General features: G+C 39.0%; 1 protein-coding gene across 6 annotated transcripts; it reads left to right on the top strand.

The window, feature by feature from the left end:
- The first annotated feature begins 21,515 nt into the window (after positions 1-21,515).
- FRMPD4 (FERM and PDZ domain containing 4) lies at positions 21,516-425,240 on the top strand. Of its 6 annotated transcripts, none has more exons than XM_077173143.1 (17): positions 21,516-21,538; positions 316,770-316,886; positions 359,629-359,789; positions 361,890-361,992; positions 394,115-394,160; positions 403,103-403,207; positions 404,398-404,505; positions 407,453-407,584; positions 409,620-409,739; positions 410,477-410,613; positions 411,799-411,925; positions 414,263-414,352; positions 414,917-415,099; positions 418,354-418,492; positions 419,080-420,141; positions 420,466-421,737; positions 422,870-425,240. In XM_077173143.1, exons 1-17 carry the CDS (start codon positions 21,531-21,533, stop codon positions 424,219-424,221), a joined length of 5,262 nt encoding a protein of 1,753 aa, XP_077029258.1. In that variant the 5' UTR covers positions 21,516-21,530; the 3' UTR covers positions 424,222-425,240. The 6 variants fall into 6 exon arrangements, with proteins under 6 accessions (XP_077029258.1, XP_077029249.1, XP_077029247.1 ...); XM_077173134.1 differs by lacking the exon at positions 21,516-21,538 and adding an exon at positions 29,179-29,291 and having other exon boundaries at positions 414,920-415,099; XM_077173132.1 differs by lacking the exon at positions 21,516-21,538 and adding an exon at positions 29,179-29,291.
- Positions 425,241-448,632: the final 23,392 nt, after the last annotated feature.

Raw genomic sequence — 448,632 nt, 5'->3', positions numbered from 1 at the left:
TTGGGAAAAGGCAGAGGAGAACAATTGCAGCCTAGGTTTAGAAGCGGATGATGCAGCTGATGGGTGGGAAGAGAGCTGCCACCTGCATGCCCAAGGTGCTTGGGCTGCACTTGTAGGACTCATTTCATTACCTGCTCTGACTTGGCACAGGAAAGTGCCTGAGGAACTTTATGTGGTGCCACAGGACTAGGGAACTGACCTTATGTTAAGTGCTTTACATAGACAGTAAAGTTTACCAAAGAAGAATAAACAAAACAAAACTTTAATATTCTTCGGTTTTATTCCTGATTTTAAGCTTAATTCTGTACCTATCATCCTTCAGGAAAAGAAAGAAGAAAATCAATACTTTTCTTTCAAGTGCACTCTCTAGAATTGCCATATTGCCTTTCATTTTGCTCTTGTGTTTTTCAAGCTCCTATTTTAAAGCTCAGGCTTTCATGGGGGTCCTTTTCAGCTGAGATGATGAATGTAAATGTGACCAAGTGCTAATTAAGAATATGTTCCATATCCCATTCTGAAAGCTTATGCACATGTTGGGGTTTCCCTTGGCCCTTGGTGTGGGCTAACAGCAAATGTGTCGTCACCCCTTACGTCAGGAATGTTTGACAGGAACTTCTCAAACACTAGTGTAGGATAACCTTGCTCTGGATTATGCTGAGAGAAATGTCTGCAGTCAAGGAGGAAATAAAAAGCTGATTGGAAGTAAAAAGCTGTTACTGCTTTTCATGTTTATATCATCAAAAATATTATCAACACATTTGGGAAGAATGCCGAGGAGATCGTTATTGGAGTTAAAATGTATATGTGTATATTAAATCCTTCATTTTGTGAAAATTACACATTTTCTCCACTGGCATCTTTATCACGTCTTCCAAAAATACATATACTGAGGTGGAAATAAGCTGCTGAAGGCGGGGGGGAAGGAAGGAACATTTATTATCCTTCACCAAGTCTCAAGTCTTTATTGTGGTAGCTGGCTGTAGGAAAGCACAATGCTGACAGCTCTTGGACAGAGAGGCTCGCCTTAACTTTGGGCTCTTGCATGTTTGATCACTTTCAACTTCTTGAGCAATAACAGAGGCAGAAAGCAAGATTGCACTTCAGAGCACACAAAGGCTAGTCTAAATTCAAGGATAAAATGCCAAATAGCCACAGCATAAGCATGCTTAGGCTAAATGTGTTATGTTTTTGTCCCATGCACTGTAGAATCTTTGTGATGGCACTTAATCATATTAACAAGTCAAGATACTTGTTCCATTTTATACATTAATATATCTCAGTGTCTCAAGGTTCCCAGGAACAACAGTTCTAGATGATATATTCATTTGTTGTTCTTTTGACCATAATCAGTACAACCTTGATGTGTTTACATAGTCAACTTTTTCACTTGCTTATGAAACAATGAATTTGGAGGGATTTTCTGCTTTTGGAGTAGCTGCATGCTTTTTCTGTATGAAATTAGTGAATACAGGTACTACACTGCCAGAGTCAGAGGTAGAAACACTACAGTATTTCTGTCTCAGTTTTTGGTGGTTTTTACTCCAGTGACAACACCCCTTCCCCCCAGCTCCTAAACCAAAGTTTGGAATATATATGGCTTCAGGAAAATGTTATCAGCAATGACTGAGTGGCAGATGTAGATGCTTACTAAGATCTAACTCTGTGCATTCTCTCTGTTGCATGCATAATGTATTTTCCCCATCTAACTCACATAGCAGATGACATTTTTGCATTAAGGGTAAAGATTATAGCAAGCTGAATAAAATCAGTGAAGTATAAACTTGTGCTCAAAGATGAAAAGAAGTCTGTTTTAAAAAAAGAAAATTAGGGGGAAAATGAAGTGCACATTGTTCCTGCTGTCTGTCAGGTGGGAGTGGTTGCTTAGATCATGTGAGCTGGGCAACAGTGTGAAGAGAACAAACAAAGCTCAGATGCAAATTGATAAATCCCCTCACTAATACTGACCTTTAATAATGCATTCCATGGAACGGAGTAATTTCTCTGCCATTTTGTTTCTAGAAATGGTGGGAAGTTATTATTAAAAATTACTTTTTTAACCAATACAAGGTATTGGATCTAATTCTGGGGAAAGCAACCCATGTATTAAGGCATTGAATCATACAAATGTGTTCTTAGGGACTTTTTGGTGTGATGCCAGAAAACACAATGTATTTATGTAGCAAGAAATGTAGAGATAAACGTGTTTAGTTCCTGGCAAAATGAGCAACAACACTTCCATTACAGTGGTAGCATTCAGGTTGGGCTTCTAATAGATAATGTCAAGTAGATGATCAATTTATTAGACATTTTTTAGTCTTTAATTATAAGCTATTAATAATTGCCAATCTGATAATTAAGTTAATAATCTTTAAAGTCCTTGAAACAAAAATACCTCCCAAGTATTTTCTTTCTTTACTCCCTTCTTTCCTTGTTTATATTTTTTCTATTATTCTAGAAATTTGTGGAAAACATGCTCATGAAATTCATAGAGAGAACAGTTCTGACACAGACTAAGCAAGTCTGAGCACATATATTGCTTCACCATTTATGTTTCTGATTCATTCTGTGATATAATCATCACAACTGTCCAACATATACTAGGTTTTTATTTGTAGCCTCGAAAGTAGAGTCAGGATGAAAGAGTTGATTTGAATGGTGTAAATATCTAATTGAGTTAATGGATAATTTAAATATGCCTGAAATTAGTCCCACTGTATGTATTTGTGTGGTGGGGGTCTTTTTGTTTTATGCGTGGCTTTCTGATTCTGGTTACTTGATGCCAAGCATTATAAATGAGGGCCTTTCTCTAAAGTGTAAAACTGATTAAATGTTAACATGAGTAATAAAAACATCAATTTTTGCCCTAAGTTTGAATTAAAACATAAAAATGCTACTATACCATGTTACAAACAAACATTCTGCCCTTCTTTTTGCAGAAGCTTCTTAGAAATGGAGTATATGACAAATCTGCTGCCAGGTGGCTGGCCTGGTGAAGGTGTTGTTCTCAGCAGCAGGACTAAGGTAAGCTGCAGCTCTCCCCAAAATGCCTCCAGCTCTTGCAGGGTTCTTCCACTGCTGGGCTGGGGGCACTGGTAAACACACAATGACAGAGTCCTCAGATGGAGCAAACCTTCACAAGCTGTCCCTAAGTTTATATTTCAATGACAGCTGTACAGCAAATGCTTGCATAGTTGATATTTAGTAAGAGTTTTCATGGCTTACCTTCTGTTTTGTAGGCTGCTGAGTTAAGAAATCAAAAGTAGTTCTGTTTAGGTTTCACATGCATGTTTCAGTAGGAGGTAGATTTTATTAATTGTTTTTAATCAGATTAATGAGGAATTTATTTTCTGTTGCTGGGAGTGACTACTGCAGTGATATAACTTCTTTGGCACCATTATTTTAAAAAATCATTTATTATAAACAGGATGAGTAGTAACTAATTGGACATTTCCTAAAGATTTTGTTTACTGGCATATGGATGATATGACACATGTAATGTATATGCAGTATTGCCAACTGTAGGCATTAGAAATCATGAGTCAGACCCTTAAAAGTCTTGGAAGTGGTTAAGAAAATGTGACAATTATCTTCTGTTCTTTGGGCCCCTAGGGTAACATGAGTCAAGCTTGCGACAAGGCTTGCTTGAGACTTTAGGGAGGAAAACTGAGGGTTTTGACTAATCATGTGTCTTTTAGAGTTGGAGCTTTTGGAAAAAAAAAAAAAAAACAAACACAAAATCTTGCAAGACTGGCAATAAAAGGATGATTTGGCAATGCTCTAATGGAGCAGGATGTCATTAATCTGAAAATAATCATAGACTGAATTTGTTTGTGAACATCTGTGCGAACATAACACAAGCCTTGGATAGTGAGGTTTTCTGGGTAGGAAAGTTATAGCTGCTGATCTACAAAACAGACTGCCTTTGCCAAAGGCATAAACCTAAATTTGTAGATTCAATTTTTTAATTGTTTGGAATGACTATTAATAAAATGAGTGAGATAAATTGTTTACCATAGTGACAAAATTATGCTGTGCATGATGATGAAGCTGATGAAATCATGCATCAGAAGAAAATAAGAAGTTAAATGAGAACTCTGCTGTTTCTATGTGGTATGTGCAAACTTCTTATGTTGTTTATGTTGTTAGGCCCACTCATTGAATTAATTGTCCCTCTCTTGCTGTGACAAGATAACAAGTTGTTGCTGTTACCTTAGGCCCAGCTCTGGCAAGGATAGAAGATATCTAAAGAAAAATATAGGCTGAGATCAGATGAGCTAAAGAGAGCCATCCACAAATCCTTTCTTTTTCTAAATCTAGCACAGCAATCTGTACGGCTGTAGTTGCCTAAGTTTTCTCCAGTAAAGTTATTTAGATGTTAAAAAGACAAACTGGGCTTTCAGCACCCCTGGCAGGCTTGCAAGGCCATGTGGGATCTACAGATTGAGCACCAGTTTTGCACTTGGATCTGCTGGAGGACACGTGCCTCTTGCCAATGGCAGAGCAACCCGTGTTACAGCAAGAGCAACTGCTGTGGCAACAAAAGCAGGCTGGAAATGCTGTGGCAAGTCCTTCAGATACAATGGCTTAAAGGTGGATTGGACAATGGGAGACCTGGGTTTGGTGCCTACTCCACCTCAGAAGTTTAGCTATGCACTCTACAGACCCTGTTGCATGAGGCTTCCTTTTAGACTGCTCCTAACAAAGTCACTTTACAGAAAAGGCCCTGAGAGCCACAGGAAGGAAGAATTTTCTTTCTCATTGAGCTAGAGAGTGATACTTCCACTTGCATGTTCTGATTTCCCCATACAGCACTTGGTTTCCTTTTTATTTTTGCACACCTTGAGGACAGCCTTGCCACCAGCCTGCTAGAAGATACACAAGTAATTTATCTGAGAAATACCAGGTCCCAGTTGTGAGCATTTGGAGTGGGCCAAAGTCCCACTACAAATCTGAAATTTGGGTTCTTCTGGTAAAGAGACAAAAAAAGCCCCCAACCTACCTATGCCCCCAAACTTGTTTTTTCTGTTGCTGCTCAAGCATGTAGGGTAGGATTCAGCCCAGCAAATAGGGATGATGGATCTGACACACCCTTGTCTGAACAACTTCCACAGTCCTTGGAAAGAAGTAGTACTTCAGGATGTGGCTGATCTTGTCCTGAAGTGGGTGTGGGGCACAGGATCTTGAGCCATGCCACCTACTCTCTGCTTAGAGAATCTGGAGTCAAGAGCTTGACACAGGTGCTTAGGCATACATTTACATGAGAGGGTCCCTCCATGTACGATTAATTATAAATTTAAACTGATTGGAGCATTCTAGAGCTTTTACTTCATGGTTTTGCTCTCCTTTATTTAGGGTATTTTTGTAAATGTAAACCACTCTCGCTCCAAGCCCAGGAGAGGTTGGCTGCTATTCTATCTAGTTATTACAAGAGCATTCAGAGACTTGTGGCATGAGAGGAAAGACAGAAAAAATAAAGCACAGAACACATGAAGAATAACTGTTAGTTGTGGAGGAAGAGAGCTGGCAGATGACTGGTTAATGTGTGCACAATGTGCAGTTAAAGGAGGCAAACAACAAGCACAGAGTAGGTAGAATCAACACTATGGTTTCACCTGCCTCTGCTGCAACATTTAGCCCATGGTTGCTGGTGTCATGCTGGTAGGTGCAGGCAGTCATTGAAACCTGGGCTTTCTCAGATCCTGCAGCAGAGACCCTGTGCAGAACATCCCACAGCAGTTCTTGCTAAAGCACTGTGAAAGATAGTGCTGCTGAGGGAGAAATAAACTCCAGCTCAAACGTGCTTCTTGTGGTAGGACTGCATTCTTCAGTCCCATACCAATCACAGTTTTTAATTGCTCACATCAATCATTGCTTTTCTGCTCAGGAGCCTGTGATGCAAAACCAGAAGAGGGTGGAACCTGGGTTCAGTTTTGCCATTTTTCTCCCCTAGCCTGTTGCATCAGTGTTAGAGTAGGCATGCTTTTTTGTTCTTCATGGATTGAAGCCATGTGTGGGGATTTAAGTCAATGGCACCTTAGGGATAGGCAGCAACACACAGACTGCCTTGTTGTGAGGCTGCCCTTGCCTACCTCCACCTGGCTTGGAGGGAAATTGCCTCTGGGTTGGTGGCTAGAAGAGACTTACTGTAAGGCAGTGTTTGGACTTGGGAGAACAGCTGGGGAATGAGGTGGATGTGTGGTCCATGTGGGATTGAGTGCAGGCAAACTGTGGGGCATCATGTGGAATGAAGGACTGGATGCAGCATGGGGTTTTATGTGACTTTCCTTAGGATTAGGAGTAGGTTGGTTTTTGAGCCATTTATGAAGCTCTGATTGAAAGGAGCATTGAAAGGAGCTCTTTCTGAATATACATTTTGCTAAATACTTTATTTCTGTCCTTAAGCTTAAGGCCATGCAAATTCTTGCCTGTTTTGACACTGTGTTTGTCATAGGTACAGACATTTGGGTGAAAAATGTAACACTACATTTTCAAGCAGTGTTTTGATTGTCCCTGTTATGCACTTTTAAAAAATATGCAAACAATTTTGAAGTCAATTTATCCTTAGGCTATGTTAAAAAAATATGAAAAAGATGCAGCAACACTTATGTTTGGAATCAGTTGAACCCTAATTTAGCTGTTCAAGTGTTTGGTTACTTTAAGAAATAGACATGTGAGTAGTCATCAGAGTTAACAAATCTAAAAACCCCAAGTATGCTTCCTTAAGTCCATATGGGTCACCTGTGTACAGAGCAAAGATGAAAGGAAATGGGAACAAACTGGGCTTCCTACACTGCAGGGGTATGATGGAGGCTTGCTTGTCCAGAGTAGAGCCCTCAGTGCCTTGGCAAACAAGTGCTGAGGGTTTCATGGTAGGGGTGATGGTGGAAGCCAGTGCTGTGGGCCAAGGAGGTATGGAAGTATAGAGGAACTGCTCAGAAATAGGGTGAAAAGTGGAGTTTGTGGACCTGTAGAACATGCTTTCCAAACTGTCATGGATGTAGGCTTCTCCCTCACTACAGATGAAATAATGAAAAATTCATAAGCACAAGAAACTCATTTTCTGGGACAGTAGAGGTGCAATTCGATTAATATTCAGAAGATTGTAGTCCCCACCTGGGATTTGAACTCTGGATTAGAAGATTAAAACTGGATCACCATATGCTGCTCAATCTCTGTGTGTAATTTGGTAGTTGTTCCTCTAAATAATTAATTAGATAATGCTCCCTGTCAAGTAATCAGTTTGGGGTTCACTCGAGGAGAAGCAATATAAAGTCCATCAAACCAGAGAGGATTTTATTAGGACAACCATGATTAAAGTTTCAAACTCTAAATGAGGACTTCTTAATTATGCTGTTCAACTGCAGAGGGAGAAATATTTAGTGTATTGAAAGATTACAGAAGTCACCTCTATTTTCTTTGATTTTGTCTCAGAGCAGAACAAGAAGAAAATTCACATCTTTCTCTTGGAAAAGTGAGTTTGACAAGCCTTGTGGAGTTATGAGTGGCAGACCTGAAAGCACAAGAGGCAAATCAGTCAAAATATTTTTTTTTAAAAAATACCTCTCCTAGTTTTGATGACACCATTTCCTTGAATGCAGGGTTGTGTTAGGCATTTTTCCAGTCATTTTAGAGCATTTATTGTGCTTCAGCTGAAATGATACAGAGCAATGTGAAGTCAGCACCTTTGCCTCTGATAAAGAACTTTCTGCAAGAAGTTCTTTATCCGAGACTTTCAACAAAGGAAATCCAATCTAAAAATTTCTTTACAAAGACCCCAGTACTAATTGCAGTTTTAATAAAAAAATTACTGAAAAACCAGAAACCAAACCAACTATGAGGGGTAAAACAGCAAAGTGGGGCTCACTGGGGGTTAGTGTTGAGCCTAATACTTACTTCTGTATAAATGACCTAAAATAATAAGAGAAGAAAATTACACATCAATCAAATTCACAGATGGTATCCAGAGGCTCCAAAGAAAGCAGAGACAACAGATAAACCACCAAATAAACTAGAGTTTAGAGAAAAAAGGAGCATTCAAGGAAAAAGTATTAGAAATGTGGTAAAGTTCTTTTGTGGATTCAGAGAAGGCTAAAAATGTAAATGTGTTCACAGAAGAACACAGACACTGATTTCATCAGGAGACAGGGACAGTTTTAGCATCTCACATCCTGTAACCAGGGGCAATTAATTTAAATTCTACTTAACAGCAGTTTTTTGGTCCTACGAGTTCTGTGCCTGAGGTCTGCAGAGAAAGCTGCAGGATTTTGTTTTTTCAGATGCTGCTGGATTAAGAGAGCAAAACTTTTTGCATTTCTTGTTCCCAGTTTTGTCAGTACTTGTATTTTAAAAGGATGAGGTCTGGCTGATGTTATGTTTTGACATTGGTGGGAGACTCGTCCTTTACCAAAAGCTTAAAAAAAATCAGTTTGCCAGTGAAACTTGTTGACTTTGCATCCATGTTTGATGAGGGGGTCTGTGTGTAGCTAAATGCATCTTTATCCACCTGTGTCTGATGTTTGCTTCCATATCTGCAATGTAACCTCCTTGTTTTGATTTGGCACACATAGGGCTGATTGGAAAAGCTGTGGTATTTAGCACAGGGCTGTAAAACTGTATGAGTTTGTTATCCTTGGATAAAGGACAAGCAAATAATACTCTGCCAGATGAGCAGGTAGCCAAGAAACAGATGACCAAACTCATTTCTGGGTAGCAAAGGACATTGACTGAAAAAGGGCACTAGTATTTATAAAAGGAAAGAGATAATTTTACAAGCAGCATTTCTTTGATTACCAGAGAAAGACAAATGTAACTTGGCTGCAGGGATCAGAAGAGATGGGGCTTCAGCAAAACCCTGGAGTCTCTGTGACCACTAAACATATGCAAAAAAGTGATGGAAAGACTTCCTTTTTCCATCACTTTCAAAAAGTGATGGAAAAAGACAGTAATTCAGATGTTGCTATTTTTCTGTTTGATTTTCTGTATGACTTTGTTTCATGCATTGACTGAATAATGTGATTTTTATTAATTTTTTAATAAAAATCACATTTTAAAATTAATTTTAAAAAATAAATAAATTTTAAAATAAATAAATTTTAAAATAAAAATTAATTTATTTCTTTTTAGACAAAAGTTGGCAAAATTTTATGTGCTTCTATCTCTGTGGATCCCTGAAAAATGAAACAATAAACCAGTACATCTGTAAAGGTAGCTGCATGTATCAGAAACTTGGGAAGCATTTTAGTGGGAATATGGAGGAAATCAGGCTGTGAAATGAAGCTGCTCATGGTCTAGGATTACTGTAATCCTCCCAGGTAAGGGTGTGCACATTGCTACATGACAATGTCTAAGGCTGTGGGCAGCCACTGCAGCGGCCATGTGAAGTTGAGTAGTTATATAGGAAATAAACAAATAGGGTTGTTATTATTAGTAGTTGTAGTAATAGTATTATTATTAGTAGTATTACTATAATTATTTATTTTTATTATAGTTTTTTATAGTTTGACAAATAGTCAAAGCACTGTTGCTGCAGGAATGAAGACACCTTTGCATTTAACATGGCTGTCTCAGGGCAAGACTGGTAATAGTCTGAAGGGCCTGTGGTTCAAGTCTGCCATTATTAGCCCAAATTCATAAAGGTTTGAGGATCCCTAAATGGGACTGAGTAATTTCACATATTAAATCCTAATAATTTGATCCTGACTTGCCATTCCTTAAGCTAGCTTTTTATACAACAGATTTTCACACTTCTGTTCACCAAGTATTAAATATTTTATTTCTGTGCACACAAAGCTGTTAGAGCAGTGGTTAGAAACCAAGCCTCTATACTTCTGATCAAATTTCCCAGTCACTGGTAAAAGATCAGGCAGCTTCTCTCTAGTCCACTGATTTTTTTAATCACTTTTTGCTCAGGAATATGACTGCAACAGGAAGGGAGAGGAACATCCTGAGCATAAAGCCTGTAGCAGGATGGTTGGGATAGCAAGTGAGACCTGTACACAGTTTAGTAATTTGGCTAAAATGGAAGTCTCCTGCTTCCCTGTCACACAGGCAATGACTTTTCCCTGTGTTACACAGGCCTGAGTACAATGTACAGCTGCAGTGCAGGAGAGGACTCCAGGCTAGAAGTTCCAACCTGATGCTAATCACAAAATCCTCAAGGTTAGAAAAGACATTTAAGATCAAGGCAAGCCATAAGCCTAGCACTGCCAAGTCCACCATAAACCCTGTCCCTGAGTGCCACATCTACACATTTTTTTCAATATCTTCAGGGCTGGTGACTCAACCACTTCCCTGGGCAGACTCTTCTGCAGCTTGACAAACCCTTTAGTGAAGCCATTTTTCCTAATATGCAATCTAAACATCCCCTGGCATGGCTTGAAGCTAATTTAACTGTGACTAAGGTGTGGCAACATGAACAGTGGGCTCTCAGGTGGGTACCTCTCTGAGGTGTCTCTCAGCAAGCCCTGGAGCATCCTTGCTCCCAGCTCTGCCTGTTCCAAATCCAGTGGCGGTGGCACTCAGCAGCCAGGCACCAGGAGGGCAGGCACTGCAATGGCTGCTGCCACAAAACCTGAATCCCTTAATGCATCTAACCCATGCTCTCTGACTTACAGTGCAGATAACTGTGTAGAAGGGATGCTAAAAGCCAGCAAGTTACTTAGGCAATGCAGTAGCAGAAGGAAGGTGAGGATGGCAGACCTCTACAATTGCATTTTCCTTGCTTTTCATTCTTTCACAACAAGGGGACATCTGTACAGTGGGATGGAAATTTTCCCCATTTCCAGGATGCCACTTCCAATGCAAATTTTTGTTGTTTTCCTCCTCAAAATACTTCTCTTGTTCCATGTCTTCTGGGTGCTCTGTGGACCATGCAGATTTGGCTGTGAGATGTCCATGCTCACCTCCCTCCTGCTGGCAGAGGAGCCGCAGAGGAGTGGGGCTGGTTGCATGGATGTGGCCCAACAAGCCTTGTTCTCAGTCATCAACCTGCAATTTTGAAGCAGAGGTTATGAATGTTGGCCTTTCTTGTGTTTTCTGGAAATGGCTGCTGTGAGATTCCCAGTCCATCACAGCATTAACAGGTCACAAGCAGAGACTTGGTGTGCTCTTGCTTCTGCACAGCATGAGCTCCTGCACCATGAACCTCATTTCTGCAAGCCTCTATAAACGTTTGATTGTACATTTTGAAATGTACTCAATTTTGTAATAACTATAATTCTATAATTTTATTCCATAATGTTATAGAATGAGTTTGACCGCTAGCTAGCTGTTTGAATACAGCTTTAATGGCTGAACTGTTGTTGAAATTATAGTTTCACCTTTACTGATAAAGGACCTCTGGATCTGTCAGCCTGAGTGATTTCATGTACTTTTTTGGCCTACAGCTGTTAATAGATTTCAAAATCACCATTTTGATAAAATATCTCAAGGAAGATTTTTTCAATTGCAGATTCATTTTTCATATTTTGTTTTTCTCTGGTGATTATAGCAAATCTAGATGGTTTCAATTTAATTAAAATATCTTAACTTGGCAGGGCAACATAATCATAAGATGAAGAAGTTTTATAATAATATAAAAATTTAATATAAAAAAAGCAAATGCTTATTATGAAAAAAGCCTTATTTATTTCAACTGAACTGACAGGCTTTTCTTGTATATTTAGCCTAAGTTTTAAATCACTAACTAAGGGCTATATTGCATAATTAAGCAAATCCTAGAAGATTCCAATTGTTTTACTGGAACTTGAAATGTATTTCATGCTTTCTAAAATGTTTTCTCAATATATTGGCTTCTTCTTCTAAAATAGCTGTTGGGAGTAGAGAGCAGTGAACCCATATTAAATCTGAGTTGAACTATATTCTTCAGAGATGTACTGCATTATTTTTAAATGATGCATTCATGGAAACACCATAATCTCACCAGAACTACAGGATTGTGTTGTTCTAGGGCTTTCTGTGTTTTCTGAAGTCACTGCCTCTCAGTCTAAGTGCATCGCTTTTTAAATTGATCTCCATATAAAAGCTGTCCATATTTTTAGAGTTACAGCCATAAGCACCCTGACATAGAAGCATATACTCTGCTTGTTTCAGAAAAAATTTCTCCTTTTCTGAATATTTTGCCAGAACCTCTTGCAAAGAGTGAACATGGAGTCAGCAAAAGCTCCATCAAATGATGATGTCTTTGCCCTCTCAGTGGGTGATGTGCTTGGAGGCGAGAGAAGATTTTCAAAAGGTTTCATGCTATGTCAGTGTCTGAAAGTTCAGGTTCACAAAGGCATTTCTCATTGGTCTAGAAATCCCAGACAACATCTTTGTTTTATCTGCTACATGATCTCCAGCCCTGCTGAAACATCCTGAACATAAGGTAGTTGGATATTTCTGGTTTTGAACTCTAAAGATGAGGTCTCCAAGAAGCATCAGATAATGAAAGAGAAGTAATTTCATCTTTGGAAATGAAGAGGATTTTGGTGTTTCTTTCAAAGTTCAAGTATTTTTCAAGCTTTGAATATCAAGTTCTGTATTTTATATATCTCTATATCACACTTCTTTACTGTGCATCTGTCCAAGCACTGGAACAGGTTGCCCAGAGAGGTTGTGGAGTCTCCCTCACTAGAGACATCCCAGAACTGTCTGGATGCATTCTGTGCCCTGGGATGACCCTGCTTGAGCAGGGAGGTTGGACCTGATGACCCACTGTGGTCCCTTCTAACCTGACCCATTCTGTGGTTTCTGGCTTATAATGCTTGCTCAGTGCCATAAATACATTGAGTAACTAGGCTGAGCAAGGCAGAGCCATCTCAGAAAGATTCCTAAAATAATGACATAAAACCAATTTTATGTGCTGGATATTTCGAGGGGTTAGTTTGGTTAGCTTGACATAAAACAAGTTCAAAAATTACAAAGCGTAAATGGTCAAACTTCAGCAGAAATTTAAATTTAACAGAAATCTCTGTCTGTGCTTCCTCGGTGACACTCAGCTTCCTCTGGGACACTGCAGCTGCATGCAAATATCAAATAACTTCTTAGGGTGAGTTGTGAAAAACTGGCCAGAAAAAACAGTTGACTGGCACTGGTATGCTTGATCTTTAAATTCTTGCTTTTCAAATTACTGCTGAATCTAGAGGGCCATCATAAAGGGTCATCATTGCTCAATCTTTATCTTTACAATAAATTTAGATTTTATTCCAGAGGATGCTGGGGCAAAAATTTTGCCATAATGACAATTGCAGAGTTCTAGTTTCCAATAATAATATTAAATGCAGAACACAAAGAGAAACTCAAATCATGGTTGAAAGTGCTTTATCAGCACAAGACATTCAAGACAAGAAAATATTGATTTGAAAAATGGGAATTGATTTACCTGCTCAGTAAAAAGTCTTGGAAAACATGAAAACTCCAGCTCACAGAGAAGGAGAGAGCAGCTATTCAGTGCTCTCTGTGCCTTTTCTTAACAAGAGGTTTGGGCCACTCTTCCTCCCACTACAATAGTGCTTGGTACTATACAAATTTTGGGGTTTGGGCTTTGTTTTGGGTTTGGTGGGGGTTTTTTTGTTGTTTATTTGGGGGTTTTTTTGGTGTTTTTTTGGTAATGTACTGCATGGAGATGCCTAAGCAATATCCCTCTCTTGAGATATCTGGGCTTGTACATTTTTATGCCTGGAATATTGTCTTGGCATCCTTGCCTTTATGCAAAGTGAAGTGAAGCATTGGCTCAAATCTAACTTAGCTGCAAGAAAGGCAGTTTTATTTGTAATTGAAATTAAGTTAATATATGCACTCTGACATGTCTCAAGGCAAATGAAATTCTTTGTTTTATGCAAAATATTTACATAATTTTCTATGCCTTTTGCATCTTGTTGTCATTCCACCTTATATTTCTATGTTTCCTGTATCTCAGAGAACACAAAAATGGAAAATGAAGCTAAAAAGCTTTAAAGAAAAGCTTTAGAAATCTTATATTTGCATTCTGGAAAATGGCTCATTAATTACAGCTGGAAATACGAGATGTGAAAGGCTGCCAGCAGAGTCAACTCAGGTTTGTGACAATGATCATTTTATGACTTGCATCATGTCAGTCTCCCAGAATATTCCCTCCTGCTCGCAGAGGGAATAGTGAATAGTGAGCAAATGACTTCTTACAGTTGCCAGGTAGCTTGGAGCACAGTGTTGTGTACTAAAATTATGTTTATTTCCACATTCTTGGATCTAGTTTTAGTTTGCCTGCCTGGCATTAAAACTGTGTGAGGAGTGACCCCACATTCCTGCTCCTTGTTTTGTGTTTGAGGATGATACAGCTGAATCAGATGGACATTGCAGCTCCCATCTATCACCTGGTAAATACTATATTCACAAGTCTTATTTGGGCAGACTGAGGGGACAGGGGGTTTGGAAAGGTAAAGTTCCCACTAATGCTGACAGCATTCCCACCTCTCTTCATGTAGGCAGGAACCTGTTGTATGGGAGACAAACCAACCCTATTCATGAGGAAGGTGGCTAAGTGGCAGGATGGAGTAATCAAAATAAGAGGGTAAAACAGATCCCAAACCCCTGAAGACTATGGAGACATATTCTGGGCTTAGGAAGATATTGAATATTGAGGGCCAAAAAAGTAGTAGAGGAAAAAATTAATGATGTTTTATCTAGTAGAAATAAATAATTGCATTGAATAAAAGATAAATCTTTTATTCCAGTCTATACAAGTTGTCAATACCAACATATTCTCTCATTTTTATTGCTATTATTTAATAACTCTTAAGTAGGAGTAGCTACAGATGAGAGCAGTTGTTCCTTCTATGGCTGCATTTCATTATTTTGATTTTCTTTAGTTAAAAATGTGAAATGTGAGTCGATCTGACACTATAATACATTGCTACATCATGCTAGTAACTCCATCATGGCAGGGCTGGGACCTGCAGAGTGTGCAGAAGTGTAAAGTCTCGATTTAGATAAATGAAGTACTTATGTGCAACAGTGCTTGCAACAATAATGTTATCTGACAACGACAGCTAATGCATATGGCACAATTTTTATGAAATGTATGAATCATCTATCTGTCTTTGGGGAACTCATTGTAACTTCCTTCTCCTGATTCTGTGTTAATGTAGCAATATAATTTCTGTTTCTCACACATTTTTCTCAATGGAAAAGGAGCAGCAAACACCAGCATTTAATAATCACAGCCTTCAGAATGCAACACGAGCTACAAAAGCATACAAATAGGCTGGGGCATGCAGAGTTATGGAGGAAAGAACAGCGTGCTCCTCAAAATGTGCAAGCACCCATTTGGAAGAGTGCTGTGAAGGAGAACTGCCATGGAGGTTGGTACCACTCCTTGTGCCAAGGCTTGCTGTGGATTATTCTGGACCAATGGCTTCCCCAGCAGTAGATGCTATTGAGATTTCTCACACAGCTTTCGTGCTCCATCCTTTGGAAAGATCCTTGGAACGTGTTCTGGCTATCAGGGAGGGAAATTTTTGGGTGGGCTGCTTGCCTGGTGCATCACAATCTGGGCAGAATGGATACCTTTGGATTGCTACAGTTCAGCTAGCAATTGATTTTCTCTGGAGACAGGATTAGGGTTGCCAAGACAGTTTCTTGGCCCAGTTACCATTGAGACTGTGGGCTCCCCCTGGAAAGCCATGCAGGCCTATCTGGGGATGCCTTCAGTTAGCACAGGGTGGGTTGGCCATATTGTCTGATCAGGAGTGTGTGTGTGATTATGTGTGTCTTTTATTTGTTTATGCCTGCAAATAGACCATATAACCAGTTCCAGGTTAAAACCTTATTGAAAAACTATGATTACATTTTTCCAGGAAAACTATAAAAATTATGAATAACCCCTGTTACATTTTCTTTTTCTAAAGGATATTTACTAATGCTTTGTCCAGATTGAACAAGGAAAACCTACTTCTTTTAATTTCCTATTCCACATCTACTAAGGTAATGGCTACCAAAGTAGAACAAGAGTGGCATAACCCAGGAATGTTTGGCATTGCAAAATCCCAAGAGGGTTGAAATCTCAGCAACCTTTTCCCATTAAAAAAAACCAAAACCTACATTTAAAATTAAATGAAGCATATTGTAACAAAGAGTAAGTGTGGGTAGAAAAGAATTGATAGTGCTTACTGTGGTGTAACATTTTCTAGATTGAACCGATTCAGATTTCAGAAAACTCTGAATGTAATTTGGGCATTTATACTGTGGACTGCAAAGCCTGTGAAGTCAGTGCAGTCCTTCTGTTGTCCCAGTGGTCTGGGAATTAGGGACTTGCTGGAGATCTGGATTAGCCTGGCTGCATGCAGAAAACATTCTTGCATGTTCAAATCCTATTTCATCTTTCCCATATCTCATTGTCCCCTAAGCCCCATTGCCTGTTTAGGGATCATAATGACAAGAACTGCAAATAAGCCATGTTTTTAATGCTGTTTAATTTTTTTTATATATGGAAAACACAGGGTTGACTAAAAGAGAAGTGATTAAAGTCTCAGGTTGAATATTACCAAGTTTCCCTGATCTCTAGTTAGACTAATCAGAGAGACTTCCTTTTTGTTTGGCACCTTTTATTGCTTGACTTTAGTGATGTATTGAAGCATGCATTTGAGACAGTCTCTGCCATGCCACTACTTCTTGAGAGCAGATATAATTTCTCTTTGGTGAGGAGATTCAGTGTGCCTAACATTGGTGCTGAAATCCTTCATGCTGTCAAAGACTGGAAAATAATCTCCTCCCTATGCCTTCTGCCACATACACAGATGTAGAAACACATCCTGGGGCAAAATCATGAGCATGCCAAATCCAGCAGGGCCATTAAGGTCAGGATGGAATAGCATATACATGTGTCATATATATATATATATATAGAGAGAGAGAGATATATATAGATATATATAGATATATCCCCAGTACAGGTAGGGTTTATAGTAAGAAGAAAAAAAAGGTAAAAACTCAGCTGGTAATTTGATTAACGTATGTTTTTGAGTGAAGAATAACTTCCAGGGATAAGCTAAATGTTCTGCTTAACACTTTGATATATTTGATTTCTTCAAACTGAATTAGTTCTAGTTTTTTAATAAATAATACCTCTTTTTTATAAAGATTTTTTCAAAGCTTCCAAGTGAGGTGAGATTCATGAAACATATCCAAGGATGTTGATTCTCACACTGGTCAGGACTTGAAATAGGTGGGTATGATAACTCTAGAGCTGATTCCTGTCCCAAACATTGCCCTATGGCAGAAGGTGATACTTATCCACTTTTTACTTCTTCCAAATACCATACACACACACAATGAATCTGTACTGGTTTTATTTGGGATGGAGGCAACTTTCTTCATATGAGCTGATATGGGTTATGTTTTGGATTTGTGCTGGTGAGAGAGCTGTTGGTGAAACACCAACATCTCAGTTATTGCTGAACTGCACTTGAGACAGAGCTGAAACCTCTTCTGCCCCTCACCCCCACCAGCGAGGAGGCTGGGGGTGCACAAGGAGCTGGGAGGGGACATAGCCAGGACAGCTGACCCCAGCTGACCCAGGGATATCCCACACCATATGGTGTCATGCTTAACCTACAGGGCTGGGGAAAGAAGGAAGCTGGTGATGTTTGGGGTGATGGTGTTTGTCTCACCAAGTCACTGGTACATGTGGTAGAGTGTGGCTTTCCTGGAAGTGGCTGAACACCCATCTGCCCATGGTAAGTGGTGAATGAGTTCTTGTTTTCTTTGCTTTATCTGTTAAACTGTCTTTATCTCAACCCGTGAGCTTTGGTGCATTTACCCTTCTGATTCTTCTCTCCACGCTACTGGTGGGAGACTGAGCGAGTGGCTGCGTGGGTCCAAGCTGCCTGCTGGGGTTATACCACCACAGAATCAATTCCACACACTTTTTACAAGAATAGATGACAGGAGGTTATTAGCTCAAGGTTGCAAAATGGGTCAGTAAAGGGTGCTGCTATTCATTGGGATCTCAGCTGATCTGTTGAGCTATCACAGGCATGATTCTTGGCCTGAATAGTTGGCAGAAGTGTGTGACAGAACATGGCAGGAAAGGATACCATCAACTTAAAGGAAACACCAGATTCCCTCAGCTGAATCTTTTCACAAAGAAAAACTGGTACCTCAACTTCTGTCAGCTACTTATTAAAAGTCAAGTACTCAAGGCTGTCTATTAAAATGCTGTTATAAAGTGTTGCCTTCTGTTCTATGCCTCCACACTAATAAGCAAGATATTTAGTAAATCAATTGCTTTCAACAAACAAGAGCCAGCTAATTAATACAAAACCTCTTTTGCAGCACTGTAAATTATTATCCAAAGGAGTGAATACATCTAGAGAACAACAGAACATAGTTGTTTATTGTAGCATTTCATTTACACAGTTGCAATTGGCAATTATTTAGAAATTGTTGAAGTTTTAGAAATATTTATAGTATAGTATACTGAATATTGTAAATTTTTTTTAAGAGTGCATGATATAATTTGCAATGCACTTTATGGAGGAATTCTTCACAGCAAAGTTAACGCCTTCCTCATAAATATCTTTATAGACATTGGTAGACAAAGGTGCAAGGGAAATTATGAGACAAGCATAATGACACTCTGAGATTGTCAAAGTGATGGCAGCTGGTCTTTGTGTCCATTTGCTTTGTTTTATCATTTAAGTTTTCAAATCTAAGGGCCATCTTTATGATTTTCATTTTTGCAGTACCTTGCAGAACAGACTGTGGTTCAGACACCTGCTTGGTGAAGTACAGCCCTGAGAACAAGCAAAAGGAGATGTGCTTCTGGCATCCACCCCAAGGCTGCTGTTGCCTGTCAGCTTTGCTCTAGGATCAATTAAACCTCAGACATTTCTTCTGCTTCTGGACATCTTAATATTGGGTGTTTTCAAAAGATACTGGTAATCAAGCTGGGACCCTCATCCAGCCAAGAGTGCATCAGGAAGTAAGGTTTGCCCTTTTGAGAGAGAAGAGAGGCTTAGGAGATAGGTATGCCACACAACTGGTTAAATATAAAATAAAATGTCCCATTTGTTTGTGACAGAGGCACACTTATGCACTAACTTCAGTGGCACTAGAGGCATGAAGAGTCAGGTTGTGAGCACATGCTCAGGTATGCCACATACTGTTGTCATCTTATTACAAAGTTCCATACCTTCTCAGGGATTTCTCATGGGCAGCTCCTCACAGCACTGACTCCTTCTTCACAGTACAACCAACAAACTCCAAATCCCTTCACAGCACAGACAACAAACTCCATCTCTCCTCACCCAGCTAACCCACTCTTTTGTAGCACTCTTCTTCTTATTGGACACAGCTGTGGCCTATTAAGGGCAGGCCTGTTCCTAATCTTTGGTGATTTGTACAGCTGCAGCTCCTCAGGTGTGAGACTACCTTCTGCACTATCTTTATTTTCTTACATTCTATCCCTCCACTCCAGGATATACTCCAGGTCAAATTGGTCCCCTAGAATAATGAGATGACTGCAGTAAAGCAAGCCCTAGCCTGTAGTGAGGCTACATCAGCTCAGGAGTGAGTGCCAGTGAGGCAGGAAGCACTGTACAGCTGCAAGACCTGCAGTCTTTCACACAGTGTCATATGCATGGCAGCTCCCCACCAGTTTTACACAGCAACCCGCTGCAGGAAAGGGCAAAATCTGTGTGGAGGGACCTTCTGCCTGACCAGGCTTCACCCACATGTTACTGCTGCAGGGCTGTTGTACATGTGGCACAGGGCTTGGGCAAAGGGCTCTCTCTGAGCACCAAGCACAAGGTGCCAGTATCATGGGTTGTGTGGGGATAAGCCTTCTCTGCCCAAGCTCCAGGCTGTCCCAGGAGCTCCTGCCTCACTTGCCATGCAATTGGAGAAATACAGGAGCTTCACACACTCTGAATGTACACCCTTCAGCTAAAGTTACTGTGGGAGTCATTATTATTATTATTATTATTAGGATTAAAAGTAGTCCTTTCTCTTTTATTACTTTTTATGGGCAGTGACTCTGTACAATGTCTACATCTGAGTTATTCATTTGGGGCACCATTGCGGCACCAGGAGATGAAGATGTGTGTTAAAGTATGATTTATCTTCATCATCAGTTGGTGATCCAGATAAATGCATAGGATGCAGATGGTATTGGGCAACTGACTCAAATTCATAAATTTACAGATTTGGTTAGATCTGAACTTAGATGAAAGGGAGGAAAGCAATTCTCCATGTCCACTGACCCCTGTTTGCCTCATTATTTTCTAATGCCCCATTGCCATGCACATACCTGCTGCTTGTTCTCCACTTCCCATCTCTCTATGCCAGTCACTTGTTTCTCTCTCCCATACTTTGACTGTGCAATTCAGAGAGCAGAGAAACTGATACTCCAATTCTTGTGCTATGCCAAACACACTGGGACTCAGGTCTGTAAATGACTCCAATACAAATTACTGTAATAAGCCTCATTAACAACATATTCCCATCAGGATGGCGCTTAAACACATTTATAAAACAAAGGATGTGCTTATGCTCCGCTGAAGATAATGTTACTGAGGTGTACCTTTAGAATTCAATGTGTTTTTTCACCCAGCCACAGCTTGTAATTCAGTTGTCTGAAGCTGTTGATCTAAAACTCTGCATCAGCCCCAAGGAAAGGGGAGCCTAGATTACATGTTGTAATCAGGAAAATTACTGTTTGACTGCTATTGACATTTCCTTGGCACTTCATCACCAGGCTGTGAGTGCCCACAATCATTCTTTGCCTTTCTGCTGCATCTCATTCCAGTCAAGGATCTCAATACGTGTTACAAATGGCACCAGATCTGGTGAGAAGCTGAGTGTCGGTAATTGATTGATTAGCTGTCTTTTTAATAACATCTACCCTTTCTATAAAATCTGGGCTTTGACATTAAGGCTCAAGTTTGATTTGGCAGCAGATTTCAGATTTGTACTCTTCATGCAGCTGACAGCAACTGTTGTTAGGTTTGGAAAACAGAGTTACATGATTTTAAATCCCTATATTTCATGTATAATGCCCAGGTTTGGAGCTCTCTGCATTATGTGTGGTTCCCATTCTCACTGCTTTGACAGAATTGAGCCAAAAAATAGCAAATCCACCCAATGCCTGCAGATTAGGGTGCAGGATGTAAAGCAATAACAAGGCCTTTAGCACTGTAGTGGTTTAGATTGGTTTTGTTGGCTGTTATTGTTTCTAAATGGCTTCCATTTTTAAGCAACTGTAGGTAGGGCTTGTTGATTGTGCTCTTTCAATGATGCAAGGAGATCTTACAATCCAATTAAACAGAGTTTCCAGCAGTGTCTTTGGGAATTTTTATGCAAACAGTTACATTTACAATATGAGAACAAGCTGCATTATAGGGTTTTTCTCAAACTGTCAAAACATTTAGCAATCCTATCCAGGCTGGAGCTGCAATCTTGCCTGCTCACAGAAACAAAACATCACACGTGCAGAGGGAACAGAAGTGTGAGCAGTCTGCACCAGGGCTCCTTCTTCTGAGCTCTGAGGTGGTGAGTGCTGGGATGGAAGAACTACCATGTCTGGGTGAGTCTACTTTCTAAATTAAATTCTTTGTATAATTTATTCAGAGTAAAATATGCTTTTAATATTCCTTGCTGTGGTCCAGGAAAGACAGGTGCATAGAGGATGAGAGAAACAGCTTGGGAGATGGTGGGTTAAAACATTGTACCCTTCATCTGTTGATAGCAGTATCAGAGGCAATATGTTTTGAGGCTCTTTCAAAGCTTTAATAATAAGTTGTCTGCTGTTCACACATGTAGATGTTACAAAAAGGGAAAGAGATGCTTAATAATGTTCCTTACATAATTAAAAAAAAAAAGTTCTTATAAGAGAAGGTTAAAAATCAATGTGAATAAAAGGAAGAGTCTAATGATCATACAAATAGTCTTTGAAAAAATCTCATTAATCTTTCTCGTATTTTGGACTATAGAGAAAGCAGAGCTTTTGATAGACTAATTACAAGCTGAAATGTGTTTATTACCTTCTTTTTTATATCTTCTCTTTTTCTGTAGATCAGGCTGACTTGATCCATTCATCTCATCTTTGAGCTCATTTCATCATGAACTGATGAAGTTCTTAAAAGAACCTGTGATGCCTGATAAAACCATTTTTCTAAAACTTTGTTTAGAACTCCAACTCCAGATACTTCTTTTTGACTTGGAAGAGGGGAAGGCTTAGATAAGAGAACTGTTTTCGTCACCCCAAATTTTGTCCCCATTCCTGCAGCTTGACTCACCCATCCAGTGAAAAAAGCAAAAGATTAAATCAACAAAAGTAGCCAAATCTGTCCTCCCTCTGGACAATTTTATGAAAACAATAATGCTATTGTTTAGGAATTCATCTCCCGTTCTCTCACTTTAAGTCAGCTTTGTATATATGACAGTCAGCTCTGTATATGTGACAGAATTATAGTCTCAGGAGCAAAATAGAATATTGTGGCAGAAGCACCTGGTAAACACTGAAACAACTACCTAGTCACAAGGAAAGTGTCACATTTATGAGGCACAAGAAGGTACATAAAATTCAGTGTATAAAGGGTACCACCAGTTGCTGTCTCATCACCATCCAGGAAGCTCAAAGGGCTCTCTCTATCTTTCAGAACTATAAAGGAACCCAATCTAATGAGATAATGATGTTGCAAGAGAACATGGGTTTACAAAATATGCAGAATCATGTTTTCTAGCAATTCTTCAGAGGTAGAATGAGTTGGGCACTTCTGAGAGGCCTGGCTTGAGGCTCACTCTCGTTCCCAGTCCCACTACAACCCATGGACAGAGTGGAGCTCTTCCAGGAGAGCTGGTAGGAGAGCACACACCCTGTCCTGCTGCAGGGCCTGCATTTCCATCTATCTATTCTTTTTCCATCAGCTTTACAGGGGATTCAGAGTCACACCACAGTGTCTGTATGTTTTTTCTCTCTTTTGGTCTTGAAAAAAGATGGGATTTCTCTGAACAGATCCTCCTCTCCTCCAGCACAGCCACACTATGGGTACAGACAATGACCACGTGGAGGATAAATCTGCTTCAAAAGGAAGGGCAAAGCAACATTTTGGTGCTGCTCTTTCCCCCAGCCTGGAAGCTGTGAGAGACAGCCCACACAGGACTCGGGAGAGCCAGAGTGGCCCAGAAGTACAGGAGGGTGCTGGCTGTCCCCAGAGCTGCCAATGTCCACAGGCCACCATCTCACTGTCAGCTTTGGTGTGACACCACACACATGCTGGCAGCACCGAGGCTGAGTTTGCATGGCACACAGACCAGCTGTGTCTGATGTGCTGTTCTTCTTTTATTCACAGTTGTTGAGTTTTAGTGATAAAAGTCAGCTGCATTTTCTCTTTTTTCCTCCCCAGCTAACAAGACTCAAAATAGGGGAAGGATTAAAAAGCAGTAATGAGACTTGATATAATTTTGCCCATATAGATCAATGAAAGAAATAAAAGCTCAGCTTCACTTCAGCTGTATGTAAAATTTGTGGGAAGCTCAAAGGCAGCTATGATAATAATAAAAGCAACAATACCAATGATTTACTCCTTTATTCCTGGCTTTTCTCTATTAGGTTTCTTTTACCAGAGATAATGAGGAACCCAGAAAGTGTTTCAAGTCAGAGAACTGCTTTGCTTTTATGAAGCTATCGTTTGATGTTGGAAGTAAAATGCTATAAATGATAAAAAATTGAGGTATGTTTCTGATTAAAAGGTAAAATCCAATTCTGTCTATAGGATATTGACTTGCTCTTTGCTGTTGTGTGGCTTCAGGCAATTTGAGTCTCTTTCAGTCTTATTTCTGTTTCCACCTCCCATCTATCTATATTGCAGTCTTTTGTGGTTATTGACTAACTCTTACTGTTGTATAGTGCCCAGCATAGGGCAGTCTCAATTCCAGCTTCAAAATTGTGCTTCAAACTCTAAAAAAAGAAAATTAAGTAAGCAGTGACCAATTTTCTGCTCTCTGACACCAACTGGGTTAAAATGGTTGGAACTGAAAAGCTGTAGAAGCTCCAAGGGAGTTCTCTGAATCAACATTATTATTTGCTATTGAACTGGTGATACTTTCTGTTTAAAACACTTGCCCATAGTCAGTAGGGTCCCCATCTAAAGGTGACTCTCAGTGCCTTCAGGAGGCACTCTGTGTCCAAGAATCCCTGCAGACACAGCACCCAGGCACTTTCATCCCCTGGCAGGGCCTGCATTCATCTTCCAAATTATGGGTTGCACCTTTGTGGTGCCTGAATGAACACCAGAGACTGATGTATGTGCCATCTCCAAAATACTTTTCAATTTAATGTAATGAGAACAAAAAAGTTATTGTGTCTTGTCTTCCTCAAAAAGTCAGACACAATACAAGTTCTTAAAGTTCCTAATGTCAATTAAATGTATTTTTGAAGGCTACCTGTGAATGAAAATATCACTAAATTTGCTGTGACCTTCTAGATACTGAACAGCCTCCAAAAAGCCTTGCAGTAGATGATGGTAATTTCTTTAGAAATATTCCTCATTTGATATATGTTCTAGAAAGGAAAAGTGCAAAACCAATTTGACTAATTATAAAGAGATTTCCTTTTCTCCTTTATCTGCGAGGAGAGATAAGGTTTCAAAAGAAAAAACTCCCTTGTTTTTGATCAACCTTTTCACACAGTGAAAATTAACCACGTAATCCTGATATACCTGATACGCAACAATTTTTTTTTTCCTTTTTAATTTTCAAACTTATTTACTCCCCAAAAGATAACAGGGAGGCTACAGGAGTGGCTTTGGTGAGAAGCTGCCAGTAGTTTCCTCCATGTATGGCAGAGCCCATGCCAGGCAGCTCCAAGCAGCACTAAACACTATCAGCTCCCTGATGGGGTTTAAGAAAGTAGGACTGGGCTACATGAAGGATGAGAATATAATTTTCCTCAGTAATTCTCCTACCTGGACTGGGTTTGCAATCAGACATGCTCTCTGGTAGGAGTGTGGTTGAGCAACAGACTCTGCTATTAGGTATTCTCTAGGGCACTTTATTTTCCCAGGTTCTAGGAAGGGGAGAAGGTATTAGAGAATGCTCAGGGCTGGTGAAGCTATTTAAAATACTTTTGGATTGGGTGTTTTTCTTTTTAAAAGGGAGAAGAAAAAATTGATTTGAATTATTATTGAATGTATTTTTGAAAGGCTTTTCAACAGCTAAGCTGGCCTGTTTATCTTTTCCCTTTTCCTTCCTTTGTTTAACCATTCTTTCTTTTTTTAACTATCAACTGAGTTTGAGATAATGAGGTTGTGTAGAAAATGTCTGGTGAGTGGCTGTGCAGCATGGGACTCATTAACTCACAGAGCCTGCCTGTGAGACTGCACTGTACACCAGGCTCCTGCTTGCAGAAGGGATTTCCAAAGAAAGAGCACTGATCAGCAAAGATTCAGGTTTGTAAAAGTCATGGGATGTAGAGCAAGCCATTGCCATGAAAGCTTGCACATCCTGTAACTCTGTTTATATGAGCAGTTCCATATGTTTCCATGGAATTGCTGTTGGAAGTCAAATTAAGGATATGAAGGCATCTCCCTGAGCTGTGTTTAACTTTCCTTAATTATTATGAGCAAGTTATGAAAATTACTCCAACACAGTCATATACCTAAGCAAGGGGATATTTTCTCACGTCTAAGGCAAAATAAGGTCAATTTTCTTCCTTTCCCTTCTGAATATTTTCTCTTAAATAGTCTGAAAGAGATCACTTGCTTTTCTGGGCAGTGATAGTGAGGGGAACAGCCAGCTCTGATGTGGAGTTAGTGGGGGACTGCAGCTGTGCCTGAAGTGGGCCAAAGCATCCCAGAAGGGGGCCTGTACAGGAGAGGTATTTCCTCTAAATGTCAGTGGCCAGTGCAAACTAGCTTTCTGGAATACAGGCATCATAATACTTCTGGGCTGATATTTACATTTAGAAAATGGGTTTCAAAGGAGAGAAACCATTGTGGTATTTTCTCCCCTACTGCTGCAGTCTTACCTGCAGGGGGTTGCTTAAAGCCACAGAGCCCCTGGGAGTGAGTGGTGACTGTCCTAGCAATTCTCAGGGAGAGAGGAGTGTCTTGCATTTCCTAACTTTGTAATACATGCAGGCAAGAGCAGATGTATTGTCTTGATCCTGAGATTCACCAGTCATCTGGTAAAGACTCCAAATACTCCTGCAGTGAGAATTTTATGTGATGAAGTGCTCCTAAATCTCCACTGACTGCTGATTTGGATACATGAAAAACGAAGCAGCAGTAACAAGTCTGGTAGAGTATCTTAACTGGGAGTGGGGGTCCTGCACACTCAGGGCTCAGAGAAGCCATCTGGTCTCCCACTGATCACCCACACATTGATCTGTGCTCTGGGGGGGCACAAGTCATTTGCATCGGTGCCAGCCACGCCAGGATTTTCAAACTAAAATGAAACATGAAGTAAAATGCTTCTAGAGCCATCATTAAGAGAAACAGAAGAGTTGGATATTTTCAGTAATAATTGCAAAGTACCTTGCAGACTGTACTGTCTGCTCCAGGCAAGGTTTTCTCTCTTCCCTGGCAGGATTACCAATGCACCCTCTGCTGCAGCAGGGAGTGGAGCAAACAGATCTCAGAGGGTGGGTGTGGAGCTCCGTGGCATGTTAGGTGTCTCAAAAATAGGCTCAAATGTTTTATTCTCTTTCTGCTCCCATTTGATGCTATTTATGTTAAGACAAAACTGGATGTATAATATTGTTGTAAATAATTGAAGAGCCACAGTCCCTTAAAGTGTTTCCTGCATTGCACTCACAGCCATTTGGAATTTCAATATGAGGATTGTCAAAATGGCTGCAGTGTCCTTATTTTAGATGTGGTAGGAAGAGAGAACACCAAGCACAGTCCAGCTAAAGAGGGAAATAGAAATGCTGTCAGATTAAAACAGTGCTGTCTGAGATCTGTATTGTCAGAAATACCTTAGGCACCTCCCTAAGGTAACTTAGGAAAGGAGGCCTAGACAGAGGGAATAAGTAACTATATCATTAATTCATACCTATTTTTTGTGGTTCAGAATAAGAACTACTTCCAAGACACCTGCTGTGTCATACAGCACTCCCTTCCTCCCTGAGCCTCTGCAACACCTCTGGTGCAGGGCAGCAGTATCCCAGTCCAAACTCTTTTCGTCCTTCTAAATGCTGTTTGCACTAAAATGCTGTTTGCACTGTGGTTTTACCTAGGAGCCTTGGCTGCGTGTCATAGATTCACAGTACCAAATGGTGGTGAAACTAAAATAGAGAGTTCTATTTCCAGGCTTGCAGTTTTTATATACACCAAGAGACAGTCAGGAGGAGGTGGAGAGGCAGAAGTGGGCAATGCCCAGCTGGACTAGCACCATCATTTCTGCCAGAGTTTGAGTGCAGTGGGAAGCTCTTGCTTCTGAGTATCTACTTGTGAAGGCTGTGAGAAGAAGATTGTGTGAAGACTCAGTGAGCTGGTTTACCCTGAGAAGGCCAACAGTGATTCCCAGCTCAGCTTGCTTACAATAGATGTGAAAGATCATTTGCCTTGTAGAAGCAGCAAGCAGGGCACAGTTTAACCCCCTTTCTCAGACCTTGGTTCTCCCAAGGCTGTGGCCAAGAGGTGGATGCTCTTCCTCTTCTGGGATCTCTGCCTCCTTCCCTTCCATACTGTCCCCCTCACTCTGTGTTTTCTATCGAGTGTGCAATGTAACCCTCCCTCATTAAGCACAGTGCACCTGAATTACTTGTGGTGGCCCAAGCACAAGATCTTGTTGCAGCATCAAGGATTTGTCTAGCTTTTTTTTTTTTGCCTGCATGATGTGGCTGGTGTGAAAGGATTCTGCACATTTTTCCCCATTAGGACCAGAGCACAGCTAAGAGCTATGGAGTGATATTCAGCCCCAGGAGATACTGAGGCCACTGCAGATTTTTAAAAGACCTTCCTCTGACAAAAAGTCCTTTTTTTGTGCCAAAGGTTTCCTTCATTTTTTACCAAATTTGAGCTTGTTTTCTCAAAGAAAATCTCTAGCCTCTTTAAATTCAGTTTGTGCTTAGAAGAGAGGTGTGAAACATATTAGGCAGATGAGAGAAGCTAAACCAGTGTAGGGATAGACTGTTCAAGGGACTGAAGTTCTAACTATAAATTATTTAAAACACTGAATTTGAATTTACAATATCCCTTTAAATCATCCTCTGTATTCCATAATTGGAGGTAAGACTTCCAGAGATATTCAGCCTGCTGCCCTGTGCTCAGGATCTTTCTTTCTTTCCTTTTCTTGCTGGCTAAGTACCTGATAGCTTTCGCTTCCTCTCTGATCATATTGCATTTTAAGTTGCTTTTAGGTGGACTTTAAGCACTTGAAATGTGAGTTCACAATGTTCTTCTGTAAGGGAAGACCCTCTTCTGGTTTTTACAAGCATTATATGGTTATCCCCATCCAGACAAAGGTACAAGAGGAAAGGGATGTGCTTTATTCACTGTGTTGTGTAAGACTCTCCTGCCAGCATCCTGGCTTGATTCAACACCGAGTGGAGGACTGCTGCTGTGCTCCTCATTTTTCACTTGAAAGGGGAATGTGGATACACAGAGAGCCATGTTCACAGTGTCATCTTCCTTATCCCTGTAGTAAATTGGGCTGGCTCAGAAAAAGAGGCTATTTTTCCTTATCGAATATGAGTGCTAGGATCCAAGGCTCTGCTTGCTGCCTTGGAGAGGCTTTCAGTCTGTTACTGAAAGTGCTAAATCCTACACTTCTGCTAACTGGTTGGAGGAAGCACCATCCCCCAACTGTGTGGGTTTCAACAGTGATTTAATATATTTTTAAGTGCTTTAACACTTTCCCTTATATGTGATGGGCAATCTCTAAGCCTGGATGTTGGACAAATTACCAATAAAAGCCACTGCTTCTGTTGAAAAGAAAACCTCATGCGGCTTCTCGTTCAGACATTGTGTTTGTAAATCACTCAGGGCACATGACCTCTTAGCTGTATCTGGTTTCCAACTTGCAAAATGATGTAAAGTGATTGGGCTCCATGCACTCACCACCACTCTCCCCCCTTCTCTCATCTGTGTGATTTTCCTTCCCCCGAGTTGCTCTGACAGAGTAAGCCCAGCTTGCACCAGCCTTTTCCAGCTGAGGGGCAGCAGGTGCAGGGCGGCTCCATGCGCTCCCTGCTCCCGCCAAGGGCAGGGTCGGTGACAGATTCCCGCCTCCATCATGGACAGGGATTTTGGCAGTGGGAAAAAGCAAACCCTTTGCATTCCCTGGGACATCAGTGAAGTCATGGATGGAGTGGAAGAGGAGCAGTTTTGCCCGTGAGTAACAACACTTAATTTGGCAGCCGCCTTCCGTGCTGGCAGAGGGTTGATCCATGGTGCTGAGAGCTGCTGCTGCATCACCTGGGGACAGACTGAGGTCCGTGTGTCCCTCAGCATGGCGGAGGTGCCTGCAGCAGCTGCCCTCCAGCCCCTCAGAGGGTGACCTGGGCAGAGGACAGCTACAGGGTGGGCACCCCTTGTGCATGTGCGGTGTCACAGGGGGCTATGAAGTTTTTGGGAGCAATTGAAAGAAGGAAAAATTCGACCTGGGTGAATTTCTGAAAGAGAAGACAGCTCCAGACTAGCTGATATGGTAATGCATGTAATTTTTTTAATGGCAGTAGGAGAGTCTGCTTCTTTCTTCTCTTAAAAGCTTAAAAATCCTGCCCAGAATAAGAGGGCAAGAGAGTATTTGTTTCTACCTAGATACTGTGTCTTTTGCTGTTGAACACCTTGATATGCAGCTGCCAAAACTGCAGCAAAGAGGATGGGTTTGGAGAGGTGAGAGAAAGATTGGCATAGAAAAATATATGTTGACAGGATTTTAGGCTAGCATAGTGACAATGCCAAAATTTTCTTTGGTTTTAATCTTTGATAAGATGTACAATCCTGGCTGAATTTCAGTACTAATTGAGGGTTTCTCTTTTGATCATCATACACACACCAGACTTCAGCACAATCTTTAGAACTACTTAACAATGTACAAAGATATTCATATATCCTTCACAATCAGTAATATGGACATATAAACAATCATATTTTTTAATTGGAAAGGATGTTTTTCTGATACAAAAGCTGTCAGGTGAAAACCTGAATCGCACAACACTTACAGACCTCCAATTCTCATCTGCCTGACCAGGCTTCCCTCATTCCTAATGGGAGCTAGGGTACAGTACAAAGCTGTGTTGGGTCCACCTGCTCCTTGATCCCTTGATCTTTGTAGATTAAAAAGGATTTAATGGGGAGGAAGTTCTGGGTTTGGGAAGGAGGGGGGTCTGGGAGGGGGAAGGACTTCTTTTGGAAGGCTGTGTGTTGGCTGCTGTGCTGCTGTACAATTGGCCACAGTCTTGGTCTTTCAGCCATGGCTGTGTTAACTGCACCACGATGTTTCTGTTTCTTTCTTTCAAGGGAATAGGGAGAATTAAATCCTATTTTCTCATCCAAGTTATTCCTCTGAGCCAAGATCATGTACTCAGTTTTGGCAGATGCACTTGGACGTGTGCCCCTGTCTCTTTGTTTGAAAGGCATCCTATTCTTTCCTGGTTTGGGGAATGTGGAGTGTATCTTTGTCCCTCAGGAGTAAGTAAAGAGCTGTAAACTATACCAGCATATTCTTAGGGGCTCATTATGAGCAGGTAGCCCAGACATTGCAAAGGCACTGGTCACAACTTCCTTTCCTATCACACAGTACTGCAGGACAGATATATATATAGATATATAAAATCTATTATCTATTATATATATATATACACACACATATACACACACATGAGAATGTATGCCAACTTAGATCTGGGATAAATGACCCCATTAATCAGCCCCTCTGCCAAGGTTTGTGGGAGCAGGAGGCTTGGGAGCTATCCCACACTCCCACTGGTGCCAGGGCTTAAGCTTTCCCATGGGCACAGGTGAGAGCTGCCATGGTTGCTGCCATCCCATCCCCCTAGTCTGAGTTTAGTGCTTTGCTGGTGCACACAAAGAAAAAGCTGCATTTTTGAGAAAAAAAAATGCTGCCTTACAGCGTATTCTTTCATTTATGCTAAGAATCAATGGGAAAAGGAATGAGATAGCACAAACCACATCAGCTTCCAGCAAGAATAATTACACTTCTCCTGCTGTTAGAGAGACCAAAATAAAACCTGTAAAGGGCACCATATAAAGGAAGACAACAAATTAGGGCAGTGTGGATATGAATCTTTGGGACAGCGAACAGTGTCCATTTCTTATCATAATATTGTCTCTTTATTATTGTTTTCAGTTTAGTCTCAGCTAAAATAAATCTTGAAGTATCATTTTGTCACAGTTTTACACTGGTGCAATGCCAGTGCCCCCATGAAAGAACATTCTCCCTGGTTTCTGCTATGAGATGTGACCAGGAATAAGCAAAGCAGGCCCCCCACTTAGAAATAAAGAAAAGAAAACTTTATTAACTAAACTACAACTCTAAGTAACAAGAAAAGCACAGGGAAAATGAAAACTTTCCAAAAACATTTCCTCCTCCCCCCAGCAAATTCCAATACATCCATCCCCCAAATTTCAACTCTCAGTCCATCACCACCCTTTAGATAATCAATTCTCAGTTCATCAAGAGGAGAGGAGTCCTTCTTGTGCCATAGGCTTCCCCTGGAAACACCATTGAAACCTCGTGTGTTTCCGTGTCACTCGTGGCACCGCCCGGAGAACGTTTGCCATCGTGACCTCTTCCTTCCATGCCCAGTGCTCTCACCACTGCACATGGACCAGAGCTGCTTCTAGGGTTGTCCTTTTAAGGATGCTTTGTCCCGTTCCAAAAAGAGCACAGTCTCACCTTTGGGACACCTGTGCCCCCCAAATTTCACCCCCTGGGGCCGAGGGGTCTCAACACTGAACCCTCTTGGCTCTGAGCCATTGCCTCCCCCTGGATGCAGTCTCTGTGTCACAGGAAACATGGTTCTGTCCATGCCTATAACAGGAAGAGTCCAGCTAAAACCACTCCATCATCTCTTCCCACCTAAGATTCTTCTCTACTCTTCTGCATCTTTCACTTGCCCAGACCTTCACACTTGCACATTTCCTTCTTCCATTTCATCTCTATCTCTCTTCTAGGAAAGGTTAATGTTCTGCAAAGTTTTCATTGACCAAAGAAGGGTTAAAAGCTCCCACAAGCGGCCGGACACCTTCTCGCTGCACCCTCCCCTTCTTCTCCTTCCTGGCTGTGCTGCTGGCACATGTTATCGAGTTTCAAGGCAGCAGTCACAGGCACAGGCTGTGCTCTCTCTCTCTCCTGGGGGGGCTGCTCGAGACCTCCTGGTGCTTCTCCCACCCTTCCATGCTGGGGCCTCTTCACCTCCCATCTCTGTCCAAGCCCCGGCCTACCTCACCCGGCCGCATGGCTGCCCCTGCCCTGCCCAGCAGCAGCAGCTGGATGGGGGAGAGATCCGAACTCTTTCCTCGCCAGAACCCAAGAGAGCTTCCCCTGGGAGTGCTCTGCTTTTTAACCCCTGTGTTCTCAGAGGCATATCCATTGTCCCCAGTGGCCACACCAGGTGCCAATATTAAAATCTGGACACCTATTGGTGACCACAGCATATCCCAGAAAACCTACTTCCTCTCAAACCTCGACACATTTATACTTCTGCATGTGGCTTCCACCCTCCCTCCATAACACAACATTCAGTGTCCATTTAGATGGCTACTAATGGTTGAAAATAGTTGGCCCTAATGAAGTACATAATAAACCATTGTACAAATATAATTTTCTCTTGCAGTCATGTAGATCCCCTACCTGAGTTCAGCTCCACTTTGTGAAACAAGCACGGGGAGTGAAGGTGTAGGGGATTCAGTAAACTTTGGAAACTCTTTCTATAGCTTTTCTTACCAACATTTATATGCCTACAACTTTCAGGATAATGCATATTAAGATGCTGAAGTGACTTTTATCTTCCACTTCATTTAGTTTAGGTTTTTTTTTTAAGCTGGAGATAAGTATTTTTATACTACTCAGTCTAATCCTTACTGAGGTCACTGTTAGGTAGGATGAACTTTGGCAGTGACATGGCTTGTTCTGTCAGTTCTAGGATAAGTATTATTCATTTAATATGTGAATAGAAACACAGCAGCTGCCTGACCTTCACATTAGGAGGTCTATGATTTGTTAGCTGTCTGTGAAGCCTTTGATTCACTGAGAATCTTGCTCCACTTGCAGTGAAAGCTTCCAGCAGATGTTTTTTGATGGATTTCAGGGTGGTGGAGAAGCAGTTCAGCGAGCAGTGCAACCAGTCTTATGCTTTGATTCCCTGGAGATTTATGTCTTGAGGTTGAGCCACCTTGCATACACTGGTTCAGCATGGGTGGCTGTCGTTTCTCTACCTCACTTCCTCTTTCCATTAATCATGTGCAAACTAAACTCTCTTGATTCTCCTGCTACTCTGTCAAATAACCTTGAAATTTGCCAGCATCTTCACAAGCTGTTAGGAATGGCAGGTAGACACATAGATAGCAATATCAGGTAAACACAGTAAAACACAGTAGGTCTGTACAGATCTCTAAAACAGGTAACTTTCAGTTTTAGCATTTTACATTGGAGGGGAAGAATATGTTGTGTCCAGGCCAATCCCTAAGAAGTGCTAATTGAAGTACCTTCAATTCCTATTAAATTCCACATAAACTTTCAGGCTCTGGTCATAGGTTTGGATGTGGCTATGACTTCCTCCAGAATTGAGGCAGGTAGCCCAATAGCTTATAATATGATAAATTAATCTGAAGGAGAAAAAAACCAGCAACTCCACTTGATGCAACACCTCAGAACTGTAGTGACCCCAGTTGTATTTTAAATGCTGTGCAGACTTGCTTTTGGTAATAGGAATTTCTGGAGCTTATTCAACCATTTTCTCTCTCACTTTGGGGCAGATGCTATAAAATGCCTAAAGCCAAAAAGAGCTTCACCTTGCAATATTCTGTCACAAGTATGACAGACTTGTGATCACAGCTGCAGGATGAGCACCATGGTATTTGAGGAGGTAGAATGTGCATTCCTAAACCCTTCCAGTAACAGTCCCTCACCTATCAGCAGTAATTAGCTGTTGCACAGCTAGTTTGAAGCAGAGTTTCTTGTGCAATTGTGTAAGGCCCTTGAGTTTGGGGTCAGGTGCCCAGCCATGGCTGATGGGCCACAGGAGGTCAGGAAAGAAGATGGGAGAGAGGGGGGCATGTGGTGAGAGGGTCTGTGCCTACCCAAGGGCTGTGGGGCTGTTTCTGTGCTGGCAGAAGGGGTGGCTGGGGCTCAGGCAGCAGCTCTTGGAGCAAAGAGAGACATTTTGGCTCAGCTGTGCCTGGGACTGGAGGGAAGAAGGCAGAGAGGCCGCAAGGAGCATTTAGCGTTTTGATGTGCAGTATGCTGCTCTGCATCTCCTGCTCATCTAAAGCTGAAGGTCACCTTAGATTGAGGAGTGCTTTGGGTTTGGGTCAATACAGGAATTGTCTCATCTTTCCGCAGAGCATTGATGGTTCCATTAACCAGCTGGGGTTTTGTTTGAGAGGCTGCATTTTGCTGCAAGCCCAGCTTGTGCCGCAGAGATATCGAGCCTGGTTTGGAAGCTGCAGGAATGAGGTTACTCAGAACTTGTGGCATTTGGGGTCTGCTATCACAGTTAGTGTGCTGATGCCTACTCCAACTTCATGCAAAAGTATTTTGTTTTTAAAGAAGAAGAGACTGCTTTTGAGTTTGTTGAGGCAGGCAGGGTGCAGTGACAAGATGGTAGAAACAGGACCTGACATCCTTTCCTATGGTCAGGTAGGTTGCTATGGTGTTTAGGAATAAAATGAAACAGAGAAGGAGGCGTAGCTCTAAGGCTGCAAACTTTTATTGTTTAAAATCACTTTAATAGCACAGACAGCTCTACAAAAGCCCTGGTATTCATGACTTACTATGTTTCATTAAGTTTGATATTATTAGCTTTTCAGAAAATAAAGGCCTGAGGTGCTCCTGGTAGCCTCTATACCAAATGTGTATGAGCAAGAGATTATTTTACTCTTTTAGCTGGAGAAAAATTCTAATTAATTTTACCTTTCAGTCTACTCTATTAATTCAGGATCCACTGAGAAGCTTTTGATTAACCAAAATTTGTCCTTTTATTAAACAAATTAGAGCCATTCAAGAAGCACACGAGAAATTTGTAAATCCACTATTAGAAGTAACTTACTGATGATTTTACAGTAAGAAGTCAATTTGCCAGGAAGAGGAGACCATTTATGTTTCAGTGGGACCGGGCATACTCAGAGGTGTAGCATCACATCAGAACATACAGGAGATAAGCAGCTGAACTGCTCAGGATGTTCCTAATTGTTTCCTGTATGAAAAAAATCTGCTTCTTGTATATTAACACTCAGAAATGTTAAAATATGAGTTAAGAGTAAATAAGCTGAACTGCATTTAGTCACTGCACCAGCTCTCTCAATAAGAGTTGACCTTAACTCAATTAAGCAGAAATTATTTTCGAAGTGATAGAAACTAAGTGTTGCAGTAGAGGCTATTAGGTTGCAAATTATTATGTATGAGGGATCTGCAGTAATTGACAATGGTTCTTAATATATAGCAAAAATGAAGTTATTCAAGCCAGAGTCATACTAGGGCAGGGAGCACACACAGATGCTCATGTGGGAGCTGGCATGCAATAACATGTTATTATTGCCTCAAAGCTTCTAGTCTAAGCACTAAATTATTCTGAGACTTTTTTAAATATAAATGAGGGCACCTGCAGGAGACTTTGATGAAGTTTACCTGAACTGCCTTAAAAATGGGCTGGAATTAACTGTGCTGACCACTCTGCATAAGCAGGCTATGGAATGGGAGAGGGATTTTGGAAGCAGCCAAGGAAAGTGAAATCTGTTCTCCCAGTTGTCTTAGGGAAGTGGTGAGGTGCAAGGGATTCAGGTCTCCCTTGGGAAGGGAATTGAAGCTGTGACTGAGCAAGGAATGCCCCCTGGATGAGGAATGGCATGAAGAAATGGCATTAAAAGTGCCTCTACTGTTGAACTTGGTGTGAGGGAGCCAGAGACTGCCAGCACTGGTGCAAGTTGGCAGCTCATGACACCTGTCCGGGTGAAAACCCCAGCACCACCCAAATCAGGCTCTATATATCTCTATTCTGCATCTCATTGCAGTGAAAGGTGCCACCATGTCCAGCTCCACATTTAATCTGGCAGTGCAGCTTTAACTCATGCATTACATTTTCTGTGAGCAACACAAAGGGCCTGGAAAACTTGTCTAAATCTCCCACTGTCTCCTTCATACACTTCCTACTTTTCCTGTCTCATTTGGCATTTCTGCGCTTTCTCATAATAAGCATTCACAGAACAACAATAAAGAGGAAATTTGGTGAAGAATAAAGGTAAATTTATTAAATCTAGCAAGTGGGGAGAAAGATGATGTGTGCTGCATCTGTAATTTTGCCAATAACACTGTGACAGAAATAGTGGTTTAGGGTTTGCATTCAAATTTATGCATCTGCATTTCTTCTCTGCTGCTTTGCAATCAGACTAACAGCCCCTGCAGAGACCATCAGTGGTAGCAATTACATTATGACCTTTTAAAGCTTACTTTCAGAGAAAAGATTTTTATCCCATATTACCAATAATTGCTGACTGAGTTTAATACAATCCTCCCAGTGCACTGAAACTGCAGCGTTTGTGATTTCCATGATTTGATAGATCAAGTGTCACGCCTTTGGGAGAGACAAACTGTTGTAACAGCATCTCTGCCATTTGGTGATTTCAAATATCCTACCAAGAGGCTCTGTATTTGCTGTGTGACTCTGCTGCCCTAATCTTGCAAACCACATCACCCTGCTGTAGATTATAGCAATGTAAGGAATGTAGCCAGAGATGAACTTCAAGGGTTTGTCAAAGCTTTGTGATAGTTTAGTTTTATCTTCAACCAATCCATGGGAGCTGAGAGCAAAAAGGTGGTACCCCTACTTCAGCCTGCCATGGCATGTCCATCCTTGGCAGCTGTTTACTGCATCAGGCCCAGCAGATGCTTCATGTGATGTCTGTAAAAGCCAAGGTGTGGTGGTGTTTGTGGGTCCCCAGGACGAGGGAAGAGATGAGAATCTTGACTCCATGTTTCAGAAGGATGATTTATTATCTTATGATATATATTATATTAAAAGAAAATTATACTATAATTATATAATTATATAACTATACTAAAAGAAGAAAGGATTTCATCAGAAGGCTAGAAAGGAATGATAATAAAATCTTGTGACTGACCAGAGTCCTGACACAGCTGGACCTGTTATTGGTCATTAATTAAAAACAACCACATGAGACCAATCAGAGATGCACCTGCCACATTCCACAGCAACAGATAATTATTGTTTACATTTCATTTCTGAGGTCTCTCAGCTTCTCAGGAGAAAAATCCTAGTGAAAGGATTTTTCAGGAAATATGTCTGTGACACCAAGGCACAGTGATCTATGTCTCTGTGCAAAACTGCTTTGGCACACATCTTGGTCATTTGTGTGCCTGCCTTCAGTCACATGTAGTGTGTTAGTTTGGACTTGTGACATATGTGTATGCCAGAAAAAATCTGGCACAAAATAAAAGCACAATCAGGTCGCCAGCTCAGTATAAACCAAGCAATTCCAGCACAGCATTTTGGAACAGTCCAGAGGGACTGAATTGAGATGTAGACTGTGTCTTACATATTTCTTGCTTCTTATTATAAGGAGCACTATCATTATTAGAGTCCTAATAAACAATTTGCTTATAAACAATTAAAGGTGTCACAGCAATTGCTAGATCATTTTCCCTGGAGAAATACTGCTAACCTGAAAACACTTGGTAAGGCAGGCCTTATACAGTTCCTGAGACATTTTGTGACTACTGAATCAGACCAACAGACACTTTGGCTCCTTCAGCAACAGCTTTCCTCCAGGGCTGCAGCTCAAAGAGCCTGTCTTCCAACATATATGCACATAGACACACACGTGTGCAGGCAGATACCTGCATGCACAGGTGTGTGTGCACACATTCCCATGATCATTCCCCCTCCCCCAGCCAGTCTTTTTGGGACAGAGCAAAACTGCAGTATGGTTATTCAGAGTGGTTATTCCTGGTGTATATCCCTGGGGAAGGCTCACTTTGCTTTTGCCATGAGCTGAACTTAAACAAGGTATGAAAGCCCTCTACAGCCAGGGACAGACAAACGCACCTGGAAAAGGTGCTGTGGTCATGCTAATACCATCAGAAACTGGGATGAGCCAATTTGTGTGGATTACAAAACAGATCTTCAGGGAAGACTAAGAATGGTCCCAATGATTTTTAATTTAAGGTCAAATTTGGAAAAGTTTGTTTTGTTAATTTAGGTTTTTCATCCCCTGAATGCAGGTCAAGATCGGTTGACTGGGAATGACAGATTTGCAAAGTCAGTGCAGGTGGCCTTTAGTGTTCAGTGCAACAAAAGCTGCTCTGAACCCTCACTCTGCTGCTTATCTTTTGGATAAAGATGCCCATGCTTGCTTATGGCTGATGGCAATTTGTTTCCCCCATGAAGAAGTAGCATATCAAACCTGTGCCAGAACTACCATTTTTAGAAGCCTCTTGGAGATGTGCTTTTACACCTACTTAATTCTTGGTATTGGTTGAGGGGACAGCTGATGCACTGCCAAACATGCCAGTGGTATACTGAGTGAGAACATATTCACTGGGTTCTGGATGAGACTCTTGAGCTGAATCATGGGTTCGCTAATAGTAACAACTCCTCTTCACTGTAATTCCTGCTTTTGGCATCAGGGCAATGGCTCTATATCAACAACCTGAAAGAAAAAGCCTTTACATCCCATTCCTTACTGGTTTGTCAAACTAACCAGATTCTAAGAATGAAATTAATATCCCCTAGTGTGTAATTTCCTCATTAAACAGAGAACCAAATATTTTTCCAGACCTCTGCTTTATAGAATCCTGTATAAACAAGCTGAGAAGGCTCATCTCTTAAATTTTTTAATACAAGAAGCCTTTATCATTTTATGAAACACTGAAATTGAGATCTGACTATTAGCTATAACAATTTGAATGCTCTAATTAAGCAGCTCTGACATCCATCCTTTCCGTGTATTGTCTAAAAGAGCATTAACTACGTGCACGGGAGTTATGAAACTAGTCAGCTAACATTCGAACAAACATTTTAGCAGCACGCCCCCACAGTTTTCAGAGGCTGAACTTTTGTTTCAGCTGTGATGTTATACAATCCTATTTCCATGGCAAACTTACAGATACACACTTGTCAAAATTCATGGTTTATTTAGCAAAACTGTCGAGGCACATATGTGCCATATGCATTCCCCTATTCGTTGCAGACGTGCTTTTTAAAACAGCAATTTCCTGCTGCAATTAAGTGTGGTGCTTGGACTTCAATAGATATGTGTGGCCTTGAAAGGGAATCTGGCTTGGACTCCTATTACTAAAAAGAGCACCTGTCAAGAAACCCTTGACAGGTTTGTAGTTTTCTACTGTTTTCTACTGTTCCATCTCCTGCCTATTACAGACTTTTAAACATCCTGTTTTATTTGATTTTTATCAGTATTTATCCTGCTTTCAGAAGGCATTTGTTCCTTCAATAAAACTGCACTTGCACACACCTTAATATCAGATATTTTGAGCACTGTCTATCCATGAATCTCAAAGATTAGTGACTGTTATCTGTTGTGGCATCTTATTCATACAGCCCAGGAGAAATACACAGGCAGTCTGAGGACAAAGCAAAGGAGGTGCTCCTTCCAGCACAGATGTGTGTCAGGCAGGCAGTCAGGGGCAGGATTTTGTGAGCCTTCACCTTCCTCTGCAGACAGAGGTGTCACCTCCATGCTATGTCTGAAGCAGTGGAAAAGAGCAACACACAATGGACATTGAATGCTCAGGCCTTGACTTTCAGCTGAGTAGAATCTAAAAATCTGGTCAGAACATAGAAAACTTCATGGGACACTGATTTATTTTTTGAAACTATATATAGTTTGAAAATATTTTCAGTGCAGAGAAAATTCTCCCTTCTGCCTTTGTGTCCCTCCTGTGTTCTTTTCCTTATTCCCAACCATCACCACTAGCTCCTGGCACTGTGCTCTGGTCATAGTCTCTGCCCCCAGCTAGGATGCATCCCTCCCCATCCCCAGTGCCCTCGTCCCATTTCACTGATACCTTTGCTCCCAGTTGTCTCCCTCACCACCTTGTGTCTTGCCTTCTCCCATTCTGCTGCCCCAGTTTCTGACCTAGTATGAGCCACCCCTTCTCTCATCTTGGCACCTCTACCCCTCTTTCTCCCAGGGTCTTCACACTTTTCGCTATTAATTCTTATCACACCCATTCCTGGGCTCCAGGATCAAATGCGTCTCGCTTCTTTTGCATCTGGTGCCCTGAGACAAGATGATAGTTGCCAAAATATGATAAATATAGGCAAAGTTCCCTGCTTCCCATCCTAGTGACTGTATCCATGACACTGGGCAGCACTGCACCATGGAGCCCCTTGAGGGTGTCCTTCACACAGCTGGGTTCAGCTGCCTAGAAAGGCAGCAGTGAGCCAGTCCAAATGGAAACCCAGCTCCAACATGAGAAAGCACATTCTTGTAAAGGATGATGTAAGGCTGCTTATTTGGGGATTATCAGACCTGTCTATAACAAGGAAACCCAAGAAGCAAACCAGAAAAAAAAAACAAACCAGGCAAAGAACTAAGGAATCCAGATCTAATTTTGCTTGCTCTGATCACTAAGATGGCATAATCTCAGCTGATTGTGTGAATTATAATTGCATGGTGACCCCTTTCTCCTTTTGCTGGTCACTCCTCCAGCCCCAGCATAGATGCAGTGCATGCTATCAAGCCATGACTTAACTCTGAGCCAGCTCAAAGCATAGCCACAAAAGAGCCAAATAAATTTCAGTGCTTGAAGAAGAGAACAAAAATCCTTTTCCTGTCCTTGTCCATGGCATGGGGAGGCTGCTTTGCATGGGCAAAGACATTTGTATTGGGATTGGAAGGGGAGAGAGAAGTGGACTTGAAGAGGAAGCTGTGCTTAGCTCTGCATGAGGAATCACTGGCCAGAGCTGGGGGAGGGCAGGTGGGAGCGTACAGGGTCACTTTTATTTTTTCCCTGTCAAATAACACTCACAGATCACTTTTATTTTTTTCCTTGTCAAATAACACTCACTTGCACACCTTTGCCCTTCCCTATTCTAGCCTATTCATCTCTTACAGGTGTCAAACTGCCTTTCCTCACAAGAAGTCCTTCTCTGTATGTCAAGCAACACTCAGTCCTTCCGCTTCCCAATTTTGCCATGTGAGAGACACCTGGAATGGTGTAAGAGAAGGAGAGGGGCTGGGAAGGAAACCCTGGCCAACTGGACTTTGAATTTTTGTCTTGAAATAAAAAATAAAACCTACTAGCTATGGTGATAATGTGCTGAAGGCTGTGGTTGGAAGGAAGCCCCAAAGGGAGCATTTGAAGCCCTATTAGATCAGTCCATATAATTTGATATAAACACCTCACTACATGTTGTAGCCATGCTTTACCTTTAGTAGCACCATGCTGCCAGCTCAGAGTACTGAGCTTAGGCTGCAGGAGTAGGAAGTGAGAGAGCAGATGCTTAATTTGCTGGACTGATCCACAGGAAAATGGAGAGCCCTACCTGAGTTAGACAGATTGCAGCTTTTTGCTGTACCACAGGTAATGATCATGGTATGGTATATTTTAAAGTAGTCAGTTTTAGTGCCAGCAGTTCTCTCTGTAGCATCCTTGAACCTTCCATATGCCATCAGCAGCTATATTTATAGCAACCTTAGTTTAATGTCCTTTTCATGGCTTAAAGGCTTTTTTCTGGTTTATTTGTTTTGCTTTGTTTTTGGAGAGAGGGAAGAGAAGAAAAGGAACCAAAAGTTAGTGAGATCATGTGGAAGTGAAAGAAATGTGCAATTGTGAACGTTGCCTGTGGCAGAAAGGCTCCCTGAAAGGGCAAGCTGTTACAGCATTTCAGTAATTTGCCTGTTCTGTGAGGTTGTTAAATAATCAAATCCTTCAGCTGAAATTGCTCTGTCTCCACTCTTGTCTGTACCATGGTGCAAACAGATATATCTGTTGTGGTCATAGCTAGTTGAAGTTTCTTATTTGACACAGCTGGAGCTTGATGCACTTACTAGTAACAAATATTCAAGGATAATCAGAAATTAAGCTGGGTAGAAGCCAAGTGAAGTTCCCTAGTTTGTTCCAGAATAAATCAAAGGGTCTTCTGAGACAACTGTCAGAGATTCAGACCTCTCCTAGTGAAATGAAGACAATTGTTTCATAGATTTCCCCTTGCTTTAAGGGGAACGGCAGCAGCATCGAGGACACACAGTCAGTGACAATGGTCCCATTATCCCATCATGGCTCTCTAGGGGAACAGGCACATTTATTATTTTGCTTCCACCCACACCAGCACCCTCATACTGCATCATCCTCCCTTGTTTCTAGGAGTGCTGTGTGTCACCTATAGAAGCATACAGCTCAAACAAGGCTTTATTTCTCTGGTTAGCTTTCCTGCATTGTCTGACTGGGATTAGATGTCCACAAACTTAAAGCTCCATTAACACATAACAAGTCTTAGGCAATTTGCTTGAATTATTCATACAAAATACTGTCTAATTCCTTTTTGAGTTGATTTAATTTATTCCTCCCCTTGCTAAATGTAGAAAAAATACATGTTTTCTACAACCACTATTATTAAGTAGCTCAGGCTATTCCCTCTGCTTGTGATTGCCTGAACATCAGACTTTTTTCTTTGGGAATTAGTAATAAGTTACATGCATTTAGCCTGAGTCTTCATTGCTTTGCCCTACACAAAGGACAAAAAGCTATATGTAGTGATAATAGCCTTATTGCCTGTTGTTTTAAGCACATGTGTGATTCTACTCCCTGGAAGCACGCGCCCAATTTGTGAGCAATCTGTTCATCCAGTCCTTCAAACACAGTACTTTTCTTCCAATGCCAAAATTTGAAATAACAGAACTGTCTCCTCTGTCTTTTAGTCTTTTGTGTACATAGCCACCTAAGTAATTATTAATTAACAAGAACCACTTTCCAGATAATGCATTGTTCTTCCTCAGCTAAAAATGAATTGGAATTTCCTTCATTCCTGTCACATGGGGAGTAACTGGAAATACCTGTGTAAGTTTTAGCCTGAAACGTGTCCATGGACAAGTTTTAATAGTCCTTTTTCATGTCAAAGTTGTTGTGAGTGACCAGCATCCTTTACTGCAGCAATTGGCAAATTCACAAGAGCTTTATACCAGATTTTCAGTTTCTTCACCAAATGAGCCCTTACAGGTCATCAAAACACCAGCAATCACTTCATTAGCCATAAAAAATTTTCCTCCTCAAAGTGCTTACCATGTCCAAACCTGAGACCAGGACAGAGAACTGTGGCACAGAAACAGTCATGGAGGATATCTGAGAGGTGAAGCCAGATTTGTTGCATGACTAAATACATACTAAATAATAACTGAATACATGCTGAAATGGAATCAGTTATCCCAAACAAGAAATATCTACCTTATACCTTTTCTTCCTTTTTCAAAGCAGCCATTTATTCATGTTAAGCATGAGTTTGTAGGCAAAGTAACTAAAAGAAATTATGGAACCATTGAAAATACATGCTTGCATTTTTGAAATGATGTAAGTGCAAGTACCAGGAATCAAATACAGATAACTGAGTTGATAGTTACTGACAGTTACCATGGGTATCTTTTGATATATTTATATTTAACTTATCCAACAATAATTTACATCACTCTTCAAATAAAAGGTTAAAGTAACCATTTCTATATAAGAAATAGATATCATCAGTGAGTCTTCTCCAGTACTGCTGAATGTGCAACCATATGTGGTGATCAGTTTAACGTGATCATACCCATGTGCACCTGCAAACAAGAAGCTTAAGATTTGTGGATGTTTATTATATGAATTCAGCAGAAATGTTTGCTTGATGGTCTTTTGTTTTAATAAATAAACTGGCTTTCTTTTGTAGGATATTTTAGGTGGGTTTTTTCCTCTACAGCTTGAAAATTTCTTTTCCCAAAAAGTGTTTTAGGAGAGTGTTTAAAATTGGTTTCCGTTGGCTGCTATGGATATAAAAAGTGCTTAAGTGCCTCTTAGGAATTTTTAATGTTCTTTGAGGCAAGAGAGCCAGAAGAAGGAGTTAAAAACCACAAGTGCCATAAGCAGAAATAGATTTTACAGTCCTTCTACTGGAACACAGTATCATCCCAGTGGAAGTCATTAGACATTTTTTCTCCATTTATAATGAAGGGCTGCAGTGACTCTTTCCTGAGTTGTAAATGAATTTTTAAAACGTTTCAGGGCCATGGTCAGGGACACTGTAAAAATGAACAGCTCAGAATAGTATTAGCCCGTAATTTCTTAGCAAGGAGATGATACAGGTCAACTGCTGAGTAAACCCTGTTTATGGACATTGAACTTCAGGTCAAGTGTATTGCTAAGAAGTATAAGTGCTGATGAATGAGAATCAAAAGCAATTATGAACAATTATACCTGTATAAAGCTAAACATGTCTTTTTGCTTTTGCTCTTTTAAAATATTAGTGACCAGAAATCATCAGAGACAAATCAACAAACTAATTTCTACAGACTTCTCATCAAAGTGCTTTCTATCTCTGTTTTTTTGTCTCGTGTCTGTGGGATCAAAAATGACATCATGTTATTCTTTCCCACATAATTACATTATTGCCTTACTAGAAATAGGAAATCTCGTTTCAAGACTATTGTCAACCATTTTCCTTTCTAGCCTGTTCTCACTCAGCCTCTACTTTTCAAAGTAATTGTTTTTTTTCTAGTGTGATTTTATCCCTTTTTCCATTATCTGGCCTAGTAACCTATGTTACTATGTGGCCAAAGCATGGCATCACTTTCCCCACATCCTGTTGTAACTTAATTTTCTTTTTGTGTGTCACAGGGGTGTATCTCATGTATCTCACCAGCAGACTGAAAGGTAGGTATCATTGCTGACAGTCAAGTATCTGGTCAGGCTGGAAGTGGTGCAGAGGAATCACAGGAAAATGATATCTTTACTTTTTTCTCTGGCTCTTGGAAAATTACTTTTATGTTGTGTGCCTCAATTTTTGCATCTGTAGGAAGCACATGGTTACTCATCTCAAAGGACTGCTAAAACTTAGTTTATCAATAGCTGTAAAGCACCATGTACTCCCAGATAGAAAATACACATATTTTAGAAGATTAAATTTAATATTGTGGAATTCAGAGGTTTTATAAATGGTATTTCATCCACTCAGATCATCAACTCCAACCTACACAAAACAGTCCCTAAAGTACCCCCAGTCCTTTCATGAAAACCATGGCAAGTCCAAGCATTTTCGTTCAATTCTGTGTTCAGAAAATATTCAGAGTGAAATCCTGTCCTTGCCAAAGTGAGTGGCTAGGGTTTTGTTTCCAATCTAGATTTAGAGTCTCCAGACAATGAAATGCTGCTTATGTCCTTTGGAATCATGTTCCAATGGCTTATTGCCCTTATGGCTAAAAGTCTTAGGAGATGGCATTTCCCAAAGGAGTCTACCATCCTTAGATTTGATTTGAACCATGTCTTCTGCCTTTTAATTGAATATTAAATATATTCAGAAAAGCATTTAATAACATCTTGTGGCTGCTGGCCTTTTCAAAAACAATAATGTAACTATTTTCTAATAATCTGAAAGCATATTGCCTTTCCAAACATCTTGATTTATATGAAGGAAAGAGCTCAGGCAATGGAAAAGAAAAAGAACATTCTCATTCAGAGAAATATTAAAGTGTTTTTCAAAGGCTGATACTGAGAAAGTAGAGGCAGTGGAAAAATGAAAAAAAGAGTTTATTAGGAGATATATATCCCTTCTGTTCAATTTAATTCTTGAGTAGAAGAAAGTACATAGCAAGTGTTTTGCTCTTATTAAAAGAAAATGAAGTCTGGATGCATGGTTTCACATCCTATATGATAACACTGGTATTAGGTCAGCAAGCACTGTAGGAATATAATTTTTTCCCCTTCCATGCAGCTGGATTGCAATTTCAGCTACAGGCATGAGGAGACAAGGGAAGGAATGAAATCTTACAACACTTCAGACATTACCCTGGATTTTAATGACAATAGGTGATTGATGTTACAACGTTTTAGTTAAATGCCTGGGTTATTATGCTGTGAGAATTCCTGTCAGCCATGGCTGCATTGTTGCTCTGAGCAGAGCTGCAGTGAATTTCACTCCCCATTAATAAGATGAACTAGAACAACCTATATCTCCATGCTGTAGAACTGAGGTCACAACAATAATGTGCCACTAAAATTTGCTTTAAACCATAGAAATTTTATCCCAACCGGCCTGAGGACTAGACCAGATCTTCAGGGGATGTTGCTTCCTTTTATCATTCTGTTGCATCTGTGGTGTATGATCCACATCTTCCCACCTGTTTGGAGTTTAGATCCTTAGACAAATGGAAAGGGAATGAAGCTCATAGTGTTGACATTTTTCAGGATGGACGCTGCCTAGAGTAAACTCCTTGTTAATCACTCAGCCTACAGAAGGGACACCAAGAAATGAGACTGGCAGCTAGTGAATAAAGGTCATGAAGTCTTGAAGCTTGCCTCCTGTCCAGAGGAATCACATACAGGATGGACAGCTCATCCTCATAAGGAGAAGGAATCTTGTGGCAGTGCAGAAAGGAGGTCACTCACACTGCCAAGAGGTGGTCTCAACAGGAGAGGTGATCCACTCTCTCTTTTCTGCCTGCATCCCTGAGGTGTTCCAGGGCCAAACTCTCAAAGTCATGTTTTATAGCTCAGTACAATTGTTCAGGCTGGTACGGCTTCATGTTTAATGATTTCCATTTAATGGGAGTCAGGAAATGTTTAATGTCTGGTTACAGTGCTGTACCTGTGTCTCTTAAGAATGAAATCAGCATGGGCAACTGAGTTCAGCAAATGCTAAAACATGCTGGATCCACATGGATTATACTGCTATATTTTAAATCATTCAACAGAAAATGCAATTCTCCTGTCTAAATGCATGTCTCAGTCCCTTTGAATCCAGTAATAGGTCTCAAGAAAGTTTTGCTGATGCTGTGATTTCAAAGGTGAGCGTGACACTACCTCCTGCCCCAATTATCAGCCAGTTTCTTTAATAATTCAAAATCCTTGCTAAAATCCTGACCTTAAAGATTAATAAAATGATCCTTTATAGCCTTTCCAAGTTAGGCCGATTAAACACAGATTTGGCACAGACAACCTGAGAAACTTCAGTAACGTTATTCATTTAGCTAACAGAGTTACCTCCCCTGCTGACGCACTCCCAATTAATGCCAAGAAAGGCATCTGATCCGGTGGAAGGGGACTGCTTGTTCCGTGCTCTCCATTACCTTGGAGTTGGTCCCAATTTAATGATAACATCACTGTGTTTTTCTTGAGAATTGTAATTATTTTATGGAAGTGGGTAGTGTTCTGTCCAGCTCACAAGCCTTCCCGAGAGGACAGCATGCCCCAAGCCTGGATGGCAGCAGGCGTTTTGGAGGGAAGCATTCATTAGCTCCCCCAAAAGCACATGAAGAAAGGCGTGGCAGTGGGTGATTAATTTATATCCTGCAGCACGAAGATACCTGAGCTGAAGTACTTTGTAATTGCAACTGATGGTCTTACTTGTATCTGCTCACCAGCTTTTCCAGACCTAGGCTCCGCTGCAACCAAGCAGAGCCAGCTTAGCTTAACTCTGCCTGGAAGCAGCTCTGATTAAACTGATGCAACTGTACACACGATGATGGATTTAAAATTAGTTTTTTGTTATGCTAGTGTTTATGAATGTCAGCTGAGTCACTGTAGGCTGAATTTAAACCAGTTTACTGGAGTTCATACCCAAAATTATCGGGGTTTAGCCAAACCAGTTTAAAACTTGGCAGTAGGGGTGGCACTGAATGAGCAAGTCTTGCTGCAAGGCTGTCAGGGAGGAGGGCCATGCTGAAGCTCAGAGGATGCTCTGGCCACAGCCCAGATGCCCATTGCCTCTGACATATTCCCAGGGGTAGAGGTGACCATAGGTTGTGGCTGTGCCTGCCCCTGGGAGGAGGAGGAGAGCAGGAGGTCTGATCCCAGGAGGAGCTGAAGAAATAGAATTATAGAAACATTTAGGTTGGAGAAGATCTCTAAGGTCGTCGAGTCCAACTGCTGACCCAGCACTGCCAAGTTCACCACTTAACCATGTCCTTAAGTGCCACATCCACACATTTTTTAAATACTTTCAGGGACAGGGACTCTTACTGGAGTCCTGCCAGTCAGCACCAACTGGGAACTCGTCCCAACACAGAGCTAAGATATTATTCCCCTTGCCCAAAGACCAACATAAGATGAGCAGATAAAAGCTGTATCTCTTGGACTGTTTTGGGCAGTTTTTCCCACCAAACCTTAGTAACTCTGTTTTCAGGATCCAGCCCACACTGGAGAAGGGAGAGAGATCATCTAACCATGACTGATTTTACAATTTCCAGAATATAAGGTCAGATAAAAGGATGCCAGGAACAATGAAGTCTGGTTTGTGTTCTTTCAATGCTGAACTGCAGGCTTTGTGTAAGATCTCTTGTGGGAGATGTTGAAAGGCCGCTCCCAAGCCCTGAGCAGAGAGCAGGGTCCAGGTGGGTGCTGTGGGGCACATGGGGTCTCCCATGGCAGGGAGGATTGGAGGTGTCCAACTCCTGGAAAAGGCAGGGGGCTGTGCCTCTGTCCAGAGGCCTGCAAGGAGTGTGAGTGCCCCATGGCAGGTGGGGACAGAAAGCTGTGCCTGGGGAGGCATCCCAGGCTCAAGGCAGCAGCAGGAGGAGGCACTGAGGCATGGCAGAGGGAGATCCCCCTTCTGTGGGGACAGAGGCCTGTGCCTCCTGGCCTGGTGTGCTGATGGGGGCTTGGCAGATCCTGGGACCCCTGCTCTGCACAGGCACCTCTGCCAAGGCCAGAAGAGGTCCTGGTGCTTTTCTCCTGGATCCTGACTCTTAGGGGAAGGGGCTTTAGCTGTCTGTATAACTGTTGTCAGCAAGAGATTTGGCTTTTACCACCACAGGCCCCACTTCAGGAACTGAGGAGGGCTTTGTGGGCACCTGAGGCACCTCACAGTCCCTACGAGCAGGAGATGGAGCCAGGCTCCCCACTGCAGTGCAATGCAGGGTGGGAGGACAAGAGGCATCAGGTATAAGTTGAAATGAGAGTTTTGGGCTGTGGGAAAACAGAAACTGTCTTCCTATGAGGGAGGCAGTGGAGCAGGTCAGCCTAAGTATCTGTGCCATCTCCATCCTCAGAGGGGTTCAAGCCCAGCTGGTCCAAGCCATGAGCAACCTGCTCTGGCTCTAGCATGGGCCCTGCTTTGGACTGGAGACCTCCTAAGGTACCTCCTGGCCTGAATTACACCATCATCCTATAACCAATACGTGTTTTTAAACCAAGACCACTTTGCATGTACAGCACATTATACTTGGCCCTTAGCTTCAATAAGGTCTTGTGGCAGTAAATTATATAAATGATGTAAATTATAGAGATGAATCAGTTAACCATCATTTCAGTCAGTGTTATTTTCACCCTTACTTTGATTTAAGGAAGCAAGACATTTTCACTTTTGCAATCCCATGCACGTGAGGGAAAATTTCCAACATACATGCTTAAGTAAGTAACCTCTTTTTGACAGTGCTGAGCTCTCATCAGCTGTCTCTTGAAGGGAAATTATTGCCAACTGAGCACTTTGGAAAACTTTTTCCTTTGTTTATCAGCCTACGTAAGACTTCTGGGCCCTAATTTTTGGCACATTTTCTAAAGTGTCTCTGCTGCAGTAGCTTCTATGTATTCTGAAAAGGTAAATTCTATCCTCACAAGAAAGGAGCATTATTATCACAGTCAGAGAGTATGCTGAGTTGGATGGGACCCACAAATACCATCGAAGTCCTGGCCCTGCACAGGACAATGCCAGGAGTCACACTTGTCTCTGAGAGCATTGCCAAGCACTTTATGAACTCTGTCAGGCTAATGCTGAGACCACCTTGCTGGGGAGCCTGTTCTGGTGCCCAACCATCATGCCTGTGTTATCATCCTCCCAAGATCAGAGAGTGGCTGACCCATCAAAAATCTCACAGTGAGTGAAAATTGATATTTCAAACACAACCACCCATCTGTTAGTCATAGATTTCATTAGCAGAGAAGCAAGATCCACCATCCTTATCCAATCAGGTACAAGTTTTGCTAAAATATAAGGGAAATTATATTAAATATGAGCATTACTATGTTTACCTAAAATATCAAATTTTGTGTATGTTCTATTTTTAGTCATATCTGTAATAGAAAAGACATTTTTTGTTTCCAGCTTTTATTTATATGTCTGTTTTCTTCTCTTTTTGCAGCAAATTAGTCACTAATTTAATCATCTCTAAGATCCATATGCTCGCCCACACCATCCTTCATATGAGTACAATGAGATAAAGATTCTTATTTGCTGCACTAGGGTATAATTAAACTTTCTAAATTTCAATTATTTCAATTTCTTACCATGAGCAATCACATGGCCTCCTGCAATAAAAGGAGATATTGTTTGCATTTTAAATGCAAATTTTCAAAATTTTCTACACTCATCTTTAAATTTAGCTTCCAGTCTTTGATAACATGGTTTACCTACATCAAATTAGTAATACACTCCACTGACATGATTTCTTTTGTTTTGGTTTGGGGGTTTTTTTCCTCCTATGGCTGTATTGGCAAGTTTCACAGCTGAGCAGTATGACAAATACCATATGTTCACCTCCAGGCCACTATGTTATTTGCTGGTAACTGAAATTCCTGCTGCTGTAGTTGCTCTGCGAAATTAAGAGTGACTATGACACTTTCCTTCTATTACCTTAAGTCATCTTCTGTATCTAGGCAACTTTCTAGAGTCACTGCTCCATGAAATGAATTGAAATATGTGTAGATTCACATTTCTCTTTGGTAAAACACAAGCAACATTTGAATTCTGAACAGAAATGAAAACAATTCCAATTGGAAAGTTGCCTGCAAAAATTCAATACTTTTCTGCCTTTATTCATTTATTTCAGCCTATGTTGCTTATGAATCTAATGAAATGCTAGGCTAGAGCTCCATTTTGGTATGAAATGACTCAAAGGAATAGCATAAATGTCCAACTTCATGAACAGTATATGACAAATCTGTAGAGCAAGTCCTTTTATTAGTTTATCTAGTGGCTTATAACTTTGCTTTTGAAGAAACAGGGATTATCAGACTGAGGTGGAGGGAGATTTTTCTATGAATAGTCATGCAAACATGCCTGTGCAAAGTCCTGTACAGTTTAATGGAGCTATACCTCTGCCTTGCTTTGATTAATTGACTTTTTAAATGAGGTTTTGTTCATTTTTGTTTAAAATTTCAAAGAAAGAGGGTACAGAAGAGCAACTGACCAAATTGCCATTCCCTGAAAATCAAAACAACAGTCAATAAGAAGTAAGAGCTCAATAGAGAGGCAGGATTGAGCCTTTTATTTCCTAGTCTTTTTTGAGTCCTGCTTCCCACAGGAGAATGGCTGACTAAGTAAGAGATTTCATGTTTCTTGCTATTTTTAATCTTCTAACGAGAGATGCAGTCCACCCAGATCAAACTATTCTTTACTAATTTCTAGGCTAGTCCTGGGCCAAAGGGTTTCATTCCTTGCTGCTCTGCCTCTAAAGAAACTCCTTCTGGTGCTTCTCTATCCAGAACACCAGCTCCCTCTTCTCCTCTGATTGCAGAAATCCTCCTTAGTGCATTGGGCTGATCCTTCCTCCTTATGCTGAAATCCTTCATCACTGCAGCCACTCACCTGTGGACATGAAGCAGATCTCTAGCTGGCAGCTGCTCTGGAAGTTTACAAAACGTTATTACACACCCAGTCTCCCAAATTAGCAACAGTGCTAATGCTCTAAGGTGGAGAAAGGGGGGGAAAGAGACATCAAATTCCAAGTTAGCAAAAGTGTTATTGCCTTAAGAAAATCATTGGCAGGTTTAGTGTGGGATCTTGCCAGGACTTTGCAGGAGCGAGGGGAGAGAGCTAAAGATACAGAGTTGGATGTAATCTATATGCTTACACAGTAATAAATAGTTCAGTCTGCAGTCATAAGGAGGATTTACAAGGTGTTCTTTCACCCAGTAAGACTTTCCTTAAGGAGGTGGATCTGCTCTTTCTACAATGTGTGAGGAAAATTAGCACCCTAGAGCAGAACCTGTAAAGGCGAAAACAAGAGCTGTCTAGGTAGCAAGAGAGACTTAAGGAGCTTTGGATCTGCTTCCCTCCAGGCAGTGTTATTTTGGGCTGACTAGAGATGCCTTCACACCTGTGAGCCCCCTCCTGGAGTAAGCTTCCAGAGAAGCCAGGACAGCTTGTTCTCAAAACAGCAAGCAGGTGTTCTCCTTTCAGTGTCCAAGAAAATTCAGTCACTCAGAAGCAGTGGTGGCACCAATTCTTCTTTGTGGCTTTGTTTGCTTCCTCAGGTACTCCAGATTCCAGTAAGCTGCATGACAATTGCAGATGATGAGGTTTCAGTTAAAGTGGGAATTTTGATGAAATCTAGACTCCTAAATTCATAGTTGTTGTCCTGAAAACTCTGGCTTAACTGTTACATATTATTAGTAAAAAAATTGATCAATCTATGTTTTGGGTTAGTGTATAGAAAAATGTAGAGTATGTAGAAATTGAGAAAATTAGAAAGGGTTTGCCTGCAAACAATGATCTTCAATGACAATAATTAAATTGTGGTAATTTTCTTGCTTGGTATTGCCAAAATCCAAAGACACTTTGGATTGTGTATTTTGGGACCATCTAGTCCTTGGATCAAGGGCACAGATCAGGGATTTGAAGCTAGATTTCTCTCTTCCCTCTCTCCCAGACATACCTATGTCCCTTTAATGTTGTAAAGGAGGTAGATGAAGTCTTCAAATAAAATTATTTTCTTTTTTCATTTTGAATGCAGAAAATACTGGTAATATCAGTTTTCCAGCTAATAAAGCTGAAACCTTGTGAGACTAAGTTGTCAAAAGAAGAGATGTTAGAACGAGCTGGTGCAATTAAGCATCAGCTTATTTAAAAGAAAAGTTGGCTGCTGTTCCACCAAGCATTCTGTGGAAACACAAGAAAATGGTTCTGTTGTTAGCAAAATGCACAGTGTTATTTTAGAAGAGACCTTAGGGTAGCAAATTTCAGTCCTATGTCTAACAAAGACTCTGTGGCAACTGTGGAAATGATAAACAAGTTTGTCTAGTGTCACTATTGAGTAAGACAATAAAGCAGTAATTAAAGGAAGTTGTTAGAAAGCAGTAGGAACAGGAAGAGCTGCAATACTCACAGATCAACATTGATGCTGTAAAAGAAACTGGTGTTTTCAATCTACTGACACTTTATTGTAAATGCTAGCATAGCCATATCTAAAGTAAAATAACCTTAAACAATTTATTCAGTCTTTTAAAAACTAAAATTTTTTGTCAAAATTCCTGAAGTGGGGCCTGTTCCTGAAATTAGGCATCATGAGGTGGGGGAATTATGATTAGGGAACAACAAACTATAGAAAAGCAAGGACTACAGGTAAATACCAAGGTACCATGCTGGCAAAAGGGCAGCCAAGTGATGACTGATAAGCTGTGCTATGAATACTGTCAAATACATTCCAAGTGATGGTAAAGCTCACCTAAAGTGCAATAGAGTGTGAAAAACACCTGAAAAAGACACCTCACAAAACTAGGAAAACTGGCAGTGGAATGATAGATGGAATATGTCAACAAAAGTGTATCATGGACAATATTGCTAGTTTAAAATGAAACAAAAAAAAAATGCATCCAAATGCATTCTTAATGCATCCCTAAGAATTAGGGACGGAAAGGGCCTTCAAAAAACTCACCAAAGTCTTCTTTATCTGCAGCAATGGTCAAAGTGTGCCTAGATTTCTCAATGGGAATATAAGCAATAATAAAATTAATTCTACATTGTAGATGTTGCATACTTTATTACCGATGCCTAAGGTTTCTTAAGGCATAATGTGTGGGTGCATGGGTGGGAGTGCAGAAGTACATATATGCACTGACATAAAATATTCACCTATCTACAGAGCTGAAGTTTTAGAAGCAGTAATATTTAATACAATAATCCTATGATTCAGATGTTCTGTGCAGTCTTAGGGTATCATTCCCCTGAACTGCTAATGCTTCAGCTATTCTGTCTGTACACATATGCTCACAAAAGCATGTACATGCAAATTTCTGATATACATATAAAAATATTCTCCCCTGTTTCACTGCTTTTATAACATTTTTCCTGCTTATGGACTCCTTACAGAAATGATTGGAAGTAATGAAAGTTTTCCATAGGAGTATAAACTGAATAGACAGGGACACCTTGTTTCCCAGAGGAGTTGAAGAAGTGTATGAAAGATATGTGAAATCAGGGTACAGAGAAAGGCAATCAGGTGATGTGTTTAAGGAGATGCTTGATGTACCTAAAATACAAAAAATCTGAAACATACAAATGTACTCTTATATTTATCACTGGCAATGTAAATTTACTACCGTGTGTGGAACCTGCTGCCATATGATAACCACTGAGCCCAAGATTCTCTGGCAGTTAGGTGTATCAATGACAAAAACATTGAACCATCAAGTAAAAAAGAAATTAATGGAGACAATGAGGCTTAAAATTATAATCCCTGTAGCAGCCAGGTTTTCCACAGTGTTTTTAGAGTGATTTGAGGCACCTGAAAATACAAGTAAGCATTGGATTGATGGGTAACTGTGATTTAGTAAGGTAATGCCACAGATCCCACTGTTGCATTCCTGTAACTTAAGGTGATCTCAGTAACTTTGATGACTGCATTTCCATTGCTCTCTGATAGCAATACCTCATGTTATGTCCCAAAGAGTGATCTTTTAGCCTCCAGTAAACCTCAAAACCTACTTTTCCTTTAAGAATTACAGCTTTTTTTGGCACCTTAAAGTAGAAGCTGAGATCTATGTGAGATTGTGTCTTGCAAGGCTGCTAACAGTTAGCAATGATGGAGGAATTCAGGATAAGTAGGAATCCCAAGTGCTGTTTCTGTTGCCCTAAAATTGAAAATCATTCAATCTGAGCAAAGACAAGTGAATATCCATTTTTTCCTGAATCCTGAAATAAGTGTTATATGATTTCTTCCAATGCATTTTTTTTATTTAGCCCATCTATAGTTTAGCTCAATTTTAATACTCAAATAGAATCATAGTGAAGTAACACGTTAAGTACCGAATTTTAGACTGAGGCACAAATCTCTGAAGGCCATTTAAGTATTTGCTATAATGCTATACCAAGAACAGGATTTTTCCTTAGAAATTTCCCCCCTCTAGACAAAGAGAAAAATAATGTCTCTATTGTGTGTCTTTATAGTCTTTTGTCATACTAGTTTTGACCACAATTGTTACTAAGTTTGCAAATGCTAAAATGTTAAAACTGAGCATTCACAAGCAAATGCTCTCCACTTTTTTGTAACACTTGGGTATGAAATTAATCAAATCTCTTGAAGTGTCCAACATGCTCAGTAACTGCAAGTGGCAAAAATGGAGGAAAGTCCTCTGGCCAGACAGGCGTTTCTAAGTAATTAATGTTTTTTCTCATTTTTTGTGTTAAAACTGTAATCCAGACTGGCTGATTTAGGGGTGGTTACCTCTGTTCAGCATGTCTGATTAGGTGACTTGATGTTCCTCTGTGTGGGCAGTATGGAGACTGACAGTGCCTGCTTCCACCTGTGTGAGCAGTTTCGTAATGAAAGTGAGACAACTTTCATTATGATGAGGGAAATGCTTGGGAGAGGGCTGGTGGCTTTGAAGTGGTATGTGTGGTGGTATTCTTGGCTTTTCTTCCCTCTTCCACTCTTGAACTTACTGGGCAATTTTGTCTGTAGCTGTCTAAAGAAATGAGAGACAGAGCTAGTGAAAATTAGTGGCCTAATAGAGGACAAAGAGCTTGTAAGTATCTTCATATAACCAAAAACCTGGTGTTTCTGGTTTGGGGTTTTATTTCAGTTTCAGTAGAAAATAGGCAATCCTCTCAGGGAAAACTAAAATTGGAGCTTAAGTTCAGACACTCAAGTCAAACAGCTACACTTGACAGACAAACAAGAAAACAGCCTGCATTTGCTCACTGCTCATGGCACTTCCTTTCCCTTTCCCTTTCCCTTTCCCTTTCCCTTTCCCTTTCCCTTTCCCTCCCTGGTTTGAATAAAAGACACTAAGAGCAGCTTTATCCTATTCTACCCCAAAATATTTTGCATAAATTGCTCAGAAAAGGAGGCAGAACTGCTTTGCTTTCTCTGTACCCAATCCCTTGGTAGGTTGTTTTTTCTCATCTGGGGTGAAATAATTGATGTCAGGGGCATTCTCTCCACCAGCATCTGTGGTAGTGTTTGCAGGGGTCCCAGGATGAGGGAAGAGATGAGAATCTTGACTCCATGTTTCAGAAGGCTGATATATTATTTTATGATATATATTATATTGAAAGAAAATGATATATTAAAACTATACTAAAAGAATAGAAGAAAGGATTTCATCAGAAAGCTTGAAAGGAATAGAAAGGAATGATAATAAAATCTTGTGACTGCTCACAGCCTTGACACAGGTGGCTGTCATTGGTCTTCAAGTAAAAACAATTTCACATGCTGGGTAAACAATTCTCCAAATCACATTCCAAAGCAGCAAAACATGGAGAAGCTGAAACTTCTCAGCTTCTCAGGAGAAAAGATCCTAAAGGATCCTAAAATCCCAAAAGGATTTTTCAGAAAATATGTCTGTGACAAGCATCCTTGCCTCCCTCTCTACTGCTGCATTCCAATTGCCCCAGCCCTATCACATGCTGCTGCCTTCTCTCAGACCTCTGCCAAGAAGAGAGGAGAACCAGAACCAGCCAGAAGAGAAGCTTTGAAGTAGGTTGGGCATATTTGTTCCCACTCAGTAGCATGTTCACCTCCTCCCTACATCTCTGCTCAGGGTCCCTTTCCAGAGGTAGCACTGATACCTTTGCATCCTGACCCTGTAATAGTAATTTAGAAAAATCCAAAATGATCAAATCATTCTATGAGGCCAAGTTCTTGCAAGCACTAGTGTCAGCATACACAGGGCTGGAGGCAGGAGATCCCCATTCCCATCCATTTCCTGCTGGGCACAACAAGCAAGGCTGTTCCTGAGAACAGCTTCTGATTTCAAGAGCTGGAAGAGATCAGATCCTAATAACAACCATGCTGTTCATACACACAATGCCCAATTTTCTTTCTTAACTGAATCAAAGCTACTTTTGCATAGTGCAGGTTTCATTGTAAAAGGTTCACTTTGTTCCTGAATTGTTTCCCCGTGTGTTCTCTAACAGGTTTGCTGCAATCACTGAAGATTGCCCCAGAGAAGGAGCAGGGTGAGCTCAGTCAGTGTGGTACATGGAAAACAGCACACTGATTTCTCCTTGTTCTTTTCATCTTAAACATTCTGGGCTGTAGAAATAAGATCCAAGAACTTCAAAAACATGCCTGTAAAACCTTTTGCCAGGTAAATTAAATCAGTCTGCTCTCTACAGGTGCATGAGGGCACTGAAGGGAGAACCATGTTAATTTTCTTTGTATTTGTTTCAGGACTACTTTATATTCACTAGGGGATCTTTAACATTGTGTTCTCTCATTTTCCTGCATTTCAATATATATCTTAATATTGCCTTAGAGTTTTGTTCCTAATTCTAAAAGCAGACTAATTGGTATCCTATTTACCATTTTGGTTGCCATTTTCATTGTGAATCAGCAGCAGATATCTATATTTACAGGCTGAAAGTGACTTATAACTCTCTCCATTATTGTAAAATATAGTTTTACCTTTTTATCTGTTTCCTCCCAGCAGCAGTAAGCTCTTTAAAAGAGACCTTTTTCACCATCAAAATAACACACTGTGTACACTGCAGTTATTAATCACAGCCTATCACTGAAAATACTCTTTGGAGGGTGAGGCAGGTGTTCTATGTCATGTAAATATTCAGATTCCCCCCCCCTCTTATGGGCAAATACTCAGTTTCAGGAAAATGCTCTGAATTGTTAATATCCGGTGTGCCAGCCTCTGAGAGGCATTAGCATCTGCTCTGCTCTGAGTTGAGCAAGCAGGAGAGATTGCTCTCCCCCTCATTCTTGGATCAGAATCCATTCCTAAGAGAGAGTGGCTTTCTGGCAGCCTGGCTTGTGTGCCCATGGAGAGCTGTCCAGAGCGTTTGACCTTTCTTTCAGCAATGTGCTTACAGGCAAATAAAACAAGGGTTGCCTAGAATCTTTGCACATCTGGGGATGTTGATTTCTCCTTCAGTGGTTGTCAGCTCTGCTGGGGTGGATCCCTGGGGTTGCTCCCCTTTGGTGTCAGTGAGGGAAGCAGGGGTGACAGAGCTGTTCACCAAAGGGTGAAAATACATTTTAGCTCATTTAGGTCTGTGAAAGGCACTGGGCAATTTGCTCCCTTTTTGCCACTCTGCCCCTTCTTTCTATGTGTGCTAATTACTAATGTATGCTGCAGTAAATATTAGTTACTCTTCTTCTCTCAGGGCAATTTGGAATTCATAGAGGGATGGGAACAGCTGGAAGGTAAAGCAGTGATCCTGAAATTTTCTGAGGCTAAAGTCAATGATATTTTTATGGTCATCTAATTTTCCTGGGAGTATTCTGTGTTACATTAAGTGGTTGTTATGCACTGATGAGCATGCCTAATAAATGTAGCCACTTCCCTCTGATAAATTATGGGAACAAATTTAAATGCTCATTAACATGTATATATTAACCCTGTGTGAACATTGTAAAGCATTCTGCAGGGTACAAAATTATCACTGTGACTTACCCTACTGTCTGGATCTAGGTTTACCACCTGGCAGGAGATCAGCCTGAATAAAAATAAGTAAATGACTTCTAATAAGGGAAACTGTATTAATATAAAACTTATTTAAAAGCCCATACCCATGGGCAGTTCCTTTCCTTCAGTATTACCATTGAGAAGATATTGAGAGAAATGTCTGCAGGAATCAGTATAGTAGTGAGAGGAGGGGTAGGGAGAGCCCTCTGTGCTGAACTGAACCAATAGAGGTGTCACCTTGCTTTATTTCAAAGGAGGCTGGGGTCTTTGGGAAGAGCAGCCTGCTCAGGACCTTTACAAGGCCATCACTTGTTTTTGCTTCTTTAATATAAAGCTGTTTTTCCATAGCCACATACAGAGGTTTTTATTGTTGCCATAAGCTGAGGTACATTCTCTTTCAGGCAAAGGAGGATTTTTCTTCTGGGAAAATTCAGCAGGTAATAGGTTTTTAATCATAATATGCAAAATAAGTCAAAAGGAGTAATTTTTAAAAGTAGCTTTTGATCCAGGATAGCTTTTCCCCAGGAGCTTAGATCAGATAACTGGTTGCATTAATTGGTACTCAGTGTAGGAAGAGATGCTAAATACTTCTGCCTGTCAATTCACCCAGATGTACAGAATAATCCAAAAAAGCGCATGCAGTAACTGACAGGAATGAATTCTGAAAGAGCTGACAATCATGAATAATGCAGCAAGGTAAAAAAAATATTGTGGTTGAGAGGTAGTTCAGAGGCTCCTCTACTAACACCTTCTTTAAATGTATTGTTCATAAATAGAACTTTTCCTATGAGTTGCACTAAATTAGACAGCATATTATGAAGGTAAGCTTACAAAAGAGTGGTATCACAACTCTAATGTTTGAAATATAAAAACCTGGGGCCTGGGAAGGAAGCTTTGCTAAAATGACATGTTTGAATTTGTAAAACAAATATTATCTCTTTGCTGTCTGTATGTATAACAGAGACAGATTTCCACTGATTGGGATATAGACATAGTAAAAGAGATGCTCCTGCACAGATTGCTTTGTTTGATGAACAACCAACTGAGGTCCAATAGAAAGCATCCCAGTGGCCTCAGTGGGTGCTCATGAGAGAATATTTTCATATTCCTTATCTTAAGCATGTAATTTGAATATGTAGGTGATGCCAGTATTCCCTGAAGCTTCAGTCAACACATCATTCTCTCGTTTGACTGTAGTTTTGGTAGATTTGCTATTTTTGACTGCATACATTTCCTTTTCACCTTTGTCAGCTTAATGAGAGACTGCAAGAATAGAGGTACTGAGTGTTGCTAAATGCCCCCCAGCAATGACCACAAGCAGAATAGTAAGAGTAAAAAATAGGAGTATTTCAAGCAAATTGTGCTACCTTCCCAGCATAGTCTCTTAGCCTATGACAACTTACAGCTCTGAAACTGAGCTCAGAATTGGTGACCCTGTTTCAGATGCACTCAATGGATATTTCTTCATAATGTACCCATCTGTACCAGGAATCACTGTCACCCCTATCAGAATGACCTCCACAGTTTATTGTGAAAATTGTGCTTTTGCTCTGATACTTTTGACCAGTTTCATGAGTTCGGTGGGGGTTGTTTGTTTGTTTGGCTGGTTGGTTTGTTTTGTTGTTCCCTAGTCCGCGTGGAGATTTTTCCAGGGTGTTGCTTAGTTTCCCTAAGAACTGTCAAATGCCTGAAGATGGCCATTTGAAAACCCAGTGAGTACTACTGGGGTGCTTCCTGTCTTGTTCAGGAGTTTGTGAGGCAGGAATTCCCTCAAAAAGTCCATGCTGACTCTTTCTTGATGCCCCAAAATTGTCCATGTGCCTTGCATTCTTTTCTTTATTATAAGTAGGTAGGCAATTTCACCAGAAAAGCAGTTTAAGTTTTGCATTTATATTTCCTCTGGGTGTTTTGATTCCTACAGAGTAGTTTTGGTTTTTTTTTTTTTTTTTTTTTAATGGAAGATATCTTTGCCACCCTTCAGTTCAGAGGGTCATCAAGGATACATGTTGGACTACAACAAAATACAGTAGTCATTTCCCATAATGGAGTTTTCATTGTATGGGAAAAGAAGTGCCAGACTGTCATGTCCTGCCCACTATAGGAAGAAGATGAATATGTAGGTCAATTTTTAGCAAAGAAAGGTAAGTATATAAAAAAGTGAAGCAAGCACAGTAGCATGTACTAAGGCTCTTTGAAACACCAGCATTCATCAAGAGCACCCTCAGGAGTGACCTGAGGTTTGGTTTTTACACAGACAAAGAGTTTTTAGAGTTTTTGCACTGTTTTTCAGAGCTATATCTACCCTGCCAAATAAAAGATGACATGGTTTCCAACCAAGTCCAAGTGACAGAGACAGGTTTGTGTGCATGCTGTGAAGCAGGAGCCTCCTGCAGATCATGGCTGTCTTGCAGGCAGCTGTTTGGAGAAATACATCCCGGAACCAAGGGCTTAGAGAACAATTATGCTGTGTGGACAATCAATAATCGAGCTTGGCCTTGTTTTATTTAGGGGTATAGAGGCACTCAGTGTGATCCTTCTAATAAAGAGGGACAGCTTGTAAAAGGATAAGAGAAACAGAGTGATTTCTGAGTAAATAATCTGATCTGGGGAATGATGTAAATGACGAGCAGAGGCACTTCCATGCAGCGTGAAATCATTAATGTTATGTAAGAGCTGAAAGCATTCATGTAAGGCTGGTGCACTTGTATAAGGACATGGATAGTGCTCTTACTCACATTTAGCATCCTTTTATTCCTGGATCTGGGGTCACTTGGGAGGATCCATCTACATAAACTGTACTTAGACTGTAATATTTTGATGTTAACAGAGCTGAAAAGGGCTCTCCTGATGAGCTCCTTCATGAAAAAAATAGACAAATCTGAATTTTGGAAGGAATGACTACACATGTCTTTTTGATACTACTCAGTGTCATGAAGTCTCATCTGAAATGTGACCTGAGTAAAAATGAAATTAAAATGGGTGAGAGTGTTTCTGCTCACTCCCCTGGTGTAAAAAGAAGTTGGTGGTTTCAGTGGCTGAGAGCTCAAAGTAAAAGCAGTGCTAAGGAGGCAGGTAGTGTGAGTGCCTTTCAGGCCAGCCCTTCAGATGCTGAAATAAGCTGTATTTAACACTGTCTGCTTTTTAGACTGAGATTTCTTTCCACAGTTGTTTTTTTCTTGAAGCTTAATTAAAAATGATGTAAATAAAGTTTCTATTTCCTGATACAAAATCTTCATTCTTCCTGGACTTAAATGGTAAGCATAAGTTAAATAATACAAGCAAATTTGCCCATGCTGTATAGCTTTTAAAAGCATAGTAGACATGCCTTGTTAACTAATTGAAGAATTACAGAGATATAAAAGCACATGATTGGCACATAATGTGCAGTCAAGGGAAATACTATCCTGAGAAGCTTTCAGCAATGAGACACCAAAGCTGCACTGTGCAAAGTTCAGATAAAAGAGCTAATGGGCTTCACCAGAAGAATCCAGAGCACACTGATCCACCACTGATGAAAACCCAGCTCAAGGCTAGCTAGGAAAATGGTGCCTATTTTGTTTGTTTCCTAGTACAAAACATTTTATTTTTTAGGCCTCAGAGTGCAGTGTCTACCCAACACACCAGTAAGAAGGTGTTCCCTTGAAAAAGCTGTGGTTTGCACAGCCCAGGTCATCGTAGACTCATGGAATCATAGACTCACAGAACAGCTGGGTTTGGAAGGGACCTTTAAGGATCATAAACCCAACTAGGATCTTGCCTTCCATTACAACCACCCTAAAAGCCTTTTTCTCCATGTCATGGTGCACAGTGGCACTCTCTCCCAACAGGACACAGCTCATTGCCCTGGAGCAGAGGGTCTGGGCAGGGAACTGAGCTAGGGAAAGGTGCTGCCTGTCTGATTAGAAATCAACACCCTTTTGATCATGGTAGTCAATATAATTATTTGTGTGCAGTTTCAATTTCCTCAGCATCTCAGTAACTGTCCATGTTTTGACTCTCTTAAGTGCTTCAATCTTTATTTTTTGGGGACCCCTAAGTAACAGAATTATTCAGGTTGGAAAAAACCTGTAAGGTGATTGAGCTGAATCAAGTCTGAGAGTGTCAGGGATGTTTTTTTTTAATATAGACTTACAGTCTTTTCTGAACACACCTGAGTGAAAACCGTGTAAACCAAAGGGAACACAGCCACATAGGGTACATAGAGCAGTGTTTATCCCAATGTAATTTTCAATCAGTGGAACTGCACTTTCGTTTCAGGGAGACAGAGAAGCTGTTATTTTGGATAACTACAAATTTAGTCAAATGGAAATTGCAGATGCTCTTCTGCAGATTCAGACATCTTCAAGAGACAGGCTAAGATTGTTTTCATGAATACCATTCCCTTTTAAATCAGTTATAGTTAACTGCAAAGAACCTCTTGGGTACTTTGATTTCATTTGTTTTAGAACACAAATCAGGTATATTTAGGTAATCCCCTAAAATTCAGCTGCATTATATTCTTTTATTAGCCTCTCTAAAATGCATTTTTACTGCTACATTTTAAAGAGGATTAATATCCCTCGTATAAATCACAGTAGTCTCTTCAGTTATGGTGCATTTTAAGGTTTACAGATTTTAAATTATTTAAATGTTGCTTTATGTTGCCTAATTTATTCTGTTAGAGCTGTTGAGAGTGTAAGACTGTCATTAAGATTATTTTACTGCTTGATGTATCAGATACAAATCTTTTTGAAGAGCTGTTTCTTTCTCAATTATTATCCAAAATCTCAACCAGTACTTATCTTTTTCTTAACGTTTGAGAACAACTGTAGACAGATGTAAAATACTAAAAATAATTAGGTAGTTATAAAAATTTATTTGATAATAACCACCAGCAGGTGCATTGTCTGTATGCCACTGATAAATTGGAAATGCTAGCAAGCCCTATTCTGCCTTCTAAGAACCTGAATATGAGCTGTCACATGAACATATCTGGAATTCCTAGATATCTTTCCTCCCTGCTGTCATTCTGCTACAGACATTTTTCTACAATTTTTTTCTCACCTGATATGGATTACATGGGACATTCTCACTTCCAGAAAAGACTATTAAGGTAACTCTGCAGGTGTTACCCTCTTTTGTAAAATACAATTGGGGTTGATCTGTGAAACTCTCAGCAGAGGTCTCCTCTCTCCCACATGTGCCCTGTTTACTCTGAATCACAACTTCCACTCAGAGTGAGCTGCAGAGGCTTGGCACAGAAAACTGCCAGGAGACCAGTGAGCCGGCGTTTCCTGGGGCAAAATGAGGACATGCATGTTTTCCTTTAGATGGGGATTTTAAAGCCATTGCAAGTGGCTTACATATAATTCCTTGGATTTATTTAAAAAGTTGGTTTTAATAGGTGAGTGGGGTTACAGCAAGAATGAGGAATCTAGTCACAGTTTAGCCACTGATCTTCTGGATGATCTCTTCATAGTCACGTGCCAGGACTTTCAGAAAGGGACTGGAATTTGGGTGTCCCAGTTTAGAGTCCCATTTCTGATTTTTATTTAATTTACTTTTCATTTATTTAGGAGGAACATTTAAAAATGCTTCCTGGTTATTTTAGGTGGAAACACAAAATAATTCCTTTGAAAGAAGCTAAGTGCATCTTAGCCCAGACTTTTGGTGTCGGAAAATACTTTTACAAATTTCCTTTCTGTTGTTTTCTTATCCATATTATGGATCCAGCAATACTAATCATGTAAAACTTTTGCATTTCTATTAAAGATATTTAGCTCTGCTCCAGCTGAAATCACTATAAAGCTGTGAAAGCTAGAAATCAGGCGTTCCTATCTTTTGAGCCTACAGTCGAGTGTTTGTACATGAATTTGCATTTTGAACCCATGCATGTTTCAAACTGGTTTGCAGCGTGCTGAGAGTGGGGGCAGATATGAGAGTTGTCTTAAGGACATCTTCCCAGTGTGCCAACTGGATGCTCTTCCAAAGAGATTGCTCATGAGCACCCATTGGACTGCACTTTGCTGGCAGGAGAAGGGAAAGGAGGAACATCACAAACCCTTCATCTCACATATGGGCCAGTGCTGAGCATGCAAGGATGTGCCCCTGAAGGAGAGAGCGGGGGGTGTAACCATTGCACCTGTGTCTCTTTGCCAGCCTCATGTTCCTGCTTCTCTCCCAGGGAAAAGATTCACTTCCCACCACTCTGGCACAGCCTGGGCAGGGCAGTGCAGCAGTAACTCCTGAGGGCATGTCAGCCTCATGGGGACAGGGACCTCAGGAATGGCAGAGCTCAGCTCCACCAACCTCCTGGGTGCATCCTGGTCTTTGTTTTCAAGAAACTTCAGCAGAAATTCAATCAAACAGGCAGGGACTTTATTTTTATTTAAAACTGCAATAGAGGAAAGGAGAAAACTCTACCAAGATCTTAATGTAGGGTTATTTCCTGTAGCCATCTCACCTATACTTTATACATATATATTTTCCTTGTGAATAATTGCAGTCTAAAGAAGAAGGGATTGATAAGTTTGTGATGGGTTTCTTAATTCTCAGATTCAGAGACCCCTAAGGTCTAGGTGGGGATTACCTGTTTGGGGGGGGATGGACTTAACCCATAAGGTCTGTGAAGGCAGCTGTGCAACAGTGAAAATCTTAGGAAACCTAAGACTGCGATTTGCTGTTTGAAGTAAGATTTAGAAAGTATTGAGGAATGTAGGGTATTTGGGATCCTTGCTGGAATGTGGAGGGAAACAGAGGCAGCTGAGAGCAAAAGCAGGGAGCCCCAGTGACCTCCTGACAGATAAATAGCTCTCCATGACAGGCTTTTACATTTCCTTGTACTGTCACCTACTACTCTCCATCAGAGAGATGCTCCTGATCAGATCCACAATCTACCTGCAAACCAGCCCTGCTGATGAGACAGGCAAATCTGCCCTGGCTCTGACACCTTCCAGCAGTGCCTTCCGTTGGGCTGATGTTGTTTAATTCAGATTCCAATTAAATGCAGTTTGTGTGTGAATGTGTATGCATGAGGATATAAAATCAGACACAAATTACTGAGTTCAGTTGCTCTCCACCATAGAAGATGACATTGGAAAAGGTGTGAGGATAAAAGGAGCTGTATTTATAGTACAACATTGCAACATTGTATAAAGTAATTAATTAGAACAATTGAGAGATCATAAAATGTTTTTTTTCCTTTTTAAACTGACAAGAAGAAATCAGAAAAGAGCTGATGTGAGTTAATTGAATGAAAATGAATTTTACAAAAGGCAGTAACAACCTGCTTAACTGTTACCATAACTTTTGATATTTAAATATATGATCCTTATCAGACAGCTTTGATTAGCCTTTAAGCAAAACTAAATTTTGTTTTAATCAAAGCTATAATGTTAACTGCTTATTTCACAGTTTGCTTGTGGTGTATTAGCAGTAATATTTTTATGTAATGTAAAAAAAGATAGATTAAATGCTTACTAGAAGGATGATTATTATTTTAGAATTATTTATAATTTTATATAAATTATATATTATAAATAATTGTATTTATTAATAATGATGAAATATTATCTAGATTAATATAGATTAAGTATTATATAATTACTTCCCTTCTTGTAAACTGTAATTCAATGGTGAGGTTCACTAATTCAATACTAAAAATAGTTTAATGCAACTTCTGATATAAGGCGGTTTTTTTTACTCTTCTCTTGCTTCCCAGCCACATATTTAGTGGAGTTTTAATATATAACTGTGTATTTGATACAGCTTTGTCAATGAAGACAAAGTCAAGAATGATTTAGTGATAAAAGCAGTTTGTGGCAATCTTTAGGTGTGTGTTTGACACTTTGGATTCATCTTTTCCTGTCTTCCAAGAAACTTCTCAGATCTTTATCTTTGCAATGGGTAATTTACCTGGATTTGAGGGCCAGACATACAGGGATGTTCCTTATCATATAATATTAGGAATGTTAGAGATATTTTCAATTCAAGCCTTGTAGATAAAGACAGATACCTTGCATCCTGAGCCTTTTTTTCCTGGGAAGTCAACATATAAATTGGAAAATAAGATATGATGTTCCTGGGGTAACCACATTAATTCTTGCAGCACTGCATGAAACACAGAGTTACACGTCACCTAGGGGTACAGACTCAGGACAGTACCTGACAGAGACTTGTACCAAGGGAGCTCCTAAGACAAGGGCAAGGGCAAAATAGCCACCAGTAGGGAATGATGGCTATTTTCTCATTTTCTCCACCAGCAGGGAAAGGTGTCTCCTACTTTAGGAGACGGAGCGCACTGGCTGCATCTTTTGACAAGTCAACAGCTACAAATTGTATACTGGTCTGACCAGTAAGGATTATGCATGTATTAGAAGAAAAGCAGGACTTCCACCCAGCTGAAAACTGTCTTTATATTTTCTTCCCTTGCAGCATCAATGTGTTTATTCAAATGTTGATTAAATTATTTGTTGTCTAAATTAGAGCAAGTTCAGGATGCCCACTAAGGGCAATGAAACCATCACCCCTTTTCCAAATAGGAAGCAGTCTGCTGTTCACTGAATGCTCTTAAATCATCATTTAACCATCATTTCATGGCTTCATTGAGATGTGGGATTCCACCAGGACTAGCTCTGAATGCCTGCTTTGCAAATGAGGAAGCCTGGACCTTGGTGTCATCTCCCACCATGGATCTGTTGTCATCTCCCACCATGGATCTGTTGTGTCTCCTTCAGAAAGTCTTAAGCAACTGCAATGCATTCCCTGTGCTCCTGTAAACGCCTTTAGTTTGTTATCTCTTACAACTTGTCAGTCCTGGCTAATGATGTAGTAGGTGCAGGGGAAAATGGATGTCAGTCCTTGGAAGGCCATCATTAAGCCATTAAGTCAGGGGTGTGTCTCTCCTTTACATTTCTAATGAATCTATACTAGAAATACAGAAATCTATTAATACAGAAATCTAATAATAAATTCTTTTTAAAGAAAAGCTTGTGGAACAATTTCAGTTTTGAGGTAAAGGGGCAGGATGAGGGTGAGCTATGAATGTGTGTGTGTGCATGTGTGTGTGTGTTTTACCACAAATAATTTAATCTCAAACAGATTAGTAGATCCTATTGCTCTGTAAGCAACAAAAGAGATGAAGGAGTGAACTCTAGGACATCATTTTTAGAACAGTTGTTACTTCCCAATGGGGGGAAGCAGGTGTGTGTTGGTTGAATTTGGAGGAATTCTTTGTAATGAAGCTAAGTGACACGATAGGTTAAGTACATTGAAATGACATGACACTCTCCCTTTCTCCTAATAAATAATCATTAATAAATTACAAGATAATATAAATGCTGTTGCCATACAGTAGGAGCTAACATGGTTCAAGATTGGTCGTAAGAAGGAACAATTAATTTCCCATTATTTTCTACTAGTTTACATGAAGTTCACACATTTCTGTGATTTCAGGTAGCTAAAAGTCAAGCACTTAAAAGGAGTTCCTTTACTGAGCAAAAGTTTTGATCATTTTTTTTAAAGGAGCCCTTAAACTGGCCATTTCAGGGTTTTTTTTAACATGTCTCCACCCCACCCCCCATGAAATCACTGTTAGGTTTTGTATTTATTCTCACAGATTTAAAAACTATGCTAAATTAAGGTGAAGATGGAGTTACACTGCACTTGCTAAAATCTGCTGGACTACAATGTAAACAGACATAACGAAATGACAACTTTAGGCTTCTTCATATTTTTTAAAGTCTTTTACAAGAAACCATAACTGGCTGAGATGATTGCATTTTTTTGCAGCCTGTAGAAAGAAATAGTGATGTTTCAGAAGTGCTCACTGAAAATAATACAGGGTTTTTCTTGTCTACTAATTTGTACCCTTGTATCCTTGGCTTTTCTCCTTATAATTTGCACAGCATGGTGTGTTTTGAGGCAATTATAACACCAAGTCTAGAATAGCTTTCTCTCCTTGACTGGACATAATGCTGGAAAAAGGGAAACAGATTTTTCCTTTAACCTGAAGAAAATTAAGAAAGTTGCTTTTTTAAGAAAGCAACTAAACATACACAACATATGTTTGTGATTGAGAAAGAGCTACACAGCTCAGATCTGTGAAATATTTAGGCATTTGAATGTATTCAGATTTAAATAGGCAAATGTTTGTGTGTTGCATTAATAAAGGACATAACATTCCCCTGGATTATCAGTATAGTCTCGACAATGTAAGGCATAGCACAGCAGTAAAACACATGCATGAAACACCTTTGGAGAAAACAGCCTTTTTACTCTCATCCATGACACTTCCCTTTTTCTCTTTTTAATTTTATCTTTAAAATTAGTGTATTAAAATTTGCAACCAGCCCATGAAAGGAGTTAATAGAAATTATTCAGTGAAAGCAAGTTTAACCCTAAAAGTTAAACCCTAAAAGTTTAACCCTTAAAATCCAGAGCAAATCCAAAGTAATTATCCCAAAAATGAAACCAAAGCAATAATTTGTTCCTTTTCTGGCAGACAGTAGAAAATGAATATCTCAGTTGGGTACAGCACGGACCCTTTGGACGGCAGGGAGTCAGTAATTGTCATTTTATAATGGCCAGGTAGGCCCTTTTAACACAGCTTTTGATCAACATGTTAACATTCATAGCAGCCTTTCAGTATTTCTGGGGAGGCTACAAGAAAGGTAGGGACAGACACTTTGGTGTGCCCTGTTGCAATAGGACAAGGGTTTAAAAATGAAAAGGTTTTAAATTAAAAGATGGTCAATTTAGATTAGGAATAAAGAAGAAATGGAGAGTGGTGAAATAGTGGAATAAGATGCCCACAGGGACAGTAGATTCCTGCCCCATTCCTGGAAGTGTTGAAAGTTGAGGGAACATCAGACTCTAAGGTGCACACTCTGCAAGTTCAGCATCAATTCAGATTTAGATAGAACAGCTGCAAGGGGCTCTCTTGTAGCAAGTCCTTGCATAAATAGCATTAAACTTGGCTAAGGATAAAAATTATAGTTGGTATCTATGGAGAACAGATGAAAATTGAAACTGCCATGATAATCTTTGGCAAGAACAGACTAAGATGGGGACTTTTCATCTACATGGGCATGAATGTGGATGATGAAATGATGAATCTGCCAGAAGAGATTCTGCCTCTGAAATAAGATTAGAACAGTTTAAAAAAGCAGTGGAATCACTTCCTAAATATGTTTACCTCTGTTTTATCTCTACCTCTGTTTTAGAATTTGTAAAGCCCTAAATTAAGAGTACTTTACTTCGCTGTTTATACAATGTTTACACATTGTTTACACCTGTTTCAGTTGAGTCAGAATAATCTCAAAACAGTCTTGAGGGCAGAGCATGCCATACCAGCATTCAGCAAATGCTGTCATCTCTTTTTGCCATCTTAATGCAAACATTGAACTTCACCCAACCTGTCAGACCAGCTTTATTCTCTTTGCTTGGCTAGAGCCAGTACAGCTTTACTGAGTTTTAGGGAATAAAACAATCCAGACTTTCTTCTGGAAGCTGTCAGCTATGCCCAGAAAATTTGCAGGTGTTCCTGGTAAGCTGTGTAGAATGCTGAAGATTGAGGGATGCCATCTTTCAGCTATATTTCCTCCCAGTTACACCAATATGAGAACCCTGCAAGAAATTGCCATTCTTTACTCCCACATTTCTCAAAATGATTATAAGAAGTCTGTGATACCCAATTATTCTCACATAGTGCCTTTTTTTTCATCTCTTCTGTAGACCTTTTGACCTACCTCTCCTGCAGGAAATTTTACAATCTACTTTCTAATGCTCTTGACAAATCTATTATTAAATAGACACTAATCAAATTGCAAATTACAAAAAGATGATATTATGTTCTATTAGTGGTTTCTAATAGAAATAAAAGCTACAACATAAAGCTAATAAAGGTCAGTTGACATACAGAGTATGGCAATTAAAGCCATAATCAATCAGCAACTGTTACCACTTGCAGTTTGCAGACCCATTGCAATGAACTCTACACGTCTATGCACTATTCCAGATTGTTTTGTCTCTTTTTCACACCAAATAGTCCACTAGAATATTCTATACACCCCCTGACATTTTGCAGAGCAGTTTCTGCTACCAATTCAATTATGATTTTTAACAAGGCATTTGATATTTTTTGGAATCTGGAAGACCTGTTTGACCTATGACATTTCAGTTCAGAGTAGGGGCTTGCTTTGCAACAGAGTAATCATCCACTTAGTCCTGTGCTTGGGCTGAGTGCACCCTGAGTGGGTTTGCAGCTGACCCCAAGCTGTATGGGGCAGCTGGCGTGCCTAAAAGTGGGACACCATCCTGTGGGGCCTTGGCAGGCTTAAGGAGCCCAGGGGAACTTCATGAAGTTCAACAAGGTCACGTACAAGATCCTACAACTAAGCCTAAACAGGCTAAGGGATTAAAGAATTGATAAAAAGGCCCCTCAGAGAAGGACTTGGGGGTACTAGCAAAAGAAAAATTGGACAGGAGCTGGCAATGTGTGATTGCAGCCCAGAAAGCCAACCACACCCTGGGCTGCATGGCCAGCAGGCTGAGAGGGGGGGCTGTGTCCCTGTGCTCTGCTCTTGTGAGACCCCACCTGGAGCTGTGTGTCCAGCTCTGGGGTGTCCAGCACAGGAAAGACATCAATCTGTTGGAGCAGGTCCAGAGGAGGACCATGAAGATGATCCTCTGTATAGAAATGCTGAGAGAGTTGGGGTTGCCTGAAAAAGAGAAGATCTGGGGAGATTTTTTGCAATATAATATATAAAGAGGGGTTATGAGAATATAGGGACTTTTTACCAAGGCCTGTATTGTCAAGACAAGGGGGCAAAGGTTTTAAACTGGGAGAGGGCAGGTTTAGAAAAACTGTGCCCAGAAAAACAACCAGTGATGGTTGTCCCATCACTATAAGTGTTCCAGGCCAGGGAGAATGCAGCTTAGAGCAATCTTGTAAAAAAAAAGTCTGTACTCATGGAAAGAGAGTGGACTAAATGATTTTTAAACATCCTTTCCATCCCAAACTATTCTCTGTTTCCATGACTCTAGGCTGTCCACATGTGTTTGTACCTATCACTAAGGATAGGTATCATTTTAGTATTAAAGTAGCTGAATTAAAAGCACTCTGGGACTGCTGTACAGCAATAAAAATTATCTGAAAGACATAAACCCCTTTTATTTCATGAATATTGAATGTTAACATAGGTTAAAGTAAGCAACACAGATAAAGACTTAACAGTTTAAGAGGTATGTTCATCATTATAAAGAAATGAATTATTACTGATATTAAAAAAATGTTGTGTCAAAAGAAGAAAACACCTTTTCAAAACTTGGAAAGTCTTTCTCAACTATGCATTACTCTGTAACTTCATGCAACAACATGATTAAGATTTATTCTTCCAGATGTAATGAGGTGGAATAAGTTTCTTCTCCTGTATGGACAGACTCAAACATGTTTAATTTCAGTGAGCTTTGACTGTTTCTTGCTGTTGTGTAAGAGCATGGCACACCTGTGCTTCACAGCTGGATGGAGCTTACAAGAACCACACACTACTCCTGTGTTTTGATGATGACAGTTCAATCCTTTATCCTGAAAGTGCACCACATACTTGTCTGCACAGCACAGGGAGATTCTTCAGCAGTTGTGCTGTCAGTGCCTCTGGGATGTTCCTAAAGAGTAAAACACTGAGAGAGCAAATAATGGGATATGAGAAAAGGTTATACTTGAACTGGAGTTCTAAAACTAATGCAGATTGTATCTTAAAAAACTATACACAAAAAATAATATCAACTCAATGAATCTCTACAACAGATATTTCTAGTGTTTTAATCAAGTGTGTATGACCCTTTGAGTCACAAAGATCTTTCCTATCCTTGAGGATACCTAGAATAGTTTGATCTAAGGCAAGCAGAAAGGGTTATGTTGGTCTGCAGTCTTGCTGTAAAATGAACAAAGACAAGTTGCAAGTGGCTAATACTCCCTCTACCTGAGGAGAGACAGGCTTACTGGAAAATGTGCTTCTACTGGGAGAAAGCACAAAAATATAAGCATGGAATAAATGTGTTAGTTACTGATGTTTGAGTTCTTTGTAGAGCTCTGTTAACAACTTTCAGCAGTGGGCACCCTGCACATGTGGAGCCTTTATTGTTTATACTTGATTAGCTTTGCACTTCCTTTTAATCAAAACATGAAGCAGAGAGGGGATCTATGCTGCAACACACTGCAGCTGCAGCCCACTTCTACTTTGGAGGAAAGGATAGGTAAAAAGAAGAAAAGTAGTGATCAGGTTTTTGTTGGCAGGCCTTTGTGAGAGTTTCGACAGGGAACAGAACTCTGGGCAGCCACATTATTTCGCCTAAATTCGTCCTTGTGGTTTCAGTCAGTCAGAATTGATATTGCTGTGTGCTGCTGTTGAAGTGCACAGCTGAGCAGCTGCTCCCTCTCAACACAAAGGAGGCTGCACTTCAGGACGTGTTCAAGTGATTCTGATTTTAAAGCTTTTTGGGTTTCTTCAGACTAAAAGGCGTTTTTACCACTTCTGCAGCTACTGGTGTACAGGGAACAGACAAAAAGTTCCCTGGAGTTGGTGGGGATGAAACTTGAATTTAAATAGAACTTTGGTAGTTCGGGAGGTTTTTCATTCTTCTTTTAAGCTGTGTTTAACCTATAGTCTGTAATGGCCAGGACTTATACATAATTCTCTTTAGGGCATGATCCTAGTGTAATTAGTGTCAAAACCTGACTTTAATTAATGAGTAGGATAAGGCTTCAGGGATGGCCATGCAGAAGAACTTCTCAGACTAATGAATTGATTTCCACTGAATTGGCTATAAATATAATATCATTAATAATGAATTGGTTCATTGCAAGAATACCAGAAGACACTAGAAATGAGAAGATGTTACTTTTTTGCCTCAGAAGCAGGTTCAAAGGGTTATTTCCCCATTATGTTTCTCTAACAACATTGGCAGAATTTATAATGAGCAATGTAGGCCTGTCTTGGGCAGAGATGAGGAGGCAGAGGTTTATAGCTGTGATGCCTCCAGGTACAGTTAAAGCAAAGGTCCTGAAAACTGATCACTCATGCCACAGAAGAAACAGCTGAAGGATCTTCAGATATTCTTGCAGACACTGCATCTTCCTGAAAATCATCCCTGCAAAGGTAAGGAGTAGGTAAATGATAAAGAGGTCATCAAAAGAAGCAGCATTAAAAATTTTTGGTGACCAAAAGTATTTATTTGATGAGGAGGCTAGAGCTGGCACCAAGCAAATAATTTCAGCACTTCCATTGCCCTGTAGGCTTCACTGCTCTGCACTGGGACAGGGATTCAAAAAATGCCACACTGCCACCAGTGTGGCAATTCCTTTTTGGGAAATGAACATCCTTAATGCATTGTTCTTTAAAGGTCATGACTTTTCATACTTTAGTTTTCTTGTTTTGTAGACTATGTTCTTTCTAATCACATTCAAAAATCTGTAGATGTCTTCATTTGTGCACAGACTTCTAATTAGGAAAAGACCCCAAAACAACTGGATGGGAAAAAGTAAAAATTATCATTTTGATTCTCATACACATTCTGTGAGCAGCATCCAAACCTGATTCATCATGTATTCTCTTGCAAATGAGCTATGTTTGAAAAGCTCAAGCTTTGGGAAGTTCAGAAGGCTGGAGCTTCCTGTTCCTAACACAGAGATGACAGAAACTTTGTTTTACATCTGCACAGCTCAAGGAATGCTCCAGTTACAGATGGGGAAGGATTATTTCCAGCCACTCTTATGAACTTTGTTTTCCAGATCAGTAGGAAGCCCAAGATGCTTTACCTAAGAGCTGATGTGGAGGTGTTTGCATATAAACTTATTTTACAGGAGTCAGGAGCTGGTGCTGTGCTTTCACAGTGTTACACACCCATTGCCACAGCAGTCCAGTAATGCTCTCTTGGCTTCCTCCTTCATTACAAGTCTCAGAACAGATGCCCTTAGAATTGCTATGCCCATATTCCTGATAACATCTTCCACATTTTCAAGCCTAAATCCTGGTCTCTTGTGTGGAAAGAGCTAATTCTCTGAACTGCAGAAAAATACACAACCCCAGTGAATTCCTGTGGATATGGTAAGTGACTAACATTCATGAAAATCAAAGCCCCTCATTCAGATGTTTTTAAAATAACCTAAGTATTTAATATCTAAGCGTGCTTGTGCAAAAATGTCATTTAAATGTGTCTCTTTGTAGGCATTTTAGAGAAAAAAATATGTGAGTTTGATTTTTCAAACATGGTTTCTAAGCGAACCTATCTAAGCTGAGTGTGCAGTTCTGTACCAGAAAGAAAATGCACAAAGGTTTAGCAAAAGTGAAAAAATATGCCTTTAAATATGGAAGTCCAATTAAATTCCCTGGGCTCCAGTTGCTTTTAACAACTGAGAAAAATAAGGAAGAAAAATAGGTTGATTTTCATGTATTTGTTTAGATTTAGAGAGGAAAAAAAGAGGCATCCATCCAAGGCTCTACATTTCTGCTATCATTAAGCACACAATAAACACATTCTCACCACATTAAATAATCACTTCAACAGGAACTAAGCTGGCCAGCCAGCTACCTACAGGGAGTCCTGGGGGACAGACGAAGGAAAAATAAATACCTGTGAATACTCTGGGAAAACAGTAAATCTCCACTTTTCAGTAGCACAGCACTCCTGCTTCTAGCCAACATGAAGGGCAAAAAAGCTCAGTCAGTCTTATAAACTCATTATGATACAAGATAGAATATTCCCTGCCCTGATTATTTTGCCAAGTTAAGTGGACAGTGTTATTTTGGGTGGCAAAGAGAACTTCCTGCTTTGGAAGGAAAAAGAGAGCCTGGCTGATGATGCTAACAGATCAAAGGTGGGGGATGTGTGGATTCACTGAGCTGTGGAAAAATACCCCAGTATGCAGAACCAAGGGTGTTTACCAGACATCTGCTTCAGGACCCAAGAAGAGGATGTACACAAGCAATGAGTTGCATTTTTTACTCACTTTTTGCATATGTGAGTAGGTTTTCAGGCATTATATCCTGTACTGAATGTATTCATAATACCATAGATAACAATGCAAATTAAATGTTTAGCTTACCAAAATGTGTTAATGATCTAAGGGTACAGTCTAATGTGTTTGGAACTAATTAGTGCTGAATGCTGCAGCAGGAAGGCAGAAATGCCATGCACAGTTAGGTATGCAACTCTACTCTGCAGGGGAAAACTCTGCCTTGTCACAGAGCATGATCAATACACGTCCAAGGCACCAAGAGTGATGAGGTTTTGTGCAGCTGCAAAATACATCCTCACATTCTTCAATTTTTTGCTACTGAGATTGGCACTATAAGGTACATAGTGTCAGGGAAATGCACCTTCAGTCTCCTGTGCAATAAAGACACAAATCTCTAGATTTGTTTTTTCTTTCTGGTCACAGTATTTTGAAACTGAAGATATTTACAAATAAACTTCTTAGTTTCCTTAGAAAGGAAATAATTACAGCTGTAGTAACAATTCTAAGCCTTATGAAGGAATTCTTCAAAGGTTCTATAATAACAAAAGAAAAAACCCTAAGATTTTCATATATTTCTCTTTGCATTTGTAAGTTTTATGAGAAACCGATAGGGTTTCATTATGGGAAGCAATTTTTGGATGTTAATTCTATGCTCATCAGTCTCCCCAAGCCCCTCAGACATTAATTAAACTTTTATAGCCATTCAAACTAACATCTAAACATTCCAACTCAGAGCTGCTTAAGTACAGCCTCAGGCTATATCTGGCCCAAATCCACCAGAATGGCTATGTGCCCAATCCTCTGTTCCAGCTATTGACTGTTCTTGACCCCTTTTCCCTTTACTTTTATCATCTATTATCTTAAGGGGGCTTATTCTGCCCTGGTTCTATTTTGTCCAATGGCATAACAATTTCTTTTTTTTTTTCTGTACCCCTCCCACCTGTGGCCAGCAAGTATTCTTCCCAGTAACACTTTCAGAGCCTTGAAATACCTTGACAGTTTGACTTTATTGAAGTTACACAGCGGGTGATGGTGATGGTTGCTTGAGCTTATGCTTCCAGATGGCATGAGATCAATACATGGGATGTGACTCACAGCTAACTGGATATTTGGCCTTTGAAGTGAAGTGTTGCAGCTCCTTAGTAAGTGCTCCAAGCCTTACAGTTCTGAAGGGAACTGCTGGCTGATATTTGGTGAGGGAGAGTTACAAAGTGTCAGAGCTGAAGAACATTTGGGCTGAGGTTTGCTGTCTGAGCCTTCAGCTCATCCTCATCTCCCAGCGTGTTTTATACTTCCAGCATCTAGGTGTGCCAGGACTTACACAGATGTCTCAGCTCCCATTAGCATCAGTGGAGTTTTAGAGAGTGATCCAGTGAATTTTGGGTAAGAAAAACAGTTATTCAGACACCACTGACCATGGGAACAACATCCATCACATTTATTTGGACCTTAGACAAGCAACACCCACCTGGGGATACCTATGTTGCAGACAGATAAAATTGTCAGCTTTTTTGCACACAGATACGCAAATCTTCCAACACATGACAGTTTCATGAAAAATATTCCTAATTGGAAAACTGAGAGTGTTTTCCCATCCACAGAGTCTTCAACTATTTGGGTAATGTTTTCTAGACATATGGTTAGCTGTGACGTTTTTTGCCAGTTGAACATTACAGAATCCTTCAGATTTAGTAACTCCTTCAGAAAAAATGTATAGCAGCAAAATAATATTACTCTCCAGGACAAAACCAAGTTTTGTTAGTAACTAGTTCAGGTTTGTGAAAGAAAGCCTACCACTTCATGTGAAAAGAAGACACCGTCTGGCCACCAGTGGATTCCAACAGGAATAGCAAGGCTGTTATGATAGCCTTAGGAGTCATTTGTCAAAGAGTATTTCTGATTTTAGCAAGTATTAAGGAAAGGATTTTTCCATTTACATTGCTTTATTTTTGACTAGTTTTCTAAATCTTGTTTTGGATGTGGCAGAAATGTTCCTTGTTTAGGCGTTTCTCTTACAAAAAAACCCCACCCTATTTTCCTTACATATCAAAGTGTTTCTTAAACTGTAAATCCTAGATGACTGTATCCATGATGGTAGATTTCTGAGGAGGACATCAGCTCTTAGCAATATTTAGCAGTGGGAGTTCAGTCATCCATACTACGAGGTCTGGCATCCCCCAACAGCCCGATGAGGCTGGGCCAGGGAGTGGGAAGCCCAAGGAAGAACAAGGTCTTGTGCCTGAAGGTGCTGCTGCTTTAACCCTGATAGACAAGTAAAATGTCACTCTGCATTTTAGCAACTATATTTAGAGGAATACTTATGACTGACATGTAATAATATAAAGCAAAGTCTTAGGTATTTAGCAGTTATAGAGAATTAGGAATCCTGGCTGAAAAATTGGATTCCAATGGTTCAGTTTGTCTTTGCCCTTTTACATCAGTCCAAATGCCTGCCAGCAGCTAACAAATACCTGGTACTTGGTACTGCAGGAGTGATACTCTGCTACAGTTAACAATGGTAATTTTGATTGCTCTTCCAGTGTGTAACTATGCAATCATTACACTCCATTAATCACATTCAATAGATGTGCAGTTCTATTTACTAGTTCAGGCTGGGAAACTTTCACAGTTCCCCTCTTCAGAGATTATTCCTATCCCCAAAAGCACTATTACCCTTTTTACTCTAGGCTCTTACCAAAGCAAGAAATCTCAAATTTAATGCTTTGTATTTACATTACCAGTTACTAGATGTGGCAAGCAAATGCTCCAGTATTTTTTAGAACCTAATATTGCAAACTGTTTATACATAAAGCTAATAGTTATGATTATGTTATTGCTCAATCTGCATTCAGAAAAGCTTAAAGAAATGAGGAGAGAATGCCTTTGTGAGAAACCTGCTGTCCAAGTCTGTGAAACCTACTGCCTCTGGGCAGCTCTACTTAAAAGGCTTGTTCCTGAATCCTGTTTTCTAACCAAGAACAGGATATTCAATTTAGAGTGTAAATGTACTGGGGCAGAAAGAACTGATTATTAAGTTCAGCCTTCTGTTTGGAAGTCAAAAGATCTATACCTACAAAATGCAATTTTTATGAGAGTTGATCATTAATTCTGGATCCTGACACTTTGCAGTTTTGATATATTAAAAAAGCTCTTAGATAAATCTGGAAGATCTCAAAGAAAATTAAGTAAGAAAAAAATTATAATATTCTACTTGTTTCTGGTAAAGATGCATGAAGTTATAAAGAGAATGCCAAAAGAATTTCCCCTCCCTTCTAATCCTTATTCAGTTTTTTCTGAAGATTAATTATGAAAAATCTACCAGAGAGTCATTAAGTGCCAAAAGAAATGGCATATATGTTAATATCCCTCTAGGAGCCATGGCTATGGCTCCAGGAAATGAATTTATAATTCATGCAAATATAGTTAAAATTCCTTAGTGTTTGTTCCTGGATGTTACAGGACAGGCTCTAAATATCAGAACTTGCAAAAACTATGCAATAAATAAGATCAAGCTGTTCCTTGCACCAGAGAACTAGTATAGAAACTGGGTTTTTTTCTCTGCTTTCTTCTGTCATCTTCATCTTGCTTAAAATACACAGCAAGAGTTCTGCCAATTGGGATGTAAAATGCCTTCTTGATTGTAGCATATAATTAAATCTTCCCTTTCAGCTTTTTCTCCACATCAGTTTATAAAGGATCTACTTGAATTTGAGGCAAAAAAAGACATCTGGCTTCATGGTTTTGTGTGGGCTGATCTAGTTATATTCCTTTTTTAAATATATATATTTGCACTGAGTCAAACCTAAAATAATGCACACTCCTTACCCACTGGAATATATTCCTACATACTAAGAGGTGAAATAAATTCTGCCACGATCACTGAAAATATGCCAGAGCCATTATTGCACATTGCGCTACTTTGGCCCATTACCAAAAGATTGAAGTCCTACACAAACTGTGCCCCTTGCCAACCCCAAACCAAATACCAGATCTTCAACAAAAAAAAATTCAACCACTCCAAAACCTTCTCTTCCAGGTCCAGTTTGTGACTTTAGTTAAAAAATTAAAACAGGTAAAGATTACTACTACAGTATGTTGTATGAGAAAGAGAGTTTTTAAAAAAAACCCTGCCTATTTTCCTAGAGCATGCCAGAACCACAGGTTCCAAAGTACTGAAAACATTTTTGCTGGGTCAACATCATCACAGCCATGCATTTACAGTGTCCTTGATAAGAGTCACAAGGCTGCTTTACAATGAAGCTCATTAAAAATGATCGATATTTAAAAATTTTTGAAAGAAGTGACAAACATATTTCTTTGATGTAGTTTTGCATGCTGGAAAAGACCGCAGTTTTAAAATAGTGGTGGAAAGTTTAAAACTCAAATGATATAATTAGAAAATTGCATGAGTTTTTAATGTCTAAAGAGGGCAAACAAAGCAGCTAATCCTGGTGGTGAAAGAAATCCATAAATCGTGGGTGGTAGAGCTGACAGGGTGAGCTGCAATGCAGCAGCACTCTGGGATGGAGGGGGCTCCCTCGCTGGCCACTGGGCTGCACCACTAACAGCAGCACTTGGAGTACTTGAGAGGGATCTGGCTTATCCTAAATCTATTTCCCACAGTGAAATAAAAAGAAATGAAAAGGTGTGTTTCAAAGATGGTTGTGCTTTAAGTCTGTCAAACCTTGGTGAGCATCAGTCTGGCTGCGTGAATTTTGTTGCTTGGTAAACCCTGGATGTTTTGCCAAGTGATAACCTGGATCTTTCAACAGCCTTTCTAAACTGTTGGGATTGGGATTGCAGTCCCTCCAATTATCAAGGTTGGCTCCTCTGCCTCGACTGTGCTGTACTCACAACCACCTCTGTGCCACCTCTGTGGTGCAGCATCAGTTTATCCCATGGGGGATCTGCTGTGGTTGAGACACCTGAGGGATTCACTTGTGTGAGTATAGGCTTTGAACTGCTTTTGAAAAAGATAAGGAAGAAAGGTCTGTTGGGCAGCACTGTGTATGGTTCTTGACAATAGAGAACCATGTCAAACCCCAAACAAGCTCTGAAAACAGCTTTGATGGGACCTGTTCATCACTCCAGCACATGGCAGCTGGCAGTGTTCCTGAGGGATGACATACCCCACAGTGAGCCCAGCAGCTCCCCTGACACCCTACTGGTGCTGAAACTTTTAGCAGGAGAGAGATTTAGGGATCTAATATAACAAACCCTGTGCACAGTCCAGTGTGTACCCCTTTGCACATGTACAAATCATTTTTTTTCAGAGAAAGGCTAAAGTTTATGCTCCTTTACCAAATTTTTACCCTTATGCAATTGTTGGCACGAGCAGAGTTGCTAGTTGCTAAACAGGGACAGGTAAAACAGGGCAGATTGATGGTCTCTTAAACTGGAGCACTTGCAACAGCTACGTGTCAGCTGCTGGGTGTGGGGCCATGCAAGAACATCAGCCTCTGGTGAGCCACATGGCTTCACTTCTACCTGTCCTGTGCATTTTGGTCACTGGCAACACCAAATGGCAACCCAGCTATGGTTAGAGCTTTGCCCCCTCAGTGATGGAGCTCTCCCAGCCTGGAAATGCAGAGCTCAAGCCACATCCACAACCCCAGACTTGTGGGAACAGGAATTCCACACTGTTCCTGAGTGAAACTACAGCTAAAAGAAAAGCTACTGTTTGCCATGGGGAGAGGTGAAGAATAAAGGATGAAGAGAGGGAAAAAAATTAATTTATTGCCAAGGAGTAAGGTAAAATCAATGACAAAAGATGCATGTTCCTAGAGTAGTGCCATTCAGATGGGGCTGCAGCTGGAATTCCCTGCTGTGGCTGTGCTGTGCCACTCCATGCCATGGTAGTCCTCTGTTAGCCAAACAGTGAGCAGCCTGCAGCACGGGCTTCTGGGCCACAGGGACAGATTCCCCTTGCCCAGGGAGGGGACAGGGCTTAGGCAGGTTTGGAACTTCCTAAGGTGTGGAGCCAGGGGACATCCAGGGCATTTTGTAGGAAAGTCTCCCTAACTGACATGTTGATAGCAAATTAACCCCAATGAATTGCATGCACACAGCTTAAAATATCTGGGACAGAGGTGAAACAAACACATCAGTTTTTATTTCAGTCTGTGCAAGGAGGAGAGCAGCATAAGGCATACTTACAAATGATTGTAAATTTAAGCACCTCCTGAATTTTTAAAAACTCCTCTGTCTCCTATCTTGAAGGTCATGTTAAGTGGAAAGCATTTCTGATCTCTTTATAGATTGCTGCACAGAGTAAACCTTTAAATAAGCAAGTGTCTTGTGCACATGGAATGACTATATTTTGCAGAGTCTTGGACCTTTACCAAATGTATTCCTCAATCAGGTTGGGGTGCAGTTTATAAAGGCTAACACACTTTTAAGAAAGATTTGAAGTGACAGCTTTTCACATGCCCATTATCTGAGAGGTCTGAGCCCTGTCTCCTGCAGTGAGACTGACAGACTGCGTGCAGCAGGGAGGAGAATGAGCAGGGAAAACCCACGAGAGCTGTATTGCCAGTTCCATTCCATGTGTGCATACCTGGCTTTCCTCTGCGAAGAAGGGATCATTTCCTTTTCATCTATTACCACATTTTCAAGCGGTTTCTTTTCCGCTTGAAATGTGACTGTGAAAAAATGTCAAGTTTTGCGGAACAAATTCACTCTCTGTGTGGATCCAGTCACATCTGTTAACCACAGTGATGAAGCATTAGCTAGTTCTCAGCTGAAATGTTCTGGCGTTTGTCCAAACTATTTTGGTTTTTAGCCTAAAAACAATAATGTTCAGTTCTAGTATGTAGTTTTAAATAAAAAAAGAAGACACATCCCCCATTTTTTTATTTTGGTAATGAAAGCCAATGCTTTTGGCCCTCAGTTTCTGCTCAGTGACAAATGCAATTTTTGTCAGAAGGTGGTTTCTGTAGAAAATTTTACCAAGCTTATCACGTATCAGCTCTACCTACAGCCAACAAAGCAATGCAAGCTATCAAAGCTATTAAAAGGAAATTTTTTGGCTGTTATGAGCTTTGGCATTAGTTACTAGTAAGTAATCCTTAGCTGAATAGCATGAGGAATGGGAAGAAGAGTCAGAAGCTGAGAAGCAGAATTGGCAAATGTCACAAGGGAGAGCTCTAACAGGGAATTGCCACTTTGGACACTGGGATGTGAGGAGGCAGCATTTGAATTGCAGATGATGTTGTATGGCTCGCTACTTATCCAGAAGAAAATAAAGCCTACAAGGAATGGGCAGAGTGAAGTCCAACAGCTCATTCTTGTTTATTGTCTATCTTTTAGGGCATTACTGCCACTAGTCAGTTGTCTCAGCATATTCACCCTGTCTCAGGTAGCCAGTTTTTCCTGTAGGAATGATAAGGAGCCTTGAATTTTTCCCATAAAATTCACAATTTCTCCCTTGGCATTTCAGTATGACTAATAAGATTTTTGTCATCAACTCTAATGAGCATAAGTTTTTAGTGTAAGCATTTCCTGTGGACACGTCTCCACTTAATCACCACACCAGATAAGCATGAAGCAAGCAGAAGAGTTCCTCACACAACAGATCTTGGCACCAATGCTTAGAGGAAGATTTATATCTCCTCACAGGACCCCTTAACAACCTGCAGATTTGAAGAAAAGGAACAGAAGAGATGATAGTACCTTTTGTAAAGAAAGAAATATCCCTCTCTGTGGAAGAATGATCTCATGGAAAGCAGTCAACATAGCATGTTCTGCTTCCAGCCCATATCTTATCAGCTCGGCAGATTGCAGATTGCCTGCAGACATCCTGTCTGGATGCCCTTGGGAACATGGTAATTGTCTTACTGCATTCAAGCACACAGCATCCTGAAGGATGTGCCTCTGACCATGCTGGAGGGCAGGCTGAGAGGCTTCCTGGCCAAACAGTCCTACAGCTCTATGGATGCACCTGGTTCTGCAAATTAGGAGATACTGAGTTCTCACACAGAATCTTGGGAGGGCTAACACATACATCTGCTACTTATGGAAGGAAGAGAAATAAAATTCAGATACAATGACTCCAAATACACAGAGGGTACCAGAAAAAGAAAACAGGTGTTAATAAGAAATAAGGAATACAGAAGGACTATGTGCTGGCTTGCAATGGAGAAGGAACTAGGGTTAGGCATAGGAGATACATAGGCTCTGTACAAGTCAATTTAGAGGTATCCTGTATTGGAAACTACTTTCCTGACACAGCAGATCTGCAAGAAGCAGCAGATAAAGGAGAAGAGTTCGATCTCATTCTTTTTCAGCTGCTGCCATGAGGAGGACTCATGCATTAACACCCTGCCTCAGGGAGAAACCTGGATTGTTACAGTGTAGGGCAGGTACAGAGCTGGATTTGGGCACACTTCATTTCTGAATAATCTCTGGAAAGCTAAGGAGAAGTAGGTTGAATTATCTGAAAATATTCCTAATACAGTTTAACAATTTAAAGTTTTAAGATAACTGATGATGTTGACATAAAGTTTTATAAGTAATTTTCTGTCAGTTTTTAAGCAATTCCATGTCATTAGAATAATACACTAGTAATTTATATAGTTTGCTCTAGCAAACAAGACTCAAGAAAAAATTTCACAGAGTGAGTTGTAAAATTGTCATTAGAAAACTAGAGAGCGTTTTCATTCTTCCATCCAACATTTGTTTCACACCACAAAAGCAGCTTGTGTTCCTCTGATGTGTTTTGCATACTGGAGACATACTGGAGCTCTAACTTCTGAAGTGTTCTCTGCTCTGGGATTTCAGCTTCTGCCAAATTTCTGGCCATCTAATGGTTTTGGTTCATTGTCTTTACAACCAAATGAGACCCCAGGTTTGCCATTGGCATCAGCAGGACCATGGTCAGTCAAAACTTGGATTATCATAGAAAGGAATACTAATTTGTATACTGATGCTGACTGACTTTGATTTGACTTTGGATCAGAACTCTGTGGCAAAATATATACAGCTAGTGAAAGAAATTCAACATTATGGTAAAGTCATTTGTTCACCAGCTGTTAAAAATAAATAGCTATACAAATGATGTGCCATAAAATAAGACTACTGTTATGCATAAAAATGTGTCTCTTCCTTTGATGATTGTTCTTTGATTTGTGATAAGGTGGTGAATATCCACATCCTTAGCAAAGCTTTATTATTGCTGGTGACATTTGTTAATTGTGTTTTTATGCAATACAAGTGGCACGAAAAATGCCTTCAGGTCTCCAGTAAAAAGTGGCTGTCATTCTTCCTGTTAAACCTCTTGCAACTAGAAGAAGCAGCATGTAGTTCTATGTAGCATTCCCATCACCTCCCAGAGAAATAAAGAAGTTTATCACCAAGGCAGCATTCACACTCTATTGAAAGCACACAAAACCTAATGGAAAATGTGAAATAAGCTGAATGACATATAAGTGAAAAGTTGCATTGTCTTGTTTTGATATGGAGAATTTAAAGCAGGATAAAAATAATAGTGCTGATCACTTACTTGGTGTCTTTTGATGAAATTCCTTTGAAGAAATCTTTATATATTTTACCTCTGTGAGATATGGCAGATGAGTATGCGTTTCCATTTTGTGGAGAAACAAATTCAAATTCACCAAAGTTGGGAGCTAGTGATCCAGCTGTGTATTGAAACACTTGTGCAGATGTGCAACTGCAGAGCAAGACTCTTTGCTTTGATTCAGTATTCTCCTTCATCTTGTTTGGTTTCCAATACAAAATTTTTTGGTAAAGTGACTTTAATAAAGAGCCTTCTGTTTGAATTATTTGACAGTCATCTTTGATATTTAAGCTGTGATATGTAATTCTTCGTGATTTTTATTCGTATGCAAAATACTAAGTAGCACAGCTGAAAAAGAGAAATTTTAAAAATAAAAACATCCCACTTTGCAACATTCAAGTACATGCTGATTTTTCCTTATCTGACTGCAAAAACTTTTCTATATCAAGAGCTGAAGGAAGATAGAAGAGGAGGCATTCATCAGTGAGCTTTATATACAGATCCAGACTTCCACTAGGCCTTTGAAAAATGCAATTTGATTGCAGGTTTCTGCCTACCCTACTGTACGGGTCAGATCCATACAAGAAGCTGTGTAATGCTGGATAGAAATATTAAGTGGAGTCCCATAGATTGTTGGTCAGCCTTTGAACATCTGAGGCATGTAATAGACAAATGTGTTCCAAGGGAAAATGTGAACTGTGAACTGGTTCATCCTGAAAACAACATAGAAATGAGAAAATAATGAGTTGCAGGTGAAATGTGAATGGATTTCAATCAGATGTATAACTGGTTTGACACAAGGCTACTGTCATTTCACTCTGACAGATTAGAAGTAATAAAAAGGTACTAGTGCAATCTGTAAGGGGTTCAAACACAAAGTGTTGCATGGAAAAACCTGACAATAGTATACATAGCATTACTGCTTGGGGAAAAACATACTGAAACTCAGATTTCTTCTCTCTCCTGTTCAAAGCACCCATTGCTTGTGAAGCCAAAACAGAATCTTGGTTTCACAGGAGTTCAAGAAGATGCCAGGCTGCAATGATCTATACTTGCTGTATGTACACACAGCGTCAAGAGAAGGCAATGTTATTCAAATGAACCTCTGGTTTACTAGATGAATTTAATTATTTCTGGTTTGTTTTTGCCCCTAGGGGCTAGTTTTTGATGGAATAAATTCAATATTAGTACTTACATGACTTGCAGTATACAAGCAACACTGTCGAGAGCATTCCAAAAGCAGTGTTCAATTATAGCTCAGTGAAGTCAGTAAGGACAATGAGGTTACATCTGTTATTCACAACCTTCAGTGGAGAAAACTAGGTTGCACATAAACTGAATATATAGGGAATAAAAGAACATACTGAGATCAAGCATGGATACAATTTTGACTGGAGACCTATATTCTCAGATTAGTTTCTCCCCACAATAATTAATAATATTTTCTCACGATAATGAAGAGAGAAAGTTTATATACTGGGCAAAGTCTGCAATTCCAAACTTCTCACATCTAAGATTCTCACAGACAGCCATTTTAGGGGGATTGATTTTTGGATAAAATCATTGCAAAAATTTTGTAAAGGAGATTTCTTTCCTTTCTTTTCTTTCCACATTAAAGCTCCTCAAAATGCTAACTGCTTTCGAAAAATCATCTATATCAGCAGAAAACAGAGTGACGTACTTTGGGGTTTAACAGAGTGATTGGCAGTGATTCAGATAAGTCCTTGTACAGTCATGAATCTCCAGTTAGAAAGAGCTAAAACATTGTTGTGCTTGGGGGAAGATAAAACCAGTATTTATATACATGAGGTCTGCAAGAGAGCTCTGCTTAGGCTAAAGAGCATTGAGGTCAGTGCTCACGTAGGTTTGCAGTCATACAACTTTACTGGCACATGCAGTTGCTAGTAATTAAAAAAGATTATGTTTCAGCTGCTGCTTTGCCCGAATAGCTTCCCAGGCAAGTGCAGGAATGAGTGGGAGAAGGAGGTGTGCAGCAGTGGGCTTTTAATGCTGGTGGGAGGTGGCAAAGCAACTGTGTGCCTGCATGTGTGGTTACCAAAAATAGTAGACAACCCAACTGAGCTAATATGAAAATGCTCTGCTGAAGGGTTAGAGCATTAAGGAGGACAAATGTGCTAAGAAAGGTCCCCTTCCTCCTCCACAGAAGGTGCTGCCACATACAGATGCATGACAGAAAATGCTGACACTGCCTCTTGGTTGCTGTGGGATGTGAAAGAGATGAAGGAGACAAAGTGAGAAATGCATTTCTTATCCTCCACCGTGTTTTGTTACCATGAAGCATCCTCACATTTGGAGCACCATTTGTGACTGAGGCAGTAACCAAAAGGCCATGTGGAAGAAGCACTGACCAGTTAAAACCAGCCAGTTTGTGTCCCCTGCACACCAGCCGTGCCTTGATGAAGGAGTGCTCGTTGTTCTCTCAGTCACCTTGTAGATGGTTGTGGGAATGGTCAGTGAACCCATCCCTCCTACTTAGGACTACTTCCATCATGAAAATTGGGGGGCAATTCTAACACTTTACGCTAAAGAAGGCATAGGATGTAAAAATGGCATTAAAATTAAGGACTCGAGAATTAGCTACTCCATTAAAAGGCGTATAGAGAGAAGTTAAATACTTGTCTAAGATACATTTTGCTAATGATGATTTCAATCTGACTTTGAATTTTATTCTGGTTTGTAGATTGACCTGTCAAACTGACTGCCAAAATATCCTACACAGCCCTCCAACACAGTAAATATCTCCATTAACAAATCTGTTACTGAAATCTGCCTTCCTTAGAGTGGAGACTGACTTGGAAGTAAAGTTTCTCTTTCCCATTACTCTTTTTTTTTGGTTGCAAGTGAATTGGCCCAAGAAACTTTTCAAAAACTCTGTACAAGTAATTTAATGAATGCAATTGTTTTGCTCATTACAGCCTTTCCTCTTTTTCACCTTTGTCAGATATGGTTTTCCTTTTGTTCCTTAATGTTGATTGTGGAATCTGCCATCCCACTGGAAGGCTACCATTTGTGTGGATAACTTAGTTGCTATAAGCTCCATCTTATTTACAAAATAGATATGCATTTTCCTGGAAGACAGGAGGGTAGTGCTGAGTTGCATCACTCTAACTATGCATGAGTTTTGAAAATAATTTTTAATGCTTTATAACTTCCACAGGAAGTTATACCAACATCTAAATAAGAATGTTGCATGGCTCATCACAATCCTTGACAGAAATTAGGTACAATAATAAATAAATAAGCATGGAGTATTGCTATGTCTGGATCAAGTGATCTTTAATTATGAAGATCTTTAATTTGTTGAGATTCTAAAGTATAATTTCTATGTGTGCCACCTTTAGCACGATTGCTGCTTGTGTGGTTATAGTTTGTCTGGGTTGTTCATTAGCCATTTTCAAAAGAGGAATGTTGCTTGTCACTGCTGTTGTAATGTGACCTTTCTCAGGCTCCAAGCACAGCAATCAAAAAGGTGTGAACCTATGTGATACAGATCTGGATACCTGTTTTGGGTACCCCAGCAGCTCAGTCACTGGAAACAGCCAGAAACCACTGAAAAGACAAGCTATGACTGCTCACAGCTTTATTTTGAACAGACCTGACCCGTCAGTCATTGGAAAACCATCTGTGAGCTGCTTAACCTTGATCATAAGTTGTTTCTTCCAGTTTCTGAGGCAACTCTGTGCCAAAATATGTTGGGGTGGATATAAATCTTCTTGGGTCACAGTTCCAGCTTGCTTATGGTAGGGTGTCAGATTCTATTTGCTCAAGGCAGTAAGGAATGTGTCTAAGTTAATTATTACCTGGGACTTCTGTATATCCAGGTTTCTAAAACAGAAAAATATTGTTAAACATTTCTGGCAGCACTGAGACTCCTCTCTTTTTCTCTTATATGTCCTGGATTGATTCCACCATGCATATTCAGCATGAGTTGTATCTAATTCTGCATGTGGGATTACCTCATAGGATCTTATCTGGCAGGTGCAAGGTTAGAAAAATGCAATTTAAATTTTTTCCCTGATTTTATATCTTCCTGTAACTAAGGAACATGTACAGCAATAGCGCTTATTGCAGCTCTGTAACATACCTGAAAATCAATTTGCTTGTTTTAACAATCTGTTTACTGATTTTAAGATGATAAATAATAGCATATGAAGAATTCTTCTAAGGATGTCAAATGCTTTATATAGCTTTGTTGATATAACAAGAGTGCAGAAAAATTACTCGATTTAATGCAAACATCAATACATACAAGTCAAACATAAGCTAAATGTTAAACAAACACATTGCACTTCCAAATGGATCATAGATACAAGATTAGCACCACCACTTCTCTCCTCCAGCTCTGCCCACTCTTTTCAGTGAGACTGGGACATGCTCAAAGCTCCAGCACTGTCAGTCTGCCCCCAGTTACTCACTCCTGTCTTTTCCACACCCCAGTTCCTTTCACTAATGGCCAGCACTGGAGATGAGCTTGGAAGGAGAGGAGGAGCCCACTTTGCAAGTGAGAAATACTGTATGAAAAATTCTGACAGGGGGTGTAATTATGATAAACAATGGGAAGAGGAATCTTGCTGAATACATTCAACATCATGGTCTACCTGAATTATGCTCAAAACCAGTGTGTGGATCTTAATGTGTTAGGGTTTGGGAGGATGGGGGAGTGTTGAGCTTTTAAGGAAAGAGCCAGAACACTGCCAGAGCATGTTTTTCACATGATTGCTGGCAAGCCTATACTTTCTAACATGTAAAAGTTTTTCTCCAAAAAACTTCCAAACCTCTTGAAGGCCAGATTCAGTCACACCAGCAAATATAATTTTATGGAATACTGCATCAGGGGAGCAGTAGCAGCAGGCTGGCAGCTTAGTAGACCAGTGTAATACCAAAGTCCAGATTACATCTTGCTTTCCTTTCTCTGTAATACAGACCCTCAAGGGAAGCTCTGAGACACAGACCTTTACTTGAAGCCATAGGCTCAGAGTTTCTCATCTAGCTTCTATTCTTCTTTGTTGTACAAAAAGTATTGCCAGTCTGCAGTACCACACACCGAACAACTCAGATAGACAGTAAATGGAAAGAAACAGACACTTCTAGGCATTATTCATCTTAACTGTAAAGCAGCAGCTGAATTAGGTCAGATGAATCACATCCTAGAAGCCACTGTGGCAGCAAGCAGTGGGTGACCAGCAGAGACAGCCAACTGCACCATGGGCCTCTGGTGTCAGACGATGCAAGTCCTGTTTAGGAGGATTGTTACCAAGACCAAATGAAGCTAGAGCATGTCTAGATTAGCTGTTTTGTAGAAAAAAAATCACCCCTTTCATGCCCTTAAAAAGGGTTCATAATGTTTTTATTTTTTTCCAAACTGAATTTGACTAACATGCTATTTAATAATTGCCCTGTGGTGCTGCCACCACACTTGACCTCCTAATCACTTAGAGACTTCTCTGTATTGAAATGTCATCAGACCTGAGGCACTGACATGATAGGCAAAGTTTTAATTTTTTAATAATTCCTGTGAAGCAGTAGTTAATCTCCTGTCTAGCAGCACAGTCAAATTGGCAACTTATCAGCACTGTTCTGTGTATTCATTTATTTAGCAAAGCCTGCCTTTGGCTTTACAAAATGGTATTGACACCTTATCCTTAGAAACCACGTTGCACCCAGTGGACTGAAACTGATGTAGAGTAAAAAAGAAGTGCTGGCCCCACTGTAACATAGAGCAGCCATGGAAATCAGGATGAGGCTTCACCTTGCCTCAGTTTAGTGGCTATTCCTTCTCTTATGATGTGTTAATTGGACTCAAACATATCTGTATAATGAGATGCATTACATCTACAGGTGTCTTATTCTTTAGTGATTTTGGAGTCTTAGGTGAGGGGATTAAAAGTCTGCACTTTGTAAGATACGTCTCATTCTTCCAGTTTAAATGGAAAAATGTTCTACATAACAGTGAGGGAAGAATTAATTTTGTTGTGAGTTCTAGGAGCACTGTTATTGTGGGTTTAGTTGATTTTTGTCCTTTCTTTTTTTTTTTTTAGTAGCATTACATCTTTTCTAAGGTTATAGTCATGTTCATCTCAACAAAGTCAATCGTATTAAAAGCAAATCCTGTACTGGAATTACCAGTTACATAACTTATGAAACCTTTTATTAAGGCCCAGTTGTTGTAGCTTCTAGTGTATATATATTATCATTGCTCTACTGGTTTCAATGTGTGTGCATCAAATCGTGCCAGATGAGCATCTGGCCCCACATGTTCAGTACGTGACTCTCAAGATGTTTTTAAGAGTGTAGTGAGAGGAAAGGATCATGTTAAAGGCTAGTTCATTTCATCACTGGTTTGCTCACAAGAGATACTCTGAGAAAAACAAATAAAATATGTCACATTTTTCCTCTCTAGTTCTTTCAGTGCCCCTCTTGCTGGAATTTCAAAATAGGGAAGTCCAGAAAAGGGAAACTGCTGGTGCTGAAGGTTGGCTTCTGGGACCTATCTCATTTTGCATCACGTTATCACTAAAATGATATCATTAATTTCTTCTGAGTTATGAGTTTGACCTCAGTGTCTAATGATACATGAATAACTTCTGCCACATCTTTCGTAGTGTGGGCAGATACCAAGATTTCTCTACAAAATATTAGAGAATCTGAAAAATGAGTAATTAAAGATCCAGATAAATCACATGAAACTGGGAGAAACTACAAGAGTGAAAGTCAGTGATCAGATTATCTATTCAAGTGCACGTGAGGAAGTCATATGGGGTTAACTACCTACATCATCCCTCAAACTATTCCACAAATATTGCCTGAATAATCTTTTAGATATGTAAACCTTTATTCTCCTTTGGACATTTGGAAACGAATGCAGTCTGAGTAGCTGTGAAGGCTGTTGAATCAGTGGGATATCTCCAAAAACACTTGCAAGGCTTGAGATGAAAACTTGCTATTTTAAAAAGTGGCTTCTGATTACAGAAGTCAAATTAGTGGCATCTTGTATCTAGATGAGTTTAAAGAAAGTGATCATCTGTGGCTAACCCTTCAGGATGACACTCACTTTGAAAATACAGCCCCACATGTCTCAGGCTAAATACTGAATATCAGTAGCTCTGTTTGAACAAATGTCTCTACAAGTTGTCTGTTAACGATTTGCTCACTGCCAGAAATAAAATTAGTTTCAGAGCTAGGATCTGAATTCAGAAATGTTGCCTAACCCCATATTTATACTGCACTTGGTGTTTTCCAGTGCCCTAGAGTTTTTTAACCCTTAGATCACGTATTCAAACCACCCTTGAGAAAACAGCAATTACACTTGTTATAGGCCTGCTTAGCTGGAATCAAAGCTTACCTTAGGAAAAATCCTGTCTGCTTTTTGCACAAGTGGAGATGTTTACCTCATCTTGTGATCCCAAAAGAAGGGCCCAAACACAAGTTTGCTAGTAGACCAGAGTGTCCAGCTGTCATGTAATAGGCCCTGCAGACATCAGCATTTCAACAAGGCTGGTGGTGGAATGTGCTCAGCCTGAGAATTAAGACTCCAGGACCTTCCACTGGCACTTTTTTAATGGAAAGATACATAATGGTCTCCATTTCACTTCTCCAGTGTGTGACGACATGAGTGGCACAGTACAGTAAAAACCCACCAGATGGTCAGCTTTGCTTTTACAGCAAGGCTCTGGAGCCTTGGAGTGGATTTCCCAAGTATTTCTCAATCCACTGCAGCCACCACACAGAAGTGATTCTGTCTTCTCTTGTCTTGCTCTGCTTGGGCCTGCAATGAAAGGTCCTTAGCCTTGTTCATTAGCCTTTAGCTGAAATGTTCTTTGTTAAGCTGTGGTCTCTTCCAACCTTACAGAGATTCTGTAATCACCACTGCAGCAATGCCAGCAGTGTTTGTGATCCAGCTGCCTGTACTTCTATTCTGGAGTTTTTCACCTCACTAGGAGTTTGCACTTCTTTGTAATTTTGTCAGTCAAGGTGAGAGCTGTGGGAGAGCAGGTGGGTCTGCCTTGTTGGAAATGGAGATGCCATTTAACTAACTGCTTTCAGCACATCCATTTCCATGGTGGCTGCCTTTGATGGTAAAATCTCACACATCTGGTATGCAGCTTAATGACTGGAGCCACCACTTCTCCCTCTTGTTTTGCTTCTCTTCATCTACTTGGGCACAGCAGTTCCTGTCACCCATTGTAGTCAGGGGGTAAAGGCTGGTGCACTTCTCCACAGCTTCCCACATTCCTGTCACCCCAGCCTCACTGTACAATCTGTCCTTTCTCCTTCCCTGAATGAAGCTGTGTCCAGTGCTGCACTCCCGGAGTGAGGGCACTGGGTGTCTGAAGAGAGAAAGGAGTGCTCCCTTGGAAGTGCTCAGCTGTTATCTGACTTTCAGAGCTGAAGGATTTTTTCATGCAGGATCATTGGGGAATGGGTTGTTACTCTTTCAACAACTGTCTCAGGACCATTGTGATTAAATTGCAATGTAGATTGGTAAGAAAATATTTTCTCTTTGCTTGAAGAAATTGTGTTTCTCACAGGTGTTTTGTAAGATGCTTAAGTTCTGGAGCTGTAAAATCCTGTAAAAGACATAGTTTTCAAAAACTAGTGGCATCCTCCTTTGAAAATCAGAGGTTTTCAGCTCAGCAGAGGAAAACTTAGACATACACTAATTGGTTTTAGTGGACTGCTTTGTACCGTTTGTCCTGTGATATGTAACTGATAGAGAGTCTTTCTCTTGCTGTTGGTTTTTTTTTTGCATAAGCAGCAGAAGAAAGCTTTATTTCATTACAACCCCCAAAATTATATTCTATTCTAAGAATCCCAGCCAAGGGAAAGAAAACAAGCACAACTATGCCTATCCCTCCTTACACCAGCAGACACTGACACATCATTAACATTAGGCTTAACATTTCACACATGATCCTGTCTGCATCAACATACATTTCTATATTTGTTGAGGTTAATCTCAAGGCTTGTTTCAAGGTGAAGCTACCCAACAGTATTAAAAATTGTCATTAAATCATTACAGTCCAGACCACGGGACTGCAATTTTCCCATTGATCCTCCTGTGTCAGCAGCATTGACAGGGATTGGCTTGCGGGAGCGTCACTGCCATAGAACCCCCCTGTGTCCCCCATTGCCCCTGGTAGCTCTGAGCCAGCAGCAGTGTCCATGGCTCCATAGGCAGCCTGGGAGAGGCTGGGGAAGGGGTGAGGCCGGGCAGGACACACGGAGGAGGGCTGTGTGCAGGTGTGTGTGCAGGTGTGCGCACGGAAGGTGCCGCGAAGGAGGCACAGATTCACCAACCCAGACTGCCGTGCCCAGGACTCTGCCCCCCGCTTCCATCAGCTTCAAACACTATGGATGTCTATGATAATCCCTTGGGAATCTTCACCGTGATTCAGTGAGTAAGCTAACACATCTGTTCTTCCCGTTTTCAGCTAATGGAAATATAAATATTTAAATATATGCATACTTTGCAAGGGCAATATGGTTTTGAATACTCACACCTCTGTGCCCTTAATGGTAAGGCATGTTTTGAAATGACTTAGTTAAACACTGAAAATAGTTTGACCTTTGAATTAAACTAATCTAAGTAGCATTTCAACAAGCAGTAACACAGGCATTCTAGATAATTTATTGAAAATGCCATAGAACTGCAGTGAACTTCAGAAAGTGAAGAAAGGAATCAGGCATTTTCTTTCTGCAAGGAATGCTGACACTCTCAGAAGTTTTAAGAATGTTTTAGTAAGCATGTATTTATGTCACAAATGGATTTGAAAGATCCTGAAAGTAATGAAGCAAGTTCCCATTAAACTGCATGGTATGCTAGTTTTCGAATAATGAACTCATACTGTAGATAAATTATTCAAGATTTCACTGTATGGTATGTATATTGGGTCATAGAGTAGAATATGATTGTTTAAAGAGTGCCTCTCTGCACTTATTTGCTCAAAGAAGTTGTCCAATACTCAGGAGGACTGGGAGGTGGTGTGCCTGGATTCTGCTCCCAGTTCCACCCAGGACAATTCTTCAGCTCCAACTCAGGTTGAGGTTTTCTTGTTTGGCTGGTTTCATTTTGGTTTTCTTATGTTGTTGTCGTTATTGTTTGTTTACTCTTTTTGAATATTTCATATAATTTTAAATAATTTTTCGTACAATTTTTCAATAATTTTTCATCTTTTTGGATGTAAAACTAGAATTTAATGAATAACAGTGTGTCAGGAGAGTTAAGTTTTGCACAATTCAAATTTTCAAGAATTGTAAAGGTTTGGACTCATCTTTCTACTTGAATAGAATTGTCTCTTTCTACATGAATAGAATTGTCTCTTCCCATTGAACTGGACAGCAGCTGAAACAATTTTCTCTGGATCTTTCATTAATGTAGGTTGTTTGTGAATTATTTAACTTGTTTTGCCTCTATTTAATTTTCCACAAATGGGACAAAATAAAATAAGCCCAAAGACATCTATAAATTTTCATTAACAATATGATTGTCATATTTTTGTATGTATTCATTCTGCATTGTTTGCTTTTAGTTACTCTTTTTTAAGTTTTAAATCTATGCTGCAAATTTTTGAATAGTGACCTTGTCTTTGTAGGTCACCAATGAAAAAGCTAGCATATTCTGGAGCATATTAAAATAAATTCCAGAATTCTGAATAGTTTCTTTATGAACAAAACTCTGCCCTTCCTCCCCTCCATGAACTCCAAGGCAGATGGGTCACTGCTGTGGGGCCAGCTTGCTCCCTTGTTCTGGATGCAGCAGCTGAATGCAGGAACTGGGCAGACTTCAAAAAGAAAGAACAGAGACACAAAAAAAGATTGCAAATAAAGAACTACATTCACAAATATTTCCCTTTCCCCACCTTCCCTACTCCAAAGACAAGAAAACAAGCACCAAGATGGAGTACAAACCCACACAGTCTGGGGAGCAGCAGAGGGATGGCAGCTTCAGCTCCACGCGCACGGGGCCTGCTCGGGGCAATGCTGCTGCTCCTGGTCTTCCAGAGCTCTGGATACTTTGCTGTTGAGGACTGCTGGGCTGCTGTGTAAAGCAAGGCAACCACTGCCAGTTTAATGGGGCATAGCAACTGAACTCCTGCAGGAGCATTTGCTGAATAAATTGATGGGAAGATAGGTTCATCTTTCCATATGCTCCTTCACATTTCAGGGGGGCTTCAGGAGGTGTATTTGCAAATTTGGACCCAAAGACTGTACAATGGCTGCTGTTTTTAAAGTTTATATGCACTGAAGTTATGCTTAGCAGGTTTAAAACTGATAATTAATTTTTTTTTTTCCCAAGTGGAATTCTTTGAACATACTACATCAGAACAAAAGATGCTTAGAATGAGTGGGCAGAGCTTGTACAGGCTCTACCATAGAGCCATGAGAAAGGCAAAACTCTCTATTGTGCACATTCCCCTTAAAACATGAAGAAAGCTGGCAAGTCCTGAACAAGCATAAGGAATTTGAAGGCTTAAAAAGAATGGAAATATTCAGACACAGTCATTACAGTCTCAGTTCTTTGATTATCTGGACAAGGAGAGCTAGGGATACAGAGTGAATTAAATAAGGATTCTTGTATTGTCATCAAGCTGTATTGTATTATCTGCTGCAGAATTCAGTCTAACATAGGCTGTTTTTTTTTCCCCAGAGCACTGAGCTATCCCCCAAAGTCAGTAATACATTAATCCAGCTCCCTACCTGCTTGTGGTATACCCACAAATCTTGATCAGATATATGCTCCTTGGTATATATGGCTGAGTCTTCATCTCTGTGATAGCCATTTATCTCTGTAAACAATTGTGCTTCATTGCATTCTGAATGGAGAGAAGCAAGAAAAATCAAATCACACCAAACAAAACCCCCAAAAAAACCAGTAAAAAAACTCCCAAGAAAGCAGTATACCTAGCAACAGCTGGGCAGTGAGGGTTATGCCTGTATGTTGGGGTGCTCTCCTGATTCTGTTTCTGACACGCTCTTCCCTGAATGCCCATCTAGCTCACTATGAAATGGACTTGCTGGAGTTTAACCAGAGGAATCTGCTTACTGGAATAGAGTATTTTGGTTTCTGTGATTTGGCAGCAGTAAACATTTCCCCTATGCACCTAGCTGCACAGTGCTGTCCCCAGAGCACCACTCCTGACTCACACAGCATCATAAGACCAGGTATCCCACCATGGACATGCCTGGAAGATGACAACGTCTGGCAGTGATGGCCTGTGACAAATAAACACACTTTTGGAGCCAATTCATATCAAACTTGACAGAATAGGCTAATTATGTAAAGGATTCCAAAACCAGTGATGTGTACTGCTCATTGTTAAACTTTCAAATTACAAAAAAGACAGGTATTTCCTGATTCGAATCTCTTTTTCTTTGTAACATTTAGGCCCTACCTTTCCAATAAAGAGGGAAAATAATTTACTAACTCTCATAGTGGTTCATCAAACTTACTAGTTTTGTGTTTAACTGTGTACAGAGAGAAAGTGAGCAGCTAATGATGCTTATTATCGCCACAGTCAGAATCTCTTCCTACAAAAGGATTTCCCTGGACCAAGACCACTCCTAAGTGATCCCAAGATGTGTTTGTATTAGCAGTTTAGTACAGATCAGGAATGTACCCAGGAAGCAAATATTCTGTCCTGTTTACTGTACTTGCATTCTCAGTGTGAATGAAGTGGTCTTGGAGCACACAAACTGCATGTCCCTTTGCTGAACCGAGTGGATGGGATTCACTCAGTATCCTGTGTAGGGTCCAAATGAAAGACAGTCTGAAGTAATATCCCTAAAGTGTGTACAGGTTGGCCCTCAGCTGCTGTGTACCCCCCATTTCACTCTACAGATCCACTCCAATCACACTGTGCTACTTGCCAATGCAGAGATGCCCTAGACTTCAAAAGGGGACAGTCAAACTCAGCCTGGCACTGAGCCAGATCAGCTATTAGCTTTTGCAGCAGTTTGCACTGAGATTATGAAGAGGTGCTGAGCAGGAAATCTATGACTGCAGTGTGGGTGGTGTTTAAAGCAGCTTTTAGCTTTAGGTTCGATGAGGGCGTCTGAAAGGGTGGTCTTAGGGACTTTTTTTGCTTCTAGATAAGAAGTGTTGTTCTCTCTTGGTTTGTTTTCTTTTCACACTATGCTCATCATCATTATGTGAAAGGTTGTGTCAGGATACAGCAAGTTCTAGCCAATGCCAACAAAAATGGCAGTAAAACCCACTGTCACAAGCCATCCACTTTGAAACAAAGGCAAGGTAGAGCAAGTGTTACAAATATTCTGTCAGAGAGATCATCTGGATGATATAGTTGGATCTGTGACCTTCCTTGACTCACAGAGGATCTTTTCTGCTCAATAGGCCACTGAAATAGCTGACTTCTGGCTAGATTTAAATAAGCCACTTGTAAATAATTTTGTCATGTGTACTGGGAGGGAAAAAATCTGGCTAAAATTGATTTTGTTCCTGTACTTTCACAGCATTTTGCCACAAGCCCTCAGTATTGACAGTCTTTCCAGACCTACAGTGAATTCACAGTGGCTGCCCTAAATATCTCACGCCTGCTATTTTCTCTTTTCCTACATGTTCATGTTGAATAAACATTGAAACCATTTCTGTCCTTGAAATATTTGCATACTGTGGTTAAGTCTCCAAAATGGCAAATGCATAAAATTGTTCTGTGATCAAGTCTGTAAGTGATACTTTACTGGCAAGGTACAGATGGGCACGACAAGCAGCTCACTGTTAATCTGAGTTACACTGTGTTTGAATCTACTGTAAAGCTTGCATTCATTTTAAAGGGTGGGATATTGGGATTATGGAATCCTTTAGTTCAATCAGCTGTTCCAGCTGAGCTAAGAGTAGTGTAAGTGATTATGGCTATCACCTCACACTAGGCCATTGTCCTGTTTTTTGTGGAAGGATGGGAGCCCTCAGACATGGGGCACTGAGCTCTTGTTGGACAGGAGAACAGTGCTGGTCTTTGAGATGCTGACCCATAGCTGAAAGCAAAGGGTTATGACAAATGGTACTCTCTTGAAAAAGGTCAGGAACTGGCAGCCTTGGGAGAAGGTCACCTGGAAATGTGTTCAGTGTTGGCTCTGCTTTGAGCAGAAGGTTGGAAGAGAGACTTACAGAAGTCCCTTCCACTCTGAAACTCTGTGATGATGTAAACAGGACATTGGAGGGGAAATATGCTAGAAGTAGCTTATGAAAAATAAGTTAATGTGATTCTCATTAGTCGCAGACCTTAAACATAAGCAAAATACTGATGTTGATGAAATCAAGAGAGCTGCAGGCAATTACAGCACAAGCGTGAAAGATTCTATTAGGGAATCAGATACATGGTTAAATTGGCAATAACACATTTGTCTCCCTCCTCTTTGATGTCCTTCCTTCCACCTTAATACCCAGACTTGCCAATGGCACAGTTTGTAGTGGCTACTTCAGTCTTGACAAAGTTAATAAACTGAAAATGCATTTTTTTGTTGTGTCATGAGATTGGCCAGCTTTTTATTGCTCTTTCAAACTGGGAGACCCAACTGAAACACAGCTTTCAGTGGTTCTGACGATTTAAATATTCTTAGCTGCAGAAGAGCATCCCCAGGTTGTTCATTTTCAGTTTGCAATAAAATCTCAGTATCAGAATATCTCAGGCTTTCAAGGGTCTGTATGTGGCAGAGCAGAGTTTATTGTGGGCTGTGACATCCTGGTGTTCAGCATAACAAACCAGAGCTCCCTCAGAACTCAGGGTAACTCTCCTCTGCAATCCACCATGAAAACATGTCCTTGTGCACCTCAATTCAATAGCAGGTAGAAATTTTTTTTAAATGGTTGTCTGGCACCTGCCTACATCATGAGTCACCTTTGATAATGTGCCTTTTCAGAGGTATTCATTGCTTGTGTTTCCACTGACAGTGAGTCTGGAACAGAGGGCCCTTACCTGCAGCTTTGCTAATCAAGCATCAGTTTCTGGTGTTTGATAGCAGAATTGGTGGTCATTGCAGAGAGTTCTTCAGTATATTTCTGTGATTTCATGGTAAGTTTTACTGCAGAGCTGCTGAGAAAGGAAAATACTCATTTGCATTCTGCAAAGCATAGGCAAGGATCCAGATCTGTGCTATTACAATATCTGATCTCTGTAAGGCAAACATCCTTTTGAAAGGAGCTAATGTTTCTGTCTATTCAATTCTGATTCACAGTTCAGCACTTTCCTCATTCAAATACCCTGGGGAAGAGTTAACTGTATTTTTCTCTTCTCCTTTTATCTTTATTCCTGGATTAAGTGAAGAAATTATTGGTTCATGTTACAGCCCTTTTTTCCCCTTGCAGTAAATCATCTGCAATATTTCTTGCTATGGGTATGCTGCATGTCATGTATACCCTGTTCATGTCACACTGAAATAGTTAATTATTTGCATGACAAACATTCAGGTTTTATCCTAGGAGTTGCCCCATAGGAGGCACATACTGTTAACTAATGCATACATGCACATACATATTTTAGAATAAGTTTTCCATCAAAAGCAAAATATTGCTATAAAACATTTAATAACAAATGTTCTTGATTATTTTCCCCTTCTGTTTATGAAGAATATCATAATATTTAGTATAGTCATTAGTAGAATCTCAGTACTAATTTTTTATCTGCTGTTCACTTGCTGCCTATGCTTTGCAAACACTTTCCAAAAATCAAATGATAAGAGTCACGAGCTGTAGTCTCTTCTTTCTGAAGGGACATAACTGACTATTAAAAGAAACTTTAATTCTGTGAATACAAACCTTAAAATTATTTTTCTATAAATACCACGCAAAATGCAATTCATATTTATCACTTGTATTCCTGCCAGGAAATTTAATTGCTGTTCACAGAGAGCAAGTACAGAGAAAAAAATTCATTTAAATATTTAAACATTTAAACATTTCCTATATGTGCTTTATTTGTGAAAAACAATTTGTGAAAAAACAATCCAAACAAAACAAGCCCACAAAACTCTTATAATAGGGAGCACTTTCCATGTATTTATCAAAGACTAGTCATGTCTTTCTCATCAGTCACTCTGCTTATGCTTTCTCTAACACAGCAGTTGCCCTCTACCTACACCTGCAGTGTCCGTATGGACCCCTTGCCTTTCCAGATGAACAGGCACAGGATTATTATTAATTATTCTGGAGATGATCCTCCATGTAAAGTCTGGGAAGCATTTCAGAAGCCTCTCCCTGCTGAACCAACATTCCCAGCATGCTGAAATGCTGAATAAATAACTTCCCTCCAAAATCAATGCATGCTATATACTGCTCCTTCATTTAAATAACATCTTTTTTATCCCAGGGCTTCAGGGTTTGAGTTCTGTAATGTGAAGGCAAGTTATCCCTGCATGATTTCTAGCTTCAATTGCAGCCCAGGCTATTCTGGAATCTTTTTCTTCTAAATACTTCTGCTTGGTCCCACTGTGGCTTTGCTGACAAATTCTGTGCTCTGTGAGTGGCAGCCCACAGCAGCATCAGGTATGAACTTGAGGCCTTTCCAGCCAGTCCTTCCTGCCCAGGGGAGGCCAATGGCCCTGCTGGTGTCCCAGAGCCTTCCTGCTGCAAACCCCTTGTGGAGTGGTACCTGCTGAGGGACCACCATGCTCTGCCTGGGGACGATGGGGTTAAGGAGGCTCTGGGCTGCCCAGGCAAAGGCATCCCGGCCTGGGTTTGTCTGTTTGTCTGTCCTCTCAGCCATGCCTTTCAGCACTGCTGGAGGGGGCTGCACAACAACTGTGCCCCACAAACTCAGCTTCCCAGGGTAGGAGCTTCCAGATTAAAGGCTTCAACAGTTCTTTAATGGTGCTACAGCAAGAACCTTTTGCAGGAGGTACAGCTGCTCCTAAATACCCGTGGTTCCACAGATACAGGTTAGCAAAGACGTCAGAGTTTCACAGCATGCCTGGGGTTTTACTGAGATCCTGTCATCAGTCCCTGGCATCTGAAGGGGGGCAACAGGCTGCATTTCATTACATATTTGTATTTCAAATGAGACTTACTTTTCTTTTACCTCAACAGTACAGCATTAATGTTTTGTAAACGTTGATATATTGAAGCTGGAACAGCACAGCTCAATGGATGCTAATGAGCTTTAAACAAATGGAAAAGACATATGAGTGCTTTCCTGGTTCCAACCTTGGCCAGCTGCACCAGGTAGCAGGGGAGGTTGCTTGTGGGATACAAATAAGTAGCATCAGTCCTCTCCAGAGAAATTGCTCAACATGCCTGCACATACTGACCCAGGAAAATATCTCTCCAGCTGTCAATCCTTCAGACTCCTACAAGAGGAAAAAATTGCTCTTGTTTGTTGTGACTACTTATCAGTTTAACTGGTTTATATAACCAAATATTTTACCCACATAGAAAACAACTTCAACAAAGAATTGAAAAAAATACATGTGGCACTCGGAAAACTGTATCCTTTTCTATAAAATCATAAGCAAAGGCAGGGAGGAAAATCTCATGCTTTTTTTAATTTTTAAATTTGTTATTTACTTATTTCTAAATAGTTGTGGTTGCTTTGAAAGGATACCTTAAAATTTAAGGAAGAAATGCATTTTTTTCAGGATTTGCAATTTTATTCCTTGCTGAAGGTTATAATTTCTTTTTCTGTGCAATTTATTGGGCTAGTCAGGAAGAGAATCTGAAAAAAAAAGTAAGCAGTATTGAGCAGTCAGTATATTCCTGAGCACCTATATAGGAGGAAAGGTTTCTTATAAATTAGTATTCCTCAACTCTAAGAAGCTTTCTCTCTGATCCATATGGGTCAAAAATGTTCCTCTCATGAAAACAATTTAGAAATTTCAAAGGTAATCCAATTCTAGGCTCTCTGCCATCCAGGTGCTTGTACCCAGCAGGAAAAAAAAAATCTCCTTAATCCTTTTCTGTTTTTATAATTACTTGTTTTTCCTCTTCCCAGCAGTTCTTCTGTTGAACACAAAAGTTACCACATCCAATTATACCTTTTTGTCCTTGCTTATAAAATCTTCATGTCTCCTTAGTTATCTATTAACACAAGATTAATCACTTGATCAATCTCAGTCTTTTTTCTCATCTGGCACAGTGACAGCCACCAGCCATTTGGTGGCATGCTCTCAGGGTTTTTGTGCAGCCAATGTATGTGTGTGACTGCATGGGGGAAAAAGAGGGTGAGCTAGAGAGAGAGAAAGAGCAAGAACACCAGGATCATATTTAGCATGGTAAATGCCATGGCATTTTGGAGTGACCAGCTTCCACATGTGATCATCTAATAGCTTCTGATCCATGTTGTTGTGCATTTCACTGTTTATGTAAGAGAGGCTGACAGGAAGGGCACTTCTTGGCAGTTAATGATCACTGTCATTGACCAAGCCAATCAGTCAGTAACTGGAAATATCTGACCTTTATGGCTTTCTTCTTTTGATGATTCTCTTTAATCATATATTTTTTTAACCTTTCCTGTTGGATCTAAAATTGTGTACTTTGATATTAATGCAATGTGCTGTACTAGAATGAAAAGATTTTTCTTTCTCGGACTGTTCCTGACAGTTATTGTAACCAAAGGGAAAGCAAGATTTGTTTCTGAAAGCTCCATCATATTTACACTTCTAATGTCTTCCTTTACCTCCCTTACCTTTGCTGGAGCTGCTATCACTTTGTACTGTCCACTGCATATTATCTTGAGTTCATCTCAGAAAAAGCCCTGAATTTGTCAATGATTGTTTGCTTAAGGTCTGCTACAATATGAGTATTTTAACCTAGGGGATTTAAAGGTTTCCAAAATTGAATTCTCTGACAAAAACACACTGTTTGATGAAGACTGTAGCCTTTCTTTGAGAAAAGGGTATTAACAAGGTTTTAATTTTCAGATTACTTGGGGTTTATTTGGTAAGCCATTGTGAGTTCAAATGTTGGCATGAACAGAAGTTAATTTACTAGAATGTATCATATTCATAACGTTCTGAAAAGAACTTTGCTTTCCAAGCCATCTTGTGCATTGTTGCATTTATTACAGTAAATACTTGTATACTTCTGGCCAGGGAGAAACATTCTGATTTATTTAGGCACATACGAATATGAAGCAGAACCTCAGATTTACAAAGTGTGTTATCATCTAACAATTTCTTAAAAATCATGGCTAGTCAGTGAAGTGCTGAAGGCCATGTTTGACTTGGTGGCCCTCAGTGAGCAGAGAGCTGGAACTGAGCTTTTTTCTGCTGGAGCCTTGGAGTGATGGCTTTGCTCCCCATGACTGAGGCTTGGAAACACATTGGCTGTGCAGCCAAGTACAGCAGACTTGGGGCAAGTTCAACTCAGTGGCCAAATTGATTTCCATGGTCATATCTTGTTTTGTCTTCTGGTTAAGCCTATTTCATGTATAGCATAACAGACACTGCAATGCACAAGAAAAAGGGACCAGTCCAAGGGCACTGAACTGGACACTTTGCAAAGGGAAAGGAGCACAACTCCAATGATTTCAATGGAATTCCCATTAACATAGTGCCTCTAGCTGGAAAGATGCAAGGAGGTTAATGTTTGTTAATGTATTCTGGCCTTCTTTTGGTGAAGCTCAGAGACACTCTGTCCTGCCCAGTATGAAATCTCTATATTTGACTCATGTCATAGAAAAGGTTAGAGTTATTAGGAATTGTACCTTTAAGCAATAGACTTTCTGTATTACAGCATTCTGGTAAGTTCGGACAATATTTCTAAAATTATATGAAAATTACTTCTTGATGTTTTTTGAAATATTTTTGTGAAGCATTTGTTGAAATTACTATGTTTCAGTGAATTGGTGAAAAATTACCTATCCCTCAACACCTGAGATACTACAGTACTTGTCTATACCTAGAAAAATACAATATTGGTATAGCACTCCATGAGCATTGTGTCCATGACAGTGGGCTCTCATTTCTGGCACCAAGCAGCCAATGAGAAAAATGAGCTGATGTTCAAAATGCCAGGCCTCACCTCCATAAATTCACAAAACAAAGACCTGTATCTTGTCACCACACAGATCCCTGCCTTGTTTTGCTTGGTAACACAATGCATCCCCTGACTGCACTGGTGACAATTATCGTGACATTGTGAAGTGCCCTGAGACCAGCTGCTGAAAGATGCCATCCCTGAGATGCTGCTAAATAACCCCACAAAGACAGCCTCCCCCCTTGTGAGGGAGAGCAATTCGTGCTGTGCCTGGGTAAGGGGACGCTGGGGAGTGAGCTCTGCTTTGCAACTCAGCTAATTAAACATTAATGAAGTCCTTTCAAAAGAGGGAGCTTTGCTTCACACATCTGAATGCCTAAATCCAATCTGTAAATGTTTGTTTTCCCCATTTTAGCTTTTTAATTTATTCCTCAATTTTGTAGCCTCTGAAATGATAATAAAATGTACTAGATTTGAAATAGAAGTCTCCAAACGGTATTTTGGCAATCTGTTAGGAGCTGGAATACATATGGATTACTCTGTAAATCTAAATTATTGACACTCAGGAGAGATTATTTCCATGTATTTTGTTTGATTGTGTAATATTTTGCAGCTATGGCTGCAGTGCTGTTATTAACTCGCAATAGTTCTAAAGCCTGGTAGGCGATAAGATCATTTACTGTGTAAAATTCAGGACTCCAAAGTAAGATGGTGCTAATCAGTTGAGCCACAGGAGTTCCAGCTGCTCACCCTCTCCAAAGATTTGACCCCTACTGTATTGGAAAAGTCTCAACAGAATTTTAGTTTGTAATTGGAAACAGTTGGTAGAATGTATGTTATTCTTGACTAGCTATAATAGCGATAAGATACCAAAGCACAGGATGGTTTTAATTTATACAAAGAAATTAATGACAGGAAGACAGTCTTTCCAGATGCAAAGATGGTTCTGCATATTGCAAACATGCTTTCAACCATTTGGAAAGAAGTATTTTTCTCCACTGAAGTTAATTCCTTTTTGCATTAATTACTTATGTATCTTTAAAAATAAGGCAGCTCTCTATGTTAAATGACAGCTGGCCTTGGTGAAAGATAATTTTGCAGCTTGGGCATTCAGGAGGTAGGGTATTGCCACAGTCACTCTTGGTCTTCAGGCAAGTGATTCTATTGGATTTCTTGCCTGTAAAGTGAGATAAGTCATCCCTCATAGCTAAGGTAGGATTTTTCCTTCCTTTTTTTCTCTCTTTCTCCACATCCTTGCACTTTAGATGGATTTGAATTTATTCACTTAGGAAAAAAAAGAAAACCAATGCTTGCTCAAGAAGCACACAAACTGACTTAATAGAAAAAATCTTAAGAATTGCAAAGTCCAGCACCAGTTTCCACAGGGAGGAGAAGAGGACAGATAGAGTCACTCACAGATGGTCACTCACTGAAAGCTGTGAAGATTTTTTTTCTGGGCAGTTGGAACCTGGCTGAGAGATGTCTTTCACCAGAGCCTCTCTGAGCCCAGCTCCAGCCACCATTGATGCAGGGGATACTTACTGCTCACACAGCTTCCCCAGCTGATCTGGGCTGCTTGTAGCTTGAATCATGAAGGGCTATGGCATTCAGAGTTGTGTAAGTGTAGATTGCCACTGTCATCACAAACACAACAAACACCAGATTTCTTAGGTAGGTCAGTGACCAAGATGGAAGAAGACTTGCCAGTTCCAAGTCCTGCATTTAGCATGCAATAAAACCTCTTCCCCCAGACACTCACAATATTTGATTTGAAAGTATAAAAATGTATTACTCTTTCTGTGTTATGTCTATTGGGGGCTCATTCAATGCACTTTTACTGTCCTAGCCCAATTGATTCAGACATAACTGAAATAAAAATGTTATTTAGAGAAGCAGGTGAATGTTGTGTAAAACCAGAAAAATGCCATTCAGAACTTCAGTTCCTACTAACCTACACAAAAATGCTGGAGGGAGTGTTCAGCTTATTTTCTCAAACTATCACTTATGGCTTACGTTTCAGACCTTAAGTTAATGACAGTAGTTAATTCAAAAAACAATTAGAACAGCCATTTGGAGGTGAAGTGATTTTAACTTCTTACCATTAATACATCCTATGCTAGCAGAATATGTGATGGAGGAACTTCTCCCTTCAAACAGTTAGCATTCGTATTTGCTTGATAGGTTTACAGACTGATGTTACTGTTTTCTTTCTTCATAAGAAAAAAAAATATATATGTAACATGAATTGTGACTGAAGAGCAAGTTGCCTTAGAAAAAATACAGGAAAACAGCACAGGGAAACTTTCACATACTTAAAGCAACAAAGAATGACTTGTCCAAGCATCCTGTCAGCTTTTCAAAATGAAATTCACATGATCAGACATCCATGCACATGATCAGGCATCCATGCACACTGTGGTCTGTGTTCTTTGCACATTTTTGCCAGTCTCATCCACTGAGCAGCTTGCTCAATAAAGACCAAAGGGAAAAAAAATCCAAATGATAAATTTTCCTTATGCTTTTGATACAGGTACTAGATTATCTACATTATCAACATTTGCAGCAACATCACACCAGTTTGAGATCTTGTCAGAGCTTACAAAAGTAGCTGAGCCAGGTCTTATTGGCAGGGAGATGGCAAACGTCCAGCAGCTCCCAGGTGCTTTAGAGTTCAGCAGCAATTAAAGATGTGCCGCTCTGCCTCTGAGCCAAGACCATGATAGCATGTAAAAACTCAGAACAAAGCTATGAAGATCCTGTCAGCTTTTGGAAACCATGTAGAACTGAAGTTCTGGCTACATGTAGTCATTAAAAATCCCTTCAAGCAGTTGGAAAATATTGTGCAATACCTCCTTTATCCTGGACAGGTGCCACTCAGGTTTATTCCCTCATCTGGCAGCTGATGCTCCCTCTGCGGCCTCCTGTGAGCGTGGTGGTCTCGCTTTATGGGCAGGGCTGGTGGATGGGAGCTCTGCTTCATTCATGGCTTTCACTCTCTGCATGCCCACTGTGATTGTGTGCTCTTCAGCTTTCAGCTTGCCTGAGCATTCCATCAATGAGAGCATGTGGTTGAAGTTAACATGAGGAAATTGGGAAACCTTATTACTTGAGAAGCATTGTCACACAGGAGTTTTGGGGAATATTCTAAACATTTACATGTAAAACATGTAAAACCTGCTTACCATCCCACTCAACCACTTCAGGACTGACAACCTCTTACAGTTAAGACCCTCAGTGTTTTCTAGAGATCTTTTAGAATATTTGAAGTTTACCATGCTCTGAGCATGCAAAAATTCCTTCCCCCTGCAGGCTGGACTGAAAGTCAGAATCACAGAAACATCTAAGTTTCTTGACTTGTACAATCAGTTTCTTGACTTGTACAATCATTGAGTTCAACACTTAACCCAGCACTGCCATGTCCACCACTAAATCATGTCCCTAAGTGCCACATGTACTTTCTAATACCTCCAGGGGTGGTGACCCAACCACTTCCCTGGGTAGACTATTCCAGTGCCTGGCTACCATTTCTGTAAAGGAAGTTTTCCAATACCCAACCTGATCGTCCCCTACTGCAACCTGAGGCTATTTTCTCTCATCCTGTCACTTGTTATCTGGGAGAAGAGACTGACCCCTGCCTCACTACAACCTCCTTTCAGGTAGTTGTGGGGGTCCCCCTGAGGCTCCTTTTCTCCAGGCTAGGCTTCCTCAGTGCTCCTGATAGGACTTGTGCTCCAGACCTGTCCCCAGCTCCTTTGCCCTGCTTTGGACGTGCTCCAGCATATCAGCATCTTTCTTGTAGTGAGGGGCCCAGAACTGAATGCTGGCTCCAAGGTGTGGCCTCACCAGAGCTGAGTGCAGTGGCATGATCACTGTCCCAATCCTGCTGGCCACGCCATTTCTGACACAAGCCATGATGGTAGAACAGCATATCCAATTTGCATTGACATACATAACTACTCAGTATCCCAAGTCACAAAAATGAAGTATTTTTTATCTTCTGACTGCCAAACTAGATAACTGAATAGTGTAGCTCTGTAGCTACAGCATGGGAAGTGATAGGTGTGAATGATAAATGCCCTGAGGTCTCTAAATTACCTAAAACATTCTTTTAGTAACTGTAAGATGGTTTGGTCTCACCAACTGCATTACAACTTACACTGTGGATCCAGTTGAAAAACTGGGGTTTGGCATTTCCCAGTGCAATATAGCCCCAATTTTGTTCTCCTACTGGATTTTGCATAATAAATAAAGCTGTCACTTGTTTCTGAATATATATATATAGTGCTGATTCAGAGCTCAAGGTCAGTCTATGTCAGAGAGACAAAAAGGAGACCTTTATGGCTACATTGTTGGGGAAAAATATTTAAAATAACATCTCTTCAAAGCTACACAACTATTTTAGGCATGTGGTGTGATTCTTGGGGTTGTCCTGTGCAGGTCAGGAGTTAGCCTTCAATGATTCTTGGGTCACTTCCAGCTCATGGCACTCTAGGATTCTATGATTTTAGAAGTTGCAAAAAATTGAGGTCAAGCAGTCAGCAAAGTGATTCTGAAATGGTCAAGGGTAAAAAAAAAATAAAATCTATCACCATGATCTATTTGCACTTCATTGTCTGGGTATCACCACTGAATTCTTAGATTCAGACAGCTAGAAGTCCAGAAATAATGGGATAAAATAAAAAAGGAATAAAGATTTGGACTGGAATACAATTTTGTTTCCTAAGTTATTTTGAAACTGATGTGGAACAAATTGCTACCTGCATTCTTTTCAGTCATACCAATAATAAACCCATAAATAAATACAAAACTGAAGTGAAGTAGAGCACTGCTTTCCACAGCCCCTGCCCTTGATCCCTGCAAATACCAGGAATCACTCTAGTTGTCTTTCACATGGTCTGATTAAAAGTTTTTTGAAATTCTATTTCACAGCCTTAGTGTTTTGAAAATGTTGTTATCCTCAGTTCTTTTCAATAGACAGAAACAGAGGTCTCCAGAGAGCCATTCATCTCATCCTAAGATAGGCATCTAAGACAGGTCAGCAAATGGTGTTCTGAAGATGATTCTATTAACTATAAAGGCAGAGTAGACTCAGATATCCAACTTTTAGAAGTCTGTAATTAGACAAGATGATTTTCACTCATCAAGGTACTTTTAGACAACTTTTTTTTCCTCTTAAAATATAAAATCTCAACTTTTTAAACTAGAAAAATACACTACACCCTTACTAATTTTAAAGTCCTGCATATAGTAAGATGGACTTTATTCTTCTGCACTCTCGACAAACTTTCAAGCCTTTCCTTTTTCTCCCACTTGAAATGCCAGCATGCTAGAGGGACACTGCTCTCTCTGTATTTCTAGGTGTAACTCAAATCAAAAGTGTTTGAAAACTCATGAAAAATATTGTAGTTGTCACATTTTCAGCTCAGGTTCAGAGACTTCCAGTTCATGTATGATTCAAAGGATCATCTAAATATTAGGATGCCTGTCCAAACTAAAATGAAATTCCAGATACTTGAGATTCACCTGTCATTGAAGATATGTTCCATAAAGAAAGCCCAAATCATTCCACTAGCAATGAAATACTGAGAATAACAGTAGTAAAAATGGCACTTACTGAATTTACAATGATGCAAAGCTATGAGCTACCAGGAAGATGAACAAGGAATGTGGGAGACATTTTCCATTATTCATACTAGGAGCTGTACTCTGCTCCTTGCTGTGAACATACCCATCCTATACAGTTTGCCCAGAGTCAGATACTGTCCACCCCAAACAATTGCATGTGTCAGTTCAAATTGCTCATTGAACGGTGACACCTCACTCATTTCATGCTCCTCACCATTTTCTCTGTATCATTCCTTTGTTGTGACCCTTTCTGTCAGAGATGTTAGTTTTAGAGCCAGCATGAGATTAACTGCATAATGCTCCCCTTTCAAGCCTGCCTCTGCTTTATCTCCATCCAGCTGAGCTGGACCCCGGGATGCACCGAGCCCCCCCGGGAATGCTGCAGCTCCCTGTAGCCTGTTTGCATAAGAGCTCACTCCTTTCTAACATGACCACCATAAGAAGAGGGGCCACATTGTTTCCAGAAATAAAACAGATTAATTCTAAACCTACTGCAGAGCCAGGATAATAATTCTTTCTTTTTAGCCATGTGTTTAACCATTTCTGAGGAGTCTAAAACAGCTAGATATTTGTGTGTATGCTATTCTTGTTTAAGGAACAATCCTCATCTGGGTTTACCAGGGATTTATGTTTCTCCCCCCCTCAGTTTAACAAAACACATTCAGAAAAAAAAAATAAAATCAGAAGACTGCATCACTATTTGTTAGTCTCCTCAAAATAAGCATATTTAGAATTTTATCTCAGTCCATCCACTGTTTCTCTAGCCAACGATTACTCAAAGATATGTTTACCTTCTTTCAAGAACAGTTATTACTACATTTTTCCATGAAAGCCTATATCTGCTCTCTTTGCTGATTGACCAACTAATTGACACCTTTTATGAAGAGGGTTTCTTTCAAGTTTTCCCCCTGCATGTTTATTCTCTGCACAAGGCATTGATTTTCTCATGTTTCCTCTATGCCAGGCAGTTCTGACTTCTTCCCTTCAAGCTACGCTGTAATAAAACAGGACAAATGCTGCAGTGTTCTCTCCTTAAAAAAGAATAAGATTTTAACATGGATGGTATTTACAAATAAAATTCAACTCTCTTAACTTTATGCCTCTATAAACTAAGTTTCTAATAATTTAAGTCATTGCCAACTGACCATTTACATTCTCTACATTCTTCAGACAGAAGCTTCCAGAGGGTAATTTATCCCCTGCTAAGATGGGTGCTCAGGGCAGGCACCTGCAGGAGATACTAGCTCCTATCTCATCCATTAAATAAACCTTAATGATCTGGCAAAAACAAGGCATGTATTGTTTGGCAGGGTCAAGTTGCAGGAGGTGAGATTTGCCCAGTGTCTGAATAACTTTAGGAACTTCTAGTCTTAAAAAAACCCAAACCAGCTGTTTTCATGTAATCTGAAATAACTTTCAAGTGAAATGAGTGGTGCTGGATCATTTATCACAGTTTAACATGGAAATTAAAGCAATCACAGAGAAATGAGTTCCAGGCGATTACAAAATTTTCCCCCCATTTCTGTGCTCTTTTGGAAAGATAATAGGAGTTTTGATTGTGCATCACCCAAGGATACCCTGCCTGTATATATACCTAAGAAAGATATATTTATTACAGTGATATAATGTTGCTAAGTACTGCTTAATATCCATGTCTTGCTGAGGAGGCAGCAAAGAAGAAAAGTTATTTTATCTCACTCTTAAATATACTTCAACATATAAATTGTATCCTTTCTTGAATAAATTTAAATACGTCAACTTTCCCAAAGTTTGAAACTGCAAGCATTCTAAAGCAATTTTTCACATGATATACGTAAAGATATCAAAACTATCTGACATTTATCTATGATAAATATCAGTTCACCTACAAATAGCATCCCGCTGAACCTATGTTGAACAAGAAAGTATCAGTAGATTTGGGACTTAAAGCTCCTAATGAACCTGGTAAGCTTATCCTAAACATTTTGCAGAATAATATAAACTTGCACAGATGAGAAGTATGTGGGGTAGGTTGAGTGATTTTTATTTGCCATATTCATTTACTGCACTGGGTCTTCTTGATGAAGTCTTTCCTCTGCCCCTCACTGTAGACCCAAAGCAGGTATGGAAACCTAAAAGCCTCCTGAAACAGCAGGATCCCCCTTATCCCATGCCTGCCTATGATGTTGTCAAGGCATTTCCTAATCTCCATCCCTGTTGCTTTTGACAAGTGTATGCAAGATTAGAACTAAGAGAAGGAAAATATCTTCTAAGTAATATTAGTGGGGGGAACTTTTGCACCATTTGACTAAAGGGAACTCTACTTTTAGGCCAGTAAGTAAGGAATAGAGCAGTTTTAGGATGCAAACTTTTCAAAAGTTTGATTTGTTTTTGAAAATTGAATTGCTGTAGCACAATATGGAAATCTTGAAGGAACTCTTGGTCTTTTACTGAAATAAGTTGTGGCTCTTGACAGTGATCTGTATATAGATTATGGCATGAGAAAAACTATTGGGAATTAATATGATACTATGAGGAGAATCAGATGGGACTCAACAGGACAAGAGATGGCTCCAGTTGTCTCTCCAAAATGGCTTCTGCATTTTTAACTTGTGGTAAGCTCTTTTTTAAGTTAGTGCTTTATCCCCAGGAAAACTAAATTGTCAGGAAACCTGATTTTATGATGAGCCAATGTCAAGATCATGTAGTCTCAGCCCACACTAACCATGTTTGTTATCCCTAAGTAGCAATTCAGCCTTTCTGCTATTCAGAAAGAAATGAGCATTTTTATCTGCTTGTGTGCAGAATTTATGAAGCATACAGGAAAAGTCCCAGGTCACAACATTATTTACTTAGTGCTGCAAGGGGAGTTCCTTGGCAGCAAAGAGGAGCTGTGATATGACATGTTCTTAATATTTCTTTCTCCCCATCCTTGTTATGTGCCCTGCAGTACTATGAGAGAAACTATCATACTAGTTCTGGGAAATAAGCATATCTGGGTGCCTCCCTAGAGAGCCTGTACATTAATGCCCACAGCATGGGGAACAAATAGGAGGAATTAGGGCTATGATCTCATTGGAATCACAGAAATGTGGTAGGATTCTTCACACAACTGGAGAATTATGATGGATGGAGACAGACTTTTTGGAAAGGGTGGCAAAAAGGGTTAATTAGGCTGTATGTGAGGGAGCAGCAGAGATGGACGGAGCTGTGCTGTGGGATAGGTGGTAAAAGGACTGAGAGCCTGTGTGTCAGGATAGGGGACAAACTGACACAGGTGATGTTGTGGGTGTCTGTTACAAACTGCCTGGTCAGAAAGAAGTGGATAAAGTCTTTTTCAGAGAACTGGAAAAAGCCTCATGTTCACTGGCTCCGGTCCTCATGGGGAATTAGAATCATGGTGGTATCTTCTGATGTGCTTTGACTGAGCAGATATTGATGGAGCTGCTTTGCTCCTGTCATACTTACAAACAAGGAAGGGCCATTTGGGGATCTGGGGCTGTCAGCACCCTTGGCTGCAGTGATTACGATGACTGGAGCTCAGAAGATGGAGTGGAGGGAACAAGGCAAAATTAGGATTATAAACCTGGACTTCAGCAAAGGAGTAATGCCTTAAACAGCTGGAACAGAGGTTAGACAGAGTTAAGGGGAATATAAAAGGATATTTATTGAAGGGCCTTCAAAGGCCACACTCTGGCAGTACCACAGCCACGGCTCTGGCTCTGCTCCAAGATGGAAGCAAAAGAGGGCTTGGTCACAAGAGCTCACATTTTTATAAGTTTTGGTCCATTAGCATATTGGAGCTAATTGTCCAATTACAGATCCAGCCCATGAAGTCCCATCCTTCTTATTTTTCTCTCTTCAGTCCACGTTGCTTATACTCTTGGGGCTGAGATCTGGATCCAGCTGTCCTTGGGTCCCAGGCTAGAGAAGGCATTTTGTGTCTACCTACTCTGTGAAGAGAGCTTACTATCCCCTTATATGAAACCCAGACCCACACACCAAGGCAGCCAAAGATCAAAAGGAAGAAAAAAGAAAAAAAAATAGAAAGCTAAAACCCAAGGTATGAGACTTTGGTCTTTTTCAGAGATCTGCTTGGAAGAATGCCATGCAATATGTCCCTGGAAAAAAGAGGGGTCAGGGAGAGCTGGTTCATTATCAAGGATCACTTCTTCCATCCTCAGGGGTGGTCCATACTAATGAGCAGAAAATCAAGAAGAAGCAGTAGGAGGCCTGCATGGATAAACAAGGAGCTCCTGACTCAACTCAGACATTACAAGGAAATATACAGGAGGGGGAAGCAGAGATTTCAATGACATTTATGAGAAAACTCATAAAACATCAAACATCAACAGTCTCAGTTTCCTAAAGAAAACTTGGTAGAGGACAGGACAAGGAATTCTAGTTACAGAAAGCAGAAAAAACAATGCAGTCTATGCATTTCATATGGCATTACCTTCAGATCTGAGCAGGTTTAATTCTAACTTGGGACCTATCTGAGAGAGAGTAACTTTTAAAGAATAAGAGACTTATCATCCATTGGGACAAAAAATGATCTGTGTTGCTGGTATTTTAGATGATGTCTCATAATTTTCCCAGTGCCTTCATATGGCTATTGAAAGGAAAGAATGATTGATGTAGAACTGGAGGGTCTTCATATCTTTGGCAAGTAAGACAAAGCAGGCCATCAGCCCTCTGATTGCATTTCATACAGTGGATATTTTCCAGCTCAGTGCTTAACCATTAACTTCTCAAGGTAAAATGACTACTCAGCGCAGTGAATATATTGAACATTGTAGAAAGACACAGGAACCTTTAAATGGGCCAGAGTGGGTCATCCATCACTCCAGCCAATGGTGTGTCTATTCCAAATTCTGTCTGCCTGATATTCAGCTGGAAGGAGTCCATGAGCCAGGTGGTAAATAAGTTGGCTGTGCACAAACACAAATCAAAAGTGGTGTGAAGGCAGAGGTGAGGGAATAATGGTAAACAGCATCTAAAAAAGTTTTAAAAATTTGCATTACTAAGTCTGCATTCTCAAAGCGCTCATTTTTTTCCCAACTTTTTTTTAATATAGAACCTAATGTCTACCACTTCACTGATGCCTGGGGCCAGAAATCTATGGAGAGAATCTGATACTCAAAATACAGAAACCTATCTTCATTTTGCAAAGTTTCTGACCAGACACAGTGAAAAATAGCAAATACAGTCAATAAAAAAATACATATACTTTAGCACTTCCCTGATCTGCAAGGAAAATTTATGGGCTTCAGTTTAAAAGATGGTGTAGAAGAATTTGTTGGACTATAAAACTTTAAAAAGAGGATTGTTTATATGTTCCTTGAAGAGATAACCACTTCTGTTTCATATAAATATATATACCTATATATACACACACACAATGATTTATGAAGGTGATATAGTTAGGTAGCATTACAGTAAGGAGCAGTGATCAATGCACTACAAAGACATAAAGTTATGTGCTAATGGTTTTTGATGTTGCTGGAAAAAAACCCCGAAGTGATAATATTAGCCAGATGATTCAAAAAATGTATTAAAAATAACACTAATGAAAGGTCAAAACATTGCAAAAGGAACATTGCAAAGCTCTTGGAAAGAGTTCTGGGACTCTCAAGGCCTCAGATGACTCTTGGGGATTATCAAGAAGGATCAGTCTTACCCATCCTCGAGTATGTGAAATGAGTAAAATAGCTTTGCTGCCCACATTCACAGTATATTTTTTAAGGTCAAGTAGAATCAGAAAATGCTAGGGGACCAGAGAAACACTCCCTTCAAAACAGACTAAAGAGCTTCCCAACTTCAAAACTGTTATTAGCAGCAACATTTGCCATGCTGCAAATCACAATTCCATCCACTGCATTCCTTAATTTCAGACTTAGTGTGACAAGAACTAGTAGATAAATTCCTTTCATAGCCACAGATATTTAGACTTCCCAAAACTAATAAATTGAGGTCTGCAGTGTACATCTAATGTGCTCAATGCTCTTTTGATTTTATTTCAGCAGCAAATTCACATAAAGCCTCATACCTTTCCATCACTCTGATTTATCAGACACTGCCACTAAATTATTAAGTCTTTAGAGACCTATATGTGATACAGACTAATGCCAGAATTTATCAAACTTTAAACCAATGAAGGAACTAATTGGAATTGCTGTCTTTACACTAAAAAAAATCCAAACCCTAGCTAAACAGCACAATCCTAGAATAGTGAACTATTGTGTAGTGAGTATGCTCATATCCCTGCTACAGCAGTTTTATTACAGTCTTCCTTTAGATGGCATTTGTTTGAATTATTTGACAGTAAATATGAAGAGGGATAAGGGGCTGAAAGTATTCATAAAGTCTTTTCTTGCAATATTACTCACAATACTACTCTCCTCTGATGTCTATCTTTATCTGGTGAAATTAAAATTTCACTTTTTATATTATTTTAATTAATTTATGGAAAGCTTTTTGATACACTAAAATATAACAAAAAATTCTCAGTGTTACAATACTAAGATTAAATTTAAAGGATATTATATTTTTAGTGTTTTAAATCACATTGGTCTCAAACAAATATGCAATGAGACATCTCTCCAATCATGTTCTTACAGTTACAGAGAGAAAAAATAAAAATAATCCCAGTGACTCTAACTGCTTTTCTTACAAACTATCCTATAATTTGAAGAAAAATAATGAAACTATACATAAAGCTGGTTTTAATGGGATTTTGGAAATATTTGTGTTCTTACTAAGGCAATTGACTAGAAAAGCCAACTTCTGAAAATGTGCATTGTTCAGTAAATTTTTATTTTATTCACAGTAGGATGGTGTGAAAAATATCAGCCATGGAAAATAACAGTCAGAGTCTACAGAGATCTTATTACAATGTCAAAACAAAACATTTTTCATGTAAATTATGCTAGCAACAAAATATAAATTATGACTCTAGAAGTGAATGGAGAAACTCTTAATCAATTAATATAGAATATAGATTTTTTTTGTCTCTGTTGTATCAGCATATAACTTTAATAAATGCTATTTCTAGCCTTAAATTGGCATGCAGTTACCAGTCCACTGCTTCTGCAACAAATAAGCTACAGAAGATTACCCATAATGTTTGAAATTCAGCCTGGGTATTTCAGGAGGCAAAGTGACTTGGATACTTCACCTCCAAAGTCTTATATTTATTCCTGCAAGTTACAGAACAATTCAAAGTAATCAGGGTGATAAAAGGAGTGAAATCTCATTTTCCTGAAAGCTTTTGCTGCTCTTATTGCAGTGTGTTAGTCTGGTGTTCTTAGTCCAGTGTGTTTTGAAGTTAATTGTAAATTGGGAGGTTTTCAGGTAGATGCTAAGAATGTCTGAATGTACCCTTTTAGGTGAATCTTTTAAACACCAGATACACAATTAATGCATACAAACTCATAAAAGCTGTAGGCTAAATGAGTGAAGTCACAAAATCAATTATAGAATAATAGCATATTTTTTGCCTTTTAAAAAACTTATGGCCTAATGTCACTCTTTCCATTTATGACTTATACCAACACCCTTAGCACCTCAAAGCCATCATGATTAACAAAACAGATTTTTCAAAATCTGTTTCATATTGCTTCCTCAATCTGCTGAGTTTCTGTCCACCTCAGTGACCTAAAATTTCTGACTGACTCCAAACCCTGCAGAGTGATCACTTATGATTTCATATGAATAACTTAGAACTAGAGACAGATATTGTACCTCAAATAGGGTGTAAAATTCTGTAAAATTTTTGTGTACAAAAAATATTTGTGTCTAGTTCTGGCAACTTGTAAGATACAATGGCTATATGCCTGCATTGCTCTGATGGAGAGACAAAATATTTTTGTATTTTGGAGGGCTTTACACTTGTATGAATATCATTTTCCCTTTCATTCTAAGGACTATGCTTTGTAACTAGGCAACCACTCTATAGAGCATTATAGTATAATATTTTTTAATTCTCTAAAAATGATATAGTTATTTGTCCACATTATTCTCTAAATTTTTCTGTAACACTGCATAAACAGACAAATCATGGGTTTGTGCCTTTGCACTTTATTGTCTTTAATGATTATATTTACCTATATTGTGGGTGATCTTCAGAGCTTATTTCTGCCTTCATTCCTTGTTAGCAATTACCAGTCATTCCTTTTTCCACTCTGTGGGAGTAGATCCAAACCAAAAATATGATCAATTGTTCCTCTGTCCCGATGATTCTTTTGTGCAGGACTCTGTGGTGCTCAGCTTGGCCATTACTCCTTTTCATCTACAAGGTCATGACTGTTTTAAGCTCTCTTGGCATCAGCGAGCACCACGACTCTTAACTTGGTGATTTCTCATCTAAGCAGTTCTAAGGGCTTTGAGTTTTCCCACTCAAAGTGGGACAAAATTATGATTTAAGTGAGAATTTCTTTACCATATTTATTGCAAAAGATAAAGATACTGTCAGGCTTCTAATAACAGAATTTGTATCTGTTCCTCTACATTATGAATTTCATTAGGAAGCAGTAAACCAAAAATTGCAGAGGATTAATCAGTAGCAGAGGACAGCAGGATTTTGCAGTCTCTTGTGGGAAGAGCAGAGTGGGATGAACATGGATGCATGGAATCAACATGGTATGAATGTAATATTATAGTTACCTCTGGCATTGCTCTCTCTTCCTTGTCTTGGACCAATATGAATCCCCCAAAGCTAAGACCAAGAAGCCTCCACTGAGAAGTATGGCTGCCCACTTATTTTGATGGTCTTGGGATGAGTGTGACTTCAACTTTGCACTGTGCACCCTTATGCAAAAAGCCTGATTAAATTCAAAGTGTTATTTTTGACATTAAAAAATCCTTTAATGGGCAGTCATTTAAACCCTGGTGACATGACTCTTAATTACAAGAGAATCAAGATTATACCAAATTATACTGAAATACAATACAAAGTTTATGGTGGATATTTAGCTTTGTGCTTCATACACATCCTCTTTTGAACACAGGGATGGGATTGTGTGCCACAATATAAAAAAGATAAAAAGTGTCCAAAGGAGGGCAACAAAGATGGTGAGGGGCCTTGAAGGGAAGCTGTGTGAGGAGCAGCTGAGGTCACTTGGTCTGTTCAGCCTGGAAGAGACTGAGGGGAGACCTTACTGCAGTTACAGCTTCCTTGTGAGGGGAAGAGAAGGGGAAGATCTCTTCTCTCTGGTGGCCAGTGACAGCTGACCCAAGGGAATGGCCTGAAGTTGTATCAGGGGAGGTTTAGGTTGGATATCAGGAAAAGATTCTTCACCCAGAGGGTGGTTGGGCACTGGAAAGGGCTCCTCAGGGAAGCAGTCAAAGTATCAACACCGACAGAGTTCAAGAAGCTTTTGGCCAATACTGTTGGACACACATGACTCTTGAAGATGGTCCCGCACAGGGCCAGGAGTTGGACTTGATGATCTTTGTGGGTCCCTTCCAACCCAGCATATTTTGTGATTTAGCATAACTATTTCTTTTAACAGCTCACAGGACCACAGATCTCTGCTCCTTTCTCTTTACTCTGATGAATGGTGCAAGCTTACCTCGACACAGACACTATCTGAGATATCCAATTCAGGACAAGCAGTGGTGCAGAGATGAAACCCCACCTCTAAATTCTCCCACTCCTCCCCCTAAAAAACCAAAACACAAGCTGAACAACCAGTCAGACCTTAGATGGACAGAATTGCCCTCAGAAAATGCTTGCAGTCAGTCTCCACTGACTTCAGGGAGAACTACTCAGAAGTTGTAAGGTGACTGACTTTCAGGTAAGCAGAGTTTGTTCTCTCAAATGCAAATGTCTTAAGCAGGAAGTTGATGGGTGTAGTCATGACCCCTGCAGAGTGGTTCTATTAATCTTCCTGCTTCAATGGCTTTTTGACAATTTGGCCATTCATCTGGCAGAGACATAGGAGAAGTGGGCCCTGGAGGACAGCCAGCATTTTGGAGTTGACCTGATGGATAACCAGAATAATTATTCAAGTGGATGGTCTGATACAACTAAATATGTATTTTTAATTTTATGTGTTTCAAAACTTCCAATATCCTGACGTATTTTCAAACTGTGCTAAGCCAGAAGAGTCTTGAGGAATTGTTACATCAGATGTTGTGCATCTCTCTCCTAGATGTGTTTCTTGAGGCAGTCTGAAAAGACTGGGTTCTCAATGACTGGGGCTGGCTTGGCTTGGAATTTCATGGGCATCTGATTTATTTCCCCTTAGTGTATGTTGTACTTTTTAAAGAGGGACCTCTTGCAGGAAGGGGAGGTTGTTTCTTCCCCAAGGGGCACTGAGTGTGCTCAAAGAGAGAAGGTTCAGGAGACTGCAGGAAGCACAGAGAAAGTAAGTTATAGAAGGGGGTCTGGACATCATGCATGGTTTGGTTTAGAAGACAAAAACAAAGACGACAGAGTGTCAAAGATGACAGCAGGCCTTGGAGGTAAAGGGAGGAATTTCTAGAGGACTAGAGCAGACAAAGCAGAATTTCTATCCAATCAGAAACCTGTAAAGTTAGCTGCAATCATGGACTACCCTTCAAAACACACTGGATTTGTAAAAACTCTGTAGAGAATTCAATTTCTCTTTATGTCTTCTTTGTCTCCTTTTTAAAAAGCTAAGATTTTAGGTTTCAGTTTTCATTCAGACAAAACTTTTATTTCTGAGTAATGTAATGCGGATATGCAATAACCTAACTTTGAAAGAATCATCCCGGGGGAAAAAGTGCTTTGGCATATTGTAAACAAATAATTGTACTAATCTCAGCAGAGATATACAAGAAGCCTTTAATAGGACATTCATATCATCTTAAAACCACTCATAAGGTACTCACTGGACTGATTTAAATCTACAGTCACAAAAGTATTTCATGGAACATAAAGAGAGCAGCCCCTTTCCTCACCTCTTTCTTACTGCTCCACTGCAAGTAAAAGCTAAAATCTCATATAGCTCTGTGTTCCTTGCTGCATGAAGCCAGCAAGCTTCCTGACAGTTTCACTGATATTATTCTGGCTGCTAAGCTCCAACATAGTTCTGAACCCCAGGCATTTTATGAGGCCTGCTGTGATATGAAAATACCAATGCCTGATGTTTACATGGAACAAGTCCTGATTTTTTGAATTTGACTAAAATTCCATTCACCTGCAGCTACAGAAACTAAACCAATAGGTTGGGCAGTGGGAACAATTTTCCAATGGGCTCTGTAGAAATTGTGCTATGTTTCTTTTTTTGCAAGAGCTAGGAATATCTGCTAAGTATGTTACTGCTCTTTCATTAAATGGAATCACTTTAAATTCCTTTATTATTATTGCATTTGGATTTAAAATACATATCTGTAGAAGATCTGGGTGCACATTACAAAATTTAGATCAGAATTAGGCAACCATTTCTGTGACAACCCCCACATAGCACCAAAATAGCTGCTCTGAAAAGAAATGATATGAGGCACATGATTAAATGTCAGTGAATTCTAAAGACTGTTTCTACTAGGGAGCACAAAGAAAGTGATCTTGCATTGTGCTCTAAAATGTCTCTACCCTGTAAGCTGATCTGCACAGACTGATGGTTCTTATGCTGTGCACTGGGTCTTTGACTCCTTTTTGACTCCAGAAGGTGTGCATGTCCATTTGTATGATCAAGGTGCACGATCTAGGCTGAACAGCCTGCCCTGCAGTCCATCTCTTTGCTTTCAACCTCAGGGTGCTGCATGCTGCAAAGGGGGGAGGGTAAAACAGGTCTGAGATAATGACTATGGAGAAAAAACAGGTTATAAATTTCACCCAGACTAGAACTGGTAGCCAAAGAAGTGAGAACAGGTGTGCAGCTCTCTTGTCAATGTTCGTGATCTGGGCAAACAGATTTCTGTTAGCAGAAAACATGGCACAAGAGCCTTTGCACACAGGTTACTCAGGCATGTGACAGCCCACTTGCTGATGGGGATTGGAAGGCTGGTTCTCTATTTCCTCCTAACTGACAGCATTAGGCTTGTACATTGTAGTAAGTAAATAGTTTTCTAAATGCACTGTATTTACAGAACAACTTTAATCAACTGCAGTACATTTCTAAAAATTGCACACTTTTTAAAAAGAAACTTATGTGAACTTTATGGCATTTTTTGTGCCTTTCAGCTTTGCAGTCCCTGCTGGTCTTTCCACATACCATATTCCCAAGATAGTTACTCTCCAGTATTTATTGTTAAGACACATTAGGGATTAATTTTCTATTCTAGAGGCGCTAGAGAGCCTGAACAAAAATCAAAATCCTTAGTGATACTCACCAGTGGTCACTTGAATAAACAGAAGTGTCTTGAGCATGCAAGACTCCTTGTCATGTTACTCAGTATGCTGAGCAAGTAACTATCTTACTGTACTTTCAGCTACAGACAGATTTGCAGTCTTCTCTTCTGCCTGGAAAAAACAAGATTCTTAATGCAAGCCACATGAAACAGTTGTCTCTACACACCTTGCAAACACAGATTTACACTGAGAACAGCCCCTGATGTACAGACTGGCTGTTCTGTTGATGCCATGGTGAGGAAGAGCAGCTGCAGTGTGCTGTAATTTACTTTAGCTAAGAGTAATTCCTCTGCCTGAGACCTCACATATAATTCACAGGCCTAGATGTATTAAACCTGCAATTAAGATTGAAATAACACATTGTAGTGGATAAAATATGGGGTGTGTGATCTTTCAAACTACAGGCTGGAAATTTTAAGACGACATGCTTTGTCTCTTCAGATACTCAGGCAACTTTGTATAAGCTGCTTGGTTTTCAAAAGTACCTAGCAATCTCTTTTTCATTTGTGAATGTTTAGTATTACTGACAAGTAGGCCACCTATGTGCAAGTACCTAAATATGGACTGAGGAAACTGGGTTTTAGCACCAAGATACAAATGCTGTGTCTGTGAAGTTTCTGTTCGTTGGGAAAATCTCTTTTTTTTTTCCTTTTTTTTTTTTCTTCTCTCTCTCCTCTGACTGGAAGCTATTTTGCACCTGTGACATTGCTTTTCTCCCTTCTTTGCTGCAATGTTTGCATATACGTCCCAGGAAAATGCATACAGAACAAAAGTTTACAGTTTTTTTTTTTTTTTGAGTTTCACCATAATATTGCATTCTAACATGTAAGAAAAACAAATACAGACAAGCTGGCAAAATTTTAATCCATAACTAATATAAGAATCTGCTACTGGGAATAATAATAAAATAAGTATCTTAAACTTCAGACTACAAACAAAACCAAAGGCTTCCTACCCCAACACAATTCTACCATAACAATCTTGTCCTTGGTTTTGATGATATCTGAAAAAAAATTGAATATGCCTCTGATTTTTAAAATTCAACTCATATTTGATAATTTAAATCACAGATAGTACTAGAAAGACTTCAGTGGTATTCCTGCTTTTTAACATTTTATTTAGAAATTCATACTTTGATCATTTTCTCTGAAGTTGCCACAAAATTTTCATTCTTCAGTTGGTTTTGGTTAAAGTATGAGAAAAGCCCTGATGACAGAATCAGGATTGCCTTTGAGAAAGAGGGTGATGAGGTTTTACTTTTCCACAATTCTCCTTTTATTGTAAATAAATTTTAAGTACAAGTGCTTGCACATTAGCATTTCAAATTTTTTTTTCTGATTCATCTCTATATATTTTCTTATGATTTGTGAAGTCATATTTATTCAACCAACACTTAAACACGTGCTTAACTTTGTGATTGTTTTCAAGTTATATTTTAGATTAAGTGAAGCCATGAATAGGGCTGATTATAAGCATATTTAACATTTTCTTGAATTGGGTCCATTTGTCAGTAACAGAGCAACTGGAGATAAGTCCTTTCCATATTCTGATTTAAATATTTCATACATACCCATTCCAGAAAAGTGAATCCTTTTTAATAAAGATAATTTCATTTTAAGATAACTAATGCATTAGCACTGTCTTATTCATTGAAGTAGAAAATGTTGTCTAAGGTACTCTTCCTTATCTTGAGCTCATCTGTGTATTGCAGTATAGACAAATATTCTATTTAATGGTGCTTTTCTAATGCTACAGGCTCAATATACTGCAAGTTTTCAGTTCATAATAGCAACAAGTAGTTTTTGTTATCTGTCTTGATAACAGATTGCTTATATAGGTTTGACTACATATGTGTGGCTTCAGCAGAATTGTTGCATCAGTTGCAATATTCTTGCTTATATTGTTCTATGCAATTCAGTATCCTTTAGGGTTCTAGATTTTTTTCTTAATTGGCAAGAAAGAAATCTTATCTGTTATTTAAATTTTCTATTATCTAATTTTGCACTTTGACATACCATGTCCACCACACTAAATTACTCAGCAAAATTGAAAACCTACAGGGTTTAGCATTCTGAATGGGTCAAAAACAGGCCTGAAAATGCTCTATTTGACAAAGGTGCCAAAAAATGACAGGTAGAAGCTGGTGCACAGATTCAAAATAAGCAGAGGGACTTCCTGATAATGCTGTAAATACAGACACGGAGAAAATCTGTAATGATTACGATGTTTTTATATAGATTTGTGTAGTGCTGGTAAGCACCAGGATATAGAAATGTATTCTAAAAAACTGCCTGTTTCAAAGGCTCAAGGCTGAAAAAAAGAATGTAACAGCTTAAAATACAAGTGCCCAGAGTATTACAGGACTTACTACATGACAGAATCATAACCAACTATCTTTAGAAATAACAATCAGTAAGTAGGAGATCACAATGGCAAAATGTCTTCCCTTAAAACTTTGCATCACTACCTATGTATTAACACTGCCTTACTCAATGGATTTTATTATCACATTTCTTTACACATTGTTGCCATTTGGATATGAGTAATATCAAGCACTGCAAAAAAAAATCATAGAACCTTCAGCTCTTATCTAAAAAAAACCCATTCCATCTTGATGAATTTTAAACCATTTTGAAGATGAGAAACAGCACTTTAAAGTATCTTTTAAAAGATTCCAAATCATTAAAACCCCTACTTGACTAGTCTTAAAAAAATTATAGTGATGAGCTTTTAATTCACTGAGAGAAAAACTTTGACAACTTCTGTGAGACCTACAAAAGCATTTAAATATTAATTGTTAGGTTTAGGATTCTACCTGTTTTCATTTAAATGGTCTGGGATCAAATTTTATGCATCTTATAAATGACAAGAGATGCTATTGGTCCAGCTGCAGGGCTAAATGTTTTTGCTGCTTGGTATCCTGGAAATTCCAAAGCATCTTCTTCTGGGGATTATTTAGTGCCTCCAAAGAAAAAATAAAAAACCTTAGAACTCAAGAACAAAAAAAATAAGTGTTTCTTCATGTCAGTTGTAAATATATATACAGTGCATCTACATAGCAGATTCTCTAGGACCAAAACAACAGGGTTTTCAAAACAATTAAATCATTACAGTGACTGGTTTTAGAGAGTACTTGGTTTTAAATTTTTGGTAGTATAGCATTCCTGTCTGCATTACATATGTCTGCCATTTCCTTCAGAACAGGGAGCATCATAAAATGACACAGATTTCCTTCTCTAAAAATCCCTATGAAACTGCCATACTATATGAATTTAAGGCTTTTACTGGCCCGCAGTCTACACAAGGATATCTATGATTATACAAAGCATTAGTATTAAATGTCCTAATTTGATTACTCTGGCCAGGCATAAAGATAATAGTACATGGTAACAAAGCATCCTCAAAAAGCTATATTTACTAAGCTATTCTAAAAAAAACCCAACGTAAAAAGCCAGGAACTGATGTCAGATTCTTACTTTCAGATTAGAAATGTTCATGTTCAATTATTGTTTGTTACTGAGATACTGAGTACATGTTGGTTTGCTGTCTCTGGCTGCCTGTTCTCATTCAGTGTTTACATGTACCTTTGTCACATTCAAATGTGTTTTACTTCACCTGACTTCAGTCATCTGTTAGACAGTCCTCTAGTCAAAGGTAGGCATCTGTGCTTCCTCTCACTGGAGTTTACAAAGAAAATAAAGCACCTGCAAAAGGCAATTTATGTCACTTTTCCTAGAAAGAGATGGTTTGGAGTGCTAAGAGTCTGTGCACCACAGAGGTAGGGTATGACTAGCTGAGGCCGGATCCTGAAATTTTGGTAGTTATTGAGAAGAATCCCACTGTAGTAACTGAAAGGTATAAATGTATGTGCAAGACTGCAGTCATGACACAGTCTAATTGATATTTCTGCAAATGAAGATAAAATACCAAAATATTATTTCAATGTACAGTTGATGGCTTCAAAGCCAGTCCAAACTACACATATCAACACTCACTCTTGAAAGAGAACAACGCCCACCCCTTCGCTTCTTTGGGTAGGCAAATTTTAATCTTTTACTATGAGACTGACAGTTTTGTATCCAGTTGCTATGACAGCAGAAGCCAAAGAACCATGAACCAAAGTTCACTCCCATACCCCAGCCTCCTTTCCCATGTGTGATTCTCACATTGCACAGCTCCAAAATGCACAGCACTTAGCACAGTAGAAAGGATGCTTGCCCAGGTTCTCTTTTCTGTCTCACATCTGGGAGTAAGGCTCCTGTGATACTGCTATTAATGGACCTCCAGCATATTGGCTGGTCCAAGAGTATCTCCACAGGCATTCTGGAAAATTTGCAATGCCACAATAGCTTCTGCCTAGGAAAACAAAAATATAAAAGTAACTATAAACACCGCAATATGGCATGTATCTATTTGGAAAGCCAAAGAAAGAAGAGATAATTTCAGCTTCATTTCAAATTTTAATGACTTTCATAAAGGCCTACCATTTTGGGTACACACCCTGTGTTTACAATACTGATGTTTATAAACAACAACCTTTTTTATCTCTTAGTCATTGTTTTGCTAGGCAAAACTCTTTCTTGTCATAAGACTCTTCATTACCTTTAACACTCTTGCCCTGATTTCAATTTTCATAAATGTACTTTTTGAATAAGATGAGTATGGCATTTCTGATCTGATCTTATGCTTTCTGCTTTTCTACATATCTCTACTGGAAATACTTCAGCCAGGATATCCTAGGATCACATTTGCCTTTCCACTGAAAGACCCTGAAACCACAGAAATTCCAGTGACCCCTTAGAATTTCTTCATTTTTCTGGCACTCACCACCATGCTCTACGGCACCTTTATGTGAGAAGCCTTGGAGCATGAAGTGCTCAAGATAAGAACCTTGTTTGATATGGAACATATGTGCTTAATCTTATATATGGTGTATCATTTCATCAGCTTCAGTTAGCTTTGTAGGATCTTGGCCTATCTCCTCAGTCTATAAATAAATAATGACAGATTTATAAATAAATCAGTTTCTAACCAGCTGAAACTGTGTTATCTTTGTAGCTTTTACCAATCAATAGAGCAGCGTGAATGACAGGCACGGGTTCTGCAGTTTTAAAAAAATCTAGTATAACAATAAATAAATAGAGTACACGTAAGTACCACATAAATATTTTGATGCACTAGCATAAAATATTTCACATGGTGTTTCAGAATATGCCCAAGCCGTTTACATCTATGCTAGGCCAGCAAGTGCTTTTTAGCTGGCAGTTAAATGTTCTCCCAATATAAATAGATGATCAATCATTCTTTGTTCCTATTGTTTTAAAGAATAGTTTGAAACCCAATTCACACTGTGTTAGTACGGCCTGTTCTTTTTGTTCTCTTATCAATACAAGTTTTAGTATTAAAAAAAGTGCATTGTTTTCATCTGGCTGCAGGAGTATGTGTTGAGCTCTACTATTATTTTCTAAGTTCTTGGTTGGTGGGAGGATGCAGGTGCAAGCCTGCAGAAGAGACTGAAATTCTGTGAAGGCACAAAGTAAAGCACATACCAATCCATTCAGAGAACAAACGCACAAATGAAAACACTTAAGTGGAGAGAATCCACTCCCATACTGAGAATTATGTTATTACAGTGCAGAGTTTGTGTGGAGATGAATTTGATTTTCACCTGCCTTCCTGTTCTGCTCACTCAGAGGAAACTTATGGAGACCTAAACTCCAGTGCCTCATTTGAAGCCTGACGCAGGACATAAGGCAATGAATCTGCTCTTGTTGTGTCAGGAGCCCTAGATTTATCATTTTTCCACAAGATCTGGTATGAAGAATGCTTGACTTTAATTGTGTTGCCACAAACCAGCCTTGTCATGTTCCTGCCACAACGAGGTGACCATCCGTTCAGGTCTCTTTCCTTGCATGTATAGAGGGGTCACAGGATAGCGCCAGCAGCCAGCGGTGGATTTCAGCCCGGTGCCTGTCCTCGGTCCACCACTGCCGAGCACTCAGTGCGGGGGCTGAAAGCCAAGAGGCCCTTCCTCACCCTCGGGGACTGCATGGAGCAGCGTGATCCTCGAAGCAAAGACGGCTCTCTGCTTTCCCAAGTTTTTGCTTTTGCCAGGCCCAGGGTGCAGCTCCTGGGCTGGGGAGGTGTCACCTCCTACTTACCAGGGCTCCCCTTCCCCTCTCGCTCAGCGTTCCGCTCCCTGCCCCGGGGATCCGCAGCCGTGTCCCTCACACCCGGACCCCTCGCCCTCCCTCCCCGGCACCGCGGCTCCGGGAGGCCCTGTGGGGAGCCCCGGGCTCGGCCCGGCGGCCGCAGCGCCGCCTCGGGCTGGAGCGGCGATCGGCGCTCGCCCGGCTTGGAGCGGGCCCTGCGCTCGCCCAGCGGAGCGGACACACGGCCGGCCGGAGGGACAGACACCCCGATACACCCTGCGCTCTCCTCAGCACCCCGCCGCCTCCCTCCTCCTCCGGGCACTGCAGAGGGGCGGCGGAGCGCTGCCGCCTCCCCCTCCGGCTGGCGGAGCGCAGGCTGCGGGCATCGCTCCCCAAGCCGGGCAGCCCCGCGCCCGCTCCGCTCCGGACTCACCCCGGGAGAGCGCACGGCAGGCGGGGAGCGGGGCGGGGGGAGCGGGGGCAGGGCTGCGCGCAGATGAGCGCCGGTCCTGCGAGATGCTGCACGCCCAGCTCCCCGCCGGAGGGGGGTAGCAGCCGCTGTCTCCGCCGGCTCCTGCTTTTTTGCAAGGGCTGTTGCTGCCGCTGGACGCAACCTTCTCCCGTCATGGAGCTGCTGCCGCCGCCGCTGCTGCTGCTGGAGTGAGCGAGTGTGACGGGCAGAGCTAGCCGGCCGCATGGATGGATGTGTTTAGCTTTGTGAAGATTGGGAAGCTCTCCGGGTAGGTGTTTGCCGTACCGCCGCTGCTCCGCGAACCGCGGGCGTCCCGCGGCTGCGGGCGATGCCCGTGCCCTGCGGGGGCAGGGAGGGATGGGGAATGGTGGGGGCTGCCCGGCTTGGGGAGCGCCCGCGCCGCTCCCAACTTCTCTGGCAGCGGGGCTCGGCGTGTCGGGGTGGGGCGGTGGGGGCTCGCTGTCCGTGGTATCTGCCCGGGCCGTGCCGATGTCCCTGCACGGGATGGGTCATCCCCCTCTCCCTTGTGAAGGGACAATGAACTGCGGCCGCAGTTGGGCGAGAGCGGTGCCCTCCTTGAGACGCCGGCCAGAATGGACGGCCGGAGTGCTTCTGGAAATGCAAAAGCGGCGACAGAAGCCGGAGCCGGGCGCGGTGGCGGTGCCGAGGGGTGTGTTGGTGTTCGGGGGTGGTGGCCGCGGTGCGGGTGTCGGTCATCTGCGGGAGCAGGGGCGAAGTTCCGAGAGCGAGCAGCGCCTGGCCGGGCCGCGGCGCCGGGAAGGGTCTCGCCCTCCCCTGCGCTCCGCTCCCGCCGTACCGCGGGCACACCGGCTCCTCCGGGAGCCGTATTTTTGGAGAAGTGGTGAAATCGTCGCCACTCGCATCGTCTGTGAGCGCTGCCCCTCCGCCGCTTCACACGGCGATGGGCGCAGGGGCGCGAGTGGATTTGGAGTCTCTTATCCCTTGCTTGTAAGGCTCGTACTCCGCGTTGTTTAAATGTGTGGTTGATTTGTACTGTTTTTCTCTATTTCTTTGTTTTCCGAATAAACCTCTTGAATGGCCTCAGAGTTGTGGTCTCAGCCTGTGGAGTGTTGCGTTCGCAGCCGGTTGCCAGGCCTGGAGCTGCATAGATAGATCAAGAGGCACAGCAGCCCCTGTTACAATGTTCCCACCGTAGTTAAGCCTAACTGGAGGCAGCCCTTCGCTGTTACACAGGGATTGTGCTTTATCTCAAAGATGCAGTACGAAAGTACTTGAGTCACATTTCTTTTTCAGGGTTCTGGTATGGATAATCTTCCTAAAGGATTTAGCTTTGATCACTGTAACTAGGAGTGTTTCAAATTCTTATGATTCACTGGTTCCTACACCATAGTTACCATATCCTTTTCTGTTTATGAGGCACGTATGAGGCAGAAATTGGATGGTGTACAAAAGGGAGAAAGGCCTTGGTAAGGAAATAAAAAAGGTGGCTGCTCCCATGATGGTCAGGTAGGGAGCTTGTCAAAATGACAGATGGTCTGTAAAGAACAAATATTGCATTGCTAGAAGTTACAGAGTGCCACAGGTGCAGGCACTGCCTTTATCCCCCAAAATTCCCACCATTGCACCTGGCTGTGATTACAGCTCTGCTTGTGGCATGCCAGCACAGAACAGCTGCTGTCATTCAAGCACATCATTGTCTCATCCTGCTCACAGCAATTTTACACCATGTGACAGTGACAATACAAGCAGCCCCCTCGGCTTGCCTTGGGTGGTGTTAGTGGCTGATACCGCTAGAGCTGCAGCAGGAACTACAGCAGAAACTTTGAGGAGAGGGAAAATATGCTCACATAGATAAGGAATAGGTCATGTTGTATGGTATTTATTTCCAGGTAACTGAATTGTGTGACCTTCTCCATTTTTTTTAGAAATGATGTTTTAGAAAAACTCCCAGTCCTCACATCACACTTGGTCTAGATTCAAAGGCAGAGAAAGGGATGTGTCATTCAAAAATTTTATTATGTCAGGTGCATGGCAGCTTTTAGATACATATATTGTAAGCTTGGGTCTTTCTTGGTGTGTAGAAAATTTGTAGCTTTCTGCATGCTTGAAGACAGAGCTAAGATTTGCATTTAAGTAAAGACAGATCATAGAAATTCTTCAGAAGAACCTGAAGGTTCCTTCTGAAATGAAATTGCTAGTTTTAAAGCTTGTATCTGCCTCTGCTTCATTTAAGGATATGAAATACTTACAGACTGTGTTTATCTTGTAGATTGCAGTACATGATTTCTGTACTGAGCTACACTTTTTATTTCTAATTTTCTGGTTGTTAAAAGACATAATAGTTTACACAGGACTTGACTTTACTTGCTGTTACCTAGGTTACAGCCAGGTATCTATTCCAGCTTTATGAGAGCTTCATGAAGAAGACAGGTTCCAGTGTAAACCCCAGTTTTAGTCCCTTTGTGCATTTGGGTTGGAAAACTAGTTTGCCCAAAAATACTGGTTGTTTGCTGCTGGAAGGAAGGCCTTTCTGCAGAAAATATTTAACTGAGAGTGTGATCTTACAGGCAGATTACCTACAGAAAGTTGTTTTGAACATGGTTGGTGCTGAACTTCTTTTAAATTTTATTTTGTTGTGCATTCAGATCTCCTCATTTTAAGTTGCAAGTCCTTTACTACAGTTTTAGTCTGCAGTCTTGATCTTGCAGGCAGTGGCACACTTAAGCTCTGTTATACATGACTACTGGAAGGGATGCTTCCTAAAGTCATGATTTGATTTTAATGGGTCTGGTAAGAATTTAAATCTTGGCTTGATGAATTAACATATAAATTTTTTAATCTGGAATAAGCTTAAGATGAGGCTTAAAGTCCTAGAAGGTGGCTACTGGATATAAAATTTTACATAGCATATATAATTTTTTATATTTTTATTATCTATGTGGGTTTTTTAGTGATACCTTTGTGTTTAGGGTCTTTGAGAGACTCTGCTTCTACAATGGCTTCAACAATTGTCAATACTTGCTGGGTAAGTGGAAAATATGGGCATAATCTGGAAAAGGATTATGTGCAGAAATGAGAGAGAATGCCAAACTGGTTTTATGACAAATTGTGATCTCTGGTAATCTTGTCCTTTCCCTGACTTTGTAGGTCTGTCACACTGTGTACTATGCATAAACATACAGATGCTTCATGATAAAGTTTCTGTTGAAAGTTTGGAGATACCCATCAGACACTGAAACAAAAAATACCATACAAAAATAGTGATCACACTGGCATAGCCTCTCCCCCATTCCATTTTGGAAATTCACCAATCTGGTAATGGTCTGGAGTAAATGTTTTGGTATAAATCTTATGGTGTCATTCTCTGGAGGAAAAAACCACAAACAAACAACCACCTTTTATTGTGATGAATGTCCAAGTGTAGAGAATGATTGACAAGTCCTGTTCGATGGATCAGTGCCCTGATGTGGAGCTGTACAAGGCAGGTGAATATTTCTGTACTGTGGGCAGCATAAGCATGGATAGTGTGGTAGCATCTGTAATTTGGGATGAAGGATTAGTGGCATAGGTGTGGTATGTGTAATTTGGGATGGAGGATTGTGCAGGTGAATATTTTTGTACTGTGGGCAGCATAAGCATGGATGGTGTGGTAGCATCTGTAATTTGGGATGGAGGATTAGTGCCATAGGTGAGGTGCAGAGCTGACACTTGAGGTTGGTTCAGAAGTCTGTCTTGCCTGGTATTCTCTCCCAGTTGCTTTTAGCAGCTGCTTGGAGAAGCAGTGGGAGTGGTGACTCGTGAGCATAGGTATAGGCAGTGGAGGAAGGATGGTGCTGCTGTTCTGAACATGGAACTGTTTTCAGATCAAGGTAAATCTGAGAAAAGGGCACAGTGTCAAGTTTCTAGTCAATACTGGACAGGTGAACTATGAAACAATAGGTCAGAATAGTGGATGGAAGTTATTGAGAATTTAAGCCTGTATTCATAGAATATATTTTTAGTTGGAATATTTTTTTTTATTGGGAATGACTGTTTTTGTGATGTCTGTTGAGGTCAGTTCTATTTCAGAGCTTCACAGCAGGAAGTACAACTTTGATATGGAAAGATGCTTGTCTGGATGTCACCTGAATGTGACTGAGTGGGGAAGTGACCCTCCAGAGCTGGGATACAAAGCTCCTGTGCCCCTGTTTGTAGCTTTGCCAGATAACACTAGGGAGAAAATGACATGACTGTCTGCATGAGTGGCTGTCAGGTTCTAAACTGTGGCAATACTGCTGAGGGTAGGGTGGACATCTCTGTCACACAGTTACATTTGTGGGAGAAGTTCTGAACTCATGGAGTAATTTGTCACCAGAAAGAAAATCTCCAAGTAGGCCTGCAGTATGGGGTAAGAAAGTAGAAATTGATAGCTTTTTGTAGCCATTAAAAGTATAACTAATGGAGAGTTAAACCCAGGTAACAAACAGGACACCAGGAAGGTTTGGACCTGCCCTTAACAGCCATGCCAGTTTGTCACATGGGGTAGGTAAATTTGTTTTACCTGGATCTTTACTTTTCTGCTCAAGTTTAGCATTGCCATCCATTATCCTTGAGTTTAAATTTATTCCATTAAAATGGGATGTGAATATTCATGTCCTTGTTAGCCAAGCCCTTAGAACTGGCTTTAAAACAGTGACCAAAAAAAAAAAATCCCTTAACCCTGCAAGCTCTTCTTTTTACAGAACAGTCAAATATGTTTTCTTGCTGTGATTATGCTAAACCTGAGGCTGGCTTTCTAACTGAGAAGGAACTTCTTACCAAGTCCTTTTACATTGGGGTGGATCAATCTAACATTCTTATATTTTGTGTTTATCTTTCCATAGCTGGCCATCTCTAGTCAGGTAGACTGACTTGGGACCTACACAGATGTTTGAACTTTTGGGTTCTTGCTGTGATAAAAGTGAAAGAAGCCTAACCTGATGTGGAGCCTTGCATATGTTCTGTCCCTTTCCAGCCTTTGTAGCCCTGTGCTCAGATTTGTTCTCTCCAGATATTGTCATTAGTCCTGCCAGACTGGTGTGAAAGGTTCTCTCCTAGATCTGCCTTAAAATGTATCAGACTAGAAGCTGTGCCTGCATCTTCTGACTACTAAGCTCTGTTGTGTTTTCGTTTGTTTGTTTTGGTTTTCTTTTTGTTTGTTTGGTTTTTTGGGGTGTTTTTTTTTTTAGGGAATCAGGTTGCTTGACTTCATGGTTTAATTATTTTTATGCAGCCAAGCAGATTTAAAGTTCTAAAATTAGCCTGTCTGTTGTTTGTGTTTTCGGGGTTTTTTTGGGGTGTTTTTTTGGTTTTGTTTTGGTTTTGTTTTTAAAAAATGTTTAATTAATTGAAGAAGATTTTGGGATGTTTCTGTCTTTATCAGAATAGCACCTTTCTTTTTCTATGATTTTCCTTACCAAGTCTTTATTTTCCTGTGAAGTTTAAAAAAACTCTATGTTAATGGAGAGACAATTGTAAGTGTGATTAACTTACTGATGCTGTTTTGCATATGATTTTTGGAACAATTTTTATGAGTACTCTTTGAAATGACAATATTGTAGCTTGTAAGTTATTTTCAGTATTTACAAAAGATTCAGTAAGAAAGCCTATGATTATCCTTTTCATGTTCAAAGGAGATAATTTAATTCCAAAAAGGATTTTATTATACTGGATGATAATTCAAATAACCAATAATTCATTTCAGCCTTTTTCCTTGAGGACTGCATTACATTTAATGGCACATTTGCCTAGTCACATTAATATAGGAACGTTACCATATATTTTATTATTTATCTGTTTTGTTTTGTTAGCTGACACACATAATAGAGACATATGCTTTAATGTTTGTGATGCTAGTAATGTTGTATGTCACAGTGACTTCAGCAGTTTAGAGATTTATTAGAACCCCTCCTTACATTATGAACTGCTGTAAACTTGTCAAGTGGCCAGTGAATGATGATGCAACTCTGTTAAATATGTAAGTTCTCTATACCAGAAGCAACATTGTCTACAGAAATTTTTGAGAAAGCAAAAAAAAAAAAAAAATAGAGAATGAGCCTAAAGTGTTGCTTTCTTTCTCCTCTTGTACTAATTACTGAAGAAGATGGAATGCAAACTTTGAGAATTGATGCTTTGATTTAAGAAAAATCAAAATGTGCAGGTTCAATATAATGCTTTTATTTCTAGGAAGAAATCTTTTCTGTTTGCTTTTGGTTTATTTTGGAGGACTTCAATCTGTAGTGTAAAATTGTTGGTGACATCGCCGAATCAAGAATCTTGGGGCAGTTTCTCTTATAATTGTAGCCTGCACCAATGTTCTTGTGTGTGCATGTTTAAGTCACTCTGTTAAAATTTTTATATGGTGTGAGAAGACAGAAGAGGGTTTTTTTTGTGGGTTTTTGCCTCTATTTCATTGGTACCAGGACAGCCTGAGGTGTTTTACAGTTTATGTTTAGCTTTTTGAGGGAAGAAGTTTGCTTGCTCCTGATGTGATTTGGTTGGTTGGTTTATTTTTGAGAAGCCTGCTTTTCAGCCTGACAGATTCATGTGAGAAATTTCATTTAAATAGAAAAAAATTCTCACCATAGCAGTAATAAAACATGAGGATAAGTTTCCATATTTTGCAGCATTCTAGATCATTATGGAAGTGTACCAAGCTTTTCATAGGGAATACAAACCATGACCTGAAAAAATGAGAGGATAATACATGGTCTCAGCTCCACTCATAATGTGGTGCAGAAGGGGTATTTTACTGTCTTGAGAGCATTTCCAAACAGTTATGTCAGATCTATTACAACTTAGCATCTGACTGATGGGGCAAAGAATTGACTAAGGTCACGTAGGAGCCTTTTTTAAAATGAGCCATCATCTGAGAAGAATCTCTATCTGCTGTAGACAAATAATACAAAAAATCAAATGTGAGGAAAGGGAAGGTAATTTTGGATTCCAGCCCTACTGTGCCATGCACAAATAGCTCTATTAAATCAGGGAAGACCATCCAGGTACATGAACTACTCATTTTCATGACTGTGTGCATATAACCTATTTGGATCCACGTTATGGAAACTTTTGGTGCTGATAAAGTATCAGTGTTTAAATACTACAGGGACATGCTCGAACAGGAATTGACTTCTGATAGTACCAAACTGTATTTAAAGCTGCTTTTTATAATGAGGAATAAAATGACTAGTTTTGTGACATACCTTGAAGAAATCTGTGAAGTGAAAAGGCTGCACATTTATTAAAGGTATGCTTAAAGACCTTTAAAATAATTAGTGAGACTGTTTCTGATAATTGCTCAATTGACTGGAAATGGAGTAAATAACAGTGTAGTAATATAAATTTCACTAAGTAATTGCATTTCAAATCCTAGTGAAATCCACACTGCTTAAAGTCAAAACATGTGAAAGTACATTGGAGCTAGAGATGTAAAGTACTCCAGGACTCAAAAGTCTCTCTGACCTAAATTAGGACCTAGTGTTGGAGAAGTTTCTACCAGCATTCCTTTAGTTCAGAGCATACAGAAACTCCCTTTAAGAGGTTGATTATTGGCTACAAACTGAGAAATTTCTTTTCATTAGTTTTAAACCCCAACATTTTTAATTATAATAAAGTTATTGAGTGGTCTTGTCAGGTATCAGTTTTAGCGATGGGAGTGTGGGGAGATAAGGCTCTGCAGAATAGATGGATATCTTGCAAGATCTTGAGAACTGCTGGTAAAAAAATAATTTATACAGAGAATAGAAAGGAGGCAGTGAAGACTAAGAAGGAATATTTGTGTGTTAGAGTCAAATGCTGAGAATGAATCTTCTTATGATCTGGCTCTTGATGGAGTTTATTTTTGTATTTTTCTGAAATTTTTGAAACTTTAAGGGAAAGAGACTTGGGATATTGTAAGGTATTATGACTTTTTTTGTATCTATAGATAATCAAAACAAAAAGGTGTGTATGTGTGGACTGATCAAAACTACTTAGTGATTTACATTAACAATCAAAAAGACCAAAAAAGTCTCCCTTCTGTTCTTCAGAATTTATTTCTGCAAATGTCCTTTCTGTTTGTTTTTGGGGGGTGGGAGAGAAAAGACATAATTTTTGAAACTAATGTTGTTTAAGAAGAAAATCTAAAATCACTATTTGTAAAACTTTGCAGTACTGATTGTACCCTATTTTGAGTGAAATTAATGTTTGTGCATGATTGAGTTTTAATTGTTCAGATAAACTGTTCACTTTTTTCATGAAAGTGCTTACATATTTGTTTAAAATACTTTTCCAGCATAATGCAGCCTGTAAGGTTTTGCTTATGTTGCTTATAGATTTTGCAGTTTCACTATTTGTTCTTAATCTTGAATTTGTGATTATGTTCCTCTGGATTTGGCAGTACTCATATGTTTGGAAAGCAAAATGCCCATTATTCTATGGCAGTAAATGCTACCAGGAGTACTGGCAGTGGCACCAGCCATGTAAAACAAGCCAGGAATGTGTTACAAGTCCGAGCTGCCTTATTTCACTTGTGCTCTGTGTTTGACTGAAATAGAGCAGGAGAGAACTGGAGAAGAAATCTGGAAATATTCCATTTCTAAGCAGATTTGTAAAGGCAGGATGCTTCATTACCTGAATGCCTGAATGATGGCACTGACTTTGAATTACTCTAAATGAGGCTGTGACAAGCCTTGAGGCATCTGTGACAGGAGCCTTGAGACAGCAGAGATTGTAATTGCACGGCAGAGCCTGCTCCAGCAGGGCTGAAGTTCAGACTTTGGGGTTGGACCTGATCTCTGAGCTTCAAGGTCCTTTCCAACCCAAACCATTCTATAATCAAATGATTTTTCTTTGCTTGTGATGTTAGACGTTTATCCCACAAAAAACAAAGAAAAAAAAAGATTGAAGGTTATGTATGATAGTATTGTCAAGGCCTTACCCATTCTAGAAACGGATGGGCTGTCTAACACTGCAACAGGTTGTGCACCTTTATCAGAAAAGACAAGTTTTGTTTTGACTGTACAATGTGGTTGATAAGTCAAAATGTAGTACATGTGTTCAGGTAGAAATTATCAAATTTCACAGGTTTTTTACTGGCATTAGGTTTTGGATCATATGCAAGTTGCTATTTAAAGGCATCTGCTTTTCTTGTTTTTTATTTTTGACTTGTTGCTAACCTCAGATGATGTTAACTGAATTTTTAATTTTTATCTTTGATGAATTTTTTTCCCCAGTGGGGGTGGCAGATAGATTTCTCATGAAGTTGGCTATCTGCCTAGGTCTTTGCTTTGCATAATGTATTGTGTGTTACCTGTCATGTTTACAAGGAGTGCCTTCTCCTCTGTCAGGGCACACAGTGAAGGGCGACAGAGAAAAACCGCACGTGGGGAATTATCTGTACCTGACTATTCTGCTTTGAAGGCAAGGTGAGTCTGGGCTACAGTGTATAATAGGGGAGGAATGGAAAAGGAAGGAAGAGAGAAATTGGAGAAAGGAATTTAATGAATGTTGTATTGGGTAGGGGCTAACTTGCCTTGAGTTAATTGAATTAATTGTTCAAGACTAGCTGATCTTTATGTGAAGGTGAACTTACATTGTTGCCTGGGTAGAAGTTTAGTTGCATCATAAGGCTGGTTGAATTAATTGGTGAGATGTGCTGTAATCTGTGTGACTGCTGTTTTAAAAAAGGGAGGAATTCACTTCAGCTTTGGAACAGAAAAAACTTTTTTGGTTTCTAAGGTCTTGAGTTTCTTCTTGAAAGTCCTTTATTTTTGTAAGGGGTTTCTGGTGGCTAAGCTTGATCTCACTCAACACATGAAATAGTAAGGTGGTCTTTGACTCCCAGAGTATTTTCTGTTTTGGAGACCCTGCAATCAGGATGGTGCCTTCTCTTAGGGTGAAGCTCAAGCCCTGCATTGGTTCATTGGTGAGCCCTGTGACTTCTCCCTCTTTGAATGGAGATAACTTGACTGCAAAATCTGTAGTTGTTGGGGAATGTGTTTATGTTTCATTTTGGCTTTTAAAAAAGTCCAAAAAACCAGAAGGCATTTGGCTTTTCTTTTTTTAGAAAATTTTTTTTAGTTGGCATGGGGAAGAATTAGAACTAAGGTACTCTGAGGCATTTTGAGGGGGCATTTCTGTAATATCATCAGCCTCATGTAGTATCTACTGGCAGAAGACCTAATGAGGCTGTGGGGTCTGATTTCCATTTTCTTTTACTTTTCAGTTTTCCCATTCTGTCCCCTGCAGCCCTTTATGTCTCACGCCATGGTGAACTACTTCAGGGACTAAAAGCACTAGAAAACTGGTTTTTGTTTGTTTCAATTCTGCTGGTGTAGATATCTAAACCGGCTTGGCAGAAGTGATTGAAGCATATTGTCTTGGGCTGTGAGGTGGAAGGGGAGAAGGGGAAATGGAGCTTCTGGTGTATGCTGAGCTCTGTCACATTGCACCCCATTTAGTGGTGGGTGGTGCTGTGTGAGAACAGGGAGATGAAACCTTTCTCCAGGTACCTCTGGGAGCTGAGGAGTGGGGAGGCTATGTGAGAGCCCCACGTATGAGCAAATCCGGGAAGAGGGGAATTTCTGCAAAAGATGGCTTGCAGTGAGGAGAGGCTGCTTCAGCCCTTCTGAAATTCCTCTGATCTTTCCTAGTTCCTCTTGCTTCCTTGTCATTTCCTGCCTTTGAAGCCTGTTCTGCTGCCTTTAATTGGCGTTGCTTGGCACTTGGAAAACCAAGTACAGGTTCTGTGTGCTAAATGCAGCTTTGTGTATCTTGCACATCCTGATGTGTGAAGGTATTGCACCCTTGCTACCATGCTATACAGTCTAAAGAAACTGGCTTCCTGTTGTTTTTAAAAGCAGATTTCTAATCCTATTTTTGCTTTATTAGGCAGCAGAGGAGTGTGGCTGTCCAAGGGATTAATTTTCTTAGATTGCTTGTAGAAGGTGAACTATCCAGGATAAATGAGAGGTTGTTTAATTTTTTTTTGTTATCTTTTAAATAATGAACATGTGTTCATTCCTAGCAGCAATTTTGCAGTTATATCCTTTCCATGGATGTATTTTCCAGGTTCTGGAAGCTGTCTGAAGAGATAAAAGGTTTCTTTGAAATGCTCTATTTCTGAACTTGGGTAGAACATCTTACAGAAGCAAGTATAGAGTGTCTGTGCTACTTCTGAGACCACAGAAAAATAACTGAAGAGTATTAATGGCTTGCTTTTCAAATACTCTTCATTTTGAAACCAGCAATGGGAGTTTTATAGGTGCATAAGTAGTCTGAATTTTTAATTATGCTTTGAACCACAAGGCTTTCTCTTTTTTAGCAACAGCAGTAGTAAACTTTGAGGCACTTCCATACAGCAATTTTTCTCTTCCTTCTGTATCTTCTGTCATTCCTTATACATATATGGCACTTCATCAGCCCCCTTCCTTGTTGACCACTTTCTTGCTTTGCAATGTTTATCCATCAACTCTATCACGTCATTGAATATGTGGTCTAAAAATGGTGGTGGTTATGAGGGTCTTGAAGGATACATCTAAAAGAGACATCTAAAAAGCCTCACAACAAATGATTCCATAGAAAAAAATTAATTTAGAACTACTAATGCTCTTTTAGCTTGGGTGTTTTATTGTAAAATAAAAAAATAGTATCTCAAAAGAAGCACTCTCAGGATGCACAATTACAAAAGTTACAAATTACAAAAAAAAGCTACAAAATTACTGTAGCTTTTGCACTTTTTTTTCTAGGCAGCTAACATCATGCATCTGCATGACTTACAATTAGTATGCCTTAAAGAAGACCACTTCATAAGTAATATCCGTGGAATATGAACAGTGGAATACAAGTCTGCTTTTCTTTACTTGACATGTTTGGAGAAAAAAACTTCCAATATTTTTATTTTTTGATGCTGAATATGTTGCATATTTGTTTACTGATATGAAGGTGTGTTCTTTCAAAGCAAAACATTGATTATTATTGTTATTATTCTTTTTTGCTGGTTTTAATAGGCATTATGGTCCTATGGAGGTCTTACTGAGACAAGGATGCTCTGAAATGGCAGTGGAAAGTTGGCAGATTCTTTGCCCCTGCCTCTTGCCCCATCCATAGCTGCCCTATTGGATTCAAGTTGTCCATGGTGTCTGCAGGTGCTACTTGGTGCCCTGACTGTTTAATAGATTTTAACAGTAGCCTGCCCTGTAAAGGATAAAGGGTGAATTTCACTCTTCCAGATGTCAGTGCAAGCCTTCTCCTGAATATCAGTAAAAGTACTTTGTATTTCTTTAATAGCAGAATGTTGATTTGCTTTTTGTTGTGTTTTCTAAAGCTTGTCCAAACCTCATAGTGTTCTTTAACCTTGTAATGATTAGACAAATGTATGTTTTTGGAAGTGTTTCCCTTACTGCTATTCTTTAGCCATTAATGTCAGAGCTCATCCCATTTTCTCATGTTACGTGCTGGTTCTGAAAAAGAGAAATTCTGTTTTCATGTTAAATGTTTAAAATGTTTCTTTCATAGTAGAAGGTAAAGCAGCATTAGTTTCTTTCTTTTTTTTTTCCAAACGGTTCATAGTTCAGTGCTGCAATGAACAGTTTTCCAACTAGAGGACACAACACCTGTTCTACTGGGTGTTATTCCAAAATGGCTGAAATTTATTTGAGCTGCATAAAATGTTACAAGTACTATTTGTATGTATTTGTTTACCAGGCTGTAATTATAAGAACTGACATTTAATCTACTCAGTGCAAAATATTCATTTTTTTCTTCTACAAATGTGATGATAAGCAGAAAACAGTTTGTCTCAATTTCTGTGGTATGGTTTGCTGTTTTACTTCCTTTCCCCCATCCCCCTCCAATCAGTTTCCAACTCGAGCAGCTTTCTTTTGCTAGTTCCCCCCTTTCACAGTGAGTACTTAATGCTGACTCACCACTTGTTGCGATTGGGCTGCTTGGCACTGTTGGGAGGGGCACAGGCATGTGTGTCAGAGCACTCTGACCACAACAGACACCTTCTTCATCCAGATCTCTTTTTTATTAATTAGTTCAGTATTCTGGCTTCTAAAGGGGGTTGGGGGAATATGTGGTTTAGACTTTCATTTATATTTATGTTCAAGGCAGAACAGTTCTGATCATTAGAAGTTCATGGTGATTCTGCCTTCAGTGAACAGTGGCAGGAAGCCATAAAGTTAATTTAGTGTTGTGTGAAACCATAAGGAAACTTTACTCTCGGTTTTTGTAGTCTTTGCCAAAGTTGAGTAAGTAAGTACAGCATGGCTACTTTGTTTCTCACATACATGCAATTGTTTTATTCTGTCTTCATAATTTTTTTCTGTTTGAGCTGAGTGGCACAGACCTTATAACTGACATGAGGTGGATTTTTCTCCTTCCAGCCAGACTGTGCACCCTGCATAGGCCAAATAACCCTGTGTACAGCATCTCTTTGCTCAGTAAATAACAGTACAGCTTGAATCACAGCCAAAACTTTCTTTGCAGGCTTAACTGTAGCTCTAATTTCATCTGGTAGGACCTGCCTGTCCCAGGTGCCAGTTCAGTGTGTCTGACCAGCCCCAACTGCCCCGTGTACCTGAGCAGAATAAATGAAGCATCCTCAGCATGGGGCTGCAGCCTCCACTGCTGCCAGGCTGGGTGGGGGAAGGAGACCTGCCACCCAAGGAGACACCTTGGGTCTGCTTCCCTGTGCTGCTTCTGAGGGTGATGGTTCCCAGCCTTGGCAGACCCTTCAGCAGGGATGTATAATTTGTATTACACTGAAAGATGGCAGGATATGTTCTTCAAAATGGCAAACCTAGTCCAGCAACCGTTCTTCAAAATGGCAAACCTAGTCCAGCAACCGTTTTGAATAATTTGCTGAAAACTCAGCATTAATAATGGCAAAGGAGTTCTATGTTTGGTGATTTAGGGGTCTGTGAATGCATCATTTTGTATGCATACCTCCTCAGCTTACCACACAGCTCCTAGAAAATATCTGTTGAGAGTCTTCTTTGCTATATAAAAGAACAGTCACTTTGGAGGCAAAGATCATGGCTTTCCATTCTCAAGTTAGACTTTCATAACTTAGGCCTGTTGTGAAACAACCTCAACTTTCAATACAATACAAAAAAAAAGTAGTATTTCACCTGTGAGGAAGGTACTTCTGCAGCTTAGTGCCTGGTGATTTGTTAAGTATTTTTTGATATTTATCAACACATACAAATACTTAATGATAAGGATGGTGGTCAACTGGAAGGAAAACTTTCCAGTGTAATGACCAGACACTGGGCTTAATGTAAAGATAAGATCACAGAATTAAACTGTTACTTGGTAAAACTTGGGAGAGAATTTTGTTCTGGAAAAAGCCAGCAGTTCTAATTGTCTGGTTTGTTGAGCATTTATTTTTATTTCATGATTGTGGGATAAGACAAAACCCTAGCAATTAAAGACCATTTTTTTTTTTTTTACTATTTATTCCTCTTAGAACTAGGAGTTTGGTATCTGTACTCTATAACCTAATGAATACTGAACTTCCGCATGAAGATGCAATAAATTCAAGCTGATTTTTGAAATTTAAGGCCACCTTTGGCATTTCATTATGCCAAATAGATATTGGACATTAAGAATTTTCTAATGGACATGTTATTTCCATGTGGAATTGTCCTAGAATATGCCTTTCTAGTGCATAATTAAAAATACCCATGCTCAAATTAAAAATGTACCTTTTACATTTTGATTTTAAAACTGTCTGCTTTCCTCTGCCCCATGTTCCTATAGTGATTCTGATTGATTGCAGTGGCTCTTGGTGGTGACAGAAGAGTGCACCACCTGCAGTCAAGATCACTTTATTCTGGATTTAGCCAGGAGTCTGCTCCCTTGAATGGGAACTCCAACAGCATTACTGGTAGCCTTTTTTCTTTTCCCTGCTTACTTTCTTTTTTTTTTTTTTTTCTTCTTCTGATTTTTACTTCCACAATTCAGAAAATCAGGAGAAATGCTTTTGCAGAGAACGTTTAGAATGACATGTCTGTCAGTAGATTGGAAGTAGCTTTTCATTCATGTTACTGGGTTCTAACTTCTTAAGCATTTGCAAAATAAACCCTTATATTTTCCTGAGTTTCTTGTAGAAAACCCATCATCATTCAATGGTAGGCTCTGAAACCAGAGTGCTCTGTTCATCCAAGGGATGGATTTGGCAGTGCTTTTTAAAGAATTGCTTAGTTTCCACTGTAATGGGATTTGAAGATTTGGTGAAACAATCCATGCTCACCTGGAACATTGCACATAGATATTCTTTTAAAACAATATTTCAGATTTTTTTTTAAAAAAAAAGTGCTGGGACATAGGAAGAACTTCCACATGCTGGTGAATATTTGGGAACTGATGCAAAAAGGGAGATACAAAACTAAATTTTCAGGTGAGGTAAAGCATGGGTTTGATATTTACCCTTATTTCATCAAAAACTTGGGACCTCCAGAGCAGTTAAAAAAAAAAAAAAAGGAAGAAAAGACAAAATAGATTTAAGAAGAGGAAGTTTTATGAAACAATGTGTGCATCCAAAATGAATGCCTGTTCAGTAGTTGTGCTCTTTGTGAGCCTTAAATACCATCAAGGGCTGTATTTTTCTGGAACTTTATAGTCTGATTTAGTATAAAATCTGTTAGAATCTGCAATTTCTGTGGCATGTAATTTGACTTCTAGCTGATGAAATTAGCCAAAAAGGATCAAAGGTCAGTTTGCTACAGATTTCAGCTTAGTATGGAGAGGGTGTCATGAGGAGTAACACTTTGGAAAATGTTCTGTTGTATTTGTTGGTATAACATATTGCTACCACAAAGAAAACACAAGCCTTAAGCTGTCCTATGCTTCATTGGGAAAAGTGTCTTCTCATCCATCTTCCATGGGCTGCACAGCATAGCACTTAATGTGAGCTGTAATTTAGAAGGATATTCTGAATGTAGCAGTCTGTATATGTTGGTAAAAAAAATTGAATTCTATCACCATTTTTCCACTTGGAGAGGATAAACAGTAAATAAGTGATGAGAATCTGGAAGACATGCTGTTGGTCAGCTGATGAGTGTTTGTTGGTAAATTAAAGTATGATGATTTATGTTTAGATTTCTCCAGTTTTTGTTGTTTTTTTCTTTTTTTTCAGTAGCTTAAATCTCCACTTGTCTACAAGAACTGTAGAATAAATAAGAAAATGGAGGGCAAGAGATAATCTACCTACTCTTGAGTGTCCCTACATTTTCTAGGTGGTATGCCAAAGTGAACTGCTGTTACCTAAGTTTCACGTACATCAACTTCTGTGAGAGTTTATAAGCACCATTTCTGAAGCTCTCTACAGACCATGCAGAATCACTGGACAAATCATCCCAGAAACTAAAAAGGCTGGATGCCAAATGAGATTTCATAGCTGCTGAAGCAAGTGTATAGCTGAACTATAGAGCCCATTTACAATGTTGTGATATAACCTAAAATTCTGGTGACCTCCAAAAGCTACAGAAGAATCCAAGTAACTTTGTTATCACAAAAAGAAGCATCCTTAGTTATGAAAATTAACACCACATTCCTGAGGCTATTGAATGTTCCAGACCAGTTCATGTTGGCTAATACAGAATACCAGATGTCCCTGTTGAGCAGATCTGGAAAACCATTTGGCAGTAGCTAGTAGAAAATATCATTAGGCACAATGGTGTTGCAGAATTTCTGCCCTTCTTTGGATGTTGTGCATTTCATATCCCCTCTGAAGGCTGGAGATCTGAGCCAACATCTGTTGCTCCTGACTACCAGGCATTAGGATATTCCAGGAAGAAATAATTCTGCCACAAATACAAGAATGAAAATGGAGTAGTGAAGACTATAATGTCTGACTATTACTTATAATTAGCTGCCTAGGAAAGGGATCCTTCGATTTCAGTCCCTTTTCCTGGGCTTATCCAGGACTTTAATTCTCTAATTATAACACAGGCATGCAGAGAAGAGATGAGACTTAGGGGTCCAGACAACCAACAGCTTTGGCTGCTTCTCTCCATCTCATTCCATTAGCCATTCCCAAGTTGTTCTTAAGTACAAAGATACCAAGACTATGTTCCTCCCTTCCTCACTCAACTTTGCCTCTTTTTAGTCCCATTTTGTTATCCTCCATACCCTGAGAAAACTGTAGATTATTTTACTTACTCTATTTTCATCCAGACTTTATATTTCTTCAAATACTTTTATTAGAGGATAGTAAAAAATTTTCATTTTGTTGTAAAATAAGGTCAGATAAAGTATTCCAAATCTAGCAAGACTCCAAAGAACATGTATTTTGACAACTTCTACCAAAATGACTTAAGAGGGCTATGCTGCTGGCAATTATAGTTTTCTCAAAATAGACCTCCACTGCAGTGCAACATTATGCTGGAACAGTCAGCTATGGTGCAGTTGGCTTTTTTCCCCCACTTCCTTTTCCTGGACTTCATTGATGCCAAAGACAGTACAGCTAAATAACATAATTCCTTATTTTTATTATGAAAATAAATATATAAATGATTAAAATGCATTCTAAGCTTGAAAATTAAAGCTTCTTACGCTAGACATATCTAAATATGAACCTTTAATGTCACTGGGTTTTTTCCTTATGGAGGGTGCTGGACTCTGTGTTCTGTTACACGTGATGGTTTTCCAAAGCTAAAATTAACATTAGGATAGGCTTAAAAAATTAGCTGGAAGCTATTTTTGTTCCATCTTTGGAAGTTGCGTCCTTGCTTTTTTGTGTTCAGCAGTGAAATAATACAAATCACTCCCATGAGTTCTGATCTGGGTTATTTTGGTGGCATGTTCCACCACAGCAGGTGGCAGTGTGCAGGTTGTGAATGCTTTCTTTGTGAATGCTTTCTTTGTGGCTCTGCGTTGGTTTTTGGGGAGGAGGGCCCACAGACAGGGGTGGCTGTATTGAGGTGGTCCCCATGTCACCCTGCCGTGGTTGTGCTGTATGCTCCTAAAGCCAGAAGAGGGAGCACAAATGAAGACCTTGTTTCTAAGATGTGTCTGAGCTCCATGAGGCAGATCGCAAGCCACGGAAATGCTGAGGTCACACGAGTTATTCAGAGTGCCTTACTCTGTTAGACTGCATGTGAATAAAAAATGGGGACTTTCTGTTGTGGGCTCCAAAAGGGAGGAGAGAAATGGAAGAAGTGAAAAGACTAGGAAGAGCTGTGCTTGGCACGAGGACCTTTAATGCAAAACCAAATTGTGGTTTGCTATTTAAAGCTAACCAGTGTATTTGGTTTGTAAGACCAGTGGTGCTTTTCATGAATCAGGAAGAAAATTGTGTGTTGCTGTGCAGACTGGGCATGTTGATAGTTGAGACTCATCCGTTCTACAGCTTTTTAAAATGTAGTTTATTAAATACAGCTGTTGTGTCTTATTGTGGGTCATATAGCATGTTCCTCTGGTCTTTCTTGTTTTTTTATAGGCAAGCTGAACTGTAGGATTGCTAGTTTGCAAATATATATACATTTATATGTACTTTTACAAATTATGCATTTTTAATGATAATTGCAAACATTGTGTGATGAGCAAAGGTAGTATTGAAACTAATCACTAATGGGAACCATGTAAAGAGACAGAGGTGTTGATTAAATTTTGCAAATTGGTCTCCTCAATGGCAATAGCTATTTTGGTTGCAAAGGCTGGTTGACAGATGTGCAACTGCTTCCCACTCAAATTAGGAGACTTTCCAAGAGTAGAGTCTTCTCCTAAGTATTTTCTGAGACTTAAGTTTGACTGCATTAGCTTGAGGAGTGTGATACATGGTATTTTGAAAAGAATAATTAAAAAAAAAAAGCTGCAATCTTATTGGTCTTTTGCATTTTTTTTCTTTCTTTTTTTGTTTGTTTTGGTTTTCAGTTTATTGTTGGGAGAGAACTCCAAATTTCATGTCTGCATCTATTTGCTTTATTACTTTAGATGTGCTATTTCCAGTGTTATGCTCGTAGACTTAACAAGCTAATCTGGGAGACTAAAGCAGAACTGTCATTTTGAAGCTACTTAGCTGAGGTCTCTTTGAAATCAGTGTAGAAAGCTCCAAGACTATTTTTGTTCCCTTTTTAATTCTTAGAGAAGAGGTATTGATGTGTTATGTTATGCTTTTAGTGGTCCCTGGAGGAGCTGTTATAGAAATGTTGCCTCTTTAAAATCCCCTAGGGATCAGACCCCAAATGGATATGATTTATATATAGGGATTACAGTGGTCTGAAGGCAGACATGGGAAGGACTCCAGGATGCCCCTTTTTTTGAGACAATTGTTTCTTAAATTGTATAATATTGAATTTGGTGAAAGTATTTTAATGCTTAAGTGAGGAAAATGGCCCATTAGAATTGTAGTCCATGCCAACATTGCATGATAAGAAAGGCACCACAAAATTAGGAGTGCTGTCATAATTCCTCTCTCTTGATACAGCTTGTTTACTGTCACTCACAGAAGCTTCCAGGACTGTGGAGTATTTATTTATATGTGCTATGTCCTATAATAGCTGTGTTCCCACTGTGTGGTCATCTCCTCTTCCTATCTACTTGTATTTCTCTGTCCAGAGATTAAGGAGGAGGTGATTGAAGCCCTTTCTGTTTGTTTGTTTTCTCATTTCCCCTTGAAGAAGACTGAGGCTGTGACATATCTGTGGTGAGCTGCCATTCTTCCCTCAGGATTCCTTACCCAAGCTCCTTGTCGTGTAAGCTCTTTGAAGTTCACATGTCAGGAAGCATTTGATCATTCCTACAGCAAGATAGTGCTGAACTAATGTGGTGGTTTGACATGAAATATGTTTTCTGGGATGCTGTGGTCAGGCCAATTTGTGCTCAGATTTTAATATTGGCACCTAATGTGGCCATTGGGACATTGGATCTGCCTCTGAGAACACGGGGTTAAAGCAGGGCTCTCCCCTGGGAGGCTCTCATGGGTTCTGGTCAGTGAAAGGTTCAGAGCTGCCCTGCCCAGCTGCGGGCTGGGCAGGGCAGGGGCAGCCATGGGGCCGGGTGAGGTAGGCCCAGGGGCAGCCATGGGGCCGGGTGAGGTAGGCCCAGGGGCAGCCATGCGGCCGGGTGAGGTAGGCCCAGGGGCAGCCATGCGGCCGGGTGAGGTAGGCCCAGGGGCAGCCATGGGGCTGGGTGAGGTAGGCCCAGGGGCAGCCATGGGGCCGGGTGAGGTAGGCCCAGGGGCAGCCATGGGGCCGGGTGAGGTAGGCCCAGGGGCAGCCATGGGGCCGGGTGAGGTAGGCCGGGCCCTGGACAGAAGGGAGGGGAAGGCCCCTGCAGGATGGAAGGGTGGAGGAGGAGCACTGAGAGGCATCAGGCAGCCACCCACCCCAGGAGAAACAGAGAGAGAGCCTGTGCCTGTGCTTGTGCCACCTTGAAATTCAATAGTGGCCAGCTGAGAAGGAGAAGGGGGGGCGGCGAGAAGGTGCCCGGCTGGGCAGCCGTGGGAGTTCTGGACAGACAGAGCCTCAGATTTTTAACCCTTTTCTTGGATGATGGAAACCTTACAAATGCTAATCCTGCTGGAGCTGAATGAGAAGAGAGATAAAGATGAGATAAGAGGAAATGGGCCACGAGAGAAATAGAGAAGAACTCAGGTGGAAGAGATGATGGAGTAGCTTATGCTGGACTCTTTTTGTGTAGCCATGGACAGAGCCATGTTTCCTTGTGATACAGGGACTGCATTCTAGGGGGAGGCAATGCCTCAGGACCAAGAGGGTTCGGTGTGGGTACCCCTCAGCCCCAGGGGGTGAAAAATATGGGGGGGGCAGATGTCCCAAAGTTGAGACTGTGCCTTTTTGGAGTGGGACGAAGCATCCTTAAGAGTCGACCCTGGAAGCAGCTCTGGTCCGTCTTCAGTGGTGAGAGCACTGGACATGAAAGGAAGAGGTCACCATTGGCACAAGAAGGACTCCTTCTCCTCTTGATGAACTGAGGATTGAGTGTTCTGAAGGGTGGTTCCAGACTGAGAGTCGATGATTTGGGGGATGTTTTTTATTGAGAATTTGGTGAGGAGGAGGAGGAGATGTATTTGTGAAGTTTTCATTTTCCTTGTGTGTTTCTTTTTTTTTTTTTTCCCCTTTCCCTTGTAGTTTAGTTAATAAATTTTTTTTCCTAAGTAGGAGCCTGCTTTGCTTATTCCTGGTCACATCTCACAGCAGAAACCAGGGAGAGAGTATTCTCATGGAGGCACTGGCATTGTGCCAGTGTCAAACCATGACAACTAATGACAGCAAAATCTGGTGACACAGGTTAATTTCACATTCTTTAGCAAGCAAATTAAATGCATAAAAAATCAGATTATTGTCACACTGGCTGTGCTTGTGCTATACATCACAATTTAGAATAATGGAATTATCACAGCATCGTAGAATGTGCTGAGTTAGAAGAGACCTATCAGGATCATCAAGTCCAACTTCTGGCCCTGCACATCACACCACGCACCTGGGAGAATTGTTTGAAGACTTCTTGAACTCTGACAGGCTTTAAAAGCCTGTTTCATTGCTTGCTCAGCCATACTGAAAATCCTTTTCCTGACATCCTACCTAAACCTCCCCCAACTCAGCTTCATGCTGTTCCATGAAAGCCTGTCATTAGTTGCAAGAGTGAAGAGATTGGTACCTGCCCCTCTGCTTCCCCTTGTGAGGATGTACATGACCACAATGAGGTTTCCCCTCAGCCTCCTCTTCTCCAGGCTGAACAGACCAAGTGACTTCAGCTGCTCCTCATACAGCTCCCCCTCAAGGCCCTTCACCTTCCTTGTGGTCCTCCTTTGGACAGTCTCCAATAGCTTGAGGGGGTTTTTTATGGCCAAACTGCCCCCAGCACTCGAGGTGGGGCTGCCCCAGCTCAAAGCAGAGCAGGACAATCCCCTCCCTTGCCCAGCTGGCCATGCCCCCAGGATGATGGTTGGCTCCCCTGGCTGCCTCATGTTCAGTGCTACTCATGTTCAACTTGCCATTGACCAGGACCCCCAGGTCCCTTTCCTGGCACTGCTCTCCAGCCTCTCATTTCCTAGTCTATACAAACAACCAGGGTTTCCCTATCCCAGATATGGAATTCAGCACTTTTCCTTATTAAACTTCATATGGTTGGTGATTGCCCAAGATCTGGTCATATGCCCATCATTGCCTTTCATATGGTTGGTGATGGCCAATTTGTTGAGGTCTGTCTGCAAGGCCTCTCTGCCCTAGTTTTGGTTGGAAGGGACTATTAAAGTCATCTAGGCCAACCCCCCTGCAATGAGCAGGACAACTAAAACAAGTTGCTCAGAGCTGTGTCCAACCTGACAATGAATGTGTCCTTGGACTTTGTCTTAGAAGATCCAGAAGACAACTTTCAAGTTTGTGCAGCATGATGGCACCTTCAAACTACTGTCTTACACGTATCTTCAGCTATGTAATAACGTGTTTTGTTTATCAGAATTTATAGCTGACAAGGTTCATTGGATTAGAAGGGATAATTGATGTGCTAGCAGTTTCAGAGTGAGCTTTGGCTCCCATTGGGTCACAATGCACTTGCAGCTCCAAATGCTTCTTGAGGCATCTTAAAGGAAAACCCTGGTGTTTCTCAAGCCAAAAGATAAGAATGATCCATGACAGGGACAGCAGATTTTCTACAGTCCTTCCCCCTTTTCTTTCCAGTGTTTTCTGAGAGAAAAGAGTTGTCCATTCATCTTGGTCCTAAGGCAACCAAGTGAATATTCTCTGAGGAGTAGTAGGTCATGTGGATGACGCAACTGTTTGTTCAGCTCTGGGTATAGGAGCAAATCCTGTGAACTTTTGTTGTCTCTGCTTGAATATATGATGAATTGAAAGGGTTCTGAAAGCTAACAAACTGCTGACTGAACTATAAACTAGGAGTGTACTACCTGAACAGGGAAAATGTGTGCAGTATTATATCTGGGCACTGTGTTCATGCTCTTTCCTGTCTTGATATACTCCATTTGTCCACCAGCAACCTTGTACCTGTTAGTTTTGAGGGCCTCTGTTGATCACCCCAGTTTTTTTAAAATGGCAGGTTTTTGGATTCTAAAGATCAGCGATCAGCACATAGGTAAGTCCAGCTGTTCTAGAGTTGCTGCTTTTATTCTATGCTGTATATTGATAAAACACTTCTTTCAGGGTGATGTGTTCTTGGAACAAGTTAACTAGAAATTTTTTAATAGTTGCTGGGTGTTGTCTTTCAGCTGCAGCTGAAGAGGGCACTGGTGCCTGTATGGGCCCAGATTGCTTGAGGTTGTTGGGCCTTTATAATCAGTGCCAGAATTAACACTTGTGTGCCCTTTTACTTTGACCTTTGGTCAAAATAATTTGGGTAATTCTATGCCATTTGAAAAACAATTATTTTCTTACTTAATTACTACAGTGAAACCAGCAGACTTGGAGGTATTTTCTAGTGAATGAGGATGCAGAAGGATGTGGTAAGATTTTGTAAATCTCACATAGATCTCCTTTGCAGAGACAGATCTGGTAGGCTCTTGCAGGGAAGGAAGGAGTTGTTCTCCTCAGCCGGTTCAGCCTGAAGCTGAGGAAGAGCTTTTATCTGTAGTCCTGCTTGCAGTATGTAAAGCAGCACTAGTATTATTTAAACTATTTTCCTGAGAATCTGCAACATTATTTTCATTCTCATCTTCACAGAAGAAGTACCAAGCTTATGTGCTCTAAATTTAAATTCTGTGTTTTCTCCAGCTCTGAGTTGAAAGGTGAATGTGTGCCTTAAGGATCTATTCTTTGTTTCTCAATCTTATTTTTTACAATAAATAGCACTTAGTTGAAAATAATTCAGAACTTGCCTGGGAAAATAGCATGATGTTATGAAAAAGGCCAGGAGTCCAGTGGAGATCTTGCTGAAAGAGCATCAAAGAAAGAGTACTGAGGGCAATAGAAAAAGGCATTAAATTAAGTGCATGCAGAAAATCAGGTGATTTATATGGATCACTATTCAAAGCACAACTTGCAGTGCTTGGGTTTTTGTTAGGTTTTGTGTTTTTTCTTTTTTCTTTCTAAATATATCTAGTCGCAACATCAGCTCTAAGCAGGTAGAAATTGGACTTAAGGACTGAATTAGGAGGAAAGCTGAGGAGGAAATAGCAAAGCAAGGGGAAATGATGAGGAGATAGAGGAAAATGGGCAGTGGGAAGAAAAATGAAATCACTTATCCTTAGAAAGAGTACACCTGTTCTTGTCTCAGTTGTACTTACTGGTGGCAAGTTCTGAAACCAACTGCTATAAATCACCTGAACTGTGAAGGTTATGAAAAATTGTTCCAGCTTTTACAAACCTTCCTTGTGAGATCTTGCCTTGGAAGCATTCCTAGGCAGAGTACTGGTGAGATGTGCTTGTTTGTACACATTTTTTCTACCACTTTAAGAAGAAATGTTGGCAAGGCCTGAAAGAAGACTAATTACAGCTTTGCAGTGGGGGTCTTAATATGGTTGTGGATGACATTGCCTTTTGTTTTTGGAGCAAAAAATAGATGTTAGTGTGAAGCAAGAAGCAGGGACTGCATTGTTAAAATGACTCTTAAATTATTACTTCAAGAATGTCACTTGCTGGTGATTCAGGATACAGTGATGACAGGGGAGGGTTATTCCTGATGGATGCAAAAGATTAAATAGCATGCAGAAGAAATGGGAGAAATAAATGTGTGTTTGGGAAAGAAATAGCAGGGACAGAATGAGTGTTTAAAGAGAATGAGAGAAAAATCAACCCGTTCCTCAGTTTTTGCAGCCAAGTTGGCACCCCCTTGACTCATTAAATTGTTCTTTTGAATCTAGAAATTGCCTTTACAAAATGTCACCTCATCAAACAGCAGAGGGCCCTTAAGAGAGAGGAAGGTCAGGGCCAACAAATTATAAGCAGAAGCCCTAGCTATTTTAGTTCTGCTCATTCAATGTGGCTTTAAGTTGGAGACTTAATTAATCATCTTTGTGTTTGCTGACATTTGTATATGTGCTGTATTTCCATTCTTATTTGGCATAAAGCATCAAGGATGGTAATTTAATTTTAGTGTATACAGAATCATTGAATGGATGAGGCTGGAAGGTGCCTCTGGATGCCATCAGGTCCAATGCCCTTCTCAGGCAATGTCTGGTTGGGTTTAGAGTATCTCCAAGTGTAGAGACTCCACAAACTCTATGGGCAACCTAAGCCAGTGTTCAGCTATCCTCATGGTAAGAAAACATTTTCTTTAGTCAAATGAAGTGTCCTGTATTTAAATTTGTGCCCATTTCTCCTTGTCCTGTCACAGCAAACACTGAGGAGAGCCTGGCTTTGTCTTGGTTCTCCCTAGCAGGAATTTATACATGTTGGTAAGCCTTCTCCTTTCCAGACTGAGCTCTGTTTGTTTGTCAGATGTTCTTAACCATCTTTTGGACTTGCTCCAGCATGTCCATATCTCTTTTGCACTGGGGAGCCAAGAGCTGGACCCAACGCTCCACATGTACCTCACTGGGGACATGATGCTCTCCTTCAACCTGCTGGGGTCACTCTTCCCAATTTAGCTTGAATGCAGACAGTTCTGTAAGCTGAAGTATTTTATGAGGCACTTGGGAGCTTCCAACTCAGATTTGTTGTCCCATCAGCCATGGGTGCTGTGAGGTGCTGGTTTCTCTTGGGTTTGTGTCTCTGCTGCTCCCATGCTGTGTGTTGACTCCTCAGGTAGCTGAGAGAGGGCAGCAAATTGAGGTTGCAGCATCTTGGTGTGCTCAGCTGCCTACAGGGAAATGGCAGCACTTGGATCTCATCTTTGGAAAAGGGTTCTGGAGGGTGTGGAGTGGAAGGAAGTCGGGGATCTGGGGAAGGTGAGGCACAGGTGACAGTGCTGTGCAGGGAAGGGCTTGCCTGACTTTGCCATTTCAAAATTCTAATGGCTTGTGGACTTATTTTGAACAGTTTTGGCTGTTCTGTCTGTGAGAATATTTTTACTTGTTTCAGAGTACTTGGAAAAGGCTTGAATAATGCTTATTCATTTGTGATTTATGCAGTATGGAGGCTTGCATCCAAAGACACATCCAATGAGTGTCCCTCTGGGCCAGACTGGTCCATTAACTTGTAGTATATTTGCTGGAGACTTCTACTTTCCTTTTTTTTTTTTTTATTCATAGCTGGTATACATTCACTTTTAACTCCCACCTTCACTGGAAGTATATTTTAGTTATTGTTTTGATTTTCATTTTTGTTGTTCAGAGTTTCTTTGCTTTAAAACCATCCCAGAAACAAACAGACAAACAAAAAACCAAATAAAAACCCCCAACAACTCTCAGAAAATACTTGATGGATTTACAGAAGTTACCACTCAGGTTTACTTAGCAGTGGAAGTTGGGTAAGAAATTTGTCCAAAACATTTAGGTTTACATCTGGAAGAGAAAAATGCTTCTGTGTCTCCCTTCTTGGTTCATTGAAGGATCTGTGTGTTTCATTGGCAAATGCTTACATTGTGATACTGCTAATTTAAATCAGGGAAAGAAATATGAGATTATTATTGGAAGCTAGAGGTAGATTAAAAAAAAAATTTTATAAATTCTATAGGAACTAGAACTACTAAACTTGTAAAATATCAGCTCATTAACTTCTGAATGATACCACCTTTCAAAGGATGATATTTAGGAAATCCAGTATATTTCACTGGAAATTTAAGGAAATGGTTTATTGAGGCATGTACATTTTGATAAACATAGATTTTACTTTGCCAGTTGCAATCTGCTTTTGTGCTTCTCTTATGCTAGTATTGGCAACGTAAGAAATGAGAAGGAATTGCAGAAGAAAGCCCCTGATACTTAAGCTTCATCCTACAATTTCGACAGTCTGACTTAATCAGCTTTAATATTTGCTCTCTGGCTTCCAGTTGAAATGAGTTAATAAAATAGGAATATTTTGTTTTGCTGTAGTTGAAGTTCTTGTAAATTTTATCTGAATCTTAACTGTAAAAATAATCCTAATTAAAATTAAGGTGTCACATTAACGTAAAAAATCTTGACTGAAAACTTGTGAAAGTGATGTGAGCCTTGTTGAGGATCATGCAGAAGAGCACAGTTTGGGCTGCATTAGCCATGTTGTGGCAGAAATGAGCACAAATGCATTAGGAATGGGGTAGGATAACCCATTTCTGCAAAAAGATTGTCTACTATATTAGCAACATTTGTATCTAACACAAGGAACTCAGAGTGATACAAAACAGATCTCATGCTGGTCCATAATGAAGACTCTTCTTTTATCCAAACGCAGGAAACATTTGGCAAAGGTTTTAAAGTCCACAGTATGAAATATCTAGCACTTTTCATAAGTTAATTTTATTATGTCATGTTCTTACATCTTCAATTTTAGACTCCTTATATTTAAAATATTAATTTTTAAAGACTTTAAGAATTCTTCATTTCTAATATGGAAAGAATAGACTTGGTAGGGAAACTTGTAAGTGCTGTATGATAAGGATGTCAATTTTTTTCCTATTAAAACATTTTCTGCAGTGCTTAGTGAAAACTAGAATTAATCTGAATGAGGATTGAGCAATTTCTGCATATGTTATGTCAAAATTGGCAAATGGAAATGTAGGGCAAAATGCTGACAGAGCAACTTTGTCATACTTGAATAGTCTTTTTTCTTTTTTTTTCTTCATGTCATGCCTATGTTTCTATGTGTGAGGTGGGATACTCCTCTAACAAAGATCAGCTCCTTAATATTTCTCTTTGGCCACGTCTCCTCTGTTTCAGAGTCCCTACATCCCTATTCTGCAGCATGTGCAGAACTGCTTGTTTCCCAAAGCTGCTCTGTGGCTCACTTATCATTGTATCTGTGCACTTAAAACTGTACTGAATTCATTTTACTCTGCTGCTGTAGGATTCAGCAGCCTTTTCATATCTGTTTACGGAAGAGGGATTGATATATGAAATAATTAAAGCTAAACAAACGTCTAGGTCTTCACTTGTGATGTGGGACACATAGATCTGATTCTTCATGGGCTGTTTATTTTTTAGCCCTCTCTGAACAATGAGAACAAAATTGTGGGGCAGGTTATTTTGTGTGTGTTTTCTTTTAGTTGTTATTGTTTGTTTATTTCCTTTTTAATTTTAATTTTTGAAATTTAATACTGGTCTGAAATTGATTTAAAAAACATTTTTAAAAACATATTAATTTAGATAAATACTTGTTTTCCATTTTTGCAAATGTCAGAATCCTTCTTTCTGCCATAAATGACTTTGTTAGTGTAGACATCTTTTCTGCCTAGCACTTTTGCAAGAAAAAGGCCCAATTCAGCCTCTGCTAAAAAGAAGCCTTACAACTGTAGTTTGTTGACACTGGCTTAAGTGTTTTGGAAGACCCTGCTTATTCTGTAGAGCTAGATATTTTTTTCTCCTTTTTTCAACCTGTCCATCTGGGAAAGCTGGCATTTTGTACTCCTGTGTCTGTATGGTTACTGTGTGTGTTTAGATATAGATACATATATATATAGCTTACATGTATTTCTTTTTTCTAGATGGTTGGTTTGTTTATGTTATTAAAGACATCATCCAGTATCTGGAATAGCAGTAATCTTTTCCTATGTCATATATTGAATCCTAATGTCCAGAATTTCAGCAGTTGGCTGGTACCTTCTGTACATATGATTGAGATAGAAAATGAAGGTGTCCAGTGGACTTCACAGCTATTTCCAATTGCATCTTCTGACTCCAGGCTTCTCTCAGCTTTATTTTATTTCCAGCTTCTATCACTGCTAGAATTCTTCTGTCCCATCCTTGCCCCTCAGCAGGTTTCTGTTTCCCTGCTCCTTTTTCCTAACCCCACTTGTGCTGGCTGCCATCTCAGCTGAGCCCGCGGCTGCAGCTCTGCGGGCTCAGCTCTTGTGCCATTCACTGTAGCAGCTCCTGGTCAGTGAAATCTCTCTCAGCTGCTTCAAAGTTCAGGTGGAGCACCCCCCGTGGCCCTCTGGGACCAGTGCAGGCTTCCTTGGATGGATGCATGGCCAGCACACAAAGAAAGGATATGAGATCTCCCTTCATTTGCAGTCAGGAGAAAAGAGACTGCTGCAGGCCTCCCCAGAAGGATGCCTGTCAGTAACATCTTTCCCTGCCAAATCTTTTTTTTTTTTTTTTTTTTTTAAACTGCTGCTAATTTGACTACATATTCAGGAAAATATCAGGCACACTGGTTCAGACCAAGGAAAGTGGTTAACAAATGGTTAACTTAACAAAACTTTATTTAGCTTAGATAGAATTAAAAGTTGTGTGCAGTGAAAAGCTGTAGTACTTGCTGGGAAGGGGGAGGAATATGGAAAAGCATGAAAATATTCCTAGCTTTCAAAAATCAACCCTGGAAGCAGACATAAAATAAGGATGGCAAGGAGCCTGTTGTATTTTGATGTATGTATGATGGAAATCTGCAGTTAGATACAGACTTTTTTAAGCATTAAAAAAAAACCCAACTGCTTGGACTCTGTGCTTGCCCTCCCTCCTTTTTTCTTTCCCCCTCCCCCCCCCCCCCACACTTCTAAGAAGCAAATATTTGAATATTGATAGGGTATGGCAGTAACTGGACCAACCATAGTGGTATGACTGACAAAAGAAATAAGATGATCCTGTGGAACTTATAGTTCATCTCTTGTTTTCTGTTTCCACCAATATCTCAGATTCAGTAAGAGGGGTAATGTAGAATTAGCATTTCCCAATCAATGAATAGCTATAACAGAAATTTCCTGTTGATTTTGACAGCTGATTCCTTCTTTTTTAAGGAATCTGCATTTGTAGCTTTAGAATACTGGGTTATTAATGTTGGAAAAGGCTCCTAAGATCACTAAATCCAACCTTTGACTGAATACCACCTTGTCAACTAGACCATGGTCAAGTGCCATGTCCAGTTGTTTCTTGAACACTTAGAGAGATGCTGACTCTACCACTTCCTTGGGCAGTCCACTTCAATCCTTTCTTCATCCTTTCAGTAAAGGAATCCTTCCTGAGAATTTCTCTTAATATCATATTACTAGAGGTAGGACTATGGTGATTTATTATCTCTGATGTTTTTGCAGTATAAAGAAATACAATGCAAAAGCACACTTCCAAATTACTTGGGAATATGAATTGAATACAAAAATCAGCAGTAGTATCCTTTGTAGAGCAAAACTTAGTGAAGGCATTTGGCTTTAAGTTAGGTGGCCATGGTACTTAATTGTAGCCATAACTATATTTCCTCTACTGAATTAGAAAAATGTACCTGTTACTAGGAAAATATTGCAGCACATCGAGTGATTGCTGTGTTTTCATACATGTTTAAAAGTGTATTGAAACTGAACACTGCAATCACTCAGTTTTATTCACAGAAGCAGGTTTTATCTTTTATTGCATAAGCACCCACAGATTACAGAGTACGTGCTGTGACCTTTTGGGGTTATTTATCTTCTTTCTTGTATGCACTAGAGCTTGTGGGCTTTCATCTGTGTTTGCTGAGAAGCAGCCAAATTGCCCCTTCTGTAGTAATCTATCTTTTGTGTGTGTGTGTGTTTGTGTAATCCATGTTCTGATTGATGTATTAAAGGTTTTGTAGAAAAAATGAGTCATCTGTATCAGTATTTGCTTATGAATCACATTTTATGATATACAAGTATATGTTAAGACCTTGCAGACACTCAGGTGCTATATATAAGAATAAATACTTGATTGTTTAAATGTGCTTTAGCCTTTTAGGGCTGGGTTAGATGTGGTGCCTTCTTCATGTATGTGCTCCCTCAGTTAATCTGAGGCTTTCAGATCCATCCATATAAAGCACTGACAAATTGATAGAGATTAAATAAATCTGATTTATTCAATTTTCTTGTGTGTGTAAGTAAGTCTAAAGGACTGAAGAATGAAAAGCAAGTTGCTTGGGGTAGATGAAAATTCTTTTCAAATGGAATAAATAACTGTTTCCAATATGAGATCTAATTATGGGCCAGAGAACTGAATGAAAAAACCCCATTGACGTCAGCATCACTAGGGCTTGCACATATGAAATCAAGGCAAATGACAAAAAAAGTGGGTCTAAATCGTGCTTTCAGCTCTTCAGTAGTGGTGTAAAAGTAGTTCAGTTAAAAAATTCCATGAGACTGACTTCTATCCATGATTACATTACTAGCTGTTTTAAAATTGTGTTGTGCTTAAGGTTGCACACTCTGCTGTCTCTCTCTGTAACACAAGTGGCAAAGAGAGCTGATAATTTTGTCCCGAATTTGTGAAACATTTTTCTTGGCATTTTTGAAGCCAGTATTGCTGGTGTATTGCTGTCTAGGTCAGGAGGGAAAGATAGCAAGATAGATCAGGTAGATGACATCATGTAGAACAATGACAAATTAGTTTATGCTGAATTATTTCTATGTGTAGTCCAGAGTTTAGTTAAGATTTTGCATCAAACTTTTCCAAGAGGCAAAATGTTTTATTCTTTGTTAAAATGTAGTAAAAATGTATAATGTAAGAACTATTGAAATTAGGCAAATTATTTACTGTACGGATATTCACATGTATATGATTTTCCCTCCTTCCCCTTATTTATAGTGAATTTATAGAGTTTTCCTCATTTGATTTCCTCATTGGTTTCCTCAACAATTTGTTATTCTAGAAGCCTCAGGTAGAATCGCAGCCCTTTTTTTATCATGCTGCACAAATAAATTCATATTTCTAATGAGGTCAAAGCAAACTCAGTAGACTAAAATATTGATAAACAAACCTGAGTGTAGTTGGTAACAACATTACTTTTTGTCTAGAATCTTTGTGTCTCTGATCCCTCATAGCATGTCCCTTTTTTACCCCCACGGCTTTCTCAGCCTCTGTTTTTGTGCAGATTGTGTGAGGATGTACTCGAGCTAAGTGCAGGCTGTGAAAACAGTGTAGAGTTTTGGGCCCATGCACTGATGTGGGCAAGGCACTGGGATTCTAAAAGATGTTAGTTTAAGGGGAGGAAACAGGTAATAAGACATCTAAGAAAAGTGAACTTTTGAGAAGTCCGAACGAATCATGCTTTATTTACTGATGGGAGAAACAAATTTTCATTTATGCAGAAGACTGATGCCAGGGGAGAAGCAACAATATGCTTTTTATTTGTAAGAGATAGGGCAAGAATTTCGATGTGCAGCTAAAACAATGTGGGTTAGATACTGAAAAAAAAAAGAAAGACAGGTGACATATAAAGAATGGGCAAAATACTTTTGAGCAGCAAGAATTGTGAACTTGGGAATAGATGGCTTGGAGACTCTGAGGAACAGATTGGAAAACTCTCTGTCTGGATTACGTTGGAAAGGGACTTGGGCTATCTGACCTTTCCAGGTCCTCTTCTGTGCCCTTTTTTTCTCTATTGGTGATTATGTTGTTGTTGTGCTTGTATTTAGGTAAGGACTTGCTTTCCTTAAGGATCCATATACTCTATAATATGAATATATGGTAGTCTGAAGTTCCCATTTTTTTTTACAATAACATTTTGCAGGCCAGTAAGACCTGCTGTCCAATGGATGTGTGTATTTTGGAATTTATGATCTGCAAATTAAGGTAATTTTTTTACAGTTCCTGCTTGTGTATGCTGGAGGAGTAGCTGAATGCCTAATGAAATGGTTTCCTGCAAAGCAATCAAGAAACAATTTTGTTTCAGAGGCCAGTTCTGCTTCTTCGCTTATCTCTTTTCAGATGCACCCTTAGAGTACAGGTGGTGTTAAGAAGGAGATGAATATCTGGAAAATGACAATTTAGGGGCATGAGATGCATTTACATTCAGTCTGGGAATATACTTGCTGCCTGTGAGTCAGCAGTGTCAAGCAACTATGCGGCAGAAAAGAAAATGATAAAAAGGACAGAAGTGACAAAATGAGTGCAAATTATGTAATCAATGTTTCTCTTTTTATCAAAATAGTTATTTCAAACCTAAATGAGCTTTGCCAGCTAGTGGTAACATTTTGAAGTATTAGAGTAATTAGCATTCATTGGATTTTGTTAGTATTGATACAATTTTCAGTAATGCTGTGTTAATGTCTAGGTGACATTTATCCCAGCTGCTAAGTAGTAGAAAAAGGTGGGTTTTTTTTTTTAAGATATGCATGAAATGAAAAGCCCTTTTATTATATGATATGAGATCTTATGGGGCAAATGTGTTGTTTTTACCAGATGGAGATGTCTTGTTTCTGTGTAGAAGGTTGGGTGACTTAAAAAAAATAGGAAATCTCTTTCTAATGTTGCTGTGTGATCCTGTGTGGTTTATTACCACTAATTTGCTTGGCACTGATTCATATGCCCTAGCAATTTTAAGGTCATGCAGGACCATTACATCATATGGGTTATACTCTGTATAATAATAGGCTTTTTCTGAATCTATGCAGCTACCTTTCTCTTAGGCTGGTACTCATCATGGAGTGCAGCTTCTAGAAGTGTTTGGTCTTCATTTACAGATGTGGAAGATGCATTGCACTCTAACTTCATCAGTAGTTAATGGTCCTCATTGCTGAAAAATGTAATTAAGCTCTATTTCTAATATGAATTTGTCCGCCTTCAGTTTCCAGGCATTGCCTCTGGTTTCTTCTTCAGAGCTCCAATGCTTTATTCTTAGTGAGATGTTTATGCTCTCTAATGAAGTCACCTTTCAATACTCTTGTACTGAACTAATCAGACATCCTTTTAACTCTTGTTGTAAGGCATTTTCTCTAGTCCTTTGTTGTTACTGTATCAATATGAAATGTTTTAGTTGTATTTTTATTAAAAAGTTTAAAAGAGAACTGCACAAGCGCTGTTAACATCTACCTGGCCAGTGCAATACAACATACTAAAATCAATACTCTTTGTTGTTTTCCTGTTGATTTACCCAAAGATTGCTCTGTACTTCATTTCTGTGTCATCATACTAGGAGATCAGATTCACTTACTAGCCCCCTAAGAATTTTTTGCAGATGTTACTCTTCAAAACATGTATAGAGTTTTACAGAATAGGTTAGAATATTTTTTGCCCAGCTATAAACTTGAGATTATTTCCCTGGTCCCTCTGCCAGTGGTGGCTTGTATTAACAGCAGCCCTTTGTCTTCTGGATCTTTAGTGAACTGTTAAATAGCAAAGGGCCAAAAACTGTTCTTGGTGGGTCCTACTTAGTTACAAATTTATGTTAAATAATGTCTTTTTAAAATTTAATTTTATTATGTTTGCAAATTACTTGATTTTTAAATCAAAATAATGAATGGATAAATAATTCATGTTTGAAAATGCCAGATACATTCTGTTAGCACTCCTTTTCCATTTAGTATTACATTCATAATTTTTTAGCTGTCAACAACTTTAGCTGTGGATTGCAGCAGAGCCACTAAGATGGGCATATGAAGACAGGAGGAGAGAGCTGGGGCTGTACAGCCTGGAGAAGAGAAGGGTCCATCAAGACTTTACAGCACCTTCTAGTATCTAAGAGGGGATTGGAGAGGGACTTTTCACAAGGGCCTGAAGCGATAGAACATGGGGGAATGGCCTTAAGCTGAAGGAGGGCAGGTTTAGATTAAATATTAGGAAGAAATTCTGTACTGTGAGTAAAGTTGCACAGCTAGATTGTGGTCTCAGCCCTGTAAGTGTTAAAGACCTGGATGGGGCTCTGAGTAACTTGCTGTAGTGAAAGGTGTCCCAGATGAAAGGTGATCTTTAAGGTCCTTCCTTCAGACCCAAATCATTCCATGATTCTATGAGTTTCTGTGTACATAGTAACTTAATTAGTAACTAGTAACTTAATTTCTGAAAGTATTTTCTCAAGCTAAGTTTAATAAAGAAATCCTCAGTTTCAGTGATGCTCAGAGCAAAAGCCTTTCATTTCTGTGAGGCCCATACTGTACATACCTGGGTTTATGTATGTGAAACCTGTATATCTGGAGACTTTAAATAGCATATATATCTAGTTTTTTTTCAACTTAAGAATTTAATTTATTGTACTGCTTATTCAACTATCTAGAAGAATAGTAGAAGACTTCTGCCTGCCATGCTAGCCAACTAATTGTGTCTTAAGAAATATTTTGCCTTGTTAAGTATTTGAATGTGATACCTGAAATGGAGAAACTTTGGAAAAATGTTTGGCTTTACTTTCTGTGCTGAAAGCTACCATGTCAGCCCTCCTGTGGTGTGAGAACAAATGTCTGAAGGTGTCAGCAAGAGCAAATTGGGTTGTGTTAGCAGTGGCCAGTAGAAGGGCATCCTCTGTGGAGTCTGGAACTTATTGTCAGTGTAGTTAGGTGCTACAGTCCCTAAAAAGGGGGACTTGGCAGGTTGATTCTAGGCAAAGCCATGCTTGTACTGCCACTGGGGTTCAGTTCTTGCAGAGGGTGATTTGGTGTTCCCAGTGGAGCTGTTGGAAGGATGAATGACACCAGGGATGCTGCCTGCCCTTCATGGGATGTGAAGGAAGTGTAGTGGGAATCACTGCTGTGCTTTTCTTTTTGGATTGATGCTGATTACTGCTGTGAGTTCCTTGTTCAGAAGGTAGATATTTAACTTGTGCTACTCTCCCTTAAATGCCTTTGCCTGCAGAAAACAGGTAGAATAGGGAAAAAAAAGCCTCAAACCTCATTTCTTCCTTTGGTGTTGCAATTATGGCCATGCTCGTTCTTGGGATGACATTTGTTCCATTTGCACCCACAGCTCAGCTTGCACACTCTGTATTTTGTGCTCTTCCTAACATTTGGACATAAGTAGTACTTGTAACATAGAGCAGCACATGAATATTAAGAAATTGGAAGCACAAGTATAAAATGAATAAAGTCAGTGTAAAACGAAAGCCACCAGAAACATTTAGCTTGCTATTTTTTGTGTTATTTATCACTTTTCATTGTCCCCACTACTAAGTGTATTGAAATGTGCTACCCAGTTTAGCATTTGATTTATGTGAAAGACTGTTAGGCTCAGGTTTCAGCTGCAGCTCACTAAATACCTGCTTCATTCTTAATGTATACTGGAAAGGCCCTGGGAATGAGAAATCTTCCCTATTGTCTCAGAGTAACTTTTACTCTGTGTTTCTGCTCCTAACCTACGATAAGTAACCCTGGATTGTTTTGTTGTGGTATAGGTTTCTTTTTTGGGCTTTTTGCTTGTGGGGTTGGATTTTTAAAATTATTTTTTACTTATTTAAAAACTTTTGTGACATCATCTGTAATATCTGGAGAATAAAAAAAAAAAAACCCTTTCCCATTTGAGAGTAAAAAGTCTGAGTCATGCAATGAGATGCCATTCATAAACTTTCACAGAAAATTCTGTTAGCCAGTTGTTTGTAAACTCTGACATTAGAATTGTGTTTAAATCTTATTTCTCAGGTAATTATGATGCCAAACATACTTCCAAAGCTCAGGCTTTCCGCATAGTATGCACAAAATACTAGAGCATAATATTTATTATGTTTGTAGGCCCAGAGGGGGAAGAAAGGTGCCAAGTGAATGTAGTGAAGGCTGTCTAAATTATTTCACCGGTTGAAGGATGAGGGAACATTTTAATCTTAGAGCCTGTGGGAGTTTGGGAGGAGTGTTTCAGGGAGGAGAGTAAGTATAGACTAAGATTTGTAGTGATTCAGAGTTTGTTAGTAAAAGCCATGTGGAGAAATTGCTAATTTTGGGCTGATAGGTCATCTCTGGCAGTTTTTAAAAATCTGACAAACTTGTTTCCTGCTAATTGTACATGTTCCAATTATGTTTGAAGGAGATTTAATTGGAGTCACTTTAGAAATCACATCCAGCAAGGAAGAATTAGGGAATACAGAGGTTTAAAATTTATATGTAGCAGCAAAAGATAAATCAGGGAATGTGACTCTAAGGGCAGTTTTAAGTGGTGTGCCAAGGTAGGCAGTCTGGTTGCAGGTGTGGTGACCTGTCTCTCCAGGCTCTGGTGGACTCTGTATATCTAAAATCCTATGTGTTTTTTCTGGGCATCAGGAGGCATGTGTGTATTTTTAATTTTTTCCCCAATTTGCAAATTCCTCTGGTGTTCAGCTGATTAAATTGGTTGCATTGCCACAGTGCCAGGAAGGCTTGCAGGGTTGTACAGGTGCTGGCTGTGTTTGAGTGGTGATACAGAAGGAGACCCAAGTTGACTTTTGGATGACTTATGTGTTTGTGGGAGGAGGTTTTTAGAGGAAACAAAATGTTATTTGCAGCAGATGTCTTTGTAAATCTTCTAAAAATGGTTTTCCAGAAGAGGTGAGGTGTATCTCATATGATTTCAGCAGTCTGGGTGCTAAGATGTTCTGTCCTGTTTAGAAAGGAAGACACAAAACCAGCTTTGTAGAGGTCTGACAGAGGTGCAGGATACCAATTCTATGCGGTGTAGGAGTTGATTCACTTTTAATAATGTAAAGGAAAGCATCTTTAAATCACTGCTTGATTTTTTTGTCTTGACTTTTGATTTTTATGAGATTGGTTAAAAATTGATGAGAGTAGATTATTTAAACTCCCTTGGCTTAATGCTTTTTTCAACAATTACCACCCATTAGCCAGAAGGTTATGACTCCTGTGAGTGTGTCTTTGCCTACCTAACCTGCTATGGTGCTTGCTGGGTTTGGCAGGGTGGAGTTAATTTTCGTTGCAGTGCTGGTAGGGGGCTGTGCTTTGGATCTGTGCTGAACACAGGGTTGATAATATGGAAGACTTCTTGGTATTGCTGAGGAGTGCTTATAGAGAGCCAAGGCCTTTTCTGACCTTTTACAAATTACAAAGGGATATTCCATACCATTTGACCTCGTGCTCAGTATATAAAGTGGGGGGAAGGAGGAGGCAGAATGTTGTTTGGAGCAATGGTGCTTGTTTTCCCAAGTCACCATTACATGTGATGGGGCCCTGCTCTCCTGGAGATCTGGAGATGCCTGATCATGGGAAGCAGTGAATTACTTCTTGGTTTTGCTGTCTCTTCTCTTTCCCTATTAAACTCTCTTTAACTCAACCCATGAGTTCTCTTTTCCCCTTCCATCTCTCTCCCTGATCCTGCTGGTGGGGCCGTGAGTGAGTGCCTGCCTTGGGGCTTGGCTGCTGGCTCAGGACAAATGCTGAAGATGAGTTCACTTAAACCAGAGGCGAACAACCCAAGTGCTGTGATAAACTGGCTCCTGGCATAACAGGAGTTGGTGTGCCCCTAGAGGATGGTGACTTCAGTCTGGGCAGACTTGCCTCGAGGAGAAGGTAAATGTCACCAGCTGGCCCATCTGTAGTCCTCCCAAACTATAGGAAGTTGGTAGCAGGTTCATCTCAAGCTGTGGTTCACAGTTCCTTCCTCTGAATGGCACATGGTGAGGATGGGGAACAGTCTATCACAATATGCTCTTTGGAATATGGTTTGAAATTACTGAGCCATCATTTAAATCTTCCCAAAGCCAAGTGTAGAGCTTCATAGTTACGCATTTTTCCCTTTATATAAGTTCTTTGCTTTCTCATTTCCCCTTCCTCCTTGTAAACAAAATAGGGAATGATGAACACAATTGAAAGAAATGTGCTTTGGGAAATGGAAAGTGGAAAGTGGGAGACAGAGATCTATTTTAAACCCATCAGTATTATAACTGAAACAATGGAGTAAAATGTTAACTTGTTTTTGCATAACATTGGACACATTATGTTGGCTTCTTACCCCAGAGCTGAGTAAGGAACTACCCTTTCTAGACAACAAGTGATCTAATAAGACAGACTTATATGACACACTGATCTTAGCTGATAAATTGGATAAGCAGTTACACTTTATTTCAGGATTTAAGTAGGATTTACATCTCATATATTAAGAAGACATTTATTTTGATGCTGTGTAATGCAGTTATTTGCATGGTATGCTTCCTTCCTTGCTACTTCTTTTACCTATTCTTTACTGAGATGCAAACATCAAGTTTTACTTATATGCATTTAAAAACATTGGACTTATTAAAAAAGTGTATGTGCATGCATCACACCTAAGAGTGAAGGCTCACAGGCTTGTATTCCTTATACTCTTTTAGTCATATGTTTTAAAGCAGCAAGCAGGAGAAACAATGATCAAAATGAAAATTGAGAAGCAATCAGCCAAAAATCTTTTAATGAGAAAATTAAAATTCATAAACATACCGTGTAACTGAATTTTTATTTGATACAAATCTTTTAAGTGTAGTTTAAATATTAAGAATAGGTAAATAAATGTGAGACTAAAAGGTAATATATTTTGTAAACATGGATGAGAATATAGTGAATATATTAAGTGTGGAGAAAGATAAAGCTGACATCCTACCTGGCCACAGGGCCAGGCTGAATGGGGCTTTGAGAAACCTGATCTAATTAAATGGCATCCCTGCCCATGGCAGGGGGATTGAAACTAAATGATCTTTAAGGTCCTGCCCAACCCAACCCAATTTGTGATTCTAGGATAAATGAAAGAAAAGGGATCTAATTTTTGTTGTACATTGAAACTCCTAAGGAAATGTTTGAAGGAAAGAATAAAAGTGCTGGGAGGTAAAAGCAGTAGTGTACCTGAGGGAAGGCAAGACAGGAGGGGCTAAAGAAACGAGGAGTAACAACACTAATGTTAATTCAGTTATATCCAATGCTGGGCATTTTCCAAAGGAAAATTAACCCTGGAGAGTTTGTATACTAGAGGAAGCCTTTACTGCTCAAGGCAGTAGTGGAGGAGAACTTGAACAAGGACATTAAAGATGAACTAGAGAATGTCCAGATTTAATCAGGCCCATCTCATCTCAACATAAGGATTGTATTAAACAGAGGAAGATACCTTTGCCTCTTTGCTGATGGGATTGAATCTTCAGCTCAAACTACTGTTGCAAAGCTGGCAGGATTTTTTAAATTTTAATTTTTCTTTTGTCTTTAGATCAAAAACTTCCCACTTCTCTTGCCTCTATTATTAATTTGAACATTTTACTGCAAGTAGGATGTTTTAGCTGTTTACTACTTTCCATTCTAATACCCTAAATTTTGTGCATTTTAGCTCTACCTGCTACAATTGAATTATATGGTAAGTAATATATTTGGGACCTTTAAAGCTTGGCTTTAGGAAATTAGGTCTCCTCTTTTTCAAGTCTAGGAATGCCCTACCTGTATGTGATCAAGGTGTGCTATATGTTTCTTGTATATGCATCTGTGTGAAGTTGTGAATTCTTTGACCTCAGCAATGTTTCCTTGCCAAGTGGATGCCTGTAAATTATGAAATGCCATGTGGCAAATTTCTCTGAGGAGGTGCATTGCCTCACTTCCGACTATATCCTTTTTATGTGAAGAACATCAGAAATTTTGATAAAAATTAACCAGTTTAATTGCTCATTGCTGCACTTCTAGACAGATAGCATTGCTTTTCTTTTGACCAGTTCATTATAGTAACTGTAAGACCTAGAATGATCAATTATTATCAGAAGGAATTTAGTTCAGCTATTTGTAGAATAAATCCTGAAATGTTTGGTTTCTGAATGTGGACTTTTTTCTGGTGTTTATACTGTGGTGTGGCAGTGAAGGATCTTTATTCTTGTGCCTCAGGAGCTTTCTGTCTTGACTCCCATTTCATAATGGATATTTGTGCTTACTTTATTTGTATTTAGCTATTCAAACTGATGCCAAGGTACTGACTATATATATCTTATACTTCTGAGTGGTATTTTTTCTGTAGTGATGTGGACATAATTAAAAAAATTCTCATATACTGGGCCTTGTTCGTATTCTTGTTTGTTGCAATGTTTCTAAATGAAGAGTGAACTTAAAAAAAATTATAAAAAGATGTTTCTACAATTCTGGGGGAAAAGAAAGCTACAGACAAAAAAGAAAGTTAGTCAGCACTGATAATTGGAAGATGACAGTTCACCTTTGGTTTTGTTTTTATCTGAAAAGTTACATATTTTAATTGTGTAAGGGTATGGTAGGAATAAATATTCCTTATGTTAGCCAAACTCCCAACAAGCACCAGTGCATATTAGGAAAAGGAAAATGCTAATCAAAGTGGGGCCTAACTCCATCCTCAGAGCTAAATTTCTAAGGCATGTTTATTTTTTTTTTGCAAGTTAAGAGAAATGAGTATGAATTATTCTCTTCTATGACATGTGTGCATGAAATAAATAAAACCCCACACTTTTTCATGTTAAGTATTTTGTGTTATGTTCCAAGGTGGAAGAATAAGGGGATGAGACCTTCCCTACAAAGAGGATGAGTACATTCACGGAAAGATGTGAGCTATATAAATGGCAGGTTACAGGTGTTTTTATTGAAAGTAACACAGGGCTCTCATTTGACAGTTTTTGCATTGTTTACATCATACATCTTCCTAAACACAGAAGTGAAGTAGGATTTTGTTTTCCTCCTTTAAAGTTGAGTAAGATACAGCAGAAGAAAACATTTCCATGTAAGTTATTGCATTTACTTTTATCAAGTTATTATTTACAGGCATTGTCTTCAGTATTTGTGGAATTTGGAATGTATAGCAGGAATAGGGCAGTAAACATTATTTTATATATAAATATATGCATATTTTCATAGAAATAAAAAAAAAAACTGATGAGCTGAGATAAGGTTTCCATTATTTTTAATAATACAACTATTAAGTGTTTTACAAAACTGGATATAATTTAGGTATTAATTGCCAGATGACCAGATCATAACATTTTTAGATGGCATACAGAATTAGGATTAAACTAAATTTCCGTACCTGCAGAGCACTCAAACTGTCTTGACATACAGATGCAATTATCTTTAGGAGATATTTGAATTAACTTGTGCTGCATTACTGAACTTGAAGGGAGGTTATGTTGGGTAAAACTCAGCACCTTGTCTTGTTTCAAGTTAGAAGATAATTCTGCTTCTATTTGGCTTTTCTTTTTTTCCTAGCAATTCACATCTGATGAAATCTTCCTCCCTATTTTCTGAAAATTGAGCTTGTTTTTTTTAAAGTGCTATGAGTACTTGGAATGACTTTTTTTAAAGTCTTTTCCCCTTGAACATTGATGTATAAAACCCTCAAAACTCCTCCATACCAAGATTTAGTACTTCCAAATTAATTAATTTCCTAAAAGGACAAATGAGGTATTTTTACTGTCTGCTCAGGAGTTGATTAATTATGAAGGTAAATGCGAGCATGGTCATCATACAGTAAGAAGTGGGTGGTGTTTGGTGTGTTAATATTTACTTGCTGGTGCTCTGGGTGTGAATGTGGAGGGACAGTGCCCTCTGCTCTCTGGTCTGAATGCCTGGGAAGAGCAGAACCACCTTGTGCTCAGCATAGCACCTGCTGTGTGAGAACAATCCATACATCATTTGGTTTGTCTATACCTGTGTGTGCCTCCTGATTCCAGAAGATGCTCTGGGGGAGCCTCTTGCCAGAACCATTAGGAGAGAACCATAGAGTTCCAGCCTCTTGCTAGAACTGTAAGAAACAGACTGGGACAGTATTTAGGGACTCCTACACTTCAGAAGTTCCCTGGAAACATTGTGGTCTTGTGGAAATTGTCCTGATTCCTTCTTTTTCCACTTAAGGGCTCTTGGAAGCCCTGGAGAGTGAGAGATCATTGATAGTCCTTCAGTGGAAAAGCAGCACAGACCTTTGGTCAGGATAAGGATGTCTGCTTAGCCAAACATTGAATTGTTTTGCCTTATTGAATTGTGGGTGCAGGCCAGCCATACAGGCTGGTCTCCCTCCATCTGTGCCTGTGGTGGCAGCTTCAAACAGATGGTGGGGCCACTAGGACAGGCTGGCCTGGGGACAGTGCTGTGGTGTGAGATCATACCCAGCTTGGCAGCAGGAGGTGCTCAGCTGTTTGCCCAGTGCTTTGTGTGAAGTTGGTCCAGTTGGTCCTGTTGGTCCTGCCCCAGGTTGCCTGTCCTCACATCACCATCCTATGGCAGGAGGTCTGACACATGCAGCCAGCTCCAGCACAGGGTCTGGAAACTTGGGGAAGAAGCCGAGACAGGCATGGAAAAAAGCCATAGCTCCTGCTTCGGGATCTGATATCAGCAGTGGTTACCTGCCTTGTCCAGGAACGTGTCTGCCTCTCTCTTCTTTGCAGCTCTGTCTACCCATGTCATGCCTTATCACCACACAGACCACACGAGCTCCATTATGACATAAAAAAATGTGCACGAGTTGCCCTGGATTGACTTCATCTGGTATGAAGTGAAAGCTTATGGAAATGCTTATTCCCTTTCACCATTAGATGGAGCAAAGAGCTGTTCTCCCCTCTAAGCCTCAGAGCTGAGTAGTCCTTGCTTAAGCTCTTCCGGGGAGCAAAAGAAGCCTCATGACTTCCAAGGACTATGTGTTTGCTTCAGTTCAGAAAAATAAAGTGCCAGTGTAGAATCCCAGTGTGTTTTCCCATCAATTTAAGTAGGAAAACTGAGTATGTGGTAAATTATTACTGTCTGCAGTGAAGCAGCTCTTATGCACAAGCTCAATCTTTCATGCATGATTTCTACTTGAACCCTCTTAACTTGCATGGAAAGTTAAGCTGAAACAGTCAAAGGGATGTATAACCAAATACTTCCTTTTAAGAAGTGACTTTTTGCCAACAGGAGGTGAGTATAACTTGTGCTGAAAACTTGAGTTATTAACCTGCTATATTGAGAAATGTAGTTCTTGTGATTTGCAAATAATTTCCATTGGTGCATCTTTACATGCTGTGAAACTATACTTGATACCTTTTTTTCTGTGACAGATTTTTTAAAAAATGTACTTCTTTCTCCGTTAACTCTTCCTTTTCTTTGTTTAGGTGTTAGGAGGGAGGGAATGAACATGGAAAGGAGCAGGATGAAAGCCTGCTTGTGCCCAGCTGTGGTTGAAGTTGTTTGTGTTTTTCTCTATGTCCATGCATGTCCTATTGTGTTGTGTTTATTCTGAAAGAACAGTTGCTTGATCAAAATGGTATTTCTTTCAGGCTGTTCCCCTCTGAAGGTGAGTTGCAATTGGTAAGCATGGAGTTTTTTATGCTTTTATTTTGGGACTGAGAGCAGGTTTGATACCTGGCTCCTGGCTAAGCTTTTTCATTCTTGTTAACTTACAATGTAGGGTTAGTTCCTTCCACTGCTTTTTCTTTCCTGTTTGTGTGTTTATTAGGCTTTCCTATCCTGAGAAAGTATTTAATAATTTGATTCTGCAAATAGTTATTCTTTTGCTAAGGAAAAGGACTGCTGTAAAACTGACTTGGGGAATTCAGGAATAAATAATGGTCAAAAGTAAATCTTGCTGCATGCAGCTTGTAATATTGTGTTTACAAGTGCATAGTCACACTGTATTATAAGAATTTGCTAGCATATTTTTCTATTCATATTATGCACCATTTATTGAAATGATGTTACATCAGATGTTCTACTTTTTTATGATTTAAAAGAGTTATGACTTTTAGCCACTCCTTGGACATAATTTCAAGATGACCTGCCTTAATTTATGAGTCACTATTCCTGGCTATCTAGGTAATTCAGTAAGAAAGGAATATAATTACTTGCATGGATTTTTTTGAGTATAGAGATGAATTGTCTGCTCTTTGCAGTCTTGATGATGGTTGAACCTTTTTATGGTTGTCAGACATCTGTCACAAGGTGGGATCTTGTTCTTTGGAGGGGACAAAGCTGTTTGGAAAGCTCTTCCTGCCAGTGCATGAAGCTCTGTACATTTGTACAAAGCAATGTCAGGAGAGAGGGTTTTTGGAGAATGAGACAAAGATATTGTGATGGGATTTTGTACATAGTTCATGGACATAATCTACTTCATTTATAGCATTGACTATAAGTACTGTAGAGAGATCACTGCAGGCTTACCAAAAGTAATGGGATCTATGGATAGCTCTTTTAAATAGAATCTTCTATGCAAACTTGGATTTTAAGTGACTTATCATTCTGCAAAGATTATTAGAGCCTTAAATCCTCAATTTTTTTTACAAAACCAAACATTTAAAGAACTTTCAGGTTATTTGCTTATTCGTAGGGAAAAGTCAGTTGCCTATGATTCACTGCAGTGAATACTCAATTTAGTCTTTTTTTCTCTCTGTCTTCTCTTGTAGTCTGATATGTGTTTTATTTAATTTCAAAATCTTCATGGATCACCTCTACATCTCTAGCTGGCCTCTCATGAGTAGCAATAGTACCTCTGTAGTGATACAAACAGAATATTGTAATATTGTTATGTGAAGCAGTGAATAAAAAGTTACTGAATGCATTTTTGATCTGTTTTTAAAATAAATAATATGTATTATTCACTACTGAAAACTGAAGGAAATAAACCATTGAACTAGAGTAGCATGCACCACTATTTTAGTAATCTTTTTTTTTCTGTAGTAAGAACTGTTCAAGAATTCTTTTAGTAGGTGAACTGAAAAATCTGATTTTCTACAGTTTAAAGCTAGAATATTTTTTTTCTCCTGTCTGTGAATATTGCATACATTTCATGTTATGGAAACAGTGTTCTTGCTCCCTGCACAGTATGGTGTGGTGGCCAAGACACTCATTAAGGAACTCCAAATTCACATTTGTTCCCTAACATGTTCTAAAGTAGAAATATGATAAACAGTTATCAAGTGGGTTTTTAGAGGTGAGTGGGGTGGATTTTTTTCTTTGTTTGGTTTGGTTTGGTTTTGAATCACATTTTGGGAGAGGGGGTGAATAATAGGATGCAAATATTTGGACAATTTGATCTGGATTCCCATTAAAGTTTTTAGAGTTAGTGAAAGTACATGTTTCTTTCAAAATATTTGTCAAATACTTAAATGACCTTTCTATCATTAAAAATAACTGTGTTCCCAAGGTAGCTGATAACTCTTTACCCTCTGGGAATAGGCTGGAGAATACCAAAATTACTTGGCATGTTATCTCTGCCTAATATGCAAGCAATCATTTTAACACCTGTGTATTTTACTTATACAGACTTATACTTATTATTCCATTAATATTTTTGTTTATGCATAATTATTTATGGGGTGACTGCACTCTACTACATCAGAAGTCTTCTATGCTGTATGTGCATCTGCACACCTACTGAACTTAAAGAAGAGGAAATTTTAAAGACTTTTAAAGACACATTTACAGTACTGCAGAGGTTCTTATGAAAGGGATAACGTGTTATGAAACATGATCAGAGGATTGGTTATAAGTGGCAGGGAGCTGGGGAGCTGTGCTGCTGTTGAAGTAAGGGCTTGTGACAGGATGTTTGCCTGCTGAAGGCTCCCAGCAGCCGTGGGCCTTGCGCGCTCTGTGGCAGGAGACTCTCCACTGGGTATGGCCATGGGAGGAAGCACTGTTCACACTGAATCCAAATAAACTTCATTTTATCCATAGGAGGAGGTGTTCAGATGTTAGAGAACAGTTTTTTTGAACAGTCAGACAGTGGACATAGTGTTTATTTTGATTTAGAGTTTAGGCGAGAGCTAATCATGTTACTGCTTGTGACTGAACAGTAAAAAATGTGAAATCTTCAGGTGTTCAATGGGCATTTTATAGCTTCATCTAAAACCTCAATTTGTTTTTAGATTGTGCATTTCTCTGTACATTTCCTGTATTAAAAATTGGGGAAAAAATTATTAACCCTCTCATTTCCTCATTACTTCCATAAAAAACATTCCCTCTATGCTCACCCTGTAAGGAACTCCACAGGGCCAAAGACCATTATCCGCAACTTGTAGAACTTTCAGGCACTTGTGTTTTGGGTGCTGGAGATCCTGAGCCATTGCTAATGATTTGAACTCAGGGTAAATCTCAATATGAAGAAGCTGAACATGTCCTTTCTGCTTTCAAATTTTGGTGTTAGTGAGAGGAAACAGGAGCTGTTGTTTTGTGCTCCTATTGGAATGAATTAAAAAAACAAAATCAATCTGCAAAACCAGGATTTTTTTGCCTGTTTTCCAAGAAGCAGAAGGGAGGGGTTTTATTGTTTCATTGATTTGTTTGTCAGTTTTTTTGGTAGGATTTTTTTTTTGTTTTGTTTTGTTTTTTGAAATTAAAGTGCAGAGAGGGCAAGAAACCTTCTAAGCAGCTGAAATTGTTAGTGTGTGCAACTTTTCAACTTGATCATTAATGTGCTAGAGAAGGACTGAGCATTTAGCGGGGGGGAGAGGGAAAGTCTTGACATTGAAATTGGAAAAGTTGTTCATGTACTGATAGAAGTGACCTGCAGTGTACTCCTTTCACAATAGCTTCTGTACCTAAGGCATGAGGTCAGTAGAAGAAGCAATAGATTTTTAAAATGAATGGACATAGCCATGCACTATAGATCTGAAAACCTGTAGATTTTTATTGCTGACCCCAAGAGTAAGTCCTGGAGTACTACTGCAAGTTGCTCTAGAGGTGCCTAATCAAAGAAATCCTTCTGAACCACAAAGTGCTTGTAGACATTGGGAGGTTTTTTGATTGTTATTGCTGTTGTTGTTTTCTTTCCAAGCACTTTAAATGTGGTTTTAACTTTGCAAAACCACCATGAGCACCTTCCAGACCTGAAACAGTTGTGCTCTTCAGGGTGAGATAATGTCAGACACTGAAAAAGTGAGAGGGCCTCTCATGAGAGGAAGGATTGGAATGGCTGAGCCAGAGCTGGCGTGTGGCCCTGGAACGGGCAGGGCTGGCTCAGCCCCGTGCCCTGTGCTGGGGTGTTCGTCACATGGCGAGGGAGCAGGGGCTGGAGTGCTGCCAGCCAAGGTTCTTTGGAGAGAACAACAGCCTTGTGAACAAGCAGGAGCACCACAGAGGAGGTTTTTTATTCTTCCTTTACCTTGTTGAACCTTTCCCTCTGTTGAACTTGCTCTGTGTCTGGCCCAGCTGCTGAGATGCAAACTGTTGGCAATGTGCTGGTTTTGAAAGAAAAGCACAAAGCAGGCAATGGGGCTGGTTATATTCATGTTACATTAATTTGTTTAGAATATTCTCTTCTGAAGGTCTGGGCAGATGTACAAGGCTGCATTAACAAAGTGTGAACAAAATGTACATGGATTATGTAGCATTCCTTTGTGCACTTGTAGCAAAAGCAGTCTGAAGAGAATGAGAGAGTGAGGAAATGATGAGGGAGCTGAGGATGAGAGCAGAGAAGCTGTTGATGAGGTCAGCTGGTGCCCATGCTTTGTGTTCAAATGGCTGTGTACTTTGGGATGGCTTTGCTCTACTGGGCACATAAGTTGTGTTTTTGCACACAGAAGCAGATATTGTAGGTTTTGGATCTTTCTTGTGATAGTACATAAAATGGGGTGAACTTGAGGAGTTCCCCTGAGGTTTCTAAATGCTCCCTTAGGAGTTTGTATTGAAGATTTCTGTTCAAGCTGTCTTACTTTTTCATTATGTGAGGTTCACTGTCTTTAAGTTTATTTCTAGTAAATGTACAGCTAAATTTTCTACCTGAAACTTGCTGTGCAGGTCCCTTTTAAGGGAGACAGTGTTTTTAAGGACATTTGTAGGTTTGTATCTCTGAAAGTGCAACTTATCTTGAGAATATTATAATTTCTTAAGAAAGAAATCAAGTAAGCCTTGGATTAAAAATTCATTCTTATTGTCAAAGCCCATATTGTCCTCCTTTTCCCACCTTCACTTGTATAGCCAGCCTTATTATTTCTCGTTTCTCAGCTTGGCGAGGTCTAGTTCCATTATTTATGCACCTCAGGACTGGCAGTCTTCCACTGCCATTAAGAGGGTGATTTGCAGATCTGCAAGAACAAAACTTTCTGCTTTGAGGACAACCTTGCATTTGGTTTACAGTTGGTTACTGGTAAGACAAGGGAGATCTTGTTCCTGTGACACTGGAAGGTGAAGATCAGTGATGTGGGTGTTGGTGCCACAGCTGTAGTTCACGAGCCTGGCACAGCTACAGTAGAGGAGCTGTACTGAGGAACCAGACCAACCCCATGTCATGAGCTGTCAGGCCAGTTCTGACAAGAGTAATTCTGTTTTCTTTAATTGTTTGGTTTTGTCTTGGTTTTTATTTGTTGCAGTCTTTTTGTTTAGTTGTTTGTTTTTTCTGGAGCATTCTTGTCCAAAAACTGTCAGTAGTCTTACCTCCTTTCCATTTCTCATAGTCTTTGTGTGATGAATCACAAGAAGTGCCCATCACAGAAAATGCAGAAACTCTGAAATTTTAGTTGTGAAATCTGGCAGTCAAGTTGTCAGTCGCGATTTCAGTAGTCTGCAAATCATGGTATCATGGCTAAAATTATCTATCATAAATGCAATGAAACCAGCTGAAATCTATCTTAAACTATTAGCTGAATGGCAGAGCTTGTTTTGTACTAACACTGAGTTTTTGTAAGGCCTCTATGGAATGGGGAGAAAAACGTTGCAAAATTTCCTACAATTTCTCAATCTCCAATTGTGACAACATCTTCTCAAGAAGTTGAAGACCTCGTTGTGTTTGGTAGCAGAGTTACTTTTGAATAGGAAAACAAAAGTTTTAACCTATGAGCTGCATGATCAGGTGTGATTCCGATATATTTCAGAAATGGGAAATAACTGTCTTTTCATGAATTTGCTCCCATCTCAGTCATGAAATAAATTCAGTACTTTTTCCCAGTTAAAAGACTTGGGAAATTAAAAAAAAATAAATAAGTGGCCATGATATCCTTTTTTGTAATCCAGGATCTTAAGCTTGAAAGATAAATGCCAAATTATCAGCAGATCTATAATAATGCTGCAGTAACTCTGAACTGAAAATACTTTTGATTCTTAATTTCTGCTGTTCTTTCCACCAAGGCTTTATTGCATTACAAAATTAATGACTCCTATTTTCTTCTTTTCATTTGGTGCATCCCTGTGGTATTCATTTGGTTCATTTGTAAATCAGCTCAACTGCTGAATAATTTTCTAGAATAATAGGAAAAACACCTAAGCTGAAGTTTTAAAACATACACTGTCTCTTAAGTAAAAAAAAAACCTAACCCCAGAAAAACAACCTAAAAGCCACATTTCACCTTTACTCCTTTGTGTAAAGCTTGCCAGATGTCCTGCAGACCTTACTTAAACTTACTAAGAATAAAAATGCATACTGATTTACCTGGGGTACTAAATAATTGCTTCATGTTGTAAGGCTGTTAATTTAATCAATATTTTTGTCTCTCAGATTTTCTTGGTGTTTTTTTAATGGATGCTTGCTAGATTCCAATGTCAGCCAGCAGCTATTTTCTCCAGAAGAATGGACCAGCTGGAAGTCTTTTTTGGTAAGAGGGGAAAAAAAAAATCAAATAATTGACTCCAGCCAATGCCAAGTCCCTTCATCAAAGACTGTTACTCAAAATGCTAAATCTAGTTTTCTGCCACCATTATGAGCTAGTCCTTCTGTATAGCAGATATCATCCTAACTGTTGCAATTTCAAGTCACTGGTTGTCACTACTAAAATACAAATAACTGTTGTAATCCTGAGTATTTATTTTCTTCAATTTGTAGTTTGTGGGGCAGTTTGATGGGCATAATGGATTCACAGAATCATCAAAAAATGTTTTTTTCCTGGATTCTTCTAAGGTGTCTTTTACAGACCTCCCCCTCCCCCCCCCCCCAAAAAAAAAAAAAAATTAAGCAGGCATGTTAGAAAAAATTTTCTGAGTTACTCCTTACTATCAACAGTCTTCCCTCATGAAAGTAGGTTGTATAGCAAATAATCCTCTGCAGGAATGCATTTTAATCCACTGTTAATGAATACTCTTATATAGAAACATAGGAACAGAAATTTGTTAGTTCCTTCCTTCAGTAATTATGGAGATTTAGCTTTCTAGTCTAGTTTCCTGCTACATTAATATAATACCTGTTTCCTCTGGAAGTTTACCCTTTAGATGACTGTTTTAAAAGTCAGTTAGTGCAGTCTTTTATTTCACATTATTATACTCATCTTCTTGAGAATGTCACTTATTCTTTGTTCATATCAAGACCATAACTGTAGGTAACTGTAGGTTACACAGTAAAGAAGTACTTCCTCATATTCATGTGGAATTTCCTGTGTTCCAGTTTCTTCCCCTTGCCTCTTGTCCTGTTGCTTGGCCCCATCAAGAAGAGCCTGGCTCCATCCTCTAGGCATGCCCCCATTCTGATACTTACTTACATTGATAAAGTCTTGCTGCTTTGTCATATTTAATGTGCTGGATTGCATGTTTTACTGTGTTTTGATGTTTCATGAAGGATTGTTAGAAAACACAAAAAAGAAAATTATTTTCACAGGGCAATTATTTTAAACCTGTGAGTTTATTTTATAAAGCCCAAGAAGTACATGCAATTTTCAAGAGAAGTGCATGAGATGAAAGACATCTTGTCAAAACTTGAGGGATTTCAAAGAAAGCTTCTTAAATAGTGTGAGACTGCAGAAAATAACAGTATAAAAGCAAAGTTTAAAAACAGGAGTAAATTTCAGAGGCCTTCAGAGAAAAACATTGATTAAAAGTTCCTTATATGAAATGGAGGACCTCAAGTAAAGCAGTAATTTATTAAAACTTTAAATATATATACCAAATTAGTTGCTATTATAACATTTATCTGAGTTGGGGTCTTGTGGGATATGAAATGTTATGTTCAAGTTTTGCTGTCTTCTGAGGCATAGCAAATCTCAAATGATGGGACACTAGTCAGTTGTGGGAAAAAGGCTGAGCAGAAGGCTGCTGACATTTTGGAATGCAAATATATTACACAAATAATGTTCCCATGACATGAACATGCTTGCTTTCTTTTGGAGGTCCCAAAAATTTTGCTTAACAAAGAATGCCAAACAAAGAAAGAGTGTTCCTTTTTTACTTTTAAAAGTATTTGGAAGCTTTATTTTTCAGTCTTCCTTTCTAGTTGCTTGCCTAGATTAATCATCTTGATTACCTCTTGCAGTCTGCAAGTAAATGCAAATAATGTAGTTAACTGCAGTGCTTCCCAGGTAGTCAGTTCATTTTCTGTTGTTGGTCCTTGGCTTTTTTATTTCCAATGTTACCATCTAGCCCATGCTCATAAATCTGCTCCTCTTGTCCATCCTCCTGTGCTGTAAATTGAGCTCTTTTCTTCTTCTTCTTCTGACTGCCACTCATGCCATTAACATCTTGTTCATTCCCATCTTGCTCATTACTGGTTTACATCAGCAGAGGAAGGACAAGGGGTATTCCATAACACAGTGATAAATTAGAATATTATTTATGTTTAGTAAAAGCAAACATCCTGGGAATAGGGAGGTGTATCAAAATGATTGTTTTATAGATATTTGTAGCACCGCTTTGATTTGTGCCTTCATTCTCAGCAGGACTCCAGCTGGGAAAGCTGGCAGCCCCTGGCTTGGACAGGTGCACTTTTTGTTGGGTTCAGAACTGACTGGATGGCCAGGCCCAGAGAGTGGTGGTGAATGGTGCTGCATCCAGCTGGCATCTGGCCCTTGTGGTGTCCCACAGGGATCTGTGTTGGGCCCATTCCTGCTTAATGCCTTTCCTGATAGTCTGGATGAGAGGACTACTACTGGCACATTCATGGATGACACCAAACTGGGTTGGAGTGTCAATCTGCTGGGGGGTAGGAAGGCTCTGCAGAGGAACCTGGACAAGCTGGATTGATTGCTGGAGTGGACTCCTGGAGTGCTGTGGGCTGGATCAGAGAGGCTGGAAAGTGGGCCAGCAGAGAGGGACATGAGGGTGCTGATCAACAGCTGCTGAACATGAGCCAGCAGTGTGCCCAGGGGGCCAAGAATGCCAAAGGCATCCTGGCCTGGCTCAGAAATAGTGTGCCTGCATGACTAGGAAAGTGATTCTTAGCCTGTACCGCACCCCAGGTCCTGTGCCCAGTTCTGGGCCCCTCAGTTCAGGGAGGACACTGAGGTGCTGGAGAGATTCCAGAGAAAGGCAGTGAAGCTGGGGAGGGGTCTGGACAATAAGTCCTATGAGGACCAGCTGAGGGAGGTGGGGTTGTTTAGCCTGGAGGAGATTCTGGGGAGACCTTACCACTCCCTACAAGGAGGCTGTAGCCAGGCGGGCATTGGCTTCTTCTCCCAGGTAAGCAGTGACAGGACAGGAGGATATGGTCTTAAGCTATGCCAGGGAAGGTTTGGGTTGAAGGAAGTTTATGAGGTATTTCTTCACAGAAAGGGTGATTAGATGCTGGAATGGTTCAACCACTGGTGGAGTCACTGTCCCTGGAGGTACTTAAGGAAAGACTGGGCTCAGCACTCAGTGCCATGATCTGATTGACAGGGTGGTGTTGGGTCATTGGTCAGACTTGATCATCTTGGAGGTCTTTTCCAACCTCATCAATGCTATGATTCTGTGAAAAAAATAAATTAACAACAGGAGAAATCTTAAGAGATTTGTAGTTCTACCTCTTGCATAGTATGTTATTCTGCAGTATTTGGGAGAAATTAAACTGTTAAATATCTTCAATAAAGTGTTTGTGCATAAATACTTGATCATATGTGATAACAGGCTTCGGTCTAAAACATTCCAATGGTTTGGGAACTGCCAAGCTTCAAGTGAGCAGTCAAGGCTCTGCAAAAGATGGGAAGAATGGTAATTAGAAAATAAAATGAAGATTCTATTTTAATAATAGCATGCTAAGCTTATTTGCAATTTTGTTTGGTAAACTACTTGTAGTATGGTTGGCAGTGTTTAATAAAATACAAGAATAAGAATGAAAAAGACCTGTTGTGGTGAGAATACCTGTTTTATATTGTGTTACTGCAAGGGTTTATATGAGGAGACTGAAACTGGGGTGAGGTATAGTAGGAGTATATTTGCACTGTATTTAAGACTGTAGCATAACTTCCTCAGGTTATTGGAATGAATTATATCTGCTATGAAATATTTTAATTTTAGCTGTGTTTTCCACAAAGTGAGTGTACACTTCCTAAAGTATAGGGTGAGGCATCAAGAGATCTGAATTCATGTTAAGTGCCAATTTCCTTTGTGATTGCTGAGATGCTCAACCATTTGAGTGTATCTTCCTTTCTATAAAAGAAAATAACTGAAGATATTTGATTGTTTCATAGTAAAATGAAAAAGTGTTGAAGAGAAAAAAATGCGTGTCTTAATGGGAACATTTTGAACATATTGGTAACGTACTGCAGAAAACCTTGGCAGTTTTTATGGTGTCAGCTAGTTATTATCTTTCATGGGTGCACTGTCAGCAAAAAGACTCACGTTTTAATGGTGAGGAATCATCCTTTTCCTTTCCTTGACTTGCTTTGTTAAGCAAAACTCTTGGGATCTCCAAAAGCTAGCAAGTACGTTCACGCAATGACAACAGCATTTGAGTAATACATTTACACGATCCTCCTGCAAATACCTGATGTTTGTTTTATGGTCTTTTATTCTTTGAAAAATACATCAGTAATAACAAAAATGTTTAGTTTATATTATATACTTATACATCTATGTTGAAGTTACCCATAAAGACACCAGTGAAGAGTTAAAGCAGTGTTTAAAACCTAGTCAGTGGTGCTTCTTTTTCTGCCAGAGATTAGGCCCACTGCTCAGACTCTGAATCCGCCTGGAAGTAAATCTGGAGTTCCCTGGAGGTTTTATATGCCAGTTCAGGGTGAAAAGGGTTTGAGATCTTTTCTTTTGAATTCTGCTTTGTTTTCTGTGCAGCATTAGAGTCTTACTGATTGCTTGTCTATTTCCTTTTTTTTTCTTGGAGGTTTTTTTTGTTGGCTTGGTTGTTTTTTTTTGGTTTTTTTTTTTTGTTTTGTTTTGTTTGTTTCTTTGTATTTGTTTTTGGGTTTTTTTTAAGTTATGGGACAGCTGCAGTGTGTAATTTCCCTATGCTTCAAAGAAACCAGAAGTGTGAAAAAATATCAGTGTAACATATTATTTCATCTTTGTAGAGGATGAAGTAGCATTCACCTGCTCTAGAGAGGCTCACAGTTTCTTCCTCTTCTTCCTATATAGCTGCAAGTAACAGTAACAAAGACAGGAAGCTTTTTGTTCAATTTCTAAGAAGAGCTAGGAAGGGAGAAGTAACATCAAGGTGAGGTCCTTACTAGAAATAATGAATTTAAATTTCAGTATAATTTTTTAGGTTAAAGGAACCAGCCGCTTCTAACAAATGACAAATCGTTCTTTGAGCTCTGAATGCTGTTATGAAACTTAAGATCATAAGCTTCTGGGTCCAAGACTAAACCAACTTTTTGGGAGCCTGGTGCAGCTGGTGCTGTAACCTTTGTTCTTTAAGCCTATTTTGTTGAAAAAACACAGAGGGGCCTCCGAAGTGTGTGACTCCAAAGGGTGTAATGGGATGCTGTTGCCTTGTTTGACTCTATCACTGAGTTTGTTTCCTGCAAGTTTTTGCAGTTTTCTGTATTTTGTGGCAAGCCTGTCTCCAAGCTGTGCTGGGTCCTTGTAAAATAATTAGGTTTTGAAGTTAAAATGTGTGTATGAGTGTAGGAAACACCTAAGAATGAGGTAATTCTTTCTGTCATGTCGGGGATTGATCTTTACCTTTGTTGTCCAGGGATATTTGAAACTCCATCCAGATTTATCTCTGTTTCATTGCCCTTACTCAAAACTGGTCACACAAATAAGGAATTCAGTGAAGATAATGGCTGTTATGAAGTGTTCAACTTCATAAATGCAGGCTCTGGTGCCTAGATGACATAGTATCTGCCACATCTCCTATTGAGGAAAGCTGAATTAGCTATCCCTCCTTTATTTTCTGAATGCAGACTTTTTGTTGTCTGTTCCTTATTTTGTTAATGACAAACTTCATCCTCAGAATTCAATTATTCTATTCAATAATTGCTAATTAAAATTAAGCTATTATTTTTGCTTCTCCCAATAAGAAGTATTAATAGAGATGTAATGATTCAGGTGTGACCAGTCTTTGCATATAAAAATACAATCTTCATACAACATTGTGCCATCACTTGCTAAGAAACTCAGGAGCTGGGACCCCTGCAAAGGACTGTGTCTGTCCCAGGATCTCCTGTGGCTGGTCAGCTGGGAAGGAGATGACTTCCCAAGGACACATCATGTTGTATCCCTTGCAGCAGTTCTTCCATGCTCCCTGATGTAGGAATCCCCTGTTGCATCTATATTTGCCACCTGCACTGCATGTTTGGGGCAGATTTCAGCAGCTCATGATCACCTCAAAGAGCATTTATGTGGTAATTGTTCACCATATTTGCATTTCAAAAAGTGAATATGTATAGTGGAGCTTGGCACCCACCAGTTATGTCTTCATACTAAGACAGCTGAAAACATGTCTGAAATATCTCTCTTACAGGTTTGGATTCTGCAGCAAAATCATATTGTGCTTGGCTGTTAATTATACAACACACTAATGCAACAGAATTAAACCCGAGCAAAACAGTGGAATAAGATATATTATGACAAAAATTACTTTCAAGGGCATTGCAATGCAGATGACAGTTTCTCTTGAAACAGGAGTACAGAGGCTGTTGTGGTGATAATTGTGTGTTATCTACCTTACTATCCAGTCACCTGTTATTTATAGTTTGGGGTTTTTTTCCCTAGGAGTTTGGATTTTTTGCTGATCTTCATACTTTCATTAACTTTTATGTGTGATTTTTTAAGGCATTTAACAGCTGCAGCAAGCCATAGTGTGATTTGAAAAGATTTGTTGAGATGCCTAGGCTGTTAGTCTGAATTTAATACAACATGTAAGAGAGCATCCATAAGAGTTGTAAATAGTCAAGAGAGATTATGTTGAAAAAGAGACTGCATTTTTTGCCTACATGTAAAAAGTGTTTTCTGGGAAACATTTTGTGAGGTTATTCAGGTAACTGTTTTTCAGGTAGCAAGTTAAAAAGAACCAAATCTTTACTTACAGCTTTTTTTGCTCATGTAATCAAATTCAAGCTTTACTTAATATATTTTTTCTACTTTTGAAAGATATCTGTTGAAAAGCACAAGGATTAAATTTAAAAAATCCAAAGAAAACTGCTCTGCAGAAGCATTACTGTCACTTCGTATGACAGACCAAAACCACTAAAATGTATCAAGTTTGAAGTAATACCAAATCATGTATGATGCTGATAAAAGGCAGTTACTACTGTGGTAAATTCCACCAATGAACAGGAGAATCTGACCTCTAACTCTAGAATTGAGAAACCTTTTCCTTTTAGGCAGTTTCTTTTTCTTGAAGGGAAGAGAATGGGGGAATAAAAAGAAAAGCCTGGGGACTGTAAAGTCCATACAAAACAAATTACTTTTTTTCTTTCTAAAAGCATCATTCAGACAGTGGGAGTAAGAGGTATGTAAAGCTTTTGTACCTGGCAGCCATTTGATGGACAGGCTATCATTATTTCTGTTAAACTCTTGCAAGTCTTCTGCTGGAATCTGAATATGTAATTTTGAGCCTTTGGCAGGAGAGGATGGCAGTATCCCTTTTGCTTCAGAATTCAAACAATGCATGTGGGCATTCAGGAAGTTTTGCTGTTTTACGTAAGCCCTTTTGTAAGGCCTTTCATACAGACTCCCCATCATTTCAAATTAGTTGAAAATACCCTGGCATTGCTTATTACAAATGAAGTCAAACCAGGGGAAAAAACCAACAAGAACAACAAAACAATACAAAAAATCCCCCTAAAAACACCAAAAAACCCCAACATAAAACCACTCAGAAACTGGAACAAACATTCATAACTTCAAGTGGTGAGACATGGACTGCATGTTTTTTCTTCATGTGTTGGTGTGTTTTGCATCCCTGTGTAGAGATATGCTTAAAAAAATACCATCAACCTGTGTGCGCCAATCGAGTTTGAGTGTTTACCTCCTTGCATAGCAGAAACTCTTGATGTAGAGAAGACTGAAGATACCTGTTGTTTATGGATGAAGTTTTTGGTGTTTTGGTAGGTGGACTTTGTGTTTTTTGTTTTCTTTTTGAGGCAAGAATGTCCTCTATGGGGTGATGCTCTTATATTCTTTTTCTCTTTACACCTCTGTCCATCTCTGGTATTTTTTTCTGTATTTAATATTCTGAACCCAAGAATTTGAGCATCATCAGTAGAAAACTCTGGTGTGTACAAAACTTAAACTTTCATTGTAGGTTGAGCAGACATATTTGTTCCATGTGGGACATGTACAGTGATTTCTGTAACTCAAGTAATTATGAGTAAGATACAAATATGGAGGCCACCTTATCTTTCAGTGTGATGTCTGCTGGGTAATACCTCCCCACCCCCTACAATCAGGAAGTTGATAGTGTAGTGAATCCTCACTGTTTAAGGTTCCAAAACAAGATTCTCTAACATAGGAATTTAGGGTTATAAACAGTGGTTTAAATACTTGCACTCTTGGGACGTATCTCTTTGATCCAATTTTACTAGAAGGCACTCTTGTGTGACTGAAAATGTTCTCATTTCTGGAGTTAGCAGTTCTGTGGGTTTTCCCAGCTGTTTTCAGTAGCTTCTGTCTATATACAGCCTGGCCTTGTGGACTGAGACAGAAAAAACATGATATTTGATGGTAGGATGGTATGCTGAAGGTTTGCCTCTTTCTTCTCAGTGGGAGTGTGCCCAGCTGGCTTAATTCCTAATTCAAGTCCTAACAATGCACACCTGAAATGTGGTTTTTGAATTCTGTTCCTGTTACCTTAGTAAATATGTTTTGAGGAGGTTTTGCTCAATCATAGCTTTCTGCTTGTCTTCCAGCTGCTCACTGTTTTGCAGATCTCTCTCTTCTGTGGTTGTTTATTTTGAAAACTAGAAATAAAGTTCACTGAAATTCCATTAGCAGTGTCCTATTTGCTATCCATTTCCCTCTTGATGTGTTTCCTTTGTCTGAGGATGACTGGACAAAGTGGTTTTGTAACATTTAACTCTTGCATTGCTATTGCCCATCATGCAACTCTTTTCCATTGGATGTGCTCTCCTCCTGCTGTGCTGCCAGGCAGCCTGGACTCCAGCCTTATGGGATCCACATCCTCTTTGTGCCTGCAGGATGTGTCATTCTCTTCCTTCCATTTTTCTTTTTTTTTTTTTCTTTTTTTTTTTTCCCCTTGTGGGTAATACTTAGAGCTCTATTTTATTTCCAGACTGATATTCAGAAAAGCATGCATAATTGAACGGTGCAGTCTAAAAGGTTAGAAGTGCAAAAGTTATTTTTAAGCATCTGTTTTCTGGTTCAGACTTAATGATATCTGAAGCATGTTATTCAGGACAACTCTGTTAGAATGGTTTGTTGTGTGGAAAGGCTGATCAAAATCTATTGAAAGTGATGATTCCTTTCACATAATGTTTTCTATTCAGCAGTGTGGTGAATTATGTAAAAGTTTATATAACACTGTATTAAAAAATTGCTAGTTTGTTATTTTTGCAGTTTTCTTCCCCTTAAAGATTTAAGGAAGGGTTCTTCCTTGACTGGATTAGAGACACTCAGGCAACTACTGCTTGGAGACCCCTGTTTAATGGGTACTGTAGAAATTAAAAAGAGAGATGCTCCCTTGTTTAAAAAAAAAAACCAAACCAAAAACCCCACAAACTGGTAAGAGATTTGTTGTCAGACATAAGAAATCTTGTGTCTAACTTACTTGATTTATTTATTGCAAGAAAATACAAATAATAAGTGAATTTCAGTTTTGCAAAATTTGCATTTTCATAATTACTTTCTAGACTTTTGTTGAAGTTCCCCCAGATATTTTTGTTTCCACAGGTAAAAACCTAGGAAAAAAAGTAGTTCATGAAGGTTGTACATCTTTGTATTTCAGGATGAAGGACAAGCTATACATTTTAAAAATAAAAATCAGGTGTATATAGATGAAAACCAGACAAGTTTTGCTAATTTATGTAATTGCACTTATTCTGGTCTTCATATGTCATATTTTGGTTTTATTATAGAATGCCTAAAACTTTTTAATGCTTTGTCCAGGGGGGTTGCAGGACGTCTATAACAAAATGTGCATTTTAAGAAGAATGTGTTTTTAACAAAGGTTATAGATCTGTGATTTAATGAATATCATTGTATACTTCCATAGCAGGGTTTGCATTAAGGCTGTATGCTGGTGATTTTCTCCAATTTTAATCCTCATTTACTGAGTAGTTCAAGAATATTGTGACTGTGACAAAATTTGTACCAAAAAAAAGTAAAAAAGGATATATCTATTTATAAGGAGTACATCTTAAGAAATTATGACTTATATTTTTGGACATGCCTTTTGTCTCCTATTCAAGGAGAATCTTGCCTTCACTAAATAGGGTAAGTACATAAAATATGTATAAATAACAGCAGAGTTTAAGACTATATTTTCCCTATGAGTAGGCTTTTTTTTTGGTTTTTGCAGTTAAAAGTTCAGAAGAACCAACATATGGCTGGTATGAATAGTATATAAAGGCAATATATAATGGAATCATGGAATCATTAAGGTTGGGAAGAGTCTCTAAGATCATTGAGTCCAAACATATCCTTGAATGCTACATCTACACATCTTTTCAACGCTTCCAGGGATACTCTGGTTTCTTATCAAATTGTATAACTCTTTTGCCCCTTAGTAAAGATTTTCATGGAGAGGAACAGGCATGAGTGTTGATGGACGTACATTATAAAAGAGCAATTCAGTAATATCACCGTATAAAATAAGAACTGAATTTGCCTAGTCTTTTCTACAAATAAGCAGAATGCCCAATCAACTTGTTTCCTTAATGTGTAAGTTTTATGTAAATTGTAAATGTAGGTGCCTTTTGGTGACAGCTGAAAACCTTTTATAGTTTGAGCTTTGCCTTAGATTGACAGGAGACAGCCCTAGGTTTTTCCTGACCTCAGAGCTTTGCTTACAGGAACACTTGGAGGAAGCTGATCTGGTAGAGGTTGAGTGGTTCATTGCTGTTCCTCTGTTTAGCCTTAGCAGGGTGCAGGGGAGGTGATGTTTTCCCGTGCTCTGCCCAGACTGTCTTGGCAATGTCTCCCTGCCTGTCCCTCTGCCCCCCTGGGGCTCACACAGCCATCGTGCCATCAGTGTGACACAGGAGGAGGAGGAGCAGGAGCACACAGGTGGTGGATGCAGGGAGCTCTGAGCTGGTCCACATGGTCCCTTTTTGTGGGGACTGTTGATAAGCAGTGTGGAAAGAGTCTGGGCTGGAGTTCCAGTGCCAGGCAACACCTGCATTGATGCAGGAAAACCCCCTCTAAATTTTTTTTTTTTTTTAATGGCCAGGCTGCTAGGTGAAGTTTGGCAGATGAGATTCAGAAGACTGTGCTGGTTACCTGGTGAGGCATGCTGGCTGTTCTCAGATTTCTTCTGCTTCAGTGATCAAAGATAATTCACATCTCACTTGGCCAGCCTTCTTTTGTTAATACCTTTTTATTAAGACTATTGTTTGCCATGCTAGGTATATGTCTAATTCAGTAAATGAAGCACTTAAATAAGCTTTGTGTGCTAATGCATCATCTAGGAACAATGTGAACTGCTTTCAGAGAAGTAGTTCTGCATTTTGTTTGTGTTTCTTCTAGGATGAGAATGCTTGGGAGGAATAACACGTTATTTATTTAATTCACTTGGATGTAAATTGTTTTGGAAGAAGGAGGATAGCAACAAGCTGCAATTCCTAAAGAAAAATGAAAAAAAATGTGAAAGAAAAATATGTTTAACAAGAACCGAGAGTTTTAATACATTTCTCTAAAAATAGCCTAGATAAAGTATGTCATTCTGCTCTATTTCAGTCACATTGGTTTGTTTCATAGATTTGTTTTTAGTCTCAGTTCCTTCAGGCAGAGAAATTTAAGAAACATGAGATCATTGCATCTCTGAAGGTAGACTAGCATGAGGCTTGCAGAGCCTTGGAAACTCAGTTACCATAATGCCTGTGTCCCCCATGGGAAAACTTTTGGTTTGAACTAAAATGGCCTGTGATGTGGAACATTGTTTTTGGCTCTTTTAAGAAGTAAAATGAAGGTGGAAGGAGGTGGTGGCATGTAGCAATAGTCTTAACCTTAAACCAAAGCCAAAAAAAGAACAGCCCCAGTGATTTCAGCATCCTTTTTGGGGGGGGAAAAAAGGTTTATTAAAGCTAGAGTAGCTACAAAAAAATTTGTATTTGCTTTCATAAATTACAGTCATAAAATTGTAAACCAGCCCAGGTTGGAAGGGACCTTGAAAGATGATCTGGTCCAAACTTTCTTGGGAATGGAAACCTAGATGAAATTATCTGCCACCCTCTCTAATCTCATCTTGAAAACCTCCAGTGATGGGATCTCCACCAGATCCCTGGAGAGAGGCTGTTGCAGGGAATGATCATTTGCATTATAAAGAATGTGTATCTTATGCTGAGGCGAAACCACTCTTGGTGTAGGTTGTACCCTTTGCCCCTTGTCTTCTCTGTGGCATCTTTGAAGAGAGAGCCTCCATCCCCTTTTTAGCTACCCATTACATACTGAAATACTGTTGTGAGGTTCTTCTTGAGCCTTCCTTGCTCCAGGGAGAAAAGGTTTAATTCCTTCTGTCTTTTGTCAAAAGGCATGTTTTATAACACTTTGGCCATTTTTATGGCCTTTCTTTGGACTGTCTCTGGTCTGTCTGCACCTTTCTTGAATTGTGAGAATGAGAACTGGGTATGGTACTGCAGATGTGGCCTGAAAAGTGCTGAGCAGAGTGGGATGATCACATCCCTACCTCCCTACCTCTGCTAGTAATGGCCCTGAGGATTCAGCCCAGGATTCAATCCTTTGCTGCAGTGACACACTGCTGACTCATGGTCAGCTTGTTGTCCACCAAGACCCTCAGGTCCCTTTGAACACAGCGGCTCCCCAGCCATATAAATCCTGTCCTGCTTGGACAGGATTTGGTTATATTGCCCCAAGTGCAGGACCTGGCACTTGTCTGTTGAATGTCATGCTGTTCTTGCTGCTCCACTCTCCCGGTCTGTCCAGCTCTCTCTGTAGGATGGGTCTCCCTTGTGATGTGTCATGAGGAGACTCGGTGAGGGCATTTTCAATCCTGTCATCTCCACGATTTATGAAGGTGTTGAACAGTGTTTATCCCTGAGGGATGACCTGTGACAGGCTGCTAGCCTGAGTAAAAACCCATGGTCACCACCCTCCAAGTCCGACCTCTGGGTCTGCTTCCAACCCATCTTGCAGACAACTCACCCCATCTGCATCTTGCCAGTTTGTCCAGGAGAAGTCTGTGGGAAACAACACTGAATGCTTTGCTGAAGTCCAGATGAACAACATCCTATTCTCCTTATGTTGACAGAAGAGATCATTTTGTTGTAGAAGTTGATCAGGTTCGTTGGTGTGGTTTGCCCTTGGTAAATCATGGTAGCTTTTCCCAATCACTTACTTCATTAGGTTCATTACATCTGCATCTGCTTGTTTTGTGACCAAGCTGAAATCCCTCAAGTTGCATGATGTTTACAGTAAAGGGGATTGGGAAAAGTTACTTTGGAAATTAACCTATGAAAGCTAAAATGATTCAGGGTTGGTAAGGCTCTTGAACTTTCCCTACAGTTTTTTTTTTCTTTTTAAAAGCTCCTTTATAAAAATAAAAGAAGCTTTCCAGAGTGTGCTTGATACATAAAATAGACTAGCTAACCATGGAGTAATGCTGTGTGGCACCTACTGAGCAGAAAATAATGATGTTTCAATATAGCATAGGGAAAAAATATCTAGATGTTAAAAGCAGAATATATTAAATGTGATCAGTAAAAAAAGGACTCCATATTTTTAAAAAATATCAAAGTAATAGCAAAAAAATAATATTTATTATAAAAAGCAGTTGTCTGGCACACAAGGTAATTTAACATTCAAATCTGAGTACTTTTAGGAGAAGCACATGCATAAGAAATACCAGATTTTTAAAAAAATCTTTTAAGGCAAAGAGAAGCTACTTAAAAGATGAAAGAGTGAACCAAAGTAACTGTCCATAGTGGATAGATCTTCTTATGTGTTATCATCTTGCACAAATGAAATCCTTTTAACAGTTAATGGACTTTAGTATGAATACAGGGAACAATACATTAGTTCATATGTTGTTGTATCTCTTGGTTTTGTTCTTTATTCTGTCCCAGGGTGGTTGCAAGAATACTTTTTATTGGCTAAATAAGGGACTAAATGAACACAAATTATTGTTCTCTTTTTTTTGAGCAAGCTTGTTTTCTTGGCAGACTTGACAAGATTCCTATGGGAGTGAAACAAACCTCATTGTTTTCCCTTCAATTGAGATCTTATTCTTGTAGGATAATCAGTAGCTTTTGAATAATAGTCTTGTGCAGAGAAGTTTGCTTTTCAGGCAAAGGAAAACTGCAAAGTCCTTTTCCAAATATCAGATGTGCACGAGACGTTGAGTAGTTTTCTTTAACTTCCAAAGTGAACCAGCTGTATGGTTATGAATTTTACCTAACTGGGTTTGTTGAAAACTGGTCTGGTGTCATAGGAGCCTGTTGTGTTTTAGGGGAGGGAGGAAATTCTGTCTGCAACCATTTTTGGTTTTATCTTCCACTAGAAGTTTTTATTTATTTTCATGAAGGTATTGATAGAGATACCACTAATAACAAATATGAATGCGTAGTTGAAAATGTGACCCTAATAAGATTTTGGATTTTGTTGTCCCCATTCAGGATGTCCTTTACAAATTTTTCTCAGCCTTGTCCTTCTTTCATTTAGGAGAGCTAGAGAAATTCTTTGGCTTTTTATCAACCTTTGGAAATTGAATGGGCACAATATTTAGTATTCTGCTGCTCTGCTTCCCAGGGACTTTTTCTAATGAGAACCTAGACTAGTAAGTGAAGCAACTGGGACTTGGAAAGAAGTCCCAGAATGGGTTAATTTGAATCCTGTGCTCTACTTCCCGAGATGTACTGGTTTTAGAAATCTGCTGAAGAGTTGTTCCTGAAAAATTGAGAAGCTGTGAAAGGCATCTAGTAGAGGAGATAGTGGTGCTGCTTCACTGTAGACCCCCAACAGAAAGGATAATGAATCTTCTAATGATTTTCAAGAAGATTTTGTAGCTACCTCTTTTCCCAGGAATGATGGATATCCAGGGCAGAGCAAGTGTCTTGAAAGATTGCATTGAAAACCTTCTTGGTAACATTAAGAAAAATCTATTTACTTCATGTATTGCTTCATTTCCAGTTGTAATGTTTTATGTTGTATGACTAATATTGTAGTTATAAAAACAGGAAGAAAATAAGCTCGTTAGAAATTGTGTATTTTCTAGAGTTTAAAATGAGTGATTCTTGTTTTTCCTCCAAAATTCTGAAAAGGTGTGCAGTGACTCTTTCTGAGACAGAATTAATAATGTTTGCAACTTAATTAATGAGGTCCTGCAATTTCAACAAAGATGCAAAATAATGTGAACTAAGATGATACATGCGATCACGTTTCAATTCTCCTCCTTGCTATGTTCCAAAAAGCAGATATTTAGTATCTGCTAATATCTGCTAATATATTTCTTTGGTGTGATTAGTGATACCAAACTTGCAAAGCTTGATGTTCTGTTGATGATATTGGTGATAACTGGCTGGTTCCTTGAAAAGATGAGGTGTGTGAAACCAAAACCTTTTGTATGCTACAGAGATTATGCAGTGATTCTGTTCTTTCCAATGATGAGGAACTCTCTTAGTTCAGTCTTACTGTGCTTTTTATTGAGCTTTGTTTGATGGATTTTCCCCTGCTTGAACATGAAAAGTGATTTTGCATTTGCATTGAATTTTGTTCTACATAGTTCCTGTTGTGGCAGGTTCTCTTTTGGAGTTATAAATCACATACATTAAAATGGATTATTACTTATTGCACAGTATTTTGCTCTGTGCCAAAGTCCTGAAGCACTGAGTTTACATTTTGAGAAAATACCTGATATTACTGTAAGATTATACTTGTGATTGTGGAGTGCTTTGGCTTTTTAATGGTACTCCTGTATTTACTCTCCTAAATAGTTCTCTGTCTCTCATCATGTTCATGTGCTCTACCAAATTACCTCAAGGGTACTTATGAGAACTTAATTATGAGACGAATAAACTCTGAAGCCAGCTTCTACTCTTGTGTGGTGGCTGATAGCACTGTGACACCCCTGCCCAGGAGTGGCAGAGTGCACTTCCCTGTGAGTGCTTCACACAGGAGTGCCCTGTGACTGCACCAAGGTTCTGCATTTCCTTGGCTTTGGGAGAGCTCCAGCTCTCCTGTTTCCTGCACCTCTTGGTCTCTGTTGCCCATCTGCAAACACAAGGACCTCACAGGGTAGGCTGTCAAGAAGGCTTTTCTCATCCATGCCCGCTGTTCAGGCTCTCCTTAGCACATCCTGACCTGGAGCTCAGGTGTTTTAACACCTAGTCTGAGGTAGTTTGTCTAGTTCTGCATAGTAATGGGTTGAACAAGCTGTCAGCAAAGGATGATTTCTTTCATTTTCTATATCTGGTGCCTGATTCTCCCTTCAATGTAAAATGGAGTGCAGGAAGTTAGGATCAGCAAAGTGAATCCTAGCCCCTTTGTTGATGTTTCTGTACTCCTTCAGGCATGCATGTTACCCTTCAAGGTAGTCAATCCTTACCTTCAGTGGTGTTAGAGATGCAGACAGAGCCATAAAATAGAAATGGTTGTAGGACGAGGGACATGCAAGGTCCTTTCAGATTTGCAAAAAATGTTTTTTGTTTCAAAGAAGCATGATACAACTCTTACTTAAATTAATTAGGTTGACCCATTCTGTGTGGGCTCATTCTTTACTGTCTTTGTATTAACAAAACTGTTCCTGGATCCTATTTCTTATGTGGGTGTTTTTAAGACTGAAACCATATAATGTACCTGGGGCTGTAGTTTTTGTTGTTGCTTGTTGTTTTTACATCTTTTGTTTATAATAAGATCTTTAATAATCTGAAAGATGGCAACAATCTATGTGTTGGATCTGAGTGTTGCATACTTGAAAAGGGAAAACAGGAGTAATGTTGGGATTAGCTTGGGATTTTTTGGTGACCCGATGACATAGAGTATGAAAAGAACCAGATTTATGTAAAAAGGGAAGCAACATGGGGAATATGTAAGGGGAGGAGAGCTGAGAGGATATCTGGTGAAGTAGCATAGACTTCAAGAAAACAATTACAGGTGTCTGCTGTTCAGGGATTTGCTGCCTGTAGCCATGGTAGCTGGCAGAGCAGCTGTTTGGCAGTCTGGGGCCATGGGGCTGGGTGGCAGCTCAGTACAGAAATAGAAAAGTGTAGTTGATGCTTTTCACTTTGGTGACATGCTCTGTGGAACTGCTCTCCAGCAGAAGTTCTAAAAGAGGATAACTATGTCATGTGCCACTGGAAGTGGCAGTATGCTTTTAGAGTGAGCTGTTGAAGTTGTTCCCTGAAGAGGAGAAACTTGCTGAGCTACCTGGGCCTTCTGCAGTCAGTTTTTATATCAAATATATGTGCTGTTACCTTGTTAGGCCCAGGCTGGTGTTGACTGAAATGATGTCATTGAGGGTGGAGAGGAGCTCAGAAGGGCTCTATTTCAATCTCTTTCTGAAAGCAAGATTGGTACTGAATTTGAGATGCTCTAGACTCTGCTTTTCCAATTAAGATCTCTGAGAAACTTGTTCCAGTGCTTCACCACCCTTATAAATTTTATTTTTTTGTGTGTGTGTGTGATTATAATGAATAGTGCTGTGGCACACCCATGATGTTGGCAGTAGCAGACAGTCCACAGTGATAGCAGAAGAGCAGATGCATCTCCTATAGCTCCAATTGTGTAGAACTAGGGGGCAGTTGATGCTGTAAATTGCAAGATGATTGCTGACACCATTTTACAGAGAAGTCTCACAAAATAAATGTCGATGGCTATACAGCTCTGAAGTAAAAAGCTTTCCTTTGTAAACACAGACTTGATATGCATAAAGATTTTGAGCTATCAGTGTCCTAGAAAAATCTCCCAAAATCTGTACAACAGTGGTGCCAACACCTGGCTCAGTTTGTGGGCTGTGGTTTGCTGCTGCCTGGCAAGGAGCAGAGTGAGCCAGGGCACCTTCAGTGCCCAGAGTTGATTTGGGACATAAACCTACATCTGGAAATGTAATAACATCTGCTGTGTTTTGTTTCTCTAAATATAATTTCCAGAGGGGAAAAAAAGAATTCATTTAAATATGCATCTCAAAGGCTTGTGTAGAGAATCACAGCTGGCCTAGTGCCTTCAGGAAAAAAGTGTATTGCCATTGGTTTCTGTACATTCATCTTTTAGCTGATTTCTTTTTTAAAAAAGGCCTTAGTATTCAACCACTTGTGTAAGTACTGTTCAAATGTTGCTGTCATCAGTATATTTGCATATCATCTTTATTTATACTGTGTGATTGCTGACGGCTTCATTTTTTTCTTTTGATAACTCCTTTGGGTTAACTAAGGCATCTTCTTCTAACAAAGCTTTTTTCCTGTTTGATTGAGCTCTCACCCTCATACTTTTGGTCAGCTGTGGATAGCACAGGGCATGCAGGGCAGGCAGAGAGAGAAATCCCTGTTAGTGCTCTTTCCATTCCTTTTACTGTTTCATTTTCTTTTGCAAAACAATGCTGCCTTTTAACTTCTTTGGTTCTCCTCTGAGCACTACCAAAGTGTAGCAAGTTTCACAGCTTTTTTTTTTTTTTTCCTTAATGATATGTTTATCTTTTCCAGTCTGAGACAGCATGGCTACAGCTCTTGATTTAGAGAACTCTTTATTCTCAATTTGTATTAACCCTCCTCAGCCTTTTTTTTCTGAGGTAAAATGAGGTTATACGTTGTGGTGTGCTATTGTAAAATATACTTTTCAGTTGCTTCAGTCATTCTTGTCATGTTCTTCTGTACCCTTTTCAATATGTGGGCACCCAAATTGGATATTATTCTCTGATGCTGTCTTGGGGAAGCTGTGAAAACAACAGTTGTCACACAGACTCTTTATTATTTCAGATTATATGAGATTCTAAGTTTACAGATTCAAATTTAATTTTATTAGTTTTCCTGACTGTTTCCTAGGAATTTTGCTCCATTTGTTAGCTCTTAATGGTCCCTAAGTCTTGTTCATAGCTTTTGTAGATTGAAATACATAATTAAATAGAGCCTTCCTAATTTTTATTTTTAAAATTTCTAGTAGATCTCTGGTTCTTTACTTGAGCCTTGTTGTTTATGGAGGTCAAATTGCTGTCTTCAGTGAACTGTACCACTGATTTTCTTGGCTTAATTATTTATTATCTGATTTTGCACCATCAGGTAATTCAATTTTTTCAAGTAATTCAATGAAAATACTGTATATCATAGTATGTTGTCAATATAGTCAGTCAAAGGTGTTGTGTTGGTAATCACTGCTGGAGACCTATTATGAATCATATGTCTAATCTTGCAAAAAATTATTTTAAATTGGCTTGACATAAAGTTTCACCTTCAATCCATATTGTTTTAGCTATATTCTCCTTGGAAAGCTAAAATTCCTTATACTAGTTGCTTTATCTACTCATTTTATGATATTAATACTATGTTTATAAAGTTAAAAAAAAAGAGACCTAAATGTAGAAAAGTACTACTATGAGATTTGTATTTTCTGTGTTGATGCCATTTGGGTTTTGCCTTTTTTTTCTTTTATATGTTCTCTGTATTATTCACACATATATTTGTAACTCTGCCACTGTATTATTCACACGTATATTTGTAACTCTGTCACCTATTGTATTAGTAGCTAGTTTTCCCAGTACTTTTCCATGATCTTTCCCTAGGCAGAAAGACAAAAATGCCAGGGTTCCAAGCCCTGGGTGTACAAGGCCCCTGTGCTGTCTTGGCTCTACCTGGGGACCAAGGCCAGGAGCGACTCTTTGAGGTCCATTCTCAGGGACAAAGCTAGTGCTGAAGGAAGGGCTCCAGAGAAAAGGCTTGACCTAAGAAAAAATTCCATCACCACTTGTCCTCCTAATTGGTGCTTTCTATTAATTATGCTAATTTCCTAAAACCTATAAAAATGTACTCATCCCTGGAGGAAGTAGGATTTTGGAGATATCTTTCCATAATTGCTCCTGAAAACCTTCAAATAAACATCCACTCTTATATTATCTCCTTACTAAAATTATCTCGAGTTTAATTTTCAGGCTGAGCAAAAGGCAACAGTGTTACTATTATAGCTCCATCACTTATTAGGAATCTGCATTATAGTGTTGCTTTTTGTTAAAGCCACTTGCCCATCATGTTTGTAGCCTCCCTAGCAGCAGGTTTCTTTTTTGTTCTCTTGAATACATTGTAACTTCAAATTTTGTATGTAACAGAAGGGCAAGTTGATGAGGAATCTATTTATGGATGTCATGCTTGACTGAGCACACAATTTTTAAGTTTGGTAAAATTGGTTGTTTTTAAAGGATGGAGAACACCTTTTATTTTTCCATGTTAAACTCTAGTAAAAATCTTTTTTAATACCTTTTGCTTTTCTTTTTTTTAATGCTATAGTTGATAAATCAACTTTTTTTCTTTTTCTTTTTCTTTTTAATTTTTCTCTTTAAAAATAGCCTTTAGGAGCTATAGAATAGAAACAATTTTCCCTAGGTCCTTCTTCATTCAGTATCCAGAGGTGCCGTAACATTTAGGAATAGTAATGATTAAACTGCCATGTTGTTTTGTGTCATTTTTGTTGTTTGCAATAGCCATGAGATGTACTGAATTTCTACTTTGTAAGCAGTATGGGTAATTTGTATCAGACATGTTAATTACTAGGGAAAAGCCAGAGATAATTTGACAGTTTCCTATGTCTTGTACACAGCTGATCCTTTGCAATTACGCTTTCCTCATTGACTTCACATGAATCTTCTTTTGAAAATTTGTACTAAAAAATATGCAATTCTAGTCCTATTTTTGTATTATGCAGCCCCCCATCGGGGGGTGGGGGGCTGCATAATACAAAATAATACAACCCCTTTTATTAAAAAAAAAAAAAAATTCTCCTTCCCAAGTCATGTGTATGCTTTTAATGTTATTATCCCTTTTTGGTAAGCATAACTGTGCTCCATGTTGACAGAATGCAATTATTTTCCTTGTAGTAGCCTATACTTTTCTCCTTCCTCCTTTTCTTACTCTAGGAAATGCATCTCAAAGAGCATAAACTGTACGTCATAGTAATGTAGTCCATTGAATTTGCTGTGTGACGGGTGGTGGAGCTGTGCAGTAAGAATCCAGAAAGATGGACACTGAGAGGTGGACTGACCTTGCTCATTCTTGGGTTTTAGCTCTGTTAAAAAAAATGGTCCTAGGGAGGAATCAAATTTCAGAAAAGGAAGACTTTGGGGTGATTATTTGGTTAGCACATTGTCAGCTCTCCAGTTGGAGTTGGGGTCTGGCTTACGTGGTGAGGCATTACTTGCCTTTGTGTCTTGAGGGCATCTGCTGCCTCTTTCTCCCTGTGAGTCAGTCAGCTGAAGAACATGGATGTCCTCTTAAGAAAGCCTAAAGGATTCTAGGTGTGTTTTTTGGAGACAACTGATTCCATCCACCGGCATGTAGAAAATGAATCTTTTCTTAATGTAAATAGTATCACTTGTTATCTAGTTTACAGGGAAGGGAGTAGAATAAAAATGTCTATTGAATGTTCTGTAGGTTAATGTTTTCCTTTTGATGTCCTGACCTTTTGGCTGTAATTTCATTTTGCATTAATGTTGTTCAGGGAAAATGTACTGATCGTACAGAACGGCTGAATTTGGTTGCCATTCCTATGCCATTTTACCACATTAAAAATCCATTTTCATTCTCTTAATCATCAGGTACTGAATGTGTCTTCTGGGAATTTCAGTAACAAATAAATACTTTCTGAATCCTCAGAGAGTAAATTTCTGTCTCTCTGAGGTAGGTGTGAGTTTTATACTGAGTGTGTCACCTCTGAGCAGTGTGCATCATCGTGGCAGCTTAGCTGTATATAGCACATGAAGTCAGCACGTATGTTACCTCTGTTCCACCGCCACTTCAAACAGGAGGTGCTCTGCTGAAGGTCACTCTGCAAGCTGTTGGGCATGGGAGAAAACAGCCCACAGGTTTTCTGTTCAGCCACGTTGTCTAATTTTGTGGAGAGCCCTTTCATAGCAAGTGGCATGTAGGCTATTTGACAAGAGGTAAATAAATCTTCTCCTATATTGTTAGATTTTGAGTACTAAGGTGTCAGTTGTTAGTCATGATAAGTTCAGCTAAACCTGAATTTTTAGCCAAGCAGTGTGAATCCAACAAGAGCAAAAAGCAGTAAAAAGTGTTCATAAACATGAAGTCCTAAAAATACCACCAAATCACTGAAAATTAAAAGGGAACCACAAGGATCATTGAGTCCAACTCCTGGCCCTGCACAGGCCCATCCCCAAGAGTCACACCATGTTCCTAAGAGCATTTTCCCAAACACTTCTTGACCTCTGTCAGATTTAGTCTTGTGGCTGCTTCCCTGAGGAACCTTTTCCAGTGTCCAACTGGAATTGGGGGAAGAATATTTTCCTGATATCCAACCTAAACCTCCCCTGATACAACTTCAGGCTGTTCCCTTGAGACAACTGTCACTGGTCCCCACAGAGAAGAAGTCAGTGTCTGCCCCTCCTCTTCCTCTCATGAAGAGTTTGTAACTACAGTGAGGTCTCCCCTCAGTCTCCTCCAGGTTAAGCACACAAAGTGCCCTCAGCCACTCCTTATAAGGGTTCCCCTCAAGGCCCCTTACCATCCTTGTGGCATGCCTTTGGACATTGTCTAATAGTTTAATATGTTTCTTATGTTGTGGTGACCCCAGCACTGGAGGTGAGGCCACCCCAGTGCAGAGCAGAGCAGGACAATCCCCTCCCTTGCCCAGCTGGCCATGCTGTGCCTGATGATCCCCAGGACAGGGTTGGCTTTCCTGGCTGCCAGGGCACTGCTGACTCATGTTCAAGTTGCCATTGATCAGGACCCCCAGGTCCCTTTCCATGGTACTGCTTTCCAGCCTCTCATTCCCCACTCTGTCTGTGCAGAGTGCCATCCATGTGCAGAATCCAGCACTTATCTTTGTTAAAGTTCAAACAGTTGGGGATTTCCGGCACTCTGATTTGTTCAGGTCTATCTGCAGGGCCTCCGTGCAGAGAGTCAACAGCTCCTCCCAGTTTTGCATAATATGCGAACTTGCTTAGTCCTTCCAGTCCTCCCCCCACGTTATTTATGAAGATGTTGAAGAGCACAGGGCCAAGGATGGAGCCCTGTGGAACCCCACTAGTGACAGGTCAACAGACTGATGTTGTTCCATTCACTATATGGATGGTTTATTTATGCCCAATACATGAGCCAGCTGCTCACCCATCCCATGATGCTTATCCAGCTATGAACTGGACATTTTGTCAAGAAGGATCTTGAGAGAAGATAGTTTTGAGCACATTGCTGAAATCCAAAAAGATTGCATCAACTGACTTCCCTTGATCACCTGCCTGGGTTACCTTGTCATAAAAGCAAAATGAGTTTAACAGGCAGGATTTTCCTCTCAGGAAGCCATAGTGGCTGTGACCAATGACTTCATTGTCTTTCAGGTGCTTTTCAGTACCTCCCAGAATAATCGTTTACATGATTTTACCAGACACTGAAGTAAGACTGACCGGCCTGCTGTTTCCAGGGTCCTCCTTCTTGCCCTTCTTGAAAACTGAGACAATGTTGGCCAGCTTCCAGTCAGCTGGGACGTCCCTAGATTCCCAATATGGCTGAAAAAATCATCAAGAGAGGCTTTGTGATGGCATCAGCCATCTCTTTGAGAGTTCTTGAATGAATCCCTTCAGGCCCCATAGATTTGTAGGGATCCAGCTGGAGCAGCAGATTGTGCACAATTTCAGGGTTGACTGGGATTTGATCATTCTTGCAGTCATGGTTCTCCAGCTCAGGGTACTGAGACCCCTTTGGTCCATCATCCAAGTTGAAGACAGAGGCAAAGAATATCATAAACACCTCTGCCTTGTCTCTGTCCTTGTTTGTGAGGTGACCATCCTCATCATGTAATAGGTTGATGTTATATAAATGCATTGATACTGACATAATCTCAGTAAATACTGCCAAGATTATAGTTTTTAGAAATTCTCCTCAGTCAGATTGTCTGCAACCATCTTGGCATTAATTTGAAACTACAATAGATCTGGCTAAATGTAGTTGTGATCCTTTTGTACTTGATAATAGATCTGCAAATTGATCCAGCAAAGCTTTTAATTAAAATTAAAAAGTACAAATGTATTCTTCTAGATTTGCTTTTTGAAGAATCTTTTCAGTGAGGGCAATCACATTCATAAAGGAATGAATGCTGGTGACTGTTACAGCTTAATTTAAAGTCTGTCTTGAAGAATTGAACGGTGTGATTGACACTACAGGTAATATACTAAGCTATAATTCACTTTGTTGTATTTAAATAATGATTTCTGCTGTTTAAAAGGAGATGCTCACTTCATTAATCTACATGGATTGACAGTGATGTCATGGATGTGAATGTAAATTATGTATCACATTTATTATTAGGAGTTTTTTCATTTTTATTGTGACAATGAAAATGAGGAAGAAGACTAAAAAGGCCAGGATAAAAAACGCAATGAAGTCCCCAGAGACTGCTTGTGCATGGTTTGGAAATGCTCTTCAACCAAACACCCCCTTGGCCATATAATATTTATTATGACTTTTTTTCTCCTATCAAATTTCATTCTCTCTGAACTGTTGGGAACATTTGCCTGCTGTGATGATAATAAGGTCTTCGAATATTAACTGTGTCTTAAATGATTTATGAAGTCTTGGAATAAAGTAAACACTTTTTTTAAATATAGGTGGGAATGGGTCTTTGTGATTTCAATAAATTATGAAGTCAGCATCAAAGACCCCAAACTATGTGGAATGTCTTATTAGTACTCTGCATTTACTGCATCTGGGACCATATGTAACATGAAGCTGATGTCACAGAAAAGTCACACTGTGTGACTGCAGTGTAACCTATTCATGTCACTCTTTTGGAGTTGATCAGGAGGAGACAGTGGGAAGGGACTTGGGGCTCTGTGAGGATCTGTATTCAATGTAGTTGGTCAGGGAAAAAAGTAAGTATGGAAATTGGGCACTTTGTAAGGATGCCTTGTAACAACAAAGTGTAAACACATGAAGTGTAAGCAGAGCTTTATGTATGACATGAAAATTATTTATTTTGTTCTGTTCAGCTTTGGTAAGATACTGTAGAAAAGATATGGACCAATTTCAATCCAGAAGGAAAGAAGAAAATCAAGCTGGAATCTGAGAAATATTGCCTTATATTGGAGGTCATATTAGGAGATTAGTGTTATTACCCTTGAGAGGGGAAGACCAAGGAGGAACCTAAATTTTCAACCATACAAAAATGGCATTGCATGATGAGTGTGTATCTTGTAAACATCCATTTCCATGTGGCTAGCATAAAAGAAGTCGTCAGCAGCTCTACATTTCAAAGATGCTTGTTACTGAGAACTTCCCCTGCTGGAATGTGGACAGGAAAGGGATTATTTTCAGGGAAATGGGACCTATGGCATGGTAATGGGCAGAGACTTCGGGCATCTGCCCTCTTTGAGGTCATGGGTCGACAGGAGAGGTTCCTTCTCGTGGTGCACGTGTGCTGGCCTTTCAACCTCACCCATCCTCTGTGCAGCCAGCAGCTCTCCCTGGCCAGTTGTTTGCCATGTGGGATTATGGAACAGGAGGGAAAATGGGATCTTTGGCCATTTGAAGTGGACAGCTGTACCTGCCCTGACAGGTCCTGGTTTTGAGTCTCAGCTCAGTGACTTGCTGTGGTGGAGCGCAGGCAGCCGAATGGCTGGACAGGGATTGTGGAGGTGGGTAACTCACATGCAGGAATAGAGCAAGTGTGGGAAAGAAGGTGGCACAAGATACAGGATAACAGGATGGAGGGCTAAGGAAAGATCCTGATTCTCAAAAATGGGGAAAATTGGAGCATAGTAGAAGCAACATAAATAAAGTCTTGATGTACTGGGTGGAAGTTATATAAAAGGGAAGGTGAGAGAGGAAGTGACAAATGCAACTCTTCTGATAGAAGGAGCAAAGAGGAAGGAACAGAGCTACCTAGACAAGGAGACTGGAATGCTATGAGGGACCTGACAACTGCAAATTAGTGTCTACTGGCTGGTGAGAATATGAGTGATTATGGAATTTGCTCCTACTGAAATCAAATCAGGGCAGTTCAGGAGCTTGTGTACACATTATCTCACAGAATTATTTATACTTTATTTTCTACTTTCTCAGATTGGAGGAGGTAATTAGTCCTCTTGTTGGCAGGACTATTAAAATTATATGTCCTCTACTTTCATTTCTGCTGTAGTATTGTTCAGTCAGATTACCTGGAACTGCTCTCAATTCTCCTTTAAAATGCAGTTTTGAGGTGGGTAAAATGGTTTAGGGAAGGGAAATTACAAAAACCAGGTTTTGTAGCAGTCATTAGTAATTAAGTGTTTCTGTTTATCTGCCTTCTCTCTTTAAGAGAAAAAATATACCAGCATTGCTCAAACAACAAATTCTGGAAGAAAAATATTTATTGAATGGATATTTTGTGAGCAGAATTAAGAGCAAAGAGCAAAGGAAAGTTCAGAAGATACTTCATGAATGATGTAGAAGTTACTTAGCAACTTTTAGCATTGTTTTAGCATTGTTTTAAAACTGATTAAAACTAATGTATGTAGCTCATAGGCAAAAGAGCTCGAAAAGATTTCAAAGGGTCTGTCAGGAGATGTAGTGTTTTGGAAAAACTACCTGTCAATAATTTTTGTGAGAAAAATATCATACTCTCCCCAACCTTGGTTTCTGAAAAGGAGTTATTTTTCATCAAGGTCTCTGGAATACTCAAGTTGGGTGAAAGGCTGTTTTTTTTAGTACTTGCTAGTCTTCACTGTGTGACATGGCCAGAGGTGAGCAATTGCAGAGGGCCATTACAGTGGGAAGGACTGAGTATCCCTGGACAATGGACAGGACCCGTGGTCCCTACTGAAGCAGCTTTCTTACTGGATGTAGATGTGAGTTTGGTTAGATGAAACTCACTTCAGTGTTGTGAAGTTTTGTCTGGCTTTGCTAGTTATGAAGTAAAATTTTCTTTATATTTCAGTAGTAAGTATTAAGGTCTAAGATCTATTTTCCTCTGCAGGCCACAAATCCTCTTCTACCTTTTAAAATGACTAGTTGATCTGCTTTGCACAAGGCACCCAGTCTAAGAAAAAGTCTCCTCTTTAACTTAAGAAGTCTTTAACACACTTTTGACATCCATTTAAAGAATAAGCTTACTTTGTCCTGTTTAGGTTTAGTTTTGGGGGTGGTTTATTTGGTTGGGTTTTTTGTTTGATTTGGGAGGAAAACAGGTCAACACAAAATACTGTCCAAGTCGTACTGGATTGTCTCTTTATGCTCACTGCCTTGACTAATTGCCCTGTACAGGCTGCCTACACCACAGAGCAAGAAAGACCTGAAGGGTGCAGTTTGTGGGAGTTCAATCAGCAGTTGCTCAGTACAGAGAGGAGGCAAAGTGAAGGCAGTGTCCAAGGTCTTTCTTATGCTTTCCTTTCGGGTGATTGTGAAAAGTTTCCTATTCAGTTCAGAAGCTGCTTGCAGTGAAACAATCTCATCCTCCTGTGGTGATAACACTGCTGTCCTTTCTTCTGGTTGGTCTTTCAACAGTTGTTCTGCAGTTCAGCTGCCTTTTCTTATGGCTGAGTGAAAGATTAATTAAAAAGGACAGGCAGTGTAAATTGTATATGAATAATAGTAGATAACTTATATAAAAATTTATCTGATCTTTTGGAAGTGGGTGTAAAAAGAAATGAATAACTTTTTTTCTTTTTTCCCCATCAAACCTGGAAAGAAAATTCCATCTATTTCCAGTGTAAATTTTATTGTAATATCTTCATGGCCATTTGATTCCTTACAGATTTCATATGATCCTTTTTGTCTCTTACCTAAATCAGTACAGGAGCTCTGTATTTGTGTGTGAATGTTTTAGATGACTGACATTTTTGTTTTCCTGGGGTTTGTTGCCATTTGGGGTTGAAAGAATTCCAGTCCATTTTCTTTTGAGTTTGTAAGATGTTTTGACTGACGTTTCCATCCTGTGTCTTTTTTTTCTGTAACTGGATTGTGTACTGAAGTATGCAGACAAGGTGAATAAAACTGAAAGAACCATCCTTAAAATAATTACGAATTAACTGAAATGTTCACAGTCATAGAATCACAGGATCATTTAGGTTGGAAAAGACCTTTAAAATCATCGAGTAGCATTAATGCAGCATTGCCAAGTCTACCACTAAAACATGTACCCAAGTGGCCTCTCTACATGCATTTTAAACACCCCCAGGGGTAGTTACTGAACCTTGCTGGGCAACCTCTTACAGTGCTTGAGAAACCTTTTGGGGAAGAAATTTTTTCTAATATCCAATCTAAACCTCCCCTGGTGCAACTTGAGGCTGTTTCTTCTTGTGGAAGAAGAACCCTCTTCTGGGTTTCCAGATGAACTGACACTGCTGCTAACTTGTTTTGAAAGTTTACTCTCTCACATGGGAAATTCTGCAGGTGCATGAGACAGTATCATGTGGGTTCTTTGATTCCCTCTCTGTGCTCTCAGTCTCCAGTGTTCTGACTGCTGTTAGCTATTAATGATGATATTTTTTCCCCATACAAATGCAGGATACTGTTTACTACAAGTAACTTGTGTGTTGTAGTTTGCTCTTAAGGAAAAGGGAAAAGTAACTTTATCAGAAATGCAGTCTCATTTTGCATTTCACTGTTTTTTCCCTGGGTGTGCACAGAGCTGTCTCTAAACACTGGAGGAGTAGTAGCACATAGGGAAATACAAATAACTCACTAATAAAGTGTGTAGTTGGAAAAGTTCAAACTCATTTAAGAAAAATGATGGACCCAATAATAAAGAATTAAGTGGAGAGTGTTGACTGACAACTAGAATGCATCTGCTTCCAAATTTCAAGCTTACTCTTTTAACAGACAATGCTTAAAATGACTGTAATAGCACAAAATTGGATGAAGATAATGCTTCTGTCTTTGTTCATTTATATTCTGCTTTTGCAGCACTTTGAATATAGCCATCCTGTTCTTTTGTACTCAGCCAATTTGTCTGTTGTTGTTTGTGTGAGCTCAGTTTTTTCTTCTTGTGGAAAAGCAGGACATAATGTTTTCAGAGGAGAGAGGGAATATTTTGAAACCACCATTAGTCATCAGGGGACTTAAAATGTTTGGTACCTTGAAGTTTTTTTTGAATTGCTACCTTTAAAAGTTGAAAGGTTTATCAGGCAGACCATGATGGTCCATAGCATCTATTTACTGGAATTCAAAACAAGTGAAAAGCAAAATGTGGCAATTTAGAAGGCAGTTCTGTGGAGCTACTAAATATTGCACAGCTGAAATATTTTTTGACTTTCTCATACAGACAAGTTCATGTGTGTGGAAAAGCTGCAGGACAGAAATCTGTGGATGGCATTGGTCTGAATTGGTCTCATCAGCTGAATCAGTTCAGATAAAATGATTTAGATTTTCTCTTTAGAAAAAGCCATTTTCATGAGCAGAGGAGATTGAAACCTGCGTTAGTATTGAATGGACCCTGTTAAAATACGTATTTACAGTAATAAATGTTGCTATTTGCCATATATTAGGGAAGAAAGGTATTTTCTAAGTGAGGAAACTGTAAGTTAGTGTTAGAAATAATAAATAAATAAAGCATCTTTTTGGATGTTCTGATCACCTACAATATATTAGGTTGTGTGCTGGTTTGATTCATTTTTACAGATTGAACATCTGTGTCCTGTGTCTAATTTTGGGTGTGTTTACACCCTTTTAATCTGCACTTGTGTTGTGTGAAAAGAACAATTGCAGAATCACAGAATGGTGGGGGTTGGAAAGGACCTCTGGGGATACCTATTCCAACCTCCCTGCTGCAGCAGGTTCACTTCCAGCAGGTTGTGCAGGACAGTGTCCAGGCAGGTTTTGATAATCTCTAGAGACTCCACAGCCTCTCTGGGCAGCCTAATTGCTTAATACCTCCTTCTGCTAAAAGTCTTTCCTGGGCTGTCAGTAATGCACACACATCAGGGAATGCTGAAATATTAAACTACTGGAGCAGATTTGGCAGAAATCAAAGCCTTCTTTCTGGTAAGAATATTTTTTTTTAACTTCAGATTAAATAAAATAGGCCAGAATATAGCTAGAAAAGTTTGTCTCTGTCTCTTAAAGGTGAGTAAATCTTGAATGTAATAGATATATGGTTTTCTAGCAACATAAGTTGTTATGATTTTACCTGAAATTTTAATTGCATATTCATCAAGGAACTGATTTGATGAAGCACTTAGGAATAAGCTTAATTATAAACCTGTGAATAGTCACACTGTTGGTTTTATTTTAATATTGTGAATTTGCTGTTTTCAGTAGCTTTGTTGATTTTTGAGGCATGGAACAGACTTTGCTATCATACTTAATTGTTTTTCTTGTGTGCAGAAGTGTTTGTGGGAATTAATCTTTTTTGGGGACTGATTTTTTGTGGATTCTACTAATTTCCCATTTTTTTTTTTGTAACAGTGGTGTTGCTGAGCTGGTGAGGAGTGCAGAGGGGACAGGTGCCACACTCCTGATAAAATATAACATTTTAGAAAGCTGAATGGGCTGATTTGATTCCTCACTTTTAGAATTAGAGCCAATTTAGGAAGATCTCATAGACAGTTCTGCTGTGGGGTAGATTTTCAATTGCCAGCACTTTGCCTCTAAAAATCTCAACCCGTTTTTTGGTGTGGTTTTGTGCTTTTTTTTTAAAATGAGTTCATGTCAGTTCCCTTAAATGAATCTTGTCAGGACATAGGGCAATATTTCCAGTGCTTCACAGGAACAGTAGTAGAAACAGATAGTCTGAAGCCAGTTCATATCTCTACTATTTTTAGCAAAAAATGTTTGGTGAAGTGACTATGTCTTCAGGTTGAAATAAGATTTTAGTTCTGAATTAATCTGTGCTAGAGAGAGACTTGGCTTTTTGATCTTCCTAAGGAATCTCTTTAGAGGTAAGAGAGCTTTGAATTCTGACAGATGACTGGCAGACAGTGAAGAAGAGGCACAATGAAGCTTATGTTCCAAAGAAATGTAGACATCTGAAAGGTCAGTTGAATTGAGGGTGGGAATAAACATTTTCTTGCTAATGCATTTTTAAAACATAAGCAATGTCAGCAAATAGTTTTGGAGAAATGTATTATAGATGTCTTGAGGTGACTCATGAGTCATTATCTGATGGCTCTTTCGAGGATAAAAAGGCAAGAACAAGAAAGGATGCTACTTGCCATGTTCTAAAATTCAGAAGATTAGATGGTGTGGTGGGGAAATAGCATAAACACTGATTGAAAAAAGATTTTTTTTTTTGCATCTCTTTCCTTTAGATAACTGGAAATGCTGCTTTAGAAGTTTGGGCACATTTATTGTCAGGAAAGTCATTGAGATGATGAGTTTACAGATGCTGCAAGGCAGGGTAATAGGGGGTGAACCCCAGCACCTAGACCGGACAGGTTGAGATAGAAAGTTTTGTGTGGCATCCAGGATAGTGATTCTTATCTCCCTGCTTACCATCTGTGAATTTTTTAGGAATTCAGGTATTCCAGCACATCATATGCTGACATGAAGCTTTTATGTCATTTCTGTATCTAAACTAATTACAGCATTTAGTTATAATAAAATAAATACTCTGTTATCAGGAGTTTTAATTGTAAAACTTTGACAGGAAATATTTTGAGAGTACTATAAACTTAGCCCAGTGTGAAATCTTTCAGGGTATGAGAGCAAATACTGACTGGTTTTTCACTTGGAGCACTCTGATTCAAGAAATTAAGCAAGCTGGCCTGTGTAATGGCCTTGTAAGAGAAGAAATTAAAAGAAGGACAGAAAGGAATGGATCTCAAATTCCTTGTTGATATCTAAATCAGAACAGGATTTCTTCTGCAGATAAGAGTTTATAGCCTGGATCCCTTCTGTATTGCCCCCATTGATGTACTTTTGGTTATGTTATTCAAGCTATCTGTTATAGTGTCAGCTGAAGAAACAAACTTTCCTTCTCCTGTCTGTGCTCTCAAATTTGGCAGTCTCTTGGGGCATTTATGCTCAAGTAACTTTGATTGTTGTGCAGCTTCTTGTTTTGGCTATTTTTAAAGCCCAATACCTTGTTATTTTTGCAGGCTTCATGACTACCCCGTTTACACAAAAGAGACTTTTTCCTTGTGATGCTGCCACTGATCCCTGACAGATTGTGTATGTGTTTGTGTCCAAGTTTAGCTGAGTAAAAACCTGGCCTACTTTCTAAAGATTTTTTCATATTTTGTAATAAATATGCCAAATTTGGAAGCAGAGAAGATTGTTCGCGATGTCTAATTTGCATGCCAATACTTTGAATGCAGATTATTATTTGCAGATTATTAGGGCTTCTGAGCAGTGCTGGATTGTCTGGGTGGCCTTGGTGCTGTACCTTCCTCAATGCCACCTGCTGCTTTGGGAGAGTCTGTTTCATAAGGGAACTATGAAGACTTTCCACATAGCTCTTTGCACTTTTGAAAACTGAGAAAAGTTGTTTTTTACCATATAATCATTATTTGGGGAAGACCTCCAAAATCATCTGTTGACCAAATACCACCATGCCCACTAAACCATATCACAGTGTGCCACACCTGCTTATTTTTCAAACACTTCAAGAGACTGACTCTAACTCTAAAAGGCCTTAGAGGCCTTTTCCAATGCTTAACCAGCCTTTCAGTGGTTAAGCTCAATCATACTCACTTGCAGGGAAAAGAAGCAGGCTCTATATGCTTTCTAAATAATTTTTTTAAATTTAATTTTAAAAAAATATATGTTCTACTCCAAAAAACCAAAATTAATATTCATCAGGAAGCACTTCTGCTTTAGGTCTGATGGCTAAAAGGCTAGAAATGAGTCATAGGCCACATCCCTAGCTCATGCAAGTTATCACAGTTTGAATGAAGTAAATTGAGTGGTAACAGATTAAACTGATTCTATATTCTGTGCAGATTCTCTTTTAACTACATGAAATCCAAAATTTATTCCAGGTAATTTCCAGCATGGGGAAATGATAGAAATCTTTTGAAGTTTTCAAGGATTCATCTGGTGTTAAAAGCACTCTAGTTTCATCTGTGATGGATAGTGTTACCTGAAATACCTTTTGCTGTAATGACTAATTACACATTAAAATACTAACTCTTCAGTCCTTCTCTTTTAAGGAAATAGGACAGGTCCTGCTTTTTTGTTCTTAAATGGTGCTGAAAGGCTTCTAAATGTTCTTCACAAGTTTTTAGGAGAATTTCAGAATTTTCAGGTGCAGACCATTTTAACTTCTTGCTAAAAAAAGGTGCTTTTGTCTTTGTTGTGTGTATCTCATGCACCTTGAAAGGAAGGTGTGATCTACCCAGAAACAGCATACAGCTTTTATAAACTTTGATTGCATTATGGATTTGATGTTGCTTGTTAATATGATTCTCAACTGCATTGTAGCTTCTTTTTTTCAGTATTGAATATTTCACTGTATTAATCCTTAATTTGGGATTTTTCCTCTGTAATTCTTTATTTTCCTGCTTGATTTCAAGATTTTTTGTCAGGTACATAAGATGAATTGTGTCAAATGAGTCATTAAAATAAAACAGTGTCATATCACAAAAAGTAACCCACTTGAAATTAAATAGAAATGCGTGTGATGATAAAAATTTGACCTCAGCTCATTTCAGAGGTAAGTGTAGATGGACAGATTGTATTGGCAATGTTATAAGTGTCTGTACTTGTCAGCATGTAAAATATGCTAGAGGGGATAGCTGGCTGTGTCCTTAGTTTATGGTTGCCATCTGGTACCTATTCTCCTCTGTTGTTTCTCCCTACAGCTTCATCCTGTGCCCTTCAGCACCATAACTGCAGATCCAGCTCTTTGGGACATCTTTCCTGCTACAATACAAATTCTCAAAAGCATGTAATTTGGCCTGAAAATTATTTTGTATTTATTTAAAGTAATGAGTGCTCTAACATTCACACTTGACAAGACACTGACTACTTCAGTGGGCAGGGGAAGGGCTACAGATGTCATTTATCTGAACTTCTGTAAAGCCTTTGACACAGTCCCCCACAACATTCTTCTCTCAAAGTTGGAGAGATGGATTTGATGAGTGGACTGTTGGGTGAGTAAGTTATTAGACACTTGCATACAGAGGGCTGTGGTCAGTGGCTCAGAGTTTTGTTGGACATCAGTGACAAGTGGTGCCCTGGGGGTCCTTAATGGGACCAGTGTCATTTAATACCTTCATTAATGACAAAGACAAGAGAATTGAGTGCACCTTTGGCAAGTTTGCAGGTGATACCAGGCTGAGTGGTGTGGTTGGTGCTCCTGGGATCCATCCAGAGGCACCTGGATAGGCTTGAGAAATGGGCCCACAGGAATCTTATAAACCTTAATCAAGTGCAAGGTGCTGCACCTGGGCTGGGCCACCCCTCATATCAATGTGGGTGGGGGCAAACAGATGGGGAGTAGCCCTGCTGAGAAGGACTTTGGGTGAGAGCTGGTGGGTGAGAGCCTGGCCATGATCTGGCTATGAACTGGCTATGAACTGGCCATGTGAACTTGCAGCCCAGAAAGTCAAACATATCCTGTCCTACATCAAAAGCAGTGTAACCAGGGTTTGTTCAGCCTGCGAAGGAGAAAGCTTTGGGGTGGCCAAGTCTCAGCCTTCTAGAACCTGAGGGGAGTCTGCAAGAAAGCTGGAGAGGGACAGTTTTCAGGAGCCTGTAGTGACAAGACAAAGGGGAATGGCTTCATGCTAAAAGAGAAAATGTTTAGACTACATACTAGGAGGAAGTTCTTTGCTGTGATGCTGGTGGCACACTGGAACAGGTTGTTCAGAGCAGTTGTGGATGTCCTATCCCTGGTGGTGTTCAAAGCCAGGCTGGTTGAAGCTCTGAGGAATCTGGTCTAGTGGAAGGTTTCCCTGTCCATAGCAGGGTGATTGGAACTAGATGATCTTCAAGTTCCCTTCCAACACATTCTGTGATTCTTTGCTCAGTTATAAGAATTAGTGTATGTTAGAAATTGTTTTCTTGTGCTTTTTAGATCTTGCATGGAGCACTGCTTTATCCAGGTGTGTATCTTATACCTCTGGTTCTATTACAGTATATCCCAAAAAGATGTAATGTACTAATAAGGTCCACCTGAAAGAAAGCTTTTTGGCTGGAGAAGAAGATGGGGAAGTTTTCATTTTTGTCATTGCTGTGCTGACTGAGTGTACTGAGTGTGGTAGGAAGGGAATTGACCTTCAAAGAGTGTGAGCTCTTGGAACAGTGTCTGACAGATGTGCAGAAGATGCTGATTGATATGGAGCACAATGCACCAGGCTGGTTCTTGACTGGGAGCTGTCTGAACAATGCTACTTCAACAGAAAGTGTGTTGTGCAACACACAGTGTCAGTCTACTTTAACAAAGAAAATGTTTCTGTGTTCTGACTGTATAAATAATAAGAGTACAAATACATATGTTTATAAAGATTCCTAAAAAATATGCCTCATTTACTGGTGGTTGAGAAAACATACTTTCAAATGAAAATAAATAACCCTCCCAAAAATTTATTACTAGCAGCTATCAGACCATTACATCTTGTTCTTGGTTTACTTTACCTTGAAGTGTGAGCAATTGCTTTTTAAGAGGGGTTTTGGTAGGAGGGTTTTTTTTGTTTGTTTGTTTTATTTTGGGCTAGTTTTTGCTGCTGTTTTGGGGTTTTTTTAGAAAGATTGGAGAACCTTGATGTGTAAATACTGACCTTTCACTACTAGTCATGTTTCTTGTAGTTCTGATCTTACTGTTACGTTCCTATTTTGTGGAAGTGTTCATATATCTGGTTTTGATTGGCAGGTCAGCTGATAAAAACAAGTTGTTATAAAATATCTATGTTGCTAAGTCTTCTTTTTCCTCCTCATTTTTACCATTTGGGGATGACTTTCTGCTATTCTTGGCATTCACAGTCTTCACTTTTGTGTTATACCTGATATTTGGTGCCTTTGTTAGTAACAGAATTCTTTGTGTGTTTTTCTTACTGTGATTCATGTGAGTTTTAATATTTGGAACTCCTTTATTAGGTTGCTATTTCAGAGCAGCCCAGAACTCTTTTTTGCAGCTTGTTATTTCTTTCAGGAGGGAGAAATGAGAAGGCTCTAGTGTACTGTTGACTTGAACTCTTTACAAAAATTCAGCTTTGAAGCAATAACTGCCTTGAATAGACTGCCTACTTAGCAGTGTGGGATAGACCTATCCTTTAATGCTATTATATTTCTTGAAGCATTGCTTAGTTTAGAAAGTAGAACACAAACTGTAGTCCCCTTCTCAAAACTCGAAGTGATGATTACTTATTTTTGTTGTGAGCCCAGCAGTGTGCAGCTACTTCAATTGTAAATGTTAAAAAAACACTTGCTGAAATCTGTCCTGGAAACCATATAGCCTTTTGAAAACACTGTCCTCACAGTGGCTGTGTGCAGATTTGTGCAAGATTTCGCAAGCAATCACAGGCTATGCAAAATCAACTTGAGCTGGGAAACTGTTGGTCCTACACAGGAAGTCCTTTGTATGACAGAAATCAGTGTCTTCAACTGCAGTTCCAGAAAGAAGGTATAGTGCTCTTACTTAATTAAATACAAATTCTGAGTCTAAACCTTTTTTTCCCTTGAATATTCTTAGACTGAGATACATCTCAGTTGTAATTTGAGGTGGACACAATGGCTTATTATCTCTTTAACCTGTATTAGTGCAGTTTTGAAGCATCGTGTTAAACTGTGTCTGGAAGTGCCACTGAATGACTATGTGCTGAATGAAAATCATACTAAAATATAACTTCTCATTTTACCTGAACTAATGGTGAGACTGACTTTACTTAGCTTAAAAGTGTTGGAAGTATCATATGATGGTGGCGCTTCATTCCCTGATTAAAAATTTCTGTTTAGGTTTTTTCCTCTATCTGATACATGCAACATTAATCATTTTTCAGCATCTCTGGGAAAAGTGAAATGCTGCATACATTGATCCTGAGAAATCTTTAGTCTCAGGTCCAGGTAATTACAGTTTCTGTCGTGTCATAGGATGGATTATTTGTTATCTGATATATGACCAGTCTTCCTAATTAGTGCTGATCTGTTCTAGAGTGCAGTGACTTTTTAACTTAGCACACTGAAATTCTTCTGAGAAGGTAAATGATAAACTATGTTTGGAGAAGAAAAGGCATTGTCAGTGCTATTTTAAAAAAAACCAAAACCCAACCCCATTTTTATCAAATCCCATTCTATTTTCTTATATGTGCCTGTTACTGAAATTAGGATCTCTATTGCTTATACATGTGCCTGGATATATTGCTTGTAATTTTTTTTTCCCGAGGATACTGGATTAAAATTTCACATTTAAGAAAACAGTTTCAGTTTTTTAGGATTGTTTTGTTTTTTTTTCATTGCAATTGGCTCTGGAGGCCAACACTGGCTTGAGGAGAATGCCCTTATGGTGTTTACCAGGTTTCCCTGGGTAAAGTGGTATTTTTCTTACAACCATAAGTCTCAGGAGTTAATTATAGTGGTACACTTCAGTGTGAGAGCCAGGCAAAAATTCACAGAGGGGTTTTTGATCCCAGAGTCTGTGAAGAAGAAAGATCTGATAATAATGACAATGGAATATAACCTCTTGGAGAAAAATTCTGCAGGCATTACCATGTGTGTCTGCCTACTGAATTTTGTGAAAAACATTTCAGAGTAGTTGGATCTTTTGTTATTTCAGGTAATTCTAAAATATTTATTATAGATGCTTCCTGAATACATATGAATTCTAAACATCACTTTTATTTCCTACTGAATTTCTTTCTGTAGTCCTCAACAATGGAAATGGACTACTTTCTGCTGTATTTCAGAAAGACAAAGGTTTCTTCTCTCAAGCAATTATTCATTAAATTGCACTTAATCAATATTCGCTAATGTGTTGGATATCTCTGAATTACTTTTTAGCTGTAATAAACAAAAAAATAATGTGGACTCTTCTTCAGAAACACATTTCTATTTTGAATGACCCAAAGCTGGAGCAGTGATTACTGAAAATTAAAGAGGAAAAGAGTGGGAAAAATGAGTCTTAAGTTTTTGCTGCACTAAGCCTGGAGAAATCCCCCGAAGCAAGAATTTAAATCTCAGTATTTAATACTTTGGTCAGCATGGAAATAAAAATGCTACACTTGGTGTATTTTCATTGGAAAAAGAAGGAAAGGTGCTGGTTCTGGGTCTTTTCAGGAATCTTCTGAACAGCAATTCACTTTTCTTCTCCAAATTTTAACCTGTGAAAGCACTGCAAATGGTACAATCTTTCAGTGGACTTCAGAACACAAAGATAAGCAGTTGTATGTGCTGACTAAAACCTCTTTTTTAATGTATCTGTAGGAGATGGGGATATTGGTTTTTCTTAGTCATCTTGGAGGAGACAATAGAATATTACAGCTATTGGGAAATGCTGTGTAACAAAGCTTTTGATTACATTCTGTCTGCGGTATTTTTCAGTAATGTGAAAAGAATTGCTGACCTTCACAAAGACAAATGAATTACATTAGTAACCATGATGCCCGGGTCCTCTTCTCCCAAAACCTTCAAATATTCCAGTGGGTGTTAAATAAAATACAGTACTCTGTGGAAGTGAAGAAGTCATTACTGCTTCTGGCAGTATTGTGGCTTCCTTTTAAAGGTTCTTAAAATGCATAAAATTAAAAATCCATCAGAAAGTGGTACAAGCACAGCTTTTGTACACAGAAAAAGAGGAAATAGAATGGATGTGAGAAAAGGAGCACTGCCTATGAAATGCCTCAGTAATTGATCATTTTGGGATGTATGACAAAGGAAGGTACAGAAGTATATAAGGCCATAGATCATAAAAGGAAGCAAAGGAGGTAGTTTACAGAAGGCGACACAAAGTCAGTCAGCTCATCTGTGGAGAATATAAACTCAAGAAGTATTTTCCAGGTCACTGCTAGCCATACTTGCCTTAACAGCTGTAGGTAACTTCAAATACCAAATTGTATGCTGTGGCTGACAGCTGAGACAGAAGTTCTCATGATCTCATGATAGTGCATATGTGGTGGCTGCTTGTGTAGGAGAAGGATTTACTTTGGGTGATAATGCACCTTTTTTGGAATTTCTCATTTTCCTATGTCCCAGAAGATTGGTAAAGGCCAAGGAAAGTGTGCAAAGGACTGAATATCATTCTGCTTCTCTCCTTTTTTTTTTGGTTTGGTTTGGTTTTTGTTTTCACACTTTCAAGGGGACTGCAAGCTAAAGACTTGACTTTCTTTGACAAAAACAAGATTCATGGAAGACAACAGTTTGATCAAGAGCAAATCATACTAAACCAAATCAGTCTATCACTGTGTTTCTGGAGAAAATTTGATGCACTAGATATTTTTCTCTCTTAAAATCCCAGTATGACTCTTGCTATCATGTAATGAATATGGCAGGGAAAACTAGCTTAGGTGACACAAAGCAGAGTGTAGCTAGAAAACTTCCTTCTAGTTGTCACCCATTTACTTGTGAATTTTTAAGATTTGCAGAGTTCTGATCAGTCTGATGTTGCCCTGCATTTCTGTGCATGAGCTGAGTGATGGAGTACATGTACTCTGTTACATTTCCAGGTGACATTTCCTCCTTAAGAACATGCTAGACAAGTGACAGAATGATATAGGCAGAGCTGATCCTGTCTTGAGGAAATAGACTCATGCAGGAACTTTTTCCAATTCCATCTCATTTCACCATTGGTTCCTGGCACCTGCCAGTTCTCTGTCTGGCAGCTTAGGAGGGGGAGAAGGCTTTATTTCTTTTGTTGTTTGTTTTTTTTTCTCTTTTAACATGCCAAAATTTCCAGGGACTAGGAAACATCTGTTTCCTATATTTTTGCTTTTAAGCAGAAGGCAGCATTGTTACACTAGCCTGGGTCCCTTGTGACTTCACTAGAAGTGAGTTAGTTTGGTCTTTCTCCTCCATCCAAAGTGCAGCATTGCTTTTGGAAGGCCTCCACTCTAACCTGTGCATTCTAATGCTGAAGTTGCAATAGTTTTATATAACCTGATGTAGTATAGGTTTGCTCTGCTAGAGCACTGTGTTTTATACAAATGCTCCATAAAAATTACATGGTTGTGGTCTGGGCTAGAGGGCAATACAGAAATATAATTAAACAATGTCGTTGTCATTGTCATTTGAGCACGTTAAGACTTGCATAGGCCTATTTTCTAGCACCACTTGAGGAAGAAACGCAGTGTTTCAACTGTGAGTCTCTCTGCTCCAGCAGAATCAATTCTGGCTTCTCAAAAGGTCATAAAAGTCCCCATTAAGCTCATGGACATTGTCTTTTGAAATGCCTGAAAAGTGATCTGTATATCTTTCTTCAGTTCTACAGATATTTTGGTCATCATTGCATGAGAAGAGCAATGACAATTCATTAAAATGGGTTTGGTCTACAAGTTCCATTCCTTAACTAACCATTTATCCCAAAATACACGCAAGCATACAACTGTTACTCTTCATGGTTGAATTTTACTGATTCCATTGGCTCATTTCAGCCTGGGTTACAAAGAAGATGACCTTTCTCCAGCTCTAAATAGATTAGGTTAGTGGTTTCCCACCAGCTTGGAAACTTTCTTCCAAAGATGCTGTCTTGATTCTTGATCCAAGCCAGATGTGCGCTTATATCGTTATTTACTGTTATATTGAAAGTGTGGAAACAATTCAAGTTATTTTACTTGAATTGTTTACAATTCAAGTTTTGTTTTTTTTTTTTTTTTCTGAGTGATGGTGAAATATTATATATTTATATATATAGATATAAAATATTTCACTATCACTCAGATAAAAAAACAAAAGAAAACATACCTTGAAATACTAGTGAAGGGTTACTTATTCTTTAGTACAACTCTGTGCTCTTTTCCCATCTGAGACCTCACTGAAAGGCCCCAAGGGATAAATAGGGAGAAATTTTACACTCATGCTAACAACAATCTTCATAGCATCCCAGTATATCTCCTCTCCTCCTCTAAACCATGCCATCTTACGGAAAAAGAATCTTGTATGAGGAGTCTTGTATTTTTAGAAGGAAAATTTCTTCTGAAAAAATTAGTACAAATGATTTTTTTCCCACTATCCCATTGCTATATATATATATATATATATATATATATATATATATGCCAGAACATCTCTGTTAATTTTCTCACTTAGAAGTGAGAAAAAGTGAGAGGATGAAGAAAAACAATGGAAAAACAGGTTTCAGCATTACTCAGCAGAACTTCAATGATTGATACTATGATGAAGGGTTTTTTTAAAAAGGTTGTAATTTACTGGGTGTAGTAAGTAATTATAGTTGTGTTACAGCTGTCAGCATAAATGAGCAAAATACACTTGGAAGTTAAGAATCCATTTATGCTGTTTGTTCTGGAACTTGTTCACCATAATTTAATAATTCAGTGTTGGTCTTACTAGTATGATCTGAATTAATGAAGATCCTCTCTACTGTATTTCTTATTTAAAAGCTGATAGAAAGTGAGCCTATTTCTCTGTCCTCCTGCACTCTGACATCCACAATAATACTTTTTTTTTAAAGTGTGGTGAAATACAACTGAACATGGAAGACACAGTGAAAATTACCATTTTAACTAAAATGGAAAATTACTCAGTTATATGCTTAACTAAAAGTGGCCATTACTTTAATTAGTCACCCTGTAAGACGCAGAATGGCTCTTCCAGCTGGGTCTGCGAGGCCTCATCTTACACAGCCAGGAGAGTCATCAGTGACCTGACAGTGAGCAGGAGCTGGGACCTGCTGCCTTCCAGGGGTCCCTTCAACCCCTGTGTGGCTTCACAGAGCCCACCTGCCTCCTGAGCCCAGCCTCTCGTGCTCAGAAACAGCTTCTGAGGGCTGCACTGGTGGTACCCACACACGTAGGGGGGGTGTGGGTACCCCTGCTGTGATGCCTGTGCTCCTTCTTGGCTCTGCTGAGCGAAAGCTGAAAAAGGCAGAGGATGAGAAAAATGGGAGTGGAAAATAGGGAAAAGAACTTCAGGGGTGCAGAGCTCCCAAAAGAAAGGAGGTGGCTCTAGTTGAGAAGAAACTGAATGAGAATTTGGTAACAAAAGAAGGTAGGAAATGAATATGGTCATGTAGGAATTTCTTGAAGGGCAACCTTGAAACTTCTTCCAGGTTATCTGAGAGGTGGAGTATGATTCAATAGCATTTCTTTTTATCCAACCATAAAAAATAATAAAGGTTTGAAAGCTGTTTTAGGCTTTCCCCTTCTCCTTTAAGTGCCAGTTTCACAAATGATCTTACCTCTGGTTCTTGGTGACAAATAATTGGTTTAGTCTGTCACATAATGCTGCAGAAGTGAGAAAAAACAATAAAAAATACTATGTAACAAAAAATGTTCCAGTACCTTTGTTCCTGTTCATTTTTCTTTGTACTTTGGAGAGCAGTTGAACATGCTGGGGTGGGAGCATCTACCATCCTCCATCCTCTGGAGGAAAACATCTGAAAAATTACTTTGTATTTACACACATTTTGCCTCATTTTTGTATTTTTCATTTCCAAACATATATCATGTGTTTGTAGAAGAAAAGCTAAGTAATAATTATTTACAGAAAAATCTGGTGCAGATGTAATCTCTAAAACAGGCAATCCATAGTGGTGTACCTCTGAGGGTCTTGGGATTTCCATTTGAGCCTAATGGAGATGGCAAGTTTTTACTAGGGATTGAGGCCAGAGATATTGTTTGTCTGAACAAAGCAAGAACAAGAGATAGTTCTTCCTGTTTGCTAGAGCCTCATGAAAACCCAACCTCTTTAATTAAAAAAACAACCAAAAATTTAGTTGTAGCAGAATATGCATGGCAATGATAAAGGTGGTCAGTGCAAGGACAGTTCCTATTAAGATGGTATTTTGTGGACTTAGATGTAGGTTGAAGTTTAGGTTGCTTATGATCTTTGTGCCAGAGCAAAGGTATGTATAAATATTGGTGAAATATTGTATATTGTAAGTATAGTCTGAGAGGACATGGTCTCCTCTGTCACACAGGACAGTGCCCATCAGCTGTGCCCAGAAGCATAAGGATTAGACAGGTGACTCCAACTGAGAGAACAAAATGTTTAAACTGAAGCCCAGATTAGGAAAGGACATTGCAACCTTGTTACTGGGAAAGAAATTCTCAATGCTCATTTTACCTGATCAAAAAATATTGGTTGGTTGGTTGGTTTGGTGTGATTTTGTTGGGTTTTTTTTTTTGGTTGGTTGTGGGTTTTTTTGGTTGGTCAGGTTTTTTTTTTTGTTTTGTTTTGTTTTTGTTTTTGGTTTTTTTTTTTTTGTGCGTGGGGGTTTTTTGTTTGGTTGGTTTTTTTTTTTTGATTTTTGAGGGGGCTTCAATGGGTGTCTGTGCTTTCAGACGCTGAATTATTATGAAGTTTTTTGTGGTGGGAGACAAAGATGTTTCAAGAAACAAGTAGACAAGGTTCTGCATAGATACTTTAGGATAAAATCTGGTTAATTCTGAGATATACCCGTACTGAGTGGATGTAGATATGCACACACCTGCATTGCTTTGCAAATAGATTTTTTATTGTCTTTTACAACATCATACTAAAATAAAATAGGTGTCTAAAAAGCATTGCTGTATTTGGATATGATAGATTATATCATGCATAACTGGCTTTCTGGGACATAGATGAAGGTATCTGCCATCTCTATTTTACTACTGCTGTGAAAAACATAATGCAGTATCTACTTCTTTTAGTCAGAATTTTGATTAAATTTTTTGCTTTCACAATTTATTACATAGCTGTGTAACTTGGATGAGATGCTGCATTTCCAAATAACATACATTCTGAAATAACAGCATCCTCTTTCACTTTACAGTCTTATATCTGAGGGTGACAATTGCTTAATCATTTTATGATTTATTTTGATTGCTGCATAGTATTAACTTCTCGTTTTAGCAGTGACTCTATCCTGGGCAAGGAGCCTCATTTTAGTAGCCTCTGTACAATGCACCAAATAAAAAGGTGCTTGGTCAGCTAAACCTTTAATGAGCTGGTTTGTGTTCAGTAGATCACATTTACATTATTAGTTAGTGTAACACGTACCCTTAAAGCTACAAAAAGTGCTAAGTTATAAATACTATGCTGCTTCACTTGAAGGCTGTGTGTATTACTAAGAGACTGTTCCAAACCTTTACTTAATAAAACTCAGGATCCCTGCAAAAAATTCTGAAGCTCAGTTCTAAAAGCCACCTGTCCTCAGTAAACCTGAAACAGAAATACTTAAGGATTACATAAGTACTGTTATTTTTGTAGATTCACTACCTTTCTTTTGAGATCTGAATACAGATGACAAGGGTAAAATATTGTGCTTTTCTCCTAATCCACACTGCAATTTGCTATTAGCATGCTTCATAATGGGTTTACTGTCATCATTGTTGAATTGAATGGGGTTAGCTGAGTCACTGAGTGATTGTGGTGCTTGAATTTCTAGCTTATACTGTGCTGTTATTTCTATGAGCACAATACTAACATGTTTTCTTAAAAATGAAGTCATAGTGTCACTAAAGGGTTTGGTTTTTGAAATTATCCCTCACTGTTTCTGTCAGGCAGAAACCTTGTTTCACTCCTAACCCTTTTTAACTCTCCTAAACAAGTGTTTATTTTCATCCTTTCATTTCCCCTTAATGAGTTTTTAAAAGAATTGTGGCTTTGTTTTATGGGAATACTAACAAGGTCAACATTTCAGATGTATTATTTTCTTACCATCCAGATCCTCTTTTCAAATACCAAACCAGTTGCTTTGCAATTCTGACACAGAAATGGCTTCCAGCCATATAGCTGAACTAAGGGGGAGATGTGATGGGCAGACTTTTTCTGACTTGAATCACTGAATAGTTTGGGGTGGAAAGAACCTTAAAGATCATCCAGTTCCAACCACCCCCAGCCAGGGGCAGGGACGACTCCCACTAGACCAGGTTGCTCAAAAATGGAGTCTCTATCTGTTCACACTTTTGTGCATGTTTTTATCTGGAAGGCAGTTTGCTGTCCCTGAAGCAAAGGCGCAGAACACAGCAGGACTGGCCAGGTGTCTCCCAGGGGCTGGCCTGGGCAGGGAGGATGGTAGCCCTGCAGAAGAGGATTAATCATCCCCTGTGGTGCTGGGGCTGGGCCAGGACAGGGAACTAAGCAGAGATCATTCAATTTTTTTAGAGATTTGGGTATGGTTGTTAATTTAATATGTTGATGTTTGAGGAAAGTTACAAAGGAATTGACCCTCAGGGATTAGTACTCAGTTCCTGCCTATTCCTGTGTAACTGTGATTCTTTCAAGTAACTGGAAGGGTATCAGTATCTAGACAACTGATTTCTATAATGCTTTCAAAATCCTGAGCCTTGCTCATCAGTCTCTCACCTTCTGGGGCAGTGATTCTTCTCTGATGTGTGATATTCCATTTCATGTGTTTAATCCTCATTTTCCTTTTCAAAGAGCAGCAATTGCAATACGTAGCTATTAACACTTTCTTCAGTGCTCTAATCCTAGGTGTGAGTTAGGGTTTATCACATTATTTTGTATAAGGAGTAGGTTACAAAAAAGTGATTAGAAAACAAACACTTAATGGGTTATTGAGGAGAGAAAGTAGTCTGAAACTGTCAAAATGTTTTCAATGTGGTAGCATGTATCCATCACAATTTTTTTCTTCCACAGAAAGGTAAACTAAGGATGTTAGATTCAGAACTCAAAGAGAATGACCTAATGAACAATATTTTGCTATAAAATGACGATGACATTTTTATTAGAAATACTGTCGTAAGTATCAATGCTTCATAATATATTTTCATGGACTATTTCTAGAGATGGTATTTTTATGAAATATCTTTGTGGTAGTCTTTTACAATTTTACCTAATCTGTAACACTGAGTGTTTTTAGAGATGCATTTCCATATATATGTTTAGTGACTTTTTCTGTGTTAAAGACTGTATCACAAAGGGAGTTCAAAACTTAGCTTCCTAAAAATAATACTTAAAAATAGCTTTTTTTTTTGTTAAGTATTTTCTGAGGTCACAGTTATGCCAGTGAAGGATGAGTGGTGATCTGTCTTTGTGCAAGCTGCATTAGAACTGTAGCAGGTTTCAGAGCTCTTCCTTCTTATATTTTAAAAATGGTTTCAGACATGACTTATTACGAAAGCAGAGACACTTTCACTGGGGCTGGGTGAAATTGTGTGATCTGTCCATGATGGTGTTTGGTGTTCTATAGTAACCCACATGCTGATGTGAAGGAGCAGCTGAAAAATTGTGAAGCTGTGTCATGTCTACAGGAAGTGGAGAGTAATTTTTTTCTGCTGAAAAAACTGATCAAATTATCATTTTTAACTCATAAAGCAGTATTTTGCATTTTTTTTTGCTGTAATACCTAATAGTTTTCCTTGGTGATGGGGAATTCCTTTTAAATCAAAATAAAAATCAAAAAACAGCATTTAACTTGCAATTATGGTATACTTTTTGCATAAGTGGGACAGATTTTTTTTTTTTTTTTTGGCAGAGGAGAGGGGCTAAAGCTCTAAGGGCTTTAACATATGGATTTTTCCAAATCCAATTATATCTTAATTATTATTCAGTCAGTCTTGTATATCATTCAGTAGCCTTTCAAGGGATAGGAGCTCAAAGCTTACAGTAACAGAGATGATCTCAGACATATTTAAATTCCAGACCTCTGAGACCAGGATGCTGTGCTGGAGGGTGGGCTAGCAATGCAGATGCTCAGGCCACTGCAGTTCAGTGGGATTTGTCTATTCCACAGAGGCTGGGTGGTGATGGTGATACCTCTCTGTACACCTGTCTTCTCCCCTTCTTTCGTTTTTGCAGGCAGTAGGGTTTTTTTCCCCAGTAAAATGAGATGGAAACTACAGACAAGTTAAATATGTTCAGTGATGTGGAAATTCTGCAAAGGTTTGGGGACAGATGTCAAACCAGGAACCAATCTTTGCTTGCAGTGAAACAAAGTCATTCTTGCACATGTGGAAGACTTGTTCCCTCTAGCTGCTTGTGCCCTTCCCTTTTCTCTCCAGCTGGGGATGGAATCCTCTTCAACAAGATGGAAGTGCTTGGTGACTTCCTGCTGAATCCTCATGACCTAAGAAAATGACCCTAATTAAAGTATGTTATGAAAAAAGATCTAATGTAATAGAAACTAAGCCATAGTCCTGCAAGATACAGAACTTATATTTATCCCACATAATACTTGATATAGTAATAGAATATATGATAAAGTAATAAAATATTACTTAGATATATAATTAGAGTAAAATAATGGGCATTGACAAGCAAGGTTGCTGTCCTTATCTAAAGGCATGTTGTTTAAATCATTGCAAGGAAGATAGCAAAATCAGGAATTACTGTGGAATGGAAAGCATAAATAAGTGTCTTGAGATTATGTGGATACTAAGCTGGGGTTCTGTAAGAGGAATGTAGGAAGTGCATGAGGGACTGACAACACGTTATAAATGTATGCAAGAATTGCCCAATGCAGGTTTTTAAATAAGCCTGAGAAATAAAGATTAGATATGCAAACATTTTCTACTGATCTTTTATTTAAAGCAAAACCATTTGGAATTTACAATTCTGTAGGTTCCTGTGTGAGCTCTCACTTTGGATTTGGTAGATGTAGTGATAGATTTGGGTTTGACATAGTTTTAGGATGAAGCAAAAGGGTGAAGTAACTCCACCTCAAGAAATAGCTCTGCCTGTGTTATTCTGATAAGAAAATATTGTACCTTTGTGGCTTGACTGTGACTGACTTGATATGCTGTATTCAGAAAAGAAGATAAGGTATACTTGAAAATAAAGTATTGGTCCAATTGAATAATTTATTCTCTATTTATTGCAGACAGTTTTGTAAGATGAATTCCTTCAGTGTTTCAGTTATGTTCCTGGAAGCTCCCTGGTGGCTTAGCTTTTATATGAAGGAAACTATACTTTTGTGGCTCATCTGAGCTACTAAAGGCAAGGTAACAAGTTTGTATTTCAACATTTTTCTCAACCTTGTGTGTAGCAGACTTCAGTCAGACTTCCCTGTGTCTCAGACAGCTGAGGGTTATAATGCCCATGTAGCTGATGAACTTTGGAACTGGTGTGTTCATGTGAGTGATTTAATGCTATGTGCTCTGTCTGAACCTTTCCTACACCACTGCAGTGACTGACTGTTGTCCTTTGTGAAAATTTCATACTGTGATGATACTGTCAAAATGCTGGGGAGGCAGATTATGCTGCTTCTCCTGGTTCTGTATCTGTTGTGGGAAAGTAGAAGGGGGGACTTCCTAAATGAAGTATGGTGGATTAATGCTCGGGTGGGTTTTTTAATTTGTTCTGGTTTTGTTTTGATTTGAGGTTTTTGGCTGGTTTGTTTTTTGGGGCTTTTTTGTGTGTGGTGTTGTTTTTTTTTTTTTTTTGGGGGGGGGAGCAGGTTGTGGTTTTTTTAAAATTTATTTTCTGAATCCTTAATCTTTGTGGCCGTTTTTAGATGATGATAACCTCTAAAATCAATCATCAGAATCTGAAGCAGGGATTGTGATGGATTCTGTCCTTGCAGTGCCTCCAATATGTGCTGTTTTGAATTCAGCATTATGTGAACAGATGGTTGTTACAACTTAGCTTTCTGGTGCTCTTAATAGTACAAAATTATTGGAGTATTAAAAAAAAAAAAAAAAAGCAATACATTTTCCTTGTTTCCATTTCCATTCCTGAGTTGGATGAGAGGGAAGTGGCCAGCAGAGGTGGTTTTCTCTGCACAGCAGATGCAGACTGAGGAGCACCATGGGGGCAACATGGTGCCCATGTGCACAATTCCTCTTGACGTTAATGACCCTTATGAATATAAAGTGAGGCTAGCATGCAGTGATTACACATGAAGAGCCAAATTATTATTGGTAATGATGATGTGTATATGTTTCAGTGAAGGCTGGATTGCTCCTAATGGGTTTTGTTTTCAATTCTCATGTTTAATGTGAGTTACTTCTGGCTCCTGAGTTCTTGTTTAAAATAGGATTCCCATCTTCTGCTGTCTGTGAAACATGATTCCTGGTTTCTCTCCATTGATATATGCACTTTTGTTTTTGCTGTTCCTTTTTTTGAGGGGGTGTGTGGTGGTTTTTTTGGTTGCCGGGGCTTTTTGTTTATTTGTTCTTGAACTGTCAAAATAAGCAGCATATTTTCACCTTATGTAAGGTATAACTTGCACCTTATATAACTGTTGTGATAAGAGTATGAAATTTTGCAGAAAATAACCCCCCTTGTGTTCCAACTTGTCCTCAGACATCAGAAGGACGGGGTGCAGCTGGCCTAATTTCTGATTTATAACCAATTCAACACTGTAAGTCTGGTTACATTGAATCAGAACTTTCACCATCACAGATTCACAAAGTGCAGTTTCTTGAAGCAACAGGTGATAGATTATTGTTAGATTGCTGGTGATAAATTCACTCAACCTGAAAATATGAGCGTGTAGTGCTCTGTGCAAGTGTCCTTGTGTGTGCTTTGATGTGGTTAGAGGTACAAATCTTACCCAAGAGGTGTCCCTGCTTTGGAGGGCAGAGCAAGGAGCGAGCCTGTCAAGTGAACATTTTCTGTGAAGTTTGTTTGTATTGCGATCCTCCACAATGGAGGATTTCAAGTATCAATTTTTTATTTTTTTAGAAAAATGGAAGTGTGACTGTAGTCAAGAATAATTGCTTATCTGTTGCTGCCATCAGAGATGGTGGGGAGGAGATGTTTTCTCATTTTCATATTGGTTGATGTGTTCTTTTTAATATATAAATTAAATGACGAATAACGAGTTTTTTGTTCCCTTCAGTCAAACTGAGTTTTGTAGCTAATGGTTGAAACAAAGACAGCATAGAACCATAACAGCTCAGTATCCTCCTCCCAGCTGGGAAAGTGGCAGGGAAGTTCCTCTGACATCTGCCAGAATTTTACTCACACTGTTAATCTCTTTGAAGGACCAGATTTATTACAATGTTTGTTATGAAAGGAGGAGGGAGAGGGAGGGTAATGGCTGGCACAGAGATTTGGGTGCTCTCCTGTGCTTCACTGAGGTAACATCAGGCTATGAGGCTTTCAGTCCCCCCCAGACCTCATTCAGCTGTTAAGCCCAGCTCAAGCCCAGGTGCAAGATGAGCAAGCGGCCCAGATCATGGTTCTTGCTAATTTCATTGGCAAATCTCTGTATTTTTACAAGACACACCTGTCAATCTCCCACAATAACCAATGTGAACTTTGAGGGAAGGCAATACACAGAGGCAGCAGCTGGCAAGTAATGGTGGAGTGGAAGCAAGGCAACTGGGATTTTAGAGAGGCAGGGAATAGGAGAAAAAGCCTTCCTGCAGCTGGGGCTGACTGTGCCCAGGCAGCTGGGAGTGTGTGACCACCACGAGGGCGCTGTGCTGGGGCAGGACAACAGCGAGGGAGGAATGGGAGCTCTCATTCAGGTCATCATCTCCTGCTGGCAGGCATGCTTGTGCTGGATTCACAGGGTGCAGCAATGGAAAATCTCAGAACACACTGGAAAACCTAAGCAATTCACTGATTCACTGTTAGATGACAGGCAGGCCTTACTTAGTCTCTTTTTACCCTTCTCTTCCTATCTGAGTTTCTGTATTTGGCTGTCCAGCCTGAGATACTGTCAGGGGTGCTTCCCTCCCTGCCTTTTGATGATGTGGATGGTGAAACTGCCTGACAGATGATGTTTGGATGCTGGCTTGCTCACAGCAAAGACCAGACTATGAGCAGCCAAGCTTAAAACCTTAATACCTCTGCTATTTTAAAAAAACCAAACCCAAACCAAACCAAAAAACACGACAGGAACCAAAACCCCAGAATTCTGAAAGTTTTTTTCTGGAAAAAAAGACTTAGCTGTTGCATCAAGAGTCTTCTTTGCTGGGGAAAAAAAAAAGTTAGGTGTTTTTAGTCAGTCTTTTCAAGGGACAGAATGCCAGTATGCTAATTATCATGATAATGACATTTTTTAGAATTGCTGTTGGTGAATCTTAGTGATGTACATGATTGAAATTGTAAAATGGAGCTTTCAAAGAAGAAAATAGCCAGAAAAGCCATTACCTTTTGAAGGCAAAAATAGTATGAAATTAATTGTTTGTCCTAGGAAACCTTTATAAAGGATACCCTTCCTCTCTTTGTAAGTAAGAAGAACAGGAGATGGTAATTCTAAACAGAAAAAACATTTTAATACTTTGTGTTCCATGGTCAATTTTAGTGCAGGTCTTCTGACAAACCAAGGGAGGAGCCATGTTGTGAGTTCAACTGAAAACCTTATCTCAGGATCTGGAATATGAGTAACCCAGAGGGATTTGCTCTCCAAGACATATCAGAGTAACTCCATTGAGTTCATGTCATTTATTTCCACTTTCCACTTTTTCAAACTGCTTTATTTTAAATTAAGTGAGATTTATCTCAGGCAACTCTAGTTTTGTGTAGTCATTACTAGTTAATCAAGCATGGCCATTACTTTCCAAAATATTTTTATTACAGCTTTAATAAATAATTCAAGATATGTGATCATTTTCATTGCTGTCTCAAGACTGAGCATTTCTAGCGGCCTTCAGGCAGCTGCCTAATTTATCCAATGCACGTTATGGTATTGGAAAAGTGATCTCCATCTCTAGGAAAGGAGGTACATATTCAAGGCTAGGAATAGCTGGCATAGCAGTTGGTTTATGCTGATATTTTATTTTGGCAATCACCAGCTTTCTGACAACATTCAGTGTTTGCAGCTGTCCCTATTAGGACATTAGCTCATATGCCTGCAGTAAAGATTTCCTTTCTTTAGTTACAGTAGAATGAGACAAATGTTACATTGCATTTATTTTTTTTTCAGTTAATTCATGCTTTTGCTGGAAAATGTACAAACAGGAGTGCAGGAGAGAAGGGTATTGGAAACAGAAGTGGGTGGGAAAGAAAAGAACCTGCACAACTTGGGAAAGAGCACCCAAATTTGGCCCATGGGGCAGAGGGAGATGATTATGGCAGGAAGAGAGAGGTGTGAGACAGTGAAAGTATGTTGGACTGGGAGCTCCTTTGGGGTTAGGAGAAGCAGAAGGTTGAATGCATCTGCTCATGATGCATAGAGTCTGGCTTTTACCCATGGATCTTAAAGGTCCTTTTTGACAGAGAATTGGATTTACTCTTGAAACACTAACTTGAAAAACAACCCACCCTTTCTTATTTTTTTTCCTTCTGAAAAGTGGTTTGGAACTCTGAGTTTCTTCTAGGTACACTGTTGCCAAAATGTGAATCCTGAACCTTTAAATCTGCAGTGCAGACCCGTTACAGTGGAGGAAAATAATAAAGTTTGATCATTTTGGGGACCCAAGTGTTAGAAAGCTTTTTATAATGTTTCTTTGTATCAAAACTCTTTGGTAGATGCAATAATAGGGATCAAAGCTGAGTTTGAGCTTCAGGTATGAGAGGGGACTGCTGTCTGTTGATTCCAGAAGCAATCAAAAAAGAATTACCTTGCATGATCAGCTCAAGAGTTTGTTAATTTATTGGCTTGGCAACAGTTGCATAGAGCTGCTACATGGGTGGGATAAAATTGCTTCAGTTTATAGGGAAGCATAGGAAATCTTGTAAGTAAAAGGTATATGAGAACCTAGAAACATGGTTAAAACTCTCTTAAAAGGAGGCAGAATCATAGATTTTCTGCTTGGCTTCTGAAAGAAAGATGAAGTGTGATCTAGTTGGAGTAATGACATTTAATTAAAATTGAGCATTCATGAGAAGCAAAAGTATGATTTTATTGGCTTTTTTTCCCTATGGATTTTTAGGTAGGAGCATATGTAAAGTCATTGAAGCATTTCTGGTATTTTGAAGCTTTCTGGTATTTGGATTCAAATTGCTGCTGGTAATGCCACTCAGAATTAAGGGAAAAGATATCAGATAATATCACAGTTATGCAGCCAAGGTAGTACTTGTCTTTTTGTCTTTTTTCTTTGTTTTTTTTTTCTTTTTTGTTTTCCTAGTTTCTTTATTAATTTATTCAGAGTATATTGAGCTCAGGACCAGTGAGCAAAATATTAGCAACTACAGAGCTTAACCCAACTACTGAATCAATCTCTCTCAGAAATGAGTACTTGCTGCATTCTCAAGTGACCATTTGGTACACCAAATTGCCATCTCTTGCCTGGTGTCACTGTAAGAATGCCTTAAAGAAATGGCACTATCCCTTTCCCAAGGAATAACAGAGCTTGCATACAATACGTGGATAAGATATTCTTAAGTGCCCCATGTTCACAGTGTTAAACCACCGAGCCAGGTCTGGACTTTATACTTCCTCTCTTTTTATTTTTTTTATTATTATTAATTGTATAGTTATGGTATTGTAGTGCTAGATACAGTTAGTGATGAACATTTTCTGGGAAAAAAAAAACTTATTTCAGAAATCATGCTTGATTGCTCTAATCAGTGTTAATAAGCAGGCAGGAGGTAAATGTTGGTCCATTCATCTTACATGTTCTGAGATTGTAATGTGTAAAAAAATACTGCCTCCACACACCCCAAGTCTCTCTGTCCCAAATCCTCCAGCTGCACCAAATCTTGAAATTCAGTGAATTATTCAATGGCTTTTTCTCAAGGCAAAGATCAGATTAAAAGCTGCCTTCGTGAAGAAGGCACCAAGAAGTCGCCTTTTTTCCCAAACAAAGTTTGGTCCATCATGCAGCCAGCTCCAGACAGGATGCATCAGGTAGAAGTAGATGGGTCACTCTTCCAGTGTTTTGGGCATAAGGGACTCATCCATTTCTCCAGTTATTATTCTGTTGGGATAACTCTTGAAATCAGGCTAGGAGAAGTTTTTTACCTTGTTTTGTACTAGCAATATGAAGTTTGTCTGTATTTTTGTTTGAACGATAACATCAAGATTGAAAATTTCTGTTACTGCTAAGTAAAAGTGTAATTAATATAGGGCTAATGCTTTGACAGGGAAAAAAAAATCTCCAAACCAGATGCTGATATTAATTGGACAGTGAACTGCTTGAAATCATTCATTAGCCTGTAGGTACAGTGTTCTCAATCAGCTGCAGTTTCATTTCAGACAGAAAGTGATAAGATAATCTCATTTTAATTAAGGTGATATTATAAATTAACCTGTCAATAAATGGCATTAACTTTTTCAGCAGTGAGTTACAAGTGGATGGATTCATAGCACTGTTCTTTTGCCAAAAGACAAATATTGTATTCAGTGCCAAGTTGTTAAATACTAATGAATAATTTATTTAATGAATTTTGTCTTTCTCTGTTCACAATGTGACTGACTGAGCACCAGCCATCTCCAAATGTTCTGTTCTTCATAATTACTCTGAATTTTGGACCTTACTGCTTCAACTCTGCTACCCAGCATGCTAACTCCTTTGCTCTATTTTGGACAAGATAAGTACATTATCTGTTAATTTCCCTGATTCAGCTGAGAACTATTTTATATTAAAGGTTTTGTTGGGAAAGCATATTGTTAATTAATTTTTAAATTCAGTTTCTGCAAAAGGTTAGCATGTGTGTTCTCTGTAAACCTAATTCTGAAAATGATCATGAAAGTGAATCCACAGTGGCTCAGACATCAAAGTGAATTAAAAATGTGGTGAACTGCCGAAATACTTTATACTATACCTGGTCAGATCCAGGTCATTATTCTCTTTTGAAAGATTATTAGGGCTTTTGGAAGAAGAGAGAACTATCTCCAAAAACATTACTTGAAGAAAATTGGCTTACTATGGGCATCTAGTGTAAAGTAACATGTGATAAAATTATTTCCAAGATTTGTAAGTGCTTGTAGGTCCAGCTGTTTTTTTACTGAAATGTTGGTGCTGAAGCAGCTCTCTTTAGAAGATAGTCTACATGTTTAGTATCTTTTGATACAATTTAAACCAAACCAAAAAGTATGGCATGTTCTGGTTTACTATACTGCAGTGAAATGGAAACCCAGTTTGCACCCCTTGGAAGTGGGACTGTGTTGGGATGAGACTTAGGCTGGAAGTGTTGCAGAGATCTGAAGGGGTAATCCTGAGGTATATCTGGAATTGGTGAACATCACTGCTGCTCCTCTTCTTGAGCAGTTGCTGCTGCTGCATTTTAGGCTCATGTGCTGCTCCTGCTGATTTGCCCCATGCCCTGTATAATCTGGTTTGCATGAAGGCACTTGACATTTTAAGCTTTTTTTTTTTTTTAGCATATTTTTCTTTTTGTCATCTTCTGACATCTGCATGCTATTTAAAATAGCACTACTATTCACTACTACCCCATCTGCTTCTTGAAGGCTACCAAATGTGCTTCTCTTGGAAAAGATGTTGTGTCTTTTTTCTCTTGCCCTCTTAGCAGACACCTTGGGGGCTGTTGCTGAGGGCTGGGGAGATCTTTTTCCCTGCCTGAGTGTAAAAGAGGGAGGCATGTGCTGGAGCTGGTGTGCAGTCTGGAGTAGAGGCTGGAGAAATAGGGCTTCAGTATTCATTGCTGGAGCTCTGCTGGGAGCACTTGTGGGATGTAGGTCAAAATATTTCAAGAGCAAATTCAGTTTGTTTAGTCCCTGAACAGAGATCGTTTGCCTTACCTGGTCTGTCACAGGCAATAGCTTTTAACCAATCTTTAAAATCAATTGGGGTGATTATGTTTATGGCACAATGGCTGCTACTGAAAGTCTCTGTCCTGTAGGAAACCAGGACCCAGGTCCTAAGCATAAGTGCTTTGAGCAGTAGTCAATTATTTGATGGCTGGCTTTCTTCCTGCTATTTCCATGACGTTATGTGTGGTGTTACCCTAAGGCATATTGGGATGCTGAAGTGGAACTTTAATTACTATTTTTGATTGATCTGGGAGGGCATGGTGGGGATGGGGGGGTATGTGGATCCACTAGTTAAACTTTAAAATAAAAAACAGCAACAGAAAGAAAAAAAACCAAAAAACCAAAAAAAACCACCAAAGCAAAAAAAAACCCAAAAAAACCCCACAAGGTACTGAACAGTGTGATTCAGTTACACTGAATCACAGTTATTCTGCCTTTGCAAAACATAATAATTACTTTTTAATTCTTATTTCCTGCCTGAATTAATTGCATTTTGTACTCAAATATGTTCTTCTGAATTATTCTCTTCTTAAGTGACTTCCTGCTTAATTGCATTTTTAATTACATGCCCTTCATAGTAACATAAATGTTTGTATTTGTCTCCTGTTCCCTAGTTTTTGATATATTTCCCCCACAGTCCGCACATTTCAGTAGTGCTTTGAGCTCCCACTTTGTTTTGCCTGAGTTCACTGTAGGTACCAAAGGCTGTTGATTTTCTGGGACTTGGCAGTATCACCTATTTTAAGGAAGACTAGGCAAATTCCATGTTACTGTACAGTACTGTATCAGCTGGGGCAGGAGAACTGATATTGCTCAGAGACTTCCAAAGGATCCATAGCCTCGAGAAAAATGTGGAGAAAATACAGATTAAATAAAATAAATATTTTTTTTCTACATCTCTAACAGTGCTGTGACTCACCAGGAGGCAAGAAAAGAAGCTGATTTTCCTTCAGCCGCTTGCAGAGACTATGTACACACTTTCCTTAGATTGTTGAATGATAAGTAGAAAATTAAAGGATGGCCATTGGGGGATTTCATCCTAAGTGGAGGAAGCTTTTCTCAACTCAAACTTCCAGAGAGCAAGCTGTCTTCCTAGGGAGGCACTGGGGAAATACTTCACCAGGTTTTGTGCTTAGAAGGGAGCAAGCCTAGCTGTCCACTGTTGGATTAGTATGAGCCATGGAGTATTTCAGAATATACCCCATCTGAGAAAGAGCTCTTCTTTTCCTCTCTGAAGATATTTTTGCTAATTTAAATTAATAGTGTTTTGGCATCAGGAAAGAAAAGGAGTTCATGCTTGCTTGTGGCACTTGCAAATATGAGGGCAAAACTCTTTCCTTAGCAGCAGGGATGGTTTTACATGCTGTGTGGAAAGTACCTGTGTGCTGGTCTGCCATCAATGCCTTTCTCATTGGCCTGTTGTTAATGACAGGCCAACCGTAGGAGTCTACATTTCTTCTCATTTTAGTTTTCAGATGTTCAGTTTTCTACAAATCTTAATCTTTAAACCCCAAATCTTTTTAGCAGGAGAGCTGGGGTGTACTTTAAATTGTCTAAGCTTGAATGAAGGACTATGGCTTTGGTCGATGGATGCTTTCTGACCATTGATGATTGCTTTAGCTGCCAGCCCAGGGCTATTAAATGAATGGAAATTCTATAACAGGGTGGCAGAGCCAACAGACAAGTGCCTATTCTGGGCTTGCTCATTCTGCCAGACAACAAAAATGTTGGGAAGCCGCGTAACACTCGCATTGTGATTAGATGCATCACTTATTCATGTTCTGCAAAATAAACACATTTAGATGGCTGACCATGATAAGCATTTGGAGAAGTAATAGTCTTTAGGCATCAGCAAAGACATAATTAAACTGAATATTGAAAAGAGCTTCACAGCTGTGAGTACAGTTAATCAATGAAATGGGCTCTCAAAAAAGCCACATCAGTCCTACATTTTTGGGTCCAAGAATAACATCATTAATACCCTACTAAAAGTGATGGAGACCAGCCTTCTGTACCTCAAAGTGAACAGTAACCATCTACTGCCCTCCTCTTAGGGAGCTGCTGCACTGTAACCCTGCTGGGGATGGGCCTGGAGTGGGTTGGTTCGCAAGAGGAAACACTTGCATGTCAATTATAGCAAGAAGGATTGCTAATAGGAAGTTGGTGTGTTCAGCACTGAGATAGTGCACAGTGCTGTTGCAGTCACGGTACAAATCCTTAGGCTCTTCCTTAATAAGAGGAAATTTAATTTTCCACAAGAAGAAATTTTATGCTACTGTGTTCCACCTATTAATGTCTTTGTGATCAGAACATTCACTGTGAGCCTAGAATTAAAAAATCACAGAATATGCTGAGTTGGAAGGGACCCATCAGGATCATCAAGTCCAGCTCCTAGCCCTGCACAGGACACTGCAAGAATCACATCATGTGCCTGAGAGCATTGTCCAAAGTATTGAGTAGCTCTGCAAGGAACAGGGGAATTGCACTCAGTCATCATGAGTGCCTTTCAAATTGAGATATTCTACAAAGACAGTAGGGAACAAGAAAAAAGTCAAGTTGGCAAAGAGTGAAATATAAGGAAACCATAATGTAAAGTGGAAAAGAAGAAATCATGTAGCAAAAGGAGAGGCTGGAAAGTTGAGAAAAGTGGTGGAGAAAGTTGTTAAATAACGAAGGAAATTAAAGGTGAAGAGAAATTATGCAAATTAGTGAAAACCAGAGAAACAGATTGAAAGAGGAGGAAGAAGGCAATAATTTAACAGGCATACACTTTATTAAAAAATATGGATAAAACAGCAGTGAAAAGAGTGCCTGTGTATAACAGCTGTGCAAACATGCAAACCTCACTACTGATTAGATTTCTAGGATGTGTATTGGCAGATGGATTTACTTGGAATACTTCATGTAAGCCATAGGGTCAGCTGTGTCTTACTGGCCCTTCCTTTTCAAAGATAGACAGGGGACAGTAGTGTGGCAAGTTAAGGATGGAAATCCTCTTTCCAATTCTACTTTACTACTAATGTGCAGGTAGGCTGGTGATCTGGGGTGGTAGTGAACCTATAACATTAGATGGATGTTAAAATTATCTGTGCGTAAATCCCTTTCGGTGTCTTCACACCCTTAACACTCCTCCTAAGTGAGACTTCCCCAAAACTTCTGCTTATGAAATTTTGGCTGTTTTGTTTTCTCAGACTTCAAAATCTGAAATTTTTAGGCTTTTTTTTGCCTGAAGAGATGTGAGACCAGAAAAAATTGAGTTAGAAATACAAAAAGGTTATTACATTTTGTTATGTAAATCATGTATGCAATTTAGTAAAACCAAATCAAACCAAACCAACCAAACAAACAAAAAAAACCCCAAAAAGAAAAAAAGGAAAATCCACCCAGAACACAACCCTCTCTCCCTCAACAACTGGCCAGAGGAAGATGAGTCAATTTTCAGGATACTCAATGTCAAAGTGGAAAATCCTGGTGTATGTGAGTTATTGTAGCTCCACTGCTGGCAGCTTTATGAATCAGGACTATAGGAAACAAGGCTGTCATCTCTCTTGCTTTTCATTTGATTTATAACTCCTTAACACCCAGCTTCTCATCTCTATTGGACTCTTACCTTGGGTAAAGTGAAGTAATAGAGTTATTATGTCTTGTGGAAGGAATATGCTTCCAAAGACTTGTGTGATTTGATTAGATGGACAGTGGTAGAGTGACTTTCTGAATAGTTCTATTTATTGATAGGAAAATATGTGTGGAACTTAAAATCTGTGGTGTTTCAGAATAAGATGTCTCGGTCCTGTTGAAATCCAGTGATATTTTAGTGACAGAGTAAGCTTTTTAAATTTCCAGTCTTTAAACTCACAAATGGAACTGTAAATGTCCCCTTCCAGTTTTCATTTTACATTGGTTTGTGCTGTCACCCAGTCTCTTCTTCATGTTTTCAAGCAATCACCCCATCCTAAATCAGAGCTAAAAAGCTGCATACCCCCAGATAGAGAACTTCTATTGGCTGTATTGGAATTAACCAGATTAGTTTAGATTAACAAAGTTCTGAGTTTAGTTTTCTCTGCTACTTCATACTTTGTATAAAGTGTTTTCCAAGATCACCTCTTTGAAGAACTGTTTACATGTGACAGAGCACTCACTCAGTTAAGCAGTGATTTGGTGATCTTTGAATTACAAATCTCTGTGTAAAATTGATATTTTGGGGTATTACTCTGCAGCATGAAAATTGTTTGAATTTTCCTCCACTCCATTGCTAGCTATATATGTTGTCAAGGTTTCTCATCAATCATCAGTACATTTATTCTTTGAGTTTGTTTTCTTGTTAACTGGATGGCGACTCTTGGCAGTCAGCATCATTGTTTGAGTTTCTGCAGACAAATATGCAGAAACTGCTGTGTTGGGTGGAATAACTGGGTGGTACAAATAAGAATGTAAAGGTTATTTACTTGTTGGTGCATGGTGACCTGAAATTAAACTGGGACATGGTGGGGCCTTTTGCAAAGAACCAGCACAGTGGTCTGCCAGAGGTTGAGAGCCTGATATGGTTTAGTCCCTGTTTTACTTACAATTGAGAGCCAATTGAAAAAAACAGGACTTTAGGATTTAACTCAGTTGGTTTAAATGGGGCAAATGAAACTTGGCATAAGAGAACAACTCTTGGATTGTGCACTGGGTGGTGCTTCCAGTTCCCTGTCTGGGAACATTGCCTCCCACAGCACATCTGTGTTGGTTTGATTAAAGGTAAAGCAGTTGAAATGATGAGTTTCCTCAGCAGGCAAAATAGAAAAGTCTTGATCTGAATACAAAACACCTATTACTTCTCCTGGAATTATTCAGTGAGGGACATACTAGAAAGAGGGTCAATTCTTAGCTGAGAATAAAAATGAACAAATCAAATATTGAACTACCAGGGAGCTGACATTGTTTCAGCTCTTAGATTTTTTCCCTCTTACACATTATGTCTATAATGTTAATTAAGTTGTATTGCAGTCAGTAGGTTTCAGCATATCTAATTGCCACCAGGTGGAATGTAAGTTCTTCTGTATGCCTGCCTTCTATTTCAGAGAGGAAAGAAGGGAATATTTTTATTCTCTAAGTTTGTTTTGGTTGTTTTTTTCCCCTTGCTTTTATTTTTTTTTAATGTGTTTAGGCTTTTTGTTTTGGTGGGTGGGGTTTGGGTTGTTTGTTTTTTTTTTTTGGGAGGTGGGTTGGTTTGATTTTGTTTTCTTTCTCCTGTTGATTTGGAGGGACAGAATGTTTGATAAATGGATGCCTTAAGCTTTCACCCAACCTCCATAACCAAACCCCTACAAATTCCCCCATACTTGAAGAGGTAATTGTTACCTTGTAGCACTCTGTTTTGAATAGGAAAAAAAAGTGAACTGGCTGATACTGGAAATCACTAATAAGTGATTAAATGTTGAATGACCAAAAATTGGAATCTCTGTGCTACCTAGGTTGCCTTCTATGCTCTGTTTCCCCACCAACTGAGCATTTCCTTGAGTAGGAAGGTACAGTGCACACAGAATCAGCAACTCTGCCTATACAGAAGGGAAATATTTTAGTTCTTCACTGTGGGTCAGGAACTGCAATCAGTAATACAGGGGAGGAAAAAAGACGCCAGTGAAAGTGCTGGACTGGTTCAGCAAACACTTATGCATATTAGGTATAACTAATTAACCTAATATCAGCCTTTGCCAACATCAGCATGTATTGCTTAAAAACTCAGGATGAAGCCAGAAGGTAGAAAAATTAAATCTTGGTTCATGCAAGAATAGCTGATAGGTTATTACTCTGTCTCTCTACTTGGAATTGTACTATTTCTGTCTGTAACTTACAATTAATATAATTCTCTGGAGAGCATTAATTTGCCATACCTTAAGTTATCAAAATTATGTTCTCAAATTTTTAATTTTTCTGTAATGCAGTTATCATGTCTTTTTCTTCCTCTGCACATTGCATTGAGCATTAACCAGAAAGATATTAAGTTCCTTGTCTTTACTCCAGAAAAGGTAGATTGCTCTTTTTCCATGATGTCATCTTCTTTTATCCACTAAATGGATAAGTAGATAATGGCATGGCTCTAACAATAGTAGATAGAATAGGAAGACTCTCACAAATTTTCCATAATATTTTCTTTTTATCATCTTACTCCACTGCTGAATGTTTTCTAAAACAAATTTGGTTGGAGCTGTGTGTCTTTCTACTCTTTTGAAATTACCAACAGTCTTGCTTGATAAACTTTAGGGATCATAAAGAATTTAAACAGAATAATTTTATCACACTGGGGGTACTCTCAGTTGGGCATATGAGCCCATAAAGCCCCTAATGATTTTTGTAATAACTCACCACAACATGCCCTGTTGTATTGCAGCTATTAAGAAAATCTAATTTCCAGCAGTGCAAGACCTTTCTGAAACTTCTGCCCTTCTTTGCAGGGCTGAGCAATGGGAGTGGTCAGTCCAGGGCAGTGAGTGGGGATATGTGGTGTAAATCCCCTTTCCTCCACCCCCAACCAAACAGTCAGACACTCCAGAAAATTCCAGGGATCAATCCTGCAGCAAAAGTGGTATAAAAGAGACAGTATTTTAGTAAGGGCATAGTGACTGAATGAGAAATATGGTGCTAATAGGAGTGCATAATAACTATATAGAGAAAAGAATAAAGAAAAACAAAGAAATGGGAAAAGCAAGGAAGATACAGGACCAATCAAGATGTTATATTTTTAAGACTTCATTTTATTGATCTTTTATTGTTTTATCAAATCAATAGTGAAAGATATTGCCACAGATAGCACTTTTGTTGAACTTCATATTTCAAAGAAATTTTCACTTAGAATGGCAGCTTCTCTGTCCCATTATTTGTAACATGCATTTTTATTATGATTAGGAAACTGAATTTTTAAAATTATAACTTTTTACTTCCTTGCTGTCTTGGAATGAATGATCTTTGCAACAGAGACTTCTTTCCTACTGGTGTAGAAGGAGATTACCTCGTGGAGAATGCTCCTGAAATATAAATAATGTATCCTCAGGAACTGTAGAACGATGTAGGTGGAGGACTAGAAAAAACTGAATGTTTGCCAGGCTCATCTATTTTTTATCAAAGCTGGTTAAATCTAGTTGTCACAGCCCAAGATATTCACAGATCTTGGTAAAAGCCATTCTTCTCATAAGTCTTATTTCTTTAACCAAAAATTGCAGTTACACTAGTTCTTTAAAGACTTGCAGGGTCTAGGAAGCTTGTTATGGTCTTGTAGTTTTGTTTGGGTTTTTTCCCTTGTTTTTTTGGCTCTTTTTTAATACAGATTTCAACTCATTTTGTTGACAAGTTGAGACATTATACATTTTTTCATATGGATCTCTGATACAACAGAAAAAATAACCATTTTTAATTAAAAACTTGTTTTTACTTTAATTGAACTGCCAGGTTTTTCTCTGAGGACAACAGAGCTAGTTCACGAAATAGACTTACCTTTAGGCACATTTGAAAATTCAAGCCCTTAATGTGTTTTGGAAGCCAAAAGAGTTTAAATAGCCAGAAAGTTAGCTGTATGAATTATTATCAGAAGATATTTTAATGTCATTGCTTCCTATTATCACTTGGATAGGTTTGATAATTTTTGGAGTAACTCCAGTGGGGTCATAAAGCACATGTGATAGAGGGTGTGTGTGTGTATACCAAACATAAATACAAGTGCATAGATAGTGTCTGGCTATAACAGAAGTAGAATGCTTGCAGGCACGCTGACACATGCCAGGGCAGAAGAAAGAGAGCCCTGTAATAAAATCTCATTGAGGATGCAGAGAGAATGTTTCAGCATTAGGCATTCTCCTCATGTTTCACATAAATGCATCCTCCTCTCATGAGGGGATGAACAGTGCGTTTGCACCGGCTCATTCAAATTGAACGTTGGTAAAAGAAGAGTCTTGAGCAAACACTGAAGAGTCTGGCATTTTTTAAAGACAGGGGAAAGGTTAACCTGACTGCTGTTTAAACTGCTGTTTATTGGATATTTATTTGCTGACTGTGTTTATTGAAGGTGGTGTTGAAAAGATCATTGGCAAGATTTCGGATGGCTGCATAGCACAGGTCAGAATTCTATTAAACTAATGCAGTTTTTACAATGAAGTTTAGATCTTCATAGGTGACTTAGTAAGTTGTTTTTAATATCTGAAGGTGGATAGATTGTATTTTTCTGGAAGATAAAAGAAGGTAGGATGTGCCTTCTCGGTATCATTTCCTTTCTCACAGCACTGCAGCTTTAACTTTGCTTAGGGCTATAGTAAATGAGGAGCTTCCCCTAGATCCAGCATTTACAAACCAGAACATTTATTAAGAATAATTAGATTTCAATATGAATGCTTTGTTTTTATTATTTTTGTTTGCTGTTTCAAAAATAACAGAGCTTGCTGAACTTGCTAATTTTCTCCTTAATGCACTGAGGGGCTGCATGGGGGAGAGTCACAGCCACTCTTTTGGGTGAGGCACAGGGTCATCTTGCAGTGCCTTAGGCATATTTAAAAGCATCACTTGTTAATTTTTAGAAACAAAAGGTAAGGCAGTATATGGACACTAGATCTGATCTTGCATTTTACTCACAGTGAAGAGATTTAGAAGAACAAAGGAATTTTTGAGCTATTCTAATTTTACACTGGTTTAACTCTCCGACCTTGCAATAGACACATGCACACAGGCACCACCCCTCTATGTAGCTGAATGTCAGAAATAAATTCATTCACTGTTTCAGCAGGGCTCTTCTTTAGTGGTGTCTGAAACATTAGGGGAAGTCTTGTGTTACAAATGCATTTGAGGTGTTATTTCCTTCTCTTCCTCTGCATGCACATGCTCACTGTTTATAATTTTTTTTATTTTGAAGGCACTCTTTCCAGGACTTTTATGGTGATTTGTTATTTTTTATTATTTAATTTATCTACTTTTCCCCTGTCTTTCTAAGAGATTGGATAAAAAGTTTTGTAAATTAACTGCTGCAATGAAAGTATGTGTTCATGGTTGTGAGGTCTTGCTTACATAGTGAAAGTAGTCAGCAATATTTCCTCAGGAGAGCTGCACTAGGAAAATACTCAAAATAGCAGTGTTTTGTTTTAAAAATGTGTGTGTATGCATGTCATTTATGTATATAAATATATGCTATATATGTCTAGAGCTGGTATTGAATTGTCTATGCAAAACAGACAGGTATGGTGTTTGTATTAGTGGCACTGCCTTCAGATTGCTTAGACATTCTTCCATGGACACTCTGGATTGGAGGTTCCTAGAGGAATAACACGAACTCACATGCAGCTCATCTTGGGGCTCGCTGGCTCTGTTTGGATATTCAGTGTAGAGAAGCAGTGAGCAGTCACATGTTTTGTACCTGCTTCCTTGGACAATTTGATTGCATTAGTGGTCTCAGGTGAATGGTAGAAACCAGGCAGCCCTGCTGTCATTACTGGGAGTAAGCAAGGTCAATAAGCTTATGCAGCCTCTAAAGCATTTCATTACTGAGATGTGGTTTTCTTTTGTTTTGGTTTATTTGTTTGTTTTGTTGTTGTTGGTTTTTGTTTGGTTGGTTGGTTTTAATTTTTGTTTTGGTTTTGTTGTTATTGTTTTTGTACTAGGACAAACAATCTTGCACTGGGCTCTGTGTGTGTATTTACTGCAGTGACACTTGAAATCAGAGCAACTCTGGAATCCTAAGACTGTAAGGTGTGCTCCAGAGCTAGATAAATGATTCCTGTGAGTTTCCTATGTATTTATTAATAGATGACATGGTTTGATTTTATGTTTGAATGAAAGTATTATGTGAGCAGAACATAGCTTACTCAGTTCCAAAGGATTTCTTTAAATACTCACCCCTACCATCTCTTTTACAGCAGCTAATTTTGGAAACACTGGGTGCGATCAATTTTGAGTGAAAGGGCCTATGATGGAAAAAGGCATGACATGAAGCCTAGAGAATTATTGTGGTCCATGGCATTGCTTTGCTGCCCCCATGGTTGTCAGATGCTCTGGATTTGACTGTATTTATTGCTTGGTACAGTGTGAACTGACAGGCAGCTCTGTCATGTGCTAGTGTTTGAGAGAGGGGAAAAAAAAGTGATGCATGTTCAGACTTGCACCACTTTCAATACTGGTTAAAAGCCTAAAAGACACTAATCCTTCCTGGGTGGGACAGCTGTATGTGGTTTGGGTGGCCAGGTCTTGGTAGCAGGGACATGGGGGGCTTCTGTGAGAAGCTGCCAGATGCTTCCCTGTGTCTGGCAGAGCTGATTCCTGGTGGCTCCAAGACAGACACGTCCCCCAAGGCTGAGCCAGTCAGGAATGATTGTAATGCCTCTGTGTTAACATATTTAAAAAGGGGGAAAAAAAGTTATTGTATGGATGCAATTGTGGCCAGAGTGAGAATATGTGAGAGGAACAATTATGGCCAGTGAAGGAGGGGCAGGAGCTGCTCATGGCACCAAAATTGAAATTCTCCTGCAGCCCATGGTGAAGGAATTGTGCCCTGGCAGCCCATGGAGGACCATGGGGGTGCAGAGATCCACCTGCAGCCTGTGGAGGAGACCCACAGTGGAGCAGGTGGATGCCTGGAAGGGACCCTGTAGGAGACCCATGGAGAGAGGAGCCCACACTGCAGCAGGTTTTCTTGCAGGACTTTTGAGTCCACGGGGCCTCATGGACTGCATGAGCAGCAGGCTGTGTTTGAAGGGCTGCACAGTATGGAAGTGTTACCCACGTTGGAGCAGTTCATGGAGAACTGTTTCCTGTGGGAGGAACCTCACGCTGATTTCTTTTCCCTGAGTAGCATCAGGAAGAACTTGTGATGAACTGACCATAACTCCATAACTCCCATTCTGTTTCTCCCTGCGCCACTTTGGGGGGCAAAGGTAGAGCTGGGAATGAAGGAAGGGTGGGGGAAAGATTTTTTTTTTAAGATTTATTTTACTTTCCATTATCCTGCTCTGATTTTGTTAGTAGAAATGCAGTTATTTCCAATTTGAGTCCATTTTGCCTGTGATGGTATCTGGAGAGTGATGTCTCTCTGTCCTTATCTCAACCCATGAACCCTAAGTTATGTTTTTTCTCTGCTGTTCAGCTGCAGAGAGGAGCAATAGGGCAGCTTTGGTGGGGGTCTGGCACTCAGCCAGGGTCAACCCATAACAACAGCTTCTTCCTATCCCATACACATGGCAGGTTTTGATTGCACTGAATTTTATGCTGTTGTATCAGTGTTCGGGAGTTGTGTGTTGGAATTTTTAAAAAATTATTTTATTTCTAAATCAACTCATTTTGAACTCTTTTTTTGAAAACTGGGAGTCAAATCCCAATGCTATCTTAAATGTTAATTAACTTTCAGTACCAGAACATAGTTTCTTGCTTTTCTGAAATCTGATGATTAATGCTTTTGTTTACTTCTAAGTGATATGTTGTCATGTCATCACTGAAGCCCTGCTCCTTTTCTAAAATTGATGTTCTTGGCTTTGCATGGGCAAATGTTTTCTTTTTCTTGCAGAAATGCCTTAACTTCTTGTCCAGAATCCAAATAATGAATGGAATTTAAAATTTTAATTAACCTTTCTTAACATCAAGTTTTACAGGATCATATAATGGTTTGTGTTGGAAGAGGTATTAACTATCATCTATTTTCAGCCCCCCTGCCATGGGCAGAGAAAACTTCCCCTAGAGCAGGTTACTCAGAGCTCCATGCAGCCCTGCCTTGAACACCTCCCGTAGTGGTGAGTCCATAACTGCTCTGGGAAGTAAGTTAGAATTAATCCTTTTTCCTGACTACCTATAAGAAAGATGAAGGCAATGACAGCCCATTTTCCTGTGTAAACAGGATGCTTTCAATATCATTGCATAGTTGATTCTGCTGATAAGCTCAGAGGGTTCTAGTTCTACAAAACTAATCAGTCATTTGGCAGCTCTGTGTGTCCACCTTTCACTTCTAAACGTTTCAAACATTTGTTTCTAGGAGAGCTGTCAGGCAGTTCTCAATCAATATTTATTGTATTCATATTTGTCAGAGAACATAAAGAATCTCTCTGGGTGTGTTATAATCTACATCACACCTGTGAGTGAGTGCAGCTTTTCAGTCGATGGTAGAGAAATGTCAAAGGAGCTGTGTGGTTATCCCTGTGTTGTTTCAGGATGGCAGTAGAATAATTAGCCATTTCTTGGAGGATATGTGTAGGGGGATAGAATATAAGAAAATAAAGGTAGTATAGAAAGTAATCTTACCCCTAAGGAGTTGCAGCTGGGCTAATTATTAAAGATTAGGAGCAGGCCTGACTTTAACAGGCCACAGCTGTAGCCAATCAGAAGAGTGTTATAAAAGAGTGGATTGGTTGGCTGAGGGGAACTGGAGTCATTTGGCTGCTGTGAGGATAAGGAAGAGTCAGTGCCTAGAGGAGCTGCCTATGAGAAACATCAAGGAGGTATGAAACTCTAGCAATAAGGAAACAACAATATGGGACCTTTGCAATGCAATGACAACAGATATGTCTGAGCTGTCCCAGGAAGGATGTACACTGGGACATTAGAAGAGGCAGAAAGAAAATCAGAGGTAACATTTTCTGGGAAAGTGTAACTTGCCTTCTGATGCCTAGGAAACTGTCCATTTTGTAGTATTGTGTTTTCTCAGGAAGTCAAAGTGTTGGCATTTGTTATGTTTACATTGTAAATCCAAGTGTCATGTCTGCTTCTGATGGATGTCCACTGAATGATGCAAAGGCAGGCTTTGAGGTAAAAACTCTTCTGCTAAGTTTAGTTGGTTGCTTACTCATTTTGCAGATGGGGAAAAAAATCTTTTAGTGGGGTGTTTGGAATACCTAGCAACTCAGAGGTTTCAGAAGTCCTAGTTCAGAAAAAATACAAGTATCTCTGGGAAATAAAAGAAATGGCAACTTACAAAATATTGCTAATGTACACTTTTTTTCCTAGTTAAAATTTGGTTCAAGAAGGTAGCTATTAAAAATTGAAATTATTAGTAGATTTTGTATTTTAAGCTACTGTTTAAGTTCAAGCTGTAGTAATTCAGGAAAGTTTTGGCCATTTTCACACCCATCTGAGAGCTACAAAGAGGGAGAAGTCTCAAAGTTGTGCTCATGCTCTAGGAAGGACTGAGCTCAGCCCTTCCTGGTGACTGGTCAGCTTGAAAAGTGGACATGAGCTGCCTTTCTGCTCAGCTGTTCTCATAGATGCAGTCACTCTCCAGGATTTTTTAGGGAAAGAGAGGTAGCTTAATGTCTGAAGACAGCTGCTTCTGTGCAAGAACTTGGCTCTTTGGTGAAAAATTTTTCCTTTCAGATACTGAAGAACAAATTTGAATCATAAATCCTTTGGATTTAGAATGTTGCTATTACTCTGTGAAGAAAGTATAAGGTCCTTGTATGAATGCAGTTGTACTAAACTGCTAGATTTTGTATTTGGTTGAGTACATGCAATAAACATCAGTCAGATTTCATTGAAGGGGATGCTGCAGCTGTTGGGGAAAATGCTGTGAGTGAAATTAAAGGGTAATTATGACTCAGTATTTTTTGCATAGAGTTTCTAAGAAACTGAATAGTCATTTGCCAATGAAAACAGTTCATTGAAGTTAATGCTTTATGGATATGAAAAGGGATGATGAGGCTATAGCGTTGCAGAAAGTAGCAACAGGACAATCAAGTCCTTGCTGCAGATCAGGTGGTCTCATCAAACTTTTCTTAGTCTTTGAAAATCCTTTTGCAGTCATGTTTTTTTGTGAGGTTTTTTGCTAGCCCTTTGCCCACTCAAAATTTAAGATGCAGAAAATGTAAATGTCACTTCCATATTAAGGATTAGCTTTGGGCTTGGAGGAAAAGGCATGAAGTTAATTGGAAGGTCATAAATAAATCAGTGCATTTCTCATGTGTGTTTATGCATATACTTTAAAAATCTCTTTGTAGAAAAATAAGACTTTGGTTTCTAAAGAAGATTTGGATAAACTTCTGCCTATTGACCATCTCAGCTGCAGTCTGTAAGATTCTCTAGTTTTCAGTTAGCTGAGAAAACTGTTTCTGAATTTCAGGAGCTGGCTGTATTGTTTCAGAAACAATAAGGAGATGCCATATACCTTAAATAGAAAGAAATAATTTTAGCAGCTGATATCAAATACTTAGTACAAAGAAAAAGAGAAAAAAGAAAAATTTTTATTGTAAGAGAAACAGCATTTCATGGAAAATTTGTGTGTGTTTATGGTGCCAGATGAATTTGATTTCTTAGTTTTAGTGAAACTATATAATAAAAATGCCTGTAATCACCACCCCTGGAGGTATTTCAAAGACCTGTAGGTGTGGTGCTTAGGAATGTTTTTAGTGGTGGACTCAGCACTACTGGATTTATTATTCTGTGATTCTATAATATGATCATGACAGTTATAATAATAATATAATCTTTGACACATAATAATTTAGACACATCTTCCATTTTAGAAAGAAGATTTCCAAGAGTTTTTAGCATATTTTTTCCCATTAATTAAAAACAAAAACTTCTTCAAGTACTGGTTACAGTTAAATTGCTTCAGGAATGCTGAACCAGTGATCTGGGGGCTGTGAATGGCACGAGAGCACTGTCATCTCTGGCTCTATAGCAATGGTGTGTAGCCCTTCTGCTTCAAAAGCCAGTGGTCAGCAGCTGGCCAGCAGCAGAGAACCCCCTTCTGGCTGGGGCAATCCACACAGATGGTGGGAGCTGCTGGCCCTTCCACCAAGGTGGATGCAGAGAGGGTCCAGCCAAGGTGGAGCATCAGTAAAATCATCTTGTATCACCTTCTCCAGTCCCTTGTGTCTGCAGTGATTTGAGCTGTAACACTTACAGCTCTGTGAGGTCACTGGAGCCCCTCATTGGACTTCAGTGGCTTGATGACACTTAGAAATGGTATTCCCAACTTCCTGAAGGTGTAGGCAATGCAAAGGTGATGTTGGGGAGCACTCGTGAAAGTGCTTTGTCAAACAAAACTGCTCTAGGTTGTTGTGGGTTGGGAGTCTTTTAGGTTTTGAAAAGTGTTTTGTATATGATACACTCCAGATTAGTTATATTTCAAATGTATAATATGAGGCTAAGGAGTGAAAATTTATGCATCTTAGTTATCAGACTTCTCATGTTTTTCAGAGCTTTATCGTATGCTATTTCATGGTGGAGTCTCTTTCAGTGGTTTCATAGTTTGATAGTAGTATGTGGAAATGGTTACCTTGCTTCTAATTTAATAATTAGAGGAAAAAAAATTATAGTCTAAGGATGATACAGTAGTGGGCTTGTTTGTTTGCTTTGGTTTTTTATCCTCCATCTCGGTAACTGGGAAATTAATGCTGAGTGGATGCTGTGCTCAGAAAACAAATGCTGTACATAATTCTATTTTGAATTAAAGTGGCACCATACTAGTGTGTATATCATTACTGATATGCTCCTGGGCCTTGTAGAGTACATATATCAATGTTTTGGACTGAAACCCCTTTACTGGGATACTAGAAAGCAGTAATAGGCAATACATGAAAATGATGAAGTGGAAACTGGCATTTCTTAGTCTTGTAGCTATTCCTGTTTGAAGTAGGTAGCTATTAAACCAAAGAAATCCCTGTTCTGCAAAGTTGAATTTGTGAAATCTTTGAGGTGTTTTCTTTTTTCTTAAAAATCTATTCAAATGACTTATTTGAGGTTTGCAAAGGAAGTCTGCAAAACTATTATTAGTTTGTACAAGGTTACAGATTTCCAGCTGATTTCTGAATTAAACTTGTCTTAAGCTGTTCTTTCATCTGGGCAGCTGCTATATATGAGGTGAGTTTGGTGCTTATTGCCTCCTTCAAGGGATGGACTAAAGCCATGGTGTTGACTTTGATGTAGAAATGACAGCCAACTGTTCTGCTCCTATTTTCCATGGACTTCATGTGAAATAAAATTGCATATGAGAAGGATAACGGATTCAAAGAAAAGGCGTTGGGGAGCTTCCTAATCTATTTAAAGCAGAGAGATGCAGAGACAGAAAATGCTAAATGAGAAAGAAATAATGAATCCAAAGAATGGTTTCTCTGCAAAGACTGGTGGCATTACCAGAGGAAGCCAAAATGCATTTGTGACTGAAACTCATGTATTGTTTGTAAGCTGTGTTCTGTCTGACTTCTGGTTCATTTCCATTTCAGACAAAGAAAATAGGTTCTAACTTTCACATGTGTTCTTGGAAGGAAAACACAGGTTCTTCAGAGATTAATATCTCTGGATTACTTTTATATCTTTATGTGCATATACACAAACACAGATGTGTGTTGTTGTTGGGTCTGGGGATTATTTTTGTCCCTCAGGTTGTAAATACCTAATCTGTGAAGAACCCTACTCTAGAGCCAAGTAGGTTTTTTTTGTTTTGTTAGGGTTTTTGTTTGTTCTTTTTTATTTTTGGTGAGTATTTTTGTTTGTTTTTTTTAAAGTTTATTTAATTTTGTAGTGATGAGCTATAGCTCATAACTGTCTGGCAGAGCTAAAGTGCAGTTGTTTACTGTGCTTGTATTTTATTTCTGATCTGAGCCAAAGTGCTGAACCATAACAAATCTACAATGCAGAACATTTCTTTATAAAGATTGAACACAGTAATTTTACAAACTGGAATAGAGTTCATTTAACAAAGTGCTGAGGAAAAAAAAAAAGAAATTCATCAGCTTCATTCCTATCCCACTGCTGGATGGTGTCCAGACTTCATGGAGCAGGGTTCCAGTGCCCAAATTCAGGAGCATGAACTTTTCCTGGAATAAAGGCTGAGTGTATTAAAGCCTCAACAGGCTTCTGCTATGCTCTGCAGTGACCACCAAGAATTACAGTTCTCCTTCTGTGAACCTGATGCATTGACAAGCGTGTAGTTGAGATAATTAGCCTCTGGAGGCTTCACTGAGAGATGTGAGAAAGCAGCTGTCTGGTGTTGTAGGGAAGTAGGGTCCTTTGCAGCAGCAGTGATGTAGGGCTGAAGGTCAATTCCTTGACGTGACATGAGATGTGTAATTGTATTTTTTTTGGTCTTTTGTAAAGTACTTCCTGATGGAAATGTGACTTTTTGATAGACTCTGCAGAATGTGATGGAGGATGGACTTTCCCAGTAGTGGGGACAGCAATATTTGCTGATGCATCTCTTTGGTTAGCTCTGGGCCATTAATAATGGTGAGTGATACTTGAAAACACAAGCAAAAAGATCTTTTTAGATGGGGCAAGTTTGATGTGAGAGGAAGAAAAAAGCATTTTTCTGTGTGCTCTTGTGTCTTCTGAAGAAGGGTGGGATCCATTTGTGATGTGAAAATAAGTAGTGTGTAACATGGCAAAACATTGCTTCCAGCTTTTTAAACGAGATTATTTTTCAGTGTACAGAGTCTGACATGGCTTGTTCTTGTCCATCCATGCACATGAATGTCATTTTAGAGAAGAATAAAAATATGCCTGTCAGCAGCTGGAGTGTCCCAGAGTCCCATTTCAGCAGTGCCACCAAAAGAAAACTTGATGAAATATGGGAGCAAAACTTCCCTATAGCTTTGCCTGTGGATAGGATAACACCTTTACATTATTATTTTTTTCATTATTTTTGATTGAAAATTTAAAACTGTAGTGATATTTATGCTGGTTATAACTTCTTTCTGTAAGCATTTTGCATTTATTCTTAGGTATTTTGTTCTGAGACATGAAAACTGAAAGGGAGAACTTGCAGAAAACATAGATGGGTGAACCAGAGTTTGAGTAGTCAGCTTGCTTGAAACACTCAAAAAATGTATGTGAAGACACTAAAGCTGGTTTTACTACTTTCCAGCTTGGCTTCACCATTTATGTGATTTTTTTTTTCAACTTTGACGGAATTATTACTGTTTGTTATAATTATTGTTTAAGAGGAAATATTTCAAAATGTTATTGAATGTGAGAGGAGAGAAAAAAGAAAAATTTCCACAGCAATTTCCAGGAGAAGTTTAATTTGAATAACAATTTTAGTAGTGTATCCTAAAACTTATTCCTAACTGAGACTACATGAAAGTGCATTGGAAGACAAATGATTCTTAGCTCTGAACAAGTTTCAATTTGGACTCATGCCTATTACATTTTCAAAGTACAGAGCATGGGATGTGTGACAAGAATTTGGGTGAGAAGTACAAGAGAGCACTGTATCTGTGGTTTGGTAGGAGCAGTTGTCTTCTATAATGTGCAGGTTTTTAAATTGGTTATTGAAATCTGAGCACTGAGTTCCTTTACTGAGCTTTCTGATTTAAAGTGTTTTGGTTTTCTCTTCTGATGTTTTTGTGCTTGCAAACAAAAAGAGCTGCCTGCCTGTGAGAAGTAGATGAGAAACAATTATTGTCTGTTCTTTTTTTTTTTTTTTTGTGAATGGAATTCTGTCAAAAGTCAACTAAGAATCTGGAAAACTGTAGAATTTCTCTCACTTTTTTGGGTTTATTTTAGGATCTGTTTGTTACAGGGTGACAACTAGTAAGCTATTTATGTTTCCACAAATTCTATAGAGTTCTTCCTATAGTTGGCTATTTTAATCTAAAATATGGATGTCTGCACAGTGACTAAAAAATACCCATTTCTGGTGTGTTATATGTGCTTGCCCAGGCTCTACAACCCTTGCTTGTAAATACAAACTCACAATTGTAGATCATCCTATGTCTATATGTATGTTTTCTTTCAGCATAGAAACTAAACTCTGACCTCTCTTGCCTTGGTAGCTGGCAGCCTCCTGGCTAATTGGGGTAAGACTGGGATGGTGTCAGGGGGTGAGGTGAGCCCAGGATAGCATTGCTTCAGGGTAGTGTAATAAATAACTATGATTTGTTCCTGGAATTTTTATGATTGTAGAGAAATTATAGGGTAACACTCAGTGATTTTTATTTGTTTGGTTTTTTGGGTTTTTTTTTAAACTTAGTACTATTATTTTTTTAGTAGGTGTCTGGAAAAATAATACCTGAAGACAAGCATCTTGAATATTATTTTATTTATCACAAGCAGAAACAGCAAAATCTTCTCCAAACCTCACTGCTTCTCTATTCAAACTACTTTAGAGCCCATGGCACTGGGGCACTGGGCAGCTGAGCCACATGGTGCAGGAAGCTTGCCAGTGTGGTGTTTGCTACCCTTGCAGGTGTTCATGCTTGTCTTCTAGAAACACGAGCATCCAGCCTTGGCAGGGACTAAAATCACCATATTTATGCTCTTGTTACTCCTGTGATTGACCTGTGCTGCCCTTCTTCATTAGCTGTAGCAAACCCCTACCCTTACCCCTTTTTGCTCAAGTGAAATGATGCCTTAGTACGATGTGTAAGTAACAGCTGCAACTGGGCTCTTTGGAGATGAGGCTCAGGTCTGCTGGTGTCATGAGTTTACAAAGAAAAAGAGAAAGCAGAAATCATGTCACAAATTGTGGTGTTTTCCCAAATTATGGTGTTTTGGCTGAAGGGGACCTTGACAATGAAGAAACCATCCTGGTTAGGGTCGAGTAGTTCTCCTTCTCAAGGCAGGTCCAGATGTGTGTTTTCCTTAGCCCAGCATCTGTAATCTGCCAGTTTTTACTATAGCTACTGGTGCAAGACTGAGAATGTTCAGTGACTACAATCTCTGTTATTTAGAGACATTATAAACCAGAAAAAAACCTTGACCTTGTTAACTCCAGCTCTTGAAGTTATTGGTTGCAGTAAAGCTTGAATATCTTGAGTACCTCTAACAATTTTTCCAGTTTCTCTTTGGGAGCAGTAGGATATCTCTCTGCCCCCTTACCTAGCCATGAACTATATAGCTAAAAAAGGACTATAAAGTTATTGATAAATACCCCCTATACTGTGACTGCTGTGGGGTCAAGACCACAGCTGAGAGAAGTGCAGTGTTTACTCTAAATATTTTCTTTTCTGAGCAGAGTGTTAACCTGATAGGTTTTGTGAGACAGATACATGAAGTTGTGTGCTGGTTTGACAAAGGCAGGCAAACTGTGGTCTTGCACAAAGGTGATCTAAATATCTCTTTTGCCAACTTCCTGGGCTCAGGCTCTCTTTTCTCCAGAGGTTCACCTCTGCCAAGTACTATGTTCATTTTATTGTAACAATGTAAAGGGGTGGTAGGAGTACAGAGGGACTGTGCTGTGCTGGGTTCTGGCAGCAGAGTAACAATGAGATTGTGGTATTCTCCTTGCTGCTTAAAGATCAGCAGTTCCCTTATATATTCTTTCCAGTTTAAATTTTTAAGCCTATGTATGGTGTTTATAGTATATTTTGGTAGGCCATGTGAAGTTTTCAAAAATTCACTCCAAGCTGGAGAGTTCTTTTAGTCTTCCCTCTATTTAGGGAGAATTAAAGGAAATTTGTGTGAGTTCTTTTCAGTTCTTCTAGCAGAAAGAAACTGAACTTTTTTTTTTAATTGTGCTATTGAAAAATCTGGAAAATATGGGTGGAAGTCTGGCATTATGGAAAGTGAAGGCACAGAACTTGCTATTGTGAATTGGAAAGTGAAATTTATTGTTAAAAGACGTGGTGTAAGCTGTTTTTACTCAGGCTAGAGAGGAGTTCTCATGGGAAGGTTGCCACTCCTCACATAGAGGAGAAGGAAAGAGGATCTGCAGATTTCTTAGGGTATTTCAGAAGAAAGATTAGAATAAATTATGCATTTCACTTTTTGTCTCAAAGCACTCAGTAAACTTCCACCTTATGCTGTGTTCAGCAAGGAAATTTTACCTTTACATCAAGGGTAGTAATGGAACTTTGTTCTGAGTGGTGTGTGAGAAAGGAGGTGTCAGAACATAACAGGTCTTCCTGCTTATAAGTGGGGTTTGTCATTGTTTTCAAAGTGTATAATATGGCTAAATGAAGAAACTTCTAAACAGCACTTCTTTTTCAGGTCTGCATGCTGTGTTCTTACTGCTCCCAGTCCTTGTGGTGCTCCCATGTAAATCAGTGGCTGACTGGTCTTTCTCTTTATGATACTTGCAGCGATTCATTAGTTCTGTCTTATTTAAAGGACTTTTATTTTTAGCTTTCCAGTCCTTTAATGTGCTTCTTTCTGGCACTGACACATGACTGTGAGAGAGCTCTCAGATCCAGCTTGAAAATGTATTACTCTGCAGGGAATGAATACAGTGGGAATTCATCCAGTGTGTCCAGGGGCTTTTACCTGATACTTGCTGCCATGTTTTATGAACCTGGACTTCTTTTGGAGTAATTTCTGTAGTGAAACTCTGCACTATGCGAAAGGGTGCTAATGACCTAATAGACAGAATAGACTTTGATAGTAGATTTAGACATATTTCTCTTACAGGCTAGTGAGTTCATTATATAATTTTAAAAGCACACAATAATACTCTGTAATGTGGGCATTTTGCTTACAAGAGCTGCTAAGCTTCAGGGAAGAGTCTCCATTTAAGATGCTCAGTGACAGATTCTGTCACAAAGTAATCTTAATTATATTTATGTTTACCTATCTCCTCTGTAACTTAACTGCATTATGAAAAGGTTCCTTATTTTTCTGTTAGTAGCAAGCTATCCAATAATAGCAGACTTGCACGTGGCACTGATGAGTAAGTATCATTTAGGTGAACTAAATATATTTAGAGACACCTTTCATAGTTGTTAGCATGCTATATTTAGAGAGCAACAGCTGAGTGATGGATTTAGGTAGGGAGGTGTAGGAGAATATGGCTAGAAATTTAAGTGAGGAGTCATCTGTAGCAGTAGCTAAGAAGGGTCTTCAGTGATGGTAATGCACGTAAAATTCTCCAGAGAACATTCCCCTGCTCCTCTCATGGTCAGGGGAGAGAAAATGGCTCTTCCAAAAGGGAGTTCACTGCCCAAGAGACATTCCAGTTTCTGCATCCCATTCCCTGGGAGAGTCACTTTTTCTGTGTCAGCAATAGATCAAGCTGAAGGGGACAAGCATCACTAAACCAAAGATTGCTTTTCTGAATGCCTCCCACAGGGCCTCTGAGGGCAACGTTCAAGTGAAATATATATAATTTCAGATTTCTAAGAGCTGTCTGCTCTCTTTGGTTTTGCTTGGACTTCAGAAGAGATAGGAAACAGTGCAGTGAAGGTGTGCAGATATGAGATCAAGTGGGGAAAAATGGCATAAAAAATTTTATTTATTTTTATTTAATAAATTTATTATATTCCTTTTTTTTCTGAGGCTGTCTGTAACATCCTTTTCCATACTGCCAGTGTGTCTGAGAGTGTTTGACAGCATTGAAAACCTGTATTATTTTAAAAAAATCCTTAAAGAGTTTAAAATTCATAGTCTATTTAACAAGCACAAGCATAGGGGAGGAAAGGGAGGGGAGTGGTGAATCTATGTGGATGCTGGAAGTAGGGCTGTAGAAAGGACATATCTGTGTCAGGCTTCTGAAGTGCAACCTCAGCTCAGGTGAGTCCTGGTTGGTTTAGAGGGTCTAAGAGAAATGGTTGATTTGCTAAGAGAAATGGTACAGCAAGGGGTGCTGGTGCATTAACTGGGCTGGATCATGGCTTCAGGATGACTTTGTTCCCTCTGTTTTCACATAAGCTTTTAGTACTTCTTAACTTTGCTTGTGGTCATTGGTCGCCTCTTCAGTAATGGAGGTGCATCTTTGTGGCCCTTTTAGTTCAAATAAGTAAGTTCCCATAGTTTTCTGTCTGAGATCAGATGACTTCACACTTACATGTGTTCACATTTCCCAAACAGTTGGAGTCAGCAGCAGCAAGTGAAATTGGGTAATATTTTTGTACAAATTGATTTGACTTTCAGTTTCAAAGAGGTTCCAAAACAATGAAGCCCTTCAGAATCACATTGGATTTCATAAGGATAAAACATCTCTGCAATCTGTTCTTTAGTGATAACTCATATCTTGTGAAACATTTTTATGACACAGCTATGTTTTTATTTTTATTTTATAATTTTGTTATAAATGTATGGTTTTTTTTCTTCAGTTACCGAGCATTGAGCATATTCTTGAAACTGCTCTATGCCTTACCAGTGTGTCCTGACTGATGGTACATCAGAATGTCAGAAATGCAAATGGTTTCTATCCACTGCCTGCTTTCTCCCCAAAGATGGGAACAGCTGCTTGAGCAGTGAACCTCCTGGCCAAAAGTCAAATGTCAACCTCTTAAGCACTGTTTGAGAGGGATTTGGCAGCTACAGCCATCAGTGGGACCTCAGAGTAAGCAGAGAGCAAGGAAGGTGAGAGGTGTTGCCCCCTGGTCCCCAGGGACATGAAGAGCCAGGTGTGCAGGCAAAGATGAGACTGCTGGCTCCTGAGGGGAGAACAGACTGTGGGGAAGATATTACACACTGGGATGTGCTTCCTGTGCTGCTAGAACTGTGAGCATGCAGATTTGAGGAGGGAAAAGAAAAAACATCTCAAATACTGCTAAAAGGAAAAAGTAGGTGTACTGTCACATAGTACATAGCCCTCTACCTCTTGATCTTTCAGCATCGCTAGAGATTTTATTCCTGCTTCATGCAACATGCCTGGGGCTCATGGCCACGTGTTGTTGAAATTGGGATTTCTGTGAAATGGCTCTTGCTCCCACAGTGGTGCTGTCACCAAGCAGTTGCTCCCTCTGACATCTGGCCTGTCCTTTTAATTCCCAGTTTGCTCACAAGCCTCAGCCAGCTGGTGGCCTGACAGGGGAGGTATTCAGAGGTGAAGCTAATGTGCAGGGTGTGGCCTAAACAGGTATGTTATGAATGCCTCCTGGACAAAAAAATAGACGGAGATGGTCTTTGATGCAAACAGTTGTGCTACTTTGCAGCTGAGGCAGTTGGGTGGCCACTGTGCCTCTGGTGGTGAGAAGAGAACAGATGAGGTAATCTGCTTATTTAATAAATTTCTCACCAGAAACTGGAAAGCAGCAACTAGCTGATCACATGGATGCTTAGGACAAAGATATATTATAGTCTACAAGTCCAAATATACTGATGGACCAAATGGCCTTCTTGCTGTAAAAAGCAAAAAAAGAGAAAACAAAGAAAAAGGTAAAATAAAATTTTTATATTTGCTGATAGATGTTACATCTCTGTCACTACAAGGTGCATGTATGGGAAAAATATGCTTAGAAGAATTTATGTTCTTCATTCCAGTCCAAGAAGCTGTTCGTTTTCTGCAGCCTTCATAGCAGCAGTAGTATTTCAGTGTTTCAGATGTATTTTTCTTCCATCACATGCTATCCAGTGCCAGATTTACAACCTATGCCAATGCAAGTGACTAAGTACTATTTCTTCCCACTTCCTCCCAAAATGTATGTCCTAAATTTGCCTTCTGAAAAACCTTGGTGCTACAACTGAGTATGTTGAAACAATAGATATGAAATAGGTAGTGGGAGGACCACTGAGCTCACCTGTTTATTTGGGGGTTGGGCTCTGTAGTGTTTCCCAGCTGAAGCAGGCAGAACTTTAGTGTGTTCCACATTCAGATGTGCAAATAGTTCCTCCAGCAAGAGGAGGAAACCCAAGTTTGGTATAATCTGGTTTACCTGGTGGATTTAGTTGGGTTGTTTTTTTTTTCTTTGTCAAAAAACACATTAACAACTTAAACAAGAGGTGTCTGGGGATAGGTAAATTATATCCTTTATATCCTTTATAGTAAATTTATAGTAATTCTTTTATAAAGAATATATAATGTCTGTTTCTCTTCTTATAAAATCCTTTATAGTAAATTCTAGTGTTTCACAGATTGAATAAAGCTGTTATTTGAGAGAAACAGACACAGAGGTTTCTCCTTAGTAAATCAGCATTTTGCATGCACAGCATTCTCTTCAAAGATCAGTTTTTTCAACTACCATCCATTTCAAAACTGATTATAATGACATAATTCATCAGGGTAAGTCTTTGTTATATGGACAAACAAAAATAAAAAAATGTGCCTTATTTTACTTTGTGGGAATTTCTGTGGTCAGAAATGAGAGTAGGAACCAGCAGTCTCTTCGGGAGTTGTAAGCTCAGGCATTTGATCTGTTGGAAAAGATACTCACAGATGTTAAACCTTCAGGCATCCATGCACTCCATTTGTAAATTCTCTATTAATGAATTTGCCATGTTTATAGAATTTCAATTTGCCAGAAGGAAAAAAAAAAAGAGGCTGCAATTTCTAGGAAGCTATTGTCTTATGCTGGTGTCTTTCACTACAATGAAAAGCCGTGCATCAAACTGCAGGGTTGTCAGAGGTCTTTTGAGACTAGATGTGCCAACATGGAAAATATATAATGAGAGATGAAATGACTAGTGTCGTTTCTTGAAGGAGCTCAATTTCCTTTTCTGAAGAGAAATTTTCTTCAGGATTTGAACTACTATTGCAGTGTAGCTATTTGGCAGCTTGGCTTGTTTGCGTGTTATGAGAATGATGCTAATAATTCCTACTGACTGCTGTGACCTCTGCTGGAGGCAAAAGAGTCCATTTCCTTGTAGCCCTTCTTCTCAAAGCCTGGTAACATATTCTTAATTTATTTATTTACTACCTGTTTGTTCCCTGCAGCAAATTTCCCTGCCTGCCAGGTGGCTGAAGTAATTTACATACTTTGTCATTTGTCTCTTGTCATAAATGTAGTTCAAAATCAAATATCTGATGAAATTTTTAACCTAATAGGCCTTCAATTCCATGGGTGTATGTTTTGTATTCTTTGTGGGGCTTAATTTAACTTTGCCTATGAATGTCTGTCTTAACGTTTACATCCACAGCTACATTTCTGTATTTGTACAACGTGCCTTGCTCCAAGCGTTGAGATGTCAATGTGTAAGTCTAGATTGCATCACCTTTCTGAGTGCATACCCTGAATCTGCAGTCACATCTACTCAGTTTGAAGGCTGCTGTTGCAGTTCTGTCTCTTTTTAGTTGGAAACTACTGACAGTGGAGCCATTTCAGAATAACAGATCTTTGGCTTCAGACTGTGAGGATAGCCACTAATTATGTATTTCTCATTCTTCAATGCCGCAAACATTGGCTTGCATTTTGACTTTATGCTCCAGTTCACTAATTAGATTCCTCTTTAAGAAGATGCATGTTCAGTATCATTGTTTTGGAAATATTAAGAGGCTTGCGTTTTTTTGTTTTTTGGTTGGAGAGTTTTTTGAGGAGTTGGTTTTGGGTTTTGTTATTTTGCTTGTTAGGGATTTTTTTTAACATGGAGGACTTTTTGCTGTATCTAAAGCAGGCCTATCATTGGCTTCAGATCAAGAATTGCCCTTTGCCGTGCTGGCTCTGCCCCAGAGGGGTCGTAGTGCAGAGCAGCAGTGAGCACACCTGTGCCGTGTTTTTGCAGGGATTCCAAGCAGTACATTGTAGCCCTGTTGTGTCAAACAGCCAAAACTTTTTGAGCTCTGACCCAAAAAGCATGACTCAGAGTTCTGCTTGCTAGCTCTCAGCAGCCTAGGAGGAGCTTACTAGAGACACATGTAGGCCCACGTGGTGTTTGTTCTCTGCACATTTGTGGGCAGTGTTGTTGTGGTTTGGTTGTAAAAGCAGCCCCCTCAGATGGGGAAACAGGTCAGCAGAGCGCCAGGTTTTGGCTGTGAGTGGGAGGCTGTCAGGGAGGAGTGTGAGATGGAGTTAGCTGCAGCCTTGGAGTCTCTGCGTGCTCCTTTCTCCTGGTGAAATGGCGTCTTCTGTGCCCGCTTAGCTGCCTGTGGGGAGGCACACACAAACCAGGTGTTGGAGCCACAGCTGTGGCACTGGCAGAAGAGGAAAATAGCTGTGAGGGACAAGCCACAGGATTCGTGTGATGCCTTAGGTTTTTGTGTGTGGGAGGGAGGGAGCTGAGAGTTCACTCTTTCTGTCATGTCTCTGGGGGCTGGAGAGGCACCAAAAGTTGATACAGAATGAAGCTTGAATAGAAGAATCCTAAAGAGGAAAGTTCTGGGAAAAGGGAAGGCATCTGCAGGGCATAAATGATCTGGGAGGAATAACAAATGAAAAAGTCTAGATAAGCGTAGTTTTTTTCCCTTCAGTTTAGCCTGTGTCCTAGCAAACAGCACAGAGGAGTCAAAACCCTTGATATTTCAGAAGGTCAAAATCTAAGCTACTGTACTGGGCAAAAGCATAATGGTTCCATAAATGGTATTGAATGTCAGATTGTCTCTTGATGGTTGGATTGTTTAAAGCTGGATATCCTCATCCTTTAGTATCTTAATATACCTTTGCTGTTCAGAGGGGCTGTGTTGGCATCTCCATCTTCTCTTGCTCCTCACCAGGCCGATTTTACCATCCTTACTTCTTCATGTCTAAAGCTTTGAAGCTTGGTGAAGGAAAGCAGCTTAAACTCTTGGGAGACTATCATGACCATAGTGTTGCACATGGGAGGAATTTACAAACCTGGAGTCTGTGGTTCTCATCTTTATTGATAGACAAGAATTGATTATAAAAGAATTTTTATGCTATTGAAATTAAAGTTATAAAAGCAAACTCCAGAAGTGGAAACAAATATAACAGTTGAAAAAATAATATACTTTGAAAAATAGATAAGTTTTATAAATCCAAACTTTAGAATTAGTTCTGAGTTTGGGTTTTTTTTTCTAGTGGCAGTTATTTCCTTTTCTTGTAAGATTGATTTAATTAATATTTCTATTATCTGGGAAAAAAAATCTACCTGCCTGCTTGACATCTCATTTCCTCTAAAAATCTTCTAAAGACCTTGTGACAAAAGGCAGTCTTCACAGTCCTAGCAACCACTTATGATTCATAATCTTATATCACTTATAAGATTCATTCTACCATGAACTTTAGTAGAATAGAAGAAATACAATGGTTGGTGAAATAGGAATGGTGATGCTTAAAATACATCACCTCTACTGCTTTTCTGGGGAGTGGCACTCTTCCTGTAAGCCAGTGTCCAACATTCATATTGAGACAACACTCTTTGTATAAAGTATTTAGTTATTCCTTTATATTCACACGAGTGCTTCTCCTTATGTGGAAATCCAAAATGCTACTGAGTGGAGGAGTCCTTACAGCATCCATAGGAAATGCAATCACAATCTGTCCCTATGGCTGGTGAAAACCTGAAATGCTGGAGGATGGAAGAGTTTGGATCACTTGTTCTTAGTGTAATACTAAAATATCTAAATGGCAGCCAGTGTGAGTTTAGTAGTGCCAGTAGTGCAACTTTCAAGTGCCTTTAAAGAGTGAAGTGTTTGGTTTTTTTAAAATTATCGTTTGCAGTATTTTCTGTTGGTGTTTTGTGATGTTGTAGACCCAGGTATGCAATCACTAGGACTCCAGCGCTGCCTGCTTTTCTCCAAATGACATCTCTGTGGGAGTAGTCCAAGAAAGACAGAAGGAGGAATTTCTTCTGATGGGAAAGGACTGAGTTTCTGCATAATCACTGCAATATTCCTTAGTTTGAGCTGTAGTTTCAAGAAATATTTCCCCAGGTCCTGTCTCAGAACAAGCAATTGTGGTTAGCTTGACTTCCAAAACTGCTTGTCTACTTCCAGAATGAAGGGATGATATTTGTTATGTTTAGTTGTAGAGTTTGCATCTGTTGATTTGTGTGGGGCTTTTTTTGGTGTTTTTTTTAAGTTTTGTTTTGGTTTTATATTTGTTTGGTTTTTTTTGGTTGTTGGTTTGGTTATTTGGTTTTTTGGTTTGTTTTTGGGGGGAGTTATTTGGTTTTTTGTTGTTGTTTTGGTCCTTTTTGTATGGTTTTTTATTGTTTTGGGGGAGGTTGTTTTTTTCTTTTTCTTTTTTTCCTGTTTTAGGATAGAGTTGGAAAGAATGTAGCCTAATTTACTTCAATTCACCTGCCAAATATGTTCCAGTTGGAGGCTTTCTTCTCTAGAGGGTAGGGGAAATGTTAGTGATAAAGCCTGATTATTTAGTAATTTTCTGCCTATTAATCTGTAGAAGTCAATTCCCTTTTAAAAGAACACAGCAATCATTTATTTCATTATTTTTATGGTAGATTCAATTTAAGCTAACCTCCACTCCAGTAAAGTGGGCCTAAAAGATAGATTTGCCCATCCCTTCTTGAAATGCCTGTCTTCTGCAATCTGGACAATTAAGTTTAATGCTTACATCTCAAGTGTAACTATGGCTTGAGTGAGCTGGTACTGGACTTGCAGCTTCAAGTTAGTTACCATTGCTTTAGGACAGGCAATTTGACGTTTTCTGAAACTGAATGTTGAGCTGCAGTTTGACAATTGGACTTGTCAAGGATAACATGTTTCATGTCCAGTAGTCAGGAAATGACAGGTTGGTTTATGCTCTCCCCCCTCACCCCACGGTGCATTAAATAAAGCTGTACTATTGCCTTCTATCCATCCCTCCTAAGATTCTTTTCATGCTTAAGCAACAGAAAGACCTTTTGTGGTGACTTTGAAGGAAGTATCTGATTGCACTTAGTTAACTTTGTGGCATCTAGTAAAACTAAGTTTGTCATCGACTTGCAATAACCAATGTGTCAGAAATTATGACCCTGAACCTTCAGATGTTCGCTAGGACTTCAGCAAACATGACATGTGATAATGAGTACTGAAGGAAAAAGTAATAAGTAGTTCTTGAATTTTATTTAGAAGGATTGCATGGAGCAACCTGACTTCAACCTGCAGACTTTCATTGTTTTTCTATTGATATTGTTTAGTGTTTTCTTTACATTTTCTGAATCACAGCTGATGGAGGGGGGGAAATCAATATAATTTGCTTGTAATGCATCAGATGCCTAAGTCCCACTAATGTCTGTATTACATTTGTTTCTATTACATTATAGCAAAAATGTAAATCAGTAGATTTGAACATAGCTTTTTTCTTTTTACTTTTTGTTCTTCATTTTACTTTAAGTTTTATCTTGGATTGAATCTACTTTAACTGATGTGGCAGGTGTTAATTTTCCAAACAATGGGCTGTCAAACCATTTAGGCTTAGTAGAGAGTTGTATTAAATGAATTTTTATAATCTTTCTAATGTGGGGAAAGTACACTACATTCTGCAAAGCTATGTTTTCAACTTTATCATAGCAAATCTGCAATAACTTTTTAATGCTGTAAAGCGATTTATATTATCTCTTGATGGAACTAAGTAATAGATAAAACTGTCCCAACAGAAAGGCTAAGATTTTTAGCACCTGCTTCATCTTTTGGTTTTAGGCATGAAACAAATTCTGATTCTTTTTATAGCAGCATTTTGGATGGAGGGGGTTAGAGCAAATAGTGTGTTGTGACACCCAGTATCTTTCCTCCACATGTGGAAACAAAAAAAGCATGTTTTGACTATATGGTCTCAACAGTGACAAGCAGGAATAGCAAAGGAATTCAGGATTATATTAATGTTGGAGAATGAAATAAATGCATGGACTGGAAACTGAGATTTGGTTAAACTAGTTTGCTGGTATAGAGGATGCTTGCATATGTAGGGGTGACTTAGCCTGGTTTCCAAAGGGGAAAAAAAGCTTATGTAATTTTGCTGCCTGTTTCTGTGCCTGTCACACATTTTAACTCATTGTCAAATGTCTTTCAAGCTGGCCAGATGGGTGGTGATCTCAGTAGTCCTAAAATAGTCTAGCATAGCCTTTAGCCAGGAGAACCTATGATCCCTTCCCCAGCACTTGTCTCTGACCTGCTCGGGAACCAGAGGGGCAGTGGGCACTTGCCTGTGGCCCCAGGCAGCTGCCATGTGGCTGAGCAGCTGGTGCCCATGCAGGGCTGGATTAGCCCCAGGTTGCAGTGCTCACACTCTCTCTCCCCCCAGTTATCAGATCAAATTAACCTTGGTAGGTGACCCCTACCAGTTTCTAAGAATTGGGCTGGGGGGAGGCTGGCAGATGCACACAGAAGGTTCAGGAGCTGTTTGTGGCTGTTTGCCTGGGCTTCATGGGCAGAGGAGAGTGGATATCTCTGCTGCTGGGGGACAGCAGTCTGGACACCCCTCATCACTGATTCAGACCCATCCATCCTATGAAGATGCCATGACAAGTGCTAGTGGTTTGTGACTTCACCCACTGTGGGACAGGACATGGTGTTTGCCAGCCAGATCAGTCATCTGGGGAGGGCTGCTGCTTGCCTGGATCCATGGTGTTACTGAGAGGCTGTCACAGCTTACCTGGCTTTCTGACTGCTTCCTTGGCAACTCATCTAGACAGGCATCAGTGAAGTGGCCAGGAAGAGCTTTCAGCAGATTGAAGGTGACTGCAGGGCTCTGGGGGCAGAGGGAAGAAGAATAGGTGTCTGAGTGGCAGGCTCCTCAGTGCTCCCATGTAAGATGTGAAAACTTACTGAGAGCTCAGGAAAAAATAATCCTATTGTGCAAGAAGATTAGGATCTTTTAAATAAGACCTCCTTGACAAGAAACTGCTTTGGGAACTAAAATTCAAAAAGGCAATATGCAAAAGGGGGAACCAAAACCAGCTAAAGTAACAAGAAGGGATTCTTAAAGTCAATTGATAGCAAAGGGAAGTTTGGGAAAGGTGTAAATTCACTGAATAGAAGAAACCAGCCAGTATATAATGGTACAGAAGCACTAAATGCTTTATTGGCCTCAGGGAAAAGGCTGTTCCCCTGCCCATGTATTTGCCAGCATTTTTTTGAACAGCCAGTATCCGGAGGGCAGCAAGTTAGAGGGCACTTAAAGAAGCTGAATATATCCAGAAAAGTGGGATTGGATGGGACCTGCTGAGGGTACTAAAAGAGCTGGAAGATGTGAGACCTGTACAAAAAGCCTGCACCTGGGGAAGGTCCTCAGTGAAGGAGAAAAGCCTGCGGTGGTATCCATCTCTAAGAAAGACAAGGAGAAGCATCTAGGTAACTGTAGGCTGCATAACTTCATCTCTTGGCCTGGAAAGATCATGGAGTATACTCTTATTTCCAAACACATAAAGAACAAGAGGACAACCAGAAATTGCCTGCATGGATTTAGCAAGAGCAAATTGTGCTTGGCTTGCCTTATTGCTGCTTTGGCTTAAATGACTTGTTGCAGGGGTGAGGGCAAGAAATAGATCTCTTGAGTTCAGTAGTGCTTTTGTCACTGTCTCCCACAGAGGTTTCATTTGGAAGCTGAATTGGTATAGTCCAGGAAAGTGGAATTTTAGATGAGTTGAAGACTAGCTGCTGAAAGGTTAATGGTGCTTTATGACTGGTCCTTAACAAGCAGGGTGCTCCAGGGAGTACTGCAGTGGCTGACACTCATAGGGTTTTAATCAACATCCTGGGTCATGAAGCAAGAGGCACTTTGTGCCTATTTTCAGATCCACTAAATCACATTGGTAGATCTTCAATCCAGATAGCACTTGGTGCAAATTAACCTGTGTATTATATTGAATTGAACAAGAGCCTTACATGTGCCATTGTTGCAAATAGGGTAAATGAGGCACTGGCTGTGCTAGAAGCAGTACCTCAAGGACTACCTTTATCTCCTGTATTTAGGGTCTGTAAGGCTATCTGGAATACTCCATTCAGCTTTGGAGGCACTGCACTTCAAGAGGTAGACAGAAAAGTGGAAGAAGGACCATTTGGAGGTCTAGCAAATGGTGTAAGGTTGTGGGTGTGAGGGAGAGGCTGACAGAGTTGAACTTGTGTAGTTTGGAAAAGGGGAATCTGAAGAACAGTCCAGTACTGTCCTAAAACTTCCTGAAGGGCATTAGCAAAGATCTTAAAGCTGATTTCTGTTCAATAGTGACAGATGGCAAAAAGACAGATGTAATGGCACAAATTATAATTTGGGTTTGAACAGTAGGGAGAAAGTTTTATCTGCAGGGACAAAGCAGCCCTGGAAGAGGTTGCACACAGAAGTGGTTTAATCTCTGTCCTGAGAGGAATTTGTAACTCCTTTGGACAAAATTGTGACTGACTTCATCTGCTGTTAGCAATGGTTTCCACCTGGGCAGAAGACATCCCAGCCAGCACTTCTTTGATTCTCTGAAGTCTCAGAGACACAGAGGATGTGGGGACAGTTTGGTTCATGTATGGTGCAAAAAGATGTAAACAAATTTCTTTCAGCAGGATGCTTTGATAGACCACTTGGTGGTTTTTTGGGGTATTTTGTGTGGTGTCATCATCACAGATTTCACAGAGGACTGGAAAAAGAACTTCACTGCAGGTCTCTTAAAATGCTGTAAGGTTATGTTTAAAAGGATAGTTACTCCAGTACCAATATGCACCCCATACAGAGTGCATCTCTAGTCACTGTTACCACTTAAGCTGAAATAAAGCAGCATGGTATTTTTACATCTGAGCTTTAATTTGAAAACTTTACATTCACTTTTAATTGGAGACATGGATACTCTTAACAAGGTAGTTTGAAAAACTGAGTGTTCCCCATGTATTCTGAGTTCAGCTTTTCTGTCAATGTAGACTGGATAAGGGTCTAATATCCTGAAAGAGTGCCCCATTTGGTGAGTACTCTCTGGATTCAGGGAACCTAATGGAAGCAGATGTAATTCCAAGGTTGACTGCCTCTCACTGTGCAACTTCTTAGTCTCATGGTGAGCTGCAAAGAGAGCTTTTTGGGTTCAATTGAATGATGGTCAATATTAGTATTGTTATAGACTTTGTCTTTAGGAGACTGAGGAGGTAGTCTGAAAGTAAATGTATTGCTGTCTTTTTGTCCTTGTTCATGTTTTGCATCAGTCTGCACAGAGTGCTGTCTCTGTGGGGTTGCATACTTGTAATCAAATTTTTACTGCCCTGCTTATTTTTCTTTCTAACTCTTCATACCTTCATGAAAAGTGTTCTTTGTGCACAAAAAATGTTTGGATGCATGCCAGTAAAACATGAGGCCAATAAATGGAGATTTTCCCTTTAAATTAAACAAACTGCAGAACTTCTTATCAGTTTATCAGACTTCTTATTTAATCTAATCATGATGATTGAAGTCTGTTTACTGTGGTAGCTTTTATTAGAGGTTATGCAAATTTTATGTTAAATCCCATCAGTAATAATCAAGATCTTCTTAGCTAGGAAGTTATATTGCTTGGATTTTTTAATGCCAGTTTTTAATAGCTGGGGAGTATCTGAAATATTCATTTTAAGGTATGCCCAAACTGTAGTCACACCTTTTAAAACACCACTGAACTAGTCAGCCTGGTTGACAGTAATAATGCAGTTGGTTCAAAAATCATTATGCTGCCACCATTCCTGTGGTTGTTACAGGAATGGCATTACTGTGGAGGCTGAAGGAATACTCAAGTGCTGTATCAAGAAGCCAAATGTGCAGGCATGTGGTGTGCAGGTTTTATGAGCTCTGCACATGTAGTTTGTGACCTGGACTGGGAGATGTGATGTGCATGCACTAGCCAGATGCACTGTGTATCAACATAATGAACCTGGGGACTTGGGGAAGGTTTTTTCTCTTGTTCTTTGCTTCTGGAATGCTGAAGAGAAATGTGAAATACAGGCATACCCCATTCACAGTTGGTTTTGCTGCACCATTCATCCTTGCACCGTGAGACCAAAGCTGTGCCTGTCTGGGAAGTGTTTCTATCTTGGGTGTATCTGCATGAAGCATAATTACCCTTCTGAAAGCAGGATTGATAGTCCTAAAATAGACTCAGGATCTGACCTGAAATTTAACTGGAAACTATAAATGTATGTGTTTAGATGTATTATTAGTGCATGATGACTGAGGTCCCAAACAGCTGCAAAATTTGATGTTTTAAATTATCTGTTTATTTTTTGAGCTGTATGCATAATGGAAGAATTTGTAATGCTGACATGGCAGCTCAGACTGCATGGTGCTAATATTCTTAATTACTCTGCTTCTGCAACTGTGAAGGATGACAGCTCATACCTATTTCAGTGATGATTTGTTTAATTTTGGTGTAATGTCTTTATGAATCAACTTATTTTGCAAAGCTTAAAATTGTCAGATAACAGTGGTTCTGATTTGCAATGGCTTTATTTTTAATTGCTGGGCTTGTTTGTGTGGGAAGCTGAAGGAGAGAATTGTCAAGATTGAAAATTATGGTTATCAATCTTCTGTAGAAGCCCTTTCTGAAAAGGTGATTTTCTTTTTCAGTTGCTCATGTTTAAGATGTAAGTCAAAACTAAAATATTTTGTGTTCCAGTACCAAACCAACGTTTATTATCTTAACAATTATCTGTTAAATATGGTTGCATACACTATTAGTAAAATTGGTCCACACATAGCAGTGGTTGCTACGACAACTTGCAAGGAAGTTGCAAGGCAAGGTATGATGACTGTCTATACTGAGGAAAGAAAGATGTAACTTGATTTTAAGCTTAAGTTTTCATGTATAAATGCTTCTGAAAGATAGTTTGGTTTCCTGCTTTTGCTTTTCAATTTAACCATCCTATTGTAAATCATAAACAAGACTTAGTAATGTTGTAAATGTCTAAATTACTAAGGATCTTAAGTGTTAGAAATTTAATGTGTGATTTTCTGCTACATTAAGGTGTTTGTCTGTTAAGAGTACAATGATTTTAGTTGTGTAACAAAATTATCATTTTTCTATGAACTTAGGTTCAGTGCTTTAGCTTCAGATGTATGTGGCCGGTTTCAATATTCAAAAATTAAAATAATGGAATTACTCTGAGTTTAGGGGTTTCAAACATCCAAATTTGCAGCTGAATAATCTGGAATTATATAGTTTATCTTCGTTTCGTGTTTTGGGTTGTATTTTGTATTTTTGAAGTGATGCACCAGTTTTAGCACTTTTCTTGGGTAGTTATTTCATGTTATCATCTTACGAACATGGACTAAAGCTACATATTATTAATAATTAAATTGGTAAGATCTTTGGTAAGATCTTTATGCATAAACATCAGATTTTACAGTTCTCTTGGTTTATGATCCTCATGTTTTGTTGCAAGTCTCAGAAAGTTCAGAGGATTGGCAGCACTGTACAGCTGGAGTGCACAGAGTATCATTTTGTTTTCACTTGTGCTTGTTATCTGCCTGGCAGTGCACCTAAGTGCCTGCCAAGGAAAATTAACTGTAGGGAAGTCCACAGAAGCAACTGAATTTGAACCTCCTCTGACTCCTACAATGACTTTTTTTATTTTGGTTAGCATTTTTTTAATTTTAAAAACTGGAAATAGGAGACCTGTATAGAAGATGGTCACTGCATACAACAAAATCTGTGAAGTTCAGGCTTTTCTATCCTAAACACTGGAGTAGACTTGCCTGTTGTCTACAAAAGGAATAATGAATTTCAGCAAATAGAGAGTTGCTTTCTAATTTTATTCCTGCCCACAGCAAGGGTTTGAAACTAAAAGTTCTTTAAGGTTTCTTCCAACCCAAACCATTTTATGATTCCGTTACTTTCCTCAGTACATGTCCTTTTTCATATGTATTCCTGTGTTTGAAACTGGACTTTTTCTTATTTTACTGAGTAGAGGTCGATTGTTATCCTGGGGTAGTCACTTGGGTGCCTTGTGGCTTTATTTTTCCAATTTTTGCTGAATGAAGAGCAGAGCTGTAAGAAGTAACAGTCTTTGGAAACAATACAAACAAGATCTGGAGGGCAAGAATGCAGAGACAAAAACAGTGGGTTTAAGCATGCAAGAGGAACTGGGTTGCTGCAGGATGATTTCTACAAGCCAGCAATATCAAAACATGTGTTCATGCTCTCCTGTCTCTTCCTTGGGTTACACACATCAGAGCTGCCTGAGCTAGCAGTTGTCACTAGTGCCCCCTAATACATTTTACAGACATAATACTGAGTGCATGTATGCAGGAATTCATATGTGGACATAGCTTGTAAGTCTGTAGTAATAATAAAGCACATTTTAAACCATTTGGAAAATTGGTTTTTTTCACTCTACAAAAAGCGACAAAAAAATCTTTCTTCTTTTGTTTTGGCCAGTCTAATTTTGATATTTTACCTTTCCTTCTTTCATTAATCCTTATTAGTATGGAAAAAAACTAATTATTTCAGTGAGCTAATTCTAACTAAATCCTGTGATGCAGAACAGCATGTGAAACTGCTTGTGCCCTTCTATTACTCAGGCCTGCAAGAGAAAAGGGGGGAAAAAAAGAGCATATATATCATGGATTATATTTTGCTTCAGGCATTTTCTGACCTACTGTATTATAATTTGGCAGTTACATAAAAAAATTAAAAGCTATTTGGGTTCTTATCAAATACATTTTATAAAAATAGAAAACACCAGTAATTCAGACTGTGGAATAGCTTTAGATGGATGATTATTCTGAAGATTTTAGTAGTCCAATAAGAACCTAATCTAATTGTATGTTGAAATGAAGTTAAATATTTTCCAAATGGATCACAGAAAGGGAATTGCATTTGTCAGTGTGGTACGGCACCCTTCCTTCTCAGTGAGCACACACATTTAGAACCTGTGTAATTTTGACTAAACAAATGTGTCCCAAAGGAAATAGATATAACCAGGTAATGATGATATCCATTTTGCCCACTTAACAAGAGGCTCACCAACTGCAAGGCAAAGTCTTGCCAGAGTAGCTGTAAGAGCCAGTTACCTCTTTGTTTCCCAGTTACAGCTTCTGCAAGACATTTAATGGGTTCAAGGCAAGTCCTGATTGGATTGAAAGATGTCCTAACTATCACAAGTAGGGCTACATTTGGGACAGTTGTAGGAATATTGGCTGGTCCCTTTGAGCTCTCAGTGTGAGGCTGGAGTCAGTAATGACAGTGATCCCAGAGTCCCTTTTGCTGGGTGATGGAGCCTCCAAAGCAGTTTGGTGCCTTGAAGCAGACCTTGAAGAACAAAGGGCTGCAAGAGCTGTCAGGGATTGGTGCCTTCATCCTTTTAGACCCTAAATGAAAGGACTGGAAGTGGCAATGCAGGTCAGAGCTTTTTGGTTATAAGGTATGTCTGATACAGCATCTGACTTTCAGATGGTGTGATCTCCTTGATCTTGTCACTTCTTTGAAAATTTTAGGTCAGTACCTGAAGCCCACACTTCTGAAGCCCACACTTCTGGCCTATGGGAGAAGGTGAGCCTACTTGTTGGCCATTCAGCCTGTATCTATTTAAATCTATGATTTAAATATACCATTATATAATGGTGTATTGTATAATATACCTTTCTAGCTGTGATTCTACAGCTAGAAAGGAACTAAATGAGATACTCGAAGTTACATGGTTTTCACCTGTCAAGTATATTGCTCTCCACACCTCTCAAAGTATAATAATAAAATAAGCATTCATGTCTGTCAAGAACTGAGTTCTGCAAGAATTTATTTTGAATAGGGGAAAAAAAAAGCCCCAGGTTTCCTCCCATCACAGTATGAAGTACAAGCTAGGAAAAGGCTGGGTAAGAAACTAGAGCAAGAATGAGTACAACCTCCCCCCTGCATTTGTAGAACACTCTCCTGATCCTTTGCTTCTGATTTAATTTTGTGTTACTACACTTTGGATAGCATGTTATAGTTTACACAGTGGGAATAAAAACTTGTTTTGTTCTGTGCCTGAAATGGCCTACGGGTGTGCTTTGACAAGATGCTGAGGATTGCTGATCCACATTCAGCAGGTGCAGGTGGAGCTGGTTCGGAGCTTTCGTGCTCAGCTCTGGCTCAGCACCCAAAGTGCCATCAACACCATAGGACTTTGGATGAATGAATTTATTAACTTCTTTGATATCCATGTTCTGAAGGTGTCATGAGAAGAACTGCTGAAATTGATTGTGTGCATTTCAGACACAGAGGGCAGGAAGGGAGATGGGAATAGTTCTCTTCAGATGCCTAAAGATTTGCATTAAAAAATTGGTCATTTAAAAAATTTGCAACCCTGATGGATTGGTTAAATGCACTGTATTACCACGCTCTTTAAATACGAAGAAAGAAACAGTTTTTTCTCTATGCTTAATAATCAGTTTTGTCAAAATACTGCTTGGAGACAAAAATTTTTCTGAAAACTCTTTTTGTTGTTGTTTGTTTCTGTTCCCTCTATCCTGAAAATGAAATGCGAACGGGAACATGATTAACTATCTTTTCCTTTTTTTTTTTTTTTTTTTTTTTTTTTTCATTTAGCAATATTCTAAGTTTTTGGCTACTAAAGTGACATCTGTGGCCCAAAAACCTAGAGAAAAAGCCAGGAAAATTGTGGAGCAGAGAAAGGGGGAAACCTTTGTTTGGTTAATGTGACCAAAGGAGAAATACAGCTTTCTACTATTCAGTAGTTTGCTAGAAGTGTTTCTGAAGGTTGTGTGTGTAGCATCTACCTTTATCCGAAAAGTTACAAAAAATTAGGATGATAGAATAAGATAGAAGATTGAAAGATAATCTTCCAAACTGTGATTTTGTGTCTTCATCTAAATTTTTAGTTATGCATTTGTAGGTTTTTTATTACTAAGAAGTTTTTCTGTTTGTTTCAGTTAAGTCCCTTCCAAAAAAAACCATAGAACAGATGAACTTTTCTGAGTTAGTAATATTTTTGGGAGGATAACTTTCTGTATGCAAGATGTATTGATAGATAGATTGTTGCCAATGCCACCATGAAGGTACATTTTACCACTGATTTACAAAAATTAAGAAATCTGTTCTCTTCGCTGTACTTGACTGATAACCCTACTCTATTGCTTCTATTCAGCATATACCAAAGGTATTGCAATATGTGTATTAATATAGCAAAATAATTTTATTAATACTAATTTAAAGAAAATTTTCTTGCTAGTTGTCAATGAGTGTCATTAATCTCAACATCTAAGTACTCAAGTGTCTCTATTACTTATTAGTCTGTTCCCATGTTTTGATTTATGTATGCAGAAGAATTAGTAATTTAACCAAATACCTTTATTAAGGAGTCAGGGTGTGTCAGTGTAGAAAAAAGCTGAATGGAGTTGTGGAATTATCAAAAACATCTGTTGTTTCATCTTAGCCATACTTATGTTCTACAAATTTTGTTGTTTCCATTTTTTTCAAGAACTAAGACACCACAGTTAACCTATTGGCACTTAAATTGTGTGCCATCAAAGCTGCATTTATTCTTTTCCCATGCCTTCATTAAGATTGAACTCATTTTGAGTGGTAAACAGTTCCGTTCCGTCTGGTTTTTTAATGACATGTATCACCTTCAACATTGCTCTTGTGTTAGAAATTCTCTGTCTCTCCACTGCTGCAGCTAGCTCAGGAGCTGCTTTAGAGGGCAGTTCTCAGCCTGCAGCCCAGCTTGTGTGGTGGTGGGAAACCTTGTGCATATACTGCTCAATGGAGTAGTTTCTGCTTCACCAATCAGCTGCCAGTCCCTTTTATTGCAGATTTCTGAACTACACATTTATGTCCATTTTTAGTATGGCTCTCAATGATGACCAAGATGTCTGTTCTGCCACAGGAGAGATGCCTGAGGAGGTTGGTTTCTATTGTTGAAGCAAGGATTTTGGACACAGCTAGAACTGTCAGCAAAGTGGCTGAAGAATGTCCCTTCTCTCCAATGTAAGCCTCATCTTCTTGGGATAGGGTTTCAGGAAAGTATTTTCTTGAAGAGGGGAGAGAGCAGTGAAAAAGTGCCCATGAGATTAAGGTTTGAATTCTTTCTCACTCTCTTCTGAAAAATGTTCTGCTGTCACCCATAGCCAAGCATTTAGCAGAACTGCTGACTGCAAACCCAAGAAACATCTTAAGAAACACCCACTGAGATATTTTTAAACTCTCTGGGGCTGGGGAATAAAACAAGACAAGTTCACAGATGCAGATAAAAGATTCTATTTATTCTAATCTGAATCCATCATGAATGGATTCAGATTAGAATAAAGCAGTATGTAAAGAAAGCAAGTATGTTCATATTCATGTGGAACTAGAAATTATGTAAGATGAAAAAGTTTTTATTTTCCATGCAGGTTATCCTCTGTTTTTACATTTCACAGAAAAATGTAACTGAGGGCCAAACAGAACTTCAGATATTCTGTTAATCATAGAATCACAGAATTTTCTGAGTTGGAAGGGACCTATCAGGATCATCAAGTCCAGCTCCTGGCCCTGTACAGGATACCCCAAGAACCCCCACCATGTGCCTGAGAACATTTTCCAAATGCTCTTTGAGCTCTGTCAGGGTTTGTGCTCTGACCCATTTCCTGGGGAGCCTGTTCCATGGAATCATTTAGTACAACAATAAACCCAATACTACCAAGTCCAGCACTAAACCAAGTTCCTGAGCAGTTCATCATTAACTTACATATTAATGCAGATACCCTGTGTGCAGATGAGTATTGTATACCCATGGTAGTGCAGGCATGGGCTGTAGATTCCCACATCTTATTGAATATGTATTAATCATAAATACTGAGGTTTTTAGTTTTAAATGAAAGCAGTGAAAAAACTGTTATTACTAAACTGCATAAAAAGTAAAACCACATTTTCTTTCATCAACAGACTGCAGTATTAAGAGTGCTCCATTTACAATTGGTACTTTTTAGTGTCATTCTTCAAAACTGATTAATTGAAGAAGAAATGCTGGAGATTGCAAGATACAGATTATCTCATGAACTCTGGCACTTCCTGTTTAAAAGGTGCTGCCACATGGTGTAACAAGGAAAAGTTAATAAATTTAGACATCCTTGATTGCTGTTTTTGTTTAGTGATGTTCAATATACATGGACTATAAAAAAAAAGATAAAAAGCTTGTATTTGAGATTGTCTTAAAGCTTTTCCTACTTTCAAAATTTCCTGTTAAAAGTTTTTGCTATTACAAACTAATAGCAAACAATCAAACAAAAAATTCTCCTTTATCATTGGAAAAGCAGTTATTTATATTCTTAAAAAGAAGACAAAAAAGTAATCAAGAAGAAGGAAGTCCTGAGTAGAAACCTAACAGAGTGCAAGATGCCATGTATAGTATAAATGAATAGTTCTTTCCCAATTAGTTGAGCTTTTGAAATAGATTTAGGTTAAAGAAAAAATGCCAGAAAAATATTAAAGAATCCCAAAATGACCTGTTTGCTCAATTTCTGGGGAGCAGTGATAATTCTAAAATTGTGCCACTAATCTTTCTTTTTGACATTTAAATTGTCTTCCCTTTTGGGGCATGAAAATTCATTGTTTTCCTTTAACTTCTCTGTTAGAAAGTGGAGAGGAATAGCAGTGAGCACTGACACGCTTGAGAGAGCTGGGGAGCAGTGGTGGAGCAGTAATCAGTCTTGCATATTGCAATATCTAAGTGGGTAATGATGATTAATGTTCAGCAGGATGCTGTGTGCTATAGAAATGATGCCTCTTCTGTTTGATCTGTATGCATACAGAGTCCTGCAAAAGCTGTAAGAAAGTAAGGACTATTTGCTTTGGCACAGCCTTGTTAGCAGCAGGATTTCTTACGTGCAGGTTGTGTGCTCCCTATGTATTGGAGATTTTTTAAAAAATTAATTTAGGTTGTTTGGACACTTGATTTACTCTTATTTTTGACAGAAAGTGACTGATACTTTAAAAAAAGTAATTTTGGTGTTTTTTTGCTTGTTAGGGATTGAAGGGAGGTCCGGTGTTGTAGGGTTAAATGTGGGGTGGAGAGCTCTGGGAAACTGCTGCAGCTGTGTGGGTTAATCCCCAATTTAGATGTTCACATTTAGAATTCACATTCAAACGTGACTCATTTGAAAAGAAGGAAGGCTAGACTGTGTGAATGATCTATTGTTTTGACTTTTTTAAGTGTACCTGTATGCATCTGATTCTCTCCAGTATGAAGTGTCACAGTTGCAAGTACTTGTGCAGTCTGTCTGAAGTGCTTTAATGCAAACATGTATGTGGAGAGATTAGTTGAAAGGGACATGGCTGCAAAATGAAGATTTTTAGAAGAAATCTTTGCCCCTCAAAAAGCAGATTTTATCATGATTTATTGTGTTGAACATGAGAGCCTCTTTCTGCAAAGAGCTAAAGATGGAGCCAGCTGTGGAAGAAGCCAGGGGAAACTCTGGAGTCCATGAGTGGGGAACTCAACATGGTGCTGGAGCCTAGCCTAGGTGAGGAGACTTCTGTGAAGTTACTGTGTGATGTCCTGATCCCTGTGGCAATATACAGTGTTTGGCTTTGAATTTACTCTGGTGAAGGGCCATCAGTGGGACTGGAACTTTGAAATGTTGCCCTACTAAGCCGCTGCTGCAGATTACCACAACTCAGCAAAGGCGATTTAGTAGTCTGTACTACTGCGAGCTAGTGCATGAACTACCTGATGGTGAAATATGATCACTTTTGGGAAAATAAAATGTTTTAATTGAAAATAATTTTTCTCTTGATGTCTAAACTGTGGAAGAAAATAAGTACAGCAGCTGTGAGAAGAGCACTGTGTTCATCTGTGATAGCTAAGGTAGGAATAGCAGCCTGGAGGGACTTGCTGCTTGCAATAAATATTCAAAGCTGTATAATAATAAACAGCCTGAGGACAAGGTATTCAGGTATTTGACTGTTTGAGAAAATTGTTCCATATTGTCAGTAAGATAATAATACTGTATTGCACTATGTGGATTACAGATTTGTTGTTTTAAAATCACTTAAGTAATACAATAATAAAATAGTCAATTCTTTTTAAATTTGACTGGAGAAATTTTGAGATTCTTTAGGCTGTTCTATAAAAGCTGATTATTAATAGTGGGAATACAAAAAACGTACCTTTTTTTTGTATTTTGCCTTTCTGCACCTTAAAAATAATTATATTTGTAGGTACTAAACCGACTCCATTTATTAAAATCTTTCTGTAAAACCTTTACTTTGAACTACCACTGAGGTAGTTCCATTAACAGTGTGAAACACCATGAACTGAAAACTGGCTAACTAGTAATTTTCAAAATAATAACAACAAAAAAACCAGTGTTGGAGAGAGGCAAGTGGTGTGTCCCAAGAAATACACTGCTGAGTAGACTTGGCTGAGGGAGCTTGCTAGCACTGGTGTGGCAGAGCATTTGAAGTCCCAGACGTGCCAAGTCATGCTGGTGCTGTCTGTGCAGTCTGTTGAACCTGGGTAGCCTTGGTGTCCCAGCACTCTGATTGTGATGGCACGTGCCTTTGCACAGCAGGTACAATTACCCCTGTTTTGGAATGAGGCATGTTGAGCACTCTTCCTTCCTCCCCTGAAGCCCATATTTCATTTTATGAAGCCCCAAGGGACCTTTAGACCTTGTACTTTTATCTGCTTGCTGTGGGCTGTTTAAATAGGCTGTTCCTTGACTGTATCCCCTAACGTGTAACTGAGACCTGCCTGTTTCAGAAGTGTATTTGTTCTTTGCATTCTTGAGAGGTGCCATGGCTCTTGTACTGCTTTAACTCTTGTATTATAGATGAATGTGAACACCTCCTCTCCTTCTTTTATATGAATTTGTCTGACTTCAGTGTCAACTTTTGTCTCTTGCTCTCTTGCACTGTGAGATTGAAGTGCCTTTTCCAGACATGCTGTTACTTTGCATTTGAGTCACATGCTTCTGTTTGTGAGTCCAGTCACAGTGCCCAAGTCTCACAGACAGCTGCTTCTCTCTTTTCTCTGGATGCAGTTTATTGCTCTCTGCTGCATCTCTTGGAAGAGGGAAACTCAAGCTTGACCCCACATCTCAGCACTGATCTCAGCTCTTCCCTCTCTAACTGTGGGTCGCTCTTCCCTCTCTCACTGTGGGTCACTCTTCCCTTATCAGAACATGGGGCATTGCAATCATACTCATGACCTCGTTTTGGGGGGAAGGCTCACGTGCAGCTCCTGTGCTGCTGCTGCTGCCCACAGAAGGCCTTTTTCCAATGCTGTCTTGTATGTCAGTCTTTAATTCACCATCCCTAGATGTATTAGCCTGTGTACTTAATTTAAGATTTCAGCCAACTGTTTAAAAGCTGTAGCCGACAGGGCGAGGGAAGGGATTCTGCCCCTCTACTCAGTTCTCATGAGACCTCACCTGGAGCTGTGTGTGCAGCTCTGGCATCCCCAGCACAGGAAAGATAGGGATCTGTTGGAGCACGTCAAGAGGAGGACCGCAAAGATGGTCAGAGGGCTGGAGCACCTCTCTTAGGAGAACAGTTTGAGAGGATTGGGGTTGTTCAGCCTAGGGAAGGGAAGGCACTAGGCTGACAGCAGCCTTCCAGTTCCTGAAGGGAGCTACAAAAGAGCTGGAGAGGGACTTTTCCCAAGGGCATGTAGTGACAGGACAAGGGGGAATGGTTTTGAGCTGAAAGTGGATAGATTTAGAGTAGATAAAAGGAAGGAATTCTTTGCAATGAGTGTGGTGAGGCACTGAATAGGCTGTTCAGAGAAGTTGGGGACTCCCTATCCCTGAAAGTGTTTGAGGCCACATTGGATGGGGCTTTGAACAATCTGGTCTAGTGGAAGGTGTCCCTGCCCATGGCAGGGAGGGTGGAACTAGGTGATCTTTAAGTTCCCTTCCAACTGAGACCATTTTGTTATTCTATGATTGTACGAAAAGCTTGGTTTAAATGGCCAAAATAGCTGATTTTCTTCTGCCTTGATCTTCTCTTTTTAACTACTTCATCCATTTGCTTTCTCATCCAAAATTTGCATCAGACCTCTGTACCCTTAGACTTGCAAGGTACCTGTGCTTGAAACACGTTTTGATGTAAAGCAGGATTTGAAACAGGTTTTTTATTGTTTTATTTCCATTGAACCCATTCAGTGCTAAGGGAGAGAAACAATAGTTCAGTGATTAATTTGGCTTTATTTTTTATAGCAAATTCCTAAGTGAAACCAATCTAGAGATCACTACCTTTTGGTGAAGAACCGTTTTTTTTTCTCCCAAAATTTAATTTTCTTCTTTTATGCACACACCTACACATGCACAATTAAAGTTTTGTACAGATTCCAATGGTAATTTTTAGACAGATTTTTCAAAGTTTTGACATTTTAATTTTTTGGTAAACAAAAAAACCTCATTATCATATAAATGATGGTTTTCCAAAATAACTCAACATTTTGTCTGGAAGACTCGTGAAAATGAAAACTATTTCCAGGCTTATGTAATGGGAACAATACAATTAAAAATAGATGAGTCTATTCTGTTTTTTATTCGTTCAACATGGTATATTTTTAGTTTTCTGTATTTCTTTTAAATACTTCCAGGTTTCTCTCTGTAGGAAATGTCAACAACACTCTAATTAATTGTTCTACTGTGTAAAGAAGAGTAGGCTTTTTATATATGAGCAGCACCAAACTGCTACTATATATTTACAGAAAATCAATGAGAAAAATCTAGCTAGAATATTGTCACTTGCCAAAGGAAGTAAAATTTAATTTTCACCAATCAAAATGTCAGCTTGATGAATGTATGTAAGACTACATATACCAAACTGTAGAGTTCATTATACTAATATAAATTACAGAGTTATCATTATGGTAATTACATAATGCCTAATAAAATAAATTTCACAGACCTTAATAATTTGGCTTTATTCAAAAAAGTGATTATTTCCAGTAGCTCCTGGGTATTAAGAATCATACTTACCTGTTCAATGTTCTCTAAAGTGCACTTGAGGGCCTCAACTCATGCATTTGTCTATTCTGTGTCTTCATTTGCTTTTCCATGGGTGAAAATTTTAATTCCTGAGTATTTCTCTGTAAAATACACTTATATTTTGAGTCTTACTGCTTTGTCCTTTTCTGGCTTAAAATACTTGTTAATGAGTCTTTATTTTGGTTTTGTTTGTATTATTTTTTCCTTCCAGAACTTGTAGAGTATAGAGAAAATATACATTTTGTCACTTAAAGCCTTTCAGCTCACTGTTCAGTACTTTCTCTCCTCACATGCATCTCTTGGCATCTGACACATGAGGGATGCCATCCCAAAACCAGGAGAGAGGCAGGAGCTTGCTGCTGCTGACATACCATTCATGTTGCCCTGTCCAGGCAGTGATGGTTTGGCCAGCACAGCTTCTCAATTTCTCTCATCTCCCTTATGGCCCTCCCTGGTGGAATGGGATGTGGACCTATCTCCCCCCAAAGCAGCACTGGCTCTGGACCAGGCTTCTCAGGGCTTGGACCAGTTGGAAGTTGAAAAATTGAGGAATGGAGACAGCACAACCTCTTGGGTTACTCACTCAGCTGCCTCGCTATCATCACTGGGAAACAGATTATTTCACCTGCTGGAGTGTGGTCTGATGTGTGCTATGTGGAGGGGGGCAATCCCTTATCTTGATCTCTGGGCTGTGCCCCTGTTTCTACATCCCAGGAGCTGCAGGATGCTTTAGTGACCAAGGCTCAGTGCACACCATTGGGATCTCCAGGTCATTGATCAGGGTGTTAGAGGTCTCAGGTCAGACCCCTGCAGTTCTCCCTCCACTTGGTGCTGGTCTCTGGGTGGGCTACAGCTCACTCAGCCTGAATGTCCAGCTAGCATCTTACCTGTCTGGTTTAATTGAGCTCCAGTCTTTTTCTTGGCCATCTCTCTCTTACAATATTGTGTAAATTCTTAATAGCAATTACAATCATGCTGCTTTTCCTCCCTCACCCCCTTTTTTCTTTCACCCCCTTTCTTTCTTTCCTGTATGTTGCAAGACAGAGAGCGGGGGAGTGACGCAGTAACCTAAGGTTTACTCAAGAGGGTTTTCTCTAGTGGGGTTCCCATGCTTGATTTCCTCAAAACACGAACCATTAGTTGCCATAGAGTAAGTAGGATAATTAGGTTCTTTCTGGGAGGACAGGTAACTAAGATCCTGCATTGCACAGTTGAACTTCTGGAGCTATAACAGAGTTTAACAGCTTTTATCTCCACAGTGTGTTCTTTCAAGCAGAAGAGGCTTTACTGAATTGGTCATTGGCTTTCCTTTTCTTTGGTTATCTGCTGTTGGATACCTCTGTTTTGTGTTGAGGAGATGGAGGAAGCTATCAAAGGATCTAAGATGACATGAACATCAGCTTGAGAGAAATGCTGTATGTATTGAGAGAAATGCAGTAGCTGCATGCTACTGACACACTGCCTTTGAATAGGTGAGGAAAGGATGGATTTGGTCCTGTTTCTCTCCTTAATTCCTGTTATGGTTGTTGTATTGGCATTAAAAAAATATAAATGGTTGTGGTCTCATTTCATGATTTTCCTCATTTCTTGAGGAAATGACTGAATATAAAAACAGTCTGGTTCCATTACAAGAAGTAATGACAATAATTTGCTTGACTGTAGAAGTCAGAAAAATTTTATTATGAAAACCAAGAGAAAGAAAGCCTAAATTTTGCACCGTGGTAAATGTTGAATAAAGGGTAGATTTATCCAAGGTTAAATTATTTTGTCAACACATTAGCTATAAGGATAGATGTACTGCTCAGTTCAGGAGGACCAACCAGCAGCCTGCCAGCAAGTTATGAAGAAGGCAGAACTGAGCCTTTTACAGAGGCATTTACCTGAAAAATGACAGATTATAGTAATAAATTGAAAAATGGGAGGTTCAGACTGGATATGAGGAAAGAAAGCTATATCATAAGGATAATTAAGCAGTGAAGCAGGTTGCCCAGAGTCTGTGCAGTTTCCATCCTTTGATGTGTTCAAGACTAAATGCAATAAAACCCTGAGGGGAAACCTGGTTTGACCTTACCTTGGCCAGTAGGTTGAGCTAAAGACGTTCATATATATATCCCTTAAAACCTGAATTACTCTCTGGGATAAAGGTCTTCTTTATGCAAGATTCATAGAGGCCTGGCTCTAAATTCCATGGCTATTTGGCCAGGGTGAATTCTGCAGTTTATGCCCTTTGAAAAGACCAGTTGCTCCACAGCCTTTTTTCATCTATAGCAAAACCATTAGTCATTATTACAAGGGATAATTTCATATTGAATACTGCAGCAGTTAGTTTGATTCTCAGGTGGTATCAGTTGTTGTAAATTTAGAATTCATTCTGTACACTTTTGTTTCTTTGGTTTTACATGCAGTGCATCTCTTACTTCGTATTAACCATGTCACAGGCTGCATTTTCACTTCCTTCCCAGGCTTCCTTCATTCTTAATTTTAAGTACAGCTTTGTGCTCCTTTGCTCCTGCCAGTCTTTCTGCATAATTTTTCTCCTTTTGTTACATTTCCCAGTGTCTAGAGATGTGACAGTAGCAAGTTATTTAGCTAAGTTTGTCATCATTCAAAACAAAGAATTTGTTGAAAAGACAAAACAAACCCCAGATACCATCATTGTCTCTGAAATTTGTAATTCTCAGGACTTTTATTGTAAAGTTATCTTGGATCTTTTGTCATTAGTACTATTGGTTAATAATATATTCTTCCACTGCCATGAGACAGGCTTCCTCAGCTTTTTTTTTTTGTATCAGTTTTTCATGCTGTGAGCCACTTCTTTATAACTGTTTTGTTTTGATACTTGTTTTGGCTCATATTCTGAAAGGAAATATTCTTTTGCATCAGTGATACCTGATAATTTTATCCCAAAATTATATGCCTCAAAGATATGAAGCATAACATAGCAAATTAGTGCATGTGCTTAGTGAATTGTGGTACTTCTATCTTGATTTGAGGGAAGGATCCTCTACTTTCACATTTTTAAAATTTGTATCCTTGTAACAGTTGTGTTTTATCTTGCAGAGCTGGAGGTTTACATATAGAAAGAGTCAGGGTGGTGGGAAAAGTATGAATTTGGGGAATTCCATAATTAGGACCCAGAGTTAACCCTGCTTTGGTGAGAACAGTTTACTGAAAGCTTTGAACTGAATTAGGGTTTCATAGCTTACATTGCCATCAGTCTGTGCCCTCATCCTAATTCTCTGCAAGCAACATCTTTGCCCCACTGAGTTTTAAATACCTCCTGAACTGAGCAGTGTTGGGATCTGACCCATGATGAGACTGACATTTTCTAAGGCAAGGAGGGCAGGACAGACTGTGGTTTGGCAGGTCACAGCTGACCAGCAGCACATTTTTTTGGCAGGGGGCTGAAAGTGCAGGCAGTTACTAGTGAAATACACAGGTTTGCATATGCATGTGCTCTCACAAAACCAGACTACTTTAAACTAAGATTTAACCTGAGAGATTTTATCTTTCCCATAATGTGAAGCATTTCAAAATGGGGAATCAGATCTTTGCAATCTGGTTAAGGTCATGGTGCTATCTTCATGCTACAGTTTTGATTTTACTAGGATGTAGAGTTTCGTTTGGCTTATGGGCAGACACATTTCCTTTGAACTGTGCAAAAGCTTACACCATGTTTTTTTTTAGTTAAAAGACTGCCAGCAGCTGGTTCACATTTTTAATGTTTTTTTTCTCTTTTGGTAGCTATGTGAATTGTGAATTGCTCTGAGGAAAATACAAATGAGTTTTGAATCAATTAGAACCATCATTCTGGCTGAAGGAAATACAGAAACATAACCCATAATTGTATGGCATTTGCAGGTGACAGAAGAGCTTGTCCTGGTCATCAGGTATTCTTGCACAATATAGATGCAAATGGTTCATTATTCCCTAAGTAAAAAAAAAAACTTCATTTAAAAAACATTTCAAGAGTGAGAATTACAGTTTGTCTGATTTATTGATATATTCCAACTCTACATCTTACAACTTTTTTTGTTTTTTATGAAAATAAGTTAATTCTTTCTCTAGATATTGCTTTGTGGCCAAGTTTTTTATGTTACAACAGTTGTCTTGCCTAGTGGCTTGATGATGATGCATCCTCCACCAGTTTCTTCTTGCCTGTCTGCCCTCCCCTTTTCAAAAGCAATCAGTCTGTCTGCCTGCTTTTGTTATTCATTTTGAACTTTTCCATTTTTCCTGATGGGATGTGGTATAGCATTAAAAAAAAAAAGCTTTTAAATTACCACTCATAAGAAGGAAAATTACTGATTCTAAGAAGGAGCTCCTTTGTGGCCTTCCCATAGGTGCTTCAAAGTGCATTCAGGTACAGTTGGCATTGGCATAGACTTTCTGGTCAAACTAAAGCAGATGCCATGGAAATAGGCAGTTGTCATGGAAATAGGCATGGTTATATTGCCCTATTTAGCCTGTGTAAATGCAATTATCTATACTTCTGACTATGAAGGGGGATCACAATTTAGAGCGCTGGAACAAAATAATTACATTATTTGATGCTTGCTTTTTATTATTTCTTCATTTTTTGTGTTTGTGATGTTTGGACTTGTCACATTAATTGTTCTTGCAGCAGTAAGCGTGGCTTTAAATTGGTGTTCCTGAAGTTGTATCCAAATACTTTGAAAACTGCCAAGCATTCTCTCCTTTATAGTCACTGAGTTTTATTTTTAAACTAACTAAAACTTGGAGCAAATTTACTGAATATTTAATGCTTTTTTGGTTTTTTATTTTGTTTTTTTCTTTCAATACCCAAGGTTGAATTTTCAGTATTTTGCAACAGGTTTGTAATGAAGAAGAAAGGTTGTTTTTCCCCTGTTCCAGAAAGTAAATGCTTGATTTTGTTTTTGAATGCTAATTCAGAGGTCTAATGTGCTGAATTTGTAGTAATAGGTCTCATTTGATGAAGTTTTCTGAGAACTATTTTATACATGGGTAAGGGTAATGACATGATGCTCCTAGGTTTGAGTCCCAGCTCATTAAATGGATGCCTTGGAATCCTAGCTGGGCTATTAATTTTTCATGTCTTTATACAGTATAAATGATTAATATGTGCTCCTGCACTAGAGTCTAAGATTTTGAAATGTGAATAACAGATGACACAGCATACTTTCAGCTGTGAAAATGTTTCCCAGGGGAGCACTGAAACCTGAAAAAAGAGTGAATAGACCAAACGAAGAGTTAAATGAAAGAAAATGCTTTAGGTTCCTGTCATTTGAAAATAGATAAATATTGTAACTTCCCATGAACATTATATTGTGTCCTACAGATGTAGGAAAACCTAGGTATTTAATGACATGTCAGAGAAGCTACTTCAAAAAGTACCTTAAATAAAGAATAGGTGCAGTTATTTAGTTAGTTAGTCTTTGCATTCAAATGAATTTCAATGAGAATTTATGCAGTTGATAGCAGAGGAGTTACTTTACCAGTAGTTCCCTGCTGGGAGTTATTTTAGAAGGAGTGCTTTGCTCCCATTGCCTTTGAGGAGCTGCTGTTAGGGCTCTGCCAGCTGAGGTGGTCCAGGGGAGCAGCAGGAAGAGCTGTGTCTGATAGAAGTTTGCTCCACTTGCAGGCTTCTGAGGCATGGACCATGAAATACACACACATACAGGGCCAGAAGCCAAAGACTGAAAATAAAGGACAGCAAGGACTAGGATGTTCTAGGGGATGGTTTGTGGCCTTGTGCCGTTCATTTTGCGCTGCTGAGGGAAGTTTAATCCTGCAGTTCAGAGGTATGTGAAGCGTATGACTAACACAAAGGGCACAAATTTGTTTGTTTCACAAAGCCATTACAGTGAAGTTCCTTTCACTTGCTTAGTCCTTCACTGTTGTTTCAGATGTTTTTACGAAAGCACAGGGTGAATTTTGCAACTTGTGTAGCCCCTCTCAGCTATACCTCCTGTGAAAAACTTATTAGATGATACATGCTGAATGACATTAGGTAACACCAGGCCTGAGAACTCTTCTTGCACTTGACTGGAAACTGCACCAACTCCATTTAAGAAAGGCTTTCTGCTAACACCAGTTTGCTTGGCTTCATTGTTTCTGTGGGAGATGTGTGCTCTGCTGCGACCATGTTTGCTTGCAGAACATTTTCACTCTTTAAGCTTTTAACATGACAAAATACAGACACTTGTTAAAAAATTAAAAACTCTCAGGCACATAAAAAATAGTGTGAGCAGTCTCCTGACTTTCTTATTAGAGGTTCTCTTGAGATGCTTCTCAACATTGGTTAAACTAAGGAGTGGAGCTTCCTCAGCCATGTGCTTCTGGAGTGCTGCCTTGGAGAGTGGGGAGCATCTTTGAAGCTTGGAGCCAAGTTGGAAATTCAGTTGTGTGTTGCCTCCAAAAACTGAATTATACTAATAGTGTAAGAGGTTTGCAACCTTGCTTTCTCTCATCAAGGCTTCCTTCCTTTTGAGGGGCTCCTGGGAGATGCATATTCCCTCTTGTCCTGTTTGGTAGTAATTCCTCTTCTGCTTCTGCCTTCAGTGCACTTTCTGGGAGTCTGTGAATTGCAACTGTAGCATAGAGTACTTTTGTACATGCACAGGCACAAATTAATCTTATACTACTTTTGTACCAAATATGTCTACTCTAAATACGTACCAAATACCCATCTGTTATTTATATTTCATAGGATTGATCTTCAGAATCACAGGAATGATTTGAGGCTGGAAGGAACCTCTGGAGATCACCTTGGCTAATCCTTTTCTCAGGCAGGGACACCTAGAGTTGGTGGCCCGGGACTGTGTCCAGTTGGGTTTTGAGTATCTCCAAGGATCCAGACTCCATCGTACCTCCATGTGAATGAAGTATAATTTGGCCTTTTACTGTGTTTGAGTACTAATGAAGAATTTGGGATGCATCTAATGCATCATCATTTACTACATCCTGCAGTAAATGTTTTCTCTGATATTTGCAGGAAATCCCAAATTTGGTCTGTTGTAAAGCTGCCATGATATGTTATACATAGAAGACATCAAGAGTGACAGTGGAAGCTGCTGAACTGTGTTTTGTGGCTGTGTTGAGGGTTTATTGGGTGGGAAAGGTGACATGATGACAGACTATGGGAGAGACTGTGAGGGAGGTGAATATAAGCTCATGTGTAAAGGACATGCAGCTCTGTCCCCATCTGTGGGACTGTATTATTCTATTCCTGTCCTTAGACCCCTCTCTCTGGAGGTCTCCTGTCTTCCAGTGTCCACCCCTGGCCTATATGGCCCATGGATGCCATTCCAGGAGCCAGAGATGGGCTTGGGACAGCCCTTGAGTAGCTCTGCTCTTACCCACAGGGTTCCATGCCACTGGTAGCTCCACATTGTGTGGACTGCTGAGAGTCCAGCCCACAGACTTGGAAAGCTTCCAAAGTAAATTTTATCTTCCTTTTCCTTTCTCTCTTGATCCTTGCCAGATTTGTGGTCTTAGGCCATAGAGAGAAGTAGGAGAGTTACTTGGGTTTTGCTTAGCTTAAGTAAGGCCCTCAGGAGAAAATGCAGATGAAGATGTGTGGTACACAGGGTTGTTTTGTCTTCTTGAAATGAAGAAATGAGGAGTTGTCACAAGATGCTGCTCCTGAGTGGCACAGAAGACTTTTTGGGCATATTGCCACCTAATTTCTCCACACTGTAATCTTCCCACGTGTGAAGCAGGTGTAGACACAATCTCACATTAGCAAGTGTTTTGTGAGGTTGAATATTTTGAGGCTGCTCAGCTGTTTTGGGATCCTCAAAGATGAAATTACAATATAAAGGGCAAATAAATAATTATAATTTGGCCACTTCAGTTTTCAAGACAACTTAGTCCTAAGCTAAGGAAACTTCAAAGCTGACATGTCATTAGGAAATAAAAAATGACTAAAAGCTAAGGAAGTTATTAAGCCAAACTGTGATTAACTGAATTAGTATGAAGGAATGGCAAAATATTGCCACATTTGTAATTACCTCTTTAAAAACATAAACATTTACAAAATTGATGTTTAAAAGTAGGATTTTTACCAAAGAATCTCTTTGCATCATTTACGTTCCTTTACAGGAAAATAACTAGTGCCTCAGAATGTGCTGAAACTGTATTATTATCAATGCCTACAATACAAAAAGATGAAATTGAGTAAAAATTCTAGTGTGTGGGGTTTATTCTCTCATATTCATATAAATTAATTTTACAAATAAAATAAAAATACAGATTTACTAGCTATGCATATTAAAATTATTTCCCTTATGGGAAGCTTGGCTTTTTTGAGGATTCTTTGAGAGGGAAGCACCAAATTATTAATCATATGTTGCCTCAGTGATAAGAAGGTGTTTATTGACTGAATGTTTTACTGGGACTGGCTACAGTAGAAAATTAAAATATGCTGAGTAAATTAATAAAGACAGTGAAAAGAATAAAATTATTGCCATTCTTACAAAGCTAAATTTTTAGCAAAATTCTTTCAGTAGAAGCTAAGGAGCCATCTTTTCCTGGCAATATGAAATTTCCCACTGAGCTTTTAATTTGAGTATCAATATATAAGATTAGCCTGATTGACACAGGTGATTAAGTCTCCAATTTCATTTCAGATTAAAAAAAAAGAAAGCTGTGCAGTAGAGCATGAGGAACTATCCTCTGGTGCTCTGTGCATGGTCATTTTTTTTTCAGTCAGCTTTTAAGCTGCAGTGTGTGCCCTGCTTCTTTTTCAATGAGATGGAGGAAAGCTGGTTGTGCTGTCTGAGAGGAATGTAGCAGCTTTCAGCTGGGGGTTCATTAACAGGTTGTTCTTTTTTTTTTTTTTTCAGTTGCAACATGAGTAAATACAAATTTCTGGTGCAAGTTACTAGTAAGGATAGCAGTCAGATGCAGGCTACCATATATATCTGTCTGAGCAAGAATGAGAAGCAAGGTGTTGATATCAGCATGTCAATATTCATGGGGGGAAAATGTGTAGAACCTGCAAGAACTGGCTGCTGTGCACAGAATTTCTGTCTGATGATATTACTGGAGATGTCATTTTATGGTACTGCTTAACAGGAATTTTCGTAGAGATGGCTATATCTGCAAAAGAGAAGGAAAATGCCAAGAGTCAGTGAGGTTTTACTGATTGCTTACTGAGCAGAGATAGTATTGAATGCTATATGATTGTCCAATTTAAACACTAAATGGATAGTTCCAAGTAGAAATTGGGTGGTGCACACGTCAAGAAAATAAATGTTAGTCTCTCACTGTACACGAGCTTTAAACAGCCTCTGCTCTTCTGAATATTTGCACATTATATCTTAGTGCTAGACAAATGCATTTGCTATTTCTCCATTATTATTATGTGATTGTACAAAAAGCTGTCTGGATTTTATTGCCCCTGACTGCTGCCAGCTCTCTTTGAATTAGGCCTGTCATTTCTATCATAGGTTACTTGAGTAGAGCATTCTCAAGTATTGCAGCCTCTCAGGGCTATTGCTTGTTGCCCACTCGGTATTCTCTGCAGATGAAAGATGCTGTACCTGTAGGAGGGTTTTAGGGTTATTTTTTCCTCTGACAGAGCTTTTACTCTGTCTTCCCCATGCTTCACGGTGATCCCAGTCAGAACATCAGTGTTAGTTTTGCATGTCAACCTCTCTGAAGAGGGCCCATCTCTGTGTTGCAGATTAATTCCCAAAGCTAATTAAACCTCATGAAACAGTTTTTTCAAGCCCAGCAAAGCTACTACAATTGAAGATAGGATTGCTTCGGTTGAGTGACATAGCTGAAACTTCTGAAGCATCCAGCATCTGTGAACGTTCTGTCTTTTGTGGTTTGGGAGCACATTCATTCCTGTTTTTCAAGAAAGGGGCTGTAAGAAAGCCGTATGCATTTGGTGAATTATACGTATTCCCTGAGGTGCTGGGGTGGCAGTGTTTGACGAGAGAGACTATTCAAGTGTGGATCAGAGTCAATGCCTGAAATCTTCCAGAGGTTTGAAAAATATCTATGTCAAAAGGTTCTTGTCCCATTCAACTCCTATGGCTTTCCTTTTCAAAACATGTCAGTTTGAGTGTAAATGTTAAAGCTTTCATTCTCATGACAACCTTTTGAAGCATAAACGAGATTTGTATAACCCTGCTAGATATTTAACATTAATTTTGCAGAGTACACAGGTAACTATCAGCATATAGGGAGTTGATAATGCTTGCAGACTAATTGCTTGAAAATGGATTCACATTATCTGTGAAAAAAACTAAGAATTCATTTAGCTGAAAGCTCAATGCACATGATCCTTCAAAACTGTCTAATGACTCAAGACCTTCTTTGAATTTTAAGTGTTTTTTCTTAACCAGATAAGGATCTTAGATAATGTGCTCATAATTGCTTTATAGCAAGAAAAGTATTCCTGGAGGATGTTCTTTTCTTTTGTTACTTCAGCTTTCAGTTTAATCCTCTTTCTGCCTCTATATTGAAAATAATGTAGAGGACTGTTTTCTTATGACGTTGACAAGGCGTGACTTTATTTGGCCTAGAGAAAAAACCTTCTTTGCTCATTCTGAGAAGGTAATACTAATTGCAGATGCTGATGTATTCTTCCCTCCTCCAAATTCTTGTATTCAGTCAAAACTGAATATATTTTCAGATGAGACTTGCAGAATTTGCTGCTCTTTAATTTCAGACTACAAAAAAACCAGCACTCTGCAGCCTCAGTTCGTCTCACTGGTGAGCTTCTCTTCATGAATATACTTTATTCTGCTTTCTGAGCAGGAAGGTTTAAGGGCATTTTGTCTGAAAACTCTCAGCAATACTTTTGATTCCTGTTTGCTTTGTATGAGGTAGCACTAGCTTTCATATTTGAACTACAAGGTTTGTGAGCAGCTAATGTGAAACAAACCAAAGACCCACATACATGTGATAAATTTTAACCCTGGGAGTCTGGTCTTTGTAGAGTCCCTCTATAATGAGTAGAGGTAGCTCCTCTACCAAAGGTGTTCCAACTTCCTCTGGTGGGTTGCTCCTGGAAGAAACTTCAGTCTGTCATTGAGAGTAGAGGAAATCTCATGAGATGACAGTTTTAAGGCTGCTTTTTTTTTAAGGCTAGTTTCTCAAAGAATTTCTTAATAGTAAAAACAGATGTAAGAGAATATTTTTAATAGGTCATTGCCAAATGAGTAGGCTGGATGTGTACCTGCATGTTGATTGCTGTATTGTAAATGCAACATACCTCATCCAAAAGAAATTGCTTGTATTAAACAACCACATTACTGCAACTTAGAAAAATATAAGACATGAACAGCCAGCCTACCTTTTCTTATACAGGCTTCAAATAAGATTAAACTAAAGTTATCACTGTGGAATAGGATTCATCAAAAGCAAAAAAAGGCGGAAATGTTTTTTGGTTCTCTAAAAGATCTTTGTAATAGATTAACCAGATGTCACCTGAGGAATTTATAGTGAAAGCTAGTGTATTACCAGAAGAATGTGGGAATCTACTGTAAAATTTTTTGATGCTTTCTTGCTCTTTATTAAAAGGAAAAAAAATCAGTATGCTATTTTAAGATGTGTTGAATTATTCATGTAGACATATTAAACAATGAAGACTGTTGGCTTTTCACCATACCATTTTGATAATTACTGTTGGTTTATTTTTTATAAAAAAAAGTAGTGTCTTGCAGCCCAGAGTTGTATTTTCCATATTATTATATTTTCCTTGAGTTGCTGTCCTATTTAAAATCCTGTATCATTGCCAATGTATTCCAGGTTCTGCACCTCAAGCGAAAAAGAAGCTGAGATTTCTGTGTATTACAAGGGGGTTTTATATAGCATTTCTTTAATAAGAAAAGAGTGTGTAATGACACATTGCATTAATTGGCATAATTGCATTCCTCAGTGGTGATGCACCTGGAAATCATAAAGAAAGTTTCATAACTCTAGAAATTAGGAAGTTGTTGACTTTACTAGAACTTGCATTAGAACCAGAAAAAAAGTTAAGCTGTCCCAAAATAAAATAGATCTTTTTGATACAAGACAATAATATCATACAAGACAACAAACAAGTATGTGAAGTGAAAGCTTCCTAGAGAAAAACACCTTAATTCATATTCTTTTAATTGTAGGTGTTTGAAAGGCCTGAACTTCTTGAAGTAGTCTTGTCATGATGAGTTAATTGACAGTATAGAAATGTAATCAAAAATCTTATTAAATGGTTGACAGCATTGGATTTTTTTATATTTTATCATTAAAATAGTGATGTATATATAGTAGAGAAGTTTATTAATTTGCATGAGTAAGTTTCTTCTGGATTGTGAATGCATTGTGCCATTGATGAAGAGACATATGAACTTGCATTGTATAGGTCAGTTTGTTTCGGGCTAATATTTTTCTCTTGTCTCGCTGTAATCCCATTATCTCAATTTTTTTGTCCTACAGACAATGGAGAACTGAGTACAGTATTGTAAAAAAAGTGTTCTTTATGAGAACTTGATTTTAATGCAATTTTTGTAAGATGGTGGACAGAAGCTGAGAAAGTATTTTATTTTTTCCCTTTCTGCAAAATCTAACATGTTAAAGTTAGGCTGTTACTTCAGTTGGGGTCTAAGTTGTGGGTCTTGTGTACTCTGTGCCTGACCTCTCCTCTCTGCTGCTCTGAACTGGATAATGAACAAGTTCTTCATCTCCATAATTACCAAATATGCCAGGAATAAATGCCTAGCAATAAGTACCCACATTTCATTCAATGCTCATGCGCCAGCTTTCAAACTCAGAGATGCCACATGTCTTGATGTTGTTTTCTTTCTCATGTCAGAGTTAAAGATAAAATGAAGCATGGTGGGTTTGTCTGTGCTGCTGTTGATCAGTGCAATGGGTCATTCAATAGACAGTCTCTAAACATGAGACTGCTCTTTTATTTGGGCTTTGTATTCCATATTTCTTTTTTCAATTTAAAATATTTAGCATGAAATGATATTATTTTGCTAGGAATTTGTTTGAATGATTTCAGGGTAAAAGATAATGTAGTGCATATCTGAATAAAGAATATTTTTGATTTTAAAAAAGTGTAGAAATGCTTGAGACTCAGCTAAAGAACGTTGCATTGTCTTGACACATCACTTGGTTTATTTTCATGCCCATTATGTTGCTTTGTTCAAATTCAGTGAAAAATAGTGAAGAATAAGTGCAGTCAGAGGCATAAGGTCTTTTACATGATCATCTGAATTTTAACAGTAATTTTAGAGCAGGAAGAAATAACTAGTGCAAGAATATTATGAAAGCTTTCCAATGAGCTGACAAATATTTTTGCAAAATTATGAGAATAAACCTACACTTTTAAACCAGATTCACTAGTGTTGTCAATACCATCCTTGAAAATATTTATTGTGCTTAAGATATAAAATAACTTTATACAAAGTGACTGGAAATCCACAAGCTTGTATGTGTTTCTGTGTAATGGGTAATATTCGTGTGTTGATATTAAGGGCTTCATTATGCTATATAATACAATTCAAAGTCACTTGGCTTCCAACTGGTTTGCTTTATACAAGGTAGAGTTTAATCCTCTGGGTTTGTCTGATTTCTAGGAAGAAAGTAATTTAGAAAACTTTGGGCTTGCATGGCAGATCTGAAGACCTTGGAAGAAGTCTGACATCAGTGTTTTGGATGATAATTTTCTGGTGGCATGAGAAGAGTGTGGGCAAGGTCTATTCTGTCCTTCCAAAAAGGCAGACTGTTGGTAGCCCTTGGATGAAGTTTGGCAATGTGGGAATAAGCCTCTAAAATTTTGTTACAGATTTTATTGAGAGAGAAATCCATAGTCCATGAGTATGCTGTTTATATTTGAAGCCATTCTATAACTCTGTGCCTAGAAAGAGGAAGATTCTGCACAGAAATGTTGCAGCATTGCTTATCAAGATTCATATATAAATAGTTTGAGATTTGAAAGTTTACTGAATGAGGATTTTCTTCCTCTTCCACCATCATATCCTCTCTATATGTTCCCTGTCTAAGGGTTTTGCTTAGCAAAGATTAGTCAAGCCTATTTCTTTTTGGCAGCATAGTGGAACTTCAATTTGTCTCCCATTTTTCTCCTTTCTTCCCTTTTGACTGGTCCATATTCTAATTGGGAAATAATAATTCTTCCTACTATTCACTGGTTTTTTTTCATACTTCCCCCCGAGCCAACTACTAATTCTGGGAGCCGCACAATTTTTCAGATGTGCAGTTGTTAAATTTTTACTCAGATTACATCTAACAAAGACTGGCCTATTTTCCATTGGTCCCTGCTGACCTACCTTAAGAATGTCTTAAATCATCTTATCTTCTTTTTGTTTAAGCTGTCATGAATCACCTGGTAAAGTTTGTGAGCTACTTCGATCTTTTAATTTGACGTCTTAGCCAGTTTTAAAAATTGCACTCATTGATTTCTTCACAGAGCCTGTGTTTTCTGTTTTACCTATGTGTTTTTTTAATGACCTTCAGGTTTGATTTTATGTCTTGAATTGATTCCCTAATTACCTGTTTTGTAATGATTAAAAGTGTCCCTCATTTTTCATTTTAATTCATCTAGTGATCCCATCCAGCCATTGACCTTCATTGCACTGTTTTCTCAGTAGATACAGATCTGACACAAGATGTTTCTTCAGGACTGCATTTTTACTTTTAATTTAAAAAAGAAGGGGTGAGGGGGAAGCTATGGGCCCAGCTTAAATCTATCTGCTTTATCCCTGCTTAAATCTATCTCCTTTGGATCTTCATTTTAAACATGAGAAGGTATCTGGTCAGATGCAAAATAATTAGGTGCTTTAGAACTTTGAAGTTCTTGTAAGTAATTATTTAATTATCCTTTATTTATTTTATCAGAGATGCATCTATCTGCTGAAGGTCACAACACCTGCCACCCTAAACTCCTAGGAAGGTGTTGGGGATACATTTTAAGTCAAATTATATTATAATGTGGAGGGGGTTTGTAATTTCTCTTTGACTGTCCACCTCTCATTTCTATCACTGATGCCACTATAACAAGTTTGGGCCCAGCTAAACCAAATAAATCCTGCTGTCTGATAAAAAGTGAAATGAGGAATGTGGTGCCTGAAGGAATATTTCAGCTTGTCATTCCTTTCCAAGGAAAAATGTCTCCTTGCTTTACTACTACTCTGAGGACAGAGAAGATTACAGAATGCCCAAGATTAATATCTCTTCTGGTGCATCATTCAACTGTTTCCCTTAACTTAGGAATGAAAAATTTGTTGATGGTATTTCATGCTTGCACTGCTTTTTGTTTGTTTGGTTTTTTTTTCTTTTAACTGTGCAGCATCTCTGCATGAGCTCATGCAGCTCAGGGCAGCAGCTACATATGGGGCTGCAGACTGGTGGCAGGGGGTTGGTGCATTTTAGGTGTGCTTTAGGTATAATTTTCAGATGAAAGAAGAGTTTTGGAAGAGGTGGTTTTAAAAATCTCAATTAGAAAAATATCTATCTCTTTACAGAAAAAATAAAAATCCTTCCAAGTGCTTTTATATTAAAGCAGCTGCCTTTTGTAAGTAATCAAAAGAGAATTGCCTCAAGGGTTTCACTTGTGTACCTTTTTGGAAAGCAATACAAGGATGTTACTGTATTTGATATGGTGAGGTACTGTTGAAAGTGGACTTCTGATCTTCTACCCAGCAAACTGAAGGATGAAAACATCAAAAGACATATCTAGAAGTAATAATGTTTCACCCAGTATGAGACAAATAATCCTTATCTTAAGGTGGACTATTTGAGAGAAAATTACAAATGCAACACTGTACTTCAGTGCCCTTATGTTTGTGGAAGCAGCTCTGTGGGCACTCAGGGAAGAACAGGTTCTTGGGAGGTGTTTGGGGCAGTTTTGTTTTATTTGTACATGTGCACTCCTTTGTTTTAATGCAGCATCAAAACTTTACATCCAGTTTATTGCCTTCCACCCCTAGACAGTTCTTGTCCAGGCCATGCCCCATCCCTGTTGTAATCCTTACACTTCTCAGGCTTTCCTGGGACCACCATGTGACCACCATGAAGGGAGGTCACTGTTGGTTACACTCTGCTTTCGCTAAGCCTTTCTTGCTAAATGGAAATAAAGTGTGTTCTTCGGAGTCCTTTATAAAACCATGTGAGTAGAAGTCTCAAAAATATGACTGAGTTCAAGAAGCATTTGAACAACATTCTCAGGCACATTGTGTGAATCTGGGGCTGCAGCAGGCCAGGAGTTGGATTCGATGATCCTGATGCATCCTTTATTGCCAAGCAGATTAAAAACTGTTTAATTAATTTGTTCTAATAGAATACATAAATTCAGGGTATTAAGAATATTAACCCTGAAAGAATGACACTTAGTAACAATGGAAATAAATAATAAAATAATCTTTCCTGATAGTTTTGAAATCACAAGTTTCAGGCTTTTCCTTGAGCCTTCTCTGACCCAAGCAGTGACTCTTGATCCCATGGTATGGGCTTTGCTTGCCTCCATGCTCCAGGGATTGTCAGTGGTACCTCATGTAAGGGGATTGCTCACTGGTCAGGTTCTCAACTGACAACTCTTCACCTGGTCAATCAGCCCCTGGTCCCAGGATTTTGTTGTGTTTGGGAGTGAAATTATAACCCTTATGATAAGGGAGTGAAAAATGAACCTGGGTGTCTCACAGTCATGAGGATGCAAGCCACTAACATGCATTTTCATAACAGGGACTCTTACTGACCTTGGGTTCTCCAGATTTTGGAATAGTTTAATTGGATTTTGCTTTACATCCCTTCCTATACAAATTGAGGAATGTATGTTACACCTGTGTATTCCCCCACTTCTTTCTTTCTCTCTAATTAACTTTGGTCCAATGATTTTAAACTAATTAGATCATCCAAACTGGTGCTAGGAGGCAGGGAGACGTTTCTAATGTGTTGGATTCAGTGAAAGTACAAATTGGATATTTTTCTGGCAGAAGCTGTTTTCCTGCTTTTTTGTGTGCTGATGGAGGATTTCGTTTCTCTCCTCTGCCCAGTGCTTCCAGGTAAATGAGTTAAAAACATTTTAACAGAGTTAATCTTTGTAGGAGTAATATGTGTTCTGCCAGGTATCTCAACAGCTGGTAATATTAAATTTCTTTCTTATATGGGGTGAAATGTGATACAACCAATGGCATACTTAGAATAAGCATTGAGATTTCACTCCACTGACCATTTTAGGATTCAAGCTGGTTGTTATGTTCCCAAAACAATGTATTTCCATTCCTGGTATTTTCTTTGTTAATGCATCTCACATGTTTACTTCCAAGGTAAAGAAAAGCTACTGACTCAATATGTTATAATAAAAAGTGAGGACAATTATCCTTGTTATCTGCCTACCTTGCAGTCATTTTTGCTTGTTTCTCAACCACAGATTAAACTGGTGTCCTATTTGTCTATTTGTGCTTCCTAAACAAGTAGTGGGACTAAGTAAGCAGTAGCCTTTTCGAGCTGAACCTCTGACCTAAGAGGTGAGAGGAGTGTGGAGGAGTGGTGGAGAAAGATGATGAAAGGTATCCATGGGAAACTCCCCAAGGAAGAAGAGCATTATAAAATGAATGCAGGCCTGGTTCCTGCTATTTGAGAATGGTTATAGCTATGTGAGGAGTCAGTAGGAGAGATTGAGTCAAATATTATTAGTGTGGCAAAGAGGGAGAAATTGGTTTAGCTAAGACCAACTGAGAACATTATGAAAGAAACCAAGATTGCAGTAGGGGAAAAAAGAGCTTCATAAAGCATATAAACAGAGCAAGACTGTGCCTCTGGCCATGTGCTTGTATTTAGTGGAAGTGTTTAACTCCAGTGCCTTGGGCAGTGCTAGGGGAAGAGCTGTGCCTTGGAACGAATCTGTTTTTTCCCTGCTCATCACCCTTGGCATCTCGAGGGAAGGGGCTGCACTTCCCCACAGAGAGGGGAATGGTGCAGACTTTGCTCCAGACTGGCTCGATGCTTCTGCTCACCACTTCCCAGCTTCCAAAGCCAGCTGTAGTGACAAGGGCAGGAGCCCTGAGCTTGCCAGCTCTTCAGAGCACATGGTAGTCAAGCTACAGGGCGAAGAAGGGAGAAGAAAGGTGGATGCAAGAGCCAAAAAATGTATTCAAGGATCATCACGTTATGGATCTGTGCAACAGCAAATTGTTTTGTGCACCGAGCGAGTAACACAAGACGTAGAGGGGTGACAAGGGAAATTTGGTGTCAGACTGAGTTTGCATTGTTCAAATGGAGAAAATGTTTTATGGTTTATGACTCGGCGTGCAGCAAGGCACATGAAGTAAATATGCCAGTACATTGAGAAGCATTTTCCTCCTTAAAAGAGAGTAAATATTAATGAAGATACAGGTGGTGTGCACACAGATGCACACACAGAAGAAAATATTAGAGGAAGTAGAGCAGTTATAAAAAGCAGGCTCTGGAAGAGTTTGATGGCTGCCTTCCCAGAGGTTTTTGGTGGGGGGAGGTGGAGGAAAATGCAATGGCAGCAACAACAAAAGAAAATCATAACAGGGTTTTATCAACTCCTGAGGAACTGGGAGACGAGACTGAAGGGAACTGAGCAGCATCCTCTTCTTAACAGATTAAAGGGAATGTGCTGTAAAAAGCAATATTAAAGTTTGATTTCTTTGCTGGTGACATTTTTGTGATTGATTTAGGGCAGTCCCTAAGTACAAGCTGTAACAGGCCATGCTAGGTCTAACTACAGCACCTTGCTGCAGCTCTAGAGAGACAGGCCCTGAGGACTGGCAGCAAGGGAACAGTTTTTGCTATGGTAAAGACAACTCAAAGCTTAGTAATGGGGCTCAGGGCTAGATTCAAGGACAGAAAATATTTCATGCTTATAGCCAAATGCCAAGTCTTTAACAAAGGATCGTACCACAGAGACCAGAGCTGGGTGGGAGACATTTTAATTTAATTTAAACCCAGTGCTGCCAAACAGAAACTCATGTTTGGCTTTTGTGTGGATGAAAGTTCTCAGCACTGAAGTGAACTCCTTCAGAGCTGAAGCTTTCCACTGTGCCTCACTCCACTTCTTTACACCCTCAGATAGGGCTCAGCCCATAGCTCACATGACTCTTGTTACCTTGTAGGGCTCGTAGCAGAGAAGCCTTTTGAAGGAGAAGCAGAGGGGTTTGAAGGACTGTCCTGGGCTGCTCTCCCTGGAGCCAGCCAGGCTGTTGGGAGCCTTACAAGGGTGTAGCCAAAGGAAGGCCATCTCCAGCTGTGCTGTGTTTCATGGCAGGCACTGGCCAGGGCACAGGGAAATGGCAGCAGAGAAACACAAGTGAGGGCTCTGGCAACAAGGTACTCAGTTACACAGTGCCTTTGTGTATAAATTGGGAAAAGAGGAGTCTTGAGCAACATAATGCTAGAAAGAAGAGAGTGTGCAGACTTATTTATTTGAATTTATTTCTCCTTCAATTTTATTCTGTCTTTATATTTTTCAGTTGCTGTGCGAGTAAGGCAGTATTTGGACACTCTGATGCCTTCCTATTGTATACTTGAAATTGTATGTCTTCTGTAAGATTTATGCTAAACCTCTTACAGCTTTTAGGAAAAGAAGCAGCATATTTCATTTGCTGTCCCTCTATAAACAAAATGTAGAAGGACTTTTTTTTTTTTAGTTTGTGATTTGGGGCAGTAGAAATAGATTTTTTTAAAATGTGATTAAGAATAAATATGGAAGGACAATTAAATATCTGTTGGATCTCTCAGGAATAGCTGTCTAAAAATAAAATTAACTCTTTCCCAGACAAAACCAGGACAGCAGGACTTGTATAAAAGCTTTTAGGCAATTCCTCTTCTGCCTCAACATTTCATAGCTAAAAATCTTCCTTCTCCACTTTGAGTTCAGGAAACTTTTTTTATATCTGAATCAAAGTTGCCATAAAATTGCAAGATTCCAGAAAGTTTAATTAGAAGACAAAATAATTAAACTTATAATAAAATCTGAAGTCCTTGCTCTAAAACAACAAAACTGGGGGAGGAAAAAATGCTACAAGTACACAGGTAAAATGAAACTTGGTGGGAAAGCAAATTACTTTGTAGGATGTGTATTTCTAATACTCCATGCATACATTACATATATGTGTATATATATTTGCAGGTCTCGTTTTTCTCCTTTTTACTTGCAGCTAGATATTCTGTTCCTCATTTCATCATAAAATGGGTAAAGAATTTAAAATAATTTTGCAAGTTTAGCTTTTGGTAGAAAAATAGGTAAATAAATCATGTTTACATATATTGTCAGGATAAGTTCTATAAACTTGTAGACTTCAAAATGTCTGTTTTAATGACACAGTAGATCACAAAGACCAGTTTAAAAAAACGTTGTTTGCTGCCTCCTTGGATTTTGAATATGCCTACATGTCTGCCTCCTCTGACAGAGCAGGTAAAAGAAATAATTGCCTTGTTGTGACTTAAGAAAACAAGTTTATTTTCTGGACTCTCTCCTTGGTATTTCCTTCTAGGGAACAGTATGGGGGGGTAAAAAAGTGCATCCTCGCGGATATATGTCTTCAGGACTCTGACTCAACTGTGTTTAACCCAGCAGCAGAGTTAAGGCTGTTGCAATCTAAGCTGACAGTGAGTAAATATTTACCATCCAAACCACCCTGTGTTGTTTCTTTGTGCTGTCAGTTCTGTGGAGCTGATTTTGAGTTGGTGAGATGCTGATGTGGACAGGAACGTTTCTGGGCATGTGCTGCACTCCAGTGCTGCTGTCTGAGCACACACCTGTCCAGAGCTGCAGGAACCTGCCTGCTGGGGAGAGCAAGACCACCAGTTGTGCTGTGGGGTTCAGCAGCCCCAGAGTTAGGTACTAGTGTTTGCTGTTATCCTACTACAGAAATGAAAACCTGACCCTACTAAAGTTAGCAGTAAAACTTCTGGCATCTTAAGTAGGATTAGAATTTCTGTTTATCTTCAGTAATAGCGTTGTGAAGCCATAGTCCTCATGTGTAAGTACTGTACTCCAAAGTGAATTTTCAAACCCAGCATATTGTTATTTGGGAACAAAGTATAATCCTCTTATTTAAATTAAAAATTAAAATGTCAAATGTCAAAAACCTAGGCATATTTAAATTTATTATTTTGTTGGGGTTAGTGATAAATAGACGATTAAAATGTGTTAAGATATGACCTTTAAAGTAAAATTAACTCATTTCACCAATACTGTATTTGTTGACATACTTATTTATTTTAATGATGCCTATGACAGTCTCAAGTTAACTTAAACTTGATAACATGCTTATCAAACCTGAACCTAGGTTTTTTTAACTTAGATTTATCATTGTAAATCACTGCATTCAGGTTTTTAAGGATATTGAAGCATCTAAAGGTTCAGGTGGGCTTCAGTAGAATCACAGTAAATAACTCCTGTTACTGGGCACTTTTTTTTTACCAGTTTTATAAATAACTAGGCCCTTATGAACACATGTAGCATTTCCGAATGTCTTTAGAGAAATTAAGCTGTCAAGTTCTGGCTCTGTGCTTCAGAAAATGGGTGGGAGAGTTAATACATTGAGGAAATAAAAATAGCTCTGTGAAGTATAATGGAGTGGTGGGTGATAAAATCAGCCTGCTGACCTGTTGCTTGGGGTAAAGCATGCTAGCAAAGGCAGTGAAACAGCAGCACTTAGTATTCATTCCAAATAGGCTCTGGCATCCTCCAGGACTGTTTCTTGGGGTGTGAAACTCTGCAAGTGGCTGGATGACTGGAAACCTGGAGGCTGGTACTGTGCTAGTAGCGCTTTCCTGTGGCTAAAGCAGCAGAGAGCTCAGCGTATGCTAGGTCCCTTTACATTCATCTTGCCACAGCCAAGACTTTGGGCTGGCAGAATTGGTTTACTTTATCCTGTCAAGGAAAGAATCTATTTCTAAATGAATTTGCAGTGCTGGAGGAGGGAGTGCAAAAGGGTAAAAGTTAATGTATGACTCTCGAACCAAACTTAGTAAGAGTTTTCTCAGTTGCTTCTGTCTGCAGTCAGTCTCAAGATGTGTTTGTGCAAGACAAAAAATGCACAGATTACAAGAATGATCTGTTATCTAATGGCTTTTGTAAAATAAGGGATTAAGCAATTTAATAATCACAGCTGGGGAAAAAATTAATTTTAAATGCTGGTTACTTCTTCCCTGAATTTTGCTGCTTCCCACTGTAAGGGACATGACAAGGAAGCTGGGCTTAAGCCATTTTGGGTCTGACCATCAGTATCCATTCTTTATATTGTTTTTCTATCATTCCTGGATAAAATGGACTCCTGCAACCTCCCATGGGCAACCAAGGCTTCTTGTAGTCTGACATAGGTCTTCTGATCCTTCTTCTGTCAGGGCTTCACCTTTTGCTGTATAATACAGGGCAGCAAGAGAAGAACAATTTTGTTTACTCCCTCTTCCCAAATCTTCCCGCATTTTGTATTCATCATATTCCTTAAAGTGAAGGGGAACACAAAATTACCATTTTTCTTCTTTTTCTGTCTTCTTTCTTGCAACTCAGAAAGATGACACATTTTTTTATTGTGAAAATCACATATACCCATTGAATAATTTTTAAACCTTTAGCTCACTGGTTCCAGAATATCTATTGTGCTGAGACTGTCTTATGAAAGCCTGACACGATACAGGTGGTGCTGATGTTGGGGCCAGTTCAATTGAACATATCTCTTTCATTCCCTGTTGGTATGAGGTGACCTAATTTATGGAATATGTTGTGAAGTTATTGGGAAACAATACAATAGTAGGTGGAACAATGTGTATATCACCCCTTAAATGGATTAAACCTATGTGTGGCTGGGTGACTCCAAGCAGTTTCTGCACTGAAAACACAGAAGTTCATTTCAGAATTGCATTGACTGCTAAACTTTAGTGTTTCTGTATGCTCTCTCTCAGATTTTCCTGTATTGATATTGTGCCTAATTTCATTCCTCTTAGCAATGCAATTAAGAGCAAGCTCTGAGAACTGAAAATTTAGAGAATGCGTAATATCAAAGAACTGGACTCCATCTGAGTGTGTGTGTAGGTGCACTCCTTGATTGGAGTAACATGCAGTTACAACCTGCAAACAGATTCATCTACATCACTGTAGGGAAACAGCCAGAAGCACTACAGCTTTTTGTCAGAGAACAGCATTAAACCCGTGTACGTCGCAAAGTCTCTCTAGTTTTCTTTCTGCAGGGAAAGTTCCATTTTCTGCTCCAAGATCTTTAAGGAAGCTGCTTGTCAGTGGCTGTAAGTAGGTTAGCTCAGCCTGCTGTACCTCTGGCTGTATCACTTTCATTAGCTATCACTTGCAGAGAGCTGAGAGAGATTTTTTGGGACTTTGTAGTAGCTGTCACAGTAGCAATGCAGTTGTAGCTTGCCAGAATATGCACAAGCATATGTACCCAAAATATTACCATGGCATATAACCAAGGACTGGTGAAAATTGGAGGAGGAAAGATTTAGGTTATGTTTTTTTTTTCCTGTGTGTATGTGTAATTTCATTTCTAAAAACCTGCTATTAGAAGATATTTATAAGTCTGTTTACCTAGATGGATTAACATCATAAGATATTAGGTATTTAGATAGCTGGAGTCTTGGTATTCAGGAGCTTTTTATGCAGCAACATTTCACAATTATATTTTCTCTTTTGGTTGTAAAAGTAATGTCTGCCTTCAGAATGTTTTTCAGGTCATAAATCAAATTAAAGAAAAAACATGCATTTTGTGTTACAGGTTTTTGTTTCCAGACTTTATGTTTAAAAAATCACTGTGTTAGGAAACAGTGATGGGGAAAGAACAGGATACAAACCAAACAACAGGAAAGAATAGAATCAGCAAATTTTGCTTTTTCTGTCTTTTGCTTTGTGATTAATGGGATAGGGATATAGAGTTAAAGTATATAACTCCAGGCAAATTAGTTTTTGGTGTAATACCTATTTTTCAAAGTTTTTTATGCTGAATTTTTTTGAGTGGGAAATTGGAGGAGCTGGCCTTGTGAGGTCCCTCCCAAACAGAGTTGTCCTGTGATTCTGTGATGTGTGTAAGTGTGTAGGCTGCTATTGGAGCATGAACACTGCTGCCTCAGAGCTCAGCAAGAGCTTTTGCTGGTCATTGTGTGATATGAAAATGGCAGACAGCCACGTGGTTTGGTACTAGAAACATCATTCAAGCTGAACTCTAAGCCTTGCTGCTAATCTTAAAGGCAGGCAAAAGGAAATGGTGCAGTCACTGACTTCACCAAGTGTACTGTAAACTGAGTAATGGGTAAAAAGTGATTCTAAGTTGACAGAGAAGATTAATGTTACTGGTGCTCCTTGGTTTTCTGGGATAGAGGGGGCTCTTGTCAGAGATTTAAGTTTGCCTTGGTTCTGGTTTTCTTTTTATTCATTTGCAACCAAGAATTTTTTCCTTTATCTCCTGTCCTTCTTTTGCAACTTTACACATTTGTAGTTTCTTGTGTGGAAAGCAGTCATTTCCTTGGAATTTCAGGAAGACATGTATGTTAACCAGTAGAGAATGCAGGAAAAAATATTTGGAAAATAATTCCTGAGCAAATGTCTAGATCAATTGTCATGGGAATCTGCCTCTGTCACATATGGATGCATGTTCTGCCCACCTTGTTCTGAGCTCCCCTGTGGTTTGGCCTGGGATATATTGAAGGGATGAATGCTCTGAGATCATTTGTCTCCAGTTTTGTATTGGATCTGCACAGCTTCAGGTCTTCAATAAATTACATTAGTTAGTTTTCAAGGCACCTCAGATTCTGTTGATGTATATAGTTAAGTAGTGCACTTGCCCTTAAGTATGTAAGCTCTAAAATAAAGTTGAAACATGAGACTTTAGTTCCACTTTATTGGCTCACACTTTGTGAAGTCACTAAGGCTAAGGGAAAAGTTTTAACAACCCACTCCTGAATAATTCTTTCTCATTTGTTAAGGTTTTACACGTGCCTTGGTTTGTGACATAATTCTGCAGCACAACATGCCAAGTGGTAATTTCCTAAGAATGAAATGGCTTCAGATTTTCGTGTTGTTTAGAGTGCTTTAAATAACCTCCTGTCTGGATGCAGGCTTCTTACCCCTGGTGAAAATGTCTGACTACTACATAACACGTCCTTTACTTACAACATTTCTAAGTATGTTGCCATATAAACCATTATTTTCACTATGGAGAAATACAAAGGAACTCAAAGAAAAGAATTAAAAAATCCCAGCCTTTTAGCAGGCTAGCAGGAGAAACACAGGCTTTTCTGCATATGTTTTGAGAATGTAAGCAGATTGCTCAGCACACAATTTATCTGGTCCTTTTCTGAAGTTCTTTGTAACTTTTGCTGGAGAGTGAAGTATAGAAAAATGCTTAGTGTTGTTAACCTTTTAATAGCAGGATGGCTATTTTATCATATATTCCCAGTTTTGAGAATTTTGGTTTAAAGGCAAGTGGAATATTGAGCTTTTGGGGTATTTTTAATCTACAAATTAAAAATCATGTTCTTGAACTGAAATCATATTCTTGTATGTAGTATTTGAAATTAGATTTAAGCCTAGCAGACTGATTATTTTGGTAATTAAGATTTTTGAATGGGAAATGCTGGGAAATGCTGCTTATGGAAAGCAAACTTAGCCAGTGGTCAGTGGCTGCATCTCATTTCAAGGTCATCAAATGTGTTTTGTAAGGAGATGGCCCTTTAGCTTTTAGAACTTCTATAATCAATGTGCAGTGATGCTTTTTATTGCTGGATTTCTGTGTAGGAAAATATTTAAAATATACTTTTCTTTCACCTCCAAAACTAAGAGGATAGCATTGGTTTAATTTCATTTACAAAATCTATTTAAGATAGGCTACTTTTATGTAATTTATTGGCCATTTCATTTTATTTCCCAAGAAATTGGAAGGGGGGAGATTAAGTCATAGGAGAAATCTGAAGAACTGGTAAATATGAGGGTGTTCTCACTCTTCTGTTTTCTCTGCAATACTCTTCTCTTAAGATCCAGCCAGATCTTTTGTTCTACTATTTTGTTGATGGAGCTCATCTTGAGATGTAGAAAGACCTCCTACCAAAACCAAGCAGTAGGAAGTTAGGCTTTAATCCAGGTTTACAAAAGCAAATTTGTTTCCTTTTTGGCAATTCACTTCATGCTTCTAATGCAAGGTCACTCTCCTACAGAGACTAAAATGTCCCCTTCCAGCAACGGTATGCCATGAAGAATTTCCAGGTGACCACAGGCCTGAAACATGGGTGATATCTTTACAGAAATAGAAATAATTTACCAAAAAGTGCTTGAAATTTTTTGGAGCTGCTTTTTCTAGTGTATGATTGTCCATTTTTCTCACAGCAGGCAGATTGTATTCATATAAAGGTATTGAAAATAATTTGAAATTTACTATGCAGAAAAATGAGATTCGCTTTAGCTTTTCCAAATGCTATGTGCAAAATTGAATTTTAATAACTACATACACCTCAAATTTTTATGGCATAAAATGGACAGTTGTGTAAGAGGTGGTAAGAAATTATGTGCTATACTGTTATTTTTATTTAAAATATTATGCCACTTTACAGCATTGTGTTTGCAATGCTCTACTCTCTCCTACCATAAACTCTCATTATTAGTAGCAATGCAGTCAATGAGCTAGACTGCATTTCTACCAGAGGCTTTATGGATCATTTTTTTTCCTAAGGCAGAAATGGCAAAATTCCTGCACTTCTGCCTGAAACACAGCGGTGACTCATGGCTGCATGTTACTGCAACACTGGTAAGAGGACAAATGTTCATTGAGAGCAGAAGTAACAACACATTAAAGCAAGAAAAAATCATATGTGAGATAAAATTCAGCATATGATCATAGTTGTGATTTTGTCAGGGATCGCATTTTATGAATAATTAATTTGGTGCCTGCTCTGGGGGTATGCTGCATATCATATGGTAAGATTTCCTGCACGTACTAGGCTGAGGGAGGAAAAAAAATTAAAAAGGTTTTTCAGAAGATTTAGAAATAAATATCAATACTCCATTTACTAAATGAGAAAGAGACAAATTTGCTTCATGTGCTTTCATTAGTTTGTTTTCTTGAACTTTTTTTTTCCTCCTGAATTACTGAGTAGGCCTGAGAAAGCCTAAGGTCAAAATCCCCATTAAAACAGAGAAAAACATCTCTCACACATCAGCTTTTAGAGACTTTCTCTTACTAGCTCACATTAGCATGAAGCTAAAGCATCCTATGGAACAGAATGTCAAAGAGCCTTTCACAGGCATCCAAGTCCCAACCATTACTTGCTGCTTTGGGTAATTTCTGGCTTTAGCAATACAAAATTCTGGAGGTGAAAGCAATTCCTTCAGGACTTGGATGGGGTCAGTGTGCTTTAAATGAAAGTCCTGGCAGTCTAAAAGAAAATATGATGGAGACTTTTGTTTTCTATGAAATGGGGCCACATCTTTAATAATAATGGATGTAAAACATAGAGCGAAAAGAGACAGGCAAATGAAAGATGTGACCTGTATCAGATATTTTAAGAAGCCCATTAAACCAACCAACCAAATAAAACCCAGAACAAACCAAATAACAGACATGAAAGTGCATTAACTGGGCAGCAATGACTGTGGAGAATCAGAGTACATGCACAATTTTTGCTAAAAGGGAAGACTCACCTTACATGGAACAGGGCAGTGCAAGAAACAGCTGTGTCAGTGATAAAGAGTTTATAACTTTTTGTGGAATCAAGGAAAGGAAGCATTCTGGGGCAGGCAAGGTAATTCAAGGAATGACATGACCTTTGCCTTGTCCCTTTTCCAAGGCATGTGGAGGTTGTTAGTGCCTGGAACAGTCCAGCATTGCCTCACAAGGTTTGTTTCATAACTTGGCCCAATGTCCTGCCTGTACCTTTGATAGTTATGGGTCCACAGAGGACAACAGTGGCTCTTTGAGCAGCCAACACTCAATTCTGAGGAGCTTTCTATCTAACTGAAACAAACATGCTCCATAGGTACTTCACTGTGCTGTTTGGTTACTTGTGTCCTTGCACATATCAGTTAGAGAAGAGAGAGGAAAGCAAAAATGAAATTTTGGAAGATACTTGGTGAAAAATATTCTACACATAGATCCTTAGAACAAAGTTTGTTTGGAGGTAACATAATGTTGTAGTTTCAGACTGAGAGGAACCATTCCTTGTACAGTGAGGTGTGTAATGGGTACAGTGCACATTTTTAAAATCCAGTGGTGCTTCATCGTTCTGTACTGCCTGTGATACAAACAGGAGTCTAAAATTGATGCTGAAGTGTTTGGAACCTGTGAATGACTCACAAATAGACTTTTGTGGCCATGTGGAACTGCCCTCTTTTTTCCCTGATGAAGTGATGGGCACCTGCTGCTGTATTTCCTGCTTGTATGGCAGGAGAGCAGACACAAGTGTTCCCCATGGAATCCCTGGTAAAAGGGATTGGATCCTTTATGATTCAGATCAGCTGCACATCATGGACCCTTGCTGTCTCATGACTGGCAGCAGGAGCAGTGACTTCTGGAGGAGGAATTCATAATTCATTGGAGTGTCTTCTGTTCTCAATCTTGGCATAGGCTGCCATTTAGAAAAAATCTGTTTTAGGCACTGAGGAGATGGAAGCTAATGAAATCTATGACAAAAACAATCTTATGTGGGGCTTTCTAGAAATGTAGCTTCTCTACAATTGTGAATTGCTATAGAGGAATTCAGTGTGAATTTTTGAGTTGTACTTGAGGTTTCCTCTGGTCCCCCAAAGGATTTAAAGGTCGACTGAAGCCTTTAGCATTGTTGTCTGTTTGGAGTAAGAATGAGTGGTACTTGGTGAAATTGTGAATAATTCAGAGCATCTGTGATGGAAAGTGAGGACAGGAGAAAAAAAAGTTTGGATTTTTTTTTGTTTCAGCCAATGTTTGGGGAGTAGTTAATGCCTAAGAAAGAAAAACTTTGAGCTGCAGATAATTTCTGATCAACCAGTGCAAGGCAACTTGGTTTTATTCATAGACCTTACTAGGAAAATAGAAAAAACCAACACAAGGTACAAGAAAGGTGAATGCCTTTATTTTCTGAATAGCATTTGCATTTTCCTGATGATGCAGTGAGAAAATTTCAGGCAAGTGTGTAGAATACAGCAATCTTATTCTACCTTTGACCAGAGCACGGCTATGTTGCAAAATTATTGAGAATGACAGGTTTCAAAGGGCAAAAATATTTTTCTAGCATTTTATTCTTATGATCAAATAAGGAAGGCAGTCTTGGACAACAATTCTACCTTTGGTGATTGGTTAATTACAAGCGTGAAACTCTAAACTCATTTGTGGGATGACACTCATCAAATTTCTTTTAACTGACATACAAAATTTCAAAAATAGGACACATTTAGATGAGGACTGAAACCCTTCTGCTTTCTTACCCATCAAAAGATTTGAAAGCGTGTGGGTTGTAGAAGACAAAGGATATCTGAAGTCATTAGGGTTCCCTTCTGTACTGAAATGATTTAGTAATAAGAGACTCAGTATGAATTAAGTTTTTTACTATAGTAGAAGGTGTCTGGGGCAGTTAATTTTCTTCTTTTGAGTTTCTGGCAGGACTACTTCTCTGGGGCTTTATAGGACTCATCTCTTCAAAGACACGAAGTCTTTCAGTGTCCTTGATCTTGTATCCAGAAACTATTGTCCATCATGTCTGTGTGCCCCTCAGGAGAGTTTCAATAGCAGGGTATGATGATTGATTTTGATAGTATCTCTACAGATTCTTTAAAACTTTCATTTCTCATTTTTTCAAGTTAAAGTGGTATGATGGAGGTAAAAGTATTGCTGTAGTCTTCTGGGACAGGAGAGGGTGAGAACTGGATTGAGAAAGAGGGGTTTCATTCCTGAGGCAGTGGAAGATTAAATATCATAGTGAGACGGTTACTGAACTCCACTTGTGTCACAATAATGTTTCCTATTTGCAGATAGACATGCCCTGCAGATACGTCAGGTGTGGTGTTCTTACTTTTTAAAACAAATAATACAAAATGTTTTATCTCTGGTGTTCCTCTTGGTACCTCCTTGGGATTGTTGTGGCTAGAATTACCTCTGAGCTGTCGAGCTGTGTGTCCTCCATAAGCAACTCTGGGAGTGCAGTGTGGCTTTTGTACCAATGGAGAGTTGAAATGAAGCCAGGCTACATGGCAAAACTCAAATTTTGGAAGTTTTTTCTTCATGTAAATATTAATATACATAAAGGAAGTCAGCATACTGATGCTGTTACTCCATCTGCAGCGCTGAGCTGCTTGTGCTATGTGGTTGGCCTTGTGTGAGTCACTGCTGCCCCTGCTGACAGTGCTTTCAGGAAAAAATTATTCCTGTGTGTGAAGGGGTACTATGAGAAACTTCAAGATGTTGAACAAGATGATTCAATGTTGAACATTGAATATCCAAATGGTAAACATGACATTATAATGTGAATCCCCATAATAAACATTCTGTTATTTCAGCCATCCACCACAGCTGGAGCAGTTCAAGGGTTTGCTATAAAACATTAGAGTATAATCCTTCAACTAGTTTAATCCAACTGAGCAAATCCAAGGTAGATGCTTAAAAAGTTACTAATACATAAAGAGAAAGTAGGCATAGAATATTAATATTTCAAATTATTTATATTTGGGAAAATCATAGAGCTCTATATGGTTCCACATACAGACATTTTTAAGGAATTATGAAGATTTTTGTCAGAAACTCTGTGTATCATTTCAGTTTTTGATAGCCTGTGCTGTGAGCTAACAGATATTAACTAAAAGCAACACTTGGAGATAATAAGGCAGAGGAAAAAAAAGCTGAGTGTCTTTTTTTTTGTAGTTGTGTTGAGGGGGAGTTTTCAAGGGGAGCTGCTTTGTTGGGAACATTTTGGAAGACATGTCCCAACTGTGTACTGAGTGTTGTGCCCCATTAGACATTAAATATGCTAAATACAATTGGAATAGTCCATTTAATGGAGTGCTTTACCTAAGAACACTCTGAAGAATGCAGTTCTACCATTTATTTTTGCTGCCATGTGACCACCTGTGAGGCCATGAAGTAAGCAGAGATGAATCTGAATGGAAAAAAATAGCTGCTAATTTTAAGGTGAACCAGTTTACTTTCATTGGCACAGGAGTAACTGTGATGTGAAGCAGGAGATGCTGGGAAAATGGGAATGCTTTTGTGTCAGTGCCAGTTTATGCTGTTTTAAAATTTCAGCCTGAGAGCCTAATTTCCACTAGTTCAGGGAAGAACTATATTTATAACAGAATTTACAGGCTTGGACTATAGAGGTGGCACAGTTAAAAAGTCTGTCAAGATTTCTATAGCAAAGAGCTATTGAGGAATCTCCAATTGCTGGTTAAAAAAAAAAAACAGTTTGGGGCAATATTGCATAGTTATTGTCTGTAGATACTATTTTTTAAAAATTGAATTTTTCAACCTATTTAAACATTTTTTCCACATTTGAAAGAAGAAATGGTGTTGCTTTCTGTGTTCATTATTCACACTACCTGAACTGCTCTGGACATTAGGCTTTAATAGTGTGCTTTAAAACTTCAAACTGTTCTAGTTTTGATCTTTAAAAAAGAAGTGGATAATGCTACAGATTTGCACTTCTTGTTAAGGCATGGTTTATGCTGAGTATGTTCTGCATATCACATAAAGAGCATATCACTGGTACAGTGCAGGAGACTTTACATATGATCTCATGTTTCAGGTCATTATTCAAGCACAGGGCAGAAAAAAGGCTGACCTGAAGATATTTGCTGTGGCAAAGCTATTGCATTATCAATCAGGATGTCCCTCCACAGGACACATTGATTCCTTACACACCACATCAGTAATCACTACTTTGGTGATTTAATGAACTGATTGTTTAATGTCACGGAATTCGGAGAGATCAGGTTTTATATTTCTGCAGTAGGAATAGCAAAAAGCAGGTTGAGGGATATTCTGCCTTTTTTTCAGACCCCTGCTGGCATGGTGCTGGCCTAGCTTTCACAGTGAAGTTTGACACCCAAGAGCTGTGCTCCTAAAGGCTCTACAGCAGCCAGGCTGCCCACTGCCATCAGCAGGCAGGGAGGGCGATGGACAACAGGCAGGGAGTAACAGCAGTGCCAGTAGTGCAGAGGCACCTGAAGTAGAAGGTGCATTTTCTTTGTCTTTTTGGTCTTTGTAAGTGTCATAAATCTAGGCAGCCTTGGTGTGCTCTTCCTTTGCCTGTCCAGGAAGGAAATGGGAAATGGGGATCAGTGGGCTGAGGGATTTGTCCAAGGTCACCAGCATGGAAGAAGACTTTGGACTGGGGTCTCCCAGGGCCTGATGATCTTCCTCACCAATAAGGCATCCTTTTGGCTTAAAGATTACCAAGATGACTTTGTTCTTCCCCCAGGTGAAATGTCTGACTTGCTTATCATTCCTGGCATTTATCTCCTCTTTGCCATCTTTTGCCCTTCATAGTGGCCACTGAAGAGAATTCTTGCAGGCAAGCAGAATTATATTCAACAAGTGAAGGGAGGTGTAGAAAAAAATGCAGTTCATTTGCTCCTTTTTTCAGACTGTACAGGCAGATGGGAATCCTAGCCACCTCTGAGAGTAAAGACCTTGCTTTATTGTTATGATGTGAGTGTTTATTATTGAATTGCACAATAGCTGTAGGAAAAATTATGTCTTTTTGCCCTGTGGAGCCACTGTGAATTTGCACACATCTAATGTAGGTGCATACAGTGTTTCAAGTGCTAATTTCTATCCCACTGATTTTATGAAAGTCTGGAGGAGTAGATCAGATGTAGACATATTTATAGTTAAGTAGGACAGTTATTACCTGTCATATATGATATGGTTCTGACACCATTAATGTTTTAAGGGCTCAAAGAAAGCTTTCAAGGGAATTAGATGCACCTTAAAATTCACTAATACTATAATCCTTCCAAAGATGAGCCCTTAATTTGAGTGCAGAGAGTTACAATATTGATCATCATCACTGTCCTATGCTCTGACAAATTATCTGATAGTTTGATGTACTTTACTTGGGAATTTAAATGTCACTGTATCCATTTAACAGATGGTGAAATTATAGCACAGGGTTTGTGAAACACATCTAATTAAAATGAAAACTGTTAAATGGATGGGTATCCATTTATACAGTGTTGATAAAAAAGGTTACATTCTAGTGTATTTAGTTAACTGCAGTGGTTAGGATTCCAAATACTCAAAAGTGTTATTTGAAGTCTGTAGATGTAGTTAAGCTGACATTCTCACATTGTAGAGTGGCTCCTGTCAAAGAAGGGAGGGACTCTTCCTTTGTCTCTCAAGCATATGGAGAAAAAGGAATGTTTATGCTCAGCTTAACAAGAAACTGCATGAGAAAGTGTTGAAAGTGTATTGGATTTGTTCCTTGTATGACTGTTTTCTAATCAATTCCTTGGATCAGAAATGGACTAGTTGCATTTATCTGGGGTAGTGTATCATATTTGACATTTATGTGTTTGAATAGCCTTGAAGAACTTATTTTTTTAAGGATTCTAACATTTTCAATATTAGATTTAAATCATGCCTTAGGGCAAATACCAGTGTTTGAATATGGTTACAGAAATGTTTTTCTACTCCTTGAAGATAGAGTACTTAATGTAATTGATAAACCAAATGATACCTAGCATTCCATTGTAATGGTCTACTTTACATGTAAATTATATTTTGAAGCACCATATTTTTTCTCAATTGTGATTAATCCTTGAAATGAAGGGGGAGGGTTGAGCAGCTAGTTTGTTTTTAATGATACATTCCTCCTTTGGGAAAGATTAACTATGCACAACTTCATTGAATTTAGCAATTTACAATCACTTGTTGAGTTGTCTGTGGAGACCAATTCTGTTCCTTCAGGAGAGTTTGTCAGGTTATATTGTGCTCTGTTTCTCTAAAGAAAAGAATTTCTTATGTCTCTATCTGTGGCAAGAGGAAGTCAATTCCTTGCTACAATTTGAATTTAAATAAATCTAGCACATAAAACTAAGCTGTAATATATTTGATGGATGGAGAGAAGACAGAAATGGGGAAGTCAACTAATTCAAAACATGCTCTTATTTTGTAGGGTTTTGGTTTTCATGTCAAAATTTCAGATTGTATTCAGTGTTGAGTGCTCATTCTTATTTGCCTGTCTGTCACATGCCCTTAGCTGGCCTTTAGATTTTTTGGTTGCCCTGCCTCTTCTTCCTGCTCTTTCCCTTTTTCAGATTGCACATAGATATTAATGGCTTGACTAATTTTTCTAAAAGACTAGTTTGTTGTCTTCTGAACCTCTTAGTCCCACAGGAGAAAGTAGGAATATGCAGTAATATCTACCTTAATCCCTGCAAGTGAGGGGAAAAGCATGTGTGCAGACATGTGAGAAACTATGGTGGATCCTTGCTAGCTGAATCTTTTTTTGTGTAGAGTCAGTACCTCACAAAACATTTCAGATTACTGGGGAAACACTGTCACTTGGGAGTGCTGCTGGGCTCTTCTTTGGGAGTGGGAATACTAGCAGACAGTGCTGGAGCAGTGGGATAAAACAGTGTGTGGGCTCAGAGATGCTGCAGCCTTTTAAAGGTTATTTGGTGGGAGAGCTTAATGGATAATGATCAAGTGCAAGGAGATTCACATATTCAGTCAATTTAGCATGTTATGCAGCAGTGTCATGGCCTTCCCTCGTTCCAACACAAGAAGCAATAAAATGGTTTGCTAACAGAGAGAAGGTTCATGCTCCTTTTCGTGCCAGGTGTTGCACTGTGTGTGTGATCTGCAGTGATGCAGTGGGTGGTTTGGTTTGATTTTGGTTTTTTTTCCCTAAAACTGTGCTGAGAGCTGGCATTTGAACAAAGAATGGTGATGAATGAAAATGCTTCCTGTTCCTTTTATTAAAAAAGACTGAAAATTAGCACTGTGTATGTGGGAATAAGGGAGAATGACAAATTCACCAACCAAAGGGTTGAACTCAGACCGTTAGAAATGACAGTGTATCTTTCTACTGACTGAAAGAATATCATAAATGTAAATAGATCTGCTAACCTCTGTTCCCTTGCCTGGGTTTTGACTCTGTATTTCACAACTATGAAAGTACTTGGATGTCAAGTGAATCATAGATAGTACAAGAGAGAAATAACTTTTTTTTTCCCTCTCTTTTCCCCTTCACATTTTCCAAAATTGCAGCCACAGGAATAAATCTTCAGGCTGGCCTCAGCCTTCAGGGACCTGGAGCTTGAACCAGGGGACACCTTATGGATGGGAGATGACGGCTAACAGAGATGGAAGAGATTACTTCATCAGGTAAGGGGGCAGTGGGAGCTGTGCAGTGTGGGCACAGCACTGCAGCCCTGCTCTCAACTGTATCCCCTTGGAATCCCAATTCCTGCTTCAGCCCAACACGGTTAATGTTCACTGCTTTGATTTATGGCACAGGAGTAGCTCAGACTGTGCTTTCTGCTCTTTGCTTTGGTATTTGGTTACTTCATTTGCTCAAGAGAATATTGATAATATAAGGACCTGTATTTCTTTGAGAATTACAAGTAAGGTCATTAACAAAAGATGAATAAAAAAAAAAGCCATGTTTAAAGAATGAGGCAGAAGGTCAGTTCTGACTGAGACTTCCAACTCTTCTCCAGGTTGATGCCTTAGGATTTAGCTTTTATATTTTTCAGATCCTGTACTGCTTTAGTTGTATAACTCTAAAACTCCACAGCCTGTCAGCTACTGTTCTCCCGTTTTATTCAGACAAAGCAATTCCTCTCTAGGCCTGAAACTCAAGGACACATTATTGTCTCAGGCCCAGAGAGATGTAAACAACAGTGAAAGGGTGGGGGGCAAACTTAGAGTAAATTACTTCATTACCTGAAACTGTAATTGGAGGATTAACCCCTGATATGGAAATAGACCAAACTTTTAACTTGTGACTGTTGTCCATCTTGGGAAAAGCCCCCTGGAGGGTTTTGACTGCCGAAGGTGCACCAGTTGAAGGCCTTAAATGAAGGCCCACTTTTATACTCTTAATTTTGTCTAGCCTCTGTTTTAGGTAGCCACTCCAAGGCATCACTGTGAGGTCTTTTGGTTTGTCTAAAATATTCATTATACTGGTAATAAGAAAGTGAATGTTTGGATCCTAGTAAATGTTTAGTAAATATTTACTATGTTTGGATCATAGTAAATATACTAGTTCTTAGCTTTCCCATAGTTTTTAGCTCTGGTTTAAAAATAAATATAAATATGTATGATATAATTGTAAACATAATTGGCTTTTCTTTTCCCATCGTAAGCTGTGCGTAATTATTTTTTTAGATCACTGAGGTACCTTGGATAAAACACATTTTGCTGTTCTAGCAAATGTACTCTTAGGTGGCTTTGGAACTTCTTCACTAAAATGGGGAGAGGGTAGGGTTAGCAGAACCATTGGCTGCTTGGCATTCTTTTCTTTAGCTTACACTTCATTTTTAAGGTTAGCATTTTGATTCAGTTCTTGTGAAGTTTTGGCTTTTTAATTATTTAATTTTTGTCTTTATCAACCTATTTAGAAACTTGTAGGTGCTTGAAAAAGTCATGGATGAGAATTAAAATTCTTTTAACACAGAGTAGAAAGATCAAACATTTTTAATTGACTGTTAAAAATCTTTAATTCTCTCAAGATCCTTCAACTGCAAAAAAATAATTGTAAAGCATAAGGCTGAAGATCCCTGTAATTGTGCTTTGCTTCCCTAGCCTTTTTGCCCACAGGCTATGCCTTGGCTTCCTAAGGAGGCATTTGCTTTCAGAGCCAAAGCAAGATTTGTAGCAGCCTGGTGACCTGAAGGCTTTCAAGATTTAGAGCAATTTCAGACCTGTCCAAATTGGAACAAATTTTCTGGGTTAATGAGGGCTCGGAAGCTGACTTTGAAATGTTGTTTTCTTGCTTCAACAAGTATTTGTCATGCTTTGGATGTCTGAAAGATGGGCAGTATGAAGCTGAGTGCCAGGCACAATATAACTGTATTAGCATAGGTTTTCTGCCTGAGTTAATGAGGCTTTCCAAGAAGTAGAGGTGAGCCTCCAAAGTACTGTGCAGATGTGAGACTCTTGTTTCTGTTACTCAAGTTAGTGAAGATACCTGCACATCTCATTCTTATTTTCTGCAGACTGTCGGTGTGTTTTCATCTGTGTGAATGAGATTCATTTGAAGGATTAATATCCTGATTATGAGGAGAGGTGCTACATTTGATTGCTCCTCTTTTCTCACTGGTCACATAATGGGATGCACAATGCTGCACTTGTTGTGTAGCTGTCAACAGCTTCAGCTTACAAAAAGCAGTGCCTTAGTACTCATTAATTTTGCAATTTGGGAATGTTTACTAATCCTCTGTAGCTAATGATTATTTTGTTTTGGTTTTTTTAATGGCTTTTCGTACCTTAAAATGCCACATCTCTCTCTTAAATTGAGAAAACTGCATCTAGGAAAAAAAATCCATAACAGGGAGTGCTAAATTATGCCTTAAGTAATATGAGACCTGTGGTTGTTTTGTTGTTGGGGTGGTTGTTCCAGGTTTTTTTCTCAAGCTCTTACAAGGTGCTTGTTTTTTGTTCTCTTTTGGGCTCTGGTCTTCCTTCCATTTTTCTCTGCATGTGGATAGCAGACTACACGGAGAAAAATAGTCTGCTCTGAGAGGTAAAGGGCATGAGACCTCTATAGAAAATTATCTATGGAAGCCTTTGATGTTTTGTGCCAGACTTTCCAACCCACTGGAAGCTCTGAGCAGTTTCAGGTGCCAGGTGAACACTGCTACATACCAACACACAGCATGGTTTATAGTACACATTCCTACAGGACGTGTTCCTACAGTATCAAATGCTTCACAGCAGCAGCATTGGCTGTAGCATGTGCACAGGTGTGCTTCCAGAGTAGTAATGCATCTTTCATGAAATGATGTAAGGAATGCACTAAAAGCCAGGACTTTTGGAAACAGAATGAAATCAGGAAACCATTTGGAGCCATGTACTGCTAGCAGCCGTCCACCATTACTAGGCAAGATCAGCCCAGGTGGCTACTACAATGTGACTGGGTAGTTCCAGTAGTATTAGATATATCTTGGTTTTAGAAGAGTGACCAAGGACTAAATAGAGCCAGTGACTTGCCAGTGATTCCTCTGTGGAGCTGCACATAGTATTTGTCCTTACAGTGACTGTTATTTGGCAGAGAATCTCTCTCTGGCTTTCAAAACAACTGTTTTTGCAAATACTACATGATATATAGATTAAAACAGAATTTAATTTTCTTTCCTTCATTTTCACACCTAGATTTTAGGAATGATGTAGTGAGATGATTGTTGACTATTATGCCAATAAAGACAGGAGAGAGATCAGCGAGATGGCATTTTTATTGTCTCTAAGGCTTTTCATAGCCATGCAGATTAACAAATTGCATCACACTGAAGGAGAAGAAGCAATTCAAATACTTTGCTTGGTTTTGATTAAAGATGTATAAACCAGGTATTATCACAATGAAATGTATGTGAGTTCTGTACAAAGAAGAAACATAATTCATAGCGACATTAACTGCTTTTTAATGAAATCATTTACTTTGTGCCATATGTACATATCCATTCAACTGCAAGCAGACATATTGTAATTTTGAAATTGTGGGAGGAACAGAGAATCCAGGAGGATCTTCTGGTGAAATGAAATGTAATTATATAGTGTTGGTGTAAATGCTTTAAGGCATGAATGGGAAGAGATGTTTATTCTTTCTGCTGAAGCAAATTTGATTTCTTTCAAATATCTGAAAGCCCTTTTGACATGAGTTGATCAGAGGCAGCTTCGATCACCAGGCAGTGCTTTTGTAAAAGTGTGAGAAGAATCTTTTATCAAAATATTTTCAGATGTTGCTATCAATTCATTATCTCTTTCTACAGATGGCACAACCAGGGTCATTTTGCAAACCTCTAAAATATTTTTTCTTAAGTTTAGGCCATGGTACATAAAGGTTTCAGAACTTCACCCATTCCCTTTTAACTTGCCCCTTTTACTTGAAATAGCATTATGATATAAGTAATACATTTCAGTATGGGAGCAGGGCAATCATCTAGTATTCTCCCAGCATGTTTCTGTACTCCACAAGCTGTATTAAACTCAACTTTTAATAGGAAATAATTTGAATATGGTATATTTAACCACTTTAAAGTCCTAAGTATTTTATTTGCATCAATTATATATGCTGTGTAGTATATGATTATGAGAAATTCTGTAATGTTGATTTGAATAAAAGCATGACACCTATTAAAAATGGTTTTGTGTGAGTATAGTATTCCAGAGAGCAGAAGGAGCAGAAGGTTTTGGCTGATTTTGTATACAAAAGGTTGAGACTCACAGCAATTTTAGGTCCTTATTTTTGCTACTGCTGTGATCTTACTGATTTTTGGGCCTGAACATTTTTGTCCTTTCCCTTGTGGAAATTTTGCTGCTTGTCAGATCTAGAGGGAAGTTGATAGAGGGAAATAAACAGGCAAAAGCTAATAAAAAGTCAATCTTATGGAGAAAGCAATAAATTTTATGTTGGTTTTGCTCTAAGCCAGTCCTTTCCATGGTCTGATGAAGTTGCAGAATGGTTTAGCATGGAAGAATCCTCTGAAGGTCAGCCTGTCCAGCCTCCTGCTCAGACCATGGATATTACCAGGTCCTGAGCATTGCTGCCACACTGAAATATCTGAATGGTTTAAGAATAGGATTGCAACAGATTTGTATTGTCTTAAACTGCCCTGCAGCTCCACTTTAAGGTGCAAGTTGAAGCAACATTCGCTGCTTCAAAAGTCATACCTTTTTGATTCCTATTGCTGTTTAATTCCTAAGGAATGAGATACTTTGGTATTTTCATGGATCTGGTTTCTGTCATTCAAATAAAGACCAAAGAATGTGAAATAAAATTAGCTGAAAGGAAGTACAGCCCTTCTCATGTGAACTTAAAGTAACACTGGTTCCACTAATGTGTAGTTAGTTATTAGATTTTCAAGATAGAGGGGTCTGTTAGGTCAGTTTATTGCCATATCCTTGTTTGCAAGAGGTGCTATTGGTTGTGTTTACTTTATCTTGCTTAATTATTTTTATTGATTGTGTTTACTTATTCTTGCTATTGCCTGGGAGAGGATGATGGTGTCTGTCTGTGTTTCCACTTTGGCTTGCTCCCTATTTGACTCCAAGGACCCTGACCATCTGTACTTTGTGCATATTAGCTTGCTTCTGTGCTCCAGTCTGGAACAAACTCAGCAAACAGTTGGGATCCCAGACAAGAAATTAAAGGAAGCACACCCAGAGATCAAAGCCTGCAGCATTATTACTGCTTGGCTTGAACCCACAGGTCAGTGTCTAGAGTGCACAGCAGAACTGGGAGAGTACTACCTGTCAAAAGTCTTTCTGAATTTTATTTATGTTAATATGATGTGGTTGCTAGGGCAGTTGAAATGACTAAGTGACCCACCTAGGGGATGAGGGAAACTCTGAGGATGTAGGCTACTTGGACTTCACCAAAGTCTTTGCTACTGTCTCCCATGGCATTCTCATGGTAAAGCTGGCAGTCCACATCTTGGACAGGTGCTCTCTTGACTGGATTAAAAACTGTCTGTTTGGTTGAGCCCAGAGAAGAGTAGTAAATGGTATCACATCCAGTTGGAGGCCAGTCACTGGTGGGGTTCCTCAGAGTACTGGACCAGTCCTGTTTAATGTCTTTATTAAGGGATGAGGGGATCAAGGCATCCTCAGTGTGTTCACAGACAACACCAAGTGGGATGGGAGTGTTGATCTGCTGGAGGGTTGGAAGATTCTGCAGAGGGATCTGGACAGGCTGGATCAGTGGGTGAGGCCAGTGGTGTGAGGTTCTGTTGAGTAACACACTCAATGCAGGCAGCTCGGTGTGCAGCTGCAGTGGGAGCTGCAGGTTGAGCTCTGTGGGGTGGGAGCTGCCACTACAGGCTGTGAGCTGCCAACCTTTGCATGACAAAGGGCACAGGCCCTATGGCCCAGGCAGGTGACACTCAGAGGCACAGCAGGAGCCAGGGATCCCAGACTTCCCTGTGCTAAAACTGTAAGGATATAAAAGCCCAGGTTTCCTGCTTTCGGAGTCCCTCCTCAGAGGCATCCAGCTCAAGCTGTTACTTTGTTATTGCACCATGATTAAATTATTCTAAGCATCAAGACTGTGAGACTCTGCTATGGGAAACTTGGGGTCAAGCTGGTAAGGAAACCTGGTCTGATGATGAGTGGGTTGTGTAGCTGTGAAGGGGCCTTGGTCCCAGCTTAGGTGGTGTGAATGTGACAGAGTGACTCCTGGATGGTCAGACAGGGACAGTTGAACAAGTCCAAGCTGCTGGCTCCTGCACTTCAGTCACAACACTCCCTGCAGCACTACAGGCTTTGGGAGAGTGGTTGGAAAGCAGGCCAGTGGAAAAGGGCCTGAGGGTATGTTGGTTGAACATGAGCTGGTGTGTGCCCAGATGGCTGAGATGGTCAAGAGCATCCTGGATTGCATCAAAAATAGTGGGACCAACAGGACTGGGGAAGTGATTGCTCCTCTATACTGACCACTGGTGAGGCCACACCTCAAATCCTGTGGTCAGTTCTGGACTCCTCACTTCAAGAAAGACACTGAGGTGCTGAAGCATGTGCAGAGAAGGACAACAGAGCTGGTGAAGGATCTAGAGAACTGAATCATATGAGGAGCTGCTGAGGGAGCTGGGGTGTTTAGCCTGGAGAAAAGGAGGCTGTGGGGAGAAATTACTGCCCTTCTCAACTGCCTGAAAAAAGTTACAGCAAGATGAGGGTTGGCCTCTTCACCCAGGCAACTGACAGAAAGAGAGGACATAGCCTCAAGCTGCACTAGGGGAGGTTCAGCTTGGACATCAGGAAGAATTTCTTCATGGAAAGGGTTGTTAAACATTGGAACGGACTGCCCAGATGGAGTCACCATCCCTGAGGGTGTTCAAGAAATGACTCTACATGGCACTTAGTGCTATGGTCAAGTTGACAAGGTGGTACTCGGTCAAAGGTTGGACTTGGAGGTCTTTTCCAACCTAAATGATTCTGTATACCTGCACATCATATTTTGATGTCCTGAGCTCCTTGTTGTTCACTAGTGCTTTTGTATTTAGCATCAAAATATAATTCTAGACTTCTTCCAGGTGCATCTGGCAAGCTTAATTCTTTTCTCTGAGGTATGTTATCCTGCATATTTAATCTCCACGATTTTCAGCTTGTGAAATCATTACATTTAGGTTGTCCTTGTTTGGCTTAGTAGCTGTACTATTCCTGAAACATGAAATTCTTAAATGTCAGCTTTGGCCCTGTACAGAAAATAGAGGCAACGTGTTTGTGTTCTTGGATAACTATTGTAGCTCACAACATCCTAAATTCTCAAAGCGTACATGGTACAATATTTCTTTGCAATAAAACAATGTTATGATATTCTTCAATACTCAAATACTTACCTAAATTTTCTTTAGTAGTCTTCATCTTATTTTTTTAGTGCCTGCTGTGCTTAGAAGAGAAGCTCAGTTGTGTTTTCTGAAAGTTCAGCTCTGTGCCTGTTGACGCATCCTGTCTGGCCTGTGTGCTCCTGCTTGTACACCCACTTCTCATAGCTGGCCAGCAATGTGGAATGACACAACACAATCATTAATGATATTAATGACTTATCAATCAAGCATCCTGCTTATTAAGGACCATTAATTTATACCAGATGCAAAACTGAGGCTCACAGCCTGCAAATTACTTTACTTCAAAATAAATAAGCATAGAAGATGATCAGACCATTCAGCAATTTTTTTAAAATCATTATTTTCTTTTTTTTATGTCTAGCCTACCCCAATCTTCTCATATATGTGTTCTGTAGGTGTTTGCATTGTTGGAAGGTTCTGAAAGCCATCAATGGTTATAAGTAAAATATAGAGAAAACCTTGATTGTTGTTACTGTGCTGCTCATCTTCTTGGGTTTTGAAAAGGCTGTTATTTTACCTTAAAACTACCATAGTACATAAGGCCATAATGAAAGTTTGAAGTCACAGGAGCCACCTTCTGCCCTGTAGGTATGATATTACACAGCACTTTATTGAGCACATTGCATTCTTTCATCTCTAAGTACAGCAACAATGTTGACTGGATTCACAGGGGATTTATGTGATATTCACAAAAATATGAGCTGCACAGCTGCTGCTGCATTGTTCATGAGGGCACTCATGCCTTGTGCAGGGCACCTTTCCTTTGGGTGAGGGCTGTGAGCAGGCAGCCCTTGCGCCGGTTCAGTGCCCCCAGCCAAAGGCTGACTGCCGTGCGCCTCTCAGGGCACCTCCCCTCCCAGGTGAGATGCCAAGGGGAAAAAAGGCAGTGGAATCACACTCTGGCCCACTTATTCCCGAGTCCCTAAAAGGGACATCCAATGAGATTGAATGGCAGGCAGTTTAACAGTGATAAAAATAGTGCAACCTATATAATTAGCAAATAGAACTCTCATCTACAGGTTACAGTAAAGCCTAAAATGCTTCATAGGATTGAAATGTACATTTGCAAAGTACATTTGTAATAAGACTTTCACTATTAAATTACATAGGATTAAAAAAATTAGAGCAGATATAAAATCTTATGTTTCAGACAAGCGGGTGAGTCAGCTGCTGACTGCCTAGGGCTAGGACGAAACTTCCTGTATTAATCAGGTTATTCTATAATTACAAGGTTTCTTGCACCTTCCTCTGAAGCGGGTACTGAGTGCTGTCAGAGAAAGAATACTGGAGCAGGCGGACAACAGGTCTGATTGGTATGGCGATTCTTGGCTTTTTCTGTCTCTTTTATGTTGTTTTGTTTTAAATTCCCTTGTCACTAATACGGACGGTCGATATGAATAGTGTGCTATTAGAAAAAGAGTGCTACTCTGCTTCTTTCAGACTGAATACAAATTTGTTGCTAAGGATTTGACCTACTCAAGGACAGGATCATATGGTGGAAGGGGGAGTGGGTCTAGAAGAGATGAGCAGCAGCAGGAATGCACAAATGGAAGGGACTGTTTAAAGCAAACCTGAATAATTAGAAAGGAGAAGAAGGAAAATTGTATAGCAACCTGTTTATGTCAGTGGTTTGCCTAGAGACTACTCGGGTATGGTGAAAAAGAAAGTATTGCTAAATCAGCTCACCCTCCTGAAAAGAGAGGATGATTTAACAATTGTCCTTCCTTCACAAAGAGATGTTGCTCTAGCCATAAATACAGCAGTCATAAATATGACAGACAAAGAGATGTTAATACTGGCTGGGATAAATCGTTGTTATAATGGAGGGTATGATAGCAAGGAGATGACGGTTTGTGGGGTTGCTTTATTTTAACTAGAGCATGGAAAAATAGAGAGTTCACTTCATTTTTAGGCAGCTGTACCTAACCTGGTTAGTGTGCTGTAACTCAGGAGCTAGTCACAGCAGTGTGGCTCCCTCCCTCTCTACTGGCTTGCAGTTTTTGAGTCCCCTCTGCACACACATAGAGCCCTCACTGACTGAACCAAGAGTATTTCTCACACTGGAAAGGTGAGGGGGGTTATACAAGAAGGTGTGAATGTGGGTGAGACTCCTCAGAATAGAAGAAGCTTTTGCTCAGACATTTGCCTTGGGTTGCCTGGATGTAATTATACCTAAGTGGAGTACAGGGAATCATACTCTGGGCCTCTGCTACAGCAAATTTGATGTTTCTGAGCTAGTCCTCTGTGTTTTCTCCAAACACAAACTGCACCATGAAAATCAGAGAAGTATTGCATCCTGAGCACTGTTACTCTTATGTGTTTGAAGGTGGATTAGGAAGGAATAACACTTCTGGAGCAGAACATGTATTAAAAAAAAAAATTAAAAAAAATCAAAGAACTCTAACCTAGGATCACAGAGTACATTAACACAGAGGTGCAACAATTAAATTCTCAGTATTGGAGTACACAGTGTTCTAGGCAGGTGTTTCATATGGAATAACAGCAGCTCATCTGTGAATTGAATCGCAGCATGTAAATGCTTTTGTAGAAGCATTGCTTAGGTACACCAAGATACCCTTCCTGGGAGTGTAAAACAAATTAATTCTTGTAAACAGTTTGTGTGAGAATGATAGTCCCCACTGGAGTCTGTTTTTTCAAGCATGGCTCTCCTAAAACAGTGTGGTCCCTGCAGAACTGAGATTAAAAGTGTCAATTTCTGGTTCTGCAAAGCCATGGAAGTGGTTGGAAGAGTGGTAGTGGTTTGTAAGAAGCAAAGTCTTATCTTGGATCACATGCTGGTATCCCAATTGATGCAAACACAGACTCTGCATATGAAATAAAACTAGGCTATATAAAAATAAGGAGGGGAATACAGGCCTAGAAACACCTAAAAGGTGTTTTCTGCAGCTTGCACATGGGGCCTTAGTGGCCATGAGCTTGAAAAATTAAATAAAGCAAAGCTGTCTGATACTTGGTGATGGAACTGAGACCTTTCACAGCAAAGGCTAGGTGAAAATTTCCCCTAGAGCTGTAGTTACGACACTGAGAGAAAAATGTGCTGGAGCTGGGTGATAGAGCTGGGGAAAAAACAAAAAAGGTATAAGAGTTAGCACACTCTATTGCTGCTGTTTAAATAGCACAGTTGAAGTTTATCAGTTCATCATGGTGTATGTATAGAATTTAAAATGAGTTACTTACTGTGTTATGCCATGCCAGGAAATACTGTATTTCCAGCAGACACTCATGTACTAAAGAACTGCATGCTGATGTATATGAAAGCCAGCACTCAGGAATCCTGATTCATCCTGTTGGATTAATTTCTCTCATGTTAATATATTTACAGTTTTCTGTAAAGAAAATCAAGTATAAGCCCCCTGTGAAAGGTTCTTGTCTGGACTGATGTTGTAGAACAGGAAGATAATTTGTTTTAGAAATACAAGATGAAGCTACCAAAAGTTTACTGAATTTTACTTCTCATTTAGTTTTAAATTGAACTTTTTATAATAAAATACTGCATAATTATACTCAAAATTCTCAGCTCCCAAATATAATTCTAAGAATCCTCATATTTTATATGTTGTCATATATGTATAAGATTCAGGTAAGGAAGTAGTTCAACTGAACTCAAATTAATGTAGTCACTGACAACATTATGACTCACTGCAGTATTTTGAAAGCTGTTTATCTCAAGTTTGCTGGAATCCTGGACCGCTCCACAGAAGAACTTCAATTTAAAATAAACCAATCAAACTGTGTCGCTGAGCAATTAAATATCTCCATGGTAACAGGGATTAAGCACATAAGGTAAAGACCTGCTGACAGTGCAGAGATTATTTCAAATTTCTGGCTCTTCCAGCAGTAGACAAATGAATTTACATTTTCTGTATCAAACATTGGGAGATATAAAATGAAAGCGATTGAGCTACTTCTGTGACATCTTGGGACTTCAGACAGTATTTTCTTGACAGGGGAAGTAATTAGCTGGAATTACAAGAAGGAACTTAGCAGACAGATACAAATAAGCATTTGCTCATGGGATTTATTTAGCTCTTTATAATTAAAACCTGGAAAAGCATATTATTTAGGATACAAATAGCATGGAAAAATCTTGCCATAATTTAAAAAATTTAACAGCATAATAGCACCATTTTTTTTTTCTAATTTTTAAGTGGTCCTAGGTCCACTTAGGAGAGAAGGTTATTTGCAGCTCTGCTATCAAGTAGTATTCTTAATGAGAAATGTACTTTTAAAGTTATAGTGCAGATAGCCATACTGATATTCAGTGAAGACATAGGATGATGCTTTAATCAGTCCTAACATCTTTCTGATTCTCTCTGACTCTATTCCTAGCTTTTACATGTGTATTTATTAAAACTACTGGAAATGCACATCTGTTGGCATGTGTAGTTTTCAGCTTTCAGTTATGTGGCTTAGGGTTGGTTTGTTTTTCTTTTCTCAGATTCGCTTTTGGTTTGGTTCCTAGGGACATAGAAAGACTTGGAAGGGTCCTTAAAGATCAGTCAGTTCCAAGCACCTGGTGTGCACAGGGACACCTTTCACTAGACCAACCAGTGCAGTTGCTCAGGGCTACATCCAGCCTGGCCTTGAAAACTTCCAGCAATCGGGCATCCAAAGCTTCTTTGGGCAACCTGTGTCTTTTAATTCCTCACTGCCCTCAGAGTAAAGAATTTCTTCCTAGTATCTAATGTAAATCCAGATCCAGCCTCTTTCAGATTAAAACCATTGCTCCTTGTCCTGTCACTGAAAGCCCTTGTAAAACATCTTTCTCCAGCTCTCCTGTAGGGCCCCTTAAGGTACTGGAAAGCTGCTCTAATGTCTCCCTGGAGCCTTCTCTTCTCCAGACTGAACAATCCCATTTCTCCCAGCCTGTCTTGATAGGAGAGTTGCTTTTCTGTCAAAATGTGGGAAGTGGAAGTGAGCTGTAGCTATTCATCCTGTATTAGGCACTTGTAAACTCTGCAGTGCTTCTGCATTCCAAATATTCTTTCAGTATTTTGAGCTCACAATATGTTGAGATGAAAGGTGTATGCTTCTCACCACTAGTGCGTACTAGTTTGAGGTTGGTCTTGGAGTCATGCTGCTCTCATTCTTTGTGGCAGGATGGACTTCCTACCCTTGCAGATAAGACACTTGGAAAACATTTTATGAGACTAAGTTGTACATGGACTCACAAATGCACCTCTTCAGTTGGAATTAGAATTTACCCTGTCAGGCTACATTTTGTTGTCTGCTTTTGATTGTGGGAGTCCATACAATCTTGGATATCTTTGGTTCCCAGTTCATTTCAAGGATAAGCTTAGGTCTCTGTGCGTAAAGAGACAGGCTTTTTAGCTGTGCTCTTATGAAGAGACATTGCTTCAATTGTCCTAGTTGTCTGACACTCAGCTTTATGTTACAATGTCCTTCCTTGCATATCGAGGTGCAATTTTTTCTCTTTGCATCTTGGGATGAAAAACTTTTGTTAAAAATTCATAATAAATATGGCAGATATATCTGAAAGTCATGGTAACTGGTACATTCCTAAAGGAAGAGATTACCACTAAGCACATTTGGTAGGAATGAGTATAGTGTCTGTTTATGACTGCACTCTTAACCATTCAAAAAAAGCAGAAGCCGATGGTAAAGTTAGCTTCTGGCATAAACATCCAGCAAATGTAGAAGGAAGGAGTCCTGAACCATTGATGAAACTTCAGGTAAACCGGAAAGTCAGGGGTTTATGGAGGAGGTGTCTTAAGAAAGAATTTCAAAGATAGAGTTTCTGAGGAGTGCTGTTTTAGATAATGCACTTCCTGGGCTTGACCCGGTGGGAACAACAGTTTTACCTGGGGTCTAAAGAGATACTTCCTATTTCTGTTCCTGCTTATAATCCCTTTTGTGTAGTGTTTTCTTCTTGCTGCTGTGTTTATTGGTTTTGTTTAATCCAGTCAGTGCCTTGAGCTGGACAGAGGAGACTTGGCAAAAAGCCATACTTATAAAAGACATTTTGGGTTGGGCCATGAGGGACTGATTTTGGCAGCTCACAGTAATGACATTTAGAGGTTTTGTTGCATAATTCCAGTTGCCAGCATCCAATGAAGATGCAGTTCCACCCTTTAACAGGGTCCTATGGAAGTACGAGCTAGTGATCTATCTCTGAGAAGGAACCCATAAGCATAGCAATAGTGTTGCACACTGACAGGTTGTAACTCCCCAATCTTTTTAGTTAAAAAATACATATAAAAATAGGGTTTCAATGCCTTCCAACACAGGCCAAAATGATGGCTATGTCTTGAAAAATATTTGGTTCCCCAGAGTGTCACACTATGACTAGCCAGAAGTTTCCAAAAGGCTTTGAATAGTGCCTGGTAAGAGAAATCCCAACATCAGTGTACTCAAGCTCCATCTGAGACAGCCCTGTTAGTTTCCCTGACTAGAATTAATTAATGCAAGTGCAAGCTAATGGGCTGATCATAGAAACAGCTGCTTTCATGGCATGAGCCTTCAGGAACACTGCTCCTGAAGGAGGAACCCTATCACCTGAACATAATGTGTAATAGATGCACAGCTGGTTTCCCAGCCTTGCCTCTGTGACTTGCATAGGCAATTGAGCCCCGTGCTGAACGCCTGGGTGCTGTTAGGGAGAGTGACAGGACAGGGCTTCATGGAGAGCTGCTTGGAGGGGGAAGTTTGGTTGGCTGGCTTGATTTTTTCCATAAGCTTCTGTTCCAGCAAGCTGTACTCAGAGTGAGCTGGCATATCCCAGCCAGCCTTAGAAAAAGAGGATGTCATGGCTGCCCATGCTCAAGATTTGTCAATGTGAAACAGCCAGGTAGGGTTAGCTTAATGGTGCTGTTGTTTGACCTGGAACTCACATTTAAAGAATCGATCAGAAGAACCTCCAGAGAAATTTGCTCAAAAAATTGTGGATTTTGGTCACTGGAGTTCTTTTTCTATTATTGTTTTGCTGTGGTTTTGTTTGTTTGGTGGGGGGTTGTTTTGTTTGTTTGTTTGTTTTTGTTTTGAGGTTTTTAATTTGGTTGGTTTGGTTCGGTTTTGTGGGGTTTCTTGTTTGTTTGTTTATACTACAGGAGCACAGGAAATCTGCCACATAAAATTGGGATCCTCATGTACCAAGTGGTTACATTTTAATTAGAAGATGCTAGAAAGACAGTGACTTTATTCTCATTATGGGTTGCAAATCTAAAGCATGAAAAGATTAAGTGAATTTTTTAAGGAGGGATTTACTGTCACCCTCTCCTCCCCAAATCTCTGTTAAAGCTTAAGAACTGAATATGCATTTTTTCATAAGTACCATTCAGTGACAAATTAAAAAGTTAAGTTATCCACATGTTGCCAGACTAAGTATAGTGCCATATTTTAAAGACATAATGATGTTTTAATGTAAATATTAATGATAGAAAAGGGATTTTCTGCCAAGTGTTTGCCTAAATTTTTATAGAATACAGCACAAATGCTGAATGCTTCTGCTACTTGGAAGAGTGAAACTAAAGTGTTTGCTCTAACCAATCAGTGTCTTATTCCCTAATGAGCTTTTAAGTTCCTTGGACTTTCTGCCATTCCTAGGCTACCATAAAGGTTAGCATGGACAATCTAAAAGTTTATTTAGTTTCTCAAGCAGGTTTTATACCTCAGACTGATCTTTCTGCAACAACAGCTAAGCTGTTACTGGCACCTGACTTTGCTACTCTAAAATTATTTTGGGATAGCTTTGCAAACAGTACTTGCAACTGCTCTATTGGCTGCATTATAGAATGGCTGCTGCTTTCAATAAATCTGAAGAGCATTGTTTTTACTGGAGAGGTAAATGTGGGTATATATGAGACTTAGGGGGATTCTCAGGCTAAAAACTTGAAGGTAGAGGAGAGAGAGGCAGCAGAAGCCAGGAGTGGTTTATTCCAGTCCCAGTTTCAGGATTCAGCATGTTGGCAAAGAGTGGTGTGTGAGTATGAGAGACAGGTATGCGTGTATATACACACATAGATACATCTCCTGCACTTGTACAGTGCTGATGCTAAGAATTGCAAAAAGTGTGTTACATATTTAAGGAAGACATTTTAATCATCTGGATTTATAGTCTAGTTTATAGAGTCTCAAATCTTTCAGTGATATGCATGCTCCTGAAAACTGTTATAAGTGAGGCATAATTAGCTGAATAACTGTTTATATAAATACATTGCAAAAAAAGCAACAGATGTGTAGGAAACATTAAAAGGAGTGACCAACATTGAGAAATTCATAAAAAGTACAAATTAGAGGGGCTGTAGTGAGGTTTGCAGAAATGTAGCATGAGTTAGTTCTTACAGTGGCTCTTTATCCATACATAAAAGGAAGGGGAGACCTCTGCATTTTACTGTGTTTGTCTGTGTTCTTTACACAAAGACCTGATTAAGGATTAATAACAAAATCTTTCCAATGATCTAAATGTAATTATTCAAACAAATGAGGAGAGAAATCTTGATTTATTAGCTGATTTGCTGAGAGAAATCCAAGTATCATCATTTGAGTATGTCACTGGAAAATGCTGTTGTAGAGATAGGGAAGTATTATTTATTGCAGCTAGACATGTTTGAGAGGGGGAATTCAAATAACAAATGCAGAAACTACTGTTAGAATGGTTTTGGTGAGGAAAAAAATTAGGGGAGACAAGAACACACAGATTTGTCTAGTACAGCAGAAGATAAAGAGGGAATACACACAAGGAAGAAGCAAGAAATATTTAAAACAAAAAGCAGTTTGTGGCAAAAAACCAAAAGGTGCTATATATTCAAATTGCAAGAGAGAAGACCCTTAAAGATTAGAGCAATGGAGTTAATTTCCAGGTTTGCAGCCAGAGCACTGGATTGAGTAATCCAAAATGTATTTACAAGAATGATTATTGGTAAATATTTAAAGGAGGATATTGGACACAGTGTATGTGATAGATTGTAAAAAAGCATGGGATTGGAGATGGTGGCAAACCAGATCATTCCCATTCCTGTTTTTCTGTAAGTCAAGTGACACTTTACTTCTTTCTTTAGCATGGTGAACATGAAATCTAAGCAACACATTTGCAAAACAGACTTAATCCACTATATGCCCTTAGAACCTTTTGCAAATATTAATGAAACATATCTAATTATCTCTGTTAGACAGATTACTCAAGGCAATTTAGATTGCCATATAAAAGCAGAATAAAAATCAGTGGTTTTAGTTACCATATGGGTAATAAAAATACTTAAATGGGATGACATTCAAGGCGATGATATCATTTGACCAGGCTTTTGGAAAACTGGATAAATGCTCTTTTCTAAATTCTGTCAGAGAATGATGAATAATCCCATTTTAAAAAATGCTTTCGTTGAAAGATAGGAGAGGAAATATTTTTTTTCTGAAGTGTTTATATGTAGTATCAGCAAAATGTTTTTCTTTCTTTGGATAACGGGCATTATCATCAATCTTATTAAAGGATAAAACATAGAAGTAGTCTGCTAATATAAGGACAAGTTAAAGGACTATTTTTTTCTGGAAGTTTTGGTTTTTATACTGTTTTATGATAACAACCAGCATCAGTTATTAATTTCATCAGGATATGCTGGTTGTCCTCTTCTGCCCACCTATCTAAAAAAGCAATTGCTAGTATCTGATATCTTTTTTTTGAAACAGCACTTAGGGAATCTTTTTGCTTATGTGAATTTCTGCATAATTGTGGTAATATATGTGGTATTTTTGAGTGAGAAGACTTTTGCTGCCAGTAATATAAATGGTGGTGCTTTAGAAGTGTGCTAGTTAGACAGCCCTTCAGAGAAACAAAACCCAACAATTTGAATTCATTTGGCATGCATATGGTACAAGTTGCCAAAGCCTCCATAGTTCAGGCAACCTATGTAATAATCAGCTTCCTTAGTCTAATGCTACAAGTTACCCCCACGCAGGGTGTTAGTTTTGGGTTTTGATGGTTTTATTACTTTATTTAAAGACTGGCTTTTATTTTCGCTGTTCAGTATCAATAACACACTTTTCCTGGCATGTAGAGACAACAGTTTGCAGTGTTGCAGCACAGACCCTACAGCACCTACCCCTACACCCTACAGCAACTACCCAATAGAAGGAAATACAGATACAAAATAGTGTCAAACAAGTGTTGGCACTGGAGCAAAGCAACTGGCTACATATGTCCAGAATATTCTGGTGGTTATTTCACATGCTTCATCAGACCTACCATCTGACTGGCCCAATGTCTCTTTCCCTTCTTATCCTAATGTATATAAGGTAATGCTCCTTATGAGTTCTCATATATATATATATACACATACATATATACATATATATGTATATATATATACATATACATATGCATATATATACACATATACATATATATACATATACATACATATACACATATATGTGTGTGTGTGTGTAGTTTCAATTAAAGTAGAACAACTAAAGTAATGCAAGTCAAATGTAGAAAATGTTTTAAGAGAGGACAGATTGGTGACCATCTACATCAGAAGGGATTCCTCCCATGCTGGTCTGATGGCACCAGGCTGCTGCAGTCCCTGTCCCCTGGTCCATCTCCCCATTAGGCTAAGCATGCAGCCCCCATGACTGCATGCAAACAGGCTCCAGACTGACACAGATGACCACCAGACCATGCATGCAGGCAGGCAACCAGTGCCCTGCAGGGATCACATCCACACAAACCACCCACTTATGAACAAGACCAGTACAAACAGCCTGATCCTGCTCTTCCCATCAGCAATTGGATCTTGCTATTGGGTCATGTATACCCATGCACACTCAACCTCCCCATATCTGTGTAGAATGTGTGTCACCAGTAGCTGATCCACACCTGTGGTCTCCCCCACAGCAGACCCTTGCCTCTGGTCTCTCCAGTGCCATGCTCCATGTTACTTTTCCTCATTGGATTCACTTCCATAACATCTGCACCTAAACTTGGTGTTTGTGGACCATTACCTAGATGCCATTAGCCCTACACAGTAAGACCAATCCAGTCCCCTTGGCACTGTTGGCCTTGGAAGTTCAGTTCCCCAAGGGTTGGTTGGGGTCCTGTCAAACATGGTGATCTTCCACACGGTTCCCTCTCACCTGCCCATGACACCCAGCCAGCCCTCCCTGTCACTTGTGGCACTTCTCACTCTGCTGTGTCTTACAGCCAGCTGTTTCTCTCGATGTGCTTTCCAGTTTTTCTTGGTTGATCAGCTGCACCTTAATCTCTGTATGCATTAAAAAAAAACAAAATCCCTTATGAAAACAGAAAAATGTGTGTGTTCACTACATAGTGCCAAGAGGGGTCAATTCCAAATTCTGTCAAAATCAACCTCTGTGAAAGAAAAGGAAGAAAGATATATCACAAGTTAGAACAAGGGTTTTGCTCTATGTTTTTCAGCGAAGTTTGGATTCTAATTACAACTATTGTATTTTAATTCTTTCTAACAGTACTTCAGGAACTGAACATTTTTATTTATATGTGCTTTCTCTGCAGTAAATGAGGATGGTTGTCTAAGCCAGATATTGTAGATTTATAAAAAGCCATACTGCTCTATTGGTGTTCCAAAATCTTGGAAAAACTTGAATGAAATTATCAAGTTCTTCATGATCTCATTCTTTTTATAAGGTCTGCTGTATACCTTTCATCAGCAGCAGACCCTTTCCAGCTGTTTGTAATCTTACATGCTTTCCTTGACTGAGGTAAGAAGTTTTGTTCCCATCTCTTTTCTGAGACCCAATTGGTATATTGCAAATTATCTTCCTTTCCTGGAGAAACAGAAGATGTTTTGCCAAAGTGCATTGCAAAGCTTGGTTCCCAGTGTTTGAGACATATTTGAAACATGACCCACACATCCCCTTGCAACCAGGGATGTATTTTCTGTTGTTGCTGTGAAGGTCTCCTGTTTTAAGAGCCTTCTGAAAATTTGGAAATTGCCAGGAACACAGAAGGAGCAGTAGTGCCCATGCAATGTGTCCAAAAATCACACAGCTAAAAAGAAGTATGCTGATAGTGATTTCTGGGCATCAGAATGGAGAGCTGAGGGGGAAGCTAGGTAAAAATGTGGACAGTACAATTTGAGGAGGAACTAGTGTGAGTGACAGGACTTGTTTTAACTGAGTTTAACAGGATAGTCATTAGGAACCATGAGAGGAGAAGGATTGGGTGGAGAAGAATTGGTCTCACAAGGAGATGGGAGCAAGAAAGTTGGAGGACAGGGGAAGTAACAAATGACATCTGTAATTTTTTGGCAACATAATGGCACTGACTCATGATCTGGTTATGATGTGTAATAAGCTCTGCTACTGCACTGCCTGTTTTGTTATAATTTTTTTGCATATGAATTCTCTGTATTTATGCCCATCAAATGGATAGGAGCATTAAATCTGCAACATGAATGTTAATATTTTGCTTTGTCAAATGCCCAAAACACTTAGCTATGTGCTATATGCATATTTACATTATTAAAACATTTTTAGAGTTCAGGAGTGACATGAGTTAAGCATTAAAACATTTTAGTGTTTAGGAGCGGCATGAATTAAGTATTGCAGTTCTTTCTAACTGAATCAAAATTTGTCTTACAAAATATAATATTTAGTTGTCCTGAAATGTGTCTGCTAGTAGTTCTGAAGTATTCATTTCATGCTGTGGTGCTGCCTTTCACAGAGGTGTTATTAGTATTTTAATTATATGTATCATTGCCACTGTCAATATGAGACCACAAGATGAATACAATTCAGCTCTCCTACACAGACTACATTTGTGTTCTGTGTTATTGTAGATCTTTAATAATATATTTATGCAAAACCTGCTGTTGAATTTAGACATTAGTTGTCATCACAGGAAATAAAGAGACAGAGTCTCTACCATAAGTCGGGTTGGCTTCATTAATGTCAGCAGAGCCCCACTGATTTACACCAACAGAAATGACACAAAAGCACTTTTTATATTTTACTGCTTCTCCCATGAGTTACTCTATTACAGTTCTTCATGAGTCCTAGAATAACAGCTCTTTTTCTCTTTTTTTTCCCCATCTCTTTCTCTCTGTGCTTTCGTTGTTTTTTTAGCCACTTGAGCTCAAAAATATTCTTACCTAGTTTGAGTAAGTGTAGAAAAAGGTTTAGTATTGTGTTTGTCCATAGCTACCATGGAGGCATTTCAATTTTTACTTTTTCATTAGAGGTATTAGTCGAAGTGTGCTTTGGGCTTTTGTGAATGGGAAGCTGGCTGCCTGTAGCTTTTCCGGCCTTGTTCTGCAATCATCATCCACACATAAATGTTTATGGATGTGAATGGATGTCCTGTCAGCCCCATAGTAGAACCCAAATTGCAAATGATTGAGTTTAATTAGGCCTACTGCATTTATTATGGGGACCTTGACGCATTTCTCTTAGATAAGTGCATTATGGGGTCATTTTTCTGGATCAGGGTCTCAGTTGTGACTCAGGAAGAAAAAAGGCCTAGTCAAACCCAGGGTTCTCCCTGCACTGCAGTCAGTGATAGTTGCTGTGAATCCTGTGATCAGTGCACCCCAGTCAGCCCTGACTGAGCTGGCACGGATACCAGTACAGCTCCTGCTATGGCAGCATCAGGCTTTGGCTGGTGTGAAGTGGAGCAGGTTAAGCTTGTGCTGTGCTCTGCAGTGCAGCAGCTGGGCTTCCTGCAGAACCCTGGCTGAAAGCTGTATAGATTTCAGACTTCTCACAGCTCACTACTCATGTATTCCCTTTTATAGATAGTTGTCCTTAGTGATGGACTCGGATTTTCAGCCTGACCTATCTTCTAATGGAAATACTCTCTAGGGATGTAGTAGTCTTTTCTGCATGGGAGAATCTCTTGTATCTTGTTGCAGTTAGCAGCCTCCACCTTGCACTCCTGGTTTGTATTAGCAATAGCATGGCCAGCAGGACTAGGGCAGTGATCATCTCACTGTACTCGGCACTGGTGAGGCCACATCTTGAATCTTGTGCTCGGTTTTGGGTCCCTCCCTAGAGGACAGATGTTGAGGTGCCAAAGCAAGTCCAGGGAAGGGCAATGGAGGTGCTGAAAGGTCTGGAACATGAGACCCATGATAACCAGCTGAGTGAGCTGGGGTTGTTTAGCCTGGAAAAGAGGAAGTTGAGGTGGGACCTTATTGCTGAATACAACCACCTGAAAGGAGGCTGTACCCAGGTGGGGGTCAGTCACTTCTGCCAGGTGACAGGGTGGGAGGAAGTGGCCTCAAAGTTGCGCTAGGGAAAGCTTAGATTGGATGTTAGGAAAACTTCCTTCATGGAAAGCATTTTCAAGCTCTGAAACAGACTGCCCAGGGAAGTGATTTCTTAACCAACCCTGGAAGTATTCAAGAGACATGCAGATGTGGCACTTAGGGACATGGTTTAGTGTTGGACTTGGCAGTACTTGGTTAATGATTTGGCTCAGTGATTTTAAAGGCCTTTTCCAACCTAAATGATTTTGTGATTCTATGAGAACTTGCAGCTTTATTCTGTGAATAATTGGTTTTTTCAGCTTGGTTGCTATTTCAGATCAAATCAAATGTAATGTGTGTGACTGTTTCTCCTCTTCCGAGTTGTTCCCTGACTAGAACAAAAAGTACTCCCCTTCTTCAGTAATTCATGTTTTTCTATACAAAATGGCCCATTCATAGATAGATTCACAAAACTGCCTGAATATTAGAAACTGCATTTGCTTTTCAAAGTGATTCATGACTTTGTGTTCTTCAGTTTCATCATCTACTATGCGATAAGCTCATGATTCCTGTTCCCTGCACAAGATTATCCAGCAGTCAGCATTCCTGGCCACAGTGGTACAGCTTCATGTTGCATAAATGTGAATTAAATGCTCACTGAAGCAGAGCAGGGACCAAGTATGACACTTGTCAGATGACTCATTTGGCCTTGCTTCAGCTTGCCTGTGGGTAATGTTTTGATGAGATTTAACTGATGGACTTTACAATGCAGCCTTATGCTGGGTGGGTAGCAGCACTCTCCAGTGCCATGGGAGCTTGCTGGATTCCCAGACCCTGGAAAGCTAAGGGAAAAAGCTGGAGTTTTTTCCAGTCCCAGAGACTGCTACTTCTGAGAAGGAGTGAGCCCAGCTTGAGTCCCAGATACTTCACTCTTCTGATGATTTTGAGATTTTTACTTCAGCAAGTAAAAAGCCTGTACCAAACCTTACAGCAGTTAAAGCAGGACTGGCTCACTGCTTTCCAGGACTTTGGCTTTATGGGGGAGCTGAGGGATTGCATCCCAGATGTCCTGTCTTTTATACTCTCTTACTGGGAATATTAGAAGGCAGAGAGCAGCTGGGCAGCTTTCTTTATGGATACTAACAAATCAGGAAAAATTTGTGCTCTGCATATGTAGCTCAAGTGATCTGTTCTAACCTTTAGAGAAATCTGCTCTGCTACAGAAGATCACTTGATCTTCAACATATTTCTTTGAAAGCTGTCTTTGGAGATGAAAATAATTATTTTTGCATTCAGTGGAGTGGAACAGCCCCCCCATCTTGTAGACTGAAGGAAAGAAAGGAGTCTGAAATAGTTAACAAAGTTAGAAAAATTAACTGCCTTGCAACAGATCCTACTTTATTTTAGTAAATCTTCAATTAAGTTGCATTAAAATATCTCATTTTTAATTTCTTTTGCAAAATCACTTAAAAATTGATGATTTATTCTACATATATTCTCAAAATATTTTTCCAAAATTAATGTAATAGAATTCTCTTTTACCCCACTCTTATTTCTTTTTTTCCACATTTGAAAAAATATTTTTTTAAAGTAGACACTAAATTTCCAAGTGTGCTGTAAGCCTTAAAAAGGGAGGTTCAGAGGCTGTGAAAATTTGAAGTGTTTAGCGTTTATCCTTAGAAAAGAAGGACTCATTCATAGACTCTGAAAAATCTTGATCTGTGGTCAAGCATAGCTCAAATTGTGAACATGAATAGTAGTAATAATTGTTGTTTTTTTAGTATGTTGGGGTTTCTTTGTTTTTGCTTGGTTTTGTTTGTTTTTGTTTGGTTTTGTTTTACTTTGTTTTTATTTTGGGCCAAATTATATAGTTAAAGGCTAACACACATCATTACTTTTTGTTGCTATTATCATGTAATGTTTGGGAAATAAGTCGTACATCCTCCCTGTGATTTATGTTCACATACATACCTGTATTTATACCGAAAGCATAGCCTTTCTTTGAGGTAGTTAACTATAAAACTAATTTGCTACAATTTCTTGTTTGGTCTATAACAAGCATTAGTGCTTTGCTCATACACTGCTGTGTATATTACCTGTACTATGTAATTTGTTCCATTCTGTTTGGTTTATTTTCTAAAATTGCTTTAGCCTGTGTTATTTGGTGAATACAGAGTAATGGAAGTGATTTTTAAAATGTTTATCTAAGATTAGAAATGAAAATGTTATTAGATACTACAATGTTTTGCATTTGCAGTAAGGTTGTATTTAGAAATTGTGTGTTACTGGCTCTTTGGGAAGGCAATGCTGGAAGGCAGGGGAGAGGCATCATCTTTTATGTGAAACAGCAGCTGGGAAGCAAAGAACTCTGCTGTGGGGATGGGAGATGACCAGATCAGTGTGCACAGGTCAGGACTGGCAGGTAAACCAGCATGGGTGATGCTGTAGGACATCTGCTCTGGGCCACTGTTGTGGTTTAGCCCCAGGCAGCAGCCAGGCCCCAGGCAAACGCTTGCTCACTGCCCTAGCAGCAGGATCAGGGAGAGAATTGGAAGGGTAAAAGTAGAAGTTGTGAGTTGAGATAAACAGAGTTCAATAGGGAAAGCAAAAGCAACACACAAACAAAGTAAAACAAAGCTTTGATTCAGTGCTTCCCATGGGCAGGCAGGTGTTCAGCTATCTCCAGGAGAGCAGGGCCCTAGCATGTATAACAGTGACTTAGGAAGACAAGCACCATCACCCCAAATGTCCCCCCCTTTCTCTTTCTTCCCCCCATTTTATGTACTGAGCATGATATCTGATGGTTTGGAATATCCTTTGGTCAGTTGGGGTCACCTGTGCCATCTGTTTGTCCTCCCAATCTCCCTTGCACCCCAACTTCCTCCACAGCCTGGCAGTAGGAAATGCAGAAAAGCCCTTGGTTCTGTGTAAGCCCTGCTCAGCAATAAAAAAACCATTTCTATATTATCAACTCTGTGCTCAGCATAAATCCATAACAGCCCCATACCAGCCACTGTGAAGGAAATTATCTCTACTCCAGCTGAAACCAGCACAGCATTCTGGGCTGCATTAGGAAATCCATTGCTAGCAGGTCAAGGAAAGTGATTTTCTACCCTGCTCAGCACTGGTGTGGCTGCATCTGGAATCTAGTTCCCCACAGAAGCTTGCCAAAGGTGCTCAGAATCCATCTGGACACATTTCTGGTAAATCTGCTCTAAGTTGCCCTGCTTGAGAAGGGTCTGGACTAGACAATCTTAAAAGGTCATTTCTGGCTTCAATTGCTCTGTGACTCCATAGCTCCCCTGATACACCTTCTCATCTTCCAGCGATCTGTTAGTAGATTCTTGGTGCTTTCCATACAGAAGTTGTGCTTAAAGAATGTTTGCCCTTTGACAAGAAGCTGGGTGATTTTTGTTAGGTGTATTTAAAGGGCCATGTTTATGAATCTTTCTAGACGTGATACTTCTATTAATGTGAGTAGAATGAGACACAAGACACTGATACAATTAATGCCCCAAAACATCTATTTTCACAGTTTTTATTGCTGTTATCATTTAATTTGTACTAAAGCAGCGAGAGATTTTCTCAAAAAGATACTATTGTTTTAGACATCATTGAGATAGAAGCCTTTGTAAATTAAGCAGTACTGTATGATTTTTTCAGGGACAAGAATTTGATAATTCTAATTTGAATTATTGGAATGGTCCTTGACATGCTCATGCATGTGCCACTGAAGACTTTTCAAATTAACTGTGATGATAGATTGGGATTTAGCATAGGCTGTAGGGGTCTTGTAATCCCCACAAGACTTTTTGGACATCATACCTTCTGTTCTGGAGTTTAAGAGAACAACTATAATGAGAAGTACAGTGCAGTAATAATGTTGGCACAGGCTGCTCTGTGCCATTTGCTCTCAGAGCCAGTGAACAGCTTCTGGCATAATTAATTTATTGGTACTACTAGGGAGACAGAAATGTTCTAGGCCAATAGTGCTTGCATATTACTAGGAAATACATGTTAGGGAGGTTGGGGATACTGGGGATCTTCTAGTCCATTTGCAGAACAAAATCAGTTATCTGTTGAGAAGTACCTGGGAAATGATAAATGAGGATGTGCTTGAAGAACACTTCTATCTTAGTAAAGCTCCCTTTTCATTTTTCACTGTACATGAATATCCATTTTTGTCAGTTATCCAGCTGGCAGAAGTTATTTTTTGCCAAAGGAGAATTTCTTTTTCCTAGAGAACCCATGCTAAAGGAATTATTTCTATTTGAGACTTGGTAAATGATACTTTAAAGGCATGTTGTGTAAACTTGAAAAGGTGCACTATGTTGTCCTTGAATCTTACAAATGTGTTGTTATATTATTACCAAGCTGCTTTAGGCTTTGCACTGGTTAAAAATTTCATGGCAGCCCACAGCCACTGTGGGCATCAGCCAAGGCAATGCCAGTCAATGGCAGGCTTTGGCAGGTGAGAGCTGCAGTGCTGACAGGAGCAGGGATGCTTTGAGGAGAGATTGATCATCTCAATGCCAGAGAGAGTCAGTGGATGGGTTCGTTCAGAAGCTTGATTTATGTGCCACTGGTATCTTATTTGGCACCTTATTGTTATAATGAATTATTCCTTTATGGAAGCTCCTGGAGATTCCTTTGAGATATGCAAGCACATGTTGACTCTGGATTTAGCCTCACTATTAGTTAGTTATACCATATTTTTGATAAACAAGCAAAATAGCAGGACTTTCCTATGGAAGTTAATCCTTGTCATTGAGGCAGAAAATGCCTTCTGGTTACCTCTCAGTTTTTTTAAGGAGATCCAAAATGTGTCTCTCTGGTTTTGATTGTCGTGAGCAAGGTTGTGGCATTTTAGGCTTTTTATATGTGAAGTCACCAAAGCATTGGTAGCACCCCAGGCTGCAAAGAAAAAAGGTGCAGAAACTGCATCTATCTGGAAGCTTCAGAGGGGGGCATAGGAAACTTCATCTACTTTCCATGTGTGATTTATCATGATCTGTAGCTGACTTAGTGAGTAGAGCGGCTAAGCAGTATTTTCAAACTGATATTTTCTGATATATATGGTTGAATTTAATCTGATCTAAGATAAGGTATGGTAAATAAGCCTATACCCAGTATATTATCCACTGTGAAGTACATTAAAAACAGAGTCAGAAAAACCCTCCCTGAGAACAGTGAATAAATTTGTGCTGGTAGTGTTTTTGTAAGTGTGATAGATCTAGAAATAGAACTGAGGCAGTGCTTGTTAGCAGAGATAGTGCCTTCTACTGGGATGACAAAGATAGTTTGGGGAAAAAAACCAAACCAATAAAAATCAAACCCATGCTTTTGGGCAACAAGATCTTCTGGTTAAAAGCTTACTCATTTTCTCAGCTGCATAAGCTGCTCTAATAACTTGCTATTAGGCAAACTGGGACTCAAAGTATTTTTTTTTATTGCTATAAGCTTTCCTTTACTGCCGTTCTTACAAAAATACAATTGCTACCTAAATAAATAGGCATTGCTCATGCAGCCTTGCTGAAAAGCAGCATGCCTTCCAGTATGCATGAACCTGTTATGTCATCCTTTATACAGCATCTGTTAAGATCATAAGGATCTGAGTCCTCCCCAGAAGTGCTCCCCAGACAGCTGCTGTTGGACCTGGGGTCTGGTTTCCTGTGTAGCTGCTCAGGGGTCAGGCACATGCTGGGGACTGTGTTTCTGGTGTTACCATTGATGCTGAGCTTTGCTTCTGCAGCTGGCTGGACTAGGAACCTGATTTGCTGGAATATATCCAGGTAGACACAGAAATACCTTTAGAATTTTCCACTAGTAGAAGACACAGGCTAATCAAAAAGGCTTGACTAATAGTGTCTCCTTAGTGTATGTGCTTCCCCACGACTTGGGGTCCTCACTCCCAGTCAGCAAGATTTCAGCCCTAATTTGAAAAGACTCTGAGAGCTTGCTGCTAGAGCCAAGGACACCAAATCCCTGGCATATCAGACTTGCTGCTCAGGTTTGGAAAACATTGTGCAATGTGAGCTGAGACTTGAGTCTGAATGCCTTATCTAGGCCTTCAAACTGGTAAAGGCAGCTGCCTGCCTCATCATCCCCTGCACAGCTGAATTGAAACACTGGAATGGTGCTCTGAGCTCATCAGCATGAGTTCATTCCTTCCTGCAGGACCACTGTCCCTCTGATCATGGCACAGTGGAGGGGTGTGAAAGTTTGAATGGAGCGGGTGAGGATGAGAGCAGCATGTTGGGTCTTTATTTGCTGTTTATGGCCTTTGTTGATAGCATGAAGTAAGTCTTTATAAATAGCTTGGGATGGAGGTAATTTTCTTTCCTGAAATCAGGTCATTTGTCCATGATTTCACTTTTTTGGCACAGAAACATATACTGCACTGCTTAGCATACTTGTACCAAAGCTGAGCTTTCAGAGGCTAGTCCAAAATTAGGAAGGACAAAGTACTGCATCCAGCCTTGTTGCCTTCTGATCCAAGCACATAACGTACTTACAAAAGATTATTAGCATGCAAAACCCCTTAAATACTACTTTTTTAAAATAGTTCTATTGAATGTAGGACGGCACCTTACCATATTTAGTAAACACTGTCCATGTTGCTTTGTGCCAGCAGCATTATTCATAGGATACAATTTTACAAGATAAGCTTTATTAATGAATTAAGATTTTTATGATAGATCTCCCTGCTTTGTAGACCCATCTGCTTTGAAGTTTCTTCCGCTCAATCATTAGCATATATATACCTACTGAAGAATTCTCTTTTTTATCTTTTAGAGGACATGGCTTTCTGGCTAAAAACACAGCCATTTCATTTCTCTAGTTTCAGTTTTTATAGTACAGTCTCCCATCCAATTTAATATTTATCAGTAGTAATAACTGACTGCCAGGGTATTTTCAACATTAATTCCGGGTGTCTGTGCAATGGAAAGTCCTGCATTCAGAATTACTAAGCAGACTATGCAGGCAGACACTTTGGCTGTAACTTGTTTGCTCATTTATATACAGAAGAATGGAGATGAATAGCTAATTTTGCTGCAGAGAGTTGTCTGCTTTGAATCCCAAATGCTCCATATTTTATAACTCCAGGAGCCTGGTCAAACTATTGTAACAGTCTTCCAATTGGTAGAAGGGATTAATTATTCCAAGCTTTTTTTTTTTCTCTCCCTGCCCCTGCAACTTTCACTAAAAGAGAATCTGAATCATTATTCAGGGAGCAAATTAAATACTTCCAGTATGACTGATTTAAATTTCTCCAAAGGATTACACTGCAAGGGTAGTCTTGACTGAAGATCCATAAAGGAAAGCACATATAAAGGCAAAGAAAGACACACTGCAGCAAAGGAACTGGATATTTTCTGGAGATTTTTTCCAGCCAGATTGAGCCATATTGTTTCAGTCTAAGGGATTGATTTGACCCTAACAGCACATAAATGCAGGTTTATTCCCAGCTGTTCAATATGGAAGCTGCATTGCAGCCTCAAGTTTACAAGAGCTATGCAAAACTCAGATGAAAATCCAGTCTTCTGTTTGCCTTTAGTTACAGCTACAAGGAGATCTAAGAGGAAGAGACAGGTTTTGTTCTTTGTAGAAAACATTCGGTTCATGCTCATGTTTTATTTCATCTGGCAATATGTACACAGCTTCAGGGCTGGATCAGTGATGGCTTTTCCTCCAAGGAGCTAAGCTCCACTATAGAAGATTTCCCAAGCAGCACAGTCACTGAAGCTGTGAGAAAAGAAGATACTGGTGGCCATACCCTGTGATCCCTACAAAGTGGCTTTAACTGAGTTTCTGTGTGCTGGAGTAATTATACCCCTTTAAAATAGAAGTTGCTTTAGTCTCATCACTGTGAATTAACAGTGCCTCACCTAGATTTTACAGGGAAATGTCCTTTCAGTATGGCCAGAAGAACAGGGACTGCAGGCTGATGGAGCAGACTGAGGATGGCAGTGCAGAGTTTGATGGATGGTGAGATGATAATGTTGCCAAGGCTTCCCAATGTTTTTCTATTTCCCATAAAGACTGCTTTTGTCTTCCCTGGCCTGAGTTTTACCTGGATGTTACTATAAGTCAGGCTGCCTGTGGATTCAGGAAGGAATGAAATACTGGTTGATGTTTGAGCTAATCTGTAAGAAGCATCCTGGTAGGAAAAAAACAAGTTGGGTTTCTTTTTCAGTCTCTGGAAGGAAGCTGGAAGTAAGATATGGAAGTTATGGAGACTTCTTGACAGTTTTCCTTGTAATTTTTCCTGCACTGATAATGTCACAGGTATAATATTGAGTGTTCCCAGCAGTCCAGAAGTTTGACTGTTGGCAGTAGTGACTCTTTCCCCACACTATATACAATTAAGAGGATTAGAGGAGTTGCTGATGAGTGGTTTCTCCTCTGATGTCATCTCTACCTGCTCCCCTTCCCATTTCTCCTTCTGCTTCATGGTTGAACTATGAAACAAGTCACCCTGGACTTAGTGTGCTCATGCTCCTTGGGTTTTTTTTCTTCTCCCATCTTCACTCTTGAAAGAATGTATATGTGGCTGGGCATTTAGCTGGATTTTGGCTGCTGGGGTTTTTTCCCCAAGATGGTGCTAGTGAGGATGGGATTCTTCTTTCATACCTGGGTATTCTAAACTGTTGCCATGCATCTAGCTATTTTCTAAAGAAAAAAACTTCAGGTTTATTTTAAAAGTGATTTAATTTTCCTATCCTTCTGTCTTAGGAGAACAGAAGAAGAGAAGTTTCATTGAAATGGTGTAAAAGATTTAATGCAAAACAATTTATATTTTTTCTGTAGCTGCAAGTTTTTTTCTGGTTTATTTGGGGGTTTGTTTTCTTCAAAAAGCTTTATGTATTTGCATCAGGCCATAACTGGGAGGTAGAAATACAGAACCTACCACTGGCAAAAGAGTAATCTGCATAACTCTACAGAATATGGATGCAGAAGCTTAAATGAGACTTCTTCTAAACACATTATTTTGTTCCTACTATTTCATTTATAGCAAAACTATAATGGACAGACATAAGATTCCCTGAATTGCTCATGCTTTAGTTGATCTCATTCTTTGCACAAAATAAAATAAATAACTGTGTTCTACAAGGATATGAATTTGATTTAAAATGTTAAAACTTTCCCAAGTCTATTCCTTATGTTTATGATCATAAGTAGTAGAATAGTTGAGTTTGACAGAACAGTGAGTAGGTTAATTATCCATCACTGAAGAAGACTTGCTGTTTTCTCTTGCCAGATGTTTTAATTAATTTTTGAAAATAGTAGAGCTTTGCTTTGTTTTTATTCCAGTTGTTTTAAATCAATTGTGAGAATGTATGACTCATGTTTCAAAACAGAATTCAGAGAGTAATTTAATTTCCTGATATGACAGATTTTTTCTGTCCTATCCCCAAATCTGAAATATGTAGTTTTGAAGTTAAACTGCTTGTCAGAAATGAGTAAAACTTCTTTAATTAATCCTTCTGAGTTCTTGATTTGTGAAATAACAATTTTATTTGCATATGTTTGCTATATTATTAAATTATGAAAATGTGTTCCATTTATAGACTAGACTCTCTGCGATTTTAAAATATAAATGTTGGTTTGTTGAGTAATTAATGATGGGAAGTGCTGTTTTTCTTTTGAGGAATTTGTGCTTCCTATATAGACTGGCTTCTTATTCTATTAAAAATTAGTCTATTAAATGTCCAGAAATTTATTTCCTAGTTTCATTTTTAGGCCGTGATGTGACCAAAATATGCATAATTCCTGGATCTGTCAGCAAAAATATGTATGTAGAAGAGAATCATAGAATCATAGAAGTTTGGAAAAAACCTCTAAGATCATAAAGTCCAACCATTAACCCAGGACTGCCAAGTTCACTGCTAAACCATGTTTCCAGTTTTACACATTCTTTAATACACGCGGAGTTGGTTCCCTGGGAAGCGTGTTCCAATCCTTGACAAACATTTGTTTAAGATATTTTTCAAATATCCAATCTAAACCTCCTCTGATACACCTTGATGCCATTTCCTCTTGTTCTATTGCTTGTTACTGGGAAGAGACCGATCACCAAGTCACCAAAAGCTCCTCTCAGGTGATTGTAGGGAGTGACAAGGTCTCTTCTGAGTCTTCTCCAGACTAACCACTACCATGTCCCTCAGCCACTCCTCATAAGGCTTGTGTTCCAGACCCTTGAGGAGCTCCACTAACCCTCTCTGAAGTCAGACAGTTTGGTTTGGCTTCACATTCCTTGGTGGAAATGTTCTTTACTTTTATGGCAGACATTTAAAACCAGAGTTCAGTATGCTTTGTATGGACACTAAAATGAGGCCACAGTATATTTTATAGAGAGTTGAAGTTTTACTGGTATAATTAGTCAGATGTTTCCCTACTTTTTTTTTTCTTCCCATGTGCTGGGCCATGCAGTTTAAATTCTACCCTGTGTTTTGCAGGCCACTATGGTTTAATAATGCTCTGTGCAAATTAAGGGGCTTTGGGCCAGGAAGTGTTATCTAACTAGAAAAACACTCTTTTATAGAATGCCCTACGTTGTGGAAGTAAATTACATAGTAAATTTGGAACTTCATCACTGGAATGTTTCCTACAAAATTGATTTTATCCTCATGGTATGGACTAAGCTTAATGGGGGATAGTATTGGTCTAAATTTAGCTACAGCTAGATAATCAGATCATGCAAGAATGATGTTTAAATAAGTGTGTAGTTCAGCACTTATTTTAGTTTTGTGGTGGTTTTGCTAAAAAAAAAAAAAAAACAAAATCAAAAACCTTGGTTTTGTATGGCTGCCAACTACCACTCTTTCCATATAGTCCTGAGCCCCAGATCAGCCCAATCCAAGGCAGACCTACACTTACAAGATAAAGTGATTTACATTTACTGCCAGTGGCTCAGATCTATCCTTGTTCTTAAGTTTCAGAAGATAAGTAAGAAATTAATATATTTCAGAATGTTAGTTATGGCTTATTTTCTTCAAGTTTGGCCTGTTCTGTCAGTCTGACCTGTCCATGTACAAAAAGAGACATGACAGTTTCCAGGCTGAAAATGTGTACTACAGGTGTGCAGTATCAATGACCAAGATTTTGTTCTAATTTTATTTGCTTTTTTGAAAGTCCAAGTCTTTAAAGTCATTTTTTCATCATTGTATTTAAAGTCAAAATTGCACTAGTGTTGTTTTTCCTTAAAAAAACCCACCATTCCAAAGTGCTTTATGTACTTTCTCAGTTAAGAAATCTTGAAGGCCTTTATTATATTTTTCATGAGATGGGGCTTTGCAGAATTTATCAGCTCTAGATTTCAGAGGAGAGTGACATGTCTGTGGCTTAAACAGAAAGCAAACCATCTGCAGAATTGTTCTGAACTCCAAAGAGAAGATTGTCATAGTTTGGAATTAACTGCTTGCATTACTAAGAGCTTTCACTGTTTACAGAGAATTGGGGCTTCTTGAGATAAACAGGGAGAGTTGATGTGCTGATCAGCCTGGCTGCAACTTCCATCATAATTTATGTTTTTGTGTCAAGGTTACTGTACATGACACTTTTGTTTGACCTTTTTCTTCACCTGTAAGTAAGGGGTTTCTATCTGAATAGGCTTCCCTAGAGCAGCTGTCACTCCAGTTTAACTCCAATGCACCTGTTTTGAAATGTTGTATATTACCTTATTTCTCCTTCACCTCTTGAGGAAGCTTGCTGGCAGTTACAAATTGAAGGAGGTAATGATTCTTGTGCATTGTTACCACACATAGTGCCTTTAATAATATTTATATGGATACTATCAAACACAATGGATTGGAAGTGGGCAGATTCTTGCATAGGTAAGTAGGTAAATAGAAATTACTTGCAGGCTTTAGCAAAAGCTTCTCTGATATAATGAAGCTGCAGCATGATCTGCAGCACCCCTATTTCTAAGATATATGAAATACCCTGTGGTTACTAGAAGTGTTCTCGCTTAGAAAGGTTAGCTGCTTACTTTGGAATGAAAAAGTAAGTCCAGAAAAATAATTCAGCCATTTGTGCTGAAGTATAGAGAGTAATTTATCAGGAAAAAAAATCCAAAGATCAAACACACCTGATTTTTTTTCTCCCTTCAATATCCTATGCTTAATTTTTGCATGACAGCTCTATCTGGCAGCCTCACATCCCATCAGTGCAATCTGTCATTCTAACTCATTTCAATTAAGTTCTCTTTTTCATTTTGCATTTGCTGAGGAGTCATAATGGCATGCTCCCAAATCAGCAGTCCAGAAGAGTAATTCTTTCTATTTGTAGTTGTTAAAAGAAATGAGAAAGGAAGAGGTGGTTTCTTTGTTTCCTCTCTGTCCTGAAGGCCTTCCCCAGAATTGCAGAAATAGAAGATTTGCTTCACAATTTGAGTCAATTGTGAAGACTTTGTTACAGATCATGAAGGTTTGAATTTGGGACTGCTGCGAGTAGTTATGAAAATCTTTTACATACATTCTATTCCCCTTGGTTGCTTGCAGATCCCTTTCTGTCTGGAAGCTGGAGAATTAAAGGTTTTCCTTGCAGTCATTGTATCAGTTCAGGAGTTGGACATCTTTATAAAAGTAACTTCCCAATCTTTCCTGTGCTGGAATTTCCAGTGAAGAGAATTCATACCCAGCATGGGAAACTGGAGACATCTGGCTGTACTGATGTACAGACTGCTCCTCCGTGTTACTCCCTGTTAACTTGGACAAACTCAATGTTTCTAACTGGGTTGTTGTGTTGCCCTTTCCTGAAGTGAATGTACAGAAGCAGGCACAGTCTGCAGAGAGCTGTACTGACCAGAGTGATGTAAACTCAGGGTTTATATCCCTGAGTATTTAAATACTTGGTTGTCGATAAACTAAGCAGCTGCAGTATTGAGCACCCACTGTTTATCAACTAACCCATATGCTGGTATTTCACCTGGTTTTGACACTGGCAGCTGATGTTCATTTTTCCCTGAGAAAGGTTGCACTTTGCCAAGAGGCAATTGGTGGAATGCTGGATCGACACGGTGCCATCAGAAGGGCTAGTTTTTGTTCAGGAGCCCTCCACTGTCACTGGAAAGGAGGGAAATGAGTAGATAATTCAGAGCCCTTTCTGTAACCTGCTCATCCATTCAATTGCTGAAGGAATGAGGAAGATTAAGTTCAAAGGATTAAAAAATGGGTTTTGCTTCTGCTGTAATTGCTTATCTCCATATGCTCATAACAGCACTGAGTTCCCAAGAGTTAGGCAGGTACAGAACTGTCAAAGCAGGGGCTTCAGTGTTTCAGCTATTTGCTCATGCCAAGCCCAGCTCTGCCAGGGGCTTACATGGGCACATGAAATCTGCATTCTGTCTTCTTACCCTGTCATCAGGTTACCCACACTTAGTATCCACAGAGAGTGACATGTGATTGTTGGAGCAAGCTTCCAGCATTGCACTAGATGAGATTTTTTTAGTTAGTAGCTTTCCTAATCTAATCAGCACCTTAAAAGCAATTTCTATGCTGCTTCTCCTCCCTTGTTCTTTTTATAACATTTCAGTTGGACAAATTGTCCATGTTGAGTTGGAGATGGCAACTCCTTTTACTCGCTGGATGGGAAATGCTGGCAGCCCTTAGCACAGGTCTGTGCTGTTTGTTGCAGACTTGGGCCAGGCAGGGCTGACAGATTGCTCTTGATTGGATTAGCAGGATGAATAGGAATTGTTTGTTCTGTTTTCCAGAGGACACTTTCAGCCCAAATGGATTTATTGTGTATTTGCAGGTTGGGTTTGTTTTTTTCCTTTTCTATGTCTGTAGTTGCAACAGGGTTTATTGATGCATGTGCAGAGGATAATGAAAAACTACATTTCAGATCATCCTTAAGGGCCTTAAAGTAATTCACTGTCCTAAACAGAGTAGCTCAGATCACTTTAAGAAAAATGCTTTATGTTGGGATAAAACCTGGTTGTACTTCAAATCCTTACTTTGTAAGAAATTCCTGCTGTGGAGGAAAGCCAGTAATTCTGATTTCTAGCAGAAACATCTTGCAGTTTCCTTCTTGAAGGAGCTGGGCCAGGCAAGTGGCCAAACACCCTGCCTCCCTATGCTATACTACCAGCCCATGCTGCATATGAAAGAGTTGACCTGTGAAAAGGCTTCTTTTAGGAAGGAAATACAGTGACTTTGTGGCATTGTAAATCTTTTTTTCCAGGAAAAGGCAAGGACCAATTGGTGGTCCAACCAGCCAACGTTAGCCATTTGCCATTTCTGCTGGCTTGCTCTCTCCCACATTTTGAATTACCCTACACAGCTCCAGCCCAGGACTTGCCCTGGAATTTCTTGTGGGAGGCAGTTCATCCATAGCTTCATCCGTGCAGTCTTGTACACATGAGTATTTTGTGAGCTTCCTTTAACTGTGAAAACCTGCTCAAGAATGGGCCCCTGAGTCTCTGTTCAATGACAGGCTTTGAAACCAAGAGTATTTCTGCTGAACCTAGTGTCACCCAGGTGGGAGGAGTTTGCTGGGACAGAAACTGAGTGCAGAAGTGCCCTTCAGCAGTGTGTAGGAGCATAACTGCATGTTAGGGGGGTGGGCTGTCCATGTGCATTACATCCCACATGTCCATGGCTGCAGTTCAGACTTAGTTGTCATTGGCACACCCCTGTTGGCTGTGCATTTTGGGCAGACAGAGGCTGCCATCATGCTTAACTTCCAGGGGAGGCAATTCCAGCATTCAGGTGGTCCTTTCTCCACCAATTTTCACTGAGATGTTTCTGTGCAATTTCTGCTATTTGGCATGTGCCTGTTAAGTCCTGTCCCAATACAAAGGGCAGGAAATCCAACGTTTGTCATGAACAGAGCCTTTGATATGTTTGTGGCTATCCTAAGAGAAGAATAATTTTAAAAGATAATTTCTCTAGCAATCTGTAGATACAATACTCAAAGCAAGCCAACTGCTAGTTGGCAGCTGGGGCTTGAGGCTTATTTCCATGTCTGTGGGATTCAACTATAGAAGTTTTTTGGTTTTTTTCTTCCCAATATATGACATTCCTATATAGAATAAGGCAGAATGCAGAAGTGTTCACATTTTACACGTGTAATAATATGAGTCCTAATTGTCATTGTGAATTATATTTTCAGTGTGTTTTCCCCAGTGCCTGACTAAAGTTGAGCATAAATGTTTTTAGCTCTCTGAATTTGTATTCATGTCAGTTTTATTCAGTGCAATTTTGGTTGACTTTGCCTTGCTTTAGATTGCAGATCATGCCCAACAGTGGAAGAGTGGATTTTGAAATTTTTTTACGTGTCAGATTTCCCTGTATCCAATTTTATCAAAAAAGCTGTCACCAGCTTCTTCTGAAACCAGCAAACCTTTTTCTTTCTAATTACATTTTTACCATATGTTCATCCAGATGGCATATGCCAAACATTTTCTAGGGTGTTATAAAATGACCTGACTTTGGAGGATTTAACTGTTGAAGAAGCTTTAAAAAAAAAATTGACACTGGGGCAAAAAAAAAGTAGTCCTAGAAAGAAACAAAAACATCTGATAAATAGCCCCAGTTGAATTTTGTGGCTGTGATACTGAATTCTTGGTATGTACACCTGCACAAAAACCAGTGAAAATAGAGGGAATGTTTTCTTGAAGTGTTAAAAGTTGACTCCGTTTTTAACCAGTGAAAATAAAATTTATGTCTGTTGAATGTGTCTAAAAAAATTCTTCAGCTTTGAGCGATTCTCTGGTTTCCTGCAAAATGGAGCAAAAAAGAGTTTGTCAAGGCACCAGATTCTCTGTAGGAGCAGCAGTTTCACTGAGCAATGTAATAACTACTTGTGCACTTTTTTCTTGAAATATCATTTTCAAGTAAAAGGCATTTGATGCATGGTTTTGACACTTGTGTCCTAGTTCTTAATAATTCTTGGGGGATTTCTTAGAGAAAATAAATTAACTTGGGATATACTGAGAGGTTCCAGGAAGAAAGGAAGGAAGGAAATTATTTTTCATATTTAGCTACTAGTTAAGCTAAATTAACAAAGATGAGTTTTTCATTTTCTGGAGGGCTTGCATATTTCTTCATCTCTATGACAGTTCTCTTTTATCTGTCATTGTTATTTTGGTAGTCTTTCCAGATTATCAAACTGGAAAATATAATACCCTCATGTTATCAGTTTCCCTAAATCTGTCTCAAGTCTCAAGCCATTTTACTTAGTGCTAATTCCTGAAGAACAGTGATTGAATGAGAGTTAAATCTACTTCTTTGTGTTGCTACAATAGCTTTTCCCACTCCCAGGAAATTCTGAGTGCAGAGCCCAAGATTCTGAGTATCATAGAGTTCACAGAATATGAAGAGGTTATTTTGGGGCAGGATGGGCAGAGACTCATGGCAGGGACTCAGATAATTGTGAATGAAAGTTTGTTCAGTGTCCTTAACTTGCACAGATCTTGTTGAAAATCACAACTGCAATCAACAAAGCAGATCCTCCACCTCCTCCAAACTAATGAGACAGGATTTTAACAGTGCTCAACAATTTGAAGTGGTTTTGTTATTTCTGAATTCAGCCTTTGGTAAAAAGTCCTTATCTCCATCCTCCTTGCCCACTTCCACTCATCAGTCTGTGAGTGATTTGACATTTCCACAGACTCTTCTCTGTTATTGACCAAGTTTACACCTGCTGTGTCTCAAGTGAAAAAGAGTCTATTTTGTAGGTAAATCAATCTGTATAGGAGAAATACTGTAACTATTAAAAAATGAAGGATTAAACACCCCAAAATTGCAAGCCAGTGTCAACCTGTGAAGTAACAAACTGTAATAGGGAAATATGAAATGAGATACCTGAAAGCAGCATATCTCCACCCTGTCCAAATATGATGCAACAGCTGGTTGATTACAGTTGTTTTAGAGTTTGTGGGTGTGCAGCTGTATTCAACTCAGTTTGAGGTATCACTTTTTTTGCTTTCTGTTTGGAAGTCTTTGCAGAATGGAGCTAAAGTTGTTCCGGTGCCTTTGTTACTTATTTCTAAAATAATGTTTGCCATACTAGGATTGCTGGTTCATACCATAGTTTCAGTTTCTTAGAAAAGTTAGAGCTCTAAGCATTTTCTGTGCAAATGAAAACTCCAATTTTTGTCAAAAAAAAACTTCTGACATGTCAGGGAATGACACATCAAAATGCAAAGGCTAAAAAGCATTGTACTCAGACACTTTGCTTTTAATTACTATTAAGCATTATTAAATCAAGCTCTCGGTTGCAGTCTTTGTTTATATATTTCTTGGATTATTCAGCCTCTAATTTAAATAAGGACAATGCTAGGAAGGTTTCCATGGAAAATATTACCAAGTTAATAACTTTGAAGCTAATTATGTGAAGATTCAAAGTGTCAGTCTTAAACTACACCTCTGACTAAGCCAAGCATGAATTTGGATATGCAAATGTTAAATTAGGCTCCTCATAATGTCCTGGGCTTCTGAATTGTGTTTGCAGGTGCTAGCTGCCATGATGCAGCTGATCAGTGCTCCCCTGGGTGTTTTTCTTTCCTAATTTTCTTCCTCCTTGGCTCACTGGAGGCCCCTTTGTGGGCAAGTGTGCACATGATTTTTATGCCACCCTGCAATGTCTCTATTCTGCTGTGTGCGTTGGTGCATGCTCACTCAGATGCCTTCTCTCTCATTTCCCCTGTTATATTGGGGAAATATATTCTATATTGACTAGAGCAGTTTCCACAGAGAGTTTTTGAGAGTAATTGCTTATAATTGCACTTCTGCTATGATTTTCCATAGCTGGTAGTTTATCTCTCAGAAGAGCCTGGTATATAAAATCTCTATTCAAGAAATTCTCTAAGAATTTTTCTCCTTCATATGGCAGCAGTCTCCCACTGCTGACAACAAGAGTGCATCAGAGAAGATGGCCTTTTGCAAAGCAGGGACTAATCTCAGCTGTTGAAAATGGGAGGAAATTAGTGTTTCTCTTTGAAAAGGCAATCTAAGGACAGCTTGAGTTTGTGTACATGGAAAGAACAGTTCATATTTAAAATCTCAGCTTTTTCTTTTTCTCCCATTTTTCCTTGAGAAAAGCAAATCTTTAGGTATGATGTTAGAACTCTATCTACATGTATCTAAATACTTTTTTTAGGGTGTTTGAAGAAAATAGAAAGTTTGTAGTGTTGCAGTTTTTCTTCTAAGACCTTGCACAGTGTAAGGGACATTCTAGGTAGGGTTCTCCAAAGTGGCTTTTTTGAGTCCAAGCTTATTAGATTCTGGTTTAGAACTCATAGCATAGTTATTCTGCAGAAGTTAATATTTCTCATAGCTGAGATGGAGATCAAATACCTCCAATTAATGCAAAATTCAAATTCGTCTTGAACTGTGGTATCACAACTGGCATCTCAATAATGAACTAACCACAGGAGGAAGCAGGTTTGTCAATGTACCATCACAAAAAGATTTGAGCATTCATCTGATCTCTTCTGGGATCATATTTATACATCTTGCTACTCTCTTGAAGTACACCCCCAACATACTGAATGGCACAAGAATATCTGATGCAGCAAGCTGTGGAAGTGTGAGCTGCAGAGTCTTTTTAGTTGATGTATTCCAAGGTGGATAACCTTAAAAATCAATAGTGTCTGCTGTGCCTCTCAGAATCATGATGGACTGCTCCTTGCTGAACCTCTTGCTTAGGCTTTAATAGCTGATGCTGTGCTGCTGCAGATCCTCAGCACCAGCCAAGGCAAGGGCTGGAGCATCCAGGAGCAGGGCTGCTCTCTTAAGCAAATCTCTGTCTGCTCCTAGAATTTGTTATGTGAAGTGCTGCTGTTTGTTGGGGGATTTGGGGGCTGTTTTGAGTTTTTTTCTTTTTAAAACAGATTGCAAAAGTGTTAGAAGACAGAGTAAGTACAATGTAGTAGTACAATAAAAGTAGTTTTCAAAGGGTCAAGCAGTAGTTTCACATTGCTTGTAAATATGGTATTTTCTCTTTAGGACAGAAGGCACTTTCTGTTTGGACTTGTAGTGCCCTAAAAATGGAAACAGCTATTAGGAAAAAATTATTAAATAGATTATCTTAACTTTGTGGAAAGTTAACTTTGTGGGGCTGTCATCAAAGAGAGGTAAAAAAATGCAGAGTTTTGTCTTCTCTACCAAAACAAAGTTCTCAAGTTGAAATAGATAGTTTTTCAGATACCAGTGACACCTCAGAAATTGTCTCATTAGAAAGAAAAAAATGTTTGAATATCTAGAAGCACAAACCACAAATAGGAATTTATGGAGAGGAGATGCCTGGGAGGTCTTGAAGATAGATTTCTTAAAGGGTCTGTGTATAATTCTCTGGGCTTTCTAACAGTTCATTGGAAAAAGAAAATAGAATGTTATCTAAAATAAACTGACAAAAGCTGGAGGAACAGGGAGAGGAGGAGGAAGATAACGAAGTATCAGATGTGATGCTCTAGCTGGTAAAAAACAAGTACTTTCTTTGCTGACCTCACCTTATGCATATATTAAGAGAGCACAGAGATATTCTCTTGCTCTCTTATTTTTGTAAGGAAATGGTTTCTGCTGCCTCTGATCATATGCATAAAAAGACAGCATGTTACTCTTAGGCAGACTGAATCTAGTCATAGGGATAGAAAGCTTCTTTGAAGAAAAGCCCTAGAAAAATCCAGTAACAGAAATAGACTCCCACTGAGAGTTTACTGAGATTTTGCTGCTCTTCTGTGTATCAGTAATGAAGCAGACCACGGAGAGAAAGTAAATTGATGTCATGCCCAAGGTGTATGTGTTGGGGAAAGATCAAAGAAGTTTTTGTGTGTCATTGATGCTGAAAACAGATCTCTGAATGATGCCTTTCTCCTTATGGACTGCCAGTTTGGAGTTCTTCAGGGAATTGTATTCACAGATGAAAAAGGGACAGGTGGTGAGAGCAACAATGCTGGTTGCACGGTATGTCCCTTAACCCTCATGTTATAACATGTTATATGTAAAATTATCAAAGATATGTGAGAATTACTTGACTTTCATATTGTTAATTACTCATGAGGACACCAATGGATGATACTGCCTAATGCTGTAGGGATATCTGCCTCTCTGATGTGCATTTCAGAGTTCTCAGGCTGGGCACATGGTTGTTACCTTTCTCAGAGCTTGTGCTCTCTCTGCAGGTGGGGCTGGGACTTGGCTTCCTCCATTTGTCTACTGCATTTATTTACCATGAGCTAGAGTCAGTTCAGCACTTGCAGACTTACAGTCTCTTGAAAGCAAAAAAAGAGTTAACTCTTGGTCAGGCAACTTAAATATTATCTGAGGTCTCTCAGGACTGCAATGAGTTGATGCCATGAGCTGATATCTTTGTACTGTGCTGACCAGATATTGCTTGTTGCCTGCAGTGATAGTTTGGTTTCCTGAAGCACATGAGTTCAATGGGTGTTGTTTGGGGTATGACACTGGAGTGGTCTGTTTGTCTGTCTGATTGGCACTGGGAATTGGTAGCTGTGATTCAGTGTGGACTCCAGCCATTGGGTGGAAAATGCAAACTATGTTTTGGTTCTGACTATGTACAGCATCAGCCATGTTTCAGTGTTTATTAATGTTAATTTAATATCTTTATGCTTTTAAGCTGTTACCTATTTCATGGATATGGGATGTTGGACAGCTTTCATCCTTTTTATTTTCTGCTTGAAAACTCAAGCTCTTTCCCTGCAGCCACAAGAATTTTTTCTTCTAGGTACAATAAATAGGCTTTGTCATAACATGTAGAAGAAAGCCAAGTATTTTAGTAATTCCACATAAATATATTTTCTTGATTTTTTTTTTTTTGTTTGTGCCCTGGAACATTTTGAAGTGATTTCAGATAGTTTATCCAAATATCAAAATATCCAAATATAGCAAATATTGAGCTGTTATGGATGCCTTAGGAAGGGAGAGGATTCAGCTCAGAAACTTGCTTAACATGTTAGATCCCCAAATTAAAATGTGTGTCCTCTTTTTAAAAAGTCTGACAGACTCTAATTGTTGAGTTTTATGTTATGAGTAGGTCACTACTATTATTTTTCCCTTCCAAAAATTGAAGGATGAAAAATTCAAGTGCAGATGACAAAGGCTTTATTATCAGGTTGTTTTTCTTTCATATATGGGATATGATTAAATGTGTGCTGTCAAAAAGAGACCTCTTTAAAGCCTGATACTATTGATTACTATTTGAGACCTGCCAGCAGCATTATTACTTAATGCATAAGAAAATCTAATAGAAAATTATTAAGTTGGTGCTTTAGTTCCTCTAGTGAGAACGTTTCAGATATTCATCTCATATCGTTGCACAAATTGCTTGGCTCAAGTAGATACCACAAAATCATGTTTTAATGATTTTTTTCCTTTTTCCATCTTTTATTTTTTTTCACAGTCACATGACACAATCAGCCACATTTGAAGACCCTCGAATAGAGAGCTGCCAAATAACCCCTCCAGCCCCTCGGAAAGTGGAAATGAGGAGGGATCCTGTGCTAGGATTTGGGTTTGTGGCTGGTAGTGAAAAGCCAGTTGTTGTACGCTCAGTAACACCAGGTATGTTTTCCCCACTTGACCCCAGAAGAAAACTTTGATTTAGCCTACTAAGATGAAATGCAGCTACAAATTTGAAACTGTTGAAATATTCAGGCAGGCAAAGTAATCACAACTACTAGATATGATTTTTAGCTTTGTTTCACCCAGTGGTTTCCTTCCTCACACATTTTTGAACATTACATAAATGTATTGGCAAAAAGCCAGTTTGGAATTATTGCTCAGAGCCATTACTATTGTTTGCCTGAAAAAAGTTAACCCATTTCATTCAAGGAAAGAAGGTCTTCTCCCTGGTATCTTTATATTGGTTTGCTGTCACCTTCATTACCATTGAATCAGCATTTTCAAGAGGTATGTTGAGTTCTGAGATTAAAACTTGCATATTTTTCATTCTTACCATCACCTTCCCAAAGAAAGCTAGTTTTCTAAAAACAATATCTCTTTCTGAAAAAGAGGATGTTACTGCTGGCTTTTTTTCTTTAATGAATGCATCTGTATAACTATATGGTTAAAAGCCGGGTCAAAAGATATCCCCAAACATCTTACCTGCAGTGGAAATTAGTGAGGATTGTGATCTCTTTGAAGTTATAAGAGACCAGACCTGGGATAATCTGTTTCCCAAATCACAGGCTCCTGCTCTCTATGCTCAAAAGTCCAGCTGTTATGTAAAATTGCAGCCAAGGGCAGGGATTTGACTTTGCTCCTATTCAATATGTTCTCCAGAACCCCCACAGAGAGCAGAGGAGAGAGAGGCAAAATCGACTCTGTGAAGTTCTGATGTCATTTACCAACGTGTGTGCATTGATTACATTTGTATTGCTTTCACATGAAGTGACCAGTGTAACTAATATTTGAACCAGATCCAGACAGCTCATTTCTCTCAACGTGGCATTATTAATGTAGTTTTATTTTAAAATTTGGAAAACGTGTTTACTATGTTCTGTTCCGAGTGAATAGGAGGAAACATAAGCTCAGGACAACATTCTCCTACATGGATTTGTTCCATTTATGCAGGCTATGGAAGTGGAGTAAAGTTTTCAAAGCAAACAGGAAAGGATCAGCATTAGCTCCGTTGTTCAATGAATTGCTTTTGATGCTGAAACATTTTATTTTTAGACTTTATCTTCATAATGGTAATATGATTTGGTTTTTTATGTATCATTACTGCAGAGTGTAAAGACAAAGACTAGAGAAGATATATCTCTACAATAGGAACTGTGATGTTACATCAACTTCTGGGCATGTAAATGTGCTGAGAAACAAAGTAATATGTGCATTTTATAAAATACAGTGCACTCAATGTGCATTTCAGCAATGCCAGAATCCAAACCACATAGAAATATACATGACTGATTGTCTATTCAGACTAATGCTAAATATTCATGTCTAACTGAAAGCAGCAATGCTTTTGGATGTACCCATGTTCATCAAGTGGTAGGAATCCAGCAGAAAAGAGATTTCAAGCAGCTGGGGTATAAAAACTTTCTGTCTCCAACTAAAGAAAACAGGTCTGCTTTGCCTAGAATGGAAAAAACATAGGAGAGACCTGTGAATGACATTCAAATACATGAGTGATGTTTCATAGGAAAGAGGAATAAGATGTTCTCTGGCGTTACTTTGCCTGGGACAGGAAACAACATATTGCAACCAGGAAGATCTGGTATATTTACCATGGGAAAAGACTTCCTGTTCTTAACAGTAGATAAACAGGATCATTTTTTCACAAGAAAAGAAATCCTTCTCAAGGTGGTCTTACAAAGTATCAGACAAACATTGATCAAGGGTGATTAAAATATGGTTGATCACACCTTAAAGGGTGCATAAGTTCATGGCTTATGGGTCCTTTTGGCCCTTCAGAAAACTAAGCCCTTAGTTTAGGTGGTTAGATTCAGGCTTAGAACTTGAGAAACTTCAATAGAAGCTTCTAAACCACTAGCTTGCAAGATTTTCCTGGCGAGGGAGTACTGGTAACGTCAGAAATAATGTAAAAATGTCATTAGCTGAAGAAAAAATACACTTGTAGTATATGAACAATGTTATCTGTGTGTTTACAATGGTCTGCTAACCTGTGCTCTTTTTTTTTCTTTCTTCATTTGTTGGCAGGCGGCCCCTCTGAAGGAAAGCTTATACCAGGGGATCAGATCATAATGATTAATGATGAGCCAGTCAGCACTGCTCCAAGGGAGAGAGTCATCGACCTTGTCAGGTAGTGGATGTCCTGTCACTTAAACTACAAACCCAGACTTATTGCCTTGTGCAGTCATTCAGTAGTACAGCAAGTCTTGCCTTCCCATGGCTGAGGAAAGAGAAAATAATTGTTATAAATGTTATAAAAGTTATAATGAAGAATGATGAATTACTTTAGTATTAAAATGAAGTGTCCTCTTAAAATGTCATCTGAGTAGCTGAAAAAGTATAAAAACATCCAGGAGTAGCTCCAAAGTACTTGGGTATCAAAAGAGGAATAGTATTTTCCTGGTATTAATTTTTTTGGTATGGATTGTTGAAGAGATTATTCCTGAAGCATGGAGCTCTAGTCACTGTTGCATTACTGTTCGTTTTTCACATGAAGAAAGTTAAGTCAGATTTGTCTTATGTGAAGAATAAAGAAAATGTGGTAGGGTGATTTTTGAGAGTGAATGAATGCATGTTAAGTATATAGAGAAGCTCAAAAAATGTTTATATGGAATGCAGGTAGGTGAATTTGTGTGAAAGAAGCAGGCAGAAAAGAGAAGAAGACAGAAAACTAGACCAAAAAAAAGTGGCTGGGGATAATACAAGAAAAGATAAATGTCAGTATTTGTAATGGGATGTAGAAGGAAAAGAAGGACAGTGACTGATAAATGCTAAGGATATAGAAAAAGATGTATTGTGATTCATATAATAAATTTTGCTTTTGGAGTAACAAGAAATGTTAGTGCATTGCACAGAAAAATGGCAAGTAACTAAAAAAATAAACTTGAGAATTAATAACTTAAATTCCAGTAGCCTAATTGATGTACCTGTGCTGGAAATAGCTCAGGAGAACAAAATATGATGCAAAAACCATTGAACAGCGCCCAGTTTTGTCTCTGTATTCTTCCCATTGGTGTAAACTCTGAATTGTGGGTCTTGTTGATTCCTGAGAGATGCTCAGGTTTTAATGGTACAGGTACCTCTTCTCAAAAGTTAGAGCTATCGGTATTTTCACTGTTACCTGTGTAATTTTGAGAAGTCACATTTGTTTACAGAAATTTGGCCAGGAAGTGCCACAGCGGTTGTAGTCCTCCTGCAAACGGCTGCTCGTTTGCTGGGGATTTAGCTGAAAGAATGTCCAAAGATGGTACAGAAATGGTATAAAAATGCCAGCAATGCTGATAGCCTTCATCTGTGTCAGGTGGGATTAAACTATATTTTGAGATTTTCTTCAAAAAGGTGTTAACCTGCAAGTCAACTAACAAACGAAACATGCTAAGAGCTTCTTGTGATGAGTAGACTCCTTAAACTGAAAGAACTGTCCTGCTCCTAATAAAGTTCTGTCTTGTGCTCTGTTTTGACTATTGGTATAAGCCTCCAAAATGGTCTTATTTCTGAGGTCTTAGTTTCTCAATAAAGCAGTAATATTGTCTTCTTCATTCTTTCCCTGATTCTTTGATATTAAGCTAAGTTAGGTTCTCTAGCTCATTTTCTGCTTCTAGCAATATGTAGTAATAACAGCAAGGAAAACAGACTGATTAGACCTGAGACAAACTTAAATTTATTGTATAGTTGATTCTCTGTCTGCCTTCAAATGAAATACTCAATTAGAATGTCACCCTTCCCAATTACATCGACTACATAAGTAATGTCAAATTAAGCGTTGTTTCATTCCAGGGAAAGCTTTAGGTGATGCTTTTCCTATACTGTAATTCTACCTCTGCTCTCAAAAGCTGTACACTGTTGGGATTTTGACAGAGACTCATTCTTTGATGAAATTTGGAGTGAAATATATTGGGGTTGTATGTTACAGCATTTGAAAAGAGCTTTCTTTTCATGCCAGTGGGCATGCCTGGAATGACTAGACACTGTCAATGAGCAGTCCTGACACCACGGCAGAAGCAAGTCTTTACACCAATGAAATAGTGAATCTCTTCTGTATAATTGAAGGTTTTCATATGGGCTAGATACATTTACAACTTTTCAATGCATCTGTATTTTTCAACGTGCACGGGAGAAGTTTTGAAATCTTGTTTTCCTGCAGGTAGCAGCATGTCAGTTGTCGGCAGTGAGGGTGTTTTAAATGCATGGGTTACACAATGGGCATAATCACAAAAGCATAGAAGAACTGAGAGGAGACTTCTGGAGGTCATCCAGTCTAACCTCTTGCTCCAGGCCAGGTAGTATCAAAGTTAGATGTGGCTGCTCAGCACTTGCCTAATCAAGTCTTTAGTATCTCCAAAATATGGCGATTTCACAACCACACTGGGTAGATGTTTCAGTTCCTAACCAGTGGCCTTTCAAAAACACATGAGCCAACTTCTTCATCAGGTTTGGATGCATCCCATCTAGGCCCATGGACTCATGAGTGTCACTCTTACCTAAGCAATCCCTAATTCAGCCTTTGTCTGCCTCCGTTCCCTAAATTTTGTCACTGAGCTCAGGGACCAGGGTAGCAGACCTTGCCACTAAAGGCCAAAGCCAAGAAAGCATCAAACATCTGAGCTTGTTCAGTATCCTTCATCAGGTTACCCCCTCAATTTAGTAGTAAGTTTGTACTTCCCTTGGCTTTCACTGCTATTGTGGTTGTAGAGACAGACCCTTCTTTTATCCTTAATCCATCCTGGATAGTTTCAGTACTAACTGAGCTTTGCAAACCCTATCCCTGCCTGGCCAGGCACAGCTTCTCTGTTTCTCCTGGGTAACCTGTCTCCATTTTCATCTCTGATCTCTTTCCATTTTGCACTGGGTCTTGTTCAGGCTTTCCCTGTGGAGCCACACTGGTGTCCTGCTTCCTTGCAGATTGGAATAGACCATTCTGGAAGAGGCTCTCTGCTCTGGCCTTTCAGAACTGCATCCCAAAAGGACCTGCTTGCCAGTGCCCTGAACAAGCTGCAACTCTGATTTTAGACTGGACTCCTCTTTCTCTTTTTCTTCAGGATCTTAAACTGTACTCTGTTGTGGCCACTGCAGCACGTTAATGAGAAATTGATATTCCAACACTATTTTTTTCTGTAGTCTCTTGCTGATTGGGTATAACAAGGTATATTTTACATTCATGTGAAATTCAATGCCTATTTTTATGCAGTTTTCCCTCAAAGCTTTTTGTAAAGTTGGCAAGCAATTTGTCATTATAACTGCAGGGAGTACGGAAAAAATCTACTTTCAAAATACTGATATAAAGATCATAGCATGTCAAATAGAAAAAAACCCAAATTGTGTAAGAAAAGAAAAGGGCAGATTTCACAACCAGGTGAGCATCAAACTTCACCAGGATTAGGGAAGTCCAAAACTTCCAAGCAAAATACACTTAAATGTTAGATGTTAAGTCAAACTTGAATGTTAAACAGTTTTTAATGAAACACAATATTTTTTTTCCAATAAAACATTGTCAGAAAATTAACTTGTGAAAAGAGCTATGAGCTTGAAGAAAAAGAAAAGGATGAGGCAATTCCTGCTTTCTTAAAAAAAATTCAAAACTTTCAAAAATTTTTAAAAAAAATTCAAAAAATTCAAAATTCCACCAAAAATGGTAACTGAAAAATGTCAATTAAATCTTTTTTTGTTAGGAAAATGCATATCCCTAACCAATAAATTAGCTTTATTTCTAAATTTCCCACAAAATAAATGAGAGTAATTTCTTTTAGATCATTTTTTTTCTTCAGCCTTTTTCCTATCAGCTCCAAATTCATTGTCTAACTGTTACCCCTACAGGATAAGAAATAGATAGACTAGTTTTTCAAGAAAGTCCCTTTTTTGTAATGGTTTTACTACAGGAAAATTCAAGAAGTTAAATGCAATGTATAATACAGAAATTTTCCTATTGGCTTTTTATTACATTGTAATATTTTAATTATGTGTGGGCTTTTTAAACATTCATTACTGAAAATAATCTTCCTTAAGTAGAAAACTGTTATAGCCACTTCTGCTGACTCCAGGGGGTACTGAGCAGGAACCTGGTGAGAGATTTTCTTTTGTTTTTTTAAGAATGAGGGACAATCTTGTATCCTAGGAAGTCTTAGGTCTGGAGATTATCAGGGATATTCATTATAAATATCCCCTGTAGGTCATTCTGATCCATTGAATTCTTTTGGCTCTGCTTTACTGGCAACACTTAATTAGTGTTCAAGTTGTCCTTTGAAAGCCAGGGTTGCAGAAATATGAATCAAGTGTGGTTTGCAGACAAAATCCATTTGGACTCATTATTTCTGGGTGCTGTTCAATGGCTTTTGCACCATCTTTTGTTCTCCTGAGCTATTTCCAGCACAAACTCAGAAGTCATGTTTATGGTTTCCCTTGCAAAGAGAGGTCAGTTTTATGAAAGTCACTTGAGGCTGTGGTCAAGATGAATTCCATTCAAGACAGACAGTTACAGAACTTTAAAAAGAGGAAGAAACAAAATCACTTTTCTAAATGTAAGCTTCAAGTCAAGGCAAGTAGCAAGTGAACAGAATACAAAGGATATATTTGAAGTGCAGTCAGTTCAAAATTTATCAGGAGCTATTTATGTTGGATTTATTTTGCTGCTGATATGGATTCTGTGAGTTATAGCTTTTCACACATGCTTACAATAAGTATTTTGAGGTACCATTGATGTCATGGCACAATGGAGCAATTTTTTCCTTATATGACAGTGAGCAACAATGCAACACTGACATATTAGAATGTATATGAGTGTATGGTATCAATTAATTGGTTGCTCAGAAGTTCATGTATCTCATTATCATTGGTTAATGTTATATTTTTATCTTTTAAGAATCAGCTTAATCAACCCTTTTTTTTGAAACAAAGAAAAACATCTAACAAGTAATTTGCCTTATTAGCTGTTCATGGGCAACTCCTATATCATTAATAACTTGTTTTTCTTAGATTGCACCGAGTAGGCATTAGTCTACAAGGATCCCAACTTATGTAAACTGTCTTTTTATTTAGCAAGGTATTTTACTGAAATTTTAAGTGACACACAAGTGTACTGCTTCCTCCATAAACCAAACAGTGAGTAGTGGCATGGCAGTGGTACTTTGTTCACACTTTAATTAAAATAGTTATCCAGGCTACCATCCAGGAGAAATTGGCATCTGAGGAGGGTAATCCATCTGAAATGCTTGTTTTGGAAAAGATAGCCTGTTGCAGAAAGCTTTATTGACTTAAGAAGAAGAACAGAAAAGTATTTTTAAGTAGAAACCTGACTTGTAGGTTGCTAAATTAGGCTAGATTAGTCCATTCCTTGCACCTGTAACAGCAGTAAATCAGTATTTGATATCCTCTGGAATTCCACTAAAATACTTATATTGCAAAGTGAGAAATTAAAAAGGTGAAATTCTTTAAGGGCTTTTATTTCTTGTTGGCTCTATTTTCTATTTAAGAGAAATTACTCAAAAACATCTCTGAAATAACTCTTTCTTTGGCATGTTAATGTCACAGCAAGTTTTCATCAAGAGGATCTAGAGGATTCTTTCAATTCTGCAGTAGAATTTATGATTTAATGGTGTATTGCCATAAGACTGGAGAAAAGGAACCCTCCAGGATTTTAGGCTACATGTTGCATTTTAAGTGCTAACATGAATTTAATCAATACTGATCCTTCTCACCATCATTGTGAAATGAATGAGGATTCTTTTACTCCCATTTGACTCTGTGTGTGCCAGGGAACCACTTTTCCTACTCTGCATCCTCAGAGCTAAATGCAAGTGTAAAAGGGAGCTCGGTGACAGTGCCTGTCATCATCATCATCTTGCAGCAGCTGAAAATGCCTCTTTTCAAATGTTCCTGGATGTATTTTAGACAGTTTCTTATACTGGATGAAGTAATTTTGGTGGACTTACTATTAAAGATATTCTTTCTTCATCAGCATCATAGAGAAAAAAATCAAGCATATTAAGCTATTATCTATGATACTGCTTAGCAACCATGAACCTTGAAAACTGCTTTTTCTGAAAAACCAGTCATGCAGACATTTTAATTTGAAGGTACTCCCAGTTCAGTAAATGAATCTGGAGGCTGTACCCACTTTGTGTCAGGCCCTGATTGATGAATTGCTAGTGTTTTAGGTTTTAAACACATAATGGGGAACAAAGGGACAAAATGTTGGACCAAGTGATCTGTCAGAGTTTTACAAGTGCCATCAATGGAGATAAGGTTTTTGCCATTTAATTAGCTGCATCTGATCAGCTAGCCCATGCAGGGAGCTCAGAGTCAGGATACTAGAAGTCAGTTCCTCTCTGTCTTGAAGGGTATTGTTAGATATGTATCTTCTATCTTTTGAGGTGTTTCTGCAACGTAATACAGAGATAACTGGATCATACTTCAAATTGGCTCTGAATCTGTGAGAGTACACATTTAATATTATCTCATTTATCTTCTTTTCTGGGCTGCTGTGGTGCTTCTTGTTCTTGAGCTAATATATTGAAGGCTAATTCAGGTTTCTCCAGATTTTAATTACTAATCTGCAATAACATTTCAGAAATGCTCACCCACCTTTTCAAAGGCCTGTAAGAGCTGAAAGCTGTACAGAGATATTAATTGTTATTGTTAAAATCAATGCCAACTATGGACGTTGTTCTCTTTTAAATCCATCGTATCTCTCAAAGAATGCAGTGTCATATCCTTGCTTATTCTTGGGAGAAAGTTGACTGACATGGTTTAGAAAGGTTTGGCCTTGATAATTTAGATGCTGTGAGTGCTGAGATCTTAATTTGTTGTGTACACTTAATTTTCTTTTTGTGTTAACCACGCTGAATGGCTCTCAGAGTCAGCAAGTGTAGGCCCTTTTTTGAAATTTCAAGGCTGATGTGTCATCTGTTTGAAATGTTGTGCCATCATCTCACTCTGTTCTCTAGAAAAAGGAGTCAGCCGTGATGAATTTCAGGTCAGCTGTTCCTTAACAAGTTGCTTTATGGAACGCGAGGACATGAATGGAGATATGGAGCAGCTGTGCCCAAAACACAAGTAACTGTACTGATTGGTTCTTCAGATGTGAACCAGCAAATGTTGCTCTCATTAGCTTGTTCTGATGAGCTTATTACTTCTCATCCAACTAAACAAAAGTGTTAGCTTGTCCAAATGGAAGATTTGCTCTAAAGCCAAAGGCACTGATGTGAATGTTTCAGAGTAATTGTTTCCATGTAAAGTCATTCTAATGAACACCCAGATTTGATTTTATTATGAATTAATGCTTCCATGTGATGAATTACCTTTATATTGCATGCTCTGCTATAGATGTTTATCCTTCTTTGTACTGTTTATGCGAGCCTCGTGCATCAAAGGATTACATCTGGTTGGAATATGGAGCAGGAGGTAGCTAAAAATCTCCCATCCTGTGTTTGGGGTAGGGAAGGTTGGAGAGTAGGAGTCAAACTACTGCAATTGCAAGGTTTCTCTTTCCCAGATGCATTATAAGTCTCTTTTGAAGTGACATTTCCAAATCCTCAAAGACAATGTTGGGCAAGCCAGCCCCTTACATTGTGCTGTTTGTACTTGAATGTTCTGTGGATGCCTTGAAGACATTACAACAGGACAGCGACACTTACACAGGTTTATTCACTGTGAAATTTAATCAGCAGAAAGTAGAAGTCAGGGAGAAACACAAGCCAGAGACAGTTTCAGGAGCTGCTTGGGAAACACCAGACTCTGCAGAACAGTTTCTGGGACTGGGGAAGCAGTATAGACTGACAGGAGAGGATTGTGCCATGCACCTGGGGCTGCCAGCATGGCGTGGCTGTGAAGTAGGAAGATGATAGAGATGCCTTCACCACTGCATGCACAGAGCTCACAAAGTAACTGTCCTTACAGAAGTGTCTGTCTGCCCTCACTGGGAAGTTTACAACTCCCTTATCCTGCCAGTCAGTTGCTGACTAATTCAGCATATACACATTAGCTAATGAAGCTATTGTAAGGGCAAAACATAGCCATTTCTGAGAAGACATGATGGTTGTGTGCCTGTGATGCTTTGGGAAGGCTTTCACAATGTGACTTTTCCCAGTGACAGCATCAGCATTCCCTTTTATCCTGAGCCAGTGCTGGCTGTATGAATCACAGAAATTAACTGGTTTTCATCTGCTGTCTAAATAGCTTCAGGATGACAGAGAAGTAGTTCTTTAAAACACTGATATGTAGGTTGCATTGTCAATAAAGTGGCTTGTAGTTTCTCTGAATTATACCAAAATGCTGCATTTTGATAGAAGGATGGCAAAGGTGATGTCAAGAGCTGAGAGGCAAACATGACATTTTTATGGTTTTGTAAGTTGACCCTTGGAGACTTCTGTCAGCTACAGGTATGAGAGAAAGGCATTTGCATCGCCTCCTTATAAGGAATGCTGTTTTGAAGGTGGCAGTTTTACATGCACCAGTGTTCATAGGAGGTAAAAGGCAATTTAAACTGCTGAGAGAGATGGGTGAAAGGACTGTGACCATTTTGCAATGACTTGTATTCCACCAATTTGAAGTATCTTTAAAAACCTTGACAGGTTTTTTCCCCTGTCAAGGTGGAAGCAGTATTCCCTGGGGTGGGAAGGACATAAGGAGAGTGACTGTAAATGAGTAAAACTCTACTCAGAGAAAAATGTCATGAAGAGGTGTTGTTACTCCATGATCCACTGCTATAACAGTATAATTTCAATGAATTGCGTAATGGAAGCTGAATCAGGAGTCCCTGAAGATGACAAAATCTTCTTTCTCTAGCTCTGTGGCATGCTGATGCTGTCTCTTCCTGGTTCTCAGAGTTTATTTTTACTTTCACAATTCTATTTATTTTCTAGGTGACACTTAAGTCTATAAAGTGAAATAAAATGAAGAATGGTGCTTCCTGAAGCTGGGTGTGTCTGTAAGGTGGTGGTCCCTCAGAACATTAGGGTTCACTTTCACTTCCATTTCATGTTCCTTCTCTCAAAGCAATGTTGCCTTTCAATCTGCCAAAAATATCTTAGGGATGTCAGTGCTTGAAACCTACCACCTGTAGTTTGTCTAAGGAGTTGGAAAAGCACAAAAAATAGTAGAAATGAGAAAGTACCTAAGTGAATACTTAACAGTTAAACTAGATTGGAAGGGGCAAAGAGACAAAAAGGTTGAGATTCAATATAAGAACAAAGTTCTTCACCCAGAGAGTGACTGGGCACTGGAACAGGCTCCCCAGGGAAAGGGCCACAGCACTGACCATGACAGAGTTCAAGAAGTGTTTGGACAACGCTTTCAGGCACATGGTGTGATTCTTAGGGTGGTCCTGTGCTGGCCAGGAGCTGGACTTCAGTGCTCCTTGTGGATCATTTCCAACTCAGGAAATTCTGTGTTTATATGATTCTCTGAATCCTAGTCCAGTAGGTTAGTTAAAAGGGGAAGAGAACAGTTTTACATATTCTGACTCATTAGTCCCCAAAGTGAGATTCTTCAGTTAAATATTACCACTGATTGGAATGACTGGGTCACAGTGGGACGACGTCAAAGGAGAAAAACAGTTTCTCATTAATCTGAAACAAAAACTAGTAGAAGCTAGTAGAAAATAAATATAGCTAAAAATAAATTAATTCTAAAAACATTGAATGCTTCAAAAGGCAGTTTAATGTGATAGATTTCTCTGGGATTTATTAGTCAGCTTTTCCTTTATTTCTGATGTGACAAGTGATCATCTGTAATTTATTACAGGTAACACATAACAAGCAGTGTAAGAAAAGTATTTTAGCTACTACTTTAGCTTTTCTAGGCTTTTTTTCCCATAGACATAATTTTCTGTTTGACTTTTTGCTTGACTTTTAACAACCGAATCTTCACAAACCTCCTGAAAGTAGCAACAGGAAGAGAGGAAAGACAAATGGTGTATTTCAAAGCAGGTGACTTACAAATTACATTGGCATTAGTCTTGCTTTGGCTTTGTTTGAGAAACAAAGAAGCTGGTTCTGAGAAACCAAGAAGTTAGAATATTGAACTAGAGACTGCAAATACCAAAGGAGAGACTGCAGAGATAAAACCAGATTGCCATCAGCCTATGCTTCCCCAAAGGCATATTTCTTACATATTATGTGCTGAAATGTTAATTGTTCTTTTAGCTCCTATCCCTCCTCATGCCAACTAAAGCTTCATATATTTTACTTACTGCACAAGGGAAAATCCCTGCAGTCCACTGTCTATATTGTTAAATAAAGTAATTCAGTTTGATTGGAGGTTTAGTTAAAACCACATTTGCTCAGCTTATGAATCAAACAAGACTCCAGGAGAGGCAAAGGTCTTGTCATCTTGTATCATGAAACTTACCCATTTTATGATCACTTCAGCTTTTCAGCAGGACTGTTACTCCAAAAACACTGTGCAAAAAAGGCAGTTCTTTTGTAGAAGAAATTGGTTGCTACAGCAATTGGAAATCCTTTAGGTCATCTGTATTTCATAAAAACCATAGGAATCATCAGGTTTAGTCATTACACTGAAATCTTCATTCCATACTTCATCTTTTCTTCTCAATATTATTTTCTGTGTGTCATTTAAATGTGCCAGAGACTTAAAAGGAAAATATCATCTGCCCGAGTTTATCAAGAGAAATAGGAAAAACTCTCCATGCTGGAAGACAGCAAAAAATTAAAACAATTAATTGAGTTCATAATCAATATTCTTTTTAATTTTTTATCTTGTGTCATTCTCCTTACTGCTCAATTTTACATGGAAATTATACTTTTGTGACCAGAAATACCCTTTTGTTCTGCATTTCATCTGACATTCTATTTGTGTTCAAAGACTTTAATTAAATATTAGGACAATTGCATTAGTAAAGATACTGCTTCCTTTTCCCCCTAAAAAGTACTGAATCAATTTCTTAGTGTTCTACACCAATTACAGTCATGTTGCAGTGTCCAGCAGATGGCTTGAGTTCATCAATAATTCATTCAAACTGCCATGGATTTAAGGAAGGAACTGTACCACACTGACATATGAGAGAGGAAGAAAATTCAGCACATACTTTAGCAACCATGGTTTTTTTGGGCAAAGAGGAAATTTATCCATAATTTATGCTCCCAGATATATAGACTGAGGATACAGTTTGCTAATGTAAGACTTAGGATTGTTTATTGGACAAATAACATGCCATAAGCATGCAGTGTATATTCTACATTTGTATGCAGGCATTTGCACATATTTGTGTGTATGTGTGGAGAGAGAGGAATATGATTCATAAAGCTCTATTATAATGGATTTGGGATTTATGAGTTACTTAGAAACAAGATCCTGAGGTTCTGCAGCTCATGTTACCCAAAATCTTGTCTTGACATTTTAAATGGTTTGTCATGACCATTTTACACAGTTTGTACAGCCAAGCTTTTATAAGGAGAGTTGCTTAGACAGTTTTAAAATATTTCTTTGAAAGATTTCCTTTATCTCAACCTAAAAGTGATAAATAAAAGGTGCAAATTCTACCATGTCATTGTGGTTCTCTCCAGTAGAAAAAAAAATCATGTTTCATTTATTTTTTACAAGAAAAATACACGTTAAAATGGGGATAGATGTGGACAGAGGGGATTTTTATAACACCTATAATTTTATGAGTATTACTAGTTTTATGGGGTTCATAGGATATACAGGTTACCTATGGGGAGAGAGAGGGAAAGAGAGAGAGGTACTGCATACATTTTGCCAAATATACACAATACACTTAATTTGATCCCTTTGGAGATTATCTCACCTACAGAAGAGGCTGCTATCATGAGGCTTTTGTAAGTAAGACAGCAACTGGAACTCCATTTCCTGTGAGAGGCTGAGGAGTTCAAGTTCAGGAGGGCAAACTGGAGGTCATGGCAAAGCTGGTACTTAAGGATGATAAAATAAGCACATCATAGAGCAGTTTGTATTGGAAGGGACCTTAAAGATCATTTACTTCCAACCTCCCACAATGGCCAGGGACATCTTCCACTAGATCAGGTTGCTCAGAGGCCCTTCCAATCTAAACTTGAACACTGCCATGGATGGGGCATCCATAGCTTCTCTGGGCAACTTATTCTAGTGCCTTACCACCCTGTAGTAAAGAATTTCCTCCTTGTATTCTAAACATAGTTGTCTTAGTTAAAAATCTCTTGTCCTGTTGCAGCAGGCCCAGCTAAACAATTGGTCCCCATCTTTCCTAGAGGCCTTCTTTAATTTACTGGAAGGTGCTATAGGGTCTTACCATAGCCTTCTCTTTTCCAGGCTGAAGAATCCCAATTCTCTCCTTCTGTCTTAATAGCAGAGGTGCTCTGGCACTGTGATCATTTTTGTGATTCTCTCTGGACCTGGGTCTTTGCACTTCTAGCTGATGGAACCACTGTCATGTGGCAATAGCTGGTGAAATTCCAGAAGTTCAGAAATTTAGGGAAAGGAGCTTTGAAAGTTGTGTGCTGGCACAAGGGAGGTGCTGTTTCCCGGTGTAGTGTGTTGAATATGGCCTCTGGTAGTAAAAACTTTGTTTCAGAAGAAGGCTGGCCAAGGTGAAGTGCATGGTGACTGTGCCTGTTGCTCAGAGCAAATGGATTAAAGTGATATCGAGACCATTCCTCTCTAGATCCCCTTGGCTCACATAATGAAGCTCAGCCTAGGATGAAACTACCAGAGACTGTTAAGATACAGCAGTTCGTGCCTCAGCTTGCCATGGCATTAAATAATTCATTGAATCTGACCTTTCAGAGCAGTACATTGTAGGTAATAGAATGAATATAAAATGGATATAAAAAGAATAAGAATATCAAGTGGGAGTAGGTAGGCAATATAAATTTTATGTATAACCCTAGAAGGTCTGCAGTGCTGTCCATTCCTGAAAGTGTGCTGGTAATTGGATTTAGTTTGGGAAGAGCAGCAAAAATTAACCACAAGTTTCCCCTTTTATGAGATTCATAAGAAACTCAGCCTAGTTAGCTTGCTGCAGGACAGATCAAGACAGTTTTATCTGAACAAGGAAAAATTGGGATAGCAGGTATCTTTTCAGCTTGATAAAAGAGTCCAGTCTAGTCCTAAGAAACCACAGCTAATAACACTGTGAGAGATAAGAGATAGAGAGAGCTGTAGTCATTCCTCATCATTTCAAGTCTTTAAATGATAAACTTGTATCTGTTGGGAAAGATGCGCTATAGCTCAAGCATAACATAAGGCCTTTACAGAACATTTACCAACAACACTTAGCTGGGAAGCTTGGACTAACTCAGATATAAGTTGTGTGTTGGTCTTGGATCTGTGAGTGCAGCAGAGTAGTAAGATTGTTTTATCTCATACCTGAATCTGGACTTTGAGGAGTTGAATAAGCTGTACGTACTCCTTTGGTACTATCAGCCCTTTATGGGAATATGTGAGTTTTCTAGGAAGGAGGAAAAATGAGTAGTTCTCTCTTACAGCAGTGAATTTCTGCTCTTGGGCTCTTGTTCACTGTCACCCATGCCTGTGTTCTGTCTACCTGCGCTTAGTGCTGCACAGAGCCTTTCAAAGGCTTGCCCACAGCTGCATGTCTTCTGACTTGAAGCCTCACCAGATACTGATGCTAGGCAGGACATGACTTTTTTTTTTAATTATTTTTCACTTTCTTTCTTTTATTTGATTGGTGTTTTGTTTGGTTTTTGGTTTTTTGAGGTGTGTATTATTTCACTGGGGCTCATTACCTGTTTTTTCAGTGGAAGTAAAATACAGGATGACATGGAGTTACTTTTCTGGTACACAACACTGAACATACACAATTTACAGTGTATTTCAGTACTATTTTTTTTTTTCTGCATTGAGATTCTGTTTTGGCAAATACAGCTCTGAATGTCAGAAACAGTAGGAAGAAGTAATAATTTGCTTTGTTTGTACTGTGGCTATGACTGATAAGGCATGACTGCCTTAATCTGATAGGATTTACTGATCTAAAACTTTTTTTTATTCAAGCAACAGTTTATTTACTAATCCCTTTATTAGAAAGATGATGTTTTATCAAAGGCCAGTGTGCAATAACTTCTTTGAATAGCTACTGTACATTTTAAAAATATTTTCATACTCTTCAATATATTCCACAGAAATTATAGTCTATTGACTAAATACTAAACTTGAGGAAAATATTCTAATATTTGCTTGTGTAAGTATTTGATAGATGTTTTTGAACAGTTAAATTGTTTCAAAAAATAATATTTGGATTTTTAATTGTCTGCTGTCTTCACAGTACTCTCCTCATGACAGATTACCCATATCTCCATGAGATTTTTTCTTTCAGCTGCTGCTGTAGAATAATTATAGTATTTTTGTATGTATGTCATTAACAATGAGGAGAAAAAAAAATGCTCTTATCAAGGTTTTTCATTTAGATACCTAATATATGAGGCAGGACACCATGAATTTCCCAGTAGGTGCCCATAGTGGACTATTTTGTTATTTCAAAGAAGGTAATACTATTATAAACATGGACTTTTATGACTAGCTTAATTTCTAAAGATAAGCATCAGTGGCTCTTCCATCAAAAATACATTTGTTAAGATAATTGTTTAGCAATACTCTTATTATTGTAAATGGAGCGATAAAATACAGCAATTTATAATTATTAAGCATAATACAGAGAAAGTAATAGTGTTGTTTCACTCTATCCTGCCAGTGCCAAATCTGTTAAAACCCCTGGGTGTTAAACACTCAAGTGCAAATAAAGCAATTCTACAGCTTTGTAAATTAACTATTTTTTGTTTACCAAAGATACATGGTGAATTTGTTTTGCAGGCACAGAGAATAATGCCTGGGCTTTTTTTTAAGGACAGCTCTAAACATGATTAATACCTTGTGTGTTGAACCTATAAATGCTGAGTCCATAAATATAAATGCTAAAATGCATACTGCCTACTTCTAGAAATGCTTATATTTTGCTATCTGACAAGACGTTCCTACTTGCTTAAGGATCTGTTAAGGGAAAATTTGACAAAGGTGTTTTAAAAGTGGCAGGAAAGGGGTTGCTTTGCTGCTTGTCGTGCTTTTGTGTGGAATTTTCCTGGAATGGAACAATGGAGCAATGTTCATTCTCCAGCAACATGACTGATACAAAGCCTGCTGAAGATGATGGTAATCTTTTGGTGGATTTCAGTGGTGTTTGAATCAGACTGTTTAATGACTATCCCATGAACGGCTTCTAGTGGTTCTACTTGTAGCCTCCTAATTTTAAGATACAGCTGACAAATGGTGGAATAACAGGCTTTAATAAAATGTTTCCTTATTTGATCTAGGGTAGTTCAAGGGATATGCCATTCCCAGTGATAACCCATGCCAGCCTCTGCAGGTCCCTTTCCCATCACCCTCCCTTCTCTGAAACTCTGTGCTTAGTAAGCCACTGTTAATTTTTTTTCAGAAAACACAACATGAAAATTAGATATTTCAAGTAGACCAGACTCATTCTTAAGGTAATGTTATATGTTGCAAAGCAAAACCATAGAGGAAAGAGACACTGGGAGAGTTTTTAGAGTATGAGGTTTTATGACAGTAGAAATGACAACAAATGACGGTTGTGAATAAATCATAGTATCATAGAATGGCCTGGGCTAGAAGGGACCTCCAAGATCATCCAGTTACAACCCCCCTGCCATGAACAGGCACATCTTTCCACTAGACAAGGTTGCTTAGAGCTCCATCCAACCTGGCCTTGAACACTTCCAGGGATGGGACATCTCCAGCTTTCCTGTGCAACCTATTCCAGTGCCTTACCACCCTCAGAATAATGAATTCTTCCTAATATCTAGTCTAAACCTGGTCTCTTTTGGTTCAAAGCCACTCCCCCTTGTCCTGTCACTACATGCCTCTCTCCATCTTTCTTGTAGGCTCCCTTCAGGTCTTGGAAGGCCACAATCAGGTCACCCCAAAGCCTTTTCTTCTCCAGGCTGAACAATCCCAATTCTCTCAGCCTTTCTCCACAGGAGAGGTGCTCCATCCCTCTGATTATCTTGGAGGCCTCCTCTGGACTTGCTCTAACAGGTCTACATCCTTTCAGTGCTTGGGATCCCAGAGCTGGATGCAGCTGTCCATAAGAACAGAGGGCATACCCTCCCTCACCCTGCTGGCCATGCTGCTTTTGATGCAGCCCAGGACACGTTTGGCTTTCTGGGCTACAAGTCCACATTACCAGGTCAAATCCAGCCTCTCATCTACAGCCCCTCAAGTCCTTCTCAGCAGGGCTGCCCTTGATCTGTTCACTCCCCAACCTGTAAATGAAAACATACAGAGGTTTAAAATGTTTGTGTTTGTTCTGTGCCTCAGTACAATGGTCTGTGTACTGATGTTCCTACGATTTTTTCACTGCATGGCTTTATGTTTGAAGCAATTTCATATCAGCATCTCTGGGGCAGGGTGCAGGGGCTCATGGGCTGCATAGTTTGCAACACCCTTCAACATCACTTGCTAGCTAAAACAGAAAAAAATAGTGTTGTTTTTTTTTTTACGTAGGACCTGATTAAAAAAGCAAGCATCTTGAAATCCTTTCTCTGTTTCATTCATGAGTCTAAATTAAACTGTTAGGCACTTTGTTATGAGTTATGGTATTCAGGTGAATGGACAAAAATCCCAGTGTTGTTTCAGTGGAAAAGCGTGGTCATGTTGACTGCAGAAAGCATAAAATCATGAGCTCAGAAAGACCAAGAATGCAAGAACAGAAGCTGGAAGTTTATCATAGCTGGCATCATGGCTTTGAAGTCACGGTAGGCTTTGATACGCCATTATTCAATGCATGAGTTTGACAGCACTGAGATAAACTTTCTGATATAAATCAGTGCATCTTCTTTTCCCTGAGGCTGTTTTACTATGAAAAGAGGTTAGAGGGGGAGAAAAGGGTGATTGTGCCTTTGCCACATCCCTCCTAATTTTTGTCTTCATCCTCTTCCTTACAAGTGTTATGTAGTTTGACCATTTATCTGATGGACTGCAATAACTACCTTTATCTCATTATCACTACCATCTTCTCTGTAATAATGGGAAAGTTTTTGAAATCAAATTTCATTGCTTTTCATGTTTCTTCTTTTACTTTCCGTAAGTTAGTTGGTTTAATTTTCCAGGTATCAGTACAGTGCTAGAGATGAAAATACAAAGCAGGCTGCATCAGAAATGCCTCAGTTTCAAATTCTGACCTATTAAATTAAAACTTCAATAAGTAAAAGAAAATATGTTTTTAATTGATAACACCCTTCTTTACAGCACATATTGTCATGTGGTTTGCAGTGAACTAATTTTCTTTCTTGAACTAAGCATTTTGTGCAGAGAAAGTTCATTCTATTCAGAACTTACCATTATATAATTCCATATAACAAATACATTGGTGATGATTGCTGAAGATCAAGAGAACTTTGATGAGTAGCAAATGTCAACAAAAAACATCAATACTGTCTGTACCGGGTAACCTGTGAATGTGAGCATTACCACAAGCTTTATGAAAAAGTTCATCACTTGCAAGAGGAAAACAACCATTTAGAAACCACCGAGCCAAAACAGATCCAAGGTTCCTCCCAAATTTCCTTTATTGCTACATGTTGTATTTGATAGACTGGTTCCAGTTGTTTCAGAGAAAGGTCAGAGAGACCACACAATGATTTGTGTATGGAATAATCTTTCTTGGGGAAGATCTTTTTCGACAACCCTTTTAATTAGAAATAGCATAAGCACTTTTTTTCCCTCCCTTGATTTTTACTGCACTTTCTGCAACAGTTCTGAATTTTCCTTAAAAAGCAGCACAATAAGAACCTAGAGGTTCTGCAGGTTCTTCCCTTCAATCATCATTGGCTGCACACATAATCAAAGACCTCCTTAATGAATATATATAATATGGATTTTTCAAGTGGAAACTATAGAGTGATCGTTGTCTTTCCATTTCCCTTGGAACAGGAATGACTGTGTGTGGATCTCACCCTTACTCTGCAAAGGGAAAGGACTCTTGTATTTCCAGAGTCTGATTAATTTTCCAAATTACTTCTTAATAATGGGTAGATGGACAGGCAGTAAATGGCATCTGAAGCAGCTGGAGTATTTTGCAGCCCAGGACACAGGGCAGCTGGGAGAGGTGCCATCCCTTCTTCCCATGCTCCCCATAGCAAGCTCAGGGAGGCAGCTTAGGGAAGAGTGACTTTGCTTTCCCCGCCTCTCCACAAGCCAGCCCTTTGGGAGTGAAATAAGAGGAGTGGCAGGTCTAAGGTCGTGTCACACAGCTGTAGGGACCCCTAAGCATCTCCAGTGGCTGGCTTTGAGTAACTAATGGCTTTGTTGTGCAGGCCATTGCAATACACAGAGCTTTTGGGACACCTGGAATTCTTTGCCCAGAACAGAACAGAAAGAGGTCTTTAGGCCTCTGCTCATGGAAGACACTGCTTTGATGTACAAGGTGGCAGCAGCAGCACTGTGAGGCAAGTACAGAGTCACCACCACACGTTCCAGAACACTGAGGTGTGTCAGGCTTACTGAATAGGTTAATGATAGTGGCAGCATCAGCATGCAGAACAGCAAAGCAAAAGTGGAATATTTGATCTCAAGAATGGATAAATCAAAGAACTTAGGAGAGTGGATTGTGGATTGTTTATAACTGCCTTTAAAAATGTGAATAGTACGTCATTCAAATGGTGAATTTACAGATTTTGAAGAGCAAAGATCCCCTTCACAGGTGACCTTCCTGAAACTTTCCTTTTGGAGTTCAGTTCTTTAGAAGAGCCATGGGGAAGGTATGACCTTTGAACAATTCTTCAGAAGCTGCGGATGGGGAGAGGGTAGAGGGAGGAAAATAAACAGAATAAACACTCTCAAAACTCTCTGATCTCCCTCCTCCACTTTTTGTTTTAATGATTAGTTTTGAGAGTGTGATTCTATAAACATGCTTCTCTTCCCTGCCTCTTTTCCTTATATGCCTTTGTGGCTGTTGATGCTTTAGATAAAGAGCTTTTGCCCTGAGGTTATCTTTTAGTTAGGATGGGACAGAATTAGGGAATGAAAAGTATATTGAAAATTAAAAAAAAAGACAACCAAACAAAAAATTTAAAAAAGGATTTGCAAGGTTTAAAAGATTTCTATTAGCTGGATTATTTTTTGTAGAATAACAGATTAGTAAATTTGAACTATTTCTCATTATTTTTTTTCTTCTCTTGCCATGTGTTCCATAAGGAGTTAGTGACATGCATGTGGGCAGTTTGGTGCCTAGTCAGGGCTGCAGGTGATAAAAACGCATCGTCAGTGTCCTGTGACCTCTCTGTTTAGATCTTGCTCTTGCTCTCATCCTCTTTTTGCTGACTTAAAAGGCCAAAATTATGCCTGAGGATGGACTTGTAATTGTTTTCCTCACTTACATGTATGCAAAAAACTACTGACTTGTAGATGTAAAGAATCTGCCAGCCAATACTCATAATTTGGCACTCTGGCATTAGCAGTAAATTTAATTTTGAAATAATGATTCAATTTGCTTTTTACAAATCACATTTACAGTCTAATTAGACTAAAAAAAAATTACTTTGTGACTACATAATAAAGAATATTGTGTCCATTGGAACATAGAGATACAGTGATTTCTGTCAGACTCAATTCCTATTTTTAATCTTGTGGTTTGACCTATAGCCCTTAAAGAACATATATCCTTCCATGCTAAATCTGCTCCTATGTCCCCTTTGAGAACTGAATTTTAATGCACGTCCTTGGAACAAGGAATTTATTCTTGCACAGATAGATTGTTGTCAGTGTGTACAAGTGAAGCAGATTTTTGAAGTGCTTTTTTTTGCACTTATCTCATGATTGCAGCTGAAGTGAGGGATATTTGTGATGGCTTAAGTTCATGAACTAGCTTTAAATGAAAGTCCTCAACATACTATGGATGAAACACAAATACAAGCTGTTCAAGAGGAAAATGGGATGTTCATCCAAGAGAAGAAATCTGCAGACCCCAAAGGTTGTTCTTTATAGGAGCTCTTCTGTAGGAAGGGCACCTTCATGCTGCATGCTTCTCAAACTTGGTGAAGTTGTTTACATGGCTAATACAAGATACATTTTTATGCAGAATACCATGAGTTGGCTCAGACTACAAGAGCAAGCCCTGCAGTTTCCAAAGGCCAGGCAGCTGACTCAAGGTGCCTAAACCCCTGAGTGCAGCCCACAGAGCCTGTTGTTCTCATTGTGTGTTTGACAGGCCAGGGTAATTTCTGAACAATAAAACTTCTCTCACATGATTTAAAATTCACCTCTATGAGCTCCAACTCTTTAAAACCAGGCCTTTAGCCCAAACTAGCTGCCTATAACCTTGCTGATGATGGAAGAAGCTATTTGCAGCTGTTCCTCTGATTTCAGAAACCATTCAGAGAAGTGCTTTTGACACTTTGAGCTGTGGTACCTCATGCCCTGAGACAGCTTGAGGTGAATCTCCTGTTTGGATGGGTGCAGGGGCTGGCTGGTCGTGCTGGCTGGACCAGCAGAGCCACTCGGTTGCCATCTCCCTCTCGGCTCATTTGTAGCTCACAGTGAGTGCCTGAGTGCTCCATCCCAGAGCTCTGGCACAGCGAGCCCGGCCTGTGCCCCGGGAGATGGTCATGGACAGGCCTGGCTGCTTCAGAGCCTCAGCCAGAGGCAGCAGCGGCCATGGGCCCTGCCCCTTCGCCACCATGGCTTCTGCTTAGAGAGGGTTTGCACAAGACGACTCGATTCACTGTTTTGTGTTGAGTAATCGCTTGCTTCGGCAGAGCAGCCGTGCCGGGAGCAGGGGCTGTACCGGGACAGGCTCGGTCCCAGCGCCACCGCTCGGAGTCCCCACTGCAGGGCGGCGGCTCGGGCTCTCCTGCGGGCCGCAGCAGCTGCGCCCTGTCAGCCGCACGCTGAGCAAATACAAGTACACCAAATAAATTACGTACGAAATAACTATGAAATCAATTTAGCAAGTCACATCGGGTCAGTCCCTTCTTCTTTTTCCCCTATACCAGTACGCATCTTCCCTCCTACCACCTTCTGGCTGCAGCTCTGTGGTGATGGTGAGTTATGGAGTCACCTCCCCCGTGAACAGCTTCCCTCCTCCCCCTGTTTTCCTGAAGAGCTGAGCTGTTTTCCTGTCCTTCCCTTCAGCCCTGACTGTTACCCGCAGCTCCTAAGGAGCGGGAGAGGACAGGGATAAACTGGTTAAATGGTTAAATTTCACTTTTTTTTTTTTCTTTTTTTTTTTTCCTGCGGCGCGGAGTGGGGCGAGGGCGGCGCAGCGAGGGCGGCGGGCTGGGCTCGGCGGGCTGGGCTGGGCGGGCCGGGCACGGCACCTGTGCCTGTGTGAATCGTGTCCCCGAGCGAACTTTAATCTGCCGGGTGTGGGTACCGAAACATCGGCTCGGCTCGGCAAGCGTGGGCGGCTTTAGAACCCATACTGAAGAGACTGGCATCGTATTTTTACTGCTGGTGTTACCCATCTAGACTGGAGCTCACATCTCTGTGTCCCACTGCACTGCAATTATGTCTTCATTTTCTGTGTGGATGGAAGAATGCAGCCATTCAGAATTTTATGCTTGGTTTGAGTCTGCAGGGCAGTTTTCTTCTCCTCTTTTCAAACATTCGTTCCCCCTCTATAATTTACAATATATTTGCATTTATCAGGGAAGACTTTCTGCTTAAGTATAATTTAAGTTTTATCTTAACAACCATGTTTATAAGCAGCATACATTTGCTTTGAAAGTTTTCAGAGAGTCTTCATCCCAAGAAAAATGTTAAAAAATTATGTATTGCTCTAACCAGCATAAATAATAAGATTATTAAATGACAATTAATAATATGATTTTGAAAGATTGGACAAAGCTTTAAAGAGAATAGATTTTTAAAGTTACATCTGATTGATTTTAGCACAGGAAATAAATTTTTCCTTTAAATAAAATTTTAAAAAAGGGGATGAACCTTTGGATTTGAAACATTCCAGATATATGGTATATATTCATGGCAGGACTTTTTAATAACTAATACAATTTAACAGGAACAAGTGGTTAATTGTCTGGCAGAATTTCTGTCTCAATTTCTTTTCCTTTCAGTCTACTTCTTAAATAAATTAAATAATGTGTGAGGATATAAATATAACCAAAGAGTTTGCACTTGGAGACTGCTGTCTGAATTACAGTGCTATGTTAAGGGTAGCTTGAGAAGGTAGCCCCTTTGGCTGCTCCTCCAAATCATTATAAAATCACGTTTGCTGTTACTTATACTGTTCCAGTGGCACATGGATATGTCTTTGGCATCTGACCAGTCAATTTTCTATTCCAGATGCAGTAAGCAAAAATCATTCTGCATTAGTCTCTGCAGCTCAGTATCCATCAATTGTCTAACCTTGCAGATGTAATGATAATTACAGTAATACTAATAAAAAACCCCACAATGCTCAAGACACTGCTGGAACTTTTCTTAATGAGGAATTGAATGAGTCTTGTTTGGTTCGAACATTTACTTCTTAAAACCATTTCCAGCACTCTGTAATTATTTAAAACATTATTCTAGCATTGTGTTCCATAACAAAGGATTGAGATGCTCTTAGATTGGATGAGATAGTTTGGTCCCAAAAAACCAGATAAGACTGAAAAGCAAAGGTTATGATGTTCAGACATCTGAAAAAAAAACCCCATCACTCTTTGAACAAATGTGGGTTTTTTTAAGAAACAATGATAAAGCCAATAATATTGAACTGAGAACAGTATATAATATAGTGCTTGAAAATACAATATTCTTCAGAATTGAAGAGTTTTATCTCATTTCCAGTTGCATCTTCCTCTTCTTAATTTCTTTTTCTTTATTGACTGAGTTACTTTGAGCTGAGATAATGCTGTGAAGGACTTCCGACACAAAATAGCTCTAAGTGAATGTTATGCATTATTAATAAAAACTCAGATAACTCTCTAAAACAAGATGATCCTAAAGCATTTAACATTTAATCAGCAAAATTTATCTCATGTTCTGCTTTTTGAAAAGCATTAAAGGAAAGAAAAAATTTAATAGCTGCAGGGATGAAGGATGTGTGTGAATGCCTGACCTTTCATTACTACATACACAATGCCCAAATGTGAAAATGAAAATGCCAGTGCCGTACAGATTATGAATAGCAGCTGTAATGGTTTCTAATGCTTCAGTACAAATGAAAATGAAGCTCTGATCGTAAAAGATAATGGTTAATTTGTCACATAGTAAAAATATCTGTAAGATTTTCTCATCTTTAGTGATCTCTCGTCCTCTTTAACATGTAACTCCCATAAATCTCTTTTGCAATTGTACAGATACCAGCATTGCTCCTCTACACTTTCTGACATCTTCAACTATCTTCTCTTTTAGTTTCTTATTTCCAGTTTGAAGTATAATTCTAAAGTATGTGATTTCCTTGTTTCTCAGCAAGGAACAATAAGTCATACTAGTGTTTATTTTAATTCATTGATCTAATTATTTATTCAAAGTGTTTGGCATTAGATAATGCATTTTATTAAATAATTGTTTTTATTGATCTCTTAACATGCATATAATCTAGAATATACTATACAAAACTATACAAAATACGTCAGCAGCATGAATGGTAGATCTCCTCTGTCCAAAGTATATGTCAAAAATATGGGTAGGGAAGAAACTGTTGGGAGAAGATATGTGCTAATGAAGCAATATTTGCATTATATTAGTATCAGTTTATCAATTTCCTACATTTTGTGAAGACCGGGCAGGCAAACGAGCTCTGCTAGAGGCAGTGTTCATTTTAAAGACAGCAACATTGCTTTTTCTGCTCCAGAGGATGCTGTGGCCATCCCAGCAAGGGGAATTTCCTTCAAATCCATGGGCAGTCACTCTCCAGTCCAGCTTTGGATTGATGGTTTGTGGCAGCAGAGCTGCACCTTGCTTGTTCAATCATCAGTGCAGTTTTAACCTGAGCACAGAGTTACATTTCTGCAAAAATAGTCATTAGCTGTGCCATGAAGTTTTTGTTGACTTCTAGGCTAAGTTTAAGTTGCTCTACTAGTTAAAATGAAGAGAAATAGCCCAGCACAAATTATCTCAAAACTTTCCCTTCTCATGGAGCCTGAGATATCTGCTGCTTCCAAACTAGAGAAAAAAAATTATTGAGTGAAGTGATGATTGTTGCCTTCTAATATAGTGTCAGCAAAAACAGGCATTAAAAATAAGCCATCATAAGACAGAAATTATTTTCTAAATGAAAATTTACATAGCAGCTCTTTGAAAGAAAGAAGAGGAAATCAACAAGACTTCATTATGTGAATGTTAGAATTATGTTTACTCCCTGAAACATCCTTTTCAAGTGCTAGATCATATTGATAATCTCTGTGTTATACTGAGATAAGTGAATAGAGTAACACCAATTTCCACAGTTTGTAAAGTTGTGTCATAATACCCTTCAGCTTTAACCTTCATAATTTTATCTGTTTCCAGAAACTATTAAAACAAAAATGAAATAAAAATTCAAGAGACTGTGTGACTGCATCAAGGTGTCTAAACAAGTGCTGGAAATTCAGGAGAGCATAAAAAAATTTCTTTTATTCTAATTCAGATAATGTATAGGAACATAAGAGACCTCTACAGAGATGTTCTCAAGATGTTGAATTTCTTTTCTTTCTCTCTCCTGAGTAAGTGAACTCTGAACTCAGTTTAACCATCCATATATATTTACAAAAATTTAGAAGTTATTTTAGAAAACAGAAAGATATTGTTATTACATTTAACATTCTTTAAATTAAACTTTATATGAAAATGTATGCTACTATAGAAATATCATGATGGCTCCATTTTTGAAAGCTGAACATAAGAAATGACAGAGCAGTTGGGAATGTATTTAATAACAATTGCTGGTTATGGAGGTCTCTGGTGGCTTCTGCAGGTGAATGGTTCATGCCACTCTTTCAAAGCATAGTCTGTCATATCAGCTTTGAGGTGGATTTTTTTGAATGGGGTTAGAATTTACCATGTTGAGCATTTTGTTCTGGAACTTTGGTGTTTTGTTACAGCCCAAGTTCCTGGACATTGTCAGTAAGAATGCCACTGCAAAGGCTGAGTGACCCCAGACTGACTGTGTGGGTTTAACATCCCTGAACAATGTGAGCAGTGGGCAGGTGTTGTGTGTCTGCTGGATCTGTGCATGGACAGCTGCTGAATGGGAGAGCAGAATTGCACTTAGCTGACTTAGAAACTGTCTGAAAGGCCTTGCACAAAATGCTCACAGAAATGCCATTTAAAAAGTAATTGCAGTCTGATGGAAACAGCACAGTCTGACAAATAAATATGAGAAATTTTCAGGAGACTACAACTGACCTTTCCATGGTAAGACCAACCTCTTCTGTAAATATTTTACTTTGCTAGTATAGTATTAAAGCTCCATAGAACTACTTCTCAAGATACGCCATCAATAGACATCTTGGGACTGCCTCATATTCATTTTCTTCATTACACTTTGAAAATTAACGTTTCCTCAGAGCTTTTGAGACTTTGGCAGTTAATGATAGAGGAAACTAGCACTGGAACGTTGGCCTGGATGAGTGACCTGAGAGACCAATATTATCTCATTTTGTCTGCCTTTGATCCTTTAAAACTAATGTGTAGAAAGTCTAATTAGAAGAGGACAGCTGAACAATTAATTAATAGGGGAATAAGCACTACATTTTTCTCCTTGGCTGTATGGCATCTTCATGCAGCATGAATTAATTGATGTGGTGATGGTGTTGGCAGTGGTATGCTAACAGTTGGAATTGGTGTCAGTCTCAGTCCATCAGATACACACACATGCTCATCTGGCTCTTGGCTGTTTTTTGATACACCAAAAATGATGACCAAAATAAGCACATACTGCTTCGGTTGGATCAGAGCACTCCGGTGTAGTAACTCCTGATATGTTGTCGGTTCAGTCTTGAAGTTTAACCCCAAGTGCTCTCAGGGGTTGAGGGAGGCCATCATAAATCTGTGTAAGTAGGAAAATGATTGTCTAGTAGGCATCTCTGTCTATGTCAAGTTTTCTGCATATCGCCAATACTTTGAGGTGCACTCAAGAATTAATTGAATTCCAGTGTAGTAAGGAGCAGATAACATTGCTCAGCAGTGTAACACTGCTGCTAGTATTCAAGCAGCCTGGCCAAAGAACTCCTCTAACAGCATATACAGGTTTTTACAGCATACACAGGTATTTACCAATATTACCAGGTTAGACCAACATTTTGATAACTCAATTACGAAGTTTTAACAGCCTTAAAGTTGAAAATATGAGCAACTGGAAAACTTTGAGTATTTGTGAGAGGAGGGTTTATTTTTATAAGAGGTAAATATAGTTGTCATATAGCACTGAAATTCAACAACTTTATAGGGCTTACCTTGCCACAGTGCTAGTACAGAAGGAAACAGTGTGAATTTGGTACGTGTGAAAGCTTCTCAGATGAACAGCTTTAAAGAAGAGGAGGCTTCTTTATTCTCAAAGCCTTTATTGCAGAGGTATCTGAGATGGCATCTGCTGTATGAAATCCCACCAGTGTGCCACAGCCCCGATCTGAAGGGACCACTTTTGTCAGAGGAAGTGAGTGCAATTCAGCCTGCAGACACATTCACTCTTGACCCCTTACAGAGATTGCCAACAAGGGTTCCAATTAGTGCCAGCAGCAGACTGTGACAGTTTTAAAGATTGACTTTCACACCATGCCAGGCCTTTAAAATAAAGAACATTTATACAGAACACAATTTGCTTTGACGGTAATTTTCAGTATGCTATTATTGAAGTTATTTATGTTTGAATCAGAGCATCTTTGCACTCAGCTGTGTTTCTGCTGCTGTTTGATCCTTCAGTGTTGTAATAATCCCATCCTTATGTGTTTTATACTTTATGTGTCAGTGGTTGTTTCAAGCATCCATTACTTACACAGTTTTTAGGGCTCAGGCATTCAATCAGGATTCTTGCAAAATTCCCAAGTCCTTGTGCAGATTGCTTTTGCTGTTGCAAGCCCTCAGATATTTGATGGCACACTTAAATTTTAATGACTCTGTGAAGCAGCAGTCTATGCAAATTAAAGTGTAGGGTACAGGAGTTCACAAGTTGAAGTTGCTTGGATGTCAAAAGTATTTCACTCCTTTGACAGCAAGGCTAAGGACAGCTAATATCATTAACATCAGCAGACAGGGCAGCCACAGCTTTCCAAATGTGATTGTGATGACTCTACCTTCTGATACCAGGGATTACAATGCACCATTCTGAGCTCCAAAAATAAGACCTGGACACTATGGTCTTTGTATTCTGTGCTCTGTCATCTCCAGAAAACAGTATCCAAGTTGATGCTTATCTCTGAAGTTGTTCTTCATGTGTCTGAACCCAAAGATTGGTACCTTGGCCTCACATGACTTCTCTGTGACTTCCTCACATGACTTCTGTGACTCCATTTCATGCAGTGTTACCTGTCCTCCCTAAATTGGGACCCCAGACCTCACCTCTGTGGTAATGTACCTTATATTATGAGCCTCCTGCTATGCTTCCTGCAACTGTCTTCTGAGATGGAGCTGGGGATGTAATGCTATGTATAGTGTACCTTTTCTTGCCTGCATGGTGTGAAGGCAGGAATGCCAATCTCTCACTGTGTACAGGATCTTCAGAGAGAGTCCCCAGGGGTCAGCTGAAAAGGCAGAGACTGAAATCCCATTACCACTTTTCCAGCAGTTTGTTCTTCCAGGTATTGGCAACCTCCAGAGAAAGTATAATTTTCTGTGTTCACCTAAAAAAATTTCTGGAAAACATCATCCTAGGCTTAGAGAGGTCTGATTCTTCACCTGCTGCTAAAACAGTGATTATCTATGGGTAGATGTAATTAAAAGAACAAAAGGTGTCTGCCCACAGTAGCATGGCTTCCAGCTTGGTGTAATCTGTTGTACTTGTCAATTAGAGTCATGGAACTATTGCCTGCAGTTTGTGTTCTGTGGGGTTACCTTTGGAAATGGAAAGGGAAGAGCTCCACATGCTATGGCTCTTGCTGGAGGATTGTCTGGTGCCGAGGGCTTTTAGCTTGGGTGTTTTTGTTTGCACGGTGCTGCTTCTCCTGTGACAAAAACAGCCCAGCACACCCTTCTTAAAGCCTTTCTTCCTGGATCCCTCCACGTTGTTTCATGGGTGTCCATGAGTACTGAGTTTGTCTGATAGTTTATCAAGGTGCCCCAGGTCAACTCAGGTGGGTTGGCATCATCACAGGACCTCAGGGCTCACTCTGTGTGTCTGTGCTGTGTAATAACAACTGAGAATGAGGAAACTGCCTTAAATTGGGTCAACTCTGTCCCACCAAAGTCCTTCCAGAGGATGTCACCATCCCTGGAAATAATTATACCTAGATCTCTGGGGAAAACTCTTCCACAGGAACTGTTGCTCATGATAAAACCCTGGGGAAGTGAAATTTGTAACTTCCCTAGGATAAATACTGCAAAACAGTTTTATCTAAAAATGTATATACAACTCAAATAAAAATGATCCTTAGTTATAACTAAATTATTTTAAGGTCCCTGCCAACCCTGTGATTCATTCTATGAAATAATTTCAAATGTACCGCAATAGAATGACTTTGCAAACCCTTTGCTCATTAATACTGTGTTAATATTCATAATACTGAAAGATAATTTCCACTTAGCTTTGAATAGGGCATTTGAGGTAACCTGTTATATTTTTTAGTTAGCTTTTGATCCATTGATTTCCATTTCCTTACTTCAAAAATGTAGTGTAAACATACTGCAGATCATGGCATCAAAATACACAATCGTGGAATTCAGACCTTTCACATCAATAGTGAGACCCAAATTGAAACAGATGATTTTAAAATAGAAGAGAAAAAGTGTTTCAGAACAAGAGTTGCAGAATTTATTGTTCATTGTGAATGAAACAGCTAAGTTATGGTTAGAAGATTTTTCTGAATTGTATTCTCTGAAAATTATATTATTTATTATGGCTTTGATTAATTCTTTATTTGTTCATCCTCAGTGTGAAAAAAGCCAAGTATTCCTCTAGTATGTAAAACTGCTAAACTAAAAGCTTTAAAATTAGCATAAACAATTTTTTATTCTTCCTTCTTAAGAGCAACATATATATTTATTCTATTTATATACTATATTTGCTGAAGGATGCATATGAATAACAGACCCACTTATTCTGTTTTGCTCAGATACTGGGATTCCCCTATGTGCCTCACCTGCCTTTGCCCTTCCTCTCTTCCAGCTAGCAAGAAGCAGAAGAGAGGCAGTGATTTCCAGCCTCAAGTTCAAGGCTGGCATTGTAGCTGAATGTTAATGACTCATGCAGCTTGAGATGCCTGATACTTAGTAATGCAACTTTAACCTTTATAATAGACATAATTTGATTCTCAAACCATCTATATTCTCTTCTTGTTGCAGCCCAAGTAGCTGTGAGGAGTAGTGAGAATGGACAAATATAATCACCACGCAGGACATGGAGAAGGACAGAGAGATGAATCACAAATTCCCATCAGATTTTTCAGCCTTGTTATCACTATTTGATTCTAATGTCAGGAAATGAAAGAAACATGAAGATAATTTTGTTGTGATGCTGGTGTTAGCCAGTCAGATGGCAGAGCACTCAAAAAGTCAGCCGCTTGTTTTCTAAGCTGGTATTGCAGATGTTTGGTCTTAAATGACTCTAAAAGAGCACAGAAATAATTAGGTAGTTGTTAAGTGAGTATGAAAGGTATTAAAATAACTGTAATATAGGATTTTTTTTAAATTTAGGCACATTTTAAATGAGAAAAGACATTTCAGGGTGAAGCTAAGACTGCAATTGGGTTTTTTAGCCTTTGCCACTGTGTTTTAGGTGTTGTTTAAAAGACATAGCTCACATTTCAATGTGATGATGTACCTTGTTTCTGTGAACTTAACTGTCTGTATGTTCTACTGTCACACAGGGGCATAAGTTTGCCCACATACATTTGAGCTACAAAACAGAGATCACACAGTCAGTGATTCCATTGCTTCTCCGTTCTTGTAACATATGCAATAAATGGTACAGCTGGCAGTCTCCAGTGCTGTGTGAGGCTTACCATGTAGATCCATAGGATATGCTAGCCATACCAGAAGTGAGAAAGATGAGCTGTCCTGCAGAGTTTTGTCATCATTAGATGAGGAAGTTTTCAAATGAGCAATGGAGTCATGACTGAGTACTGCAGATCAAAAAAAGCTTATGATTAAATTTTTCTTCTTTTGTAACTGTGCTGTGTTTTGTATGTAGCATAAATTTTATAGGAAATGTTTACTCTGGTGATTAGGGATTTGTGTGTAGTGCTTGACACCAACTTTTTGAATGTGTAACATGATTGTGTCCAGATACACCAAAGGGTCTTATTATAGCCTCAAATGTTGAATGTATGGTCTAGAGTCTAGTATCCTTCCAATACAAGTGTTTATCCTGCAAGAAAGTCTTGTCCACCAAATATATCTTTTGATCTTTTAGTTTAAAAAAACCCACTTGCTAATCTAGCATGAAACTTGCCTAGCCTTGACACCTGGACAGGTTTCATCCAAGAATAATGAATAGGTGAAAAACATTTCAGGAGAAGCTGATTTTATTTTTAAAGACAACTTTCTAGCATAGCTGGACTGCAGGAGGCAGAGGTGGTGGTGGTAATTATACACAGCATGAGAAACATAAAGTAGTGGGTTCAAAGTAATTGAAAGGACCAGGTTAAGGTTATGGTGCAGTTATCCCAGGGCTGCAGTTTATCCCAAACTAATGACTGTGAGCCTTTCTGTCCACTAACCTGCCTAGGTTAATATAGCAATCATAATTGGATCAATGTGGATAGCACAGAGAGTACGAGATTCTTGATATAAATTACCTTTCTTAACATGCATTTGTAGATTCCCAAAAAAATGTGGTAATGATACAAATATCTAATAAAAGAAGTAAGAAATTGAAGCTCCAGCTAATTTTTTTTTAGTTACATGATATTAGATTAGACTTTACTCCTTACATGACTGATGGCTTTGGCAAAAGTAGAATTTGTTATCCCTGTTGGCATTTAGTAATGTGTTTGCTTCATCAAGTGCAGACTGGCTTTCCATAACATTTTTCTGACTAGCCCTTCATTCTCTCCTCCACTTCTTTTGCCTTTTGCTTTTGCCTTTTGTCTTTTTAAGTTGCATATCAGAGTTGTCCTTTTTTCCTGTAAGGTGACCCTATGTACAACCAATACAGTATGATTTTTTTAGTTAGTTCTGCTCAAGATTTCAGGCATGCAAAATCAGTTCCTTGTCAATTTAGCCAGGTGATAAGTCACGTAAATAAACAATTTATGTTTGAAAGTAGTAAAACCAAGAGAAATTTAATTCTATCTCAGCAAAATGGCAACTGACCTTTTCTTAACTAATATCTCCCACTGCAACCATCTGATCAAAAGATAATACAAGAGATATAGACTGTGATTGTCTTTTCTTCCTTCCTTCCACTTTAATTTTCCACAGTTATCCACCATCCTCATCTACCCACCTAGAGTTAAAATATATGTATTATTTGTCTAGGCCACTTGGTCACACCAAGATTCGTAATAATTTCTTCTCTTTCTCCTATAAATCAGTTGTGGATTTTTAGAGATTTTCATATGTTTTGCATTTCATCATCACTAGTTTCATCATAAAGAAGAGCTGTTTAAATTGAAAGAAAAACCTTTCCTTAGCAATCCTGTAAAAACTTATAAATTCTAATGGAAGAATTCACCAAATATTAGTCTTTTCCCACCATTTAAAAAGGTGAGCTAGAGAAGGAATGGGGGATTAAATTTTGTCCTCATTTTTGTTTTGAAAAAGAATGCTGCTGTTTCAAACAGATTTGGCTTGAAGTGTACAAGAGCTAGATGGTATAAAAGTGACTTGCATTTGTAAAGTAGGTAAAAGAAATTAATGGACTACAGATGCTGAACTAATGCAATTAATCACAGGTTATTTCATTCTTGCTAGAGACAACCGTTATTGCGGCATGCAGGTTTTTCTGATGAAGCAAAAAGTTTGTAGCATAAACTACAAAGTTAGGCCAATTCAATTTATTAGATTGGAAAAAACTTATTTCATAATACCTATCGTTATTTTGGCATATTATTAATCTCTGTACTACTCTGCTATGTCATTGTAATAAACATTCTTCCATATTAACGCAGTTTTCTCCATTAAAAAGAAAAGCTGGTTATCAATAGTGAATAAAAGTATGACTTTACTTGATTTTACTTTGTTTTTTCTTTTTATAGAAGCTGCAAAGAATCGATCCTCCTTACTGTTGTTCAACCTTATCCTGTAAGTATTGTCAATGTTTTCTGAATTAGTTTCCTAGCAACACAGCAGCTTCTTTTTCTGCCCATATTCTGCTTGTATCCCTACATTATCTGTGCAATAGAAAGAAGTGCAATAAGGGCTGTGTCTGTTAAAGGTGGTATTTAAGATGGTATTACTATGTCCTCTACTCAAAGGCTACATTAGTAAATTAAAAAATAACTGTCTTTAAACAAATAGTGATAGAGCAGAATTCTGAGTTCTGCTTCAGTTTCTTGTTTTTTGCAGTTCCTGGGTTTTTCTTGATTCTGCCTTGGTCCCACAAAGTTACACTGCTGCAGCAAAGCAGCTGTACTTTATCTAAAGGAGGGCTCTGTCTGCATCTCCAGCTTGTGGAGGTGAAGGGAGAGCAGAGACAGACAGACAACCATGTGAGGCTTCCTTGAATGCACTGGGAGAAACTGCAGCCCATTCAGAGCTGGTTGATGCAATGTGACTTTGCAACTCACTCAGTGGTTTGTGGGAGTGGGCTCATGACCTGTCAGCTCAAACCCATCTCCCATGAAAAAAGGGGAGAGGCAAGCCAGGGGAGGAAACCCATCTGTCCATGCACAGCCATGTGGACATTGCAGGCTGCTGAGGGGCCTCAGCCGTGCATCAGGAGTAATTCAGATTCAGTAGGTCCATTTGGCTCCCTGGTGTTTAGCCTGATACACAGCAGTTTTCATTAACAAGGGATAATTGCATCCTTTTCACGCAAGAATAAGAGATGAGGTGGATTTGACACAAAGACTTGAAAACAGGTTTATCTGATGAAGTTGCCAAAATGTATATCTTGAAAATGCAACTGTGTGTCTTTGTACTAGTCATTAGCCTTTCTGGTTAGTTTTGAGGTGGCCATGCAGCTTTACTTGTCCTGCACCTTTCTAGAAGCCAGTCTGCACTGCACCTAATTCGTAGGGGAAAAGCATGCATTCCACAGCAAAAACAGGCAAGGGCTACCACCCTGCAGTAAGTCCTCTGTCAGGAAGGTGATCTGAGATCAGGCCAATATAAGTCACCTTAAATGAGAATGAGGCCTGGTCTGACTAAATGAAGAACCTATCTGCCTTTAAAACTTGTTGGTTTACAGCCAGTGGTTTAGGTCATAGTGATTATATATAATGGGGGAAAAGAAATCCTCACCCACTTTTCTTTTTTATGCAGGTTTCATCCATTGACAGACTTAATTCTTATTTATAAATGTCAGGTGAAGAAAGGGCATGTGCTTTAGTGCACCTATGTGTAGCCCTTGAAAGTGGACAGCAAAGTGTAGTACTACATCTGTGAGGTGCTGTGACCTCTTATTATTATGCTGCTGGTCTGAGAGCAAGCCCTGTATGAACTGAATTTAAGGGAAGCTGAAACCCAAATAAATTGTGCACTCCAGGTTCAATGGAAGACCATACAGCACAGATGCAGTCCTTCTCCAGCCTTTAACCTGGAAAAGAAGGAAAGTCATCACCTGGTGTCTTTACCAAGGGCAAGTCTTGCCTGACCAATGTAGTGGCTTTCTGTGGAGTGACTGCATCAGTGGACAAGGGACAGGCTACAGAAACCTTTCACAGTATTTACCTTAATACTGTAAAGTCTTTGACACAGTTCTCCACAACATCCTTCTCTCTAAATTGGAGAGAGATGGATTTGTTAGGGGCACTGATAGGTGGATGAAGAATATGCTAGATGCTCACATCCAGAGGGTTGTGGTCAACATCTCAGAATCCCCATCATCAGCTGGACATCAGTGACAAATAGTGTCCCTCAGGGGTCTGTAATGGGACCAATGTTAATTAATATCTTTGCCAATGACATAGACAAAGGGATTAGGTGCATCCTCGGCAGATTTGTAAGTGGCACCAAGTCAAGTGGGATGGTTGACACACCTGAAGGACCAGAGGGACTTGGACAGGCTCAAGAAATGAGCTCATGGGAATCTTCTGAGGTTTAACATGACCAAGTGTGAGGTGTTGCATGTAGTGACAGGACAAGAGGTAGTAGCTTGAACTGAAAGAGAGTAGGTTTAGATTAGACATTAGGAGGAAATTCTTTACTCTGAGGGTGGTGAAGCACTGCAACAAGGTGCCCAGAGAAGTTGCAGACACCCCATCCCTGGAAATGTTCAAGGCCACGTTGGATGGAGCTCTGAGCAACCTTGTCTATTAGAAGGTATCCCTGTCCATGACAGAGGGCTTGGAGCTGGATGATCTTTGAGGTACTTTCCATTCTATAATTGTGTCAGTCTGTGATTCACAGCTATGTGTTCAAGCTCTTTGTGAGGCCTGACAACGCAGAATCTGCTCCTCTCATTAAGTAGCAGCAAAATCTAATCAATATCTGAAATACCTCTAGATGTCACTGAGCTAAGGATGCTACTGAAACACTTTTCTGTCAGCCATTTGGACTGATGTTCCCATTTTGTACATGAATTTGCACAGTCCCACTCTGGTATATTGATCAGAGTCCCCCAGCTCTACCTCAGCAGACAAAGCACTTGTGGTTTTGGGAGTGATGGACATTTAAGGTTATGTAGGCATGAAGATAGTCTCCCCAAGGATGTGCACAGAGCATTTAGATGAAATTAATGCCTGCATGTTGGTACTAGCTTTAATTGACCAATTTTTGTGGTATTTTTGGGGTCCCCCGTGGTAGGAAGGAAATGATGAATCTGACTCCATGTTCTTAGAAGGCTAATTTATTATTTTATGATATTATATTGAAGAATACTATACTAAAGAATAGAGAAAGGATACAGACAGAAGGCTTAACAAGATACTAATGAAAAAACTCATGACTCTCTAGAGTCCTGACACAGCTAGACCATGATTGGTCATTAAGTCAAAACAATTCACATGAAACCAGTCAAACAACCACCTGTTGGATAAACAATCTCCAAACCATATTCCAAAGCAGCAAAACACAGGACAAGCAAATGAAATAATATTGTTTTCCTTTTTCTCTGAGGCTTCTCAGCTTCCAAGGAGAATAATCCTGGGCAAGGGGATTTTTCCAGAAAATATGATAATGACAGACTTTTACCCCAAAGTTGGGATGCTTAGTGAAATGAACTGGTTGGGAGGGCCTTGACTGCAGGACTGTTGCACCTGGAAGATCTTGTCTGTGCAGTATTTATTGTACCTCCCTCCCAGTCAGACCAGGCTTCTATTGATTCACAGCGTCCTCCCCTTACTGCTTTCAACTTAAATTTTTTCTGCAGTGGAAGCAAGGGTGTCTGTAGGGATGTGGAGCAGTTGGGATGATGTGCAGCCAACTTTTGGCCCTGAAGCATTGCAAGACCCCTCAGTTTATGCAAACCTTGGGCTGCAAGGTTGCCTGGGTACTCCTGAGTCACTCTGAACATCTGGTCCATGCTGGCCCTCGTACTGCCACCACACCATTGCCGTGACTAGTGCCTGAGCCTGTTGGCATCTCTTTCAGCCTTGCAATCCCTGGGTGCTGCTGACTCCAGCTGTGTGCTTGTCCTGGTCTTCTGTGCAGAGGACCTCTGACAAACACAATTTGCTTTACAGTTTGGAAATAATGTTTATGCCTTCAAAAATTATGATGCACATTTGTTTAATTTTGCCTCCTCCATGTTTCCTTTTACTATTTTGCTAATAAAACTGGGATGATGAAGTAGGAACCAGACAAAGGAAAATAAGAGCTTTTAAATAAAGACTGAATTTCTTCCCTCTTCTTGACAGAAGTACAACTCAACAAACATTTCATTGATCTCTCTTCTTTATGGTGATTTTCCTTCTACCATTGCATGAAAAATATCTGCCAAGATGGATTACAAAAGTGCTATTTCTTAATTGGTTTTATTTGTGCTATTTAGAGTGTGGTTTGATTTTGCATTTAAGTAACCATCCTTTATGATTGCAGGTGAAAGTAGATATAATCTAGATTTATAGTACTCTGTAGTTCACTTAGTGCTCTGAAAGCTTTTGCAGACAATTTTTGCTTAAATGCATTCAGTTTTGTTTAATGCTTAAACACATTAAAACACATTAAAATTTCATTTTAATTATGACCAAGCCAAAGCATTAGGCTATCTTTTTCTTCCCATAAATCTCTGTTAGGTTCTTATCACCAGTGCTCCTAAGGAGGTCACCAAGCAGCTCAAGCAGTTAAAGCAGTTCAGAGTTTTGATTTCTGGAAGTATGGCATTTGATTATAATTTCTGACTGTTTTATTCTGTAAATGAACTATCATTCTGATTGTTGCCTTATTAAGTTTTAAGCATTACTTAGATCAAATAACTTGCCTGTTTGATATCCTTTCAGATTTTATGTGCAGAGATTATTTGATAGGTTGCTTTCATGATTAATCTCTTAAGCTCCTTGGATGAAGTCCAGGCCTGGCTGAGATCTATGGCAATTTTGCTGTGCATTAAGTTTTGCAATGGGAAAAAGATAGGATCTTCTTCTGTTTTGAAAGAGATGCTTCTTGTTTTAACATGGTTATACCTCTGAGACACAACAGTTGCAGAAAAATTACAGTAATTAACATTTATGGGTCATAATGTTTGTGGCAACAATCTTATTGAGAGTTTGTTGGACTAATGATCAGACTGTGATTACCATCTAAAAATGGAATAATATAAATAATGCAAATAATTAAATACAATTGTCTATGATAGATTGCCAACTTTTTAAGAGAGAACCCAGATCTGACCAGTATTCCAACGATTAAATTTGTGCCAAGAGTTTAACAAAGAAATACTCCTGATGATCCTCTGTCAGTGCCATGTGGTTATCACAAATTACTGTGTGGTAAAACTTCTCCACATTATTTCTTCTGTGTCCCTACTTGCTCTTCTACCATGCTCTTGTGAGCCAGTGTAGTCTTTTCAGCCTTGTTCGCAGCTATGAATTACCATATTTAGTTTGCCTTTGGGCATTATGTCCTGTTCCACTTAATAAATGTAATTCTTCCTCTTACTCACCTTTTATTTGCTTGTTAAATACTGGTGCTTGTAATTGCCGTTAGCCTCGAACCAAAAAGTCAACACATTTTTTGCACTTGTGCAATTTTTCCTTATTTTCTAGGATACTAAGTATTTTATATTAAACTAATGACTATTTTTAAATAACAAGCTTAAAATTTATTGTATATATACACTCTGTGACTATTTAAAAACTACAGTGTTTCTGTAGTTTTGAATGTAGTATTTCTAATTTTGATGCTTACGGTTACAGAGCAGATTTTCTTTTCACCTTGTGATTGTCCTATGCTACTATCATTCTATTTCTTTATGATATCTCAGTACTACACTGTGCTCTTCTAGCTACTAAATCCTTTTTTTTTCTTGAGCATGAGTAAAGGTTTTGCTGTTGCAGCACCTCTACTGGCAAGAGCACTCAAAGGGGCTTTTTCAGCAAATAAAACCCACTTCCTTCGCAATCTCCCCCAAATTATAGTTTGTGCCTGGTGTGTGAAGCACCAGGCATTTTTACTTCCACCAAAAAAGTTTCCCTCATAATGTAGGCTATTGTTTCTAAATCTATCAATAAATGACCCGCTCTAATGCTGCTGGCAAATATAGGATCTGATGTTGAGAAGTCTAGAAAATGCGAAAGTAACATTTTCCTGAAAGTCTCCTCTGCAATCTTTTGTGTTTTGACCCTGCTGATGGGAAGCCAATTGATTGCAGTCACTATAAGCAGGGTTCAAAGTAGGGTCTAGGTCTTCACTATTATTTCCTCCAAGTATGTGTGCAATGCTTCATTTTTCTTGTTAGCAGTTTCCCTAAGTAGTGTTGAAATGATCAGCTGATATTTTCCTTTGAATTCTATGTAAACAAGTAAAAATTATTTAAAATCCTAATAAATTTGAGCTTTTAATAGGAAACAGGGCTTAGGTCACACAGAGTAAAGTTTGGAGGGTTTTGAGTTATTTTGACTCCTTGTTAAAATGTGTGCCCTCATTTTGCAAAAGTCACTCTAATTAAGCTGTTTTTATCTGTGACAATGCAAATACTTTACTTGCAGTGATAGATGTCCTGCATTAGTGTAAACACCTCCTGCTTAAGGTCATTAACTGAGAATAATGGCATCCATTTGGCTAAAACACAGAGCCTCAGAAATGAATTATTATCTGGCACTATGAGAATCATTAAGTGATAGCATTCTTCTACAAACCTAAAGACATTAAAATACAATAGAGCTGCCCATCATCTTGCTGAGGCTTTGTTAGACAGGCAAGTTCCAACAATCAAACCTAACTGTTGTCCCAGGTATTTGCACATCCTTTGGAAACACTTCTATTCCCAACGAGAAAATGTCAAGTGTCAAGTTGATGCAGGGGTAGAAACAATGACATTGTGCAATTAAACACAAAAGCTGGGCTATTACTCAAACCTTTAACCAGCAGAGAATGTTCTCCCAAATACCTGGCACAGCTGTTTCATTTTCTTACACCCCTAGTTTATAGTTTGGAGCTTTATGGAAAACAGTCTGCTCCAGGCTCACCTGGAGTGCCTGGCAAAGGGCCAGAGTCCTTTGCATGTTGCCACAGCAAAAGTGGAAATGAAAAGAAGTGCCGTGTTTTATGGCAGACCATGGTGTGCTCCCCTGGCTGTGCAATGGGTACATTAAACCCCACATCCCAGAGGGGTTCTTGGTAGCCCGCATATGTTCAAACCTTTAGTGTTGATTGCATTTTTGTAATAACATAATTTAAGTGTTTATGCCTCCTGCAAGTGACTTTTGAGGCTGTAGAGAGAAAAAGAGATTGTAGAGAGCAATAGGGACACATACTGGTTTTCCAGAATTGCTGTATGGGAATAACCTTGCCAGAATCCAGAAAAAATTTGGCAGTCTGCCTGTCAAGAGAGGCCAGACTGGTGACTCATCTGTAATAAAAGCAAGCAACAGCACAGAGATTTTTTCAGCAAGAATAGTAAGAGAAAGCCACTGTTTTCCCCATGTTCTTGCAAGGGAAAGCCAGTAGCCTAATCCTGCTGCTGTGCTGCCCTGTGGCAGTGGAATCAACAGTTTTTCAACCTATTACTTGGGTGCCACATAGACTATCCCCCTTACACATTGCAGAGGGGGACAACATGGAGAGGAAGGAAACTAGAGAAGGCATCTCTAGAGTTGTTTTATTAATCATGGTACTGTTTTATACTGTATCTTTCTAGGAATTAATCTCCAGAGGACAGTATTTAAACTGCTTCAGCATTTCCATATTGTCCCCTCTTGCTGAAGAAGTTAACGAGGTCCCCCACCCTGAAATGCTTTTTTTTTTCCCCACTATTCTTTTTTTTCTTTTTTGGTGGTTGTTTCAAAACTTCTGGGGACCTTCCTCTTTTTTCAGTGCTGACTCTGGAAGCTGGTCTTGGTTTGTTGGGGTTGAATTTCCTGTTATTTACAGTTATTAATTATTGTGTGGTCATATGCGCTAGAGAGGTAAGAAAGAATGAACTGTGAAAGCAAAGAAGCATTTATTTTTATTTCTTGATTCTATTTTGTGCCTCAGGAATTACTGGATGCCTCTGATATTTCCTGGGAGAATGTGGCAGTGTTCATTCCTTGTTCACTGGTTGATACTGAACCTATAGTAATAGTTACCACGTTTTCAATGTGATGATAGATTTGAGGCATGCAGAAATGAACTAGACTTGCTCCTGCTAGTTACTAGAAACAAGTAACTAGCTGGTTAAGAAACAAGGCTTCTGCATCACAAGAAAATAAATTTTTAAGCCATTTCAGCAGAGATCAGAGACAGAAACAGAGGAGCACGTTGTTTCCACCTTGGACTACTCCATTGCCCCTGCAGATTGTTAGCTGAGTCAGAATTTGAGTGATAGAAATGAGACTTCCCATGTTTACAAGGACAGCTCTCATGCCACATTGATCATCACCACTTGTGCCTCCACTTATTTCTCACAGGAAAACCAACATGACGTAAGTCTTTATTCAAAACTAGTAAGGCCACTTAGGACTCGGAGAAAGATTCTGAAATTCTTAATTCACATTTTCACGAAACAAATGGATCGAAACCTGGCCCAAAAGAGCTCAGTGACTTTCAGCTGAAGTGAGAAAGTCTTCCATTTCCCAGTATTATGGTCATGAAGTGAGGCAATGACAAGAAGCAACTCACCTGAGAATAAACCAACCTCACTTCTGCTGCTGAAAATGGAAATCCCATTGACTGTGAATATTTAATTTGTTACTAAAAAGTAGCTGTTAGTCAAATTTCTCAAGTGAGGAGATTTTTTTTCCCAGGGATGAAAACAGGTGAACCCATTGCATAATGTGGTAGGTAAAAGTCAAGTTGGTCCCAGAAGAAAATTCAGAATGCTTCTACATTTCTAATCCATGAAGCCCTATAACATGTCAATATTGATGGCACAGGGTGTGTTTAGGGGATGCCTTCAGGGGAAGCCTGATGGCCTGCAGGTGCCTCTTGGTGGTTTTCACCTGTGCTCTGAAGTGCACAAATACAGTGAGATGCCACTCCATTTGGAGACCTCACAGACACTTTTTTTGCAAAAGTTGTGTGTATGTCTGTCCAGTAGAACACAGATTATGCAAAGATTTTCCATTCAGTCTGTAAAGAAAGGGCCACCGGTAGGTCTCTGGTCAGTGTCCCTTCATGCAGACAGGGTTGGGTGTCAGCAGTCATTGTGGGAACACTACAGGAATTTCTGTGTGGGTTCTCAGTAGAACCCTTCTCATTGCTCCAGTCTAACAGTGGGATAATTTCCAGTATGTTCAGTATGTACTGGTGTTTCCTTATGTGTATGTACATAGAGTCTACCTTAGGATGCATAATGGTTTGACTGTATTTCCATCCTTCTATAAGCAAAATGTTGCTGTATGCATGGAGTTTCCAGCATATAACAGGGGGAATAACTGAAAAAAGAAAAGAAATGTTTTAATTTTAAGTTATGTGATATATCTTGTCATCATCTTTTCTTCCAGTCTCCTAAATCAGCTTTTATTAGTGCTGCAAAAAAGGCAAGATTGAAGTCCAATCCTGTCAAAGTGCGCTTCTCTGAGGAAGTAATTATCAATGGGCAGGTGTCGGTGAGTATGCAGCTATTTAACCTCAGAAAGGATCGTGCATTTCATCCAAAGGTACAGCTCAAACTTGGAAAGGGAGGTAATTACATGGCAGGAAAAGCAGTGACAGGCTTGCAAATAGGAGGGTTTTTCTGTTCTGAAGTCTTCCAAAGATCTTTTTTCAAGTTCACTAGGCCCATAATTTTATGAAAAATTTGTCCCTTAAAATGAAATAAAAATGCTAGTGAATGAATTTTGTGGTGATAACATGTTTGTCTTTATAGTCTTGTTAGTGTTTGTCTGTTGGTTTCTTTGGATCAACTTTGTTTTCATAAAACCCATAAGCTCAAGAGAGGTACCATGTCAGAAAAACTGATTAAGATTTTAATTTAAAAACTGATTAACCTCACAGACCACTTTAAAATTTGTTTTATCTCCTTGAACTTGTTGTTACCAGACCTCAGGCAATGTCAGCCTCCCTTTGAGAGGCACTGAACTCCTCCTCAGACATGAACTCACAGCTCATTTTCATAATTTGCCAGAGCATCATTCCACACTCATGTCTTTTCCCAACTCTCTTCCAAACCTAAATTGATACTTTTTTTCCAAAGCAATTTCTGCTTTTTAAAATAAAAATAAGCAAACAAAATCTCCAAAGATTTGGTTCCCTTCCTTCTGCTTTTATATTTTGCTATACTGGTTATGAATCATCAAATTAGGTAGCAATGTTATATCTTGTTCTTCTTAAATGATGAAAGAAATAGCAGCATTTAATATCCCTCTATAAAGAACATGTTAATTACCTTGATTGTAATCCTTACTAGCAAACTGTAGTTTCAAATTTTTAGATTGAAAACACTAAATAGCTCACTATATTCAGAGAAACAGTAATCCATTTTTCTCTTTTAGTGAAAATGTTTCAACTTCAGAGGCAATATTTATTGTCAGACAGATAGTATTTAGGGAGAGTACTCCAGGCCAGACATAAAATGTATGTGAACATTTATATTTTTCCAGGACAGAAACCTACAGAGAGGAGCTGTAATGAGCCTGGCTAGACCCTTGCAGGGCACGGATATTTCTGCTTTCAGTTTGGGCCAACACCTTCCTTCTCAGTTTTTGCTTTTCTGTCAGAATGATGTACTTCTTGATAGAACAATGTTTATATTTCACTTGTTGCATGTTGTAATCTGATTCACTAATTTGCTTGACAGGAAACAGTTAAGGACAACTCGCTTCTTTTCATGCCAAATGTTCTAAAGGTGTATCTTGAAAATGGACAAACCAAATCTTTCCGTTTTGACTGCAGCACTTCAATAAAGGTAAGCTAGATATTCCTTGGTATGAGACCTTCAGTAATTATCATTTACTTGGAATGCTTTAAAAACAAAATTACTGGTGTGTTCGGTTTGAGTTGGACTCTTAGTTCACAAATAATGAGGATTTGGTCCATCTTTCTGTTCCTAAAAATATATTGTGTACAGTGAAGAAGAAGTGATGACTTTAATGTGCTTGGAGCACAATCAAAATTGTGTGCTTGTATCATTTTGATATGCTGCCAAAGAGTAGCATGATTTGTCAGCAAAAGTCAGGAGCTAAGAAGATTAAGATGTTGGTTACTGATTGAATATCATCCAGCTTATCATTCAGTGAATTTAGGATGGAATATTGTAGGATTATGTTGGTGATAAATTACTTGCCTCAGTGCAGTGCCCTCTACACTTTCTATAGCACATTTCACATGCAGAAATAAAAAGGTAAAGCCCTGGCACAAAACGGAGTCTGCCAGGGAATGTGTGTGACACTGTTCCATGTGGGTTCCTAAATCAGAGGCATCATCAGTGTCTCTGAGAGCCTTGGAGCAGTGTGGTAAGCATCAGGGCTAGCATTACTGTTTGGGGAAGCTAGTTTCAGCGTGGATTGGTTACCAGATCTAGAGTTTGGTTATCAAATCTAGACCGAGACATGAGAGGGGCATGGGTGGGATGGTCGATGAAGGCTGGGAATACCAGCTTTAGCTAGTTTTGAGGGATTGTAAGGCCAGGAAAATTTAAAGAAAGGCTGCCTTTGTGCTCAGCAGCATGCTCAATCAGTTAGAGCAGCACAGAGAGTTATTTACTAATGCAGACAAGAAATGTACTCCAGTCTGATGGCAAAATATGCTAGAGTCACACTTGAAAACTGCATGCAACATTTGTTAATAAATGTAGCATATATGCCTTAGGCATAAATTGCATGCAGGTATGGATACAAGCATTCCATCCATGGGATACATCCGTGGGATACTGAATTCCTTGAGTTAATTTGAAAATTTGGCTGGTGAAGAAATAGCAGACATTTCTCACGTAGCTAGTGAGTTCTCCATACCCTTCTAAGGTGCACAAGTCCACTTTCTAGTATTTTCTGTTATGAGCATATAAACTACCAACCTATTCCAGGATGTTTTTCCCCTGAAGACCAGTCTTTGGCCATCACATTACATTAGTTTTCAGTAGTTCTGTCGTGGATGTGTCATGTACTATCAGACCAAATGTCAAATGTGAAGTCATTGGCACAGATACCCGTGTGAACTCAGTTACCTGTCTGTATTGATTTTGTAAGCCTGCTTTGAACTTAGTAATTTTGACTATTGGTAGGAATAATTTCCTTTGCATCTAATTCAGGCAATTATATATTCTGAGGCCTTCACAGCTCTAAATGACATATTCTTGTGTGTGTGTGTGTATTCCTCAGTGTGGATGGGTGGGTGTGGATTGTTGCTTCTCTGCTTAACTGGGGTGACATCACCCAGGTGAGTCAAGGTAAATGCAGGTTTTTTCATCTCCAGTCCAGTAGTTCATCACTTAAAAAGGAGGGTACAAGCAGCACCTAACCTGCAATCCTCACTTTCCATATTCTTGGGTCATGGCACCTGGGCTCACTCTGAAATTATCAGATGGGAGGAAAAGCAAAAACTTTGGTGCAGTAATTCAGAGGCTTTGTGCCTTGTATTTTAAAAGGCCCAGAAGAGCTAGTAGTAGAAAGCAGTGCCATTACTACCCTCTTTTAAAAGCTTATATTTAGTATTATGCTGCTTCATGTTACTGTTATGCCCATAGTCTTTTAGCATAGCTTAGAAGTATAAATAAAAGTCAATTTAATGTGTAATTAATAAATTCCCCATTGGTCAGAATAGTATAATATTAGCCTTTATTATTTAGATGATAGCTAGCAATTCATTGATGCTGTCTTATATTCTCTACATTGTAGAGAGCTGTCCCCATCTTCCCACTTACATTTTTTCATCCTTCCACCATTTTTGTCTTGATTTTCCTTAAACACTATGTAATTGATCAATTAATCTTCCTAAATTATGTTAAAACACTTGGATTACAATTTGTCATGATCTCCTTAGTAAATACTATCCATCTGGATACTTACGTATATTTGAAAATCTTTCAGATGGAAGGAAATGTTTTAATCCTGTCACTAACATACTGTGAGACTGTTTCTAAATGATGGGTTATTATGCATTTCTTTTTCCTACAGTATTCACTAAAGTAAAAGATACCTTGACAAATGATATTAATAATCTGCATACATTTACAAAGCGTTATATGAACATAAGTTAGGGATTAGTTGAATGGTTTTGTGGAGAGGTTTGTTTAGCTGTTATTTTAGATACAGTCGTTCCCAAATTAACTCTCCTTAGTCATAATTCAGTGTGAAAAAAGCTAATCAGGACTCTCTAAAAATTGATGTGGTCCATCAGTTTAGAGCTATTTTTCTGCACAGTCATCATCATTGACTTTTCTGTCAGCATTTAAAACACAAGAAGTGAAATTAAAAACCCTTTGCTATAAGAACAAATAAAGGCCATTCATCTAATTTTTTTTTGTTGAACTTATAAATTTGGTTTGTCTACTTGATGGCGTGGCCCTGATAAAGGGAAGAGAACAGTTATAAGACCATCTCTTCTTTGCTGATGGGTTTTATTTCCAGGGAGACAAATATGATTTAAGGGCCACACCAATATAATTTACATGTTAAATCACAACAGAATGTTGTCCATTCCTGGCAATCCCATTTATGTGTTTCTCACGTTCATATCTCTTACTATCTTGGGGATATTTGAAGAATCGTTGTGATGTCCTGGAAACTTGTGCAAAACAGGCACAAAGCCTGGGCTTCTGCCCTGTGCTGGGTATATACAGGGTGTGTGGCAGTGAACAACTGGATCCCAAGCATTTCATTAATTTAAGCACTTTTTATAAATCCTTTGTTAATTAGGATGTCATCTTAACACTCCAAGAAAAGCTTTCCATCAAGTGTATTGAACACTTCTCCCTAATGCTGGAGCAGAGAGTTGAAGGATCTGGAACGAAACTCCTTTTGCTACATGAACAAGAGACTCTAACTCAGGTTTGTGTAATGGTCTATGAAAACAGATATTAATGAGATGGATTAATCAGTAAATTTTCCATCTTTTTCATTAGTCAGATGAGTTAGCTGCAAGCTTTTTACTTTCATACAGTCTATCAAATAGCTAGGATATTTAGAAGTGATTGTATGAATAAGGTTCTCACAGGAATTTTCTGTTATAAAAACATCATATTTCATTGCTTTTTTTGGCCTTTCAAAAATATAAAGAAATCAAAAATCAGACTGAAATCTGAGAAATGCTTTTCATATCACATGAGGCCCAGCTACTGAACATACTCAACAGCTGGCAAATCCATGGTAACAATTCTGAGAAGCACAGTCTGGCCAAATTTATTTAAAAGCCTTATTTTGATATTTTGTTCCAATTTGATTGTACAGATCTGTATCTGTGTGACAGGGAATAGTCTCTCTCTGATGAAGTCAAGTTTGGCTTGTTTACACAGAGGTACGTTGTGTCACTTCATTGATGATGAAATGTGACACAGAAAATGTTGGTTCCTTCCTTAGATCAGGGAAATGTGACTAAAGTTAAAGTTTCTTCACAGTTACCAGCAGAGTACTCTGATTTTATCTGCTTATCATTTTGCCAAATTGTTTAGCCTGAAATTTTCTATTATATTTCTGTGTTTCAGGAGAACATTAGTATATTGTTTTAATTTCAGTTAAATTGGAAAAAGAAGGAAAAAGGAGAAATGGATTGTTAGATGTGGAAAAATACTTAATTTAAATGACAGAATTCCTGTAATTATAATTAGTCTGTGTAATGGTGTGAAGGAGCTTAGTTTACCAGATAACAGTCTTTCTAGCATTTTCCAACCTTGAAGCACTTGCTTTTGCATGTTAACATTCTTTTCTTGCGGGTATAAGCTACCCAGTGATTGAACAATATCCAGAAATACTCAGTACTTGTCCTCCTAGCCCAGCCATCTCCTTGAAGTTATTGGTAAAATTCTCACCGAAATAAGAAAGATCAGAATAAACCAAGTTAGTGAGCTTTCAAAAATCCCATCTGGAGCTTTTTTTAACTTGTACAGAGTATGTCTATATACTTAGGAAAGAGGTGAGACAATGTGGAATAAATAGAACTTTTGAAAATTGTTTGAGCATGACAGAGACTTATATTGGAGATTTTTAAAAGTAGAGTTTTATCAAGAAAATACATTGATTTTAAAGTACCCTAACTCTCTAACTGCATTAGCCTAATGAATAAATTACATAAACTACATTAATTCTGAGGGTATCTTCTTTGAAGTTCTTGTAAAATCAGCAATATTTTAATTTGCCATCATAATGTTGCTGCTGACCATGACTTAGAATGGTGGGTTTGGATTGTTATCCAATTATTCCTTTGCTAGGCAGTGGTCTCCTGTGAATATACCCAGATAACAGAGTTAGATGCTTAAAAAGTTTTGCTGACCAACACATAAAGCAGACTTTTTAATTTTTTAATGCACTGGATCTTAGTCAGAAGTTATGGAGTAGATCTCTTAATCCAGAACAATCCAGGAAAAAGACCTAATTTCTCTCAATTTGCCTCATGTATTAAAACAAGCAAGAGAAGGTGACAGTCATTGCTGCCAAGTTGCACCTCACCAGTGTTCTCAGACAGCCTAAGAAATAAAATGTGACCTCTCCCCAAACACCTAACTCTTCTCTTTTATGTGTTTTAGTCCTGCTGAAGCTCAATTCAGTTTTCATTTAACTTGGATGGTTTTTGTTAAGATCTGTTTTATCTGTTTCATCCTGGTTTTGAGTGAATTCTGTTGCTTTGAGGATGAGTTGTATCAGGCAGTCATGCCTGTATGAGTCTAAAAGTCTAAAAGAGATTATATATACAATGTTCTTAGGTGAAGAATTTAATAAGCTGCCCATGGAAAAGCTTTTTTTTTTTTTTGGCAGAATTATTTTTCCTGCTACTACAGGGCTCTGGAGCAGGGTAACATTGCCCAAGGCTATGGACCCTGTTGCTCTACCAGGGTTGCCAAGCTCTAATATTATTATTGCACTGTCCTAGGTGACCCAAAGGCCAAGCTCGCATAAGATGAGATGTCTTTTCAGGATTAGCTTTGTCCCAAAGGATCCCATTGATCTTTTAAGAAGAGATCCAGTTGCTTTTGAATATCTCTATGTACAGGTAAGTGAAAGCACAGCCATTGCTGGTGTAAAGGAGAATTAAAAAATACACTTACTCTATATATAAATTTACATCTTCACATAGAAAAGCATGGTTGCAGTGAATTCTAGCTTTTATTACTGCTGCATAAAGCCAATGAATGCACTTGGGGAATGTGCAAATCTCTATCATCTGCAAATTCCTCTTTCTTCATAAGTCTCTCCAAGTAGTAATGCTTTGATATCTTTCCAAAATATATTTGGCTTTAGAGAAGAGTGAAGCTGAATTAATTGTTAATACTTATTTATGGTACTGTAATATCAGACAGAAATGATGTCTGAAAGGCACTTCCAGTAAAGGGGATGGGAGAACTGATGTACAAGCAAGGTGGTTCTCCTCAGTATCTCACCAGGTGTAGTCCTGCTATCCTGAATCCAGGTATACTGATACCCTCCAAGCACTCTGTGATGGAGGATTAGTCTTCTCTCCAGGAAGGCTGAAGAGAGCTTAGGTGAAAATAATCATGCCTTTTGCTCTTTGGCAGAAGTACTGGGATTCTTCATTAGTGTCCATATCATAAATACCTGTCACCTCTGAAAGCAAAAACAGAGTTCTGCTTCTGAGTTAAGGGTTACTTTTCATGAAGTGTTAATTTAAAAAAGAAAATAAAAAATGGGGGGGATGAAATAAAAGAACAGTAATTTATTTTTAGTGCAAAATTTTTTAACATGATGCTCCCTCTACTGGTTCTTTGGCAGAGCTGTAACGATGTGGTCCAGGAAAGATTTGGACCAGAACTGAAATATGACATTGCCCTGCGGCTGGCTGCATTACAAATGTATATTGCAACTGTGACCACCAAGCAAACTCAGAAAATCTCCCTCAAATACATCGAGTAAGTTGAGAATGCTGTGTGTTCTTTAAAAGTGAAACATTGGGAGTAACTTGCAGATTGTTTAAGGCTGTTTCTTTAGTATGTCTGTATGCATGCACCAGTTTAGATTTAATCTTTGTCACTGAAATTAATTCAGGTGTGTTAAGAGTGGTGCATTTTGTCCTTTGGGTCTCTTTTACCTTTTGATCATCTGTTTGGGCATGTGAAATAAACTATAAATGTAAATATGATTAGCTCATTTGGTCTGAATCCTATGGTTTTAGTAAAGATTATTATGGTAAGATTCAGATTATTGCTTTGTTCAGAGGACAGTAGGTCATAGACTTGGGTTTGTAATATTTCTTAAATACAGATGTACTTCAGTAGGCATCTGTCCTATGTTAGACTCTATATATATATAAGACTACATATACATACATACATATATACAACTAAAATGAAAAATAAACATTGGAAAGTGCAAATGTGTGTATATCATTATAGACTGAAAAAAAACCCACAACAAAATAAAAACTCCAAGCACTAAAACTTTTGTTGCTGTTGCTTAGTTTGCTTGCAGAATGGAAATAATAACTGTTACACACACAGTCCTGAAGAGTTTATCCCTCATATTGAAGGCAGTGTTATATTCTATCCTATTAATGAATCTGCAAAAATAGTGATGAGCGAAGAGTCAGTCTTCTGTCAAAAGGGGCGCTTCAAGCAGAAAAATAATTTGGTAAATGGAGGCAAACTGGTTGCATTTGAGGAGGAACCAGACCTCCCCCCCCAACCCCCAAACATAAAGGTGACAAGAAAATGGCTCTGTTTCCATGTTCTAAAAGAAACCAATAAAATAGAATTAAATTTGTTAAATTATCTGCTATTTTAATTCTGTAATCATACTTGTCAATGTAATTTAGTGTCTGACATAGACTTTAGATATCAAACTTAAATATTCTTTTCTGAATGGCATGGATGAAGAGATGGAAGGGGTAGAAGAGAGATTATTTATCATTTTAAAATGCCTTTCTCGTCAAAAATAAAATGTTTAAATTTAAGAAATAACATGTTATTGCAAAACTCTGGACTTGATCAACTCTCCTTTTGTTTTCAGGTAATCATTCACTTGGCATCGTAGTCACCAGTCTTTAGATAAATAATCATCACAGGAATGTGAAATTAAATATATGCCTTTTATTGCAGAAAAGAATGGGGATTAGAGACTTTTCTTCCATCTGCTGTGCTGCAAAGCATGAAAGAAAAGAACATAAAGAAAGCACTTTCCCACCTTGTCAAAGCAAATCAAAACCTAGTTCCTCCAGGCAAAAAGGTATTACATTTGCATCTTAATAGAAAATATGTTTTAAAGAACAAAAGTATGGCATGCATGGGACACCTTTAAAACTAATCTTTTGGAGAAACACCTAGCCATTTTATTTTCAGATTTAACTTTGGGTGCTGGTGCAACATAGCCAAAAACTATTAAAAATAATTAATTATGTCCCAGATAAATTATCTTCTTATCTTGAGAATGACAGAGGACTGGTTATTAATACTTCTTGTATGATAACCATATATATATTTTTTCATTAACTTAACGCTTTCTATGAATGGCAGATTTGCTAGGAAAGTTTTTCTTCTCTCTCTAATGCTCTCATCTGACATAAATGCTGTTTTTCAGATTGTTTTCTGTTACACTGTAGAGAAAGACTTTTCGCTGGCCAAGATCTAACTGGATAGATGATGGTCCTTGCTGTAAATGACCCTCCTTGCTGTTGTAAAATACTTTTCTTAGCACTAAGCTCTCACTTCAGCTGGAAAAAACACGGATAAGACAATGTCTCTGAGAAATGCCTTTGTTACATGCACGCAGAGGAGACTGCTTTTAGACACCAAAATGTGGTTTCTTAGTGCAGGTCATCTTCTCATGTGTAGTCAATGGAGAGAAATTGGCACTTCCAGGGAGCAATTCATCCCATCCCACATTCGGGACAGAAATAGGTCAGATTGCTTGTGCCCTAGAAATGCTTATGTCTCTTCATGGACTATAAAAAGAACCTGAGAGTGACTAGTTGAGACATAAAATGAGCTGAATCCTGCTTCATGACACTTTGTTTGTGAACTAAAAAACCTCAAAACAGCTGGTGCCTGAACTAAGGCTCATTGTCATCAGCAGAAGTCTTTCTTGGAGGTTTCAGAACACACTGTGAGTGTGAACATAGCTCTGTGTGTCTGACCTTATAGAAGAAAGGCTGAAGCAGTGCATGTCTCCTATACTTCTGAAACTAAAGCTAAATTATGCCAATGGCTTATTATTTATCTTGGTAGTATAAATGTGGAGTTATTTTGGAAGCCATCACTGCTGCAGACCTTACTGGTGTGAGATATGCCTTACAGTGTTATACCAGTATCAGTTCTTGGTTAGGAGAGGTATTGCAACAGTCCCTTCCTGCACCAAGCAGACTTTGTTGGGTTTGCCTTATTCTTTTTGATTTGAGCTTTGGAAATGCGTGTTTGCCAACCTGCTTTCATAGCAGGTAGGTCTGAGAAAGAAAGCATCCAAGCTCTTGATCACCTCCTGTCTCACTTGTAGGTACCACCACAGGAACTAACTGATTTCTTTCTGAGGTCTTCTCTTCCTTCACATGAAGGGTAGCTTGTCATTCTCAGGATTCTCCTGGCCTTTTATACAACCGTTGTGTATTTCTGCACCAAGTTAATACCTGGTGCAGCAAAAGGCAAAGCATTACCACTACTTGCTCTGCTTTGGATCCATTTCCTCATTGCTGTCTAGCAAAATTTAGGACAGGGGCCCTTAAAATGCTGTTCAAGATTAAATAAGACTTTGAATTAGAAATCCAGTGACTGGAATGAAACTAGCAAATGATATGAGACTGTTTTATATTATCTTCTAAATGTTCAGATGTAAGGATTTACACAAGGGAAGTGTAAGGTTTGGATTCAGACTGCTGAAATGAACTGTTTCTTGTTTCCCTTCTGTCTCATAAAATATTTCCAAGTTTTCTTTTTGGAGTAGGTAGTTTAAGCTCAGAGGAAAAAAAGAGGAGACAAATTCTGACATCTATTATATAACATGATCGTATGTATTCATGTGCTGTATTTAGCTTTCTGATTTATTACCTACTAAATATAGTGGGAGTGTTATTTTAGAAAGTAGGAAATGCAGTAACAAGGTGGAATAATATGCCCAACACCACAAGTACCTAGCAAAATGTAAAATATGTAGCTGACAAATGCAAATTCTCTGTTCTCTTTCTCTGTATAGGTACATAAACGTTTAAGAACTGATGGAGTTTATGAATGGAAAGCTGCTGTCTTAGCCTTGAAATCCCTCAGTGAACAGATGTTTAATCTGAGTACTTTAACATTTTCCCTTCATTAAAGCAGTTAGGATGTTCTTGAAGTGCTCTGATCTGCCCATTCCCAAGTCCTCAGTGCATTTTAACTAAACAAGCAAGATATTAATTTTAAGAATGAAATTGTTTCACCTCATCTGAAGCTCAAGCATCTCAAGATTTAGTTTCAGGCTCCAAAGAGCTGTTATTGCAGACTATTCTCTTTATGTTACACAAATATGTTTTCTTTCAGAATTTTATAATGTGATGATTTTCACAACTACCTCTTACCCCTGTTTCTCCTTTCTCAGCTCTCTGCTCTGCAAGCCAAGGTGCATTATCTAAAGTTCCTCAGTGATCTGCGATTATATGGAGGGCGTGTCTTCAAGGCAACACTAGTGGTAACATTTCTCTTAAAATAGTCTCTTCTCTTGATGTTTTATCTAATGCCCTTTTTTTTTTTCAAAAGCTGGATCATATAATTTTCTTTAGAAGTTTAGGTTCTATTCATATGCTTAAAAATAATTTTTTGTTTAACCAAATCACTTTTTGCTTCTTTTAATCTTGAAAATAACATATCTGTTATAATAAAAATTGTATTGGGAATTTGGAGATAGATAGTACTTTCTTAGCAAATAACACCATCCAATTATCTATTGAATGCTAAAGTTGTTAGTCTGGAAAAATCTTAATGACCAAGTTTTTCTTTTAACAGAAGCAGAGTCCATCCATCGTCTGTCCATCTAACTATCCACCTAAAATCTAGAGTGCAATCAACATACAGCAAGAAATTCCTTTACTTTTTTTTTAAAATTATGAATCAAGTATGCTCTTGTGTATCGTATCTATCTAGTAAAAACATAATAATCTTTAATGTAGAAATACCATGCAAATGTAACTCTGTGTAACTGAAAGAAGTACCTATCATGTTTTTTACTTGTGTTTTCTTTCTTTTTCTGCTAAAGCAGGGAGAAAAGCGTTCAGAAGTGACTCTGTTAGTAGGGCCACGGTACGGAATCAGCCATGTGATAAACACCAAAACAAACCTTGTGGCTCTCCTGGCAGACTTCAGTCATGTGAACAGAATTGAGATGTTTACAGAAGATGAAAGCAGTGTTAGAGTTGAGCTGCATGTCTTAGATGTAAAAGTAAGTTTGTTATTATTTGTGTTGATATAGCATCTTTTAATAATGCTTTTCTCTTTGAGTATTAGATTAAGCTATGCTGTTCTGAACATGTTCATGCCAATAGTACTCTGAGAATACATTTTCTGCTCTTTTTTTGGTCACAGTACATTTATACTACAGGTTGGGCCTAAGTGTACTAAGCTGGTGTTTTTCAGCACCTGCATTCTACTTTGATTTTTCTCTCAGCTGACCCCCAGAAACTTGCTTTGTTATTGTTTTCATGGATTTCCACGTTAAGAAGAGGTGATGATGAAACTGACCTTCTTTTGAAGCTCCTTCTAGTGTAATATACACTATCATTACCAGTAAAGAATTGCCAGCTGCATTGGACCAGTGTCCCCTGTAATCCAGTGTTATATCCATAAAGTTTACTGCAAGTAACCACCTAACAGCTGCCAATCAAAAAAACTGTAAGAATGAATGGGGTTTTCTCCTTAAGCTTTATAATTCCAGTTTGGTATTCACAGATGCTCATAATCTACCTGTAGTCATTTAATTTCTTTTAAATATCACTTAACACTCTGCATCTGTGTGGCATCTAGTGGCAAAATGAGTGGAGTTTTGTATGTTATACTGTCCTGGTTGGTTTTAGTGTGGTTTCTATTTGGCTTTGAAGTGAAAGGCTTCATAGACTTTCTAGGACATTAATCTGAATAACAGAGATTGAAGGTAGAGTTCTCATTGTATTTGAAACTTAAATATTTGATTAAAATAAATAGAACCTAACAGTTCTCTTTGCTTACCCAGCTATACACAAAAAGCACACATGAGGAATATTTTACTAGGCTTTTTCTTTGAAATCTTTAGGTGTATTGACCTGGAAGTGTTTCTCTGTATTTAAGGTAATAAAAAAAATTGTTGTAAAGTAATGTTGGTGCTCTTTGACAGCAATTTAAGACAAATTTACAGGTTGGTGAACACAGCATCTCTTTTACCTTACTTACTTAGCAATGGTAACACCTGAGGATCTCAGGCTGCTTTGCCTGCATTACTGTGCTAAACTCATAGCCCTCTTGTAAGAAAGCTATTATCACCTTTTTACAGATGGGGAAAGTAATATAGAAATTAAATCCTTCCATATGCTGCACAGTATGCCATAGTATTATGTATTACCATGGTATTATGTTGTTATATATTATAATGCAGTTACTGTCTTATTGCTAATTGTGCATATCCTCATCTCCTTGCACTTACACGTGATCTTAAACCCAGAGAGACTGACTAAAAAATAAAAATCTAGGAGGCTCTGGGTGGAATTTGACAAAAAGTTGCCGCTCTGTGGGGCACAAGTAGGGGTTGTGACCATGTCCTGTAAAGGAGATAAAGACACACACTGGTAGGTATTCTCAATGATGTTTTTTTTCATCCTTTCATTTATCCTCAAGTAGCAGATTCATGTATCCAGATTCTGAATATACCAATATATATGATATTATTTTCTTAGCAAACAGACAGTTCAGATTTCTATTTTATTTTTGTTGTTTTGAATATGTTCTCAAGCATGTTTCACTTGGCAGAAGCAGGCAATAAAAGTTTAGCTGTCACAGAACTTTTCAGCAGATTAGCACTACTTCACAGAATTGTTTTCAGCAATCTGAGAGTTCTGCAGAGTTCATCAATTTCTGCCAATCACTGCAGAAAATTTGAGATGAATGTAGCATTTCAAATGTCAATTTCAAATGTCATTTCAAATGTCAAAGGTTTTAGTATTTTGCTCAAAAGAAGAGATTAATTAATCCACTGTAGGTTTAATAATTTATAATAACTATAATAGCTATAGTTGGATACCTTGAAAGAAGCATGTATTGAATAGAAGCTCAAGCTGTAGCAAAAATAGGTTAAAGGAAAAAAAAAAAAAAACCTTCATATATTTTTCCAAGTTGCTGAAAACAGTTTATACAACATTCAGGGCACCTGGAACATTGTGGCCTAAGATGCTGTAGCACAGGCTTTTAAGAATTTATCAGACCTGTTGTGGGTTGGGTAGTTAGCTGTGATCAGTTGTGTTTTGGCCACAGCTTCCATCAGAATGAGTTGTCTTTTTACTAGTAAGGGGTTGAGTGGGTTGGAGAGCCTACATGTGATATTCCTCCTGGAATGAATGATATAGGTCCTTGCATCTGTCTTGTGACAGTGAGCTCTGCATGCTAAATTATGATAAATTGTCACAAATGTCCACAGACTATACTCACTACAAACTTTGAGTGATAAGATGGGTTGTCTGTGGCCTAATTTCTATCTATGCATCATGGTGAGGGCTTCATTTTTATTTTTTGTCTAGGAGTTGTAGAGGCTAGCCACCTTTGTAAATTACATTTGAGGAGAACACCTTTTGGTATTAAAAGCTATAGACTTGAACAAATTTTTTAGGCAAGAAAATGTATACATAAAGAAAAGTGAAAGAAAATGAAAATTGAATTAAAAGAAAATGAATTGAAGAAAAATGAATTAAAGTATGTTTCACATGGACATCTTGGGTTCAGTGCTTGCTAACCTGGCAGCCACAGTTTTTCAAAGCTCTGAGGTCTCACTTTTTGTTAGCACTGTCTTTTTTTTTAGTGTTTTATGTTTGTTTTCTTTGCTGGTCACACTTCTGGTGATCTTTCTCCAATCTCTTTGTCTCTGCTTATCTGCTTATTTTTTCACCACTTTTCAGTAACACCAGGGTACAAACACTGAAATCTTTTAACCTGTCCCTGTCTTTCAGTGTAATGATAGCTTTAACCTGACTGCTGTATTTTATGAACCTCAACTTTCCCTGACTGTTTGCTTCCCCTGTCATGCTTCTTTGCATATACTTAGTGCACAACATTTTCAGGGAAGCAGCAGATTCCCATACAACTGCAAGACTCCAGCACCTACAGTACCAGGTTCTTCACCTCTGGCATATTCAGAGTAATGTTAAATAGTGCTTTTGACAATGTAAGATACCTACGCAAGAAAAAGATGGAGCAAGAGTCTTAAAATAGTTAGCTTCATTCAGAAAGAGAGTAATCAGTTGTTAACATGTCTAGTTGGACTTCTACCTTACTACAACTCCAATCTTGACTAAACATTTTATACTGTTTGATGTTGGTAGTGAGGAGAATAAATTCTCTCGTGTATTTTTCAATGTGATGTTTGTGATGTAATTACTTTTGCTCCGATGTAATAGTATTGCCAACAGGCAAACAAACTGAGGAGGAACAGCCTTAACTTGATTTTATTCTTCTTAGCCTATTACTCTTCTGATGGAGTCATCAGATGCAATGAATCTTGCTTGCCTAACAGCTGGATACTACAGATTGCTGGTTGACTCAAGGCGTTCAATATTTAACATGGCCAACAAGAAAAACGCAGGGGGCCGAGAAACAGGTATTTATCTCACAGTATGTTACCCATGGTCCAGTGTATAAAGCAGAAGTCAACTTAAGCCAGAGCACTTCCAGATAAATAGAAAGCTGTGTCAAATGACATCTGATTGCTGGCTCAGACCTAGCACCACAGTATTCAATTCAGCTACGTAGTGTTCCAATACCCAGCTTATGATAGCATCTCCATGGTAAAATAAACCATGTGTCGAATTTCCTTCATACTCTAGTAGACAGATGCACTCTTCCTGTGAGTGTTATTATTTTATATGCATATATCTTTTGTCAGAATACATATGGTTTTGTAGAAACCAGCTGCTTTTGTGTTACTATGCCTGGAACAGCATTTGTACCTAGCTGAGGTTTAGATTTGTTTTAGAGTACAGAAGGATCAGTTATACTCTAGGTCATTAAGTCAACAGGTATTAAACTTAGAACAGAGGTGATTTGAAAACACTTTTCTGAAGTATTTGATGGCTCAGCTATCCTATTCAGAGTGTTTAATACTTAGCATCAACAAATTATTGTTTACAAATTACTTGACTTTGTTCTTTGATTTCACAATGTTGATTTTATTTCACCATGCTATAGGACCTGAAAATAGAGGGAAGCATAATATCCTTGCTTCTGAGTGGAATTGTATACCAAAAACTACCACTTTCCTGGCCGAAGGAGATCAGGAGGCTCAAATGTCCTTTGCTGATCCAAAGCAGAAGACTATAGATGTTTCTGAAAGTCTGTTATGTCCAAAAGAACACAGACATCTGTACATAGAAAATACTTATAATTCAGGTGGATTTGATCAGCATCTGGCCAAGCAAAGTGACCCTGCTGAAACAGAAGAAACCAGAAATTTTAGCCAGCCTTCACTGCTGTCACTCTCAGGTTTGGAACCTAGCAAGAAAGCACAGGATTCTCCCAGGGGAGCAAAAGTTTCCTTTATATTTGGAGATCCCAACTTGGATGGTATCAGTCCCCAGACTCTTGGCTATGAAAGGCTTTTGGATGAAAGTCCAGAAGTATTAGAAAAACAAAGAGCCATTTATCTTAGTAATGCCAATGATATTAAAGGCCTGGAGTTGTCACCAGATGCTGAAAGCATTCAGTTTGCTACAAACTCTGTTTACGCAACTATAAGTGATGGTAAAATATTTGGAGCTGCAGAAGGGATAGAAGAGCCTTTGCTGCATGATATCTGTTATGCAGAAAACACAGATGATGCTGAAGATGAAGATGAAGTAAGCTGTGAAGAAGATATTATGGTAGGAGAAATCAATAGGCCTGCTCTTCTCAGCCTTTCTGGTTCTAGTGATGACATTATTGATTTGACTTCACTTCCACCTCCGGAAGGTGATGACAATGAAGATGATTTCCTTTTGCATACCTTAAACATGGCCATTGCTGCTCCTCCACCTGGTTTCAGGGACAGTTCTGATGAGGAAGACTCTCAGAATCAAGCGACACAGCCTAGAGACAACAAGGAGCAAGACAGTAATCTAGGCAATGATGACATTCCAGTGTCGCTTATCGATGCTGTCCCTACTAATACAGAGGGGAAGTGTGAGAAGGGGCTAGATGATGCTGTAGTCTCTACTCTTCAAGCACTAGAAGCTTTGGCTGCTTCAGAGGAACAGCAGACGAATGACAATTCAGGTTCTTTCACCATAGTTACATTTATTCATTGAGAATCATTCCATCTCATCCATTTAGCTTTGGAAGTACTCCATTTCATGAGGGTTGGTTTGGTTTTTTTTTTAGTTTTCCTTTTATTTTTTGCCATCATTTTTCATACATCGTATTTCATATTTAATGGAGCCACCACTGTTATTAAACTACCTGTCTCGGGAACTGTGCAATAAAGTCAGAGTATTCTTACAAAGAATATTTTTGTCTCTAATACACCCCCTTTTGCTTGTCACTTATCCAGGTGCCTCAGCTGCTGTCATTTAATTGACTCTTATTTTTTGTGGCTTGCAGGTGTAGCTATCCTGCGAGCATATAGCCCTGAGTCATCTTCAGATTCTGGCAATGAAACAAATTCCTCTGAAATGACTGAAAGCTCTGAACTAGCCACAGCACAGAAACAGTCGGAAAACACTGCACGTATGTTTCTGACCACAAGTGAAGGCTACCAACCGCTTGTGGAAGAGCAGACTGAATTTCCCATTGCTAAGAATCAGGCTGGAGGGCCAGGTATGAAGCCCTCACAGCCTTTGGCTGGTGGTCAGGCTGCAGAGCTACAGTCAAAAGTTGTGCCTTCAAAGCAGATTCTTCATTCCGATAACATGGAAATGGAGCCAGAGACCATGGAAACAAAATCTGTCACTGATTATTTTAGCAAATTGCACATGGGATCCTTGGTATATTCTTGCACTAGTAAAAGGAAAAATAAGATGACAGATAGCGAAGTAAAAGCATCCTCTGATGGCAATGCTACTGTGAAAAAGCAACAGGGAAATAAAAAAGCAGAGTCTGATGAAGATCTAAAAGCTAAATTTGGAACTCTTTCAGCAAGAGACAGCCAGCGCTTAAGCACTTTCAATGTGGAGAGAACTGCCTTTCGCCAAAGATGGTACGCTGCCGATGATGGGGCAGCAGATAAGCCAAGCCCAGAAACAGTTAATGGGAAGACTTTTCCAAGAGTTCCTGTCCTTGGTAAAACAGAAACTGACTGTAAGGATGAAGTGGATCCTGAGGTGGATCAGGATGACACCTCAGGGCTTAGCCAAGGTGAAAACTTCCTGTCAGATATGACTCCCGTGTCTTCAGCCAAAGACCTAAATGATGCAGAAGATACTGATTTATCTGCAGATGACCATCCTTCAAAGCTTCCAGAAGCTGAGCAGAGTGTGGCTAGACTTTGTGAGTATCACTTGGCTAAGCGCATGTCATCTCTGCAAAGTGAAGGCCACTTCTCGCTGCAGAGCTCTCAGTGCTCTTCAGTGGATGCAGGATGCAGCACAGGCAGTAGCACGTGTGCTACCCCCGTTGAATCCCCTCTTTGTACCTCTGATGGTAAACACATCATCTCTGATCCATCAATGAAGGGCATTGCCTATGTTCCAGCAGATGAAAGAGCCGCCATTCTTCCAAACCATGGAACGACATACAAGGACCTGCACCAGCAGCCTGAAGCCGTGTGTCACAGAATGACGGTGCCTGTTGTGCATTCAGCAATCAATGCTGAACCACTTTTCGGCACTTTGAGGGAAGGATGTCATCGGATCCCCAAGATAAAAGAAACTACAGGTACAGCAGTAATAGCGTGTTTCTTCTGTTTATTCTTAAAGCTACAAGTTCATGTTGAGGTCTAGGTAAGACATTTCTATTATCTTTATCTGGAGCTACATCATCAAGCTGTAACAGACAGTGAGATTAAACCTTCAGTTTACCTGTTCATTTTATTTGTTGAGATATTCTGATGATCTGCATACAAAGATCAACTTTTTAAAGAACCTCTCATTGCAGTTATAATATTTGGAGGGACACTGATGGAGAGGCCTCTCTTCCACTCTTTGGAAGCCTCTCCAAAATCCATAGTCAATTGAGTCCCAGATGCTTGTTAGATTGTAAAATTACGTCAGAAGTTATATTAATATAGGGGAGCAAAATCTTTGATTCATTTCTTAGGTATCTTATATGCTATTTTAGCAGGTTGTCAAAAACATGCCAATATGAATAAAAAGCTCTAGATGTTAAGAATAAGAAAATGTCACTACCTTATTAAGCATGAATTTACTTCACAATCTGACAGTAGGTGTTTCTTTAAAGTTATAAAAAAATGCAGTTTTCAGAGACAGCATTGAAATTCTTTCAGTTGAATTTTAAATGTTTCCCTCTTCTTGGATTGCAACCCACATGTAGCACTAGTGTGTGAATGCATGAAAATCCAAAAGTGGAACAGACTAAGATTTAAAATGAGAAATAATCTTTCTCTGCCAAAAACTGCCACAAAACCAAACCAAAATTACCATGAGCACATCTTTCCATGCTCTTTCAGGTGTAGTTAAAGAAGGTATTTTAATCTGAAATTATTCATCTGATTAGTAAATAGAAAATATGCAATCCATATATTAGAGGAGATTTAGGATGTTTTGTACATAATTTTCTATTCCTTTTCTTGAGTAAGCCTGCTGTAGTGAAATGAATAATTACTTATTCATAAATTACAATTTGTTGACCGGTTGTAAAAGGCATTTTAGTGAAATGTGAAAGACTTGTAATGAATCTTTGATGGAATATTTTGAGGAATGGGGACTCTTGGGAAGTACCAGGAAACCATTTGTACTGACTGTTAAAAGATATTTAAAAGTTCAGCCTATGAATATTATCAGGGTGATGCTTAATTATTCTGTCTGCTCTTCTACTACCCCTAGTGTAGCTTTCACAGAGCCTGAAAAGGGAAGACAAGGAGGCATGCCTACAGCTTTTCCTAGACAGCCTCTAGCTGACTCCATCATGCTATCATCCATGCTATCAGAATCAAAGGTGCCAAGTCAAAATGAAGACTATTGTGACATTCCCAAAGTAAATCAGGCTTGTGGGGCAACAGTTAGTTTATGGCCATATGACATGATAGGAGGAAGCCTCAGGATGCCGCAGAACAAGAAAGTGCTGAGACGCAGCAGCAGCAGCAGCAGCATTGGAAGATCTGCAGGCACTGAGATGCTGTTTGAGAAGAAGGCAGCCACGGCCAGCTTGAAATGCCTGGACACCACCCAAAAGGATGAATCCAAATCAGAAAGAAGGGTGGAATTTTCCCTGGGCAAAAAGCTGTCCAAAAGTTACTCTCAGAGTTGTGTGTATGTCAGCACTGATAAGAAGGACAGTAAGAGGTGTTCAGGCACAGGCACCAGTCAGAAGGACTCCAAGCAGTGTCGAACACTGCCCTTGCGAAAGCTGACCAGCAGCGCCTGGAGGTGTCGGGGCCCCTTTAGCTATTGCTTCCTCAGCAGAGGAAATGATGACAATGAGGAGGAAGATGACCAAGACAGCCATCAGCTCTCACACCTCTTCGAACCACAGACCCCGTGTGAGCTCACAGAACCAGTTGCTCAGTCGTCCGGTGACAATGAGCAGAAAGTCTTGGAGTCCCTGAAAGCTGCTGAGCCCTCACGTGATGCAGTCAATGAGCATGAGAAGAGCAGTGCTGACACCCAAGGGGGCCAAATTGACGTGAATCTCAACGATGTAGCCTTCGATGCACGAATCACACGAATAAACGTGATGAAAGAGAAGACATATGCAATGCCTGATGGATTTATTGCAGCACAAAAGGATGCCAATGAGCTACTCTCACTGGTCCGAGCAAGTATGGGCAAGAGAGAAGATTTACATCCAGAAACATATGACCTTAAACTTTCTAAGTACAAACAACTGTTATCTTTGGAATCGAGACAGTTGGGAAGTGCCTGCAGGAAAATGGCCATGGCTGATAAAAGCCCTGAGGAAATGCTTTTAGCTATGACTTCCAGCTTTCAAGTACTCTGTTGCTTAACAGAAGCCTGCATGCGTTTAGTTAAAGTCATGAACTCTGAAACACAGCAGCAGGAAATTATAGCTAAGATAGATGAGGTTGTAATAAACTACATTTGTCTTCTGAGGGCTGCAGAAGCAGTGTCAGGCAAGACCTCTGGTGATCCTAGCATTAAACTCTTGGCTCGACATCCGAATACCATGGCCGCTATTGTAAGCACACTAACACGTTCTCTTAAAATGCTTTTAAACAAATAAAATACAAAAGTCACTTCATAATCTACCTTTGCAAAGCCATACATTAAAAAATTTTATTTACTGTATGTGTATGAACTAATGTAACAAACTCAGCTTTCTCTGTATATTTTGTTATTTTATATAAAATAGGTAGGAGATTAAAAAAAGTTAAAATACTGAACATTGACAAGAGTAATGACTAGGTCTGTCCTTCAGTTTATACAAAAACAACAGCCAAAAACCCCTTTCCCCAAGATCAGAAAAACAAACAGAAAAAAGTCCCATATAGGAGCAAATTGATGTTTGGCTATTTTTCATATAGTCAAATTTATGGTTGTATGAAGTGAACTTCTAAAGCCTGTTATGTAATGAAATTGTTTTCTGTTTCATCCAAGTTTTCACTTGGAGAAGGCTCCATGTTTAGAATGATTAATTAAATCATAATGTATATAACACAATATTTAATGTTTTAAAATTATAATTTTTAAGCATTGAAAATAGCAAAAAGACATTTAAAATCCAAGAGATTATTATAACTTACTAGAGAATATATATATAATAAATGACTCTTTTGTTCATATGGACTGAATTACCTGATTCTTCTTTTCTAGGAAATTCTGTATTTAAAAAAAATGTATTGAATATATGACTATACCAACTTCAGAGGGGATCTGATGTATTGAACTTATAGTGTTGGCCTTTTAGACAGTGAAGGCAACTGTGGAGGACTGAGGACACAGAAACCACAGTGGTGGTGGTGTTCTCTCTGAAATGAAAGATTGATGCCATAATGGTCAGACCAGAATGTATGAGGCAGGTCTACATACCCTTTTTCCTGGTAAATGACAGAGAGGACCATCAGAAAATTCCTATGCTGTTTACTGTTTCATCATATATTTATGGTGCACCTGAACAACATGGACTGCATCTATTTTGTTAAATATTTTATACTTCATATTTTATGATTCTGAATGTTTAACTGTAAATAAGTTAGAAATAAAATGAAATTTTCAGAATACAATAAATATCTCTGAAATATTTCCAGCTAGAGACAGTTCTTCTCTTGAGTGATGACAAAGGCAATTTGTGAGTAATCTCTTCCATCTGAACTTTTCTGGAAAGCATTTTGTTGCCTTGTGTTTGAGAGGCAGCCAAAGCAACAGCTCTCAGTTCTGGCTGGCAAATAGGCTTTCACAAGAGCATCTGGTGACCTTCTCAGTGACCAAGGAGCAGCAGCCTCCATTCTCCAAACTGCTGTAGGTAATTTTCAGCTGTTTCTCATAACACCATGTGCAAAGGGTATTACTGCTCTTGTTTTGGAAACTTAGCCTTTCAGTTGAAGCACACGTGAAGCTTTCTGTGCTGAACTTGAATGAGTAAACCAACAAAAACTTTCTTGCACTTCACTTCATAAAACAAAGATATGCCTTTCCCTCTGGCTGCAAAGAAACATCTTCAGAAACACAGTAGCAGAAGCTTAATCTGTTGTCTGTAGTAGAAAAATCTGATTTCTGAGACCAATTCACTTAGTGCAAGGACCCCCTTTGGAGGGCAGCTCAGAGGGAGGCTGCAGGCTGACTTACAGTGCTGGTGGGTGACAACAGCTTGTCCTGTGTGGTGCTCACACTCAGTGCTCTTGTTCTGGCAGCCCAGAGAGTGGGGCTGTGGGTGCTGCTCTTGTGCTGCAAATACTATGGGATTCAAACATTTCATACTGAGGGAAAAAACCAAGCTGAACTGTTGCGTTGGTATCTCTTCCTTGATGGTTTTCTGAGTTTATAAAAATGTCAACAGTGATTTAGAAATACTAAGTTTCAAAAATAAATGTAGATTGTCACAACTAAGCATTGACATAGATAGGAATGTGTCACTTTAAGCATTTTTTAGTCCAGTTCTTTTTATTCCACTGCTTTTCAATTGACCTAATTTTATTTCAAAGGTAAGTAGATTTTTGTTCTTACTGTTCAAGACATCTTCTGATTGTAAACATGTTCATTTGGCTCCTTAAAGTTAACTGTGGTCTCTGGTCTCTGTCTCTCTCTTTTTCTTTTTTTTTTTTTGTTTTGTTTGTTTGTTTGTTTGTTTTTCCTGTTTGATTGGTTTTGGTTTTGTTTTTGGAGTTTTTTTGTGTTTAACAAGTGGTGGGGTGGGTGAGGGGAGGGGTGTATCTTCTGCTTTTTAATGCATTTTCATAGAATCATAGAATAATTTGGGTTGTAAATCTAAATGGCTTTCTGTAGTTCACCTAGTTCAACCCCTGCTCAGGTCTAATTTGATCAGGTTGCTCAGGGCTGTTTAAAGGGTTTATTATATCCTCCAATGATAGATGTACCACAATTTCTCTGGGCACCAGTTCCAATATTTTACAGTATTTATGGCTAAAAAATGCAAAAAATTCTTTAAGTCTAATCAGAATTTTCCATGTTCCAACAATATCTTTTGCCTTTGATCATATTGCTGTGCATCCTTTCGAACAGTCAGGCTCTGTCCTCTCTCTATCCTTTCATCAGGCAGCTGTAGGCTGTAATAAAGTCTCCCCTAAGTATTCTCTCCTCCAGACTGAGTAAAACCAGTTTCTTCAGTCTTTCTTCATATATCATGTGCTGCAGCCCCTGACTAGCATGGTCACCCCTGACTGGGCTCCATGGTGTGATTTCATAAACCACCACCATACTCTTGTGTCAGTTTTGATAAATAGGATCATCTAGCCAAGCTCTCTGAGGCATCCCGTAGAAGGCAGTTTCTTCTTCCCCCAATACCCCCATGTGGTACCATATGAATGTCCTTTTCACAATGTTTCCATACAGATTTATATGCAGGCTTTTGAATGCTGCCTTGTGAGAGCTTTGTACAATTGCACAGCTGCTGGAAATGATTTGTCTGCAGTCTCCTAGAATCACATGTATTCACAGGCATATTAGGTTAGTGTCTCACAATCATCCTTTGTCAGAAAGCATTCTCGTATTTCTACTGGGCTTTTGGGAGACCCTTATTGCAACCTTTCAATACATAAAGAAAGCCTTAGAGAAGGATGAGGACAAGCCTTTTAGTAGGGTCTGCTGCAGTACAAAAAAGAGATAATGGGTTGGAGCTACAGATACAAGAAATAAAAATTTTTATTATGAGCATGGTGAGGCATGGAACAGATTGCCCGGAGTGGTGGTAGGTGTCCCATTCCTGGAAACATTCAAGGTCAGGCTGAATGGGGCTCTGAGCAACCTCATCTAGTTGAAGATGTCCCTGCCATTGCAGGGGGTTGGACAGGATGACCTTGAAAGGTCCTGTCCAACACAAACTGTTTTGTAATTCTAAGATTGTTTGATTCAGCTTGTCCTGTCCAGCTGAGAATGATTGAATGATAATAGACCTAACTTTTATTAATTCTGGGCATAACAAGTGCACATCATTTGCTGCTGAATTATAGCCCATTTCTATTAATCTCGAGCTTTAAGGTAACCTTGTCTTCCTGTATGGCATCCTAATTGATTCCTGCATTAATTGCACATTTTAACTTCATGATATGAGGGAATGCCATCATTATGTACCTACTGCACTAAGGCAGTAAAGAAATGCTAAATTATATCATGTCATCTGTATACAATATAATGCAAGACTTTTATAAACTTTTATATATACACTATATGTTTAGTGATTTTTAACTCGGCAAAATGACAGGCATCTTCATGTTTGAGTCCTTGAGTTCAGGCTGTTTTAAAAAATAATTGGGCAAAGTTTCCATTTTGCCATTAAGAAACAAAGCTGCATACCTACACTTTTTTCCTTCTATTTCATTAATACTCCTTCAATTTATGGTCACTGGAAGATCCAGAATGCTTCCTGATGTCCTCACTGCTCACCAGACTTGTGAAATAATCATGCTGGCACATTATTCAAAGCTGAGAAATGCATTCCTGAGTAACTTTGTTTAAACACAATTTATATCAAAGAGGGACCTGCTTACTGCACTGAAATCCAGTTAAATTTAGTAGTATTTTATCAGGGATTAATTTGTCTCACTAGGGTGAGGCCAGAGCCAGAATCTCTTTGAACTAAGCATGAAACTGTTACAAAGTGAAAACTTGGTTCATGTCACAAATAGTTTAGTGATGAACATGTGGCACTAACATTAACCAGTATTTTTAATTTGCCACTCAAAATTTAGTAGTAGTGTTCTGCACAAAAAGAAGGTGATCACAATCTTCCACTGTACTATCTGTGGAACAGCCCTAATATGTTTTCAGCCCTAGATTTGGCTAAAGCCATAGAGAGGTTGAGGCACAAATCATTAAAGTCTAAACTAAAATAAATAAGTTAAAATAAAATAAATAAAATTCTAAATACATTTTCCTATAGGTGTTCACAAGGTAAAATCTGAAATTTTCTGTCAGTAGTGATGGAATTTGGAAGATGCTGATGGGTGGAAATTCATGAGACTCAATCAAAACTCTTCCTTTAGAGCCTGGGAAGCTATGGATTCTGGGGAGAGCAAATTCTGGCCCATGAGATCTGGGAGCAAATCTTTGATTTCATAAAGGTGATAGGGAAGGCAAACTAGCCTAACACCCTATTGCAGTACAGCAAATGCAAATGTTTCACTCTTGATTTTGAGGTGCATTTCTTTGATGAAGAGAGATTGTGGCATATTTTTATGCAATAGGAAATACTTAATTACATTTTAAAGCTCATTTTGTCATTGTGGAAAAAAAAGCAATTATTTACTCTGAGCCTGCAAAGCTAAGAGAGAGAAAAAGGAATGTGTTATGTCTCCTGCTCCACTAGGAAAATACTCTAAATTCCTTTTTATAAATGGTTATCCTGCTGCACTAGGTTTATGTGGACCTTATTGCTCGGGTTTCTGGGGTGTTTACTCCTCATGATACCTGCACTTGAAACAGTCTTATCTTATTCCCAAAACATTTTACAGATGTTACCTTGAGCTATTTCAGTTTTTCTCAAAAGCCAACTAAGTTATTGTCATTTGTTTTTCAACCATGCCTTCTTTGATGATTACCTTTTTTCCTTTTTGATCAGAGGGATTTGAATTATATCTTTCCACCTGTTTAAGAGGTGCCTCTACTGATCAAAATAAGGCATTTATGTGACCCTTTCACCATACTTTTAAAAGTGGAATGAGAGGGCATCCGAGTGTTTATCTAGTAGCCTAAGAAGCTTCTTCTCATCTGTGAGGCCAAAACTGCAAGACACAAAAAAAATATTGGGAATATTGGCCAAGCTGAAATGCTTGTCACCTTCTCCCAGGGAATGGCTTTCATTTTGATACAGCCAGAAATGGTTGTCCTAAGACTTATCCTCCAGGTGATGCTTCCCCCTTTCCATAATGCTGAAATGAAGCAGAATTTTTCAGTCCAAGTGGCAGGGATTACAGCATAGACAAAGTCCCTACATCAGCATGCTATTCCTTGAAGCGGGAGAACTTTCTCTCGTGGTGGCAGCATCAAGTTTCCATTGGGGGATGATGCCTACATTTTTCCACCTTTCTAGGAAGTGGCATTAGATGTGTTCCCACCAGTGTGACTGTCCATTTGGGCAACAGGATTAAACAGGGACTGGCCAAAGGACTGGAAGCTTCACATCTGTATCATGGAGTTCTACGTTATCTGAACTGCAGGAATGGCTTTCTATCATATCTAAAGTTGTTTACTCAAATGAGGACTTCACCACTAAACGACCCATTTTTAAACTTGATCACCTGGAAAGGATGTGTGTAGGTTTCCTTTCTCTCTTCCAGTATTTAATTAGCCCTTGGCAGAATGTCACAGAGAACTGTAATAATTTATTAGTATTTTATCCACCAGGTCCTCCTTAAAAAAATGTCTGTCTGAGCTCTACCAGTCAATCTATCACAAACAGATTGATGTATCAGTTTCTGTCCCACAATGCTAATTTTCCTCTGTCTTGAACACTCATTCAGGTGTCTTGCAACACTTTCATGAGAGTGGTTGAACTCTCAGGCTGCCTGTTGGACAGTCCCCTGATAATGTAGATGAAACATATCCTCCAGACCCTATGTCCCCAGTTTCAGTTTCCCCAGTTGAGAATAAGGTGGGATGAAGGATGCAGAATTTTAATATCAAGATTTTCTCCCTTTATCAAAGAGACTTTTGCTGCTACTCGTTCTACCTGTTAGGTATGTGGGATACCTGTACAATGTGGGCTGTTTGAGTCATCTGAGTCTAGAAATGCTTTTCTCCATGCTGCAGATGGAGAAAGACTCACTCTTTCAACACTCCTATTTTTCTTGTGCCTTATAGGTAATGGAATGGAATGTAAATTATTAACTAGATTAGATTTTTGGGTTGCTGTTTTTGTTAGCCTTCCCATCAGTCCAGTCTGTTCCAAGTTACCTGCTCAAACTGAAGCAGTCTGGTCTTTTGCTGCATGTTTCTTACCCTTAATGAAGTCTGTTTACTATCTGTCACAGCCTTGAACTGTGCTTATCCAGATCTTTCCATCTGCCAGGCAAGTCACTTGCAGGAATTTTAATTTGGTGTTTCATGTTCTCATGGATTCTCCTTCTCAAAAAAAAAGTGGCATTCTTTATTGTTATCTACTCTGTTGGAAAATCAGAGAAATCCATGCCCTTGTGATTCCTTTTCTGACCTTACTTTCAAAGATAGGCCAGCTTTTAAGATGCAGCCATCATTTTTGCTGAAGGTAGTGTCTTTAACATCACTTATTTGTTTATGCTTTCCTTCACCTTCCCTTGGGCTTCTAAGAAACATGCTTTATTTCGTACCTTTAATAGCAAAAGAGCTCCCTTTATATTTGTATTCCAGGTTATATCAGTATATACAGACTGTGTATATCTCAGACAGATCCAGCAGTTATCTAGATGGATGGTAGGTGTCTCAGTATTTGCTATAAAACTTAGGAATCGATACTTCCAACTGAGTGTACAGCTTCTGTGAGACTGCTGAGCTACTGACCCACAGTATATCCACCTCTCTTTCCCCAGGCACTGTGGAAACTGTGCCATCTCTGGTGAGCTGCCTCGAGAGCTGCCACAGCACTTGGTAAACTCAAGAACCTCTGGTAGATAATTTGTGTCAGTTTATTTTATGAAGCCTCACAGTTTGAGCAAATGTGGATATTAATGTGAAAGTTGAAAAGGAAGGAAGTTCTATTAACTCTACAAGCTCTGTTAGCAGGGCTTGCTTCAATGTTTTAGACCATGTCTGTGTGGCTGATCATTTAAACAATTTATGGCATGATATGGGGAGTTTTATGCTATTGTGTCAAAGGTGAAGACAACAGTGTGAATACATCATCCCTGGTTACTACAAAGGAAAAATCTCTGCTGTTTGGAGGGATAAGAGGTAGGTGTACCCTCAGAACAGCTTTATTTATAGTCTGTGCATCCTAAAGAAGACTCACTACTGGTAAGTTATGTTTCTTTCTTGAAGACCAATCTCTATTCTCTATTCTACCCATGGATTACAAGAAAGGATAATGTGGCAGCAGTCTGTATCAAGAAAGATGAAATTATGCTTATAAAAATAAAACAGATTAGTGTTGTTTCATAGCATAAACAGAGGATCAAAAGAAGATAGTTGCCTCATATAGTTGCCTCAGATGTGCTGATAACTACTAACAACAAGCACTACCCTCCCATTTTTATGTAGTAATTTGATAATGGGCAACACTGATATGTTGCATAGTGATAATTGTTTTTACAATGTTTTTTGAGTTGCTCTTCACAGAGAAGATATGTTTTTTAAATCCTTTTTGGCAGTGCATTGCAAGATTCTCCCATGTTGCTCATGCCTTTCAAATGACAGCATGAGGTGACAGTAAATGTCATCAACAGCTTTATCCTTGTAAATCTCCTTTTTCATGTGCTAAACTCTAAGATTGTATATAGGACAGGTTTGAAAATGGTGTATCTAAGTATTATTGGTAACAACCTGAAGGCTTTAGCCTGTGTTCCAGGGTTTGGTTTCAGTAGAAGTGCTGAGTTCCTTAATATAAATAAGTCTTTCAGTATCCATTGAAGGAGGTGATCTTAGCCCTTTATGGGAACCCCATTTTCATAATGGCCAGGACTGGGTTTTTTTCTGAAAGAGATGCCAAAGGATCCAGTTTTATTTTAAATCTTTATTGCCAATGAAATTGCCACAGATGCAGCTGAGGATCTAGTTTGTCCCTGGGTTGGCAATGCAGACACCATGGATGCCTGAAGAATTTCCCAATCTGACATTTTGCTGAAATGGAGCATCCTGTCATCCTTGCAACAATTTCTGATATGAAATCTTTGTGAATGGCTCAAAGAACTGGCAGCCTTGAGAAAACAGAGACCCAAGGTCAAACTTCTCCAAGTGCATAAACCCAAGCTTACTTCTCCAGCTTGTCTTCAACTGCTTTCTGCAGTAAGAGGAGAAAAGTGCTTGTGCTCCCTCTCTTAGTTCTAATCCAAATTCAGCAGGTTTTAGCGGAAATTTTTAATGTTTTCCAGCCCCGCTGAATAAGTTTTTTAGGGCTTCTGCTACAGGTGACTTCTATGAGCAAATAATGGGCACAAATGCAGTACAGCTAATTGTACAGCTTAGCTTCTCCTGCCTAAAGCAGCCAGATGTACCCTATAGCATAGTCAAGTTTCAGCTAGTGGAATGCCTCTGAAACATTACTACCTATGCAGGACACTACATGGATTAGATACTTCAATAAAAGCTATTTATCATACTGAAATTTGGCTTTTTGTAACTGTGATCTCAGTTTTCTTTCATACACTGCAGATACTTAGATTTTGCACTTGAAAACCATGTCTTAAGAAGTGATGCATTAAGTATGTTTCTCATTAAGGATGCTTTTTTCTTCTCATTAGGTGTTTTACTTTTAAAAGCAGTTCCTACCTTCTAAAAAGTAAAATGTTTACTGCAGCATCTTCTCTTTTTATCAATGAAACAGAATATTAAAAACAATCCTCTTTAAGTACATGGAAGAACTATGAGAGCAAGGCAGCACTACATTCCTTGAGGAGTCAGGAGGGGTAAGTATTCACCAGAACAAGTGAGGACGTGCCTTTCAACTGCTTCATTTGTACACTGATAGGGCTTCAGGTAAAATATTGTGTCCAGGAAAAAAAAAAAAAAGCAGACCACCTTTGCCTTAGAGATGCTTCTATGGAGCTTCCTGCCAGCATGTCCTCCATAAAAAGGCAAAGTTGCATCCAGCAGAAAGGTTCAGGGACCTGCACCAAAACATGAGGAATATCATGAAGAGCCTTGGACAACTCCTGTGTCTCTGTGGAGGCAGCCTGTTCAGCTCACATGGCTCTGCTTATGGCATGAAGGTAAGATTGCAATTTAAATTCTCTTTTCATACTTTATAAATTCAATTTCAAAGCTCCCATTCTTTTTTCTGCCCGAATTTCTGTTCCCAGTCTTACTGACTTAAAAAAATAGGTTTCAATGTTTTTTCTCTCTTCTCTTGCTATATAAGACCACATAAATGAGTAAATTACCCACTAGATTATGAAAAAAACCTGATTCTACACAAAGGCTTGTCTTGCATGTAAAAAAAAATTATCGGTACAGTCAGTATAGATTTGAGGTCTCCTATAAGAATTGCAGTATTGTTGTAATTGCAGTAATGTCAGTAAAGTTTTTTAAAAGAAACTTCATTTTGTGTAACTGAGTTCCCCACTGGCAACTTATTTTAATGAAATTGGAAGATATTGGAGTCTAGCTTTTTTTGTTTGCTGCTTTTAAGCTTTATTTTTCTTTCCCTGCTTATTCTAAATTTCAGGAAAATGCAGTTTTCTTTGCAAAGCTTGAAAAGGAATCTAATTTAAAATTGCGTTAGTCTTCCTGAATGTCCTTATTTGCACTTCACAAGTTACACATTAATAGACTGAGAGTCTTTTTCCTTGCAGAAAAATTTGCACTGTTTATATCTCTTATGTCAATAGGACCTTTGCATTGAAAGGTACCTTCTTCTAGCTGAGTCTATTTGTTTTCTCAGTGCAGACAGGCAGGCTCAAGACCCATCTTAAAAGCACTTGGGGTTTTCTTTGGGTCTTGGGTCTTTCTTTGTAGGCAGCTGTTCCAGGACATCACTGCTTTTAATTTCTTACCAAAGCCTCAAATAAAAAGCTAGTTCTAATACATTTTTTTGTTTAAATAGTTCTTTTCTGTTACTGGTGCTTGTGCATCAAATTCCAGATGAGATCTGACCCATTTTTATATAGGGGTAATATTTCTTTGTCTGTGGAAAATTTCTTGTCTGGCTTACTGCAGGATGCCTTTTACCCTTCATGCCTGAGGCACACTGGTGGCTTAGAGTCATTCTGTGAATTACTGGTATGCTCAGCTCCTTCTCCTTAATCAATTAAAACTGATGAACTCCTAAGTTACCATGGACTTTTTTTTCTTTCCCGAGGGCAGAATTCATCTTGCTTGACTCTAGTTGTCTAAATGCTGGGTATCGGGTATAAATCACATAAACACCCTCTGCAGTCAATGCATGGAGTGGAAGAGACATCTCCAGAGGCACATTCAAAGATGTCTGGGATAAATCACCCCCTGGATATGTTTTTAATTCCCTTTCTATTGGCAATGTAGAGAGCCTAGAGAGCCAGCTTGTCTCAGTGTTGAGTATAGGGAGACGAAGATTTCTGCCCCGCTCTGCCCCCCCTTTCTCTTCACGCTGTTTTAAATTTTAACTCACATCAATTACCATTTGTCAAGGTCATCTACTCCTCACTTCTTCTAGTGACATCTGATCATCACTGAATTGATGATGCTTCCTATCTTTGAGTCAACAAAGTGCTTTGAAAGGTACCAAGCACTCCACAAAAATATGCATTTAAATCAAGGGATGTGCAGCTTTTTCCAGGATGTTCGAGGACGTTGTTTAGCCAGTTAGAACACATCTCCAAGCTTTTCAGACTTTTTTCCTTGTTTTCCCTATTCATATTTGCATTTTTAAATTTTTGCTTGCAAAGTTTTAATGCGCTGTGAAAATTTAGGGGAAAGTTTCTCCAAAGCTACTGGAGACATTTGTGTGATTACTTATAATTTTGGTCATGTTAAGTTAATATGAAATTGGTTTCTTTTGTTTGATCATCCTGCTGATTTAAACTTGAACAAGTATTAATTCCATCAAAGGTGCTTAAAAGTGAAGCTACAGCTCACTTTAGCAGTGAACAGTAAGAAACTGTTCTAGAACTAGGAATGTTAAAGATTTTCTTTGACTTGCTAGAGCTGAATTCTGGTGCTTAAATGCATTTGAGGCTCCTGGATCAAAATTTCTTTTACTGGATTATTAGTAGAATATGGTTATTGAAAACAAAAAAATATGATTAATTTAAATGACTGGAGATGTTTTTAGCAGAAGTCTTCAAATGTGAGCTAGTCATGTTGGGGTCCCTTTGAACTGGAGAGAAATAGGCACTACTGGATGCTACTCATATCACTGGAAAATAAAGATCAAAAATAGGTAAGTGAATTCACATCTAGGAAATGCCCATTTCTCTGTGATAAATTTTTAGGAAAGTCTAAGCTGACCAGCTCAAATGTTCATGCTTACCTTGTAGATGCTTCAAGTTGTTTTTAAAGCTAGTTGTTTGTTTTTAAAGCTAGCAAATGAAAAAAACCCAGCTGACATATTATAAGGGTAATGAATTTCATCAGCTTTGGAAGGTCTATGAAGCTTTCTACCTTTTTCCCCTTTTTTGTTGTTTTGGTTTGGGGTTTTTGTTTGTTTGTTTGCATTTATCATTATAGTGTTTTCTCTTCCTACTTTTATGTCATGCTCTTCTGTTAGGCCTTTTGAAAAGCATCTTTAAGCCAGTAGAGGACAACATAGAAGAATAACTTTGATAATACTAGACAATCTGTGTTGATTTTGGCACCATCATGTCTGTGCTGATTTGGTTTGGGATGTACCAGCTTTCCCAGCCTCCCCAGTCTCTCCGAGTGCTCAGGGACCAGCACTGCCTGCCAGAGCTCCTTGTACACAAGCACTGGCCTCTCTAACCCTTTGTACCACCAGTGCTGGAGATAAAGCAATGAGCTGTGAGAGCCTGAAAAGGAATGTTTAGGTTCTATATAAATCTCAATATTTTACTTTGCATCAAAATTTAATAGGAGTGATTTACAGCCCTTCAAAATTATTCACAGTTTAAAAACAGATCTTTCTGAATACTCATTAGTATTTGCATAGAAATTACATAAATTGTATTTTTCAAGATTTAGAGGGGGCAGAATTCCCAACTATACTTTTCTCATATTTCTAAATGCCATTTCAAGTAAATTGCAGGTCAGTATAATAAATAGCAGAAAAAAGGCAGATGGAGAATGTGAAATACAATTTCAGGAATAATGCCATAGTTATAAATGAAAAGTCAAAAGACTGTTTCTCTTTTCTTAGGAAAATGCCATGTTTTTACTTTGAGCATATGTTGTTATTTCCTTAGAGGTGCACAAAATCCTCGTGTAGTTCTTACATTCTAATTCAAAAGGCCAAAGTTTTCTACAAATGAATCTCACAATCTCAGATGTGCCATTTTAGGGGATTGTAACAGCTGTTTGTTTACATTTATTGTTTAGGATGCACATCACATTACATATTCACAGCTTTCATTATATCTCTTTTTCAGTTCAAATTGTCCAAGTATGGTCTTAGTCTGAAGGTTAAACTGGTTTAAAAGCAGTGAATTTGTTGACAGACCAAAGTACATTTTGATGATTTTAAAATATTCTGCCAACACTTCAGAAAAGAACTACATCAAAAGCAATCCAGCCCTCTTCACTCTTTGCTTTGAATGTGCATCACTGTTGATGTCAGTGGAGCTCTAGTAAAACAGTTGTTAATTAACTTATGTCCCTTCTCATGGTGCTGCAGAATAAAAGCACAAAATGTTGTAGGAGCAACCTGAAGAGCAAACATTTGTTTGTTTGGTTCTTTATTAATAATTTATTGTGAAATGTTGTCAAATTCTCCCAACCTATGACGACATTCCCAGGGCTGGACCCCATCAATCTTGCCCCATCCTGATCATTACGATACACGAGTTACTGTAATACTCACTCCTGCAAACACTTCTCGACCCAGCATGAGTTCAGATTTGGCTGGCAAATTAGAGTAACAGTGTCCTCTTGAATATACCTTTGAAAACAGAAAAAAAGGCTGCAAACCTAAAGTGAAATTAATTTAAATTAAATTGAATTTTAATGAGCTGTCCTGAAAATAAACGATCAGACCATAATAGTGGCTCCTATATGAAGATCAGAAAGTAAAACAGACCAAAAACCACCCAAACCTTAGTTCCTCCTATTACTCTTCTCAAGGTTATAAATAACCTGCATGGAATAAACATTGAAAAATCAAAATTATTTCAATATCCTTAATTTATGAAGGCTTTGTGTGCAGATAATTTTTCCTTTAATTTAAACCAATGGCCAGCACTTGCCTCTTCAGATATCCCCATTTACTCATTTGACTTAGTGAAAAGTGTTGACACTGAGACTTGCTTTACATCAGGTAAGAACAGAGACTTTTGGCTCTTGTGCTCTTCAGGCAGAATCTATAGAGAATGCTGTGAGCCATCCTAGAAACCACAATGTGTCAAGCTTCTCTGACAGAGCAGAATCCCACTCTGTACTGCCAAATCTGGGTACTGCCTTCTTCACATATCTTTGCCTTCCACATTCCTGTTTCATGTACCACTGACATTCTAGTGCCTGTCCTTTGAGTAGGAGTGCTGTAGAAATCATACATATGGGGAACAGCAACATAAATTTTGCAGAGATAGGAAGGTTTAATTTTGAAATGTCACAACTTTTGAGTGTTTGACTTATAACCTTCCCTGGTATTTTAAAGCAATCTTCTGGAGTTAGAAACCCCAAACAAATCTCTTTGTATGCTACAGTGATATTCACACAGGTTCTGTATACCTGTTTCTCCTGGATAGCTGTTCTGCAACCTCACCCCTTGCAGAGCTAGAAATTTCTTCTTTATTTCCAGGTGAAAACAACATTAATCTTTTTTGCAAACCTTGGGCCTTTTAAACAGTTCTCTTTCAATCTATGATAGCATCTTTCCACTTCACATTCCCTCTGGTTTTCCTAGCTAATCTTGAAACTCTTCAGATTCTTTAGAATCTGCTTAATCAGGCCTTTGATAACCATCTGTCTCTAGTCATCTCATATGTACATACTATCATCACATTTACATTTTTCAGTATATCAATAGCTCTTAATCATTCCAGCCCTGACAGGTTGTTACCATTACCTGTTGACACTACACATTTATCCCATTTCTATCACTTCTAGTCCTGAAAGGTATCTGATCCTTCCTAAATGTTATCTTCACCAAACCAAACAATACAACACAAAAAACACTGACAGAATAACAGTTCTATAAAAATGTTATGAATTGGGGAGTTCACTTGTTGTAAAGAAGTGAAGAGTGAAAATTTCATTTAATGAAAAGTTAAGAAGAATTATAATTTAGATCCATGTTATAACTGAGTTAGAGTTTAATAATACTTGAGACCCAACATCAGGAATGCCAAACAGCTGTGCTTGGCCAAGTGAGAAAGTCACTTAGCCATAGATGAAACTTGTCATGAGAATAATATTTCTTGTGCCTTTAAGCTGGGGCATTTATGTTTCACAAATGAAGAAAAGAAAATTAAGTCCATAAACCAAAAACCAACCAGACACATGAATAGATTTCAAGCTATTTCAGTGTTTCAAAGGAAAACAAAGGCACTTCTCAAAGAACTGGACTTTCCCTAAAACGTGTCAAAGCCGAGTCAAGCAAGCAGAGATGTGGAGTAATGGTGACATAGATGAGAAGATTCTTGAAATCCCAAAGAGAGAGTACCCAGAGGAGACAGAAAGAGAACACAAGCATCATAGTAGCAAGGAAAGTTGTTGTCACTTCTTGTTCTTAAAACAGACTAGGAGCCTTGCCAGTCCCAGCAAAGCAAAAGTATTGAATACAAATTTGGATTCTTTTTCAAGCAGATGAAACACTGGCAAACCTTGGAAGTGGGAAAAATAGACAAAACTAAAATTGGGATGAGAACTGCAGACATGGGGGTGGGAACTCAGTACCAATGGAATCTCTTTGCATCATTGAATTATTTGGCCCATCCAAGTAGAATATCTAAATTTTCTAATCAGGATGGGAAAGAAAGTGACTAGAAATGCTTCCAGTGTTATATAAAACCACGTGCCTTTTTTCATTAAAAAGTGTGACCTAAGACTAGAGTATAGGTTGAGGCAGGGACAGCCACTGTGCTCAGATAGAAGGACTAGGGTACTTCAATTGGATGATGACTCTCAATTTAAAAAAGTAGCTTTGAAGAGAGGCATTTTAAATTTTTTTTTTCGTTAAAAGGTCACCAGGAGATAACACGGTATTTTACAGCAATATTGAGACTTTTATTAGATTCTCCTAGCCAAACTCTTAGTTGTAGTTCCATTATGCATATATATCCTGCAAGCAGAATTGGAAGGAGACTGTGTGGACAATTCCTCAGAAAAATAATAAAATTCTTTTAACAGTCATGCATTTAAGCAAGACATGTTGAAATATTAAATGAAAATATGGGGGTTTGCTGTCTTCTAGATCAGGTAATATTAAAGCCAGATAGCTTCTTATTACAGTTATTCTACTATCTTCAGATTTCAACTGGGGAGAGAAAAAAGAAACAGTGCAGTTGTTTAGAAATATTTCTAATATCATTCCAGATCTTCCAGCAATCAAAATGAAATCAAATATTTGAGTACAGACTCTTCTGTGCTTTTATTTAGATCATGAGAAGAAATTAAATGGAAATGGGAACAAAGAATGAAAGATTATACAAAGTATAAAATTACTAACAGAAAAAGAAAGAGATGAAAGATGTAAGTAAGGAAAAGATGTTATGTATCCACCTTGAAATATTCTCTGCTCTTTGTTTTAAAAGTGAATAGATATTTCTATGGATTTCCAAAGTACATGTTTGTGCCTCTAGTTACAAATAAGTTTTTACAAAACACTGATTTCAAAGGTGTGCTACTCTACAGTCTCATAAATTGTGTAGGTCCATAAGGTCCATGGACACTTCAATTGGGAAGTAAAAATAAAAGTTTATTCTTTACTTAAATATTTGTTTCACTGCTGCCATCTTAAGTTTGACCTACCTGGTTCACAACAAGGGAAAACACTTAAGTTCTGTTGTTATTTTCTATGTATACAGCTCAGTCTCAGAGAGAAGAAAACTTTTGGATTGCTGCAATATCACTCCCCTCAAAAGATAGAACTCCATCAGTCCATAGAAGGACTTTATAAGTCATAGTGCATGACAAAGAAATAATTATAGATTACAAAACTTGCAAATTTGGTTTTGTCAAGACTTTTTTTTAAAGCAGGAAAAAATCACTGAAACTAGCAAATGCATCTTATCTCTGACATATTTAGATTTGATACTTAAATCACAACATAACTTTTAACAAAAAGCATACAGGAACTAAGAAAATTTTTAAAATTATTTTGGGTATAGTTATGTAAAAAATAAATCTCTGGTGATAGAAGATTAGAAAATAGAGATTAGGTTCTTAAAAGACATGAAAATCTAAAGTTAAATTGTGGTGCCACTTTAAATTATCTTTACTCATTCCACATTATCTAAAGCTACCCAGAAAAAGTAGATGCTGCTCCAGTTTAAAGAGGTTATTATGTCTTGTTGAATGTATTTGGTGGCTTTATTGAAATCTCCTGATTATATACGAAGTGTGGAGGGAGAATAATTAATCATTCTGGAATCTAGCCTGATGAATTTTAAAGTTAATATTCTCTTCTGTTTTTTCTGTGCAAGAACTCAATGAATATTTGATAACCTGGTTTTTTTTTAGTTTGTTTACATTAGAGTAGTCTTGTCCCAGTCTGTCACTTTAATCTTTTCAATTATTTTCAGAATCTCAGATAAGCTTGACTGAAAGACCTAATCTTTTGGTTCATGTCTTCATTGAAGATGGCATCAAAATCAATCCTTCATTAACATCTGTTGAACAAGGCCAATGCTGCTAGAGAAATGCTGCTACATCCCCAGCCAGTGTGAATCAAATCCTTAATGAGGCTATCTTCTGATTGCTAATGTCTCCTTATTAGCAAATGAATGGGAAAAAAATTAATCTTAGCACCTTATCAGGTTAAACAAGCAAATCAGAAGGGGCATATTTATTTTTGTTCCAAGAGCAAGAACAATCAAGAGAAAAAGCACATAAATTACTTAATGAAAATCCCAGAAATAATAATGTGCATGCAACTTATGGGAGTGGTTTTCACGGGAAGATGTGAAGATTTTCAAAGCGCCTAACTCTGAAAATTCAAAACTCTTAATCTGTTCAGAAACAGATTTTAGCATCTGTTTTGTATCAGCCTAAATGGAGATGAAGTGGAAAGCAAATCTTTAATATCTGAATCTCACAATAAAATATAAACATTTGCTGCAGATAATTAGATGAGTAGTCCTTTAAAATTGTGCAATGAACCAACTCTGCTTATTTGTTTTTGCCACTTATGGACCAAAAAAGCTTCATTCTAAATGTATGGATGCATCTTGTCACAGTGCAAGGCAAGGAGATTTGGTAGTTGTGTCTCTTTATTTTTAAACAGAACTCCAACTAAGGTTTTTTTTCTGTTAACAATATTTATCAGAACAAATACTAATCATTCCACCTTCACTTTATAGGCAACAGATAAACAATGGGCAATTCTGCAACAGAATTTCTCTCATCTTAAAGAAAATATCTAAAAGAAGGCAGTTTATTTGTGCTCAAGTAATGCTGGGGCTTTTTCTCCACCCCCTCTCAATGGGAACTGTGTAGGGAGACTGAGATTATGGAAGTGCAATTATGGAAGTCTAGTCTCTAAAGGTGTAGATATTGATGGGATGAATCCTGCCAGTAACAGAGTTTGCTTCTCATTTGTAGGAATTACATTGCTTTATAACCCAGTTTTACTTGAATTAATAAAACTGAGTTATATCTTGAAATCTTGGGCACATCTTGAAATCTTTGGCTGCAGCTCAGCTTTTACGGAGTTTTCAGATCAAGGAGGCCAAGAGAAAATTCTTATATTACAGGTAACAGCAGAAACGGAAGGCCTTTAAAATGTAAGAAAACATAAAATTCAAAGGAAAACAGAAAAGCAGGGTTCATGTGTAAATTTTGTTTTGTTATGGCCCATTATACAGATGTTACTCCCTGTTTCAAGCATCTATTACATACCTGAGGTTAATTCCTGAAGTTTTGCAGATTTAAATATAGTTAGACACAATCCTTGAATTCTTCTACTGGCTTCAATAACTCATTGTAATCCTCTGATTTCAGTGCCTCATGTCTTGCAGTGCTCATTTTTCTAGCTTTATTTCAGTTGCTATTTTTAAGTGCCCAGGCATAAGTACATGAGGCCAAATTCAGCAGAAATTACTGAGTACTCTACAGTCCATTCTTGAATATTTTAGTCAGAAGTGGCATTTCTCATTAGCTGTGCTAAACACTTCTTCACAGATTTTTGTTACTGAAAGCTGTGACCAAAAATATAAAAAAAACCCAACCAGAAAACCAACAAAAAAAACCCCTTGACTTTCCAACAATTCCCTACCAAAAGTTTTCTTCTCTCTGAGACTGAGTTTGACATTGTCTTGCACCACTCACTGCTGGTGTGCTCATGGAAACATTTCTTCTCAGCCTTGGTAATTACCTGCTCACCAAACCTGATTCAGTGGAATCATCACCAGCTTCAGGACACAACCATTTGCCTCCACCAAGCCCAGCTCTACCATGCTTGCTCTCCCAGAATTTGTGAGTGAATGAGTGTTCCTCTTCAGCTGCATTGTCTCCCTGAGGTGGAGGATGTTTGTCTAAGCCCAGACTTTTCAGATGGAGGAGCCTTGCTGAATTAACCCGCTCTGGTTAATTCAATTCTTTAGATGCATCTAACTGAGAAATATTTCCACCCCCTGCATTCTGGGTGCTGCTATTCAGAGCCCTATTCTTTGGGTGGCCTGCCCCAAGCTGTGCTCTCTGACAGGTGGCAAAATTGGGAACACAACCAAGAATAAAAGTAGTAGTATGTTCTTATCCCCAAGGAAAGGAACCAAATCCAACCAACTGAAGAATTTAATTAACTCCCACCTAAATGAAAGCACAGAGGAACATCTTTAGGTATGTCTTTAAAATTCAAAATAATTGGAGTAGCCATTTTAAAATGGCATTTGGGACTGAACTCCAGAGACAAAAACAAAAATCCTTTTTTAACATGTAGAAGATAAACACCTTTGCTAATATTGACTACCATTGCAAAAGGTGTTCATAAAACTGTCTCAAAATGCTTTTCTGGGTCAAAAGCAGCATCCTAAATTATGTTTGTAAACTACCAGTCAGCCAAGGAGGACAGAGGCACCCTGGTTTTACCAAGCCTGTAACCTAATGCCCCCTACTTAGGAGAACCCCACAATTTGCTTCAGCTCTCTTGACCCATGATTTTGAGGGCTACCTGGAATGAGAACATCTAGAGACTGTTTGCACACAGAAGTGTTGAAACCCTGGCTGGCAGAAGCAATTATCCTGGCTGCTTTTGCTCCCATCTGTATTTCGTAAGCACCGAAGGTCACCAAGTGGGAACTGAATTAACAAGAAAAACTCCAAATCCTCAAATGAATAACCCTGCTGAAAGGAAGATCTTATTCTTCTCATATCCTCTGGTTGTTGGCCTGAGTAGACAAGACAAGTCTAGCTTAGTTTTTTCATATTCTAATAGAAGAGACCATGTACAGAAAGCCATTGTAAGATATGAGGTTTAGAGCAGGGATCATTAGCACCAGGCCTCAGCCTTCTCTTTTCTCTCACAAGGTCTTTGGTCTGGGAGTAAGAAACAACTGCCTTCTGGAAACAATCAACAGGAAAAATTTTGACCCCCAGTGTATCCATCCACTGCAGCTACAGGGAAGTTATTGCCACCTCACCAATGTAATTTTTACAGCATTAGCCCAGGCCCTTTCGAAACTCCGTTATTGGCAGCAGAAGTGCAGAACTTCATCTTTAACTTCACTCTGCTTTTAAGCAATGAATGTGCTGGGTCATAGCCAAGATTTGAAAAGCTACAGAGGATCTGGATATGTTTTTTACATAGGCTCATTTGAAATTCAAATATCAATTGAGTAACTGATTTAGAAAAAATGTGTTATTCTGCAGTGCATTGTGTGGCAAATAATTATGGGACAAATTTCAAGGTACAAAATGTAAACATTTTTGCTTGAGAACTCTGAGGAAGTGCTTATATTTTGTTACAGTGAAAGTTTGTCTTTTACCACCACCTGACCTGAAAGCAGTTAATGAATTTTTTTTCAAAATATTCTCTGTAAAAATTAGATCTGAGCAGATACCAAACTCTAAAAGTGCATCTCTTACAACCTAGAGATGACTTTGAAACAGATTTTTTAACAAAGTCATGTCCAGCTTTCTCCAAAAAGGTCAAATATTAATTATTTTAAAGCTGTGCAATGGGATGCAAGGGATGAGAGCAAGTCTGTGCACATGGCAAGAGATTTTTAACTGGGATATTATGACAGGAGGCCAAACCCTTGAATACTATTGGTGTCCTGTCCTGATTTTTCCACTGACAGATTGTATGATCTTGAATAACTCATGTAAACAAATCAGAAGGCTTTTAAGGATTTAAGGATTTTAAGGTAAATGCTTTAAATAATCCTTTGCAGGAAATTTTCAGTCAGTGCATGCACATCCAAACAGAAGTCTCAGCAGGGATTTAGCAGTGCTAGAGGAGACACATGTGAAAGAAAGCAACTAATCCACATTCAGTTTTACTGGATGATCTCCTCATTCTAGAAAGTCAACCTTTTATTACAGAAGTACAACCTATATGATTTAATTTTATTTCCTGTGAATTCTCTTCAAATTCCAAGAAAGAAAAATTATTTGTGTAGGGAAGGATGGATATTGGGGAAATATTTTATTCTGAAGAGACATTTTAAGCAACAGAAAATAGGGAACAATTATTTTCTTCCCTAACTGCATTTAATTTCCCACAGAATACTTTGTAGACAAGTGATAGCGGCCATAACCTTACTTGTTCAAAAGTGTTAAGAAATTAATCTGTGAATTTATTTAGAAGTACATCAGGTTCTCTCTTACAGTACTGGGCTTTGAAAATTCACAATAGGTTTCACATGAGAAGCATGAGACTGATGCTGGCAGTCAGTTTATTTGCTTAGGTTGGGACAGGAGCAAGAAGAGAAACAGTGCAAATGTTTACTCTGCATAAAATAATTTAATCACATCCATTAAGCTTGCAAGACTGAGTCAAATCACAAAAGCCTGTAGCATTGGTGAATTGCTAGTTATTCTCTGCAGAATTATGGGAAAACATCATTAATGCTGTTAATATAGTATTTTTTTTAAATAGAAGTCACTAAGAATTGCTGCCTGTAACTTAGAGGAAAATTAGTTTGAAATTGCTTTGTGCGATTCATGTTTTTTCCTGAAAGTTCTCAATCTACTGTAAAATCTGTACAGTATGAAAACAGTGGGTGATCATTTAATACATCAGGAGAGCATCTCAGATAGGGAATTATGCTGTAAAACCATCTTAGCTTGCATTCCCTGAGGGACTGTGCTGTGCTCTGAGTCTGGGAAGTGCAGACAATTCAAGTGCACACCTGGCCAACGTCCATAGGAGCATATCCACGTTATTCCCTGGTTCATCTTTTAGAGCTGTCAGTTCCTTATCCTGAATTTTTCTGCTGCTAAAATGTCACTCTTGAGAGTATTATTTTGTGGAAATTGTTTAATTCTGACCTTTGAAAAGTACACATCCTCTCCTTTCTGAGATTCTGGTCTTTTTTGTTTTTTTTCCTTTGCTGTATTTATGGCCATAATTGCATTAAAAAAAATCCAACCAAACAATCGAAAAACTCTCCCACCAAACCACAGCACAGAAAGAACAAAACATACACATTTTCCCCCCACCCATTCCCACCCCTCCATACATTTTTCCTTAGAGGAAATCAGAATTACATTTCTCAATGGAGAGGTGAAGATTTGTTTCCTTATTTTGAAATTCAAACAAGTGTACATTGCCTTTTTTTTTTTCTCTAGCAGCAAAAACAAGCAAAAGCATGCATCAGTACGCATAACACTCAGTATTTGCAAAAAGTAGCAAATTGCCAGCACCATCTTAAAACAATTTGTAAATAAGGGTCAAATTCTCAGAATAATTTTACTAAGAAAACTGTTCAGGTTTAGCAACAACCAAGCAGCACTGACTGTGAAGTAAGCAGACTTTTCTTTGGATTTTGTAATTTGGTGGTCAGAGACATCATGAAGTGGAATTCAGATTCATTGTTTCTTGTGGTTTTGATGATTTTGAACCCACTTTGGGTATAACCACAATATGTGTCCCACCAGTAGTCCTGTCCCAGCAGAGTTATTTAACACTGATACTTGTTTAAGACTGGATATTGCTAGGCTAGAGGATGGGCTAATATATCACCTTTGACCACATGTAATAATTTCATTCACAAAACAAATTTGTTCTGTTTGTATGTAATATTCCCCCCATCCTGTCCTATAGGGTATGTTCACAGGACAAAATATACTAAATAATTAGCACTCTGGAATATCTGTGCTCTCCCTTTACCAGGGTTCATACACCTCATTCAGCCATCTGAAAACATTTTGGGTGTAGCTAAAGGCACAAATGAGGGCTTCAGAAGCAGTATCACAGAGCTGGGGATAACCTAACTTATTTTCCAGAGCTTGGTTGCAATTCACTGGATATGAAATTAATAAACATGTGGAAACCTGTGGGAGAAGCAAGCCAGACTTTTATCAGCATGTAGTTACCTCCAAGAAGAGACCTGGCTCCCACAGCAGAACACTGAGCATTCTCATGTGTGTCTCCCTGAATCCATTAAAAAAATTAGGGATGATAGGTAAAATTTGCATTCCTTTTCTCCTGCTTATCTTGCAGTTTGAGCCCCGAAGTAGCTAATTTTTAACTCGCTACAATAAATATGCTTGCTGACTAATTTTGCTTTTAAAAATCCCTTTAAGCTTTCAGAAACCTTTAGGTTTGCAGTGACTGGAGAAGATAAATTTTACAGGCAAGTTTGAAAGGCTTATTTATGTAGTCATTCTGCCATATTGTGATCCAAGAAAATGGTCTGCAAGTCATTTTTGAGATTTATAGACAACTTTTTTTCTTGATACCTAAGCATGGAGGTTTCAGCAGCATTTCTCTTTCCATTTTTTCTTTCCTTTTTCTCTTCATATATTTTAAGAGTGTCTTCTCCTTTGCTTTTCCTTTTCATTCTTTTCTCAGTCTCTGCACCAGGTTTCATGGCTCACAGATTTACTTTAATATTTCTTTTATTTTGTTAAATGTGATGTGAACTGGGTACTATTTGAATGTGAAAAGACCTTTGAGGAACAAAAAGTCACTAGGTTTCAAATGGGCCTAAAAGGATTCTCTTGGTGATGATCCAGACTTTTGTCATCTGAATCCTAAATACTGCTTATTTTATAGTATCACAAATTGCAGTGCCAGAGCATCCTAGAATGACAATGGGATAAAAATTAATTGGGCCATTCTAATCGGGCTGCAATATAATTATAAATATTTATAAAAATATTTTATTTATATAAATATTTTATTTATATAAATAAAAATATTAGCATAGACTAACATATAAGTAAAACAATACAGCACCTGAAACAGCCTTTGGAAAACCACTGAGGAACTCCATGTCTACAACAAATTAGATTAAGCTACTTCCTGCAATAAAATTGGATTGACATTTTTATATCTTAATCTTCCAGGTACAAGCATAAGGCCTACCTGCAAAATAAATTTTAAAAAATAATAATAATTTTGGTTTTATGTATTCCAGCGGCTTTTGAATGCTTAATTCATTTATTAATACTAGAATATCTTTTGCAAAGGGTGAAAGTAGAAGTCATCTTCCTTTTTTGATAGATCCTCTCTCACATCTCACAGTTCTCTGTACGTTTCATTTCTACATAAGTGAGACAAGTGGCAATATCTCTACATACTTTTTGCCCAGTGCCCTTTTGCTGAGTGGGTCTGGTGACTGAGGGCAAAGGTATCAGGTTGTACAGAAGTAGGGAGGGTAGGGATGCATCATCTTCCCCTTCTTTTAAGGAGACTGGTAAAAATAATGTAGTATTTTATTCTGCTTCAGCACCCTAAGGATTATTCTGCATATTTCAAGGAAATAAAATTAAATAAAAGCTAGCAGGTGTATAAAGCTACGTTAATAGTAGTCATCTTCCACTCCTTCAGGATGTACAGAAAGCTGGGACCAATTCCTCCTGTGGAAAGACAAGGCACAGACTAAGCTCAGATGAAACACTCTAAGAAAACAGGAATGTT

This window comes from Agelaius phoeniceus, chromosome 2 (assembly GCF_051311805.1).
Source record: "Agelaius phoeniceus isolate bAgePho1 chromosome 2, bAgePho1.hap1, whole genome shotgun sequence".
Classification (NCBI taxonomy): Eukaryota; Metazoa; Chordata; class Aves; order Passeriformes; family Icteridae; genus Agelaius; species Agelaius phoeniceus.
This window is presented reverse-complemented; position numbering and strand designations above follow the sequence as displayed.

Coding starts and splice junctions, on each gene's coding strand:
- FRMPD4 (XM_077173132.1), top strand. CDS start 29,194: ATGGACAGGGATTTTGGCAGTGGGAAAAAGCAAACCCTTTGCATTCCC. Junction 409,740..410,476: donor TTGAATATCTCTATGTACAG/GTAAGTGAAAGC, acceptor GTTCTTTGGCAG/AGCTGTAACGATGTGGTCCA. Junction 410,614..411,798: donor ATCTCCCTCAAATACATCGA/GTAAGTTGAGAA, acceptor CTTTTATTGCAG/AAAAGAATGGGGATTAGAGA.